Source organism: Embiotoca jacksoni, unplaced genomic scaffold (genome assembly GCF_022577435.1).
Source record: "Embiotoca jacksoni isolate LCO1_2020_lvr unplaced genomic scaffold, fEmbJac1.0.p SCAF_9, whole genome shotgun sequence".
NCBI classification, from domain to species: Eukaryota; Metazoa; Chordata; class Actinopteri; family Embiotocidae; genus Embiotoca; species Embiotoca jacksoni.
The window spans coordinates 2,955,072-3,492,809 of record NW_027185447.1 but is presented as its reverse complement, the minus strand read 5'-3'; the positions used below and the strand labels follow the sequence as shown (position 1 = coordinate 3,492,809).

Below are 537,738 nucleotides of genomic sequence, written 5' to 3'. Positions count from 1 at the left end.
ATGTCTACCAGATTAGGAAAAAAAAAAAAAAAAAAAAAAAAAAGCTGCAGTACAAGTGTATGTTTGATTTGAAATGTCATATTCTGAAATATTTTTCCTCAGTTTTGTTTCAGAGCAGGTCCTTGTTCAGTGTTGTTGCTCGGACTCTGTGCTCACAGAAGCGGAACAGTTCATATTGTTGTGGGATAAACAGGCAAAAAGAACCTCCCCATGAACTCTTTCTGACCGGAGCTGACTGTGACACATTAACAAATGATTTAACCTTTACTGGATCATTCTCATTTTCACAGAAATCCAAGGACTTACTTTTTTCTCTGTTTGTCTTACGTTTTTCAAACAAAGTAAGCTTAGTGTTGCAATGTAATGTTAGTACTTGTACTTAACTTAAATATTGCCCGTTTATGCAACTTTACACGTCTACTCCACTAAGTCTCAGAGGCAGATATTAAACTTTTACTTCACTACATTTTTAGATACTAATTTCAGGGTTTCATACCTTTTTTGTCAAGTGAAAACCATGTATCTCCAAATGTGATTTTAAATTTTCTGATACATGTAAGAATTAGATGTTCCTTTATAGACTGAGAAAACAGTCTTACTTTCTAAGATAAACTCTTGGATTTGCTGAAAATACCTTGTTTCTCTAAGCTTGTTGACTTTTTAGAGATACTGTACGTGGTTCTTACAGAGCAGAAATGGTACAAACATATGATGACAGTATTTGAAATATGCACAATCCTAGATAACAACAGGAGTAAAATGCACATCAATGCAATAGTTTATATTAATCCAAAAACATCATGTATAACAGTAAAACACAGACAGGAAGCATTTACTGCATAGTGTGTACTTTTATTTTAAGTTCATTTTGCTGATAATTGAATATAGTTTTTAATGCAGGACTTGTACTTGTAGGGGGCTGCTATTGTTTTACTTAAGGGCCTGAATACTTCTTCCGCTGCTGCTTAAGCTACAGTGCAGATTGTGGTGGAGATTTAATATTACAACTCCACTACTCCTGCCTCTAATATAATACTGCCATCCCCGGTGCCCCATGTTACAGCAATGTACTGCACTTAAGTCCATTTTTAAATGGTACTAGATCCTTTTTGTTACTTTATACTTTTACTACACCACATCTCAGAGGAAAATATTGTCTTTTTTATGGCACTATGTTTATCCCCACAGCGAGTGATTGCACAGATTTAGATTTTCCATATAAACAAATCATTAAATTGTCAAATGTGATGTGAAGGTGGTTCACAACCATTTGACTTTGACCACTCAGAAATAAAAACAACAACATCCTTGTCATGTTTCTGAGGCCTGTATGTTCTGAGAAACTCCTTTCAAACTGCTGATGGTTTCATTTCAAAATGTTTGAGGCCCAGAGAGGGACAACGTTTTAGTGTTTTACAAAACAGGTCATCTCAGCCAGAAGTTAAAGAAAATAGAAAATAAAATATATGTTGGAGAATTAATTTTGTTCTCATTTCCTGTCTGCAATTAATCATCTAATTACTGCTCACATTTATCTTGTGAGTGTGAAGAGCCCAAACTACAGTTTGGAAACCACTGAACTAAACTTATTGACAACTACTTCAAACTAAAGTCCACTGAGCAAGTCATTTACTGGCCCAATTTAACTTTGGTGAACAATCAAGGAAACACTTGACCAATATAATTGCAACACCACGGCAGACTACAAGGACAATCAGTCAAAGAAGACTTTAAATAGTTTATAACCAATCAACTGTAAAAGTGGGAAACTCACTCGTTCTGCAACGCATGAAGGAGCTGTGAGCCTGGAGACGCAGGAACAGTCGGTCACACCTGAACACACCTGAACACACCTGGAGCAGAGAGGAGGTTCAAACACAGCGCTGCAGACAGATACTCACCTGCAGTAAATTACAGTACAGTGTTATCATCAGGAGGGCCTCAGATGGAGGCCTGCTGGTCAGACTTCACTGTTAGTATAAGTTCAGACAGAATAAGCAGGGGAAGAATTACAGATATGGATCAACGTAATACAATATAAAACAAAAAATATGATGACATTTCTGAATGAATATTATTTGTATGAAATTAGAGGTAAAATGTTAAAGTCTGAAAAATGTGCAGAAATGAAATAAAGAAAATTGTACCCAAACCTGGATTTTATTTGTTCAGGTTTTCTATTTTTGTATCCCGTTGTTCATATTTTACTGCTTTTCATATTTCTTTTAATATATTGTTGTAATTATCTCTGTGCTAAAGTGCTGTACATAACCTTGCCTTACTGCAGCTACCTCTGCCACTCCTTTAACTGCTACTATTACTACTACACTTCATAATGTTATGTATGGTACTATTAGTACTTGCAGGGGTTGGATGAAGCTGTGAAGGGTCCTCACGGCAAAAACAAGCTGTTGGCCCCCAGTGGCCCCAACACCACAATCCATTCCTCCCACTTTCTCTGCACGGTGCACTGGAAGTATCTTGTTGCTTTAGACTCATACAGTGCAACCCCAAAAATAAACTGCAGGCAGCCCCAGAACTGCTGTGTTTGCTGTTTAACTCAAAAATTAAAGGGATTAAAACTAGATGTTTACCAGAGGACCTTCTTTTTGTTGTTGATAAAAAATACATAGTTGTATTCATTTATATTTGGCTTTATTGTTGCATCACCACACAAATGGGAAGTAAACCAAATTGCAACAAACAAATAACCCCATGAACCTGGAGGCTTGAGGGCGCCTGAAGGTCTGGGCTCTTGGGGCAGCTCCTCACTATGCCCTATTGATAATCCAGCAAATCAGAAATATTTCTCATATTTTGCATACATTTCCTCACCTCTTTGGCTCCTTGCTAAGTTGAAATATATATATTTTTAAAAGGTGAGTTTATTATTATTTTCAAGTACATCTTACAACAATACTCACATGGCCATGTATATAACGGCACATTTTTTGGTCCCTGTGATCATTTCTTTTCTCCATATTGCCCATTCATTGCAAAAATCAATTTTAAACTTCAGCCAGAGCCAATTTGACGAGTCAGCAGTGCCTTTTGCTGTAATGTTGTCTTTCCTGAGTTTCCTGGGACAATGGATTTATAAAAAGACCGAAACAGACTGCTGAAGGCTCACATTAACTTAGTTTGAGCTTTGGAACGCGTGTTCAGCCAAAACCAGGGCAGCTTTGTCACAAATATTTTACTTGGGAATTACGTCAGGAGCTCCAGAGCAAGTAAAGACGGAAGAAATAATCAAAGTGACCAAACAAAATTGTCAAAATACACATTAGTAGTGGCTATTTTTTTTTTATTATTATTATTTATTTATTTTTAATTATTTTTTTTTTTTAAGTAATTCTTCTGTCCTGTAACACTTTGCACCAAACTCCTGTTGGAAATCATATACATTTAAAGAGACAGTTAAACATTGCAAATGATCTCATTTATAATCTAATTTGTTGCTAAAATGCTGTGGTGTGTGGCATCGGTTCATGCTACATACTTGCCCCTATACAAATCAACATTTCTCTGTTTCAGAGCAGTTTTTATCATCTCAGTGGTGCACTGAAAAACAAAGAGAACAATGCTGATTAAATACAACATTTGATAGAAAATGCTAAGCTGCCACACAACCAAGGTTTCACACTCTTTGTAAAAAACAGACCGTGTGTGTGTGTGTGTGTGTGTGTGTGTGTGTGTGTGTGTGTGTGCGTGCGTGCGTGCGTGCGTGTGTGTGTGTGTGTGTGTGTGTGTGTGTGAGACCACAGGTGTCTTTTACAACGTATCATCATTTTTCCAAGAGTCATTTTGCCTGGATGCAATAATGCATAAAATTGACTCAGCATAAATGTAACAATAAAAGCCACATGTTGACAGTGAAGGTCAGTGTGTTGGAAAATGATCATTTCACGCCAAATAGAAATAAAGCTTGAGCTCTTTGTTATGGAAATATATTTTTATGCTAACCTTTTGGAAAGGAGAGTGGTTTGTGTTTTCTAAACTCATCCTTATTTCTAGATGGGAAAGCTCTTAGTTTCTTAACAAAAATGATAATGCGACACTGATGGGGAGAAATTCGAAGTGGATACACTTCCTTCTACCCCGAGACACGACCAGCAACAAAAACACAACTTTGAGAGTGGCGCGGCCAAAGATTATTTGATAAAAAAAACGTGACTGTTCTGCAGCTGAGGGCCGTAAAGATAAGCGGATGACCAAAACTAGCTTCCAGTAAACTGTAAAACAGTCATAAGCTTGTAAAACAATATTCCCCCTGCTTTGCTTTCAAGTTCTTTTGAACTCTGAAATGATCTCGGTCCACAGCCGTCTAAGAAATGGTTGACTGGACCAGATTAGTCTAATCATTTATCGTAAAATATCCTGTGATTTATCATAGTCTACATCACACGTAGAGTGAGCTATAAACTGTAGATATAGAGAATGCACAGATCTTTTTACACAAAGTCTAGTGTTAGTAACTTCCTGCAGCAACACTTGGCCCTTTTATTTTAGTCAAAAATATCACATTTACCCTGAAGTTAAACTTTTCTTCCTTGTTCTGCTAAAATGTACTGCAGCCTCTCACATATCACCCGCAACACTTACTGGGTGAAGGCAGTTTAATTTCAGCAGTGACCTTCTCAAAGCTCTGCCATCTGATTTGTTGACAGTAAAGACAAGAAACAGGACAGAAGTGTTGAATACCTCCTTTCAGAAACCTTAAACTTTTAACTAGACTTGTAGGCCACTTTTTCTTTTGACACTGAAAGCACTGATGTCATGCTGCTGCTGCTGTTGCTGCTGCTGCTGGTGGTTGCTGATGTAGAAAAGCAGACGGGTGTCAGATGGTGGTGAAGCACCTTGAGGTGTCTGGTTTCACCTCTCCAGAAGTCCTGTGTCAACTAACCTGTCCAAGATTACAAGTCATGCTTCATACTTTATCACCGTATAGTATCTAAACAACGCATCCTGATAATAATGTTGCCCCTGTTATATTGTCTCATTATCCCATATATTCAAAACAACAATTTTTGATTTCTTTATATATTCCATCAGTAAAGACAAACATGAAAAACATAATGCACTGACATGAGGATTTTAAAGTAAGTCTCCCGCTGCAAAAAAAACATCAAGTCCCAACAATGCGTTAAGTTAAATTTTAACTTTGCTGTGTTCATTACGTCCCACAAGTGTATGAAGGAAAACACAACATAGGGAGGATTTTGCTGTTTAAAGACCCATTCAACATAACAACATCCCCAATTCAAAAAGGGGCGGGACAAACACAGTTAATCACCAACACTGGTCGCTGGTTGGTTGGTCAGCCCTTTAGAGCGCCTGTGCAAAGGCTGATACGAGCCGAGTTACCAAACAGTATTCATAGTGAGGAAAACTGAAGCTGTGAGTGACAGTTGGCGCAGATTCCAACAGATTCTATATTTTCTCTCAACAAATGTAAACACTCTACATGTATTGTTCACCAGTTTAGATGCATTCGACCATGCAGGTTACCTTTTCTTAGGCTTGAATCATTTTTGGATGCACAGCATTATCTTGTTGGACAGGTCAAGAACACTGACCGCATCCTACCAGATGTTAAAGTAAACATAAATCCCACCAGCGTGCTCACACTTTACTGCCTACTCATACCAGCTGCGTCAAACCCGTCTAACATTCTATGTTTTACTCTGGAAAAATGATAAGCTCAGATTTTGCCCTTGATGATTTGGCGACAGAGGTCGAAAACAGCATCTTTGCTCTTTGGCGTTTGAGTTAATGCCAGTTCGAGTGGGAGGGAGTCAACACTGTGTCATTTTATGGCCTCGCTGCTAACACAGTTTCCTGCTCACGTGTATCTCTCCCCAACCTCCGCAGCAGCGTCGCCCAACCCTCCATCTCACGAGATAATGTATTACTCTCACCCAGCCACCCACTAAATCCTTGACGTGTTTATCATAAACCAAGTTCATGGATTCCAGAAAGGAGAATAAAACAATGTTTGATTGTGCCCCTTCTCCCTTCCTCAAAGCAGCCACAACTCAATGCCCAATAAATGACTCTGCTGATATGATACGGCAGTATTTGTGCTTGGGTTACTAAATAACCAAGTCAGTTAGGCAGCTGTTATTGCAGAGACATGCCACAGCTAATGGCTCCCGGCCATCAGTCATTACCATTAAGGAAAAAGGAGTAATCAAATAAAACCTCCAACACACATCCTTCCAGTCATCTTAATGAGCGGGAGCCTCATCTTGGTGGATGTACGTTTGTTGCTTTTATGTTTATTTCCTGAATGACATTCTAAATAAATGTTCATAGAAGTCTTTGAAATGCAAATTTGAAGAAGATGTACCCTTCTAATCCGGCGGAGCTCTTTTCTGCTTCATGATCTCGCCCCCTGAGATCAAACATGACATCATTTCTGTCATGACAAGACACTTCGCTGGGGAAGTTTTCGAAATACTCATGTATCACTGAAAGAGTGACTGTTCTGAATCGACATCCTGGAAACAGCCTGGCTAGTTCTGATGTGTCATGAGTGTGTGTGTGTGTGTGTGCGTGCGTGCGTGCGTGTGCGTGTGTGTGTGTGTGTGTGTGCGTGCGTGCGTGTGCGTGTGTGTGTGTGTGTGTGCACACGTGCGCATTCAAAACCTATGAACAACCTTCAAACTTAGGTGACCCCCGCACTCCTTAATCATTTTATAAATAACACAAATAACATTAACTATATCGGTAGTTTGCAACGGTTCACGACCAAACACATTTACCTGTATACAGTAAGACAGAGAGAGGCGGAGAAAGAGCAGATGAATTTAAAGGAGTAGTATGTAAGATTTAGGGGGATCTATCGGCAGAAATACAGTACAATATTATAATCAGGGTTCTATAAGTGTAAAATATCCTGAAACTAAGAATTGTTGTGTTTGCGTTCCCTTGGGATGGCATCTACAAAGGGAGCGCACCATGTTGCACCACCATGTTTCTACAGAAGCCCAGAAGGGACAAACAGTGGCTGGAGAAAGGGGCCTTTCCTGTTGGGTTTTTTTTGCAAACAATCACCGTGGACTCTCCTACACTTGGAAGGTGAACGCTGTTTAGTTAGTTGTAATCTGCAATCTCACCAATACATGTCATCAAATCCTATACACTGCTACTTTAAAAGGTAGTGTGGATAATATTAGAGAAATACATTGTTTTCGCTGGTCAGCCACAACAATGAAACTACTGAAACGTGAAGTTTTAAGTAAAATACAACAACGACAGCCCTGTCAAAAACTCATGAGGCCTTCATGAGGATTATAATGTTCAGTTGTTATTGAGAGGTGTGGATTTCTTTTAATGGTCATTTTGGAGACTATAATTTGTGGTGCTGTTGAACTGCACTGGGTTTCATTGAGAGGTATTCCCAACATTTTATCAACCCTATTCTTTTAAGTGGTTTTAATGTTCTTGCTGTTTGGTGTATGTTGACATTAGACTTCATTTGTTAACATATACATGACGGTTGTGATGCAACCAGATCATTGTCATTGTCTTTTGTTGATGTGGTCCAAGAATGGGCTCCATGTTTTCAGAAACACATGTGGATGTCTGTCTGACTATAATTTGTTTATATCCTGATATATTGGATATTATTTCAATCCAGTAATCAAATGATGAAAATGTTACATATTTCCTCTGGTCTCCCACTCATCCTGCATCCTGTTGCACTATTGTTTAGTTAGTTTTAATTTAATTTAATTATTCTATTTTATTTTATTCTATTTTATTGTATATACTGTGCATTTTTATATTTAATAATTTTTACTGTTATTTTATTGCTTTCCTGTATCTATAAATGCTGCTGTAGCGAAAAAAAAATTTTTTCCCTTTGGGGATTAATAAAGTAACTACCTCCCTACCTACCTACCTACCTACCTACCTACCTACCTCCCTACCTACCTACCATGTGCAGTCATCACATGACTTGACTGTAACCACTAATCTGTGACGTTTTGGGGATCAAACTCAACATACACAGATTATTTAAGTGTCTTTATTCTCCCCCATAAATCCCATAGGGCCGTATAGCATGTGTAGCGTTGCTCCAGCTTCCTCCTGACAGCAGCATAAATCATCGTCTCTTAAGTTGAGCCGAGCCTTTCTGCTTGGCGTCCGATTGCACCGATTGAGGATGTTATAGTTGATGAATTGCGTCTTCAACAGTTTGTGCCAGTAAAGAAGTGGAACAACAGGCTATTCAGAATAAAGTGGCGCTGCGGCGGGAAGATATTCCTGTATCACCACCTGTTACCTTATCACTGACTGTATGGAAATAACTCCTTCATATGTATGTTAAACATGCTGGTTGATGCAAAACCTCTGTAGATTGTGTCTTTTCTATGTTACATCACAGCGTCCGTCTCATTCAGTTTACATTTCGTTGTTTGGACTTTTGACTCACTGACATGAAAAATAAATGCATCATTCAGTTGAAGGATTTATGGCATTAATGTGTTTGTATATAGGGCTGGAGTTGAAGGTGTGTGTCTTAAGTGTGTGTTTTTACGTGAGGGCGGGGACACAGTAGTGAAGACAGGTTGGAAGAGGAAAGGAAGGAAAAGGTATCTCCACACTAGAAGTACTGACACTTTTTCCTTCCTCCTCCTCCTCCTCTTCCCCGCCTTCAGACACCACCTCAAGGCCAGGACTCTTGTCTGAAGCACATTTGCACAGAGTGCTAAAAGGGAGCTGGCAGAGCAGGGGCAGGTGATACTGGCCAACGGACGCAAGAGGAAGGAGGACTCACGCTGACACACAGAGCTCAGACACACACACCCACCCACACACCTGGTGTTACCCTACAGAGGACGACCTGAGCCGGAGCCGAGGCACAATTATAAAAAAAAAAAAACAACCAAACTCCCTGCTGGGAGCTCAGAAGCCAGTTGACTCCAGAAACATGCAGGAGCAAAGGGAGTGAGAGGTGAGCCCGGCCCACAGAGATCAAGAGAGGATCCTTTGACATCTTCATCATCTGGCAGGTAAGACGAACCTTTGCGCTACACGTTGCAGCGAGAGTTTGTGCTTTTTATTGTTACACTACACGGCTTTAAAAATGTTTTACTATAAAAACTGTTTATATTTGATTATTTTTTTCCTTTAAAGTGAAGCTTCTCCTTAAACTAAAAAAAAAATAAAAAAAAATAAAAAAAATCCAAACTCCACACTGCTGAGTTAATCTGATATAAATTAGGTTCCTTTACCTCATCTCATAAACTGTGCTCAGCTATAAAGAAGTGTTCATGTGGCAGCAGTAGGTGGATTGAAGCCATGTAGCAGCAGTCATCACGTGTAGTTTTCTGTGTTTCCCTGTGTGTACTCACTTCTGCATTGTCTTTTGTGCTTACACAAGCTACTGCTCAGATCTGTATTTGTTCCCTCAAGTTCAGTTCAGTTAAACTGCCCCCCCCCCCCCCCCCCCCCCCCCTCCCAGCTCAAACAGCAGGTAGATCGAGTTTCATTTGCTTTTCAAACTGGGAACAGGTAGTGCAGCATTGTGGGTGGCAGTTGAACAGAGCATACAGCAGCACATGTACAGAGCTGAGCATTCAAATGAAACACTCTCTACTTTGCACATACTGTAAGTGAGCGGTGGTTTGAGAAAAATGGGTCAGTGGGACTGGTAACAACACGTGTCGTTGATCGTGACGAGGAATCAGAAAGTGAAGGTCAGAGCAGAATGCTGCAGAGACAATAAAAAAAAAAAACTATAACTCATGTTTGAAGTCAGTATTTTGGATCCAGCAACGACTTATTTGACCCTGCTGTACGTTATACAAGCCTTCAGTGTGGCACCAGAGCTTTCTGGATTGACTTTCCTTCACGTGCTCTCAGGACATTTTGCTTTTAACCTGAGAACAAGGCCTAAATATCCTTTTTACATGTCACTTTGAAACAGTCTGTGGTGCGAATAGGGAGTAAATGGACATTTAAACCTTTTCCACCTCAAAGTGAGACTCATACTAATTAGTGGCGACCAGGGCTACATGTAGACCTACAGGTTAATTATAAGTGCATATAAATAACAGTAGCACAAGTCAAAAAAATTCAAGTCAGTGAACTAAACCTGAAACTAACATTAGCGACACACCAGACCTAACAAGGCTGAGGCAGCTAAAAGGTTGAGAGTGTTCGTCTGAACAGGCGTGCGTTTAAAACACGAGTTCAACTTTTCATTTGTAAAGGAAAGAATGACTTAATTCTTCTTCTTCATTCACACAGTCTCACTTAAAGTATTTATAAACGACTACATGAATGTATACTTGTATGTAAATTCATATATATATTCGTAAATATGGTGGATTTTTTTTAACACACTTTGTTGTCTGATTTGTAGGTTATCTATCTATTTATATACCTACCCATCCATCCATCCATATATCCATCCATTCATCCATCCATCCATCCATATATCCATCCATTCATCCATCCATCCATCCAATCCGTTTCTTATTTTTCCGAAAAATCGGTGACATATTTCACCAACTTGATCATTTGTTTCCAGTGTGGTCACTGAGTGAAACATTGCCGTAGGGAAAGATCATGACGACCAGTACACAACATCTTTATATTTGAGCTGTGGCATTTCCTCGATGGGTTTTTTCTAAACCAGCTGACAGATTAAAAGCTGTAAATCTTTAACTAAGAAGCTGAGTTTGTCGCCAGATCACGTGACATGGAGTCACGTTCAGACTTCATACAGGTCACGTAGAACACACAGCTGAGACCTGAGCCTAGAAGTTCAAATCTAATTTCAGTGGTTTTATAATCACACTGTAAAGCAAAGGTCAAACAAAGATTATGCGTACAACCGCCTCAGGCGGTGCTTCAGCTGTCCAAAATCTACGACTGTGCTGTTTTTTGATGCTTGGTTGGTTGCTATTTACTTGTTGCTTGTACTACAAGTAACACCGCCTGAGGCAAACTGTTTCTCCCTTTTTAAGACCTTGAGTTTTCTCTTTGACCCGTAAAATATAGGAAATATATACAAGTTAACCACATGGGAGCCTTTATGAACAGTGAATGAACAGTGTTTGAATACTGGCTTTTCAAATGCTGTCGAAAACTTTATTACATTTGTTTAAATAGACAATTACCGCCGCAGCATGCATTTTATGGTTAATATTTCAGATATTTATTGACTTTGTTTGATGATCTTATAAAGCTGCTTCACCAGCTGTGTAAATGTTTGAACATGAAGGACTTCATTGAATTTACACTTTCATTTGTCACAAGTATAATTTTTCTATGTAGTTGGTTGGGTCCATAGAAACAGTCTGTCATGGTGAATTAAATTTGACCTACAGACAGATTGACGTTTCGCGTCATCACTTGCTGCAGGTGAGACAGACCACGCCCAGTAACTACAATTCAAATGGAGCAATAGGGTAACTGAGTCACAATCAGCGGTAAAGGGAGGCTTGAAACTGATAAGACAGGTGTAATTATACAGAAAAATCTGTCCTCATCCGACTAAAGCATGTCTGAATTCAGCAGAGATGAGGAGAGAGAGTCGGCGGTGCAGGAATGTCAAGGGCAGATGGAGCGATTAGGCGGAGAACAAGCAGGGACTTTGTGTAGATTGGAGAACTGGGGCAAGACCGGCCCTGAGGGCACCGAGAGGAGAGCACCTGTGCTCCGACATCCTTCATCCCGAAGGCACAAACACACACAGTCGCCTTCACGTTAGGGACTTTAAATACGGAGCCCACAACATTAGCAGGCGGGTTATTACCATGTAATATTCTTATCATTCAAACAACATGAAGCGAAGGGAGCAGACTCAACGCAGAGCTGCTCCCGGAGACACCCACAGCACCCCAAAAACCCGGTCCGTTAGTTTCTGCCGAGTGGCATACAGACGTGAACAAAAGTCACATTAACAAAGCAGCCTGTAATTATCCCCGACGTACTCGCATGCTAGTGACCCGCCCTCAACAAGCTTTCATCAGCTGCTGGAGGCAACAAGGACCCAAAGACTCCCTGTATCGGCCGGTATGCATTTGCATTCCACTCTTAATATCCTTATATGCAAACTGCCTCTGAAAAATGTAAATTCAATAAATAAGTCTTGCATGTAAACTCCATGCAATTACACAGAAAAGCTTTCATCTAAAGCACATGGCAGATATTCTGCAACAATCTTTGTTAATTACATACACATTCAGTGGTTGAAGTAGGAAAGTGACAGTATTCACATGTTTGCGTCCGTATCAGCCTCCATCAGCATACCCATAGGCTTCATTCTTAATTTCATCAGTGAATAGAAGATACTAGCAGGCCTTGCTATAGTTCACAACATGGATGTAGTTAATCAAGGGGACAACCATTGCAATTATTTAATTACACTAAATAAAAACATAAAAAACTATAAGCTATATGGCTGGGTGGTGTATGAGCTGCTTGAAGACTTTTAATTTGTAACGGATAAAGGAAGTTGCGCCATTTGCTCGACCAATAGAGACCGGGGATGGTAGGAAACAGTGATTATGTGATTGGATATTTGATGTTGACATACATTCAGCACGTCCTGGACATTTTGGAAGGACAAACACTGCTATTCATGTTGAACGAGATATTCTCATACTCAGCATCACAGGGTCTTTGCTGTTAGCAGTGGTGCTAACGTCAGCTTGCTTTCACAGCTGTAAACGTCTGATTCTGTTTGTACCTTTTTGGAGCCAGGCCAACATTACTGCGAGGTTAATGTAACATTACTTCGACTAGCCACCGACAAAGAAAATCAGGCACATGAAAACAGGAACAGGTGCGTGAGAAGCCGTGCCCCCTGGGTAATGCAGTCTATTTAGGGCCATTATGAATCACCTACAAAAAGTTCAAGAGAAAGTCACGATAACCAAAATGTAAAATGTAGAAGTGCTGTTACAGTGTACCAATCACTTTAAGCGATGCTATAGATGAATATAAATATAGAGAAATGCTGTCAGTCACTGCTTTTTGGCCGGTGTTCAGCCCGCTAATAGCAGCTGCTAACACCATGAACAAAATTTGCATGCAGTCATTTTCAATAACAACGTGCCCTTTTGAAAACAGCATGCATTACAACTTTTTTTTTTTTTAAATGAGGTGTTTCCAGGGGTTACGAGTTAGAAGCCAACTGCAGCACTGAAGATTGTTAAATAGCCAGCAAGATAACACTTGGGCTCTTTTAAAATGATACACTTAAGTTTCCTTGCTTCATCACCGATTAGATCACATAGAAGTCGTCCGTTCTCCACCTACATTGATTACGGAGATATTTGAAAATGCAGATAAGACCCAAAGAAAGCTGTTTGACACATTTCAGTACTCTGGGACCCTGAGAACAATAAAGTTTGCACTGTGTGCCCGAGTCACGAGGAAAGAAAAAACACCCGCCATACTTTGTATTTACTGTGATCTGTAGATTCCTCTCCTAAATAAGAAAATGAGATTATCCCGTTTGGCAGGGACCAGAATATGTAGATGACTTTCTGGGTTTCACTGAATGTTTACGTCTTTTGGTTTGTCGTGGATTTTTTCTGTTGAAGGCCGAAATGCTGATTATTATCGTGTTCCCTTGAAAACACTGTCCACACTGGTCCACAAGGTTCACGAGGTCCACACCGTTCCCGCAGAGCTGCCCACACAAGGGGGTGGTTAATGTCACTTAAATGACTCATTTGTTTGTGCAGTTGATTTTGTAAATCCAATGTCACTTGGCATTTCGGACCCATTTTACATCACTCCCGATGACTGAATTATTCATTGACAGGGCAAATTCCTGTCAGCGTTGGAATAGTTCAGAGTTCAAACATTCACTTGGATATAAAATGCGCCCTGATTGAATTGGTGGGATTACGGTTTGCACATGGTTGCCCTGTCTCCGTGATATGAGAACTAATATCTGTCTTTCACTCATTCTTTTTAGACAATCCAGAAATTAAAGCGAGCCCGAGAAGAGGAAAGAAAAGCGCAGCGAGTCCACAGGAGAAGGACTAAAGAGAGCCAACGCTAACATTTCTGAAGATGGAACAGGCACAGAAGATTTGGCATGTGCAGATCGCGCCCCAGGAAGTACCTGGAGAGCAGCAAAAGAAAGTGTCGGTAATGGGCCAGCCGGAGTGCTCCATCTGCTACAACACCTACGACAATGTCTTCAAAACGCCCAAGCAGCTGGAGTGCACCCACACCTTCTGCCTCGAGTGCCTTTCCCGCCTCATGGCGGTCTCGCTGGCCGACCACGACGACGACGACAACGGCAGCACACGCCTCTCGTGCCCCTTTTGCCGTCACCCCACCATGCTGCCGGAGGAAGGGCCCCCGGCCCTGGCCACCAGCCGCGAGGTCCTCTGCAAGCTGCCCACCCACCAGCAGCACGAGGAGCCGGTGTGGCTGGAGGGGGAGAAGCTGTGCTACAAAAGCAACAGGAAGGACGCCCCGGAAAGTCCCGCGGCGTTCTGCGTCTGCATCGACATTGGGGCCAGCAAGACGGTGGAAGCACCGATCCAGACTAGGGCCCGGACGTTGAGCCTGATAGAGAGAATGTCGGACTGGAAGAGGATGATGCTCTTCGTTGTGCTCATGGTGCTGCTTGTTGTGGTTGTGTTGTGGCCCCTGCAGTGTGTATTCACCACCGGGAACATGCGCTGTATGAAAGAACCCACCAACCACAGTCGTCCCACCACGACTACTTTAAGCCCCTTCACCGGGTCTCGTCTTCTACCAGAGTAAAACCTCTACTAACTGGACCCCACTAATGTAGATAACATTGTATATAACACACTGGTAATGTTGCAAATGTCTGACATTGTAAATTTCTCCACACACCTCGGATTTGGAACTTTCAACAGAACCACATATATTAAAGCTGCTGTGTGTAGGCTTTTATGACAACTGACTTCAGCACCCCCTGGTGGTGATTGTTTTTTTTTTAAAAAGAAAATACACACTGGCAGACCCTGCAGGAAGTAAAGCAACAAAGACTGCACCGATTTTATGTTCCCACTTCAGACTTATCAGAATAATTTATTATGTTGATCTTTTTTTTTTTTTACTGCATATGTCTTTTTTGAACTGACACAAAAACATCTACAGATGACAATTTATAGTAATTTAATCTGCACCTGTATTTTGAAATTAGATACAAATTGGTTGTTGGGACACAATTAGGGTGATTTGTTGTGTCGACTCAACATTCGGTGATGACGTCATAGACACTCAGTGTTGTATCCAAGCCACCACTGTTGGTTTGGATAGGCTAATATTAGCTCACATTTATTTATGAAATCTGAACTTTTTAAATATCCATCGAACTGCAAACATCCATCACTAAAAAAAGAATGAACGTAATCCCGGTGTGCCAACTAAAAACTTTCCCTGCTGTGCATTTGATTGTGTTTTGATATGTTCTTGTTTACAGAATTTTAATAAAAACAAAGTGAGGTATTCACTCATTTGTGCCTCATTATTAAAATGGATTCCATTTGACTTTCCCTTATTACAGCTCCTCACGTTCTTCAATATCAGGTCGTAGTTGTAAAACAAACCAATCCCTGGCCGCTTTTCATTTCCTCCTTATATGAACCTTAACCTCATGACTACACAAGCAAATCCTCCTTTGTCCTTACAGGAAGTTTGCTTTATTTATTCCTGGATGAGTTGCGTCACATAGGAAAATGTAGGCTGAGATTTTCCAACAACAGCTCACCTGCGACACGTGTTTGATAAGAGTTCAATTTTAACAATAATTAATAAGACGCCATAAAAGTACAACTTGCTGAAGCATCATTTACCCTGCCGGTAAACACAGTCAAACAATAAAATCTAATTAAAACGAACAAAAAGAAAAACCGAGTCAGTTTCACCACAACTTTCCTTAAATTAAAAAAAAAAAAAAAAAAAAAACAAGTGAAAAGTAACTTCTTGTCAGATGGCATCATTTTACACAGCAACATTTAAACTGAATGTTTTCCAAGGAAACACAATTAAGCTGTCGGGTTTTTCCCCTCGTCTCCAACAAGGCCGAATAAGCAGCCTATTTTCTTGCGAGCGGCAGCAGAATAAAACCGTTTTATTGGAGCTACGCTGCTCACGTGTTCCGAGCACGACGGCTAACGCAGAGCTCATTTCTGACTCGGCTGTCTGGACTGTTCTCCGTTTCACTCGAGTCAGAAAGCACATTTTCTACAGGCCACGTCGACCATGAAAAGCTGCCGTTGTGAACGCGAATGTGAATGCCTTGTTTTTCCCAGCGTTAATATTAGTTAACTGGTCCCGATGCAGCTCACACCGCGGAGCACTTTTCCAAAAGAAAAGGACAACTAAAGTGGACGAGACGGAAGAGTCGCAGCGAGGTCCAACTCAAAACGCTGCTTCGTAACACACCGCCTCTGTTCTCCGCTGCGTCTCCGCTGCAGGGGCCACACCTGGGGGCCAAACAGTCCACCAAACACGCAGCCGGCTTTTCATATTTCTAATGTTCTTTCTTTCACACAGCGGCAGACTTTCTAGGAGCCTCTTCCAAAAATAGATTCAAAAGAGATTCTCCATCTCCTTCCTCCAGCTGGGAAAAAAACAAAAAACAACCTCACAAGTGAACACAACATTAACAGGCATGTACGTTTTACAGAGTGCCATCATAGATTTTTATTAAACTATATGATAATAAACCATTTTGATGCCATTTCTGGCAGCTCATTGCATCAGCGGTTCGGAGCCTATACAGCAAAGAAAAAAAAAAGGCGTTTGGGTGGAGTCAGTGCAAGAAGATGATGAAAAAAAGAAAGGGGGAAGCAACACGGGAGCACTTAAGTTTACCACGACTCACTTCAGGCTTACTGCCACCAACGGAGAAACGAGGAATCAAAACCAAAACACATCATGTTCAAGTAAATGTAAGAGGACGAGCAGACAGAAAATACTGTGTTGTTACTGCATACCCCCGTGTACACTGCTTCAGAGAGCCAGGATTTACTTCTCACAACCATACAAAATATAACAACTCAGATACAATACAAAATGCAAGAATGAATAAAACAATCAATTAGAAGTTTATAATTTGAAATTAATGAAAAAAAAAAGAAAAAAAAAAAGAAGAAAACACTGATGGCAAAAATCTAGTGCACTACCAAAACATACATCCACACAGCCTGAGGCCAAAGGTTCAGCAGTTTCACACTTTCAAGTATTGATGTTTCACCAAATCAGAAAACAAATTGACCCAGAGAGGCAAAGTGAAATACACTGAAAAAAAAAAGAAGAAAATGATCCACAGCGCGAGAAGTTCAGAAACAAGGAAACGAATCCACAAGTCATTCATCGGACAAAAGATCACAGTAAAGAGGGGGAAAGGGGAAAAAAACACAAGGATTAAAATCATCCTCAAATGTTCAAATTCAACTGGAGAGCATCAAGTGGTGCCGCATTCACCGAGACGTGGCAGCGACGCCGTTCGTTTCAGAAAACAGAGCCTTCGTTCACCGTTAAAACGAGGATTTACACCGGGAACGTCCCGACAGACTGAATCTGTGCTCCTCTGGGCCTTCAAAAGACACGGCTGGGTTGTCTGGCAGGATGATAACGGTCGCTGCAGGTTACATTCAACAGTATCAAATCACTGGTTTTATTATATTCTAGTTATTTCACTGCAACGGCCGAGTTACTCTGTATGCTGTGATTTGGCTTGGCTTCATTACCGATCGTGTTTTCGAAGAATCCTGAGCATGCAGCTGCAGCAGCTGTGTGTGTGTGTGAGTGAGTGTGTGTGTGTGTGTGTGTGTGTGTGTGCGTGTGCGTGCGCGTGTGTGTGTGTGTGTGCAGCGCTGAAGAAAACTAGGTGATTGCGGCCTGCGAGTGTCCTTGACATGCTCAGTTTCTGTTGGCGTAGGGAGGAAGAGGAATGGTCTGAACAGAAAGCGCCACTCCCTCCGCGGTTTCGTCTGATCTTTTAGACTTTAAAAAGGTCGACTGAACACATAAAAAAAAAATCATAATGTTTTAAGGTTTTCATGACATTTGAAATGGACTGGCTCACATTTCACCAACATCTCGCTGTAGTATTTGAGCAGGATATTTTGGTGCTGCTCCTGGAGGCTAAAAATAGCCACCAGTCTGCCACGGGGCACCGGGGGGCTCAGTGCGCCGCGGCAACGCCGACTTCCTTATCAGATCAATGACGTCGGCTTACTCGCCCCGCTATCATCAAGCCTGGATTACGGCCATCTTCTAAATTACTTTTTGGAGACAAATCTATTCTTCAATCTCAGGCAGATGGCCATCTGGCCCGCTGTAATCACCGCCGCCCCCCCCACCCCACCCCACCCCACCCCACCCCGGTCTCCTTGTGACGATCTCCGCTGACAGATGTTGAACTGCACCGGACCTGCTGATTAACGAGGACAGCAAGTCAAAGCAAGCTGAGAGGCGGCGCTCGGCCAACTCCGAGCACCCATTCAGGAACCCTCTCCTCCACGTTTCCTGCTAAACTTCACACTACTCTTAAAACCTGAATCTGAGTTAAAGCAGGGGATGCTGCTTTGAGATGTGTTCAAATATAATCTCCATCGCTACGCTCCTTTATAAATATGTATGTACATAAATAAACATCATCTCATATATTACACAACCGTGATACCGACAGCTTCGACGGAAAAAAACAACAACAAAAAAAACCACCCTCAAATAATGGAAGGAAGCTAATTAAAAAAAAGGATGATTGAGTTTGTTTGGGACCACCAGAGGCCACGTTCAGATGACGGACAGGACCGATGAGCAACCAGAAGTCAAACGCTCTCCCATTTAGTCAAAGAACAACGACGGAACAGCTGATGAGATTACATTAAAAAAAACCTTTACAACAACATCGTGATAATCAGTCACATCTCCAAGAAAAAATAAAATACAATAATTTTACACCCGAAATAAACCTTTTTTTTTTTTTTTTTTATAAGATTTGAAGAAGACAGGGCTCGCTCGGTCGGCCTTCCTGCGCCTCAGGATCTTGTAGCGGGTTGCGTAACTCGGCAGCCACGTGAATAGCCGCCGCGGCTGGAGAGACAGAACGCAGTGAAAGCAGTCGAAAGGTTTGAGTTCCGAAGACAGCCGGCGAGTCCGGAGACAGAGGGAGCGCCGGCGGAGCGCCCCGCGACAAGCAGCGCGGCTCTGTTCCCTCCACGTTGGTTCTCGTGTCGACTCGGTTTCCAGGGAAAGCGGCGACAGCAGAGAGGTGACAGCAGGTTTGAGGGGGCTGGGTTACAGACACGTCCTGTGACAAGGCACTTGGTGCTGGTTAAAGACAGGGCGAGGGCTGGAGCAGAAGTGGGAGAGGAAGTGTGAGGAAGGAGGGGGGTGAGGGGGTGGATGAGGGTGGAGGGGGTTGGACAGGGCACTACGCTGTGGAGTCCTCCAGGTGGGACTGCAGGCTGAGAGGTCCAGCAGGATGGCGGCAGGAGAGGGGTCTGCTCGCCCCCTTCGGCCCGGGCCCGGGGTCCACCACTGTGGAGTGCGGTGTAGAGCACCTCGCTCCCTCCGCCCCTGGCCCCCCCCCCCCCCTCCCTCCTCCTCCTCCTCCTCCCCTGACGAGGGACTATTCAGGTGCTGACGCAGCGATGCCTCTGCTGAAACTGAAGGAAACACAAACAGACAGGAGGACGAGCAACGTTAACGGCTGGTGTCACTTTGAATCATGAACACGAGGATCTGATGCAACTGGTGATGTAGCGCTAATAAAACAGCAGTTACTCTGCATAAACTCCACCCGTCGGGTTATGGAGACATGCGGAGATGGAGCACCGTGCAGTGAGTGTGTTAGCGTGTGCGTGTGTGTGTGTGTGTGTGTGAATGACTTAAATCAATCCCACAAAGGATTCAATTAAAAAAAAAAGCCTTTGCATGAGTTTTAAAACAGAAGGTAAAATAAAGATCGACTGGTAGAATTCTTGAGGAAGATACTAATAATAAATATTGATAATCTGATAATGACTTTATCATCTGATGAATATACATTTGTAACATAACCATACTACCATAATCAAAATCTTGTTGGAAAGACAACTGGGAAACCATGTTCAGTATGACTTGTACGTCAGACCAGTCCATCGTGACTGCAGCAGATCTGTGACGTGAATCTGCACTTTTATCTTCAGGGAGACAAGAAGAAGCTTCACATCCTTTGTTCAGTCGCTTAACAAGCTCCGGTCAGATAGTCGGGATCGGTAGTGTCTTGAGCTTTACTTTTTTTTTTTTTTTTAATTGTTTTCCCGTATGATGTTTTTGATTATGTTTTTATGAAGTACTTTTCTGTGGTTGGATTACGTGTCGTCATGTGTGGTTGTTGTTTTTGATGCTCTTTGTTCGAATTTGCTTTGCGCATTCATCGTTAAGGATCCTTTATATTTGTTTTGACAGAGGAACGTAGTCAGCAGGACGTCGTTGTTTATGGATTCACGTGTCCGGCACGCTGCTCTTTGACAGGCCTGTTTCAGAGGACACGTTAAGGTCAGAAATTTGTATAAATAGAATCAGACGTCCAAAGCTTCCAGTCAAATAGCCAGAAGATCCTCATGTCTAACACAACATGCAGGAAATTAAATCCTATCAATGCCCCTGGGGATTCAAAACAACGTTTTTCCAACTAGAAATGTCAACTTAAATTGACTTCCAACCACATTCACAAGAAAAAAAAACAAAAATGTAAAATAAAATAAAAAAAAACATTGAATTATATTCAAACTTATAAAATGAAAAGTCATCAAATAATGTAAATACCCATTCAGATTAAGCATTTGGATGTCAGTAAAAAAAACATGGGTCTGATTGGGAGTTTTGTTTTGACAGTTTGAACCATGCAAGCGAGACAGAGAAGCTGAGAAGTCTGACTGATGTACTAAATTTTAAAGCATGAAGACCTGTTTAAAAATGTCTGGATATGATCGTTTTCTAACGGCTCCAAAAACAAAATGTACAACATTAATGTAGCAGACAATTCAAAAAAAACAAAAAAAACAGTCGCTGTTAATTAAAATGGTATTCAGTGTATGTCATGTGCAGATGACCCCCAAACCAAAGCTATTTAAGTGAACACTGCTCGGCTCCCGTCGCTGCTGCACTGTATTAGTCACTCGGAGAGAAAAGAACGAGGCCGGGAGAATTGAGGTTGACTATAATTTGAACCTAAATTGAATCTTTTGTTGCTTCATAAAAAGGAGCTCTGGTTTTCTTTCAGCTGCTCCTGGCTACTCTACAATTTGAAACTTGAAAATAAAAGAACATTACTCTTCGATTTACATGAGGAAAATGAATTTGACCCACTGGGAGAAAGTGAACTGTCTGTTATCAGCGGAGGGGCACCTGGAGTTTGGATTTTAAGGGAGAGTTCAGTTTCTCTGACACATCGAGCGAAGCCTGAAGTTAAGTTTTAGATTTTTACATCGAACATGCTCTTTTCCTTTTGCCTTCGTCACCGTTCTCCAGAAAATGTGATGAATCTGTGAAAGCATGTTCCCTGATGCAGGAGGGAAAATATTAAACCACTTCTAGTTTTAATCAAAAGTGAAATGAAGTGACACTTACAGAGAGGCAGACAGAGAGGAGTGGAGGTCCGCGGCGACACTTTTACCTCCTGGTGTTACTGCTAAACGACGTCTGAGGGCTTTTGAAGTTTATGTTCTCGTACACACTCGACGAATCATCGTTTGTCATCCTGCAGATGCACAGAAAAATATTCACTCAAAAAGACAGAGACGGATTTTAAACCTATTTTCTCCTCTCGTCCCATGAATATATGTATGACAGTCACGTCAATGCTCCCATCATGGTATTTGTTATACTTACACAGATGAAGAGCGGGAGGACGCCATGTTGGGTTTGGACCTAGAGTTGGTCATCTGAGGATATTTGATATTGGAATATTCTCTCTCCTTCATCTTATTCCTCTGAAAAGTGACAAAATTAATCAGAATAATTTAGAGCAGTCGTTCTCAACTGGGCCAGTCTGAGGAATCACAATTTTTCCTTAGTCATTAGGTTATGGCCCAAAGTTTTGAAAAATGTTAAAACCCTTGAAATGTATTTTGTGAAGAGCAGACACGCTGTCATGTGCTTTTAAAAGCATGAAATAAAAAGTGTAACAAAAATACAACTCTGAATAAAAAGCCAATGAAAAAAATAGGCAGATTTATCTTGAATTACAAGCAGAGATGCTTTTCAAACACGTTTAAACTGGTGAAGCTCATCAAGTTTCAGGAATCTATATTGAACTGTATGAAATATGACATTAAAAGTCTGATTCATGTAATCCTAAACCTTTGTCAGAGGTAACTACTGATTTGACAACATTAATTTAGGCCAGGGGTCTCAAACTTAATTTACTTGGGGGCCACTGGAGGCAGAGTCTGGGTGAGGCTGGGCCGCATCGGGTACTCCACAAGAAAAGCTTTGTTAAAAAAAAATTCCAATCTTCTCAAATGTCTTTATTTTTATTTTTTTTTTAACACAAAATAAGATGGAAAAAATAAATAAACAAATTAAGAATTAATAAGTAAATAAATCAGTAATAAATAAAATATTAATAATTAGATTTCTCTCGTCAGCAACTATGTGTGGTTTCTTCAGCCTTCTATATCTGCTGTATTCAGATTTAAACATCTTTATTAACAGTTCTTTAACCTCAATGGGTTCTTCTGAACATGAATTGTCCTGAACATGAATGGAACATTGAAGAACATGAACTGTTCTTCTGAACATGGCTTCTCTTGCCTACTCCTTGCTGCTGGAGACCTGGCAGCGCTTCCTCTCGCATAGCATCCCTGGTATTTTGCATACTCCTCAGCATGTCTAGTTGTGTAATGACGTTTCAAATTGTATTCCTTGTGCACCGCAACTTTCTCTGTGCAAATAAGACACGTCGGGGTGCCCCTGTGCTCAACAAAGAAATATTGCATCTCCCACTTTCCCTGGGATTGTCTGTGCTCATCACCAACCTTTCTCTTCACTGCAGGCTTTGAAAAAGACATGTTTGGGGCTGTGGAATATATTTTAATTCCACTTGGTGTCACTGTCGTGTTTAGCCGTGTTTATGACATCATATAGAAATATATGTAGTGTTCATCGTGTGAGGCGATGCAAATAAAAAAATAATGACCCCCACAAATAACGGTGCGACCCTATAATTGGTCCGGGTTATCGGGGACTGTTATTGCCGACGGACAGGTGTCGGTATGTGACTGCAGACCACATTAGGCTACATTGTTTCCTTTCTTTTATCTCGCCGCGTACGCATCACTTTGATTTATTTTGTCAGAGAGAGACATATATACGTATAATGTCCCGCTGGGCAGCAACTTAAAAAACTTTTTTTTGGAAGTGTTGTGAACGCAGCGCGCTGGGACGAATGTCCGCGTTTGCCTGATAGAAACCAGGCAGCCAGCCAGGCACGGAAGAAAACTCTCCATGGCAACGCTGCTGTCACTTTCACTCATTGAGAAATGTTTTTCTGCTTGCATCAAGCCCGGTCGATGTCCCGCCCCCGAGAGCCAAATACCCCACCGTGATTGGTCGGTTCGTTCAGCTCCGCACACAACACTGTAAAGTGCCATTCATATAAAACTCGCGGGCCGCACTAACATTAAACTTTCATATTAAGGTGGGGGCCACAAAATATCGTCTCGCGGGCCGCAATTGGCCCGCGGGCCGCGAGTTTGAGACCCCTGATTTAGGCCATTAATGTCGTGACAAGCTGGCAGCAAACAGCTACTGCATGCACGCTGCATGGTGGAAAACATAGGTGCTTCAAAATAAAAGCATAGCAGCAGAAATTCTGTAGACTTCAAAACTAAAGTTTGTCGTTTTTTGTTTTTTTCCCATGCACACGTTACCAACCGACCCTTATTGGCCCCGTGATGCTCGTGTGGCTCGTCACCCGCCGGCTGAGAATCACTGATTTAAAAGTGAGACACCGTAAACAAGTCCCACATGGTGTCTACATTCAGCAGTGGAAACATACCAAGACAGTTGGCAGGCTGACGTTTGCTTCACTGCTCTAGCTGTCCAAACAGAACACGTGGTGCTAGTCTTCAGACTGTGAGCTTATACATCTTCACTACAATCGATAAATCAGCTATTTTTAACACAGTAAAGGCTGATTGATCGTGATGCAATTCCATTTCTTTTTTTTGCCTTTCTGTAGTTTAGACTTGTAGTGTAGCTGCGTACCTGTTCCTCCTCCAGCCTCTTCTGAGCCGTGTCGATGTACTGCTGCACAGCCATGTAGATGAACTTATACTGGGCCTCTGTCTGCACCATGCCCGACCTCTGCTGCCGTACCCTCTGGATGGTTTTAGGGATGTCGATGTCACAGTCGAGACCTACAGCACACAGAGAAGAGTAAGGATGCAGTACAAACATTTGAAGTAACAGAAACAATATTAGGTGTGTGAAGTTTGGTATCCGAGTCTCCTGCCTTGACGGTTAATGATGTCAATAAGGATGTCAACGACGATGATGGTGCCCGTCCTGCCGATGCCCGCACTGCAGAGACAACAGAGTGACAAGTCAAAAAAATGGTGTAGTTACAACTCTTGAAGAAATTACGTAATAATGTCCAGGTGATATTTTAAGAGAATACTATTTTATTTAGTCAGTTATGAAAAGTGTTATATGAGCATTACGAAGTGAAGACATTCAAATCTGTTGTTGTTTCTCATGAAATACTGTTCAATCTCTTCTGAGAACTCACTTCAATACTCTTTTTCCCACTTTACCACATTTTTTTTTTTTATCAGCAGCTGACTGACCAGTAGGTGATGAGTCACGTGTTTTGTTAGTCTATCAGCGTGTTTGTAGTGCAAGTGTGTGTGTGTGTGTGTGTGCGTGTGTGTGAGAGACATACAAGAAGAACACCAAATGAACAACCTTTGCCAACATGTTTGAGAGCTACAGTCTGCTCTTCAGTCTATCTCGATAAATATTCATGCAATAAAAAATAAACAAAGGCTTAGAAATCTGGCAATCCAGCAGGAACGACTTTATGATGAACTAAATCTGTGTCAAATTAAGCTAATGACTGATGTTATTTATCGCTACCGGAACTGTAATTCTGGTTTTTATTATGACAAGGAGCCCGTCCGGACTACAGATGAATCCAAAACTGATCATGCTGTTCCACAGTTTCAGCCTTTAAGGTGGTCATGCGGACATCTTTTGTAAAACCAGTGAAAAATAGTTTTTTTTGGCTAAAGCAGAACTTTATGTAACAGTTACTAGAAGTAAATATAATGTCAAGTCAATACTGAGGGGGTAAGAGAAAGTAATTGTACACGTGTTTGTGCTATTGATAACCGTGTCTGAAGGCTGCAGGAGGACACTGAGGTTTATATGATGAAAACTGTCCGTCGCATAAGAATTCCTCTCTTGACACCTTTGATAAGTTTGTTTATTGTGAATATTTAAAAAAATAATTGTTGCAGTACTAGTTTGGTAAAGACTTTTCGTCAAAAAGAAGGCCAAATTCTGAACCTTCATTATAGCGCACCCTAGTGGTTGCCATACAGGAAAATCATGAAAAACACAGACAAATTCATGTGCAATGTTTAACAGTATGTGAGGCACGTCTCTGAATTTGAATGTACATTTATCACATGACATTAAACCAAAGACAAATAACATGTATGTATATTCTAACTTGATAAGTAAACCTGGATTATTGTGTTTTTCCTCTCATATTCCCAGTCTGCTTAAAGAGACTGATGATCACACTGAAATCCAAAGGTGGAACAATGCCATTGTTTGTTACATGTAAGGCTTACATGCAAGTATTAATATTGTAATTGAGGTTGTCTTAAATAGCATTTGGTAAAATCTAAACCTAATTTTGAATCTAGATAAAGACAATAAGAAAATACAGAGGAATGCATTAAAAACAAAAAATATATCGTTTAAAATATTTGCTGATTTACTGAACTTCAGAAAGTATTCAAATCCCTTTTGCATTCTGTATTTGGTGTCAGACTCTAAATTCTTTATAGAAAACTTCTCTGGCAGCCATTACAGCTTTAAGTCTTCTTGGTTAAGTCTCTATAAACTCTGAACAGCTGGATTTGTGCAGTTTATCCCGTTTTTCCTGGAAGATTTTGTCAAAGCCAGTCAGACGGGATGGAAAGTGTCTGAACTTCAGACGAGATCTTCAGCTCTCTCAACAGATCTTCTGTGGGACTTAAGTCTGGGAGAGTCAGAGAGTTGAAGAGCTGCTGCAGTGGTGTGCGAGTTGTTTGCTGGTCATTGTTGCGCTGAGATTTTTACCATCACCTCATTTTTAGGTTGCTGAACTCTGAAGCAGGTTTTCTTGGCTACATTCATCCCTCAGTTCTCACCAGCCTGCCTGCTCCTGGTGCTCTGATGTACGCTGAAGCCTGATACTGCCACCACCGTGCTTCACTGCAGCGATGGTATTAGCCAAGCGTGAGCAGGGCAGACGTCGTGCTCGGAGTTACATTGTTGACCCCATCAGACTATAGTTTTCCTTGTGTTCTCAGTCCTTTAAATGCCATTTAGCAAACTCAAAGAAGGTTGTCATGTGCCTTTTACTAGGAGTTGCTACAATCTGCCTGCTCTACCATAAACACCTGATTGATGGAGCGCTGCTGCCGACCGTTCAGCAGGTTCCCTCAACTCTAAAAAGGACCTTTTGAAGCTCTGATAGTGTTCTTCGTTTTACCAGATCCTAAAGTTGTTCTACTGGATTCAGATCTGGTGCCTGGAGCGGTTTCTGAAGTCCAATGAACTTATCATCATGTTTATAAAACCAGTTTGAGGTGACTTTTTCTTGGTGCATTAATCTTCTGGAAGTAACAGTTAGAAGATGGTGAAACACAGCCTTAGAGGTCAGCAACAATACTCAGACCGTGCCATTTAAATCATGACTGATTAGTTATTAAAGGGCCCGAAGTGTGCCAGAAAACATTCCCCACACATTTACACTACCACCTCCCAGGACTGTTGCCACAAGGCAGGTTGGTTCCCTGCATTCACGCTTGTTGATGCCAAACTCTGCTCCGACCATCTGCAGCCTCAACAGACATCAAGATTCATCAGACCAGGCTGTTTTTGCACTCTTCAGCTGTGTGGCTTTGGTGAGCCTGTGGTCACTGCACCCTCTGAATTATAACAGAAGTGAAACCTAGTGTGGTTTTAGCTGTTGCAGCCCGTTAGCCTCAAGGTTGGATATGTTGTGAGTTCAGAGATGTTTTTCTGCTCAGCAGAGATGTGGAGAGTGGTAATCCGAGTTATAGTTGCCTTTTTGTCAGCTCCAACCAGTGGGGCATTCTTCTCTGACCTGCCTCATCAACCAGGTGTTGAACCGACACCGGATGTTTTTGTTTATCTAAAATCAAGAGATTGTTGTGCTAAAACAATCTTTGTTTCTGAAAAGCCTAAACCAGCCTGTCTGACACCAACATTCATACCAGAGATAAAATGTTTTGATGTGCACGTAGCTGAAGATTTGTATCTGTATCTGCAGGGTTTTCTGCATTATAAAGGTATTCCTTTAAAAAGGGCTCCCAGCACTGAAGTGTACCGTAGGAAGGATGGGATTTTAATAATTGTTGGTGTTTTCTGTGAAGTGCTTGAACTGTATAGCCAATCACATTTCTATATTCTCCTATAGCTTTATAAGTGAACACCAGTGCTTAATACTGGATCCTATATTCTTAGCCAAGTTGAGGTCAAACTAGTCTTTGTACTTGTTTAGTTGAAACTGAAGCATCCTATTATAGAACACTGCCTCTACTTCCTGGTTGTACCTGCAGTGGACGACGATGGGTCCAGTGTCTGGAATGGTGCTCTGGGTGCGGTTGACCTCCTCCAGGAACCAGAGGACCCCACCAGGCTCGTTGGGCACCCCGTGGTCTGGCCAGCTCAGGTACTGATAGTGCCAGATGTACCTCAGAGGCTCCTTCTATGACAAAAAAAATATATTGTTATCAAAAATGTATACAGTATTTTTTATTTTAAGAGGGACAAAATCTATGATCTTCATTCGACACAAATATTTGTGTGTAGTTTCACAGTTTGATTTGGCAAACTCGTGTAGATATTTTTCAAGGTCATGTTAAGTACAAATTTCTCTCCTTGTTTCGAATAAATATCCTCCGACAGTCACATTTTGTTGCTGGAACCAGCAATATAGTAACACTAGAATCACACAGTTCTACCTGAATGATGGAATATGCTTTTATACAAAATAAGGATTGTGGCTTCTGTTCCTAATTTCTTACAGACTCATACAAAGGAACTAATGCTTATGACCAGCATGGAATAGTGCAGCAACCAGGAGCTCTTACTGTGTACAGTTAAAAATGTAATCATACGTAAGAGATAGGAAATTACCAAACCCTATTTAAACTTTGTCCACCCAATTCTTTGTTTTGGAGCTGAATGTGTATGAACATAGAATAACTACTCTGTCCACAGTTACCCGTGATTGACAGTAACCTTCATTAAATGTGTTTGTCATATTTTAACAAATAACCCAGTGATTTAGCTGTAATTTGCCAAAACACAAACAGTTAGTGGCACTCTAGAGAAAACTTTGCTGAAATGTTCTCAGACAGGCTTCGTAGGTCGAGAGCTGCATATTTGTATAGAATAGTACATTATAATATACATAATTACATCTCTAAACTTCCACCTACACCAAGAGTGGTTATCCAAACATTGCATACCCCTGAAATTCTTTTTTTATTTTTATTATTAACTTTACTCTTTTAGAATATGTTAAAACCGTCTGATGCTGTGATCAAAGCAACGGCTTTTATTACGTATTAATTGGATGGGATTCACTGTGCACACTTGGAAAAAAAACATGGCCATCCCTTTTCACCCTTGCTACATGTTATATAAATTAATTAATTACTTTTATTCAGGCTTTAGTGCACAAAAAAACTGCCTTGTAGAAAAGTTTGTGTTCACTTCTGCCATCTAGTTTTTCCTCTATCTGCTTCTCGTGCTCTTTGGATCCATGCGGTCGATCCTCCCATAAGCGCAAACACATGTTGTAGGATTTGTAGGTTTGTGTGTGTAAGTGTGAGGTTTTAGATAATCTGACCCCAGGTCAGTGGGTCAGCTCAGGCCGAGCACACAGCTTTCCTCACCCGGTCCAGACGTGTCACCTCCAGCTTCCTCAGGATGTAGTCCTGAGCCGGCCGCTCGTCCACGTTCCTCACCAGCACCTTCCCAAACTCCTTGGTGGTGTGGAGGTCCGGCCAGTACCGGACACATTTGTTCTATATCAGAATAAACACAGAGAGACAGACAGCAGGTGGTGGGTATTAGACAATCTAAAGAAGCAGATCATCTCAAGCAGCTTTTCAATCAGCTTAACTGTAATACTATGCTGGTCAGCCATCTCCCTACCCACCCCCACACCTAACACATTCACACTCTCTCACTCAACAATTAAATAATGTAATATATATATTATATTTATATGTATTATATGTATAAGTGAACACCAGTGCTTCATATTGGATCACTAAATCTGAGTATCGTTGTCAGATTAGTGAGGATTTTTTTGAGTTTACAGTTTTCGTTTTACTGGTGTTAGAAAGTGTCTGAAACAGCATTCAAGTCCATCACAAGACATTTCCATGAAATCCTTCTAGTTCAACATACAAGATATAAAGCAGCAATCACAGTGTTTCCCAGGCTCTCGGTTGAACTGTATGGATGTATATTTGCAGCGTGTTTAATGCCCACCCTTCCTCGCTCCATCTCCTTCGTGGTCATGACGATGACGTGCGTGTTCTCCTGATACACCATCTTCCAGAAGTCAATGACTGTATTCTGTAGGCACCCTTGGGTGGCAATGAAGACTTTGCCCTCCTCCACATGGCGCCCCTCTTCATGCATACTCTGTATGGGAGGACAGCATGGACAGTTAAGCACTTAAGTAAAGATGTAATAGCTCATGTTAAATCAAATATCTAAGATATATTTAGTTTCATTGCTAAGTGCAAATATTTTAGCTGTATGTATACAAAACAATCTTAAAGGCCCACGATTATTTCACATCAAGACAAGGTTGCCGCAAGTCACAATTGCTGCATGTTACTAGTATGTTTACACACTCGTTGACACATTGTCTTGTGTAATGCTGAACACACTCACTCTGATATAGTTGGCATTGATGTAGTCTGAACCCAGAACATCTGGATCCATTTCTCGGATTTCAACCCGTGTTGTGTCAACTGAAAACACAGTTAAACACAAAGAAAAGTCAGTTCGTTGAGATCACACTCAATGTTTGTTTTCAGATTTAATGTCAACCGACAGGCAGTGCAGGATCAAAGCAACATCTTTATATTTTGTTCAGGTCTATATGTTGTCTATTTGTGTCATTGTTTCCACAGGAAGTTGGACAGGCAGGAAATGGCAGGTCGCTGCCTGACTCACAGGGGAGGATATTCTTGTATCTGTTTTTACTCTTGTTTTCTGGCTTCTGGCCTTCTTTCCGGGGATACAGCAGTTTGCACTCCTGCTGCTGAAGTACCTGAGAGTTGAAGGCAAAAGAAAAAGGAAAGTTATTATCTTTTTCCTTTTCTTTTTTATAAATGTCCCTGGAAGATCTTCACAAAAGCATATACCATGATACAACTGCCAATTCTGAGGAGATATACAAGATATACTCAGACTATTGCTTGAATATTGCTCTGAACAGTGTAACGGGCCTTGAATAAAGCTGGGGTCACCCTGTAGTGCAACAACAAGGAAAACCGCATATTTCAATGTTCAGGCTGTACAATAAAGAGGAAATGTTTTACCATGGGGCTTCCTTCAACTGCAAAGAAAGCTCTTCATTCATAACTGCAACTTAAATTCATTTTAAATTCACATCTGCTCTTGAGGGTTACAATATGTGAAGCAATTACAGCGTTTATCTACAGTTCTTAAGATGCAGTACAACCAGATATATGCCACAAATAAAAAGACAGTCAGACTAGTCTATATTCTCACACTCTATATTCTTGATTTCCAAATAACTCGCACTGTGTACTCCTATGAAACAGTATGTTGTGTAATTAACGTATTCAAACTTTTGCAGAGAAGAGACGATCCATGATCTAAATTCATTGCACACATGATGATCAGCACAATAAGGATTTTCAACTTGAAGCAGATAATCCAATAACCAGACAACAGACAAACCAAAACTATAATAACCCTGTAATACTAGATTATAACTCACTGCCTAATTTGCCCTGACACAATAGAAATGATTCACATGAATGACCTGTCAGTTGCATGAAAATGACATAACAGGAACATTTACACTCGTTACGAGATAAGCTTCGGCCAACACCAGTACTCAGAGATTAAGGCTGCACAAATGCATTTAGATTCAGTCAGTGGAAAAAAACAGAGATGAAACTGTACACAAACGGAAACAGATGAACAACTGAAGTCATTTGTGAGCAAACGGCCAACAACATGACATTCCATGATATTTATTTAGCAAATACATGTTACTTATTGATTTAATAGACAGTTGAACTCAGAGCCATTAAAATTTTACCATTTTCTTTTTTTTTTTTCCATGATTGAGCGCAATGACTTGGAGAGTTTTCAACAGTTTTGAAGCTGCATACCTCAAATTCCTCCCAGAATCCCTGTTTGGGCTTCTCCGAGTTGTCTGCTACTTTGTTGAGTTCTCGTACCCGGTTTTCGATGTTGGCGGCGTTTATCCTTGTGGCGTTAAAGGGCTATTGTTGACACGTTGGGATAAATAGATTAAAGATCTAAACAAATTTAACCAGCACAAGTATCAACCAAACATTTTCATGTGATTTAAATGAACATTTCAACACTCTCAATAGCTTCAAATCACTCTAACAGATCTAACATTGGATGCTTTGTTTGAATTATTTGTTGAATTTCTCCACGATACCTGTTTGAGGTGCACGACGATGCCACTTTTCTCCACCATGGGGTTCTTCTTGTAGTGATCCACCAGGTCAGCCAGGGTGTCGAACCTCTCACCGCCGCCAACGTCGTACTTGCCGTCCGGCTGAAGACAGAAAAAAAAAAAAAAAAAAAAAAAAAAAAAAATCACAATTTTTTCACAGAAACTACAGAAACAGCTGGTCTGCTCACGACCTGCTTAAAACTAAATAACTTAACGCATTAACTTAATGCTGAAGTCGTCTAGACACTGTAAACCTAAACAATACTTGAAAGCCTCCTCATTAAAACTAAGTAGTCTGAAATGTGTTCTCTCACCTGGTAGCGGATCATAACGTGGGTGACTTTGGTCTTGCGGTCCATGTTCTCATGTTTCTCCTCGATGGTGAGAACTGAGAGGACGAAGTCTCCTGGTTTGCTCTGGCTCTCACGTACCAGGAAGCTGCCAGCTTTGCCTTTGTCGGAGAGCAGCTTCTCTGCATCTCGCCCTGAGAGGTGCCCATGGTACCACCTGGAGAGGAGACAGAGAAATGTGATGTTATATTAACAAACAAGTCCAAAAATGATATTCAACTGCAAACTGACAAGATGGATGGCATCATGCGAGTTGTGGCATTTTCTCCCAAAAAAGATGCTAAGAACTGTGAATCTTGACCATAGATTTGAAAAACAAGTTTATATAATACAAGACGATTCTTATTACTGCATACCTACTGATATCACCTAGTAATTACTACTATAATGCAATGTTGTTTTTCATTGTATTTGTGACAGTGATTCATTTTTCACACGTATAAACAACAATAAATACTGTATTCCATCAGTTTGTAAAAGCATCTGTCTGAATGCTCCTAAGTATCATCTCTAGGTTATGTTCGGGAGATTTAGGGCCAAAACCTTTTACTGTGGACATGATGTCATATTATCTGGCCGTGTCTGCAGTATCAAGGTGAAGCTGGCGGCTACAGATCAGTCACAACGACAACCAATCAGCGATATCAAAGATTTTTTATTTCAGACCGGCCTCGTTGACCATCTGCTTCTCCAGCTACCGTGGAGACGGAGAATCTCAGCCTCAGGTTAGATGCTGTTTCAAAAGGTAGACAAATTAACAAGACAAGTGCGAAGAGTTGGAGACGTGGCCGACTGAGGGGGAGGACTGGTGATACGTTTCCTGTCTCCAGGGGAAAAGGTTCCATATTGTACCTTTGGGGTTTAACATAATGTCTATCTATATGTGCAATGTGAGCGCAGACTCCTACACAAGAGTGATAGTGTCTCCGATTGCTGCAGCCTCACTCACTTACTGATGCTAAGATGAAAAACTTGCATGTCTGCATTTTCCTGCTGTGTGGTGACACGTAGGAAGACTCTGACAAGAAATGCATGTAGAATAGAAAAACCACAGAAACCAAAGCCAGAGATCATGAGTTGTTCTTGGACCTAAATAGAAACTAAGATATGCACATTGCAGTGTGCAGAAAAGGAAAGTGTTAAGGGCCTGTTCAGTATTAAATTACACTAGATTTATGACTTAATTATAATTATGAAGGATATATGATCATGTCGCTTTCCAAAAAGCTTCCTGTAAGTGTGAGTGCATGCGTGTATTCCGAGTATGAATAAACATACCAGCTGCCCTCGCCTCCCATTTTAAAGAACATGTGTAGGTGTGCTGAAGTGTGTCACTGCATCCAACCTGTGCACGCTCTCTGAGGGATGTTTAGTGTGGATACTTGGAGAGCACAGACAGAAACAGCAGCGCCACCCACTCACTTTGGACAAACATGCAATTGGGAATTTGCCACTATTTTCGTGTGTATATGTGACGTGCATGTAAATGTAATGTGTGGAAGTGTGTGTGTGAGTGTTTGTGTACAGAAAAGTGCACCACGTCTACACACAGTATGTGTAAACAGTTACGAGTAAATAACAAGATTCTTTCCTCCTGCCATTCTTTTAAACGGTTTACTGATTGCTGATGTGAACAAATAATTCAATATCTTTGTCAACAGGCTCTTAGAGGGATCGTATTGTGACAATACCATCACAGACAGTATTACTTTGTTTTCAGGGCTTCCACCTGGCTATTTTGGTTCATTCATCAACATCCTTTCCAGTCACAGCAGGCAGCTGTTTTAAACAACATGCTTTCATCTCTGATAAATCCACTCTAGGTCCGACAGCGTGTCACCAAACAGCAAAGTAAGCAACTAACATGTGAACATATTGGAGCACTTAGCAGCTAAAGAACCAGAGCTAAAAGGACATTTTACTATGTTTTTGCTTTTCAAGTGTTCAGATTTTCCAATGTAATCCATAACGGTGGAGAGTTAAACAGCAAATTTAGATTTTTTTTTTTTAGAGATGATTTGCCATAGTGATATAGATATTAAGAGGAGAAATATATTTGCACAGCTCCATGGTGATGGCTCGAAAAGATCACATTTAAAATATGAATGATGATTAAAATGATTTAATTCTCTCAAATAAATGTGTTTCATTTATTTTTCCAGCTGTACATGAATTGCTTCTGCATTAGCAGCTTTTCCCCACTGATTTCTATTTAAATTCTAAAACTGCCTTTATAGATTAAATAAGCTGGAAATGCAGCAGAATGACTTAATTACTTGACATGAAGGTTCTCTGGTGGTTTAGCTGCTTCTCATGGCAGGATGAGACTATACAATCATAAAAATAAATGTCTGTGTTCAGGAATAAACATTCATGCCGTTTTAATGAGTTTTGACCAAAGATAACGAGCTGACTTCAGATGTAAGTTTGTATGTATATCCGTGTGTGACTGGTTTTATCCACATTGTGCTCGGCTGTATGCAAAAGCGAGGCTGTGTGCACACGTGGGCGTTAGTGTGCAAGTTTATCTGCACCTCTCGGAGGTGGGGTCCTTGCAGTTGAGAGGGTACTTGAGCTCGATCACATGGCCATTCCTCTCGCGCAGGAGATCCTGTTGTTCGGTGTAATACTGCACCAGCTCGGCCAGCGTGGCGAACTTCTCGCCTCCGTACAGGTCATAGTAGTCGCCCGAGTTCTGGATCTTAATGTGGGTCACCTCATCGTCACGCCTGGGCGGGGAAAAAGACAAACACAAAGACAATTCAGCCACCAACTTATTTATCATGTGTGTAAACAGCAGTGGCTTTGCTCCAAAGAAGCGGGTTTTTTTTCCGTTTGAAATTTTCCCTTGTTTCACCGGTACCCTGCAGAAATTTAAACACGCACTAACAGCCACCCACACACACGCCAATACAGTACATGCACATGAGGAAAATCAATACTTTTCCCACCCACACTCGCATAGCATGAATGCATCTACACTATAAATGTGTCCAGCTTATCAAGCCACCTGCGCTCATTTTAAGACTATGAAGGTTTCTTCCGACCATGTTACAAATATACAAATCCGGTGACATTATTTCATCGGCCTCCTGTTGTTTACATGCAATAATCCACCTTCATGTGTCTATGACACAACTGTTTGTCTGCAATACTGCAAAGTTGAACATATTGTTATATATGATAAGTATTTAACTGTTAAATGCAATAAAATAACAGACTTTTTCCCCTCTGTGGAATTATAAATGAGCCACATGCTATTACAGGAAAGAAAAATACAAGAAAAAGCTCATTTAAAATACATTTGATCTCAAACAGAATATTTTTCACTTTGACTTCTGTAAACAAAACAACACAAATCGTGTTAACAAGGGATGATCCATTTTTTAAACATTCAGTATTTTCCTTATCTAATGTATTTGGAGGAAGGCTGGACTGTGATTGCAGTACAGTAGAGAAGAAACGCGTGCAGCTGGTGAGCTCAAACACTGATAAGCGCCGAAAACATTTGGTACCACTTTGCATATTCAAAGTCCTCTGGCTGCTTTGAATAGGTGCACACACTGACACACACAAACACACATTTGTAATCTATAAGACATCTGCCTGGAAGCAAGTGAAGACTGAGAGGCGGCTCAACAACTCAGTTGCTAAATGTACTTCTATGTAAATTGACTTTCTCATTTCCCATCTCCCGCATGTTTCTCCAGCAGAGATAAACAAAACATTGTGTAAACATATTAAAGTATGACGACACACAAACACACACGTACAACAGATTTACGGACCACAGGGGAGTTAGCCGGGCAGTCGGTACTATCTCATCTGCAGGTTGCGATACCACAGTCCACTTTCTCTCTCAAACTGATTATCAGCTAATGGTCATATCAAGTGGCATAAATCCCATTTCCCTGCATCGCTTTTCTTGATGTCCTAATGAATTTCACATTCCCATTTTTTTTTTTTTTTACCCTTTCTTTCCATCCTCCCACTCAGCATACAATAAATCCTCTTCTCCATTCTTGTATTTATCTGTTCCATAATCCATCTCTCCCTCTCTCTCCACCTCTCAGTATTTCCTGGTAATTGCTTTATGGCTCTATTAGTGGCTGTTGGCAGGATGCCACAGGTCTATGGCCCCGTTACCGGCCCCTCCTCAACTCTCAGGCCAAAGCCCCTTTTTTCTCTCCAGAGTTTAACACCATTAACTCTGGAATGAGGCAAACGCATCCTATTAGATTTTCATTCACTCCCCGGCTCTCCGACTCCGAGACATTGATAACCTTTGTGGATGTATTCCAGTATGGCAGTCTTCTTTACAGTTAGAGTACAAGGAGGCGAGGACAGCACGTATTTCACTGTTCTCGATCACTCATGTCTTGACAGATGACGCAACACGATATTCTGTGTTTTGTGAAAATAAGCAAAAAAGTAACTATGATAACATGTTCTAATTCACAACACAATTATTGTCCTCTTTTGATATAAAGTCTAAATTATGATGTGGCACAGCAAGCGTGTAATTGTCGCTGGTCACATAACAATATGTTAAAAATAAAAATAAAATAAGGAAATTCCATATTCAGTGATAAACTCCAAAACAAACTGAACCAGCGACAGTGAGCAGAACATCTGTGTGTGCAGCTTGTGAGGTTTCAGGGCTTTCTGCATCCCGCATGTGCACAGTTGCTCTTTCACAGGTGTACTATACAGGTGAAAAAAAAAAAGGCTGTATTCAATTTCAATGTGCTGAATATAAACCAGTGTGATACTGCTGTTGCTGGTGAACTCATCTAATCCAAATTTCACTCTGGCACCGTCTTAAAAACGGGATCTGAAGTTAATTTGTCACTTCGCTGCGTTATTGCTAACCGACTGCATTAAAGTGAGTTATTGTGTCGTCGGTCAAAATGCACCAACGCTCATGGGCGGCAATTCTGTGCACACTGTCTGTGGAACACAATCTGGAACGGGCTGCATCCCCTTTTGAATGCTTCACAGAACATCCAACATGTTGATGCTGACTGAATATGGATTTCTTCTTGTTTTAGGAGATTTGTTTGCATAGTAATCTATGCATAATTACCAACTCAATATTGCAATCAGTCTCAAAATAAATGAGACAGTTTCCACATTTTTAGATGCCACCAGTCCCACTCACAAGACGAAATTCAATCTTCAAAGATGGGCAGTAATGTTATCCATATAGGAAGCATATTGGTTGCAAACACATCTATATTGGTAAATATTTTGCACATGACAAAGTCTTTTAATAGGCATGCAAGATTAAAATACTTGTGGGATCACTTCCTCTCACCATATTAACAACTTTTGGTTCATCAGACAGTTCAAAGTTCAGGAGGGAGCGTGACATGGTAGTTACAGCTATGAGAAGTTCAACGGTGTTCTTCCTTACTGAATGAAGTTCCGCATTTTCAATATTCGATATTTCCACCAATATCCTGTGCAATTATTTCAGCGGGTCTCTGAGATAATACAACTCTGTCATTCTAATTCTGCTCACAATTCATTGGATTTCCTGATAAAGAAAAACAAGCTAGATTAATCTCAGCTTTACTACTGTTGTTCAATATGATAGCTCCAAGACGCCAGAATATTAAACATTTTCCTCAAAAGGCAAAAAATATAAACGTTAGATTCTTTAACTGTAAATCAAACAGGGTAACTAAGTTTTCAGCATGACGGGAGAAGCCCAGAGTATAAATATTGGATGTCCTCAGAGTGGAATTCAGGTCAATCTTTACAATGCTTTTAATTTTAGGGTCCTTTTTTTCGTCCGTCATAATGGCATGAACTGTTTTGCATTGACAGGATCGATCATGCAGAGGCGCAAATGCACATAATGTCTATCTGATTCCTGCATAGTTACTCTGCTGCAGTCTAACAGCCAGAGCAGCAAACAGATCACGTCCATGTCAAGTATTATGTCTCAACAGAGCACAGCAAAATAGAGAGTTTTAGTAATAAACAGTATTTATATCAGTGACATAAAATAACAAATACACAGAGAAGATGAAGTACACAAACATGGACCGCTGGGAAATATAATGCCCAAAAATGCACATATTGATATATGTGCGAAGCCTAGAATCTATAAATTATAACTTGCTTTGCTTGAAGCTATTCAAGCAATATTTTTTCACTAAATACAGTCCGACACCACTGAGAAGTCCCTTATAGTGCCTCTATTTCAATTCCCCTTCTTTTTTTTTTACTTCTACAGACGGCTGCACTTGGACTCGAACCCAAATCCTACAGGACGCATATTTAAATCTGATGTGAAAATTCAGATGACAGGTCGGTTTGTTCTGCGTCTCAAGAGCTTGTGCTGACAGGCTGTGGAAAAAAACATCCATCATCTGACAAGTAGGCAGCTTTTTGAATCAGGTACATGCAGCATTTTCTCAGCTGCAGCAGGCTCACTTCAGAAGGTCGGATGGTTTGACACAAGAGGTGTCAGACAACCAAGAAAACTTTCTGATCTCTAGATTGTTCAAAAGCATACAACAAATCCTCACTCGAAGACTTTTTATACCATTAGGAGGGGTCAGTCTAAACAATAAGCATTCCCAAAATAATTCTTCTCCGTTACCATGATTGGCAGCTAGTCAGACAGTATAGAAATTGTTGCCTGTATACAAAGCACTAAAGCGACAATCAACTTTTTTTCTTGAATGTATAGGGAAAAAAATAGGACTTTATGTATGACGATATTTTCAAAAGATGAAATCAATAGGTAGGCTCCAATTTGACTGTGTGTGAGTGAGCTTTAAGTGGAATTTACAGTCTGCTCCAGTTTTCTTTAGGACTTGCATTTTTCCACAATTCTTTTGTGAAAACAGATGAGTAATGTCAATAATTCCTGAGGGAGAAAACTGCAGTATGAAGCTATCTTTGTATATGGAATAACAAAGATAAAATCTGCTGTTGATGCACTAAGAAAATAGCCATTGTTCATGTTGACATGCATCTTGCTGCACCAAATGCCACCATGAGCTTTCAGTATTAAACTGGGCTCTGTCATGATACCAGAGCTGTAAAGTTAGAATGCATTTTAAATTCAAAAATAATTCATTTTGAATGATAACTGGATCTAGTATAAATATTTAGCTTCCAAAAATACAGTTAATATTCACAGATTGACATCCACCATAAGAAATGCTGGCTGTAAACCTATAAATAGCCCGGCTGCATCGAAAGCATATCTCAGTAAACCCAGACAAACATTATATAATACAGAGGCAGGGAGAAAATCCCATTTGCTCTCTGTGGTAATTTGTGCTACAAAATTCTCTCTCAAGATTGCCCTTAAAACTCCTCTCGGGGTCTTTAGAGTGTATAAAGAGCATGAAAAATGATGACGAGAACTTGACCGGACCCCTCTTCTCCTTACAGAGTTGAACTTGTATATAAATTATGGCCAAACTTTTTCTGCTTTGAACTTGCTCCTTCTTCCTCAGAGTTTTATAAAACTCTGAACTGATTACATTTTCAGAAGCCTCAAAAAGCTCTAATCAGAGCTTCAGACTTCAGAGCTGCAGCTCTGTCCGACCCCTCCTCCTTCTGCTCCCCTCGTGGACCAGAGAAGAAGGGAGGTCGTGGAGATAAGAGGAGGAGATGCACGGCGAGGAAGATAATACACAGAGACTCCCTCAGCATCCATTACAATCTAAACATTTACAGTGACTGAAGAGATTTGGCGATTAACTATAATGGCCATTCCGGGCAGCGACATTGCATGTTGACTTTCGGTCAGACTCCGAGACATTTAAAAACTGTATTTATATGAGAACCTGCACAAGTACTCATTTCTAATGAAGATACTGAGTGCAAAGTAAGCTCGTCCCCTAGAGCTATAACAGCCGCATGTATGGGAAGTACGGCAGGCTTAAATGATTAGGAATTCTCCTTTAATGTAAATTTACATTATTGTGTTAATTCACGACTTACATGGGAGCATAAAAATGATTCATTCTATTCAATATTTTATCCTTTTTACACAGTATAACCACAACAGTGGCGATAAAAAGCAAAACCCAACTGATATATCGGCCGGTCGATATTGGCTGATCACAGATATATCCTAACAGCGTATAATTCGGTCGATATGCGCCGACATGAAAACTATTTTTGACAAAACATAACGCAGAAATGAAATGATTTTTCCGAAAAGATAAGATGTTCTATTTGCGTTTTCTTTCATCGTTACTTATAATTATTAAATTCACAGAGAAGTTCACCATTTCAGTGCAGTAGTCAGTTTTAAATCATCCTGCCTTACCTACATATCTTTGATATTTATTTATAAATATATATATATAGATATATATATATATCTATATATATATAAAAAGAATGTCATCTGATATATCAACATCAGAAGTTTTTTTTACTCCCTATTATCGGTATTGGCCCTAAAAATCCAGGATTTGTCAGCCTCTGATAAAAAAAAAGTATTGTTTACGTACGTACGCGAGTAATCTTAGATTAAGTTGCAATGTTTTATCAATACAACAAGGTACAAATCTCCAGCTCGTGGTACGACATCAAACTGAAAGACAAGTTTAAGCAGAAAGTACAAATTTAATCTGCCAAACAGGAAATTGGTAAATACTGAAACAGCATTCCACAGGAGCACAAAGAGAGCAGATTCCTGAAGATGGTAAACTTGTGTAAACTTAAGCGTTGTGTCATACCAGACCAACTTCAGGCTTTACTGGTAAAACTATTTACTGTAATAAGCTGAACGACAGTCTGTTTGATAAATAATTAATGAAATGTTTCATTTCTAACAGGAAGATTGAGTATTTTTGTTCCAAAGTCACAAAGACTCTTTTTAAAATGTATTCCGCTTCATCCTCCTTCCCCTTAATTCAAAGTGACCTACCTTCGGCAGCAGGTGGTGAAGCTCTGCACACCTGCCACTTGACCTCACTGTGCATGTACCGTGTGTGTGTTTATGTCTGTCAAGACCACAAGCTGTGGCTACAACACACCCCACCAACCTTTTGGTGAAGTCTGTGATTTACAACACTCTATATACACACACACACACACACACACACACACACACACACACACACACACACACACACACACACACTGAAGGACAAAGTCTTAACAAGTCCCTCACTCTTTAACAGCATTTAAAAGCTACTGCCATCTAACTGCCCTGTTCCCTTTAGTCTTTCTTGCTGTGTTTCACCCTCTCTCTCTCTCACACACACACACACACACACACACACACACACACACACACACACACACACACACTTTCTCTCTCTCTCTCTCTCTCTCTCTCTCTCTCTCTCTCTCTCTCTCTCACTCACTCACTCACTCACTCACTCACTCCCTCCCTCCCTCCCTGCCCATGTCACCGTGCCAGCTACAGTCACAGAGTAACAAATGTGTCTGGGCTTTCTTCCAGGCGCTCGGCCAACTGATGTGTCTCTTAAAAGCTTCCGTTGCCAAGGAAGAGGCTCTCTTCAAACTCTCTCATCTCAGTTGGTCTCCTGCTCGCTGTAATCACCACAGCATGTAATGGCGAGTCCACTAAACAGAAATTTCACACGACACACCAGGACTCTTAATTAAAGAGAAACATGCAGCAATCAGGCGCAAGTGACCAGTTTCACAGTGTTTGCTCGACTCACTACAGCTCCACCCTGCGGACTAAAATTATGACTTTCTGGCTATTTATTGTCAGAATCACACATTCCCAAAGTGTTATCGAATATTTTCCTGAAAACACTCATACAAAACAGCTGCTGTTTAAAAGCCATCTATTCCCCATAGACAAAATTTCCCATCACTTGCTGACCCGCAGGTAAGAATTTCAGAGACTTGGAGGCCTGGCCGGCTCCTCAGTGATAAACTTCCCACTTTAGTTAAACCGGCACAGTTCCTCCTCCTTCTCACACTGACACCAGATTAAATCCATAGTCGGCAAGTTATTTTAAAGTTATTGAGTGCTTGAAACTTTGCACTCCTGAGTTTTATTGAGCAATTTTTGATCATCTGGACATTCAGGCTTTCTTATGTTTAGGTCTAGATTACCCCTAAATCACAGGCAAAGTATCTAATATGTAAATATTACAATGCTAATTTTCTAATTATTTTTCTAACCACATATCAGTTGTTCAAAACACACAACAGCTTCTTCTCAGGGCTGAATCAGTTAAATAGTTAAATAGTGAGGCTGGGGGTGAGCAGCAAAAACACTCTTAAAAGGTAGCGAGGTTACCTGACAGAGAGGGTAAAATCCCCGGGGTTGCTCTTGCTCGGCCGGGCCAGGAAACTGCCGTGGACGCCCCGAGTCAACAGGAGCTGCTCTGCCTCGATTCCAGTAATGTTGGGGTGAAACCACCTGTAAGTTTGTGAACAAAATAAACAGGGCATAAAGGAGAGGCTGATTACTCACCCAAATGAATTACTGTACAACCATCATACATAATCTTGAATTAAGAACAAAAACAACAAAAAAATCCATTTCAGTCAGATTTTGGTCTTGATGTTTAGCTAACTTTGATAGGCTTCCGTTGTTTCACCTCTACTGAGAGGTACATAAACCTGGAGGAGTATTTTGACATATTTCCTATAGAGCAGTCATAATGTGTAACGTTCAACTCTGCCTTTTGAAAACAACAAAAAGTAGTGTACAGAATCAGGATTTGGACCGGGACACTTTTTGTTTTGGCTGTGCACTCCAGAATCACACTGGAAATAAAAACATTGACTTTAAGGTTGAAGCACCAATTTTCAGCTTTACTTTGAGGACGATCACAGCCATACTGAAAAAGAACATCAGAACTGTGGCCCTGATGTACGTTGCAGGATTTTCCAAACACTGCTGACAAACTGAAGCTCGTCTCTCCCAGACTATCGCACGCAGCTTTAGTCTTTGCTGTGAGCAGTTGTACTTCAGTGAACTGTGCTTTACTGATCGATAACATCACATTTAAAGTTTCAGTTTGTAACTCGGGAAGAGCTTCGTCATAATTCATGATTCATGGAGGAGGTCATAAAAGAGCATATATACATTGTACTAGACGATCAGGAACATAGTCATTGTTCCTGCTGATTCATGAAGTCAGTTTCACACACCACTCAAACAGAAACTGAATGAATATTAATCTTAATTCCTTTCTTTCCGACAATGATAATGTCAATCGTATCTTTTCCCAACTGTGATTAACCATCATATCATAATTTACAGAGAATTAATGAGTCGTGGAACTTACTTTATCTAAAACAAATACAATTTTACTGCAAGTCTCGCATCGGCAGCACGTTTATTAATAATCAGCTGGCTGGTCTCACAAGATTGATGGTGGTTGTTTTCATTGACACTGTTGAAGTAAAATGACATCAACAAATAAATGTAATGCTCCTTATGAATCCTCGAGCATAAATTGTGTTAACATTAGTAGCGCGAGTGAGATGCATAAAAGAGGCAACTGGCAGCAGAAGGCTGCATTGGAAGTAATTATGACAGCTCAGAGTTATATGCGATCACAGTTATGCTCTTATTCCTGAAGATGTATTCAAACAGATGGCGTGTTAGAAACACATTAGGCATCTTTCTTTCAATCAAAATAAAAGTAACACACATTTCCTCTTTGATGAATCAGTGAATACACCCAAACTGTATGTCCTGTCCTGCTTTGAAAGGGAAGGATGCCGCAGTTTACAGTACTGCAAAAGCCAAAGCTAATAATTACATGTTACTTCCTCTGCTGCAAAACACTGCAGGCAAACATTTAGCCCATCAACCTCTGAGGTATGTTGACCAATCATCTAGATTGTGCACCCTTACAGGATTAACACGGTGACCCATCCAACCCAGACCACACCAAATCAATTATTCACAAACAGTCACAAGACATAAACCTGGTGCACGTACCCAGTGGCACGAGTGTGCTGCGGTGTGGAGTACAAACTGAGCTTAATGCACGAAGGACGGCATTAGTGTTGACGAGGCAGTGAGTCGGGAGCATAGTAAAGTGCCAGTGAATGGCTGCATGTCAGCTGTGTGGATTTAAAGCTCATGTTTAAGCAGGGATCATTGGGTTAAACCTCTCTAACTACTGGGTGCCATTGCAGGCTAATCCAACGCACCATTAGCTATCCAGGGCTCCTATTGTATGACAAGGCGGAGGTGGGAGTTGGCAGAGCTGACATTAAATTCAGGTCAGTTTTACGTGTACTGCTTGTAGGTAACACACTGGGATTTTATTCACGTAATGCATGAGCACAATTAGGTCTTTTTTACAGTATGTTCAAGGTCTTTTTAGTAAAATGATGAAACATTCCCTCAAATCAGACAAGCTGCTTCATTTCTGCTTTAAAACTGTAAACAGAATACGTTTCTGGGGTTTCTGGATTATTTATCAGGAGAAATATGTAATTTGAACCTCCCTCTGACTATGGGATCCTATTTCACTCAACAATTATGGCAAAAAAAAAAAAAATGAATAGACTCATTGATAATACAACTTTTTTTTTTTTTTTTTTGCTATAGTAATACTGAACCTGTGTAAAACAGTAGTCCCATAGTTCAAACATTGTAAACTACATCTGTTACAAGAAGCCTCAAAACGTTAGGAGCATACCAGATAAGCAGCTGCATAAATCCTCAAATAAAAAGGCATTTTACAGAAGCATCAAACAGACATTTCAAAGTGAACTCTCTGGATCTAAGCCTGCTGGTGGCTGGCAAGTGTTCATGCCACTTGGAAATCAGCGATGTGTGCCAAACGTCTTTTGACTACAGTACAAAGATGAACATGTGTTGACAAATCTGGCTCCAGCGGACCATCTCACACTTCTGTATCATCCTTCAACGCGTCAGTTGCAATTTCTTTTTTTTCCCCCCCTCAATATGTTTTCTACTTCTGTGACAACATACTCAAAAATGCAAAAATAGTAAACGCAACTATCGAAATAAGAAGAAATTACTATTATTGTGCAAGTGTTGAAAAACTATGCAGTTTCAGTATAACCTTGACATTTAGGTCCAGGGTATATCAATGTCTGAAAATCATTCATTTACGGAAAACCTGGTGCTCTTTCCTCACTACCTGCACATCTGCATTACATTTACAAGCATTACAACTCCTCACAGGCTTACTTACTAATGCATTTCTAGCTCTGAGTAATGGAAAAAAGTAAACAGAGCCTAGATTGATAAAAAAAAGTTTATCCTTCGATTATTCATATGCCAGAATAAGCTTTAAGTCAAGGCCCTGACTTTTTCCTTTTAAACGTAAGTGCTCGCAAATGTGATTCAACAAGAACGGGAACACAGACTTTTTTTTACACCGACATGTAGACCAAATGAGTCACGGAAATCATGCATTTCACATTTTAAATCGTAGCCTTTCAGCAGCACCCCCGGCACATTACAAAAGCGTATTATTGATTAATATAACCCAGCAGAGAGGAGGCAGCGGGCGACACAAGAGCGCCTTCATGAAGCCCACGCTGAGAAGATAATATCTGAAAGCTTTAACAGTGGGCGAGCATTTAGGCATTTCTGTTTTTGTACACTGTATGACACAAACCCATGACAGTCGGATAAAAATAAGACTCATGTGTCAGCTCAGCAGATCTTGTGTCACCTCAGAGTGGCAAATACACACCAGAATACTTTTGGTCACTGCTGTTGTGCTGAATCTCAGCTCATTTTTATGTGACACTGCTTTCCAATCATTTCTAAAATAACTGATAAAACCACAAACACATCAATATAAATCACTCTGTTACATTTGTATTGCCAACCATTGGAGCTTGTTTTTGTCAGAATAACTGTTCAGATCACATTAAGGGAAAGTGACATTTACTAAAACTAAATCGATCAAGTTTGAAATTGCTTTTTGGGAGCTAAATATAAATGTCAGACGTCCACGGTTTCAGAGTGGGAACTACTGTCACTATTTTGCATTCAACAGATGAATCAAAGCGACGCTGACGGCTTGTCAATCGCAAAGCAGCCTGACCCGTTTTGACTTTGACAGAAAGGAAATATGAGAAGAGTGAAAGAAGAGACAGGTGGAGTGAGAGACAGACACGGCAGGAGAATCCCGAGTGATGCCAAAGTGTGACGGGACTCGTTTGTGAGGAACGATAAAAATGACACAATTTAAATGAACTAATAACTTTGCAGCCAGTGTGGATCCTCTGTTGAACGAAGCGCTGCTGTACTGTGAAATAAAACACGAATAAACCAACAGCCCCCACCAGCTGAGACATCTGACCCAGACTGCACCTGACCCACTTATCCTCACCGGGGGGCAAAACCGATCTGCTGCACTTTCTCTCATTCCACGAGCCGAGGGAGCCGATTATAGGGGGGGGGGGGGGTTCTTTACAAATAATAAAGTGTAAACGATTACAAGGGGATTAGTCACAAATACATGTAAGAACAGAGGGTGAATTGGACAAGGACCTCCCGGTGACATTAAAAATATCTCTACAAGTCTGGCCGGGGATGTTCGTATGTTTGAGCGCGGAGTGACACAAACAGGAAATGATTCCAAAGCAGTGAGGGAGTGATAGAAGTAATATCTACACCACTGAATTCATGGGAGAGACTCGATAAGACAAATGTCCGCATGACACAGTATGTTGTCCAAAAACAGTCCAAAAAACAAAACAAAAATACTGCCAAACATGTCATCCATTTCAGAGTGGATTGAGACAGAAAGAAAAAAGAAAAACAGGGACAATACAGTGACATTATTTTCTTTCAAATGCAATCAAATTCACAGATTGGAAACTATGTAATGCTGAACATTTCTTATGCCAATTTTCTCTAAATTACCATGCATGTTTGTCGTGTGTTTATTGTTTGTTTTGGAGCCTCTCTTGAGACCAAGATGTGTATCTCAAAAAGAATGCCTAATTATCAGTCTCTCAATATTAGCAAACCCAATTTTAGTTTTGGTACAAGTAATACACACAACATTGGAGCGCAACATTAAGATTTAAATTAGAAACTCTGGGGGCAAATTATTAAAGCTGAATGAATACAGGATTTAAAAAAAAAAAAAAAATCTTATATCAATAATTGATACTTTAAAAAAGTGACAATATTCAGTACTGTGCAGATGCTTTAGGCACTGACAGTAAATGAAGATGCTTAAAAAAAAAAAGAATAGTTTCTATTTATCAATTAACTTCATACAGAGTGCAGTTAACAGAAAAAAAATGCATCAATATTTGCCTTTAAAACTGCACAAAGTCCCCTTGATACACTTGTGGTGAACTCTTCACAGTCTACCTGGCAGGTGGGTTGTTTCAAGCATTTTGAACGACTTGCCGCAGTCCCCGTGTGGACTGTCTCAGGGTCTTTATGTAATCCCAGACTGACTCCATGATGTTGAGATCAGAGTTCTGTGAGGTCACGCCATCTGTTGCAGGACTCCGTGGTTGGTGTCGTGTTTGGCTGTATGTTTAGGGTCACATTGCTGACTGAATTTGGGACCAATCAGACGCCTCCCTGATGAGACTGCTTGATGGACAAGAATCTAAACACCCGAAGTGCACATATACACTTGTATATCTGGTGATATTTCATTACATATAACATAAACACACATTTTGAATATGGACTCCTGTAATTTATTTTTAAAGACATGAGAGGAACATATTGCAGTTAAAGATAACCTTGTCAGTGGTCTTGTTTTGGAAAAACTGTTTCTGTAATGTCTTGCAACCTTTATCAGCCGACATATTGGCTGATGTGGCAAAACATTTTCAAGGCGCTATGAACTAAAAGAGACAATGTCATGGTTTTTCATACTCCACTATGTTACGGACAGGATTCACTATTGGCAGGAATTTTTTTCATCTTATTTGACTATAATCTTTTGCATTTCGGCCAAATATTTTTTTACAGTAATACTCCAACTGGCCCTTGCATTTAGGTTAGTGTGCCGAGGAGCCACTGACAGGTCATGGGTGTCAGCTGGTGGACAGATTACTTGTGGTATTGTTGTTAATCCTACACAGATTCATGCGGACAAAATAATAACAGTGGGACAAAAATGCCTTATGTCACTAATCCATTTCTAATCCCTCATCACAATGCTGCTGTCACTCTTCAAATTATGAAAAACAATGGAGAAAGGCTGTAACCAAACGCAAACACTGGACCGACACTTCGAACACACGACATGAGCAGCTACTGCAACTACTGGTCAGCAACTGTTCACCTTCTCAGGTTTACAGAAAGCTGAAGGCAGCGGGAGCTACTTCCTGAACGTCTTGGCACAAAACACACAAAAATCCTTCTGAAAAATTAGAGCGTACACCTATCCTCTTTGTAAACCAACAGCCACCTGTACAGCAACACACACACACACACACATCAATGGCATTGTGAAAGACGTATTTCACGTGGGCACTCACACTTCTGCACAGCCAGGTCTCCACATGCCCTCTCCAGTTATCCTTCAGTTTTGGATTCAGTGCATTCAGTTAAAAAAAACTTCGGTCGAGTTAAAGACATTACTTCAGGGAAGAGAGTGAGTTAAAGGAGCGGGAGGGTTGTCCAGAAAGGAGAAAGTAAAGTCAAGTTGAATGGGATCGTTTCTGCCCTACCTCACCATTGTGGTCGAAGCCTGCCACAGCCCCTTGCTTCAGCAGCCTCAGAGTTTAGTAATCCAGCCCTGGGCACTGTTACACAAGGGAGGGTGGGAGGGAACGAGTGAGATATAGAGACGAAGGAGGGGAGGGGAGGTGAGGTGAGGTGAGGGGGGGGGGGAGTGCTTGTAAAAGTATTACTGGGTTAGACAGAGTGAGACAGAGACAATGAGAGAAACAACAGAAGTGGAGGGGGTGCATTGTAAGAGCATTAGAGAGAGAGAAAGAGTGAGAGTGTGCAGGAGGTAGAGCGTGGGGCGGGGGGGGGGGGGGGGGGCTTTAATCTGGGATTTGGACATGCATGAGCAGGCCTGATACCAGCGCCCGTCGGTGCTATCAGCTCCCCCCCCCCCCCTGCCTTCCCTCTATGCCCGCTGGCAGTCTGGTCGAGCCACCCTCTGGCCTCCTCCCTCTGGCCTCCTCCCTCTGGCCTCCTCCCTCTGGCCTCCTCCCTCTGGCCTCCTCCCTCGGCCTCACCTTCAAACCCTAAGAGGTGACGGGCCTCTCCAACAGCTCCGCTGTGATCCTGAAGCTAACAGAGCTTTCCCTGGCAGGAACACAGACCAAGCCGGGCCAGGCCAGGCCAGGCCAGGCCAGATCAGGGTGCCAGGTCCCCGAGAGCTACTAGGTCCTTGCTATCTTGTCAGAGGCTAAATACAACAGCTGTGTTGCCCCCGCCTGGAGATTACACGTGGCGTAGTTACACCGGATCATAGTTAGCCCTCGCCAAGCTAAACCTCCCCAATCCAGCCAATTCAGCAGTCTGACATTAGGCTATTAATTTTGCAAGGGTGGGCTGGGAGCTTTGTAGGCGAGTTAGAAACTAAATGCTGAGTAGAAAAGACCAGCAGAATTTCATTGTTGTGCTCCTACTGACCTTACAGTGACCTCTGGATTTTACAACGTTCTCCAAACGACAGGTGAAGTTTTCCCACTTTCAAGTTTGACTTTAGTTTAATGTGGTCTGTATTCCATCTTTATTCTTGTCCTTATTGATCATATTTGTATTATCTATCCGACAAACACTGGCTGACATTATTTATCACAGCTTACCGAGTGTCAATAGCATCACACCCAGTGTTTTCAACAGGTTTTGAATATTTGAATTTCACAGTTTGTGACCGATGAGCATGCAGCGACCCATGCACATTAGAGGGGGGAGGGTAACCCAGGGTTGTTTTCTGTGGCCACAAATTACAGGTGTGCCTCAATTCTTTTTTATTTTCCGATAGGTACGTACATTACTGTAAGTGCAATTAAAAGCCAACAGGATTTATTTATTAACAGACAGAAATGTACCCCGAACTTCCCACGATCAGGTAAGGGATCCAATACCTAAATGAAACGCTTCTTGTCATCATTACCATTCGGTCTAAAAACGTCATGTTACAGGCTTTCTAGATAAGTTCACAATGTTCAGTTACCTTTTGCTTCTATGTGGAGCCACCAAGATGCAGAGCTGCCTAATTTACCTCAGGAGATCATGGCACTGCTTTTCTGCTGATATCCTCAGAGCCACGTTGAGTTCCTCACAGTTTTAATTTGAACTCAATAATCTGCGTAGAATTACTTCCTTGGTGACGACCACACACCGTGTTGCACAGATGTTGGCTCCGATTCCAGCATTATTATCCTTTTCATGCAAAGCAGAACAAACGAGACATTTTATTTTTAAACTCATTTTCCCCGAATGTCACTTACGCAATCCTGGTGTGATGTTCCTGGTGGATTTTCTGTGAAACCTTTTTGAGATTGGCAGTGAAACTATTATTTTGTGATCTGGCTGTCTGCTTTGTGCAGGACAAAATGAATTTGCCCTTTCTTTTTCTGTGTCGCTCTGTTTAATGATTAACTTTTAGACCATAACTCACCAAGAAATGCTTGCAGAAACAAACCTGGTTTGAGGCAGTGAAATAAAAAGTACTGAGTTGCTTTTTCGCACGCAAATGTTCAAATGTCACATGAACCAGCTGCAGTGAAAATGGTGTTTACAACCAGGGCTGTTGAGCTGTTTTCACCTAACCTATATTTTGAGACAATGTAAAAACACACTAATTTGGTCCAGTGAAAGTTAAGTGTTGATTTAATGAAAGTATTGCTGCTGTGTGTAGATTGTCCCAATAAAACTGTCATATGGCTGCAACCCTGCCAGATAAAAATATGAAAATAATTTAAGAAAATAAAAAGAGTGCACAATCAAAGGCAAAGACCTCTCCGCATTGGAGTCTCATTACAAATTGTTTTATTGATACAAGTGTGTGAAGTTTTTTTTTTGAACCGTGTTTCTATGAACCTAATTTATAGAGTTTTGAAATGTGTCGACACAGGCCAAAAAATAAATTATAAAAATTTTGAATAAGCGAAATGTTTATCTCCATTTACTATGGATAATGCAAATTGCCTGCTATTAAAATACTATGCTATGTGATTACCACAGCATGAAACAATCCAAATTCACAGAGATGCTTCCTGCTGGTTCACATAACCATGAATACTCTTTCAATTTAACCGAGAAGATGTCTGCGTGAGACTGCGCAAGTGAGTCACTGTCAAATGTTAGAAGTCTTTAAAGCAGCCTGAACAGCATGCCCTTCCAATACAACCTTGTCCATATTCCCTGCCTCCCCCCTGCTCCTCAGATCACGACTGCAGGAGCAGTAGTGACTCAGGGCTTTCCAAGAATAGGATTCCCTTTGACAACCACCAGGCGCCCCATTTCCCTGCATCTGGCCTTGGGCAGTGAAGAGGGGAGAGACAGAGACAAAGTAGAACGAAATTTCAAATAGCCTGGTTTTATCTGACAAGACGTCGACAGGGAAGAGGAGAATAAACTGGATGTGCTGTGGGAGAGACAGAGGCAGCTGGGAGCTGCAGGTTAGGCCTCAGGCGGGTTCAAGGGAAAGCGACCTAGTGCGCATCCAGCTACCACTCTATCCTCTTACATCATGTCTCAAGTTCAATATAGCTCCGGTCGGCTATTTAAAGCACGCCTGTCTCGGCCCGCTGACAAAAAGGTGATATACTTAGTAGCCACAGCGCAGCATGAAAGCTTCTGCTGGAGCTATATTGGTCACAGACAAGCCCTGGGGTGTGGGTTTTGGTAATGTTGCAGTTATTTTTAGCCTTGCTGATGATTTGGGGTATTTACATGAGGTGAAATACTCCCCCCTCCCCCCCCCCCCCCTCCCTAAAGCTCTGGATGGTTCACTTCCCTGTGTAGCACCAGGCAGTCAGCTTAGCACAATTAGCTAAATGATTAACTTGGGCAATCACTGTGCACACGCATGCATTTTGATCATGGAAATGCTACAGCTTGCTTTCAGTGCAATTACATAATCTTTTTAACACGCAAAAACAACTTAAAGCACAGGGTATAAAGTTTGTAGCTTTTTCTATTTACACGGAGTAAACAGGACGCAGGGAAAGTGGCTCTGGGCATTATTGGTTAATCAATAACTCAACCCTAATTATACACCAGACTTCTTGCTCTAAATGGCGAATACAAAATATGGAGAAAAAACAAACTGTAGTAACAGAATACGCACTCAAGTAATTTTGACAGTTTTACACAGCACTGTTGCTTTACTAGAAATAAGCATGTGAAAATTTAGTGTCTAGCAATGTTTCCCAACCTCTGTGGGGACAAAAAAAAAAAAAAAAAAATCTGGGAGCAAAATCTTAAAGTAATAAATGTATTCCCTTTTCAAATTTGAATTAAATGCTGTGTTGGCATAAACACAGTACGTTTGACATTAAACTGATGGTTTTCTCAAATGTTTTATTTGGGTTATTTTGGACAAATGGTTTACATTCTTTTTTCCCTACTTAAAAAGCAAAAAAAGCAAGTGTTTTCAACAAGAGGGGTTTGATAGCGCAGTAGACATTTTGTTCGGTTAGGCATTTAATCCACAAGAAATTGTTACTGATCACGTTCTTGTCATTGAAAGCAAATATATGGTGATACTTTACTGTGTTTTTTTTTTGCACCTGGTTAAACTTAATGCAAAACTAAAAGAAGTTCAAGTTTGAATTTAGGTCATGTTTAGGGGTTTGTTTTCTCAATTTCAAGTAATCAGAAAATGAAAACACTGCAATTTGCTTGTCAGTTAAGATAAAGTTATGTATAAGACATGAGTTTTGTACCTAATGTTATACATTTGCTATTTTTTTTTGTCTGACAGGCTGCAGGATAACTTGATTTACTGAGAAATTAAAAAAAAAAAAAAAAAAAGCAGCTATTGGTTGCGACACTCAGTTTGAAAGGTTACTGAGTTTACACACAAACATGATGACATATCACGCAACAGACACGATTTTAGGCAAAGTTCACCTTTCTGTGACAAACTTGCCAGTTTGCAAAGGCTTCAATCTGACTGTCACCAAACAGAAGTTAAATGGTTTATATTAGTAGGTCAGTCACTTTGTTCCTCTTTTCCAGCTTACTACATTCAACAGTCAGAGATAATAAGAGAAAAAGCATTTTTACAGAATCATATTGAAATGAACGGGACTCATTCAAAATCAGCTATTTACTGAGAGGACACAGAAACAAAAGTGGTAGTGGCTGTGTTCAGCTGATCAAAGCTCAGCCCAGATTTGTACGACCGAGAGGAGTGTAGTTTGGATATGTTAAACATTAAATATTTTAAAAAGCATTTCCTTTTACTTTTTAAGCCTGTTGCCCTTAAATAAGGCATTCGAAGACATGGGCCTGTGAAGCTGACAAAACTGTAAGGTTTTGTCCCCTAAACTATCTGCATTGTTTTGTGTCTAAAAATGAATAAAATGCTAAACATGTATTTGGAAAAAATAAATAGTAAGAGTGGTTTCGGAGTACTCCTGGAAATGTTGACAGTGCTATCTTATTCCACCACATGGACTGTTGTCTTCCTGTCGGCTTATCAAGAAAACTGACTCACTGTTCTCAGCTGGTCATACGAGTTTCAGTGACAGACGAGGTCTGTTCCATAAACAAAGGGGGGCAGCGGTGGTTTCCAATAGTGGAAAATGTGTAATACTCCACAGAAACAACTGGCAAAAAATGAAAATGGAAGAAGAGCAGCGTGACGTGATTCCTCATTACGTCCTTCTCTGGCCCCACAGTTACACTGAACTCATTACAATGCTTAATCATTGATTCATTTACGGTACAATAACAATGAGGGACAGTATGAATTGTTCCGTTATCACATCACCCACCACGAAGCGTCACTACAATGACAAACTGTTTGGAAACTCCAGCCCTCCCCAATATTATGATGAACTAAAATCCTTCCTGACTGACACGACTACCAACAGGAGAGTCGGCCTGTTAGATCAAGATGGCACACATTGTGGTACTGTGTCCCCCCCCGCCCCCCCGCCCCCCGGTATTTCGGCTCAGGAAGTACACAATGAGCCGCAGAGCAACAGTCACACGTGTCTCGACCAGCGACAAACCATGGAAACTGGCAGAGATGAAAACAGCTTTTATCTTGGCCTCAGTGTTTTCCTTTCTCTGATCTGAGCGTACTGGTGGCAATGGCCCCTGGGGCAATGTAATGGCTGGCCCTCAGTCAACTCACAAGTGTTTATTGTAAATATAATAAATAATAATGAACCTGAAATCGAAGTCCAGAAATAAATTGACAAATGATGACACCAATCTTTCTTCTTCATTGTTTTTTGCCACTATTTCTTTGAGGTATGAAACATTTTACTCTCCACAGGTACGCTGAGATTTTAGAGGGAATCACAAGATGCATTTCTTATAATACTGTGGTGACAACACCTTTAGTCCAAATCCAATAATCTGAATAACATACAGTATTTGGACATGAAAATGAAATTCAAGACGAACCAACACCTTCTATTTTATTAGTCAATTGGAAGCTGGTTCAATTTGCAGCAATGAACCAATTAGGTATGCATTTGAATCCACGAAGTTTGGTCAAGCTCTTCTTCATCTGTGCATTCAGGATCAAATAAATATGCAGGACCATCAAACTGAATCAACTTGCTAACATCCGCGCAATAGTCTGATGAATAATCAGCTACAGCTGCACGTTAACCAGGATTTCGATTGTACTTGATAGTACACGCAAAACAAAGTACCATTTTAAACAAAACTGTGTACAGCATTCAAGTACATCTTTGCCCCACCAGGGAATAGCTAAGCAATGCAATGGACTATGAAGGATAAGTGTTACTTAAAAAAAAAAAAATGTTACTATTTGATGCACCGAGATTGAAGCAAAATGGAGCTAAACTCTATGGTGAAGAAAGAATTGCAATTTTGCCAAATAAAAAAAGGCCAGAATTCAAGTCAAAGCACAAAAAAAACATGTCTGTGTTCTTAAAAGTTGAATCATGTCAAAATTAGTGGGCTAACTTTTTAACCTCGACATTATTTCACCATTGGCTTTTGTAGGTACCGCTGCATATAGAACACAGGTAGGTAGGTAGGTAGGTATTTACTTTATTAATCCCCGAGGGGAAATTTTTTAGCCATCGCATGTCAAACCCCTTATGATAACAACACATCTGCTTTCTGTTCCACCCATATCGTGGCAGACCATTTGTGTCTACTGTAAACTTGGTGACTGTCAACGTCGCATTTTCTTGAGTCCACAACAACCATAATGGTCAAGAGACGAGCTGAAGGCTGTAGTCAAAATTTCAGAGGTCACCTTGCATAGAAATGTGTACCAAAACAAACAGTTGTTGTGGGACTATTAGTTATAATGTGGGCTGGAAAGAAGCACTCAAGTTTAAAAGGCTCAATTTCAAATACTACAAAGTACCCATAACCCTTTGCGTTTCGGCTTATTATTTTTTAGCTTAATTACTCTGTACTACAAAGTGACTAGACAGGACTAACGAGAACAAAATCTTGAATTACAGGAACAAATACTGCAAATCTATAATAATACTACATACAATACATGTTTCCATTTGTGTTTGTATAGCGTTAAGTACAGCCTAATAGCTCTAAGTCTTCACATCATACAAAGCATTACTAGTCCCAAGATGTAAATGATCTAATGTAGGTAAAGGCCCAAGTTATTGGTAGGAAACAAACTAAAGACGCATGTATGACTAACGCAACACTTCTTCTGTTCTTTGTGTCAGCAGACTACATTTTCTATGATATCTTTCAAATCCCTGTTGCTGTAAGCACTTGAATTGTTTCTATGGTACCATACATTTGTGCACACTTGATGGCTGATGACATTACAATATAAACTCTACAGCGTAGGTTGTCTATAATGCTCTCTGTGTCTGGGCTTAGATTCACAGGAAGCTGCAAGACAATTTCCTGCTCTGTGAGCGCAGAGACAAAGAGGGAGCACAGAGGCAGAGAAGTCCATAACAGTAGATTTTAAACGTGTTTACGATCAAAAACTTGATCTTAAAAAAACGTCATAAAGAAAAAAAAAAAAAAAAAATCCAAGTATTTAATGGTCATTTAGGGGGAGGGGGGGGTACTTTCTCAGAAATAAATCCCAACATTCACAAACACACACGATGGGCAGAAGACACGACAACAGAGTCACTTCAGGTGTACTTTGAGTGCATTGTTATTTCACTCTGAAGAAAGGAACTCCATTTAAGAAAATTGCCGTGTTGTCAAAGCTTTTCAGCGTCGCCAGTTGTGTCAAGCGCCGCACTTTAACTTACTTATACAAACTCTGTGCCAATTCGTAACCACGAGACGCACAATTAAATGAGGTTTCTTTCAGTGCAATTTGAAATCAGAGCCGCAACGCGTCAGAGGGGTCTTGGAAAAGCAGGAATAAAAAGTTGAGGTGCCCCCCTTTTGCTTTCTCGTGGGCTGCCTCAGTCCCCGGCTCTGACCGCTCGCGCACTGACAATCTCTGACCGCTCGCGCAAGTGCAAAGAAAATAAGCACGGCGGGGAAGTAATGACAGTTTCAGTAAACAAACTCCACTTTACCTGCGAGATGTCATAGCAGTGTGTGAAGGCTTGTCAAGTGTCCTGAGACGTTCCCCTCCTGCCTCTGCGCCTGAGTCGCCGCAAAGAGTGAGAAGAGGTCTGTTGAACCTGCGCGTCGAGCTACGCGTAACTACCGACACGTCTTCCGGTTGGTACCTTCAAAACAAAGGCCTCATTTAAAGGCTGATTTGAATTTAAGAGGAATACCAGGTGAATTTATTATTCTCTTGTATCCGTAATAAATACCAATCTTTTTGTATTGTGTTTCCATATTTTGTATCTTTTTTTTTATTAATTTATTTTTTGTTTTACTTCTGCACATGCTGCAAATCCACGAGTTTGGCACATTGTTTTTTTTGTTTGTTAGCTTTATTTCATGATTTTCCTCGTCAGTCTTGGACAAGATTATCTTCCTGTCCTCCTCCTCCGACGAAATCTGGCTAACTTGATGCCATTTAACGAACATTGTTAAAGTTCTTGTTATTCAGGTTAATATAGGAAGCTTCAGAAACCTTTGATGTCGCTTGAGGGCCATTGGAAATCTGCAGAAGTAGTGCGTCGCGTTCTCGCTTCTGATTGGCTGAGCCATTTTCCAAGTTGAAAACGGGTGCTCATTTAAAACCTTACACCTGTGACGACTTCATTATTAACAAGCAAAAACAACAGCACTGCTCTGTTGTTAGCTGCTTTCTATGCTGCAGTTCAAATAGGCTAATTGTGCATTTGTTTATGTTCATAATTATTACCCTCATCTATCTCATTTTACTTCTTAGGACAGTGAAACTGTCAACAACATACACAACGAAATAAATTAAATTAATTTCAACTAAAAATGACCTCATAACACTATATCATTTAGTATAAAGTGGAAAATAAAGGCTGATTCTACATATTGATTCACCTCATTTTTATTTTTTTTTTCCAATCGATGTATCATATTTTGACCAGTTGTGCAGTAGTTATTAACCCCTGCAGTTTTGCTGCACTATTGTAAAGCTCATCTATAGATGGCATACAGTCCTGATGTGACAGCCACCCAGTGGGGAGCGATGGTGTCGGTGGTGCAGGAGGGGAGCGAGCATCGAGGCAGAGTGGCATTGACGTCACCAGCCTGTGGTTATCAGTGGAGGTTAATCTACTCTGGGATGGATGGGCTTATGCAATTGTCTGTGAGCCCACAGGCTTCACATGTATGGATTTGCTTTTCCACTGTTTGACCCAGTGTGCTGTTGTAAACACCGAGGAGATGGAGATGGAATTTCTCCACTCTGTAGAATATTTAGATGGGTTTTTATTTTTTTTTATTTTATTTTGCTCTGCCAAGTCAACTGTGCTTTCGGGGTGGATAGATGAGTGAGAACATAGAGTTATGAGTTAGGTCTGGTGAGCAGTGAAAATCATACTGTCGCACATGTAGCCACCGTCCAATTGATAAATAGTGGAAATTGATGAAGACGGTGAAGATAACTGAACATTGCAATAACACTGAGTGCACATTTAGTGTATAACACCAACATGTATTTGATAGACTTGGAAAGTCATTGAGTGAGCTGCCCTTTGTATATTTTGTGTTAATTTAAAGAACGGTCTGAAACTACTTCTGTACTGCACCTACAGGCACATATATTAGTAGATAAGTGGGAGGAATTGACTGTATGTGTTGGACAAAAGGTCAGAAAAGCAAGCTGAGTTTCATTGTTTATGTGTGTTTTTGTGTTCAGAGCTGTATTACAAATAGCCTTGACCTTAAAGATTGTAATTGTAGCCATTAAAAACTGTCCCTTGCTTTTACTTTTAACCTCAGTGCAGGTTAGTCTTAAAGTGGCCTGCGGCTCAATAGGACTGTGTTAAAATGCCAACCTGACACCCAGAATGTAAGTTATATACAAGTGATGGGTCAGGATTGATTTGTATAATAGAGAATGCAGATATGATTATATAATATGAGACTAAACGATAAATAATCTTGAGGTTAGACTTTAAAGAGCTTTAAATTTCAGTAGTGGAACTATGTGCATTAACTCGAGTACTGTATTTAAGTAAAATTGTGAGGTACTTTCCCTTCAAGTGAGCATTTCCATTTGATGTGACTTCATACTTCCACTCTGCTACATTTCAGAGGGAAATATTGTACTTTTTACAACATCTATCCAACAGCTATAGTTACTTATAAGATGTACAATGGATAACATAGCAAGCTTATAAAATACAACTCATTGTTAAAGATTAAACCAGTGCTTTCCAACCTTATTGGCTTCTTACAAAGAACAGTGTGCAGTCAGGGTCACATTTCACATGTCTATGACTTGTTAACAGCTCCACTAAATCTCTCACATGGTTTCATTTTAATAAAATATTAAAACAATCCAATATCTCAGCCAAAATCAAAGATCAGAGGAAAAGTCCAAAAACTGAAAATGGATTTGTGGATCAGAACTTTGTTTTATCTTCTTTCATCTCTCAGTAATCATCTGGCGACCCCTCAGATTTATCTGCTGTCCATGGATATGAAACTGGATATAAAGTAGTTCAAACAAGCTCCATCTGCAGCAGCTGCAACAGTAACCTGCTGCTGACACACTGATGCTTCACTATTAATGACGTAATGATGTCTTACATAATAATATTTCAGTCAGAGGGACTAGGTCAGGACTTTTACTTTAATACTTTAAATACATTTTGCTGATAATACTTATGTAATTTTACTTATGCATAATTTGTCATGCGGGAATTTTACTTGTACTAGAGTATTTTTACTTTGCTGTATTGTACTTTTACTTAAGTAATAGATGTAAATACTCATCTTCACACACCTCTGCTCTGAATGATGTACAAGTTTGAGATTTAAATTCTGTAATTCTTGTTGTGTTAGTGTCGTTTAATTGCAAATCATCTTTTAAGAAATGGCACAGTATTATACAAATAATGAGACTTTGACCAAAATGACTAAAGACTTGATGGATTACACAATTTAAGCAAGTTCTTAAAGAGTTCTGGGTGATTTTCACAACATACAGAAATGAATAGGAAACAATGGATGCCTTAAAAAGTGTAAAACAAAATGCAAGAAAACTTCTGAAGCCAATAAGAGTTTGCTAAATAGCTAATTGTGATGCAAAGAATAAGATGATTTGTGAAATCCTGGCAGTGGTAGAGTTGGGGATGGAAGAGTGTAACAAAGCTCCTGGACCGAAACCTTCCCTTTTTATCACCCTGCAGACTGATGTCCTGTTGAGTCTCAGGGGGATAAATAGACTCAAGAACACAAAGCCCAGTTTTCCCCACGGGAATGGAAACCAGGATGTCCCATCTACCCTGAGGTGGCTGCTTCTATAGGCTGCTGACCTTTGACCCCCATTTTGCTTTGAGACTTGCAAATCTGCCTGTCCAAAGATTGGAAAAATCTGGAAAGGCAAACAAAGAGGTCTTATACTGAGGGTGATGCAACTGGACAGCTGGAGCCTTGTCAGAGAGAAAGAACTTTTATTACCATGTGGACGTAAAAAAACTGAGAGAGGAGCTTTATGACTGAGGTCTTTTATTTCAGCAGAGTAACGGTCCAACTTTTTGGAAAGAAGATTTGCTAAGAGCAGCCTCTGATGATGATGTTGTGGTCTGGTGTTTGGTTCAGATCTGAAGAAATTTCATCCGGAGAAGACCTGAGTTTGTTGCATAATTCATAAATCCACTTTTGAACAAACTGCATTCCCCAATGTGTGCTTAAAAACACACATCTGAAAATGTTCTGGCTGCCTCAGAGCTCCTCTCTTATGCAGCTTTCTGTGTCTCCTTGTTTCTTCGAAGAACGGGTGTCCTCCGAAAGACATATTCCAGCCTGAATCGTCTGCTCCCCCGGGTGTCCCCTGAGAAGTGATCCTCTCCTTCATTATTCGGTTCTATATATGGATGGTGTATTTTGTCGTGATCTAATCCCTGGAAAACCCTTTAGTCAAACTACTTACAATTATTAACTTGAAAACGATCTTTTCCCAGTAGGATCCCTCGCAGAGCAAAACTATTTCATCTACACCAATTCATGGAGTTTTAATTAACACAACACAAGATGCAGTGTCCTTCTCTGTCATTAGCAAGGAATAAATTAAACTCATTAAGTCTGGGGCTTAATGAAAATACTCAAGACAGATTTGAGATGTGCTGAATGATGTATGAAGCTGTGCAGCAGCTCTTTTTTTTTTTTTTTTTTTTTTTTCTCCTCTTGAATTCCAGGCTTTCAATTACAAGTAGATTGCTGTAGGTGATTTGAAATATAACAAGTCAATATTGCTGCTGTTCATAGATGTGTGCATGAACGTGCTTGTTTAAATTGCTTTTGATTCGGAGGAAACACTGTCTTGGACGTTTCAATCAGAATGGGAGCAGAAACCTGTTATTAAGACAGGCCACAGATTGAAATCTTGACTTGTGATTGCCTCAATGTGTGCAGGTGCCAGGAAACTAACAATGAATAGGAGACTGACACTGTGAATTCATAAGATGCTGAAGCTTTCCTCTTAAATTACTGCAATTTCAAGGCTGACCTGTGCCTGTAAATATCCACGGTGTTAAAAAAAAAAATCCCCCCGGGTAGTTCCTCTTCCCTTCTTTTATTACCTACAGGGCTGTACATGAGCGTACCTCCACTGTAATGGACATGAATCAGATGTGTTTCCTTATTAGTATTGAACTGTCTTCCGGCAAAGGAAAAATATATGAGAACAATATGTTCAAGTTCTGGCCTGAAATCAATAGTCGGTCCACTCGCTCGCTTTTCCGACCACATCCCGTAGTCTTCATTAGCAGATAGTTGTCATAGATACGCAAACCAAAGAATCCAAGTATGGAGCTTTGGGTCATATAATAACAGGTGGTCGTACGAGAAGGGGGAGGAGGGGTTTGCGTAAAGAGTTGTAACAAATACATTAAAATGAAGATGAGTGACAAGACTGGGCTCCATTTGGTTGACATTTTATTTCATGGTGGTAGGAACACAAGACAAAGGTCATAAAGTTAGTAATGTTCAGGTCATGCCACTCTTACTCGGTGCACTGCCCTTTTGACGAGGTTTGCGCAGTCAGACAGTAGTTTACAGAGGCTGGACATGGAGGGTAATCCACAGGTAGACATAAATAAGGAACAGAAAATAGATTCAAAAAACAGTAAATAGAAGATTTTTTTTTGTAAAAAGCCAGATGGGACATTTGCGGAGGCCCTCTGGGATATATTTTTTTTTTCGTTTATGAGCATTATTACTAATATAGTTATCATTATTATTATTATGTATTACTCATTTACATTATCGGGATGAGGCTAATACACTGGCTAAAGTAAGGAAACAGTTACATGGATGACGTCTTTGTCACCTGCTCACAGGCAAGGTGACCAGTTTTTAAGGCAATTCATAGTTTCCAACTAAACCATAGACTGCAATTGTCTTAGTTGTTCTTGAGTCCATCCAAATACACAGGATTATCTCCTTTTTTTTTTTTTTTTTTTTTTTTTTTTACCTGTTACCATCTGAAGGGGTCAAATTCAAAGAACAGTGTGATAAAACAAGACCAGTCTGAAGTTAACAGAGTGAGTGTTGGAATTCAAAGTGTGTTAGGACACCAGTAAAGGAGTTTCCTTGTCTGGTGCGGACACCCAGAGCTTGAATACGCGCAACAAAGATATAGCTTTAGGGCTATCCCTCCCCCATGTACAGAAGTATATCATCGTGTGGGTGAACAGAGAAGTCAGACATGGCTCCAGTGTATATTACTAAAAACATAAACCTCCACAGATCACACATTTGCTAAATTTACACTTAAAAATTGCAGGGCTGTACAAAAACATGTTGCTCAATGATTTAAGGAGGGAAACATAATTAAGAACTTAGGAAAGAAAGAAAGAAGTACAAGACCATTTGATACTCAACCACGAACAGGCATGACTTTGTCTTAGAATATTGCCAAGGTTCTCATATCAAAACAATTGTCTTTTAGTCAGTCATCGCAGCTTATTGTGGTTCAGCAAGGACGAGTCCACGTTGCAACAGTTCACTGAATGTTACAGAATTCGCACTAGTAATACAAACCCATGCGTTATGTTAACTTGCAAGTACTGTAGGATTACGTATCTTTTTCCCAGTTTTTGCGGCTGTTATGGCTTGAAAAGGTCACAAGGACATCACAGTCTCTCTCTCTCTCTCTCTCTCTCTCTCACTCAACAGCCGATGAAAGATTCCTCCAGGAACGCTCCTAGTTGAAATACGAAAATGAACTTAAGTCTCAGGTAGAGTTTTTTTTTTTAAGCTTTTTTTGTTTGTCTGTGTTGACGACTGACTGTTGTTTGACAGGACATTTCCCAAGAGTGGTAGCTCTCCTCATGTTAAGATCTCTCCTTTTTCCTCCTCACTGTCTGTCCTTTTCTTCAGTCTTTGCTTTCAGCACCTCCTTAAGGTCAGATCTGGTAACAGCGCTTCCTTTATGCACCATTCAAGGTCCTGCAAAACTAACTGCTCCCAAGAAAAAAACACAACAGACCCCCCCCCCAAAAAATAACAAAAACAAAACAAAACAAAGATACAGCGAGTGAACAAACTTAAAACAGAATTTCCAAACTCTGGAATAGTTTCTGAAATCACATCATTGGAAAATAAGAGGGGAAAAAAAATAACCTTGATTACGTGAATTCAAAAGAAAAGCCCAAAACAGAGCAATTTTTCAAATTAAAACATTTTTTTGGAACAAAAAAACCCAGATTCAAACCAACACTGCAGAAGTGCATGCATTTATAGTGGTCATCATTAGTTCATCTGCTGATTGTAGAACAGAACGCACAATAGTACATGAGAAGCACAATTCTCCAAGGAGAACCCATCTTACATATTCACAGTCTCAGGTATTATTTATATACTCTATATTTATAACATTTATCCATGTCTATGATTCATGTGTTGACTTATGACTAATGATATGCGAGTCATTGTGGAACGCAGCGCTCTCTCTCTCTCTCCATCACGTCGGGTTGCAGTGTTAGTGAGTCATATTTCAAAACTAAAGGCTCTGATGGGATTCAGATCGAGTGGAGAGGTGTTTTTTTTTTATTTATTTTGGGGCGCTGTGAGATGGGGGTTGATCGAGTGGTTTCAACTGTGTACTTTCTCACTTTAGCAGCTTGACTGATATCTGAAAAGTCCCATTAGGAAAATACAGTGGACCGAAAGCTGGGGCTGAATACGCAGTTTCTTGACTGTAAGTGGCAGATGACTGCAGCATCGGAGAGCAGCACACGACGGCTCCAGCACACACCGCGTCCAGCTCTCACGGGGGAATGTATGTCTATATATTCAAGGGATGTATAGGCCATGCTTGGGGGGGAATGTGGACGATAGATATGGCACTAAGACAAGGCAGTAACCAGAGATCATCAGCGAGGTCCTCTGCGTTCAAGTAATGAGCGAGGGAATAGAGCGGGGTTGATTTTCTTTTTTTTAAGTTGGCGTTTGTTTTAAAACAACAAAACTGATATGAATAATAATAATAAAAAAAAAATCTCTTTTTCACAGAGATGCCTTACTTTTGGAAAAAGTTGAAGGGCCATAAAAGAAAAGGGACTGTGGACTGTGAACGGAGGTGCAGATACAAAAAAAAAAAAAAAAAAAAAAAAAAGAGAGCAAAATATATAAAATCAAAAATTAAAACAACTTATTTATTTTCTTTCCATATAAAAAGCGATGAAAAGTATACAAAAATAGAAAATAATTACAGCAGGAGACGTGGGTGCTATGGAGGGAGCGGGTGGGAGGGTTGCTTTTAGTTTCTTGCAATATTTTTTGTCTCTGCCGGGTTATTTGGCGGCGGAACACTGTAATATTGTGGGGCTGTTCAAGGCGTCCTCCACCAGGTGGAGGTCCACGCCGTCCACCACCACATCTTTGATGCAGCCAACGAAGCCGGTGCTGTAGGCCTTGGGCAACCGTCGCGCCACTGCCAGCTCCTCCAGACCACCTGAGGAGGGACAGAGGCAGACATTAGCATGACAGCGAATCATACATAAACACGCACATTAAAGAAAACTGAGACACCAATCGCAGAATATTGGCTTTATATTAAGGCCAACTAAGATGGTAGCCCTCTAAACTTAGCATGTTGTGTTTTAAAGGGCTATTTCCGTCAAGCACCAATGCTAAAACCAATTGGCATCATTTCATTCTGTCTTTACAACTTGGCTTTAGCTATTAAGCAAGTGGCAAACAACTGACGTCATCAATGGGTTTGTTAACTGCCATTCTCAGGTCTCGAGTTCAGCACTTCGGCTATATTGCTATTTTAAAGTGACCATAATTGGATGAGGATCTGACTGAGAATCCGATGACACTATGACCGCCCATCTTTGGCGTAAACTAATTAATGATGCAATAATTTTTCAATGGACCACCAGCAAACTAATAAGAAGGAGGGACTTTAGCTAACACCACCATAATGACTTGTAGAACAAAAATGTTGACTTTGTATTTCATGAGAGAAGATGAATGGGAGTCTATGGAGCCAGAGGCTTTTTACAGCCAACCCCTAGTGGCACCAAGTGGTATTGCAAGTTTGTGGCACTTCCACATTGGCCTCACTTGTCAGACCCACTTTCATGTAGTCTATGCTTTTACATATGTTCTGTTACACATTTTTAATTTCAAAGCCCAATGCAAAGTTCGTTTTTTGTCCAGAGGCCACAGAAGACATTACACAACGGTTTCTCCACCAGCAGAGAAAATACTCCACAATGCGCAACTGATCCTAAAATCCACAGAAGGTCCCTTTAAATATCAAACACCGGGATGATGGTTTCATCACTAATTAAACCTGAAAATTCCATCAAATGGCCGTCACCGAAATATTTTGGTCCAAACTACCTAAGCAGTCACTTAGTTTTGTCAGCTTGCATTATAGCCTTTGATATCTTCCATGATGACACCAGCGGACTGACGGGACAGGATGACAGTTTATTTGTCAAACCACCGAGATCAAAGGCAGAAAACCAAGCTAAGACACAGAAGAGAGGAGGTTCTTTTAATTCGACACAGCACATAAAGTGCTCAAAAATGTGTTCCAAAATGAAAGCTGGTGGCAGAGTGTAAAATGATGAACGCCTAAAATTCTCATTATTTTTAATTCGTTTCCATCTTTGGTGGTGAGCTGTAAACCTGTCCATCAAGTAGTGCATTCACAACTGTGATGGCTTGTTTTTTCTTAAAGTGTGACCTGGTATACCGCTTCTCTTTGGCTGCTCATATCTCACACTTTTTTCTGTATTTATTCCAAACAAACCTAGAGCAGAACAATTTATATTTTCCTGTGTCTCAAAAGACTTATCAGAAAAGTTGCAGCCAGTTTTGAAATGTTAAAGGGACACTTTACCTAAATTGAAACTGCCTTCTAGCAAAGAAATTGCCCTTATAAAAAAAAAAAAAAAAAAAAAAAAAAAAAAAAACAGTTTTGGGACACAGTTTGAGGAAAGACGTTTGTTGCAGTGCTGTGAGCAACACAAATCAAACACTTTACACTTCCATTGTTGCAGGTTGGAGGCCAAAACTGAATGGCTTTATACTGCATCATTTAAGTGGGGGAAATATATCTAATTATTGGTGACTTGGCCCTTTAAAGTCTCTCTAAATTGTGTAATAGTTGACAAAATAATGAGTTGTTAGCTATTAGTCATATGAAGTTTAAACATTGACAGCTCTTAATAGGAAAACATCACAGATTTGTGCTTTAAAGCAAATGTTTCAGCCCCTTTTATGTGTTGCCCTATTGATGATGCTTAGAGCAACTCTTTTGAGCGAGCAAACCCAAAGCAGTCATTGGTGTCTTTCTCACTAAATCAGCATGAAACATCTTCATTAAGAGTTGCCTGAAATCTGTTCTTACAGGCAGACAGGCTAGTTTTTTTGAATTTCTTTTTCCAGGCTGCCATCCAGGCCCTTCTCCTGCCTCCTTCTTCCCTCTCTGTTATCTCCTCTGTCAGAATCCTCCTGCATCCTATCTGTTTCTTCACTTCATTTTAGTGCGACACATCCCCCCCCCACCCCTCACCCCCCTCTTTGACTCTCCTCCTTCTCTTGCCCCGTTTTGTTCGGACTGAGAGTTCATATCCCTGTCGAGCTCTTTACATCCCCTGTCCCTGCCCCCATTAATCGGATTGCGCGCCTCCGAATCGGGAGTCGACAGGGCTAATTTCATGCGAGTTACAGATGAATTAATGATGAACAGTGAAAAGGGGATTTAAAAAAGAAGAAGGGCTCTCGATGGGAGGGCTGTGTGAAGATTATGTATTCTTGCTGCAGGGCTCGCTCAGCACCTGTTCCACTGCGCCGCCTCCTCTCTGTGTGTGTTTGAATGTGTGTACCTGAGTGTACCTCGACATGCGGCGAGTCTCTTAAATGTCACTCGGGCTGCTTCTCCTTTCAAACTGGTGCGCTGTGCATTTTAATACTTTATTTCGCTGCCTTTCTTCACTGTTATTTCCTCAGAATGTTCAATCTAGCCGTGCCGTGTGTGTTCTTTCGAAAACGATTTCTCTGAGTCGAGTTCAGACCAAATTGAACTGGAGGGTAGATAACGAGCCGACTTTGGTCATTTTCAATTCAAGAGAGCAGACAACTTTTGAGTTCGTCAGATAGCCTTTCATTCCTCCACCTGGTACCTGAATGGGCTCGGACATTATTTCTTTTTTGCCTAAATCTCTGACCTTTTTTTTACCAGCCAGAGACTTTGCTTATCCTCTGCAACACCCATGAGTTCATTGCTCTGGCAGCTTTTTGTCAGCGGTTGGGACGAAAAAATACAACAAAATTACAAGTATTCCCTTTTGCTCCACGTGTGTCATTTGCCACATTTTTTAAGTCTGAATGACTGTTTTCTTTTTCTTTTTTAATGTGTGGGCACCTACCCAACCAGAGCGCTCCGTCTGTGTCCAGCTGCGTGGCTGCCAAAGGCGATGACCCTGTTACTGCTGCCTCGTTGCCAACCTGTAGAGAGCCGTCTCGAAGTGCTCTGCAGAGGAGAAAGAAAAAGAGGCCGATGTAGTTGCGAGCTGGCCTGATGCATGTGTCACACTCAATAGCTCTAAATTGCGGTTCGGTTTAATCTGAAGCATCAAGACTCTATTGCTCCACTGCCAGTCCATGAAGAACTTACATAACCGCCTGTGCCGAGTAGCGCTCTAAATGTGCCTGTCTAGCTGCCAACAGATGCCGTTCGATTCGTTTTAGGTGGCTCGGCACCGCGCATTAGCCCACACTAAAGAATTGTGAAGACAAGGCAAATTTGAAGCCACTGAAGTGGGTTTCCAACAGAGAGAGAGTGTCATTAAAGGCAAGCCACAGACAACTGTGTGAGCTGTGTGCCTCATGCTGTGATTTACACCACCATCAACATCCGAATTATGTCATCTTCCAGCGACTCATGTGGTCTCCCTGTAAACCTGGGATGAGATTTGGCAAAATCCCTGTTTGACATGGATATAGTGGCTTTTCGAGGATCGATTACTCTTCCTTTACATGATGAAACCAATCTAATAATCCTCCCCAACCCACCTCCAAAACGTCCATTCACAGCGATGCTGAAAGCACATGTTCAATGGCGATAAAGCAGAGCTCATGCGGGAGGTGTTGAATGGGTCATATTCAAAGTTGAGCCAATTAATTTGTTTCTGTTGGAGAAATCCGTTAATGTGACATCACCGCGTGACTAAAAAGTATTGTGTGCTTTGTGTTGGTCCACTCCTGGAATGATTATCCATCCATCATCCGTGTCGTAAACTGAAATCAGTGTTATTGGGTTATTTATCATTTATGTAAACATGGACATACACAAGCTACAAGGATATAGAGACCGTCTACAAGGCTGTATTCTCAAAAACTCTTTTCTATGTGACACCCAGCTATTTGGTAACATATTTAATAATAGTTTTAATATGTAACGGGGCAATAAAAAACGGATACTGTGCGTACATATTGCATAATTCTACATTCAGTTTAATCAAATTAAACATGAAGCCAGTATAGAAATATTGCAGTATAACTGTATTTATTGCCTTTTATTCTTATTTGAACTATTTGTCTCCTATTTATTATCTTTTAATTGTCTTTTCTGTAAAAGTGTATCTTTAAAAGTCCTTCTAATAAACTTCTTGTATGTTTGTGTGTGCGTGTGTGTGTGTGTTAATATAAATACTGAATTTGGGATGTTGCAGCATGCTTCTCCTGTTTGAACATTCATTACTGTGTCGAAGCGATTTGATGGGAAATGCGTCATACTCATGCATGACCCGGCATGAAAATAACCTTAATCTGAAACTAATCAAAATCATCTCAGTGCAGGGGATCACTGTGTAGCAGAGGATTCATGCAAGAGATCACAGTTTGCCGCAACACAAATATAATATGGATTAAGTCTAATCCTGGTCTAACTGTAAAAGCTTTCACTGCCGCCTCCCTCCTTTACCTGCTGGCCTTGATGCGTATCCAGCGGTTGGTGTCGACGCGCACCGATGAGCGCAGCACCACCGGCTTGGAGCCCAGGTCGTACATCATCTGGACATGTCCGTCCACGATGGCCAGGGCGATGTAGTCGGAGCGCTCCACTCCCTTCCCGCTCCACAGCACCAGGCCCTGGGTCGCCTCAGTCCGGATGCTCAGCTCGAACTTGTTCACCAGCAGAGCCTTCTCACTAGGAGAGCAGGAAATACATTAGTTAGCTTTTGGTCCGATGCCTCGAAGGAAGACTTCTAATCTTCGGTGTAGCTGACGCAGCTCAGTTGGTGGTTGTGTTATTTGTAGTTTCACGTATGAAGGGACCTCTGCTGGTGTCTGAAAGGCACATTACAAGGATGACATATGGCTCTGTTTGCTCACACATTTGTAGCCTGAGCTCTGCAGTGTCAGAGTCACAGTGATTTTTAAGGAAAATCAGGACGCAGACTGAGCTCAGGAGAAGCAGGGGGCTGTTTTGCTATTAGCGTTCCTCCATCCTACTGAGCCTGACGCACTGCTGCTCGCTGCTTCCTGTGTTGCTCTGTGTGCGTGTTGTCTAGGCAGCTGTTTGATCTCCCGTCTCTTGACTGCTACAGCTGCAGGGTTGATTTGGATGCAGACACTGGGAGACTTCCACCTATCCCGAAGAGGCAGCACACGCAGCGATGTGCCTACACTGTACGTGTGTGCACACACAAACACAGTCACACACTGATTTCTACAAAACAAACTCACTTACAAAAGGTTCTAGTGGAGATACAGTAGAAATCCAGACAATTGTAGCTTCAATTTTCATTCATTTATCGCTTCTGTACACTGCAAAAAAGCTTGGCCAAATTACAAGAAAAAATACATTGAATTTAAGGAGATAATGACCTAATACTAGTTAAATTATCTGTCCATGCATCTAGTTAATTTTACTTGACAAGTAATCTTAACATAAACTGGTTAAAGTCTGGAAATAAGTGAACGCTGATACGTGTTCAAAGGTTTATAATAAATGGACAAAGCTGGTTTTTACATCAAATTTCTTGAGATCAGACTTGCTACAACACAGTAATAAGTAAAACACGGTGAATATTAGTAAATAAGTCTCAATTATTTTTTGTAATTCTTAACTTTTGCACACTGACAAAATTTAAGGCCGAAGAACAGGAGAATAAATCACTAATTTAAATGGAAATTACTTGATATACTGGTGGAGTAGTGATATAAAATAAGTAGGCCTAAACCCATACTTGATTTAATTTAATACCAGACCTTAACAATTTCTGCTTCACATTCAATGTTTCTCACACACACACACACACACACACACACACACACACACACACACACACACACACACACACACACACACACACACACCAGTGGTGGAGCTCTGTCTGCCATCTGTAGCATCCTGTGATTCAGTGCCTTCAGCATGTGGAGGAACCGCTAATCGAAGCACTGACCTTAGTTACTGGGCAACCTGCTCTGCCATCTGAGCCACAGCCACCACAGAAGTTCATTAACATTTATTGACAATTGGAAGTAGGTTGGAAGTCTTATTAGTTCCAGTAATTCTAGTTTCGAGACACACTAATAGAAGCAAGTATTCTACAGCCTTGAAGTGGATGTTTTACAGACAACGATGCTTATCAGGAAAAGGCTAGAGGGATTTACTTGAATGAAGTCCAATGATCTGCCTGAGGAAGTACTAGATGATCAATTTATACTAAAAACAAAACCAACTAGATGTTAAGTCTGAATATAAGACCATTTTACTTGGCTGGATCCACAGTGTTTGCAGTGCACAACTGTCTGCACATCTGCCACATTCACGCTTTCACCTTCTTTAAGGCGTATTCAAACACAGAGACAAAGACAAGGTGAGGACACACACAACGAAGAGACAATGACACATTGATTGAATAGAAAAACAGCAGCAGCACAGAGCTGGAGACAAAGATTAGACAAGACAGATGACAAGACAGAGGAGTCAGCATGGCAAACAGGGAGGCACATGGGAGCACAAACAGGAGGGGGAGTGGGAGGAGATGAAGAGAAACCGAGTATACAGTAGCACTTCTCTGTAGCCTGGATGAGATTTGTTTTCATCTTTTCAGAGTAGTGTCTTTTAAATAATTCAAAAAAGCAATACGATGATATTTAACTTTGTAGGCGAGGTAACTTTGACAGCTCGGCCAACAATAATGCTGCTTCACCTCAAGTAAGGAATCGGATTTGATTTTCTCCTTCCAAAACATGCTTAGGTGAGAAACTTCGACCCCATTGATTAACTAAAACTGCTGAGGTAAACAGGAGCAAAAAAAAAAAGTATGATTTCAGAGCATCTGATTCTTTTTTCTCCACAGAGAAAAAACAACAAAAAATACAGCTCAGTGAAGCTCTCCTGGAAAACCCTCAAAGGGCTTACAGGGCCCAATAAATCTCCATCGGAGCAGCTTGTCAGTGATAAGGTCAAGGTTATTAAAAGTGCTGAATATATCATGAATAAAACAACGCCGGCGCCCAGCGCTCCAAATCTCACATACACCACTGACTTCATAGATTTCTGATGTGATGCTGTTCCTTCTTTAGAAATGGAGTTTTTAAAAAAAAATTTTTTTATCTACTTCTTATGTGTATTCAAATCCTCAGCAGGCACCTCGCTGCGTGCCAACCTCCATTTCAACTCTAGGTGGCAGTAGTGGTTAGAATAATAAGAAACCGCCATGAGGGAGGACAGCTCCTGCAGAGAGAGGCTCCAGCTCTGGCTGGCCTTGTGCTGTTATCAGAGGTCTGAACTTCTGAATTAATTGAAGCATACGCAGAGGCTCTTTGTGATTCGGATTGGTAACTCTATCTCAATAATGGAAACAATGTTGTCTCTGCAGAGGAGGATTTAGCCCTGTGAGCGGTCGAGGAGGGGTTGTCAGGAGATAAGAGGGGCGAGGTGGGGGGGCGGGGGGGATGAGGCGGCAAGACACGAGCAAAGTTTGAAAAGCTTGGAGACGGACTCACCTCTGGTCAGACGGGTTCTCCAGAGATTCGGGACTTAAGGGAGCAGGGGAGAGAGTCAACGGCATGCAGTGTGAGCGCAAAGGGGGGCCACAGGGAGGAAAAAGGGGGAAGGAGGGGAGGGAGGACGGATGTTGTGAGCCCACTGGGTGTCTCACAGAGGTCTAGCTCAGACCCGCAGTTGCAAAAAGCATAACTTATCTGCTCTACTAGCATATCGACCACGTCAAAGAGTCGATAACAAATGTTGTGTGATCACAGGAAGTGTGTAGCTTAGCCTTGATAACAGCCCAACCATAAAAAGGAGGTTCTCGAGGGAGCCACTCAGATCAAGATGGATGACTAATGCACCAAAATGCCTTGGGATCCAACATTTATTTTTAAAATAAGCATCAAGATTAAGCACATTCACAGTCAATGTCCACCCCGCTGCAAAGCCTGCTTTAAGTCAGCGTCCAATTATTGAACAACTCTTTTATATTTATGGCGCTGCACGCTACAGTGCTGCGGCAATTACCTTCTGTCTAGAGATGAAAGCGGTGAATGTGAAAAATTGGGCAATCGTCAAAAAATGGGGTCAAGCAGCATATCAGTTGAGAGTCACGGGCTGATATGATTTGTCACTGAAATAATGGAGCTTGAGCGAATCGACCCGAGCTTCCAGATACATCAGGAGAGGTGATCATAGGCTGGTGCAAATAGTAACAGAAACATTAACCCAAGGTGAGAGTTTGACATTTTGGCCTGAGCAGCACTTAAAAGCCTCTAAAAGAAATGTAGTAATTTCCTTTCGAAAAATCAAATCACGCTGAAGTGATTGGCCAGTGCTCCACTAAGAGCCTGCTTTGCTTAGATTCACGCTCATTGTGGCTCTTAGTGGATGTGACATCCATTAAACCTTTGACAGTCTGGCTCCAAGGACCACTGTCCCCTTCTGCTAAGTGAGATTGATGCCCATGGCTACACACTGCAGAGAGATCTCAATTGGAGGTCTAATCTACAAAGGGAGACAAATCTGTGATTAACATGTCACAGCCTTTTTGTACAGCCGACGCTATAATTATTCACAATTACAGTTAAAGATCTGGTAAAAATGAAATGACAGAAGCCCTGGCGTGGATTGGAAATGTGGACTGAATCCAGTCGGCTTAATTTGAGCTGAATTCTGCTTCACCGCTTTTGCAGGATGTTTTAAAAAGAGGTTACTTACCGAGCTAATGAGCAGGAAGAAAAAAAAATCCCGTTAATAACTAAGTCATGACCGAGGGTTTTCCCGAGTAGAAACTCCACAGGCACCAGAAACTAGGTTAAGGGTGTTTCGTATATCCTCCTCTTGCAGTTTTCAAGGGGTCTCATTCATTTCCCGCATAACACTTAATGCCATTCAGCGTAAACTGCGAGGCAATTCATTTTGTTTATGAACGAGTTACAACCATGCATAAAATATTGCACATTCTTGGTACAGCAATTCATTTCCTCTGAAGGCTGAGCACAATGCTTATCATGCACACATTCATGCTTCCCTTTTGCACTGAGGGGAAAAAAAAAAAGAAGAGAGGATCTAATGGCACTGCAAAACGTATTTAAAATAATGAAATCTGTCAAATTAAATCATGGATATGGAGCTTGAATGAAATATCTGACTTTAGCTGTAAAGATGATTTCTGTGTGTAAATTAAGACAGGAAGCTGAATGTACTTGAATCACTTCAGTGGGGTTAACTATCAAAGATGGATCTCTTTGTTGCTGTTAGTTGGGCTTGATTTGAAACTGGGACAACAGCCAGTCTTAAAGTCTACTTACTCTGGGATCTCATTGGTCAGTTGGCTTGAATGAAAAGGAAAGACAGTCAAGGACATTCACATGAGACAAAGACAGTGCGGACAACGACAAGGGAGGTCAGGTCGAAGGACATGGACAAAGGACAAGAAACCGGAGCGCTCGCACACATTGGACAAACAGCAGAGACACAGGTAAAGACAGACACATCTGACGGGATCCTCCAGTCGGTTGTTTGAGAGTGAGCGCGACGATCTGCAGGCTGCGGCCCGCTTCTCACACCTCCGAGTGTCTGTGTGAGGAGCTGCGAGACGGAGATATAGAGCCGTATGCTTGAATCTCTTCAGGTTCGTCACGTAAACATTTTTGTTTATGCCAACCTGGAGGCACACTCACTGCCAGTCTTGCAGATGGATGGAGGAGTAAAAATGTCTCATCATCCGCCCAGAAGGAGAGGATTTCTTCTTTGTTTTTTTTTGTTGAAACGGCTCCAAAAACGATTTTACGATTACGTCATCAACTTTTCTTCCGCTTAGAGGGTGTTAAAAACGGTAGGCGACACCTCTTCGAATGCCACTTTGATGAGAAATAGCCATTTGCGCGTTAAAAAATAGGATGAGAAGTTTAATCGGGCGTGAGCTTTTTTTTTTTTTTTTTTTTTTGTCCAGAGTCAGCGTGAGCTAAGCGGCACACCACAGAGTGAACTGAGTGCGCTCAGGGCAACACTGTGATTGTTAACTGTCTCGCTAATTAGTAAAATCCTGTCAAAAGTGAAGCAGAACTGCCATAATCGGGGGAGAGGGGTGGGGGCGTATTAGCCGAGCGCCCAGTTCACCCTGAAGCCCTCGCACTGATGATATCATCAACACTGTCATCACAGTTTACCGGGGACGGAGATGGATAGACAGAGGGGCTATTTGGCTAATAGCTAGTAGGATGGAGGTGCTAGATGAAGCTGAAAAGACGACGATGTTCCACTTGTCCTCCGCCTTACCTCTTCGTAACGGCGTTGTGGTACTCGATGAACGTCCGACCGTCGAAGGCGACGGCCTCGGTCTCTCCGGCGGACTTCTCGTAGATGGCTGTGAGGGAGGAGAGGGGAGAGGAGTGGGGAGGAGGGGATTTGTTCAGAGGATGAGATCACACCAATCAATAAGAATAAGGGTTCGGCTATCAGAGCTGAAGGCAATGGAGCGTGAGCAAATGGGGTAAAGGGGGGGGGGGGGCGCCAGTTCGTTTGTAGTTTTAATTAACGTGAAAGGGACAGCCGGCCACACGCACAAGGTTAATGGCGAAAGCAGGGACTGAGCATGTAAGACAGATCGGGCCGGAGCGAGTAGATGTCTGGCGGAGGTACGTGGAGATGATGAAAGGGGGGTGCAACTCCATAATGAATATTCAACTGACACGTTTCATCATTTTCATAACTGCCGCATTAGTTTGGATTCAAAACATAATGGCACTGACATAAAAGAGCCATCACGTGTCTAATATTGGCATTATTACTTTAAACAGAGAGACACGCAATGGAAATAAAGGTCTTTCAAACAGAACAAAATAAAAAATAAACTCATATTTTACTTTACATACTGGGACGCCAAGAACAAGCTGCATACATGAAGCATGGCTGGTTTCAATCCCGCTCATGCTAGGCTTTAAGAGCAGCCAAATTGCTGTGTATCCTTTTAGAGTGAAACCACATCATCTTGAACGGAGGAAATAGAACAATTTGTACAGTTACTATGATTCATTGCGACGGCACACGGCTACGATAAGGTGATCTCAACCCAGGGAGCATCGTCGGCCGATAACGTGCACAAAGACCAATCACACTGACCCTTCAAATTGAGTGCAGGGAATGTGTTTAAGACTGAGTATTTTGGTGGGTCGTTGGCTTGCAATGGAATCACAATGAACGTGAAATGTATAGGAAATGGAGATGACAGCGATACTTACTGTTCTGACAGCGTCCCCCTGAGAAACCACTGAGGCAAACACACTCGTAGGTGTCGAGCTGCGGGTTGCAGCGGCCGCCGTTGTGGCAGGGCTCCTGGGAGCACGGGTGGCCCTGGAACATGGCCACGTTACTGGAGCGCAAGGCGTTCTCTTCCCTGAGGATGGGCGTGCCCATCAGAATGATCTGGAAGTAGGACACAGTCAAAAGTCAAAAGGAGCACGCGACAGCTTCCAGATAGTCTACGTGTCATCAGTCTTCACATTTACATAACAAAGAGCCTGCAAAGAGGCATGGAGTTAGAACAAATTGGGCATTTACAGTGGACAGTGATGTTCTTACAAATATGGTATTGGTTGCATTATGGAAAATGTTGTTTTAATTTGTCTCTTGTGAGTTCCTTTAACATGTAGTGCAAGTATTTCCCTTTGAAGCTAAATATTGAATAATAAATAAGCAGCATAGTTAAAGTTTGTAGAAAAATAATCATCCTCAAGTAATATTTACTAACAGTTTACCACTCAAAGTCTCTGCTATTCTGCTTCATCGACACTTAGTAGATGTAGTTTGATCTGTTTTAACTGTGACGCAGCAGAAAAAAACAATCCCACAAATGTAATCACATTATGGTTCAGATGTTGCTGAATCCTGATTGGAGCAGAGAAACATGGGACATGTTTTTTCCAACTAAGTCCCGCCCACTTCAAACCAATGCGAAAAGAAAAACAGACAGAAACCTACGATAAGATACGATACAATTTTATCGTCAGTTTACACAGAATATCATTTTTGCATCTTTAGGTAATTCTATTCAAGAGTTTCACACACAGGAAAGATTAAGGAAACACATCAAACAGTCACACATATCACGTAATATCCTCAGGACTCACATCTCAGTTATCAGCAAACTGACTGAAGAGTCAGATTGGGAAAATATGTTTTCAGGGCTTTTAGTACATGTACAAACTGCACATAAAACATATTAAATTCAGTTAGGCAACATTACAGACAAAGTCCTTGTCTTGTCAGTTTCTGGAGCTCAATTAGAACAAGATTTTCACAACTTGCCGACAAGATCCGACTGCAAATCCATATAATCTCATAAATCAGTTGTAAAAAACAATCTTCAAAGACTTGTGTTTATGTAATACTCTTATGGCCGGATTTACTAAAATCTCAAATAAAGGGTAGTAAATTGCGGGTTTTTTCCAAAAGTTAGCGAATTTATTTTGCACCCGTTTTGCAAGTGATTTACAAACAATATATATGCGTCACTGATATCAGCTGCAAATCCAGCTGTATTTAAATGAGGGGTTTGCGCATGTTAAAGTGATTCCAGCAACGGAAAACAGAGCGACCGCAAAATAAAAGGAAATTTGATCCCATTGAAATTAAGAAATATAAATATAACAAGAACAAAACGCTATGTAGAAGATTATCAGCAAGAAAGTCAATACTGTGGGGAAAACAAAAAGGCGGGAAAGAAAAAGGCTTAATAATAAAATGTCGGCAAATAAAACAGGAAGTACGGCGGATGAGATCCTCTCACAAACACCGATCAGCAGGTCCAGATCGTTCTGTGGGTACTTTTCATTCAGTGCCTCGCGAGTGCTCGTGAACCTGATGAAGCTACCTGTGAATTCTGCTGGACACATTCAGCACCTTACACATCACATTACTCCAGTTCTGGCCTCTCTCCACTGGCTCCCGGTTGGTTTTAGAATTGATTTTAAGATTTTGATGATCACTTTTAAGACCCGCCTGGGTCTGGCCCCGAGCTACATTACTGAAATGTTGATGGAAAACACGCAAAATGGACAACGTGTGTGAACATGCACATTTGAAAGACGCGATCCTCACTGCACGTCGTTAGTAAATCTGCTTGGACATTTTTTTTTGCTGGTGGGGTGAAGTTTGCACGTAATTTTACACACGCAAACCTTTAGTAAATCAGGCCCTTGGTGACCTTTTTTTGGTCGGTTGCCTTTAACACATAATTCTTGTCTTGCTTTGTTGAATTGCATTTGGTTTTAAAACGATGCGATTACAATTTTCTCTCCTTAGCAAAACCGTTGAAGATGATCATTTGTTACCAGTCTGGATTGTTATCCAAAGGAAAAGCATCCAGTTAAAGGGCTCTGTGTTTCCTGCTGAACGATCATTAAACCTAATTATTGCAACACATCTGAAGAAAAAGATAAGTGACGCTGTAGATTCAGTTCAACATGTTCCTGTAATGATGAGTTCCCCACTGTCATCACTCAGGAAAGTGTCTTAGAAAATAGGTGTTGATAGAACACGCATGTTAAACAGAACATCAAACTGAGACTGCATACCGTCTCGCTCATAATTAACTATTCCCGACAGACCAAGTAAGACAAATGCCACATTTAGCTTTTGATTTGCTCGAAACTGTCAAGGGAAAGTTTGCATAGGAGAACTAATGACAAGTTTGTGCAAACAGTAACATCCTGCCTTTGTTCTCCTGAGTTATTTTTGGCACTCAGAGATGAGCTTTTTGCTGGAAAGTGGAAGGGGAAGGGGAAAAAAAAAACAAAAAACTGGAAAGCTGTCAGGGAGAGATCTGAGAATAGCTAAATGGAGGGACTTCAAAATGTACACTCTATTATTAGTACATGCTAATCCAAATGAGCAGAGCCACTGCCCGTCACAGTGTGAGCTTATAATGGAAAATTACTAATATGAGGATCTGTAGGATGACAGCTGGACAGCTGGACAGCTAATAACATCTCATTTGACTTTGCTTCTGTGCTTCTCAGGGTACCCGAGTCATTAAAATAACCTACAGAATCCACAAGCAGAACTAATGACACAAAACTCCTTTAAGAAATCGCCTTGTAAACATTTACCGTTTGGATTGTTCCCTTGAAGCCATCTGTGAGAGCAGCGACTCTTGCCAGTCGGCTGTAATCGGGAGCCCCGCCGACGAGAAGAGTCTCTTTCAGGTTGAGATCGGAGTGCGTGTTCTGATGACGGGACACAAACAGGTTTATGCCGGTGAGAACTTACAAAAAAGCCCAACATATATTGTTAAAAAAGGCCAATTGTTCTTTTCCATATGCCAACGGCAATTTTTCTCTCGGTAGGGTTTTTACTTAGAGACAATAGTTTATGGTTTTACTTTAGAGAATGGAGTTATGCTGTCGTGTCCAGGGAGCCTGAAAAAAGTTTCATCCTTTTACTTGAGATATAAAGAATGAGATTAATAAAAATATCCCACCTTTGCAGACATGTCACAGTCATATAGATTGTCCCATTCAAAAAAAAAAAAGGATTTATCCATATTATAGCTGGCAGAGGTTTAACGACACTTCCTTGCCTTCCTTTCACGCCAATACACTTGATACATTACAATATAATTGATTCCTCTGTCTCTCAGCGAGTGCTCCATTATCCCCTATCTGTGCGGCATAAAAAGAAAGTACAAAGGGAAATCAGGAACAGGCTGGACTTGAGATATGGAAGGTTCTTTACACACATCTCCAGTGAATGGCTGATTATAAGTACCGACCTTTCAAACAGTTGACTGTAGAGACACATTAATTGCAATTCATTTGCGCGGCAGACGACTATGAAATTCGATTCTTTCCACCAAACCTGTGGGACAATTGCTTTGCATTAGCAAGGTTCTGCTTTTGCATGGAGGAGCCGGCCCACTTCAGAAGGAGGGAATTAATGATCTTTATTTTATGTAGGGCAGTAATTGCCAGAGGGGTAAAGTGGAGTTAATTGCTGGAAAAATGATGGAAGGGGCCAAACAAACAGGCTTTGTGCAGGCGAGCTGGTATTGGCTGGGTTTTTATTTAGGATGGGATTTGGAGTGCAGGAGGCAGCGGTGCTTGGCTGAAACCCCAGGGCTGTGTCACCGCACCTTGAGCAGCTTCCAACAGAGACAGGGCAGGGATGTTGGCCAAAGCTGCTGGACCCAGCTGTGGACGGTGCCTCTAGGCTTTTGCCAAAAGTTGTTACCAAAGTTGGCCACCTCGGGCTCTTCATGTAGCCGTTACTACCGTGTAACACTCTGCAGGTAAAGTTGCAAACTGACCCTGTTCCCTTCGTTTTTCTCCTGGTTTGAAATGTCTCTTTGGAATGTGTTACTCTGGATGTAAAGCTACTTTTCTAGGACTCTAAAGTGATGTTTCATGCAATGAAATGGCGGATCGTGTTCTGTTTTCTTTTCCAGACAGCACCGGGTGAACGAGGACAGCTGGTTCTGCGGAGTGATTCTTTGCTCGGTGATGTGCAGCGACTCTTGTTTGTGTCGTTATGGGCGAGTGAGTGGGTGAAAGAGTGAGCGACTTCATGATATTATGGAGGATTGTTCCTGAGTGCAAAATAGAAGTGAGAGCAGATGACAAATGAACAGCCGGGCTTGGCTTAGCACCTCAGCGTCTCCTACGGTATACGTCCTCCTCGCCTTCCCCTGTCTTCGCTCTCACTTTTCCGACAGGCACGTGGCTGTGGCGTGATATCCCCTGCCTACGCTGGACTAATGAAGACGCTTCTTTGTTGCTAAAAACAATGGCCGTCACAAAGATGACTGCCTCGCTTCATTCTTCCCTCCCACCTTCCCACCCTATTCCACCCCCACAGCAGATGGACCGAGGTGAAAGCCAAACCGCGTTCTTTAAGTGCATCTCTTCTTCTGTGCTGTGTGTTGCGTGTATGAGTTTATGAGATGGCAACGTTTGTTTTTTTCTTTCTAGAGCTGGCACCTATAAAGCTGCCCGCATCTCTGCTTTTTTGTCTTTTCTTTTTGTGGTGTTGTTGCATGGAGAGATGGGAGTGAGAGGACGTAGTGAACGACTCAAATGAAAAACAGGCAAAGGTGTGACTGGGACTTGTCTCATTACCTTGCGTGATTTCTTATTTCCAGACAGCACATCATAGAGAAGGAAAGAAAATAGGGAGGAAGAGAGTTATTAGGGGAAGACTAGTAAGTGTCTGTGCACGGCATGCAGAGCTAGGCAAGCCAGAGAGCTCTCTCTCACACACACAAACACACACACACACACACACACACACACACACACACACACACACACACACACACACACACGTGTAAGAGCATTAAAAATAGCTGCTGTGGAGCACAGACGAGTGAGACAAGTACACTAAAAAAGAAAGGAAGAATTGTGATAAATGCATTATATACTGTACATATATATGCAAGCTGTGCAAGTGCGTGAATACAAACATGACAGCAAGTCTAAGAAGGCCATGCATGATGCAGATGGTGGCATTAGGAGAAGATGAAAGACTGTGAACAGTGCCACTTAGCCGAACCTTATTTACAGACTGACGCCCTTCAGTAAGAAGAGGAAGTCGATTTTCATTTCTCATATCTATGTGCCATTAAAATTTTGCGCTTCCCTGTGCTGGTAGCCTGCGAGCACTCTTTGATATGATGATCACTCCCAGCATGCAGCACGTGTCCATGTACAGTATGTTCCTGTGCTGAAGACCACCTTTGATATGATATGTGTTTTTTCTCGGAGCAAAAGCGAACCGTAACTCCCTCCTCGTCCTTAAAGCAGGAGTGAGAGAGAATTAGCTGAGAGCCACACTGGATAGGGTCTCCGCATTGAGCTCCATAACAAGTCTCGGCTCATCCCTTTGCATCCTCCCCATTCCCCCTCCCCAACCCATCTTCGTTTCTTCCTTTGCTCTCTTCTTTTAATAAGATTTTCTGCCTGTGTTGCTGGAGTAAAACACAATTACCATACGGACGATGGGAGGCGGTGGGGGAAGGTCTGAGCAGCGAGAGTGGTGGGAAAGAAAAAAAAAGAAAAAAAAAAGAAGGCGAGCGTTGTGTCTTAGAGGAAAATGATGGAGTTGACAGAGTGCATGTTCATAACCACAAATTACACTGTTTAATATAATTGGATGACTTACAGACTTATCAAACTATTAGATCACCTTCATTTTGGAAGCATGCACCTGCTTTATTGGTCGAGCCGCTGGGCTTAAGAGTTTCATTACGCTCCTCTCGCTGCTGCTATCTCCCTTATCTGCCTCCGTCTCCCCAGACACCACCTCAAAGGCTGAATATATAAAAATTGACTGTATACCAGCAGTAAAGACTGCTTTTGATTTCTGTATGCAACACCGAGTTTTATCTCCAGGAAATCAGCAAGCTGAAAGGGCTGAGAGTTTAGAAAGAAAACGTGGAATTACACAATTAAGACAGCTTGTCAAGCTGGTCCTCTACATCAGGAGCTCTCCCTCTTACCTTGACGGTTGTCTCGAGATACTGTCAGTAAAACCAAATGGTGTGAAGCTGTGTGGAAAACACTCAGCAGAGGCGTAAAGTTTGCGGATTCAACTGTGCTTGAGGCAGGACGACCTGTACGAGGGCAAACAGAGGCCCCAAATGTGGCGATGATGAGATACGCAGATGAGTAGACTGTACACGGGCAGAAGCACGGGCAGAAGTACAGGCAAGGCTTAGCATAGCAAAGACCCATCATCATCATCATCATCATCAGCATCATCTACGCATGCTAAAAGAAAAAGATAACCATTAGCAGCAGCTTGTTAGCTTGCTGTTTCTTACTGGTGCCTCTCCTTTGACGGGCTCCTTCTTGTTCACTCTGATCTCTCCTTTGCGCTGGGAGCGCTCCAGGTTGATGGTGTTCCACACATTCAGCTGGATTGGTTCCTTACTCCTGAATCACACACATACAGACAGTCATATATTGGGAGAAACAGGCTCATCACTGTCAGAGGTAGTGTTATGTTTGGTATGTCCTTTAATCTTTGTGCGATTATAGCATCCTGTATGCTTTTTCATGTAGTGTCATTTTATTTTACAATTATTCCTGGTTGTGTAAAGCCGGGCTCAGACTGCACGACATGTTCGTCTTTCACATTGGTAACTACGTCAGATTATGTAATCAAAGTGTATTCAAATGTTGCGGGGTCTTTGTTGGGAGACCGGAAGACCTACAAGTATGACCCGGACCAATCATCGCTCTTGTATCGTCTGGGACAAGAAGCTGTCAATCATGACTATTACTCACCAGGATGCTATAGCGCCTCCGCTATTTCTCGCCAATATTTATCTGTTTTTACTCTGTCATGGTCTTCTCTCGAGGAAACATCAAAAAGGCAGGAGGGTCCTTGCCACAGCTCAACCAACCGTCCCTCTGTCCCCTTATTACAGCCGTGTTTTCAACTGCACGCCAGAGAGCTCTTTGTCATCCTACTGGACGACGTCAAAGAACGCGTTGTAAAATATGCCAAACTTTTCAGGTAAAAGCATTCAAATTCTGACATGCTAGGCTTTCCGTCAGGGTTTCGTCGGGTGTTCCAGAAGCTGCTTTACTAGTCCTCAATTATGTCACACTACAAGTCCTGTTTGATGGTGCCAACGGTCATACTTGGGTCAGACACTGGAAATTTGTCTGTGATGGCTAAATCGTGTCAAAGTCGGGCTGAATTCGTGCAGTCTGAGCCGGGCTTAACTTAAACCCTTTTAGACTCTCATGTTAACCTGATGGTGGCCGGTCCCTTTCCCAGGTCGTAGCGAAACTCCAGGATCCCCTCGTTCAGGGACAGAGAGACAAAGTCGCCTTTCCCGTCCGATTTTTGTCCGTTGTAGAAGATCAAACCGTTGGAGTCGTTGGCCATGAGGACCACCGTCATGCTGAGCTTTTGACTGCGGATGTAACACATGGAAAAACACACAAAAATGTAAGACACGCACCACGATATATACCCAAGATAGAGCAAACGATGCTAGTTTTCTTGTTTTTGCTGCACTGGTCCTCCATCTATGTAGAAATTGTGAAGAGATACTATATATTGTACGTGCTCAGGCCCAGATCATGGTTTTTGTGTAACCCTCATTGTGAATTCAGTTCAGGCTTAAAGAAGGCAGACCTGCCTAAGGCACAGAACAAGCGCAGCCTATGAAAACTACATGATACCCAGTGTTCAGTACTACATACACAAGACTTCACTGTGTGGGCTTCCCGCCGAGACATGGGACTTACCGCAGATCATGACCGTAGAGATGGAGCCCCTTCAGCTCCAGGTAAGAGTCTCCGCTGAAGAGTGGCATGTAAGCCCCTCTCCGCTCAGCCACTGGATAAACAGAGAGACTACATTTAACCTCACGTCACCTTTTTGTTGCTGACAGAATTTAAATTCAGGGACAGTCAGTGCATCTTTGAGGGACCTGTCGGCGTTATGGAAAGATATGGATTTGTGTTCTCATAGCATTTGGGATTAAGACTTTCTCTTGACAGAAATTCAAACAAACAAAAAAAAAATTCAAAAATCCTTATGTCAGACTGATTACACAGCCCGCCACTGTGTAACAAAGAACCTTCGGAGACATGCAGAGTTTAACACCACAGTCGGGACCTATGAAATAATGCAGCCTTTGTATTTTGGCAGGCCTTTTTACAAATTCATGTCTCCGCAACGGGTCTACGTCTGGCTGTCCCGTTTCTGGCTGTCTGGAGTGATTAGAAGAGGCACTGTGCCATCCTTCTAACAAGTGGCTTGACATTAAAAATCACTCAAGTGTCACCCGAGGGTATGTGTTTATGGTGTTGTTTGCAGAAACTACCATCATTCAGAGGCATGTGCTGTACTTGACGCTCACACACACACACACACACACACACACACACACACACACACACACACACACAAACACACACACAAACTGACACACAAACTGACACACATACCTATCCATGTAGCCGGCTAGAAAGCTTCTATTCGTAATTGGCTGAGATTAGCTGTGTCGAGTCAGGATGGAGAAGGCAGAGGGAGAGGAGGAAGCTAATTAGCTATTGTGCAGAAGACTGCTAATGATGATGGCGCGTACCACGGAGTGGAGTGAAATAAGAGTCCTGCACACGCAACAAGGAAGGGTGTACTAAACTGAACTCTATTAGAGTCACAGAGCAAAAGGTAGTTTCTTATAGGGCAGTGTGGAGTTCTTCCACTGCTCGGGCTGAAAGCACCGGGATCAATAAATCAGGAGAGGTCAGCGACCAAGAAGAGCATTGGAGACATATTGGAGGAACTGAGCTTGACGACCAAGAAAACTTAGGAGAGTTCAAATGCCTTAAAAAGCTAAATCTTTGAACTTTTTACATCTATTACTGAGGTGATGGTAAGCTCCAGGGTAATTCTGTTTATATTAAAGTAATTCTACCTTATTAGTGTTTGTAATAAAACCAATCAAAACCCTATAAAAAAAAAAAAATAGGGAAAGCAATAACAGAGCAGCTGAGATGCAGTTTGCCTCTTAAAAAAAGCTCTGTGGCTGCAATCGAGCTCTTGGCCCCGCCCACAATCAATCATCTCTTCAGTGCACTTGCTTAGACACACACCGTCTCTGACTCACACACAGACACCACCCGACTTCATGTAGCTACGTCGCTCCACATAAAACCCAGTGAAACTCTCCCCCCCCTGCAGTTCGTCTTTGTCGGCCTGCCAGAGTCCAAGTGATCCTGCTTTCATCACTAAATTGTAATGATTTACACTATCACAGGGTAAAAGCACAGACGAAAGTAGGCCATTCAATACTCGTGGAACACCCTTGAGAAAAGTCCTTGACGGTGAATATTACAGCAGAGAGCTGCACTGACGAACCCTGGCGGGATTGAAATGAAAACCCCAGCTCAACACACACACACACACACACACACACACACACACACACACACACACGCACAAACACAGAGATACAAACACTTCATATTACTACTAATTCACCTTTGGGCTTGTAATGAGTGGGCTCTAAGCTACCTGTCTTTTTAGCTGTTCTCAGTGCAGTCTCAGAGGGGACGTGTGCCTGGCTGCCGCCTTATCTGTGAGTTCCTGTCTGGGGCTGACACTCTGGCTGACTGACGCTCACATTAATCACCTCGGGCAGGGAGGACTGATGCGATTAGTCATCTCATTGATTGCAATGGAAAAAATAGCCTTTTGGAACGGGAGACGCTCTCGCTCACAAGGCATTGATTTTGATTCACCTCAATTTATTTTAGTCACCTGCTAACTGAGACTCTTGGAAGGAGGCTTTTTCCATTTGGTTTTTCTAAACTCCCAGGGGTACAAAGATGCATATTTTCCTTTTGTCAGGAATCTGCAATGATGGTATATTCTCTTTAATTTGCAGAAGTCAACTTCTGCAAATCCTCACGACAACATCTACAAAGGTGGGGAGGGGGAAAACATGAGTCGACTTCAGAATGCGACACCGCCAAAAGTGCTAATGATGAACTTCAAAAGCAGCTGAGCCGCGCTCTGGTCTTTTTCCCCAGCAGCAGCCTGGTTCTGCCATGTAAAACAAAGTACCAACAAGCATGTTTGAACACAACACTTGTGGGCGTATAGGCAGGGAGGGAGGAAGGGAGAGAGGGAGTGGAGGAAGGCTGCGGCTTCGCTCCGGCTTACCCACTAACAAGCGTAGCTGAGTCGATGTGGAGGAAGGCCCGATGGGGCCAATCATCTACCTCAGTTCTGTAACCCATCCCCTCCCACCCTGAAGGGTCACCCCCCCCCACCACCACCACCACCTTCTGCGTTTGATCTCCCTTCTTGATTCAGGATGGATGGGAGTGTTGCAGAGTGTAGAGAAAAGGAGAAGCAACATGGGCAGAAATTAGGCAGGAGGAGAGGTGCTACTCAGCTGACTCTCAGACCAAACACGGGTGATCTGGAGGGAGATCTGAAGCAGGATGCCACACCAGGATGTACTCTAATTACCTTTCTCGCAGTGCCTCCCTTCACGTCCCATGGGACACTCGCATTTGTAGCCTCCCTCGGGCAGCGCCTGGCACTGGGAGGATGGATGGCACCTGTTGGGTTCGCATGGGTTGTGGACGTCGGCACAGGTTGGACCTAAAGACACACACACACACACACACACACACACACACACACACACACACACACACACACACACACACACACACACACACACACAGAAACATGTTAAACCTCTATTCCTTTTATTCCATCGGAGACAAGGGGGAGACAAAATAAAAGGAAAGAGAAGCGGGGTGTGAGGATTTCCTCTGTAATAGAGGTCATTTTCTAATAGGATTTGGAAATATTACACGTCCAGATTAAACAGCGCAGAGCCTCCCTGCCACGCGGCCATGTTTCTGGGCCAACGCCGACTGTGGGAAAGGCTTCGCCAGCGTCTGGTGGATGATGGTTTTGCCCTCTGCCACATCCCATCTAAATTCACCCGTCATTACTTTAGCAGTCAGGGCCTGTGGTGAGGAGAGCGCTTTAATGAACCCCGTCCCCGCTGAGCTCACTGGGCTTCCCCGTTTTTCCTCAGTCGCACTTTTGGTAGCAGTCTTTTATCCTCCACTCTCACTTCCTCCCTACCAGAGCTCTTTTTTTTTCAGACCTCCTCTCCCATTTTTTTTTATCTTGAAAACTTTCTCACCTCCCTCATTCATCCAGCCATCCTGACATGTCCTCCTAAGAACTACAACTACCCATCCATTTACTCTCTCTTCTCTCTCTCTGTGATGCGTCCCAAGACAGGACACTCTGACATTATGTCAAAATTAACTTGCAGACAACAGTCCAATTCCCTTTATCACCATTCGCTTTACGCCATTTGCCAACGCAACTTTTGTCCTCGCAGTGATTCCTGGAGTGGAGAGCTATCTATACTTTTCCCCAAGCTACTTAATAACAACAAAAACATAAAAGCACCTCTTATACAAAAGTTAATAATAATATAATGCGATGCTTTATTGAGTTACATTTTAAATTCAAGGAAAATGGCTCTTAAAACTTGGCTGATAGGTGGATTCCATAACCACTGACCTGCCCCCGTGTAAGGATAAAATCCTTTATTGTTCAAGCATAAAAGTTAACTCTGACAATTAATCTGGTCCTTGTGTGAAACTTTCCGCAGTCGGCTACGGGTATGGCCAGCGAGGGGCACGCTTGGCTAGGCCGTGATGGTCTCTGCTTTTAACTATACTCCCTCTCAGTTGCTTGTTAGTTGCCATCTGCTGGAGGGGAAAAAAAAAAAGGGAGGGAGGAATGTGGAAGTCGAGATAGACCAAAGGCCAATCACTGAGAATTTGTTCAAAGTTTTCATGTCAACATTTAATCTCTCATTTCTGCGCTGGACGCACAGATTTGATGGTGTTAATGGAATGACTTGCAGCGCTCCTGCTGGGGGCATGAGTTACACTGTCAAATTAGGCTGTCAAGCTTACTTAGGATTTGTGAGTAAGGCATATGACCATAGTGAATCCCTGAGGAGAAGCCAACACAGAGACACACTGTGTAAAGTGAATTTGACCTACAAGGTGTTAGAAAAGTTTGAAAATTCCATATAAATAAGACTTTTCTACTTAAATCCCTTCACTTACACTTTAGGAACCAATTCCGTGTCTCCAGATATTCCAGTATGACAGTGACTGTCCTTTATCAGCACCTTACCCCAGAATCCTTTGCTACACTTGCAGTGGAACATCTCCGCCTCCTTGACCTGGCACGCGGCGGCGTTCTTGCACGGGTTCGGCTGGCAGGGGTTGTTTCCACATTCACCCACGCCGCTGCCGTACTGACTGTCGCCGCCGCTCTCCTGCAGGTTGAGCACCCGGTTGTTGACGTCCAGCACGCGGATGCAGCCCACCAGACCTGTGGCCACCGCCGTCCTTTCATTTACACTGCAGACGGAAAGGGAGAGAGAATTACAATTATTACACAGCAGACTCTCACATAATAACACCAAACATGGTATAGAAAAACACTATAAGCTGTATAATACTGTACATACATTTAACGCAGCAATGTAACTCAGTTTATTTCCATAAGGGAAGAGGTGGAAGTTTTCAGTTGATGGTCCTCTTCAAATTCTGACTGTTTTCCAAAAACATCCCATCAATTCTAATCAAAATCTCATTATACAACAAGTAGTTCCGACCCAGTGATCTGATTGGTCAACTGTACTTTTGGAAAGTGCTCAAATTACCATAAAACACACCCTGCTCATCATTAGAAATATCACTCTGCCTTCTCAATGGAAATATATAATTGGAATGTAATTTCATATATGTAACATAATGTTGTTTTTACTTGCTATAGGCCTACTAATTGTGAAAATCTGGTCTCTTTTGGTCCTTTTTATGTTGCACCGAGCACTATGTTTCTATGTGCTTTATTTATTCAGTTTGAGAAACGATCTCCAGAAGGCAATAAAATGGACTTGATCTTGTCTCTGTTGCTGTGTCGTTGCTAAGGGTTGGACTACTTCCTGGAGTGGTAAACAGTGCATGCATTACATTCGCTTCTACTGACGTGACTAATTGTTTTCCAGTTGTTAGTATGTATTGCTATGGAAATGGGGCTCCCGCTAACAAAACGTTTTATATTTTGAAAGCAAATTGCCCCACAATATGAATACATTTAGATGACATATTTGATTTAGTTGGTAGCTTGTTGGAAAGAGCCTCGGTCCTGATCGCATCACTGTCGTGCCGATAATCACGTCAAAGCTCACCCTCTCGCGTAATATTGCTTAATTAACTGCTTAATTACAGAGCAACCTTTGATTCACTTACTGTTAGGGCAGGGTGATATATATATATATTTTTTTATCAGATACTGTACCTTAATATCAATATTGCCACAGAATTGTAGGGATCAATGTTTGTGCTTTCACAAAATATTTAGAGAGATTTGTGATTGAAAAAAAGTGATCAGTATGCCCCGCCCTCCCATAGCAGACAGACACATCCAAACATTCCTCTCTTTGAGGCCTAATATCTAATTAATGATAGGATTATTTTCAGATGGACCACCAGAAAACTAATAAGGAGGAGTGACTTTAGTAAATGACACTATAATGACTTGTGGAAAAAATATACTGACTTTGTATTTCATGAGAGAAGTTGAATGAGAGTCAGAATCTTTTTGGAGACGACCCCTAGTGGCTCTTGGTGGTATTGTGCTTTAAGGCACTGGCTGCACTTGTCAGACCCAGAAGCTATATACACTTTATGGAACAGCTAGAACAGTCTGGTCAGTTCAGAAAATGAAAGTCTCATATGGTATGAATATATTGATACATTGCCCAGCCCTATTTACGGTATAATGACATGAGTCTGTAGTATACGAGTGAATGGACCAGTATCAGCTGGTGGTGGGGCTGTACTGTGTTTAAAAACTCTCAGTAAGAAGGCACGCAAGCAAGGCTCAACCAGACCACCCAAAAACCCCACCGGCCCCTGGAGGCCCCATACTTGTACCTGTTGGAGGCCCCATAGTCATTAACCGATTAACAGGACCAGATACTAGTAATGCAGAATATCAGCTGAAATGGTGAGGGCCTTAATGTGGGTTCTGCCTGTCTGTCTATAACATTCATCTCCCTGTCTAATCCACCTGCTTATAGAAGTGGAATATCCAGAGATAGAAGAACAGGGAATCAATAGGTACACACATCTAATTTTCTATTCCAAGGTTCCGGTCGGAGTTAATTTGCCCACACAGGTGAATAAGGAGAAACAGAGAAAATAAGGACAAAATTATTGAGCGAAACGAACATAAATGGAAAATTGGATTAATGCACGTGCTGTTTGGAATATCTCAAACACTGATTTAGCTCCTACTGTAACTTGACTATTATCATAATGATGTAACTGTAACTGTAGATATGAGGCCTTACTCAAGCTTCATTTCCTCAGGCACTCCTCCGATGAACAGGTGGGTGTCCAGGTTGAGGCCGTCTGTTCCCCGCGGACTCTCGCCCTCGATGTGCGGCTCGTTGTCCACGCTGAGCATGGCGTTTCGCCGGTTGCGAGTCACCACCAGTTGATGCCAGCGGCCCTGGCTGATTTGGACTTTGCTGACCACTGTGCCTGTACCCGAGCCTGTGTTGAACCTAAGAAGGATGTATAAAAATATGTCAGATGCTGATTCACTCAACTTTATCCAACAAATCACTCCATACCTGTGTACTTTCACACTTTATACCAATCTACAGCACCACCTGTGGAGGCTATCGTCCACAATATGCTTGTTTTTATCGAGCAGCGCCTAATGACTAGAAGAAATCTACTCAAATTGCTCAACAAGACAGAGATGGATGAAAGAAAGGAGGCACAAAACCTCCCATTTGGGATTTAAAGTACAGTATGTGCCTGGAAAGAAGCAGCACTTAAAAAACTGTCTCTCACTCCCTCATTTTAATTCAACCTTTTATCTAATGAGGTTTTGTTGAGAAAAAGGCCATGTCGTCACAGAAAAGAGCTGTCGTGTATGTGCACCCACACATATGGTGGTATTAGCACAACCTGAGAGTAATTATCTGCCACAAATAATTAGTTCTTCTCCCCACGTCGTGGATTTGCAAAACTGTGGGTGGTAATCTCGCCGCTGTATTTCTGGAATTGAGGCAGAGCTCTATTTGAAAGCGCAAGTGACTAATGATCTCCTTTAGTTTGCTATTGATTTCACTCTGAATAAAGAAATCTAACCTGGGCAGGTTGGGAGAAACTGAAAGGGCTTCGAGGGGCTGGGGTGAAATACGAGAGCTAAAAGATAGGAGAAGCGGACGGCGTTTGAAATAATAGGTCGCAAAAAGATGTGGTGCGGAATCTCTAATTAGTCCATTCACGTCTTTTCTAAGGACGCTCCCTTTCCCAAATGATTTTTTATTCATGCAATTCCAGTGCAGGAGATGAGGTGAATACTTAGTGTTTCTGCAGGGAAATTGTCCAGAAAACTGTCAGTTCTCATCTGAAGGTTACACTAGATAATACTAAATATATTGTTCACTTCCTACTACATTTCTTCAAGGGGCACTGCACCAGTTTTACATGTCAGAATCAATTTACTAGTCATGACAAGTGATACTCAGCCTGGCTCCAGGGAACATAAGATCAGGCAGGGATTGTCTGAAAAATACCATTACTGAGATGCATCATGGGAGGTGTAGGATGTTAGTGTTTCCGTAGTTTGACCCATTTTATCCATTTTTATTGGTCTTAAAAGTCCTGCAGCTACTCATACAGCCACATACATGACACGCACTGAACGCATCAAACACAAAATCATTCCAATAGTCACAAAAACTGAACCATGTGGGTAACATGGATGACCTGAACATAAATCATCCGTTAAAATCTCTACCTATTTAATCATTTGTATCAGTTCAAACATGCACAGAGTCAGTATATTTCTATAGTAGCATACAATATGTTGCTTTTATCCTGACTGCACTGTGCTGATGTACATGTGGGTGCATTTCTGCGTCACTGCTTCCATCTGTAAAACCCAAACACCACATTTGTACATGTTTATACACATGATCAAAAATAACCTCCTGCACATATTGCTGTGCATATGTTCCCGCCACCAGTAAACACGATCATGTCTCTGAAAGCACGCTTTCATCGCCTTAACCTTCAAATCTGTCAAGAGCATGCTGTATTGCTGTTTTCAACATGTTCACTTGCTGTAATCATTTGCCTCGTTATCTTCAGTGCTGTCTGTTTGTTTTACTCTCAGCTGCTGCTTCAATGACCCCGTTTCCTCATGAGGATCATCATAGTTTGGACAGGAAGGAAAAAGACCTATCGAATGCACACCTGCATTGTGGGACTTTTGTCTCCCCCTTCTGCAAATGTGAGTAATTACAAAACGGTAGCAGATCACGTTCTCTACGAAATGACTCGTTTTCCTATCACAATTCCATCCATTTGGTGCGATAGCTTTTCTAGAAAAGCCGTATTTTATCACCGTTTGAGTTGGCAAAGGGTTCAACTGGAAGTTAGCTGGCTCGGCCAGTGTAGTGCTGCATTCAAATGGAACTCATGAGCTCGTGGATACAACATGGGAGGTCATCTGCACTGTATCCGTGGTGTTCAAGTGGTTAGGTTGGAAAAACACCATTGCCAGGCAACAGCAACGCGGACGGCATCGAGAAGCCACACGGGCTAACATTTTAGCAAGCTAACATGGGGATAATGTAATGCAGGAAATTCAAAGGTACACAGAGAAAAGACCAGAGGTTGGGGAGATCAACATTTTCCTCAGACGTGGACTATTATCTAAGTTATGACGTCGTGAATACCACAAGAGGGGGCCGTTCATATGGACTCTTCTCGTGTACACATACGACCCCGTTTGAACGCAGCATGCGTCTCTGGTGTGCATGCTCTGATTACAGAGCATACGCAGTTTGCATGCATGCAGCCTACCCAGGACATCAGATTTAAAAACCTCATATACTGTGAAATGCAGACAGTTTTCCGTCAGCATTAAGGTTGCACATTATATGGACTCATTTGGCAAAGGCTTGAAAGTAACGGTCGCTCATTTATATGTAAAAGTGCCACACTTTGGTTCAATCAAACAAACACAGCAGAATCAACAGCTGACCGGGTCGCTGCCCCTCTACACTCACCTGAGCTCCACCCTGCCGTTGACCAGAGCCAGAGAGATGAAGTCCTTCTTGCCGCCCTGGCCGTTGTAGAGCAAGATGCCGGTCATCTCGGACGCCCTGAACTCCATGGCAATGCGGACAGTGTGATATGCGCTCATGGTTTGGAAGGCCAAGTAGGACTGTCCTCCGAATGATGGAATGAAGTACTTGATCACTGGGGGGAGGAATGAAGACAAGTCGGTCCTGTCAGTACTCTGGGATTTCCTTTATCTGGGTGTAATCGAAGTTTAATGTGAATAATTAAGAGTGAGCGGCGGTGGTGTGTCAGTGGCTCTTGATAGATTAATATGCCTTTCTATCAGTTTATTTTAGGGATGATGTTTTGCTGATGAGTTTATCAAAAGGAGAAGGTTGAGAAAGAGGAGGAGTTTTTCATTCAGCCTGAAATCCCACACATTCACGTCTTCATGCACGTCTTCACACACACGCGCACACACACACACACACACACAAAACCTTTTTTTTTGTTTTTTAAACCATGCTACAATTATGATTATTATCATCCATTTTCTCCCCGGGCTCCTTCCCTCTCTGTCCATCTGTCTTTCTGTCCGTCTCTCCGAGGAGAATGGCAGCTGATGAGCTCCCGCTTTTCTAATGACTTGATTGATCTCGGGGAGACTAGTGTGCAGTTTGTGCGTGAGTGTGTGATTTCATTTAGCCACTCCAACTCAAAGATACACACTGATTCTCACCAGCTAATCCCCATCAAAGCAATTAGTGTCAATTATCTTAAGATGCAGCTGCGTGAGGTTGCTCCTCGTTCCCCCCAAAAATCCCAAAGTAGGGTAAGAGGCAGGAAACAAAAAGAGTTGTGCTTCTCAAGAACTTCTCCTTGATTTCAGGACTTCTCCGCGGCGCTGATTGGATTCCGCGATGCCTTTTGGTGAACGGCTCAGTGGTCGCTCATTTCTGAGATGTTGAACCGGTCTGATTTGCTCGAGGTGAGTTTGAAGCGCAGCCACAGTGGAGCGATGTTGTGTCTTGACTCAGTCACACCTCAGCTCTTTGTGCTCAAGTAAAATCTGACACCGTTCTGATTGCTGTTAACTCGTCAGGCTTTATACGACCCCGTAAATCCACATCTGTGACCACATTACATTTCATTTACATATTCCTACTGAAAGTCATTACTGCCACTTAATGTGTCACCTTGCGCTCAATACAATTAGTCAAAACTACAGCATGACAGAAGGAATATATTTCTTTTTTTCCCCTTTAAAACTAAAGTTTCATTTATTAAAACATTCCTTTAATATTTCAATTCTTTATGATAATGATGTGTTTCTGCTCCTTTACAAATGCTTTAAAGTGCTTGAGGATTTGGTTGATAGTGATTATAAAACAGCTAAAAGGCATGATAGCCACAGTGGAAAGTGGAGGGCCTAAAACGCTCTTTAAAATCTCTGTCAATGTTCGCCTTTGGTGGGTTCTTTGAAATTGCTAATTGCAATATAGTTTTAAATTACAGGGTATATATGCTCCAGCTAATTTTCTTTGATAAGTTTGAAATAAGCTCAGACTTTGAAACTTTATTTTAAGAGTAATAAAAAATACTATGTCTTATGTCCTTAACATATGAGGAAAATGGAAAAACTCACCCTTCTCACACACGGACCCTCCTCTGCCGGCCGGGCACTTGCAGCTGAAGTCGTTGCCGTCGTCCTCGCAGGTTCCGCCGTGGAGGCAGGGGTGTGGGTCGCAGGGCTTCTGGGCCTTGTGGTTAGGCTTGCTCCTGGGGTGGGCGATGGTGGTGGCAGGAGCCATCGCGGTTGTTGTCACGGGGAGCGGCGTGGTGATTGGCGCTGAGGTTGTGGTGGTCCGTCTGTCCCACACGGGCTTGCGGGCGGTGCCTTTTGGTCGGCGGGTGGTCGGGTAGCGGGTGGTTGTCGGGGGCCTGGTTGTGGTGGTGGTGGTGGTGGGAGCGGCTGTGGTGACTGACGCCGTGGTGGTGGTGGTCGTGGTGGTGAAGATGGGGATGGAGGACAGGCCTGGTAACAGAGCCGCGGAGAACAAAGGACATTGGAAAAATAAAAAAAAATAAAGTATGTTGAGCCTGCGGTCTTAAGATTCCCTATTCAAGGCCTGTAAAACCTTTGATAAATCACCTCATGAATAACTTAAAACCCCTTTCATTTTATTAATCCTACACACTCCTGTTAAGTCCACTCTGTATTACCATAATTGGTGAAGTGAATATTCTCGTCCTCCGGCTTCTTCACGGAGATGCTGGTGTCTCGGGAGGCCTTTAACTGTTTCAGCAGGGCTTCCACGATGTCCTCCACGGTATATCTTGTATCTACAATAAACAAAGAGGTACAACCACTCAAGACAGTGTCTCTGAGGAGCAAACACAACAACTGGAGCTTCTCTAATGGTACAATGGATATATCAGACAGCCCTGCATGTGACAGGTGGAGGGTCTCCGTGGACCACTTGTCCTCCAACCGTCGCTTGTCCGACTCTTTTTTCCAGATGAATCGCTCTCATAACGTTTGCCACAGATGTTTGCTTTACAGGCCATGGAGGAGCCCTACATAACGGCACCCGTCGCGCCATGTGAGAGGTACGAAGGACGCTAAACGAGGCTCATAAAAAATAAAAATGAAAAGGAGCAGAGCAGGGAGGAGGCTGGAGTTTTGTGTGGTACAAAAAGGAGTGTAAAGGACAAGTTGTGGCAAATCAGCAAAATCATTTTGAGCCGAATTCACATAAATGTCTTGTTTTGTTTGTCTTGATAATGAAAAAATTGCCACCTGTGAAAGTAAGAGCACGTTCCAGTCCCATTTTGGATGTTGCTGGGCACATTTCTGTTCATCTCATAATAACACACTGTACCTGGAAACACTAAGCACGAGCCAACAATCTCACTGGCACAATCATGCAAGTACTATTTCCTGGCTTTGACCAGTATCAAAGATTTCTCTGAAACATCTCAGCAGGGACAAAATCCTTGTCAGGGTCTTTGGGTTTATTTCTCATGTTGTTTTTTTTTTCTATATGAAAGCAAATTGTTGTAATCAAGCAATCAGGTTGGCATTGAATAGAACATTTTTTCCAAAAAGATGCAAATGAGGAAAAACATTCAGTGGCTCACATTGTTATGAGCCAAATGAAAAATAAGTCGAAAGCACTCAGGCAGCCCACGGCTATGCCAAGGATGCACAATCCTCTACATGTTTTATTTCAGTAATGGAAAAAGTTGAGAAGTTTTTAACCTGCGTTCAGATCCGCATGAACAGACACAACGCGATGAAGGTAAAAGATTATTTTTAAAAGCTACGTGAGGTGTAAACACAGAATTACAGCCATTTAAATGAGCTTTTGCTGCAGTGCCACATACTGTATATTTACGTTATCATGATCACCCAGATTGATGATGTGCAAGGACAATTTCACTGCAAAAGCACAACTGCTTTGAAGAAGAAGAATGTTAAATAGGCCAAACTTGCATCAACTTTCTAACAAGTTTTGAGAAGACTTGTAGAAGAAGAGGATGTGTGCTGAACCAAGTAATGTAGGTCAGATTCATTTTTGATCCTCTGCCTTCCTTACAGTCCAAAAGTTATGAGTGAAAAAATGATGGCTCATTCTGCATTAAAAAGTAGGTCTTCTTTGGCCAATTGTGTAATTTTTATTCCCAATTTCTTTTAGGTCTGTTAAGTTAACTTTAATATGGTAGAAGACTAACAGAAAGAAATTCATTTCTGTAAAAAGCTTATATGTACATAATATTCATTCTGCATCTTTCACAGAAATGTCTTCTATGTCCGAAAAGGCTCCACTCATGTGGCAGCATGCGCTCAAATTCTGAGCCTTGATTTTGATTGATTTGCTTGTTTGAATTTGCACCGCCTAATGTATCCCAATCAAATCGAAATGCAAGGCTCTAAGCAACCATGCCGAGGCGGTTGGCGGTGTCATCGGACCAGATGAAGGGCCATAGTCATTCAGGAATCAGTGTCCAAAAACTGCAAACAATGCTGTTAAATAGTTTTATCGTCACTCAGCGTGGACTCAACCTGAATGTAGACTTGGTTTGAGGTTCTGGGAACATTTTCCTTCACTGCAGTCAGTTGTGATCGACATACTTGTGGTTTGTTTTGGTGCTTGTGATTTAAAATCAAAACATTTTCATCTTAATTCAGGTTATATTGAAGAAAATTTAATAAAAGCTTGACAGTAATCAAACTTAGTGTTGAAAAGTGGTGTTGAATTATGCTGGGAGGTTTACACGGCCGAGATTACAAAATTGTTTTAGGGCATTTGCCCAGTTGAAGACATTTGTTAGAAAAGTATTTAAAAACTAATCAAAAGTAATTTGTTATTTTACTTTAATGAAGCAATTAAACAAGTTACATTACTTATTACATTTTCAACAGGGTAACTAGTAATCTGTAACCTATTACATTTCAAAAGCAACCTTCCCAACACTGACACTGAACACTGCACATATATCTCTATTGGCTGCTGCTCTTTATCATTATCTAAAAAAAAAAAAAAAAAAAAAGTTTTTCAACGTCTGCACACTTCAAAGATCTCTCACCTGGTTTGAAGTGGGCCTCAACAAAGGCCAGGATGGAGTTGCTGGGTGCCAGGTTACGCACACGGACGCTCATGAAGTCTTTGTGCACCTCCGACTTCCTGAACAACTCATTGAGCTGAAGAAGAGACAGAGAGAGTGGGAGGAGAGGACGGACACAGAGAGGAGATGATAAATGAGGCTGGTAATGAGCTCCACGCTATCTTAGTAGTGAAGTCCAATTCCAGAAGACTGTACACTATCTACAAGGAAGAAAGACTGCCTCTCAAATTGGGTGTGGGTGCACAAATTGACATTTAGCTGCTGTCGTGCCATTAATTATGAGAACAAGTTTTCAGGAGGAGCTAAGATAAATGTCGTGCTACCCTGACATTGTGATTGGTTTTGCTTCGGATGCCCCTGCAGTGTGCTTGTTGGAACAGCCTGAGGAGCTCCACGGGGAGGTTGGACTCAAGTGTTTGTTTAAGCCAGTGGTGATATTGCAACAGTTATACTGAAGTTGCCTTCAGCCCAAAATCTGGGCCAATATTTGATCTTAAATGGGTCCATTTCCATGCTACAACCTCAAAAACCTTACACATACTCAGTGTTGTCAGTGTGGTGGTGCATTAATCACATTCACACAGTCTACGAAAGCAACAAGAAACAAAAACCCTCTTTGCAACTGCTGATTAAAATCACAGGAGGCCGGCTAACCCCGCTTCGAGAGGCCACTTCTGTTGTTTCCAATGAGTGCTCCTCCACACTCCTCATCTGCATCTCTCAGACTTCACTAATGCCAGTCATTGTTCACAAAATGACGTCGTTAAACAAAACCCCACATTATAGGACACTTCTTTCAAAGAGAAAAGAACTCTTGTGATTTGTGGTGGAAATTATGAATCATTTTGTGCGAGCTTTCAGGCACTAATGAGGTGAGTGCCAATGCAAAAAAGCTGCTGATTTGGTCAGTCGCACTTTATCGAGCTTGAGAATTCAGCCTGTTAAAGATTATTTCCTTCATGTGCTGAACGCCTCTAATTTGTAGGCTGAGGTGTGAAAGCAAAGTGGAAAAATAAAATCCTCCAAAGCTGGCTTAGGGATGGAAGTCGCGGTGGACAAACTCTCCTGTGGCCACGCTGACTTAGAAACCTACAGAATCTTTCTTCCCTCTCCTTCTCTTTCTCTTACACGTCTGAATTTATATCCTAATTACACCAGGTTGCCACGTTGTGTGAAGTGTGCTGGAGTTTGACTCTTTTTGTGTTAATATCGTACATCTGTGTACATATTTTGTGTGTGTGTGTGTGTGTGTGTGTGTGTGTCCGTGCGGGTATGTGTGTGCCGGAGGATGAAGAGGGGGTGGTTTGCTGTCAAGTGGCACACCAGGCTTCAGAAACACACAGAGAGTGTTAACGAGCACACACACACACACACACACACACACACACACACACACACACACACACACATCGCTGTAAGGTAGCAGATTAGGTCCCAGTGGGGGCTAGTGACACTGATTCAACAGCTGGTACATGTGTACTGTGTACACAGACGCACGCGCGCGCGCACACACTCACACACACACACACACACACACACACACACACACACACACACACACACACACACACATTTCATCAGATGAGCAAAGCCCTGGCTCAATAACACATACATTTGTTCAAAGGTCTGAGCTTTACAGAGAAAACGGACAGTGCAGAAATCCGACCAGGGTAAAGTACATGGGCCAAACTGTGATTACTGTATAGGCTGTGAGCCTGCCTCAGCTTTGGCGCGCTAACAGCTACTGGCAGCGTGACCGTCCAAAACTTATGAGACTCATATCCGGAATAGGGACTTGATTTTTTTTTTTTTACAAGCTAAAAAAAATCTTAATTAATCTCACGAGAAGCTGCTTTCAAATACTGTGAAGTGTTTGGCAAGCAATCGACAAATTAGTCTCTGCACAAGTCTGCAGAGAGCTGTTAGTTTTTTTTTTTTTATAGTTGTCTTATTAAACTAGAAGACTTTATTTCCCTGCTAACGAAATTGTTAAGTAATCAACAGTCTATGTGAGGAACATTTTAGTCAGACATCATCATAATTCTTATATTGTTAATATTTGAAAATGTCCTCCTTCATAGGTCTTTTGTGCAAGCAGCTTACTACAATCACAGCAACGTTTTCAAGTCAAGCAACCTCTAGTGGTCGTATGACTAATGCTGATCCGTTATCCTGGAAAAGAGATGCAGTTCAGATGACAGTATATAATGTGAGATTTTCTGTGTTAGGAGAAGGCAGGTTGGGTGGATTGTTGAATACAGGAAGCCCCTGTTCTTTTGTTGTTGCCAACCAAGAGTCCGGACATATTTTTAAAACTGCGTTTACTGTTTCCATGATGGCAAGGGTAAATTAAAATAATAACTTTAATATACAGCATGGTTCAAGTGGCTAGTTTAACCCAAACTATTGTCTTTATCTAATCCTAACCAAGCTGCAACTAACCATGACATCACCCATTGGTTTGTGAACAGCTGTTATGAAGCCTCAAGCTCGGATTTTGGCAGATGCCATCTTGCTATTTAGGAATCAGCAGTCACCATATTTAGGTAAACTGGGGAGGAGCGAGTGGGGATCTTACTGAACCTGATTGGGAAACCGAAGAGACTATTCCCCTCCCACCGATAAAAGAAACCTGACAGGACTGTCAATCAAACAGACACACTATAAAAAAAATGCCCCTTTTTGAGGCCTAATATCTAATTAAATATAGTAATAATTTTAGATAGACCGCCAGAAAACGAATAAGACTGAGTGACTTTAGCAAACGACACCAAATTGACTAATGGAAAAAAATGTATTGTCTTTTTTCATGAGAAGTTGAATGGGAGTCTATGGAGCCAAAGGCTTTTTGGACCAACTACTAGTGGCCCTCGGTGGTATTACAGTTTAAATCACTTCCACTTTTTCAGACCTGGAAGCTAGGTCCACTTTTATATACAGTGTATGGCCTAAACCTAACCAGGGGTGCACACTTAGAAAACACTCCTATGTGCCGTATCTGAAGGTAGGAAACAAATTACCTATATGGTTGTATAGGTTGGAGGGTTTGTTATAACATTTGTGGAAAAAGTAATCATTGATTGAGGAAACATATTGCCAAAAAGGAAAAAGAGAGAGAAAAAAGTTTGAGAAGAAAACAAAATAATAAACCACGAGATGGACCATGAATCAGTGAAGAGTCTTATTTCCTTCTGATCTACCTTCCTGGGTCATAATAAATGTCATTCAATTACATATTCCTCTGTACATATTACCTGATGTAACAGATTGACAATACTCCCCTTTTATTAAAAATCAAATATCAGCCAGGTTATGCCATCTCCCGCTGATGTGATGTATGTTCCTCCCAGACTACAGCTGGTAAATACCTTTTTTTATCATTGTTATTTTTCTATCAGATGTCTGACCAGAAGAAATCACTCCAGCTCAGCGTGGCAGAATATTACCCGGCAGCTTCAGGGGTGTCAAAGTCTGTAAAAAGTGCAGTGAAACCTGCCTGAAGGAGCTGAAAGAATTTGATTAGTCTGGCTCTCGCTGAGCACTTTTGGTGTGTCACAATGCTTTCAATGTTGTTTCAGAAGCTTTTCCATTCTTGACAAGAACACTCTTGGGAAAACACCACATTTGCAACAGGACTATGCAAGTTTTCCAAACAGCAGCACATTGTGACATCAGTCAGTTGCATTAAAGCAAGATTAACTAGGTTTTTTTGGACACTAGAGGCCAGCAGAAGGAGCTGAAAACAAAGCATGTGGCATGTTTATTAAATTGTAAAGTCATTATGGCGAGCAGGTTAGCAGACAGGCCAGCTGACACACTTTACAGACACAGAGTGACATTTGCATTCATTTGGAGTCATGTTTCATGTCCCTTATGAATGACACTCTCCTTTAGAGAGTGCATTTCTATTTATTAAAAGCAGCTGCCGCCTGCAGCTGGAAATAGTGTTGATGAGAGCGATGTCTGCAAGGCTAAAAAAAAAAAAAAAAGCTAAAAATGTCTTAAAAGCTGCAGAGACCTGCGGAGATCGTGATTATTCTGTGTTTGTTGTAGGCAATATCATTCAGATTGCAACGTCATTTGATCCATTGTCAGGGGCGTTGAAGAGGAGGAAACAGTAGAACTGACTATCCAGGTAGCGGGGGAGTTGCTCTAAAAGCCTGAGATGAAAAGTTTGGTTTTGTTTTGAAGTTGGTATGGCTAAGTCTTTAGTATGATGACTGAATGGAAATTGGCTGAATAAATCAGTTGAGAGGCTGATAATATATAGAAGAACACAATAGTGAAGTCAAAAGAATCACAATATTTTAGTGTGCCCTGCATCAGGATTCAGCTCTAAATGCAGCTAATTGAGCTGAGTGATGTACACTGTTTTAGAGTCATGTCTTTTCTCTAGAAAGGAAAACTGGGGTACCAAAAAACAAAAGAATAAAAAGCAAACTGAAGAAAAACAGCTCCTGACTTATTTCTTTCAAAGTAAAGGTGAGCACAGCTGACAGTTTAAAAAAAAGTTTAGGGTAATATCAGCAGTCGTTTAGGCACTCGGCCAGGAATGTTGGAGCATATTTGCATTGCGTAACAAATTAATCAGTAATATAAAATAATCAGCATCACAGCTTTCATGCATTTTGTGCTATACCCTTGTCCATTGTTAATATGAACTATATATGTTAACCTTTAAGGACTGAAAGCCAGCAAAAGGTTCCACAAGCACCATCAATGCTAAAAAAATAATGCAAAAAAAGCAAAACTGGAGAAGAGTAATAAAATCTTTGAGCTGATTAAATCATATTTTATACGCATGCCGTATCAAAGTTTGGTGGCTGACATTAGCAGATCTTACTTTAGTCACAAAACAGTTAATACAGATGTCTGTATCAACGGTGTTACAGCAGATTTAGATTTCATCACTGCTTGTTGAACTGTATTCCAAACTTGCTCCTGCAGCACTTACAGCGCTCTCGATGCTGCGGGCCGTCTCTCCAAACAGCTCTGACTTTGGGTCCTCCATCTCTGGCGTGTAGAAGATCTCCTGGCCCTCCACCTGGTCGAGGTGCAGGAACCCACTGAACCTCATGGTGGCTGGAAAGGAGAGAGGAGGAGAGGACTGAAACACCACAACTCAAACCTCGTCCTATCACTCTTCTCCCGCTGCCTTCACTCAGAGCTCCATGTTTTTTGGGGTCGTGCCAGTTCTGGGTTAGTGATGGATTGTGTGTTTGTGCGTGTTTGACAAGGGGAGGTTAGTAAGTGTGTTGCTGATCACGTGGAGGGTGGGCAGGAGGGGGGGAGGAGGGGGAGTGTTTAATAAGGGCTGGAATTTGGCCGTTAAAGGTGAGCGTGGTGCCGGTGGATGTTGTGGTGGTGGAGGAGGTGGACTGTGAAATATGAGAGCAAGAAAAAAGGAAGAGGTAAAGGTGGAGAAATGGGCCAGTTTTACCAGACTTGTCCCAAAAGCTGGCCGGGGCATGGATGGCTGGGTAAAAAGACAACAAGTTAGACAGACACACAAATACAGGAAGAAACAATACACACACTAAAGAGGAAGCAGCCCTCAGGCACTTTGAAAAGTGCCTTGTTCAGCAAAGAGAGAGGCTCCCTGTGTGACCTTGGGGGTTATGTTGTCCGACATCTATCGAGTATCTGTTCGGTTTCTTCGCACGGAGAGAAGAGGGCTTGAAATAAAGCTGAAAGTCGAGGGGATTTGTGTGTGTGTGTGTGTGTGTGTGTGTGTGTGTGTGTGTGTGTGTGTGTGTGTGTGTGTGTGTGTGTGTGTGTGTGTGTGTTTGTGCGTGTGTGCGTGCGTGTGTGTGTGTGTGTGTGAGATGAGGAACGAAGGAGCATGCGAGGCGCTGATGCCGGGCTTCCACGCCGCTCGTAATCAGCAGAACAAATTGCCCAAATCAATCATGGCTGCCTCTGCCTGAGCAACGGCAGGGAGAACGAGAGGAGCACTTGTATGATTATCGTGAAAGATAGTCGTAATTGTCTCCTTAATGCCGCCAGACCGATGACTGACACAGCCTGGTTAAAATTGTATGAAAGGGACAGCGAGACACTACCGGCGCGCGCCTGCCACCTCCCCCACCCCTTCGTCTTTACAGTACTTTCACGGGCAGCGCACATCGATTCAGATGTGACGGCAGCAATAAAATATAGGGAAATGGGCGCGGTTCGGCCGATAGGGAGAGGGTAAAGAGAGGGGGACAGCCAGAGAGATCAGACTTTCAATCTGCACCGAAGACAAACATCAGAGAGGGTGATTTTCCGAGCCACTGCCATGACGGACGTAAAGACAGAGAGAAAGAGAGTGATAAAAATCTGATTCTAGTGAACCGTTAAATATAATGGATTTGTCAGACTTCCCCTGGCATATGGAAGAGGTTACAGGATCTGGAGCTTAATGTGCCATTAACTTTCACACGAGCATTCGCTGGCCATTATCTTTGATGTCCTATGAATATGATATTGCCTTGTTTAAATGTAACATATGGAGACGCTGTTTGGGTTTCTTAAAATAACAAAATCCAGGCAAATAAACTCTCTCCGCGGCTACAACTACAGCTAAAAAAAATTAAACAATTTTTCAGCAGTTTGAATGAACGGACACTTTCTAACAACAAGGTCCGACATCCGCTGCGAGGCTTTACAATATGACACAAAAAGAGCTTCTTAGATCTCCTCCAGTGTGTGACCGTGAGGGTTCAAGTCAACCTTGAGTCACTTCAGCGTTTGATGCCTCGATAAAATGGGGTCGGAACAACGAAACAATTAGTCTGCTTAGTTCCGAGACAGCCGGGCGGGTATCGATAAACTGGATGGTAACAGTGGGATGGCAGCCGAAGCATCGAGGGACGTGTTATTTCACTTCTAATGAGTGGAAGATCGGGCTGAGCCCTTCTCAGGAGGAAAAAGATCCGGTGTATTGATCAGCCATACCCTGCTGCCTGCTTTTATTGGTGACACTTGAGCTGAATTAAGTATTGACTGCTGGCGTGCCGTCATTGTTAGCCGAGATAAATATTTACAGGCTTTAGCAGATATGTTTTAACTGTTCTCTTACAGCTGAAACATCCTTCTTTTGTTGCCCGGCTGAGGCCAAATGTCATCCAATTCAACCTCAACAGAGGTTTCCATGTTTCACCTCTGTGCGGTTATAAATTCTGACAGAAACACATGGCAGCGGGGTTGTGGAAGGCCGGAGGTGGCTTCGTATCTTCGGATCGCGCAGCGGACCGTGTGGCAGTAAACTTTGCTGGTTTATTGGACAGGCTTTGGGACCTTCAACGCGCTAGAAATGCGACTCCACGCGCTAATTTGTGGCCTCGGCTCAAGTCATGACCCAGAGCTCCCACGGGAGCCGGAGAGAGAATCCCTCCTTTCAAAATCAGTCAGACTGCTGCCGCTAGGACAAATAGAGAGCAGATTTCAACTGAGGGATGGAGGGAGAGCGAGAGATAAAGAAGAGAGGGGGGAAAGAAGCCCTTTATCTTTATGAACCGAGTGTGGCAGAAGGCACTGATTGGTACAACAGCGCTCGCTGGCCTCTGGTAGTCCCTCGACTCTCTCTCTCTCTCTCTGTCTCTCTCTCTCTCTCTCTCTCTCCCCGCTCGACTCCGGAGAGAAATGAACTGATGCAAGACTGGATTGAGATTGACTGGGGTGAGGGAGAGAAAAGAGTGAGATATAGCTCAGGAGGGAGATACGGAACAGTGCCACTGAGTGATAAAGGGAAGAGTGTGTGTGTGTGTGTGTGTGTGTGTGTGTGTGTGTGTGTGTGTGTGTGTACATGGGGGGTTAAAAAAATAAAAATAAAGGAAAGATGGGAGATTAAAAGGGTGAAAGATGACAGAAAAAGCAAGAATAGGCACACTGATGGCTATTTATAAACCAAAGGCCCTAAACTATGATGCTGCATGAAACCAAACTTCATTCAAAAATCTTAAGGAAAAAAAAACCAAAAACAACTTATTGGGAATCTGTCATGGTATGTAACTAATATCAGGGTCATACTATGAAGTGTTTTCAAATTCATAAATATGGATTTCTCAGGTCAGACTACATTTTTCACCATTTGTGTGTGGCTGTTGTTGTTGTTTTTTTTCTTCCCATTTCCGCCACCTGTCAATAAGATAATTTACATATGAGGGAAGTGATTCATGAAAGCGCTGCTGCAGAAAAAATAACACCACCTGCTCTGGCTGTTTATGGCAGATGGCCATGAAAGCAAACATTCAATATAAGAAATATTCTGTTCATTCTTAACACACCAACAGCTGAAAGTTATGAACATATATATAGCTGCATTTGATGAGATCTCATAACAATAAAGCATTAAGAACATCCCATTAATGTCTGTGGTTCTTTTCAATGAGTAAGAAAATCTCATCATTATTGTTCGTAATAACACAAATTGCTACAATACACTGCAACCTTGTAAAACAATTCAGTGTGTAGAGTGAATTACTCCATTTGTCTAAAACAGATGATATACAAGTAAATATTTACACTCAGTTAATATTCTAAGTGAATATGTTTTGCTATATACGGAATAAATCTGCGTTCAAACGGCTTTACACAGATGTGTTAGCAGATATCTCCTGCTTCCTGTCTTCACACTGAGCTAAACTTAGTTAATCACCTTCCAGCGCCACACTTAATGCACAGACATTAAAGTGGCATCAATCTTTTCATCTCCCTCCTGGAAAGGAAGCGAATTTGCATTTCTCACACAATGCTGGAAGTATTTATTTGATGGGAGCTGTAGTTTTTTTGAAATGCTAAAAAAAGCATTTGCTGTTTGAATTTGATACAAATCACAAAGAGTTCAAATTGTAATGCTAACTTATTGCAAGTGGTGTAGTACAGTAGATACTACTGGCTAATGAATTGTAAACCTCAGGAACATGTTTTAAACTTTTCAAAAAAGTGAAAGAAAAAATGAATAAAGAATGAGCTTCTGTGACTCAGTGCAAGAATTACAGAAGCGAGTGGAAGAGACAGCAGACGAAAACACAGAGGAGGAAGAGCGGGGAAATAATCTAGGTAATTTAGAAGGGAGAGAAAGTCTTTTCTGAGGAGGCATTTTGACTTACAGGGGCAATTGGCGCCCTCTGGAGTGCTGGATGGTGTCTTGCCATCGGGGCAGCAGCCGAACTCGGTGTTGTCACAGGATGAGCGGTCCTCAGCAGGGGGTACTGTGGTGGTCGCCATCGTTGGACCTGAGGGCGATACACAGGGGTTCCTAATGATTCATGAAGCTTCACAAGAATTCACAAATTCAGGCCGGCTTATCTCAGAGGAGATGCACTGGGACGATGCTCCACCACTTCTTTTTCTCCAAGTGAGGAAATCAAATGTTCACAGTTCTCTTGATCTGGTTGAAATTCATTTAAATGTTTTAAGTACTTGAACATCTAATTATCTCTCAAGCATATGTCATACAAGAGAGCCGATAAAAACAAATGACTAAGTCAAAGTTGTCATATTGACATTTAAGGTGTATTGATTGCTTCGGGAGGTCCACTCGAAACCTTGTTTTGGTCTGCTACCGTTTGCCCCGTTATAACTACCACTTACGCGTTCATAACTCAACACTTCTTGTATCTGTTTCAAATTTAAAGCCCTCCAGTGTTTTAGTAGACAGAAAACTTTTGTTTCTTAAAACAGCTTTTATGGTGAAATATTTGCGGAAACATGGTGTGAAAATAACAGTAATTTATTCAGTTTAAGTAATAAAATATATTGGCTACCACATCATTGTTTATTCTGTGTCAAATTAGAACCTGAGAAGCCGTGAGTTTGTATGTGTTACAGTGGCGCTCCGGTACTTAACAAAAATAGCACTGCTTAGGTCAAAACCTGTGTATTCCTTGGTTGTTTCTGAATTTTCTCCTGTTTCTACAGATGTTTGTGTTTTCACTCTGCTGAGCAGTCATTGGACGCTATCAGAGACATCTGTCAGTCGTGATTATATGGCGTTTTCATGGGAACAGATTTTAAACCTGGAACTAATTTTGTCCGGCAGTTAATGGGCACTATTGCCAGTCATGTCACACACGGAGCACTTCGAATGAGGGGGCGATGTGATAAGTGCTCACTGCTGATTGGCTGACAGTTACCGTCAAAGCCTCTCAGGGAGGATAAAAACATACAGTTGTGTTTGCGTTCTGTCACTGTATATCTGGCTATCTTGGGACATAACAGACATGAAAGTGGCTGGGGCCTTTTCTATCTGAAGGATGAGGGTGTAACAGCGTCCGCCGTCCTCTCTAATGATGGTGCTGGTGTGTGTGTGTGTGTGTGTGTGTGTGTGTGTGTGTGTGTGTGTGTGTGTGTCTTGGTCGAAGCGGTGCAGTTTATGGCTGCACAGAGATTAGAAATAATCGCGTGGGCAAACAGCTAGTGGCTAAACAAGTCGTAAAGACGCCAGTGCCGAGAAACGTTGGGCTCAAGGACTCGCGGTCAAAGGGTGGGGGTGGGGGTGTGTTTGTGTGTGTGTGTGTGTTAGTGGTGGTGGTGGTGGTGGTGGTTGTGGGGAGAGGGGGGGTCTGGGGTTTATTGGGCATCTGTTGGCGTGTGGTCTGCAGATTTACAGATGCTGGGCTGAAGAGGAGACTGCTGGTGGAGGGAAATAGGGCAGCACACAACAGCAAGGGGGGACGCTCTGTGACTTCAATGGGAGCCATGAGAGCTGTCAAATAAACACACGCACACACACTAAGATAAGTGCAGATTTCCAGAGAGCATGGACACAGAAATGTGCAAATATACACCTCTGACCGCACATTTATATACTCAAACAGCGATATGTGCACTGTGAATTGGACAAACTCAGTGACATGAGAAAAGGGATACTAAAACACACACACACACACACACACACACACACACACACACACACACACACACACACACACACACAAAACAACAAAGACCTTGACATGCATAAAAATACATCTCTCAATTCTTAATATTCACGTTGAAATTTGCACTGTTAAATTTCACACTAACAGGCTGATGTGTGTTACGACGTCAGCACACTCACACGATGTAAAAAACATGGAGGCGTGCTTGGGGACACATTCATTCACACACAGACACAAGACGCCGGGTCTCCTCTGCAGACAGGCTACATGCTCCTCGCGTCACCGAGCACTCTGGTCAGCCTCTGACAAGAGAATAAATCTAAAACTTGTGGAGAAGGAGGAGGAGGTGGAGCTGAGGAAAAGCACATGGGGGCCATGTTGTTCCATCAATCCTATCCTGTTACTGCGAGCTGTCAGGCAAGTTGGAAGGATGGATGGATGGATGGAAAACAACATCAGAAGAATAAAAAGAAAAAGAAGAAGGTCTGATTGAAAAGTCTCAGTCATTTCTGGTTGTCCGGGCGGAGGCCCAGCAACCGCTACTGGCTGTTACAGTCAGGAGGGCATGTCGAGAAAGATTTGAGGCTAGTCATGTGACAAGGTATGCTGCCCTCCCCACACACACACACACACACACACACACACACACACACACACACACACACACACACACACACACACACACACCTCAACCTCGCATCCACATCAGCCTGTCAAGTCAGGCTCCAGAGATGCCCAGATGCGGGCCAACTGTTTTATCTATCTGGCCTTCCGAGAGTGTATTTTACAGAGCTTGGGTTTGTTTTGCGAGCTGTGTTGAGAGCGAGTGTGTTGGTGGGATGGGAGAGAAAAAGGATGGGTGATGTAGCAACAGTGAACCATGCAAATACATTCTTTTCCGTCTGAAATTGAGATATACATCTTTTGCAAGTGGAAACGACACTAACGGCGTCTGCTTACAAAGATTTTTCTCCCCTGCCTGCATGGATTTGACATTTGTCGCCTCAAAAGCAATTTGCATACAAATACATAAGCCTGCGCCTATTTTTAATTTTCAATTAACAGATGATGGCATGAATGTGTTATGATGTCAGCTAATAGGAGACTATGAGATTGTCCAACCCCTTATTGGGACATACAAAATAAAAAAAAAAAGGCCCTCCCACACAGCCCTCAAAGCTTTATGGGTAATGAAGTGAAAGAGCAGGTGATTTACCAACAGGCTCCTCTGCCCCACTGGCCTCCGTTGGGACGCCGCTACCCGCTTCCTCTTCCTGCTCCTCCTCTTCCTCGGCCTGGTCGTCCCCGCTCGGGTCCCCGCTGCCCGAGCCCTCAAAGGAGGATGCGGCGGCTGAGGGGATGGGGCTGCTGCGAGAGGAGGAGGCTGCGGTGGTGGCGGCGGTGGGCTGCGGCTGGGTGTGGATACTCCACAACCCGTTGTGGTTTGGTTGTGCGCGGGTGGGGGTGGGGGTGGAAAGAGGGGTGGTGGCCGGCAGCTGCTCGGTGGCCTCGGTCGTCTTCGGCGGCGGGATGGCCCACACCATGTTATGGTGGAAGGGGGCGGTGGTGGTGATGGCGGCGGCGGCGGAGCTGGGGGTGGTGGCGGGGGGGTTGGGGGTGGGTCGGTCGGCCGGCTCGGAGATGGTTTCTGGTGGAGGGAAGGGGAGGAAGCAAGGAATGGATGAATGATGGAGCAAAGATGGAAATGCTTAATCTTGCTTTCACCTGAACTCCAAAAACAAGCTCCAGAATCAGGAAATAAAAACATCATTAGCCAATAAAGCAGAACAAAGCCACTTAATGATCATTACAACCTACTGCTGGCAATAACTTTTTTACCTCTGGCTTTACTGAACAGTTATGGCCTTTTTTAATCATCTACCCCATCTCCCCGATGCTCAACAGTGTCCTTATGAAATTACATTAGAAAACACATACAGGCTCCTGTTTGTAGAAGCAACCACTGATTAAAAATCCTCCACAGGATGAGATGCTGCGGATCTTTATTTCACAGATCTGAGGAGTGAATATGGAATATGCCAGCAGATGACATTTTGCATTCGGATTTATGCGCTGCAGTATGTTTGCCTGCAGATGAGTTATGTTGCGCCGTTAGGGTTAAACTATTCCAGTTGGTGTAAAATGCATTGTGGGTAGTATATTTGAGCCCGTGTGTGGACTCATATGGCAAACATTTGTGCGTCCAATATGCTTGTTTGTGTGTTGCGTGCATGCTTTGCCAGTGCTTATGAATTATATATCCATATTCAAATGCTGCCCTCCAGTAGCAATGCTTTAATCACCACCAGCCAGTGCCTCCGGTGATGAATGATTGATAGAAATGGGGCAAAAAAAAGCCAGCTTTAACTCTGGCTTCAAAGACGGCACGCTGCTGCTCGCAGAGAGCGTGAGCATCCATCAACGCCACCACAAACACACTGCTGTCAACACACAAACACACACAAACACAGGGGGGGGAAAAAACACTACAAATGAAGGCGAGAGAAGTGCCTCTCTGCAAAGAGACCATCATTACCAATGCAAAAAGCTCTGGTGCAAAAGGACAAACTGTCTGCGATAAAAGAACGATAAATAGGACAAAAACTCCTGAGGGGGACGAGCGAGTTGGCAGGGAGACTCTCCGTAAGTGAGCACTTCAGATTTAGCAGAGGCAAGCAGGCGTGACAATATCACCGTTATTCCTTTACTTCTTTACATCCCACGAGTACAGATGGGTGTTAGTGAGAGGGTGAAATGAACAGGAGATTAAAAAATAAAATAAAAACTATACCATAGATTTGTGCCTCATTAAGATTTGCCTAACATTATGTGTAGGACTTAATTACACTGCTATAATCGCCTAGCTGATCGGCAATTATTCACCGAGGTGTGAAATGTGATACCTACTGAGACGGCAGAAAGCCTGGGAGACACACAGAATGTCAGCTTAATGCTCTGCAGATATTTGTAGGTGGAGAGATTTGGAGTGGAGAGCACAGAGCAGCGATGCTATCACCGCCGATGGTGGCATGCATTGCTTTTCCTCTTGGCTACACCTGTCAGTCAGGTGCCAAAGCTTAGCTCCCCGGAAAAGGGCCTAATGTGTGTGTGTGTGTGTGTGTGTGTGTGTGTGTGTGTGTGTGTGTGTGTGTGTGTTGTTTGCATATCTGGAGAGACGAGCTCAGTGACATGGGATAAGGAGACGAAAGAACCCACGTTTGAAAGAGCAAAGAAGGACTGACAGTGCAGCTTAATCAGGTTTAACACTCCATTTGCCTTGTTTGCTATCTTTCCTCTCCGTAGAGCAACGGACACTAATGTCACAGGGTGGAGAGGGAAGAAAAACAAAAACAAAAAAAATCATCGACATGTTGGCTTGTCTTAGCTGTGCAGTTATTATTGAAAGGTGGTTATTAAGATTGTTTGTGGTGTCAGCCGCCCTCAGTGAGGAAGAGGAGGACGAGGAAGCTGGATACAGGAGACCGGAGGAGAAAGACAAGAAGGAGGCGAAAAGGAGAAATAATAGGGACAAACTGTCTAAAGAAAAGGGTTTAAATCAGACAGAAAAAAAAAAAAAAAACACCAAAAAAAACAGTTTAACAAAGCAGCAGCGGGAGAATATGGCAGAGAGAACCGACAGAGATTGAATAATGAGAGAAAATTGCAGGACATGGTGGAGAGACGGTGGAGGCAACAGAACCCTGACTAACACGCAGGCAGAGGGCTGCTGGTGCCATATGCTGGCATTCGTTGCCAATTTGCCACAAACCTACAGGTGATCACGCCATATGGGAGAGGCAGGTCAACGCCAACATGGTGGCCATTTCCTCCCCGTGTCAGAATTTGCTCATCGGTGCAAATGCCCTCCCCCCTGGTGCTTCGCGCAGTAGCTCTTGCAATTTGAGATATTTTTTTTTAATTTTTTCTCAGTTATCGCTTCATCTTTTACCGAGACGCAGCAAAGAACCCTGGAAAACTCCTCCCTCTGCTCCGTGGCTGCTCGGAGACTTCAGAGAAAGCGGCGTAACATCACACTTAGCTGCAAGTTCTCTTGTCACAAGCAGAAAGATTTGAGGAGCTTTTTTTTTCTGCAGGGATGTCATATTTTTTTAATTTTTTTTTCTCAGCCAGCCCGCTTTGTGGCAGAACGTGCGTCAGTGGTATAATATAAAGTTGCAACAGATCAATGATGTTAAAAAAAGATCAATATTCACTCATTTATATAAGCCCTTGGCATTGCTCCCTTGTCAAACCACACAACAGCTCGGTGAGCATTAGCATGCCACTGCGCTGAGGCCGCGCGTCTGGAGGCGCCGCATGTAAACAGCGGGAGGGAGGGCAGGCGAGTCTGCAGCGTGGTGAGGGGTGGAGGCAGAGCAAATGCTAATTCGCACCCAGCCACACGTGAAATGAGCTCGAGATCTAACCCCCGAGCAGGCAGCGGTGGCGGAGCAGCTACCCGCGGTGCGACCGCATCCGGGAGAAGAAATTAAAAGATCCTGTGTGGCTGTCGGGAGGGACCGAGCGGGCTCGCCTGTCTGTTCCTCCCCTGAGGGTTTGACAGAGGAAGAGGCCGCTGCTGCGAGGCGTCTTCTTGCCTTCTGTGTGAAGCAATGCTAGGTGAGGGATTACACACAACCCACATCTCTATTGCCAGGCAACAGAGGAATATGAAAACAGAGTGGATTTTGGCTCTTTTTGCTGGTAACCCACGGCACTGAATTTGTAATTACCAGATGTTCAGGGACTTATCAAAGCCTTGTCGATCTCTTGCTGAGCATTTTTTTTTTTTTTTAATCTGTGTACCTGCAACTGCAATTCAGCCCAGACCTTGTCAACAACCTTCCCTTCTACGGATGTGTCCTAATTGGGGTCTGACGAAGACCACTAAAGGGAGACGGATGAAAGGGACTCGTGTCTCAGTACTTGGCTGCTTGATCTGTGCCCACTAAGCGATGAGGTGAACGAACATTTTTCTACCCAGAAATGTTCAACACCTGGCCGTGGCTCGTGACCACAGCTTCACAGCTGGCACCCCTCTTCCCCGCTGCTCTTGCCGACAGCGTCTCTAGAATCCTGTTGTGACGCAAGCTGGCGGTTGGCGCAACAACTTCCCAGTACATGAAAGCCGTGGCCTTGGCGCGTGTCCCGCCACCTATTACACCCGACCCGAACAATGTCCATCAGCATCTGGACCAGAGGGACAAGAGGAGGTACCTTTTCCTTCGTTGCACATGACTTCTGCATATGCAATCATACTCCAACAGCACCGTGATCCTGGCAGCAAGAAGCTCCGAAGGGATTGATGCATTACCCAATACGGGGGAGGAGGGGTTTGAAGATGAAGCCAAATCCCAAACAGAGGGCCAAAAAAAGCAAAGAGGAGGTGTCATTGATAGCATGTGGGATTGCGAGGCTCAGACTCCAGTCAAACTTGGTTTTCTTTTTTGTGTTTTGAAATGCCAAAAGAATCTCCATCTCTCTTAATCTAACACATGATTCTGCTCTCACATGGCAGTTCACAATTCTGCTTGCTATAATCATGTTGGATGTATGACAGTACTTGGATTTGCCTAATCGCAACTAAGCACCACTGCTTCCACTGCTAATGTGTTCTGCAGACATGCTCGAGCTGAATTTGCATCCACGTTCCTGAGCCTTTACTTTCTGAGACGGAGATGGATGTGAGGAGAAGCACCGGAAGGCCCACGGCACCCCTCATTATCTTCTGACCGGGGACTGACAGCAGTTGGCCATCCGTGTCACTCGTGATGCATGGAGGCCTCGGCCGGGCTCACCTGTGCACTGTCCAAAGTGCTGCACTGTGATGTCCTTGTCCTGCCTACAGGCGATGGTCCTCAGCTGGCACTGGTCGGCGTAGGTCACCCCATCTGAGCCGCACACCTGCTCCACGGTGACAGAGATGGAGAGACGGTAACACAAGTTAACTCCCCGCAGGCCACTGAAACTGTGTATTCCTGCTGGTGCTCAAAAGGTGTGAATCAAACGGCTGATTTTCTGAAGTGCCGACTGTTTGAAAGACCCACCTTCGTTTTGTTTTTTAAATCGCAGTCTGGTGAAGGGCACTCGCAGTGCGCTTGGTCGTTCACCTCGATGCAAGTAGCTCCGAAGCTGCACACCAGCTCTTTACATGAAGTCGGGGCGTCGGGACCTGTGGAAGAAAGAGGTTTGCATTGTCACACATTCTGAACAGTCCCACAATCACGCAGTGTATAGCAATGGAGTAGAGCTTGTTCCTCCTCTCCACATGCTGACATTTCCTTGAGCAAGACACTGAACCCCAAGTTGCTGCCAATGGCAGATGAGTACCTTACATGGCAGCTCTGTCACCATTGGTGTGTGAGTGTGTGTGAATGGGAAACATTCAGTGGACATCTATGGTAAAAAGGCGCCACACAAGTGCAGACCATTTACAACTTAAATCCATATAGACTGCATAACAATAGTAAGAGTGAAGGTTTTGTTGCTTTTGCACTTTTTTGTATGATTTTAATAAAAAAAAAAGTTATCGACTTCTGACTAGTAGAAGTTGTGATCAATGCACATACGTAATCCACAAATCTGATCTCTAGTGTTTGGAAGTATAGAGGTGATTACATTTCAAAGAGTAGGAGAGGTTGTTCAACTCCAACATTTCAAAGTAGCCTGAAATGATATATCTGCAATAAAAATACCGGTTGTATTGCACTAGACTTCCAATAGACTCCCAAAAAGGTGTACATTTCTGTCATTAAATACAGCGTCGATAAACATCTTCAACAATTCATGCTGGTGTCATTCACTAAATTCACTCCTTCTGATCAGTATTCTGGTGGTCCATCAGAAAAGAATTCCATAATTAATTAGATATTAAGCCTCAAGGAGAAATATGTTTGGGAGGGTGTCTGGTTTGATTGACATGGATGGGGAGCAGTCAGGTTGCCAGTATAGGTGGGCGGGGTTCTCAGTCAGATCCACCGAATGTGGGTGGGAGTTGGACTGAAAGGCTGTGTTTCATTGTTCTGTACGTCTTTGTCCTCCAAGCGAGTGAGTTTTTTAGTATCTCCACAACCACAGTGCAACAGTGTGAATGCAATCACACACAGTGCAAATAATTCATAGTTTCGTGGACCACAGCATTTTCCCACAACTGCTTTCCTGCAGCAAAAAAGAGTATCTTTTGAGCAGTATGAAGGTGTGCTCTCGGGATATTTTACCTTTTGTTCCCCCCACAGATCTCGTGGCCTTGAAGTTGCCGCTGCAGGAGCTGCAGCCGGGGAGCCCGCAATGCACCCGCCGGGCTGTGAGCGTGGGGGTCTTTACATTGTTGCAACATCAGAGAGGCTTAGAGTGCCCCCGCCACCGCCACCACCACTTGGCTCCCGCTTTTATGTGCTGCACCCTCTGAGCACCTTGTCTTTTTCTCAAGCAGGGTGTGTGGCGGAGTGCCCCACCACTGTGCCGGGACTGCTGGCTTCATTAAGCGTTTGACTTCCAGTCGATATCTGATGGTGCATCTTAATCAAGGAGCTGCGGGCCCCCACAGCAGGAACTAACCTTTCCTTCAACTGGCTTTTTAGCTTGTGCAATCACGGGGGCTGTTTTCATTATTAATCAGAAGTGAATCAATACTCCTTATGCTGAGGGATTAACATGCAAATACACATTGTGACTCATCCAAAATGAGTGGACAAAATCAAATATCAATGGCCGATGTGTCCTGCACATGCCGTTTGTACACTCCAGTATTTTCCTAATCACTATTGATTAACTATCTTGGATCCACTTTGCCAATAAACCTGATGGATGTGAAGAGCAGATGAAGAAAGAAGTGGCTGCTGCAAGGCTGATCCATGATTCAGATAAGTGACAGAAAACCACTTTAGAATGATAAAGAGAAGCTGAGTCCAAAGACGAAAAGTGTGTGTGTGTGTGTGTGTGTGTGTGTGTGTGTGTGTGTGTGTGTGTTGTTTGTGCGGTTTTATTAATGCTCCACCGATTGCCTTGGTCCCCCCACTCTTATTACCTTTATCGCAGCCATTCATGCCCATCTTGCTTCCATCTGGACACACGTTGCACTTCATGCCCTTCACTCCCGTCTTGCAGGAGCACAGACCCGACATCTGCTCACAATCATCCCGCACTGACCCCGTGGCGTCGCAGTTACACGCTGCCGTGGAGAGGTAGAGGGGGGAAAAAAAAAGAAGAGAAAGACTGATGAGAAGAAAAAAAAGTCAGTCAATTAGAGGCTGATGACAAGATGAAGGATAAGAATAGCTCGCGTTGTAGAGGGTACAATGTGTGTTTGAAGCACCTTTAGCCTCTGTTCTTTACTCGAGATATATCTTTGTCTCAGAGTCAAGGGTTGGCAATAGTTCACGCTGCCTGAGGGGCCACAGAGGGAGCAGAAGGAGGAGGAGGAAGCGGCCGAGTAGAAACTCAAGAAAACAACCCTCGGGAAGGACATCAACCCCATCATGTTCCTAGAATCAATAATGTTTTTGTTTTTTTTCACTCTTCTCCTGCCGAACGAGGTATTGGTGTGCAGTGTGCTGTCTGCTTGCTTTGGGTAAACCTTGTTAAGGTCAGGCCACAGGTGAGGCACCTGCAAGCCTCCTGCCGTTGACTGAAAATGCTCTGAGGCTTGGGGAGCGTATGTCCTATGATACCTCAGCAGCAGGATACGAGCTGGTCACCATATTGCATTACAACTAGAAAAACAAGGGGTCCCGACCCCGTCCTTTACTCGAATACAAATAAGAGCTCATTCAATGCTGCCTTGACAGGACTAAAGGACACAGTCAGACTTCCTTCTACAAACACTGCTGGATAGTAAACGTAGGTACTTTAACGAGATGTCAGTTTACCTGTTCGGTTTACACAGACTTTATGGTTATTGATTCAAAAAATTTGGACTCGGATGTATTGTAGTAATATTATAATACGTATTAATTCAGTGAGAAATGGTTGTTATCCATCTTATAACTTACCTCGAATGGACTCTATCAATGTAGAGTTGGTTTTATTTGCACAGGATTTTAAGGGCGTTTTCAAGCCTAAAAGTCTGAACAATAGTTCATGTTTTTGTCACATTGTATACACTTAATCTGATTAGTTTTGGTTTCACGTTGTAACTTTGCAAACACACTAAATCTTTGCATGACATATCTATGTCCTGGAAGAGGTTTGTGTTTCTTTGTGTTTAAAAATTTGATTGTAGCTCTTTTTTAAGAAATACTTTCCGTGTTATTCTGGGTACACGCTGTCCATAGTTTTCATAGGAACAATTTATTTATTTGTCAGGAGGTAGTTCTGATAAAAAAAACTGTCCACAGACTGATTTACTTTTCAGGTTCTGAAAACCAACAATAAAACTTCTCTGCATGGTTAGATAAGACAAGGCAAGTGAAAAAAAATGCAATTTCTTTTTTTTTTTTTTTTCAAATTTGGGCGAACAGACCCTTTATAGAATGAAAATGTAAGGATGCCATTAACAATTTAAGTAGAAGGGATAAAAAGCCTCATATATACTGTGACTAAGACAAAGTACATTTCCTTAGTCAGCACAGATACAAAGAAATGATTCCTCACGTGTGCAGCCGCTCATGTTCTCCGTCACGATGCCTCTGAAGTTCCAGAAGCCCGGCTCACAGCGGTCACACTTCTGCCCGCCTACGCCCGGTTTACAGGAGCACTGCCCGGTGGCCGGGTTACACGTCTTCTTGTAGGAGCCGTAGACGTTACACTGACAGGTACCTGAGGAGCAGAGTAACATGGATGTCACACAGAAGTAAACTCTACTACAACACTTTGCTGTTTCTCATGCTTTTCACACCTTGAAAGCCCCAGTTGTCCCTTCACATACAGCCGGATACTGCTTACTATGACGGATATTCTGTAAAGAAGATTTATGCCAGGCTCAAATGTTGGATAAACCCTATTCCAGAAATAAAAAGGTGGATAAAGTGTGCTTAGGTGAGTTTCCTCTTCACTAAATCTCAGTATATCCTTATTTCTCCGTCTGCATTTTCTCCATCCATACTGTATCCCCTGGCTAACAGCTTGATGCAGCATTTTCTCTTCCATCTGTGTGCTATCATTTGTCAAGATCATCAGATGAGGAGATTTTTCTGTTGATACAGTGACGCATTATCATAATTATTCCTTGGATTAAGATGAAACGTTTTCAGCTCTGCAACTTTGGTACTGTAATTGCAGTCAAGGACAATAAGCCCCATATGCTGTAGCAGCCTGATAGCATCTACAACGTGTTTTTTTTTATTTTTTGAGGGCACGCAACAAAACTCGGGACGAGGTAAAAGGGGTCAGAGTGGGTACACGGAGCAGGACTTACTGGGACATCCAGCCAGGCCGACTCCCAGGGCAGCAGTCGCATTGTCGAAGCAGCAGCCGTACACTGACAGGCTGCAGTGCTGGGGCGCATTCAGCTCGGGTAGAGATCCGGCTGAAACCGCTGATGAGTTGGGAACAAGAAAAGGGAGGGGAGATGAGAGATGGCACAAGGAGAGAAAGAAGAACACCAATGTTTGAGTGATTACTTTGGGGTGGGGGGGTTTAGAGGAAGAGGGGGGAGGTGCAGAATTAGACAACGTAATCTCTGAGCAACATGTAACTTTTGGCAAACAATGAGATTGGCTGAGGGGCAGAGGTGGAGAGGCTGGCAGCCGGCTTCAAGATAACAATTCTATTTGCTACTTTCTCCACAATGGCTCAAAATCAGTGGGAAAATGATGCTATTACCTCCAGTGAAAACAAACAATGGCATTTGTGGTGAATGTATAGCAGCTGACATTTACCACCTACTAGGAGGCATGTTCTCTTCATTTGTTCTTGTCTAATATTATGAAATTGCACAGCCGCCTTACAACCTTCCAAAAAAAAAAAAAAAAAAAAAGCCTGCTGCATAATGTGAAGGAATGTGCCAAGCATTTTCTTCCTGCGCGCAGTGTGTGGAGAGCTCCTTTGTCTAAGGATGCACCAGCCACCAAACGAGTGTGACAGCAGCGAGCACGCAACTACATTCCACAAAATAAAAACAAATGTGTTCCTAAAGCTTGGCGCTCCTCCAGAAGCTGGAAGAAAACAACAAAACATACAGGGGAAGGAAAGAAAAAGGTTTAATGGCCAAGGCAAAAATACCATTGTTCGAATTCTCTCCAGGTTTAGGAGTGAAAAGTAAAGCTGTAGATAGAAAAGAGAAATCTTTCCTTCTCTCTCTCTCTCTCTCTCAATCCCCCCCGCCCCCCTGGCTTTCTTGTGTTGCTCATTTGGAGTTTGGAGGCTGGAGATACAGGGGCCATAAATCACACTGTTACTGGTGTGGATATGAGCCTCAGCCTAATGGTGATGACTCGGCTCGCTCTTTTTCCAGTGCTTTCCCACTCCAGAGATGGGCTCTGGACACAGTTCATTTAACTTGCCACTTTCCAGTGCTCCATTCAGCTATCTGTACCGAGCCTATTAGGACAAGGAGAACTTTTAATTTCATATGTTCTTCCACCCTTCAAGGGTTTTTCCCCTTGAGTGGCCATTGTCCAGCACAATGCAGCTCACTGTGATGTGCAATATTACTCTCACATTTTCCAAGGTCTGCTGCTATTGCTTTCTGCGCTGTGACGGCTCCAGCTCGTCTTTGATATTCCTGCAGGGCCCCGACCACACGTGTTTGCTTGTCTAGTAAACCAATAAATATTTCTTTGGATTATATTGAAATCCCTGACCCAGATTTGAATTTCCATGAAGCTATAAAGGATTGTTTGAAACGCTATGAGAGGCAAACTTTACAGACATGCATGCAGCAGATGACAGTGTTGACGCCGTATGCAAAAGAAGCAGTTCTTCAAACTCCAAAGCTCTGAAAAACACAAGGTTGCTTTCTTTCATGCGCTGCTTTAGAGTGCTGGCATGTTTTGATAAATTTCAGTTCAGATGAAGTTTCTCCTTACATAGCTAATGTGGAGGCCAGCGAAGCTCCCCGAGATCTGAGTTTTTTTTCCATGAGCCAATAGGAGAGGAGAGCCCAGAGGTCTCGAACCCATAGAGGGCTCTTCAAAAAAAAAAAAAAAAAAAAAAAGGGGATTGATTATCCATGGATGGTAGAGAAGCGTGACAGTCAGTGCCCAAGGAGGCCAGCTTAGCAAGGAGAAGAATCTGTAGGGATGTGTATGAAAACACAGGCAGCGCCCTCATTCTCTCCTCCACTCTCTCCATCCTCCTCTCTTTTAGACCCACAGGGAATCAAACAGGCCGGAATGATCACACAAAATCCCTTAAGTGCCTTCTGCTCTGCTCCCCGGCCTCAGCTAGCAAAAGCTCTTCATCTAGCATAGAGAGGAAGGTGGTTAACCTTTGCTGCCGAGCCACCGATCTAACAAGTATCCTGGCTGATAAATGCCATTCATTATATGCAAAGAGAGGGTGTTTGTATTAAAGTGAGCGGGGCAAAGTGCTATCCTGAGGGTGAGGAGGCAAGCGTGTGTGAACAAGTTCAATGGTTTAAATTGTCAGACTGTCTGGGTGGAAAAAGTGAATCATTATCAACTCGGTCCATACGTGTTGCTGCGGGAAAGATTTTGAAATCAGCGCACTTGCCGGCCCCCATGAGAGCTCTGGCTTTCCAGATACGAGCGAAAACATCGCTGAAAAAGCCGCAAGTAAGTTGACTCATGTTTCCCTGAGCAAATTACGCAAACACACACATCATTTTTAAGAGTGACCTTCATCATTTCATTTGCTTATGGCAACAGTGGATAGAGACAACGGTAGATCTGTCAGAATTATATTCCAACTAGAGAATTCCTTCCCTGTCGAAGGGTGAAATGAGAAGAGAAATGGGATGTCAGTGACAATGAGTCTTGATGAGGGTGCTCATGTGCAATGTAATGACACAACTCTTGAGTGGTGTAATGTACCGACCTTCACATGGTCCCTGATTGTGAATCAACAAGTGCTCTTGTCTCTCACATCTGGCCTTCTTCAGCTCGCACTCGTTGCTGTACTTTTTGCCATCTGAGCCACAAACCTGCAGAAGAATTACAGAAAGCAGAGTTTTATACAATGTCTAGTTAAGCTCAAGGCTCTTTGGCTCAGTCTCACCTGCTTTGTAAACATGCCCTGTAAATTAGAGTTTGGCAGAAAAATAACAAACAATAAAACAACCCAACTCAAGGCGTATTACAGGCGTATTTAGGTGTTTTCAACCACGTCATGGTCTTCATCATCTCGTAGTTTGCTCAGCTGTGGCTCAAACAGCTAACATCACTTGAAGGTATCATGACAGCCACCTTACTTGCACCCTGTGACAACTAAGCAAACTGCTGCTTATGAAGACCGTGATGAGATGTGCTCAAAAGTCACTAGAAAAAAAGAGTAAGTAGGCCTTGAGTTACTGAGGCCTTTTGGTCAAATGTCCTGTGTTTTTTCAGAATAAGTTGATACTGTAGAGAATAAAAGTAATTCTCAAAAGTGCCATCAGCTGCAATGTCAGTTGTAAACTACAGGTTCAAGGATAGTTTTTATGAGGAAAAACACAACAAGACATTTAATGTGATTGTAAATCTTGTTTATCCACTCATAAAACAGATATATCCAAGAACCATGTTGGCAGGTCAGTCTGGGCCTTTAGGCTGTAAAAATGTCCAAACATTGTAAAAAAGACAAGCAGATTGTGTTACTTTCTCAAAAATAAAAAAAACTTTAAACAGGAATTATAAGCTTGCCATGATGTGAGTTAGTGAGAGATTTACAAATGTGAATACATCTGAACCTGAATCTTCCTCATACTTATTCGTTTTGTGAAAAACATTTCCTGCTTGCATTTTGACATCACGTAGAGACAAATATCTGGATTTATTTTTGTACTGATGAAACTTAAGCTTCAATGAGTCTGTATGACTATAATTTTAAAACAGATTTGATTTTTATCCCCGATCAACTGTGGAGATACGGCTAACATCAACAGCAGCATGTGTTTGTGTGCTCCAATGTGTCTGATTTAGTCTGAAAAAGGACTAAACCGTGTTAGTAGTTTGTGTCTTTTGAACGCAGCCTCACCGGGTTGTGAGGCACACTCTGGCAGGTGAAGTCACAGACGCAGCGGTCGTCCTCTGCATCTTCATCCCACGAGCCTCCGAACATGCGACAGCGGTCCTGTTCACAGCTCTCCACCCCGGAGCCCGACCCTCCGGATCCACAGTCTGCACATAAACACACCGCAAACACACAGACTCATTCATAGAGAAGATACAAAGGAGACGCCCCTTTAACAGTGTCGCAGCGTTATTTCTCTTTAAGTTAATGCTACACTCAGACACTGGACGAGTCATAGAGTTGTGATAATTTACATTTCCCTCACGCTGGTGGCGGGGAGCAGGAACCAAAGGCGTTGCTGTTAGTCCAAGATAATGACCAACTGTAGTGAGGGCTGGAGATTGACTAAATAAATTAGACATCTCTGCACCACCAGTGAGGCATCCTTTTCATTTCAATTAAATCAGAAACAAAAAGGGGAGGGAATTATTAAGTCTGGCCTCCAAGTGTGCAGAGAGAATTGGTGGCAGGGCCTGGTTAATGGGTGCCTGCTTCCTGATATGAGAATGCAACTAATTGCAAAGTGTTCTGTAAAATCTAATTATCTCCCGAGACTTTAAAGAAAGTTGTCCCGCCAACTTTTTAACTGTGACACTGAAAGGCTTTTTATTTGTTTTAAAAGTGCACTTATGGGTATAGAAGTCGGGGAAACTGCTCGAGCTGACCTTGTGTTCCTAGTAAACGTCCCTTAATCACAAAAAATAAAAAGAATCCAAGAGGAGGGGAAAAACCTATCCGACAGAATTGTTTGGGAATTTATTTGAGAAAAACAAATCGGGGGTCTGCAGCGTAGCGCCGACACGGAAAAGTGGGAGGATCCTGCTTTAGAAGTTGCAAATTTCACCTGCAGAGCAACTCCTGAGGGAGATGAATTAACGTGAACGTGTGTGTGAAGGCAGTAAATGAAAGCAGTCAGCACGGAAAGATGGAGAGAATGTCAGACAGAGAGAGAAGCACCCTGGGGGATGCCAGAAAGTTCATTTGAAACAAATTTGTTATTCAAATAAAAAAAGGAACGCGTTCCTACTAAAAGCTCCCAGTGCAGCTGAGAGACCGGAAAAAAAAACAACCCTTCGGTAATCAAGGTGTTTCTTCCTCTTCTCGACTACTTTTAGGGCCCATTCAACTCTGCTTATTGATGCGCCACCGCTAATGGTGAAATCAATGCTGTAGTGATGGAAGTGGCACTTAGCATAAGCAATCTTCTAAAGTTGATTATGGAGCAGGTCACAGTGCAGGGTGGGTGGGGGAAGGGGCAGATGAAGCCCTGGCTGTTCTTTGATATGGGTCATCAGCGATTGGCTGGGAGAGCTTTGACTGGTCGATACAGTGGAGGAGCCCTCACTTCATTATCTGCGGATACAAGTGTTCAGAGGCCACACCCCCTCACACACACACACACGCACGCACGCACACGCACACGCACACACACACACACACACACAGAGACACGCAGACATCAGGACTTGTTAAGGCCTCACTCTGTCTTCATTTTGAAGCAGCACAACCTATGACCCTAAAGCTTTTTACTCCAATTTGTCGTTGTAGTGACTTATTGATTGCGAGCCGCGGTCCAAATTAAACATACCATTTTGTAATGGAGCTAATATGCTGTGTAACGACGTTCAACTGCCACCGACATTACCGCAGGTCCGGAGTCCAGGAGTGCTCTGAAAGGGAGGAAGATCTCCGGCACTGATTGTTGGCCTTCTGTATGTGTTTACTGTACGCCAGCTCAGCAGTACACAATAAGAAGAGACATGTAGGAGTAGCCAATTCATATTCTGCTCAGGCCCCCTCGCAGAGACAAGATAAATAAAGAAAATAAGGGGTAAGACCTTCGACTGGAATAAATAAAAGTGAAAGCCGAGGGAAGGGGTCCTAATTAGCTGTTGTTCTTTGATGTGCCCGCCACCCGCGCTGCCTCCGAACCTTTCAATTAATACATCCCCAGCTAAGATGGCTACATCAGCTATTCTCTCTGCACTGCCCATCCGCTCCTTTTTACTCAATCATGTCAGCCTGAGTCTATTTAGCCAAGGGAGCACCTTTAAGAACACTGAATTCAGCAGCGGAGAGAAGAAGGGAAATTAATAGTGGAATAATGTCCAGGAAAGAAAGAGAGAGAGAGAGAGAAAGAGAGTGACAGTAGAAATAATAGAAGACGTGATGGAGAAGACGCTATTGTCAGAGCTGTCGAGAACTGTGTGTTAGAGAAAAAAAAGAGAAGAAGTAAAGAGGGAAGAATACGCATAAGTAATAGATGATAAAGGTGAAAATCTGTGTGATGCAGCCTGAACATGTTTGGTCCACCAGATTTGTGGTGTCAACGTCGCTGGCTCCAGGAGCGGCTGCTATTATTATGATGCCTCTGATATCATGACCTGACTGAATGTCAGCTATCGTTTGAAACAAATCCTCCCTTCACTGTGGCGTGGGATCAAAAATGACAACGGCATTCGCCGAAGGATGCAGCGTGGTGCGATACGCCTTTGTTTTGGCTCCATCTATCAGTCCCTTTTACGGCCCGCTCCTGACAGATGTGACAGCGCGTTAGTCCAAATAAAGTTCCCGTAAAGATAGGTGGGAGGGGCGCGCGCTGCGTCGCACTCGGCGGGGAGAAGGTACGGGGCTGTTTGAGGATGGCAGAGGGGGGAGAAGAGGTTTTTGTTGCCTGAACAGAAGGTTACGAGCCCCGTGATGGATGGAGCATGCAGGAGAAATCCGCTGATCTCACCGCCAGGAGCTCTCCCCCCACCCAGCCGCCCGCTTCGCTTTGCTTTTCATGCCCTTTCCTGACTTTTCGGAGCTTGATGAGATCCGTGCGACGTGAGGAGCAGGGCGTGGACCGTACATCACCCTGTGATCCTACACTCATAATCTTGTTTATTAAATGTCTATTCAATTAAAACGGGCCGAGGCCCCCGTAGGTGATGCACTGCTCTCAGTTGCCACTTTGTCAGTGTCGAGAAAAGGAGCTGAGGCCAGGCCTACCCGAGTGTGAAATTAAACAGGTGATAAATTTCCCTGTATGGCCAACAGTGGGAACACTGTCATTTTTCATTACTGCTAAATAAAAGGCGGGGGAAAACAACTTCCATCTTTATGCCGTGTGCTCCCCTCCTCCCAACAAGACTAATGAGGATGTTTTTTTAAGTCAGGTCTACATATGTAAATAAATCACATGTTCATTTCTGCTATCTTAGATTTGTGAAGTATGGAGGGGGAGGTGATGCTGGTGATGTACAGCTTTTGCTGCTGTCTTCAATAGAGCCAGAAAATACAGTCTTACATTTTGTGACAGGGGTGCTGTATTACACAACATATACTCCTAATTTTGCCAAAACCTACCACTCATCCATCCAGGCAGGGGTGAATAAATGGCCAACAAATCCTTTTTAAGGCATGTAGCCAAAGAGAAGCAGCACGACAGATATTTCAAGGGGGGGAAGCAGCACCTTGGCTGTTTTACATTCACACCAGACTTCCTGCGGAGGGTTTGGGTCAGATTGGAGGGGGCTCAAAGAATCAGGGAAAGAGGCTGCAGAATAAGACAGAACTAGTGGTTGCCCCGAGGGTGAAATTTATTGATTTCAGAAGATCCCATCTCCACCCCTATCTGACAAAGCATCGGTGCCCCCTTTTGTCAAGAGGCACAATTTTGATGGAGAAAAGTGCAAAATGGAGAGAGACATGAGTGGGTGGGACAGCAGGGTGCGACGAGGAGCACAGGGAGAAAAAAAAAGAAGATTTCTATTGTGTACGCCTGATGGTTTTCTCTGAATCGTAATGAGCAAGCGATGGAATAAAAGAGGATGTTCAGAGACAGTATGAGAGAGAGAGAATAAAATAGAAAAGCAAAGCCGTCAGGCACCCCAAGCATCGCAGTGCCTTTGGGGAGGTGAATGAGAGCATTTTTGCCTGATACCAGACAAGCAACAGACAATGAGGACAGCGGGGACAGTAAGTCTGCATCCAGGGCATACGGTTTCACATTTCTTCATGCTCCACATACAAAAAAGGTCACTCATCTCAGTCAATGAAATGATGTTAAATCGACCACAAGAAGCTTTGGCGGTACGATTCGCCTCACAGGCCCGGGGCCACTACGGTAGACAATGGTAGGAAGAAAATAAAATAGACAAAAAAGAAAATACCCCTGGCGAGCAATCAAAATGGAAGTGGATTTGCCTCATCTCTTTTTGCTCCGTCCGCCATCTACCTCCTCTTTTCTCCTCTCTAGCCATCCCCCCCCCCCCCGCTGGCAGGTGTAATCTGCTCCCCTTCACACCTTGTCAGAGGATGAGTATGTTCACTGTGACGACCCAGCGGCTGCAGGGGAACAGCATCGCCACTGTCTGCATGACAACCAGAGGTTGGCATGTGGGTCCCTCCAGAGTTGTCCCGAAGTCAGGGCTGAGCGAGGGACTGTGATATCCTGCCTCGGTCTGTCAGTGCTGATCACGATATGATCTGCGCGCTGAATTAGATCTCGTTTATTCTGAATGTGGGGGAACGGACGGAGCTGCAGGCGTGGAAATCGGGGACACTTGCATTAACTGCCATCGGTCACACATTTAAAATCCTAATTGGATAGAAGGGCTTGATAGAAATGTGTGCTGTGGCTTTCACAGCACAAACAAACAAAACCTTGAATTAAAGCCAAGTGAAATAACTACCATGCTCATAATGAAAATTAAATACAAAGTCTGTGTGATAACCACCTGTCAACTGCTCAGAGGTCCTCTGTTTAACAGACATAATATTCTCTTACTGTGATTTGAATTACTGATGGGATAACAACACTTCCAGCAGATTTTGCAAATTAAAACCTACTAGGAAACTGGGAAGCTGTATGCCGACTCTAAACTGGTGAAAGGCTTTTATTTTGATGGGAAAAAAGGAACGCCTGCACACTTGCTCCAAGCCACGCAAGTTGAATGACAATGTTTTGATTCTATTTTTCTCTTCATCAGGTAAGAATGTATAAAAAAGGGAAAACACACCCAAATGTATACTTTATACACACCAAGCTCTATGATGGTAGGGGTGGTTAACCATCAATGGCTTGGAGTAAGTGTGCAGACGATACTTTTTTATATTAATGCTGTTTTCAAATAGTCTTGAACATACATGATGTGTGTATAATTCCTTTTTTTCAGGCTTTTATTTTGAAGGATCATTGCAAGCAGCTTTGACTTTGAGCAATACTTACAGTAAAAAAAAATAAAAAAATAGTTTTAATAGATTGAGATGGCAATTAAAAATAGAGGAAGCCTTGAGATCGGTTAACAATAGCATGCAGACAAACAAACAGACAAGACAGCCAACTAAGATATTGTTCTGAAAAAGTACACTTGACTTGCACTTAATCAGCAAGAAGTCATTTGTGTTCCTCTATTGGTTTCGTTTACAGACACGCACCATGACTTTCACTTCATCTTGCTTGGTCGTCACTATTGGCATGCTGCTCTTGGCATATGCCACCATTATGAAAATCCACAGATGACTAAATCCTGTACCACAGGTCAGTTGATAAAGATAATTACACCACTTCAATAGCCGATTGGTTAACATAATTACACCATTTCAAAGTCCATTTCCTACCTTCATCACAGCTGCCGGGCTTCGCCACATCAATTCTCCTCTTCTGCATGCAGGAGGACACGCGGAGTTCACACTCGTTGACGTAGGTGCTGCCATCACTTCCACACACCGGGGAGAAGGGCTCGCCTGTGCAATATATGCACTCGCACTTATTCTGGACACACTGGGCACCCCAGGCACAAACAGTGTTGCCGCATGTTTCTGTATTACACACACAGCGAAGAGGGAGGTCAGAGCATGAAGGGCCAATGCAACAAACCAAAATAAAAAAAGGAAAATAAAATGCATCTCCTAAATATATATTCTTTTCCTCACTGTCATGCATGCCACTTTCTCTTAAAATCCATGTTCCCTTATGATTCCCTGTTTGAGGAGCTTATCCCAGTTGGACAAGTTTGTTAGTATATGAACTGCCTGCCTGCAGCTTTATGAGGTTCCTGTTGAGTTCTATTTTTATATTCCATCTCCACATTTCATGTAGAGCTATAGGAGAAAGAAAAAACTACCTACGAATGTCACGCCTTTTTTTTTCTCTCGTGTAAACTCTAACGAGCCAGGATTCATGTTTATGCAATGATAATTTATATTCCTTTGATGTTTGCATACAAAAAGCGATGACATGCTGTAATTACCGGACACACACTTCAGCGATGTGTGCGTTACTTACTACACTCTCCTTGGCTGACCACTCGCAGCTCCAGCTGCTCCATGCAGGCCCGCACATGCAGCTCACACTCGCTGTTGTAGGTGGTGTCGTCGTTTCCGCACACGGGCTGGTTGGACTCCACACACTCGGACGGACACACACACCTGCTGCTCTGGGCGTCGCAGATCGCCCCGAAAGAGCAGTTGGCACAAGCCTCATCTAGATGGAGATAAGGAGGAAGGCCAGTGGGTTAGTGAGTGTGTGTGTGTGTGTGTGTGTGTGTGTGTGCGGGATTTCAGGGATAAGACAGCTCTAACAGAAACAGTGAATTTGGAAAATATTAACCTACTATACTGTTCGTATTTTGTTGCGCAGCAGGTTAGAAATGGATTCAATTTATAATTCGTTGTCAATATGAAAACATATTAAAGTGCATTTCAATTAATCTTTGAATACTTCCCGTCCTTAGAGAAGCATTGCATTGTTAATTCAAATAAAACGCCATCACCTTTGTCATGACATTGATCTGTATGAACTGTATTTAACTGATGTCAACATAAATGTTATTGTGGTTTAAAGACAGAACCATCCCACTAATTTCAGAGGCAATAAACCTTTGCAGTAACTTATGGTGTTTTAACATTCACAATATAAACAGCATCCCAAGATCAGATCTGGGAACTTCCATCCCCGCCCCCTTTAGGAAGAAAACAAGTGACACTTGCCATTGGCTTTTATGTAAAATAGCAGTACAAATTATGAGAAAATGACAGGCACATATATGTCCGCTCTGCCTGCCGTGGAACACGCTAGATAGATCGAAAAGTTTATTTTGATCCCTGTCAAGTCGTCCCTTAAATCTCCCAGCTAGCATCAATGCAATTACTCAGTCTCCAGATAAGCAAATTACCAGGGAAATATTTTACTTTACTACGGCACTGTGTTGTGATAACTGACCGAGTTACATTATAGCCCGCAGCGTCGCCTTCGTATAGCTTGTCACCATAAAGCCCTTCTATCGGGATCTTTATTGGGACATGTCAGGGGGAAAAAAATATAGATACATGTTTTTAATTTGTTGTTGGTGCAGCTAACTACACAGCAGCTCTTCGACATAGTGTTATTATTTAAACCAGTTAGTTCAAAGTAGAAGTTTGGAGAAAAGTCTTAAGTTCCTTCCGTTCACCGCAGTATGCTGGATTGTTTTCCCCCAGAATGAGGAGTGGTACTGAGAGTCTTCTTTGGCTATGACATAATGTAGTTCTTGATATTCTGAGTGTATAAGTGGTGTAAAACTTTATTGGAGTCAACCTGAGCTACATTTAACTGATTTGAAATGATATAAAAAGGCACACATCTGTTCATCGGGTATCACGGTACACATGCATGCGAGAAGTACAAAACCACGCAATGAAATTCAAACCTGCTCTTTATAGACAGAATTCTACTGAAGCACGTATCTGAGGAGGATAAAAAAAAAGAAAAAAAAAAGACCCCAAAACGCATAAAGTTCCCAAGAGCCCAGCAGGCTCCATTACTAAAGAAATGTTCAAACCACCCAAAATCACTCTTTTTAGAACTGAAATAACTGAACACAAAGAGCTTTGGAAATGCTTCGCAAAAATAGAGGAAGCCACCAGAAGGGCAGCTTCGTCCAGCACTCCATCAATCAGGCCTTTATGGGAGAGTGTTCAGAACCTGAAACTACTCCGGAGGGGAAAAAAAGCCACGAAAGCCTGGCTGGAGTTCACCAAATGACACTTACAGCCTTCTGAAAGCATGACGGAAAAGATTCTCTGGTCTGATGAGACGAGAATTGAACTCTTTGGCTTAAATGCTGATTGCTGTATCTAGTAGAAGACAGGTACCGCTCGTCACCTGGCTCCTACGAGGAAGCATGGCGGGCCACCACTATTATTTGGGAATGCGTCTGAGCAGGAGGTACTGGAAACTAGTCAGAGCTGAGAGAAAAGTCACACTGTCCTAGTTGTATTCACCACTTCGTGAGGTTGATAATATCCACTTCACTTCGACAAAATCTGTATTTTCTCTCCAAAAGAGAGCGCAAGGTACCCAACATACTTCGTGGAGCTCTTGACGCTCTGCATATTAGTTGTGGGGTTTCACATGGATCATCCGTTGAGGAACTGTTTGTATCTGGAGGCGAAGAAACAGCCAGGCAGGACCAGACTTGTCCCAGGTAGTCACTGAAAATGAATGAGAAGGCAAACGCGAGGCCTCGTAGACACACGGGGCTGGTGTAGTAGAGGCACCTTTCCCTCTGACACCAATTACACCAGGAGGATTGCATTAGCACAGCTCACTATCACATTCAATTAGGGGCACGCTAATAACCAGCGCTGATTTAGCACTAATTGAGAGAGGCGAAGCTGGCCGCTGGAGCCTTTCCACATTATTAATCTGTTTATTACTCTTTCATTTCTTTCATCTCTCCATCTAGTGCTGGCATCCACTCCTTTCTTGGATTAACAGCCTTGACTGTGAACTGGACATGGCACTATGTGGTGCTTAATTTGCAGCATATTGCCTGTAGGAGCCTGTAGGAGCAAATGTGTCATTCTATGTAAGGGGAATGACACACTTTTACAAAGCCATACCTAAATTAAATTTCATGACCAGGATATGCAGGACCACGTTTCCCCCTAAATTGATGTGTACTTTTTTTTGGTCCGGGGCTGTTTTTCATGGTTTGGCCTCGGATCCTTACTTCCAATTTAGAGAAATCCTTATGCTTCGGCAACTGATGACGTTTTGCTACAACATCTAATGATACTTTCGCTTCCAACTTTGTAACAGTTTTTGGATAGGCCTGACCTTTTTCTGTATGTCACTATCTCTGTACACAAAGCCGCCAGGTCCTTAAAGGTCCCATATTTCAAACTTTGTGTTTGCAGTCTTGATGCTCATACAATATATTTTTGTGGTTTTAAGGGCTGAAAACCATCTCATTATAGTTATTATCTCCTCTGTTCAGCTTCTCTCTGGAGCTCTATCAAGAACAAACTATTTTGTTTCTGTGTCTTTAAGGACCATTGATATCACAGACACTCTCTTCTGATTGGCTGGCTGCTTTCTGAGCGATGCGCACACAGGCCAACCACAGGTTTTCTTCGGTCTTGTAGTTTGCTAGCTCTAAAACAGAATGACCAGCCACTCAATGTTTTCTACCACATAAAAGGTTGGACAGTGGGCTGTACCTCGGGCGGACATATGACATTAGCGTGAGTTTGTGACATCACAAACTCATTGAAGTCCAAACGGCACCGTTGCTGAATGTGGGTTGTGTGTGTTTCTCTGTGGACTGAGTGTTTTGACACGGTCAAAATATTCATACAGCATCTAGACCTGCTTTATAAATTTATACAATATGGTATCTTTAAAAATGTTTTCATGGGTTTGCTGCTAAAGATCAGAACCCTTCAACAATTGGGATTAATTAATTAATCGCACAATGCAAGCCAGGCCTCTGCATCAGTGCAGACCTTACTGATGCTCTTGTTTGCTGGATGGGAGAAAATCCCTGAAAAACAACTTTCAAAATCTTGTTGAAATCTTTCAGAGAATGGTAGCACCATATTAAGGCTCATGGTTTTAAATCGGCGTGTTCAGCACTTACATAACAGTGTAATGGTAGGCTACCCATATTGCTTTTGCCATCTAGTTTATGTCTAACCTACAGACTAAATAACAATGTACTGTCATCACTCCTTCTATCCAAACACTGCAGGTGGGTTTGGGAGTTTTGGCTGAAAACAATATGAGATGAAAAGGCTCCCCTGCTCAGGTTTTCTGTGACAAAAATAAATAAACATGAAATACAAGTGTCTGTAAAAGGGGGTTGCTGCGGTCTCTGCTCCTGTGGTTGCGGCAGCTATAAATCAGGAAGTAGCGGTGGTGAGTGTTGTCCTTTATCAGGCTCTGTGTCCTGATAGTAGCCTCGCTTCTTTATCAGCTACTGCCCCTCGCACCTGGCTCACCGCTGCCTGATCCTCCAGACAACATGCATCACAGACAGAGAAGGAGGGCAGCTTCAGTTCAAAGCCAGGAAAGGATCAGGGTGTGTGTGTGTGTGTGTGTGTGTGTGTGTGTGTGTGTGTGTGTGTGTGTGTGTGGGGGGGGGGGTGTCCTTATTACAGATAATGTTAAGAAGTGCACTTTTGGTCAGTCATCCCTGATTCTGTCGTCAGTAATATTCACTTTCATTTAAAAACCTTCCATTTATCTTTCTGGAGGCAACTTCATAACCACCAAATGTTCAGACTTTAATGTTAAAAAGTCTGGTAGGCATTGTGACACAAAAATTGAGAGACCAGTGTGCCAACATTACAGCGCAGGATCTTTCATCTCAGGCGAATAAAAGAGCAAGAACTCCTCTCGCCTAGGAAAATATACAGTAATGCACTGTGTCCAGGATCAAAGTAAGAGATTTTAAGGCCTATAATGTGCGGCCTGATAAAAGTCCTAATACTAACTGTATCCCAAAACTGATCCTGTGAGTTAACTAAAAGTTACAGCAAGAAAACTCAGGCAACCCTATGAGTCAGGCAACCTCACTGGGCACCAGCTCTTGGCCCACAACCGGCTGCTAGATTTGGATATGATTGAATCGTCAGGAGATGGGCTGACCATCAGATACACCTACCAACGTTTGGGCAACCACTCATTAAGCCAGCACTGGCACCAACATCAGTGGAGTTGGGATGATATTTGTGCACCATTCATCACAAGTCTGGCAGGAGTGTGGCAAATAAGGTGTGCTAAATTTAGGCTGCTGTTGTTGGAGTAATCCTTTTCATTAGCTGTGAAATTCATATTCCTAAACTATCTGAAGCTGTACTCTAAAAATGACAAACAATATTAACTTTATATAAGACATATCGGGATCCAGAATTTATATATTTTGTCAAATGTTGCAAATATTTGAGAAATAAATCACAGCATATGAAATCTAACATGACAATGACATGATATTAATGTCTAGTCTTCTTATATGTCAACTTTCCATGTATCTCCTTATTTCCTGCAACATTTCTCCTCCAACTATTCAACCAAGTCTTTGTTATTTTACAAAGGATCTGCTAGAATTTAGTCAAGGTCCCCTTGAAGTCCCCTGCACCTAAAGTTAGCACCCACTGATGTTATTTTTTGCACGGCAACAGCTATTGTTGTTGTGTTTGGTGGCAGTGTTTTGGGGGTTTTTTTGGAAGTAAAATTGAGGAATAGGGACAGGTTGGTACAAAAAGTGACCTTGAAAGCATGAAGGATCAACTCACATAGGATAAAAAAAAAAAAAATCAAAGACCCTCCAGCTTTACAGAATGTTGTTGATATCCTTCCTGGGACAAAAAAAAAAAACCTGAATTGCATCTGAGGGGGTCTGGGCGGAGTATTACCTCAGGATTAAGCAGAAAGAAGTAGGCTGGTTTGTGTTTTGAAGGCTTGTGAACATGCCTGGCTGATAACAACTCCCCTGTCGATGCCTGCCTGCCCGGCCAGCATGCTATTAACTTTGCCTCCCACTTTCTTTGCTCCTTCTCATCTTATTTACCTCCATCTTCTTCCCTCCCTACATTTATCACCTTCTCCTCCCTCTCTCCTCTCTGCCCTCTTTCTACTGTCTCACACCGACCGCTCACATGCAGCCGCTGTGACCTATATTTGTTACTCAACTGAGAATATCATTTCTACCACCTGTGGGAGAAAAAGGGGAAGCTGTTATTTCCTTTTCTCAAATGATTCGGGCGCCTCTACTCTCATCTGTTAGGGTAAAGCCATATGAATGGCCCATTTTTTTTCCAGAAGGCGACTGATATCCAGCTGGGGGGTCTATTAACTGAGTGCACTTCTCCCGGCCCACCTCGCAAGGTCGCCCGCCACTCCAACGCAGGAGGAGGAAGAAATCTCGGAATAATAACAAATGTCACTCATATTGCTATCAGGTTGCACCTGAGCCATATAGATAACCACTATTTTTCCAGCCCAGGGGGAAGGGAATGAAATTATGGCTGTGCCCATGAGAGGCTGTAGTAAACCACACACACACACACACACACACACACACACACACACACACACACACACACACACACACACAAAGACTGCCTTTCCCTGTTGTGGCAATTCTTTCACCTCTGCCTCTCCTAATCTCCTACTTTTGAGCCTGAAAGCCAACAACATGGCAGCTTACACATTCTAGACCATTTGGAGGGAAATAACTAAACAGCAACAGGAAACAAAAACATCATCTTTTTGATGGCTAATTTAGAAATCACACAAATGAAAACATGCAAAGACATAAACATGTCTGTTCTGTAATATAAGGGTCAGGGTTTTATTCATGTTCTTTCATAGCTTGTGTTTTTACTGCTCAATGCCACCTGAAGGCAGAGTACATTGTTTCTCCGCTTTTCTGCTCCATAAAAGTATATCGTATATTAATGGTGGGAATAGCCTGTGATAATTGGGTGAGAGAATAGCTTAAGTCTGTCAGTTGTTATGGTGCTGAATAAAGCCCAGTAAAGCTGTGCAAACAGCCCAGAAATAACCCACATTATCATCGCCATCATTCCTCGGCTGGCTCGCGCTTGGCAAGCTAATGCCTCAGCATTTTTATGGCACCATTGCGCTGACGCAGGCTTGTTCCTCTGGGAGCCAAGAACTATCCACAGCACTGGATCACAAACTGGAGCCGTGCTCTCTGCCAGCTCGCTCCTGCCACCCGCTTTTTAAAATAAAGACTATTCATTACCGCAGAGGGACCCAGGGGCCTACAGATCTGCTGTCTACCTGCAGGGTGGTGCACAAAATTGACTCCGGCCCACCGACCAAACGTGGCTGCCGCTCCATTTCTTGTTGGCGTAAGTCCTTACATGCTGGATTTCAATTTAAAGGGAGCTAGGAGGGGAAGATGACAGATGCAGTACACGAGCAGGCAGGGGGTCCAAACTCAATCATCTACTCAGTACACGAAAAAAAACTCAAAACCACTACTCATTAAAACAACCAGATTAGTTCCTACAAACAGAAAGTGTTTGCAAACTTTACAACAAAATGCAATTTCACAAGAGCAAAGCTGTAATGATCATTCTGCTAACTGGTCCGCTCATCCACAAACACAACAGCCCAGAGACCGACTGATTTTAAATGTTACGGCCTTCAAAATATACAGGAAAGACAAATCTATTGTAGTAAAAGTAAATGAACGAGGTTACGGAGAGAGTCGGGCCGATTCTCTCCGTAACCTCGTTCATTTACTCAATCAAGCTGTTCGCTGGCAGACACTGGCAGTTATTTGCCCAATAACTGCCAGTGTCTGCCAGCGAACGGCTTAATTGTAGAAAAGGAAGAATACTCAATCACCAATTAGACTCCATGGGAAAATTGGCCTTGCAAGATGGCATTAAGCCATCAAGAGTGTTCTCTGAGTGGGTTTACCGGGCTGTAAGAACCTGTCCACGTGGCCGCGTGCCTGCATGGCGGATATGAAGATCATTTTTACCTCTTGAAGCTCGCCCGTTTCTGGTGACCAGCTGATGCTCTGACACCGCGAGACAAAGCCAAGTGATTCGTGTAGCATACAACACCGTCTCATTGGGAGTAAAGTGCATCTTCACTTAAAGGTCAAAACAGGCATATTGGAGTGCTGGTGTTGGACGGGCTGAAGAAGAGCACGAGGGAGAAGATGAAGAGTAACGGACACGGGATGGGGGAATTCTTCAGTGGAATAAGTATTGTTTTGACTTTGTTGGATTTGAAAAGGGCCCTGGGGGGGGGGGGGGGGGTGTCACACTTTAACATAACTCTATATGATATAATTGTTAACATCTGTGGATTACAATTGTGCCTCTGAGTAATATAACACCATTCATTAATTTGAGCTAAATGATATTCCACAGGGAGAGACCCTTCCCTACCTGTGAGGTATGATTCACACCATTTTATGATAATTTCATTGCACTATAAATGACTGTATGGTGTAACGTGGCCGCAGTGATGAGTGATGCTTACTTGATAATAATGAATGAGGTGTCGGTGTTACTCACCGCAGGGTCCTTTGTGCTGGATGTGGATGGCCCTCTGCAGGGCGCAACCCATTGCTCGCATCTCACAGGGGCTGCCGTAGCTGTGGCCGTCGGAACCGCACACGGGGTCGGACGTTTGCGGGCAAGCCTCGGGGCACTCGCACACCGGCTCGTCGTTCTTCACCACGCACACCGCCCCGTGATCGCACACTTTGTCCAAGCAGGGGCTCGGCACGTTGAGATCTGAAGGCCGATCACCCAAGAGAACAGAGAGCAAAGTTAAGCAGAGGATGCGGAACAGGGCGGCTGAGAGGTGGGCAGAATATAAAGAAGAGGTTGGAGAAAGGGACGGACACGGCACAGGTGAGAGGGAGGGAGGTGAGAGAATAGCTACATGGAGAACTATTGGGTTTTTGTGTTAGAAAAGGGTTTCGAGGGAGGGAAAAGAGAGATGATGGAATATGTAAACCAGCCCTGTGACACTTCTGCTTCCTATGTCAGTTCCTCGCCTTTGTGACTATCCTGATGTATCCTGAATCTTTGAAGAGTCTACCGAATCTGCTGGCATGAGGACAGCGAATAAAAACACGGCCCTGTAGCACAATAGAGATGAAAAAGCCTACGAACAATGGTTGCGCAGCCCTTTTTTTATTTCTCAGGCGAGTAAACGCCTGGATTAATTGACGTTCCCCGTGTGCCCCTTCAAAGGCTGCCATTTGCATCGCAGCGAGAGCCACTGCTTCAGCCGGAGCTGGTTCAACTGACATGGGAGAGCAAGAACAGGAAGAGCATGAGGGATAGAGTGTGTGTGTGTGTGTGTGTGTGTGTGTGTGTGTGTGAGAGAGAGAAAATATCGAGTACGGAGAAGAAAAAGAAATAGGCGAAGAGAAGAAAGAGTCCTCTGCTTAATAATTCAGAAAAGGCAAGCTCCTGGGCAGAGGCAGATATGAAATGTGAACATCAGAGAGAGGTGTCTTCTTCAGTCTCTCCCTCTCATGCACTAACTCCAGCATGACTTCATTAAAACCAGGGCTGGATTTTGCACCGATGATTCTCGGAAGCGGCTGATGGGTGTAGGCTGAATCGGGGGAAAAAGCAAAAACCTTAAAAAAAAAAAAAAATAAAAATAAAAAAAAGATGGTGTGGACAATGTTTTGATCACAGCCTTCCATCCTGACTCCATCAATTCTTTACAGCTTTATGTGTAAATGAAAACATCACATGGCATTGTGTGAATGCTGTGGCCTTGGATTGATAGCAGAGGACTGAGGCCTGAAGGTGGGGTAGCGTCAAGCCAAAAAAAACGATAGCCTGGCTCCATAGCGGGTTTTCATCTGGAAGGTTTCACGCATGAGGGATGGATCACTCAGCTAACTGCGGTGTGTCTGCAGATTAGAGGAAGAAGCGGGCGGGGGCATCAAATACGTTTTTTGATGAGAAGCACGGCTGATAATTGAAAGAGGTGCATTTCACACCCAAAAGTGAAACAAAAACTTCTTCCCCTCTCGGCGCTACCTTTTTGGTTCGACAAGTGGAGGTGCTGTCATGGAAACTGCCCCTTGTAATGACACCACCCATGGCTCCATCATTATTGAGACCATTATGGGATTAGATGGCAACACAGGGGGGCTGACTCGGCATGCTCGGAGCCCCATGATTCATTTATCAGCACGGAGACATTCAGTAGAGCCTCAACTCATGGCGCTAATGCAGGGGTAAATTATCAACCGATAACACAGGCTGAGGCAATTAGCTTGTTTCACTCTGATTAAAGGCGATGAGAGGGGTATGTTAGATAACGATCCATGTCACCCAGACATCTTAAAACCAATCATTTGGATCGTGTTTCGGAATTATGATACTGAGCTGAGATATTAAAACAATAAAAAGTAGAGCAGGTATTATTGGTTGTCCAGGCTGTAATTGAGGAAATCGTTCCGAATCTCCAGCAAGGACACGGGCTCCCTCATTTCCGAAAGTGAATGTTCCAGATTAGCAGGTGGAACACAGCTATTGATTTCTGTGTTTTGATGCCAAGCTGCTGTTTCAAAAGAGCTCGGAGGTGCCACATAAATATGTAAGCTGCTCAATGCTGCTTAATTTGGTACCGGTTCAAAAACAATTGATTCCCCGTGATCGCATTTCAACGCCTTGTGTGCGTCTGCAAGTGTGTGTGTGTGTGTGTGTGTGTGTGTGTGTGTGTGTGTGTGTGTGTGTGTGTGTGTGTGTGTGTGTGTAACAGCTGTAAAGCTTGTGATCCCAGCTTAACTGTGCAACCTTGGCCTCCATAAAAGTTCACCAGCCCACTTTCCCAAGGACAGGCTCCTGAAACACAACTGCAGCCTCCGATAACGCCTTTGTCTCCCATTCTCTTTGTTTCACACTCATAAAAAAGATGAAAGAATTTCCCTTCCAAAACTAATTTTTTTTTATCATCCTCTACCTCTGGGGGGGGGGGGGAATTCTGGCTGATTTATTAACTAGAGATGGTGCGAGAAAAAAAATAAAAAAAAATAAGACTGACAAATCTCAGTGTAAAAATCTTATGACACAGTTAAAAACTGAAGCTGTCTTTTTACTCTCTCTTGGATGCAGGCAGAAGCTTTGAAACGGCAGCCTGTCACAACTAAGGCTTGTGGGATGGTGTTCACACAGCCTTTTCCAGCTCTCTTTCCTCTCCCTGGTCTTCACCCAAAACACTTAAATCCATCTCTTCATGCATGTGTCAGTGTTTCTGTCAGGCAAGTCCAGAATAAACCAAATTTGCTGGGCTTGAAAGCGAGCTATCTATACGTGAAAATTAGCTTGACAGTTGAATGGGAACATCTGTGGTGCCAAACACATGGCACAGTAGCCAGGGCATTGTTTTAGTGGCTGAGCAGGTGCTGTGGCAGTGGGGGAAAGTCAGTGAAAACAAAAGGGGGGGGGGGGGATGGGGGGGGGGGAATTGTGCTCAACTGGAGTGCACTCTGCTTTGTTTCTGTATTACCACCACGAATGAGAGGTCTTTACATTCTGGGTTTTTATCTCAGTCTGTGTCCTCTCCTGACAGCCGCTGTGTAACTTTTCTACTTTAATGTGTGGTATTTTTTAATGGCTTGCCCCCACTTAAGGACTCAGAGAGGATTACTTCAGGTTCAGCTGCGGTGCCAACTCTCCCCAGCAGAGGCAGCGGCGATCAAATTGTGGGAGGACACATTTCTCTGATGTCCTGATATCTGCTTACCTGTCTGGCAGAAGTGTTATTACTGCCCACTTAGCGATGTTATCTGACTTCTAAAGCTTAACAAGCCCTCGTTAGGTTGCAAACTCTGCGAGGACTTCTGGCTGCGACTCCGTGGCTGCTGCAGTGAGAAGGCGTGCACTGTTAACCCCCCATAACATGTCGGTGGAAATGCTGGGAGATTATTTTGGCGGGAGCTGCCTCCCATCGCCGCTCAGCTCATACATATGTTAATTGGACTTTTCCCCCTTGGGTCTGTGTGCAATTCCAAATCGCTCCCCTTGTATTATGCAGGGCAGTGAATCGGTGTAATCCAGGTGATGCTTGTAGTAGCCAACTGGCAGAGGGAATCACCTACAACTGCAAGCCATCACAACACAGGACCCTGATAGGGCGAGTCCAATCTGCAGCAAGCCCCACCTCCTTTATGTCTTCACTTGCAAGGGGGGCTTTGATCTGACTGTCTTTGCCTCGTGCACATTAAAAACATTTATGTATCATATTAGTTGAGGGAAAGGGAGGTGCGGAGAAAAGGCTATATTACCATACAGCAAAAGGCATACCCGCAGGCTGTGTCTGTCTACCACTGAATACTTATCACAGGCAGGAGGTGAGTCGAAGCCTCTTTGTACATTTACAACTAAGAACGTGCTGCTCTTCAAAATGGAAACAAGCTAAAAACAGCATGAGAGGGAGAAGAAAGACGAGCTGGGATGCCTGATCTGGTGACATGTGTTTATCAGAGGTGAGAGGACATGTAAACACTGTTTGTCTATCCAAACAGGATTTTCTCATCAGGATGTGCGCGGCATCGGAAGCTTAAGGAATGATTCCTCAGACTGACGTACACAAAAGGAACGTGTAAAAATGTAAGAGAAACATTTACTGCATCTCCAATCAAGTCTGGAGCTACAACACGAGGAAGGGCTCAGAAGAAACAAAAAAAAAGAAGAAAAAAAAAAAAGAAAGAAATGAAAGATGTAGAAATTGGAAGAATCGCGTGGTTGAGCACAGTCCAATGGCGCGCGACACCCACAACGCTGCCATGAGTCTCTTCTGACACCCTGTTGACCCACATTTCTCTGCAATTTCTGCTCAATGACAGCCTGCGGGCCGCAGTAAGTGGACCGGTGGTCCCTAGCTGCTGTCAATCTGGCTCCCACGGCATTCTCTCTAATTAACTTGATTAGAAATAACAGCACTGGTGATCTCAGGCTGACTTACATACTCCAAGCTCCACAACTGTTTGTGAGTCCAATCACAAACGCACAGGCGGAGATACTCATCAAATAAACATGCAAATGATAAAATATTCTGCACCGAGTCTTGACACCTAAGGTGACTGATTTTTCTTTCCTGCTTTGCAGGGCTCTTTGTCAATGACAATGTGTCTTCCGCTGAGTGATTTTGCGTTAACCTCCGGAGGCGACAGGCAGCACATTTCAAGCAACTTGCACGAGTTTTTCTGCAATCGTGAAGTCACATTCACTCACACACACTCTCTCACACACACACACACACACACACACACACACACACACACACACACACACACACACACACACACACACACACACACACACACACACACACACACACACCCAGTTGTGGACACATGAAATGACAAAAGAGCTGTGAATAAAGAATTTGTGTCCGCAAAACAAGCTTTTTTTTCATTTGTTCACTTCTCTGCCAAAGTGTTCCTCACAAGCTGTTTTGGTGATTTTACACAATTATCCTTCTCTGCGCTCTTAAAAGCCACACCACCGCTCGTATTTCTATCTCATGAAGGGCATAACTAGCAATTTAGAGACCCCTCTATACTTCTTATTCTGTTAATACCAGACACGAGGCCGCTACATCAACAGGCTCCCGGGACTTGTGGTGAGCCACTGCACACACTGGCAGTCTCTTCCATTGATTCAAAGTACTACTGAATATGCACTAAAATAGCCTGACTTAGAGCTGTAGGAAAAACCCCACTGGGCAGGAAGTAAGCTGTGATAACAAGCCGGGCCAAATAGAATTTGAAAAAGCCAAATTTTTTTGAAAGAAAAATAAATATTTGCCCCTCAATGGAAGTTTATGTTCAGCCTTCAAAATCCTTTTTATGTTTTCCGTCAAGTTAAGAGCTTTTTTTTGGTGGCTTGTTGGTTTTTACCATCAGATTGGCTCCATTACTTTCACATTTTGGCATATAGGCATGCAAAAGAGTCCTCCTAACGCTAAGTGACATGTTGAATTTACTCTATTTTTTTGGGGTATAACCTTTATCCATGTGATGAGCTATTTAAACCTGACAAATTCTAGAGGATACAAACAAGATACAAAATGCTGCTTTTACAAGCCTAAATTATAATTAATGATGGGATTATCTTCAGATAAACCACCATGAAACTAATAAGAAGGAGTGGCTTCAGCGAATGACACCATATTGACTTTGTATTTCATGAGAGAAATTGGATGGGAGTTTATGCAGCCAGAGCCTTTTTGGAGCCAACCCCTAGTGACCCTCAGTGGAATCGCAAATTAAAGCACTTCCGCATTCGCTTCACTGTTCAGACCCGGAAGCTATGTCCACTTTTATGTTACAACTGACATAAAAAAAAGAAAACAAGACATAAAGAAAGCCTTTGAAAACTTCTGGGTGCCAGTGGGCTTAGACCTTTAAATATAACTGAACAATTACTACTCCATTTCTGCCACAATAGCTTACCCTGCATGCATACTTCCTTGTTTAGTTTGTGTTGGTACCCTGCTGTGTTGACATCATATGGGAAGGAGAGAACAAAAAACAGGATTTCTTTGCTTAAGCCTAAAAATATTCCGGACTGTGTTGCACATTGTGAAAGCAGCCGTATGGATTTATAATCAATTAGCAGATATCATTTTTATCTTTTCATTTTAATCAGGCACTCAGTGAAGGCATGTTCCACCGCAGTGTGAGGTTTGAATCCATTTTTCTACTTGAACAGCAACATGGTTAAAGCTCTTTGAACAGGTGGTGAAAAATCCAACCCTCCAATCAGCGAGATGGCAAACAAGATGGCAGTAAAGTCCGGATTTAAATGGAATAAGTGATGACTAGTGGCAAGCAGCTGTGTCGTCTCATGTGCTGACGTGGTGATGACAATCATCTATTCTTCCTCCTGTCACAGAGATCTTATATTTCACCTCAAGGCTGCGACCCTATTCACCCTCCTTTCCCAGCAGCCCGCTGTGATTCACTTCCAGCAAGTCCTTCAGGCGCTCACGTGTTCTCGGACGTCTGGCAGATTTGTCACTGGGCCTGGACATAAGTTAATCAGCTAAACGCCACGCCGAGTCTGCATCTCTAAATTGAAGAGCTTTAGATATCGATCAAATTGTTTGTCCGGGGGAAGGACAGCAGTCAGGACATTTCAGACATGTGGCTCTCTTGTATGACAACCCTTTGTGGGAGTGAGCACCCGCAGGGGAGCGGTGACATTAGGCGCCGTCTCCCACATGAGAGGAGATTTACGAGCGTGTCAGAGCTAGAGAATTTCCTCCGTTTGACAGCCGGCGGAGTGATCGATCAGCGCGCACCCGCGCACCACTCAGCCAATGAAACAGGAAAAGAAAGCATTATTCATCAAATAACGATGATTTAATACATAAAACTCTTCCTTTTCACACACAGGAAACTTTGTCTAAAGCCTTGACGTGTGGGTGTGTGTGTGTGTATGACAAAAACTGCGACACAACGGTCATTGTGCAGATGTCTTTTGACACTGCCAGTCACCGCGAGAGCACAACAGAGCACAAAGAGGGAGTGTATCTCGCACTGTACCGACCGTGCATCTGTGTGTGTTCTGTCACATTATCAGCGTGGGCTATTGACTGATTTCCAACAAGCCGGTCTTTTTTGGAAGACAGAAAGACTCTCACGCCTTCAGAGTGCACGCATCTCTCGGGCGAAGTGTTTTAAGTCTTTTAGGTGGTGCTGTTTCAGAGAGGGACCTCCGACTAGTGTGGACTCTGACACAGTGGGGGGTAAAAACACAAAATAAAAAGAAAGTTCTTACACGTATAGAACACACACACACACACACACACACACACACACACACACACACACACACACACACACACACACTCCTTGCATGCATATCATCTGTCTGAGAAAACCAACAGTCTCAGTGGGCACCTACGCTTGCCTCTTTTGATGTTTAATTAAAACCGTATCGAGGGGTGGTGGCGTTCGTGGCGCTGTGTTTTGAAAAATATGCAAATGTCAATAAAAATGCATTAAAGAAACATACTACCAGTCGCTGACGGCTGCGATGTGCAGAGGAAAGGAGGAAGGATGAAGAGCGAGGAAAAAAAAACTAAACAAACGAGGGAGGGGAGGGGACAGGGTATGTGTGTGTGTGTGTGTGTGTGTGTGTGTGTGTGTGTGTGTGTGTGTGTGTGTGTGTGTGTGTCTCCGAGTTGGGGGTAGTGTGGGACTGAGACACCATTTGCCAGAAATAATGAAACAGAGCAAAACATATAAGCGCTCCCACTGCCATTTCCACCACTTAATTTATTCACAGCTCACACGGCCGAATAATGCAAATGAGTTCTGGTGCCTCCTGACGCTGACGACTGGAGATAACTTTGGTTTTCAGCTACGCCCTGATGCCCAGAGGACGTACAGATCTCTCTCTCTCTCTCTTGTGTTATCGGCCTCTGTCGCAACAACAATTACAGTGTTGACAGCGACTCTGCGCAAAAATTAACACAAAATGTCTATTTTTTGGGGGGTTGATTTCTTGTTTGAGGTAATGTGACACCAAACAGCATAAGCAGATTACTCCAACGTTATCGTCCATGCTGTGATATCCATGTGAGGAGAGAAAAAGAGCAAAAAGGCTTCCCATATTGGAGGAGATTAATCTCAGACAAGGCCTTCACATCGCCTCTGCAAATGAGCAGAAATGTGTATTTGTGTTCCTACAATGAACAAAGACGTCATTCCTAATTTGGATGAATTGACACTTTAAATGAAGCCTTCACACTGGCAAAAAAAATCTAGATAGAAGTGTGCTAAATGGTTCTTGGACATTCAGCTGAAATTCTGCCAACCTGCTTTCACCCTGTACATCTACTGAAATGTGTTCAGCTTAGTGTTGGTTCACTAAGCTCAGAGGCTAACAAATCTCTTATTGAAGAGTTTATTTCTCTTCTTTTATTAGCAAAGAACGATTTACAAGAGGATACATTCAGCGGGAAGCCTTATTTTCACCAGACTGAAGGTTGATATCAGGCAGTTCTGCATGACCTCAAATTATATCCAATAACAGGTTTATTTAATGCCTGTGTTCATGTATTGAAAATGATTTATTTCTAAAATATTGCATGTGGCAATTATAATTGGTTAAGCTCAGAGAGAGACTGTACATATGGCAGATTCAGGTTTCGCAACTAAGAAAAGTTGTGGCCACAGTTAATGACTGAACATTAAAAAGAGAACATCTTCCACCCTGACTTCTACCTCTTTACTTCCTGCCGTGCTACATAAAAGACACATCACTCCACTTTGTCACTCGCTTGGTTGAATTTCATATTAACACCATGAGGTCTATCTTACACCAGGCGCAAAGTGGCGTCAAGCACTAGTGTCTTTATGAGTTTCAGACATATTGTTTGTCATATTGGTTGCCATACACATGTTGTTTGAATAGCAAATGTACTTACACCCATCTGGGTGACCATGGGTTTGTTGGTCTTAAAATGAGGAATGGTCAGGTGTAATGTTGGCGCACGGGCACGTTGAGGCAACTAAAAGTGATGTCTTGTTTGAGCAACAAAATAACAGTAAAATAAAGTACTTTACTCTTATTTTAAAGGGGCATTCTTAAGATAATAATATCGGGTGCAAAAGAAGTATGACAGATGATTATTGTGTACATGAATCTGCATACAAGCACAAGCACACCTGTCTCTTAAAGGGAATGGGAGATGCACTCTGATTGGTATATTTCAAGGTATGCCCAAATCACATATATGATCACGAGACTAAGTACAACCTCTCTGAACCATGAGCCTGAAAAAGTGGATCTGGACACGATCTCAATGCACTTACACCATGTGCTTTAGATGGTGCACTTAAATTGATCAAATACAGCCGGTGTCTATACTGAACCAAAAATCAAGTGATCGAGCTAGGGGGGAGCAAGCGGGGGACCTAACTCGATCTGATTGGAAACCCGGCGATACTACGTCCTGCTCACTGATAGCCATAACCTGACTGCCCCACAGCGCTGTCTTTTCAGGTTGTAAACTGACTAGGTTACATCCAAAGCTGTAGCGCTTCTACCCTCTCAGTTAACAAAGGCGTTTCCAGATGTCACTTAAAGTCTTAGACAAGCTTTTTTTTTTTTTTTTTTTAACTTGAGTTACTTTTAGTTGTTGAAAGGTCTGGACACAAAGCATTCAGAGTGATTCAACAAAATTAACGAACTCCAACTCTAGTGCAGCATCTGCGCTCACAAATGGTAAGAGACTGAGGGTTTAAGCATTGAACGGACGGCACGCTTTTATGAGACAGTTCTGATGATGGAGAGAGGGGTTGTTCTGGCAGCAGAGAGGTTAGGAGCTGACGTGCACTACAGCATGCAGCAAGAAGAGAGTCAGAGGTGAGCGGTGGTTGGGAAGGTAGGAACGGGAAAAGCTTTTTGTTTTTGTTAGACAGGAAATAAAACAGAGCAAGCGGGAAGAGAGGGAGACTTCTCCAACCTCACGGATCTCGTCTTAGCAGGAGGGTAAACAGAAGGAAAATACATTAATGACACAAAAAGACAGAGAGACAGGAGGGGAGAGAGAGGAAAAAGACAGCAGTACAAGACCCCTCCTGTTAGGTCCACACGGAGCGGAGGGGAAGGGCTTCACCCCTCAGAAGGCGCTTGATGAGGTCGCCCACTGGGTGACCCCACTTTCCACCTGCAGCCAGACAGCTGGGAGGACGGCCACATGGACATAGACAGACAGACAGACTGACTGACGCACTGAAACAAGAAAGAATAGACTTTTTTTTTTTATATACAAGAAGAGCACACAAAGACAAAAAGACAAAGACAGAGGAGGAAAAAAAACACGACAAAAGCCGCTGACGTAGAAGAATAGCATCAGTGGAGGAGTAGGAGACGGAGAGCGGATGAATGAAAACATGAAGGTGACGTTTCGTTTTGGCTGAGATGGAGGGATGAAGCGGATCGGGGTGAGGAGATGGATGGAAGGTGAACGAGTGGAGGAGTGAAGGCACGGTTTTTATAAAGAAGGCATACACATCCTGTTTGGATTACCCAACCCTCCCCCCTCCCCCTTTAGAGAGCATCACCTGACACATTTCAGGAAAATGCACACACACAGTTAGCCTAGAAGATTCAGAGGGAAAAACACATTAAAAATAAGACACAGAACCAAAGTTTGATAGAGCATTAGTGCCGCTTTCCAGCTCCACTCACCACAGGGCCCCGGGTGCTTGATGGGGATGAGGGCCTTGGTCAGACACTCGGTCTTGCGTCGCATGCAGTCGTTGGTGTAGGTGTGACCGTCCTTGCCGCACTCGGGCTTGTAGGTGCCTTCGCACTCGATGGGATCGCAGGAGCAGCGGGTGTTCAGCTGCTCCACCACACACACAGCGTTGAAGAAGCACTCCTCCTTGCACTCCTCTGCAAGAGAAAGTAAAGTAATTCAGGTATAACTGACTCTTGACCCTAACCTATTTTCGGACAGATCAAACGATTCAAAGACTCTGCATTCACTTCTTTATTCAGGTTTTTCCTTTGATTTGTCACCCATCTGTACAGATGCTGATTAGGATTTTAGAGCTGTTTTTAACTATAAATGTTTGTAACAGCGTGATACCCTGATCACCACAGAGGAAAGGACAAAAGAAGTACTCTAAGACTCAACCTTTCAAACGAGAAAAGTGTTGAGCTGATTGTTCTTCCTGCTGTTTCACATTGCAGGTCCAACCATGGTGAAATAAATCTCTTTTCATCTGAACAGTGATTGCATGTCAGGGTGGACTGGTTGATTTCAGCAGAAGAGGTTAAGCCTCATGTGGAAATACATGAAAAAAAACCTCAGAAATGAATTTATGTTTGTTAACTAAATTATGATCCAACCGTTAGTCATCTAATGGCCTAATGGATTACAAATCGATTTTAATTAAATTTACTCGGTAGGGAAATAAATAATGAGGTGACAGAAGTGGTCATAGAGGAGCAGGACTACTTTTGTATCATTGTATTGTTCTGGGTTTTGTACCCTCATGGTTGATATGCACTTATTGTAAGTCGCTTTGGATAAAAGCGTCAGCTAAATGTAATGTAATGTAATTGTATTAGATCAGTGGTACTCAACTGGTCCAGTTTCAGGACCCACATTTACCATTAGTCATTAAGTTACTATGCAAGAAAAGTGCAACTAGGGATGAAAACCCAGTGAAATAAAAGGCAAACTTATCTTGATTAATGATGCTTTCCAAAGACTTTTGGACTTGCTCATCAAGTTTCAAGAATATAAACCGAACTGTATGAAATGTGAAATAAAGAATCAGACTTATTTAATCCTAACCCTGAAGTGCTACCGACTGAAGCTTCCGACTGAAGTGACGATGTTAGTTTTGGTTGTTAGTCATGATCGCTGGCAGCAGGCAACTGCGCATGCAATGCATCATGGGAATTGCATGCCTTTCCAAATAAAAGGGGGAAGCAAAACTTCTGTAGAATTTTAAATAAAAAGGTTTCTTTCCCCCCTGCATTTTTCTTTTTTATATATAACCATATTTGTAACCCACTCAAAATGGCCCTAGAACACATTTTTGGGTCGCATCCCACCAGTTGAGAACCACTCTATTCGATCAAGAACTTTGAACTTTTGTTTAAAGTTCATTGTTTGATAGTTTGAACTTGCTGGTTTATTATCATTCCAACGGTCATTTTGTTCGAAACACATTCGGTGAAAAACAAAAACAACTAGTTTGTGGACTTATAGAAAGTAACACCATTTATGTTTAATAGAGAAATGAAGGCAAATTCTGAAGAGAGTAATTCACCAAAAAATAATTGCTGTTAATTTTTTTTGTTTTTACCTTTTAATTATTTCACAGAAGTGACTGGATGACTGAAAGTTATATTTACCTTTTTTTTCAAAGTGCAGTAGTTATAGTTTTGGTTATGGATAATATCATTTTTACTTCAGTTCAGAAAAGCTTTTTTTTTTTTTTCATTTCCTTTCAATGATTTATTTTCTTTTGTTTTATGAAAGTTATATCTTTTGTAAGAACAAAAATAATTAGAAACATTAATTAAGGGAAACTTAATAACATTGTAATTACCCAGGAACACTGGATGAACTTTGCTGTACTCCCCTCTAACTTTATTAAAAAACTCAAGAATTAATCACAAACTTAATTTTAGGGTCAAGTTAAAGTCTACATTATCATATTCAAGCCATTTTGACTCACTAAGCAGAAATCCTCTGCGGAAATTAAGAAAACTAAAGAAATACTGTTAATGTGAAATGGGACATTTGCCACTGAAGTGAGACAATTCAATTTGAAGCAGGCCTCTGTTCTGGACGCCTTCACTACACTGAGAATTTATTTCATTCCTGATCAGTGGATCAAATTTGTACAGCAATTCAATTCCTCCTTTTCCATTCTTTAAAAGCCTGTCATGCCACACTTAATTACATCGCTGCTGTATCTGAGTGAGAGGGGCTACGAGGATGTGCAATGTCATGGTTACAAGTCGAAATGGCCATTTTCATTAGTTACCAATTTGTAATTTGCTTTGGGACATGATTTCATGGATGTCTGTTTCAAATTGAATTATTCTTTCATTTGAAAAAGGCACAATCAGAAAACGCACAAAAAAAAAAAAAAAAAAAAAAAAAAAAAAAAAAAAAGGAAAAAAAATGTTCATCCACTTGCACCCATGCATACACATGTCCGCACACACAACGCTACTGGGGCTGGGATTTGAGCAGTTTTAAGCCCTCGCACTCCTCCATTAGCCCGTCAAGCAGAACAGAACAGGAGAACCAGGGTGTGTGAAAAAAGTGTGTATCTGACGCTCAATGCTGACTGTACCAGAGATGCAGTGATCTATTCTTGTCTCTGGCGTTGGTAGGGGGGGTACATGGGTTGGGGTCTCCACACATTAATGCTGTAAACCAACACAGCTGTGGCTTTGCGGCGCCCCCGCCGACAACACAGTGGGAAAATTGGATTTCCTCCGATGGCTATCGGATGTACAGTAGAAGATGACAGCTCTTTGTTGACTGAGGCTTAAACCCTGTGTTCTAATAGCACAGATAACAGCCCTGGAGACTCTTATCAGGCCGGAGGAGGCTAGAGCTGGCATGGATACAGTACAGACCCCGAGACCTCCGAGTCATTTATCTCTGTATCACAGTTTGAGTTTAATGTAAGATCACCTGCATCTTGGGCAAACATTGCTCAGTACAGCGTAATGCCTGCGTAAATGACAGTGTGATGCCTGATGTTAGGCACCAAAAAACACGAGGTTGGGTTTAGGGAAACCATGTTTTGGGTTAAAATAAGTCATTTTACACTTATGTCACCTAAGTTACTTTAAGCACATATACGCGAGTTTAATAAGCTACGTTATGTAAGCAAATAGTTTTTTGGTTTTCTTGCAAATCACCTTTCTACTCGGTGAACGTCCTGTTTGTTTGTTTGTTTATCCAACCATCCCAGACTTTCTCCCCACATAGACTTCCTCCCTCTTTGTACAGGCTGCTCATATATGTGTGCACTTTCTAGCCTAGGCAAAGCAAAACGTGCCCTGCTGACACAACGTAACCTCGAGTGAACTGACGGGTGTAATACATGCTTTACAGGGCTGATTCAACTAGCTGACCCTTGAGATAAATTCGGACATGAAGGTTTATTATATATTTAGAGTGCCACACAAAGTAGAAAGACTGATGTGTACCGCCCCCGACCACAACAACCGAAAAGTCTCATCTGTCATGATGTTCATATAAATGTCACTTTTCAAATAACTAGCACTCTACAAATGTAAGCAAGCAGTGTTGTGATCCTGCAGGTGAAAGAGTGGGTGTTATAAAGACGTTACATCTAGTGTGCACATATCTGCAGTAGGTGTGCTGCATGGCTAGTGGTGACTAATAATGTGAAACTTGAGTGTGACTAATAGAAGGATGGGAGGATCTCAATGGACAAATAAATGTCACTTTGTTATTTGCCTTGTATATACACAAAGGCATGTATTTCTTTTCATTTGTCTTGACATATCTCACTTTCTTTAGGATAATAACAGGAAGAATAAAGCAAAAGCACTCATTCATAGAAAGGAAAATAATAAAAATATATTTTATTGGAGGATGAAATTTGTGAGCCGCACTAGACAAACTTCCCAGAATTTCTGGATCTGAAGATAAAGAGGCCCTTTGTTTAAAACTAATATCTAACTATGACTCTTCCGTGCACTCTAAAAGATCATAAAGCCTCGTCCTTACCCAGCCTTCTGCATTTTCCTGCGTGGATCTTCCTGAGCTTGATGCCTTTCTGGAAACCCGTTGACAACATGGCGCACTCGCTGGTGTAGGTCCTGCCGTCGCTGGCGCACAGAGGCTCGTTACCCGGGGGGCACGACCCCGGCGGACTAAAGGCCTGGGGCTGGCGGGTCAGAGCCTCCACCCGGCACACTGTGTTCAGACTGTTCTCGTTGTTTTTGCACGGATCTGTGGAGACATCCATGAAAATGCACTGCAGTACAGCACAGCATGTGGAATTTGATAAGGCAAGGAACATGTGTTTATATTAATTAGACTCTGGGGGATTGGGCACCAACACTGTAATCAAAAACATCTCCGACCATGGTTTGGTCCTCTGTAGAAAAGTGAACAACAACAATACATTGGCAAAATAAATAAGACATTGAAAATATAACAGGATGTGATGAGTCCCAGCTTAATTGATTTGAAACTGGCAAGTGTCCACTCCTTCTAAAGAAAAAACTTCTTCCGTCCTGTTAGATCGAGCTTTTAATTAGTAGTAAACAACCATATACCTTACAAAGAGAAGAGGAAGAGGAGAGGAAGAGGAAAAGGAAGGAGGAGAGGAGAGGAGAGGAAGATCAACTTCTCAGATATTATCAGTGGCCCGGCAGCTCAGAGTGGGACCTTGGATGTGTCGGCGAGACAAGGAAATAGATGAAGAGACGATCGGTTTGATTTGCTCTCTCGCACCTCCCTCCTTCCAGGGGAGCGGAGGTCTGGCACACTCTGTCCTATCAGTCCGTGATCATAATGGAATTGGTTTGTGGATGTGCGGGACGAGGGGTGTTGCTCCTTGAAACTGAAGCCTGGGCTTTATCCTGCTCGCCACGCTTTCAGCGTGTGGGAAGACAAAGGATTTATGTAGCACCGTGACATATTAAATCACTGCCAAGCTACCGCCGAGTCATTCAAAACACACCAAGGATGAAACACCCTATCATTGGGGAGAGGAGCAGAGAAAGAGAAATCGAGAATAAGGGGAAATGGTTTCCAAAGACCATTGGCTGCGATACAAAGAGTGACAATGCTAGGACATATAAAAGGGAGCGGGCGGTTTGGCTGCTGAGGGCCGGGAGGCGGACTGACCACTGGCCAGGCCTCGGATTGTTTTCTATCAGCACAATGCAACGGCTTGCAGAGACCAGCAACTGAGCAAACGGGGGTTTTATCGTAATGCACGCAGTGTCTCTGCATGACGCAGTGCCTCACCCACCAGCCAGACCATTATCTGGGAGACCATTACCTCCCATTAACTGAGAAGAACAGCTTCCAGGATCCATGCTTTCCTACTGAGCAAGTGGGGTAATTACAAAAAGAATGGCCTGTTTGCTGCAAAAACCAGCGGTGCAGACAAATCAGCAACATTTGTCTGGCTCGGGCTAGCAACTTGAAATCGCCAAGACTTAGCAGAATCGGCTGAAGGAAGATTTAGAGGACCATCAGGGCCGACTGGTTCCCTGAGCCTCGGCCCCTCCGCGGGGAAAACGAGGCAGCTCAGGTCACTTTGGCAACTCACGCTGGATTTATACGCGCAACCTTCAGCCCGTGGACCCACACATCCATCTCCCTGTGCCCATCACCCTCCACTGTCTCCTGGAGGCTCCTGCTGCTAGGAGACGGAGTTGGTGTCTGCTTTTCTTTCCCTCCATCTGGCTTGCCACAAAAAAAAAAAAAAAACTCAAAAGTTGAGCGCCTTGGGAGTAAACAACCATTGCTTGATGATAACAAGGATGGGGGGGGGGATACCAGACAAAAACGAGAGCTCTGAAGACCTACTTCGACAAAACAACAATTCGCACCGCAGGAGTATCTCCGTGAGGTAACGCAAGCTGAATGAAAAATTTGAATTAGCAGAGGCGGCTGTTACTACGTCCGCTCTGTGAAGGAGGAACAACAAAAGGCAGAGGTAGTAAACAGAGGAGGAGAATAAAGGAGAGGAGAAGAGAGGAGGAGGAGACAGTTTTCTGATGGTCATTCATCAATTAAGAAGCACTTTGGCATTTCCACCATCTCAAATTTGTTTCCTTCCTCGGATTCTATCAGGTTTTGGCCTCATTATATAACTTTGTAGGTGGTGTCACTGTCAGAGAAAAATTAGGATGCCCATTCTTCACTATTATCGACTTATTCGAATGCTCAGTTGATAAACTGAACCTCTGGAAAAGCGGAGGAGAGAGCTTACCACAGTGTCCTTGGTATTGCACACGTATGTTCTTCTGGGTGTTGCAGGCGTGCTGATGGAGCTCGCACTCGTTGCGGTAGTCCTTCCCGTCGCTGCCGCACACCGTCTGCTCCTGCTTGCCCTCGCAGCCGAGGGGACACATGCATTTAGCCGACAAGCCGTCCGACGACTGGACGCAGGTGCTGCCGTAGCTGCAGGTCACATCGCTGCAGGGGTCCTTCAGAGCTGCAGGCGAGGAAACAAGGGTCAGTCCAAAGCAGAGGGGGTTCTCTCACACTGAAGAGCATCTGTGAAGCAGCAGCACGCCACAGCACTCACTGCTACGGACGACAGGCCTCCTCATTCAAGTGGCTGCCAGTTTAGAGGCCCACTTATTCTGGGTGTGAAGAACTACTTGACACCCTTCAGTAAAGATGAACTGCCACAGCTGTCGAACTCGTACAAACAAGTCGCGTTTCATTTTCGCAGAGCGATGCCAATCGCAGTCAAAAGCTTTGCATTAAGGACACATCCTCCATTGCTCTGCTCCAGCGTGCTTTAATGGCCACGGTTGAGAAGCGACCCGCTGACTATTTACCTTTCCACAAATTAGAACCAAGTGAGCAGAGGGAGACGGGGAGAGAGGTACTCCCTCGCCTGAGGAACCCACCCTAATTAAACCGGTCCACCACTTGTCGCTGAGTGACTTATTCCAAACGACAGAAAGAAGGTGCAACTTTTAATTTTCGCCTGCGCTCGCCACCTACGGCGGCTTTTTCCTTGGGGCTTCGGTACGCTCGACAAAAGGCAGCCATGAGATTACAATCACTGTCATCTCGCAGCATGATACATATTTATGACTGTCACCGACAAACATGCTCTCCCATGAGAGGGAAGCCGAGCGTCGGCAGGCCTCTCATTTCCTAAGCCTGCCGCTTTTAGAATAAATATTTGCCCATGCCTGATATTATCCCCCCCTTTTGTTACAAGCAGCGTCAATGAATTTAATTTAAAGGGGGAGTGTACGACAGAATCATAAACTCTTTGTAGGGCATTTTGCTTTGTTTTTTTTCCCCTCTGTCACCAGTCCTCATTTTGAAGGCAACGTGTTTCAAGTCTTTTTTTAATTTTTTTTTTATTCAATACCTGCCTCCAGGATGGAGCGGCACTGCCTTGTTAATAAGAGCCCTGAATGTGTGCAGTGATATACAGTAGCAGGGATGTGAGGAGACAGGAGTGCTACGAGGAGTGCTCTTGATCAAAGGACCCCCCCCCCCCCCACACACACACACACACACACCTTGCTTTCTTCATCTTCATGACACATTTCCTCCCTCTCCCTTCCTCTTTCTTTCTTTCTTTGCTCTCTCCTGTCAAGTCCATTTGAAGTTTGGTGCGTTGGACTCATTAACGAACGCTTCTTTTTTATTTTATTTTATACGAGTGCTGTGTGACACTTTGAAACTAACTAGAACAACTCTAGAAACTCTAGACCAAATTTTTAGGTCATTTCAAAACAAAGTACTCAATAACGACTTTAACTAAAGGGTAGAAGACTTCCTGAAATCAGAAGTCATTACTGGAAATTGTAAGTCATTGTGAGCCGTTTAATGGCAGCCCAACCTGCGGTTGTGACGCTAGGCCTCTACTTTGTGTCTAATCATGGGAACAATGAGACGCTGATGACCTGTGAGAAACGACGCTGCGGTAACGACCTTGTTGGATCTGTTGGAGCAGGTAAAAGGTCATGTTGAATCGTTACAGCGGCAATTACACACAAGGTACATTCGCAACACTATTTCCGTGTCAAAAAATAGTTACACAAATATAAATTGGCCTCAGAGCAAAGCTGTTTTGATGGGGCTACTGTTGGAAATAGGAGGTGTATCCTGACAGCAAGACGGTTTACAGTTTACATAAAATGGTGGTTGTTAAGGTGGAGGTAGGTAGTCTGGGGAACAGGAGCAAGATGAGGGAGAAACTCAGTGATCTGACTTTGCAGTAAAGAGGTGCCTCTGTTTGCTTTGTGACAGTAAACAGTGTCCTTCTCGCACTTCTTGATCTCATTAAATAATAGCCGAGGCTTTCTCTCTCTTTCACCCCAACCTTTCTCTGTCCTCCGTGCAAAGCTGCTGTGTTGACAGCCAAAGAGGAGTGGGGTGGCGATAGTACGGGGCACGAGAGGTAGGTGGAATAGTAAGGGGAGCCGGGGGCTCTCGATATGAATGCTAACAGGGGCCGATTTGGATACGAAGCGCAGCCTCGACGGGGCGTTAGTGCAGATAAGCCTCCCTTCTCAGACTCAGACAAGCAGGCAAATTGCCTGTGTGAATGTGATCGGTGTAACAATAGAAAAAACACAGGAAGAAAGAAAACATAACATGCTATACATAGCAAACTTAAGGGACTTCTTGCTTATATTTTCCTCATTATTATCATGTAAAAGGAGTAAAACAAAACCAAGGGGAGCTGAAAAAGTCAGCAGGACTGGCTCCGCTAAATTAAAATGATCCTTGCTGCCAATTAGATCCGTCTTCCTCGCTGGAGTAAAGCACAGCGAGGTTCAGACTGAAAGGATAATGAGGGAAAAAAATACAGATCAGGAAACAGATAGACGGAGAGATAAAGACACTAAGTGACATGGAAGCAGCGGCATCCCGGCACAAACATGTACGGAGATGACACCTGCAGTCTGTGACTAGAGGAGGAGATCACACACCAAAGAGGAGGCGACATTCAGACGCCCAATTAAAACAATATTCTTTTTCATATTTACATGTGTTCATATAGACTTTTAGTGTGGCCTTAATGCTGATTTATTGACATTTAGAGTATTTTCTTTTGATAATACTATGAATCCTGTCAGTACATCCCAGCTGAACTTGGATTTGATTGGTTTCTTTCACTGAACAACTGCTACAATTGTTCTAATAAGAAGCGCGCAGCATTTGAATGGACACACCTGAGTATATCTACACTCATCAGGTCTGCTTCTTTTGAAACAGAGGGACATTATTGTCTGCCAGTTGGAGACGTATTGTGACTGGACTACCCTGTGTGAGCCTGATTAAGAATGCATGTGCTGTCGTGAATCCTGAAAACACAAGTCACCACATGAACATCTCTGCAACTCCGGGCTTTACTGTTTTTTTTTTATATCAGGGCTCAATTAGGACAGAAAATTTAGTCTGATTGTGATGTACAATAAAGGTGAAGAGGTTACTTTTTAAAGCATGATTTGGATATATAGTCAATGCAAAGTGGACATAAAGAAACAAGAGATATTTGCTAAAAATGGTTACTTATTCCAAAGATTTTTTTTTTACATCAGTTTATAAATGTACAGGGACAAAAAAAAAAGAATTAGAGGAGCCTGGATGCAAAAAAAAAAAAGATTTTGTTGATCAGTTGAAAGCAGAGTTGTGTTACATTGTGCTAAACTTCAAATTTTAACACTCACTCAACCACAAGAACAAACATGTGGACATGCTAGATTTCAAATCAATCAGTCTATTGAATCAGAAGCTATGAAGAACATCTAAATACAGGTTTAAACTGAAGCTGTTGAGAATTGTAATCATGTGTGAATAAGTCTATATCTCCTAATTCTGCAAGCGTGATTTGTTTGCATGCATACAAATCCAATATATCATCATATATTACATGTTAAACTACATACTTTGGAGCATATTCAACAAATGTGAAGTAGAAACATTTGCACTCCTGTCTGTATAGTTTAGTGAAGAGCTGCTGAACGTGCCTCAGTGTGGTAGTTAAATTCCGTGAAGTCTTTTATCGAGTGTTAGTTTGACATCAGACTCATGAAAACTGAAAAGTAAAGAACCTTCAGCACGTTACTGAAGAGCAGGTGATGTCTCCCAGAAAAAGTGGGGCAGAGGGGGTTTTTGGAGGATGGGGATTACAGTGATCCTCTCCCCTCTCATCTCTCCCCCTGGCAGTCAGCAGACAGCCAGGCAGGTGGGGAGCTCTGCTGCTCTCTGATCCACTGTTTTGAGCTGCAGTTTATTAATGCTTCATTAGGGACAGGGAGCTGTCAGCGCCGTGCTGGCTTTACTTGATGCCCTGCCGCCACGGCACCAGCAGCAGCCCAGATGTGTGCGTGTCTGTGTGCGTGTGCGTGTAGATTATGTGTGTTCATATATGCCAGAGCACGTTTACAGGCAGCCACGGAGTTCAGATAAGTTTGCAAGTTGAGTTTGTGATATGTATGCATGCATGCATGCGTGTGTGTGTGTGTGTGTGTGTGTGTGTGTGTGTGTGTGTGTGTGTGTGTGCTTCCTGTCGTGCGGGTGGCGATAAGGCATGGAGCAGGGGGTTGAAGCTAATCAAATGCAATGATGCGATGTGGGGGGACTTAGCACTGTGTGTTCTAATCAAGAGCCCCCCCCCCCCCCCCCCCCATCACCAGCAGGAGAAGAGGAAGAAGATGAAGAGAGCGAAAAAAAATGGCAAGAAAAATTGAGAGAATGTGGCAGTGTGACAAAAACAGCTGTGAGGGGAAGGAGTTCAAATAATGCAGAGAAAATAGTGCAAGAGAGTAATGCCAGAGAAGAAAAGAAATACAATATTCAGACCTGTACAGTAAACGTTCAACACTTTCTGAAGCATATTGATATATTTCTGTCTGAGAGTGAGGTGTATTGTTTGATCTTTGCTGCATATTACTGCTTACCGCATATATTGCTTATTGCTGCCACAACAGAAAGAGAAAAACGGATCAATGTGAATAGTTATGGGGTGAAAACTTTGATATTTTTTAATGGCATAACAAGCTGTTTTCGTAATATAACAAGATATTTTCTTATTATTACGACATACAAACTTTCACATTATAACAAGAAACACTGTTTGTTATAACAATGTACGCTCTCTGACTTCATAACCGAATAAAAAATATCATTATAATTGGAAATATTTTACGATACAAGAGAACTCGAAAGCCACCATTGAATGAAGCGTTGTGGAGAACTGATAAGCTGAGGAGTATGGCTCATTTACATGATGACGTTTTACTTCCTGCCTGGGTTGACATATGGCGAGATTCTGTTGTTATTGAGCACACTGGATGATAATGTGATAAGTACACTAAGAGGGTTATTACAATGCTGCACAGAAGGAAGAATGAGTCAGACCCCCTGGAGGTAGTCATTTCTCACGGATCAGCCGGAGGTAAATATCATCTCTGCCCAAACATGTTTTATGTTATATCAAAACAGATATTATACTTATATAGCAAGATGTGGTTTTTTTTGTAAAAAAAAATGTATACATTTACTTGTCATAATAAAATGGAACAAATATGTTTTCACATTAAAACATTTTGTTTACATTTTGTTATAACAATGCATTTTTTTAACGTTATGAAGTGATATTGAACAGTTTTTCTTTTTCGGTAGTTGATTTATATGGACAATGAGAAGGTTGTTCTATAATTTTTCTGTACCCTGACAGCTGAAATACAGCGCATGCTGTGGGGCCAGCCATGTTGCCTGTTTGTGAACACTCTCAACTCACAAGTGTGATATTCACAAATAGGAATTTCCCCAACTTGTAGCTCCCTGAACACATGATAACCCAGTCTTAACACATCCTGCCTCCAGTTCCATAGTTCTGCTTTCAAATACATGTATGCATCCGTTCATGGAGATAAGTCAGAACCGCTGCCCCTAATCATTGATTAAAACTGCAGGTTTAACCTAACTATAGTACACAAATGCCTTCATATTTTATGCTGAGTTCCAAATCACTCCTAATTTGTTATATCTCGCATACAACATTAAACTTTCTACCATGTTTTTTAGAGCGTCCAAACTTTATAGTGCCCTAAAAATGACCACAATAGAGAGAAAACTGTAGCATGCACTGCACATTATGATGGTGAAAAATTCAGGAGGGTCTGAAGTGTCAATTTACTGCTCACAGTGGATTAACCTGGAGGTTTATTATGTAGGGAAGAGTGCATGAGAAAAAAGTATGGGAGGATTTCAAACACAGTGATGCACTTCAAAGTAAGAAAAAAAAATATATATATATATATATATAAAGGTGTGCTTAAGAGAAGCCGGGTGTGTGAAATGCAGCAGGACCACAACAAAAACCACTTGGCTTTGTTTAAATACAGACGGAGAGAGCAAGTAAAAAGATAGGAAGCTGGAAAAAAAAAAAAAGAGAGACAGTAGGTGAAGAAGTGGTACGGAACTAATAAGGGAGAAGTGTGTAGAAGGGAGATAAGGAAAAAGGTCAGGATGGTAGCAACAAAAAGGCAGTGAGGAGTGGTCAGAAAATAAACAAGACAAGATCAACAAACGCTGAAATCCAAGAACTTAATATGGATGAGAACGTGCGGCCTGATATCCGAACCGAGTGATGAGGAGCAGGAGGCATGGACTGAGGGAAGGCCAAAGGATTAAGTCCTACACACCTCTCCAACATGCTGTCGGCGCACACACTCACACACAAACCAACACACACCGTTTGGTTTCTCTACTGTGAGGCCAATGGCGAGAAGATGATTCTCTGTGTTTGATGTACTTCTTCAAAGAGCTCCACTGAACTGCAGCTGTTGCTCTATTTTACACGCTTTTCTGTTTTACCCTTGAGAATGGAAAATGAACCACAAAAAGCTGCCATCACAGTCCAAGGCACCAGCCACGCTCACAGCAAAGTAGCGGTGGGTGAGTGCACTGTATGTCCAATCCGATTTTAAGCCAATGCATAAACTACGGTTGAAAAAAGCTTTAAAGATGACAAAGAATGACGTCTTTAATTGTTGCACTTTGTTTTGAGGACAATATTCTTGTCCAAAGAGATAAATGTTTAAGAAAAACATTAGAAATGACAGATGATGAAATACCAAAATGTTGCAATGCTCTGATTATTGGGGATTTCTTTTTTTTTTTTTTGCTCCATAGCTGTCATTTTCCAGTGGCAGCTATCTCACGCTTGAAAGATGCAGTAAAGCACAGGTGGGGTGCTGAAATAACTACACAGGGCCCCATTTATTCTGCTGAGTGACAGAATGAAGGCAGGACAGGATTATATCGTCTGGCATTTATGACAAGCACAGACAGAGATGTACAGGTCTTTCAAAGGACAGCACACAGCTTCACAAAAAACACAGAAATCCTTCAGTTTAACATCAGAAAATATTAACATGCTCATTTATATATATATATATATTTAACAAAAATGTCTAGAGATCCAACAGAGCTTTGGACAGTTACACCATCTTATGTTGTGTTTGATAAGTGGCACAAACTGAACATGATTTTAAGACTTTCAAATAGACTTGTTTGAGAGAAATGGTCAGACTGACACGAGAAGAGATATGAAGACCTTGTTGAATCTGGACAGACTCCAAAAAAGCCCCCTTAGTTCCTCCTCATGAAAACAGTGTGGTGATTTCATATTAAAGTGCTGATTGGTTGAAATATCTAAATATAAAACATGTGCTTTGCCCCCTTTGGGGCTAGAGAACAAGCTCTAAACAGACAACCCGGTATCACTCCAAAGCGTGTAATACACCCGTCAGTCCACTACTCAGGAAACCGTGTCAGTGTGACGTTTTGCCTCACCTGGGTATGAAAAATTAGGTGCCTTAGGTTTAGCCACAAAAACCATGTGGTAAAGCTACTTGGGAAGTTGGGAAAAGTTTTCTTTAAATAAATCCACGTCACTTTCTTGTGGACCCAAATCCTCATCTCATGAATAAATTGGATGTCCTTGGTTTAAACCATCCAACCACCCCCTACTTGACACTGACATAGCATCCTTATAAGACTGACAAAACATATATATTATCACCTTATGAGGTATTTCATGAGGCTGTTTTCCATCAGTTCCGTCTGCATCACTTTCCGGCTTCAACACGGCAACCAGAGCCGATCACTGCAAATCAAATCAAAGCTTGATATTCCACCAGTTGCGCCCTGACGCAGCGTCCCAGAAGCAGCTGAGTGCTCCAATACACAATAAAGATAGGTACTGAGTCTGTTTTGACGGAAGCATGATGGACTTCGTTTTAATCTGCACAGAGATGATCAGCTGGGCAGGAAGTCATAGTAAGAAAAGCATAGAGCCTCTGGTCAATTTTCAAAATAAAACAGTGCAGATTCACAATTGTAGATCACATTACTACAAAAGACGTCCACCCCCACCCCAGTCAAGTGGGACAAGAAATGCATTCTCCTGCTCCCACAGTGTGAAATAGTTACAAAATAATTAGGCTGATGAGTATTTTTAACGACTAAACCACAGCAGGCTGTATTAACTCATGAACACAAAATGGACAAAATAGAAATCGTTTAGCTCCTGAAACGTTTCCCGTGGGGTAAGAAGCGGTACAGGAGAAGGAAAAAAACATCGGCACACACCTGACCTGACTGATCTGTGCCTGATTGAAATGAAGGTAAAGGACTCTCTGAATAGTTATACATCAGGTGTCAACCCATCCGGGCAGCTAAAGTGTGACAACTCACTTTATTTCTGACTCGTAATCCATAAACAAGCTGAAACAGATAAAAGGTAAAGACAAAAAGACAAACACCAGCTGATGGACAGTCTCTTTAACCTCAGGGCCTGCCTGTCACCTTAATAGCCTATGGGGAAGAAGTCGGTATTACCTATTGAAAAACTGTCAAGGCTTATACTAAGATTTGTGGCTCTTGAATTAAGACCTTCTGAAAGCAACAAAACGGATCTTGGTGCCAAAATAAGTCAAGAACTGCAGTCGGAGACATTATTAACCGCTTTTTTGTTTACCTCTTTAAGGCCAGAATCCATAATCAATAATGCATCCATGTTGAGTTCTAAACGAGGAACCGCTGGCTCAGAAGTACAGAGATGAAACTCGTTAGACCCAGTTTAGCATAACAGCATACATTTATACCACAGCTGTGGTTCACTGGAGAAATATTTTCAGCAATAAAACTTCACTGAAAGCAACGGACAGGAATAATGACTTTAGCAGGCATTATAGTTTAAAAGCTGAATAAATCGAACGTGTAAAACACCTCTTTGCCCCCAAACTGACAACAAAATGAAAAGATGCGGCGTCTGAAATAAATGACATTCCCTCGGAGAGCGGTGCATTCGGTGTCACCTCGGCCCCACGAAGTGCTACAAGGACTCGTGCGTGCGCTAAGTGGCGCATATGCCACTAGTTTCCTTTCATTAGCTCTGGATTATCTGGAGCCGGTGGTAGTGGGGAGCCAAAATCAGCACTGATGTGCATCCAAGCGTCGGCTAATCATACTTGGCCTTTGCCATCAAAACACTCACTAATGAGTGATGGCCGCTGGGCACAATATGCTGTTCGGCGCTGCTAGAAAGTCAGTTACAGTAGGTGTTTGGTCCCCTGCACAAACACATCTGTGTGAAGACATATAGTGTCAACACACACTCCACATGAATGCATGATAAGCTCGAAGTCTGATAATTCCCTCTGCTTCTTTATGGCTCTTCTCAATGGTCACATGTAAATAAACTTCTGTGGAAGAGTTTTCTCTCTCCAGCTGATACAAGAGCAATCCCATCCAGACATATCATGAAAGCAGGTTTGGAGTCAGTGGTTCTCACTTTGGGGGTCGGGACTGTTTAACAATTAATGACATAAGAGGAAGTTTTTTCTGACCTTATTCAAATAATTTATTTTACCCTCATCAGCTGCTGCAGAAAAGTTTCTATAAACTGTTAAAAATTAGCAATTGGAGAAGAGAAGATGAACCGCTCACAGTTCATAGCTCATGGCCTGGCTTTAAATTGCCCCAAGCCAAAATAATTAGAAACCAGCACACTAAGTCATGCTTTTTAGCTTTCCAGTTATTCGTAGAGACTCCAATTTTATCGGCCGATATTGGCCTGTCTATATTGGCCAATATGAAAGAACATATTACGGAAACATATGGTGTGTATAAATCAGAAATTGGTCTTTTCTGTGTTTTTTTACTAGATGTTCATAATTATTAAATTCCCAGTGAAGTCTCCTGTTTCAGTGCACTAATTGTCAGTGTTGACAATAAATTGTAAAATATCCTGCCTCCAACACATATCTTTGTCACGAGTGTCAAAAGTGTTTGATAACCACATTTGAGGGGTCATTGCAAAAACTGTGTTTAAATATCGGCCTATATCCCGATATTTGAATTTTATTACTCCCTAATGTTGGTATCGGCATCAGCCTTAAAAATCCAGTATCGTTCAGGCTATAAATTATTGGAATAAACTGGAACAATGATTACCAAAGCACATCAACAAGAAAAAACTAAGTATTATCTCGTGTAAAAAAAGGCAGATACACCACGATAATGAGTGCTTTGCATCAAAGATTATGACTTAATTAAAGAAATAACAAAGATCCAGACGATTAGAATTTAAAAAAAAGTAAGTTTAAAAAATAATTTAAAAAACAAAAACGAAGTGATGTTTCTGAATTATTTTCTCTCATACACACGCACCCACCCACCCACCCACACACACACACACACACACACACACAGAAAGACACATGCAATCAGATAAACCATGCAAATCAGCATGCCCATTTCAGCCATCCAATATAGGACCCTATTTAACATGACAACAATTTAATTTCAGCTGCTTTGATAAGCCTCCCGGAGACAGAGAGAAGCAGCACAAAGCTGCAGGAGGAGTAGAAAGTACTGACATTTATTCAGAGCAAATAGTAGATAAAAATTACTTGGATTGATTCTCTTCCTTTTCTGGCAAGCATTATTACCGCAAGCAAGCACATTATCCATGTGTGTGTGTGTGTGTGTGTGTGTCTATTATTCTAAATGTGAAGAAAATTATTGGCTGTGGGAGTAAGAAAACAAACACATTTTAGGAAATTTAGGTAGATTGGTCTGTCCTTATAATTTTCACAAAAAGAACATGAAGTTAATGCGATTAGGGTAAACAGCATTTAGAGAGCATTTACACTGTTTCCAGAATAAAGAAGTCCAACGGTCAAGTGAATCTGAGAAACACCATAAAACTGACCTAAACAGCATTTTAATAGTGTCTTACTTGTGTTGTGTCACTGTAAACAGGATTTTGAGAGGGGGGTGGGGTGGGGCACCCCAGAAAGGAGGCCATACTCCACTGCGACAAACAAAAGGAAGGGGAGACGGTAGTTCCTGAATCTAAAAGCAATTCACTGTTCAAATCTGTTTATAAAATGTTGTTTCAGCTGCTAATGTGAAAGAATAATTATATTAGTTGCACTTTAAATTTAATTATTTCAGAATAGGGTGAAGATTATAACTAATAGGCTTGATATCACAGTCCATTATTGATATTAAGGCAATTATATTTTGCATTACAATTTTTGGGGAAATTTATGTTTGAATATGCAATATGATAATATAAACACATTTCAGAACATTAGATGAAGCCAGGTTTAAAATTTTTGTTTCATTTGGGATTTTGGATATCTCTTTCTATCACTCCAAAATCAAATAATACAATCAACACCCCTAAAAACATCTTTCGCAATAGAAGGTTCAATAAGTCTGGCTATGAATGATATATGAATAATCCCCTCTGTAAAAACCTTCAGAATGTAGATCAGAACAAACCTGGGAAGTTTGGTGTATGTAAGTGCTACTGAAGTGAAGATTTCTGGCTCAGAGTGCAGAAAAAAAACTCAATTTGAGAAAACAGGCTTTAAAGATGGACTGTAAAATTCAAGGCAGTTTTCTCAAAATTTGTGTTTTCTCATGCTCTGAGGCAGAAATCTCCACTTCAGTAGAACTTACATACTCCAAACTGTCCAGGTTAATTTCTATCTATGTTCTGACGTTTTTTAGAGGGGTTTCTTCATTAATCATCTGTAGCTTGATTTATGAGCTATGTATCATTTTATATATGCTAGTTTTGGGGAATTTGGGAAAAATCTACAGACGCAAATTGTCCTAAATGTGTATTTTGGAAGTTTTCCTCCCACTATTTTGAAAAGAGTGGTCCAAAATCTCTTTGCTGGGTTTCTCACATTTAAGTTATATTTCTTAAGATGTTTTCTGAATCCAACACTATATTTTTATTACTTCTTTTCTGTAATTATGTCTTTATATTAAAAATGTATAATGTTTCTAACAGAGTCTGCCATTGCCCATGCAGCTAGGATTTACGGGAAATGAAAAATACATGGACCTCACTGTTATTTATATTAAAAAAAAAATAAAAAATAAAATAAAATAAAAATTCTTCATTATGTTTCCCTCACAATTAACTGATGGCTGTCTTACATTTCCTGCTGCTGGGGCATCACATTAAAAGCGTTCAAGTGGCAAACTAAATCATGGCTTTCATAATGAAGCAGCCACAGGGAACACATTGTATTTGTCACCAATTTGCGCTGATGCATTAAAAATGCTTCTGTCATGGTCACTTTCTGAGCAGAGAACAGGAGATGAACAATGTCGGGCAAGAGGCTGCACACTTCCAACTCCTCGTCAAGGTCACCCACTCCTCTGGCTGTGTCCTGCTGTCAGTCAAAGCAACTGATCCAACAGAATCATGTGAAATGAAGGGAAATGAGCACACCGTTATTTGTGATTGTCACTTGAGACATTAGAAGATTCACTGTAAAGAAATCCTTCCGTACGCTTCCTTTTGTAAAAGGGGGTTGAAAGGGGAAAACTGTAATATGTTTTAAAATGTTCAAAAATGTACTAAACCTATCCACAGAGTCTAAGGCATCTAGCAGTTTTGGTGTTTTGTCTAAGTATTGTGTTGAAGAGATTGAAGTTAGCATGCTTACCAGCTGGCGCGGCCCGGCCTGACGTGTAATACAACTTTGCACCACAAGATGGTACAGTGAGTCACTGGTGAGGAAGAGGTAGTTTATTTTAACTTTTTAATAACCTCATAGTAAATATGACGAGAACAGTAAACACTGCAATGGTGGGAACTTTTGGCAAAACAGAAGCTTACAGAGTTAACATCCACCCATGGAGACAGCTCGTGGCGAGAGAAGGAATTAAGTTTGATGCTAAACTCACTACATTTCTAGGGAATAAACAACTGTTAATTCTCACGGTAGCTTTGCAACAATGGCTCATAAAGACACCTAATTGTACAACATCAGCACCCGAATCAACCTAACCAGCAGTGCCGGTCACATATTCTGGTGGATCACAGATTTCAGTTCAACACCGAATTCAGGGCAGATTGCCTGGACGCTACAGTGACTCACTACGGCCCCCTAAAGTACAAAGGAATGGAATTTAATTCTTATAAATTACACCTTTAAAGCAAGCGTCATTAAGAGCAAAACTAGGAACTAAGCTTTTTTTCTCCTTTTCATATGTCATGAAATCACTCCCCTATTCACCACTGCAGGAGACAGTTTATAGTTTACTCTACAGTAGGCAGTAAATTGATTCACTTAGGGGGTCATCATGGATGCAATTTTTTAATCCAATGCAACAGATTGTCTTGAGGCATTGTTAGTGGAAAGCATTGTGCACATGGCATGAACACCACTTTTTGGGTTTTCACTGATGTTTTTGAAAAGCAATAGACATTAAGAAACTGAACATTGAAATAGATTGCAGAAATAGATGCAAAATTGCTCCGTATTTTTGGTCCAGAGGACCAGAGACTGTTTGGATTTCTCTCCTCTCACTCTGTTGAACACATTTTCATTCCAGCCCAGGTGTAAACAGTGTCTCATTAGGTGGCCAACAGGAACACCAGCAGGGCTGCATGTTGTAGAGTGACCTTGATCAATGACCACTGCATTACTTCATCATGGCTTTGAGAAAAGACAATACCAGCTGAGTCCCAAACACACGTGAAAATCTCAACACCTGGTTCAGGAAAAAAAAAAAAAGGTAAAATTCTTAAGGTTTAATATCTGTTTGCTTATTTTACATCAGGAAGTGGATTTATAATGGGATGGGGTATGAGATTTATAATCCACCTCCCACTGAAAGCAAGGAGCGTTTTATTTGCCTTCTCCTGCCACAATGTGAGCACAGCTGTACTCTGGGGAGGGAATACACACGATGGACCGACCTTAAATAAGTAGCAAGGCAAGGGTGACTGAGTGGTGACGAAAGAACCTTCTGTAAAGGTGATGACAATAGTGTAAAGAATATGCTGTAGATATATAGTACTATGTAAGGTTTTAGAAAAGTTTGCAACTCTTAAGCCCATTTTTGTTTCAGAACGGTGTCACCTATGACTCAGCATGTCGCCGGTGGACACTTTTAGAACGTAAGGCACACCCCCTCTTTCAACAGCCAATCAGCTTGTAGAAAAATCAGCTGATCACACCAGTTACCAACTGTCAGCTGGTCAGAATGGCAGAGTTTTGAATGGAAGAAAGAGACGATCACCTCGTCAGCGTCTCTGAGGAAAAGTCATGTCCGTGTGACAGAAGCCATAAAAGTTACTCAAACAGCAACAACAAACAAACATGCCTCCTGAGACCTCCTGTCTCCTCGGTGAGCCACTGAAGCACCCGCGGGTGGCTCCAACTTATCGACTCTCTTGTTTTTATATGTTTTCATCGCAACTAAAACTGCAACTATAGCAAGTACCTCACTATCACTATCCTCATTCATGTTTTCAGATGTTAAAAAATTATATTCAACTGTGAAAAAGCATGGAGTACAGAGAGCTGTTGCTATGGAGATGTTACACCGTCTCGTCTAGTTGCTTTGGCAGGTTTCAAAACGTTGAACTGGCTTTTAAAAATTAGTACAGATACTTCCGATCATCTTCTACTGTACAGATTTCAAAACAAAATGATCAGTATAGTCAGCACGGATTAAATTAAATCACTGTTAAATGATGATGATGATGATGAACTTTTATATATATATATATATATATACACTACAGACAACATTTACACACTTGGAGCCACGGAAATCAATCCATTGAAGAGACAAACAAATGTTCTTTAGAAATAGTTGTCACATTCTCGTTCCACACAAAATAAAATAAAATCATCCACTATTGTCTGCTGAGCTGGTAGTTATCCTCATATTTCTAACACGGCTCTGCTTTTATTATTTTCACTCCTTTCCATCTCTTTCTAAGTATACACTGTGAAAATAACAAACAACAATGTATTATTCAACAGAAGCCAAATGCATAAATACATTAAAAACTCACAAAACACAACCCCTTGTCTAGGATTAAGCAGGTGTGTGTGGATGCAAATGTGTGTGTGTGTGTTCATTGGTGTTTTGCCTGCAGATTTCAGAGGTGAACATGGGGAGAAAGAGAGAGAGAGAGAGAGAGAGAGAGAGAGAGAGAGAGAGAGAGAGAGAGAGAGATGAAGAAGAACACAGGATTTGTCTTACAAGTATCAGTAGTCGCCGAGACGAGTGGAACAGCAAGTAAAGATGGATAAAGGATTCCAGCAAAGCCCATTATCATCTCTTTATGTGTGTGTGTGTGTGTGTGTGTGTGTGTGAGAGAGAGTGTGTGAGTGAGTGAGTGAGTGTGTGTGTGACTGAGTGAGTGTGTGAGTGTGCGTGAGTGCGATAACAAGAATGTATATTTTTCAATCTATCTGCCTGCAAAATGCCTGCAGTGTGAGTATATTTCACGAGGTGTGCCTTTGTGTGTGTGCATGCACACGGGGATGACTACACTGTCAGTACACACACTCACACACAGTCAGTCGGTCAGGTTCTGCATGCTATGGTTATGAATACCAAGCAAGAGTCAATGCCCCAGGGAAATGAAAGCACGAAACGGCGAGTTATTTACAATGACCTCTCGCCCTGTGTGTGTCTGCCAGTGTGCACACGTTTGTGTGAATAACTGTGTTCAGCGATCACCCCGGAGAAATTTGATTACTCTCTGCATTTGTGTGCGTGTGTCTGTGTGTGTGTGTGTGTGTGTGTGTGTGTGTGTGTGTGTGTGTGTGTGTGTGTGTGTGTGTGTGTGTGTGTGTGTGTGTGTGTGTGTGTGTGTGTGTGTGTGTGTTGCTACTGATGAGAGTAGAAACCGAGAGATTTTGTCTTAAAGTCTCCGAGCGGCAAATGGAAGAGAAGACGGGACTGAGAGGAGAAGAGTGAAAGTAAAGGGGAGAGAAGGACGAAGGGCCGTGTGACTTAGTCATTTTGGACCAGCTAACAGCAAGTGAATGACGGAGAGGAAACAAGGATGGACTGAAATGGAAGAAGGAGGAAGAGGGAGGCAAAATATAAGGGATGAAAAGGAAGAAGAGGAAAAGGAAAAAACAACAGAAGAAAACGGAGAGGAGGGAGTGAGGAAGAAAGTAAGGAAGAGATAAGGAGGAAATTGGATAAGTGTAAAGGGGAAAGACAAAAAAAAAAAAAAGAGTAGAAACAGGAAGGAAAAGGAATGCAGGCGAAATAGAAGAAGAAAAAACTGGACGTGAAAATGAGAAATGTAGAAAAGATGTGGAGGTAGCGATGACTTCTTGTCAGTTCGACTGTGCTGAACACTGTTATCTGCTCTGGCAAAACCAAAAGTCATCTCCACCATCTACAGCTAGTACCACCGGTCCATTGTCACCGAGGGCAACCGGGCATGTCACCGGGGTAACAAAATGATTGTCAGAGCCTGAGCAAAAAAAATACAAAAAATAGAAAAGCAAAAGAAGAGGTTATTTGGGGGTAAAGGAGGAATAAAGCAGGTTGCCTTTCATCTCCTGACTCTCCAGCTCTCCTCGAGAATATTTTTTCTTGCTTGCAGAGGATTTTCCTGAAACCTCCCCCTCGCTTCCAGCTTTGGGTCCTACGAGGGGATAAATCTGGGGCTTTACCCGGCCCCGGCTCAGACACCTTAACAACTGGCCCAGACCAGCACCAGACAAAAGACAAAAAGACTAAATGTACAGCTGGAGTAACAAGCTAAGGATAAAATTAAAAAAAAAAAAAAAAAAAGCCCTCTCTCTCTCAAGAGTTCAGGAGCAAAGAGAAGCAATGACTTTGATAAAAACACGTGAACAAGTTATTTAAAAATGTTCAGTTCTCTTGTATGACCCCAAAAACAGTATTTGTAAGAGTTTTACGGAGAAAAAAAAATAGTAAAACGTGCTTTATCAAAATGGTTTATCCTTTTATTTTTCCAATAGAAACTCCCTCAATTAGTGTTTGGATGATGGTTTTAGAGAGTGCTGTTTCACACATCTCCCATAGGTGTTACACTGTTAGAGATGCTGCAACGATGAATGATTCACATCATTTTAGTGCTCATCAAACAAGTCAGTGAGCGCTCATCGTCTAATGCAAACGTGTTCGCGTTTTATCAGAGTTTCTTTAATTACTTGTTCACTAAAACTACTGCGAAGCTCTTGACCGGGTCCAGCAGGATGACTCACATCACACCTATTTAATCCTCCCTCCATCGGTTGCCCTTCAGGTTCAGGATCTGTTTTAAAGCTCTTGTTTTGACCTATAGAGTCCTCCATGGTCAGGAGGGCATCACTAAACCTCCTCCATCCTTATACCACCAGCAGGTCACCTCTGACCAGCGCTCACTTCCTGCCGCTCACACTCGTTTAAAGACCAAAACTGATCGTGCCTTTGAAGTGGTGGCTGCGACTCTGTGGCTCTTCTTCCTCTGGACTTATTTTCAGCTGTCTTTGTCATCACCTTCAAAAAGCAGCTGAAGTCATAAATTGTCCTTTGTCTCTCTTCATGTTGTCCAGTGCTTTTATTGCGTCGGTCTGTTGTTTTTGTTTTAATATTTTTAACATTACATTTTTGTTTTTGTTTTTGTGATGCACTGTGACTTTGTTCTGTAAAAGGTGGTTCATTAAACAAACTTACTTACTTACTTATTATACTGGATACACATAACATATCCAGCACAGTATATTCTGCAAAAAAACACAGTGCACATTGAAAATACAGAATACAGTATCATTAAAGTCCTCCTCCTGGCAACGTGGACATGTTAACGGGGTTATAAACTTGACTTTCACTGGAGGGGGTCTTTAAACTTTGTATATCTGAAAGTCAAACAGAATCAAAATAAGGACTCTGGTGAATACATGGAGGAGGAAAGCAGAACTGTTAACTAATAGGCGGGTGTCTTGTATCCTGAATGTTGTTAAGTTTAGAAAACTAAACATGGCTAAGGTGAAGGAAAGCAAATCATGTTTTTTGGATATGTACCCAAAAAAGTCAATGCATCCCATTTTGCACTTTAATATTCTACAGAAAATCTTTGCGTTTTGGGTTTAAAAAAACATAATCATAAAAATGTTTATACATACTATGTCATTTAGTTACCTGAAGTTGATACCGGAGGAATAAATCCAAATCCAGAGAACGTTTCCTCATTAAGTTGATAGAAAATGCAATTTGTGCGGCTCTATGGCTGCAAGAGCTTATTTGCAAAATGAGAATTACAGCTGTGTGTGAGACAGATTTACACCATTCATCTAATAAACACAGAAAATGATTGCACCTAAAATGTCACAGCCTAGCTCTGAAAATTGCGCTCTATATTATACAGTATGAAGTAGCACCACGTACTTTATGTGGAAGGAGACATCCTTTGAGTGTTTGGTCTGACTGCCTGCAGTATGTGAGAGTAGACAGAGCAGCAGGTGTGGAGTACTTTATGCCTTTCCGCTTTCAATGTGAGGACACAGAAGTGTGTCGGGGCCGGAGAGATAAAACCCTCTCTGCAGCTCAGGGAGAGGAGAGAGGAGACCGGCTGAGGAGAAGGTACGGGGGCGCGCTGATAGCCGAGTCCAGACAACACAGGAGTGCACTGCACACGTACACAAAATCAATCTCCATTGATCACTCTCTTGAACCCCACTCACCTCACCTCACCCACACCTCACTTCACCCACATGCACTAACACACACACACTCCACTTTACTTGTTGCACTCCTTGCAGAAGAAAAAGAGGAGAAAAAAAAAAAAGGTAAAAGAAGAACGAAAAACTCCACGTTCCACTAGAGTGGCCACACAAGATGAGTTCTGCAGCACTTGTCTCTCTGGGAGAGGGAGTGTATTTACCACTCTGCTCCAAGTTCAATATTAGGAGAGCCAACATGGTGCACGTTCCCCAGCCGATTGTAGCGTGTGCTCCCCACACACAGACACACACACAGCTGCATAAATCTCTTGTCTCTCTGAAGCAGAAAGTGCTTCTGCTGGCTGTTTCTCTTTCTCTCTCTCTCTCTCTCTCTCTGAAAGTCTTTCTTTTCTTAACTGGTTGCTTTTTTTTCTCTTCCCCCACTTATTGTTATCATGCTCTCCTGCTGGGACAATTTAAATGTGCCTTCCTTTTAATTTCAATGATATCTGAGGCCATTATGGGCATACCGCGTGCCTGCTTGACCGCCGGAAATGTAACCCCACTGATCCCAAATCAACCATCTAGAACAAAGGGAAGATAATGAAGAAGCCGGGCTGGAGCCGGTCTGAACCATTACCGGGAAGGTTATGTGAATATTAGAGCGAAACACTGGGGCAAATTAAGGGCCCACGCCTCAACAACGTGTGGGTCGTTTTCTCCTGCCCTCAGAAGGGAGCTTTACACTATTACCTTGGAACTTAAATGCCATAATAGACGGTTCGGTGTTATGAGTGAGGTGCTAAACGACGGTGGTTTAAGGAGGATTTTTCTAATATTGAGCCAGACCGATCGAACTTGAAACTGTGTGCAGTCAGAAGAGTGGGGATCTACGGGGATCTGTCAAAGGCTTGGTTATAAATAAGCCACTTTATTTGGTGTAAAAACAGCACGCATACCGAAAATATGAGTCAAAAATCCCTCCAGAACAGAAGGGCCAAATGGCGCCTCGAAGTCAGTCTGTAAACTGAGACAACACTCTGTGTTGTCATTTTACCGTCAATCTTTCTTTGTCTTCCAAATAAGTTTGGCTAACCGCAAAGGTTCGTTAAAAAGATGTATGATCATGTGACTGCCTCTGACTTCCTACTTCATTAAAATGAATTCAAGCAAAATTGTGCATTCCAAGAGTTCAATAATTTACTTGATGAGAAAAATGATATAATTAGTCATAGGAACGAAGGCCAAAACTCTGAAAATAAGAACAGGGTTGTATGAAACTATACAATTCCAAGATTAAAGAGTGGTAAAGAAAAACTGGAGCAAAGCCATGGTGTCATCAAATTCACTCAGTAATGTAAGGAATGGTAAATAGTAAATGCTCTGCACTTAAATAGCACTTTATCTCTTTAGTGGTCTCAAAGCGCTTTATAATTGGTCAACCACTCACACACACATTCACACACCAATGGTGACACACTGCCATTTTGAGAAACCTGAAGTGTAACTGTTGTATTCCACATGGCGTATTTACAACTAGCACTCACTATTGTGAGTGCATAAGTGTGTTCACTGACAACTATGGAAGCATGCAGAGCACTAAAACTACCCGGATGATGCACTCAAAATGGTCCAGTGTATGAAACGATGGACGGTTTCAACACTCAGCAGTCGCCATCTTGGCTAAGGTAGCGCAAAGGGAGGGACCACTGATGTAAAGAATTTTCAAATTGAGACGTCTGAGGAAGCTGCATCTGTTGCTGAACACCAAACAAAAGTGTTTATTTTTCAAAGAGTACCACCATATTGCTGTTGGATAGAATCATTAGTATGTTTATTGTGTGTATTAAACAGAGGGCAGAGAAGACGTTCTTTTCTGGGCAAAATAATTAAAGCCGGCAGATTTTTTTTGGCAGGTAATGCATTCAAATGATACGGTTATTTCTGGTAAGCGCAGAACGGCAGTGTGCGATACCCTGTCGAAATTCAAGCCCTACACAAATAAGAGTACTATATCTTAATGTACTCAAGGAAGTAGATCAGCCAGTGTCAGTGTCTTGCCCAAGGACACTTTGACAGGACCCAGGTTTTGAACTGCCAACCTGATTAGTTGGCAACCTGCTGCACCATCTGAGCCACAGTCACAGTGAGCAAGGGTGCCATTTATTGTTCCACTTTTAATTTGGAGGAGGATGAATGTGTTACTTCCGTTTTTAAAGTTGACATAGTCTCGCTCTAAGTCGGCACCAAAACAGCCCACATTGGGAAATGTTGAGTTGTGACCATCTCAACATGTCAGAGACCTGCTGGTTGATGCTCCCTCCTATTTGAGTAAACACACCCCGAGCCTCACAGTTGTACTTATTGCTAACAAAATGCTCCATATAACTGCAGCCCCTCTTAAAAAGGGGATAATCTGTGGGAGAAAAACTTCTTTTGTGACGGTACTCCTGAGTGCCAGATAAGACTCCGGAGTTGATTTGAATTGGACATGACGGCTCCTCAGAACGGTCGCCAATTCACTTACCCCAATGCAAACCCACCATTCAAATCGAATGAGTCAAACGAGGCTTCGCACAAAAGCACCAATCCAACCGCCTACACTATTCTTAAAGTTAAAAGCGCTCTCACTCCTGCAGCTCTCTCTCTCTCTCTCTCCTTCTGCGCCATGCCTCCCGCTCGTCCTCCTTCCTGTCTTTGCTTCCCTCTTCCTCCATCAGCCCTGACAGCTCTATAATCTCAGCCAGAGTGACCTGTCCAGACCTTCTGTACTGGCTGGATTTATTGGAGGCAGAAAGAGAATGAGAACCTGTCAATTGGCTTCCAGCTGACCTCCTAACACCCCCGCTCTCTTCCACACACACGTGCTGTCAGAAACACATACTCTATGTTCTATCCTCCACACCTGTGCCTGCTGAGTGACTTCAGCCATACATAAACGCATAAATGGGAATGTTGATGAATGTTAAATGTGAGCTACAACTTGTCCGAACCTTTCACCCCACTATTAAAATACTTCCTTTGATTGTCTGGTTGGCTGCCCTCCCGAATACCGCCTATAGACGTGTGTGGGAGCTTTCAACGAGGCTAAAAATCAAAAGGTTCTAAACCAACCAGACGACAGCTAGATAAGTGGTTAAGATTAGACTCAAAACGTTCCTTTTTGATAAAGCCTATAGTTAGGGCTGGCTCGGGTAGACCTGAAACAACCCTTAGTTATGCTGTTATAGGCCGAGGCTGCTGGGGGACCTCGTTACATGCTGAACTTCTTTTCTTTCCTCCTACTCTTTAACTGACTCATACCTCACCATCTTTTTCTCTCCCATAGTTTCTTCTTATTGTCTGTTGTCTCCATTCAGTTCCCTCGCTCGCGTAGTTTCTCTTCTTTCTTTTGCAGATGTCCCGTCATGGAGCTGCATGTCTCTGCCCTGTGCTTGTCGTCTCCACCAACAGTTCTTCTCTTCTATCTCTATGCTGTCCTTTTCTCTCTCTGCTCTCCTCTCACTCCAACCGGTGGAGGCAGATGGCTCCGCCCACCTCTGAGCCTGGTTCGGTCGGAGGTTTCTTCCTGTTAAGAGGGAGTTTTTTCTTCCCTCTGTTGGAGGTTTTTCTCCCTTAAAGAGGAGTTGTTGTTTTTTTCCCTCCTAGCTTATGTGGGAATTGTTGAATTGTTGGGTTTCTCTTTTTAATATGGTAAAGTCTTGCTGTAAGGACTTTAATGTGTTAAGTGCCATGAAATAACCTATGTTGTAATTTGGCGCGATATAAATAAAGTTGAATTGAATTGAATTGAATTGGTACACACTTGACTGTGACTACTTGTACTGAATCAACTACAAAACATAAAATGCAACAAAAATAGGAAGACAAAAGCACAGCTAAGAAAAATATGACAGAATTAAAAGGAAGGGAAGTTTTCCGCTTTTCAAAAATGTTAATTTGACACTTACAGAAAACAATTATTTTCTTGATTTCAACTTGTAAAAGCACCGATGATCCAAAGTTTATACTTTGAGGTCACTTGCATCAACACCTGGCACCCAGTTCAACAGTCAGGGTTAAGTGTGAGAGGTCTGGGTGGATCTACTTGTCAGAAGATTAGCGCAAGAATGTGAGTTTGTTACTTGTTTTGCGAGTTCCTACTTAAATAAATGCTACAGTACATTTCTCCAGCCAGAGTCTGAGCAGAGATTTTTGCTCCATGGGTAACTCCCATATGTTGAAGAATGTAAGGGAAAACACTGTACTAATGTAACTTTAATATGGAAATTATAAAACAGGGCTATTCAAACTGAATAGCAGGAGGGCAGGATAGGAAGATCACTCGGGGCTCAAGGGCCACACAGAATATTTGGTCAATTAATAAATACAAATGTTAATAGATATATTAGTACATGAAATAAACTAATCACAAATCCCTTTTATGGTATGAATTTCAGACAGCAAAATACAAGATTAACATAGTAAAACAGTTAGAGCCTGCTTATGCTCCTAGCACAATAATAATAATTAAAAAAAAGACATAAGGAGCTTATAGCAGGTACATATTATCAGTTAAAGCTAAAAAAAAAAAAACCCAGTGAAACAATATCTAGACAGGCATCTTCTTGCTGGCCAGAAAAAAATCCAAACAGGCTGTATCCAGGCCCACGGGCCACAGTTTGAATAACCCTGCTGTAAAGCAACATGTGTTGTGATCCTGATGTGACTTTTAAAAAAAAAAAAAAAAAAAAAATTCCCCTCGGGGATTAATAAAGTATATACCTACCTACCTACCTAATTATCTGTTTACAGGATGTCATTTTTTGTTTTGGCGAAAAGCTAACTTGCTACGAATAAATTGAACTAGTCCTTGTCCTTAAATCATTAGTTTTTGGTTTGAACATTGATTGCAGTCACTACATTATTATAAAGTTTGTGAGAGCATTTTGTTCGGTCAGGACTAAACAGAGGTAAAATAATCATAAATGCAGCAGGTTACTTAACGAGCTTTACTGTGTTTTCACCTTTGTTCCACAAATGTTTCAATCCCAGTTCTGTTATAATATTCTAACACAAGGCAGTGGGAGCCATCCGATGACACACCTGTCTCCAAATTTCATTCCAAGAAGCTGCGTGCTCTCCAAAAAGGAGTCAGGTTCATTCATATTATGAAAATGTTGACATTAAAATTGCCTCACCATTAGCATACATTTTTGGGCTTTTTAAAATAAAGGCAATCGGTGGGATGAAAAGAACAAATGTGTGCTTGTTGCAGATGTGACGGGATAAGAGAGGAAGTCTGATCTGGTGAGCATGTAGTTATTATCAGCAATCCTATCATTAGGGTCATCATCATTATTATTAGTATTTACTTTAGTTTTTTTCCTTATGACTGCCTGCTGTTGGTGCCGGTGGTAATAATGGTGCTTGTGGTAGCCTTAGCCCTCCAAAAACCATCATTAAAGCACTCATACCACCACTTTCTCTCTGGATTTCATCTTCTCCTGTAATCTGTTCACTCCATTACTCACTCACTTCCCCTTGCACCCCACTCTTTGTCGAAATTCTTCATATAGCTCATTCTCTTTTAATATGATTCCCTCTCTCCCTCTCCAGATGCTTCTTCTCTCCCATCTCTGCTGTACCCTGTGTTCCTCCTATCTTCTGTCTGTCCTTTCTATCTCTTTATTTCCTCTCTGCCAGTCATGGCAGTCACCAAGCTTGTTATTAGTGCCAGGTTCAAGCCTGCACTGTAATCAGACCCCTGGAATTAGCAGTGGGGCCCGCACTGGCAGGGAGGCACAGCGCTGACAAAACGCTATAGTTATTATTGAGGCTGCTGCAATGTTGCGGCTTTGGCAGCAATCTGCACCTCAGAGCCTTGGATTGTGATGGTTTTTGCTAAAGAGAAGCAATGAGAGGTAACGCAGGAGTACAGGCACCCACCAAGGGCGGAGGGATAAAATACACTGGATGAAGACCAGTGGGAGCAGTAAGTGGCACAGTTTTTTTTTTTTTTTTTTGTGAGGGTGCAGGTGGCGCTTAAGCACTGGGAGCACAGCCATATTGGAAAGACAATAGATTGGACACAATGGGGACATGTTTTATTATTGTGGGATAAAGATAGGAAGGCAAAGCTGGTTGTATTAGGACATGGTGTAATAAAAATCCATTTACTTGACAATAACAAGAAATGTAGTGTCACTCAGAGACTTGCGGCTTTGTGATTGTCGGGTGAAGTGGCCATGCTAGTCTTCTGTCCCAAACATCAAAACATCCCTCATCCTGCTTCTATTGTTTAAATGAAAAACCTCCAACCACACTGCAATGCTTTAAGCCAAGGCCATTCAACTTCAATGAAAAGGGAGCCATATATGAAAAAAACAAAAACACTGGGGGCTCGTGGGCCACACAGAATACTTGTTTATTAATGGCTACAAATAGCTCTTACAGTACAATGTTAATAGATATGCATTTGTTACACAATACACATATCCATTCATTAGTTTTTGTGGCAAGCGAAGTAAATAAATACCTGCCAGTTGGTCTGGAATTGGCGAATTTCACAATCAACTTGACTTTTTTTTTTTTTTTTCGCTACGAGAGACATTTGGAAGCTGGTTGTAAGCTTAGTTTCAGGGTTTCTCTGTTGCCCACTAGCCCAGAGTTCAACGTGAGGCTTGACTGACAGAATGTCAGGTGCAGAGAGGTGTAATCATGGTGCAGTCAATCACAGCACATGCTGTCGCTAACATACAACCGGGCTTATCCTCATTCTTGCTATCCTGTCGCCAAGGTTACCCACATAGATCGTCTATGACTTAAGATGCTCACTCTTACTTGCATATAATCTTTATATGTCTACGGTTCAGATGTCTCAAAGTAGCTCAGAGATATGCATCTTAGTTTTATCCATCATATCACACACTCCAGTCTGATTTGCAGGCAGCCTCTTGTGGGTCATAGAAAAACTTTAAAAGAGCTGTATCCGCCCTGCAAGCTGGTGCAAGATGAATGGGCCTGCTTTATGCTGTTAATCTACATATACCTCACAGCTTTCACATTCAACTCTCGTAGTGGTTTCGTGGAAGTGTCAGTTTCAGATCAGACTTCTTTCTGAAATGTTGTAGATTCCATGGCCTTTTTGATCATCATAGTTTGGATCAAAATATGAGGTAAAATGTCCAATTCTTGTATATGATAATGGTAACACTGGAAAAACATAACAAATTCTGCTAAAGAAGATCACAGTCACTCTTATTTAGATGTTTAGATCTAATAAATACGTGGACTGTCCAACCTCTATTGTCTCCAAATATGTAACCCACAATGTGTTCTTTGTAACTACTGTATGTGCATACTAAGTATCTAAATGTCAAACGTCAAGTTGACTTACTTTTATTCCCATTCCTACAAGTAATTACAGCTTGTGTCGTAAGTCTTGAAACAAGCTGAGACAGAAAAAGGCAGATCACTCCACAAATATCAGGGGATTTCCGAAAATGAGTTACTCTGCAGTAAAAGCCTATGGAATTATCTCAGATCATTCTCCATTTGTTTAAAAGAGGACCATTTTCAGACTCAATGTGAGAGCGGGCGATTTGCTAAAATGAACATTTTCTGCCAGTTTCTCCGTGAGGGGTTAGAGGTGGTTCGAAGGTGGGTGGTGGTACTTACAGCAGGGTCCCTTGCGCAGCACCTTGATGCGTCGCTGTGTGTTGCACTGGGCTTTCTCCAGCTCGCATTCATTGGAGTAGGTGGAGGAATCAGAGCCGCAAACAGGCGCCACCAAGGATGGGCAGTCCACTCTCTTGCAAACACACTCAGCCTTGGCCGGGTCCGTCGGGTCACGCTCACATACGGCACCGAAGCCACACAGCATGCCACGACAGCCTGCCAGAGACAGAGACAAAAAGGAGAACGTGTCAGGAATGATGTAAGAACATCTCATCTGATTGTTGCTTCTTGTCACAGTTTCAGGTCAAGAAGCAGTCTGACCACAAACCTTGCCAATGCATAGTTCAATGTGCTGCTGCTTTTATATTTATCCTACCTGAACCGATCATACATGCACGTCCTCTAATAAAGTTGGTTTTCTCTCAGTTCTTCTGAGGTAAGTTTTCATAAGTTACTGCAAAGGAAGTTAATGTTTTAACACCAGACAGCCAAGCCTGAACAGATTCATCTCAATATGTGTCAGCCATTGGGGTCTTTGTGGAGAATTCTGCACAGTTCAGCAACACAAAAGCATCAGGGATTAAATGTGATCCTGGCGTAAAGCAAACAGATGCTCTCAATTCATTCAGGGAGAATCTGTCCACCCATGCAGAGCAGGCACAGTGTGTTATTGGGCGTGCTGAGGCTTTTGCAGGCTTTTAGAAAAGCCTCCATGCTAAAATTTTCAAAAAAGTCAGCAACAACTTTAAAATCGATCTACAGGCAGCCGCCCGATGCACACAGCGTTGCATACGGTTCAGTTTTCATCCTCTGAAGAATCTGCAGTCTTTGAAACATCAATGATCCACCGTCCGAGAAAACGTGGAAGGACGGCAACACGAAGACAAACCGAGGTTAGCCAAACACTTGGAGCCTTCACAAGACGAGCAACAACAATTCTTGAGACTTTGATCCTAAACCTCCCACTGACTCCTCAGCTTTGATCAAGTGTGAAACAGCAAAGTGTGAACTTTGTCAGAGGCTGCTGAATGCGCAAAGCAAGCAGGGAGTACGTGCATGTGGTTGTGGTGTGTGTACACAATATCAACTTAGAGAGTAATTGACCCGTACTGTGGCAGCTACAGCTGCTGTGGCTCGGTGCCCACTTAGAGGGCTGTTGGGCAGCCAGCTGGCATGACGTCCTTGCCTCAGCACTGGGGGGACAGGGGACGGGGGCAGGGGCATTAAAAGAAATGGCAAGGTCCCACAGGTAGCCAACCTGATTGGAAATCAGTAGACAAGCACAGACAAATCCAAGTCCACTCGGAAAAATGAGTCTTTGGTTGGAAAGGCAAGCAGCCAGTGTCACTGCAGAGGATAAACATGTCACACACTCACACACACACACACACACACACGGACCCACACTTAAGTATTTCTTATCACTGGCTCCCAGGCTAGGACTAAACGAACGGCAGCATGTCCGCTTGGACTCACTGACAGGTGGCTTTTGGGGTACCGGCGAGGCAGACAGACAGTCTGATAGACACACACACACACACACACACACACACACACACACACACACACACACACACACACACACACACACACACACACACACACACACACACACACACACACATACATGAAATCTCTGTGTGCAGCAACTGGCCCAGCATCTGCCCAAAGCATCTCATTCAGTCTCTCTCTCACACTGGAGCACATTATATGAATGCATGTGTGTGTGTGTGTGTGTGTGTGTGTGTGTGTGTGTGTGTGTGTGTGTGTGTGTGTGTGTGTGCGTGTGTGTGTGTGTGTGTGTGTGTGAGTGTCTGTTTGTGTGTGTGCGGAGTGACAGGCGAGGAGGCTGTTTTTGACTTGCCCACTGTTCCCGGTGGGGGAGCGCCTGACAGCTACCTGAGCTCGCGCTCTCTTGTACCAAGGGAAAGAGAAGTGAGTGTGTATGTGCGAACAGCGAAGATATCCATGAATGCATCTGTATTTCTGACTGTGTGTGTGTGTGTGTGTGTGTGTGTGTGTGTGTGTGTGTGTGTGTGTGTGTGTGTGTGTGTGTGTGTGTGTGTGTCGTGTAGGTATTAGGTGTCTCTCTCTCATTCACTCACACACACACACACACACACACACACACACACACACACACACACACACACTCGTGCATTTGGCCAGGTGCTTGCATGGAGGCCTTGTCATGACTGGCCTGCTGCTCTGCCATCACATCGCGCAATGCGCTGAGTGTGTTTCTGTGTGTTTCTGTGTGTTTGCGCATGTGTGTGTGTTAGTGTGTGGCTCCGAGGCAAAACCATGCGAGCCGAGTGACAAGAGGTGAAATTCAATCGAACTGTGTCAGATGTGTACAAGAGAAAGGGAGTGTGGCTGATACTATGACAGGAGAAAAAAAAAAACACAAGTGACTGAGGTTGCAGATCACCAAAAACTGGTCTCACTATGGTTTCAATGTATCAGCCGTGTTTCTTATCAATAGATAATATTTCAGCAAAGTCAAAAAGGAAATATTCTTAATATTATCGGTGTAATATCCCACAAAAAATACAGCTTATTAACAAACTTTTGCATTTAGAGACAAATCCTGAATGCCAGCGTTGAAGTGAAACCAAATCTATTCTGCGATTTTTGCCTATAAGGAAATCTCCCACTCGCCTCGAGCTTAGATGACTCACAAAAGAGTGACACCAGAGCTGAGGGCTCTTTCAAAGTGAAGGTATCAAGTGCAGGCACTGGACTGAGTGTACAAACTGCATACTTATGTACTGAGAGTTATTTCCTGGGAAAAATCCTCCTGGCACCTGAGAACAGAAATATTTGACACCTCCAATTTCTATAGAGGAAAAAAAAACCTGCCAAAAACATTGTCAGGTAATATGAACAACGGCAGCTACCATAACTAAAAACAAAAGTACACCACCAACAAAAACAAATTCCAGCACTGCTGTCCCTGACCCTGTTTGATTGACAGGTGGTCTCTGTGAGTGTAAACACAATAATAAAAACAGCCGGGATCCAGTGGACATGTCCTGGAGACAGATAAGCGTTACTTTACAAAGACCACGAACATGATGAAACGCAATCCCCCGCGTAAAGCTTTTCCACACAGGAAACACACAGAAGGGAAGTGTTCGGTGTCCTGCTATTCCTTTGGCCGCTGAACAAACATGCAGTCATGAGTTTACACATTAACTTGGACTTTGTTCCACATACAGATACCAATGTGGTGTAGACATGATTGAGTGAAAGTTATGAGTTCATGGTAATTAAGAGCAATTTAGTGTTACATATGATATTGAAATAGAAGCAATTTAGAGCCAGCATAAATGCGAAAATATTTTCTTTCAACTCAGGACTATTTCCTGCTATTTCCTCTTCCTCACTGATGTATAATGTAATTGTAATAAAAGGGCAAAATAAATGCTTTCCGATATCAGTATTGATACTTTGACTTCAATACCGGTTCCTTAACGATGGCCTACTTTTTTGGTACCAATTCTATAAAAGCCATTTTAAGAAAAGTACAATTACATTACACATTACAGTACAACTATTTCATTTTCATGCAGTAGAAGGGGAGCGTGTCAGCCTGGTTGTTTTCTTGAGCGACAACTAAAAGATGTCCCATAAAAGCCTCAAGTTATTTGTTTGATGCTACATTTTATAATGTCCCTTAAAACACTTCACATGCCACCAGAAGCTTGCCGGATGCACATAGAGAAGCCTCCAGCGGCATAGAGATCAACATTTTGTACCAAATTTAAATATTCAGTACGCAGCCACGTGTATTTATCAATGAATGAGGTGTACACACATTGTTGGCTCATTCGTTCCAATGAAAGCTACATGCTGCGCAAATTCAGAGAAAAAAAAGCTTTTTCACCACTTCCTTTCCAGCTGTGTGCCACAATAGCGTTGCAACGGCCTCTTAGCAGGCAAACGGCTCGCACAGATAAATAACAACAATGATTTTCTGATATTTTGTCAATGTTTACTGATATTAACTTGGTGTACAAAATAATTAAAACAGTAAAACACAATAAAGTTGAGCAGCACCACAAACTAAATCCTCAAGAATGACTATTTTACTTTTTAAAACAACTTCAGACCCAACAGAATATTACAAACAACACAAGACAGGTGTTATTGTTTGCAGCTATAGGTGTACATCATAAACTGGAAACTGAGTGCATGTTATGTATTGTAATAAATGCTCACAGCCAAAAGTTTTCCAGGCCCTCGGGCGATAAGTGTCCTGTAACTGTTGCCAAAGCACTGTTCCTCAGGGCTTGCTTTGCCCCCATTGGTTGATGGCTTGCTTCCAAGAGTCTTAGAGCCTCTTGCATTTTTAACAATTCCAACGAACCAGTAAAGATCAGGGATTTTAATAGGGATTAGCGTTTATTGGACTCCATTGATGTTTTAGGTGTTGATTTTCCCCTCACTTTATTACCGTGATGAAGAGCTCTAGGATTTAGACTATGGGTTTAGGTTTAGCTCTCTTTTCTAAAAGTCTTTATTTAGACAGCTGTCTAACTTTTAAAATGGTAGTCTGACTTACAGTTTACATTTTAAGGCCAGTTTGTTTGCACGTTACCATCAGTTCAAAATAAAGGCTTAGCCCTCATTTAATGCAAGAATACCAAAACTCCATGTGGGTAAAATGATAACAACCATGCTGTTCCACTGGGACTAACAGGCATGACCTTCGGTTTGTTTTCTCTCACTTGAAAGGTGAAAATAGTGTAATTTTAGTGCATATTTCATGTATGTAGGCATGATAAGAATGCTCTGATAGAAAGTCCAACCGAGACAGACGCTTCCAACTGAGCTGAGATGATGGGACATGTTAGTATGGAACGGTGGACTGCACTGTTGTATAATATCTCCAAATCTATGAAAGTTAATATTATATTTTGTTTTAACATTTCTTGATATTTATAACAGGAAATAATAGAATATTATAACATCTTGTACCAACCTAAGTGGTTTCATCTGTCAGACTTGACTGACATACCTCAAGACTAAAGAGCTTTAAACATTCCTCAGTGCAGGTGTGTGCTTTTGTATACAAAATTGTGCAAGCCCACTTACGCTTATGCCATTTAAGTATAAATGTAAGCTTAACAATTCTTTGTGCAAACATCCTTTCGAGCGCAATGAGTGTGTGTACGTATATAAGTGTGTACGCTCATCGGTCCATGTAAGTGTTTAAGGTAATCTCCTTCCAGCCCTGCAGCCTTAAAAGCTTCACTTCCATGCTCTTCTTTTTTTCTTTTTCTTTTCTATTGGCGGCAGAGAAAGAAAATCCCATTGGGATGAAAAGACAAGCATGTCCAGTTTGTGCTTGTCAAGGCAAGCGTCTTGTCCAGGTAACACGTCATCCAGTGTTTGGACGGCTCATCCATTAAATATGACACAGTGTCAGAGCCTTAAGGATGCTCTCAGTGCATCGGCTGGTTATGAAAGGAAAAAGGATTGTGCTGTTGTGATTAAAGGTGCTTTGAAAAAAATGTCATGGTTTGAGAGTTGAAAGAGAGTGTTGCAGTTATCTTGTGGCAATTTTCCACCGATTCTACTTCCAGTTCTGATACTTCAGGATTCAATGTGGGTCTGAGACGATAAACATTTTAGGTCTAATTTTAAAATAGCACTAGCAATAGGAGAAAATGTCCCCACAGCCTATGTTTGTGATGAAATGCTCTATCAGTTCATTGTTTTGCTGCCTTGTTGCATTTACCTCAAACAAAGTGAAAAGGGAAGAAATGGACTGCTGTGGCAAGCATGAGCGCGTTCAGACCCAATAAGGCTTGACAGAATCGCCGAGACAAACTCAAAATGGCTACTTTGGGGATGGAACACTTTTCTCTGCACGGGAGGGAGGTGGAAGTACCCGTCACGTTTTTGAATTATTTTACAGAAGTCCAGTTTGCTTCTTGCAGCTGGAGTGGAGAGGAGAGGACACCAGAAGAGGGAAAGGAAGGTGCGCATGAATAATTAACAGTCCTGAACTTTACATGGGTGACAAGAATAGCGGCTGAATTACCGGGACAGCCGGGGCAGCGGTGCACAAACGTGTTGAGGAACCCGTTCAGGTGAAGCCGGTTGTACCGTGATCTGATTAAATCTCCACACGGTGGCTTCAACATTGCCTAATGACCTACTGACTGTCAGGAAATCAGGGCGGAAAAGTTGATGGAGGGAGATACAGCTCTGTGGTATGGAAGCGACATCACATTAATGTTGAATGAGTCTAAATTCATTAGGCTCTAGCGCTCCTCGGGGACATCTTCCACTTACTTCCTAATAAAGGGACCCTTTCTTCTGAGCTGACGCTAAGTAATACAGATGTGCTCCTCGACCGGGCAGCTTTAAACAGTCCTCTCCTCTCTCTCTCCTTCTCTCTATAAGAGGGCTTTAGCCTCTCTATCAGTGGAGTTGCGCCAGAGGACCTTGGCAGTGAGGGGACAGGTTGCTATGGCAACAGCCAGTGATGCAATCCGCACAGAGCAGCTCCTCTCCTCGGGCTTGGAGTGGAAATTTTCCGCCATGCACACAGGTGGTTTATATATGTACACACATATACGTGCAGCTTCTGTACGGATCCACATGTTAAACTCCTTGCAGTGCTTTTTTTTATTGAATTTTTTTATTCCTGTTTAGTTTTTACGTGACTTTGCCTTCACTCGACACGTCGGGGTGAAAATCTAATTTTCTCACTGTGACTATGTGCAACACTGAGGCTATAGGTGCTTGGCATATGTCTGGAGAGCAGCAATAGATCGGTGCGGTATAGATTAACAGTTGCCTTCCTCACCCGTCGATATGATTATTTACAGCAAAGACTCCTAAAGTGATGCAATGTTGTGAGTGACTGGAGAAAAGATAAAGAAAGAAACACAACGGTGGCCAGCAGCTACACCTGGTAAAATATCGGAGAGGAAAAAGTCAACCCTACATGGCTTCTATTGATCACTGGTTAGTGGCCCTCAGGGGACCAATGCAGTCAATTATTGATCACGCTGCAATCATACAACGACCAGCGTGAAATAAAGAAAACATCTGCTCACAAAGGAACACCGCACCTTAACAGCTCAATATGAGAAATTGCTTCTTTAAACCGGTCACACTAGGGTAGCCGTTTGTAATTGCGGTGGTCCTCTTTGCTCCGTTTTCAGGTTTTAGTAAATCTAGACTTATCACTGTTCATTTCCTTTTAACTGTTCTACAAATGCAATTGTGCGTGCATGTCCCTTCAGATTTTAAGCTTGACTCAATGGAAGAAAATCCTGGAGAAATAACTGCTATTCCAACATTAACTACCTAGGAGAAATTGACCCCTCAACTCTCGTCCCTCTGAGGCGCGACGGGGGTGAAGCTACCACGAAACGTTCTGAGGTAAAGATTCTGAGCGGTACACCGTGACCAGGACTCCCAGGACGGTGCCCTCCTTCTGACGTCAAGTCTTTCAACCCTCAGAGCAGGCCACTGGGAGTGCTTGGCTTAAATGGAGGTGCTGGGGGAACAAGGCCAAGGCCCAGACTAGGGATCCCTGCTGACCGCAGCCTCCACCGGGGAAGTTCTGCCGGCTCAAATTGGGGAACGAAAGGCCCAGAAGGCAGCGGATGTTGTGCACCACAAAAGCCAGGTGGAGTTCAACGGAGGCTAAAGAACCATGAGCAACCGGAGACAAGGCAAATCACAGCTGCTCACCTAGAGTAGGGCCAGCGTTCAGACAACTGCTACGTTGCCTGCACGTATAAAATGTGTGTTTATACCTGTGCTTGTCTGGTGGGAGGGGCTTAAAACAGAGGGAGGGGGGCTGTATTTCCCTGAAAACTACCTACCTAATCTTTGGATTAAAAAAAAAAAAAAAAAAAAAAAAAAAAAGGTGAAGGAAAAATAGAATACAAACACTTTCATAGGTTTTTCTGAAGAAAACAACTTTTCTCTTGTCCTGCTTTTCCAACTTCACTGTTCTTATCAAGAAAACAACGGAGTGAACAAATCAAAGAAAAAAAACAGGTCAGGGCTATTCGTTTACTGGATTTTCTCTGTGCCTTTAGCTGCAGATCTCTGCTTCAACATGGAGAGGTGTGTGTGTGTGTGTGTGTGTGTGTGTGTGTGTGTGTGTGTGTGTGTGTGTGTGTGTGTGAGGCTGGTATAGTACAGTATTTTCTCCTTCTCTCACATAAAGGGGGCAATCAATTTCTTTCTCCCTCTGCTTCCTGAACGCAACACACACGCTCGTGCAGCTGAGCGCCGGGCCCCTGACCCGGCTCACACACAGGATGAACTTATTTACCAAACTCCACAGCTTAAACCTGCACAGGCCTATGCCTTTCCACAAAATGAGAGATAAAGCTGAAGACAGAGTGAGTCAGGATGGGGAGATGAGGGGAGGCAGGAGGGGGGACATTTTTTTATTTGAAGAAATACTGTCTGAGAGGAAGAAACAGAGGTGAGGGGAGGCCAAAATGAAATATGAAAGGCAGATAGAAAAAAAAACCTCGAATTCGAATCCCTCCCACTTTCTACACACGTGTCTTGTTCAATCCAGTAAGTCAAAGAAACCCACACCAGCTGCAAATAACCTGCAGGCTGTGGAATAATTGATGCAAATACTTTATTTCTTCTGGGTTTTTATTAAGAAAAGGACAAAAGGAAATCTCCAAATGTCTCTTCCTTCAACAACAGTTAGTTGTGTCCATTGCCATTATGTCTATCTCAATGTAAAATCAACAGGTCTGAATTTTAATATATGGCGTCTTTGCTCGTTAGAGGATATCTGCATGTTTTAAACGAATCAAACAGCCTGTAGATCCTTTTAGTTTCCCTGCTGACTTTGTTGCTGAGTCACCACAACTACTACTGTTGTTCTTGCTCTGAGATTTTGTCACTGCTATTTCTAGCCTCCCTCGGCTATGGTTACTTTTTTGATTTTAATGATGTCCCACAGGCATTAATTGTAAATAAACAAAGCATACAAAAGCTGCACTGAGCACACACAGATATCTATTTAAACTGAGAGGTTTTTGGAGTTTGATGAAAGTTCAGTTTCACTGCCAGCAGCTTTTTACTGCTGACAGGAAGTTGCGTAAAAATAATAATACTATGTTGTGTTGCGCCACCAAATCACATGTTTGTATTCAAGTGTCACAGCCATCACAGCCACCTTAAGCACATCTTTGTTATTGAAACCCTTATTTGGTACCACTTCACAGTAAGGGTACATGAATAATCATGGATACATGCATTAATTCTGGCACGATTTAAGCATAACAGAGATTTGTACCAGTGTTCTCCTGCTGACAGAGACGTCAGATAAGAAAACATTTCAAGGGCGCACTCTAGTCTGGGAGTTTGTTAGCATTGACCTTCATCATTTTTGGCTTCTCTATAAAAGCAGACAAAAGTTATTAGGCAACGTTAATATCAATGTGGCACTTATGTTTTGTGCTTATGTCAATGGTTATAAAGAAAAAATTCTGTGACTGATTGACAATGGTTGTAAAATAATCAGGTTAAACTTCTTACTTAAACTGAAATATGTCTTCTCTGATGTAGTCCTCTCTCACCATTTCCCTCCTTATTCCATTAACTTTGCGTGCACTGGCACCACTGATACACTTTTTTTGTTTCATTTTTGTTGGCATTCAAACCATCGAGCAAATGCATTCTTCACACCTACTTGGGTGTGAGAAGTTATTTCAAACCCTGGAGCAGTCCTGTTTTGTTCACTTTGTTTGGCTATATGAGAGGCCCATATGATTGCCAAAGCAATTAGACTGAGACCTTGTTGAGAGCGCTTTGAAAATATGTTTCAGGAACCAACCCCCAGAGCTGTACCCCGTGTGGAAGTGCAATCAGCCAGCCATCCAGCACTAATACAAAGGTTGTTCATTATGGCTTGTGCACACTGTCATTTATTGGTAACCTGTAGGTTTAGCCAGGAAAACTGTGGTCTCCTACGTACATCATGTTTGAGATCAATAAAGGTCTTAATAAGCATTAATTATTAATCCTGGTTCATCTCCAATTCTGCTGTATAATAAGCCAAAAGCTGAGCACGTTTATCCTCATACACGCCATGAAGCATACAATATGTGCTACTTAAATACATTGACATTCAGCACCATCAACATACCCAAATGGCCAGTGGATTCATCTTTGCAAATGATCTGTCTTTTCCAGCCTCATCTCTTTTACTCTTTGCTATCTTTTAGGTTCCAGAATGTAGCAGGTGCTGCGTCTTCATAAATCAGGCCTGAAATATGACAGCTTCTGACAGCTTCGAACATCTGCCTAATCACGCTTGTTATGGGAGAAAAATACATGAAGGGTATGTGAGGGAAAACAGTTGGTTATTTGTCTTGATCAGGCCGGGACAAGAGGAGGGAAAGGAAACAGGAACTTCAGTAGACAGAAGGATGTAATGAGGATTAAATAGTGAAGGCATTCAACGCTTGGAACTGAAGTCATCTTGGCAGAGACGGCCATATTCACTCAAGACAACTAAATAGGGAATTGACAGTAATTCAGTGGAAGCTAGAAGCACCTAAATCTAGGGCAAAGTGGCCGATGGTTATCAAGATCTATGTCTTCTGGACCAAACTGTTGAGTGAGTGGACAGAAAAGTTGACATTGCCTTTGCTTGGAATTGAACTCATAGTCATGACTCACTTTCTAATTGGAAATACAGAGGAATAGAACCTCAAATCCTGAGTAGGATACTCTTCTTAACAGCAACTCTACCCCCTCTAGTGTTAATAGTGCTTTGTTCAATCCAAAGTGCTTTAAAGAAAAGCAACCACGGACTCCATCAGCTGTAGTGCCTTGCTCTGCTTAATGAGTCCCACAGGAAATGAAAACAATCTGTGTGTTTGGCATGAACAAACTTTGGAGCTTCACAGCGTTCCAGTTTTTCTCTCTCCGAGCTTCCCTCCGCCCTCTCTTATCAATAATGGAGGCATTGGTGACAGAGCCCTATTCTGTCACCTCACATCTCCTCCACAAACTTAGCAGCAGGCAGACAGAGATGCTCCCCGAGAACAGATTATAGCTCGTCTGCAATATACATGAAGGAAAACCAGCATGGCTGCCAGCACCCTCCTGAATTCAATTATTCAGCTAAGCCAGTATTATGAGGAGAGGACACCTCTTTTGTTCATGTCTCTGAGCTCGATGTCTGAGCTCACCGTCACCTCCCAGAGACCTGCGATGGACTCTTTTCACAAAGACATGGGTTTTATATTTCACTCACACACCCACAGTGGTATTTTCATGCTTGCTAATTGCAGGTAGGTATCGTGTAGGAGTTTGCGTGATGATTCATTTTCTCAAAATAAAAGTCCACACAGACATGCACAGGGAATGAATGCAAAGACACGCACATGCTGATGCGTGTAATCATGCCTGCAAACACCCAACGTGCCGAAAGCTAACACCACCTCACCTCCACGCCTGCCTACTCCTCTCTTGTTCACACACTCCACTGTCTCTCATGCCATCTCTCCGCACCATCATCAAACGTTTCATCAGCATTGCATTTCCTCTCACTTCATTCATTAAAAAGAAGAGTCTGTGTGTATAAGGAGGAGGAGGAGTAGCAGAGGGTAAAGCTTGCCTCTGCCACTGTTACCACAGCAGGGGGGCTCAGGCACATTTTCTCATTTCTTCATTTGCACTACACACCACTCGATCTTTCGTGTACTTTCCTAGAGTTAGTGGAGTCTAGAGATTATTAAGGACAACTGGGAAGCAATGACACTAGCAAAGAGCCAGTTAATGTCACCTCAGAGCTAAAGCCTCAACTTCAATGGTCAAAATTATATTCAGGTTAGAGATTTTTCATAATTTAAGTTAAGTTAGTTTTGCCCAGGATGTTCCTTCACTTCAGGTACTTCACTTTAAGTCAGAAGTGACCATATTGGGACAATAGAGGAAATCTAGAGAGGAGTGAAGGCTGGATCTTACTGAGAGCTTGAGGACAATGCTCCGACCACCCACGCAGGCAATCTGACTGCTACCCAAGGAAGGGCCATCACACCATGCACACTCCCAACGATACCACTCTGAGGCCCAAAATGTAATTAATCATAGAAGTATTTTCAGAGGAACCACAAAAATACTGATCAGAAGGCGTGTACTTCGCTAATGACACCATAATGTCTTGTGGGAAAAATTATTTTGAAAGATTTTGATGTTTTAGTTCATGAGAAATATTGTTTTTGGTTTTTGGGGACTATTAGATACAGAGGTTTTTTGGAGCCAGCCCCTTGTGGCCCTCGGCGGTATTTCACTTTAAAACACTGACGCATTTGTTTGACTTTCACAACCCAGTGATAACGTCCAGTTTTATATACAGTCTATGATCTGACTGAGTTGTAGAGGTGTGATTTACTGGTATTCTTTGTGTATAAAAAACACAACTATCCAGACAGACAGCTTCATGTGGGTGGTGCATCTATAGCTTTTCACTTCCACCATTCTGACATTACACATGCCTGGAAAAATATAGATGGGAGTACATTGTCAAAGTTTGTTCTTTATGTTTTATTCACTAAGTCAGTATTTTTGTGTAATATTAGGAAACTTAAACTTGACTACAAATCAATACTAGACAAATCGATACGAGACTCCGGAAACTAAGAGCTTGGACAAAGTTTTCTTGTCAAAAATGGTTGAAATGGCTTCTTGTGTAATAGCTGTTTTCAATTTTTTATAACAATGACATTGAACATAATTCGGGGTTTTGAGGAATTGTCAAATATAAATGTTTCATTTGGGTAAAAATGTCTCGTTTGCCTTCCTGGAGCCTGTATAGTTTTGTATCATGTCTTCTGTTTGGGAACAATACCCTGTTGGATTGTTTGCTGTTACCCAGCATGCATCTCTCTGGCAGACTCAAGGCTGTAAGAGACTGACTGCCTCAGATTTTGTGTGGTATTTAGGTCTCTCTGCAATCCAAGGCCTTGGTGGACATATTTCATCCCAACATGATATGTTAACAGTTGAGTAACAGGCATTAAGAAGCTACATAACGTCTTCTATTTTCAGCAACAATCTAAAGGTAAGTGGGAGTGGGAATCAACAGAGGCCCTAACGTACAATAGTATAACGACACTTATGGCATGACATGATATAACTGGACTTTAAAACATTGTATATATTTTGATTATTGTAATAACTTGTGACAACTTATTGCTCTTTTTTCCCCTGCACATTACAGCATGTCTCTGAAGAAAAACGTTGTCAACCTCAACTAATAAAATAGTTTTCAGTCAGTTTATTCCCCTCCAATTATTTTTATTGCAGATAAATTTAATTTTCAAGCAGACAGACTGATGACTGTCATAACTTGCAAGCACCTGACAAACTCATTTATTTAGTTATACTATAAAATATCAATACTTGGCACTTATGTATTAATACAATATTGCTACACAAAATATCAAAATACTATGCTGTATTGATTATTTCCTCACAACTCAATAGGTATTAAAAGTCCTCGTAACGTTGAATATGGAGGGGGGGGGAAAAAGCAAAAGGAAGAAACGTCATTTTTTCACATTTATGTTCTAAGAAGAAAAACAGAACTTGAAAATCACATTGAAGGTTTCTTACAGATACTGTTTGCATGCCTGATTACTGCCTGAGTCCCTGAATTTTCTCAACACCTGCACTGGTTACAAAGGTGGAAATGATGTTTTTTTATTTCAAATTAACAAAACTATTTTGAGGCACCTACGTTACAGTATTATATGATTACAGTTTCGTAAGACACAGGAAATACTAAGTGAGCAGGATTTCACTGCAATGTTCTTTTTGCAGTGAAATATGAACTCAAATACTTGCTGAGTGCTCAGATTTGACATTTGATGGCTCGAGCATGGGACCACTTCAAGTCACTTCTTTGAACCATCAAATCCTTCCACCAGTTACTCCCACACGACCAGAATTCAATATGGTTGCTATTGCCAGAGGGAGCTCGAGCCACCAGCAGTTTCCTTTAAAGTAAAGAGCTGGAGAGGAAACTGGGCCTCCATGTTGGCTCCTGCTATGAAGAGAAGAGGGCGCTCCATTTTTTTTTTCCCCCAGAATTTCTGGAGGGAGCCCAAGTCAGTGGCAGATGGCAGCAGGATGAGACTCAGAGACAACCTGGGGAGAGCTTGGAAGGCGAGCCAGGAAGCGGCAGCTCTCAAGTGCTGAGCTGGTCTGCGCAGGATAAAAGGGAGGCGGCCTCCTCCATATGCTCCTCATTGCTATGCCTAATCACAACGAGGTGCCCATAGACTCATTGCCATTGTGACTGGAAGGAATTCAGAATAGTTGGAGGAGAAATAACCAATTAAACCAAAAGTGTATAGAATTGTGTTTAAAGTAAGGAATGGAGCCAACGACCCTTTTGCCAGTCGGTATTAGTGCCACCATATGGAGAGTGAAAATAAAAAAGGGAGATCCTTCCTGATGTCTCCATTTCCAAGTGAATTTGAGATCCAGGGAGGTAAAAAGCATTATCTTCCCCTAAAGAATATAGATTGATATTGATGATCCCAGCTGAAAAGCTCCTGCAGGAAATATCGAGCGCAGAGCTTCTCCCCATCATGGGGATTTGATGAACGCCTCTCGGCGAGGCAGCCGTCTGGGCCAGCTGAGCTCTGGGTGCCCTAGTTTTGCACCCATCCATAATGAACCCCAAGGGCCTTCTAGCCATTCATGGGGGTGTCCTCCTTTTCGTTTCTTTCCTGCCCAGAAGAAGCCGACATCATCCCCCACCCACTCCTCCCATCTCTCTCCACTCTCTCTCTCCCTCTCTGATCAATAGCCCTGACCTCCCGATCGATACGGCCACAAATCACTTCATTTTCTTTTCTCCTCCCTCCCTTGTTCACCAGTGTCCCTCTCAGCCAACCAGAAGGAAAATAAAAAAGGAGGTGTGGGGGTCGATGTCATTGTAAAGTGACCTCCTCCTCTTCTCTCTTTGCTTCCTTCTTGGCTTACGTGCTTGTGCAAAAGTCCAAAGAGAAACTAAGAAGGTGAATAGAGCCTGTTAGACGTTCTTGTGTAATTCAGAACAGTAAAGCTCATTTTAAGCCCGGTCATCATTCGGTGTTCCACTCACGCTGACATACACACCTTCACACACACACACACACACACACACACACACACACACACTTCTACACACTTTTATTCCATATTCTCTCTGTTAATAGTCGCAAAAGGTGAATGTAGCGTATGATTGTGTTATTTTCAGAAAAATCTAAGTGCACTGTCGACTTCCAATCCATCAACATGAACTTTTTTCCTCTGAGGTGCCTTGGAGGCCATAAGCTCCCATAATGTGTACACACACACTCGGAGTGGATAGGTAAATGTAAGGGACGGAGAGGGGAAAAAGTGCCTGACGTGGATTCAAATTTATAGGCAGCGTCCATGCACTGCCGGTTTCAGCATTAGTATTATAGCACCACGGGCGCCCGCCAGCCATCGCTGTGGAATTAATTGCCGGTGACGCGAAAGTAGCACAAAAAGTGCCACGCTTTTGCGCTTTTCATTACTGTGCCGGGAGTCTTTCTGTGTGGCTTTGTAATATTTTCTCAGGGAGAGGGAAGGGTGGAGGGAGGGAGGGAGAGAAAGGAAAAAGCAGCAGGAGGAGGAGGAGGTGGAGGAGGGGGAGTGATAAGTAATACGGAGCTGACGAGAAGAGTGTTTAGCTCATCTCTGTTCATTTGTCTTCATTTCCTCTCTTTGGAATGCTTAGCCCATCCTGACCCACACCACTGTAGCTCCAATATATAACAGCTGTGCGCTTGAACACACAAGTGGCTGCACCTGCACACACACACACGCACACGCGCACGCACACACACACACACACACACACACACACACACACACACACACACACACACACACACACACGCAGGCAGGCCCTTACAATATGCAAATCCTCACAAATGCGGTAACAGTAACAATCAGAGCCAGGCAGTAACATCATACTGTGTGAACCAGTGATTCCCTGTTTATGTATGCCAATAAAATCATGTGTGAGGTAACACACACACACACACACACACACACACACACACACACACACACACACACACACACACACATGAATACAACTCAGAGATCCACCAGAGTCCGGCAGGAAGTTTGAAAAATGGTTGGCAGGATGGCAAATAGGCTTCTGGTTCCCAATTTTGGCAGAACGGTTACCATATTTTATTTGTTTTTAATGGGATAATAATAGTTCTGTGTAAATATGCCTCAATATTTAGTCATGGCAAAATGGTATCGGGATCAGTTAATACCGTAACAGATTTCTGTATCACCCTTTCCTTTTTGGCACATGACCTGTATTTCACTAATCAGTTTTGAAATAAAATTAAAAGCAATGAAATCATGTTTCTGCATATTTAGGAAAATGACCTGCTGTGATATCTGTCACCCGTGTCAGATAAAAGCCATTCTCTAATTTGAAATGCAGCAAATGACTTGGTGTTAAAAGGAGTTCTTAGTTATTAAGTCTTCTAAACCCAGTGGGTGTTTGAAGGTTTTATGAGATGCCTAATGTCTGGTTTATCTGGTTGTTATTTGAAGAGACAAAAAGAAAACTGTCATTGTAGGTTCTGTTGCAAAAATGCATGCTCAAACAAACAATTCATGCTCATTTCTCCAACACAATGACCTTCTATAATTATGTTTTATATTATATTTTTGTAGACAATATTATATGTAATAATAATTAATTATATAATTAATATGTAGAAAAATTAAAGGTCCCATATTTTACAGTTTTCTGGTGTGTTTTTTTGTACTCTTGATATCCATAGTTTTCTGGTTTTAAGTACCAGAAACAATAGCACAATAGTTTTATATCTCCTCTCTTTAACTTCTCTCTGGACATTAATGTCAATGACCCTTTTTTTCTGATTGGCTGACTCCTTTCACACATCCAGGTCAACTACAGGTTTTCATTGGCCTTGTTGCTTGTTAGCTCCACAACAGAATGACCACTTAGTGGCTTCTTTTACATGAAAGGTTGGACAGTGGGCTGTGCTGAGGGTGTTTGTGTCATCACAAACTAACGAAAGTCTAAACAGCTCGTCCAAACAGCATATTTGCTGGATACAGTCTGTGTATTTCTGTGGATTCAGCATTTTGAAACTTTTAACATTATTTATCCAGCACCTCGATCTACTTTATGATCAAAAAACAAATGGAAATCTGGATTTATACAATGTGGGATCTTTTAAAAATCCTTTTGTTCAAAATGAACTATGAGAATGAGCTGCAGGGTTGAAGGGCATAGATGTTTATATGCAATAAACATTACAGTTAAAAAGAGAACAAAGGGAAATATCACAATATCGTATTCATTATTTTGTCATCCTAAAACAAGTGAAAAAAAAAAAGAAAGATGAATGGTTTCAGAGTTTATGATGGATGATAATGAAGAACCTCGGTTTTTACTTCTAAAGCTGATTCTACAGGTGCCCCTGAAAATGCTTTTCCCCTCAAACTTTTTTTCCGTTACCTCTGCTGTGCTCCATGTCACCCAGGACAAAGATTATACATCGAAGGTAAAAGATGCATTTTCCTGGAACAGAAAATTGGTTGTCAACAGTTCCAACCGGGCCAAACAAGATGATTGACAGCGGTGCAATTTGGTTGCCCAGGGAAACCAGTCAATTGTTATTGTAGGGCCCTGCACACATTCATATCGGTCCTTCTCTGCACTCCCCTATGTCCTTGATTGCGGCTTGGCATGCCTGTGGACGCGCTTATCAAATTACACCACATTCCACTCCCAGTGTGCTGCATATTTCCTCCATAATGAGACATTGTTTAAACACCCTGCAACCTACCTGCAAACATATAAACATACATTCACTAGCTGGGAGAGTTGGACACTGCATGGAGGCTGACTCAAGGACAAGTATCTGTTTCTCTAGAGATGGAGACTAGTTAGTTTACCACTAAAGTAGAGGTATTATTGTGTGTTGTGAGAGATGGAAGGTGGAAAAAAAAAAACAACAACAACACAGAGAGATGGAGGAAAAAAAGGTGGAGACGAATTTCCAATCAGTGCAAAGCAAATGACCGGCACGACATCAATCTCCTGTCTGTCTGTTCGGGTTAGATCTTCACAAAGATCGAAACACACCGTGTACATGTTTAGATACACATAGCATGCATACATCAGAATTTTTTTTTAACAAAAAGCTTCATTATGTGAAGTCATATTTCCATTCTTGTATTGTATGGGCAGAAAAAAGGAGCAGAGAACATTCACTGCTCTTTAATAAAGCTCCCTCTGAGGCGTCTTAACACCGGAGAATGGAGTAGGCTTTGCCTAATGATGTCATTAAAGATAAAGTGGTACTGAGCGTACTGAGCATGCATGTGTGTGTGTGTGTGTGTGTGTGTGTGTGTGTGTGTGTGTGTGTGTGTGTGTGGTGGCTGGCTGATTCACTGCTGCACGTAGTGATGCAAAAAGATTCACTGTCTGATCTTAAGCACCCCAGTGAGGTCTGTGTACCTTTACACGTGATTGATGCCTTTTGTTTTAGTTCATCCCTCTTCTGGGACATCAGAGGCCGAGCTGAGTGACTGGACAGCAGCTGGTAGGGATTCTGTGTCTGGTTCAAGGACATTTCGGTAGTTGAGCAGATGTTTGCTGAGACAGCGGGACTAGTGGTGGCATAAGAAAGCCTCCACAAACGCATTTATTTAATGTAAGTGGATCCATTTTAATCCGGGAGATAAATCTAAAAGGTCTGAATGCTGACATGAGCAGTCGTGCTGTTAAGTCTGCACGGTACAAGGTTAACTCTGAATCACAGGTTCAGTAATGTGGCAACGACACGATGGTTTAATGCTGCCTTGTGGGAACCTCTCTTTGCTTGCGCTACAGCCTTGAGTTGAAAGGGTTTTGGTCAAAGAGACTACAGTCTGGAAAATGGTGAAGGGCTTTGTATTATGTAGAGCTGTGTGGTGGTTGGTTTAAGGTATTATACTGTAAGATTTCCATTCCTTTCTTAATTATAAAGCAGGTCTATGTGCTGCATAAATACTGTAAAAATGTCAAATTGCTCAGTCCAGGAAGAAACAAACACAGCCTGCTTAGACTGCTGTCAGTTTGTGATGTCACAAACTCACACTGATGTCACATGGTCTGGTATCAATACGGCCAGCTGTTAAACCTTTTATGCAGAAGAAAACAAAGAGTGGTCGTTCCTCCGTGCAGTTAACAAGCTAAAAGACTGTAAAAAAAAAAAAAACATGGCTGACCTGGGTCTGCATCAATCAGAATCAGCTAATCAGAAGACAGGTTCATTGACATCAATGCACCTTAAAGACGCAGACACAAAACAGCATGTTCTTGGTAGAGCTCTAAAGAGAAGCTATAGATAGGAGATGTAAAACTATATTGAGATGGTTTGTGGTTCTTAAAGCCAGCGAAATATCTTCATATGAATATCAAGACTGAAAATAAAACACCAGAAACATGTCAAATAAATATGGGACCTTTAAAGGAGGTTTCTATTTCCAATATATCATGCACTGCTGGACATGTGAAACTAGGCTTGTTGTGGCTGGCTGTATCACCAGTAGGTATACACTGCATGAGGTACTCAAGCATGAGGAACACTAAAGGACAAAGTGAGCATGAACAGTTAGTGAACCGGATCATGCAACACTACTTTTGATTAATGATAGTTCAATACAAACAGACAGCAAGGAAAAGACAGTAAATATACGAGTGATTACATTTAATGGATGTTGGATAGCTGACACAATAAGTCCGTCAACAGAATTTTAATCTGCACAAATTTTTATAATCAATTAATATGTATATTTCAATCAAAAATGGCAGATTTGCAAACGTACTCAACTCTTAAATATGAAAAATATCTTGGTTTTTTTTGCTTCCTGTGATAATAAACTGGGAGCTTTGGTTGGTTGGAAAAAACTAAATGTTAAATATATATTTATTGATTCGAAAATCATGAGTTGCAGGCCCAGGTTTTTTGACTTGTAGAGGAAAACATTTGAATTTCAGTAAATATTAGTATAGTTAGTGTTGGTATTTTGACAGAATATACAGTATTGATATTTATTAACTAGAATTTATCAAATGGCAAATTTTGGACAGACCAATAAGAAAGATATCATCTTGGGCTCTCTCTTACTCTTTTGACATTCTGTCATCTAAATGATGAATTGTTTGATTGATCAAACATGACAATAAACACTAATTTAAGCCTCAGCACAAAATTCAGTTATCAAAAAAATGCAACTACTTTACTTTGTGTTCATCATTATTCCTTGTTCACTGTTTAGGCATTTACAACTGTTTATTTTTGTGAAATTTGTATTTAAATGACCACTAAATCCAGGAAGTGTAGACATAGAAGCTCAACTGCATTGCCTTTTATACCCAGAAATATTCTTCATGCTAAAAGCCTGTTTCTGCATACAATACTAAGCTTCTGCTTTTCATACCATTTGTTCAGTGTAGCTTGAGGGAAGTCTAACAATTCTCTAACACCAATACGTGGAGGATAAATCAACAGCCGTTGTTGCAAGATAAACTCTACTCACAAGTTTAGGTCTTGTTGGAAATCAGTCATCGGCAGTGTGATCCGAGCAAATACGGTATATTAACAAAGGTTCTGGCATCGACATCTTTCTGTATTATGATATGCTTATCCACAACTCCATGTTCCTAACAGGTGTGAATACGATACTCTTTTCTATTCCATGTACACAAGCACACACACTTCCATCTTTCCCTCCAACACACACCCTGTTGTTTTGCTCTCTCCCTCCCATTTTGTAATCCTTTTCACTCTGCTTCGGTATTACTAAGAGGTGGCTTGTTTGAGTGCGTTACTCTGGTGTGTGTGTGTGGTGTGTGAGTGTGAGTGTGTGTGTGTGTGTGGGAGAAACCTTCTCATCATGCAGCACACGGATGGTGATTGGTTCCCTGACTGACCGATACCAGATTGATTGGAGTGTGTATTGTGAGTGTAAAAGCGTGACACAGGTAATGCGTGAACTTAATGCGCACACACACGTACACAATCCGACTTGGCAGTTAGCACCCGACATATTTAATAGCTGCCACAGTGTTCCCCCTTTCCAAGCCAATAGTTTTCCACGACAGAGAGAGAGATAGAGCAGATGGCTGAATTGTGCTAAAGCATAGTGGACCCTATATAACAACAACACAAGGTAACTGTGCGTGCATGCGTGAGTGTGTGCGTGTGTGTGCGTGTGCGTGTGTGTGCGTGCGTTGCTTTGATTCAGCTCTGGCGCTGTTATTGCATATTGCAGTCACATGTTCACAACTTTCTCAGTCTGACAGCGAAACAAAGAGAAACAAAAGGAGCTGTGTAAATCAATCAACTGCAAGTTAACAAGTATCCTGGATCAATTTAAATGAGCACAGGCACCGCTGGAAATAACTTTACTCATAAGTCCACACATTCTAGGTTTTTAGATTTTAGGGCGGCACGGTGGTGTAGTGGTTAGCACTGTCGCCTCACAGCAAAAAGGTTCTGGGTTCGAATCCGGTCCTGGGCCTTTCTGTGAGGAGTTTGCATGTTCTCCCTGTGCTTGCGTGGGTTCTCTCCGGGTTCTCCGGCTTCCTCCCATCATCCAAAAACATGCACCTCAGGACTGTGCTGACAGGTCATCATTGTAAATGAGAATTGGTTCTCAATTGATATTACCTGGTTAAATAAAGGTCAAATAAAAAATTCTTCAAACAGTTATAGAGCGGCCTGTAGAGGGGAATCAGTTATTTAGCTCGAACAATCAGTTGGTTAACGAGGTCTATGTCGATGGATATGGTTGTCACCACAGACTCCAATATAATATTATTTCACCCATTGAATTATCACCCTGCCGTACAATCAACACTTTGACATCACTTTCTTTACAGTTTTCTAACATTTTGCAGAGTAAACAATCAATTACCTAATTGAAAAAAACCAATCAAGAGTTAAATCCATGACAAAAATACTCATTAGTTACTAACCACTGTAAGCAAACTTTCTCTGATTGTGAACTGTGAAATGACTCAAATGTAAACAAGATACGATGAACTGTGAATGATTTCGACCTTGAGAATAGATTTTTTTTTTAGCAGAGGAGACTAAGTGCACAGTAAAGATGAACGAGGAGAAAACTATTTTGTTATTATCTTAATTGTCAATGGATGAAAGAGAAGTACAAAGCGTTGATAGTTGAAGCATGAATAGCAGCAGCATGACCTTAGAGGGAAAAAAAGAAAGATATTAAATGAGATGAAAACTTTAGCAAAGTTTGGATTAAAAAAAATTATAAAAAAAAGAGCATCTGAAGGGAAAAAAAACCACACTGAAACCACTGAGTTTCAGCTGTGGTGTTTAACAGTTGACCAATAGAGCATCTTCTGTTCACATCAGTCCCAGTCTGTCCATCCATCTGCTGTCATCTCATTCCTCTGCGAGGCCTTCTTCTCCAATATCTGGAAATGCAATTTTTATCCGAACAAAAAATAAGACTGATTTGGGGGAAAAAAAAAAAAAAAAGACAGAAGTTCGCAGATCCAACTACACCACCTTTTGCTGTAAAAGGTTAAATTAAGCTAAAAACAGCACAGGACAGAATTAAGTCAGCCACTGTGCGTGACTTTTATGGCCCGCTGTATTCCTCCAACAAAATGTACCATTCAGCAAACTGCCCCAACAGAAGAGAAAAGCAGCAGAGTGGATCTGGATTGTGCCTTAACAGGAGGAGCGCAGGCTAAGCAAAGTGCTGGCTTGAGTTTGCAGTGCAAAGCTCAGATGTCAGGTAAATTGAGGTCATTCCAACTGGTGCCCTAACGTTTTCTTAGGAAAGTGTGGAGGCGATTTAGATCGACTAACCCTTTAAAATGAGCCGACACCACCACCTGTAAACTTCAAGCATCCGTATTTATAAAGAGATAAAGTTGCTTGTATAAGATTGTTGCCATAGATGGAAAATATATCACTCGCATCCACCTTACTGTCCTGATTTATGTCTTACAGGTGTGTTTCCCTCTGGGATTTTCAACTAAGAGGGCCATCAAGGATGTAGGTTCACTCTTTAGTCTTTTATGAGCACTATATTTCTTTAAACTGGCTTTCGTATAACAAACACACACACACATGCGCACACACTTTTGTAACGTTCCACACTTCGCCCTGCAGCGAGTTGGAAAGCAGGATGGCAATGTTTGTTTCCATGTCCAGTGGAGCCTTGACTGCTGAGTGTGTTTCTCTGTGCGTTCGTGTGTGAGGGCGCGTATGATCCCATTTTGTACCGAAACAATGCATTCCAAGGCCAGTTTATGAGAGTGTGTGCGTGTGTGTGCGTGTGTGTGTGTGTGTGTGTGTGTGTGTGTGTGTGTGTGCGTGTGTGTGTGTGTGTGTGTGTGTGTGTGTGTGTGTGTGCGTGTGTGTGTGTGCGTGTGTGTGTGTGTGTGTGTGTAATGGACCAGAGTTAAAACCTACCGCTGCTCCATCCTCTCCAGGATACACAAAGAAGTGTGTGTGTGGGCAACAACATGTGAGCACCTGCAGGTGTGTATGCTACCTGTTCTTGGGGCATGTTCAGTGATGTGTGTACTTCATCTGGCCAACGTGCGACTGTGTGAGGTCTGATCACGGCAGGCGAGGTTTATGGGAAGAGATCAGATCAGCTTCCAAAACAACCTCATTCTAAAAAATAAAAAAAAAACTGCTTTTAATTGTACTCTGTTGCCGTGTGACACCTCCCCCTCTTTGTCAAAAAGTGTCAAAATAAAAGTCAAAATGTGTGAACACAAATATAACATGGCTCGTTCAAAGGCACATGGTTTCTCTCCCTCCCAATTCTGTCCCTTTTTTTTTTTTTGCTGTGGAGCTTATCTATCCCACCGTACACCAACCAATTTATATGGAAAACACTTTTAATGTGCAGCGACAAACACATCGCCTGCAAACGACATGCTCTTCTAAAGCATATGGCACACATGTTTCATCTATTAAAGGCTTTTCGGCTGAGCGATTTAGCATCTCCCAATGTTAAACACATATGGAAACACAGATAAATGCTTCTCTTTGTCTCCGCAGTCTCGCACTAGCTCGCCACGCTCGCTCTGCAGCCGTCTTCCCTTTCTACCTTTGGGAACCGAGTGGGAAGAGGGAACGTGGGGAAGGTATTCATTTCTGAATCATAATCGACTCAACTGCATGATACGGTTCCCCCTGGAGGGCACGCTAACGATCCTCAGCCTGAATGACATATGTCTGAGGCCGATTAGGACGCCACATCCTGACATGGTATCAACGGGGATCATGTCAGGCTGAATTAGTTCAGCTCCACTTAGGTGGGCTGGAGACAAGTTTGGATAGATGAGACAGGTGGAATTACATCACAAGCATGACTCCATGGGTGATCACATGCAAAATGAAGCCTGCAACCAATATGGTATTCTTTCTTTGTGTTTGCCGTTTCATTTCTGAGCTGCATAGGAACAACTGCAGACATACTCAAAAACTGAGGCATTTTTGAGCTGCAGGTGGACCTCACTGAGCAGAATCCTCATTTTGGTTTTGATTGGAGCCCTGCTTGCCTCAGGGAAACATGACGGTATGTGCTCCTCCTTGCCAACCGTTTGTTTTTCTTTTCATGTGGCGTGCTACTATCTCACGCCTTCAATGTCTCCTTAGAAGCTCCTTCCAAGCTCACAAATAGTAAATATGACTTGTCACCCATTCGAGTTCTTTTGAATATAACAGCAAAATGGACCCTGCAACAAAAGCCCTTTTTATTGACTAAGTGGCTGTTGTTTAATTTTGCAAAGCAAGAAGGGAAAAGCTGCTTAGAGTTGCTGTAGAAAAGGAGAAACTGTGTATGATGCATTTATTGTTTTGTTCAGTTCCATTTCTACTGCTGCATCCGGTCCAAAGAGACTTATGAGAACAGTATGCAAACAAATAATAATAGCATCACCACCCTGTGCTGTGTTTATACATCACTTTGATCATATATATTTAAACACTCTCACCAGCGTAAAGACCGCATTTCTAAAGCTAGGGAATCACAGGAAATTACAAGTTGATGACTCATTTGCATTTAACTTTTAATTATGATATCTCCGAAAGCACTTGAAGGCAGAGTAAAGAGACAGCAGTACGTGGGTTTGCTGCAGCTAAACTCGGCAACGGTGCGGAGAGTTTGTCATTGGAGTGAAAGCCAGAACATTTCAGGCAAGCAGCCTTGAAATTTAGATTGCATCAGATTCCATTTAATGAAGTGCCAGACTGCATTAACTTGAATCACTTATGCTAAATATGGGGCTATTCATATGGTAAGTGGTGGAAGGTATGTATTTTTTCCAGCTTGCGTTTATGGGCATCTGTGTTGTAAAGATATGAAAAGTAACAACCGCTTTCGTTAGGAAATATAATGCAGAAACAGACAGAGACACCCGAGGGCCTTGTTGCCCATAATGCATGCAGCGTTTTCATTTTCTTACACGACAGCAGGAGATACAAAAAAGTCAGCTAGAGTGTGAGTGTGTGTGTGTGTGTGTGCGTGCGTGCGTGCGTGCGTGTGTGTGTGTGTGTGTGTGCGTGTGTGTGTGTGTGTGTGTGTGTGTTTCTGTCTGTTTCACCTCTGGTTGGAGCATCCAGTACTGTGCAGGGTACAACAGATAGTTTTACTGAACAGTTAACAGAAAAATGATGAAACTGTTAAGTGCATTATGGCAAGAATAAATTGAGAGCATTTAATATGCTCACGTCCACTGACAATTTCTATTGCAGTAATATCTCTGTCATTTCACAAAAAGAATTTCCCCACAGAGCGGTGCATAAGCTGCAAATGTAATTTCTAATAACCAGCACCAAAACAGATTCATGTTAATGCTTCAAATGCTTCAATATCGTCAGGGGATTAAATGTGTTACACATGGTGTGTCACTGATTAAAAAAAATAAAAAGAGAGTAACAACAAAATACAGTTCTGTTGGGCCAATTGACAAAGGCTGACGATCATTACGATTGGAGCCTGGCATTGTCGTGATCAACACCCCCGCACACGCACGCAAACACCAACATTGAGGTGCACCCGACAACCGTGCCTACAAACAAACACTCTAAACCTATGTCTTGACCTCCCCTGAACGCAGCATCATATGGCTGAAGTGAATCATCATGCAGTTCAGAGTTTCGGCGTCATAAGTTCACTTGAAATCAGCCCTGGGGAGAGTGCCATTGTAAGCAGACACAAAGAGATGGAGAGAGGGAGAGAGCAGCGGTGTGGCTGACCGACAGAGACCTGTGTCCTGATCAGGGCAGAGCTGGGTGAACAGTATAAATTGTGAATTCAGCCTCATATCTAAGATATGATCCACATTTTGTGATAAAAACAAATGATGCAGTCTTTTTTTAGCAAAGCAGAGTTTTGTGTAGAAACATTTTTCTGATTAGTGACAGAAATGACCTACAATTTATTCTGAGGGGCATTAAGGTGTCAGAGCTTTTCAACCAGCTGTGGAGGGTGAAGCAGGACATGGTTTGAATCTTCACTAATTCGCATAATGTGTTAAAAAATTACTTATTTGCATATGAACTGACAAAGAACCAAAAAGAAAAAAGAAAAGGGCCTGTGCATGGCGTGACTTGTAATAGGCACACTTAGTTGGCTGTTGTTTCTTTGTTGCTGCCTGTGGCTTCATATGGGAGGATGAGAGCCATAAGACTCAGTTATATAGTCTATGTACAGCTGGATAAACAAAAACAATGAACTTAAAGAGACTAAAAGCTCCATTGAACAGCAGGTGTTGATTCTCTGAGTTAGACAACAGTAATTCTTTCATATCACAGACTCATTTCGTCAATATGTAAAATATTTCAAATTTTAGGAGGAATATTCACATTTATGCAGGTTTTCATACAACTAAAAAGTAAAAAGAATATATCCCACAGATTGTAAATAGCTCTTTCTAGAAGGAAGCAGGGACTTATGCTGATGGTATCACACTACAGTCATGTCATCATTGTGTTCTCCGAGGTGATCAATAGAAACCTGCTGTGCTGTGAAAATCTGCCAGCAACATGTACATTAACAGTGCAAAAAGTGAAACACTGCAACACGGAGGCCTAGCTCTTCTCGGAACTCATTCATTTGACGCTCACGATTGGGGTCGAAGTTGTATTTTTGACCTTCTCTTACTTTGGCTTTACCTTCATCTACACACAACTCCAATTCAATCAATCATTTACCATCATGCCGCTCCATACATTCCTTCCACTGCGCTGAGCTGAGCTGCAATAGCGGACCGCACTTTGCTGTCTCAAAAAGCATTTAAACACAATTATTGTATATTCACATTCCCCGCCTACACTTCCCCATCATGTGTGAAGGCACCATACCAGAGACTTGACACAGGCAAAGGTTTGTTTTTCTTGCATATCCATCCATTTTTAAATGCACTGATCCTTCTATCCAACCCTCCATCCATCCTCCTGCACTTAAATGTCGTTCTCTTGCCCGTCACTGGTGCCTAAAACGCTAATAGCATTGACAGTGAATGCACCTGCGTGAGCCACCCAGGGGGCACAGGTTGGAGCAGTCTATGATGACGGATATGTGTGTGTGTGTGTGTGTGTGTGTGTGTGTGTGTGTGTGTGTGTGTGTGTGTGTGTGTGTGTGTTTTGGGGATGGAGGAAGGGGAGACAGAAAGGTCATCATGAATAGTGCATTAGGTTGGGAGGGGTCAAGCTATTCAATGTCCATCACCTTCCCGCAGAAGATCTCCAGCTGGTTTATGTGTGTGTGTGTGTGTGTGTGTGTGTGTGTGTGTGTGTGTGTGTGTGTGTGTGTGTGTGTGTGTGTGTGTGTGTGTGTGTGAGGGGGGGGGGGGGGGGGGGGGGGTTGTGACTGAGCAGACACTGGTTTGTGTCTCTGCATGTGCGTGCATGTGCAGCCACCTCTTCCATATTCATGTTTCAACCTTACCCTTATGTATTCAGCACCACACGAGACCCTTAACATCCTGGAAATTGGGCTGGAAATAATGGGAGGAGACATGGGGGTGACCTCTGACCTCCACTTTGTGTGTGTGCATGGGAGGAAAGCTCGAATAAACAGCCTTGATTGGTGTAGATAGTTTCAATTGATGCCTTGGTTAAACAAAAACATTTACACAGATACAACCCATATGGCTTCAATAAAAAAAAGTAATTCTCAACGCTGCCCTGTCGATTACGTTTCAGTCGAGTTCCACCAATAAACGCACAGACAGCGTCTAGAATAGAATAGAAGGACAAACACATCTCGCACCGTTTTGTCCCTCTAATACATTTTTTAATAGCCTTCTGCCCTGCAATGAATGGTATTTAATAACAGTCACGATGGTCAGATCCACATCTTCAAACATTTGCTCTTTTACTAAAATGAGACCAATTAGTAGCGGGGCAGGGCTGAGAGCCGTGTCAGCGACAGCCAGAAAAGAATGAAATACAGCTCAATCATTGAGAGGTTTTGCTTTGGTTTTACAAAAACTTTTTATCAATATGTGGGCAGGAGCTAATTTATTTTCTTTTATTGATGCAGGCTTTGTGTAATCAGATATGTGAGTGAATAACTGCATAAAAAAGTGAATTAGAAGTAACTGACAATAGAATTTTTATGTTTTACAATTTTTGCATATTTTTGGCAAACTGCTCAGTGTAGGGTCTAATTTTAAACTGACTTTAAGTGCAGCAGGAAAGAAATGATTCAAAAATAGAACATTTAAGTATAACTGCTGTCACAATCACACAATCAGAGCCAGAAAGTATAGTTTTTCAAAAAGTAGTTGTAATTTGTGGCCTGACACGGGTACACCACTGTTTTCATGTGTCAAGTTGATTTATTAGTCAGAGGACATATTCAGTGTGAAAACATCTGTGAAAGATATTCTGTGCCTCTGTAGGAGATCTGTCAACAAGTCTGGAAAAATAAACCTAATGATGTCATCAGGGTCAGAGAATATTTTTTTAAATCATGGAGTTGTAAAGACACGGTCTAATTAAATGCCGTCTTCGAATGCGGTCGTGTTTACCGTGGTAAGAGTGAATATAAACACCCTCCTTCTGTGGTATCTACAATGGCAGAATTTTCTGAAAGTTGCAAGTTCACGAGTTGTGATGTGTTTGCTGACGTCTTCAGAAATGGCAAATGCCGTGGAAATTCAGTTTACATTGCGGCAGGTTATAATATTGTAATTTTAGTTGCATAAAGTTTTTCTTCGTAATTCAATCATCGTTTTGAGGAAAATGTTGATGTTCCCGAAAATCTTTTCCCTCTGTCATTATGCCTTTGCATTTCCTGCATTACGTTACCCACCAGCTAAATTGTTAAACTGCTAGTTGGTGCTTTCAAGATGCTATTAGTGTTCCCGTTGCCTTGATGTGTTCTCATGAATTAACCACTTGAACACAGACGTCGTAACCACTGGCTCCATTTCAAGGTAGCATGTGACCCGATTGAGTTGCATTATGGGAAGTGTAGGATCTAAAGAGAAAAAGGAAAACTTGTACTCTACTTTACTTGTCCTGAACCTTTTTTCTTACAAATCACCGAACTTGGAGATGTATTTATCAGCAGATACAAAGAATCTATCGACCCCTCTGGAAATTCATACAGGCGTAATGTGATTGTAAAGAATCTGTAAGCAGCAATGACATTGTACAGCTGCATCAAAAGTTACCGTGCTGTAAAACATGGTGAGAAATGTTAAGACTTGAAGATATTTTAGTGCATCAGAGGGAATAAAAAGAGGGATAAATACAAGACAAAAGCAAATAAATTCACTTTAACATTATTTGAGAGTAACACTGATCTCAGACCAAACAGACTCAACACATTAATCCTTAAAGACCTTTATAATATTCCAGGCAAGCCAAGTGTCAGTACTGAGAAATGTGTCCAAAAAGGTGTTGGACTGAGTTATTATCACCCAAGGTAAAAGAACAGGCAGTACAACCTCCACTGCTATGCATACACACACACACACACACACACACACACACACACCACCTGGTACACTCATCTATCCCGTCTCCATTTTCTCCCTTCACTCTTTTGACACTTCAGTCTTTCATTATTCATTTTTACACCAATTCTCTCTTCAATCAGAACTCCTCCCCACACACACACACACACACACACACACACACACACACACACACACACACACACACACACACACACACACTTCAATAATTGATACATTTCCCAGGACTCTGTCTAAAAATAGTTTGATCAACCTTGCCTTATTTACACTGCATTTCTCCTCACAAGTACCAGCACCCAGAATAGAGGGCAAAGTGCAGACTTTAGGATGAATTCATACCTGTCTCACATAAACACACATTAATCCTTGACTCCATGGAGGTGAGAGAGATAAAAATGAAGGCTCGAGGAAGACATTCACACCTGCAGTATTAATAACACAACACTTCCTGCTCAGCCCTGATCCCCTGTTGGGCCCTCAGGCAGCAGCATATGGCCCCGCCAACACCCAAACACACACAAAACCAATGAGACTCTATATTAGCTTATGCAACACTGCAGCAATCATACATAATCCTCGACTATCCTTGAGTCCTTATCCCAGTGCAGACGGTAATGGAACGTTTAGAAGGTACAAAAAGCTTTGACAGTGTTTCCCACAAGTTGAGAATTTGCCTGTGGTGGTGGGTGGCATGACATGTGACTGACTTGCATGCAGGGAATCATGAAGTTTAGAGGGGAAGAGTGTAACCCAGACTGTTTTCTGTAGCTACAATTTACAGATAACTCAAATGCCTCAGACGCAGACCATCTGTCAATCCTACAATTTACCATCTTAACTAAATGCTTCAGATGCAGGTTATCAGTAGATTCTAGGTCGGCGGCTGACCATGCACTCTAGTCTCTACACTGTGTGACCGAAGATATTTTGAAAGGGTGAGACAAGGCGTTCTAATCCATTCGGAACTAGCAAAATCCAAACTCAAGGTTTCATAACGGTCACTGGGATTAAACTTTGGTAAATCTTATTTTACCGAAGTTGGATTCCAGTGGTTGCCCTGCCAATGGGGACCCCCACCTCCCCTGAAAGAGACACACAACAAATCAAGTATATGGCTGTACCATGATTGAAATGCTTAAAATTGGAAACATAGGCTTTTAGGAGATGGCGCCGCGCTTGGTTGTTTGTATATAATATATATAGATATATACTGTACTGTATATACTGTATATACTGTGCATTTTATATTTTTTTACTGCTATTTTATTGCTTTTTATTATTCTATTATTATTTTATTGCTTCCTGTATGCTGCTGTAGCGAAAAAATTTCCCCTCGGGGATTAATAAAGTAACTACCTAACCTAACCTAATTTGAAATCAAAGTCATGCTAATGGCGAACAATGGTGTGATATTTTCCTAACAGGGCTGGCCCAGCTGTTGGGGCAACAAGAAGAGATCGTTTACTTCTTATAGACGAGGACTACTACGAATCAATCATTGATGCCGTTATTCTCCCAGAAAGATACAAAATTAAAAATGCTAAAACATGCTTGGGTGGCCATTAATATACCTGGGAGGCCTACCCAAGTAAAGTCTATGTGTGGGAAGCACTGCTTACTGTACCCTCCCTGCTTCAGCTTGCTGAGCTCTACAGAGATGCTACTGGGAGAGGACAAAAAAAAGAAAAAGAAGAACATACACAGTTAAATTAATAAAGTGCATGTGCAATGTATTTGTTCTCTCGTGTAAGATGAGGTTTAATGTCCACAGGTGGTGTCAGGTTTCTTGTGTCGTCACCCAATTCCATTGCATCTTAACAATACAAGATATCCAGTGGTGTAAATGAGATGGTAAATGGCACCAGGAGTATTAATTTTTCATGACAAAAGAGTGAAGGTGTAATTACATTACAGAGAGCTCCAATTAGTGCCTCGTCTTTCCCCCAACAGTTTAAAGATGCATGTGAATTCTTCCTTTTGAATCAGTGCACCTTCCACCACATAGCAGAGCAAACTGCAGATGGTGCGCATGGCTCTGTTTGTGTGCGTGTGTTCCCCAAGGGGGAGGAGGCAAGAAATCGTGATCCTTACTTTTGATTCTGCTCACTGATACTACCTTTGGTCGTACTGTCCCAGAGCAGTTCATACTGCATGTGCTAACAGTGCAACTGCTGTGAAAGAGTATAATCTATCTCCATAAGATAGAGTTTCCAAGTGTGAGGCGCAGCAGCTCGGCGAGATGACACGACCTGAGTTATGGCTTCACATCCCACCTGGGCCTACATATGTTTACGTTCAGAGGAAGTAAAGCTAGATGAAAGCCTCGCTAAATGGCAGGAGAGCGCAACGCTGCCGCTCCAACGCTGCTGCTCCAATGCAGCTCACAAACAGAGGATGAACTCTGGTGTCTTTCTCAGCTTAAATAGGACGTAACTGCACTTGTCAAAGATACATGTCCTACAAGAAACACAGTTCTACACTGGAGGCCTACTGATGCATCTTCCTGTTGGAATATGTGTGGTTGGTTACCTCCATCTGTGAAATTTAACAACTTAGACTCCTGTGAGATCCCTCCACTCATATATTTCTGTGTATAGACTTCCAGTGCAATAACTGTTGCTATTAAGTATTAAGTATTGTGGAAAAAGAAGGCTGCAATAGGTTGCAGAATTAGCCTTGTGTTCTCACAGCTAGAAGGTTCTGCGTTCGAACTATAGACTGTATATAAAAGCGCCTTAAGCTCCAATGCCACCAAGGGCCACTAGTGGTTGGCTCCAAAAAGCCTCCGACTCCATAAACTCCCATTCAACTTCTCTCATAAAATGTCTCTTTTTCGGCCTTGGCCCTGTGATGGACTGGCGACCTGTCCAGTGTGTACTGCCCAAAGTCAGCTGGGATAGGCTCCACCCCCTCCCTGTTCAGGATGAAGTGGGTATAGTAATGGATGGATGAAAGCTGAAATCTTCACATCAGTGTTTGAAATAGATGTTCAGTGAAGGGGTCTGTCTGACAAAAATGTCAGTAAAATATGTGATGATTTGCATCATGGAGTTTAAGATATTTCAGCAGTCGTGAGAAATGACATTCAAACTAAAGCAATCATCTTGGATTTTCAAGTAAAGAAGGAAACAACAAGGCAGCAGAGAAGACAAAGACTGTAACATAAAAGTTCATGCTTGAATCCCAAAAATATTATACAAGTTGTGTTTCACTTGCTGTTTTTTTCCAGACCTTTCAAATGTATCTCACAGTTTTTATCAGGGGTTGGAGTTTCCTCAGTTGACATAAAGTTGACTCAGTTGTCATCACAAGTGTGGAACTAAAGTGTGGAACAGTTATGTGATAACAGAGGAAGCCAGAGAGATGTCGTTGTAAACAATGGAAAAAGGTAATAATTGGACCCAGAGGTCTCTTTTATTTTTTCTGTCAAAAAGGTGAACAAATATTTGTGCTCCTTGTAAAACTAGTCATACCTGTACTCACAGCATGATTTGCAACAGAAAATACAAATCACCACAGCAAAGCAGTGCTGCTCTCCTGTTTCAACCTGTCCAATGAAAGAGACCCTGAGCTGAAAAAGCCTCGGGCTAATTTAGGAATGAGGAGGTGATATAAACAGAAATTTGTTCATCATCTACCTTGAGGTTTGGTCCAAAATAAAGAAATAAGCCATGAACCTACTGAAGTCTTCATCAAAACTAAACTGTGAGCTGTGTGTATCATGACATTTTCACATCTTTCAAAGCCAGTTTTATCTTCACCACTCTGTGTTTGCTGTGGTCTTATCGACAGTGTCTTCTCTGCTGCTGCGATGACCCAAATTATCCGATCTGATGTGAAATGTTTTTGATGCATCGTGATCGGCCAATCCAAAGGAAGCATTGTCCATTCAATTCATCTCATCCGAAATACCCCAAAATAAAAATGTCACACCATTAGCATGGCTTCAAGTACAAACAAAAGCCTTAAAATATTTAAACAACGATGTGTGAACGTATTTGCAAGCATACGTCTTTCTTAAATAATACATCTTCCTGGAAAATGTCTCCTGAGAACAACAGTAAAAACACAATTCAAAGAAGCGGAAGAGACGGGAGAGATGGAAGCACAAGCTTTGGTTGAGATTCCGCATCCCATCTGTACAGCCTCCCTTATTTAGGAAAGCAAAAAGGCATTACTGTGATAATCCTGTTTTTCATTATGTGCAATATTAGCTGTTTAATCTAGATTGAAAGCCGCTTCCTAAATAAAAGGAGAGCTGCTGAAAAATTTAAACAGCTGACAGCTCCACTGTACCTGTGTGCTGCATATAGTTGAGAGGAGAGCACTGGGATAAAGTGAAGTGTGCAATGTCTCTGCCGATTTCTCTCCTAGCTCATTAAAACTGGATGAAGCTGAACACTCCCTCTAAAAGCAGCAGTGGCTCTTTGACAGAGCAGGGCTGGCCTCTTCCCATTAGCATAATGTGCTCAGTGACAGAAATGGGAAAGATCATGAATACAGGATTTAAGGAACTTTGGCTTTTGGAAAACCTTTTAAATAATGTTCTAATGTTTTCAGTTCTATTTTTGCAGCATCTCACCAAATCATTAATGAGGCACCAATTACTGAAACCTGACTGATATGTTGACTGGCCGATATATCAGTGTCGGTGTATATTTTGATATTGATAATGTTTTTAAGACCATATTGCAGAAAAAGATGCTTGGGGTGAATCAGAAATTATTCTTTGTATTTTTTTTATTATAGTTATTCAAAATCATTACATTTCCAGGGAAGTTTACTGTTTCAGTGCAGTGATGTCAGTGTAGACAATAAACTGCAAAACATCCTGCTTCTATGACATATCTTTGTCAAGAGTGTCAAGTTTTGAGGGATCATTACAAAAACAATTATAAATTAGATATATTGTTTTTTCAGTTTATATGTAAAGATTGCTCACTGATGTAGCTATATCTGTATTTTTAACTCCCTAGGATTGATAGTGGCCTTAAAAATCCATTATCATTCAAGCTCTTGTCACAATTTTCTTTTAACAATGGGTCCAATTACTGTATGTAGGGAGAAAGGTATCTCTTATAACAACAAACCCAGAGAAAATGATCACCCAACTCCAAAGTTTCCCTCAGCTCTACAGAAGGATTTTAGTGTCTGAGCTTAATGCTTTTTTATTTTTAGTGGTCTGCAGCTTCACTGTTGTATTCGACTCTCAATGTTCTCACCAGCGTCACTTCCATCTGCAGCACATGTCTGTTTTCAGTGAAAAACTGATAATCTCACAATTGCAAACACACATTGAGCAGATACAATGTTAGATAATGAACAGAAGAAGAAGAAGCTGTAGGTCTTAAAGATTTGAATGGAACGATAAATCGTTACCTTGAGTGTCAGTTAAAGGCTGTGGTCCAATGTGGTGATTTGTATAATGCAATTATGAGAGATCATATATCCTGTATTCATGGCATTTTTCTTTTATTTTCTGTTGATGTAGCTCTCTATATAGTTAGTCTTCGACCTCATTTACTGCATGACAGCAACCGTTTCTCCAGAACAACCAACAGAAAACATTATCTGATTCCACATAGACTGAATAATTCACTGTAAAATCTATGGACGACAAACAGGAGCAGCCAAATGGAGATGAATTTCCATGAAAATGTTGCAGATTGCTACTTTTAAAATTTTTAAAAGCATCTCAAAGCTGCATCTGGGAGAGTTAAAAATGTATGGCTCGTTTGCAAAATTTAACTTCCCGGGGACTCTGTGCGATCCCTTCAAAGACGCCCACACATCCTGAAAACTTCCGCTGCACAGGTGTGGATTGGAACATAATTCACCCTGTATCATTGTTTACTCCATATACACTCATGTATACAGCGAAGAGTCACTACTGAGCTGCTTGGACTTTTCATGGAGAATGTATTTGGTCAGTGAGCAGCAGGGAAAGACAAGTTATCATCTCCTTCTTAAGTTGGCTTTATGCCGCATCCTTTGATAAACACCGATGCCTGTTTGTTTACTTGCATTGGCTGGAGGGTGTGCTGATGCATATTAATGACAGTGTGTGTGTTTATGTATGTGCTATATGGGAGCATCATGTGTATATATCCAGCGCCTGAAGCTCGCTCTTTCCTATCTCTTAACGTCATATCTCATCTTATGTGGGAGGACCACTGTGACCAATCTAACACTGCCCCAGGAACAGAAAGTGTGTGTGTGTGTGTGTGTGTGTGTGTGTGTGTGTGTGTGTGTGTGTGTGTGTGTGTGTGTGTGTGTGTGTGTGTTGGCTGCCCTCTGCTCATCATTGCCCAGCAGCTCCTGACCTGCGCGGCCGCCTAACAAGACCGCTGAACCTGGCTGCCATCTCTAACAGTTCCATCTCAGACGGGCTCGACGAGCAGAAGAAAAATACCAAAGAACTCTGTTATCTGATTGAAAGACAAAAATAGGGAGCTTCACATCATCACCCAAACCAATTCCTGTTCCTCTCAGCTATAATGGAACTGGTCGGGTGGGAGGGGGTGGGGAGTGATTGAATCGTAGCATGGCATCAGATGAACCCAGCATGACGCTGAGGTAATTGCACATTCTTTTTTTTTTTTTTTCCTCCTTTGGTGCTTCTGCTTGCACATAAAAGTCTCATTTTGAACAAGAGGAAACATATTGCCTCTCGGGGGATTGATGAGTGTTACATGGCTTTGAGTCTCTGAATTACATCCCCACCCCGCGCAGACACAAATGTGACCACATGCTGCGTTTAAATCCAACTGAGAACCTACCCCAATGAACGGTCACTTAGTAATGCAGATCGGAGCTGTTGCGATGATTGGCTCGATGGAGCTGATTTTCATCCTTTAATTAAAGCCATTCACTAATGTTGGCCTTTGAAATGACAGAGGAGGGGACAGCTGATGGAGCGCGGCAGTCTATGACCCCTCAAAAGCACGCCGGGAACAGTAGACTGTGAAACGCACCAACGTGAGAATCTGTTTTAATTAAATTTCTTGATCTGCTTCTGACTGACACACACACACACACACACACACACACACACACACACACACACACACACACACACACTCTCTCTCTCTCTCTCTCTCTCTCTCTCTTGCTCCCACACACACTAAAGGTGCTAAGTCCTCCCCCCAGGCTGACAAGCCCTCGGTGCTGGGGCAAAGGGGAAGGGATTTTTGGAAGGAGGAAGAGAGAGAAAATTAGGAGGATGGAGACGAGGGAGATAAATCGAAGGCGAATTTCAGTTCAGGTCAATTTCTGAACGATGATAACTTAATACTAACTTAATATTGTCAGTGTGCAGGATGGTGGTCGTGTCAACATTCTTTGCCCACACACACAATAAGTAACGTTATAAGTCTTTCTTCTTATCTTTATTGTCTTTACTTAGTTCCTCCCTGTTCACTTCAGTCTAACTGTGTATTTTTTTTGTCCATTGATTTTTTTTTAAAGGTCTTTTTCCCTTGTGAACTCCTGACTTTTACAAGTTGTGTACTTGTTATTAAACGATAAAGTTTCTCTAAAAAGCAAAGGCTAAACATCAGTATGAAGTACAGTACATATAAGGTGCAATCAGTTTCTTTTACGCACAATCGGAGCGCAGCCCTGTAATGGAGCACTTTGTGACTAAATTATGTTTCTTGATAAACATCAGCGCCTGTGTTACACGCCTTTTTGTGACCACTGGTACATGCACCTTTGCAATTCCATTATGGACTTGAAGAGACTGCAGATCAAATTTAGTATCGGACTCTGCAACAGAGAACCTCAAAATGCTTCAGAAAGCCTTCTGCAATTACCGTAAGCAATGAGCTGAGCAAGTTCATTTGAGTGGCATTCGCAATTCAAGAGAGGCAAACGGTCACTGTCTAAGACCGAAGAAGGCTCACCACACTAGAAGTGCAACCGGGTAGGTTTTCCTTGATACTTGTGGGGTTGTAAATTCATCCCGGTTCCCAAAAAACCCTCCATCACAGGACTAGATGACTACAGACCCGTCGGTCTGACGTCTGTAGTCATGAAGTCTTTTGAAAGACTGGTGCTGGCCCACCTGATGGACACTACAGGCCCCCTGCTGGACCCCCTGCAGTTTGTCTACTGGGCAAACAGGTCGGTGGATGATGCAATCATCATGGGACTGCACTACATCCTGCAACACCTCGACTCCCCAGGGACATACGCACGGATCCTGTTTGTGGACTTCAGCTCGGCGTTCAACACCATCATCCCGGACACCCTCCACACCAAGGTCTCCCAGCTCACCGTGCCAGCATCCACCTGTCAGTGGATCTCAAACTTCCTGACTGACAGGACGCAGCAGGTGAGGCTGGGAAACTTCACATCCAGCACCAGCACAATCATCCCTGGCGCCCCCCATGGGTGTGTGCTCTCCCCACTGCTCTTCTCCCTCTACACCAACGACTGCACCGCGAGAGATTCATCTGTCAAACTCCTGAAATTTGCAGACGATACAACGGTCATCGGCCTCATTAGGAGCGGTGATGAGTCTGCAAACAGACGGGAGGTTGAACAGCTGGTTCTCTGGTGCAGTCAGAACCACTTGGAGCTGAACCCGCTCAAGACTGTGGAGATGACAGTGGACTTTAGGAGGAGCCCTGCAACACTGCCGCCCATCGCCATCCTCAACAACACCGTGTCTGCTGTGGAAAGCTTCAGGTTTCTGGGATCCACAATCTCCCAGGAACCGAAGTGGGAGTCCAACATCAACTCCATAATCAAGAAAGCCCAGCAGAGAATGTACTTCCTGTGGCAGCTCAGGAAACCCAACCTGCCCCAGGAGCTGCTGATCCACTTCTATTCAGCCATAATCCAGTCTGTTCTCTGCACCTCCATCACCGTCTGGTTTGGCTCGGCCACCAAACAGGAACGGACTACAACGGACAGTCAGGACTGTAGAGAAAATCATCGGTGCCGACCTGCCCTCCATTCAGGACTTATACACATCTGGAGTCAGGAAAATGGGCTGGTAGCATCTCTGAAGATCCATCCCACCCTGGACACCCTCTGTTTCACCTCCTCCCCTGTGGTAGGTAGTACAGACCACTGTGTGCCAAGACCACCAGAAACAAGAACAGTTTCTACCCGTAGGTCATCCCTCTGCTAAACAGTTAACATGTTCTACATCACTGGACGTTTTGCACTACACCCAACCACATCAGCACCATTTGCACTAGATGCAATTGCACCATTGTTTAGGTGTATATATGTACATATTCATTAATTTCTATGCTATAAATATATCTATTTATGTTTTTTATGTCTATTTATGTCTGTTTGTTTTGTTTGTTTTTTTGGACGTTGAGAGCAAAGCTACAACCGGAGTCAAATTCCTTGTATGTGTTAACATACCTGTCCAATAAAGTGATTCTGATTCCGCCGGGTCAGACTGTCAACACTGAGTCGGTGCAAATGGCCTGAACTGTGGTGTGATGGCTAATCGGTCCGCTCACAGCGCTTTGCAAAAGCACGAGTTTCTCGCCTGCAACACCAACACCTGTACTTGACAGATATGGCTCCCTGCAACTTCTTTCTGTTCACCAAAAATTTGACACAAACTTTGATGGGTGATCTCAGCTCAAGTTTGAGGCCCATCATGAAATCTTTCAAATGCACGTGACAGTGGTCACAAAAACAGGTGCAACACAGGTGCTGATGATGATAAAGTAACACAACTTTAAATACTTACTCATGAAAGTTATTGCTTCCTCCTGCTTCATGCACATCACTGTGCAACTGTCGGTTCAAGCGCAGGACCCCCTCCCCCCTCCACCTCCCCCTCCCATTCTCTCCCTCCAACTGCCATTCATGAGCTGCACCCACGACTAATGGACTGAATTAAATACACACACTTATTATTCACAGGAGCCCGTACACTTGCATACGTGGTGAGCAACATTTCCTGCAGACTAAAATACAGCAGAAGGTTGTAGTCACAGTCGGGGGTCTTAGTGCTGTTTTGTGTGTGTAGAAGGAAGGTGTGTGTGTATGTGTGTGTGTGTGTGTGTGTGTGTGTGTGTGTGTGTGTGTGTGTGTGTGCGCGTGTGTGCGTTTGGCTTGGCATTGTAGCTTAGTCTTTGGATGTGTCTGTGTTTGGGTGTTAGTTTAAGAGGAAGTAGCATAAAGAAGGGAAGGAGAAACGATTAAGAAGAGGACTGCACAATGCAGGAACAACAAAAATCTGTTCCAGTTCATTTTTCGGATAATCTCAGCTGATTAAACATTCAGTTGAACTATGAGGCCATATTTAAAAATCAGGTTTCTCAAGTACTCTTACTCGTGATTGTATCTCTGAACAAAGCTATGACATATTGATAAGGAGGAGGTTGAGCGATTTGTCACTTAATTTGGGAAAATAACTCAAATTAAGCAATAAGACATCTTTTAAAATGTAATACTTCAATTTCAGGTCTCAGAAATAATTGATTTGTTACTGTAAGAATACATTTTTGCAGTGTATTGGCAGGAGACAGCTGTGGGAGATAGGAGCTGTCTGACACCAGTGGGAAATGTCACAGCTAATACATATCACATGTTGAGGGGCACACACTGGATGCCTTGTTTCGTGTGTGTGTGTGTGTGTGTGTGTGTGTGTGTGTGTGTGTGTGTGTGTGTGTGTGTGTGTGTGTGAGGTCACTCCCAATGAAATTCCACATGTGTGCAGCACATGTTGAGAGCATGTGTGTTGTCTCATGAATTTGAATGCCTGGTGGTTATTGGATGCACAAGCGGCTGAGCCATATATCAAGACAGACACGAACATAAAATGCTTCACTTTGAGCTGCTCCTGCATACGTGCTTGCAGTTGTGTGTTGTTTGTCAAGGAAATTAAAAACAAACTTAACTTTATTATTACTGCAGCAATGGACAGTTTTTTTCAGACTACAGGTGCAACAAATACAAATAAAGAAATTTCATTGAAAATTGTCTCTTTTTTTACATTTAAAGGTACTCTAGTGATGTATTGTTGCACTGCTATAAAACTCTGGGAAACACAGGTGATAGATGGAATGATCAAACTGGCAGCAGCAGGAGCTGAGATATCCAAACGTAGGCTTTAGTATGGGTGAAGTTCTTGTTGCAACCTACCATGATGTCACCTGCTGGTTTGTGAACTGCAAACTGGCATTTTAGCTGTCGCCATCTTTGCCTTGTACAACAAGAAGGGACAATATTTGAGTGGACAGGGGAGCAGTGAATCTGATTATGAACCTAAGGACACTATGCGCCGCCCGCATATATTGGAAACCCAGCTTCACCTCCGCTTTAATCAAACCAGACACACCCCCAAACATACCTCTCTTGGAGGCCTAATATCTAATTAATTATGGAATCATCTTCAGAAAAACATACTTTAATACTGATCAGAAGGAGTCAATTTAGCTCATCACACCAAAACGACTTGTGGAAAACATTCACTGACTTTGTATTTCATAAGAGAAGTTGATGCTTTTTGAATGGGAGTCTATTGGAGCTGAAGGTTTTGTGCAGCCCCTTACTGGCCCTCAGTGGTATTAGCCTTTTAAGTCATTTTCACAATTACATCCATTTTCACATACAGTGTATGGTCAAACTCCAATAATGCTGAATCCTGCACTTCCCATAATGCAACCAATAGCATCTTGTCCTGACAACTCTCCTGCCTGACAAGCAGTGAAGTACAACACATGGCAAGTAAATGGATGTTAATGTGTAAAAGTGGTGAAATGCTCATTTAAAAAGCATTATATTTCCTCCATTAAATGCTTCACTATTTTACTGTGATGGAGGAAATGTGTTGACACTAAAATGATGAATGTTAAAGATGTGCTGGTTTTTTTTGTTTTTTGTTTTTTGGCAGTGTAACCTTTAACCCAGACCTTAAAAAGGAGTTAGACCAACCATCCATTTGCAGTAAATGAGGCAGTATCCACAAGTTACAAGAGCACACACAATACACACAGTACATACCCAGCGCCACACACACACACACACACACACACACTGTTTGCCTTCAGTGACACCAAACCCTAATTATGGAGTTACATAGTGTACTGGGGGGCATGCAACTCCAGTGGAAAAACAAGCTTAACTGAGCGAGTGCAGAGCAGATGCACTCACACACACAGACAACACACACACACAGACACACAGACACACACAGACTCCAGCCTGCCTGTTGGCTTATTATGGGAAACCTTTGACTTATTTCATAGGACTACTTTCTGTTTTTATGCTTATGACATGGTGTGAGTGATGAAACTTAACTGAAAACCTGTTCAAATAACCAAATTGCTGAAGGCTCGTGTGCTCATTCACTGTGCACAATCAGGAAATATACAATAACTTCCATATTTCTTTCTCTTCAAAAAAAAAAAAAAAAAAAAAAAAAGAGACAACAGCTAAATTGTTCAAATTATCCTCAATTCCTTGTTCTTTTTTCTCCTCTTCCTCTTTCTCTCTCATTATGGAAATGAGCAAGCAGGCAGAGATGCGAGGTAGTAGGAATACAAAGCACACTCTCTTATTTGTTCTCTCTGGTGCACCCACACTCGCTGAGGTGTATGGCTAAAAAAAACTGAGGGCAATGTAATGATAAGTTAAAGGCACATTAAGTAAACCAAAAAATTATAGAACTAAAGCCAGCTTTGGGGGGGAAATTAATTCCCCCTGATTTTTTTCACGAGTGCTCAAAACATCTAGCTACTCTTTTCAGACAGATAGCTGGATAGCGGTTTTAATACTGACCACTTAAATATATTTTCCATATGCGCACAGGGAGTGTCTATATGATGTAAACTGTTTCATCCGCTCCCGACTGCAACTCTAATTTATGACTCTGGGCTGTACGCACCTCCAAGCACGGTGCCACAGCTCTGTTAAAAATAACTAGTAAATTCTGCTGCGCATGCATAGCACACAGAGGCTACGACTGAAGGGGAAAATGTGGCAATACGGCGACGCTCAAATAAATGTCCTTTTTCTTGTTTGTGTATGTAAAAAGCTTGTTTTGAGAATAAAAGATCAAGAAGGATAATATATAACTTCTCACCAGCTCCCTTGCAGTGTGTTGTTTCTATAGTTTTCTTTCTGCATTAGAAACACCATTAAACAGAACATGTATTACAAGAGGTTGATTCAAGAGATTAAATTCATATCATCCATTTAATACATCACATATATCTCTATCATTCAAGTGGGACTTTGTATTCAGCTGTGGGAAATATTACAAATTCCTGAGCAGGTAGGTCATTAGAAAAATGGCTCAAATTTAAAAGCAGGGCTGATATGTAAAAGAACATTTATGAAGTGCAAAACTGAAGATTTGTGCATCTATTTAATAGGATAGTCCGTTTTTCTTATTCTTGTCTCTTCTAGGTGGCAGTTCAGTCCGTGTGAAAACTGTTGACCAGTGGAGGTCAAATCCAGCAATCACAAATCAGGGCTTACATATAAGCCATATAAATACATATAAAATGCAAACATCCTGTGGGGACGTGCATAAAGGCTTTTTTTTTTTTAGAGGTTTACGAGAAAATAAACAGCGTAATGTGTCTTTGCCCTCCCCTATGCCTCTGGCTGGCTCTGTGTTCCCCTGTAACATACAGTATAATGTGTTGGCTCTATTCACTGCCTCGCTACAGTATATACAGTCTATTATCTGTGTGTCTTCAGAGTGTAAAGGCCAAACAGACACATTCAAATTACTGAGTTACTGTCTTTTTCTCTTCCTTTCCCTCTTTGTCTCAATATCTGCTGCCCTCTGTCTCGCTCTCTGCTATCATAAATCTTATTAAAGCTCAGTGAGAGGGCAGCAATCAGCGTGACGCACAGACACACACACACACACGCGCACACACACACACACACGCACACGCACACACACACACACACACACACCAATGCCCAAGTTGATGAAATTCTCATTTATGCATGGTGTTTGCGTGCCTGGCTCCATGAAAAAAAAAAAAAAACTTGCAGTGCATAAATGGTGTCGCTGATGTGCTGCTGGGCCAAGTGTCAGTGTGTAGTAATTGTGACCAGTGAAGCAAAACCCATATATTCACCACACACACACACACATACACATACACATACACATATACACACATACTGATTGACGTCAGGGCTTCCAGATCCAGAAGTCCTATGAAAGAGGATGACGACAATGTGTGTGTGTGTGTGTGTGTGTGTGTGTGTGTGTGTGTGTGTGTGTGTGTGTGTGTTAACAGGGTGGGTGAGATTCCCTGCTCTGCAGATGGTGCAACCATATGAGCAGTGAATTATGAATAGACTGTTTACCAGGATTCCACTGGACTGGTCCACAACAAGTTGTGCATGTGGTTGCCATGACAACCTCCAATAAATGTACTGGTAATGGAGGACCAACAAACAAACTAATACCGGCGCTTTAAAAATATTACATTTTAGAAAGTGATAGAGGCAATCATTTCATTACACCCTTAAACTTTCAAACCTTCAGGAGGTGTGCGTGTGTGCGTGTGCGTGTGCGTGTGTGTGAGTCAGGTTGTGTTTTTGTGTCTCAGGGTCACGTTGAGGGTGGGATGTTCAGAATGGATAGTTTCCTGCCCTCTCTGTGTATGAGACTCAAAGGAACATGCACGCGCACACGCACACGCACACGCACACACACACACACACACAAATTCTTCACAAAGTCAACACACAGGAACACAAAGCACACAGACTCAGATAAAAGTTGATTCAAGCTGTAAAATAGGATGTTAGGGGCTCTGTAATGAGTGTGTGTGTGTGTGTGTGTGTGTGTGTGTGTGTGTGTGTGTGTGTGTGTGTGTGTGTGTGTGTGTGTGTCGGGAGTGTATGCATGTTCATGCACACATCCTGAGGTTCAACTGCAATCTGTAAACAATGTTTCTGGCTGAGTGAAGAAAAACAAGAAGCAAGGGGTGAAATGTTCAGGGGGAAGTAAGAGATTGAGAGAGAGAGAGAGAGTGTGTGTGTGTGTCTGACAGAACAAGAGAGAACGAGAGAGCCCTGAACTGCAGACGCCTGACTCTCTGCTTCTGCAGAAAACCAAGATATACAGTAACATTAAGGATGCTGTCAGAGCTGAACACCACACTTCTTCTCCAACTCGCTCCTCTTAATAACGGGAAGCCTGAATGTGATGCAGGACTCGGCTAATAGCAGGGTATCACCGCGCAATATTGTTGGGCAACACGTTGACACGACAAGCCACTTATTTTCCTCTAATTAACAACCTGACAGTGAAATGCGCGGCATTAGTTCAACTTCCCAGTTCTTTCCTGACACCCAACAATTAAATTAGCAGCTGCCCATCACAGCTTAAAGTAGAGTGACGACGGAGCCCTGATTTAAAACAACTTCCTGGTGTGTTAATGAGACTCAATGAGCAGCGTGGCCTTCCACTGCTGCTGAATAGCCACCGTTGCCGTCAACACGCGAACAACATAAAGAGCGCAGTTCTTGTGACATCGGGCAATTCTGCGTGCTAATTACCTTCAGTTTGTGACGAAGAGCCGAGAAGGGGTGTGCTTTCAACATCGCTCCGCGCCGCCATGCTGAGCAATAAGGGCTTCCACGAGCAGCTAGAAACTCCTAATGAGCTCGCATGGATTCATACAGTCGATGGGGTTTTGTTTATCCTGCTAATGTCACTCCTTCGATTTCATTTCAGAGACCCGGCATAAAGGAAATTTGTTCTGTTTTCTGCTTTATTGTCGTGAGGAAGAGGGAATTCAACCGCACAAAGTTTGGATGAATTTAATGTGGGACTAACGAGGCAAAATAAAGAGAGCTGCCGTCACAGAGAGCTTTCATCAGTGTGAAGTTCCATTTCTGAGTGAAATGGGAGTCTGAGGCCGAACTAAAAATATACACGCGCACCGGAAAAACATGTATTAACAAGAGGAGTTTTAAAAAATCTTAATAAAACTGACTCTGGGATTTGCAATAATCAGAGATCACGCCTCGAAGTCAGACATGGCTGACGGCCTCCAGATAACAGCCACAGGAAGCTCAGTGTGCCGTCGGTCCACATCAAAGAGCTGCTGCTCCATCCAAGGTCCGAGGTCCCAGAACAACCGGCATCAGCAATCAGTCAGGTTCGCTCCACAGCTGGGGGACACATCAACAAAAGCCCTGCTCGGCTAACTCCGTCACCAATTACTTTGTGTCATAGGGAATCAAAAGGCAAATAGTGCTGCACTTTACAGCCTCGGCCCACTCGCTCCTCTCCGGCTAATATTTTTGTTTTTCTCTCCGCGGACGGCTGCTTCTAAACCTATCTTGGCAGATCAATAGCAACTAAACCTGAGGTGAGGTGAGGTGAGGCGAGCCTGAGCGGGAATGCTGTCAGTGACGAATGGTCGGATGTGGAGGCATTACAAAATGTGGCTAATGCTTTTGGCTTTCACCTTTGTTTATGAAAAGAAAGAAAGAAAAAGAAAAAAAAACACGCTACTTACAGGCTTTTTTAGATGCTCACGTAAGCATCTGCTGAGTCCACAGACATGGAACGAGACAGGCCAAGGTGAGGATGCAGAGTCGAGCCGCGCGGTTTGAAAGCTCTGTGTACTTTAAAAGGGCAACAAACTCCCCTTTGATAAAGTCAAGGCTGCGTTGCCCTGCTGTCTCTCTGCCAGCCGCCACAATAGTGGGCTAACAGGCTACTCTCCGTTAAAAGCCGGACATAACAACTCTTCTGTGAAATTATAATCCTGGAGAAGCAACTTTACACCGTTACCTTTGATATCTTGATGCGAGACATTCTTAGGCAGTACACCCCCCCCACACACACACACACACACACACACAAACGCGCCCCATTCCAGCTGAAAGATGAGGTAGATATTTTGCCTCTGTTGTGTGAAATCTATGATGTGAAAAGATTTAATTAAGATAGGCCGAGGAGTCATAATTAATTCTGCCTCTCTCCGAGTCAGGCTTACTGTCAAGAACACAGGGAAAGGCTCCGGCAGAATAAATTACATGAGCATCGTGTGTGTGTGTGTGTGTGTGTGTGTGTGTGTGTGTGTGTGTGTGTGTGTGTGTGTGTGTGTGTGTGTGTGTGTGTGTGTGTGTGTGAGAGGGTAATGGGTGCGGAGCACGTAGTTACTGTATTCTCCCGGAGTTGACTAACAGTTATGTCAGTCCTAGGTAGAGTTCCCAAAGTGTTAAGTGAGCCCCCCGGCTATTTTTTTTTTTTTTTTTTTTTTCCCCTCACAGATGCGCCACCATCTTAGATCAAATCACATTTCAGTCCAAGAGTTTATTTTGACTGTCAGTGAAGAGCATCCTCCGGAGAGAGCTGTCATTGACAAATGCGAAATTGAAAGATTCACAGCGGACGGGCTCTCGCCAGGCAGGTGGTGCCGGAGACGGCTGCAGTCACTGGAGACCTCTGAACTGTCTGAGGCTCCGCTCTTCCATAACACTTCCTCTTCTTTTTGGAGTCTCTGGCCTATTTTCAATCTTGATTGGCCTTTGTTTAGTCACCTCAGGTGGAAATAGGATGTAATGAAGGAGAAACCTCCCAGGAGCCATCTTCACTGATTTTCCTTTTGGCCTGAAGACCTTGAGAAAGAATTCAAGATCTATTTGGTTCGCTATATTCGGCACAAATCAACAGCCCATCTTAAAGCCTTAACAGACATCACATCTACTATCACCAGTGCCTCCTTTCTGTGTCCTCAAACAGCTTTTTCTATGTTTTCTCTGGACGTGGACGCTAACAGCTGAAGAAGCGCCTCATTCATCAAGAATTTCTCTGCATCAACCCCCTTTTCCAAAGTCCAATACTAATCCCTCAAGCTGCAAATTCTGTGAAGCTTTCTAGCTTTGGCCAAATACGCAACAACTGTCTTATTATCAGGAGACGACAGGCAATAATGAGTATGGCCTAAGCCAAGCAACTGCTGCTTTGAGCTTTCAAAGAAGGCGCCTAATTAAAGGCTGCTTTGTGACTTTTGTCACTTTTTTTGACTGGTGATTATAGGCCATTCACTGGGGAGGACTCGTCAGCTATTTGCGGGTGGCGCTACCCATAAATATCATCGTAAGAGCTTTGCTTATGTTGTGCCGAACCTGCATTTTTCCCAAGCGAGCCTTGAGAGTCTCTCACTGCAATTTGCGGAACAAAATTCCTTCACTTTCTGCAGAATCTCCTCGCGCTAATAAGGACGCCTCATCAACGGCATATCAGAGACAAAGTAGGCTGTTTAAAAATGCAGGCTCTTTGGTATCTTGTCTGTGATTTCCTGTAATTAAGTACTGGGGAGCGGCGCGTCCTTGGCACTGAGGACAAGTTCAGTCGAACAAGCCCTGTGCTCTTTGGAGCAGATTTGACTAATGGCAGCGCCGTATTAGCCCTCTGCCAGTATCTTCTAAATCGCCCCCCTCCACCACTGCTAAAAGTGTACGTCTACAAAAAAGTGGCCTACTGCCGTATTTGGGCCAACTCTAATTGTCTCACTAATCTCCTCAGCGTTAAATGACCCAGAGAAACTGGGTCCCACAAGGCAGGCTTACCCCACTGATTGGAGACTTTGCTTTTTGTTTTGCTTGGCATATTAAAACAGCATAGGCCACTGATGGAAACCCTGTAGAACTATTGGAAATGTAATTAAGGGCTAGCAGCAGCTTTTAAACGGTTGACTAGTGCAGAAACAAACTGTGCCCTTCAGACAGCAGAAAACATGAATACATGGGAAATGAGTGGCTCAATCAATAAGCAGGGCGTTATTTCTTTTGTAGGGGGAAATTCAATGGGAGACAGAAATGGGTTGCTTTACTGGCTGCATACTGTTTCTCATTTTCCCAGCAGAGAAGCAACTTTTATGACAATATTTGCTTCAGAAATAGACAAATAGAAACCACTCCGTAAGATATAATCATTTGTCAAGTCAATTTCATCTGTCATTAAAACAAAAACAAATAACTGCCGTACACTCGACCGACCGCAATTGAATCTCCAGTGTTTTGTGATGAGGCACAAAAGGATGGAGAGAAAAATATATATATCTCATACACTCCTCAGGTGTTGTTGAGGTGAGGCCAAGTTCAGAAATGCTCCAATCAAACACAATTATTCATTGAGGGCAAACGCCACGGCCATTTCACATTGACGGTGAACAGCCTATTGTCCCGACTCCGTCAGACAATTACATTCATCATAAACCACCTCTAATTTGATACAAAAAAAAAAAAAAAATGTTTAAAGCTGTCATCGTTCACAAACTGCTTTTTTTTTTTTCAAACAAGCTGGCCTACGGGGCAAGAGATTGAGCAATTATCAGAAACAGATTCAGCGAGCCCACAATGTGGCCTTTTGTGCAAGGCATCAACCGGCACTGGGATCATTAGAAACATTTTCTCTTCGTGTTTTTCTCCCTTCAAACCTCCGGCTTTGTAGCCTGCAGGATGATACAACACCTTCAGAACTGGTAGGAGTCCATCCCCGAGCTGTCACTGCAGCAACAAAAAAAAACCACCAAAGTCTATCAAACACGGTCTCACTGTGCAGCCTCTGATAAAAATTCATGATAGCAGCTTGAAAACCAGCTGTTTTCCTCCAATTAAAGCTTGCCGAGATCTTCTGTTTGGGAAATAAATTGTTGCTTTTTCATAATTAACGGCTCGTGCTACTGGGCCAGAAAACAACTGAAACAATATAACACTCATTGTAAAGATTTAACTGTGCTGGATTGGACGCTAACATATGGATAACAAGGTGAGGTAATGGTGCTACTGAGTGCCCCTGGCCTACAAACCAGCCAGCAGCCTAAAACTAATGCTGAAGACTCACAGAGAAGGAGTGCTATTATCCTATTAGACCCTATCAGAAGGATGTGAATGCTGCTGTGGTAACAGGTATTGAACATCAGCCCAACTAGCCATGCGGAGCAGTTCAAATCAAGTCATCAAAAGATTCCACTTACATCAAAGCCCTGAGCAAACCTGGCCACGTGCCTGCCATACCAACAGTACAGAAACAAAAAGCGGAGCTGCCAAATCTGGCAACGCGCACAGACGGCTGCCCACTTCAAAGGCAGGGATCCGCTCTCTGCAGTCATTATTTGCGGATACCTCCACCCCCCCCCCCCCCCTGAAACCCAGCGGTCAAAGGAGGCGAGCAGACAGAAAGCACAGAGGACTTACCATCAGGAGGCTGAGCTGGTGTGAAGTGAGGTGGTTTGTCTGGAAGAGATAAAAGAGAGAAATAGGATTTTAGTTTTGGGGAGATTCAGCGACTTCCCAGGGGTAAAGGCCAAGTAATTGAGTTGCTACCAAAAAAAAAAAAAAAAAAAAAGACCAAAAAAGAAAAGGGGGAACATGTTCTGTCTGGAGGCCTGGCTTTTTCTATCTAACACATTCTAATGCAGAGACCGGGGCCCCGCAGGAACCCGGCTGAACTAATCGACAGGAGTACATTTCAGTGATAGCAGTATCAACGCTGTGTTGTCGTGCATTGCTTCTACGGTCCTCTCATTTTAAAACCACTGCAGGACTGTTCAAATTCCAAGTGCACATGAGAGTTGAGGACCCAGGATTTGTTTTGGAGTTGAACAGTGTGAGATAAGATTGGAAATTTCACAACAGTGATAGCGTAAAGCACATCAGGGATAACTTCCTCCGTCCCCGCCCCCCCACTCCTTTGCAACCATATGCTGAATAAATCAATGTTTTTTCCCTCAATGACATCATGCTACTCTCCTGGTCAATACCCAGCAGACGATGACATAAGGCTCGCAGGTTCGTGGGAACCATAAAACCCCAAAAAGCTTTGATACCTTGATGCTCGCAAATGAGGACAAACATGACCAGGCCTCAAACTGAGCAGTGTGTAATGAAGATTGATGAAGTTAGTTTTTACTTTACTCAGCAGGAAAATTAGGGATCTTGTTAAGGGCAGAAAAACTAAAACAGACACAGATTTATTATTGTTGCTTAATCTCGTGATTATTTTCTATTATACGACCAATTGTTTAGGCAACAGAATTAGAAAATAAAGAAAAAAACTATTTCCCTGAGAGGTCTTCAAATTGCTTCCATTCTCAGACAAACAGCCTTAAAACCCCAAATTGTGCCTTTTTAAATTTTTTTATGTTAAACGGCCAATTTCTATATTTGAGAACCAGAAAAAGTTTGTCTGCTAAACAATGGGCTATTCAGATTGCAGTAGATTAATTTTCTGTGGAATGACAAACTGATTAAATAGCTAATCATTTCAGCAGCGAATAGAAAACATGGAGTGGGGGTAATCAAGAGTACAGACACGATAGACATATGGCACCAAACATCATGGAAGAAAAGAAAAAAACATATCCAGCTGGTTGATTCCTGCAGAATCATAATTAGTTTTTAGAAAATAAAAAAAATAAAAAATCAACATCAGTGCTGATCTACAGTGGTGATTATTTAATCTTTTACCAGTGAACTTCACCAAATGATCAGCCAAGACCATCGTGATACGACCAAGCAGGACTCAACCGAACCACCATCTGCACTCCGCCAGTCGACTCGGCTGTCTGACTCACTAAGCAAAGCCCCCAGTGAGTTGTCAGAGCTGCCTGCGCTGAACAAACACCCCAACACACACATTCAGAAAGGCGGCGCAACCACCCAGCCATCTCTCCAATGTCTCCGCACTGTGAGGGATAATGAGGAAGATAAAACACATCACATCAATTACCCCACTAACACATTTTTCCGGGGCCCCCGTCAACCGCCCCAGCCGAAAGCCTTTCTCGGGACTTGTGCGATATCCATCGGCATCCCGCAACACGGCTGAGATTTAAATTTAGGCCCGCTTAAAATTGCTTGTCATTTGGCCGGGGCTTTGGGTTGTGGGGGTGGAGGGGGAGGGGGAGGGGGGGTGTCCGTGAGAGAGAGAAAAAATGAGGAGAGGGGAGTAGAGAGGCCTGGTTGGCGCTATAGGTGAATAATGAAGTGTCTGCTGAAGCTGTTGCCCAGTCAGTCATGACGGTAACTGATTTCCATCTGGGGGGGATTTCAAAACAACATATAAAAACGAGGGGAGCAGCAATTGGCACGAGGAAGATGTAGAAGACGTTCTGCTGGGTGAAGTGTAAAGGAGTGTCGAACATGCACAAACAAACATACGTAGATAGTATTGTCACACCAGGTGAACCGCAAAGAGCGTGACAGAGAAGGTGTCGCACACAAGTGAGCGGAGACGCTGGGACGAAGCTAAGCGATTCCTTCACATTTCCATAACGAAAGGACAAGATAAGGTCTTTCCATAAACATATCAGCCATTTAAATCTCCCTTTTGCAGCCGGCAAAGCCTGCGCAAGTCCCTGTGCTTGTGTGAATGTCACAACATGGCCATCATTCACCCTATATCTTCAGCGAATCAATATGTGTCTGACTGTGACATTTAGCCATGTGAAGAAAGAGGTGTGTGTGTGTGTGTGTGTGTGTGTGTGTGTGTGTGTGTGTGTGTGTGTACATATCTTTGCATGTGTGTCACCTTCTCCCTTTACTGCGGCTGATGTATAGTGGTACAGAATGACAAAGTGATTGTGTGTGCGTGTGCAGAGCAAGAATTTGGATTTGGTTACAAACTGTGCGTATGTGTGGACATGCTTCACCCCATATGGTGACAACAGAAATTGCGAATCTGAGGTTGCATGACTCCTCTCACACCCCCTCCTCCAACTACACACACACACACACACACACACACACACACACACACACACACACACACACACACACACACACACACCACTAGCAGCACTATCACTATCCCATCCAGCTGTCCTTGTGGCCACATGGCGAGGGCTCTTGGCAGCATAATAGAGCCCCTTTCAGCTCATCAATTTCTGCCGTGAACATTTCTTTTCACTCGGTCATCTGAGAGGTGAAGATTGGGCTGCTTTAACTGAGTTTGTATTAAATCCAATAGAATCTGTCTGGCTGAAAGTGATTCAGTAACACGGCGAGGTTACAAATGAACTATTCTACTTCCAGTTACCCACAACCACCAGTAAGAATGAGAGGGAATGGCTGACACAGACGACGGGAAGACACAAACCACGGAAAACAGTAGGCTGTCTGACAAATGGAAGAAGGTGCATCCCGTGGGTTTTGGGGACTTCTTCAACATGTTTTCCTGTACAATACCTTCTTTAGTACTAATTTTATAATATCCATTTTAAGATTAAGAAAATTACATTACACACTGTGGTACACATTTTTAGTTTTCATGCAGTTTAGAGGGGGAGAGTTTAATCCAGGTTGTTTTCTGTTGTTGCAATTAACAGATGCCACCTTAATGTCTCATGCAGACTATCGGTAGGCGCGACAATTTACCAATGTTGCTTAAATGCCTCACACAAATTATTGCTGGACGCTACAATTTACTGATCTTCCTTAAATGGCTCACATGCAAGATATCGTTAGACACTACAATTTGCCAGTGTACTTTAAATGTCTCGCATACAAGTTTTCGCTAGATGCTACAATTTCCCGATGTTCCTAAAACTATACATGCTATCAGCAGGTTTATTCAGTAGATGCTAGCGTAAACAAAGAAACCTTAATGTGTTTTAAAACTAAAACATGTTTGTGTGGCTGCAATCAACAGTCAACAGCCTTATAATAGAATAAGAGAAATCCAGCAAAAATAGCTTGACAGGGAACAACAATCAAGAGACTGAACAAAACCTTTCAACTTAAATTGGTGCTCAAATACCACTTCAACCCTACTTTGGCACAATGGCAATTACCTTTATGGTTGTGCTTACTGAATGTATTTACTTACTTATTATAATCTGCTACTGATTTTGAGGCACCAGTCATGCATGAATAATAGCCCACTTTGGAGTTGATAAAATGTCCCCTTTGACACGCTTTAAACTGAACTCAGAAATAGACTTGTGTACGTCTGGAGAGAGAGACTGAGGAGAATGAATGAGTCAGTGTCATCAAACTGTGGTGGGGAACTCCTGATAGTGTGTTATTGCATATTGTTCTTCGGTGTCTGGTGAATCTCTATTTCGGATTTGTGTGTGAAGGAAACTTGTTGGCCCCCAGATAGTTGCAGCTATTAGATCTGATACTCAGCCCTAACTGTGACAGGTACCAGATCTATAATTTCTGAGCAATATTTGAAATGTGTCTCTGGAACTGAGTATCGAAACCTGTCAGGTGTCAAGAGATGGCCTCAGACGCTCAGTCAGATTGTTTCACAGGTTTTAAGTGTGTGCGGTTCTTTAAGTGCTGTTTGTGTGAAGACAAAACACTGGTGTTGAGAGACGTTTGCCATGTTTACACTTTTCAAATGAAGCTATTGAAGAAAAAACAAAAATAAGGCATTACTTTTCTGCAGAAAGTCATCTATTGTATTGGCGCTGGTGCTTGAAAGTGACACCCAGCATGGAGGTTACTAAAGCAATTAACTCTCCTTTCAGAACTCTTTGACAAAATGCCACCATCAAACCTGCCACAAGTAACTACGGCAACCAAATGTTATGTCTCGGGCTCTTAAAGGAGCGACTGTACTTTAAATATAAAGTGGGGAAAGAACTTTGCAGTGGAGGAGCAGTCAGGGTTTTCCAGGCCAAAAGACACATTTTCATCCACCAAAGGCATTTAATCGCCATTTAATACTTCATCGCACAGTTCAAAGTAAATGCCAAGGCTTTGGAGAGGAGATATGAAGCAGTCTTAGAAGCCTGCAGACACAGGATCAAGGATAGGGAGGGCTGTGACTTTAGCTGTCCTGATGTCCCTACTTCAAGTGCAGATAAGGCTGTCATGAGAGGGAAGGTGAGCTTTCTTTTTTTTTTTTTGGTGGGGGCATTTGTTTCAACAAGGACATTTACTATGTAGTATTTGCAATGCAAAATAATGTTTTTCCGGCTAAATTCTGCAGCAAAGGAAGCACCAATGCTTCGAATCTGGGTTTAAGGCAGGCAATCTATTGCAAAGCAGAGACCGATGTGTTGATATGAAACTGCAGAGGAAGAGAAAAGAGTTCAGAGAGTGAAGTTGTGTGATTCAGATGAGCAAACATACAGTTATTGAGGAAGAGTAGCACGGCGAAGCCAAGTGTAGATGTGGCCAGCAGGATCAGACAGATGTTGCAGGGGATCATGAAATAGCGCACCACCAGCGACACTTTGTGCTGGTACCTGCGGTCCCGCTCTGCTGGCGCCGGCGAGGGATAGTGGCACCCGCTCATGCTCCACTCCAGCGACCCCCTCCCCTCCAGGGTGGAGGAGATGACGGGGCGAGGAGCGCGCCGAGGGGTGCCCAAAGACCCGTTGGAAAAAATGATGGCGGTGGAGTGACGGCCAAGACGATAAGGATAAAGATGAAGAAAAAAAAATGAAAAAAAAAAAGATGTGTGATGGTTGCTTGTCTCAGCTGTGGTTCCAGCTGTGCACCGTGGAAGGGACCCGGTGACTGTCAGAGAATTGCGGCGGCAAGCTTTCAGCGGTTTCCAAGCAACACATTTTTAGAGATAATAACATCCATTTGGGAAAAAGGACAGACAGGGGTGCCGGGATGTTGGACTCCTACAGCCCCCCACCTGTCCACACGACCTCCATTATGCTGTGCCCGCTGGGAAAAAGACTAACAAATGGGATTTTAATGTGGGAGTATGTGTGTCTGTCTGTCTGTGTGTCTGTGTGTGTCTGTGTGTGTGTGTGTGTGTGTGTGTGTGTGTGTGTGTGTTGTGAGGTGGTTTATACTTACAGTGCAAACATGTGTGTGGATTTAAGTGGGTGGTGATGCTGTATTTGAGACTGTGTGTTCCTGTGCTTTTAGCATGTATGTGAGATACACCTAAGCCAGAGATGTGTGTGTGTTAGGATGTTTTGGATTGTCTAGATATCCAAACGGGGAAACTTCCACAGCAGACCAGGAGTAAATCCACAGAAGGAATCCGCTCTTCTCTTCCCAGTGACCCTGACTGGTAATTAGTCGAACGAAAGAGGTCTGAGGATGCCGGCTCCGAAAGCACTCCCCCTCATTCTTCTTGTCAAAAACCTTTAGAAACCAAGCCGAGGTCTGGTGCACACCAAAAACACCTGTCACAAGTATTTCCCTAAGAGGAGATGGCTGTGCATCTTCTGTAGCTTCCCTGTGGCTGCTGCCTGCACGGGTTAGGTGCTCTCCTCCGCAATGATCTGAATTCACTCCTCTAACTCGGCACAACTTCTTTGTATCCGAAAGGACCTGCTTCTTTGGTTTTATGGTCTACGGCACACCATAATCCATCCAAACCTGAAACCGTCACCGGAGCGACTTCTGTCTGCTGTAGCGTGATTAGGAGGATGGCTGGAAAGCAGCTGGCCGACTCTCGCTAAACCATATGCTCCCGGGATCACGGAGATGGTTGGCTTTTCCTCCCTGTGTCTCCTGCGTGCCTGCCACTCCTCCTTGGTTCAATACCCTTTATTCCAAGCCAGTCTCATGGAGGGGGGATAAGCAGCTGACTCCTGTCCCCCCCAAAAAATAAAAATCTCCTGGTGCCAGAAGCAGGTCAAAGGAAGTGGTGGAGAGGATGAGAAAAGTTAGAGGTGAACGATCGCAATCTCCGCTCGACCTGTCAGTCCACGGCTGTCTTTGCTCTTAATATGCTACAGATGATGAGCAAAATACAAAGACACTCTGAATGAATAAACTCGTGAAAAGAAAAGGAGAAAAACCTCTGTGTGATCACAAATCAACCAGAGCGCTCCAGGCGCAGATTTGTTGGGATTTATTCCCTGGTGTCAGCAGCCCGTTAAGAAAAATTCCAACCAAATAATTAGAGGAAAAGCCTCTCATTCTCCTCTGACCCTCCTCCGTATTAGGGTGAGTGTGCTTTTTCAGTTTTGCCTTTCAGGAAAGAACTTGTCTCTCATTGTGTGGTTTGCCGTCTTTCTTTTCTTTTCAAGCATCCAGTCCAGTCCAGTTATTTCTTCACTGGGATGTCTCAGTCCAGAGGCGCTCCCAGTGTCCTGGCCACAAGGATTTACGCTCCCGCTTCTCCTCCGTGTGGATCCAACACTCACTGGCAGCCAAAACAACAAATTAAGCTCCGGGTATTCATAGCGCGCTTAATCCCCAGGCAGCAGGTAGTGGTCCCAGTGTCAGCGCACTCAGTCAGCCGGCTGAAGCAGGGAGGAGTGAGTCAATGAGAAGTGAGCGGACAGACAGAGGGAGAGGAGGAGTGTTGGCAGAAAAGAAAAAGCAGCTCCTGACACTTTGGTCCACCTTTTCTGGGTTGTTTTTTTTTTCCTCTTTTGGTGAAAACTGCAGCGACATGCCGCCGGTTTCCCAAACCACTCTCCTCCTCAGCGCTGCTCTCAGCTCCCAGCCAGCGGAACGGATGAGCGCATAATGAGAGAGCGAGAGAGGGAGACAGCGCAAGAGAGAGAGAGAGAGAGAGAGGGAGAGAAACGTGGGGGGAGTGGATGAGGGGCCGTCTTTAACAAAGGCGGAGGGGAGGAGGGGTTGGAGTTGGGTAAGGGAACACGGGGAAAAAAAGAAAAGGAGCGAGAATAAAGGCTTTGGGGAATAGTACTCGAGTCCTGTCAAAGCAGGGAGGGAGGGAAGGAGGGGGGGGGCAGCAACAGTGCAGCAGCAAAACAAAAGAGGGCCACAGTCTTGGGAGATGTCAACCAACTCCTCCATTTGTTTATAGCCTAATCAAAGGAAAGTCTCTTCCACAAGAGCTGGAGAATTTCCACAAAGATTTAATGAGGCAAACTGAGAGAAAATAGGCCTACAGAGGGAGGGAGGGAGCAAAACTTAAACACATTAAAGTCAATCACGTATTGAGACTCTCCAAACAGCCTAACCCACTTGTTTGTGACTGATATGGCAACCAGAGAGAAACTCCACATCCGCTCCACACTCACACGCCAATATTCAAGTAATTAACAATCCCATTTGGACCTTTGCATGACAACTCGGAATTGGTCTCTTTTTTTCCTCCCATGTTAAATAACATGGTAAAAAAAAATTATAAGATTCAGCAGATCTGGCAAATGATCTGAGGCAGAAACATTTGCATCCATTTCATAGAAAGTAATTTTTTTCGCTCGCTTTAAAGCCAATGCATTATTGCCTTTCTAATGTGATAATGAGGTCAGAATGGATGGGTGGCTGTGCAGTGCTTCAGCAGGACCGTGCATCACCATCTACTTTGAAGAAACTCAATGGCAGCAGGCGGCAGATGCAAGGCGGTATCTAGCATCAATTATTTATGGGTTTTTTTCACTCTCTCGATCTGTGTCTCCATCTCCATCTTTGCCGTCCACCCCACCCTCCCCCCAACACACACACACGCACGCACGCACGCACGCACGCACACACACACACACACACACACACACACACACACACACACACACACACACACAGACTCTCTGCGCTTTACACAAGGGTATGCGTACTAATGCATATAGTGGCTGCACCCACAGAGGAATTGCACAGACACAACTGCCTCTTCTGTCTTGCAGAAACTAGCACACACACAGCAAAATGGTTCCTTCTGTCTTCTTTGTCTCTCCCTGTTTTGTCAGCCCACAAACGTACACAACTTGGACAGCACACTCTCAAACACACACACACACAGGTAAGGGGATCTTACTATCCCCCCCTAAAAGTCATTTATCTCCTTGGACAGTGTGTTCATTCCCAGGCCGAAGCTGAGCTCTGTGGGGGAGACTCTAATAGCCTAGGAGAGGTTTCCAGACTGCCTGCTGAGGGTCAAAAGTTCATCCCCACATCATCATCAGCACCACCCACCCACCCAGAGGTGCCTCCCAGCCGCTCTGCTGTTTCCAGACACGATACCCCAGACAGTCCACATCGGCTCTCATGTTGCATAACAAAACCTGATTGATGGACTGACTGAGAAGCAAAAGGAAACAGCTGCTTCTGATTTGCTGCCCTTACTTTAGTCTGTCTTTCCATTTATATCTGAAACTGTGTCTTAATCATCTCGCCTCATACCTGTGCGGGATTTTAGGCAACGGATTAAACAATTACAATAACAAAGAAAAGAACATAACAAGTTGATTAGTGAAATGCCACATCATCCCAGCAGAGGGCGCTGAGCAGTAAGCTAATCACCCTGCTCTGATGCCACGACCCAAATAAAATCTTCCATTGACATCAAAGCTCAGCCTCTTTGATCCATTTTTAATGGCACAAGTATCGCACAAGGTTAACATCTCTCTCTGAAGCCTTTGAAATGGCAATTTCCATTAAGGAGCCAAAAGAGCTGCTCTCTTGTTTAATGGTCTGGCAGGAGGAAAAGTTAATGTGTGTGTGCGCATATGTACAAGTGTGTTGCCAGTCTTTATGCAAAAGAGTGAGAAATTTGTCATGTTCAATAACTGATTGATAGTTCAATCAAGGTGTGAGTGTACATGTCTGTGTGGGTGTGAGTGAGTGTGAGTGTGAGCAGCCCAGCGCACATCCCAGTCTGCTGGCTGGCTGGCTGGCCGGCGCTCGTCTAATTGATCTAAGAGAAAACAGTTGCTGCCTTTGCGGAATGAGAATTTTCCCTACAAAGGCCAAAAGGATTATCAGGTGAAGAGGGAAGAAAAGAGACTGTTATCACTGAGATTTACTTATTAGCATCAAAGTAAGAAAGGCTACATTCCCTCTATTTTTGCATCATCTTTCCACATTTCCCATCCCTATACATTCAGCTGCACAGAGATGAGAGTCAGCTCATATACGGTGATATTTTTAAAGTTCTGCAATGATATGGTATCCAATACTGTTTTGCTTGAAAGCACGTTTTCACTATGGGGTTTGTGGTCTGAAACAAAAAGCTGGACATAATGCACAAAAAGATGCTTGTGGTAAATTTGAAATTGTTCTATTTGTGCTTTTCTATTTATTTATAATTAGTAAATTCCCAGTGAAGTTTAATGTCTCAATGCGCTGATATCAGTGGTGACAATAAACTGTAAAATATCCGGCTACTGCATATCTGTATCACAAAAAGTGTTTGATAACCACTTTCGAGGGTCATTGCAAAAAATGTGGTTTTTATAAAGAGAATATCAGTGAATATTTTGATATCTGAATTTTTTTTTTTTCTTCCTAGTATCGCCATTGACCCAAAAAATTCAGTATCATTCTGGAACATGTTTTTCACTTTGGCCAAGAAAGACCTAGCCGTCATCTGCAGAAGTTTCTCCTACAGGCCGATATGAAGATCAAATTTGCCTCAGCAATATTTTAAGCGTGGCGCTTACTCACAGGGAGTGAATTGTAAAAGATGGTAACGGTGACTGAGCAGCACTCAGTGGATCGATTTCTAACAAAACTGCATTTTCTGGTTCAGAACTGCTCAAATTGATACAAAACACAGTCATTAAACCTGCTTTGATAACATTGGAGGCTTTGTTTTCTGGCTCTCTGTGTGACTCTAATACTTTTTTCAAGCTCACTAACACACAACTATCCTGGATATGAAATAAATATGAGTTCTTCAGCTAAATCTTTCATCAAATAATGCGTTTGGGGAAAAAATTGCAGGTAAAAATGTATTGCTAAACAGTTTTGTACATAAGGGGGCGTGAAAAAAGAAAATCTCTCGATGAACACAATAGCACCCCATTAGAGTGGGTTTCTGTCCATTTTTCAAAGCAGGAGCTATCAAAAGCGAAGCTGTTGCCTTCACTAATGGCATTAAAGATCATCCTTTCCTGCTGTCCATTGTAAATGAGCATTTTAATGATGTTGATGGAAAGAATAAAGTCGGTTAAAATTTAGGACGGATTTGGTAATTGCCTGCACTAAAGCCGGCCTACTGGCCCACTCAACTGGTCATGTCTGCCTCATTTCCCAGATATGTATTTTGTTTTGGTAAATGTGTATGTATAGGCCACAGCGGTCATTTCAGACAATGACATCACAAGGCTTAATGACTGTTATTTCCTGCTATGTGTTTATAAAGACCTTTTGCCCCGTGTAGTAGGAGTGACACTTCATATCTAATTCCACTATGAACTATAAATTCAAGGCCACAAATTCTGCTTTCAGGGACATTAGGTCGACATCACAAGGCCATGTTGAGTTCTTCATGTGCATCGAGCCGTGCAGCCCGGCTGGTGGAGGGAAGCCCAGACTCCTCACCCTGCGGGCCACAGCGGTGAGATGCCAGCAGGTGAGTCAATTGTTATACTATAGTATTAACTCCAATCATCATAAATCTGACTTTGCTACACCGTCCAGCACAATCCCAGACTTCCCAGTCGTCAAGGCCGCCAAGCTGAGCAGCAGTCACTCAGCGATGAGGCAGCTGGGGCCTCTCACAGATGTGCGCAGCTAATGGCATTAACCTCTGCTACACAGAGACGCAAGAAAAAAAGAAAAAAGGAACTGCAGGACAGATGACGATGAAGGACAAAAACAAGATGTCTCTCAGAGAATTGACAATCAAAACAACAAATGGCACTACACAGTCTTTTTTACACAGACTGTGAGGAAGGATTTTCAAGTTTAGAAGGTTAAATAAAAAATTTCTTGGTAAGCAGTACAATTTCATGTTACATATTCTATCAGGAGCACTGTCGCCTCACAGCAAGAAGGTTCTGGGTTTGAACCTTGGCTAGGGCCTTTTCTGCGTGAAGTTTGCATGTTTGAGTTAAATGGTGAATATAAATTGGCTGTAGGTGTGAATGCGGGTCTTTTTCAGTTAGACCTGTGATGGACTGACAACATGTTCAGGGTTTACCCCGCCTTCGCCTGAAGACGACAGGAAAAGGCTCCAGCCCCTCTGTGACCCCGATCAGGATAAAGCGTGTACAGGAAATGGATGGGTGGATGTTCTACCAGGAATATGTACTTGATATGTGTTCGGCCAGCACAGTAGGGCACAGGGGGACTGTGTATTTATTTTATACAGGGTGTCATTGGATTGTTTTCCAGTGACTGGCATGGCCAAAGACTATGATTCACATCATTTTTATACCCATCAAACCATCTGTGAGACTTTAGACTCTGAATTAAATGTATATGCATTTATATATTCATTTTTACTCATGTATTCTTTTTTTTCATTTGATTTTAAATCCATTTGTAAGTGTACATCACAATGGTTAACAGGCTCTGGTTGTCTTTGTACTACAAAAACTCAAAATGATCTGCCTTTTCTTCATACAAATCCAAGTTCACTTAAACCGTCAGCCAGTGTGCAAACAACACTGCATAATCTTTTAGAAATGTGGTTGGACTTTACTCAGTGATACTCCATCCCCCAAAATATTTTGGCAGCATTAAAATATTTGCAAAATTAAGTCGATCAAAATTGTGTTTTTATGACAACATTATTATTAACTCAGTGCATGATGGTACTATTGTCCAGCACTGATGTAAGTGTGAATGAGAGCGTTCCCACGCTGGGTGGGCTCCACACGCTGTGACTCACTATGTGACACATCGCCCAGTATTTGGTGTCAACTTGGGTACACTATGACGCTGATAGCAGTGAAACGCTGCCCACATTAATGTGCACAAGTCCACGGATCACAGGGCTCAGGTCAACTTGAAATCTGGCAACGAGTTTCCATTTAACCGTTTCAGTACAGAAGGCTGATCTGTCTGTGTGAACTTGGTTTTAGACTTCCAGCCAGTCCTCCAGCTACTGCTGTTTATCCATCCAGGAGTATCCAGTCAATACGATCCACCTGTCTACAATCAACATCTCTGGCCACATTAGCCTCTTCCTCCCACTCCATCCCACACTGCCATGACCTGCTTTTCAGCCTTTGCTGAGCCAGCTCTTAGCCTGGGGCCTGAACTAAAACCCTTCCACAGCTGGACATCCAGGTCCCTCTCACAGGACGTGGACGGTACTCCTCACCTCAGGGCTCTTCTGAAACCAGAAGATGATGCTTCTAGCCTGAAGGCGGATGTTCTCTGACCTGCTGCCCACTGACCCTCCTTCCTTTTGGACTGCTCCTCTAAATGAAGAGGAGCTCATTCAGGAAGGAGTAAGTTGTTATTAGCCAGCTCTGATTTTCTAGCCAACCCCTCCTTCACATCAACACCCACAACAACAATGATTACAGGATGTAATATCCTCCACGCTCCACTGCCTTGGCCTGTTTATGCAGGTCTTCGGCACTAACATTTTTCCCTTAATAGCCATGTAGGAAATTATTTCAATGGTTGGGCACAGACAAGGAAATAATGAAAAAGAGAATCAAATGGGGGGGGGGGGGGGGGGGGGAGAAGCGTAGTGACAGAAAGAAAACAAATGGAGAGAGCGAGAGAAACCTGGGGGCTTGGCTGCTGTATGCAGAGCTAGTGGAGAGTGACACTTCTCCATGTGGATGGCATATGGAGCCAATTGTGGCAGCAGCACAAGGGTAGGAGCAGGGAATCAAGAGGAGGACTGGCGGTCTCTGACAACCTTTACATAGGAGAGGCCAGGCTGACGGAGCTGACGGATGATACAGATGTCAGTCTCAGGCCAAGTCAGCCATCTGTCAAGGGGAACGGGCCAAGACACACTGGCCCGGTCGTGCGGGGAAAGTGGCAGGAGACTAGTGATGATTGGTCATTATGAGCCGGGAGCTGTCCTTTCAACATGGCCGATTCCCTTTAGTACTTTGCATCGGTGAAGACAGAGGACAGACAGGTGATCAAGGAGGGCTCAAAATAGACAAAGTTGTTCATAATTTTAGGGTTGTTTACTTCTAATAAGATGTCTTGATCTCACTACATGTCATAATTTTCTCAAGTTCAAAAGCTTTCAGCATTCACAAACATGTCTTCTATTCAATTTGCAGTCTGAATTTGCATCGACTCGCGTCCACTTTACGATTCACTTTGTGCCGGCCTGAACAGACACGGACATCCGTACTGAATCTCAAGCATTACACCGGCACAGATCAAGAACGCTTAGACACACAGCCTTCTGAACATGTGAGGGACTCTATAGGCAGCAGTGAAATAATGCAAGGCAAATATGTGTGGGAGACCTGATTACCACCATTAAGAAAGTTCACACTAGTGTTAAAGGGAAATCTCAGAATCTTACAAACGCTAAGGCCTTGGGAGTGCGTTGCTGCCCACAGAAAGTGAAACCTTCTTCAGCTTTTCTTGCAAGTAAAAGGTTCCCGTTAATGAGCAGCGTGTCTGAAGCGGAACATTGTCATTATGCACATTGACTTGAACCAGAAATATTCTATTTCAGATTCCAGCTCCATCAAAGGCCTCCTGTTCCAGTGTGCTGCAAATCCCTCGTGTTCGACATCAATAATCCTGCCTTCTCCCAACATATAATTACTGTTGCCTTTACCTTTGTTTAACTATGGCATGACATTTCGGCATATGTCACTGTGACATACATACTGTACACAAGCAGATTACCTGATCAGCTTTCTGGCATCCAAGCTGACATTGACAGGCTATTATACACTGGGACTCTTTCATTTGCATTTATAGTAATGAACTTGCTCTCTGCTTTCTACTTCTTTTTCCTTCTTTTTCTCTTTTTTCTCAGCTCGTCACTGGCTGCTGGCTGGATCTTCTCAGATAGAGGGCAGAGAGGGAATATTAATTGGCGAGCAATACCCTCTTGTTGAGACGCTGCCCATAACTGAAACGACTATAAATTATTTATATGCCAAATCAGATGGCATGTGCTCAAGTTATTCTTTCAAACAAGACAGCTTCTGTGCTATTTCGTTTTCCCCTCCGAGTAAATAACTCTAGTTCCTTTTGATAAGACTGCAGTCAGACAAGTCTGCGCGCTGGAAGTCAAAGCCTAATGAAAATATGGTGCCACAATGACGAAATAGCTGCAATCATGGTCAGGAAAATGAATGACCTGCTTAGCAACAGGCATTAAAATGCATCTCGTGTCTGGAGAGTTTTATTCTGATAGATCAAAAACAGATAAAACTTCAGGTGTAAATGCACAGAAAGTATTAGCAACCAGGTGAAAATGAAACGTGAGTGATCCATGAAGAACAGAAGCAGGGATTACATAACAAGATACAAAAAACATTTGCACATCCAACCAGGAGATTAATACAAATTAGTGATAGATTTTAATTCGTATAACAGAAAAGCTTTGGATGAGTGCTGAACGATAAGTCAATTCATCGATTAATCAATAGAAAAGATTATTTTGATAATTGATTCACAACCAATTTAATCTGACACTTATTCAGCAGGATGACATCATTTGTCCGTGCCTTATAAAACCATTATTTTTTAGATCACCTCCAGCAAGGTTCCAGGCGAGCTAAGCTGATACTAAAAAGTGATAAGAAAACACTGCAAATCACTCATTGGTCAGAGATTCATCACATTCATTGTGTCATTATTAACTGACATGAGACATCCTACACCAACTCACCATTGTTAACAAGTACTGGTACCTGGTACCAAAAGCAAGTAGAGTAGAGTAAAATCACCAGTAGCCATGTCCAAAAACAAAACATCCATTTCCTGTGCATAAGTCCAAACTTTTGTTGAACTATTCATTTACCCTGACCTCATCCCAGTGAGGACGTTGTTTCTCTATCAAAACTTCACCTTACTTTCTCTTTCCTTCACATGATAATTCTACAGCTGCTAGAGGGCTTTGTCACCTTAATGGAAACTCGCTGTTTACCTTTTTTTAAGGGAGCTTGATGAAGCAACTGATGCTCTCCTTCTTAATGGGGATGCAGTCTGGTTATTGAAACTGTATGTTGATGATTATATTTAGGTTTTGTCAAATGTAACAGGGAGCTCTGGATATTGTGATAGTAATTTGCAATATTTTCTGACAAAAATAAATCTACAGTGTTCACTGCAATACCTTTGTGCTACGTTTTGGCCTATTCAGGGATCTTTTATTTGGGCAATATTGTTGTGCAGAACTTTACTTTCAAGTTGGTGTTGGTACCAAAAACGGAAGCCTTAGTTTCAAAAAATGTCAAACCACCATGGACATGACATGCAGCAGTCATGATGACCCAGCCACCATCATCAGTCTTCTTTTGCTGGTGCAGGAGAAGTGAAATGGATTCTCTTGCTCCTCCTGCATGACTATATTTGTGAGCTTAAGGATGAGCCGGGTCAGCGGTGTCATAGATGGTCTGCAGTTAGAAGGGAAGCAAAGCCTGGGAAGAGGACCATTATCGGCTGTAGAGAGTAGAGAGTGGCCGTTAAAACAGCCATCGTCAAGACAATATGTCCTGCTGTAACCCTGAAACAGGTTGCCTGTCAACCACAAGGCTTTAGCTGCATCCTTTCTAGCCACAAAATGCTCTGAGACTCTCGAATACACACACACACACACACACACACACACACACACACACACACACACACACACACACACACACACACACACACTCATTCACACTCACTCACTCACACTTACAAGATAAGCATGACGTCTCAGCATTCACACACTTGACGAGAAAAATATAGAGACAGACAGACACATTTCTTACTTCAAAATGCCACGAGGTGCAGGAGGGTTAAAATAAATGGACTGACAAAAATTTACAACAAGAACAAAAGGGTGGAGAGCAGATGGTTCGAGATATGTTTTATAATTCCTTCTACAAAGAGAAAAAAAGTTGAGCCAGTTTAAAGGACTTACTCTTGTTTCATGACTTCGCTTCTAACTGCTCACACCTAAGGAGTCATTTACCTCACATGTCTAGACTGTGATTTAGTCAAAAACCCAAACCCCTGCTCTGACAAACATCTTGCCTGCTTATGAGTCCTTGAGCAAGACTGCAAATTACATCCAGTTCCCTGATTGCCGTCCTGCGTCCGAGCCTGACTTCCGACCTCCATCTATCAGGAGACGAGTGAAAAGAGAAGTTCTCCACAGGGATCAATAAAGTATCGTTCTTCCTGATGCTGGGGTCACGGCAGAAGCACCTCAATCACCGCTTATGATTAGCTTCAATTTTAGCTTCTAACTAGTGTCGGCAAAGGTTGGAAGATCGTAGCATCCTCAAAGGGCAAAGCAGATTTGAAAGACATTAAAGGACTTCAATCATTTGTCAGGCGTTGGTAAGACTGTAGGCGTTGGTAAGACTGTAGGCGTTGGATGGAGAAAGTTAAAATGTGCTTCAACAAGTTCGGAAACATCTCTGCATTTCCTGAGCAAACTTTACAATGTCAAGTTTAACTCTTGGTTAGCATTCCTCTGCATTCTCCGGTATTCTGCCATTGTCCAAAGCTCTGGTTTGCTGGAGACTGATAAATGCCCATGGGTAAAAATGTGCTTCCTATCCTTTCGCCTGAAGCATGCTAGGATAGTTTAGAGCTCCCATGTGCCCTCGAGTAAGAATAAGTCAGTGTATACAGATTGAATGGGGTGCTAAACAGATAGATGGATGGATCATGCAGTAAAAGGTGTTTCCAGACTACTAAATAACACCAAACTATTTTTTTATAGGATAGAGAGTATACATATATATATATATATATATATATATATATATATATATATATATATATGGAAATGGAATTTCAGCCTGTATGGATTTCTGCATGTCCTTCCATCATGGCCTTCCCTTTTCATCTTCATCAGCTCGTGCACAACAGCCAAGACTCAATCACAGCGGAAATACTGTGTGCTGATATGTCAACTTGTCTGTCAACCAGCTGTGGCGGGGGTGGAGTCAGGGGATGGCAGTGGACCCGGGTTTTTGCGAGCGAACGTGTGACAATGATGAGCTTGGCGTGTCGCCGAGGCAACAAGCGACCCGTCATCCATTATTCATCTGGGTAACAAACTGATAAACGAGGTAAATGAAGAGGAACAACAGCAGCGAAAATCCCACCGATGGACCGAAAGAGACATTTAGAAGCCGGCGGTGCCAGCGGCATCCTGAGGCGCATATTAATCTGCGAGGTAAACAACGAGGTCCGGACACAGGGTCAAAGCACAAAGCAAAGCGCCTCTCATCCTTGAAAAGAATAATATGGACAAGTTTGCAGCTCTAGAAAATGGTATTTGGTGGAGACATGCTGCCGGTGTTACGGGGAGAATTCACATCTCTGGAGAATCAACACATGCAGTGCATAGCTGTCACGCTGTCAATCACCCACCTACCATGTGCACCCAGCACCCTCGAGACGCCCTCACCGCTATCCAGCATCACAAATCAAACCACCACTCCCTTCGCACTGCAAGGTAAAGTTCCAAACTGTTGCATCAGTCTTCAAGCACAGGTACAGAGAGCATAAACGATATCCCAGGTCTCACATGTCATGCCAAATTCATGCAACACAGGATCTGTATGAGACAGCAGGGGCATGAATTATTGCCCAGTTGCTACGGTAACACCTCGTATGCAGAAAACACCATGCCGTGGTCTGAAAAATGGTGATTTGCGAGATTTCATTTGGAAAACCATTGCAATGACGAGGGGGAAGCAAGGAGTGACAAATGAGAGAAAAAAGATCGGCAGTGAAAGAGAGAGTGAGAGCACAGAGAGGAAGACGAAGACGAAGAAGAAGAGAAATGAGGCAGGGCTTCACCTGCAGCAATTTGCAGCAGTTCTTTAGACAATTTGGGTCACTTCTGTCACTGTATTTCTATAAGGCGAGCAGAACGCACCTCGTCTGCCATTCATTTCATTTCCATCCCGACACCTGCAAGTCATTTGCATTCTGTCAGTTTTACCTCTCCCTTTCATTTCTCCGCATGCCACTACATTTCCTGAATGATAACGTACTGGCAATTTACACTGGCATAGCACGGGCCAGGACACAACACTGCCTGCATCCAAAGCAGGGGGACATTTTTTTTTTTTTCCAATTTTGACTTTCTTTCTCTTTCTTTGTCCCTCCACCTTAAAGTCCCCCACCGCCTCTCAGGTTTCCATCAACAACCCCCCTCCACCCTCCTGATCAAATCCAGATTTTTGCCATGTGACCCGTACGAGCCCTTGCAGAGGCCTAGTGACTCCCTGGGGACCCGAGGCCAGATCGTATGACTCACCTCTCCACAGCAACGAATGAACCAGGCACTCAATAGCTCGCCTGATTGGCTGTTGTAAGATCTATGCTATCATTGCTTACAGTGAAGCTCTACGCGGCCACGGCTCTTTCTTGCACGGGCATTTACTAGCTTATTATACCCGAGCAGCTGGGCAGCTGTGTCGATCCTGGCAAGCTCCATCAAGTTCGATTTAACATTCTTTTCAGAATGAAATATAGACCCTCTTTTGGCACGAGGAGGGAATGTGAAGATTAAAACAACTGTAGTCGAAGAGAGCGAGCAGCTCTGCTCGTCTGGGCTGATCCCTCATGAGAAATACAACACAGCAAAAAAAACACGTCTGAAGATCTCAAAAAAGAATTTTAAGGCTCACAGTCTCAGAAACTTTTAAAGTTCTGAATTGAGATATTATTCACGATACATCTGTGAGGTTTTTTAAGCAGCAATATGCAATTATTACAGACTGGTAAGCCCCCAAAATGTCCAACAGTTGTGAGTGTTTTTGAATTTTAAGGATTAAGAATCTGTATGCAGCACTTCATGTTTACAGATCACGACTGTGTGAGGCTTTATATCGAGGGCTACCAGAGGGATGAGAGAGAAAATAAGGGATCTAACACTGGTGAGTCCTGCGTTCTTAAGATGGAGCACTCGCTCGCTGCTGTTTGCGAGATATTATTTCACTCCAGTGGTAATCTTTGAATTCTCTTCTTTCTTTTATCTTTCAATTTTGAGGATTGCAGTCATTTCTGTAGTGCCAGCAGTGGTGCCCCTCTCCTTGGATTGTCTGCTTCAATTGTGTTCTCTCTGTTTTTATTTTTCTCCATCTGTTCAACCTTGGTGGCTATTACTACTGATGCTAACCACATACCGGTTCTATTCTTACCACACAAAGCCGAAGAATCAATCAAAGTCCCGTGAACGCGAGTATTCTTCCCCCAGAAACATGTGGCCAACATTAGAAACAGAAAAATGAAAAGGCCTTTTGTTGGAATTACGACAAAAATAGAAGGAAAACACTCATTTATGTGCATGAAATCGTTTTGATAATGTTAGATTATGAATTTACATTTAAATAGTCTGCAGCTGAGATCTAGTTTTATTATCCGCTAATTTAGTGAATATTTTCTTCTATTTTGATTAATCAAAGGACTGTTAAGACTGTAAAATGCCACAAAATAGTAAACAACAATAAATATAATTTCCCAGAGCCAAAGGTGATATCTTCACATGGCTTTGTTTTGTCTGACCAACAGACCCAAATCCTCTGATATTCAAATTACAACAATATACAAGGAAATCCTCAAAACCTCACACTCGTGCTGATTCACCCACTGCCACGAAATAGACTAAAAGACAGCCCATCTCTTGCAGTATGTCTGTACAGTACATACATATGAAGCAGGAGTCTCGTCTTCATTGTGAGGTTGCCAGGCAACCAGCGGAGACCAGAGACAGTCACGGCATTAAGCCAAGAAACAGTCGCACACAAAGCCCCTCTCTGTGACCACTACTTGTCACGGTAATATATTCTTGTATCGATTAAACAAATGAGATGTAATGTATTGACCAGTGAGTTTTGGAGGTGCTGCTTGTTGGAGTTTCTTTAATGTGCTTTGACAAAGTGGGGCTGGCTGTTTCCTTCTCTTTCCATTTTTTTTCTACGACGCTAAGCTAATCAGGCTGCTCGCCGTTGCTTCGTATCTACAGAACAATTGTAAGAATTATTTATGAATTATTATGCAAGTATGAGGCGTTAATACTTGATTTATTCACTTTAAGATAAGGCAAAGTAATCCTAACTCAAGAACTTCTTACTTTTTTGGAGCTGTCAACCCGGTCTCAGTTTTCATCTGCTTATGATTTCATCATAGATTGGAATAAAATTTATTTAGTCCAACATTACATGCAACAAGTTAAAAAAACAACTTTTACACTTGATCATCAAAATTGTTGATCATTTTGTTGTTGTTGTTTTTTGCAACTTCATTAAATAACTAATTATGTATCATTACAATTTATCTCAGCATTGGTTTACAAACGTAAATCTAGTCTTTCATTTTAGGATATTGTGCCATTGTGGAGGCATTACCGGTGTATTTCTTTACTAAGATCTGTGCCTTGAGCAGCTTTAAGATGTTTTCAACATGTGCTCCCACCCCGCTGTACATATGTGTGTGATGGGGCGGCGCAGCCGTCCTGTGATTGAGAATCTAGGACAAACCCCTTAAGTGGAAAGATGGGAGAGAGAGATCATCAGAGCCATTACTGCATGATAAATGATTTGCTAGCTGGTGAGTTACCCTGAGGGAAACGGTGGGGCAGAGGTGTGTGTGTGTGTGTGTGTGTGTGTGTGTGTGTGTGTGTGTGTGTGTGTGTGTGTGTGTGTGTGTGTGTGTGTGTGTGTGTGTGTGTGTGTGTGTGTGTGTGTGTGTCTGTGTGTGTGTGGCGGGCAGGGTGGGGCGAGGCGGTTAAACCTGTGGCTTACTTCTATCAAGATCCCCTGGCACCCACATACTGTTAATGCAATCTGCTTCATTACAAAGTGAGAGGAGGGGTTCAAGGTAGACAGACAGACAGACACACACACACACACACACACACACACACACACACACACACACACATATCCATACAATATTGCACTCCAACTGTACTGAATTCACGCTTTCTGTCTTTTTCTAAAACACACACATGCACCCACACATACGAGCCAAACAGCTGCACACACTTTCTATCACAGACAGGCACACACAATCAAACTTCCACACACACACACAATCTCACACAACCTCAGTTGCTCTCACACACTCTGCAGGCAATCACATCCCAGGGGAAAAGGAGCTGGAGCCAGGGCCCGGCTCGGAGGAGGAGGCAAATTAGTGCAAGATTTCAAAGAGCGGAGCGGTAGATGGAGAGCAGAGGGAGAGATCGGGGGGTTGGGGGAGGCCAGACAGGTGGAATAGACCGACTGTTTCGACAGCGGCAGGAGACATGTGAGTTGTAAAGATAGCAAAAGGTAGGAGAGGTGTGAGATGAGAGAAAGAGAGAGATGTACTATAAAGAGTCAGGTGCAGTAAGTGAAAAAGAGAGTTTCTATGTTAAGAGTTTGAAAAGGGTGAATGAACAGAGAGAGAGGAAAACACAGGGGAGCTGGAATGACAGCAAGGAGCGAGACAGCGCAAGGGTAATGGCTGGTGGGAGAGGTGCGAGCAGCTCGTGCCAAGATAGAGGAAGAACCAGAGTGGGAAAAGAGGGAGAGAAATTGAGCAGCGTAACCCTCAAGACCCCGCTGTCTGTCGAGGAGAATGGTGCTTGTAGGTCGATTCCTGCACGCGTGTGTTTGTACATCAGTGCTGTGATGCACGCCGCGCTGGCAGGTCTGAGAGTTGGTGTCAGGCTCCTCGGCTTGTACGTGGTTAAGATTGTGAAGGGGGGGATGGGGGGGTGGGGGGGGGGGGGGGTGGGTGGGGGGGTGTTTGACTCTGGATGAAGCCCAGGAAGTGAGACGCAGATGGATGAGCTCTGGCTCCAAGTCTGAGCACCAAATCACCAGCCAACATACATCCTGAGGTGATTTCGTAACATACAGGTGGAAGTATGAAGAAACTGAAACCATGCGGCAAAACAGTTCCTTTCCTCAGAATTCATTTTCACCATGTCTGGAGAATTTATAGTCGAATATTTATTGGATTATTCAAATTTCATTCAGATAAACTGTTCATAAAAAAAAAATATTCAAATGTCAGCCCATCCTGCTTGTTAGCACTAATACTAGTACTCATGTCTAATTACTTTCAAGGCAATCATTGTGGCTCAAATTTTAACAGCCTTCATTTATTATTATTGTTGAACAATTATCATGCAGCACATTGAAATTCAACACAAACCAAAGATTAATTATAAAATATGAATACTTAGTTGCATGCTACTATTCTGACCTTTAACCAGCATTACTTCCTCTTTTCTTCCACAACTCTGTGTTCAAGGCTGGAGTTTTAACAATGATTCGTGACCAAGAAAGCATAACGAACCAAGATGGAAAACTCCCCATCTGCACAAAGTGCTAGTTCAGAGAGATGTTTCTGAAGACAGACAGTTTGTAAAAATTGACTGACTTATTGTGGAAGGTCAGACAGGTAATACAGCCGCGTGTAATACAGCCATTAGTCCACTGGAGGATATCGTGTCATTGTCACGTTTTGCCTCGTGTATAGGATAGTAAAAAGTGAAAAGCACACGCATGCATGAGCAGGGTTGAAGAAGGAGGTCATGTGATGGAGTTCTTGTGACAAAGTTCTAAAGGCTGCGTTTAGATTGTCCACTTGTCCACTATACAGCACACTACATAGTTGAAAAGTAGATGTGAGTGGATTTTGTTCACGATATAGTGGACAAGTGGACAATCCGAATGTGGCAGAAGTCAGAGTGGGAGGAGGTCTGGGGAGGTTGTGTAAGTCTGTAGGAAAGAAAAAGTCAGCATGTATTTACTTTGAGTAATATAAGTAAGATACACACATCGCAGAACATGTTTAGCTTACGTGAAGTATGTAAAGTGACTTATGTAAAATTACTTATTTTAGCCCAAACCATGAGCTTTTCTCGGTGCCTTCACTATTATTCCCGCGGAGTGATTAAACACAAAGTCAATGCCGAGAAGCAAATGTCCGCAAATTAGCGTCCGCGTGATTTGAAAATATTGAACTTGAACGGCCGTACTCAAGTAACGCGAGGCAAAAACTCTCTTCACGTTTGGTCTGAACACACACTTTTCTTGCCTAGGCGAGGCAAAACATGACACTGACATGGTACCCTCTAGTGGACTGACGGGTGTATTACAGCCTTTATTGTGAAATCTGGTCGTGAGGGTTGACGTGCATAATTTGCAGGATGTGGAGGCAATTCAGTCAATGGATTGTCTCAGTGGATGACATGTTTGGAGCTCAAAAGAAGGAACTAGTTTGAAAGGTTGACCATGTGTCACACACGTACCGCACAAAGAAAAATACTGAGCTATGTAACTCCAAAACAACACAGTCAGAAAAGCCCAGATGTCTGACCTTGGCTCAAAGCAGGATTTGGCTTCAAAGCCCAAAAAGCTGATGGTGCAAGACATAACTTAGAGTAAGCTTGATCATCCGTTCAGCAGAGTTTATCTTTGCTCAGTCCCATATCCCCAGGTCAATAATGTTGACTCATCGACCACCTCTTCCTCTGTTGTCGATAAAGCACACCATAGCCTTTTAGCTTCTGCTTTGCCTCGGCAAAGACGAAACAAAACAAAAGACCCCAAAGGACTGATCAGGACCCAGGAATACAGACGCCGATGCTGATGATAAAGCCCTTTTCACAGGGCTGAGTATTTTATTGTGGCTGTTTACGTTCTATAACTCACAGAAATCATGTTGGCATTTACCCTGAAGGATACAATTTTGAAAGGGGATTAACAAGGTGATGATTTGTGGGTGGAAGGACCAAAAACTGCTGCCTGGCTAAAGAAAGAGAAATGATTTAGGCGCTCGCCCTTTCAAATCGTTCTTTTTCTCAAGAGATTCTGGCCCTGCTCTTTCCTCACATCTCTCTCTGTCGTATCGATCAGCAAATCAGATGCACAAGAGACAGGTAGCGCTCAACACAGAGAGGCCAGGCTTGAGGTGAAAGAGTCATGGAGACCGTGCAGCATGTTGAAATGGACAATTAAAGCAGTCCCTCTTGGAAGACGGACAGCAAAGGACAGCCTGAGAGTCACTCAGGCCTCTTCAGGTGGGGGGAAGGTGGAAGGATTATTATCTGCCTGAGACTGAGGGGCACACGGAATAATTCCCCTGGAAATCAATTTCCATCACGTCTATTACAGACCACCGATGGACCGAGAACGAACGAGAGCGGGAGAGACGGACCGAGAGAGACTCTCATTTCCCCTTTTTAATCCTCGTTGTATTTTTTCTTCGCTCTTTCGCTGCCCAAACCATTTCCACAGCAGAGTGCGCCGGCCGCAGGAAGACATCTGCAGTCCATCATGATAAACAGTCCGCATCCCTCTCGTTTGTTTCTTTACAAACCACAGAGCTGCATGAGTAAAAGCTACAGCTGCTGCCTCTTCACGGACTGCGCTCTGCATTAAAACATGACGTAAGGAGTTAACACTCGGGAAAGCAAATATTGGTGTTGACACTTTGGAGATGCAGCTGCTGATACATTCATGTCTTTGTCTTCGATAAAACACACACTTCGTTGGACATACTGCAAAAGCAGAAGAGAGTCGTATTTTTATTTCCTATAAATGAGTTCTGTTAAGAGGCATAAGAACTGGATACAACATTTAGATCTTTATTTAACCATACATTTCTTTTCTCAAATCCAAACTATTCAAAGATTAGCTGTTTACAAAGAGGAGAAAAGCATGATCGCAGACGGAAAAAAAATTTTTTTCTTCTTTTTTTCAAAATAAAAGCAGGTCATAAAACCCCCATGTTTAACAGAAATGGGTTGGTTGACGGAAGAAAGAGCGCGCAAACAAAGTATCACATTTGCCACTTGTCTAAATCCTAAAGCGCTCCTATTATTTCAACAACAAACCACCCCACAACCCTCATTCTCCATCCAAACCACCAATGCCTCCAGTTTTCCTCTGCTGGGTCCTCATTATCAACCAAAGAAAACAGAGCTGATGTGCCCGAGTGTATATAGAGTATGTGTGGAGAGGGGGAGCTGCTAGATTGAGAGCGGATGATATGAGGGAGGAGAAGCGATGGGTGTGACTGAAGGGGAGAGGTTGTCAGCGTTTGTAGGTCAGCGTAAATGTTTAATGCGTTATGCTGATGAGCCGACGCTCTATCGGTCTCTCGGAAAGATGCGCTCCGATACCCCACCGAACAGCCGCGCAAACACACACACCAATCCCACACATTTGCAGGCGTAAGCCACCCGTTTTCTGAGCCCCCTGCTTATATTCTCCCCCGAACTCTCGGCACGCCAATTAAGCAGGTATGTGACAAGACAGCCAAAAGTGCCAATTAGGTGCCAATCTACCTCTGCGACATGTCCCCCCCCCCCCCCCCCCCCCCGTTATACCCACCTCCCCATCGTTTCCCCCTGCTGCAGCTTCCACCTTCCTCTCCCGCTGAGTCCTTAATGGATTTCCATGCCTCTATCTCTCTTCCAGCACTCCCACTTACATCACAGCAGCTAAGTCCAAGTCTGTACCTACCAGTGGGTCCACTTTAACATTCAGTCCAAGGATAGATGTTTTGAGCACACACAATTATTTAGCCTGGAGTACACATGATAATTGAAATTGTCCGATAACAACGTTGCCCTGTTATATGCACTACATTAAGTATGGGGACATGGCATAGTGTTTTTGACAGGGAAGAAAATACTCAATTCAGTTTGCAACGCTTTTGCAAAGAAACCCAACAACGGTTTGTTTATCTTATCAATTAGGAAGCCATAATATTTTTTGGAATGAGTAATCGGGCTTGCCACGGGGCACAATCACCTCATAAATAAAGTACGTTGCTAAATAAATCCCCAAACCAATTTATTCAATTTAGCATACAATGGATTATAGCTTAATTTCAGTGATGATGGGAGTGGACACTTGAGAAAAAAGTTAAAATTTCATGAGGCATTTCTAAATGACCCCAAAGGATGGTAGAGAATCAGGTGGAAGACTTATTCAAACAACAGCTGTCTGTCTGACAAATGCTGTTTCGTGTTGTTGTTTTTTAATTGAGTGAAAGTCAAAGGGCGCAGTTTGCCATTTTTACCGTTTGATCAACAATCATTTCAAACACTGGTACAGTTCTGGACGCATTATTTTCAACACGTCGTCATTAAGGATTCAGTGGAAGCCGGGGCCGTTAATGGCTTTTAGATGCTGCCTCCCACACCCTACTTGATGGGGCATGCTTTCCATTAAAGTGAAAGTATTTTGGATGCTTACAGTTCGATCACAAAGCCCCATATGTTGCGTTATTATTTTCCCCGGCTCTGTCGCAAACAAGCCTCCTCGCTGCTACAGCGTGGGGCGACAGCGCTGCATGAAAGCCAACGTGTCAAAATCCAAATTCATCACTGTCAATGACGGTAATTGGTACTGAAAAAAGGGAAGAAAAGCACCGTTACTGGGTTGACTAAAGGCATCACACACGCAACCATACACACAGTCTGTTACTCGGGGCATCTCCTTTTCTAGTTTACGTCTTTAACGTAGACATATCTTAATTTTAAACTAAAAAAAAAAAACCATTACATCCCCTTTTAATACGGCACACGGTCTGCACGGCGCGCTGGAGCATGTTCTGGTGCTGAATGGTGTTTGTGGAGGTTTAGCAGCACAGACAGGCCTCCAGCACAAACAACACAAAACTGGGTCCTTTGCTCTGGGTGTGGCCTGGATTCAAACAAAGACCCTGGTGGGTCAGCGCCTAAGGAGAGTCTGTCCATGGATATATTGGGGACAGCAGCCTGGATCCCTGGTGAGTCAGGGACAACAATGGGGTGCCGGAGGAGTGGCAGAGGACAAGCAGATGGATATATGTGGGGAGGAGGAGGGTGGAAATGGATCTCAGTCATTGCTACATGAAATAGAATCTAATATATTGGGAGATATGCGAGGCGAAAATGACCTCAGTATATCTACCGAGTATTTATATCACTGTGTGATCGGGTAATCTGTGCCAGCATATATCATGATCTGATGGATTACACTCAAATGTCAATATAGGTTTCAAGAATCCAATAGTGGTCGCAGTCTAAATCTAATTTTCCTCCCTGAACCGATGGCAATCTTTACCTGCAGCCTACAGGAGATCCAAAGATTTAGACTGAAAGCCATTTCCATGTGGAAACACATTTTTACTCCATGCGGGCTAAGAGCAATCACAGCCCCCCTCCCACCCTCCTGTAACACTTTAAGCCCCCCTATCCGAATCCACAGATGACACCATCGCTTTTAACTCCCACTTTTTTCTCAAATGCCGATTCCCTCAATGCAACACCACAGCCACACATCGGGGGCCGGGGCCCGCTAATGGAGACCTCACCCCGTGTCTCTCCCATGAGGCTGTCTGTCTGTCTTGAGGAGGAAATTGGGGAGGGGGGGAGGGTGGTGTGATGGCAGGAGGAGCAGGGTGTGGGCGTGTGTTGGGACGGGACATGGGGTAAGAATTCTGGGTCAGCGACTCAGCGCTGGCCCCCTAATCTGGAGATGGACACAAGGAGGGGTGTACACACACACACACACACACACACACACACACACACACACACACACACACACACACACACACCAGATGGGACCCCCGCCTCCCTCAATCTGCATTTACCTACTTAGCATGCCCCTGGGCACGTGCATGCACACACACACACACACACACACACACACACTCACCCTTATCCCTTCACTGCAGCCCCTCTGCTTGTACACTAAGTGCGATCATGGGTGAAAGAGATTATATTACCATAACCCAGATATGCTAACCCCCCACGACCTACTGGGTTACCACAGAGGCTTTTCTCTTGGCTACACAATAACCCCAGCAGTGTGCCACAATGTCAAAGCACAGACTCTGCGCTGGCTACTCAGCCACCAGGATGACAGGCGTTGATGCAACAGCAGCTCAGATGATCAATTAAATATGAATGCGCATGAACCGCCGCCCTCCTTTTCATAGTTTCCCTCCCGGTTTTCTTTCTTTTAACGATCCGGGTGTTGATGATGTGCTCATAATATTTCTTGTTCAAATCCTTCTCATGGCTTCCCCTCATTCCTCATTTCTCATTCCTGTCACTCTCGGCTATGTTTTTCTTTCCAAAGAGCAGATGCACCATAAAAAAAAAAAACTAAAAAAGAAACATCATTAAACTAAAATACCTCTCTGACAGCACATTTTGCCTGAGCTGCGGTTGTTATTCATGTGAAAAGTATGTATTTGAATGATAATATCCTCAAGTCTGCCATGACTCTATTATCTGAAGCACTGATGAGCGTGACCCCGGAGAGGAGGATGAGGAGGAGGAAGAGGAAGAGGAGGAGGAGGAGGAGAGGGAAGTCGACCTGAGGGGCTGAGCCCAGGTTTGGACTCTGCAGACCCCTGGACTGAGGAGGTGATCAGCTGGAGGAGCCGCCTCCCCACCACTCAGTGTTGGAGCATTTGTGCCCCCTAGTGTATCTGCTTGTTCTAGCATCTTGATACTGGAAGTGTAAAGATTTAACGCCTGAGCAGTTTAAAGATGAAACACATGAACAAACTATTATGAAATCAGTGCAGAATAAAGAGCTATTTCTCCATGTTCGATGGTGGTAAAGTTACTGTAGGCTCCTGTGTTGAGTCAGGTAAAGAAAGATCAAATACAACACACTGAAGGAGGTGCACATTCACGGTGTGCATCTGCAGGATCTTGTGAACCTGGTTGTCTGAACCAAGGAGAGCATTTTTTTTTTTCGTAACCCAGAGTGTGCATCCCTATTGAAGAGAGATGATGGACACATGGATGCTCTGGGGGTCAGAAACAGAGGAGCTCCTTTTGAGAAAAAAATAGAGAAAATGCAGGGGAAAAAAATCAACATACGCGAGACCCAAACAAAAACAAGCACGATCTGGGAAAGAGCTACAGCGCCACAACAGTTATTTCCAAGTCAAATCTGTTTCTATTTCCCTCTCCTCCTTCCTCATGCAGATCTGCAGTGTCATGTTTCATTTATAAGTAACCTCCACAGAAAAATGTTTCAGGAGAGCGTGATAACACAAGATGTTGGGTTAAGTGGAAGGTGAAGGACGAGGCATTTGCAGTTTAGCCTGTAAAATCAAACTTTGTGTTTATTTGGCCTATGGAATGTAAACTGCACGGCTATTGTATCCTGAAGAAAGCAAAAGCAGCAGAAAGACTTCAAATCCATTCAGACAAAAGTCATGAAGCAAACAACTAGCAAATCTGAACAACAGGAGACATTCAACTCCAGTTTCCTGACATTTACGTCATGTTCTTCGACTACTCCTCCACAGATTTGACCAGGTAAAGGTGCAGTATGTTGAAGGAGCAGGTGTTTGCTTCGCTCTGTGCACCAAACAGCCATTAGGTGGCAGCAGATGCAAAGACTAGCCCTCTTTCTGTTTAGACATGCCATCACTGTCACAGCAGATTTACACTGTTCATTACAATATGTGCAGTGTGGGTAAATGAAATCGATTCTGAGAATGAAAAAGATAGATTAATCAATACGGTGTGAGTTTATTATCCACTACATTTATGATTATTACTTGTAGTACTATAAATATGTCTTGTATAAGTTAGCTGCTTCTTAAAATTATTATTTTTTTTTTTATATATATATATATATATAACGCAGTCATCCTTGGCGGCTTATTGAAGTTAGATTTAGACTGGACATGAAGCATCTGTGGCAGAAGGAGTTATCAAGCTGAAAACAAAAGTGAAACTCAGTTCAAATCAACTTAATGCCACTTTATAGTCCCTTTATTTTGCTTGCAGGGTCTCCAGGACACCAGAGCAGTTTACATATATGACCGGAAGACCGTTGAGCTGGACCCATAAAGTATTCCACACACTTTTCCCACATGCCTTTGAGCCATTTGGAGTGGCAACCTTTTATAGGTGTTGTGCTCACTGTTGTTTTCCACAATTTACAGCAGGTCAAAGCAACAGACGGAGGTGATAACACACAGCGCAGGAACAAGTGTGACTAACAGGCCTGGCCATGACACAAAGTTCAACAGAGCCTTGAAGATAAGAGTTTACATACGAGTCAGAAATCACTCACTGCAGAGGAGGAGACAGAGAACACGGCTCAGGTGCTGCCTGTGTTCGGGCCAGCAGGAGCTGGTTTGGATCACTGCAAGAATCCGCAGTCCTGTTCCAACAACGTCTGTTAAGTTACAGCCAGTTGTGCAAGTGTGTGCGTGAAAGATAAAGAGAGAAGGAGAGAATCCCTCCCAATAAGGAAGAGGAGAAGAAGAACATAACCATGCCAAAGAGTTAACAGCCGAGCTGCCGAAAAGAATACGTACAACTCAATAAACATGCCTCCGGGCCGCAATAATCTTCCTCACAAGTCATTGCAAATCACAGCTCACCATCAGGAGGCACAAACTCAAAATGCTTTGTTTAAAGAGAGGCATGAGGTCCAACAAAAACTGATGGAAATTTACAACATGAAAAAAAATTATTGTTTGAGCATCTTGAGCTAAATGAAATGCTGCCAATCATCTGTGGCAGCCATTATTTCAGCTGATACGAGGGATTTTTTTATTATTATTATTTATATCTGAACTGGGGAAAAAAATGTAAGGTCTTTTTTGTCAAAAGGAAAATTTGAATTGCACTAATCATTATGTAATAATGATTTTACAATATAAATGCAACATTAAATGTTCAAAAAAACAGACGTAGAGGAAAATATCAATAATCTTGTTTCATACTTTACATACTGCATTTGCCATACCTTTGATATCTGTAAAGTCCATTGTCCTGTGAAAAAGCAGTCCCAAAAAGGTATTCTAACACAGCAATGCAGCCAATTCTAACCCGTTAATATTACATGACATCGAACTGATTGTCTTTTACAGCCCTGCCATTGTTTGACAATGAACAAAGAACAATTATAAAGGTGACCACAATTGTGTTGCTACATAATTCACTGTAAATAACATTATTTTATGACAAAATATGCTTCTGTAACGTTTGAGAATTCCTCAGAGAGAATAGGAGTTGTTGACCCTGCCTTGCTTCACGGCACCAAATACATGCTGCTGGGAGTGCTTCCTCTCATACACACACTCAGCTCACTGTCTTTTGGAAGTAAACACACAGATGGAGATGGAAATAAACACCCCTGTCTGCCCAATCGCCCATGGAAATAAACAGTCATGCGGTCTTTTGGAAATAAATGCTTGTGCATACCAGCGAGCAAGAGCTGACACGTAAAGCTCAGAGGCCCGGACACCTTGAAATGGATACGGCAACATGCACAAGATAAACTTGATATTTACTGAGAAGGATGAATCCCGAAGTACTTGGATAAACACTAAAAGAAAAACCTTCAGAAACTACGAGACAGCATCAGTGCTTAATGTCATAACCATGCCTCAAGCATCACCCATGCCATGATACGGCAACGCATTCAAAGTATGATTAACTACAAACAGTCTTTATTTTACATGACTTTTTTTCAATTGGTAGCAATTTGTAGGATTAAACTGAAGAGACTTGAATGAAATATGAATTATTATAGTTTCTTCTGAACTGTGAAATCTTGAATGTCTTGAGTGTTTTGACATCCGCAGAGGCAGAGCTCTCAAAACAGTCTCTGTATTTCCAATGATAACACAACTTTGACTAAACAAATATAGCAGACTGGGTTCTCCGGTCGATCACGAGCAAGTCTCTGCAAATTTACTTTCAGAACACACTGACGAATGCCAGATCCAAAAAATAGCAACATATCAACTAACGCTCGAAGCATCCTGAAGAACGTAGTCTGCGGTTGAGTATGGACAACGTGGGTGAGTGAAAACATTTAGTAGAACGTGACTCAACTTGCGTGATCGTGAGCGGAGACACAAATGCCAAAAATAGATTTTGACAAAAGGTACAATGCAATACAGTGCTGACCAACACACACTTCAGCACTTTATAAAACATCCACCCACTCTAGCAGGGTGAAGAAAGTAACTTGGTTCATAGTGTGTTTAGTTTCAAAAGACCTGCAACTGTGCAGTGTTCTCTGATAGTAGCGTTGCAGCAGAGAGGCCGTTCTTCACTCCTGGAGACGTGATGTTAACAACAACACACAGGGGCACTCCTGCCAAAGACTTCCACCTCTAATAAGCCACGCATTTACATGCATGTCAGTAACTATCTTCTGTTACAGGCCTCTACCAAACTGCCCAGAGTTTATTGTTTGTTGTCTCTCTATGCTGCTATTTTCTCTCTCTGCTCTCCTCTGGTGGATTAATGTAAGAATTAATTAATGTAATAACTCAACAATGAAAAACCATCATTCTCCTTGAAACTGCTGTCTATTTTGTGAACATGTCAGCTCATTAGCTTCTTATCTGGAGACGGGCCGATACAGAGGGTCAGGATGGCCCTGAGTACAGGGAGGGTTTTTCTGACTGATGGATGAGGATGCCTCCTATCCAAGGTTGGGCTCCCGGAGGGGGGCCGGGGCCCTCAGACTGACCTCAAGGGAAGAGACATAGAGGAAGCCAAACAGGAGTGAGAGGTACATGACAGGGGGGATGCCAGTGATAAATAGCCAATGATAAAATATCTGGAAAATCTGAACTTTGCCAAACATTAGTCTAAACAAGTACCAAAGAGATTAAACCAGTTGGAGGATAGCCTCATTGATGTCTACATAAAAAAAAAAAAAAAAAAAAAATACATATTTTTAAATCTCTATTATTTTACTTTAAAAAAATCTGCAGTTTCTTTCCAATCTGAGCTTAAATTCCTTCTCACTGAGATCGTGTTGTGCAGTAGAGTCTCATATCATACATCCTGGGATGATTATTGAATAAAGAGCCTTACACAAAAACGTTGTCTTGACATCAAGGTCACAGCTGGCAGTCTCCATATCAAACTATTTAGAAAAACACTCCATTCCTTATGTGAATCTCTTCAACTCTCTCGGCCATGTGGTCATTTACTTTCACAACACCCAAGTCGACCTGAATAAAAAAGAGACAAAGAGATAGAAGAACTCAAGAAGAAATCCTCCTATATGCCTGTTTCTTTCAATGTCAGCTGTCAGCTATAAGGAAGTGTACTTCAACAAACAGTCAACAGATACTCGGGTAGGATGTACAGAAGTGAAGGAATCCATATGCTATTGATCATACAGATTTTCATTTAAAATGAATGACGTCAACCCTCTCGGGAACAGAAAGCTAAAGAGCCACAAGCTGCAGGCCTTAACCCTGCAATCCTGATTACTGCATGCACTGACCTCCCAAACCAGACAGCAGATAATTGCACCCTCTTGCATTTGACAGTCACATTAAAGGGCCTGATAATGGAGTTCTGGCTCGGAAAAAAAGGGATCACTGGAGCGGACAAGAGGAACAACAGATCTGTCTTTGGCTGGGGAAGGAAATTGGTATCTGCTTGATTCATAGCAAAGCCGACAAAGGATGGGCTCTCCACTGGCGTCCATTGTTATTGGTGTGTTGCTTTTGTAAAGGGCAAAAATACCTGTTTCTTGTTGAATAGGAGCTGCTTCTAGAAAAATACCGGTGTGCAGATAATGGTGTCCGTCATTGATGAAACCCGCAGCTCATAACCGAATGTGCTATTCATGTGCTTTCATGCACTGTAATGGAGATATGAGAAGACAAAAAAAAAAAAAAAAAAAAAAGTCCCAGCTGGCGATTGCAAATTTGACAAAAGTCTTGTAAATGGTCAAAGGCACCACAGGGTATGAAAAATAATATAACTATGCTGCCACTTTTATTGCTTCATTTTTTTTGTCAAAGTTAACATGAAGCACAAGAAAATGGAATCCAAGGGAAAAGGCATGCATGAGAGATTAAAGAAAGATCATGAACAATTCAAAGCACAAACACAGGAGAAAAACAGAGGAAAGATACTGTAGTCAACACTGGAGGATAATGTGAGAGCCGGAATCCCATAGACCCTACAGAAATCCAAGAGATCTGAAATATAAAAACACACTACTTGAATCGGAGCAAGAGAGGCGACAGAACAACTGCAGTCGAGTTGTTTATATAAAACTCTTGTGGTCCATTTGGTTTAGTTGGTTTAAACCAGTGTAAATGCTGTCATTAAAAACTAAATAACCACACCATGACCAACTGACAATTATCGCGTCCACCTCATCCTCGGAAGAAATCCAAGGGAATCATGGGACGTGCAGCTACAAAGCAGATAAATCATGTAATTGTGTGAAATTAATATCAGCGCTGGGTTTTGTTCAAAAACGTTCCATACCGGCAGCGTGACCTTGATACCAGCTTCTGAACAACACTTTTATTTGATACCAAAAAAAAAAAGAAGAAATTATGACACATCACAGTACATATCTTTAGTTTTCATTCAATTTAGGAGGGAGAGTGTACAGGTTATTTTCTGTCGATGCAATTGACAGACCTCCCACAAACACATAAGATGCAAGTTGTCACTAGATGCTGGAATTTAACAAATGATTTTATCTACATCATCAAACTGCGAAAGTACAGGCTATGTTTCAGTGTTCATGTAACCTACAAAATGAAACCTGGTACTGAATAACATGCCATTGTTCAAGAGTAGATAGTCCCGAAACAATTTGGTCGGTGCCATAAAAGTTCGGTACCCTGCACTAGATAGAAGTTGATAACGGATCTGTAGATGTAAAACAGCCATAATTGCAGGTACCGGGAACCATCCTGTATCATACTGCTACTGTCTTCTACAGCACTGAGAACAGAACAAGACCATACTACCAGTGAGAAGGGAAGGACAGGACAGGAATGGCAATGACAAAAGCCACAGAAAGAAATGCCCCACCCCCTTGTTAGGACCCTACAGTCTCAACCTCCTTTAAGTTATGGGGGAATACAAGTTCCAGTCTCAGCTCTGGCTCCTCTTGCAGGTGCTTGTTTGCAGCATGTTTCTTGGACCAGCTTGTATGGCAGTTAATGAGATCCCCATGGAAACCCAGTGCTAAGCAGGTCACAGACTGTTGCAAGCACCAGAGCATTCATAACCCCACCATGCATGACCTTTGACCTCACCCATACCCTCATCCTTGCCACATAATCTTGTGAAAGTCTGAAGCCTCACTTTTGAGATTTGATACCACACACAGTCATGCACATTTTAACACACGTTCACACACTTGCTAAAAAAATCAATTCATCTCTCAGGCTCACAGGCCGCATGACTGCTCGTGTTTTAATCACAACCTGAAGGATATTCTTACGCTTCAAGTCTATCTGCCCACAGGGATTAAAACTATGACAAGCCAGTCACACTGTCCTTGTAAGTCACGACAATGTGACGATGAGACAAGGACCCTGAAAATGAAGTGGTTAAATGGAATTCAACCATCCTTAATTCTATTATTGACACCGATACTTTTCCTCTGTGATGCATCAAAATATCTACTTCAGTTAAAAAAAAGGCCGAAGAAGCATTTTTTTGGGCATATTGTGGATTTTTTTCTGCTTTCAAGTGGATGAAAAAAAATCTATGTACACCGATTTAACCTTGAATATTGGCCAGTAAAAATTAAGTAATAAATAAAAATACATGTTGGTTAAAGGACACCAAATTTGGAATATAAAACATAGTTTGTCGTGATTTAATATTCTCGTTAAAATAATTATAAAAAATACACAAACAATTGAGAAAAACTACAAAAGTTGACCCCCATTTGTGGTGATGCTGTCGTCTTTGCAGGCACTTTGACACCACAGTGGCATCTTACCTCTGCAGCCCCACACCACACCAAATTACATACAGTGGGTACGGAAAGTATTCAGACCCCTTTAAATTTTTTCACTCTTTGTTTCATTGCAGCCATTTGCTAAAATCAAAAAAGTTCATTTTATTTCTCATTAATGTACACTCAGCACCCCATCTTGACAGAAAAAAACAGAAATGTAGAAATTTGTGCAAATTTATTAAAAAAGAAAAACTGAAATATCACATGGTCATAAGTATTCAGACCCTTTGCTGTGACACTCATATTTAACTCACATACTGTCCATTTCTTCTGATCCTCCTTGAGTTGGTTCTACTCCTTCATTGGAGTCCAGCTGTGTTTAATTAAACTGATTGGACTTGATTAGGAAAGGCACACACCTGTCTATATAAGACCTTACAGCTCACAGTGCATGTCAGAGCAAATGAGAATCATGAGGTCGAAGGAACTGTCCAAGGAGCTCAGAGACAGAATTGTGGCAAGGCACAGATCTGGCCGAGGTTACAAAATAATTTCTGCAGCACTCAAGGTTCCTAAGAGCACAGTGGCCTCCATAATCCTTAAATGGAAGAAGTTTGGGACGACCAGAACTCTTCCTAGACCTGGCCGTCCAGCCAAACTGAGCAATCGTGGGAGAAGAGCCTTGGTGAGAGAGGTAAAGAAGAACCCAAAGATCACTGTGGCTGAGCTCCAGAGATGCAGTAGGGAGATGGGAGAAAGTTCCACAAAGTCAACTATCACTGCAGCCCTCCACCAGTCGGGGCTTTATGGCAGAGTGGCCCGACGGAAGCCTCTCCTCAGTGCAAGACATGTGAAAGCCTGCATAGAGTTTGCCAAAAAAAACACATGAAGGACTCCCAGACTATGAGAAATAAGATTCTCTGGTCTGATGAGACCAAGATTGAACTTTTTGGCGTTAATTCTAAGCGGTATGTGTGGAGAAAACCAGGCACTGCTCATCACCTGCCCAATACAATCCCAACAGTGAAACATGGTGGTGGCAGCATCATGCTATGGGGGTGTTTTTCAGCTGCAGGGACAGGACGACTGGTTGCAATTGAAGGAAAGATGAATGCGGCCAAGTACAGAGATATCCTGGAAGAAAACCTCTTCCAGAGTGTTCTGGACCTCAGACTGGGCCGAAGGTTCACCTTCCAACAAGACAATGACCCTAAGCACACAGCTAAAATAACAAGGGAGTGGCTTCGGAACAACTCTGTGACCATTCTTGACTGGCCCAGCCAGAGCCCTGACCTAAACCCAATTGAGCATCTCTGGAGAGACCTGAAAATGCCTGTCCACCAACGTTCACCATCCAACCTGACGGAACTGGAGAGGATCTGCAAGGAAGAATGGCAGAGGATCCCCAAATCCAGGTGTGAAAAGCTTGTTGCATCATTCCCAAGAAGACTCATGGCTGTACTAGCTCAAAAGGGTGCTTCTACTCAATACTGAGCAAAGGGTCTGAATACTTATGACCATGTGATATTTCAGTTTTTCTTTTTTAATAAATTTGCACAAATTTCTACATTTCTGTTTTTTTCTGTCAAGATGGGGTGCTGAGTGTACATTAATGAGAAATAAAATGAACTTTTTTGATTTTAGCAAATGGCTGCAATGAAACAAAGAGTGAAAAATTTAAAGGGGTCTGAATACTTTCCGTACCCACTGTACATACAGCATGCATTAAATTAAAGACCACGACCCTTAATTCTGTCAGCAACTATAAGTAAGAAGTACTGAATAGCAAATTGCAGAGATGTTTTGCATTCAGGTTCATGCATTGACAGCTTCTTGTTCCCTGAGACCTTGTATCCTAGCACAGCTCACATACTTAACAAATCCCTGCCATATTAAATCAGGAGCGAACACCAACACAGACACACTCAGACACTTTTTGTTCAGGCCGTTGACTGATGGAAATCCTCATTGCCATTCAGCCGAGTCTCAAATGCTTTTCCCAATGACGGGGGCCCTAAACACATACAGACCTCCTGGGGCTGCACTTCAATGGCGGCTATGTGCATCTGCAGTATGTGGCATTGATCTTAAGGCTCCTCGCATTGACTGTCATTTTAATTAGGCCTGCATAAAGAGAATGGCTCACATATAATTTGTTTTTATCAGATAAACGGTTTAAACGGCGACATAGCGGGATGCAAATTCCATGTAAAGTTGACTTCTTTTCTTTTTTTTTCCCACAGGACACATGAAGATTAAGCAGCAAAGTGAAGAAAAGTCTGGGAAAAGCAAGCGCTTACCTGCAACGATATATTTGTGAGCTTCAGTAGGCAAAGAGGGAGAAAAGCAGAAGGAGAAAAAAAAAGTTGAATATTAGCACATAAAAAGAGCCATTAAAGTTTTGTTTTTGGATGTTTTGGAAAGGTGAACTGAAAGAGAAGGAGATGAATAAGCCCTGGACGGATTAGTGACAGAAAGCAGATGAGGGAGGGTGATGATGAGGAGTCTTTTCCCCAAGTAATAATCAGTGTCACTGGCAAAAATTTGCATATCAATCTTTGTAAATGTGAGATCGCCTCCCAAAAATGTTTTAATACATAAAATCACTTCCATCTTGCATCTATTTTGAATAATACCGAGGTAAAGATACAAAAACCTTTGTCCCTTTAGGCAGGCTACATTCAATAGAAAAAGGCCCTGTGCCAACAAAGTATTGAAACTCTAAGTATGGCAGACCTGAACAAACCCATCCACCTCACACACCACCAACAGGGAATCCCTTCAGATATACAAAATCCTAAATCATGCTCATCTCCCTCTATCTCACACACTTGGGCTCACACAGACCTGTCAATCTGCTGTTTGCCCAGCTGATGCAGATTGAGGGTGAGCGGTGTTGACAGGGCATACGAGAGGCTCATCCATAAAACATGGACCGAGCCGGGCTGAGTGAGGGAGCTATTTACGAGGGAATAACACAGACACCACAGAGATCCCTCCATCGATTATTAACCAGGCACACGTAGAGACATTCTGTCCGTGTCCGAGGTACATATTGGCCTCGGATCAAGTTATGTTCTCTTTCGGGAAATACTGACAAACTGCCGCTGGTTTCAGACGATATTTGGAGCTTGGAGAAGACATTGTGATGCAGAGTTTGGAGGAGGCGGCCCGGCTGCATTAAGGATGTATGGAACGATGTGGAAGGAAGTCGGAGGTAGTTGTAACCCTAACCCATTCGTAATACAATGTTGGATTTTGTTATAAATTAATTTCATATTTAGATTAGACAGAAAGAGAGAGAGAGCGCACCCGATGTTCATACTTACTGTCATAACATAAGTGTAGCCTACTTTGGATGTCCGCTATGTTTAGCACACATTTAGGTTCCGCTTTCTCCTTTAATAACACAAAAAATATACATATAGTTAAAGGTTAACTGTGCGCCTCGCACTCTAGAGGACGCTGCACTGCAGTGAGCTGAGCTGCGTCTCACACAGACTTTGTGGCTGCTCCAACCTGTTGAGATGGTCGGCCAATAAAAAGCAAAAGTCCACCTGCATGGACTAAATCATAACCTGTCTGGCTTTAAGGTAAGCAAACATTAACTTAACGCTAATTTATCCAGCAATGTGTTTATTTCACACAACATTAAGACTAATTGGCTTAAGCAAACAAAGCAGTTACATGCCATAATTCTTCAAATATAAAAAGGGAACTTTACTTTTAACGTTTTGGCAACTGTAGGTATCACAGCGTATGAAGAACTAGTATATGTTATATTGTAAAAAAAATTATGTGATCAGGCCTGAAATATGTCCAACAAAAGACATTAAATTATAAGCTTATAGTCATAGTTATATTTTAAACTTACCCTCAGTTGCGTGTAAAGAAATATATCCTGTTTTGATAGCATTATGACAGTACTAGCCTACCGTTGATCTCCCCTTTGCTTTTTCAGCGGGCCGTCCAGGCCACCATCCAGCCATGAGGCAGCTTCATTACCAGCCCACTAACAGTCAACTACAAAAATCCAGCAGTGGTTGTGCACAATAACCTCACACCCTGACAAAACAGGTGTTTTGATGGGTTGTCCCGGGGCGGGTGTTAGCCCGGTGTCAGCTCTCCTCCTCTGTTCCACCCTCTTGCATTTCTCTTATCCTGCTTTCTCTGCTCTTGTCTTGATCCTCATTATTCCACACTGGAGTCTTTGAAGGAGCAAACGGTCTATTATCCAAAGATGGAGCTTAAGACAACTTAAAGCTCTGGAGGAGTGGCTACTTATTTGGGTTGAAAGACAAGAGCGAGAAGGAGGGAGTGTGTGTCTGGCCTGGCGTTCCCATATCACTTAGGCTAATGTGATTAAGGGTGAGCGAGAGGGGGATTTCATTTAGCTCTGTGTGTGTTGGTTCTAAGTGATTCATGTCAGGGAGAGTGAGTGTGTGTGTGTGTGTGTGTGTGTGTGTGTGTGTGTGTGTGTGTGTGTGTGTGTGTGTGTGTGTGTGTGTGTGTGTGTGTGTGACTTCCACGATCAAATAAGAACGGCGGTGTGTAGTCAAGATGTTTTTCTGTGCCTGGTACCATAATTAGCACACATGAATGGCAACACATAAAGCTCACTGGTACCACCGTGGGTCACAAATGAACACAGTCCCCTTCATTAAATCTCGTGCTATGCACATTATTTTTCATTTAGTTGTCAACTTTCGTGCAGAAATGTAGCTCCAAAGCCACCTCAAGGAATTCACTCTGCTGAATCTATTTGTTTTATGAGGAATATCTGACGGCCTTTTACGAAATGTTTTCGTTTCTGCAGCATCAAATAATAACGTTTTGTCAAAGCCGCTGGCGCCAGAGAAATATACAGACGGAGCCCTTTGATGTCGACACCGTGATCACCTGAGTCAGACAAGGAGGTCATGTGTCGCAGTTGAAAGAGTGACAGAGAGCATGAAAGGAGGAAATCTGGGATGTTTGGATGGAATAACAGGAGACTTTCACCCAGGAGGCCGGTGTTCAAGTCTGTGAGGAAGCAAAAGTCAGTGTGTTTTTCTTACATAAGTAAGCTACTTACTGTACGTTACATCACATATTTAGCGTGACATATATATATATATATATATATATATATATATATATTAGATACAACATGTTAACCCAAACCATGATCTTTTTCTAACGCAAACACAAACGCAGATTTTCACCTGCGAGACCAGTGTTCAAGTTCATGAGTAAGCAAAAGTCCTTAACCCTACTTAGGTTGCGTATTTAACTTGTATGACATACATAATCTTACTGATGTAGCATTACTTATTTTAACCCAAACTATGATCTTTCTTTTAACCCTAACTAAGTAGTTTTGATGCCAAATTGCTAACGTTTCACATTTAACCCAAACCGTGATCCTTTCATAAACCTAACCACCTAAACGTAAAGCACCTTGTCTGTATCCTTGAGAGGTCAGCAGGCTGTGACAAAATGACAGTATGAGACACCCTCGGTGAAAACAGGTTGTATTTTATCAAGTACAAAACCAAATCCACCCATTAATGTGTAGCAGAAATATAAGTACGATTTTTGTATACTTCTTTTTTCATTACAACTGGATTAGTCGGGAGAAATATTGTTGCCTTTTTTATTGACATTTCTGAGTAAATGTAATTTATGTGTATAAATTATGAACTTAATATTTTTTTAATGATTGTTAATTCTGTTAAAGGATAAGTTAATGCTACAGGTGACCCTATTAGGATGTTGTGCTTTCAGTTGACACAACTGCTCAATATATGTTCCTTTCGTGACATGAAATCTGTGTGCGTGTTGAGGGAAACACTCCTTATTTATGTGGCGTCCAGTGTTTGTAATAGTTCATTATTTAATGGCCTGATTGGACTAAAAAAGCAAAAGGTTTTATTTGGGCAAGAGCAATGCGACTTTAGAAGCAAGAGGACGACAGTAGTGTGAGTGTGTGTGTGTGTGTGTGTGTGTGTGTGTGTGTGTGTGTGTGTGTGTGAGCAGCAGGGCCTCGAACATGGCAGATGGACCCACTGGACTTTTGAATGGGTTTTTGTGTGCTGCCACCTGCACACACAGACATTATACAGACAGACACAGAATGTCAATGGCACTTCAAATTCCAGCTCTCAAACACAGAAAAAAAAAAAAAAAAACTGTTCTCTGTATCAACACTTTCTCAGCAGTAAGTGGATATAGATACAGAGGCAAACAGAAAAAAATACTGGTCTCAACATTTCAGCATTACAGAGAAATCAAAGAACGTGTTAAACATCAAATACTGAAAGCAGCTTTTTTCTGTTAATGCTGTTAATGCTGTCAACTGTAACGACGAGGACTTCCATCAGGATGAGTGTGTTTGTAACAGAGGAAGGGGGTCTTTGTTTGCCACTCAGCTGTACGCTGACTGCAAAAAGAGACCTCCCCCTCCTCCAAGAATACTGTCCCCTCTCAAAAAAGACCCCCACACACACCAAACAAAAAGGAAGGATTTTACAGAGAGGAAGAAAAATGTGTCATCCCCCCCCCCCCCCTCTCCAGCTCTATTGTACACATTCAAACACCGCCCTCTGTTTTCACAGGCTTTAAGGGGGGGGGGGGGGGGGGGGACCTGTGTGTTTGCAGAGAAGTGGCAAATCAGTCTGTGACGGCAATAATCAGCCTGCTTCATAATGACTGAGTCACAACTGTGACTGGGCACTGTTGTCTCAAACCGCCTCTCCAAACACTGATAATCCTCCAATACTTTGCACGGTCTGTCTCCTAGCTGCAAACTAGTAGTGGACATCAGGAGGTGGGATGAAAGCAGCTTTTTCAGATTCACAAAGGATGCATTGGAGATTCAGACAACATATGCGAGTCTGGACTGGAGAGCCTCTAGGTCAGCCACAAACAGGGCAAGAACTGGGAAAAAAGGAGGGGGAAAAGGGACTCGGACCAACAACTGCATTTTCTCACACGCAGGACACTGCGGGTTGTAAAAAGTCCTATCAGTTTCCAGCTGTGAGGTGTATACAACCCTTTCACCGTCCCCTCCTTTTCTCCAGCGCTTGAATAAATAGAGGCTGAGAAATGGGCCGGACGGGAAGAAAGAGGAAGAAAAAAAAAAAAAAGGAGGGAAGGATCCCCTTTGGTACTTGTTTACCTCATGCAACACATCCCTCATGTCGCCCCAATTTCACGTGGCCGTGGCGGGCTTTGCCAAACAACCGTCTTGCCAGAAGAATAAGCAAGTCTCGCAGTGCTTATTTTCACGGTGATGGATCTGCCTCAGAGGACAGGAAACGAGACTGATGAGGTCATGCCGAGTGAGTTTTATAAAATCTCTGCCTGTCCTCATGCTGGACCATTTGGTTCTCGTATTTATTTTTGGATAAATTGGTGGAGGTGAGTTGGATCAGGGTGTCAAACACAAACGCGTTTCCCAGTCGGATTAAGAGTGTGTGACTGAGTCCATAAACAATTGGTTGAGTTTAGCCTAATCTCAAAGCACAGCAGCCACTTAAATTTCATAATGAACCATTTGCATATGCAAGTGCAGAGGCACTGTGATCATATATAAGAGAAGATAGAAATGCAAAGAAGGTTTTCCTTTCGCTCAAGCAGAGCCTTTTCACAAAAGTGTAATTTCACGCCACGCAAATCTGCCGCTTCTCCGTGGGCCTGGGCCTGCCTTGATTAATTTAGAGCGAGGGGAGACATTGAACACCCCAAAGCAGACATCAAGATAGACAGCCAGGACAAGCTGAGAGAGCCACTGCTGCAGTGAAAATGAATTCACGTTGCTGGTTTTATTCAGTTGCATCTTCATTGTCTTCCTTAAGTGCCCACATAAATGACTTCTATATACAGTCTGGCATCAGGAATACTCATCTAAAAACCCAGATTATGTGATTGAAGGTGAGTTCAGACTTGATGAGTGAAAATGTTTCACGCTCCAGAGTCCTCGAAGGCTCATCTCTCTCCACAACTCATCATGGAGATACCGTGAATTCAGCTCCTTGTTAGGGGGGGACTGTTGTTTTGAGCAGGGTGCTCCTACACACGCACTCCCAGTCGAACATGTTCTCTATGCACGCCGTGCTGCAGTAATGTGCTGCGATTTAAAGGGGGTTTCATGTTCGCACTCCTCCTCTGTGGTGTTTTTACATCCAGCCCTTCAGCTGATGACATTAACGAGGAGGTTTGAGGCTGACAGGCCCCGCGTTCCTGACATTCCTGCTGTGGTGGGTCAGTCGTCTCGACTGGTTCTCCTCAAACCTCCACACCGTACAAGTTTAAGATGAAGGTTCTACCAATTTTAGCAGGGTTATGAAAAGACTGAGTTTTACTGCCCAGCAGTGTGTTTTAGGTATAGTTGTATTTCTTTACTTGGCCACTAATTCTTGTTGCGCATGAGTGAAATGGAGACTTTCTTGTTCCCCATTACCTTTTTTTTTTTTTTGTATACCGCTAAGGTAAAAAGGCTCTACATCAATGCACACCATTTACCAATGGTGATAACTCTGAACGTTAGCAAAATATGTTTGCTCGGTTGGTTGAAAAATGATGCAAACTAACTAACTTGCTGTTAAATCCTTTTCACAACTTACATTTGTGTTGCAAAATCCTAAACTACCAGCTGGTTTTGTGCAAATATCTTCTACATAAATCTGTACAGTGAGTGGAGAGACTTAACGTTCAAGCACAACCTCGAGACACTATTTACAAGTAAAAAGAACTCCACTGGCCACAATCAGAAAGTGAAACCTGGCTTTTAAGAGAACACTAGATTGCTCAAAATAAAACTGCCATCTCATCTTTAGCTTGTCAAGTCCTCCCTGAAAGCTAAGCAATGATGGTTTTGTCCCAGACGCATTCATCAAACGGATCACAATGAAGAGTCCACTACGAAATACAGGTTTGGCATCGGGGTCCAATTGGTCTCACTGAGTAATTCAACCAAGCAGTTAATGTTGGCCGGGTCAAAGTCAAAAAGGCAAAGGGAAATGAAAAGTGCCGGAGCTCTCCATAAAGTAATGAGCCCAGTCATTATTTCCTTGTGGTGCCAATAACATCACTGAATCCATTGCCCTACCCCCACTTTAGTATATCTATATATAGGTGTCCCACGCTTTAATGCCTCTTCCTTAAAGATCATTTCTATCCCTATCAAAAACACAGCCCTCACCCCCTGTCAGCAAAATAGACGGATCATTTAATGGAGCCTAAAGCTCTCACTGTTAGCGCAAATGGCTTTTAATTTGGCCAATTAACAAGCTCATAAATTCATCAGTCGAGCCAGAGATTCATGGAATTAGACAGCGAGTACGAGAGTGAGGGGAAAAGGAGGGGAGGACAAGGACCATCAGCTTCGCACAATCCACTCAGGGGGCTCTACAGGGTGTAATTATCAAAAACGCATAAACAAAGGACCAGAACATTCTGTTAGGATCTGACACAAAAACTTTGATCCAGTCTTAAGAGATGAAATCTGAACTGATGATGAATGCGGGCTGAAGTGGTTAGCCAGCAGACAGGAGTGTGCCGAGGACGGTAATGGAAAAGTGTAACGTCCTTGGCTGCTGACAGGTAGATGAGGGGTATTTTAATTTGATTCATGTCTGCCCACTAGCAGAGAGGACTGCGAGATCAGTGTAGTGGTTAATGAAGGAGCAGCCTGGCGCGTTTAAAAGGTAAATGTCCATTAAAAGGTCCAGTCAGGATTCCTACTGAAACAAATGAGGCAGGAAAGGCTGTCACACCCCAAACTGAAGACATGTTTCTACAGGGGAACTGGAGTCTTTCACTATGTAAGCTAATGGGTCTCAAAGGGATAAGCATTCAGCATTCTTCACAAACTCAAACAGAACATATAATTCAGTGAAAGCTATTATCTTAAATAGGCCGATAATCTAGTTAGCATGCTGTCCTGCAGAGTTAAGGGCAGCTGTTTTCCTGTCCTCACTGAAGAGTCTGTGCTGAAGATGCACGACCGGCATACAATTTATTTGCAACATTTTTGGATAATCAGTTCATTATTTACATCATGCCTAAATTAAGCACTTAAAAGTGGAATCCAGCCTTTCACACTCCAGGATTCAGTCCGACTTCACCAGAAAATGAAAACACTGGCTGATTGTTCAAGAGAGTTAAAAATGGCCGATGTTTACAAAGGCGACCTCTAGTGGTCATAGTAAGAGGGGGGAAAAGGGGGAAGTCAGGTGACGTAGTATAAAGAATGTCCACACAGGGTGAGGTCAGGGACTTACATCATGGAGACGACTGTTTGTGTCCCAGGTGGAAACAAAAATCAACGCTGAATTATTTTTACGTATGTAAAGTTTAACTGTTTAACTTTCATTACTTACATAACAAACATACTTACCGTCTTTCACCCCAACCAAGATCCTCCCCTTAACCTAACCAAGTAGTTTTGGAGCCTAATCATTACCAAACAGCGACCTTTTCATAATGTTTTTATTAGTGTTACCATGACAACAAAGGTCCAGTATGACTTTCGCTGGTACTGTCCAACGACCATATACTACATGTTGATCTACCAAATGTTGTTTAGCTATCATGATGCGTTGGTCCTACAGAGGAGGCTGAGAACACTCGAGATATTGGGGGTCATTGGAAATTAACCAATTTTTGGGTTTCAGTATAAAGACGGATTGAAGGATTTACAACTTTGATATCTTCAGGTTTTTGACTGTTTGACAAATCAAAAAAATGTCAGACTGAAGTGTGGGAAACTGAGAGGATAAGAATAGTTAACAGACTAATTGCAAATAGAAACACAAAATACCTACAGTTGTTTGAATCTGATTACTCTCAGGTGGGAAGAGATTTATTTTTGTACTTCTTTTTCCAGAACAAATCAATACTGTTAAAGACTTTGGCCTTGAATAAAGACACACTTTGTGTTGACTCCTAAAACAAGTGATACTGCAGTTGCAGCTTACATTTTTATTAACCCCAAAAGATTTTCCGAGCATGGATGCAGATGACTTAAGATATTTAAGAGCAGATGTTGTTTGTTTGAACCGCACCCGTATCTGAAGCCTAACCGCAATGTCATCAATATCCATAAAAGTCAGAGTCTTTCATCATCAGACATTGTCTTTCTATTCTCCAGCAGAAAAACTGACTGGAACGTGGACAAAGCTGCTGTTTTTGTCTTGTGTGGGCCAAGATAAAGCACCCAGTGAAAAGGTTGCCATCCATCTTCATCCGTCTGGCATGTGCTTTAGTTACATCCGCCCTCAATGTAGCCTGTGTCCTTTATGCTCTCTTTGTATGTGCGTATTTCTGTGTGTGTGTGTGTGTGTGTGTGTGTGTGTGTGTGTGTGTGTGTGTGTGTGTGTGCGTGTGTGTGTGTGTGCGCGTGCGTGTGCGTGTGTGTGTGTGTTGTAAGTAGTACAGAGGTTAATGAAGTGCATCCACCTTTCTTCCTCAATCAAAATGAAAGAGACTTCATTAAGCAGACTCAATGTAATTCTATGCTCGTCAGACAAGCATGTACGTCTACATAAACCAACACAGAGACACCTGGGGACGGTCTTCAGAGTTGTACATTTGGGACGACGAGATCTCTGCATATGACCACAGACACGTTTATTAACCGGATGCCAAATAGGTTCTCTAAAGGTTTGTTTTTCTTTCCAATTTAAATTCAGGTTAAAATTCTCAGATCTTCCGACAGCTGGGTACCAAACTCCAGCTCTTTTATGGCACTGACTGAATTGCTTCAGTATTATCTACTATCAAAATACGCCTCGTGGCTAAGAACCAAATTTTGATGCCTAGGCTACATCCACACTAATATAATACCTTTTCATTTTAAAACGCATAACATTTCCTCTGGTAACACCGAAGTCAATCTCATCATCATCAGTGAGCCACAGAAGTAGCCTCTATTTGGACACCCAGGAAGATAAAATTATTTGGTTTCAACTTTGGTAAGTTTTTCTTCAGGATGCCTTATTTCACTCTTCACATTTTTGGCGAGTGATAGCATGCGAGGTGATTGGAGGACATCAGTAAATTGTAGCGTCTAGCAATAACGCGCTTAGGGGACATCTGTTAAGTGTAGCTGCAGAACAAAAACCTGAATTACACTCTCCCCCTCTAAACTGCATGAAAATTAAGGATTTGTACCGCAATGTGTTATAGAATTTTATTTTCTTTAAAAGAATTTTATTTCAAAATCAAGATATCACAAGTGTTATTAAAACTGTTTGAATGATACCCAGCGCTACATCTTCCTTCAACCAATTTCAACCTCTCAAATGTTTGTTGTTTGGGTAGCACTTTCTCAAATGGCAGGATCTTCCTGGATTTCCATAACTGAAGTGATGTGTGCTAAATGCCAACCCTTTCATTTTGTTTTCAATAGGTCAGTCTGACCATAACTGATGTGGAACATATGGAAAATGATAAAATAAACATTTCAAAATGGGGATATCAGCATCATGTACTGATGTCCTGTATCTCTTTTCCTCTCCCTCATTACTGCCTCCTTCCCTGCTGTCCTTTTCGTTCTCGCCACCCCTTCCTCTTTCTCTCGACATCCTTTCATCTCCACCTCCCACGCATTTCAGGGTCGCTGGGGAAGCAATCGTCTTAAGTGTTCTGGCTGACAATGAGAGCTGATGAGAAACCTTCCTGAGAGTTCTGGCTGGCTAAGGTAAGCTTCTGATCCAACCTGCACTGCATACAAATGTTGGCGGCTCATCTGTGCCTTCTCACTTCCTCCTCCTTATTCTGAAAGCTTTTATCTAATCATAAATCCCTGCACACGACAAACAAAATTCACTTCTTCACCTTAAAACCATGGTCTACGCAGGAGAAAAATAAAGGAAGAGAACAATTTGCCCACTTATAGAGTTGATGTATATTTCGATGAAATATTTTCATTGGTGCAAAACCAATCTAAAAGAGTCCATTACAATTCAATTTTGTTCCGATAGAGTTGTCACATGCTTCAGGTCAGGGTCTATGTCAGTGTCATTCTAATCTCTTTATGGCCACCTTCGAAGAGGACGTCATTACATGTGATAGAAAATCTCAGCAACAAAGGCGAGACATTGCTGACTCGGCGCACCTTTCCCATAATCCTCTCAGCCTTGGGGACCCCGGTTCAGCTATTTCATCTAAAATAAAGGGCAACAGAGGTTTCCAGTGGGGAATCAGCAAAACTCAATCTGAGAAGAGAGAAGAAAAAAAAGGAAATTTCTCTCCAGCAGCCGGTGAGCAGTTTCTTTGATTTCACATCAGCAGTCGTCATTCATCCATCCAAACCAGCTGTCTGAATCACAGACTACCATATAAACAGGAATCTGGCCCCAAAGTGCATGAGTTAAGTCCCTGCACAGCCCAGATCCTCAACACAGATGAACCTGTGAGCATTACACATGAATAATAACTCCACTGACAACTGTGTTCTACGGAGGATGAGACGCACGCAAAATTGATGACACGCGTGACAGATTGTAACTTGATGAACTTTTCGTTACTTGATGCTGGTGTCAGAAAATCAATCTTGGCGCCGCTTCCTCTTGCTCTGTCATGTGTCATTACATAAACGTTAAAAGCCAGCAGACAAGTCAAAGACAGTGGGAAGTTATGAATGCTTTTCACCCATGGATTTGTTTGCCTTCCTTACTCCATGCATCAAAATGAAGGCATCCTCCAAAGGTGCTGCGATTTGATGAATGCCAAGACTAAGCAATATTGCAACCAGCATTATATTTCATAACAAAAAAGAGAACTACAGACTGACCTGCTGACAATTAGAGTTTTACAAAAGCTGATTCGTGATTAGCAGCATCATTCAAACTGGCTGTGGAGAAGACAGTAAACGAGTACTGAAGAACACCTCGGAAGGGGTCGAGTCACAGTAACTCCATCAGGAGATGGGAATAAATGCTCTGAGAAAGCTAGAAATTGGACATTGTTTTGAACTGAAACGAGTTTTTTTCTGACTGTAAATGCATGCTGTAAATTTGAAGCTTTATCATGATCATCACTGGCCCTGACGCGTAACAGTAGTATGTGAATGTGGTCTGAAATTGATTAAGCCTGAGACTTTAGGAGGAAAAACAACAACAGTAAGGTTACAACAGTAATCTTATATAATACATAATTCCTTACATAGTTGAAAAGCAACAATGGAGTTCTCTTCTTCCAATCTGGAGGACACTGTAGAGATCCATTAAATTAGAAATGAAAAAGGTTTTATAGAGATCTAGGTTACATAAAACATTTATGTGAGTGGACTTTGATCCCTATATTTCAACATGTAGGAGGCTCTTTAAAAATTCTCAACAAATTTCTTAGAAGAAACAGCATGAAGGAAGTAAAAAAAAAATTAAAAAAAAAAGTGAAAACCTTCACATAAAGCTACTGGCTTGTTTACTTGCACACATTTACAAGGTTCAATGTCTAGTGATTTGTTTGGAGACAAATTCAGCAACATCACTATTTTATGAATTAGAAAATATTTTGTAGCTTTGTATAAATAGCTGTATTTTACATATAAGCAGAATAAATAGAATTAAACCTAAATTAAATAGATTAAATTGAAAACAGAACAGTTAAATTTAAAGGCCTTTTGATAGTTTATTTTCTCCCACCAAACAAAAGTTCACAACCATCTGAAGCATGTCTTAATCACAGATTTCATTTTAGGCTTATTACATAAAACGCCATTCAAATCACAATAGTTTTTTTTATCCTGTGGAACCCACAGCTCATGAAATTGATCTAATAGATCTGTGTTTTGAGACTCCAAACCAGACCGCTCTATTAGCAAACAAGGCCAGCCTCTTGTATAATGGACCAGGAGAGGGATGTGAAATCAGTCTAATTGGCTCTTGGTGGATTTAATAGCATCACACAACAGTCATGTCACGAACCACTAATTAAATGCTGTAATCAGCAGGCCGCCTCGTATACTGAGCTTTTCATGTGGTGTTCAACAGTCATGCCAGGGGGCTGGAAAGAGGAGGGTGTGTGTGTGCAAGTATGCATGTATCGCTGTGTGTGTGTGTGTGTGTGTGTGTGTGTGTGTGTGTGTGTGTGTGTGTGTGTGTGTGTGTGTGTGTGTGTGTGTGTGTGTGTGTGTGTGTGTGTGTGTGTGTGGGTCCATCCCTTGACACTATCATCATGGGCTGGAGCAGGTGTGCAGGCAGGCACCATTTGATCTACAGATCCACTGAGGCTGAAAGTCTGGAGACGTGGTGAGAGGATGTGCTCGATAACTGAGAGGTGCTAAAGGCTTCGGGGGTTCATGAGCTTAGTTGCTCTTCGGGTATATTAACGGGCAACTGATAATTACTTTCAGAAGTGGATAATGTATCTATTAACTATTTTGAATGATCAAATAATCGTGAATAGATTGTAAAAAAAAAAAAAAAAAAAAAAAGCTCATCGGTATTATCAACTAGGCTGCTGATTACTTTGTCAATCAATCAAGTGATTGTTTTGTATGAAATGTGAAGTATTGAAAGAAAAAAAAAAAAAAAAAAAAAAAGAAGCCTAAAGCAACATCAGATGTCTTATTTTGTCTGATCAACAGTCCAAAACCAAACATATCTGATCAGTGATGATATGAAACAGAAAAGAAGAAAATCCTTCCAGTGGACAAGCAGGATACAGAGAATGTTTAAGCAGTAAGGCTTTAAAAAAAATGACTGAAATGATCAAATCTGTTTCAGTTATATTTTCATAAAAACATATTGTTTCCTTTTAAATCCCTGCTTTTATGTAACTCCCCTCGGTTTCTATCTTGAATGGTCTGTATTACATTTATGTTTCTATAAGTGAAAAGATAAAAATGTGGGTTTGACTTCCCACTACATCCCTAAAAATAATCTCTCGGGAAAACTTTCTTCTGACCTAAATAAAACCCCAAAAGGTGAAAAGAAGTTTTATTGGACGTGTTTATTGTGACTGTCCGACTCTTCTAGGTTTAAATTCTTATCACTTTCTGCTGCCGATTGTTTTTCTTGTTTTTCTTTCTTATGAAAAAGAGCCCATAGAGTCAATATGAAATAAATGATCTATGATCAAGCTACCAATTTTTAACATCTCCTTTTAATGGATTAAGAAACCATCATTGCCAGGGCACAAACTGGATCCACAGTAAAACTCCAGAGCTGGCCTCACGCTGCAGACAAACCGCAGCCTTATTTAACATCCATTAGCTTCCCAACATTTACCAGCCCGCAGCAGATGGCCCAGGAGCAGCACAAATCTAATTGTCTCTGCTAATCTTCCAGCTGTTTGAATAGCAGGAGAGAGAGAGAAAGTAGCTGAAGCCATTTAACATCTGAGGTTGCACTAAGGGTCATTTCCCCAAAATGAGAGATGTGATATGCTGCAGTAAGCACCAATATAACTGTCCTGACTGATGGAAGTTACTATGAGGTGACATCTGGAGCTTCTACAATGAATGCTTCAACATGAACACCCACCTGTAGCCTTTATAACAACCAAAACCCCCTTGTGCCTTCTTCCATTAGCATGCTAAACAGTGAAGACAAATTATGGGACACAGAGGCCCACAGGGTCTTTGTTAGGATGGACAGGTTGTACAATATGTTGTCTTTAGTTTGTGCAATGTCATGTTAAGTTGGGCAGTATTGTTTTTAAGTTATAAAAAGTGCAAACAGCACTTGGATGTATGTACATATAAATAGTGGTATGTGACTGACTGTCTCTGCACTCAGCAACAATAGCCCAAGAAAAATGTCCCTTAGGGGACAAAATAAGTACAGTGTTGTAATGTACGAGATGAGATCAAAAAGTTTCAAGACTGTTCTTGTGATGCCAGTACAGTGACGTGCAGAGCCGAGGGAAGCCATAACCTTTGTAATCAAAGTTACATCCTTTGATCAACATCAACCTGAGTTACACTTGTTTTTGTGACCACTGGTCACATTTGTGAATTCAACATGGGCCTGAATGTTAAACAGAGAGCGCACATCAAATTTTGTGTCAAATATTTGGGGAACAGAAAGATGTAACAGTGAGGCAGATCTAGTGGGTAGGGGTGGTGAGGAGGGTCGATTGAGTTGTTGCAGGCGAGGAACTCGTGCGTTTTCAGAACACTGAGCAGATGTGTTGTCACGTTGGAGAACCCGCTTGCCATCGTACCACAGTTTAGGTCATTTGTCATTTTAGGTCCAATTTTATTTTCTATCTACATGCTTCCACTCGGCCAAATCCTCCAAGATGTATCTTTTCATTGCTATGCAGACGACCCACGGATATACCTTCCGCTGAGACCTGGTGACCCAAAGAGCCTGGATGCTGTCTTAGATTGTCTCTCTGACATTAACTGTTGGATGTTCAAAACTTTCTTCAGCTCAACAACTCAAAATCAGAAGTCATATTGTTCAATTCCCCAAACAATAACACCAGTCTCATTAAGAGTCAACTTGGTCCTCTGTCTGCTTATTTAAAACCTGTTGCCAGAAACTTGGGAGTAATGTTTGACTCTCAGTTAAGCTTTGAAACACAGATAAAAAAAAAATGGTCTAGTCTTGCTTCCTTCAATTAAAAACCATCTCCAGAATCAAACCCATACTGTCACACTCTGACCTGGAAAAAGTAATTCACGCACACATTTTCTCTCGACTCGATTACTGCAACTCCCTCCTTTCTGGCATAAACCAAAAATTGATCTCCCGCCTCCAACTAGTCCAGAATGCAGCAGCTCTGCTTCTTACTGGTTTTAACAGACGACATCACATTACTCCAGTTCTGGCCTCTCTCCACTAGCTCCCGGTTGGTTTTAGGATTGATTTTAAGATTTTGATGATCACTTTTAAGGCCCGCCTGGGTCATTTATTTATTTGTTTGTTTTCTATTCCATTTGCTCGTATTGGTTATTTGTTTGGTTTTGTCGTATTCATTACCTTTATGGTATGGTCTTTTTTTGCCTCCCGTTTTCTTAAATGTTTACCGGTATTGACGTTATGTACGACTATGCTTTGCTTCTCTGGAGAGCACTTTGTAAACTCTGTTTTTAAAAGTGCTATATAAATAAAGTTATTATTATTATTTATTATTATTGCTTTATTGCCGTAGGCTTACTGAAGCCATGTCAAGGGTCTCAGTTGCTGACTTCCAGAGTTTGCCACAAATTTGTATGTGCTCTCTTTGCTCACGTCCATGCTGAAATTGCAAATGCACATGTGCCAGTGGCCGCAAAAACACGTGGAACACAGGTGCTGATGCTGATCGAGCTACATTATTTGAAATACTTGAAAGTTATTACTTCCCCCTGTGCTTTTATTGTGCTGTACTTAATGTGAAACAGGAACAGTCTTAAAACTTCTCGATCGTACCTTGAATATCGCATCATATCACAGCAGTAGCACAAGAGTAAGCTGCACTGCTAACTCCATTTCCCATAATCCTCCACTTAAATGCCATCATTATTATGTTGAGCTTAGTGACATGGGAATGAGGGCTTCGCTGCAAAATCTGCTCCACACAGATAATTCAATTAGTGACGACAGAAAGTAGAGGAGGGATGTGAGAGGACGGTGTATGTTTGTGTGAGCGTGCACATGATGGGTGTGTGTGTGTGTGTGTGTGTGTATGTGTGTGTGTGTGTGTGTGTGTGTGTGTTACAACACACAGGCCTGTGAGTCGTGCTGCCCCACTATTTTTGGGCTTCCTTCCAGTTTTACGTCAGCAGCTCACCCCCATCCGCTCGGCACTCTGAGCACCCAACAATGGCCACCTATGTTCCCACAGGGAGAGCAAGGGATGCCGCTATGCTGTGCCCTCCACACACACACACACACACACACACACACACACACACACACACACACACACGCACACGCACACGCACACACGCACACGCACACAGCTTGGTTGGCATGACAAGGTCCATATGGAAAGCTGTGTATATATCTGCTTGCATGTGTTTGTGCATGTATGCACCACATTTCCAGCCAGCAGTAAACTCTCCCAATATGATGTAGCTTTGCAGAAAAAAAATTAATGAGGGAAACAGAAAGGACTCCCAACACGTCACACACGCACACACACACACACACACACACACCTCCCTCCACACCCAGTCTTTCACAAGGTGAGATCTTTTTTTATAGACTAGCCACAATAAACAGCACAGAAAACAATGCCATTGTAACCACGGCTGGTGTTTTGTGTGGCGTTGTAGTGCGCAGGATGCTTCGGTTCTCTATTACGTTCACGTCTTTGACTCGACATCAGACATAAAGCAAAGTGAAAGCGGAGACGTCAGACTCTGAGAAAGAGGGGAAGTGGAATTCAGGGTAAGATGCTGCTGCAGCCATCTGGTTAAGCCATTTTGTGAGTTGAGGAGTTAGGTTTCATACTAAGTGTTCACTGGGGGGGGGACAATGGAGAAATTACAATCCATCTTATCTACTAAAACACAAACAGACAGGCTGCCATGAGGAGCTGCCAGCATGTAGAAGGAACCAGGATACAGTGAAATCACAACGATGAATAATATACAACCGTTGCGTGATTCTTGAGGAAGTTTTTACTTGAAGCCCCTGAGGGAGGTCGGACCCTGTCACAGACTGGCAGGGGGGACGGCATCGTACTCAAGGACACTCCAGCATGCTGTCTACTTGTTGACAGGAAGATTTAAGCCTCGCCTAAAACCTGATGTCACGCTACCACCACCACTAAGTAGTTCAGCACAACCGAGGAGTCTCAACAGCCACTTATTTACGATGTGCTGACAGTGATGACAGGCATTGATAAAAAACAAAGTTGTACGATAACGAAGTCCAAAAGTTTACAGTACAAAACTTTTATTAGCAGTCGTTTACATCGTCAGCGTTTCTTAGGGAGCTTTAAAGCATCAACCTGGAGTAGAAAAACGTAAGTTCAAGAACGTCAACATGAATAGAAGCCTGATGTTTGGCATTTATGTTTGAAGTAATTTGTAGTCTCCTTGACTGATTACAGGAAACACTGAATTATCAAGTAATCAATAAAACAAGGGACTGACAGGACTGAAGGAATGTTTTATTAATTTGTACTAATCTACTGCTGACTTTCACAGTAAAATGATATGCAGTAACTATATACAAAAAAGGTCAGCGAATATCAACCTGATTCCTGTCAATTCTTTTAAATAATCCTAAATATGAATATTAACCTCTGGTGGACCTCTAGTTATTTCCTGGCCTTAATTGATACATATCATGCATCTTCTTCACCATTCATGTGTGTGAATGTATCTATGCTGCTTATAAAACCGAAATGTATCGTGACAGTTCTCATTCATTGTTAATAGCACTCTCCACAGTGCTGCAATAACACCAAAAAAAGTATTATACAAGCACAGCTCCCATAAGAAGGAAGTGCACCACTGGAGGAGAGCTTCAGCTTCTTCAGAGACGTGCCCAACCTTAACCCACCTTTAAGTAGGGATAAAAAAAAAATTGTAAAAAGAAATTCCCCTTGGGGATTAACAAAGTAAATACCTACCTACCTAAATCCTGATTTTCAAATATTCAAATGGTAGTTGATATATATAACAATATCGGTTAGTATATGTGAATATCGCTCTTTGTCCTTTTCCCTGTTTTTAACTGTGCCTGGTTGTGATGCATTATGCTCATCAGTAGGTGGCGGTAATGCAACTAAAAGCTGTCTTTTAAGCAACATAAGGATAAGAAGAACACATCGCTATGAGGCTTCGCAGCTTTGCAGGTAAAACTATGTGGCGCTGTGAGATTAGAAAGATGACTACAGCCGTCAAGAAGTTCGTTGTGGAACTCCATTAAAAAAACAAGGATGAGTTGCAGTGCAAACCCTAGGTGAAGCTAGAAGATCATCAGCCGACCACGGCTATGCATAATCATTAGAGAGTGAAGTAACAAGAAACGGTCCATCCAGGTGGAATGTCTGACTTGGTCACCATTTTGGTTTCGCATTTTAGCTCAGATTTGCTATTTGGCACCAAACATAAAGTGAGGACTATTGGAATGTCATTAGTTTTGATATTTGGTTTTGGGGCACAAAACTAAGGAGGACCAATGTCAGTGGAATTTATTCTTTGAAATATCGGCACCAATTTTTATGGAAATCACTGTAATAGTTGCTGAGATAATTCAGTCTGGATCAAAGCGGTGGACCAAACAAACTGACAAACAGATGCTGCTGGCAAGTTTCAAAACCTGAAAGCTCACCTGAATGGTCAAGCTAATCGAGGAAAGAAGAAAATACTGAGTGATATTGAGAGCTGAATATAACTGGTGGATTACAACAGTGGAACTGACACAATTGTGGGTGAATGGAAGAAGAGGGAAATAATGAGCGAATGAAAGACTGAAATCCACATCCATGTCCAAGTGATTAGCTGTGAAGCTCTACCCATTAGGCAAATGATGATTATTGGCTCATGATTATTAGGCTATTACAGCATCATTAAAATGACATTAGTAGCCCATTCTGTGTTGAGCGCAGTTAGACGCAAACACATCAGGGCCACACGAGAAAATTCTGCCCACCAGATTTACCACAGAAACAGAATTAACACGCACACATGCTCACTAGGGATTCACTATAACGTGTATCATTTTTAATATGATAAAAAAAAAAAAAAAACAGTACTCATATTGTGCATAGAAATATTCCGATTTGTTGGTGTAACGTTAACTGTAATTTACAAGCAAATTCAGTTGTGTGAAAGTGGTTCGGTAACACAAGATCAGATGTACAACAAACCACAGTAACATGTTACTTTTACTGATCATTTGGAGGCTAACTGATTCGCTTATGCTTACGTATAAAACCTTTTTGTGTAATTGCTTGTTCATTAAGCTAAAAAATAAAGTATTTTTCAGCATTTTGCTGGATCATCAAGAATACTGTTAACACAGAAATACCCCAAAATATCCTTTTTACCCTGTTTCAGGGTCATACCAACCAGCCACTAATGCTCACACAGTCCGAGACAGAAGGGAAGAGAGAGAGGAATGTAGGAGCAGGCTGACACAGGATCAGCTTCAGACAGGTATGAACTTGTCTCATCTCTTCTCTTCTCTTCTCTTCTCTTTAAGTCTCTGCCTCTCAGAGCTGCACCATTCCTGCCTGACATCTCAACTCTTTGCTTAGGTGTGCCTTTCATTCTCTATTCTCCTGTGACACACACACACACACACACACACACACACACACACACACACACACACACACACACACACACACACACACACACACACTTCAACAGCTTTGAAGTCTGTCCAGTACATCGTTTTCTCATTTAGAACCAAGGAAGAGGCTCTGGGAAAATACCAAAGTCCCATGTCGGAAGTCACCCATGCTGGGAGTGTGTGCGTGAATGGGAGTGTGTGTGTGTGTGTGTGTGTGTGTGTGTGTGTGTGTGTGTGTGTGTGTGTGTGTGTGTGTGTGTGTGTGTGTGTGTGTGTGTGGGTTTGCGTGTCTCAGGAGGGCCAGTCATTATGGGTGAATGGGCAGGATGGGACTAGAGCTGTCACGTGGAGGGGCTCAAGTTGCACACACACACACACACACATTCCGTAAAATAGGTGGGCGTCCCAGTGCCTGTCACTGTGTGGGATCCCCTGTCGTACACTGGCACAGAGGCACACAGCATTTTACACACATGCATGCACACAAACACACAGGCAGTCATGTCACTGGTATGATTGCATGCAGGGATTAACACAAGAACACACACACACAGTTTTCAAAAGCTTGTTGCTTGTGAATTCACAGACACCTGAGAGTGACAATTTTGTCATGATTTGATGTGTTAGAAAGCACCGGTTAAAAAAGAAAAGAGGATACGGTGGGCTGTAATTTTGCAAGCCATAATAAGTGTTTAGTAATTTTGTCTGAGCAAACCATCTACTTCCTAAACTGCTCTTAGCATTCCACAGAAAAGACAGACACATGGTGGCGAACCAAGATACGGGAAGGAGCGGGATGAGAGAGATACGAGTTCTGAACAGAAATAACTCATTTATACGAAATTCTACAGCAAATCTTTCTGTTCAAGTTTATTGATGAACAAAATCTGCATATTTGCATGTGAATATTTATGGAGAAGAATTTGCTAAATATATGTGGACCAGAATTTTCCTATGTACATGTAGTTATATGCATATCAGCGTTTTCTCATCGTAACTCTGTAAGATGCGTGTCAGCATGAAATATAGCTCATGTTCCTACGATAAAATGTAACCGGTCCTGCTGAGATATGGGATGGACTGCAGGATGCCACTGATCATAGAGATTTAAGAGTACAGTACATAGAAATTCTTGATTTTTTGATATTTTATAAATAAATTTGACACATAATGGGTCCCTGGAATAATTACAAATTTGGTCCTTTGACACAACTTATACTCAAAATCTGACAGACTTCCTTTCAATTCCAAATAAACATCATTTTTGTCAGAAACGTCCATATTTCTTTAACTGTTTGCCAGCTTGCTTCACACTAAACATGTTTGGTTAAACAGCTGTACACTGACTAATTGCTGGTGTCACTGGACTAAAAGACTCTAAATGACATTAATAAATAACTGGAATTAATTAAAAAGGTCCAATGTGGGATCTATTGGCAGAAATGGGATATGATATGTAGTAATTTCATATATAGCTAGGCATAGTTGTGTTTTCATTATCTTTGAATGAGCCCTTCAAATCTACATAGGGGGCGGGTCCTCCTCTAGGGAGTGCGGCATGTTGCACTGACATGTTTCTACAGTAGCCCAGAAGGAACCAACCAAACACTAGATCTCTTCTTTTGTGTTTTTACATTATGTTAAATTATCTTACATGTGTACAGGAGGACAGCGAGTGGAGGGGTGTTTAGTTGGTTGCAATCTGCAACCTCACCACTAGATGCCTCTAAATCCTACATGTGGCTCCCTAACAAGTATTACTAAGTATTATTAATTTATACCTAATTATGTCAGCAAGTCCTACAAATGAAATGACAAAATATTTCCTTGGACCATGCCTTCTCTATTACCACGTATAAATGTTTTCTGATCTGATACCTCTCCTGGCAGGGTAGCTTCTTTTGTCTGTAACTTTCAAAATTGTAGTTGAAAAGTAAAACTGTTTTATGGTGGCATAGTGCTGGGGTAAAAGGACTGGTTAGGTTTAAGAAAGATCAATGTTTGGGTTAAAAATTAGAACTTTGTAAATGTTAGAGCAGTTTTGTCGTTTCTCTTGAAAGGACAGTTTGAATTATATATTCCTTTCCGAGGTCTTTCAAAGAAACCACTACATACGAGTTTCTTTTAATTAAACTATTGGAAAACTATGGGACAGAAGAAAAAGTGTTAAAAGAGGATAAGAAAAATAAAGAGAGGCACATAGACCTCTCCAGCAACAGCTCTCCTTGTCGGAGCAGCAGAGGTCTGCAGCTGGAAGAAAGATTGCTGGAATTCCTTCCTCAGATGGCACGTCTTTAATCTCATTATCTGGGGATATGAAATCTGCATTCCAGCCTCCTCAGACAAACACACACAATCTGCGCTGCACTCCCATTTCATCTCAGAGGGACCCCTCAGAGTGTGACATGATGGCTGAGGCTATCCAACTTTGTGATGGTGTAATGGCTACACACAAACATCCTGACATCCACATATGCCCACACACGCATCAAACCCAGAGCACAAAGCGCAGTTACAAGAACAAAAAAGTAAATCTGACGCTGGAAAACTTATGTGGACAGATGAAGAGGCCCTTTTCAAAGCCTTCTCCTCAAAAACATGGCATGAAGGAAAAGATGTGGGCTCTGCACTGAGTGACAGGAGGACCTCCCACTTCAACGGGCACCGTGATGATGCGTGACCACTCCTGACAGGTGTTTTGTCCCACTCTGAGCGGCGCGATGCGGCCATTGTTGCGGCCACTTCCACTGATAGGCCTGAAGAAATCCCACACCAAACAGGGAGAAGAGCTCGGCATACTGCAGCAAACACTTCGTCTTTTATAAACCAGAGCTTACACAAAACTCAACATCAATCAATCAATATGCCGGAGTGACAATGAAGGGGTATAAACAGCAGCGAATGGAGCGAACGACACATCAAAGCCACACAACGCACTTCACCGCCGCTTTTGTCCTTCTTAGGAGGTTTCAAGTGTGTTTATTCTTAAAAGCGGGTTCAATTCATAAGGCTGGCCAGGAATTTAATCAGTAGAAATCTTCTCTGAGCCACAAAAAGAAGGCATTAAAATCCTATTGCCATGCACAAAGCCTCCACTGTTTCTCAGCAATGCTACAGCACACGGTAAGGTACTTAAATGGTAATGCTAACTAGCAGCAGCACTGCCTCCTCAATCAAAAGAACCAAAATCTTTCAAGTCAAGTGCTGTAGGCACAAATGAGTTGTGCATCTGTTCAGCAATGTTTTGCCTTCCATTCACTCTAAGCCAGCACTTTCAGTCAATAGTAACAGAACTTTTCAAAAACCCTCTCTAAAGTGGGCACAAAATAGAAAAACTGAGACTTTGTATGAATGCTGACATTTGCTGAGAGGGCCAGCTTTCTGGTTATGTTTGTGTATCTGACTGTCTGACTTTATCACAACTGAACCCTTCGTCAAAGGTGTACATTTTAGTATTTCACCGCAGCTTCAAATGTATCTCATCCCATCATCTCTGGCCCTTTTGGATTTTGAAAGCCACTTTGGCGGAACTTCTGGAGCTAAAAGGGACAGAAGGGCTTGACTGGGGCTGCTTTAACAGGAAGGGAAGGGCCCAGAGTGGGGAACACATGAAAGGACAACTCCGTCAGCTGGGAGCTTTAATGACAGACTGAGCGGCCTTGTTTTGACTAAAGAGCTCTTTTAATATCCACGACAAAAGACATCCTTATGGGACCTTTCCTGGTAACAACACAGAATCCCCAGACAAACTCTTGTTGTTTCTTCATCGTGTCGTCAAGGTTTTTGTCAAAAGCAAAAACGTCTGCTTTGGATGGCCCATCCAGTGCGCTCAAGATCTGCACTCTTTGTGCACATCAGGCTCAAAACAAAAAAACTGACAGTTCAGGTGCCGGGCTGTTGAAAAGGGGCACTAAGCTTTTACTCGCTGTTATCTCCTTTACTCAAACTGTGTAGAGCTCTCCACTCCTGTTTTCATGTCCTTGTCTGTTCTTTTAAATCGACTGTGAGCCAAGACTGGGCAGATCATTCTCACTGTCCCACTAAACGCTGTTGTGAAGAGCACTATGAGCACACGAAATAGTCAGAACAGGACAGTGAACTCTCATTTGGCAGCCGCTCTTGAAAAGCTAAAACATGTATTTTAAATCACTCGTCTAAGCTCTGTCTAGCAGTACCATGAATGATTCAGCAAATTCCCAGTTACCCACCCAAATTGCTATAAATTGGCTAATTTTCTATGCAGCACCATGTCAAGGTCAGAGGAGCTGATGACTACATGGAAAACGGCAGAGAGAATACAAGGTCCAGGTGATGTGTTCTTGCAACCCGGTATTTTACCAATGCATTTAATACACCTGTCAATCCACTAAAATACTCCATGTCAGTGTCATGTTTTGCCTCACAAGACATGAAAAGTAAGGGGCCTTCAGTTTAGGCACCACAAACCAATAAACAATGAGATCAGTTTTAGTCATAAAAAGTAGTTAATTAGGGTTAAGAAAAGATCATGGTTCGGGTCAAAATACATAATTTCATGTAATTTCACCTAAGTTCAATAAACTATGATGTGAAAATAACTGCTTTCTCCCAGACTCAAACCATGGTCGTCCAGGTGAAAGTCATGTGTTTGTTCCATCCAGCACCCGACCTCCTCCCCACGCAGCACTTTTCACGGTTTGGCAAGGCAAAACGTGACACTGACACGATATTCTCTAGTGGCCTGACAGGTGTGTTACACGCCTTGGTGTGACATCGAGCGGCTTCTTGACACAATATGGGAATGACATTGATGACAAGAAAGCTCTTGCCCAAGTATAGAACAACTGATTAAGTTGGACTTGAAAATAAAAGACGTGAAATAATAAAGATGATAACCAGATATAAACGGTATACTGACAACTGTAACTCAAGCACATCAACCACATGTACGACATTTTGTTTCCACAATATCCAAACCAACAACTTCTACCAATCGGTTCATCCTTTGAGGTATGATGGAGCTGGAGGGGCGGATTAGCAGATGTGGTTTGGGAAAAGACCTTGGCCATTATGGCCCTGTTTCTATTGGTGTATTTCAATCCAGATATCTGGCCTGGCCGTGAGCGGATCAAATAGTGGCCAGCTTTAGGTCGAGTGTTTCCACCTTGCATCATTGTCCTGGGTGAACACTTGAGGTTGGATCTCGCTTCCCCTGCTGTTTATGCAAATGAACACGTAGGCTACGTCACGAAAATATAAAGTATATACAAATAATAAAGTAAATAAACACAAGAACAGGAACCTGAACATCAGAACCCCAATGATTCGGGTCAGATTAATTCATTGTTCCAGCGCGTCTCCGCTGCTGTGGATCCAAGGGGGCGGGGCTGTAGATCAAAGGGGGCGTGGCCTCTCAGCTGTGGGTCGGAAATTACAGGAGATAAACTACAAGACAGATACATGAGAAGAGGAGTTTATGCTACAGGTTAGGATATCTATGACATATTTCACGTTTGGAAATGTCTGAACACTGGAGTTTGTAAATCTAATTCACATCCTGAAACCCAAAGTCCTGTTCGGCTCATTAGATTAATGAATTATGAATGAATTATTGATCCACAGCGCGTCTCCACTGCGTCTCTCCCACTGCTATGGATGATGTGTCGGAAATAACACGCGATATTAACTAAAAGACAAAATGATAAACCCAGAGGAGGTTCATGTGTTTTAATTCCCTAATCAGCTGCTTATGAAGCTTCAGCCGCTTCATAACGTCAGTTTGCAGTAAGTTTCTCCTGCTGTCAGTCGGCTACAGTTCAGCAGAATCACACAGAACATTGAATACAAATAAATGAAGAGCAGGCAGAGATCAGATCAGGTGAAAGGGCTGAATGGAGAAACGGTAACTCAACGGAGCACCGGGTCAGATATGAACACAGGAAAGTGGAACGGCTTTTATTTTGTATTTATATATCAAGAGTGTGTCAGCTGAGTAGTCGGTCTTACAATGCGTCCTCAGGATGGATTGTGTTTCCACTGCTAAACGAATGTGGAAACATGCGTGCCAGGCCACCTCCGAATGAACAGATCAGACCTAAATGTTTCTTGGGTGTGTTTCCACCTGCACTTTTGCTGCCCACTTGTGGTCATATTGCACATGTCCAGATTGAAATAACCAAACGGAAACTGGGCCTATGAGAAAGCGGGAGATTAAAGTAAAGGGAGTGGTCTTACCTGGTAGGGCATTGGCAGGACAAAAGAGGAGACAGCACATGAAAGAGAAAGAAAAAAAACATTAGAAACTGCACATTTGTACAAAATAACAACCCCTGCAGTAATAAAGTGCTGTCTACACAGACCTATGGGTTTTTACTACTTCCATAATGGACACATGCAGTAAATGGTTTTCCATCAAACTACATAATGGCACAAATCCCCAATCCTCTTCATTTTCCAAGGTAAAGATATATACTTGCATTTCGACTGGCACTGAAAACATTAGCCTTCCTGGATCACAACAAAATTGCATCAAGACCTCTGACTTGGACGTTGTAACTCAATAAGTATTGATTGTTCTTGCACTGAGTAGATAGCCTGTTTTAGCTGATGTTGTTGGATTTGTTCAGTGTCTCCTAAGGTTTTTAGGATATTTTTAGCAATGCCATATCAGTACAGAAAAGAGGGAGACATGTAATATAGAGAGACATGTAACCCAATATGTGTTTTTTTTGTATTTTCAGTGCTGGCATCGCAGCAGCTTTTAGCTCCTATCACTGAAATACAAATTGGTTTAGAAGGAAACATCCACCTGGTGATGATGACAGTGAGATATGCACCGAAAAAGCAAATATGTGGTAGCCTGCTATTACCAGACCTAATTTCACTTCATGAATATATGGGTCTGGCTATGCTCTGTTGAGGAATGTTTTCAGTCTGTGCAGACTAATGGGCATAGACCTCAATTTACTGAAACAGCCTCTAATCAATTGGCATCGACTATCATACGATGTATGTTGTATGCCTAAATTCACTGAACTGTAAACAGAGACCTTCCCCAAATATGAATAGAGTGCAACACCATGTCGGCAAACGACCATCGAAGAAGTGAATTTCAGGATACAAGAAGCATTGGTTTCGCTCTGCCTTCGATTCCTCGATATTCACTACCATTGCTACATCTGTCCGTATCGCTTTATCTAACTCTACCACCGCTGCCATTGTTGGAACTACATTAAGAAACAAACACTTGTCTTAAAGCTCGACATCGCTCTCACAAACACTACTCGTCTCTGATTGGTATGCCCCTTCAAAATGTTGGAGCAAACCTTAATGTGAACAGTTTCCACACTACAAACACAACAAAGACTGTGAGTAACAGGTGAATGGAGTCAGGCTAAACATGTGGACCTTGTGTTAAGTTTTATTTTGCTGCGTTCTGTGCACATCTAAAATGAACCATCATGCTTTCTATATTCCCAAGTTTAACAACCTAAGTTTATGTGTTGTCACATTTTAATATGGGTCCGATGGATTGTATATTTTGACATTCAAAAAAGTAAATCACTGAGCATCAGTAAGCCCATGCTTGAATACTTCCATTTGCTCTATCTTGGGTCTTTATTTAGCAGAATTGCTAGTTATAATTGAACTGCAATGGGTTATATAAAAGTCATACACTTCACTTATCTGCCATTCAGTCACTTCCAGAGAACAGTTGCTGTTTATTTGGATAAATCGTAACCAGAGTGAAATCTATAGCAGATATGATAGAGATAATAAGTAGTCAGAGTCAGTGAGTTTGCCTCCCTGTTACAGAAAATATGTATTCATCCAACGCTCTCACTAGAGAGGAAAAGTGTTCATGTCAGTTCAGAGCAACTCCATCTCCATCCGTTCCAACTCCTTGCCAACCATCCTTCAGCTCTGTGACACGCACTGAAATATTTATAGCCTGAGGATCAGTTCGCCAAGCAGCTCCACTTGGCATTACGCAGGAGCCACCATGGTCACCTTCCTTTGTCATCCATATTTCAGAAAGGCGTTGGGGGGCACTGCGGAGGCAGGCTTGCTGACCCAGAATATAAATGAGCACTGAAACTCATATTCAGCAAAGTGATCTGATCAGACTTCAAAGCAGGAGGTGGAAATAGAATGCGAGAGCTATATTTATATGGAGAAATCATTGTCTCGTTATAGTTTGATTGAAATAAAGCCTGATTTTGCCTTGTTTGGTGATACATAATCAAAGTACAGTCGTTCACAAATGCAATCTTGCGAGCTTATTAACCTTTGAGGTAACAATGCATGACTTATTAGTGCTGACTAATGGCGAGCATTAACCCAAGGATAAATGATGCGCTTTGCAGAAAAGCTTTGACCCGTGATCCATATTGTGATTTTGGTTGAAATGATTCTCTGGACAGACTGATGAGCTTCACATCTCCCTCAATAATACTAGCAAGACGGGGATAGAAGGAAAGGACGGAAAGAAGAAAGAGGGAGATTACAAGAGAAGCTCTTAGTTTATCTCCCAGCCTGGTGCCTTGATGGAGAGATACCCTGCAGTGGGAAAAGAGCTCTAGACAAAACAAGACTGCTCTCCTTTTCTGTTTTGCCACTCTTTTTCCAGTCAGCAGTGACATCCATTCCTGTCCATCTAGTGTGGGTCACGAGAGCGGCGGGTGAACCGAGCAGGTCCCGAGAGCCTCTCACCCAGAGGAGAAGAAGGGGCAAAGTGGTCTGTGAAGTAAACCGGGACAAGTGAGTCTCACCTAGTGCTGGCAGAAAGAAACAGAAAGGCAAAGGGGCCTTAATCGCGCACTTAGACTGAGTCAATCCTCTCTTAAGGCTTTCAGCGGTAAAGCCACAAATGGCAACAAACAAAGGACCTCAAGGTTGACCTCCTGAAACTGGTCTGAAACTCTTAAAAACAGCCCCATGAGGTTCAGCAGCTCAATGTGCACAGATGTAGACCCCTCCTTTCAAGGTTGGACACTTTTAAAACTGGAAAGTGCAATCTACCGGTAAACACAAGACCCAGACAGTAAGCACACTTCATACGAAAAAGACTTCTCAAAAGCTTGTGTATTTTTTTTTTTTTTTTTTTTTTTTTTTAACAGAGCAGTGATGTTTAAAGCATATAGTGACACTATAAATGGCTCGTATGAGTCAGTGACACTTTTAAGGCGTTGGCTTTACATGAAAACGCTCAACCTCAATTTCCCGCTACCGTGACGCAGCTCGACTCAGCACACACACAAGCTGAAATTATACAGTACCCCCATATATAAAAACAGCCCCATATAGTTCTGGGGGAATTGCCAAGAACAGCCCCTTAAGTTCAACGGCACTAAGAGTAATCAAGTTCCGAAGCAATCTTCATTACGGAGAGAGCACTCAGCTTTATTGAAATTCAGGGGGAGGGAAAGTTTCTAGCGTACCAAAAAGGATTTATTGATTGCACTTAATGCAATAAGCATGCAGGATCCAATGCAACAATTTCATTAGATTTTTCTTTACAGCCATGCTGGAGGTGCTTGGCTGGGGATGAGGATCAGGGACGCTGGCAACTTTTGCAGGGAAATCTCTTGAATAAGGACAATAGGACAAGCTGACACGACATGGACTCCCGGAAACAACCTGAAGTCTGACTGAGAACCAAAAGGTTTTCTCTTTTCATGACTTAGAGTGGGGGTCTTTCATATGTTCCTTTGCAGTGACAGCTAATTAATTTGGCACCACTCTTGCAGGAACAGTTTTGTACAGGGTGCAGCATGATGCCTACACTAATAGTGCTAATAGCTAAAATCTTAGCAGCAGCAAAAGTTCCTCCAGGCCAATAAGAACAATGTTTTATTCGGATTTTGTTCCCTGCAATGTACATTTATCTACATCTAATTCTTGGCTCACTCTCAAAGTGATGAGTCAAATTCTTCTAAAGTTTGTGTTTAAATAATAGATCTCAAGAAATTACTCTTATCCTCCGCCTATTGAAGAGAGTTGCATCAGTTTGTCCTTGATGACAAGACTCACAAGATAAAAAAAAGGAGACCCTCTAGGCTGACAGATTGTCAAGAGTCAAGCGCTTTGTTGAAACGTCCAGTGTTTAGTTAAAAAAAAAAAAAAAAGTACACACCCATTCCTGGTCCGGTCATACAAAGCAGCTGGCATGACCGCTTGAGTAGCATTTGCCTTCTTTTTCACATTTAAATCATCTCTTTTCTTATTCGAGGCCAGCTGGCTTCCTGCCCTCTGCAAACTGGGAGAAAGGGAGATAAATAAACAGATCTGGAGATGAAGAGGAGGAGCAGGCCCAGGTTTCTGAGCTGCTGACACTCGGCCATGTGTTCCAGCTGTTTGGTCCTCCACCTCCCCCCAACATCAACAACTAGCCAGACGATCCCCACCGACACTACTGTCAACTCTTCTTCCAAGGCCCCCCACCACCACCACACTCCACCCTGGAAGTCCCCTCGCTGACCCTTTGCTTATTGGGTCAGGGCAATAAATACTGTGTGCTGCTCTCCGGAGGCATGTTGACTTCAATTCACCCCTTAACACCTGTGCAAAGACCGAAGAGGCGCGTAATGCCGCTGTTGAAACAGTGGAGATTTGAACAAATGAAGAAAATTGGCCTGACAGAGACATAAAATACAGTAAATCCCCTTTTGACCTTTCTTGAAAGGATTTAGGCCGACTTATGAATGATTTCATGTTTCAAGGTCGATAATTCTCCAGTTGCATCGTGTGGAGTTTGAAAGAGTTGAGAGTATTTCCAACAATCCTGTGGCGAGGGAGTATTGTGTTTTTATGGTGTCATTAATAAAGGGGTTTAAGATCGAGACTACGAGGGGGGACGAGTAAAATGGCAGATGCTGATTTTCAAATCCAGGAAGTCAAAAATCCAAACAGTTGTTGGGGCTTTGTTTCCAACAGCCCTGTCATTAAATTAAGCTGACTACAGGAGCTCCCACAGGGCTTTGTCAGGAGCCACAAAGACATTCATTAGTTAATCCTGTAGGTTTTTGCATTAGATCTTCATCCACAAAAGAAGAAGCATAAGTCATTGGATGCTCTGAAAACGTAAGTGTTTTTTTTTTTTTCTCATTTTAGGACTCAATGTAAAGAAGACACTTTTGCACTGATGGTTAAGTCGTGGTTTGAAAACTATTTTCAAGACCAGGTAAACATGATAGAAACCATATTGGCGTGATGTAAAATGGGTTTCAGTCATATAGGTGTGTATTATTTTGTGTAATGAGAACACAATGCATACTCCCACCGAAAGAAAATGTGTTCTTGCCATTAGATCCCAACCATTAGTGTATGTTTGAGGATGATGCCTATACCGATATTAGGGAGTATATAAACTATGTATCAATATATCAGCCGATACTTTTCATATATATAGTACATGTAAAGGCACAATGTTTGCGATGATCCCTTAAATGTGGTAACCAAATAACATTTTACAATTCATTGTCTACATTGACATCAGTGCACTAAAACAATAAAGTTCACTGAGAATTTAATAATCTTAAACAACTACATTAAAAAAAAAGTTTTAAAAAAAGAACAATTTCTAATGTTCCCTAAGCAAATTATCTTTGTAAAACAAAGTTATAATATTTGCACATATCAGCCAACTTCTATACCGATATTGATATATCCGAGATTGGTCAATATCGTCTGAAATATCGGTCGGCTCACATGAATTATTGTTGTCCTATTCACAATCAATTGGAAAAGTTTAATAAAAGTTATTATTAATTCACGAGACATAGTAGGCTCAGACAAATCAGGTTGGTATTATCCAAAATTTCGGTCTTTACTAACTGAATTCCCTCAGACTCAAGACTGAAAGTCTAAAAGCCAGGATCAAAGTGGACTTGAATGGGGGCAGGTCAAATTCTGCTCCAGACTCAAACAAACAAATTTAGCATTAAAACAACCACAGACAATAATCTAGGGTGGTTCTGCACAAGGCCACGTACTCATGAGGTTAAACCTAATTTCTGGAAGGAGTCAGCATCAATCCCAGCAGGTGATGTGTGAAATGTCCAGGTCACATCGCTGGCTGGCCCTTGGTCGGCAACTCTAAAGAATTATTGCATAAAGCTCAAGTAAAACTCAATATCATATATTTCCATAATGAATACCACACTTATGAAATAATGTATTTAAACATTCATATATTTCATGAAGCTGAATGCAAAGGACGGTCATGGAAAATGCATTCCGGCCCTGATCTTGGGGTCACCCTTCATTTACTCATGTGGCTTCACTGCCAAGGCTCTGCACTTAGCTGCTCTCATATTCATCAGACTTGATTGGGCTGCCAGGAGCATATTGACCTGTACTTGACACTCTCTCAAGATGCATGTGCTGAGTGAAATGAACGGACAGGATGGTGGGTCGGTATTACTGAGATGGATGGACTCAATTCATTTGGACACTAAGCACACACACACCGAGAGGTTGTTCTCTTCTCTCCCTGGTTATTGCTGTTTTGCTCGAGTTTCCGCTGAGTTATGAGTGAATACAATCGGCCCCGGATCACGTCACAGTAGGCCAGGCTTATCGCGCACCAGGTGTGAAGCCTTTTGATGTTTTGGGGTCAGCGCTCTGATAAGTTATCAGCTACAAATCAAAGCCTTATTTGTGTTGCAGACGGGAGGGATTGCTACCACGATTTGGGATCTAAGAAGTCTTTCAGAAGCACTGGAGTAAAACATGACAATCTTTTGAGACAAAATATTGAATCATCACAAATGACACCATAACCAATGACACAGAGATGTTTAATGTTTGAATCCTGCGATTTAAAAAGACAAATCCAGATTGTGGTTGATGTTATGAGAGATCGTGTTTCTGATTGAGATTATAACCAGATTATGACTAAATCAAGAAATGTTTATAACTTCTAAACCAGACTGCTCAGCTTAACTTGCACTTGCAGTAGGCTGCCTTGCTTCAAGGAACTAAATCCTTAGCTGGAGCTAAATATAACAACAGAATAACTCAAAGTAATGAAGGACAGATTAATGTTAAATAAAGGTAGATGCCAAGATGCAGAGGAGAAATAGGATACCCAGCCCTTCCTCTTCTGAAATAGTGCGTGCCATTCAACCCCAAACAATAAACTAAAGCACAGCTTAGCCTACATTGCAGACAAGACAAGCTCACAGTTACAGTGTGGGCAGAACAATGTACTTCATCTAATTTAGCCTGAGTGGAGAAAACACGGCAGCACAACGCATCAGGGTTTAATCCAGTTTGGCAGCTCAGCTTCCCTGACACATACTATATATATACTGTACATTAGTTAAGTGTTCAAAACAAAGGCTCAGCTAAAAATATGTATGTTAAGCTTAAATGGGTGCACTGACTAATTAAGAGTTCTTATTTAATTAAGCTATTTGGCTGCTGCTTGGCATTGTTCCCCCTAATTCCTATCCAATTATATACTTGAATGAAGCAGCTTCATGTCTGTAGAAGTTTAGTAAGTGCAACATGTAGCATGTATCATCATCAGCTCCTTCTCTTTACATTTAAATCTGGTTAACCGTGTTCCTTCGAGAACAATGTGATCATCTGCTGCTGGTTTCTTGGTGGTTCGCAGCAACCGCCAGAAGAAAATCAGGGACGCAGGTTTTGTTAGTTCTGCTCCAAAGCTGTGGAAGACACTACCTGTGGATATCAAGGAAGCTAGCTCTGCAAATACTTTCAAAAGAAAGTTTTAAAAAATTATTTTAGCCTTTAACTAGCTACACCCGAAGCTCTCCTGCACTTGCCCATACTTTGCACTACTGCACCTTTTAAAGTGTTTCTATATTATTGACTCTATTATATTAATATACTCTCTTGTGTTTAATTTAATCTATTCTTGTGCATTTAATTTAAAAAATTTTAATTAGAATATAACAAATTTTTATGTTTCTTTATACATCTTTTTATGTGACGAACTAAGTGCATGACATTTTCTTGCTGTAAAGCACATTGCACTGCATTTCTTGTATAAAAGGTGATATAATTTATTTCTTTAAAAAAAAAATATATATATATATATTATCATTATTAACATTATTATTATTATTATTATTATGTGGGAGGATCGGGTGAGATTCTAACTGCAGAACTAACTAACTGAGTTTCAAGAAATGTGTAAATTCGAGTCAGACAAGCAGCTAAAACCTTTTGATTACTGCTGTAACGTAAACAATAGAAAACAGTGCGTCTTGAAAATCCATCTTTTTTTTCTTGTCCTGCTTTATACTGACTTACACTGACAAATTACACCTTCTCCTCGCCCTCACTCCTGCTAAATGGTTGGGTGTAAAACCAATGAGAGGGGATACTCCTGCAGCAAGTTGTCTGTCATGTGTAATTTATCCGTACCATGTCATGAAGATGAGACTGAAAGAACTGACAAAAACTGAGCTTTTACTCAGATCAGCTCTGTGACAGATTTATGATTTTCACAGAATCAATAAGAACAAAAATGGGGGAATGTCAAGATATCACAGATGACATTACAGCAGCATTCACCTTTTTATTTCACCGTCTAAGTGTGACAGCTATGACTCAGCATATTTCTTCTTTACACAGGTAAATCTGAAAAGTTCCTTTGAAGTCAGACTGCTTTCTCGAGACAAAAAAACGGGGCGGCCTTTTTGAAGCATCACACACGACACATGGTAAATTTTTTTGACATTTTCTTCATTCACTTTTTGTTAATATATACCCAAATCTTTGAATATGCAACCTGTATATTATTGAATCTATTGAGTAATATATACCAGGAACAGAGTTAGCTAAAAACAAAAACAAAGAACATCTGTCTAATATTGTGCTGCACTGGATGTTGTGTATAAATGTACTAAAAAAAATATATATATATATATATATATATATATATTGTCCGGGAACCATTTTGTATGCCTGTCATTATACACAATCAACAGTCAAATCAAGGAAAACATAGAAATAAAAATCTATTAAAAATGGTATGTTATTTCATGAGAAAAAGGTTAAAAGACATTTGGTTATATGAATAATGAATAAAACATATTCCATAAATCCAAACAGTATATGAAAAAATTGTAACTTTAAAAACAGGAAAGAGGTCAAAATATTTGTGTATTTGCAAATCGATGGGAATTTTTGCACCGGAGGTGTCCGATTCTGTTTCTGTAGCTGTGGTTCTGTTTCTCAAGTTACTTATCAGTGTGTGTGCATGTGTGTGTGTGTGTGTGTGTGTGTGTGTGTGTGTGTGTGTGTGTGTGTGTGTGTGTGTGTGTGTGTGTGTGTGTGTGAGGGGACAAACTTTCCCAAATCCTCAAATTAAAGGTTCAATTATTGGAGTAGATTTGTATCTAGTCTGCTGGTAGCAGTTTGTTGAAAGCAGATAAACCCTGGGAAAACATTTAAAGCACTGAGACAAAGAGGTTTTTTTTCTTCATTAAACATTAATTTGGTCATCTCCCAAAAGTCACTGTAGTGTATGTAGTATTATGTTGAATTTGAGGTCACGTGAACAACCCAATTTGGGTCAAGTTGGGATGGTAGACAAGTATGCCTCCTTCATGGATTCACACACGCAAACGCACACCCACTGCTATGCATTATTTAGAATACATTTCCCTCTCACACAAACACACAGAGAGAGCGTCTCATCAGAGCCACACTGAATCTCTTGGAAACTCGATGAGATAAGAGGGTTCATCAAACGAGGACTTTTCCAGTCAGGCGGAGGCATAATTGAAATTGGGGTCAGACTGAAAGGCTTGAATGGCGTTACCCGGAGACGCTCCCGAACACTTCTGTTCTTACCCTCCTGGGTGACTGAAAAACATCCAACTTTACCTTCCAAGTAAGTTTTAGTGGATTGTGGTAATTAAATTATTTATTAGTAATGCCGTGTTTTAGTCATTGTCGGTACTGTATGTGTTTAAGCATCTAATTTGCTGGTGTTAACCGAACCCTTTCTCCATCGCTACAGTGTTTTCTGAAAAAAAAGACAAATGCACACTGATATTTTTCAGCTATTTCAGTCACAACTAATTGAATTTTCCCAAAGGCAAAAATGCAATTTCAGTTTAGAGTTATCAGAAATGAATCTACAGCTCTGTTTGACAACTCCTACACTCATGAGAGAACATGTTTATCATTGCAGTGCAGCGCTGTGAAGAAACAAGTCTGTATTAGTATCTACTGCCAAGCTTTTAGCCTGCGGGTCCGAATTTCAGACAGCGAAAGCACACTGAGTTTACACAGAAACGGCAAAAGAACAAACAGAGGAAGCGTGAGCGAGCCTGTAGTGGCAGAATAAGATGCACTGTAAGCCTGCTAAAATATCTTCTACATGAATCAGGCTGAATGTGTCAGTGTTGATTATGTGCATATTTGTGTGTGTGTGTGTGTGTGTGTGTGTGTGTGTGTTGTGTTGTGTGTGTGTGTGTGTGTGTGTGTGTGTGTGTGTGTGTGTGTGTGTGTGTGTGTGTGTGTGTGTGTGTGTGTTTGGGTGTGTGTGTGGGTGTGTGTGTGTGTGTGTGTGTGTGGGTGGCAGTGCCAGTAAGCTCCCCTTGACGAGTTCCTGGTAACACGCCATGACTCAATCAAGAGCCAAAAAGGCAGCCTTAATTCACAATGCATTTCTTAATATGACATCTGTTATGCTAATAGAAGCATCGGTTCTGAATTTGCACAGCAGCAAATGATATTGACCTACAGTAATGAATCAAGGCAAAGCTGAGAGGTTTTATTGAATGTGTCGACAAAAAAAAGCCTGCCTGCAGGGCTCTCGGCGGGAAACCGAGTGAAGGAGGGAGGAGTGGAATGAGAAAGGATCCCATTGTTGCAAAGGAATAAGAGTGCAGAGGCACCCTGACACAGGTATTCTGCTAAATAAGGCCAGCATTGTACAGAGAAAGCATGCACTAGCTCAAAAAACATGATAAGAAGGAGGGAAAAAGCCACACAGAGCTTCAGACAGCTGCTTGGATTCTGACCTTGGTTCGGTCCCAGCGATTGATCTTGTGGCATAAAATGGGACATAAACTGAGAGTTTCAACTTTGGAATTTCTCTCTCAAATTCTTTTTTTTCAGCAGGCAACCATTTCTTTCACTTTTTGGGTATAAAACCAAAGTGCACCATGAGAGGACCCTCTCTCGGCTGGCCTCGCCGTGCCGTTGCCTGGTGGGCTGAGTCGGGTCTTCAGGGAGGTTCAGCTCACCTGGTGTCTTGAACTATTACTGTGTTCCATTAGAAAAAAGTCTGAATTTGAGTTCTTAGCAGGAAACTTCAAGTTGAAAGCCCCCTAAAGTCAGATGATCTCAACAAGTCTGACAGCAAAATCCAAGATGGCTGCCTGACACATAATAATTAATAAAAACGTTAATAAAACAGTTTACTTCCATCTTTTTTGTTTACCTCTATCTGTGGACATGTTGCTACGGTGTTTCTATAGCAAAATACCATGCAATGCTTTGCTTCTCCGCCTTGTATGAGAACATGGTGAGCTTGGGTGTGACGTCATTCCCAGCTCAGACTTCCAACATCCAAGGAAAAGGAGGGACGGTTCACAGCCACAGACCACTTCCTGCTTATCCATGTCCCAAAGAAATGAAACAAAGTTAACCTTTTTGTCGCATATTTTACGACTGGTGGAGGCACAAAAGAACTTCTGAAAAGCAAAGGACTCCCAAACGACCAGTCTAAAGCTGCCCCCCGCCTCCACTGCCCAGGTCGCCACAGCATTTCCATAAAAGCATTCCATTCTCTTCGTCATCCCCCCGGTACCGGGCCAATGGAGATACAGTGGCATTGATTCATTTATTGGGGGCCCAATGTGCTTTTCTCTGGCTCCTCAGCAAGCGGTGGTTGTGATCTAATTACCAGTGGAGAGATGAAGTCGTCTCCCCAAGCATAGCTGATGGGACCATTCTCCTTCTGAATAGAAAAGAAGGCCGATGCTCACATCAAGTCAGCTCCTCATCACAGAGAAGCTGAGACTAAATGCAAGAGCGCATTAGTTACAGAAAAGCCCGGGGACCGTCGACTCAGAAGGCTAAACGATGAGGCTGCATTGATCTCCATCAGTCCTGCAGAGAAGCAGCCACTGGATTGCCGCAGTGTCTTCACTGGAGATGAAAGTCACCCTCACATAGTTAAATGAAACAAAGAACCCTTATTGAAAGACCTCCCATCAAATCTCATCCATCAGATGAACTTTTCTCAGGAAAAACAACATTATTGAATTTTCACAAAATTGCCTATTGACATCCTCCGGACCGAGACTGGAGAAAGATCGCCTCCGGCTAGGCAAGTGCCAAAGGTCAAACATGCTTGACATGTCAATGAGACAGTAACAAGGCTTCCCGTACACAAAATCCTGTCCAAGTCTGTCACACAAAACACTTGAGAGCCACTGAGGCGGCATTCCTCTGGCGTGTCCCTCAACAAACAAGCGCATTCACTTTCAGAAACGGCTTGACCTGCTCAAGCCAAAGTCCGCGCTCGCAAAGTGCTTTGTCTTTCCTCTTTTACTGCGGGGACAGGACCACACACACGCTGTGGCCATGACCAGTGCTGGTATTGTTCACGTGGTTGCTAAGATGCCTTTGAAACAGCAGAACGAAGGACAGAAGATGGCCACTGTTGTTTAAAGCGAATGAATAGCCTCTGTTCGGCCCGCCATCGTGCTGATCATAGTTTTCCAAAGGCTTGATGTTAACAGGGAACACGGGTGTGTGTAGGTAAAGGCAAAGTCTGGAAGAGCTTCCTCGAGAAAACTCTGGCGCATGCACTCAAACACCTCTCGATGCACTGTCAGCTGGAGTTATTGTGCGGTTTCCTGATGACTGTTTTGAGGTAATGAACTTTCAGGTACAATTACGGTTGACAGCGTTAATCATAACGGCCTCTCTCAGACATGCGTGAGAATCCAGACAGAATCCTTCTCATTAGCTATTCAAATGAAGGGGATTATGATGGGGATTCAAAAGCGTTTAAATCAAGTCAGCCATGTAAAATGCTTCTAATCCTTTTGTCAGACACAACGCAACACTTTTGTCTTAATAATCAAACTCATGAAGAATCTGTCAGCTCGTGTTATGATTCTGCAGCGTGGGGAGACACTTCTGTGGAGATCATTTCAACAAACTAAATGGACGGATGAATCTGTCAGGAATTAATTCTGTGGACTGCATAAATTTAAATAAAATATTGAAGAAAATGTCGTGCTTGAGCGATGATTCGAGCGGTTATACAGAACTGACAATGCCGGCGAGAATGTTCTCCGTCTTAGTGGACAGTGTAAAAGACATGCCCTGATTGTTGTCTTCATTGAGTAGTGCACTCTTTGGACATTACGATCACGCACACTTAGAATAACAAACTGACAGTTTCATTACATATTTAAGAGTTTTAACTTTGTTAAGATTGTAGCACTCGCAGCCAAGTAAGCCAGGGAAGTCAAGGACATTCCCTTGTTGAGAAATGTTTCCCTCCGTGCTACAATCTGACCATATTTGGGCCTTTACACGAAGACACAAAAGTTTCCTTCGTTGTACGAGTCAAACTCGACCAGAAAATATACACCGTATTTTTGTCTATCCTTTCCCGATTAAACGAAAACATAAAAACCGCACTGCAGAGAAGAGGAATGAGGGACAAAAAGTCGACACAGCCGAGAGCTACGAGACGAGCAGACAAAGCAGACTTCAGGTTGATCTCACTTATTTACAGTGTCAGAAAAAACGCCTCCCAGATGCCTGAATTACCACTGATTTCTAATATCATTACCATCATGTCAGTCAGTGTTATGCTAATGATGGTTTAACATGACAATGAGCTCTTCTAAATGAGCAGCTGAGGGAAATGCAGCGCTCGTATAATTACACAGCAATGTGCTCCATATCACGACTTTACACTGATCTCCAGCATTAGGCCTGTCATGGGTTTGATTCCAGTGAGGAAAGGTGTTTTCAGGCTCAAAAAGATTCCCACAGAGCAGAACAGGCTCCGCATTTTGTTCTTCGTTGTATATTTAATTAACAAACTGTTCCACATGAATCTAATTAGATTAGCATATGAAAACTGCAATAATAGGAAATGAATAATGCAAATGAGGAGAACTGCACCGTTGTAGATCTTGGCGATCAACCAAGGCCAACATGTCTCCGAAACCCTTTCAGAGACAATTACCCTCTGATAAAGACGGGAGAATGTTGCTGTGATAAAAGCAAGCTGGGCTGATAAATAGCAGTGAGCATCCACAAGAACAAAGCATTTAAAGAGTTCATGACAGGCAGAGCAAAGTTATGACGCGAGATCATAAACCACACAGATATGGTATCGGAATCGGCGGCTCCTTGGATGCCATCTTCTCTTTATCTGCCTTTTTGACCCCAGAGCTGTCTGAGGGTTTGGCGATTCCAGCCACAGCTAACAGAAGACGCCAGATAACAGATATTAGACCGGAGTCACATCTTAACAGCAACATATTTTCACAGTGCAAGGCAAAAAGTCCCCGAAAAACAACAAGTATTGCTTATTGGGGAAGAATTTGAGATTGTTGTGACCAAACAAAATGAGGAAAACATAAGTTGTCTAAGATTTCTTCAAACTAACATATACCTACGTTAATAATAATTATTATATTAATTAAATAATAATAATAATAATAATTAAATATTAATAATTAAATTTCGAACATTTAAAAGTTATAAAACTAGATTTTTCTTACATTTGGGAGTTAATATGTTAAAACAGGACTACACACAGATTTAGGTCTCACTTTTATTCTAGTTTGAAAAAACTCCTTCTTAGTTTCCTTGTTGACAAGTTTATTGCAAATTTCTGCAGACTTTTATATGTTTAATGGTTTCTGGATTACCAACGTTTGGGTCCTTAAATGCAAACGCTTTTAAAGATGAATTTGTGTGTCAAAGTTAAGGAAGTTTGCAGTCAACACATTTGCTTCTTCATTGTGAGCAAAATGAAGGGAAACCAACATTTCAGTTTGAAGTTATACAGTAACTGTTTGAAGTTTTCATTTAATAGATATAGTTACTTAATCTAATCATCACATTCAAAAGACTATTCTTCAGCAAAATTAAGATGTAGTCATCTTAAAATACAGAGATTCAAACTTTCTTGGGCTGGCCTTTTTGCAGCACATTTCAATCATCAGTATTTCAACAGTGGCTGGACACCACTTTGCTGGCAGTGCTGTAATTGAGAACATGTGGGTGTTAAATGATTTCATGCTTGTAGGTTAGCTCCCCGTGATGAGAAACATATGGCTGTATGAAAAGCTATAGGAAAAATAAATAGATCGAAGCCCTAAACAGCTGTCTGTCCCTGCTGAGGTTCGAAGTAATGTAATAAAAGCAGTTGAAATGAAAAACTAACGAAGTGACAGGTGCTTCTAGGCCGCTTTCATAAGACGGAAATACAACATTTCCTTCCTGAGCTCTGGGGGTTTTATCAAGCAGGACCATATGTTTTAAGAATCTGGGTCTTATTAGGTATAATAGCTGCCAGCCTATAGCTCTCGGCTCTGGGTTGTAGCACTTCCAGACACTGGATTAGTGAAGTACAGAGGGTTCGAAAATGCCTAAAGCTGTTTAGTTTGACACCAGCTGAGGTTCAGGAGTACCCTCACTCTCCAAAGCAGCCAGGTGGCTCTGGGCTAACACTCAGAGTTAAGCATCCACACCATGCAGAAGTGAGTTGAGGGGTAAATTGGCTGGGATGTCCGCTGGAGGGGTGCCAAGGATTTCCATACCTCCAGGTCACATCCCAAAGGAAAAGGGAGCACTTCCTGGGTCAACTGAGAGGAGGTGGTGGGAAGACGCCGCCATACGGCAGCTGTCGAGAACGGGATTTTGAGAGGCCGGGGGCTAATAAGGCCTGGCAGAGGTGTTCCCATGGTAATCACCATGGTTACATTAGGTCTCAGCCAAGAGATGGCTGCAGGGGAGGTTGAGTCAATCTGAGGGAGCTGAACCATGGGAGGTCATTGATAGAGGGAGAAACTGATGGGCTGAGCCGTGTCATAAACTTTATAGGCAATTAATACCCCTGCTACTATGGAGGGCTTCAGCAGCCTTTATGATCTGAGATCTGTTGCTGCTGAGCCATGTGGGATGCATTTCATTTACGAAAAGCAAAATTAAATTAAATTTCACAAGGAGCCACAGTGATGGATAACTGTGGCTGATGGAGCAAGAGCAGCATATTACTACTAGCAAGAGCTACTACAAGTTAATGTAGTGACTGTGATAGTTTACAGTTGCATTGAGGGCAAACATTTCACTTAAACACAGCATGAATGTTGACATGCTGGCATGACTTCCAGGAGAGCAACTGAATTTGTAAAAGTGTTCCTTTCCATAGCAGGGGATACTTTGTTCATGTAAAATTTGTAGAAAAGTATCAACTCTAAAACTATCAACTGTTTATTTATTGCGGAATTGTTTTCCTTTCTGTTGTGACAAATTTAATCCTTGGGAACATTTCTTTCCTGAATGACTAAGCGCTTCATTTATTAACTGTGACAGGGCTAATGGTGAGACTACAAAGTGCACGACTGTGACATAATGGCCATAGTTTCCATCCTGACTTCCTTCTGTGGTTTGTTTTAGCCTGAATTTATGAAGGGCAACAAAAGCATTTTAGTTAAGGTTAGAAAGAGACTGTAATTTGTTGACAGTAGTTTTGATGTTAACTATCACATTGCCACTAAAGTCACTGCAAACTTTTTGTATATTCAGCTGGTCTATAAATCTCTCCCTAACATTAATCAAGCGTTGCTGGAACCTAAACATAGCCATAAACAAGTTGAATATGCTGTCGACAGTACAAGTAGGCTAAATATCTTGGCTGTTAATCAGGGTCCTAAGATATACAGTATTAAACATTTGGTCATTTGATATTTCCTTCAAATTGTATTTGCTGTTGCAACTGATCTGTTAATATTGTCCTATTACAGATATATCTGTATCGACGAATATGTTGGCCGATATGAAAACTTTTTTTCCACAGAGCCTTATGCAGAAAAAGATGTTTGAGGTAAATAAATAAAAAATCTATTTGTGTATGTGTGTGTTTTTATATGTATTTATAATTATTGAATTCCCCGGGAAGTTTACCGTTTCAGTGCACTGATGTCAGTGTGGACAATAAACCTTAAAATATCCTACCTCCATTATATGTATTTGTCACAAATGTCAAAACATTGCTAACCACATTTGAGAGATGATAGTAAAAATTGTGTTATATATACTCTACATATTAATTATCACTCTGGGAATTTTTTTTTTTTACTTACTGTTATCTGTATTGGCCCCAAAATTCCAGTATCTTTCAGCTCAAGAAATTAATTGTGTATATAAAACATAATTTCTTGGAGACGGGTTTGGAAAAACACGTTAATTCATTTGTATGAAAATGTCTATTTTCTCCGGATAATTAAACAACATAATATCATAATGTCACATACAGTCTAGTGACAAAGGAGTTCAGTGGAAGACTACACTACACATCAACACTAATGAAAGACGACCGGAGTCTAAACAGCAAGAGCTTGTTTGCGTTAGTCCTCCTTATCAACATCATCACTGCGACAGTTTATCATCATCTAATCTGAGACACTCTTGTTCTTGCCACAATTCATCTTTCCACAGCCGAATGCCACAAATTCAAAGAGGCTTTTGAAAGTCATTTTGACAAATGCGATGAATCACGAACTGAAATAAACATGCAAATTGCACACATTTAACTCCAAACACTTCATCACAAAGTAACTTCTGAAAAGTACATTCAAATCTTTCATGAAGCTTTACAGTCTTTAGGAAAAAAAAATAAAGCAAACGCTTTGCCTTACTATCTTTTTGCATCATGTTCTGTATCTTGTGACTGCAGATCCTCCAAGCACAGAGATCGTATCTGAAAACTGTTGACAACTATTTGTATTCTTACATTTCCTGACAACTAAAAAGGAACTGAGCTTTGAGTAAAATGTGCCAGGAAGAGATAAGTTTGGAGTGAAAAAGTTGAAGCCCACAATGAAATAATGGTGCACATGAATAGTGTTGCAGAGCTCCCACTGGTCCCATAAAGAATTGATGTGGAATGATCTATAACTGGGGTGGCTAATCTGACAGGAGATGAGATGCCTCGCTTTCACACAAAGAGGCAAACTAAACTCAAGGGAAATTGAAGAGGTTTTTGAGGTTTAGTTGTGCTGGTTTTGTCTTTTGTTCTACTGAACGGTTTGTGTTTGTAGCCCAGGGGCTTACTGGACGGCAGTGTGCTCTACTGTCTGGGCTACGGTCCAGGCTGGTGGTGGTTGTGGATGCTTCAGCTTTGGGCTTTAACCCCCATGGTTGAACCTGAAGCCTGCAGCTGCTCATTACTGTGTAGTGGAAGTGCTGGGATTGCTGTATGAGCCCTGGGAAAGTCAGGAGGGATTCTCTGCCCACGACAAGCTACGCAATCTGATTATATCAATAGCGAGCCCAGGGACTCATGGCCCAGGCTAATCCTAACATCAAATTAAAATGTTGAGAAATGATAACCAGATGTCAAACGCTTACGTTTCTGCCTTCAAGTCCAAAGGGAAGGAGGTTATGGAGGACACTAGACATGAGACCTATCCTCCCCAGTGGGATCTGACTGACTTTTAACCTGTGGGGGTTGGAAGTTTTCTTCAGTTCCAAGGCAGTAGTTCCAAAAGTGATTTTCCATTATACAAACAAAGATAGCTATCTGTGTGAAGCTGTGAGCAGAAGTTCTTCCTGGGTTATTAAAAAGTCTGAGATTTCCTGAAGAAAAATTTGAAATATTATCTACTTTTTCATTTTAAAAATGTTGAAATATAACCAACCTTTTGGCTGTTTTTAAAGCATTGAAGCTTTTTGGATGAATTAATAAATAAATTTTCATATTTTAAAGCTGTTTTTTTTTCAATACTGAAAAAACTAGCATTTAGTCGTTGCTTCCAATGAAAACTGTGAATATGACCATGTTTAAATATGCTAGTCAAAGCAGTTCATGAATGCTGGGTGTGTCTGAACAAGCAGTTTCCCGTCCTTGACGTGTGTGGATTCATTGCATTCTGTTCTTTTTATGTTATCACTGGAGATATCTCAACCTTATAACTTATAACTGTGTTATAGACTTAACCCCTTTTTAGTTTTTGGACATGACTGGGAAATGGCCGACCTAAATTGAGTGAGCGTAGATTAAACACAGATTAAAATTTGGCCAAGTGGCAATCCAACTTTACGTAACCTGGCATTTTCAAGCCCTGAGTTTGGTATTTTGACCATCGCCATCTTAGTTTATTGGAGCAAGAAGTGACCATATTTCATCGAGCTGGGGATGAGCGAGGGTTGATTCTGACTGGGAAATCGATGACACTATGCCCTGTCACACCTATGACACCTATACTGAAAACATGTATAGCCTGACTGCATCTCAGGCATGTCATTCAAACCAGACACGCCCCCGACATCTAATTAATTATGGAATTATTCACTCCTATTCCTCAGAAGGAGGGAATTTACCTAATGACACCATAATGACTTGTGGAAAAAATTTATTGTTTTAGGATTTCATGAAAGTTGAAGCTTCTTGAATGGGAGTCTGCTGGAGCCAACCCCTTGTGGTTGTCAGTGGTATTGCACTTCCACATTCACTTCCCTTTTCAGACACAGAGACTACTTCTGACCAGTTCTTCATGTTATTTTGCCACAGAAGCCAGTACATTACTCATTGTCTTCAACATCTTTAGCAAAGGTTGATACATTTTCAATGCCTCAATCCACACCTGCCAAACCTAATACTCAACTGCTTGCATCTTTGCACTAACTTCAGATGTGAGGTTTTTCTTTACATTTCACACCTTAAGAATCTCAAACATAAAACCCTCCATACCTTTGATGTTTAGACAGAAAAAACTGCCTGCTGTCAAACCCAGTTGTAGCTGTCAAATTAATACCTCAGCATGATGTCATAGTGCCTCTGTTTGGAAAGCTAGCTATAAAAATAATAAAATAAAATAAACCGTAAAAGGTTCATTATGGCAGCAATGACTGTTTGAATTACTGCGTTTAATCATGTCTTCATATATCTGGACATCCAGAAATCTGAGACAAACAGGGCTGTCATGGTTCGTCATTTTGGCTCACTAACTTTGCTGAGTGCATTTCTCAAACTCCTGTAAATCATTATCTGAGCTGCTTTAATGAACAGGTTCACCTCCCTCTCTGTTTCTCTCTCTCAATTCAGCCCCTCTCGCTTCTTATCTCCACTAATTGACAAATCCAAATGAGCAAACACTGAGTCACTGCACCGGCATTTCCGACCTTCAATCACAGCAACTTATCACAATAGCTTCACTTCCAACGCTGCCTCCCACTGCACGGTGAGCAGGCAAAATAGGGCCAGAGGTAAGAAGTGAACAAGAGATCTCCTGCCACGAAGGCCTAGCAGATAGTTTACAGTGAGGAGGCTTGTTTGAACAATCGACAACAGATATTTGGGTCTAACTTATTTAAGTACAAAACTGGCCTTTTGAATAAATAATACATGAAACAAAGAAGAAAGATCTAATCTCCTCACCAAATGTCACGTCTAAAGAAAAATGTGCTTTGAAAACCAAGTGTCACATGAAGTACGATTCGTTCACACGTCCACAGCAATTACAAGATAGGTTTTCCCACAGCTGACAAACATCCCTTCCTCTAGCCGTTATTCTTCTCACTTAAGAGAGCAGAGCAACAAAAGTACATGGACTTCTCTGACCACACACTTCAGACATTTTCTCACCTAAGAGTCGGAATCAAAATTCATGGTTTTGTTACACTGTATAGACTCCATCTGGTTCGTTTTGGTTCACATTGCAACTTTTTGAGGAGACTAAACAACTTTACATGATATACCTATGTCCTGTTGCCATCACATAGGTGAGCAAGGTGTCCGTATACTTGGCAATTATTAGTTTGTAGACAGGCATGGGTCTGATGCTGGCGTGGCGTAAATTCAGCTGTTTGCTATATCAGTTTGAATGGAGAAAATGAATGAAGGCAACATTTTGTTGCCTCTATACTGTTATTATTATGGCATTACTACCATTGTCCTTTTAGAAAATAAGTTATGAGTTGCGTAATTTGTCAGAGTTTTTTTCAAATGAATTTATGATTTATTAGTTGGACCAAGTTATGGAGTAAATACTATGTCTCCTCCTCTCGCCATGTCCAACCTCAGGTCATTTTTACTTCACTGCTTCTTTTGTTTAATGGGTGGCGGTAGCCTGCCTTAACTGCCTGTGATCTGTCCAAAAATATAAACCATCCAGAAAACTTTTTCACACTGCAAACTACCAAACCATGGTTCACTTTGATTTAGACCAACAAATTATGGTCCTTTGGTCTGGACTGTGGTCAGAGACACCTTTAATGCTTGCCACTTTGGTTCAAAACAAACTGAAGTCTAAAGGTCCGAAACAAACTATGAAAGCGTGAAAGCAACCTTTTGGTATGTAGCTGCCAAGATAAATGATGACATTTTAGACAATTATGTGCTTTGGGGTGTGTCCACATACTTTTAGCAAAATAATACCCAGACTTTACCTAAATAGAAAAAATGAAAAAGCCTGTATTGAATGGCACTGTGTAGCTAGTCTTAACAGTGAGAATCCCAATCTAGTATGCACTTGTACACGATGTCCCTGCTGCTCCATCGTCTATTGTTGGCACTAGACTAACTCGGCCACTTCTCCCTTGTCTGCTTGCCTGTACAATCCACCACCCCAGACTAGAGTAAGACTTTTGTATGCAAGTTCCCTCCTCATATCGTACCCTTAAAACAGTCCCTCTGTCACAGAGATCTCCAGCCTCAATAATGTCTCCTTTTTATTCACTCCCTCCCTCATTCTCAATTCTTCTTACTCTCTTAAAACACATGTGTCCACAGCATAGGTTTCTGTTAAGACCTCCATGTTACAGGTAGCAATTTAGTGAACATGCAACTTCAATCAATTTCACCCCTGGCGTTTGAAGTTGGAAGAATAAAAGTGTGCACTGGCCGTAAGGACTAAGCAGGCAGTTCCAGGGAATGAAAAACAAAAACCATCAATCACAGTCAAGATTATAGTGGATGTAGTTTGATAAAAAAAAAAAAGTCTATGACTTAAAGCAAGGAAAAAAACTAAGGCAAGAAAAAAACACCAAAATAATGGGTTAGGTTGGAGAGAAAAAGAATCTTTCAATTACTAGCCATCTTACAGTACTAACTTCCATTTTTTTTGACTGCGCAATAGATTATATATATATCCGTAAGGTGCTAAAACAACAAGCGAATTAATCACAGAAACTCAATTTAAAAAAAATGTTTACCAAGTAAATATGTCATACATTGCCTACTTTCAGCTTTTAAAAATGAGAATTAGTTTTTGGCCCCTTTGTAATATCATTGCAAAACAATTGTCTTTTGCTTTGTGATTGCTGGTCAAACAAACAAAAAAAAGCAATCTGAACATATCCCTTGGAGAAGAAATGAATATGGCATATTTCTCGTCAGCGTTAATTGCAGCTCTAAATGTCAGCCTTCAAAACAGAATTCAAAGAATTTTCCAATACCATAACGGTGACAGAAGGACCATGCACTTACTTACACCTGAGTGCAGGAGGCACAGTATCGCTTGAGGTTAGACCAGAGCGTGGTCAGCGATGCAGTGACACGTGACGACATACGCACAAACATGAATGGAGGGAGGAATTTGAGAAATGTTCAAAAGTCAACAGAGGTGCAAATACTCAACTAAATGGCCTCCTCAGGTTTCAATGTTAACTTGAGCCATTACTTATTGCAGCAAGAAAAACAGAGATCGCGGCCTGCCCGTTAGGCCTCCACCACCAACTGAAGCCGTTAATGATAAATGAACAGGCAGGTGACTTACAGAAAAGTCTTGTTATGTCTGGCTAACTTTTGAAGCATGAATGTAGTTGATGTGTCATGTTGAGGTCAGGACAATGCTGGGAAGAATCTGAGGACAGGGGTCAGAAAGTAGGAGCAAAGGTCGTAGATTGTGGGAGGCCTGAAGGTAATGGAGCCAAAGTGGTGCGGAAGCTCTGAGGATAACCCACATGTGCTGCTTTTCATACTCAGGTGACTGTGTATGGTTTGGAGATAGAGGAAAGGATGGAGCTGTCTGGAGGTGAAAGAGAAAGAAATAACTAATGGCTAGAGGAAGAATAGCCCGGTATTACCAGACCTAAATTCACTGGCCACACTCCATTGGAGATTGTTTCCAGATGTTGCAGCTCAATGGGCGTAGATCTCGGGTTAAAATTTGAAACTAACTACAAAACTCCTTTAACCAATCAGTTTTGACCACCATATGACATATATTTTGCGCTGTAAACAACAGAGACCCTTCCCCCAAAAGTGAGCAGAGCGCAACACCATATAGGTAAATGACCTGTTTTTTGGTTGTTTTTTTTTTAATGTAGGCATTGTTCTTACGCCAATTCTTTAATATTTGCTATTGTCCATACCGATTGATGTAGCTCTACCACCTCTGCCATTTTTGGACCTAGATTTTGAAACAAACGCTTGACTTTAACATCATCAAACTTAACCAACCCCACTGGTCACCAATTGATCTGCTCTTGATAGTAGCTGAGCTAACTTTAATGCAAACAGGGTTTCCAGACTATAATAACAACAAGGACTAAAACCCTGATAAATGGGTGGAGCTAGGCCTGAGATAAATACTAAGCACTGAAAATGAAAAACAGAAGAGGAAGACGAAAACAAGGAAAAAGCAAACAAAGTGCCAATCCTTTCAATGATAGCCCCTATGGTGCGACAAAGAAAACAAGCTGAAAAACAACTTGGCAAAGGTCTTCATGTGAAGGACAGTGGGTGACTTGGCAGAGGGGAGTTTTCGAGCTGATCACAGTTGAGGTCTCTGTCGCTTCTGTAGATTACTTCAGTTACGCTAATAATGACACTCACCAAAGAAAATGCTTGGTTCTGGAAATGCAGAAATTCTTTAGAAATGTTGATGCATTCCCAGACCTTAGTAAAAAATTGTATACGAGTCTGGTATTGCTCGTCTGATGACTAAAAAAAGTTGCTTCAGAAAATGTTGAAGATTAGATTTAGTAGATTTTAGCAGAAAATTATCTTCATCTGTTTGACAGATTTAACTTCTGATGTTCTGCAAAGCCTTCAGCCTTGCCCCTCCTTTTAATCTTTAATAGTTTAGATTTATGGAGGGCATACTTTGTAAGCAGACTCATCAGACCCTTCCTCTGAAGCCAACCATCTGTGCCAGCAGCAGAAGCAGCAGCAGCAGCAGCCTTGCCACTTATTCTCCTCCAACTCTCGGCTATGTGCTTTAATGTTCGCTTGGGCTCTTCCCAAGCGCCGTCCGTTGCTCTAGTTCCCATTCCCCTCTCACTTGGCCCCACTCTCTCAGTCTCAGCACAATCAAGTACCCCCATCAGCGATGGGCATTTCATTACCTAAGTGCTAATTCCTTAGCAACCAAGCAGGTACTCCAGCACTTAACCACAAGCCGGAGACTGAATGCTAATGAAAAAAACTCATGCAAGATCCTTAACCTTCTCTCAATATATCTACGGTTGTATTATATAACTACGTTAGGGCTAATGGTATGTATAACCTGGTTTTGGACGATAAGTTTGATTTAAGAATCAAAAACACTTATTGAGTTAAAACTCTCCTGCGTTGTCCTTCCTTAAAACGTCCTACTTTCTACCAGTGCTTGTTTGCGTCTACAAATATACTGCATCTATACAGCATACAAAGTGACCTCTGTTGCATTCATACAATCAAATCACTTCCAGGAGCCAGACAAAGCTCTAAACATGCAAGAGTAATTTGAAAGAGACAGAGTAATGCAGCTCTGTTAATCATGTTATGCTTACTCTGAATCTGACTGGTGTTTAGAGGAGCTGACTTCTGCTGACTGGTCGAATGTACATTGAGACAAACTGTGTGACTTCAAAAAGTATCTGGGGAATTTTATGGGGGGGGTGAATCAATACATCTAAGCAGCCCTCTTAAATAAATGCAATGCCTCTGGGCTTTTGCCAGGACTTGGAGATCTCAATGTTTAACTGTCTGTCACTTTGTCCCATAAATGTCCCTATAACTTGATTAAGCATGATTGATAAGGACACTCTCTGAGTCCCTGGCACAACTGATACTTTAAGTGCATCTGTGTGACCGGTAAGAACTACCCTGATGGTAAACCTCCACATAAAAAGAAAAACTGTTTCTGAAGTTGGAAACAAAGCCGTAAAAATACTAAGCAGTCTGGCGGTGTACTTGTTCACCCCTATATAGGAGGATCCAGGTTTAAGCCTTCGTGTCAGTAAGCATCCTCCCAGCAAAAGTGTCTTTAAGCAGGGCAGTGAATCCCTCCCAGCTTCAGGATTGCTGTCCCGTAACTAAACCCTGACCTCTGACCTTCAAGTGGAGGGGGGAAAAAGAGGAGAAAATAAGTTTTCAAAATGTTCTTTAAAGTGCTGAATTATCACATTAACTGAACTGTTAAATGTCCCGAATACCAGATTAACAAAGAAAATAAGGATGTTTCTTTCACCACAAAGTAACATATGGTAAAGAAAACAGTTAAAACTGCCCTCCAAAAGGCACTGTGGCTCCGTAGGGCAGAGAACCTTCTCAAACATCTCCCTTCCCCCAGGCTAGTAACGGGGGGGGGGGGGACGGCGGTCATCAGGTAAAATGACCCTTAATGCCTCCTGAAAGGAGCAGCTAACTTTACGTAGCCGGGTCATTAGGGAGACAAAAGGGCAGGCCGCCAACTACCAGCTAGCTACCCCCCCCCCACCCCCCAACGTCAGGGGAGGACTCCAAATGTAGCCGCAAACACTCGTCTACCCCTGATTCCCATCACACTTCAGTCCTGTGTGAGCGACGGAGCAGAAAAGGACACTCCCAAGTTGGAAAGGAATGAAGCAAGTGGATAAATCTAGAATGGAAAAAATTAACTGGGATGTTTGCATTTGGCCGCTTTTCAGCCGAGGCAATCCGAATGACTGAACTTGTGTTGAAGCTGATAATAGTCCTGCGCAAACATCCGCCACGGCCGACCGGGAGGGGCTGACAGTCATCACAGCAAGTATGTCAGCGATGTTTGCAGATGACTTGGGAGGCCAGAAGAGGACCTGAAGGACGACTGTGAGAAGGGTTTGAAAGGAGCTGAGTTTGTGTGCATTTCCCATTGACATGCTTTACATGCGCATAAAGCCTAGCATGTGCGCACACAAAAACATACAAAGAGGCCCGTCCCACTTGACTGTCTTCAAATGTTGAATGAACTTGTGGTCTAGACATCAAAGTGGCGTGGTGTGTTTGTGCATGCAAGCATTTTACAGCCCGAGTGACCACAGGAATACTTCCACACACACTCCTGGGTCCACAGCCAGGCAGAGAGCCAGGCCTGGAGAGCGCAAATACCTCCAGTTACACAACAACAACATGCAAACTCTTCCGCTGAGACTGTGGGAAGTAAGTGTGAAGTTATGCTTACTGGGAAATGTCATGTCTCTGGGTTTCCGCTTTCCAAGTTTTAGACAAATGGCAGCCAGCCATGTGTTTTATTCTAATTCCAACTAAAAGAAACAATGTGGTGAATTTCAGGCATAGATTTATTTTCATTAGGAATCAATTAGTCGCAAACCCAAAACCTAAACAATGATTTATTAACAATAATATTAACAATCTCATTTGATTGTTTCAGCACTAAAAACTTCAAAAAACTGAAATCATACACTGAGGGTTTTCAATTTTTCTTTACTTATTTTTCCCATGTCGGAGACAAAAGCCACTTAGGGTATCCTGTCACACTTTTCACTCTTTCTTTTAGCCTATATCCTGGGATCAATACATCATATTTTTATGAATAATATTCCAAATTAAAGAAGTCTCAGGCATACATAATGACATTATTATATCTCTAACCAAGTTATAGATAGGACTGCCAACAAATTTGCAGATTAATTGTTATACACTTAATTGAGATTAAGGATTAAATTGTCTTTTTCTGTTCACTTCATGTCTAATCATATCGTAAAAATACATGTATGCACCTCCTAAAGGAGAATGGCCATTTATGGGCTGTCATGTGTGGCTTTGCAACTAAATCAGTGATGTTAAAGTCAAGAGATGCTCATCGAAATGCAGTAGGTCAAATATTAAAAGTTAAGTGCTTCATGATAAATAGTTGTGGCGGTAAGTGTCAGCTCATCTGACATTAAACTGTAGCAGAGGAAGGGGGACGAAATATGATGACATCATTAAAAGAAAACTTCAAATGGTGGAGAACGACATTTGCAGATTCAGTAAAATGATTGCAGTCAGTTCAAATAACTGCGACCAGGCGAGCATGTAGTAATTGTGACAGATCTAGTTATAGGCAATTAATAACTAACATGCACTTGTGTCAATTTTTACCATTACTGTGTGATGTTAAACTGTTAAACTAAACTAAATAAAAATATAACCAATTCCTGTTTAAAAAAAATGATTTCAAAAAAAGTCTAAACTACACAGCTGGGGAAAAAGTGTCATGCGCCCGTTCAAACTATTCAAGGATGTAACTAAAACTATAATGTTATCTGCATTTTTTTTGTGCTAGTAAGACCCTATCTATTATTTGGACGAAGAATAAATAGTAGAACAACAGAAAGAAAGGGAGAGATTGTCTTTGATAGCATTACGTAGCCAAGCACACCTTCACCATAAGAATAAACATTACTTAAAGTCACTGCTAAAAATGGCTTTTTCTTTCTGTTGAGGGTCCTGTCAGGTCCGGGGTCGAATTACTCTGCCATGCAGCCCAACAAAGGCAAGCAGAACAAAAAGGAGCAGTTCGAGCTCTGGCAGTGACTTCTGAAACAGCCGGTTCACAGACAGCAATAATTTCACCTCATTTAGGATGAAATCTCCGTGAATAATCTGCAGACATGAGAACCTGTCTTCCTAACCCCTAGCGGGCAGGATAAAGTGCGCTTGGGGTGAGTGTGTGGGCTGTCCACAAACCTACTAGGACTGACTTCTGTCTAGGATGTGGGTGGTTAGGTTAGCACAACCGCAGCAGGTAAATAATGACGAAAAATCATGAAAAACTGCAGATCAAAAGGTACAAAACAGTGCCGACAACGTTTTAAGTGATCCCTGGAGAGTGTGGTAGAAATGAAGTGTAACACATACAAAGAAGAAACCAGATTATTACCACTAATGTTGAAATGTCAAGAGGGTTTCTGTCATGATTTCAGAGATACAGAATTAAATCTGTTAATTAGTCATAAAAAAAATCCTTCAGATATAAAGACTAAGAGTCTGGAAAAGTTCAGAGCAACACATTTAGCTCTATAAGACTACATTTATTTGTGTGTGTGTGTGCGTGTGTGTGTGCGTGTGTGTGTGTGTGTGCGTGTGTGTGTGCGTGTGTGTGTGTGTGTGTGTGTGTGTGTGTGTGTGTGTGTGTGTGTGTGTGTGAGACAGAGAGCAAGGACGGCAGTGTATCTCCATAAAAGCCCCTTTTGCTCTTTTAAAACTCTGTTTACGCTTTGATGAGCAGGTCGCAACAATGCCCTGATTCTTCAGAGCCACCACGGTCCCTTCTCCTTAATCCGTTCTCCTTCCAACAGTGGTGCACAGGGTGGTGCACGACTGGGGCTCACTCATTTTTTTTTTTGTTATCCCTAATTTCTAAAGGGTTAGAGAAAGAAGAGAGTAGTGTGCGTGATAGTCAAAGTCGGGACCAAGTAGCTCAGTTTCAGAGCTTTGATAGGTGGACAGGTGGTTGGGAGGGGAGGGTTCAAAAAGACGAGAAGTCAACAACAAAGGCTTCCCCCCCACCCCCTCCCCAAAGCTCCCACACCACACCAGAAGCTGGCCTCCGAGCTTTTGTCAACACTGATCTAAAAAGGAGAAGCTCTGGCGGCGCCCTGAGGGTGATAATTTACAATCTGCTCCAACTCCGAGCGTGTATTGCGAAGGCCTCACTTAACAGCACACAGCCAGTACAATAATGAAGCTCCCAGCCCTTCCCCTCACGAGCTGAACTCAATCTCCCTTTTCAGTGCTTAATAAATGACCGAGTCTGATAACAGTTTGGTCTCGAAGTTTGGTGTTGACGAAAAAAACTTTGTTCTCCACAGCACATTTCAATTCCTCGTAATTCAGCCGACTGACTGGCAGCAGAGACGAGTGAAATTAAAAAGCCGTCTGCTCGCTCTCAGGAGCTTTCATACTCTGCCATGGTGCCGCAGAGAATAAAGGACTGCCACTCCCCTTCATCCATGCAAACACACAATACAATTTGAAAGTACACGCAATATACAGAAAGAGACACACAGGAATCAGGACGGCAACATCGCACATGTTTCAGCATCATCACCCGCTGCACGTCTCCGTTATTAGTGCGAAAATGGAAAAAGTGCCCTCTTGGGAAAGGGACTTTATAATAAACGTCATACTCTATCGGTTATCCAGAGATGAGGGGGTGATGAAGCATCACCTTTTATCAGGACTGTCGGCACTTCATCTGAAACCAAGTGGGTGATTTGCATGGTGGATCTCATTTTGGCTTCTTCAAAGGGAGTAATGGCGGGGCTAAAGCGAGCGAATCCAAAACCCAACAGCCATGACTGACTGCAGGTAATCCACCAAGTGTAAACCTTTAGGAAGAACAGCTCCTGGCCCACAGCCGGGGGCCCCTGTAACTTCATGTCCACCCTTCCTATTTGTTTTGATTTCCAATGGAGGGGGGGACACTGGTTATGCACCTCGTGTTAAGCATCACTGTAACTGAAAACGTAGAGGATTGGGTGAGGGCAAGGAGGACAATTTGATTCGATATTTTTGAAGTTAAAAGAGTTCTGCTTGCATTGGAAACTCTATATGTTTCCACTGTTGTTAGATATTCTCAAAATGGCTACAAACTGTACCGAGTCAAGTGGAATGATCTCACTTCCTTGGCATTTTTTAATTTATTAATTTAGGTGCAATTAGAAAGATCCTCACTTTCCCTAAGCAAAACCAGACCATATTATATGCAAGAATTGTTCATGGACTGGAGCACCTGGTACTTTTTTCTGAAATATAATAACTCATTCTCTGACCTGCCGACAGAACATTTCAAACACAACCGTTAAAAAGTCTCCTTCTCAAGCCAAATAAAGCAAATATCAAACCAAATCTGTTATTCTAGTGGGTTGAAGGGTTGATATACTGGTCTCGCTTTCATGGAACATTTATTCTGGACTTCAGCTCTAATTCACTTAGTTACTCCTGAGCGTTATATTGGTTACAAAGGGCCCCATAGGCTGTGCCACACCTGTAGGTATCCGTAGGATTCAGCATTGAAAAATATGATCAATCACACTTCTTATAACTCCCTGAAACAGTAATTACATTCCCTTCATTCCTAAATACACGACAGCATAAGTTATCGGTTGCACTACCTTCAGTTACTCGACCCATCCACAAGATGGTTTAACAAGCAGTCAGCCAACAGTCCCAGACACTGCAACAATCCAGCAGAAGACCCCAACCTGTTCTAATCCCACGATGACAAATGCTGTAGTTTTGTCACAGCTCGCTGGTGTCCCATATATAGGCATAAGATCATTGTTCAGGTTGAATTCGACAAGGCTGCAAATTGGTTAGGTCAAGGCACGAATTATTTTTGAACGAATCATTCGATATTCGTTCAAATGTAATTTTTGGGAAAAGTGACAGCCCCACCTCCTGCACTTAATGTGTATCTCTGTGACATTTCCGTTGCATTGATGCATTACAGCCCAGATGCAACCCACTGACTTGTGGAAAAAAATTGACCGACTTTGTTTTTCTTGAGAGAAGTTGAGTTTTTTTGGAGTGGAAATATATTGCAGGTAGATGTTTTTTGGGGGGCCAGCCCCTAGCAAATCTCCATGGTATTACACTTCCCCACTGGCTTCACCTTTCAGACCCAGAGGCTACCTCCATTTTCAGACACGGTCTATGATCACCGCCTAACTTTCAATAGCCATATTCACATGATTCCCGTATTATCTAAGCCATATTTTAAGACTTAAACTACAGTAACATGGATGTAAACGCACCCTGACAGGCTTCTCCACCTAGCTGTCTATTAAACACACTTGGTCTAAACAACAATTATTATGCCAAGTCAGTTTTAGTTTAGAGCACTTGTCAAATTTGAGCTGCTTTATGCTTCTGCACAGAGCAGCCTGTTGTTTGAGAGGGTGCCTTCTGTCAAAGAAGATCAGTGTTTAAAGTGCAGTGTCTAAATATTACACCAGAATTAAAGCCAAATGAAGCTTACATGCGTGTTAATTGAGCAGTGTCATGTCAAGTATGCACAATGCCTTTTAGAAATTCCTGGGAGACGGCACAACATAAAGCTTGTTTAAGGCTAACATAAGAGTGTGTGTGAGTGTGGGTGTACGCTGTAACGAGTGTGTGGAGTTCATTATCAGGAGGCTTCTGTTCTCATGAGCACAGATGAAGTCCAGAAGCATTCAGTTTAGTCTACTGTCGAGGTGGCTCCCTCTCCATCCTTTTATATCCCATCTTCCAAAAAACACAATAAAGGAGGAGGGATGGGGGGCTGTTGGCAAAGCCAGAGAGGCAGAGGAGAGGACAAAAAGGAGGAATAGGAGGTTCAAGGAGGGCAAAACAGTGGATGAAGAGGAGAGAAATCGCCTCTCAGCTCCAACCATTGTCTCCATGTAAATTGGAACTGATCAAGATTCCACTTGCATCCTAACCAGCAAGTTGAATCTGTACAGACTGAACGGAGAAAGAGACAGCAATACTGGGAGACATAGATGGAGAAGAACAGTGTGTTTAGAAGTGACTCGCATACAGACAGACATGCAGAAACACACACGGGGACAAAGGAAGAAAGATTGGCTTGAGTGGGAGCAACAAATGCACCACTTTAGAACCAACATAGCAATGAAAGGAAGAGGAAGGGGGTGGATGTACTTAAAGGAAATAGCACAGACACATATATATATATATACACACATCCTACATTTCGATACAACTTGTTCAGCGCAAAGATTCATGGAGAGGCCGAGTGATCAGCTTTCATTTGAATTTAAAAGAGTTTAAATGCAAATAAACACAAAGTCAGCGAGAATTTAAGAAAATCTGATGCTTAGCAGTGTTACAACTCAATGGTTAGTAAGTAACATGAAGAAACTTTAGCACCAGCTCTGAGCAATAGTTAGTAAAAAAAAAAAAAAAAAAAAAAAAGGACTGCAGATCGCTGCCTGATCCTCACGCTAGGAATGTGTCAAGGGCTTTTTTTGGTGGAGTGAACACGTCTGACCCCGATTCCACCCCTCAACCTCTAACCCATTCACGCTCCTTTTGGCCTCAGGTAAAGGCTAACTGGAGGCTGACCCATTGCCTTTCACTCTTCCCTCATTTTAACTGAAATGGGATGTCTGGAGGCAGGATACTCTTGTACGAGCCTGAAGCCTGGCCGAGTCAAAGCGAGTCCCTGGAAGTCAACGGGTGAAAAATAACCGAGGGGGAATTCCAGAGGGAGTTTTGTAACCCGTGTCTGATCAAGATTAACTGTGTGCAGATGAGGGAAAACAACGTCGGTACTATCTGTTTTGGCAAAGTTACCAAAACCTGCAGAGACTGCATCAACACCACTAATACATCAAATCCATAATGAACGCAAGTTCAAACTGATCACGAAGATGGGTATGCTCAACCTTTGGAGCACCTTTAGACATTCAGTCCATTCATCCAAGATGCAGCAAAAGCAAATATTTGCAGACAGTCAACAAAAGACATGACATTTCTCATTTAGTGAATATATTGAGCTCACATGCTGAAACATGTCCGGTTCTTGAAGAGGAACACTGCACGGATGGCCTCAAGATAAAGAACTGCAAGGGTTCATAAACCCATCGACTCATGAATGTATATTCTGTTTGGCAACCTCAAATCTGTCCAAACATAAGATCGTCTTTTCTTTCAATCTCTTTATCTTTTCACAAATCGCTTTTGATATTGTCTTTTCATATTTGTGTTTCTTTTCATGATGCTTTTTATGTCTCATATAAAGCATTTTCCTTCTGTTGACAGGTGGCATGTAAATCTACTTGCCAGGACCAAACGGATATTCCACTCGCTTTTGACCGCTACACATCTTAAACCGTCAGGAAACCAGTAAAATTCTAAACCAACAGCTGCATGTGAATCCTGCAGCCACAACTTTATCTAGTTCTCAGTGGTCTGGAGAAAATCGTATCACAGGTATAAAGTATAAGCGGGTAATAATTAGCCGTTTGGAAAGCTATTCAAGTTGGATGTTGTTTGGATTTATTTATACCCATTTACCAGAAACCTGTTTGGCTTTTGGTTGCCTGAAGTGTCATTATAGACGGTCCTCCGCCAAACCAAACCCTTTGATCTTTTAGGCAAGCAAAACCTGCGTGACTGTGGGTTGTAATAAGTTTAGCGACCTCTAGCAGTTGTATAAATAATGACAACCTGGTGTCCCAGAGAAGAAGGAGTAGAAGTGACGCAGTTCAGATGCTTCAAGAAAAAGGTCACATCTATATAATGTGAGCTTTTTCTTGTTAGGAGGAGGTGGGCTGGATTGGTGGTTTGATACAACAGCCTATTTTGGTGCAAGAGCCCCCTGTTCGGTTCCTGTTCACAACCACAAGTTGCAAAAGTTTTTTTATAACCGTATTTACTGTTGCCATGCTGACAAAGGTTGTATAAGTTTAAAGAAGTCACAACTTTAAGGCACAACACAGTTCAAGTGATCATTTGGACCCTAACAATTCTGTTTCCCTAATTCTAGTCAAGTGGCTTTTGTGCCAAAACCTAACCAGGGGTGCTAATTTAGGAAACACACCTGTGGGTGGTATTTCAGGTAACAAGCGACCTATGTAGTCATATGGGTTGGAGGATTTGTAGATTGATTTTATTGATTATTGTAGGTTGCACCGTGTCTGTTTTAAACAGAACTTTTTGAACTTGACACGACTATAGCTGGCCATGGGAGATTGATGTTGTTTTGTCATTTACCAGACAAACAGTGCAGTGAACTTGCAAACAGGTTGAAGTTTCCCCTGTGGGGCACAGCCTAAAGAGGAAAGCCTGATTTATCTGCGATGCCCTTTTTCTGACAAACAATCCAAGCAGGTCGCATTGCCTGTTGAAAAACTAGAACAGCTCAAACCCAAACTCTCTGCACTCAACGCCTCCATCCATCTCAATGCCCATATATTTCTCTAAGAGCCCTCTCAAACATGTCTGCTTCAAGTGCACTTTCAGGGCATGCCTGTACCCACTCACAGAGCAGGGAGAAAATCATCTCTGAAAGATGGAGTAGAAACTTTTTTTTCATAGTTGTTACTGTAGCTCTCATGGTCGCAAGAGGATTTAGGGACATTTCAAAATGGCTGACAGCACTGTGTGGTAATAAGGCTCCAATGTCTGGGTAATACAAGGGGCTTCAGAGTGACAATAAGGAGGAATTCAGAGAGGCTACCCTAGGCATACCTCTGGCAACAGCTTGCAGTCTCTGATAGAAATTGTTACCTCAGGCCAAGCCTCTCTTAGGCGCCATATTTCTGCTGGAAAATGCCAAAAGCTGCCTCATGGCACTCACTTCAAGTCTGGCAGTCTCAAGTCTCTTTGTTTTTGGGGGGTTTCAGACCAGCAAACTGTAGCAAAAGCCACGGAAGAGGTAATAGTGATAATGCAGGCATTCACAGAAAAACATTACTCCAAATAGTGTCCAGCCAAAATGTTGAGTTTTATGTGCCGAGACTTTGGCATACCGGACGTGTGTACGTGTGTACGTCCGGTATGCCAAAGTCTCGGCACATAAAACTCAACATAGTGATCGTGATAATGCAGGCATCATCACTACCACCTCTTCTGTGGCTTTTGCTACACTTTGCTAGTCTGAAAGAAGAAAGAAGATACTTCTCACCTCATTCCCACATTCTCATCTTTCTATTTCCTTCCCATCTTAGTTCAATTGCTCTAACTTTTATCCAAACTTGTTTTTCTTTTCTTTTCCTCCTTTCCTTTTACTCTATTTAACCTTTTTATATCCTTTTCCCTTCTTTCCCATCCTTCTCCTGTCTGCCCTTGTCTGTCTGTTTCTGACTCTCTCCATCATTCATGCCATTTAATTTAGAAATTCCCCCATTTCTTTCCTCTCTCCCGGCAACATTAGCGGTCACATCTCCTCCATTGCAGACCTGTTTTCCGTGCTAGCATTTGCACTCCATCCCTCAAACAGTGAATACAATGCGTTCAACCTGACCAACACGTGACACGTTAACTGCTCCATTGAAGAATTGCTGTAGATTCTCAATTCTGAATTGCAGTCTGCTGCAGTACGCTAAACATGTGTGTCAGAGCCTGCAGTATTTATCTGCGTCAGTTGGCCCACAACCACTTCATTTTGATGCCATTTGATCATGCAATTATGTTTCACGTTACTCATTTGCTTCTCAGCGTTTGCCTCACTTGTCAAAGGTTTGTTTCAAGTTTCCTAGTAAGGTCACCGTAATCATTTTCCAGCTTTAAACTCACATATTCTAGTCACCGATTTCAATGAGTTTATAGGCTATATTATAAACTATTTTATAGTTTATTAACATCAGATTATATTGGTTTTAGAATTATATGTTGACAAGGAAAATATTCTAGAAAATTCTAGTTCGATTTTGGTAAATTTTGATGATGTGGTCTATTCCATGTCCAAAAACTGTGTATCAAGACTGACTGAACATGTATTGCAAGCAGCTTTGTTACTGTCACTCATACCTGGTCATAACTGTCTTAGCTTTAGTAATGGTTTTGCTACACATAATACAGATAGATTTGCTAACTCAATACAAAAAAATGGTTCATGTAATAATGTAGAACTACTATTTTCACCCTAAACCCTCTGTGGACTCATCTCTTCTGTGTGCACTGATTACTACAACATTGTGAAATAGGGATTTTAGTCATACATTACTCTGTAAACTGATCATTGTTGAAGGTAATCACAATGCAATGGCTGGCTCAGAAACATACTTTGTTATGTTTACGTTTCATTCTGATGGGGAGATAATAAAGTCTATGTGTCTGTCTCCATGTCTGTGTGTGTGTATATGTGTATACAGATACAAGCTCAAGCTAGTGAGATATCCTCTGCCACATATCTCTGTTTGTCTCTGAAATCCATCACGTCCTTGCCATTGTTGGCTAAAACAACAGGAGCAGACCGAGCGCCTCCCTCCAGCCAGACAAATCTGTCAGCCTGGAGGGCAAGCACAGAGGAACGGAGGGGGGAGGAGGGGAGGGGGTGGGGCGGTTCATCTCTCAGGAGAGTTGTCATCTTAAGGGGCTTGTCAGACGACACATTTCATAAATTCCATCCCTTTGGGAAAACAAAGGAAACTCGAGCATCTTAGCTGGCGTTAAAGCTCCAAAGTACTGATCTCTTTTATAGAGCTGCTCATAACATCAGTATCAACAGCCAAGTATCCAGTTTCATTCATCAGTACATGCAACACCCATCTGCTCACTCCTTCTTTTGCAACTTCAGATAAGTCCATCTTCATAACATCGTAAAAGATAAGTCAGATTTCTTACAAGGTGAATTTGATTTACAACAAAACTGCATTGATTTAGCAATTCAATCCTTTAACTGTGTGAGCGCAATTCTTTTAAACTTCAGATTTTCTTTCATTTTCAGACTTGTAGTCTTTGGTTCCAGTCGACACTGCCTCAAATTACAACTCTTGGGGCATTTTCACTGACTTCATGCAGCCCCCCCCGGAGCCACAAAAGGCTTGATAGAACTTCTTTTTTTTTACTCATTTTCAGTACTACTAAATTCCCCTTTAAAATTTGAAAGTTCTCCTAAAGCAGCCTTATCATTTATGTGACTGTATGAATTCACTTCTCGTTTGTGAGGAAGCTGAAAGAGAGAAAGACGGAATTAGGTCAGAGGCTGCACTAAGTCCACCTGGTTGTTAGAACTATGACAGCTTTACAGGGCATGGGATTCCAGTCTAATTACAGGTGGAAGTGCAGTGAGATGGGAACATTGGGAGGAGGAAGATGACGACTGTGAGAACGCAGAGGAGAGAGGCCAGGAGCGGGAGCAAGAAAAGACTTTAACATGTGCAAATGGAGTTGTAAAATCTGAGCTGCCACATATCAACCAGGCCTGCCATGAAGGTGCAACGAAGAAACATGTCCACACAAACACACAATGACAGACAGACACATGTGCAGGTCTTCATCACAATGTGAGAACATGGTTGAAGAAGTAACTGAAAGTAGGAAGCAGGGTAAACAAATAATGGCAAACACAGAAGGAAACGTGGAGGACAAAATACAAGGGAGAGAAAGTGGTGTTTGTCCCGGCTTCATCATAAAGTCCTTTACAACAGAAAGATAGATGGATGGGGAGGGGAGGGGGGGTTCTGAAGGTGTTTCAGCAGCACTAAGGAGCCTGGAAACAAGGATTTACCAGCATTATACAAGTACAGTCAGGCCTATGGAGGGTGTATGTAACAGGTGCATACCACGAGACAACAGCGAACATGATAGTTCTAATTTAAAAGCACTGGGTCAGTGCATCTGGAGCCTACATCCAAAGGGTGACAGAATGTAATTAAACTCTGACCCCAGTTCTTCCTGTTTTAATCCAACCATGAGCTCATTTAAAGGCAACATCCCCAACTTTTTATTAGCATCTGCCACAAATGAAGAAGTTCTCATCTGTTCACTTTTGACATGAAAGTGAGAGTCAAACTATTTCCAGAGGAAACATTTATAAAAGAAGTCCCGAATGTATCCAACAACAAAAAGGATATACGGAGCAGAAAAAAAACATTTTCATCTTCTTCTCTTGTTTTGTCTTGATCTGAGAGGCTCTGGAGCGACAGCCGAGCTGACCTAAATACTAACCACATTAGGTCTTCTGCTACCCCCCCCCCCCCCGGTGTCTCACCATAAACCCCCTTTTCTCCAAATCTGATGTTTTTGGCGTGTTGACAGTAAGTAGCTGCACTCGCCACAGCAGCTGCCCCGCTCCAGAAATGCAGCCTTGGTAGCAGGAATTTTGACATGGATCCAGTTCCCCTGGAGGGAGCCCAGATCTCATGCAGGCTGCCGCTCTGAGGTCTTTATGTCGGCGGATAGAAGAGGGAGGTTTCCGGGTCACTGTACATCCAAGGCCCTGCACAGAGCCTCCCGGGTCAATTTCACTTCCCTGGTCCTAAACTAAAGAAGAGCTTAAGTGGTACTTTGACACCAGCTAACTTTACATCTTCTTTTCAGTTTCATTAGCTTCAGAACAACACTGTTTGTTACGGGTTTTAATCATTACAATTACTAAATGATCTGATCGTGATGCAGTGGGTTATTTTTTGGATTGAGATGTTGATCAAGAGATCTTCTTCCTTCTACTGTGTGTAAGTCACATAACCGGCATCGGGTGCGTTGAAAAGTCTACCTCTAGGGTTGTAAGATTAGAAGTACAGCAGGGTTTGGTGCTGTGAAATCATACAGACATTTTACATCCAAAAGAAATATGTATATTCATTAGAGCCTGAATGATATGGGATTTTTGGATATTAGGAAGTACAAAAATTCGGATATGGATATATCTGCCAAAATGTGATTATTTAACACTTGTGATAAAGCTATGTCATGGAAGCAGGATATTTTACAGTTTCAAAATAAACATTATTGTCCAAAATAACATTAGTGCAACTTCACCAAGAATGTAGTAAAAATGAATAACACAACAAAAACATTTCTAAATTACCCAAAGCATAATTTTCTATATTATGTTCTGTAAAAACAAAGTTTTTATATCAGATAATATATACGTCAATATCAACATATAGATCTGTTATCGGCACACCAATAAATCTGTAAGGCTCTAACAATAATCTCTTAATCCATAAAGCAAGAACAGGCTCTTTGACACGTATATATATAAAGTATTGTTGGACAGTAGGTCTGTGTGTACACTCTGAGTGTGTTAACATCTCACATGTAGTGATAGGCACGTCACTACATGTAGGCGTCTTTGCGTACTATCAATACCATCTGTGATTCTTATCAGCAGCAGAGTGATACACTCCTGGTTCAGGCTGGGACATAAGCCAAGGTGAGCAGACTGCGGTTAAGTGGTCCATTCCTCCTTTGCTCTCCTCCATCTTTCATGGCTTTTTCATTTCAAAGTCCTTTATCGCGATGCCAAGCAGGCCCTCCGCTCCCACATTTTTAATTAAAATCTGAAATCTGCAATAACTCGGGAGACTCTGGGCTAGCTGGCAAACAGGTCCACCGGTCCCTTCTTCTCTCTTCCTGCCTTTGTTGCGTATTTCATCAAAGACTTCCATCAAGTCTTTCCATTTGTCCAATTCTGTTCACTTCACTGCATAAATGCTTTGCCATAAGCCACACAGGGTACACAGATTTACCAGGGGTACACCTTTGTAGAAAAGCTCTACAGCAGGCGAATGAACTCTCACTCTTAGACTATTGCCTAATCCATTCAAGGACCCTGAGAAAAATCCAATCCTCAAAGTCACTCTTATTGACTTCCCATGACTCCCCGAAGACAAAAGGCTGCTTGTGGAGACACGGACTGGATAAAGACCCCGGTGCTTTTCTTCAGTCATCCGGGTGCGGCACCGCAGTGTTCTCACACACTTTCCAGAGCCGCAATAAAATAAATTCCATCTCCCCTTTGCAATTACCCACAAGCCATATGTTTTTCTACCTGAGAAAGTGGTTGGTTGTCATGCGTCACCGTGCAACAGTGATGGTCTAATCTGTATCTAGAACTTCTTTGGAAGATTAAAACATGAGCAGGTGGTGGTGGGGTCTAATATTTTAATTATAAGGTAGCAAACATTCTAGAAAATGTTCCCAGAGTTCTATAGCGGAGGTGAGACGCCTCACCTAAAATAAAGAGAGCCTTTGCTACACTCAGAGGATATTATTACACTGGAAATGTAACTAACCTTCAGCAGAAACATATGAAATACATATATTTAATGCCGCAGGTTTCTCTGAAGACAATGATATAGTTGCAAAACTAATGATGAGACACAATAGGATCTCACTTGAGCTAAGACAGCCACTTGTGCTGAAAAAAAATCCTGAAAATCTGAGCTTGTATATCAACATGTTCTCAATATAAGTAATTTCAAGGGCATTAGGTCACTAATGAACTGTAGTACAAGGGACAATCAGAAAGCTTCGAGACTTTTCCCCTTTCTGAACGGAATGCTGCATTTGGAGCAGAGGGAAGCAAAAACCTTCATGATTAAGTATCCCAAGTCATTTTTGTGACCACTGGCACATGTGTATTTGTGATGTCACAATGGATCTCATATTGTGTCAAATTTCTGGGGAATAGAAAGAGGTTGCAGGGAGCCAAATTTGGCGAATACGGGTGATGGGGAGCTACCATTGTGTTGTTGTGGTGCGTTGTCCTGTTGGAGAGCCCAATTGCCATTATATTACAGTTTTGCGCCAGAGGTTTTGTCTCTGATGCCTCAGGACATCACACTAGAACTCGAGGTTCACAGTCTGATCCTGGAGGATGAATTCACGGAGCTCAACTCCATGAATTTCAAAGAAAATCCCCCTGGCCGCACTCCTGCTGAGACGATCCACCTTTTTCGGTCTTTCTGTCATTCTGCTCCTCTTGAAACACGAATGTCACTCAAAACACTTCATCTGACTCACTGTGTCATTGTCTTAAGGTTACTAAATCATTCAAGGATCTCTGTGGCTGATGTTGATCAGTTGATGTAACTTGGAAAATGTACTCATGAATGTACTCTCAAGGAGACTCCAAATGTTTTTTCAACCTTCTTACTATAGTTAATCAGTGACTGAAAACCCCGGAAAATACTCATTCCATGTTAAGAGTACGTTGATACGCCTGCCATGACTCTGCATTTTAATTGTTCTTGAAGCAGCGGAGTCAACTAACCTGTGGATGATTGGCAATATGAAGACTCGCGAGCCAAAACTGAAAACTCCCCATTTTGTTATCGTTCTGTCATTATCTCCTCACATATCAGGTGAAGAAGGGAGGAGGCAGCCAGGTTAGAAATTCCAGCCGATTCCGGGCCTCCTCCTTTCACAAACAGAGGGAAAAAAGCTCAAAGTTTTCCACACGACCTCGGCTCATTCACTGAAGGAGCAATGGAGGAAAAAAAGAGGGGAGGGGTTGGTTGACGGGGGGCTCCAACAGTCATCACACATCCCACCCACCCCAAAGAACATTCCTCAGGACTGTCCGCTCGCCCATCATTAAGCAAGACCACCTGCTGGCAAATCAGAACTCCCATCATGTTCTCAACAAGCCCGGCTAACCCCATTACCAGCGAGCCTCTGGATTGCTGTACGCACAAATCATAAAGAGTCAGTGGTATGCTGGGCAGTAAAATGCTGCTCATTAACATCCCACAAGGGCAGCATGCACACTAGCTGCACTCAGCATTGTGGATTTAAATAGATGTAACACAAAGGGACAAAGAAATGATCTCTGATGCAGCTGTTGCATGACTGTGCACCAACTTCTGACTGGCTCATCTCTCTCACTCTAAAAAGAAGTGAGATAGAAAAGAAGGAAGGGCAGGAAGAGATCAAGACAGAGGGAAGAAGAAACAGCCCTTTGTTGCTGTTCTTCGTCAGGGCCTTGAGGGAAAGACTTTGGCATCGAGTCATCAAGAGCTGAAACAAAAGCAGCTGATAAACAGAGCAAGACAGATACGATCTCCCTGTGCGCTCATCACTTCTCCATCAAGAGGGCTTCCTCCCTTCCAAACCGCCAACACCTCCGCCTTCAGTCTTTACTGTCATTAACTGGGGGGAAAAAATGGCATGGAAACAATAACAAACACAGCAGCACGCACTTTTATTTTTTTCTATCTTCTTAGCTCTTTACGAGTTGAGCCTTTAATTGCACCCCTTCATACACTTTTACAGAACCATGACTTAATTTGTGCTTCCAAAGACACAGCAAATGACTGCTTGATTCTGTTTGACACATTATCGGTCAACTCTCTGCACAGCACAAATGACAGTGCTAACGTTTCACTGAATAGCAGGGAAAGCAAACAAAGGAAGACATTCTGTGCCAGAGGCTCTTTGCTTATCTGCCCCCGACAAGGTGCAAATTCAACAATGCAGACGAGGTGCAGTTTGAGTTTTAAGGGTTACAGATTTTTGGTGTTGCAGTTTCTTATTTCAACCAACCGAAGTGCCTGTAAGGGCTTCGGTAAGAGAGATAAAGCATAGGAAACAGAAAAGAGGGCATTCTTCTTCGCGGCAAAAATGGCGGACAGCATTTTAAGAGGTGATCGGCGCTGAAAGTGTTCACTGACATCTTGTAAACACTCCTCTGGTGGAGGGCAGCGCCGTGGCAAATGAAAACTTGTAGCGAAGCGATTGCACACATGGACGGAGTGGCCCTGAAGTGCCACCACCCAGCGCGAGGAGCACAGGAGTAGAAAAAGCATGAAACTCGATGCCTGAAGGCATCTATCTTCACGCAGCCCCGATCCAGGAAAACACAGCAAACACAACCTAAAAAAAAAAAAAAATCAGCATTTCCTTCATTCTACATCACTCATTTTATTTTCTCTTGCGTCTGTGTCGTTCTCAAAAGTCTTGGTGGCAGAAAGCTCGCACACAAAGCCTTTTTTCTTCCACCTCAGAGAACTCTGCCAGGCATTCCTGAGTCTATCCTAGCTATCGAAAATGTCAAGAATGAGGAGAAAGCAGACGAGGGTACAAGGAATACTGCGGCAGGTAGAGTCTTGTCCCTCTGCGCTAACATCCCACGGTCTCACGGGGGTAGTGGTTGCATGGAACGGATGAGACCTGACTTGACTCTCTTAATTAAAACTCTTCCCTTGAACAAGCCTCTCGGCTCATTCTCCTCATGATGAGCTAATTTCACTCCCCAAACACAAAACGTCACGGTGGGGCTGCACCTGACAGTTGACCTGGGAAATCAGAAGCTCCAGAACCTTCCTCGGAAGATGTTTAATCTCTTCAGATGTCTTACATCAAAGACTTTTGTCCGATTTTGGCCAAATGACTCCTTGAAGTATTTCCTTACCGCTATTCCTTCAACTGTAAGGCGATATGAGAAAATCAGGTTATGCGAAGTAAACCCTCTTCAAATACAAAGCCTTGAAACAAAAAGGGCACATTCTAGACAGTTTGCCAGAGCCAAGAAACTCCCATTTCCACAACAGGAGTCCAAAAAGAAGAAAAGGGGAGCTGAATAAAAAGGTTAGCAGTGCAGTGTTTCGTGCCTAGACAGACAAACAGAAGAAGTTTTATGTGTGTGCCAAATGCAACTTAACACTGCAAACAAGCTCCATCCATTGGAACATCGTGCCACCCAGAACTGTTCAAGAGGAAAGTACCCAGAATATTGACGCTGCAACTCTGAAACAGCGATTGTCCCAGAAAGCCCTCCTCAGCAAGGTGATTTGTGCTCTAATTCATTTCCTCCTGGTGCTGCCGGCCGGCCGGTCTAAATGTTAGATTCAAACTTTGAACGTCTGCCAACATTGTTAAGCACCAGTAAAAAGTTAAACAGCAGCAAGTTCACTGCTCGGTGGCACGGGGGCACAGGCTGCTACAGTCTCACAGTCACGGTAGAAGCTGAGATTTATTAGTCATGGCTGCATGGTTTGTCTCATAACAGCCTGACAAATTACTTCTCAACCAAACAAGGACTCAGAGGAGTAACTTGTCTGATGCTAAAGTTCTGGCATGGAAATCAACAGAATAAACGATAATATTCGAAACATCACTCATTTCGACTTCTAAAAAGTCATTTTGTCTTTCTTTTACAATGATGTTAAAATGGTGGGAAACGTGTGAGTCACTCGTAGAGAAGTGTGGGAACCCGTACTGCCCCGTAAAGCTCCCGTGTCATGTGTTATTGTGCATGTAAACGTTGAGGAGTTTCTCCTCTGGCTTAATAAAAATGGTCCAGCTACAAGGTGCAAAGGTCGGGAATCATCCCTTAACCGGTCAACGACTGTCTTTAAGGTGTTTATCAAACACACCCACATTTCGAGGCTTCGCTAGGACCAGACTTGGAGCCTCACCATGGCAACAAAGCTCCTGAAATGACTCAGGTGTCCTTGTTTCATGGACTTCTGGGAAACTTTGACCGTGTGGGCCTGAAGCTGTGTAATTTTACGGGGAGTCGTCAAACCACAGCATGGATCATGTACTAAATCACTCACGTCACACACTATATTGAAAGTGATTTGGAAAACAGCAAAGATAAGCACTGATAAATACTTATCATTGCAAGATTTCCTTTTTTAGAACTTTGAACACAAGCGTTCTCCTTTCTCCCTCATACAAGGCGAACTGTGGGCCCTTCGTCGCGACAAACTGCCTGCTTACCTTCCACGCAGTGCTCCACATCCTCCAGGTTGCGCAGGGTAATCCTCATCAAGCTTGAGTTGAGCATAAGTTCGTTCTTGTGTTCGGGCCCCATGGAGTCTAGGGGAAGGTTGAGAAAGAATATACGCGTGTCGCCCGTGGCCACCTGGTTGTCACAGATCCCGGGGTTGCCGAAGCCACCGATCATCACCTTGTTGCCGCCGTCCAGGAGGATTTCATGGTTGACGTCGGTCTTCCCTTTCAAGTAGCGCCACACTCTGACCTTTACAGAGTGACAACAGAGAAATGCACATGATTTAGCATGTTGTGAAAAACAAAATGATTATGAACAGAGGTGCATGCTGGAGATTTTGGGCTGCTGTTGAGCTGTGGCCAGGGTCTGCCTTCGAACCCTCCTGAACATTGAGGCTTTTGTGATGTCACTTTGGGGTTTCTCTGACTTTACTGTTCAACGTCTGAACTGATTCTTTCTACTCAAATGAATCTCATCCAACAGTTGCAGATATAGACTTTGTCCAGCCACTGGAAAAGGTGTCACACATATGGGTGCATACAGTATGCACCCATATTCACTGCATCACAGGAAGTACAGCGAAGACTGTTTTATGCACAGTCATGGGAAAGCTCCCCCTTCCGTTACATGCTAGCCGTCTTGTCTCATGTCAGCATTTGCTGCTGGTTTTCTGTTTCTAGAACAAGAGCTGCATACCTCTAATCTACTCTATCCATTCACCGGCAGACGGGAAGCAAGTGGGCGCAGAGGGAAAGAGCAGCGAGAGAGCTGACCAAACACATCTTGTTTATTTTTCACAGATTATAGAGTGGTCAACCACAAGTCTGCCGTCGTGCAAAAGTTAGTTTCACAATGAATGGGTGAGGAAGGAAAACGGAGGAAGAGTGCTTCCTGACTAAAAATGGGCTTATTTGTGGATCGGTGGATGTTTTTTTCCCCAAATGAGTGCTATAATTTTGTCTATTAATCAGAGACAAACATGTGACATGAAGAAAACTGAAACAACATATAGTTTTAGGTCTTATGTCTCACATTTGTGACTAATGGCAGTGCACGACTACACGTCGTATTACTTTGGGCACATCTTGTAGCATTTTTAGAGCTTTCTGCTGAGAAAAAACATATTATTGTCTCTTACACAGTATAGCAGGCCGTTATAAGTGTTGTTGTGGTAACTAACATTAATCTTTTGATATATTATGTACTTTGTTACACCCAGGGCAATCAATGCTGCTGCCAAATGTCAGAAAATCCCTAGGTAGGGATGCAAGAGGTGTCATTTGTCGGATACACTACACTATCAAAATTCAGATTAATATCCATGCAGCCACTGGGACATGATGACAAGTGGTTTCCAACATTTATGATAAGACATCAAGTGAGAGCTAAGAGTCAGGGGCCACTGAGGGACCAGCTTCCTGCTGCAACATGTTTTGGATGATGACATGGTCTGTTAGTTCAGCCTTCGCTGTGTAATTCTAAAGAGGAAATAAAAACAAAAAACCCTATCTGTGTATTTCTGAGGGCAAAGTGGATTCCCTGTCAGTGTCCATGTAACCGCTGCCAGATGCTTCTGGATGAATGAGTTTGTAAAATGTTTTTCAGGCAAGCTGCTGATGCCTTTGATGGAGTTGCAACATAAACTAGGTGGTAATGGCTTCCATCAGCTCCACGAGGGGAAAGATATTAGGTGATAATGTGACTTAAACCCTGTCAGCAGGTGTCTTTTCCTTTAGCTCTCCTGACGCTGCTTCACTTGATCGTTTCAGAAAACCGCGTGAAAGCACTTACCTTGCAGGAGTAGGTGTTGTGCACCGGGTCCATGTTAATAATTTCGTCCACGGTGCCGGTCAAAACTATGTTGGCCTCCTCCTCCCTGTCCTCCAAGTCTTTCTCCGGGCAACTTGCGGCGCATTGCTGCCACAGAGCCACGAGCAGCCCCGCCAGGAGCAGCGCTCTCCGGCCGGCCTGGAGTGTGCGCTGGGAGCCCATGATCGCCGCACGGATGTGACCCTAAAAGTTAAACTTTTTCTCAAATAAAAAAAAAAAAAGTGACCGCCCGGCGCGTCCGGCGACAAACTCCAAACTCTTCGAAGGCGTTTAAATGTTTGCACCGAGACCCCTCTGCACAACTTCCCTGCGTTTAACCGGCGTCTCTTTCACCCTGCAGCCCTGTGCCTCGCATCTGCAGCCCGGGTTCAAATTTCCTCTCTGCCGCCGCCGGCTGGGAGACCAGGAGGGAAGAGAGGAACTAGGAGGAAGAAGGAGGAAGGGGCAGGGATCTCTCTCTCCAGGAATGCAACTCCACTTCTCTCTCCCCCCCCCCCCCCCCCCCCCCCTTCTCTTTTTCGCTCGCTCTCTCTCTCTCTCTCTCTCTCTCTCTCTCTCTCTCTCTCACACACACACACACACACACACACACACACACACACACACACACACACACACACACACCACAATGACGCTCCCCGATTTGCATGCAATCTGAAATGCTGATCCCACAAGTGAGGATGAGGTGGATGGTGGGGGTGGCTGGAGGGCTGCACGCTGGGGTGCCTGTAGAAAGTGGTTGTCCAACGCCGCCCCCAGTCGGACAGACTGTGTCTCTACCTCTGGTCCCCGTGAGTGGCGGCAACCGCCAAATCCCACCCACCCCACCCTTTACCCCCAAAAAGACCCTGCATGAACAGGGAGGGATGCCACACATGCGTCTTAGACCATTCAAATTTGACATTAAGAAGATGGGTAATACCTCTAACCTCGAGATGTCATAACAGCAAAGCATAAAGAACTGAATCCTTTTAGCTCATAGTTTATTGATTATCATTGGTAGTTTGTCACCTTCAGCAAATGATAACACATTTTTAGTCAAGACATATTGCTACACCTCACATACAGTTTTGAAAATCTTGGATCGAAATCATATTAAATGTAGCTTGGTTTGAGGCCACTGATTCCCTGCAGACTTCCAAGGCGGGAGGAAGCAGATTTCACATTCTTATAAGCTTTATAAGTTATTCTGCCACTGATATGAGTTAAAATTGAATTTTGTTTAACCCTCAGAGACCCACCACACATACTGTGTCTCTTTTAGGGTGGGGCAGGGGATCGTTAAGGGGAGAAAGCAGATCAGCAGATACATGCCTCATAGAAGTGATGTACGACATCCGAAAGCCTGAAGATTAATTTGAGATGCCGTTCAGCACTTTGTGTCGACTTATTTGGCCCCCTTCCCAACAAGCCAGCATGACCTTATTGATACCAATGGATGCCTCTTGTTTAATATGATTCCAGTACCTTCAGTGTAGCTTTAAAATTGAGCCGCTACAGCCTCTAAAAGGCAGTAATGTTGGCCAAAGGTCCCTTTGGGGGAAGAGGGTATACACTTCCCTTTTAAGTTGTTTGCTTTCTGCTAATTGTTTTACAATTTAAGAGTATTTCTGTAGAGAATCTCCACCAGTAAACAACTTTTATAAGGCAATGTTTATAAGGGAATTATATGTCAGTGTTAAGTTTAATTAAGTTTCGCTGCTCCTGAGTGATCATAAAGTCCTATGAATGCAACTATCAATTATTGCCCAGTGTAATTTTTGGACTTCATTACGTTTTTTGAGGGCTCTAATTTGCATTACTTACTATTTTAAAACTTGAGCTTCCGCCCCCAAACTTAGATTAAAGTGTTCAATCGCTTGTTCTTGAAAGTGATAAGGCTGTCCAACACCTGTCTTTTCAAAATCACTGTGATATGATTTACTGGAGGATACAGAACAACTGGAAATATAAAAACCTTTATCAGATCTAATTTTAAGCATTAACTTTGGCCTCTTTGACAGAAAGATTTGGAAGCTGATAAGCTGAGCTGTGACTATTGTGTGAACACCCGCCGCAAAACTTCCTCAGGGATTGAACATCCATGTAAAACCGCTCTTTACCACTGAACAGGCAGATGCAAAACTCACCCCTGTGCCATATATCATTAAAGATCCCCCTTATATCGTAAAACTTCCCATGTTTAAATCTGTAAATGCAACCATGTGGCTATTTTGTTAGAGCTCCTTTTTAAGAACAGACACTGCGTAAATTTCCACTCCTCAAAAGCTGTAATTTTAACTACCCTTCTATTTCTGGGAAAATGACAGGCTTGGTTGTGCAAAGTCGCTTGTGAGGATATTTGCAGAAATTTGTTCAAGTGGGATCTCGGCAGTGTCAGCTGAGTTAACCAAAGTAGACCCAACTGTCACTTGAATCTCAAATGATAGTTTGTCATTGCTTGTTAGACAAATTTATACAAAAGCCTCTGACAACCTGTACCTCTGGCCAGGTACAGTTAAATCACCACTGTTCATACACAAATAATCCCCCAAATCAACAAATGACATAAAATAGAATTTCATTAGGGTGTAAAACCTTGAGCTGCTCCTCTGAGAGTCGATAGCAGACTGACTTTGTGGTCTGAAAGAATTCCCGCTGGCATCCGCAAAATAAAATGAGCTTCATTTCATGGCAGTAATGACTAGTTGAACCAGAAAGTATACCCAAATGCAAAAGCATCTCCACTGCAGGTTATTATGTATTATAAATTATTCTTAATGTGGCTGGATGTTGTTGTCGGACAGGAGTCACTGCTGTAATCTGCAGTCAAATCAATCTTCCTTTGTTTCTAGTTTGCAGTAAACAGTAATGAGTGTAAATTAAATCCTTCTCAAACACTATAATCCAAAAAGTGTGTTATCAAAATGGGTTTTTTTCTGGATATGTAAGACAATTGTTTGCTATGCTCTATTGCAACTTTATTTCATTGCTGAGTTTCCAGCTTGGTCTGTTGCCCCCCAGTGGCTAAAATATAAATAAATAAATCTTTACAGATAAATGCAGCAGGTGACAGTTACTTCCTGCTTTTGAATAGCCATGAAGAAGCTTAACTGTATTTTTACATTCAACTGTATTATATTACAGCTAAATTAAGCTTATTTTTACAAGCAGGGATGATGCTTGATATTCTTGACTCAAAAATATCAGAACACAGAAGTATTTTCTTTTCACACATACATTGCCTTCAGTGAATTTAAGTATGAGCAAAAATCACAACAAAAAAACATAACCAAGTCTTTTACAAAAAGACAAAAATATATCTGGGTCAGAGGGGGAAATGATTTTCTGTATCAGGTGTAAATTCAAAGTTAACTGTGGATGATGCTTTTTGTATGGACACAAGACGCTTAGTGCTACATCTCTTACAATATGACACTTACCAGAGCAGTCCCCCCCCACCCCCACCCACACACACACCACCCCCGGCAGCCCTCCTTCTCAGTTATCTCGTGACAGCCCCCCTCCTCCTCCCACAAATATTTCAACACAAAAGCCCCACAAAGTAAACAAGCTTTAACAAGTATTTAACAAGTGAACGAAGACATTTGATGGGATCTTTTGTGAATCAAAGCGGTGGCAGATGCAATTATAGCAGGAGGTAAAGAAGCGCTGGGGAGCGGAGACACCAGCCTTTATTCCCTCACAGTGGATTTACTGGCTGAGGTGGAGAGGGTGTGTGGAAAAAGCTGGTGTATTACTTAATTTGAACTTTTTTCTCTCGCTTGCTTGAAGTGGGAAAAAAAACCAAGTGCCACGACTCTCCTTTTTCACATGCTGGCGTGTGTCAGCCGGTGTCAGCGAATCATTAAGTATAACATTCCAAAAAAAAAATCTGTTGTGAATATAGGCTACTATATTGCTGATGTTCACAGAATAACTTTAGTTCATCAAGGGGAAAAACACTTCAATTATTGAAATAACAACACAGGTCAAAACCTACATGGCGGGACGCTGGAGGCCTTTCAATTAAAACATTTAATGAGGACGTCCTAGTAGTCGGCCGACCAATGGTGACTTTAGCCATCCTCTAATATACACCAGGTTAATTAATTCAGCAAACACTACCCAGTGTGTCGGTGGACAAACAACACTATTATTCATATGAATAAAATGTTCACATACTTCCAATATGCTAACATTAGCTTCCTGCTTCCAGTCTGCATTAAGAACTGGTTACAAAGGTTTTACTTTTGAAGCTGTGCTGTGTCAACGTCTAATTTTGTTTGTGTGCTCTTTGTGCCCTTTTGAGGCCACGCCAACATCAATGTAAGGTTAATATAACGTTACTTAAACTAGCGGCCGACAGAGAGCAGCAGGGAGGCGAGAGCCGCCAGGTGAGCATCACGCTCACGTCATCTGGGTGATGGACAGTAGTTCATTCAGGGCCATTATGAATCACCCAGATAACCTGATATGAAGAAGGCAGATAAGAGCACAGGCAGCTTGTGTTTGCAAAAAAGTCAATGTCCATCATAAAGAGTAAAACAGCAGTAGTGTGTACTACTGGTGAGAACCATTTCACTATAACCACCGCTTGCCACAAACTGTTAGTTGGTAGAGAGCCACTTGACGGTGTGTTCTTCACAACATCCTTTTGCAGTCTAAGCGATCCAGTGGGTCAGTTTTTGTTCTTGGCAAGAGAAGAATCAGATTTGAAAATGTCAAATATCTGCATGAAATATTAGCTCTTAGCAGTGTTATACTGGTCTTGGCCTTAAAAAACCCATCGCAGTCAACTTGTATTTTTCAGTTATGACATGATGGATGCAGATGGAGCCTTGTATTATAATCTATTTTGATAAGTTATACTTATGTTGATGGCTTACACAGAAGAACCGCTGCAGCTGGAAGAAGCTGACTGTATTCAGGCGTGTGTCACTGGAAAGAAAGAGGTGTAACCCGAGATACAACATTAGCAGCCAAATTGTATGCAAAGCCCAGGGGCTGAGTTTGACCAAGGAGCAGCTGCAGTGCTGCACCCATGTGTATCACTGCATCATGGTCAGTCCGAGAATCTCAGTGCAGTGCAGCAGTGAAAACCAATCCAACCTTCGGGCTTATGTCCTAGTCGTGTAAGTGATATCTTGTGATGCACCACTCCTGGTAAAGCTATTCAACGCCCTGGCATTCAGTTATGTGTTCAGTTTCAACATCCTTCATCCTGATAATGTCTGTTCATTTCCTCTGCTCTCTACGTCATGTTTTACATTGCTCTTATAGATAGCGTGCACGCCCAAACCCACTCAGCATTCCCACAATATGCAATAGACATATACACTAAGTACACACACACACACACACACACACACACACACTGAGACATTCGAGTGTTATCAGACGAGGCTGCTGTTGCGCTTTTGTTTTTCTAGAGGACAGGCCCACTCTTCTTTATCAGGTATCAGCATGAGAACAGAGCTGCCCGGCATCTATCCGCCTCAGGCTACAGGCATGGTGTTCAGTTTCCTCCAGCATAGCCTGCACTGTTTTTGTTGTCTCTGGGTGCCACATGGAGAAATGTTGAAGATAAACTTAACATGAAAAGAAAGTCCTGGTAGCTGTTGTATGGCTGAGTTTGTTGTATATTTGTATGGATTCATGAATACATATAATGACCTTTATGCAAGTAATAATCAGAATCATGAAAGAGATAAGACAAATCAGTGAACTTCACACTGTAGCCTCGACCTACTGGTTCCGAAAAACATTGTGTCAAAGACAGGGCTTAACGAAAGTCCACAAAAAATGAAAGGTGCCTTGGCAATATAAAAAACATTTTGGTTTGACTTGTTGGTTGTAAAAAAAATTTAAAAAAAATCTATTAGCTCACCACACAGTTGTTTAAAGATTTGGAGCATACAATATCTGGTCTAGATAGGGATTTGCTTTAAAATTGCACTGAAGGTATACCATACATAAAGCTGTTAAAGGACTCCAAGACCCCTGCAATGAGCTGATAAAACCCGACAAAACCCTGGAACTGGTCTCCTTCATTCTAGCACTCTGAAGCAAGGACCCCTGCCTGGCCAAAGCCATAAAACCTATCTCGTTTCATTTGCAAAGATACTTAAATTACGAACATGATGTTTCTCCCTAAGGAAACCATAAACAGGCCCTTGACACTGGTGGTGGTGGGTGAAGAGGCAGAGTAGCGTGCGACTCAGGTAAGGTTGTATAAATATCACTTGAATGAGATGAGCACTGGCTGACAGGGCGGCCGAGTGAAATAACTGGATGATAACTGAGAGGTGGAGCCCTCGACTGGTGTGATAATTATCTTCATGCTTCAACATGCAAAAAGTGCCTCAAATGTTTAGGATTTCATAAAGAGGCAGAAATATATTGAAAAAAAAAATCACTCATCATTTGCGTTGTCTGTGTTAAATGTATGTATAAAACAAAGTTTCAAATACAACACACTGGTTTAAATGATACACTCAGTTATGATTTTTCACCAATACTCTGTACACATGTGCAGAGTTTGTGGGTGACAAGTTCAATGAACAATACAGCTGAAAAAAGAATGTAAATATACAGAATATGCCTGAAGCCTTGCTCAGTTTTCTGAAGTGCAGCAATGAAAGTACTTCCTGAATAGCTTTGGCGTCAGTCTGTATACTTTTCATATTTGCAGGGAGACAATTGTCACATAGTTTTGTACTTGTGTCTTTATAATTCTTGCCATGAGGGCCGGCATTTACATTTGCTAATGTGTCTGCAAAATTGTCGGAATTTTATCAAGTGCTTGTTGAAATGCCGTATACGAAATGCCTGTAGCAGCTCTCTGCATTTCCATAAGAAAATTGCTTTTTGGATTTTGCATTTCTGCACAATTCTAATCTATTTTGGAGCTATTACACCGTCTGGTAGAAGGCTCATTTGGAGTTGATTGGTTTCTCAAAAAGGTGCAGTTTGTCATTCACAACATTAGATTGGTTTGTTTTAGGTGTTGCATATTGTTTGTTGGAGTCATTCGTTGCAGATGTTTTTGATTCTGCTGTTTATGGTGTATATCAGGCAGTGATGCAGTTACTGCTAAGTAAGTTTTGATGATATCTATTTCGTGGAAAAGACAGATGTCATCTCCAGCCTTTCGTGCTATCTGCTTACGGAGACGTTAGATGGAAAGTAAAGGAGAAAATGAAGTGTTTTCCAGCTCTACATCATCCTGTATTCATCCACTTTCCCAAGATACGAGAAGAGCTGCAGCTAACAGACTGTGTTTAGCTGTCTGACAGTTTGCCAGATGGCGCTCTATTTTGTGGCGTCAAGTCTAAACAGGAGAGCTGGTTTCACACCTGGTTTTATCCCTGTGCATTTAACTGGAATGTCAGATAGTTCAATGCCCCGTGGAGCCTCTCCCATTTCTTTTTTTTCATGCTCCAGCTTTGTTTTCATCAGAAAGTCTGCAGTTTGAAGACATAGTGCAAAGTTAACGTCCATGGAGTGACCACAAAAAATACTCACAATCTTGTTTCATTATGTTTAGACTCATGGTGGCCTCCCTCCTCTCTCTTTCCCTAAAATATGCAATGTCTTTCTGAGTATTCATTTTAAATAAAACCAATAGCCTCGTGGTCCTTGAGGTTGTCTTCTTTTAGTATCTGTCTTATCGCAGAGGATTGCTATAGATAAGGTCGAGTGGAGACAAGATAAACGAGTGTCAGTGAGGAACACCATGTAGACCGTGTCTGCCTCATCACAGATAGGGAGCCAGATTAAGTCCCCTCACTTCCTCATGTCACACAAGTCGACTGCATTGCCTCCTACAGTGTCTTCAGCCTGTAATGTCTCCACACAAGCATATGATACTTAAAAGTCAGCATCAAGGTCAGATAACCTTTTCCCTTGGATAAAAAAAAATCCCCCAAACTGAGGTTACCAGAAGCTAACCTCAAATGCAATATGGCAGTATGAGTTTCTGCAAATCATTATGTTTCAAAGCAGCTGTGAACTGTTTACTGACCATATTGACAACAGGGCAGCAGTGAGTGATAGCAAACCTGTTTCCATAGGCTTGTTACAAAAAACCTCTCCATCCATCTGCTCCAGCTCCTGCTCGCTCATGCAGAGTGGCCACAATTTACAGACGGCCATTTTGCCAAATGGATAGTGTTTATTCATTCCCATCGTGCTCTTTGGCAGGTGCTCACCACAGTCCATTAGGAAATGAGTGCACTGCGAATGCACACAACCACGCCAGTGCTGATGAATGGCAAGATCAAAGCCTGTCTGACTCCCTGTGATTGAGTTGCCACTGTTGAACTGATTTGGTATTCTGGTTGTGTCGGCTGCTTCTTTGGCTAGATTCCTAATGAGAGTAATTTCATGTGAAACCGACTGCTCCAAATCACTATTAATGCACTTTGTCATTTCCTTTCTGTTTGACATATTGGATCCCATCATAACAACATGATTACCAGTTGGACGATAGTTGTAGAAATGATGAGTAATGCATCTGTGGAAATACTAATACCATTTTAAGCCAGAGACACCAGCATTTATCCTGTTACGCTTCCTGATTAGTGACTCTCTGATGTACAAGAACTCAGTGTAAGAAAGGATCCTCATTTCCATAAGCTGGCCTTGGGTTTTCCCTGCACTGTGATTAATGGATTAGCATTAGTGTTTGATCTATACGTCTCGCTGAGGGAGGGAAGCTTAATCGATAGGTTGACTCGGTGGCTGTGTGTGTGGGTGTAGCTGCTCTCACCGAAGTCAGGGAGCTGAGCGCTGGGCCAGAAGACAAACTAAGCAGTGACAAGAAAGTGCAGCATCATCATGGATTCCTCCTCTGCAGACTCACTTCGATCTGAAATGCCTTTCAAGTTGCATTAGCTAATTGCCCCCAACCCCCCTCCCCACCCCTCCCCTCCTCTATTGTCTCTGCAACACTTTGCACTTTCTCATCTGACTGGCTTTGCTGATTCAATTCAGTCACAGACTGAATTGAATCAGCAAAGCCAGTCAATTATTTATCGCAGTCATTTAATTCTACTGAGTTTTGACATACCTGGATCCATAAAAAGGATATTTAAAATGACTGATTAAGTCATTACAAATACAAATTTACAAATCAGTGACCGTCTACTTGTGTACCAATCACCCAACACTGCATAGACTGCTGATAGTGCCATTTTTGCTTGACTTATATAGCTACCTTAGCTAAAAAAAGATGCATCATGGTTTGGTTGGGCTTTATAATGCATTATCTGTAGAATGGGAAGAGCAAACACCCCTATTCCTAATTAAGAGCATTAATGCTTTATTCTATAGTGATTATACCAATTTCTGGTGCCAAAGTGGGCTTGATGGAAGTATCGTTCTGAACTCATCCTCAGGAGTGTTGCCCAGGCAGGTGGGCAGATACATTCAGACCCGGATATAGTGCTGGGCTGCAGCCAGGTAGGGGATAAAAGCTGCCTCCAGCACCTCGAACCAGATGTTATCTCATGAATCCTTGGCCAGGAATCTGTGACTCATACCGAAATCCCTCCTTCTGCTAAAACAAAAATCCCAGAGAACCTCTGGAGGACTAAAAAAAAAAAGGGGACGGGGAAAGGAATAGGGAGAGGTAGTCAACGGTAAATCATGAGGTGCGTGACAGGGGGAGGGAAGAAAGAAGGTGGGAAGCATTAGCAGATGGATAGATGGAGATGAATAATGTGGGTGGAGAGGTAAGTGCAGCAGTGAGTTCACCTATTCTGCCTCCCCACTCTCTCCTCCTTCAGCGTAGATGGAATGACAGGATGCATCATAGGGGAAATATTTCAAAAGCACGGCTGAGTGAAGAGGCAAAGCAGAAAATAAACAGGAGTGACGGCAGCGGAATCAAAGCTTCCAACTGATGAAAGTGCGCCCAACATCCTGTCTGTCACTTAGAGGAGGAGGCCGGCTGCCTGTTAGGACAAGAGCCTGCGTGGCTGTGAGTGTGCATACATTTGTGGCGCTTGGGCGGTTTTATGTGTGTGTTGAAGTCAAGTGACTGCGTGTGTCTTTCATCTCCCTAAAGCACCTTCCCCTCGTCTTCCCATCGCTCTCTCACACACGCACACATACACACACACAAACTCTCCAGTGAAAGCACATGTCTGAAAGAAAGGTGAGTCCTGCCGATTGAGCGAGTCAGTGTCTCACCAGTGAAATATGTCTGGCTCGGCCGGGCCTGAGAAGCCCTTGGGTGCAAAAGTAGGGATCTCCTCCCCTTCCCTCCTGGTGTTGTAGCATTTTGTTTTCCCACCCTCACACTGACTCACCCTTTCATTTTCTTCACGTAAACTGCTGCAAGGCTGCATGTCTTTTTGGCTCTTCTTCCTCTGCAAAACCACATCACACACAGCCTTACCCATTAACGTACACATTTGCACGATTGCATGTCACAGCACATCACACGTGTGATACCAACATACAGACACACTGCTGCACTGCACACACTCCTGATTATCTGACTAGGGTTTCTTACCTTTTGTAACTTGAAGCTTTTAACCAATTTTTGCACACAATGAAATCTGCAACTTATGTTGTAAATGTGCAAGTGTGCCAAACAGTGTTTCAAAAGCAGAAGACCCAGGAGCTATACATCTTCCCATTAGAATAAGTGCTTGAATCATTTAGTAAAAACATGAACTGCCAGAAATCCCTTGTGTTTGTGTCAAGATCAGTCAAGTCTGCCATTCACTGCAGGAGCTGCTTCTATCACCTTCTTTCCTTTTAAATTGAAGACACTTCAGTTTAACATTACTTTAAATGAGATGCTCGTGCGTTGCATTAACCTTCATATTAAGTGGTGATCTTTTCTTTCAGGGATGTGAAGAGTTGGGTTCAGTTACAGTTTTAGTTCTCTAAATGAGAGGCTCGTGGTCTGACTTTAGAGAATGACTGAATAGAATTCAGCACTTGAAAACCACTTTTGACAGGGTCACAGTAGCAATACCATCTGCTGCAATCACATTCAAAGTGACAGCTGATGCTTTCAGTGATGCTCTCATGATACCGTACAAAAATTAGTACAAAATGTGTTTTTGTGTGTGTGTGATGATTAGATGGATTTGCTGCTGGTGTTTTTTTTTTTTTTTTTTTTTTTTTTTTGTTTAAACGATGAAGTATGGCCATAAAAAAATTCCAGTATCCGTTCTTTATATTGTAATTTAAGGTTAGAAGAAGGATTTGTTGAAGTCCTCTGAGGATGTGTACCTCCTAAAGCACCACTGATGGGCTCCAGGCCCCAGGCCCGAAAACACTGTCCAGGGACTGCAGATGGAATTTAACTAATAGCTAAATATAATACACAGCATCTCTTCTCTTTGTAAGCTTAATGAAATTTGTATACGGTACAAATAAACCTAATAAACTAAAACTAAAGAAGTCTAATCTTTCACATCATGATCTTTTTCTAGAAATGTAAAAACAATGTGGTAATTATGGTTAATTTTGATGATGAAAGTTAATTTGACATTTAGGCTCCAGTTTCCTGTAAATGAAATGAGAGGGAACGAGTCTAAGTGGTGCTGCAGTAAATGTCACCACTCAGACATGTTAAGAGGTCGCAGCCATTTCATGTACTTCTGTGAGCTCAGGTTGATGAAGTCAGACACACTGTATGCTCCTCTCATTGTTAAAAGCTGGCTGTATACCCGGACAATGTCTCCCCCCTGAGGCTGAAATTTATAATCATAATAATAATAATACAATTTATTTGTATAGCACCTTTCATACAAGAAATGCAGCTCAAAGTGGTCTACAACAAGAAAATGACATACGTTTCGCATAAAAACAGATATAAAGGAACATTTAAAAATCTAGAAAAGAAATGAGATGCATGACAACAGATCAAATGCATAAGAACAGATTAAATGCATAAGAACAGATTAAATGCATAAAATTAAACACAAATAGAGTTAAAATATAAAATAAGCAATATGCATTTTAAAGGTGCGGTAGTTCAAGTGCAGGCAAGTGCAAGAGAGCTTCAAGAGTAGCCAGTTAAAGGCTGATGTAAAGAGATATGTTTTGAGCTTTCTTCTAACAGTATCAACTGAGCAGCTTCCCTGATATCTAACAGGTAGTTTGTTCCACAGCTTTGGAGCGTAGCTGACAAAAGCTGAATCCCCAATTTCCTTTCGGTTGTTGCTGGGAACCTCCAACAAACCAGCAGCAGATCATCTCCGTGTTCTTGAAGACACATAGTTAACCAGAGAGTTAGAGATGTAACATGGTCAGAGCCCTTTAAGAGCTTTGTATGTGAGGAGGAGGACCTTAAAGTCAATCCTGTGTGTGCAGAGCAGCCAGAACTGGACTGATGTTCTCTCCTCTTGGTTCTGGTTAATACTCGAGCTGCTGTGTTGTTTTCTTTGGTAGGCCAGTAAAAAGTGCATTACAGTAGTCCAGTCGGCACCTTGGAGATGTTTCTAAGGTGGAAAAAATAAGTTTTAGTCACTTTGGTAATGTGGGCCTTGAAACTTAGATCTGAGTCTAAGATTACACCAAAACGTGTTACCGCTGATCTTATCCACGGAGTTAGTTGCCCCAGATCATTTTCTACGATCTCTCTTTTTGTTTTGGGGCCGACGAGGAGGATTTCTGTTTTATCCTCGTTTCATTTTAGGAAATGATTGCTCATCCATTTATTTATTGCTGAAAGACATTTGGTGATGGAGCGCATAGCTGCATCATCATTTGGTTCCGCATAACATCTGCATAACTATGAAAACAAACATTGTGCTCTCTAATGATGTTCCCCAGTGGCAGCATGTAGAGTGAGAACAGAAAAGGACCGAGGCAGCTTCTTTGTGGAGCCCCAAAGCAGCTGTCATGTTTCTCTGACACTTGATTTCCAATGCTGACATAAAACTTCATCTCTCTGATGTATGTTTTGAATCAGTTTAAGAAACTGTCGGACAGACCAACCAACTTCTCAAGAAGATTGATCAGGATATCACGGTCAATCGTATCAAAGGCTGCGCTCAGGTCTACGAGGATCAGAATTCAGACCTTATTTCCATCAGAGTTTAGTCGGAGGTCTCTGATTATTTTAGTAAGTGCTGTTTCAGTGCTGTGATGTGCTCTAAAGCCTGAAACTCCTCCGGATGTTGTTTTCTTTAAGAAAGGAGTTTATTTGCACTGAAACTATCTTTTCAAGTATCTTACTAATGAATGGAAGGTTGGATATTTGGCCTGTAGCTGGTCAATGCATTGACATTCAGGCTGGGTTTCTTAAGTAACAACGAGGAAAATATCTGTTTGAAGAGATGTTTATAATCTCGAGGACATAACTAGACTGCTGTTGAATACCTGCTTAAAAAAACGCTGTTGGTATTGGGTCAATACAGGAAGTGGAGGAGTTACACTCAGTGACATTCTTACAGAGCTCAGTTAATGTGATGGAGATGACTTTTTTTTTTCCATGGTTGCATCTGTGTTACAAGATTTTTGGAGTTCGTCTGTGTTTACATGAGCAGCAATACTAACTCTGATGGAAGTAGCTTTGTTTCTGAAGAACAGTGCCAGTTCTTCGCATTTTGATGCTGACACCTGCAAAGGGGCGGGACCAGTGTTGAGTAGCTGCTCAATAGTAGAGAACAATATTCTTGATTTCCCGGCATTCACTGTAATAATCTTAGAAAAGTAAGACAGGGCCTGTTTTATAGAAGGATCCTATTCCCCTTATCATGGTCAGTGGTGGAAGAAGTATTCAGATCCTTTACTTTAATAAAAGCACCAATTCAGCAGGTTCGAAACTTCTTTCTCCAATCTTTGACTTTTGGAGAGATACTGGATCATTTAATCATTTAGTGAAATGAAACCATGTACGAAGTTTCGAGAGAAAAAACACTATTTGGTGGAGCTGTTAACAACTCAAAGACTTCTGAAATTTGACCTTCACTATAACAAATGGTTAGAAACCACTAGTTCAATCTTTAACAATGTGTTGTATTTTAAAAGCTTCTTAAATAATGCATCTTAAAAGTAACTAATGCTGTCAGATGGAGGAGTAAAAAGTAGAATATTTCCCAAAAGATAGTGGAGTGGAAGTATAAGGCAGGATTAAATGGAAATATAATTACACAGTAGGCCTACCTCAAGCACAAGCACAAGTAGGCTACTTCAAATTTGTACTTTTAAGCACAGATGCTGAGCTACTTTCACTACTGATCATGGCATAAATGTGCCCCATTTCCATTCATTTTTTCAACCTTTATTTATACTTGAGAAATCATTGAGGTGACCCATGTTTAGGTTATTGTGACCCGACTTTACGTTCATGTGATCAACCAGCTTGACGTAGAATGTGAAAATATGAAAAGTGTCATTTCCAGTGGCCAACAGGGGGCGCTATGACTATGAGCGAATATTACCCCACAGGGGTCTTCAGGGCGGGGCTGTTATCATACCTGTGATGTTTGGAGAAGGTCGGTCCATGTACATAAGATTTAAAGCAACTCCTAGTTTCATGGCGAGACACTCAGACGCTCAAAATGGCCGCCTCTTTACGGGCACACGCATCAACGAAAACTAATTATTTTGATAAGATTTAATCCCAAACATGTTTTCTATCCATAGAAACTAAATTCAAGCCGGTGCGACAAAATCCCCAGGAGGAGTTCAACAAAGTACAACTTGTCAGAATCGCCCAAAATGGCGACTAAATTCAAAATGGTGGACTTCCTGTCCAGTTGACATAACGGTGCAATGTAACTTTTTTGTGCGTCCAGGTGTGATACACGTGTCCACCGGATTTGGTGAATTTAGGTAAATGTGGCCGCTGGGGCATCTCTGTAGGGGGCGCTCTCGAGCCATTTGGCCACGCCCACTTGCGACTCCACTAGAATACAAAATGTTTCGCCGGGAGACATGTGTGTATCCTCTTTCATGAGTTTTTGAATATGATAAAGCCTCCAAAAAGGAAAATCACTTTACATAAGAATAAGAACGTCCAAGAACGTTTAACGACCAAGAATACAGTTTTTACGAAAAACAACAGGGCTTTCGCACCGATGCTCGGGCCCTAATAATTCCTTGAAAAACAACAGGGCTTTCGCACCATCAGTGCTCGGGCCCTGAATATAAACACAACGGCAGTGATCACAGCAAGGCAGCAGGATACAGTCAACAGATGCAGGCCTCGGGGATTAATAAAGTAACTACCTAACCTAACCTAACCTAACCTTTCATTTAAGTGCAATTGTGACTGAGTAAGCACAATACTACAGCTCTAGAGTTGAAAAACAGGATTGAAGAGTGGCCTTATAAAGTTGTGGATAATTAGGTAGGTAGGTAGGTAGTTACTTTATTAATCCCCGAGGGGAATTTTTTTCCCGCTACAGCAGCATACAGAAGCAATAAGATAATAATAGAATAATAGAAAAGCAATAAAATAGCATTAAAATAGCAGTAAAAATATTAAATATAAATATAAAATGCACAGTATATACAATACAGTATATATATATATATATATATATATATATATATATATATATATATATTATATACACCAAGTGTATTCATATTATAAGAATACAAACGTTGTTGCCTACATGAGTAAAATATAGAAAATCCAACCTCAAGTACAGTTTTTCCCTGAAAAGCAGAAAGACAAACAGTATAAAGTCCCACAAACCAAAAATATCGCACTAAAGTTCTCGAACCTCAAAAGTATATAATATATATATAGTATCTAGATATATACTGTACTGTATAGACTGTATTTACTGTATATACTGTGCATTTTATATTTCATATTTTATTTTTAATATTTTTTTACTGCTATTTTTTATTATTCTATTATTATTTTATTGCTTCCTGTATGCTGCTGTAGCGAAAAAAAAATTTTTTCCCCCTAGGGGATTAATAAAGTAACTACCTAACCTAACCTAACCTAACCTTACCTAACCTACCTAACCTTACCTAACTTTACCTAACCTAACTAACCTACCTAACCTTAACCTACCTAACTTAACCTTACCTAACCTAACTAACCTACCTAACCTTACCTAACTAACCTACCTAACCTAACCAACCTAACTTAACCTTACCTAACCAACCTACCTAACTTAACCTTACCTAACCTTACCAACCTACCTAACCTTACCTAACATACCTAACCTTACCTAACCAACCTAACCTTACCTAACCTTACCTAACCTACCTAACTTGCCTAACCTTACTTAACCTTACCTAACCTACCTAACCTTACCTAACCTACCTAACTTACCTAACCTACCTAACCTTACCTACCTAACCTTACCTAACTTACCTAACCTATCCTACCTAACCTTACCTATCCTACCTAACTTACCTAACCTTACCTAACCTACCTAACCTTACCTACCTTACCTAACCTATCCTACCTATCCTACCTAACCTTACCTAACCTATCTAACCTTACCTAACCAACCTACCTAACCTAACCTAACCTACCTAACCTTACCTATAATCTATTCAACTGCGCACGAGCTGCGCGCACGCTGCGCAGCAGCCGCGCTCGTGAGGTTCGCCGCGCGCAACCCTGCTGAAGCCCGAGCCACCACCAGAGGTAGCAGAGCTGGCCGAGCTCGCGCTGTGCTAGCCGGGTAGTCGTACAATGAGAGATATTCTGATATTCTGCACAAGTGGAAAAGGATTTCGGGTCTCGGCATATGACGACAAACACGTGAGTGGTACCACGTGTCTTTACTGCCTCGCAAACCGGCTCGCTCCGTTCAGATAGCGTCCTGTTAGCACTCGCTAACGTTAGCCAAACAAAACAAGCGTGACTCACCCCTGAATGTACGTGTACTTGTCGCATGCTACCTGGACGTCTCAGTTGCCTCCTGAACGTTGTGTCCTTCCCAGGACGATGTCCTTCCAGCCGACTGTATTGTTATGTTTCTAACTAACCTGCGAGGTTAGCCGGACACGTTAGCAGGCTGGCTATAGCGTCAGCGAACAACAACATCGCGTGTGTACGATTATTCAGTATTTCAAAGTTTAGCACCAATACTTTTTATTTTATTGCGTTTCATTTATACCTTTGATATCCTGGAATGCTGAAGTAAATAAGCTGTTAATTTGATTCGTTTGCAGATAAAGCTTCCGAAATGGTGATCATGTCGGGCACAGCCACCGTGCTGCAACAGTTTGTCGGCGGCCTGAAGAGTCGAAATGAAGACACACGGGCGAAATCTGCCAAAGATCTGCAGCACTACGTGACGACAGAGCTCAGAGAGGTAGCGGCCACGATAAACATGCACTTGTAGAAACTTTTCACGAGGATGTAGTTATGTCCTGTTTCCCATGTTGATGTTTTGGTTGAGCTTCTGTTGCCCGCTGGAGCTGCAGTGGTGATTGGGTGGGAACTACATACTCAGTGATGTGAAACGTTTTTTCCCTGGACTGGAGACACTTAGTTTTACTACTTGCTGGTTTTTTTGTTTTTGTTTTTGTGACACAAAACTGGTTTTATGTCACTTTTTTGTTGTTTTCCACAGTTGAGCCAAGATGAAGCCACGACTTTCTACGATGAGTTAAACCACCACATATTTGAGCTGGTATCCAGCTCTGATGTGAATGAAAAGAAAGGAGGGATTCTTGCCATAGGTAAGCTTTAAATAATGATAACAATTATATACTTTACTTTTTTAACTTATTTAAGATTTCACAGAACTACATTTAGATAAGTTAGGTAGGTAGGTAGGTATTTACTTTATTAATCCCCGAGGGGGAATTTTTTTCGCTACAGCAGCATACAGAAGCAATAAGATAATAATAGAAATAATAGAATAAAATAATAGAATAGAATAGAATAATATAATAATAGAAAAACAATAAAATAAATAGCAGTAAATATCAGTAATAAATATAAAATATAAAATGCACAGTATATACAGTACATTATATATCTATATATATTATATACAACAAACCAAGAAACACAGTCAACATATATATATATATATATATATATATATATTATATACAAACAAACCAAGAAACACAGTCAACAGTGTTATTGTACTGTGATTGTTACTGCCCTTAATGTGGGTTACATGGAATAGTGTATAACCTTATGTAGTAATAATGTGTTAAATGTTATGTTATTGTTTCAGTGAGTCTCATTGGAGTCGAGGGAGGCAATGCCACCCGGATCAGCCGATTTGCCAACTACCTGCGCAACCTGCTCCCTTCCAGCGACCAGGTGGTCATGGAGATGGCGTCTAAAGCCATGGGCCACTTGTCTATGGCTGGGGACACCTTTACTGCTGAGTATGTGGAGTTTGAGGTGAAGAGGGCCCTGGAGTGGCTGGGAGCAGACCGAAATGAAGGCAGACGTCATGCTGCAGTAAGTCACCCATGCAAAACAGGGACTGGTGTTTGTTGTTTAAATACCACCACTTATTGGTGGTGTTTGTGTATGTTGGAGGTGAGGGCAGATGATGATTTGACTGTGGATTGTTCCATTGTACCATTGCCTTTTGATTTTTATTGGTTTTTTTTATCTTTAGAAAGCTATAATAAGCTTCTTTGTGACTGGTCTATCTTTCCCTGGATAGTGACCTCAGTCACTGCTGACCAGACCATTGGATTTGGTTTAAAATAGTACCAGTATGCTTCGGGATACTTACTTTTGCCACGTTGTTTGATGTTTTTTCTTCAATATGAGCTTGTTTTTTCAGTGAATATTGTACTGTGTAGTGTAATTTGAGAAATTAAGAGAACGTCTCTGTAAAACAGATGCACCTTTTTAATGTTATCTGAGAGCAGTAGTTATTCTCTGATAGGGCTAAATAGTCTATTAGGAATACACAAAGAAAGAAGGAAAATATAAACACTGATTCACTCCTTTTTTTTGACACCCCCAAAATAGCATTATAACTTCTGAATTGTTGATAATATGTAAACTTTACATTTATTTACACTGAAAACCAGTAAACTGGAGAGGAACACTTATGAGACACAAAATGGTTTTCTCTCTCTTCAGGTGCTCGTGTTGAGGGAGCTGGCCGTGAGTGCACCCACCTTCTTCTTTCAGCAAGTGCAGCCCTTTTTTGACAACATCTTTTACGCGGTATGGGACCCCAAGCAGGCCATCCGAGAAGGCGCTGTGTCTGCCTTGCGTGCCTCGCTCATCCTCACAACACAGAGGGAGACCAAAGAAATGCAGAAACCACAGTGGTACAAAGTAAGACATTCAACTCGGTATATTTTGTATTTGCCAGGGGAACACTAATGTTTTGTTTGACAGTAATTAGAAGTGTTTGTGTTTTCTGTAACAGCAAACCTTTGAGGAGGCAGAGAAAGGCTTCGATGAGACTTTGGCTAAAGAGAAAGGGATGAACCGTGATGACAGGGTCCACGGTGCCCTTCTCATCCTGAATGAGCTGGTTCGCATCAGCAGCATGGAGGGAGAGGTGAGTTCTGATTTCACGGTGGACTGTTTCTTGGATTTAAAAAGCAAAACATTGCACTCACTGTTGTCATTTCTCCCCAGCGTATGCGTGAGGAGATGGAGGAGATCACACAGCAACAGCTGGTCCACGATAAATACTGCAAAGAAATGATGGGATTTGGAGCAAAGCCACGCCACATCACACCCTTCACTAGTTTCCAGTCGGTCCAGCCGCAACAGTCCAACGCCCTCTTGGGCTTGTTGGGCTACAGCACGCCTCAAGGCTTCCTCAGCTTTGGAGCCACACCGGCTCCTGCCAAGAGCTCGCTGGTGGAGAGTCGGTACTGCCGTGAGCTGATGGAGGAGCGATTCGATCAGGTAGATTTGAAAGCAGAGGTCTTTGTGTTTCAAGAATACAACAACTGATAGAAGCTGAAAGTGCTGAAATTGTTTTTGTTACTGCATATTAACGATCAGGGCAGCACTGTACTGCACAGTGGGAACACTGCAATTCTGATAATCTTTTGTTGTGCCAAAAAAACCTCGTAGGATTTTTACTGCCCCCTGACAAAGAATGAGGGGATAGTTTGATGGCTGTTGATGGCTATAATGGAGCTGAGTTTAGAAATATAGTTTCTTTTACACTATTTGAGGGAGGCTGTGGCTCAGACGGTAGAGTGGGTTGCACACTAATCGGAAGGTTGGTGGTTCGATCCCCAGCTCCTCCTGTCCACATGCCTAAGTGTCCTTGAGCAAGACACTGAACCCTAAGTTGCTCCCTAAGTTGTGAATGTGCTCCTGATGGCAGCACTTTGCATGGTGATCTGTCTCATTAGTGTGTGAATGGGAAAAACCATGTTTCAAGTGCTTTGAGACCGAAAGGTGATAAAGCACTATACAAGTACAGACCATTTACTATTTATCAAAAGCCTGATTATAACACGTCATCAATGACATCAATCTCTGCAGTGGTATGCAGATTTGACCTGTTTTTGTTGTCCTACTTGTTTCACTCTAAAATGAAGGCTATGTTAGGTAAGTTTGTTACAGTACATGATGCTCTTTAAGTTTATCATTCCGTTTTTATTTAGACTATCAAAGAGGTGTTTATTTAACTATTTTGTATTTTAGATCACAGTGTCAGTTGTTATGTATCATATTATAAAGTGTTCCTCTTCCAATGTCAGTCTGGGATTATATGGTTATGAGTATTTCAGACTGATTGCTTCAGGAAGCGTTTATTTGACTCTCACCGCTCAGACAGTCGATTTAATGTCTTGCAGCCTGTACAAAGCTCTGCATCGGTGTTATTTTCTTAATGCACAGATGATGTGTGAGGGGGGAAGAAAGTAGACTGAGTTATCTTTGACCTCACATTCACAGCAAGAAATCTCAGAAGTTTCTTGATCTCCCCAGTGGTAACAATGGTAAAGTCACATTTTCAAAATATATTTGGCATACTTCTGGTATTTATAAGGTTGGTGCCAGTCTTGGTGATGTTTTCTTCACCTGTTTACAGCAATATGTGTTCAGTTAAGGTAGTTTGTTTACCAATTGAATCATTTTTGTTGGTCATCCGATTGAATAATTGAGGAGGCTTCTATGTATACTTTATATGTAAAGCTGCATTGGTGTGTGCAGAAACTCAAAATGATGGCTCAACATACTGAAATATATATTGTGAAATCTTCCAGCTGTAAGTGAAATGCTGTGCTGGTGTTTTCTTGTTTTTATGATGTTCTGATGTTTAAATTTTATATCAGAAATAATGCTACTTAACTCCCACTTCATTGCAGCGGGTTAACAACACAAGACCAGTGCTGTTTTGTGCACCAGATAAACAAAGTTGACATTGATCTTTGCAGGTGTGTCGATGGGTGCTGAAATACAGGACCAGTAAAAACCCGCTGATCCAGATGACCACCCTCAACCTGCTGCCACGCTTGGCTGCCTTCCAGCCACATACATTTACAGGTGGGACCACTGAAATATTCATTTCAGTTCAGCTGAATCCAATATTCAAACAGCAACTTGCAGCTATGTATTCTTTCCCATCTCTGAATCCACTGGGCCTTTGTATGTGGACATGAAATATAATAGTTTTTGGTCCCCCGGAGTAATATATGTGGGCTCTGCTTCAATACATCATTTGTAGTTTCTAGCAGACAGTCGATTTAATGTCTTGCAGCCTGTACAAAGCTCTGCATCGGTGTTAAACCATGTGCCTTGTGGTTGGTCCATTGTGCAGATCAATACTTGTCAGACACTATGGGCTACCTGCTGGCCTGTCTGAAGAAGGAGAAGGAGAGGACAGCAGCTTTCCAGGCTTTGGGGCTGCTGGTGGTTGCTGTCAGGGCAGAGATCCAGCCGTACCTCACCAAGATCCTCGAGATCATCAAGGCTGCTCTGCCACCCAAGGACTTTGCACACAAGTCAGTAACTGACAGCAGTTTGTCTATATATTACAAATGATATATTTCGATATTGAGATATATGTTTGATTTATCAATTATTAACCTTTTTGAAGTTATTGCCTTACTACACAGTTTTCTAAAAGCTTTCATATTGCTGTTGTTTAACTCCAATTTTGTAGTTGTTGGATGAGACCCTTCTCCATCTCCAACATGAAAAAAGATGAAGCCTAAAATTCATATTTTGACAAGTATCTGCTTTGTGGCAGAGTTGATTAATAATTATCTTTGGCTGTTGTCTTCCATGTGCAGGAGGCAGAAGACCATGCAGGTGGATGCCACAGTGTTCACCTGTATTAGCATGCTTTCCAGAGCCATGGGTCCCAGCATCCAGCCAGACATCAAGGAGCTGCTGGAGCCGATGCTGGCTGTGGGCCTCAGGTAGGACAGACGGGTCACTTTTCAGCATTTCAGAGTCTGATCTACACTATGTTGCTTTGAATTCAATGTTTTAGTTTCCACAAAAACTATCACCTCCCACTTTTTGATGATAATATTGGGTTGTTTGTCCATTGCTTTGGTCTAGTCCTGCACTGACAGCAGTGTTGTACGACCTAAGCCGTCAAATCCCGCAGCTGAAGAAGGACATCCAGGATGGTTTGCTGAAGATGCTTTCCTTGGTGTTAATGCACAAGCCTCTGCGTCACCCCGGCATGCCCAAAGGCCTGGCTCACCAGCTGGCCTCGCCGAGCCTCACTAACATCCCAGAGGCCAGTGATGTTGGCAGCATCACCCTGGCCCTGCGCACACTGGGAAGCTTTGAATTTGAAGGTAAAAATTGCATCTTATTATTATGTAATAATGCATTACATTCCTTTCATTAATTCCACTTGTGTTGTAAATTTGTTTTTTGGTGGAGGAAAATGAGCATTTCCAAGTACGAGTAGTGGTATTGAAGTCCAAGAAAATCTTGAGGAATTAGCTGTTGTTGTTGATGTGTCGCTGTCAACACACTCCACATTCAGTTGAGTTGAAAATAAATGTGTTTTCAAACCGAAGGCTTCAATCATTAGGAACAAGAATGGAGCCACAGGAGGTGAGAAAAACATGGTCCAAAAGAAATGATTAAGTAAAGTGCAGAAACAGCTGAACCAGTTGTGTTGATGAATGTGTCCAGCTGGGGATGGATGAAAAGAACTCCTGTTCAGTTTGTCACCAAGCTCACTTGCTTTATGATTTTTTTGCTGCGAGCGCCATACAGCAGCCCAGGTCAAACTATTACTTTCCTTTTGTTTTCATCCTGTAGTGGACTGCTGGGTGGATTTGGCTGAATAGTTATTGTTATAATTCATGGAATATTTTTGTTAAGTAGTTCAATTTTCACTGCAGCGCGCCACCAGACCTTTCAATGTTTAGTTTGGAAATCCCAAAGCACCAAACGGTCATCTGGATAAAGAGGAGTCCTCAGGCTAATAGTTTGTTCACAAAAGTAGAGACACAAATACAGAATGGATCAAGTCATAGCTGTATACATGCAGTCAAAAATGACAAAAGACACCTTCTGATTATCTGTCAGGGCATTAATGCAAGTAATAAAAGCAGTTGCAATTCCAAGTCTCTCAGTTCACACACATTATATTATCTCTACTTCTCTCACCAGGTCACTCCCTCACCCAGTTTGTGCGACACTGTGCTGATCACTTCCTGAACAGTGAACACAAAGAAATCCGGATGGAGGCAGCTCGGACCTGCTCACGCCTCCTCACTCCCTCCATCCATCTGATCAGTGGCCATGTGGTCAGCCAGACCGCTGTGCAGGTTGTTGCAGATGTGCTCAGCAAGCTGCTAGTTGTTGGCATCACTGATCCAGGTAAGACACAAAACTGGACGTTTGTTTTTGTGTTGCATTTGGGGGGGGAAATGCAGTACTGTGAACAGCTGTTATGAGCCATGATTATAAATTGAATAAAAGTGATAGGAGAGTCAAAATGGTTTTGTTTTTTTCCCTTGTCTCTTTTCCCTTGTAGATCCAGACATCCGATACTGTGTGCTGGCGTCTCTTGATGAGCGTTTTGACGCTCACCTGGCGCAGGCTGAGAACCTGCAGGCGCTGTTTGTTGCACTAAACGATGAGGTGTTTGAGATCAGAGAGCTGGCCATCTGCACAATTGGACGCCTCAGCAGCATGAACCCTGCCTTTGTAATGCCCTTCCTTCGCAAGATGCTCATCCAGGTAGGAGAGGCACAACAGATGGCTCGCTATGAGCTCAAGGATTTATTGTGTTTAAGGTCCTATATTGAGTTTTGTTTAACCTATTCAGGGGAACAGCAATAACAGTGTGGGAACGGGTTTTTAGAATTTTTTGCAAGAATTAAATTCAATTTTTTTTTCCCGTTTACATAAGTATTTAAACAGCTGTTTCCCAAAGCTACTGCATTTGTTCTGCTTCAAAAGATCACCTGTTTTGTGCTGTTTCTACTGGATACCTCTAGAGGGCAGCAAACGCTGTGGTATTGTGACAAGCTTAAAAATCCCCAAATATTCCTCTGCAGGGCAAAGTCAAATTGTCATTGTGCACATACTGGTGTTATGTGCTATAACTTCACCTTTTTAAGATTTTTGTCCAGATGGAGAGCAACAGGTGTGTAACGCCGACTCTGTTTTGTACTTTGGTTGCAGATCTTAACGGAGTTGGAGCACAGTGGTGTCGGCAGGAACAAAGAGCAGAGTGCTCGTATGCTTGGTCACCTGGTCTCCAACGCCCCCCGCCTCATACGGCCATACATGGAACCCATCCTCAAGGTACAATTGTGCACGATCTCCATGGTGAAGGGGTATGAGTTCATGAATGTAAACCACATTGGTACCTGAGAGAACATATTATGTACCAAGCAGACTTTCTCTGAAAAAGCAAAAGTCTATTGCCGCCTCATTTCCATGAGCTCTTTGAATTCATTTTTTTCCCCTGCAAAACATAAAAGGAATTCTGGGTTTCAGTAAGGTCAGTGTACACCTTACTTTTACTTTTGCAGGCTCTCATCCTCAAGCTGAAAGACCCAGACCCCAACCCTGGAGTGGTCATTAGTGTCCTTGCAACCATTGGCGAGCTGGCTCAGGTGAGGCTGTTCGTCTCAGTTTGTTCCTGAGGTTTTATTAGCCTGTTTATTTTCATACTGATTTTACATTTGCTGCTTTTTGAAACCAAATACATCTGAGCACAATCTATTGCCATGTGTGCATAATTACTTTATTGTGAGTCTTTTGTTTTAATGCAAAACTTGAGCTTGTCTTTTGCTGAGACAGAAATAAGGAGGTAGTGCCCTGCCTATGAATGCTTGCCTTGTTCCACCTTGTCCAGGACATTGAACGGTCCCCACAGAGGAGTCAGGAAAGTACAGTTAAAGGCAGGCAGGTCAGACAGAGTGCAGGAGATGCTCAGGTAGACCAAGTGTACACGGCTGACTCCGTGCAGAAAGAGGTGGAGGCCCAGCTGAACCAACACTCAAAGACGACACAGGAGAACGTAGGGAATACAGATAACAGACATTAAATGCCATGTCCAATTGTATGCTTTGTCAAAAAAAAAAGTATTATCTAAAAGCCCTCCCCTGTGTATAATTGAACATTTAAAATTCTGTTAACAGGCAATGGTTGTTGACACAAACGGACTGAAAGCATATTAGCTGAAATTTTCACAGGCATTTTTCCACAAACAAGGAAAAAGTTGCCCTCAGAATAATTTGACATACTTTAATGACATCAAACTTTTACACAAAAGGGCTGTGAATTGATATGGTCAGATTGAACAGAATCACTCATTGTTTTAATGTAAAACAGTTTACAAAGCAGTTCATTCCTTTAATTGAGTTTAGTTTTTTGACATCTGTCAATCACATCTTTAAAATAGCACAACATATGAGACTTTGTCAGTGATAGAATGATCAGGTCCTTGTACCTCTTCCCATTTCAGACCCCTTTAGATTTTACATGATTTTAGTGACAGAAATTATGAGCGTTTTGATTGGTTCTTCGACTGCCTTGTCAGGTGAGTGGGCTGGAGATGAGGAAGTGGATGGATGAGCTTTTTCCAATCATCATGGACATGCTGCAGGACTCCTCCTCATTGGCCAAGCGACAGGTACGTGAAGAAAATTAATATCTTGTTCTGGTCATGTCTTGGTTAGAATTTGTATTTAGAGCTTACAATGCAGATAAACATACACTAGAATCCAAGTTAAATACATCTTTAGCATGTTCTCTTACACGTGTTCATTTTATTGCATTAATGGTTAGGTTACAATGCAAAGGAAATTACATTCCACACATAAATCTTTCTTTGTCAATGGCTTTTATCAGAGTATCTTCCTCTGACTTTCCACCAGGTGGCGCTGTGGACACTTGGCCAGCAGGTGGCCAGTACAGGCTATGTGGTGGAGCCCTATCGCAAGTACCCTTCCCTTCTAGAGGTGCTTCTCAACTTCCTCAAGACTGAACAAAACCAGGGCATCAGGAGAGAGGTATGCATCGGTGCCTCCATCTTGGCTCCTCACCTCTTTGTTTTCCCTCCGAGGTTTTCTTAGTAGCAATGTCAACGCAGCTCTGGCACTCATAATGACTCATTCTAGGCCCACAAACCCTTCCTGTCAGCATTTACTAAGTAAATGATGGTCTGTTCAGATGTTTTGACTTTGACTGGTGAATCATAATCACATGACTACGTACAGTATGAAGCTATAGCTTTTTTCCATGATTATATGGAACTTTTCCCCAAGTCTTGAGCTAAGGGGTAATTGCCATAGTTTGTTCCCTTTCCTTAAGCCAATATGTGAGGCACAGAGAGTGTATTGTCACTATACATGGTCCATTGAAACTTTTTAAAGCACACTTGTCGTACAGATCTTGGTTATTAATGCATATTTTTATTCTGATCCAAATATGTGGCTAAACATTCTGCTTCCAGAGGCCTGAAGAGGCTGCAGACAAGACATTTTCACAAAATACTTATAAATAGCCTGCCATCGCTTTTTGAATGCTTTTTGAATGACCACAATCGGACACGTCATTTTAAACACTGGGAGTCTAGTTAATCTTTGTGTCACAAAGTCGATGAAATGCACTTTTCTGCTTTATTGGTATTATGACGGTCACACATGATTCAGAGCAAAGATTGCTAACTCTGTGTCTCCAACAGGCGATACGTGTTCTGGGTCTTCTTGGTGCTCTGGATCCCTACAAGCACAAGGTGAACATCGGCATGATCGACCAGTCACGAGACGCCTCCGCCGTCAGTCTCTCAGAGTCCAAGTCCAGTCAGGACTCAGGTAGGCCTGTGATCATTGTTAACCAATAACAGTTTTTCAAAGAGTCTCCTTTTATTTGTGCACCAAGAAGTAAACTGTTTATTTGCATTCCTCGGACTTATAGCAGTATCACATTTTTTAGTGCAACAGCTGGAAAGGCACTAAACTAACATGGCTCTTTTTTTTTTTCAACCCTTCTCTGTGGGTCTGTAAACTGGGAACCTTGAGAGTGAGTCTGCCTGAGCCCGATGAATAGTGTTGTAAAGAGTTTGTGTATATAGAGGACTTGGATGACTCATATTTATCATAGTGGAATTGTTGGCGATTGGATAGACCACAAAAGAATTTGAAAATGCAGCTTTTTATAGTGATATGACACATTTGCTGCTCCACAGAATTTAATATTTAATTACGTGAAATACAATTTGTGTACTGACCCCTTTATACACGTATGATCATAACAAATGGTCGCCTGTTTAAACGTGAATGCACATACAGAATCCCTGCAGTTCCTTACAGGTTAGTGCTGTGTATAGGGTTAAACACGCCATGCAGCAGTTTCTCGTCGGTCAGAATATGATCGCTGTAGAGAGGAACAGATTTTTCTCCTCAGTTGTATGAATTTCTGAATCTGGCTCTCATCAACCAGTGAAATCCTGTCTGCCCAAAAGCCACTTTACAGTTGGGCTATTTTTCATCTTATAAATCTACAGCTCATTAAAATGGAGCACAGTGAAGTGATATGTCTGTGTAGTCGAGACAAAACACGATTTTTCAAGGTCTTGACGCTGCATTTGTAAAGTCAACAGCCTCTATGGCTTTGGGTTTGAGATTTGTGGGAGTTGTTATTCTTTAGGATCTAATTTCTGGCTCTTGTCTGATCTACAGATCTCCGAGTAAAAATCCTCCACATTGAGGAAATATAACTGCCACAACTGGAGTGGGAGCTTTTAAAGTGGAGATATTTAATTTAAGATGACCCACTTTAGACAGATTTCAAGCATCTGTTTAATATACTGTCAGTGATTTACATTACTGGTTTTGGGTAGGAGATCTTATTATAGCACATCCATATGCACTTTTATTTATCAACAATATCAGCCACATAATTCATTGTTCTAATGCCATCTGATCTGACTATGTTTGTGGTCATAAACGATTAAAATTCAAAACATTTGGGTAGCTTTGCTCTCATTATAAACAACGATATTCATAAGAAGTGGTAACAGTGCTAATCTAGGATCCCACGAAGCTGCATAGTTATTTACTTTCCACAATATTAAAGAACTGACATAATGATGATTTGCTCTTTTTAATGGGGTTCAACCTGTGAACGACACAAAGTCCCAGTATCACTTCAAACTCTAGCATTCAATCTCTGTTGACTGGGATTAACTGCAGGAACTCTCGTCAACATTTTGATTGAAGGTGGTGCATTAAGAAAAGGTCATGCTGTCGCTCAAAGGCCGTCATCCTCTGGATATCTTGAAAATTCATAATAATGACAGTAAAAATGTGCCTCTATCTTCAGTCATGTGCGTTGTGTTATGGAGAATCCAGGTCTCCACTTCCAGTCATGTGTCTCATAATGTGACCTCGGTCAATATGCTAATAGTTTTACCAGTTTGTTCTGCAGCTAAATGGAGTGTGACCAGAACTGGAGGCTGTATATCTGTTGGCAGATTTGTCAGGGTCACCGTCTGTAGCAGCAGTGGATTTGACAGCATATTTTTTTGTAATGTGGGAGGACACTAGCAAGGTCCATCTCCTCACCTGACCAGAAAGAGGGCCAGTCACATCAGTAAAGAATAAAATGATCATAAAACTGATGAAATTCTGCATATCCTCTCTCAAGTCAGCTGCTGTATTTATATCTGTCATTATGGATGGGGAACAGTTTATTTTTTTCTATCAGCTGAAATCTGAATTACTGTAGCACTGTTGCCTCACTTAGCTACACTGATGCATGTTTGTGGGCTGTAAAGCTACAGATGTGTAGTCATCTTTCACTATCATTAATCTTGACTTGGCGAAGGCCAGAATAATAAAAGATCCAACAGTAAAGCTTCTCTCCTCAGCCGGGGAACTTTTTGCCAGTCCGTTCTGTCTTCGGAGTCTGAAGGGAGACGAGTGGAGCAGCAGCTCAAACTCTACTGCAGAGTGAAACGCTGAATACCAGACGTCTGTATTCTCTGATGCCTTGTAAAATTCAATAGCCCTGCATAGATAAATGACTGATGAGACTCCATTTGCATTGCCTGGCACAAAACAAAATAAAGCTGCTTTCAAAAAAATATATATATATATTTACATTAGAAATGTTAACAAGACCACCACTGTTCTCTTGGTTTATTTTAATAACGGCAAAGAATTGTGCTCTCTAATTCCACTAATGACTGCTGGAGCCCTCACTTGGCTGCTCACTCCACGGTCCATCTATAACGTATGAGACATGTGAGCCTGTACATTGTGTTGTGGCAAAATTGGGCTCAGCTTCAAAAATTTTAAATGAATATCCAGAGCTGTCTGCATCAGGTTGCCAATGTCCACCACAATACCGAGGAATCAAATGAATGAGGAGGCTTTATTTTGTCACGCAGTGCAAACGCCGATCTGAATTCAGCCGTAACCGGCCGATTAATGTCGGTTTGTGTAGCACAGAACAAACATGTTAGATCCTGTGTTCAGTGTATTTAATTTGAGGATTTAAATGCATCTGATTGAAACTAATGTAACGGAGTGAACCCATATAATTAGTGCATTACCTCATGAAGCCAATGAAGAGAAATGGATTCTCTTTTGCTGTGTTTATTTTGGCAAATAAAGTTATATTTCCAGAGGTGTTCTTGGGGTTTAAACAAAACCACACACATGGCACAGTCCTCTACTGCTGCAATCAAGTGTCGTGCTATGAATGAAAGATGAAAGAAAGACAGAAAATGCGAAGTGAGACAGAAAAGATCTTATCTGACTGTTTTGGTCCAACTTATTAAAGCTGCTTTTTTGTTTTGACTGACTTGACTCTACTCATTTTTGGTCCCAGGTGCTTTTCTGGATTTTGTTTTGCAGACAGTATCCCCTCAATGTGTCATTGTTACTATAGTTACGCCGCATGAAACTGCCGTGATATCATTTTCAACTTGACACACGTGAATAGTAGAAGATATGGAGGGAACGCTGTTCTTGATTCTCAGTCTGTGGCTGTTTGTGACAGAAAAGAGATAGATTGTGTTTCAGAGAAGGCTGAAGGGAGCAGGACAAAAGACTGGTGAAAATAAATGGAGAGTTTGGGAATGGAGGGTTTGCGCAGGACGTCCTGTTTTGCACGCACACATTGATGCAATGATTGGGACACTTCTCTGACCAATTAGTGGTCTGCAGTGTTTTAACGTCACCTTTAGGTTTGGCTCAGCTTGCTTGGAAACTTGACAGAGGTGATGCCAAAAACTGTGCAGAGTACTCTGTACTATCCACAACTCTCGCCCAATGGAAAAGCAACAAAAGTGAGCTAAGTTAAGGGTTCAAGGTGAACCGGTACCAGCAGATGGTTCCAGAGCTGACGAGTAGCCGTCAACAAGTAAACATCAGCATGTTGTCGGAGGGGTTGGGCTGATGGCTGACATTTGAAAAAGGCATGCATTGTTTAAAGGCACAGCATTCATTTTTAAGAATCAGATCAGTATTGTTTTATTTCTTTATGATGACTTTTTTTTTGGAGCATTTTATGCCCTTTAATTGATAGTGAAACTCTGCCTACCAGTTGGGAATCTAAACAGGAACTCGCTGCTTCGGGCATCTCAGCCCATTTGGTATGTGGCCTAAACATTTAACTATTTGGTTGCCCCTGTTTTATTATGTTCTAACGTGGTTTAAGCTCAGTATACATCTGCAATAGGTGCGAGGAGCAGGAAAACCCAGCTGCCTTTCTGTTTTGATCACTTGGGAAACCATCCATACTGCCAGCACAACAGCTGGTTTATGTCACACCATGCAGCCTGTACTCTTCAAGACTTTGAAATACTGAAATTGTTAAATGACTAGTTGGTAGAAGGAAGACAAAGTGAACACCCTCAATTTTCTCTTCCCCCCCCAGCGGACTACAGCACCAGCGAAATGCTTGTAAACATGGGCAACCTGCCCCTGGATGAGTTCTACCCTGCTGTTGCAATCGTCACTTTGATGCGCATCCTGAGAGACCCGTCGCTCTCCAACCACCACACCATGGTAGTCCAGGCCGTCACCTTCATCTTCAAGTCTCTGGGCCTCAAGTGTGTCCAGTTTCTGCCGCAGGTCATGCCCACTTTCCTCAATGTCATCCGGGTCTGTGACGCCAGCATCCGAGAGGTAGGAAGTAGTTCAGAGAAGCCGTCTGGTTTGATTTTGTTCTCTGATTATTCTTATTGTTAATAATATAAGTTCTTCACGAAGCATGTCGTATACTATATTTCCTCACTGTGCCTCTGTTGTGCTCCAGTTCCTCTTCCAGCAGATGGGAATGGTGGTGTGCTTTGTGAAGATTCATATCCGCCCCTACATGGACGACATCTTCACCCTCATCAGAGTGAGTAACTGTGTCAACATCTCTAAACACCCATCATCCAGCCCCTCTTCTTTTCCTGTGAGTAGGAAAACAGCTGCAAACTCCTAATTGCACTCAGTTGCGCTCCCTACTTTCCTCATTAGAAGTAATGTGTTCGGGGCCCCTGGATGAAGTCTGGCCCCACGTTGCACAGCAGTATGTGTGTTGTTGCACTTAACTAAGAAGATGAAAGAGGCTGTGGATCTGGGAGAACAAGGAATCCTGTTATTTTTTGATAATATTCTTTTTACTCTCCTTTTTAGAGCCGCTCGTTGTTTAAAATGAAACTTTCTGACAGTAGTGGTAGATGTGTCTCACACTTACACTTTCCAATTCATTCCAAGAGAAAACTGCTGGTGGCTCGTGACACTCATCCTTATCACATGATTTTGAGAAACTGCGAAAGCCACAGCAGGCTGCACTTGCACAAAAACACTTGTCTAGCACATTATTATACAGCAAGGCACAAAATATTCCATATGACCGTCCTTGTGTCGGAATCTTGGTGACACTGTTGCCGAAACTTTTGCATTGACGGTAACTTCTCCTGGTGGAAAGTAATTGAGAGAACTGGACCACAGCGCCTCAAGTCCCTATGAGTTAATAAATGGCAAATGAAACAAAGAATCTATTCATTTTTACTCCAGTTGGGCTCCTGCATCCAGATGAGGGGGCTGGAATAGCTATTCAGGATGTACTCTCGCTTGCTCTCTCGTCAGCTGCCACAGGCAATGAGAGCAGGAAGTTGGGGGCTGCTCGAGACCTCTGGTCACTGACAAAACACCTTCGCCAGATCTCACAGCTGAAGCCCATTGACTGATTGAAGTAATGCGTGACTTTAAGCCCTCCACCTTAACTCCAATTGCTATTATGTCTAATGTACACAGTGGCCGTGCCTAGATTTTCCAAAACGGTGTCATAATCCACACAGAGAGACGATGTCAGTCCTAGTTGACGGGAAATTATCTCCATTCCTTGACATCGAGTGTTGTTGCTCGCTCTCCGCCTCTGGCACGTGAAGGTTTTGTGTTTCCAGAGGGAAATCTATCCAGACATTTCCTTCACACTCAGCTTATTGATGGAAACACATTTTGACCCAATTCCACAGACCTGCACAAACCCTCAGCACTATAATCAAGCAAGGCGGATGAGGTAGTGCTTTGGATGTACCCTCTGAATATTGTAAAAATTTATATACAGAATCTGGGCTTTTGTGAATCTAGGTCATAGTTATTTAGGACAAACATATGGCGTACTATGGTAGTCACATCTGTCCATTAGCTTAGGAATTATTGTGTATATTTGTCGGGCATTTTGTGTGTTTCAGAAAGAATTTTGGGCAAGTGATTCTCTACATAGATTAATGTGATATTATTTAATTGATGTTGTTCAGTTAAGCAGTAAACTAATTCTTCTTCAACTTATATTATCATCACATATTGTAGTATGAGAGCTGGAAAACTGAATCTCATCCCCAAGTCAGTGGGAGAGTCTATAGTTAAAATCTGAAACGGTGAAGTGTTTATTGAGAAAGCATCTGTAGAGCTGCAATGTAGCAAAATGTATTCTGTATGTATATTATACACAGCCAAGACAGTATTTTGTAGTTCTGGTAGAAGACTATATGTGAAGATATTCTAACCAACATTTATTGATCTGTGCTGTAGGAGTACTGGACACCAAACAACCCCATGCAGAACACCATCATCCTTCTGATAGAGCAGATTGTGGTGGCGCTGGGCGGAGAGTTCAAGCTCTACCTGCCTCAGCTCATCCCACACATGCTGCGTGTGTTCATGCACGACAACAGCACCGGGCGCAGCGTTACCATCAAGGTGAGTGCAGCGCAGTGCAGATCACTATCTGCTTCTACTATTGGGTGTTTTTCATGAGCTCACAGTCTCTTATTGTGTGCACTCTGAGAGCCCGACATACAGAAATCAGAGCGCAGGAGAAAAGCTGCCCAGTCCCAGATTGATTTACAGTGTTTTTATTACACAAAATCATATTTGATCAAAACTAATTCTAAGCTTTTAATTTTTTCCAATGCATTTGTTTGGCATAAAACATATTTTTTCATTTTTATAATGGATGACGAAGCAATAAAACCTTCCATAGAAGTAAAGTTTTCAGTTGTCTGGATGTACCTGCATTTCTTATCTCCAGAATTACAGGTTGAGTCATTAACTGTGACACATGGAAGTTTAACATATCAGAATTTCAGATGTGATGACATTTTGGAAATGAGAAAACTCACCAAGTAAATCAGTGATGAAAAAAGCAATATGAACAGAAAAAAAATCTAATTGAACAAATCGATGTGGTCACAATGTGGTCTAAAAAGTGCTTTCGCTACCCTCAGTAGTGGCTTGACAAACAATGAATATTACTTGGAAAGCCATGAACGCTTGCTCGACAGAGTACACAGCACTTTCTGAAATTAAAAAAGAAATGAAGTCATTTAAAAACAATTGAGATAAAAACAGACCAAACTGCCTGCTGTGGCCCGTCGCATCGGGAATATCAGCATCAGAGAAACCTTGGTTTGGATACTCCTTAATGATCAGCTTGTATCGTTGAACGGCTCTTTGTTCAAACCTTATTTCCAGCTCTTTCTTTCTGGTGTAGTTGCCTAACATTAATTCAGTTTGCTTGAATACATTTGATAAGGACCTGAGATAACGTGTCGTAGCAGAAGTGTCCGTATGGCCCTGTTTCCATCTGGCTATTTCAATCCGGACATATTGGATCTGACCACAAGTGGCCAGCAAAAGTCCAGGTGGAAACACACCCAAGAAACATTGAGGTCTGATCTGTTCAGACCACATTCGGAGGTGGTCTGGCACGCATGTGTCCACATTCGTTTAGCAGTGGAAACACAATTCATCCTGAGGACGCATTGTAAGACCGACTACTCAGCTGACGCACTCTTGATATATAAATACAAATAAAAGCAGCTCCACGTTCCTGAGTTGGTATCTGACCCGGAGCTCCGGTGAGTTACCGACACGTTAAAGCAGGTTTGTTAGCTTTGGATGTTTTTGCTCCATTCAGCCTTTTCACCTGATCTGATCTCTGCCTGCTCTTCATTTATTTGTATTCAATGTTCTGTGTGATTCTGCTGAACTGTAGCCGACTGACAGCAGGAGAAACTTACTGCAAACTGACGTTATGAAGCAGCTAATTTAGGGAATTAAAACACATGATGCTTGTTTCACCAAAACCTCCTCTGGGTTTATCATTTTTTCTTTTAGTTAATATCGTATGTTATTTCTGACACATCATCCATAGCAGTGGGAGAGACGCAGCGGAGACGCGCTGTGGATCAATAATTAATTCATAATTAATTCATCTAACGAGCCGAACAGGACTTTGAGTTTCAGGATGTGAATTAGATTTACAAACTCCAGTGTTCAGACATTTCCAAACGTGAAATATGTCATAGATAGCCTAACCTGTAGCATAAACTCTTCTCATGTATCTGTCTTGTAGTTTATCTCCTGTAATTTCCGACACATCAGACACACAGCTGAGAGGCCACGCCCCATTTGATCTACAGCCCCGCCCCCTTTGAGCCACAGCAGCGGAGACGCGATGGGACAATGAATTAATCTGACCCGAATCATTGGGGTTCTGATGTTCAGGTTCCTGTTCTTGTGTTTATTTACTTGTATATTTTCGTGACGTAGCCTACGTGTTCATTTGCATAAACAGCGGAGGAAGTGAGATTCAACCTCAGGTGGTCACCCAGGACCATGTTGATGCAAGGTGGAAACACTCGGCCTAAAGCTGGCCACTATTTGATCCGCTCACGGCCAGGCCAGATGTCTGGGTTGAAATAGATAAATGGAAACAGCCCCTATGACAAACAAGAACAGATACTGTTAGTGCGTTATCATGCTTATTTCTTCACAGTTTGAAAATCATATTTTTAATATACTGCTTTTCTTGTTAACCACTAAGTTCTAAAAGTATTAAAGTACGGTTTGAGAACTGTTTATGTTGAGCAGGTAATGAATGACTGACAAATTAAAGTAGAAAGGTTGGAATGATCTCTCGTTTGTTGATTGATCAGTTAGATCTCATTTAGTAATATGACCACACTGACCAACAGGTGTGATATGACCTTAAAATAATATTTCAGGGTATTTTTAGGATAATGATATCCTTAATGATATGCCCGAATACTGAAAAAAATATTTAAATATTAATTCCAATAACATAACAGGTAAAAACTAACATATGACTGTGATTTGTTGTATATGTGGGTTTTTTGTGTATGTAAAAAAAAAACACTTCTACACTACTGACCCTCCACCTTAGAGCCACGTTTGCTTGTTGTTGATGCTTTCATACTGTTATACTGTGTAACAGTATGACGTCAGCAAATTGGAATATTTCCATTATCACAATTTACATTTTTTTTATAAAAATAATAATTATATTGATATTATAGTGAATTATACAATATGGTCTCCCCTTGTGATCAATCATTCTGTCAACATAAAAGCAAAACACTGACCAGAGATGTAAAGGTAGCCTGAGCTAATTTTGACCACTAGCAAGGATATTGTGCGGGTCCTTGTACAGGCACACGTTCACGGACTACATGATACACATTCCTGCTGTCAATGAAATACTCTTCCACTAACTAATGGTTACTGATTACCTGTGTGCCAAGAAATGCCACAGTACACCAGTATCTTTTTAAATCTGACCCTTGCTACTTCCTCTTTCTCCTGCTTTTAGCCACTCCATGCCAGTAAGTGTTGAATTTTGGTGTGACTGCAGTATAAGAACTCTCCGAACAGGAGAAACTGTACAAATGAAAAAAAAAACAACAAAAAAAAAACTCTTGACTTTTTGATGTTCTTTTAGTTGTTGCCAACTTTTGCTGAGTCCCCACTAAAATATGGATTACTGAACATGAAATATTTGCCAACACGAACAAATATAAGGTTGCGGTATAGAGAAGAATTCCAGTTTAGTTCCCATAATTAGTAATGGTAGCAAAACAGCAGTATCCATGGCCCAGTGTAGCATGACCCTGAGTAATGTGTTATGCGATGGATTTTTTTGAGGTCAGAGTTGATCTCTCAGCTTGACATATGAGAGCTGCACTGACAGTAAGTGACACGTAGTGTGGCATAAATCTGCTGGAGAAAGCAAAGCTCACTTACTTGATTGAAAAGATCACATGTCTGATTTAAGCAGATAACTGAATTTTACAAGAACTGCCAAGAAGAGTTTGTGTTTTAAAAACGTTCCCGTCACTCCACAGTCCAACAAAGTCCAGGAGCTCAGCCCACAGTTGACTTATTGAGGTGCTGTTTTGTGTTCGCGGTTTCCATCAATATCCATCAAAACCATGTAGGTCTAAGCCGTTCGCTTGTAATGCAGCAGTTCAAAGACAACATAGACCTGTAACTAACACACTCTCCCGTTTCAGCAGCTGCTGCCAGTAGTTGTCAGGGTTTTCCCTCAAACTCTAAATCATGGTTTGGGCAGAGACCACAAAGACAGAATCATAAGGAGTACAGTCATCTAGTCCTTTCTACTCCGGTGCTGTTTTGTTTCAAAGTCTGCAGTATTAGATAATCCAACAGACCACAATCTGGATAGTCTATAGCTCGGGTCTGGGTCTGGAATCTAATCTTAAACACAGGATGGGGGTCATGAAACGAGGGAAGTTGGAATCGGGTTACCCTCTGGTCCAAAGGAGAAGAAAAGAAAAACATACTTCCATCATTTCAAGAAGCTGTTCTGCCCAGCAAGCCCCCACCACCACCACCACCACACACACACACACACACACACACACACACACACACACACACACACACACACACACACACACACACACACACACACACACACCCCACCCCTCCACCTCCACCTCCACCTCCACCTCCACCTCAGCTTCCTGCTGTCTCGCCATGTGCACATTAGACATGGGGTGGAGGTGCGGGAAAGATCTCATGATGTGTGTTGGGAGCTGGGGGGAGTTTGTTGCCTGTAACATACGTCATCCTTTTAAGACCACCATGCATCCACCCACCCTGTGCACACATGCTCCACACCCCAGGATGTTTACCGTCAGACCAAACTAGAGAAAACCTTCTAAAAAAAACAGCTCTTAGTTGTTATTGATGTTTGTATTTAAGATACCTTGTAGACAGCTGACATTAAGTCCTGCAAGCGTAGTGACCACAGCAAAAAGGTTCTGGGTTCGAATCTGGGCCTGGGCCTTCTGTTTCCTCCCACCATCCAAAAACATGCACCTCAGGTTAATTGATGGTTCTGCAAATTGCTCTTAGGTGTGAATGGTCTTTGTTTCCGTCTGTGTGTAAGTGTTGGCCCTGTGATAGTCTGGCGACCTGTCTAGGGTGTAACCTGCCTTTGCCCAAAGTGAGCTGGGATAGGCTCCAGCCCCCCCCCCCCCCCGAGACCCTGTTCAGGATAAAGCGGGTATAGCTAATGGATGGATGGATAGATATTCACATAGCTTCAAAGTGCCTGTGTCACTGTCTGATTTGGTGTCACACCATTAAATGCATGTAGCATTTCCAAAGCTGAGAAAAAATGTATACATTGTGATTATATTGACTAATGATGAGAGGAAGATCTCATTCAATGAAGACAGAACTCAATTAGAAATTTGAACTAGGAAATATGTGAATACTTTAGTTCTCTCTAATAATAAAAACACAAATTTATTATCCCAATACAAGCTTCCATTACTTTTTTTCCATATCAGCTAAGCTAGTCATTTCAGTCATTGGGATGTTATGAATATATTGTACAGGATTTTAACATTCGAGCACCACCAGATTCTTATAGAAATGTATTCATGCACGAGTAATTCAATGGTCATTAGTGGCTGATTGGTTAGAAAAGTGTTGTTTAACTTTTAGTAAAATTATCAATTTAATTGGACGTCTATGACAGTTGATGCTTCGCTGATCAAAATTACTTCAGCATCAAACTGAAGGGAAAGGCAACTACAGGAAAGAGCTTTAAGCAACAGTTATTTGGGTAACCACCACCAACTAACAAAAGCTTCTCAGTTGCAGTGGAGGCTTGTTTTGAGAAAAAGAGTCCTATATAACCTTAGCACTGTGCATTAAAGTGTAATATCACACACAGCCACTCGGTGCTGGCCCCCAAAAACCTCTGGCTCTATTAGATTCACATTCAAAAAGCCCCAATTTCTCTCGTGAAAAATAAATTCATTTTTTCCACAGGTTCTTAAAGTGTCATTAGCTGAATTGACTCCTTCTGACCTGTGTTTTGGTGGTCCATCTGAAAAGAATTCCATGATTAATTAGATATTGGTTAGTTAGTTTAGTTTAATTTAATATTATTCTAGTTTTATTTGTATACAAGTTGTATATAATGTACATTTTCCATTTTTCTACCTACCTATCTATCCATCTATCCGTCTATCCGCCTATCCACCCATCCATATTTGGCCTCAAACAGAGGTATGTTTGGTGGCGTACCTGACTTGATTGACATGTCTGGGGTGCAGTCAGATGCTACTTAGCAACACAAGCAATATGAATTAAGATATTTAAAACAGGGAAGTGAGATCAAAGTTACATATGGCATGGAACATATAACTTGTTGGGTATTATCCATTCATGTATATAACTGCTGGCCTGGCAGAACTCCCCACATTGTGTGTTTCTGTTTAGTATTTAATATGTGCCATATTTGTAGTTCTCATGTACTTTGTGTTTAATTTTATGATCCATATCCTGTGAAGTGACCTGCTAATAAGATATTCACTCACTCATTCATTCCTCGTCACTCACAATTTTCCTGGAAGGCTTGCATGTGTGCCAGCACCTCGCTGAAATAAAACACCATCCGCTTTTTCTTTTAGAGCTCCTGAAGAAAACCGTTAGCCATAACAAGCTCATTAAAACGGCTTATGGCTTCTGTGTTGCGGTACGTGGGATTAAGCAATGTGTGCTCTCCTTTTCAGCTTCTCAATGCCATTCAGCTGTTTGGTGCCAACTTAGACGACTACCTCCACTTGCTGCTGCCTCCCATTGTCAAGCTGTTTGATGCCCCTGATGTTCCCCTGCAGGCCCGCAAGTCAGTACCACACGTGCTCATGTAGTTTTAGAGAGGGATCTCGTGTGAAGTTCAAAATCATTCTCACTTATTTTCTCAATGGAATTTATTGATTCAGCAAAAATATGATTTCAATTATTTACATCTGCACCACCGAAGGAGAAAAGTAGACCAGCTTTGTGATATGAGCAAAAAAAAAAGGGGTTCACTGGTTTTACAGGAATTGTTTTATGTCCTTTTTTCTTTTTTCTTTTTTCTAACTGGCAAATTCTTCAACCTTTTCACATTTCTTCTTGTCTGCCTTTAAGGGCTTTTGGACCTGTCTCTGTGTCTTAAATTTTTTAAGTGAAGCTGAGCATTTTCTGTTTGTCCTTTGTCGCTCAGGGTTGCCTTGGAGACACTTGACCGGCTGACAGAGTCCCTGGACTTCACAGACTATGCCTCACGCATTATCCACCCAATTGTTAGGACTCTTGACAGCACGCCTGAGCTGCGTTCCACCTCCATGGACACCCTGTCCTCGCTCGTGTTCCAGCTGGGCAAGAAGGTAGCCACACTTCTCCCTCTGGCTTCTTTTAGATGTAGCTATTATTCAGTAGACCACTTCCAGCCTCCCTACTGTTGGCTTCAAATGAACTGCCTTTTGGTAACCCCCACCCCAAAGTCTTTATTACTTCCTGCCAGACTGCTGATGTCATAGGCCATTTGACGGCAGGGGGTGGTGTTTATGAGAGCGGATGAGGTCACATTTACGCCTGCCTCTCCTCCCTTATCCCTACACCGTTGTATCGTTTTCAGAACCACTGGCCCACGTGCAGCCATGTCTGGCAACAAGTGTAGGGGGAGCTTTTGATCTTAGACTCACGGAAGTTAAATACAAGTGCTGGATACCCAGTTATTTACTTTATGGTGAAGGGAAAAAAAATAGCAATGCTGAACCACATAAAACACACATGCACCCTTTTATTTACTCTCCGTTCCTTCCCTCTTATTTTCAGTACCAGATCTTCATCCCCATGGTGAACAAAGTGATGCTGAAGCACAGGATCAACCACCAGCGTTATGATATACTCATATGTCGCATTGTTAAGGTGAGACTCTCCACTGTGTCCAGATTAATCAAATCACACATTTCCAACATGTCCCCTGAATTTATGAACACGTGCATTGTTCTTTGCCTCTTACCCAGTCAGGTCAGAGTATTATAACCCTTCATGACACAAAATCACCACACATGGTCAAGCGGTGTACATTACATAATCACAAAATAACAAACGTACAATGCACAATGAGCAAGTCCTTTCCATGCACTGTTTGTCAACAGTCCCTCAGGAAGGAAATGCACTTCCACATTCATAAAACGTGTGTGTGTGTGTGTGTGTGTGTGTGTGTGTGTGTGTGTGTGTGTGTGTGTGTGTGTGTGTGTGCGCGTGCGTGCGTGCGTGCGTGCGTGCGTGTGTGGGGGGGTGTGGTGTGGTGTGTGTGTCCCTGTGTCCATAATAGGGCTATACTCTGGCAGAAGAGGAAGAGGACCCTCTAATCTTCCAACATCGCCATCTTCGCGGTAACCACGGCGATGCTCTGGTCAGCGGGCCAGTGGAGGCAGGGCCTATGAAGAAGCTGCATGTCAGCACTACTGCACTTCAGAAGGTCAGAGGGAATAACTGGAATTTTTTCCTGATTCATACTTCCGTGGTGAAAAATAACACACGAGCTCAGTGTTTGTTTCACTGGCTTTGTTGCTGGTGTTGCCGTAAACAGCCCTGAGTACAAGTCCAAAGTTGAATTGTGGTGATGACATATGAATCAACAGACTGTCAATACATTTGAGAGAAAACCTCATCAAAAGAGTAAAAGAACACAATAAATACAGATGCTTCTTTGTAGATCAAAAAGGGCCACTGAATGGCTTGATGAGTATGAAAATACTGTGAGTTTTATGCTGGGGTTTAAATACCTACCGAAGATTTGACGTGTTGACTTGACACATTATGCAGTCCACTCCACTACCGTAATCAAAAACAAAAACACTACAATCTTTTGGTCCAATGCTGTTGAACTCTTTGTGACATTTGATGACTATTAGTAAAAGTTGAATGTGTGCGTCTCAGCCAGATCATCCCACACACATAACCCGTGACACTCAAGTCTGGAGAACCTGTTGCTCCCTCAAGGTTCACAGTGGCCTCTAAAGTGGAGGATTTCTGTTCTGTACACAGGCTTGGGGAGCAGCCAGGAAGGTGTCCAAAGATGACTGGCTGGAGTGGCTGAGACGCTTGAGTGTCGTCCTGCTCAAAGAGTCGTCCTCGCCAGCGCTGCGATCCTGCTGGTCGCTGGCTCAGACCTACATCCCTCTCGCCAGGTACAGCACTGCGTCATGTCTACTTTTCCAGCACACTTCCTCCTCTATCCTTCTGTTCCTTCTTTATTTTTTTTCGTCAGTCAGTTCTTTAATACTGCTGAACCCTGATAAACCACAAAAGCTAAAAACGTTCACATAAGTCCCTATAACTTAGAGACATAAAAGAAATTGAAACTCGGTCTTTGTAGCTCACACCACAACTGTTGTGTAAGCACCAAAACAACAGCTGTTGTGGAACTGCTGTTACTAGCCGTACAAGACGGAATGTACTTGATGGGGCCAGATGGGACTGTGTGTAACAGTACACGTGAAGCAGATAGGTACCAAAACATACTAAAATGCTGTCTCATCTATAAACTTTGAGCTCTTTAAAGCTATACATTCATATTTTATTTGGTTGTACACTTATTTACATGCTGTGGAAACTCCAGCAACTGGTGCCTGTTTATGTAAAATATCCAAATTGTAATGTCTTGTCATACATTGTTTATGTTGGTTATAATGTGTAAATGTGGTTTCTGTTGTCCAGAGACCTGTTCAACGCCGCCTTCCTGTCCTGTTGGTCTGAGCTGAGTGAGGACCAGCAGGACGAGCTCATCCGCAGCATCGAGTTAGCTCTCACCTCCCAAGACATTGCCGAGGTCACGCAGACGCTGCTTAACTTGGCGGAGTTCATGGAGCACAGTGACAAGGTGAGCAGTGAACTACATTAAACACTGGAGTCACTGGGATACATAATAAAATTGCTGCATTTTCTAAATTTCATTCAAATCCTTCTAAATTCAAGGTTTTTGGTATTAGCCAGTATTTAGATGCCTAAAGGGCTCATACAGGCTCATCTTAAACTGCCATCTAAAAAGTACAAGGTTTTGATATTCTTCACCACAGCTGGAGACTCAACTATAACATGATATCACATTAAGACAGTATTCAGATGTACTTACTTTTTGCACACTTAATTGTGTTGTCGTTTTCATTTTAAGTGGGTAAAACTCTAAACTGATCTGCATGAATGTCAATTTTATCCATTTAAAATGAAATTGACAGCCCAATAAAGTGTGCAAAAAGTGAAGTGGTCTGAATAGGTTTGCATCCATGTAAGTCCGTAGGCTCCCAGAGGCTTATATATGGGTCTCAAGATGAGAATTCCTCTCTCTTCCACTGTTTGACCACATGTTGAGTTAATTGGTGACAGTACGGTTGCTTTGAGTTTTGACACAGTCATGGTTGGGTCATAATATAGCATTTCAACATGGACCCCTTGCTGTGAGGCCTCAGTAAAGACACATATCAAGTGTCCTATTATGAGCCAGTGGAAAGAACAGTGACGTTTGACAGTGCAAATCTTACAAATTACAGGCAACTGTTTAGTTTTATTTAGGAAAAATAGCTTTGGTTCGATTTGGTTTGGTTTCATGCTGGTGTTTCCTTCCACAGGGCCCTCTGCCCCTCAGAGACGATAACGGCATTGTGCTGCTCGGCGAGAGAGCTGCTAAATGTCGTGCCTACGCCAAGGCGCTGCATTACAAAGAGCTGGAGTTCCAAAAAGGTCCTTCTCCTCTCATCCTGGAATCTCTTATCAGGTAGGTGGTCTGAAAATCTCCAAAGAACAAAACGGGTTTTTTTTTTAAGGGAAACAACTACGGCCTTTATAAACTGTGAGGTGTTGATCTCCAGCTTTCTTCATCATTTTATCTGACTGAAAACAGCAAATGAGCTCTGAGTATTTAATATTCCACCTCACCTTTTGTTTGGTGCGTTATTCAACAGTCCTCAGTGATGAACTGTTATCGCATTAAAAGTTATGGCTTAAAACAAACAGTTATACTACCCACTCACAGTCAATTTTTTACCTCATAAGTTGATAGAAAAATGACATTATGCATATCCTCCTGTCCCATAACCCTTTGATATCTTCTGTCATCTTTTCCATCCCGTTTTCTCATCCTTCTTTATTTCTATGCCTTTGGCATAGCACGGAGAAATCTGTTTTCCAGGCATCTAATTGGATGCTTGCCTCCTTTTCATCTACGAGTGTCTGGACTTGTGTTTCTCGGGGGCCTGTTTTCAATTTCTCAGGAGCCTTGATGATGATGAATGATGGGAGCCGGCACTCTGGTGTTTTCAGTATCCCCATCTGGTTCTCACCTCTCCAGGATTTCCCATAAAAAAGATCTAGACGCTTTGCTAGTGTGCAAAAAAAAAAGCTCTCCGAAAGCTGGGTTTTACTGAGTCTTGGCTGTATTAGAAAAAATATAAATTTATTAATATCTGATGCACAGGTTTTGATGATGAGCTGGCATCGTCATTGCTATTTGAGTACCAGATGAGTACTAAAGTTGTGTTTGTGGATGACTGTCATTATTTCAGGAATTTTTCTTTTTGTTCTCTCGTTTGGATCCTCAGTTAAAGCTCAGGGTTTTAAATCTAAATTAATGACAGTCATAATTGTACAAATTTTACGAGTTGTAACTGGTCCGAATAATGTGTGAGGCATTTTAAGAAAATCAAAAGGATTAGTTTGTGGTTTAAATATATTCACAGGCCCCATAGTTTTGGATTTAGCCAGGAAATTGGTCACATTTTCCCCATTATTCCTAACAACAGAGGAACGCTGCTAATTGGGCAATTGGCCTGTGATGTTATTCGATCATCATGCAGTGTCTTCAAATGCATTCGTATGAAGTCATCTGGTTCTGTTTTGTTCATTTTATTTTTGAAAATCTTGCTTTATTTGACAATATCTGGTGGAGTGTGATGATTGGGGTGAAAACTGTGTGCTGGGTGTCATACAGGTCTGTAAAAGTGAAGTGTTAATTTACAGTCTAAATAAGGATTTTGTGCTCCCATCACCACTGGAGCAACTGGAGCGGGGCCTTTTTGCATCTGGTCCATGTGTTAATAATATATGTGTAGCCATAACGTTACCGTGCACCATGGTAATGCTTGGAAATGGAATTTTAAATAAATTTGAGTGTGTTCAGATGTACAGAGGCCTGCAAGCTGTTAAGCAAAATCTCATCCTCTGCACGCCAACCAGTGTGGCTCTTGTGCATTATCTTATTTTACCTCTCAACTGCTCAAATGGACTTAATGTCTTGAGTAGAGGGGGTGGAGACAACAACAGAAACACATACAATGGGATGAAATCCAGCCACCCTGATATGTACTAGCTTTGTTAACCAGAGGATACTTTGATTTTGTTATGACTGCGTTAGATGTGTGACTTTAACTGGTCTGAGGAAAATAACAGATGGAACACATCATATTGTATATTGTACTACATAATGATACGACTATTTATACTACTACTGCGCTGTTCTGTTACTAAGTGTTAGAACAACAATCTAATGCAGTTCAGTTTAACAAACTGGAAAACTGTGGTCTCGCAAAGCTGCTCTGCTACTACTCTTCCAAAGGTACAGTGGTATTTGTTTAATCATTGTGTTCCAATTCATAATAACAAAGCCAGGATGACTGGAGTTCAACATTTTATAATATAATATAGAATCTGAAATAACTTTTTAGGTTAAATTGAGGTAAACTTGACATACTGTATTAAAATATTTTGATAGTCAAATCCATTTTCACACCATAGTTTTCAAAGGTCAAGTCCCATTCAGGCAGTATCTTGATTAACTTAAAGCTGCCCCTTGAGGCATCACTGGAAAAACTATCCATGCCATGTGCAGCAGCTGGGTTTCCTAAACAAAGCATGGCAGCCATTAGAACTCGCTCTATGTAAACAGAGGTTACTTCAATAGTAACCGGCCTCTACTTGCACTTACGTTGTCCACCGCTGTTTAAGGTCTGCTTTTGTTGTTGGGGGCACATGTTTGAATACTTTGGACCCTTGAAATAGAAAGACCTTGTCATTTGTCACCATCCGAAGGTCTTTTTCAAGTGCCCTTTATTCTGCTGCGGTCACTTCTTCTAAAGGGAAGAGATAAATGTCCAGCTTTAATTAGATGTTTACACTGACCGAAGGTGTCACCTAGTGAAAGGAGGAGAATCTGCATCAGCAGACCTCTGAGCCTGAATAGGCAGTGAGCTCAGTTTGTAGGTATTTTAATGCTTTAAGGAATTCTTTGTTGGTTCTAAGCATAGAAAAATGCTGTCATTGGTTTTAAGGTAGCAAACATAGAGATGTTTAAGTAGATGGAAGAGTAGAGTGTGTGTGTGTGGTCTTCAGTCCTGCATTTGGCTAAAATACCAGGTGACCTTTGAATGGGATGTCAGGAGATGATCTCAGAGTCAGAGGTCGGTGACTCAAGTCAAATATGTAGCCATTATTAGACATGAATGGACACAAGACCTTGACTTGTTTTCAGACTCCTTTGAGTTTTCCACCTTATAACTAAGCTATTTATCCAGTGAAGTAAAAAGTATAATTTGGTTTGAGACAGGTATGTTTCCTTTAAAAAATATTTTTTATTTTCTATCACATAAAACAACATAATTACATAGCTGTACACATTTTACAAGTTACACATTCCCATCATGAAGGGTTTGGGTTTTACAACAGAAAATGCAGCGTAATTTATAGGAAATACCTTTGGTGGTTGGTCCCATCCCAGCAACTCACAGACATCCTCTTTAATTAGTTTGTAACAGTCCTTAATGATTTATAGCTGAACCAGACCAGTCTGGACTGACTCTTGCTGGTGTTAACTAGAAACACTTTGGAGACAAATGAAAGAAAGTCCAGTTACCCATAGGGGTCAGTGGTAAAGGAGCGTCTATCAAAGCTTTTAAAAAATAAAATATTTTACTGATAAATACACAAAACAAACTACAATTTACAATCATACACGGCAAAAACGATACACATTCATCTGACTGAGATTCAACCAGACCATCACAAACAGCAATTTCATTCCTTTCGCCGTCAAGGGAAAGCCACCCAATTTTGGTTGAGCAGGTATTAGTCAGATCTCTCAGCATTCATGCGTATGATCTTGATCCAGGACCCACAGCTGAAGCACTTATGGTTGAAATCCCGCTGGCCGGACCTTCATCTCCACTTTCTTGAGGGAGTAGTTGGGCCCGTGCCAGCCATACCAAGTGATCCCATCTGAATTCTTTGTGTGCTCTCCGTAGCGGTAAAAGATGCCGTTCAAGTTCGAGTCGGTGCAGCAGTTGTACCAGTAACCACCTGGGAGGAGGCGAGGGAATAGAATTAGACTGTGGAAATATCTAACTGTATTATCTACCGTAAATGACCTCATGGATTGTTTTGACTGGGTTTGCTCTCGTTATTTACCTTTGCGCAGGGAAGCACAATCATCCACACACTTGTCGTTGTCCTTGTTGATGGTGCTGAAGTTGGTGTTGTTGTGGTAGCGCAAGGAGTCGCCAGCGTTTCCACTGTAGTTGGCAAGGAAGAGCTTGTAGCTATTGAGCTCATTACCCACAGTGAAAAAGCCATACTCAGCGTAGCGTGTCGCTCCTTGCCAGTCCTGCATTGGAAAACCCATATAAGATGATTTAGAGAGGGACAGTTATTTATTCTGATTTATTATTAATTTTCTTTTGCTCAGTACAAGTCGGTATAAAGTGGTTCTGTGTGTGTTTATGCCTTTTTACTCCTGGCTGTTGAAAGGTTTATGCATGGTTTGTGTATTCTGGCTCTTTAGCGTCTTAAACCCAAGCCTACATGCTTTCCAACACGTACCTCCATCTCGATCCTGAGCGTAGTGGGCTGCCTTGTCAGGCGGAAGATGTGGTCATTGCCCAGCCAGAAGTCTCCGCGGATGGATCCAAATCCACTTTTGTACTGCTTCCAGTCGCGGTTGAAGGATGTTAGGCCAACCTTGCGCCTTTGAATCAGAGTCCAGCCACCTCCGTTTGTCTCCATATCACAGAAGACCTGAAACCAAAAAAATAACACTCATTTACCAGATTATAAAAGAAAGCAGAGAAGAGGGAAAGCTCACAATGCTTTACCAAAAAGTAAACAAAGAAGACATTGAAGACTGAACTTACGCTGAGCTCGGGTGTACCCAGAAATTCATCTTTGGGCAGTTTGTATTCGCCAGAGATCTTGTAGTTCTTGCTGTAGAGTGATGCACAGTCATATATGGCATCTGGGAAAAAAAGGATATATGAAATTATACTTTAACCATATGTAGTTTTATGAGCAAAAAAGCGAATTAAATAAAATACAGCTTAATGGCTATGTGAGTGATTGGACAGATGAAAAAAGGACCTTTTACCCCTGACTAAAAGCAAAAGAAATCAAAACAGAAGGCAATATGCACTGTATGTCCCCCCATATCCCTGTACAGTATGGTGATGCCATGAATAGGTCTATGAGATCACTGTGGAGCAATGAGCCCAATACTTTTTTCTAATCTTTGCATCCCTTCCTGTTCTGCTCTCGTCTCTCTGATTACCCAAAGTTTTAAAAAGGGTCTCTGTGTTCTCTTTGCTAGTGTCATAAATGTGGCCCTGTTAGACCACACAGTTAAGATATTGAAATAATAAACAACGTAATGCCTGGTTAACCACTCTTCGGAAGCCAGCGCTGATTAGTGTTGTGTTAAAGTTGAGTTGAGTTGAATGGTGGCGATGATGTGGCTTTGATGCAGCTCTGTATTGACAGCTGTGCAGATGGGACTCAGCGGCTCCAAATTGAGGCTTTTTACTGCTGTCGGGCAGCGCACCTTAGTGTGCACACTGTAACCTGCCTCGCAACTGATTCACAGCAGCTGTCTGGCACCCACAAAGCAACGGACCAGGCTGATTATACTGGTTTGCATCTTAAGATAAAGATATAATTTTGTGCGTGCAGAACAGTTGTTTTATTTGGGAATTGTACACCCAGTAAAATGATTACTTTGGATTCTCACAGCAGATTGAGTTGGTTTTGTTCAAAAATAAGCAATGTATTAAAACTAAACTCAATTCTAGACATAATTGAAAAGGGCTGAAAAGATAGGCAGACAAAAGGTTTGTTTTAAATTTCCATTTACAAGAATGGGATTTTTTTTTTTCAGCAGCTGTTCAACAGGCCAGAGAGAGTAAGAGACAGGTCAAGGTGTGCTGGAATCTGTGATGGATAACGTTTGCCATGTGTGCCCATTTTATAACCTCAGTCCAGGACTATTTTTTTTTATCATGGAAATTACTTCGAACTTCTAATTAAACTTATTTGTACAATCTTTTTAGATCTACTGATACAAGCTGAATACAAAACTTAAGCTTGTGTGTGATTTAATTCCGTCTCTGTTAACAGCTGCAGCAGAGTGTTGATGCTCACCTGATGAGGTCTGAGTAGCAGACTGGAGGGTCTGCAGCTGCATGATCTCCACTCGGTTGTTGATCTCTGAGTACTTGCTCTCTGCCTCTGTGACTCTGGATTCTTGCTGTCGGTTCTGCTGGTCCAGCTCCATTATTTGCCTCACAACGTTCAGCAAGTCGGTCTCCTGCTTGCGACTCAGCTCCTCGAGGATGCTGGTCAGATTGGCCACCTGAACTTTGAGCGAGCGCACCTCGTCGCAGCACTGAGCCTTGGGAGGCTTCGGAGGTGCCATCCTCTTCTTGGGGTTCTGGGCCCACGTCTCAGCTAAAAAGAGCAGTGCCACCCAGAAAGCTACTAACATCAAATTTATTTTTGCCATATTTAGATGCAAGAGTTGGAGATCTTCACAGAGGTCTTCTTGATTTCTCTTGGTGCAAAGCAGTCAGTCCCTGCAGATGGAAAAAGGCACGAGCAGCGAACAGAAGTGTTGACCAGTAGAGTTGGAGCTCGCTCTCCTTTCACCCAGGCTCTGTCTGATTTCCTCAGTGAAGCCCTCCTCTGCCTGAGCACCTTAAATATTTTGCATGTGGGTCCGCCCCCTCTTTCCTGGTACACACCCGTCAACGTGCTGACCCTCTCCAACCTCCTGGGTGGAGGACATGTCTCATTCCTCCTCCCTCGTGGCACCCTCCCTCATCTGACTTTCACTCATTCTGGAGAAATTCTGCCCACGTTTTTGCTCTCTTTGTCAGGTGTTGAAGGTTTCTGGGCAGTAATGTATTGTTGCCTCTGCCTGGAAGAGCCACGCAAGGGGTTGAGAAAGCACATCAAAGGCTACTGTCTGAACTTGTTGCACCGTTATTATGGTGAACTGCGAAAACGCTTCAACTGTATTTCATTTAAATTCATTTAAGCAATACAGAAACACTTGAAACACTAGAGAAACATTTAAATACCTGTTTTGTGCTTTAGAACAGCTGCAGATAATTTCTTTCACCTGTTTTCACACTTTACTTACCACTTCATGACAGATTTCTACTATGTCCTCGGGGCTGACCATTTCTTCCGTAAATGAGCTCTTCACATGCCAAGAATTGTGTGAAGTCACTAAGTACTCTTAATTGTCGGTTGAGTGTTCTCTTGATTCTACCTTTTTTTGACAAAGGTTGAGGCAAGCATTTTTTCCACTGAGCTTTTCAGCATCAGGTTTCAAAGGGTCGTCGATACAAGGAGAAACCGGCTTAGTGAAACCTTCGGGATAAAATTAGACCAAAATACAGTTTGCATTAAGTGGAAAGAAATGTTCAGGCCACGTCTGAATATGTTGTGTACATGTGTAAAGGCTTAACATTTTTCCATTACACATGTATTGTACTTTTTTAAGTACTTTAAACGGTGCACTGTCAACCTGAAGAGCAGCAAAATGAAGTGGTATTCTTGTGGCTTTCCTGGGGCTAATTAACTAACTAATTAACTAATACAGCACATAAACACTGCAGAGAAAAACTATTGGAACAAACTCAATATGATCATTGCAGTTGGGAGTTTGCGGAAGATACAAGCCCAACGGTGAATTTGGTCCTTGCACTGTTCGCTGATGGTTGAAACAATTCTAATTCCACATGTGGTGTGTCTGTGTGACATCTTAGTAACATCTGCACAGTTCATGCTTCTCGTTTGTCTTCTGTTTTTAAATTTGTAACGTGCTAACCATTAGATGGGGGTGAAATAATACGTCTGCAAACATCAGGAGGCTGTCTGGAGTCTCATCTCAGTGGAATTTCTATCTCATCCCAACTCCCCCGAGGAGTTGCCTGTCCTGCCAACTTAAAGAAGACACCTTCGCAGAGGAGGCCAAACGGATAGTTGTGGGGTTTGCGGGGTGCCAGAGTATGCCTTGGCCACTGAGACAATATATCAGGCGTGATTTCTGTGGTGCTGTGTGCCATGCAAAATAGATGAAGTGTGTATTCTGTGATACAGGGACGGTAACGGAGACATTACTGAAACGGGACATTCCTGTCAGTTTTGACTTGATCTTTATGGCGCTTCCCTTTTCAACATGGACAGGAAATGAACTGTCTGGAAAAGACAAGGATGATGATGTTTTGGCATGTTTATAGATGGTAAATAACATTGACAATACAGTGTAGAGTACAGTAAGGAGAAGGTAGCATTTAACAACCCTGAACTACAGTCTGTAAGTCTTTAAAGACCTGTATATTTGCCTTAAAGATACCCTGTGGAGGTTTTGACCACTTGTAGCACAATGGAGTGATGCTTTTATGCCGGCGTCTGTATCTGCCTCTAAGTAAAGATATTTCAGAGTCAGTTCCAAACACTTTGATTGTTGACCATTGACAGTTCTCTTTTCAACTTATTTTCATCTGTATTGTAGAAATTTTTAACTTTATAGAGGTGCTATAGTAAATCATTGGAGTACCCTACTCTTTGCAATTTGACATACATGATAATGCCCAAGCATGAGTGCATTGACTTACTAATAATGAATTAGAAATGTAGAAATAGCTGACTCTATATGAAACGTATATAGTTGCACAGCTGAGAGCAAGAATCCTTCCTGTGACCCTCCAAGTTGGCAGACTTAAAAATACCCAGAAGGAGAACAGGTTGCGTGACTTATGTGACTTGGGAGTGGAAAAAAAGGTCAGGATGGTTTATTTGTTTGGTGTTGTTTTTAATTTATGTTGCTACTCTGGCTCTGGTTTCTTCTTCTAAATAATGGCGGCCTGTTTGGCTTGGTTATACTACATGACGCTACAATAAAAATCAATCAGTCAAACAATCAAATATTTTAATATGAACAATGGATTGTCGATGATTCATACAAAACTAAATTAAGAACATATTGACTGATGGAAAACTAGCCTCACACGAAGAAGAATTTAACTAAAAATCTAATATCTGTGAGGAAACGTGTGTGTATGGGAAGACAATGTCCTTTTTTTCATTCGTTTCTCCTTATATGATGATGTAAGAGTTACACTTTTTCAGATGTGTTTCAGAAAGTGAACCTTGACATATATATCATCACTGCAACTGTATTTTTGTTGTTGTTTGTGGACTGGTCACTTGTGTGTGCATGACTTAAAAACTATGAAAGAAACCTAAAACCTTTCAATTATATAAAATTATGTAATGTCTGGAAGCACAGAGCTGTGAACGGCGGTGCAGGTGGAATTGACAGAATATCACAAATATAAAGCAGAAACAAAGCTTGACACTTTATCCTTATTTAGCTTAATATTACATAATCTTACACGACTAGTTTGGATGCGCTTTGTATCTGTCCTGCCAAATGTTTGGCACACATCCCTCACTTATTCTCAATTGGTCAGACGAACAAATAAGGAAACAGTTTAGCTTTTTCTGCTCATCATCATCTTTGTTCCATCGGAACTGCGATTTGGAGCACTCATTGAAAATTACTTTCATCAAATTCCAAAAATATTACCTAATTATTAAATGGTCGGCTATTGTTTTGACGTGTCTAAAACTCAATATTCTGGATGTGTAGTGCTTCTTTTTCCAGGGCCGCATGATCCCCGTCTGTTGCTGGCATTTTTTTTTTATTTTTTTTTTTTTAGATAATCACCTCTTTGTAATTTCCTCTTAAGTCGTTGCAGTTTTTTTATATTGTTGTTGTTGAATGTTGACATGTGCTTTTAGTTTCCTGTATTTGTTTGATTTGCAAAACGCATATGGGAGTAATAATTATACACACATATTGGAAAGCTATTAGGCAGCCTTCATGTTCAGTTCGCTGCAAGGTTTTGATTGTCTGACAATTTCTAAACTCTGATTAGATCCTAGCCATGATTTTCATCTTGATTTCGGCCATTTGTCAAAAGTAGCTTATTACAACAACTTTCCAGAATGTCGTGGTGAGCCTTAAGGCTTTTATAGCTCAGTCACATGTATCTACTAGTACTTTTAGCATAAAATAGCAAACGTGATGATTATAACATTCAGGTTAAGCTGAATTACCACATACTATTATTCTGGATGTTCAGTCTTATACCTTATTAGTTTTCAGATGATATCTACCAGAGAGAAGCTATTTAAAGGTAATTCAGTTAAGCTAATTATAACTGAATTACAATAAAAAACTAGTTTACATTTCCACCTCAGCTGCCAACATAGGAGATGCAATCAAAAAGGTCAGAGATGGCGCCTATGACAACCAAAACCCGAACCTGATCTGAATCTGGTTGCCATCACCACACCGTTCCCAGAGCTCCTGGCACGCTTCAAGTGTTCCCTGGAAGCGTGTCAAGCACCATCTGCGATTTGCGCTATAACTTCTCCACAGTGTCAAAACAGTGACCCTTCAGATTTGACTTCATTTTGGGGCTCAAGTAGCCGAATCCGGTAAGAAGGGGTGGGTTGAAGTGATAATTGGGTAGGTGTGGCTGAGAAACGAACACGTTTTCAACACGCTGTGAGTGGGTGCAATGCCGTGTTGGAGAACCCAAATGCCATCGTGGGTTGCTCTCCTGACCTGACGTGTCTTCTTCGGTCTCGGACAGTGATGTTCTGTCCCTCTTGAAACACAAATGCCGCTCCAAACACCTCACCCAGCTCATTGCTTCGTTGCGGTAGGCTTCCTGAACTATTTTAAGGGTCTCCGTTGCCGAGTTCCCAGGTTTGACACGTTTTGTGTGCTTTTTGCTCAAGTTTCAGATCCATGGGGAAATCGCAAATTCATATGTATCATTGGTCACCAAAAGGGCATGTAACACGGGTACTGTTGTTGATCAAGTGATGTATCTTGGAATACTGCGTCATGAAAGTGAATTGCCTTCCCCCTTCTTTGTTAACGTCCCTGAGGTGCGCTTCTTTTGTGTGCCAGAGGAAACGTCTTAAAACGTTTTGATCGTCCCCTGTAGAGACAGTCGAATCTGAACTGGTGTTGCATTTAAAACAATTTGCTCTGTTTCCATCATTTTTGTCTCAGCCCATCTAAATATTATTTTGAGTGTTTTTCAGATGTTTTGTAACTGCTCAAATTTATAATGTGTGATTATATATAATTCTTGTTGGCCTCCCCGTAAATCTTAACTTTAAATCATTGATATGCGTCAGTTTCTTTTGGAAAAATGGGGATAATTTGCCTTCCTGTATTTTCTCATTGCCTTAACTGCTCTGTGAGTCATATCTCACTCTCCAGCAATGCTTCCCAGCGGCATCACTTTCCTCTGGCCCTGGACTCTGTCACTCAGTCAGAGTACACAAAGGTTCAGCTGGACTCGACTGCTGTTTTATACGTTTAGCATCATGCTGTTTTTCCCCTTCGGAACAGCTTCTTTAAACACCATTTGCGCAATAACCGTGTCTCATCAGGGTCTTTGTGAAGAATGCAAGGTTCCTCTTAGCATTAGAGGTAATCACTAAACTTTAACCGAAGCCCTTTCTTTATATGACTTCCTCTGGAAGCCCACACGTTTCATTGAACAGACTTTTTCCTTTGTTTTTAAAGACAAGCTGGACACCCTGCTGTGCTAATTCTAGTCTTCTTTCTTAGATAAGTGCGAGCTGACAAAACCAAAAGTGTCTTCGTAAGAATATGTTCAGAAGCGTTTTTTGTATCCCTAAATCGACTGGAAAAAGGTTTTGTAATCAAACAGTGACCAGCGGGGCCAAGCTGTCCGCAGAGCGCTCATGGGTTCAATTACAGGAAAGGTAGGAGGTGAGAGCAGGAGCCAATGGATTCCAGGGCTTCTGCCTCAAAACTCTGAATTATATAATCTTCATTAACAGTAACCTCTTCCACCTGTCAGCACAGACGCTCTTCACTTTGAATTTTACACATTTTGGTGTCAGTTTGGCGTATTTGAAGACATTATAATTCCTTGGGGTACTCAGTAGTTCCAGAATCGCTAATGTATCCTGTGTTAAGAATAACCAAACATATCAGCGCTGCAAGTAACACTTCAACTTTTTATGTTGGCTTATCATAGTAAGAGTACAGTTTTGATTAGTTGTTGGACGGTTGAAATAATATAAGGCAAATCTTTAAATCGATAGATATATAAAAAAAAAAAGAAAAGAATTGATACTCACTACAGGACAGACATTTTTATTGTCTAGACAGTGTGCTACATTAATGCTAATTATATACTCATTTTACACTGCAAAGCCCCTTTATTGGATTAATTTTAAATCCAAACCAATTTGGATCCCCACCCCAAACACAGGACTTGACTGATATATGGCTGGACTGAGCATGTATAGGAAACGCTGTACGGCACTTGCTTTTACTCAGTTATTTAGTTTGAACAAAGTAAGGCAGAAGACCATTAAGGTGACATTTTGCTTTTAAAGTAAAAACACACTTGCTGGATTTATTTTGCAACATAAAATAGATACTTCTACTCTGCAGTCTGTGAAGTTATTTATTCACAGTCAAGCTTGATTAATAGTACAGTCTGAAAGCCAAGAGGAAGGATATAAATGACATGTCTGACTTTGTCACCAAACTATTCTAAAATCACCATGGTAAGCTAAGCATGGGCACCTTAAACTAGCAGCTGAGTTAGCATAGATTTGAATTTCAAAATAATACCATGGATAATGATCGGCAGCTCAGTTAAAACTGGTCACGTATAGGGGCAAAATAAACTGTTCCATATTTTCCATAATGAGGGACACCGTATGCACCAGGGTATCCTCCAGCTCTGAGAGTGGCAGACTTCATGCCCTGGCAGACCATCAAGAGGTCCGATGGCTTAAGCTGGTGATGGCTACCAGGTGGCGTCTGTTGTCATACAGCGGATGCGGGCCAGGGAGGGGCTGTCTGCTCACCACCCTACAAACCAGTAGCTGGGACACAGAGTACTGCAGGGGAAGAAGATGGATTATGCACTATCCCTTAAGAATAGTTCCCCCTGCTTTGTGTAAGCACTGTTGGCCATGTGGCATTGCTTCAGAGAGACGTTTCGTGACACTGGGATGTAAAACAGTTGTGTCACAGGACAGAAAACAAAAAACACTTGTGCCAACATCAACAGATTCCATTGTTGTTGTTTTTTTGCTATACATTAAAGAGTTTTTAGCTTTGTTGGTATGAAAGTGATCTCTGGCATTTACGTAGTTCTTTCTATTACTTAAAGTGAGTTAAATTTCCAAAACTGTTACTTTGTCCTTTTCATAAAGCCATATAAACCACACCATATCTGTTTACATTTAGATTAGAATAATCAAATAGCAATTTAAGTGTAAATACTGTAAATATAAATACCAACAGATGGCGGTTTGTTGTTTATGACTGGCGTAATCCTTCTTTTTAAATACAATCACCACAACCACTGCTTGTTTCCATTGTTTAGGAGAAAAATCAATCATAGCAGGAGTTAATTTCAATTGATCAAAGCAAAAAAAAAAAATCATCGAGGAACTGGCATATTTCATTGGAAATATATAAAGGAGAATTTCTCTGAAAATGTAGTCAATATTTAGTCTCTGTAAACTCAAGCTGTCTAAGAAACATTGTTTACTGATCTCTTTATCCACATAGCAACAGCAGCATTCCAATGAGGTAACTGTTGGGCTTTTTCTTTCTTCGCTTGGGCCACCGGAGACGCTTTGTTTTGTCGGCCTTTTGACCTGAAGGTGAGGAACCCAGGAGACACATTCTGCAGCAGCGTCCCAGTGTGGTGATAGCGTGGTGTAAACATGGGTGGAATGGTTTCTCCGGCTGATGTCTCTATGGTCCTCTAACACGCCTAACTTCATTGAGGAAAAAGAACAACATAAATGTCATGTCAATGTAAAGTCATGCAACTTTTTAGTAATCCGTTTTTCCCATGAATATAATGTTAACTGAGCCGTTTTATTCTTTTGGCATCAAGTGCATCATCTTCGTTAAAAGTTTAAAATGCTTTATTTCCCTCGTCATCTTTACGGTCAGCTTTAACCGTGGTAGAGCTGATTTTGTTCATTTCGAATATATTGTTTCAAAGTGGAGGGTTACTAAGTGTTTCCCTATGCTGCAGCATCTGCTCGCTGACGAAACAACCACCTTTTTGTCTCGACGTTTGTGGAGAAACAAGAAACAATGGGCTAGTCAGATGGTGTCAGAGATGAGTTCAAGCCTCTTTTACCCACACACATCCCAGGACAACCTGGACGGAAGCGGGTGGCTGAGGTAATCACTTCCTGTTCCTGCCTGCTCATGTCATGCAGTGATGTACTGCTGTGTCTCTAAGAAACCCAGAGCATGAGAGCATGACACAATGTGACGACATGCTGCTCATTACTTACTTCAGACTTGAAGATTTATGTTGCATTTATGTATCCTCATTTTAGACACTGTTGACTGACACTGTTTCCGATATGGTATTGTTCAGAGTGTTTAGCTGTCATGAAATTAATGTAACAGTTTGAAATAATTATTTAGTTTTCGGCTTAAAATCAGAACCATCAGGTTTAGACCCTTAAACGCTTGAAGTAAGATGGAAAATGTGAGTTTCGAACAGTCATTTATTCAACCTTTAATTCAATTCTTGGCGATACGTCATTGAACTCCCATTTTCAGTGATGCTGAGATTACATTCAAAATAAAATAAAAGATTAAATCAATAATATAAGCAATAAGCCTAATAGAACTTGACAATAAACAAAATAGGCTAAATTAAAACAATGAAATATAGGTAAGACTTAAATAAGCTATAAAACTATACCAGTTGGCTCAATTAATTAGTAATATACAGACAAGGCACCAAGAAAATCAGTTAAAAACAGTTGCAAGTTTGGACAGGGAGGCTTGTGATCATGGATTTAAAGTGGCCATAAGGTAGCAAAGAATTGAATTTTAAAGTGCGTTGAAGATCGTTCCAATACAGCAGTTTAAATAACGAATTTGTACAACAAGGTGTTCTTTGGTATTTCTCCGCCTTTTGCATTTTAATCTGTTCTATTTTCTTTTCTTGCAATTCCCTTATTGTATATTTATTCTCAATTCCAGTGCCCTATGTAAAGCACATTGATTTGTAGCGGCGGTTAAAAGGGGCTATCCAAATAAGCATACCTCGCCTTGCCTTCGTTCACCTCTGATTCACGCGTCAACACTCAGTTGAATCGTATCATTTTCTTTCAAAACTCAGACATGTTGCTAAAACAATATACAATAGAAAAAATAGGAATCTTTTCAACCCATTAATGTCAATCATTTCCCAATTGCCCAAGACTGATGTCTCAATGGGATTGTTGGAGCAACTTTTCTAGACATAGAAGGAGAACAAAGCCAGTCCAGGCTATATCGGTCACTGTGGTACAATGAACAAATGAGGATAATCTGAAACTGACTATTTCTTTCAAGGAAGTTTTAGAAACTAGGAACAAATTGAATGCAAAGACCGTCTTAATATTATCAAACGTTTTAAAATACCCTCAAACAATGCTTTCAAGAGCTCTAATGTAAATCCTGCTCTGGTTATAATTCTCTGAAGAAATTGTTGCTTTCTTGTTGACACCTTATAAGCAGCACTAGTTGCACAGGTTCATTGTTTTCTTCTTTATAGCTGCTGTTTTATTTGTTTGTGTGTGTGTTTTTTTTCTGTATATTTGGGAACTTCCTATTAACACTCGTGCCACCCGTTCTCAATTGAGGCCCTACGTAGCATCTCATGTTGCTTGACTTATTTTCTCGTAAACATGAGCTCATCTTGCCTGTTCATCTCCTTTTAATTTCTCCAAATGTCCTTTAGCCAGGGACATTTTTGTTTAAAATACAGGGGTCGGTTCAAACAGTGTTCTCATCTGTGGCCGACTCGGACCAAGCCTACGCAGTGGAAAGAACTACCCCAAGGTGCTAGATAGTTTGCTCCTCTCTGTCCGGGAATATAGTTGATTGCATTTTGGCTGCCCCAAAAATTAAACTTCTTCAGACACAAATGCCAGGGAATTGTCAGCCATTGTCAGTTTTCTTGGTAGCCATTGCTATTTTGGCTAACATCGGTCACATGTAAGAATTCATAGTTCATAAGTGTCCAAAGCCATACTTCCAACTACCATCAACCAAACTAAAATGTCAACCAAAAACATCACAGTTAAGCTTCTTCTCTCTTGTGAAGGTACAGTTTGCCCACCTGTATTGGATTGGCCACAGCTTCACTCATGGCCATTTCAACAACATTGAGCAAGCATACAGAATCATATGTGGGTCTACATGTATGATTTCCTCATAAAGAATCTAGCCTACATAGTTGAATTCAACAGTTTCTCTGATTAGTTGTGCGTTCCTTGACAATATAGCATCACAAGGGATCTGACAAACTTTCCGGACTTAATTTTTTGGACTTAACTTTCCGGAAACACGAGTATACCCAGCGTAAGTGATGAATTAGTATATAAGCATTCTGGATCTGTTCATATCCTCTGCCAGTATTACACAAGATGTTTTTAGGAAATATCCAAACATATAAATAAGAAACAAAAGAGAAAGTGATTCAATTCAGTAAATCTGAAGTTAGTCCTTCCCCGAACATTTTGTTATGTTCAACATTAGGGATTGGAGTCAGCTATTGGCCAGCAGAAAGCCAAAAAATCAGTAAGGCTTAAATGGATATCTTCCTAATTAGATTTGATCATGTCCAGTAGTGAAGCCCTATTTTTCCTCTGAGCTTCTCACATCTCGACCTCAGAGGGGGAAAATATGTATAGTTTCCTCAAGGATCATACTTTTCCTCTCAACAAAAAGCCAAGCTACTTTAGAATAGTTGCGTTAGGGGATTGTGGGTAATTTTACTGGTGTACAGGTGATTTTCTTTCTATCCCGTACCATTAGATGTAATTTGTGATTAAGAGTTTTACATTTGAAATGAAAATATATTTTTCTACTCCCTCTTGGTGCTTGCTAACCGAATGTATAATGTCCATGTGTTAAATGAATCAGAATCTAATGTATACAGGAGGTGCTGGTTTATCATTTGTTACATTCCTGAAACATCTGAGTAAAGTCATTTGTTTCTCCGTTGAAAAAGTAACATGTCTGAATCTAGGCGGGAATTCAAAGATTGAGCAAACATTTCTGATTGAAATATGCTGAAAATACATTCCATATACCACCACCGTCATTTTAATAGTAGTTAGCCTAATAAATTGCGTTGGTGCCGTGCTCTGTTTCTGTAAAGAAGGGGCAATACAAATTCCCAGGCCTAACCTAAGGGATAAAATGAAGCTGTTCGATCTGAATTTGTCCAAGCATATGGCTGTTCAGATATATGGTCTGCATTTGTCCTGCCAGATATGGTATTTAGTTTTTTATGTGGTAGTTATTTGTTTTGTTTACATTATGGAGTCTACTGTTCGGCCTTGTGCATTTAAAAAGTGGTATCAAGGATCTTCTCAGCTACTGTGGAAAAGAAAGTCATGCTAACCTCAGTTAAGATTTCGAATTAAACCTAGAGAAATGATTTAGGATACACAGCAAATTGTCAAAATTTCATGGTCAGATGTAATAAATCTTGACAGCTTCACAGGTTAGACCATCAGCTCGACCTCTTGTTTTGGGGACTTCTTCATGCCTCACAGGAGCAAATCTGAGAAAAGTGAGGAAGTGATACTTGCTTGTGCAGAAAGAGGCTCTGCAGAGGTCTCAATACGTTTTCTGCTTGCTAATAAGTTTTAACTTGAGGAGAAGTTACGTGAGCCTTGTCATCTGGATATATTTAGACTGCGTGTACTTGGAGCTGGCAGCCAGATGGCTTCAGCTGAGGGACAATGAAATCTCCTGGGTCTGCAGGAGAGAAAGCCCGTATTCTTGTCTGTCTTCCCAGATAAAACCACATCTGGGCGGCTTTAGTATACTTCAGCAGCTTGTGTGTGGTGGGGCACGGAGGCCGTTCAGTTCTTTGGTCATTTGGTGGTGAAAGAGGATTATTTGACAACAGAAGGAGTCATTTTGTAGGTCCAATTTATATGACAAAGTGTACACAACATACCCGTTTGATATCGTCAGAGTACCGGGTGGTAGTTGTGTTTATTGAAGACTGTGGGATAGATCTTTAATTGGCCACTGAAACAGTGCATGGCTCTCTATCAGGAGAGCCACAGACAAATGCTTATTTACTAAAATGAGCTCATTTTTTCATGCTATGTAATCACACTCTGTTGAGTTTGATTTCATTTAGGTCGTTAAGTCTTACACCCTCTGTCGTCTGTTTACACCATTAGCCTTTGAAAAAAAAAAATCCTTTCAGATGCAGAAAAGTATTCCTTGTTCTGCAAGATTAAAGGACATTAAGTGTAGCTTGCTTGGTTTCATTTGTATTTGGTTTGAACTTGTATTAAAATTTTGAGGACCCTGTTTTAATTGCCATATCATAATCATATCGACACTTCAGAACTATTATTGGCCAATGCCTTTCAATTTGGTTAGTGTGAAGATGTAATAATCTCTCATTTAATTTATGGATATTTTTATACACTATATGCTTGACTGCAGTGACGCTCTGTAGCTGCCTCCCTAAAGCATCCCCGCATATCTGTAATTGTTCTTGTTCTATACCGTATTGTGTTGCTTGTATATGTTTTTGCGCATAGCCAACTATCCAATACACTAAATGCAGATCTATATGTGCACTGTATATCATTAAGAAATATCCTGCCTATGGAATATTGGTTTATGAGCAGTTTTCATCGAAAAGAACAAAACAGCGCTGATATTGTATCGTCAGACTTCAAATATGTGGACCAACAAAAATGTTGCTGTATATTTTATTTGTGTTTGAACAATTTTGCAACTCGGAGTATTGAGGCCGTGGTTGGCAAGTGTTTCCAGGGACCAGGAAGGCACAGGGACACTCATCTTACCCAGCGCGAAAACTGTTTAAATGTTAGCAGATTGCCTTCTGTTTTCAACTACGTACCAGGTAGCTCCTGTTACAATGTTTCGTTATTTTACTTGTCATTATGCAGGTCAGTACCAGCAGGTCCCTTAGCCTTAGCATGACCCCTTGCTGGGCCTTTTCATCGAATTTTTTGGCCTTTGCCCTTTGTCCAACCGGTTTCTGACAGGCTCAGATATCCTTCATCAACTTTTGCCTACTATCCTCAGGAACTCCACTGCATACCAGCGCTCTTCAAACGCTACATTTTACAGATGTATTGGCCGTGGCTGCACACGGGTTTTGCAGTTGAGGAAATATAATAGACTTGCGGCTCAAATGAGTGTTTCCAGATGTGGTGGCGGTATGGGTGAATGGAGGGTGCACAAATGGGAATTGTGGTCACTTGACAGATGACGCGTCGTTTTTCAAACAAGCTTGACAAATGTCAATAGGTGCATTTGCTTTTTACAATAAACACCTTTGCTGAAAGATGAAACATTTGTTTAGCTTCACCAAAATGCATTGAGGCAGGCTTCTCAGTTGACTGGCTATGGTAAGAGTGCCTCATTGTTGTGTGAATTACTTTTTCTCAAGGAACCTAGAAGAACCAGTCCTAAAGAAAGCTGGGGCTAAAGGGAAGGAAGTGTTTCTATTGGCTTGATTCTGTATCCTCACAAATTTGAGTTTGCACCAAGCGTAAGTGCCTGAAGTTCCCAGAGTGGCCCCTTGGGGCTAGCAACAAAAGCGAGTAAATCCCCTTCGACCCCCATGTTGAAATGCCTGACTTTACAGCAGAAATAAACATGTTTAGATCAAAAAACTAAATAACTCTAAATAGTTTATTACCCCGTTAAGGACATTTGTACACTGGTCGACATTTTTATACAACTCACCCACTGAAATTGTATCAAAGCTTAAAGATGCACACAATTAGAGTGACAGGTGAGTACTGTCAGTTGGCTTACTGCCTTCAAGAATTGGCCATTGAATGTCAGCCAGAGCCCTACAGACAGAGACTGTGCTCGTTGCTGGTTTCAGCCACCAGGATTCACCACCTCAGCTCCACCCACGCAACACCTCGTTGCCTAATTTTGGATTAGCCAGGACTTAGACGGAGTCAGGCACTGCCGAGATGGTAATGGTCGAAGACCGTAACTTTGAGCTTCAAAGCCACTCATCAGGAAACCACGTCAAGGAGGCTATGTCCATGTTTTATACAGTCTGTTGTCAGCACTGTTTGTGGGAGGGAAGCTGGTGAGGCATCACGTCCTCGTCTCTATACTACTGACTCCTAATGGGCAGTTGGCTCTTACACGTAAAGCGGTAGCATCTTGGAGACCAAAACCTCTTTGAGAAACTGGCTGGTGAACTGCTAAATCTCTACACCCTTCCCAGGTCAACTTTGGAGTGCGCAGTGAGCAGATTGTTCTTTGAACTAATGTTAGTTATAGGTGTGGTAACACATTCAAGGTTTCAGCAGTTTCTCAGAAAAGGTTGGACATTTGAAATAGTATCAACATCTATTCAATAGCCCACCTGTGCATAATCACTCACAGGGAGGACTTGCAAATCCATGTGGAACCATAACGCTTCATAGAGCACAGTACTTTATTTGAAAATATTGTTGCCATACATGTATGTATGTATGTCATCCCAAATGGCTTCCCTTTGCCCATTTTTTTGACAACAATAATAACTGCATCTACACGTTGTTCAAAAATTGACCCACAGTTCTCGTCAAACATCCACGTTTTGTGTTCAAATTGGCTTAACAGCCTGTCATTGTATTTGTCATGTCTTTCAGCATCAACAACAAACTGCAGCAGCCAGAAGCAGCATCTGGGGTGCTGGACTACGCCATGAAACATTTTGGTGAACTGGTGAGTCTTGTTTCTTTCTTTTGTTTGTGCCTTGAAATGGAAAAAGAAGAGTGTATCTCTGAAATTCAGACTGACACTTGGCCCAAACTTTTTTTTCTTTTTTTCTTTGACAATTTTGAAACTGGACAACCCCAATTAACCAATAGCATAAGGCATATACCACATGGTGAGGCCCTGGTTTGATTCCTAGCTAGCCAAACCGTTACTATATGCTATTCTCCTGCTCTATTTCCCCACATTTCCTCTCTGTCTCTACCTCCAAAAGGCCAAAAATGTATCTTTCAAAAAACATACTCAGTCCACAGCTTAATCCAGCATCATGTGGCAACATATTGGGCCCTCCTGTTAAATACATGCAAGCATATATTTGAGGTAAAATACCCTGTAGTATGTACAGTATATGTAACATGGTGCTAATTCGACATGACACGGTAGGAAATTATTGCTCCACACAGTTTCTAGAGTTTTAGAATTCTGCCTCATTAAAGTAAACCACATTTCAGTGTCTTTACCTCTGACAAGTCTTTAAAGTCATGGATTTTAAAGCACAACTTACTGATTGGTATCCTATATTGTCACTAATACCTGCAGCAGGAGCCCTAATATCACACGCTTGCATTTTGTTATGCATTTTTTTTTAACTAAATACCTTCTTATACAAAGTCTCTTGTCGCACATACTTCTTCCCGGGGTATCCTCTCCTCCTATACACATTTTAACACGGGGATGAAGGTTATTTGAAACGCACACCAACAGAACACTATGTTCTTAATGTTCAGTGTGAGAAAAAGACATCTGCTAAGTTGATCAGACTGAACATGCAAGGAGCAGAATTATGGACGTTTTCGTCCAGTTAATGGGATGTTTGGATTTTCTTACACCCCTTTTCTATGTCTCTGCTGTGTATTTTTCTCAAAATACCTGGGACTACTGCATCTTTTTTACAGTGGTAAGGATGTAATGCTTCAACCCACCAAATGCAACCGGTTAATGGTTAAAGGGTGTTAAGGTCCCTATGTCACCTGAATTCACTTAGTTATACTAGCTACCTCGCACCCAAAATCTTTCTTTCTACCATGGAGTCATATTTTTGTCTGTTTTCACTTCGGAGAGTAGACCTCTCTAATATTACTGAAAACTATGGTGTGTGTCATGTTCTCTGTAGATGGACCTGGTCCACATGAAATAGCTGTCAAACAGTGACATGCATTGGACACGATCACACAGATTTTCCACATCAATTATATAACGGGAAACATTCTTTTTTTATTCTGATCTGTCTCCCTCCCTTTTACCAAAATTGCATCATTTAGAAAACGTGGGTTTTGTTTTTTTACTTGCCTAAATGTACCAGACAGGCTTCTTTTTAGGCTCATTATCAATCAGTTAAATGAACTGGTGTTATGTCATATTTCTTCCCCTTAAGTTCCAAAGCCAGTGGTTCATTTATTCCATTAACACGTCCACTTAAAGCCTAATATTGTTACCAGAAATAAATGGATAGCAAACTATTCTTTTGCATTGGTATATTTAGTATTACTTCTTTACAATACAAAAATAATAAAGCATTGCAAATGTAATTAAATTGTTGTTTTATTAAAAACAATAACTTATTTTTATTACAAATTAACAAATGCTTCAGTACATTAAACACTGGCATCAAAATCAAACATTCAAAAATTTTATATAAAAGAACAAAGCACAAAAAAAAAACATAAAAATGCTCAGAGTATGACATTTAATCTTAGAAGACAGAAAGTGAACATATTTTCGCCTGAAGTTGAGTCAAATGACTGTTCTGAACTATGAGAACTCCTCTGGAAAAGGTCTTTCCTTCTGCCTTTGTGAACTGCATTTATGGTTTCTCTGTAAAAACATGGTAAAAACAGTTTCACTGTGGACTTTCAGAAACCCTATTTATGAGGTGACTATTTGGAAAGCTTTACTGTGGGAGGGATGCAATGTTTTCCTGTTGTGTATACAACTCAGGAATCATTAGTATAGCAAAGCAGGGGATCTGTGGACTTAATCAATTGTTGATGGCTCCCAAAATACATCCATTAGCTTCGGTCACATGCAAGCGTTTTTTTTTGTGATTGAAGTTATGGGGTCAACTGTTTACATCGGATGCGATCTAATACAGTCTGGTGTTTACATGTGCAAAGGCATTGAATCAGAACAGATGTGTAACATGCACAGAGGTGATGAATACATTACGTGTTTGATCGCTTTATTTACTTACATTGCTAGTCGGCCTCTGAGTGGTCAGTACTTATTGCCTTCATTGTTAGACTGGTGAGATGGATCAGAGCCAATCAGAGGATGAGTTGGGGAGCGTGTATATCATCTGTTCACTGCAGTAGCTGCCATTAGTGTTGCTTTTAAGCAATACCTCAATAACAACACAAGCTAGGTGTCCAATAATGTTCAGTTTTGCAAGAGTTTGTATCAAAAACAAACTCAGCTGTGGTCCAGCTCAGCTTGGAAGCTACCTTTGTTTGTAAGTGGAGGGATAAACGTACTTCCTCACGCATTTACATCAAGACAGAGCATACGCAGAAAGAAGGCAGCCAGAAAGTAATCAGTTTCATTGTTTACATGCTACAATTTTTCATTTGATTGGTTTATGAAAAAGTATCAGTCTGCAGCCGATTGAAGTTTAATTTTGGCTTGTTTATTTTGAATGAGGTGTTTATATGGAGCATTTTTATTCTGTTTGAGCTTCTAAACAGATTTTGATAATAAAATTAGGCTCCATGTAAACGTGTCTGTCGATAGATGTAACAGATCCAGTGTTGGTTGATGGAGTTGGGAATTTTAGTCACATAATATTGAAATAAAAGCTAGCTGTTAAAGTCTTTCTCCGATTATACATTTACATGTATTGTTGTTCCAAAAAGCTTTACTCACACTGAAAACAAATAAATTGTCAAATGATCAAGATAAAAAATAAATAAATAAAATAAAAACATGAGGCCATGTCAGATTAGTAGTTCTGTGGATTTTCATAGTTGCCTGGTTCCAGTTTAATGTTTCCTCTGTGACTGAAGTCTACTGTATTTTCTCTACTAGGAAATCCAAGCCACCTGGTACGAGAAGCTTCACGAGTGGGAGGATGCCCTGGTGTCGTATGACAAGAAGATTGACATGAACAAAGAGGATCCAGAGCTCATCCTGGGCAGAATGCGCTGCTTAGAGGCCCTCGGAGAATGGTATGTTATTAGTCATACCTACAGTGATGTGCATTCATGAGGGCTGAAAAAATACATTCAAATCCTTGTTACAGCCTTTCGGTCTCACATTCACTGATACCTCTCGTAAAGTCTGTGTTTGTAATGACTTTTTATTTTACCATAAGTGTTTTTTCGACCACACATTCTGCTCTGGCCTTTTTGGTATCATGTGATTCGCTGAAGTGATAAAATAATGAGTGCATCGGGTTCTTCAGTTACTAACATTGGCTCAAATGGATGAAGACAGCATCAGGCTCTGCTGTGTGTAGGCAGCCTATTCTTAATGAGTCCTGACATTAGGTCTCTCTTTTGGTTCCTCTGAGTTCACCGAAGTAATTCTACCGGGAAATGACTGAACAGACATCCATCGGCAGTAAGAGGCGCCTCCACTCCAATGAAACCTCACCACAACTGAGGTTCAACTCCACACCGGCCGCCCACTTTCAAACAGCATTTTTTTTAGGGAAAAAGAAAGTCACAAGATGTCCAGACGATCCAAATATGCAGATCGTCATAGACCTCGTGACGCAAAGCAGATGTTAATTTTGCTTATATAACCTGCTGTGTTTGTGTCATTGTTGTATACTCTATGAATCATTTCACTAGAAAATTATTCAGTGATTTTATATGAAAATGATTCAGCTGAAATAGAGCTTTGTGTTTATGCTTTTGTGAGGATAGGTAGAGGCTTGGAGATGGTATAACAGTTGACCGGGTCAAAGTCAAAGTAGGTCAGACTTTAGAGAACACATTGTTACATACTGATATTGTACAGATCCTCTCTCTGCTAATCCAAAACTGATGAGACACATTGTTAAAGTACAGTACATGTTTTTGACACTAAAACTTCAATTGGAGAGTTGGACACTTTGTTAAGAGAATCTTTAAAGTTTAAAGTCCTTCATTATATTATCTTAAATTGCACAAACTTGATGAAAGAGGACTTTAGAATTAGTAGTTCATCGCTGCTACAATGCCGAGTCATATTAGGAGGAACTGATGTACTCGTAAACATTCTGTATTTGTCCAGTATCCGTCTTTGTCAGTGTAGTTTGTCAGTTTTTGGAAATGTTGTCATTTTAAGATGATCACTGTAGATGTTGCAGTTGTTTTAGCAGGTTATGTCGGTGCATGGTAACATTGTTTTGGGATTTTTAATTGTCACATAAAGCTAATTTGTACACAGGGCGCATCGATTTGGCAGCAGTGGTCTGTACGTGTAACAAAGCCACTTATGCAGATTTAGACTCCAGTTGGTTCACACTTATCTTAAATATGTTTTGCCACATAGCTGAACTGTAAATGATCATTTAGCTTGAAAAGTAATATTACTATTGTTAACACTTTTCAAGATTAAACTCTTGAGAAGGTGTTTTTTTTCCGGTACATATGATAGTCCTCGGTATGTAAACACTAAGGCACACAGACACAAACACACAGAAAAACAACAGGTGTTTTTAGTATGTTGCTCGTATGGTATTCTAATTTCTCTGCACACCCACCAAGGTGTTTCCAGTTATCCCGCGTCGTCAGCACTGGAAAACTTAATGGAACTGGACCACATTGTACCGCCTGTGCTTATCATGCAGCATCAGGTCAAAATGCCTGCTTTAAAAAAAAACAGACTTGTTTACTCCGTCCAAACAGTTCCAGCAGAGTGAGGGAGATGTCAGTCAAGCACGGTTGGTGCACAACGACACATTCCTGAGAAGAGATTTAATCAGGCACAAATGATAACACGCGAGTGTGTTAAAAAATAGTGTGTAATGTAGTGCCTTAAAAACTCTTTACATTGCTCAATTATATTTTTAAGATTTTACCTCTTTTTTTTAATTGCAATTCCAAAGATGTACAGTAAATGGTGGATGGCGGAGTGGTACGGCAGCTGAAGCACGTCCTCCCGATGGACTGTGTTTATCTGCTGTAGACACATATGCTAGTGTACCGGAGCTTTTTGTACTTTCACGATAGCCAGGCAGATGGAAAACGACTCCGCTTCACTGACCCCCATCGAAACCTGCCTCTCTCTTCTTCTCCACCTGCCCCTCCTCTCCGAGCTCGCTCCGGCACCCTGCCTGTAAAACACATGCAGAGGGTTTGATCTCCTCCTGGACAATTCACTGATTGTTGTTAATGAAGAATTAGTCTTGGTTAGATGCACCCAACCCCAATGAGACCAGCCATCTGTTTCTGCTGGGTTACTTGATATTATCAGACCGTCGTGGACCGGTACACTGATTTAAGATGTTCATCTGTAAGGACAAATGAACAAATAAATAATAGCAGATGTAATAGAAACCCGAGTCTTATCTCCAGTCAGTTTCCTTTTCATCCTTGGCCAGAAGTGCTTGGCTATTCTAGAAAAGGATTTCTTTGAGTCAGTTTGGTGCAGGAGAAGTAAACATGTATGTTTTATCATTGGGGCGTTCGGAAGCCTTTTTAATATGCTGAGGATGAAGACCAGTGCAGTGTAGCATCACTGGAGACAAGTCTTAAGCAGTAGTTAATGATTATCCAATTCAGGTCAGTCAAGAATGATCACATCACTCCTCTATACATATATTGTACCTATTGGCCAGATACATCATGTTCTGCAGAGCACCATTTAATTAATGCATATTCTATGTTAATTATTTCAAACAATGTGATATGCAAATCTTCTCAAATTGTCCAATGAAGCAGCATACTTTAGTGTCACCCTCTTTTGTGCTCTAATGTCTTGTTCGCAGTCCATGGTAGTAATACTGCAGTGCACACAGTAATACTCTACATCTGATCAACAAGAGTACCTGAAATCTGTTTCTTGTGAACTGAGCTATCCCTCTGTACATGCTGTGGCCTTTATCTAATGTTATCTCTCTCTTTTTCTACCATATGAATCCTGTGCTTCATGTTTTCCAGGGGCCAGTTGCACCAACAGTGCTGTGAAGAATGGACGCTGGTCAGCGAGGAGACCCAGGCCAAGATGGCTCGTATGGCAGCAGCTGCTGCGTGGGGTCTAGGTAACCACTCGGATACCTCATATCAGATATGAAGTCATAATTAAAGATAGTAAATTGGAGGGAAAGATCAACAGTGAACAAACAGTCAGCACATGGTGAGGAAGAGACATGCATCAAGCCATTCTCACTCTGACTGCAGTAAAAACTGACATCTCTTGCCAAGTCTCCCTCACATAACCAGATGGGAATGGTATCCAGTCATAACATTGACATATCGTAACGTGCAATGGTGGAGAACCAGGGACCACACTGCAGAGGCAACCTCCGAGCGTTCTGCTCTGTGGCTTTGACTTTTCAAACTCAGCCGCAAACTCTGAGGTGGCACCCAACCAGCAGGCCTGTCGATCTGAACATGTTGGGAAGCAAAATGTTGGCAGTACAGAATATTATAGCAAGCTGGTGTGTGTTACAAAGCAGCTTTGACAGGCTGCTAATCTGCTTCAGGTCTCAGTAGTTCAGAAAGACACCCTTAATGAGATGTTTTTCTCCTTATCACAAACTTCCTGCTTCATCCCTTCTTTTTCTTTACTTGATATATATTTCACCAGGACACTGGGACAGCATGGAGGAGTACACGTGTATGATCCCAAGAGACACGCATGATGGTGCTTTCTACAGAGCCGTGCTAGCTCTGCATCAGGACCTCTTCTCATTGGCCCAGCAGGTGGGTTACATCATCACTCATAAATACACCCAATGGAGATGATGTAGATTGAATGTATATATTTTGAGACAGCATCTTATAAAGACATGCTTTATGGGAATTCGCCTGGTCTTGCCAGTCTTTATAGTCAATGTATGAGAAGTAAGGAGCAGCATATAATAGCTTTACGGTTATTCCAGACGGGATCGGATTCCCACATCAGCTCTGGCTTTTCATGAAAAGTAATAAAATGCACCAGGCTTATTTTTTGTTCTCTTTTATACTGTTGTGCCTCCGTAGTGTGGAAATGTTATGTAACAGCATTCAGCTCCAAACAAATAAAAGAGCCTGTTACTCGTCTGTCTGCCTGTCAACAGGGCGGGGGGGGGGGGGGTGTTTTCCTCACTTAATGAAGGTTGGAGATCGTAGACGAGTTTACGGTCCCTGGAGATGGATTTGTTCAAGCTGGATGCCAGCATATTCAGCACGCACGCGCAGGCACGCACGCATGCACAAACAAACAAACACAAACACACACCAGTAAACACCTGCTCCTTCGATTCCCCTGGACTCATCCTCCGAGCCACCTCCCACCCCATACAACCCCCCCCCCACCCCCTCTCTAATTTAGAGATTAGGTCAAGGTGTGGTCTGTTGGATTCTGCATCAACTGAATGGGGAAGGCAAGACTTTTGACTCTTGCCGACAATGAGCCACTCACGATGAATGAAGAGGAATGAGAAGCAGATGGAGCGAGGGTGAAAGCTTAAATGTCAACATGAGCTCAGTCTAGTTTTCCGGATGTGGTTGGTAATACTTAAGTTCTTTTGATTCCACGGGCCTGTTCTTTACTTCCCTCTGTACCGCCAACAACCAGACATGTGCTCCACGAGTCTTGCCATGCGACCTTGTGAAAGGTTTCAGGTTGCTTTGCTTTATAAATCTCAGTGTTTGGTCTGTCCCACCGATGATGTGTAGGCACAGAAGGCTGCTTCGACTGTCGTTTCATGATATGTCCAGCTCTCCAGTTTGATTTGTAAATTGTCTCGTGGGTTCTACAAACTCGACTGCACAGTCATATTTGGGCTTCATTTCAAGTTTCCTGTAGCCGCCGGCTCGGCCCCAACCACACTCAAACAGGCCATCATACCACATTGTAATGATGAAGTAATATCACTGGACTAAAACCTACATAAGTGCATCCTTTATCGAAGAGAATAGAAGATCAGGTCTCAGTTTGTTTGTGCTGCCAGAAGCCAGACACTGCATTTATCAGGAGTCGTCTGGACTGCACATTTCCAATGAGGCCCCAGCATAGTAATTCAGCAGTAAACAGGACCATAACTGAGTGGAGACTATAAAGCAGCAGCCTCATTGTCACCTCGTCCCCACCATCCTCCCACAGCTCCACCTCTTGTTGTGCGTGCCTGAAGAGGTGTTTTGGCATGCCATTCCTCCTTTCCCTCCCCACGAAAAAAATAATTGTTGGGAGTCGGTCTAAAACAGCTGTGTGTCCTGGCTTCTGAGAGCTCCCTCAGTCATTCTCACACATTTTACCTTCCCTCTAATAACAGTTCCCAAAAACATTGGCTGTGGAAGCCCAAAGGAATCAGCAGACTTCCAGCCAATGTACTTGCGTCCTTGTTTGTCCCTCCTGCTCCTCTGGACCAGGTCTTTCTCTGCGTTACTATTTTTCCACCCCTCAGGGTTGAAGCTGGTGATGGAATGTCTGCAGTATCCTTGAATTTGGAAAAGTGTTGTTCTCGTAGGAAAAGTCAGAGAACTGGAATCTCTCAGATGAGCCAGGAGCATACAGTAATACACTCAAAAACAGGAAGGAACAAAAAACATTTTTTCGGAGTGAATGCATGCTGTCAGTTGGTTTTATTCTTTGGCCTTCTCTTTCTCTGAATGTGCGTATGTGCTGTTATTTTTTTTTTTAGAAAATACATTTGAAATTCAAAACCTTGGTTACATAACGTTCGCACTGTTGCCCTCAACAGCTCATTTACCTTCCCTCATAAAACACTTGGCACCCAGCAATGCATCAAATCATTTAGCTACACAAACAGGCATTCTAGTCCCCGATGCTCTAATGTCCCACTGTTGGCAGCTCTTGAGTGAGAAGGGTGTGAACAGCAAGCAGTAACATGCTTACGTTCATTTGTACAAAGTGTTTTTATGATGAACCCAGCAAGTCCTGATGCAAAGAGTTTTGTAGGAGGGTGTGGCATTTTGTCATGGTACATTCTGGGGTCATGCTAATGCCAGGAAATGCTGCTTTTACTGTTTGTTAGCTTTTCCTTGGAGTTGTAAATATTTGTTGGAGTGGAACAAAGTGAAATCTTGGGTTTTTACCAGTGAATTTAACTCACTAACTAAGCTAAATCACAATTGCACCTCAAAGAACCGTTCAGCCATACTTAAAAAGGACAAAAAGATATGTTACTATTATATTTAAGAGTGACGATAAAGTTGACAAAGTTAAAATCATAATCTAAATGTTTTTGTTTTCATGCAGTGTATTGACAAAGCAAGAGATCTGCTGGATGCTGAGCTGACCGCCATGGCTGGAGAGAGCTACAGTCGAGCTTACGGGGTAAGAGTTCCTACGAGACAGACAGAAATATTCAGTGTCTGGCTTTCATTCGACCGTCTCATTTTTTTATAGCACTCATGTGTAGTGGAATTATGTTACAGCAACAACATTTTATTAAAGTGATGATATTCAAATTCACGTCTCTAACCTACAGTCATTGGAAGTTAAAACGTGCTGTGTTCCTGCTTTATTATCTCAATATGTATCCGAACAATAGTTCAAATCACCGCACGAACTTGAAAACAACAGTGTTCCTCTCGTACACATGTTTTCAGACAACATCATCATCATGAAAGCCTTTTGATCCTCGTAGATTTTACACAGTGTAGCTGTTTACCATTAAGGCTGACAGCAGACACACCACAGTCGGCATCTATGTTCTGTGTGTTGCTTTAAATGGTAGAAATGTGAGAGACAGCCAGCTTTTTATGACACATAACTCACATGTAGCTTCAGTGGGCCGCTGAATGCATTCAGTAGCATATTCTGATTAATTTAATGATCCTGTTATATTGTACAGACAGGGTTTTTGCTCCATCTGGGCGACATAAGATTTAATATGTGTTTGTTTTTGTTTGTTTGTTTGTTTCCCAGGCCATGGTATCTTCCCAGATGCTGTCAGAGCTAGAAGAGGTGATCCAGTATAAACTGGTGCCAGAGAGGAGGGACATCATCAGGGAAACCTGGTGGGAGAGGCTTCAGGTAACTACAGTATATGATATATGGACACACACACACACACACACACACACACACACACACACACACACACACACACACACACACACACGTGTGCAACAACAGACAGCAGATGGAATGTAAAGCAGATGTTGGAAAGACTAGTGTTACTAATAGGAAACATTACAAGCCAGCCACCATATGTACATGCAGAGACACACACACTAATGTCTCAGTGAATAAGGGCCCTTCAGTCCCCATCTCCTTAGTTTATATTGTTATTTCTAATTTTTAAATTAATTTGAAAGCAACACTGTAAAATAGAAATCATTGTGTGTTCCAGTAAAGTGTTATTTTCTCTGCTTGGACCAAATATCAGAAGGTTAGCTGTAATAAAGTCAATGATATGTTCCACATCCATTAAAAACCAGTTACAATCCAAATTGGTCTATTTAAAATTCACAGTCACGACCTTTGAGTTTTGGTTATATATGACTACTAGAGCTACAGCACATTCCTAAAGCAGGAAAATATATATATTTTTTATAAATGTCAGGTTTTAGCACACTGTCTACTGTGCAGGTTAAAAGTTCTCTAATATCATATGAGCCAAAATTTAATGTTACCCACTGAGCTTACTCTCATATGGTTCTGGGTGTCTGCTGTTTCTAGTCATGCAGCAGGTTGCTTTTAGTGGATTACACCAGTAGCTTAGGAAGTCGGTGTAAATTGTTCCTCTTTTTGTTTTATCACTGTCGTCATTTTTGTTGCCTCCCACTGAAGTTACAGCAAATGATTTCATGTGAGTGAAAGCCAGGGAATCTGATTACAGAGGTAGAAGTGAGTTGCCTGTTGAAAAAGTGATTTGTGAACTAGGACTTCAACCACTCTGTTTCTGGTTGTTTTGTTGAACAACTTGAAGGTCGTGACCACAGGCAAGAAACGGTAAATGGATTTATAAGTTCATGAGCTGGCTGCAAGTTTGTCCAACTCTGAGCAAACTGCAAACACACCTACACAAAAAATATGAGATACATTTTGATTTAATAGTGGCCTTGCTTGCCATCGGCAGCATGAAATAAAGCTGTAGGAATTTTTTCAGAAATAAAAATGTAGCCCATTTCCTCTAATCCACATTGTTAATATATTATAACTCTCCCTCCTTCCTGTGACTGATTATGATTATTTGTATTACCATTCATAACTGAGTTACAGTGTTGTACCTGCTGTTAAATGAGATAAAAGAATGTGTGGAGGAACCACTAATCTAGAAGCAGTTAGAAAACATTTACCGCCTGCCAAGTCGTTGGAATTTGAGACAAATGCCATCTGATCTCAGATAATACTGTTCATCTTTTCCATGTTGCCAAGTTACAGCTAGAATCAAAATGCACCTCAGCCTTGTATGTGCATGTTGAGGGGAAAAAATGAAGTCAGAGAGATAAACTGTTAAGCTGTCGATCTGTGGTGCACACTTTACACCATGGCAACAGTGGTCAGTTTAGTACAGAATGTATAATGCCGCTTGAGCTGAGTCCGTGTTGGCAATCCTGCTCCTCTTACTCTGCTCAGATGTTACAGACATTTTTTTAAATCCTCTTTATCCTTCACCTCAGCCACGGCCCTGGAAGATCGTACTTGTCTGAAGACTGTATGTGCCAAGAGTGCTTTAGTATATATTTTTTTCAGAATAACAAAGTGCCTGTTGAATGCGGTGCTGAGTGCAAGTACCAGTACACTTAATGCATCTGGAGGTCAGCTTTCCACTTCGCAAGGTCACAATAATGAGAGAGGATGCTGGACAGCACTAGATTCAAACTGCATGAAAAAACATTTGATAATGAGGGAACGTCATTTAGAACTGTCAGTACAACTGCATCAGAAAAAAGAAAATAAGATGGTCTTTGTTCCCGAAAATCCCACATGGATGTAAAACAGATGTGAAACATGAATGTGGATGGAAATAAAGGAAGCCAGTTTGATGATCTTTGGTAGACAGTGTTGTGAACGTAAAATATTTTTTTTAGATGAAGGCTTGATATTAGCACAATCCCTAAATTTGTGTTGACAGTTATTACCTTAATGCACTTAACTGCGACTACTTTTCTCCCTTTCAAAAATGTCTATAAAATGAGCTTGAGCATCAATTTTGCTGCTCAGTAAAATATAGACACTCTTGACTTTTTGCATTTCCTGAGGATGACGTTGGTTGGAGAGAATATTTGCGATCATAAGGGGTATTTATGAGCAGTGTCTGACAGGTTGCACCCCCCCCCCCCCGATGGTGATTTATTGGAGGCTGACCTCACACATCTGTCATGGAGTCAATGTCCTGCTCCTTCACTCCTTCTTTCTTCCTTTAACAGTTTCTCCCTCATCAAAGGAATGGAGGTACAACCAAGAGTGTATGAAAACACAGCGCCCCACTGTTTGTGTTTAAATGTATCAGAGTGATTTCTTGCACTTCACTGCGCTCCAGTTTGAATTTTGGACTCGGCTCAGAGTTATTCATCTTTTTTGTTCTCTGTTCTTTTTGGTGTTTTGGCAAACAAAGGAACATCATTTAAACATTTTAATCCTCCAAGAAAAAGTTGAGGACATCAGAACTTAGTTCATGTATTCTTTCATTAATGTTCATCTTGCACCTCTTTTAGATATTTATGAATCCATTTTCAAATCCCTTGACAGTCAAACAGATGTCTTTTGGCAAATTAAGGCAGTTTTCTCTGCTCTCTTAACTCTTAATTGTTTTGTTTGTGTTCTATTATATAGACAGCTAGCGGTTCATTTTCATTCAAAACTGCTTAAAAAAAATTAATGCAAATTTTTAAATATTTGAAATATCTAAAGGAAATTAGTTCATCGCTATGTCCGTGTAGGAACAAAGTAAAGGAGATAACATGCAACATATGCCCACAGCCACATCGCAATGATGTGTTGCTCATCTTTGGCCACCTGCCCACCATGATGCCCCCATTAAAGTTCATTTGTTCCCTTCATTTAAGCTGGATAAAGCGGCTCGTTTGGCCTTCTACCTTCACAGCAGAATGATTTCAGTAATTTCTTGCAGTTAAACCCAGACCAAACTATCTTAGTGGCTGTAATCACCGAGCAAAGCTCCTGCCAGATCTGACCTGCGCTCGGCCACTTATCCCATCATGTAAAGCCCACTTCAGAAACTGTAGTATCTAATTCTAGCCTCAGATTTTGACAGCTTACTAAAAGGCTTGTCCCAACAGAGTTTTGCCATCTAAGGACAGGTCAGTGAGGGTAAAACAGGACTATGAAGTAAATAGATCCCCATTTCAGACAAAACGATGGGTTGAATTTTCTTTAAAGCCACTTTAAAAAAAAAAAAAAAATCTCATCAAAGTACTGATTTCAAGACCTCATTTGTTGTTACTAGTTTACATGCAACCTGATCTGTACCTTATTTGTAGCAGTGGAATTACAATCAAGTTATATTATTTTGTCTCCCCCTTGTAAATTTGTCTTTAATTCAGATCATACAGAAAGGATTATACAGCATATTATACATCAGAGTTTGATTACAATGTCTTCTCTGTGTTGTCTATTTCTGCAGCAGCACGATGATGAGGTTCAGGTTAGGAAATGTTTAATAGAGGAAGTCAGCAAATGTTTTTTTACAAATGTATTAATTCAGACCGGTGTGTCCTTATTTTTTCTGGCACGTGAACCTGGATTCGCGTGTGGGGCACCGTAAACACAGGGACCACTGGTAGTAATAGTAGCCCCCAGGGTTTGAAGCGTACCTCTCTCACATGTGCTCTTTCTCGTGAGTTTTAACAAGTATGTGTTTCTCTTTGAAGAGAGTAACAAAAGACATTTTTTGTGTTTTTGTTTTTGTGTGTTTCCTTCCAGGGTTGTCAGCGAATTGTAGAAGATTGGCAGAAGATCCTTATGGTCAGATCGCTGGTCATCAGCCCCCACGAAGACATGCGAACTTGGTTGAAATATGCCAGCCTTTGTGGCAAGAGCGGACGCCTGGTCAGTACTTTGACATATTTTTACAAATCTACTCAGTGTTCTCCTAATTATTTTGAATCCCATAAGATTCAGGGGGGATAAATCACAGCTGATTAAATGAGTTTTGTCAGACAGAAAAGGGAAGTCGAGCTCTGACGAAGTGGCACCATGAACTCTAGCCATGAAATTCACCCCAACTTCAACCTGTTTCAAGTTGGCACTGATGGAAGCAGCATAGCAGCCTCAATCACACTGTTTAGAAACCTGAAGCCACATATCTACTCAATTAAAGTGTTGCAATTTTCCATCCTTGACCTCACTGTTATTTTAATTGATTGCAAGGAATCGCGGACAATCGGCCAATTTTTCTATCTCCACCTTCCTGTTACATTTAAGTGCACACACAGGCACACACAGGATGCCAGAATTACCAGCTATGATGTAACTGAAAAAAAAGATGTGATTGGCTAACACCAAACAGGGCAGGAAATGTGATTACGAGGAGCTGGAAAAGATGACCTAAGATTTTCACCGTATGGAGTGATGTGATCAGAGCTCTTTTGCTCTCTTATTCTCTCAGTCTCTCTTTGTTTTTAAAATGTTTTATATTCACAGAGTATTAAGTAAATATGAATGTTCTTACCTATTTTAATCTTTTATTCCTAAAAAAGAATCAAGGTCTCTGACAGTTCAGTTACTTTTTGTCCTGTTGTTTTCCACTTCACCCCTCCAGGCACTGGCTCATAAGACCCTGGTGCTGCTTCTGGGCGTTGACCCCTCCAAGCAGCTCGATCACCCGCTGCCCACAACCCACCCACACGTCACATACGCATATATGAAGTACATGTGGAAGAGCGATCACAAGGTAGGACAGTGAACTTGTTGTGTAGATGGTTCACATTTTACATTTTAAGAAATAGCAGACATGTCCGCAGGTTTAATTTTCACTTTTATATAGATGTTTTGGTTTTAGTGGAACATGAGGCTATGCTCAGTTTCATGCAGGCCAGAAAGGGAAGTCTTACATTACAGTTTTGTTTATTGTATGTCAGATTAGTGGCTGAAAGAGCTGATTTTTTTTTAATTTTGAAATCTAAAACTGGAGAGAAATGACAGTAAATTATGTAAAATGAAATATAAATTTAGTATTTCTAATCTAAAAAATGTATGTTTGAATTTAAAGGAAATATTAACACAAATGAACTAGATCTGTAAGATGCCATTAAAAGGATGTCTATAGCATATCAGCATATTGACAGTACAGTCAGATTTTTTGTGGATTATAGCAGCTATAATCAGTATTACTATAATGTATGAAATGACATTGTGAGAAAAAATTGCCAGGTGGCCAGAAACTTAAAATACATGATTGTGTTTCTCCACAAGTGTTGGATAATTAACTGCTGAATGTGTAAATATGTAACTGTTTGCTATCACATTCACCATGTCAACTTAAAAGGTAGAATGTGCCCTCAAACAGCTTAAAAGCATCAGTCATGTCAGGTTTTAACCAGCTTTATTAACAATGTAATAAGCTCTGCTTGTTATATTAATTGGTAAATTCCTGTTATAGTCAGTTCTGGCACCCAGCCAGGAGCTGAAATGTGTGATGTAATTTTATGTTCAGACAAGCTTGTAAAATTTTCCCCAACAAGCTCCATAAATACATTCATAGGTTTGTGGAAGGCCATTATGTTATTATGGTTAACATTACAAATTTTTTGCTGAAATTTGATTTGTCAGAGCTAGAGGGGGGACAAATTGTTCATTGTTACATATTTGTATTGAACAGTTGTTTAATTGCTGCTAATGTCAGATTTAATTTAATTAGGGCCCCAGACAGCAGCTCTGAATTAAAAAGATTTCATTTTGCAGAGTGCTGTGATTAGAGAGATTTGACAGCTACTCAGAAAGTGAAACTGCTCATCATTTGCATTAATTATGGTGATTCCTGTAGAGATCACTAATGCGCCTCAGTCTTGTGTAGATTTTGTGAAAACCTCGTCTTATAAAAGGTAAGTTGATCATTAAAACCAACTCAACTGTTACATTTAGATGAATGTTGTTAATAATCTTGAATATCCATGGAAACAGTGGATGATGTAAGGCTTACCCAAGAGATGGCTAGTAAATGTTGGTATTTGTTCAGAAAGATTTTGTGGTTCCTGTGGTCCAGCATCCAGCACATGAACACCTGCCAAACCTCCAACTACCCGCACTGGTGACCTAACATTAGTCTCTATGTTTCAAACTATGTGTCACCAGAGCAGCATGGGATTGAAGTCCTGTGTCACTTGGCTGCCACACATGTATACACCCATTCACATACTGTGTATAGACCCCCAAAGCACACATAAACACACCCACGTTTATTGCCAGGTGTTGAGTAGCATTTGTGACTCCAGACTGCATGTCTCATTCGGGGACTTAGGTAAGTGTGAGCCTAAACATTGCTGTCGCCAGGGCCAGCTGCATGTCTCACCAGATAAATCACAATGTAAATACACACACACACACACACACACACACACACACACACAAACACACACGCATACCTGGAAAGGACCCATCCACTGTTTCCGGGGCTTTAAATATGAGGGGACTGTGGCTCTGTCACTCATCCCACGTGCCATGCTGCAGCGTAAATCACTGGTCATCTACTGGTCAGTTGGTAGTAAAGGCAAGACTTACTTCAATGAACAGATTCTAATTTTGAAGTCACTTTTCAAGGCAAGACATCTATATGAAGTTAGCTTTACATGTAAACTTTTGTAGATGTTCATATTTGATTCACACAGAGTTGCTCATTCTGTCGTTGTGATCAACATCCAAAATCTGTGGAAGCTTCATGGCATACAGGATGGACTCTCTCAACTTTGTTAAGATCAAAAACACAATGTTAAAGTGGCCCCGATAAGTTCATGGAACAAAAACAGTGCAGCCAGGACAGCAGGGGTGTTCTGGCTAAATGGAGTCGCAGAATTTTCCCCAGTGAGCATTGGTGAGTCCAGCAGCACCGATGAACAGAGAAGAAAGTTTCTTGTCAGTCATCTCGCTTTAGACTGAACTGTCGACCTTGCAGAAGGAGGAAAAGGATAACAACAAATACTTGTACCAACTTGGGCAAAACACGAGTACCACTGACAAATCAATCAAGAAAACAAAAAGTTAAGCACAAGTGCAAAAACAGACAATCATCTTTCCTGCACTGACACCAAGTCTTAACTTAATGTTGGTATTTGTGTTGTGTCCCTCCAGATCGATGCCTTCCAGCACATGCAGCATTTCGTACAAGGTGTGCAACAGCAGGCGCAACACGCCATTGCGGCCGAGGACCATCAGCGCAAGCAGGAGCTTCACAAACTGATGGCCAGGTCTGTCCCTTTCTGGAAGCTCTTTAGCATCAGCAGCTCAACACCTTATAAAACTCATCATGCAGGACATATCACGGTTGGAGAAGCACAGGTGGAAACAATAAAACTAATAATGGGTAAATTCCATTGAGCTTCTTCAGTTTCAGCATGCTTGCATCCTGCACACTGGCCCGCTGTCGCGGCTTTACTTGGACAATTGACTAGAACAGAGCCATCATTAATATTATTACTAACAGCTGTGACCTGTGCAGTGGTGTTAAAAAAGCCTGCGATGGATATCAAATGTCAACATGCCTTCCAGACACTTTCAGTTTTAATGTTTTAATGTGGGATTGGCCCAATGCAGATTTAATTATTACAGTTCTTACATTTTAAAAAGCATGTTGAGTTCCCTTTACAGATGGGAAGGAGGAGGGGAACGTGTCCTGAAACCTAAATGTTGTAGCTTTACTTTTAAACTTGTGTTATTTCATCCCATGTTGACATTAATCAAGCTAAGAATTTATTACCTTTTATTTATATACCCACTCTAGCATGACAGAGAAAACACAAAGCAACATGCTGAGGCAAGGAAAAAGTAGCCTCATGTATTCAATTCCCTTGTGTAGTAAACACAGGGTCATGTGCAGTGCAGTTTGTTCTTTTCCCTGAGCATAACCCAATCTGGCATCACACCTTTCACAAGTCCACTGGCATCCTGTGGGCTTTTTTTTTAAGGGCTGGCCAGATCTTCCGAATGTCTCACTTCGAACTTCTCTATAAAATGATCCGTTTGGCAGTAAATGTGGCACCGTGCCTGCAGTTATCACCGGGTTTGCCACTGCGCTGCTGGTTCGCACCGCCATCACTTCTCGTGAGCGTTGTACTATTCATTTTCCACTATCATCACCTCACCGCACTGTGGGAAAAGATGCAGCAGTGTGGAGTCTGTCCAGACAGTTGTCAACAAAACAGCAGAGGTTTAGAAAATATTGACATTCAAATAACTATCATGTGTTTCTACATGCTGATTTAGAGAATTACAAAATGGAAAGTTTCATATTCCCAAAAATGCTGGGAACGACTTCAAAGTCCTGAAAAGGTTGTTTGCGAAGCTCTTGTGGGCTCATCAAAATATTTGAGGAGGATATGTAATCCCTGTCCTTTAGGTTAGAAATCAGCTGCCTGCCAGTGCAGAAAAGTGAATGATAACATTTGGCCGCACTGCGCTGTGCATCATGTTGGTCAAATGACTCACAACAAACAAGAGTCGTGACACGGAAACAGACAGGTATAATCCCGTGTACAGTAAATGATACAGTAGTGTCATCTGGCCGTGTGCGCACACACAGCAGCCGTGTGTAACCTCCCCTCTCATAAATCAAACAAGACAACACAAAAGCGAGACAACAGGCCGAAGGGGCTTTTTCCATTTTTTGCACCCCCCCCCACACAGCGTGTGGCTGTCTGAGGAATGCCTGTGAGGGATAACACCTGTGTAATGTCAGTCAACACGCATCCCGGGCCAGACGTCCTGACACACTTTCATGATAAAGGTCGGCTATGGTATGGAGCACACCTGGACTGCTCCGTCAGACACTCACATTCACAGTAACATGGACACCTCCGCTCTTCCTACAGAATCCAGAGTCATTTCACTGATACTTGACTTAAGATCAATAACTCTGGCGTCTGCTGTCTGAATAAACATGTTGTTCCAACATCCACAAGAGGAGGTCCTCCTCATGTATGTGAACCTGGGAACCCGTGAACAGTTGACAGTTTGGCATTGACGCTCTAAAACCAAACTGTATGCTCGCATGGAAATGCACTCAAGAAATTACGTAATCCCAAAAGACACTTTATTGGAGGTGCTCTGCAAACAGTTTTCTAACTTCTGATGGATGGCTCGACAATACAGCGCTTGCCAGTTTCTCACTCTAGTGTACTTGTATGTGAATTATACATCTTGGCCGTGCTGAGCTCAGCGAGTTTGACTTTTGCCTGTAAGAGTCTGGGTTTGTGGGTGATGGATCGAGCTTTGTCCTCCTCGGGGATGCCACAAAGCTCACTGTCGGCTGAAATTGAAGGAAAATTGGTTTGGATAATTGAAAATCTCCAGATGTGATCCCACAACCTTTCAGCAGAATAATGCACTGCTGCCTTAAGTGGGGATACTTTTGATAAATGCTTTCAAGATTTGCGAGTTGAGTATCATTATATGACTTCTTTTTAATAAACTGCCCTTGGATTTACAGAACGTCACTGCCAACTCTCAACAAGCAATGACAACATAAGCATACTCATAAACTTGCGATATTTCTTTCTGGCTTGTCCCGACAGAGCATTTGTTTCCTTATTACTAATGTAGTCATGTAGTCATTGAGTTATTGCCACTGCAGAGCTTCTGTTCAATACACTTCAATTTCAATTCAATTTTATTTATATAGCGCCAAATCACAACACCGGTTATTTCATGGCACTTAACACATTAAAGTCTTTACAGCAGAACTTTACAACATTATACAGAGAAACCCAACAATCCAACAATTCCCACAAGCTAGGAGGGAAAAACTCCTCTTTAAGGGAGAAAAACCTCCAACAGAGGGAGGAAAAATCTCCCTCTTAACAGGAAGAAACCTCCGACAGAACCAGGCTCAGGGGTGGAGAACATCTGCCGGTTGGGGTGAGAGGAGAGCAGAGAGAGAAAAGGACAGTATAGAGGTACAAAACATGAACTGTTGGTGGGGCTGAAAATCACAGAGTAGAGACATGCAGCTCCGTGACGGGACATCTGCAAAGGAAAGAACAGAAACTACGCGAGCAAAGGAACTAAATGGAGAGTCAACAGACAATAAGAAGAAACTATGGGAGAGAAAAAGCATGAAGTTGATGAGATGTGATGGTGAGATATGAGTTATAGAGAGTGAAAGAGTGAGAGGTAAGAAGCTCAGTGTATAACGAGGTCCCCCAGCAGACTCGGCCTGTAACAGCATAACTAAGGGTTGGTTCATGTTCACCTGAGCAGCTCTAACTATGAGCTTTATTAAAAAGGAAAGTTTTGGGTCTAACCTTAAAGCTAGAGAAGGTTTCTGCTCCTCAAACACAAACTGGGAGCTGGTTCCACAGGAGAGGAGCCTGAAAACTGAAGGATCTGCTCCTATTCTACTTTTGGAAACTCTGGGAACCACAAGCAGGCTGAGAGAGAAGATCTCTGTCAGGATGATGTGGTTCTATAAGATCTGTCAGGATGATATGGATCTATAAGATCTGTCAGGATGATGTGGTTCTATAAGATCTGTCAGAATGATGTGGTTCTATAAGATCTGTCAGGATGATGTGGTTCTATAAGATCTGTCAGGATGATGAAAGAAGGCAGTTCTGGAGACTTGCTTTATCTGGTGACTAAAGAAAAAATCCTCATCAAAGATGACTCCAAGGTTCCTCACAGTGGTGCTGGAGACCGAGAGAACGTCATCAAGAGTAACTAAGTGATTAGAGAAATAGTTTCTGAGGTTTTGCATAACAATGTAAGTTGATGCAGTGCTTCCTGCTGATATCTCCTAATGGAAGCATGTACAAAATAAAAAGTATTGGGCCTAACACTGAGCCTTGTGGAACTCCATAACTATCTCTTGTTTGTCTGGAAGAGTCATTGTTTACATGAACAAACTGAAATCTATCTGATAAGTAGGATTTGAACCAGTCTAATGCAATTCCTTTGATCCTCGTAACATTTTCTAATCTCTGTAATAAGATCGTATGATCAATCGTATCAAAAGTGGCACTGAGGTCCAAAAGAACAAGTACAGAGACAAGTCCATTATCTGAGGCTATTAGAAGATCGTTAGTAACTTTCACCAGAGCTGTTTCTGTGCTATGATGAACTCTAAAGACTGACTGAACATCTTCAAACAGACCATTCCTTCGTAAATGATCAAAAAGTTGATTTGCAACAACTTTTTCCAGGATTTTAGAAATAAACCTTTGGTTCAAAATTGGTCTATAGTTTCCTAAAACAGCTGATCAAGAGTCTGCTTTTTAAGTAAAGGTTTAATTACAGCCACTTTAAAAGTCTGTGGTACATAGCCGGTTACAATAGATAGGTTGATCTGCTCTAATATGGAAGTATTAATTAAAGAGAAGACTTCCTGGAGGAGTTTAGTTGGGATGTTATCCAGGAGACAGGTAGATGATCCAGATGAGGAAATAATTGCAGTTAGCTCGGAGAGCTCAACAGGAGAGAAATGTTCAAGGTAAAAATCTGGTCCCGGTCGCTTCCAGGAATGTTGTGCTTAGCAACATATCAGTGACAGCGTTCATGACATTGACCTCACACCTCAGTGACTTTTAACACCTACTAGAAAGGTTTTGATGTTTGTTTTTTTCTCGGAAATGCCCAAAGATGTCTTTGTTTTTATTTACTGCCTTTAAGGGATTTAATAAGGCTTATAATTTACACTATACTGGGCTTCTTTTTGTAAATATAGAGGACATGTAAATATAATATTTTGATCGGTTGAAAACAAGTCATTTAAGTAATAGTATCAGACTAATTTTCCCCCTCTCTTTGTCTCTTTTTCTCCATGCAGATGTTTCTTGAAGCTGGGGGAGTGGCAGCTCAGTCTGCAGGGCATTAATGAGAGCACCATTCCCAAAGTTCTGCAGTATTACAGCAATTCAACTGAGCATGACCGCAACTGGTACAAGGTCAGTCCCTCCCTTTCAACTCCGACCTTTCACTTTTGACTTCTCGCTCGCTGCAGTAAAATCCCAGCTGTGTCTGTAAGATATGACCCTGACACTGATGTGTCACCGGGAAGACCTAAGACCCCTACGGTTTATTGCCCTTGAACCAAACACGTCATAACATAGATGTTTGTTTAGTTTTTGTTTTTTGTCTGCAAGGCTCATTTATTTTTCTCATTACATCAGTATACTTGTGGTTTCCCCTTGTGACACATCAAAAGATACGAGTTAATGGAAGAGCCCTCTCTGTTTTCTCTTGTCCATGCCTTTACTTCAGGCTAGAAACATGTCACCATACCCTTTCACCATCCATCTTCACCAACCCCCTTCAGCTTCCAGCCTTTAATAGCTGGTTACATAACACAGCAAACATCAAACTCATATGTTTGGATCTGAAAAATTACAGCCCTCCGGGAGATATGTGTCCCACGGTTAACTGGAAAATTACATCATGAACAAATGTGCAAGTTATTTCCAGTAACTAGCTGTTGGGAGAACCAGTTTCACTCAGGTTGTGCCATGTTGTCGGCAGGCCTGGCACGCCTGGGCTGTGATGAACTTCGAGGCGGTGCTGCACTACAAACACCAGAACCAAGGACGGGATGATAAGAAGAAGCTGCGACACGCCAGCGGTGCCAGCGCTAACAGTGAAGCCAGCAACAGCGACAGTGAGGTGGACAGCACCGATCACAGTCCCGTTCCCTCACCGGGCCAGAAGAAGGCCAATGAGGTGAGAGTCACAGAAAATCTACATTAGACATTCAGTGGTGTTTTCTCTCAGTCTGCATTGTCCACACAGTGTTTTAACCTTCACATGCAACATACCTCATCCAGGGAGCAATGTGTGATCTTGTGCACACGTTTATGCCACACATTCAAAACTACCGACCAACTACAGAATATGCACATATACTTTCTAAGAAGGCATAATTTGTTTGACAAAGACCCTGCATCTTCTATAGTGAAAAAATAAGTCAAAATGGGAAAAAAAAACATATTATTATTCTTGCAATTATCTTCTCCCTTCACTGTGAATAGACAGCTTTGGAAAAAAATCTATAAAATCTTCCCAATTTTTGCTGTCTCCAGTAAAGATGAAATGATAATTCTGAATCACAGTAACTCTCCAGACCTTAACATCCCCACCTACAAACAACATCTACAGTACAGTGTGTTCCTCATACTGTTTTTTTTTCCTTTTTTCCATGCATTAAAAAGCATTAAAATTCTATGTGCTGTCCCTCTGCAGGACCTCTCAAAGACACTGCTGCTGTACACAGTCCCTGCTGTTCAAGGTTTCTTCCGCTCCATTTCCCTATCCAGAGGAAACAACCTGCAGGACACACTCAGGTGAGTTAAATGACTGCAACACAGTCCAAGCAACCAAAAGACATCTGTATTCATGGACACCCAGCAGATGTGGTCTGTGAGGATAGGAGGACCTCTAGTGGTGGAATGTGATCACATTGTTTCATGATTTTTTTTAATTTTTTTTTATTTTTTTTTTTAACTGCTTAGGGTTTTGACTCTGTGGTTTGATTACGGTCATTGGCCCGAAGTGAATGAAGCTCTGGTGGAGGGCATCAAGACCATTCAAATAGACACCTGGCTACAGGTAATAACACATGCATAAATGCATATTTGAAGTGTTTTTAGCCAAAATATATATTTCATATTTCAAACGTCAACCCCGTTTATTCAATCTTTTCTACTTTCTCTGTACCTGTGCAGGTGATCCCTCAGCTCATTGCTCGAATCGACACCCCGCGAGCCCTGGTGGGTCGTCTCATCCACCAGCTGCTCACAGACATTGGGCGGTATCATCCTCAGGTAAGTCTGCTTGCACTGCTGCGTGTTTTGTTTCGCAATATAGAACAGAACCAATACAGCACTTTATTTGAGTTACTCAAAGCTGGAACACTAGAAGTCAGTGATTGTTCTGTTCACCTGCAGGCTTTGATCTACCCACTGACTGTGGCTTCTAAGTCCACCACCACCGCCCGCCACAATGCTGCTAACAAGATCCTGAAGAACATGTGTGAACACTGCAACACTCTGGTTCAGCAGGCCATGATGGTACAGAGATCTAATCTCTTATGTTTTTTTATTCCACATTAAATCATCCCGAACCTTCACACAGAAAAAAGATGTATGTTTGTTCATTTTGGGTCAATGGGCGTTTCTGCTGGTCTGTAATCCCTCAATAGAATACATTCCTTGTGGTTGTTTGTTCTTTTTTTATGCATGTATCAGTTAACCTTTCATTTTGTTTACCCATCCTGACATGAGATCAACTGCAGATCAAGAACTTCTCCTTCTGCTGCCACTGTATCTTTATAAATATTATCCATGAAGACCAGACACCTGATATTTCATGCCTCTGACTTTTGAGAGGCAATATCAGTGTTCTCTTTTCATCTTTGTTTTTCTTCATCCAGGTGAGCGAGGAGCTCATCCGAGTGGCCATCTTGTGGCACGAGATGTGGCACGAGGGCCTCGAGGAAGCGTCACGTCTGTACTTTGGTGAGCGCAACGTCAAAGGTATGTTCGCTGTGCTGGAACCTCTACATGCCATGATGGAGAGGGGACCCCAGACGCTCAAAGAAACCTCTTTTAACCAGGTTTGTGTCATCCTCAGTTGAGTTTTTAAACCGTGGTCTTGAACCTCACCTCTCAATGTTTGCAGAATAGTGTGTCCACAAATTGATCTTGTGGTTTTGTTGTTGAGATTCACTAGAAACCCTCAAACACAAATGCAACAAATTAATGCGTTTAGCTCTTCATTCAGTTCCTGAAGGATGAGAAGGAAATGTTTATTGTGCTTTATATTTCCACAGCTTGGTGGGATATTTTTTACTCTTACATCTCAGTTTCTGTTATTCTGTGCCAAAACAGCATCTCTAATAAATTGTGCTTCAAAGTTCTTTACAGATGTGCGATAAAAACAAAATGCTCTGAGAAATCCTTTACTAATCAAGCTGGAACATTGATGTTCAATTGCCTGATATTCAGTTTTATTGACCTGCTTTGGCGAACCATTTTCATTTAACTGTATAAGTCACTCGGTACACGTGTTTGCCTGACTTCGTGCTGCAGGCTTACGGCAGGGACCTGATGGAGGCTCAGGACTGGTGCAGAAAGTACATGCGCTCTGGAAACGTAAAAGACCTGACGCAGGCCTGGGACCTCTACTACCATGTGTTCAGACGCATCTCCAAACAGCTGCCACAGGTGAGCGAAAATATTGAATCACTGCAATTATTATCATTTTTTTTGTAAACTATCTTCATCTGCCATCTGCCTCATGTAAAATGTACCAGCAAGAATGTGTACAATTCACAGATAAGCGAAGGACAAAGAGGCATAAACTTCAACCAGTGAATCTCATCTTTGAAAAAGGAATGTAAATCAAAGAAATGTGGTTAAGAGTCCGCTGAAGCAGCATGTCTTTCATAGCTCCCGGGGAAACATCCACCCTCCTCTGCATCCCTGTGTCCACGCCAATCTCTCATCAGATGTGATGAGATATATTTTGCATTTCTTGTCCTGACTTGTTCTTTGATCCGATGACAGGTAAATCCAACACACTGTCTCTCAGTCATGCAAAGTGGCGAGAAGGGGAAGAGATTCAGCAGTGATGGATACTGTGTTTTTGCCAACATACAAATATACATGGAAGATAACGATAGAGAATAAAAGAACTTCTTTCATTCCTCTATTTCCCTTGAAGTCATCGAACCAGATGCCAAAAATAGTGGTGAAAGTTGTCAGCTCAGGATGAGACGGTGATGATGCAGGTCCAAGAGGAATGCAGAACCTCATTGAATAGCATCGCTGCTTTTATTGCCAGTTCATTCACTAAATTATAATATTATATCAGGTAAAATTCACAAAAGTCAAAATAGTTTTGTGGCATGAATTTCACAAGGTACAAGTACTCTTATCTTATTCTGGCCCGTTGCTCAGCTTGCTCATATTAGCACCGTTATCCTTCAGCTTTTTACACAACTAATTATCATAAGAACTGCTGATTTTATGCCTCTGGGCTGGGGACAGATGTGGCCACCGGTAATATGTTTTAGGGTTCTCTGTCCATACGTATACGTCTGATCACTTATTATGACCGTGTTATCTGAGGAACACATCTAAAAGCATGTGAGCACATTCAAGGAATTCGATTCTCTCAACAAAATTACACACTAATGAGTGAACATACAGCAGAAAAAGAAGAACAGAGTTTTACAAAGTCAAATACATTTTATTTACATATCTCTTTGTAAGGATTTCTATGCAAACTGCATTTTGACTGGTTGGCAGAGACATACAACCACGAGGCGGTTGTTCTAGTTTATTCTGGGTAACTCTCTTAATAGCTTCCAAAACACAAGTAAATAAGACAAGTAAACATGAAAAACACAGAGATTTCCATCAGATTTCAACCATTTAATTTTCACCATTATAGATTTCAATATATTCAGTAAGTATCTTAATCCTCCTTTTAAAATATTCCCTGCTCATATGATATTGCATACCTGAACCTGGATAATTAAGCTCACTTTTGAAACTGCGTAATGGTAAGTGATGCGGATACTGTGCACACAGGTCGTACTATAAGTTAGTTTGGTACAGGATCGAGTGGAGATGCCCTAAACTTTCCTAAGCGCAGGTCTTGTTGCTTTTGGAGAGAAGATGAAATGGAACTGATACACGTCATTCCTCACAACTGTCATCGCATTGTAGAGGAGTGACATTAAAGATAGTTCTGTCAGCAGCTCTTACTTCAAATAAAAAATGGAGACTGCATCGCTATTTGACATTGTGGCAAAGAGCTGTTCTGGGGGATGCACCCTGTTGGGACATTATAGTACACAGCATGAAATACACAGCAACATAATAACATGCTGGGAGTAGTGCCCGTATTCCCCCACAGGGCATTAACATAGAAATAAAGCCTCTGCAGGATACAATGAATAGCAGATCCAGAGGTTGGGGTTGTAAACGTACATTCGTGCAATCAGAATTTAACCACAAACCTCTTTAAATGGTCTGCCAGAGTCAGATTTGATGCAGTTTAAACAACTGATGGTTGAATGAAGACGAGCAGTGAATGCATTGAGAAAGTGAAACATTGCAGAGTGATTTTAAAAGGTTGCCGTATAAACAACTTTTTTTTCAAGATACAACCTTCATTTGGATAAGAGCCAGTGTCTGCTACGATCTGCATATTGCTTATGGCACTGTTGGCAGGCGCTGCGTTGTCAGTGCAGTTTGTGTACACAACAGACTAAAAACTAATTGTCTCTTCCCGTGTCACATCTCCACCTCTTCAACTTTCCGCACAGCTGACCTCCCTGGAGCTACAATATGTGTCTCCGAAGCTGCTGATGTGTCGGGACCTGGAGCTCGCTGTACCCGGCACTTATGACCCCAACCAGCCTATCATTCGCATACAGTCCATCGCCCCCTCGCTGCAGGTCATCACCTCCAAGCAGCGCCCACGCAAGCTGACCATCATGGGTAAGATAAGGAGGAAATTGCTCGGGCCTTGTGGCGCTGAACCCATTACATCAGGAAAATAGATTAAAGAGTATTTCCAGTCGTATGCTTTCAGCAGGCATGGTCAGGAGAGAAAATTCAATATGAATAGTAGCTTTATCCAAACAATTAACAGCTCCAAGGCCACGGGTTATTGTGAATTCATCAGTCAAGGTGAAGTTTTGTGTGGTTAATATGAGAGTAAAAATCTTTTGTCCCAACTAAAGCAGGATTAAACCAGTGATGAACTTAATAAAATTTTTTTTAAAAAGAATTCCAGTCACTACAAAAAACATGCTCAGTGTTCAGTCATTAAAGAAGTCATGTGTTTTTTTGGGGGTTTTTTTTGCCCCAGGAGAAATAGTGCATGCAGACAAAAACCCTCCCAACACCGTTCATTGGTATTAAATTGAATCCAGAAATAGATATTTCTGACACTTTATCCCTTACTCTGCTGCGTCATGTGAAATATGACAGTGAAGTGCTTTTAAAAAAGGCACAGCACTATAAAGTCACCTTGTCTTGAAGCCAAATTCATAAAATATCAATCACAAATGGCTCCCTCTGCTTCACACTTTTTTGCTAGACAATGCGATACTTTGTTCTGATCTATCCCATCAGTGTTACACAACACACCCTGTAAAAGATGATGGCCAATAAATCAACTGACCTCTGGAGCAAGACTTCAGATTAAGACCTGTCACCCACTGCAGGCAGTCGAGATTTACTGTCGGTGCTCGGTGCCCCGAGTGGCACACAACACGTTGCTTACTGGGATTGTCGTTAGACGCAGACTCGGGATAGAACATGGACTTTGTTTTTAGTCTTTCCACTGGAAGGATCAGTTTACTCCATTGAAGGTAATATAGAAGTCACAGCACTGCTGAAATAGTGGAACATTTAGATAAGTGACATCATCCGTACTTCAGATAGATTAAGTACATTTTCCTCTCTGTCATGCTGAAAACTTCAGAGTTGATGTCACAGCTCATCCAGATACACCAGATATACACTGATCCGCCAAAACATTAAAACCAGACACAGATGAGGCATAAAGTATAAGACAACAGGCCAACAATAAATCCTCCCCTCATAAGGATTATAATGTTCAGTTGTTATTGAATCTGATCGAAGACATTTGCCTTTAAACAAATTCTAAAATACACATTTTTGACCTTCCCTGAATGCAGCATTACTTGAGGGAACTGAATCACCACACTGTTCAGAGTTTTGGGGTACCATTGCATCAAAAGTTGACTTGAAATCACCTAAGGGGAGAGCGCTGCGGTTAAGCAGACACCCAGAGATAGAGCTGGTCGGCTGACTGAGAGAGAGAGAGAGCGGCGGTGTGGCTGCTATCAGGGCCGACACACACGGACCTGTGTGCTGATTGCAGCATAGCTGGGTGAGCAGCGTAATCTGTGAAGGCAGGTGTGCCGGCATTTTATGATCCACATTTTGTGATAAAAAAAAATAAAGCTGTGTGAAGCTTTGTGGCCGTTCTGTTATAGAAATTACAAATGGGGATTCTTTTTTATTTCCGTCTCTTCCATCTGTTGTTTTGAAGTACCATCCAAACCGAGGGTTACCAAGAAGCGATGGATTACTAAAACAAAGCCTAGTTCAGAAGTGATGTGGTTGCTATGGAATCATTTATTGCCTGCAACAAACTTCCCAGGCATTACTTCAGGTGATGATAGTGGAGATGCAGCTGCAGAGCAGCAGGGGAGCCCCCAGGAGAAAACAGCAAGTGCTGCCAAATCCAACAGTTTAATGGTTTCTATATAATGCTCGAACCCTCTATGAGCAGTGCATCAATGTTGTGTTTTATGGCCCATTCTGCAGGTAGTAATGGCCACGAGTTCATGTTCCTGTTGAAGGGCCACGAGGACCTGAGGCAGGATGAGAGAGTCATGCAACTGTTTGGTCTGGTCAACACACTGCTGGCCAATGACCCGGCGTCCTTGCGCAAGAACCTAAGGTAGACACACACACACACACACACACACACACACAAAGTCTGAGTCTGTTGTACACATCTTGAGCACACATATCTGACAAAGAATTGTGTGTTTGTGTTTGTCTCTTCTGTTTGTTGGATTCATCAGCATTCAGCGCTACGCAGTGATCCCCCTGTCCACCAACTCCGGCCTGATTGGCTGGGTGCCCCACTGTGACACCCTGCATGCCCTCATCAGAGACTACAGAGAGAAGAAAAAGATTTTACTCAACATTGAACATCGCATCATGCTCAGGGTGAGACTACTGAGATTCATTGCTTCCACCATTTTAATAAGTGAAATCAGTTTTTCTCACCCCGAATGTGTTTATTTACGTTGTAATAGCTCCATTTTCTGTCTCACCCAGTTAACTTAACATCAAGATGTTTTTTATTCGTGCTGTGGTAATTAGCTCATGTGCTCACATGGTATTCATTCTCATTCAGTAAATACTATATATAATAGTGAATGCAATAGTTCATATTTATGTAAATTGATTCACCGTAAATAGATTCATCAAAGCTGAGGAAGCATCTGTTTTCAGGGATTATATTAATGAATATTAAATCAGTCATTAATGAAAACACATTCACAGGTTCGCAATGGTCCCAAATGAACTACATATCTGCCTCAGAATTCACAATCAGTCAAAGGAGAACACACAAATACATCATTTTTCTGGCTGTAAGGTCACTGCAGGAAGATGTCATGTGGGAGCAGAGAAACCGCAGGTTAAGACCTTGACACTCACTGTGCAACGAGCTCATTGAGAGTATCCTCAAGGAATCATGGCAAACAAAAAGAAAGCACCGAGGCAGAAGGACAGAGCTGAAGTTCAATTCTCATTGATCCACACTCGGATGATGACATCATGTCCAGCCTTGACCTGAATCATTGTTCCGCAAGAATAAAAAACAACAGACACTGCCAGACTGTGAGAAGACAAACAGGAAATGTCGCAGAGTCAATAACATGGCTTTTTTGCAAATGATATTTGAATTATTAATGATGTGTTACATTTAGTTTAAGCCTTTCAAATTACAAGATGGCAAGTTTACGTGCCAATTAGTCGGTATTTGATCATTAATACCCTTACAATTGGACCTGATCATGCCCAGTTGGTGATTTTCTAAAACCTGAAGCAGATTCATTTTACATGGCAATCACATGTAGAATATGTGGGAATGTTTTGGGGCCTATATTTCCCACTTGATTTCACTTTTTCAGGTATAGTAGGTATGTCAACGAAGGAAATGTCTTTTTCCTTGTGGGTGTGTAATAATCAGCAGCGCCTCTGGTAACTGAAATGACATCACACTGCTGTGAAGTAAGCGATGACATTTTGAACACAGTCCATCACCATGGTGATGACAGCTAAAGTTGAAATAACTATCATTGTCTCCTCTAAGCTCTTCCAATAATGTTTAGCAGTCTTTAAAAGCTGCTGTTCATCAGTGCTCTCTGGTGGCTTTATTCTCACTTTATTCTCTGTTATCAATAGATTAGTATATCTGGTATAGAAGCGGTAGGACTAAAGAAGTTGTTCAATTTCTTTATACACCTTTTGAAAATGATTTATATCCTTTTTCGATTCATATCCTTTGTTTCCATTTTTATTTAACATGCAAAATTAAGTGTCATTGACTTTCTGCTGGGACTACATAGAGGCTGCTTTAAGGGGTGTCTGTATTTCAACTGTGTATTTTAGATGGCCCCAGACTACGACCACCTGACGCTGATGGAGAAGGTGGAGGTGTTCGAGCACGCTGTCAACAACACGGCCGGAGACGACCTGGCCAAGCTCTTGTGGCTCAAGAGCCCCAGCTCGGAGGTGAGAACGAGGCGCCGTGTCTTCCCTCTGTCAGCTCTGGGGGAGGATGATGGAGGGTACTTGATCTTATCAGGATCCGTTTTCATATTTCAGTGGCTCCTGGGTAAAATGTCAAGTGTGCTCATTTGTAGAACAGATAAAGCGCATATCTATAAATGAACATGTTTCTCAGTGAGACGGCGTGTCACTGACGACCTGGTGGACACTGCGGAAAGGATTTCATTAGACGCGGAGGAAACATGATCCGTCTAGTCACTTATTTTTCTGATTATTGAAAGAATACAGTTGTAATGAAATAAAGCTGTTGTTCTACCTGAAGAACGGCTTTTTCTGGGTTGTGCGTGTGTCCTACTTTCAAAGTACAGACTTTGCAGGATTTCATTAACAGACCTTCAAATTGAATCCTTTTTTTAGGAGCGTTGGTACTCGGTGTACCAGATGTTCTACTTGTTTATGTGTCTGGAAAGATGTTTTCAGCAGCCTGCTAGAGATATCTGCTCTATTTTTCACAATATTCTGCTCGTATGTTGAGAAACCAGGAGAGCTCTCGTAATACAGATGTTATTTCTCCTCCAGGTGTGGTTTGACAGGAGAACCAACTACACCCGGTCCCTGGCTGTGATGTCCATGGTGGGCTACATCCTTGGGCTGGGTGACAGGTGAGCTTCAGTTTTGATTGAAAGGTTAGAAAACTATCAATTAACATAAAACATGATTAATAATAGGATCTTTCTATTCTTCAGGCATCCATCCAACTTGATGTTGGATCGGTTAAGCGGCAAGATCCTCCACATTGACTTTGGAGACTGTTTTGAGGTGAGTGGGGATTTTCTTTCAGTCCATTCTCAACTGTTTTTTGTTTTGTTAGTCATTTGAGACTGACCTTAATTTCTTTGTAATACTTTGTTTTTCTGAAGAAACCAAGAATTACAATACATACAACATTATAAAACACAGTTGGTCACCTACGTCTTCATTCAGACGTTACAATGATGGAAATACATGCTAGTTCACCCATTAAGTCATCTCTTAGGGTCACACACACAATCTATTTTCCAATATTGCAAAAATCTATCAACCTGCAGGTTTAGTGAAAAAGTCATTCTCTCCATATCTTCAGCATTAGTCACAATATTTATCCAGTCAGACTGTTGCCATTCTTATATTACAGCCTTCTTACTGGCTGCTAATAATATCTTTAAAAGATATTTGTCTTGCACTAATAACTGAGCTGGAATATTGCTCAAATAAATCCTTGAGAAGGAGCAGTCACTAAAATCCCTCACTAAGAACATTCTGTAACACCTCCTGCCAACAGGACGGCTCCAAAATATATGGAAATGCTTTGCCAGCATTTCCTTCAACATAGACGCCTTCTTAACTCGTCTGTGTGTATACATTTTATTAATTTATTAAAGACACTGACCTTCATATCAACGTCAAACAGGTGGCCATGACCAGAGAAAAGTTCCCTGAGAAGATCCCGTTCCGGCTGACAAGGATGCTGACCAATGCGATGGAGGTACGTAACTCTGCTGTGTTGTGAGAGACGCTCTAAAGTGTGTGTGTGTGTGTGTGTGTGTGTGTGTGTGTGTGTGTGTGTGTGTGTGTGTGTGTGTGTGTGTGTGTGCGTGTGTGTGCGTGTGCGCTAGCTTAAACAACTTAAAAGAATGCTTGCCTCAGCTCAGTCAAAAACTTTGTAGCAGAAAAATCTTTTTAATAGGTTCTTATTTTTCCAAGGTATTCAAGTGTGAAAGTCCCCAACATTAAACACCAGCAGTGTTCCTCTGCTGTACTTCAGCTGAATCGTTTCTGAGCTGCTTCTCCTTTGTCTGCCTTATTTTATTCAAAATAATAATTGCTCTTTTCCAAGTATGCAGGGTTTTATCAGAAACCATGACTCACTGTACCTTGTACTTAATGAGCAAAGAAGAAAAGGAATTAAATACGAAAGCATTAAGAAATAAAATTCGGCATGTAAGAGGTTTACGACGTGTCATCGCTTAAGCTACCGGAAACGGTTTTTTGGTTTTGTTTTTTTTCTTGTTAGAAATATGTTTGAAAAGCCTCTTAAAGTACAATTCAGTCAGCTACATATAAACACGATGGCTGCACCACCACTAAACCTCAACACCAGTTTGGATTCTGCTCTTCAACACCAAACACACTGATCACTGGTTATCGTTCAAACAGCTGTCCGACGTTGTGACGGGTTTGTTTCCTTTAGTAACGTTTGTGTCTGGTTGTGTGTCAGGTGACGGGCCTGGACGGTAACTACAGGATCACCTGCCACACAGTGATGGAGGTGCTGAGGGAGCACCGGGACAGCGTCATGGCCGTGCTGGAGGCCTTCGTCTACGACCCGCTGCTCAACTGGAGGCTCATGGACAGTAAGACATCATCAGATTTACATTCAGGATGTTTTAATGGTGCTCACTGAGGCTTCGTTCAGACTGCAAGCAAACTGGATTTGTTTCTCAATTCAAACCTTTAGGACGGACTTTCCACATAGCTGTTTACAAATTAGCGGATTGGATTTGCCCTCCGAACTTTCAAGACACAATCTGGATCTGACAAAAAAACAAAAAACAGATTTGGGCTGGTAGTGTGAACAATGCCTGAGTTTCAGAAAAAGGAAAACAGTTGACAGTAAAATGACATATTTCTGCCTCAAATAAACACAACAGCCCAAAAAAAAAAAACAGTCAAACATCCTTGTGAAGGTCAATTACTCCACTTACAGCGAGAACAACTTTTTTGAGGTGGTGAGGAATGTGCAGCGTTAAATGTAATCACATCAGGCTGCGTTGGACTTCTGTTGCACTTGTATTTTGGGGAGAAATTGAGCAAACGCTTAAAGAAGTGGTGCAGACATCTAAAGGTCATTGGTTAAAACTCAAGCGAACAAAGTGAATGAATCTCTCTGGCACTCTCAAATAATGCTGTTAAGGTTGCCTTCAAGACATTTAATCCAAGACATCAGTTTCATTATAAATGAGGTTTCTTATTTAAAGAAATAATAATAATCCAGGCATCTGTAGATGTATATTTTTTTTTATCATAAAAATTATGTATTACAATTCACAATTATAACGCATCTGCATTTTTGTGACATCAGAATTTTTAGTAAATATCAGTCAACATGTTAATGTTTTAAGCTTCATTTTTCTGCCTCTATAAAGTTCAGAGTAGTGTTGCTACTTCATGTGTGGTGTATGAAATATAGAATAAGGAGTACTCACAAAGGTCATCATTTTAATGTCATGAGCAGTGCCTGTCTCATCCACAGCAAATACCAAAGGCAACAAGCGCTCCCGCACCAGGACCGACTCGTACACCGCTGGACAGTCAGTGGGTACGTCTTCGCTACGAGCCTCCTGTTTTATTCTTAGTAATGCAAATACGTGTTTAAATCCGTGTCTGTGTGGTGTCGTCTGCAGAGGCCCTCGAGGGAATAGACCTCGGAGAGACCACGCACAAGAAACCAGGGACCACCGTGCCTGAATCCATTCACTCCTTCAGTGAGTTATTCTCACATTTCATGGATTATGTGCCGTTATACAACCCTTTAGTCTTCCTCTGCTCATTTCACCACGACAATACCGAGCGCCCGCGCTGTCATAAATGATCGGTGCAACCGCTGCGCTATTGTAAGGCAGCACTTAGATCCGCTCCGATTTCCTTCAGCTGCAAAGAGGCTCGGTGTGGAGTGAGCAGAATTAGTCTCTCCAGTTGTCAATAGTTGTTGTTGATGGTGGCGTGTTTGTGTCTCTTTAAGTCGGAGATGGGTTGGTGCAGCCCGAGGCACTCAACAAGAAAGCTATTCAGATCATCAACAGGGTGCGGGACAAACTTACAGGTGAGTTGCGCAGCGCTCGACAAGCACGAGGGTCAAAACTAGAGATGAATAGCAGCTGAAGTCGTGATACTCATTCTTCTACACAAGCTGCTGCAGCAAATACAGAACCCTTCATTTCAATCATTTGTTCGCATTGTTAAAAATCCTGTGGTCAAGTGGAAGTTTTTACTGTACATAAAGCATCACTTTCCTACGACAGAGTATTCGGGCCACTAAAACATTTTTTAAAATAAAGTTGAAATTGCCATATACGAGCAAGGCATAAAACATGTTTTCGAAATGGTATGTCAATTTTATTTTCAAAGTTTAGATTTTTATTCTCAACATTTCCACTTTACCCTTGAAATTCTAAGTAAAAAAAAAAAAAAAATCGTCCTCCTCTTATTATTTTCCCTTAATCTGACCTTAATATTGCATCGTTGTCTCGCCACTTATGAATTAACATGTAAACCAAACAAAAATGATTTATTGTGAAATAAGAACATAATAAAAGATCTCAATATTTTTGTCAATTGCTGTAAAGAAATTGTCGCATTGTCAAAGTTGTTATCCATACTTTGACATCTATAAACATATTATTATACTGTTGTCTAGCACATCACATTTTTCTGTTGAGGAAGGCTGTTCAGCTCTTACACAGTCCTGAAAACACCGTGGTGTTCTCAAACTCTGAAGGAACTTACGTTTCACCAGATTGATTTTTCTCCAAAAAAAAGTTCCAGCGTTGTGACGAGTTTGTTCCCTCTTCAGGTCGAGACTTTTCTCACGACGAGACGCTGGATGTGCCAACGCAAGTGGAGCTCCTCATCAAGCAAGCCACCTCCCATGAAAACCTGTGCCAGTGCTACATCGGATGGTCAGTACTCCTCTCTGAGTTCAGAGTTCAGTTAGGGCGGAAATCTGCCTTAAATCGCGTCGTGACGATATGAATGTATGCACGACGGAAGGCAGTACACAGTCAGCTTTTTGGAGTTTGCTCTTTTTCAAAATGCTTGATCACAACTTGATCTCTGTTTGACTCGTTTTATTGTGAATCCTCAGGTGTCCATTTTGGTGAAGAGGCGCGTCTTTGAGCCACGGTCACACCGACGTTCTTTCTCACTGATAAACCGAGAAGCAGCACTCAACTCGGACCGGTATCCACAGATAAATGTCACAGCGTATAAAGGTGTACGACACACCGGTGGCATGTTATAAGTTTCAGAACTCTGTTTTTACCATAATTTAAGTAAAGCTGTAGTCGTTGCTTCAGATGAACTTCTTGATATTTTAACATCATAATCACTTGCTAAAAGCTTTCTACAGCGGCCATATTGTAATAATTTATGACATTTCTTACTTCACACACACACACACACACACACTGTATGCTTCTTACAAACCCACCAGTCTGTTGTATCTTTGTGTATTAATGTGACAAAGTTTAATAACATGTATGCCTTTTGCTAAATGAAACTTTCGTCAAAGGATGCTCATGTGCTGAGACCATCATAATGTACTGTATGGGCCTCTGTGTGCCATTAAACCCTGTACAGATACCTCAGTGACTGTGCTGTGTTCATTTAACTGTGCAGATAGTTGACCTGTCTGAGCTCGTCACACCTACAGCAGGTGTAAGCAGGTAGCATCGCTGTCATCAGACTGGTTTCCATTGGTGCACCTCTCTCCTTGTTTTTCTTCTGACACCCACAGAGGGCACTCTGACTCCTATTAAGATCTTTGTCCTCCCGTCTTTTCAAGAAAGGCTTCGGGGGACTCTCGTCAGGCTAGAAATGTTAAGATCAGACTAGATTCTCCCCTAAAAAAACAGAAACCAGAACAAAACACCGAAATCCTGTATTTTCAAACATGAGCTCTTGAATTGAGGTGAGATTTATTGTTCTAAAAGCAGCTACTATATTTTGTTGTCATCTTGGGACCACAGGCAGACACAGTCATTACAGCGAATGCAGTCTCTGACAGAAACAAAACTGAATCTGATGTTAGCAAATTGCAGAGGCAGCACTGGAGACGGCTATTAATTTGGTTTCCTGTGCTGTTATCTGGAGAGTGCAAGGTAGCTTCTGTTTTACTTGCGCTCATTGCTATTCCCCCACTTATTTCTCCATTTATTTCTTCCCTGCTTTCTCCTCTGAAGGTTAATTACTTATAGATAGTTAAGGATTACGGATCAACATAAAGCAGCCCATTGATCTCTTCCCTGCCGTGCCCACCTCTGCAATGTCACACTCTTTACACATCGGGACAGAGGCCTGGTGATTATCTGTTCATATCGATCCATCCCTCCTCTGTTTTCTCTCGCTTTCCTGCTCCCCCTGCCTCCACTCTGTCACTTTCTTCCCTCCTGCTGCCAAAAGCTCATTATTGAAAATGAGACTTTTCATAGTCCGCGCCACCGTTTCTGTTGTTCTTTCTCACCCGTCTAATTTGTTTGCATTTTGTTGGCCTCTCAAGTCTGTTGAGGGGCAGACGAGTCAATAGCTCAAGTTAAATAGGCTGCATTGATTGGGAGAGGGATTTAGCTGTTTACCAACTGTGGAAATGGGCTGTGGCCTCAGAAAACCAGCACAGGTGTCTGCATGGAGCAAGTCGATGGTGACAAATGATACTTGTCGGGAGACAATGCCCCGAAATGAGGGAAGGTGAAAGGCTTGGCAGCGGAGGCAGGGGGACGCAGGGGGGACGCAGGGGGACGCAGGGGGAGGCAGGAGGCCACGCTCCATCAGCCTTTGAGGTTGTCACATGAAGCCGAGCAGGCCCGGCATCCTGAGCCAAGACATTAAGAATGATGGGAATAGCAATAAATTCACACGTAGACGCTCCCCCGCCGGGACCCCAGCCTGTCTCTGTTGCTTGTTAGTCGGTCCTCCGTCTTTGAGCTTGTATTCCTCCACAAGAGCTCCCCTCTGAATGTTATTCCACATCCATACACCCTCTTTAGCTCCCCGTGAGCCCAAGAGATTTCATAAATGCTCTGTTCAAGTCTTGCCGTGCCTGGAGTGCAGTCACAGAAACCAAGGATGGAGTCGTCTGCAAAAGCAGCAGATTTCCTTAAATTTCTCATTGTGAATATAATATGAAAGTCAGATATTAATCATGAATAAAACAAATGTTGCAAGTCCATCAGTTTAGATTACTTAAAAACTTTGAGGATTGTTTTACAGTCTCTGAATACAATAAGATAAAGTGAGACTGACAGCAGCTCATACAGTCTTAACTGGGTAAAAACAAATCCTCAGATGCTTACGCAACAGGTAAAACAACAGACCTTCCATTTCAAATCATATTTTGGAAATTCTTTATTAGAAATTCCCATCTTATTTTCCAGGGGGTCCTCAACGTTAACACATGCAGACACTTAAAAAAAAAAAAAAAGGTCCAAACATTTATCAAAAAGAGACAAAAATTGCTACATGATTTAACAATACCAAATGTGACTAAAAATATACAAAATGCCAACAAACAATAATAAATAGAAATTTTGAAAAAGTAAATCAAGAGGCATAAATAATCAGGAGGAGTCTGTTATAGAGTGTTATAATATTTATAGAGGTGTTTTTATAGACAGGTACAATGAATCTTATAATATGAAGACATAGCAACATTTATAATAACATGAATAGCTAAAAATCCAGGCAGCAACACAACTTTATCCCTCAGTCTTTATTAAAACAATGTCACACCATAGTTTACTTACTGTATTAGTTCGTATACGTCTCCAATGAAACCCATTTTCTTAAAATCCTGGATCATTGAGAGGACTGAGGCAGAGATTTCAGCTATAAAACTGCAAAATCATATTTGAAAAGAATGTGAAAAGAAATGTTAAAGTATTGGGATTGTTTAACTACTCCTTTATGTTAAAGTAATGGATAGTACACTCCAGGAACGCATCACTTTTTAATGAAAGAAAGACACGGAGGTCAGTGGAACTTCTGCATGACATCAGGTCTGTCATTTTTTTTTTTTTTTGACCTTTATTTAACCAGGTAAAATCAATTGAGAACCAATTCTCATTTACAATGATGACCTGTCAGCACAGTCCAAAATTTATTGCAAGTGTTCTCGCAGGCTGAGGAGTTCTCCTCAAAACCACTGGACTGATGTCGGTGTGTACAAGTGAAGCTCCCCTTCAATATGGAGGGATGTGCGAGGTTCAAAAGAACAGAACAATTCATGTGCGGCCGGCGAACGAGGGGCACAATTCATTTTGTCTCCGGGGAGCGCCGGTGATGTGAGACGGAGCACAGGTCTCCGCTTCAGCGTGACAACTGGATCTAATTAAGGTGTCGTATAAAACCTATGGCCCTTTTTTTTTTTTTAAGGTATGTAAATCAGGTGTGAAGGAGTGGAGCGGGAGGAGAAACTTGGAGGACTCCGGTTCAGCTGGAGTCCAGGACGAGTGAACTTCATGCGCCTGGTGCTGACTGGATACGCTCTCCCACCTGACTTATTCACCGAGACACGGCACACTCCTCTGCCTCCCTACGGTTATAAGAACACTTTGCCTCTCATACTACACAACCCCCCCCCCCCACACACCTCCCACTCCCTCGCTCTCTGGCACGGCTGACAGCTGTGAGGAGAAAGACATAGACGGAGGCAATATTGACGGCCAACCAGAGCCCATTCGATAGCAGGCTCTGGAGTTGTTTAAAGCCGGAGCCTGCAGCCAGGACTCCGGCTGTCTTTGTGCACTGTGGTGCAAAGCCGGTATCGATGAATTTGACAGCAGTTTAGGCCGCCTGAGATCTGCTGAACTCTTAGGGACGCTTCAGACATGTTCTCCTTGCCAGCTTTGGCCTTGTTTACCCCGCCTGTTAATGTTCCTCAGAGCTGGGACGATTTTCTGTTTCTAATCATCTCTTTATCAAACGGTAGAACCATTTAAGTTAGTATGGATTTAGTCCACCGAGGCAGTAACAGTGGCTCATTGTTGAGTGAGTAAAAGTGAAAATGCACATTTGTTGTAGTTCCTGTAACTGCTGTAAACACAAACAGAAGCAGGCCAAGGACAGTTGAAATGAAAAACTGGGCCAGTACCAACTGAAGCCAGCACTGGGCATTTTGCATGTTGGCAGCTCCAAATGGCATCGAGCTGTAGCTAACTGTTTGAAAAATTACACGTGTAATAGTCAGTGACTTCAGCAAATGGCACACAGTATGCTCATGTTTGTGTTGACCAAGTCTGCCGGTCGGTGATGGTTTCCTACCAACAGATACAGAAGGACAGCAGCTAACTGAACAGATTCACCTTCTATTTTTCAGCATTTACACCTGAACATGACAAACCTGACACCAGTTTTTATCTGACTAAATAGCATGCTTAAATAAATGACATGTTTATCATAGGTGACACTCATTCTTACTGCCTTACTTTATTTATTTATACCAAGATATTGATATCTAGTAAGCTGTTATTAAAAAGAAGATCTCTCATCTCTCTCCAGTAGCAATAATCTATAGACCATTCATTAACGCTGTTTCTTTGGTAAAAAAAAATATTTACAATAGATACTGTTGACAATTAACTAATTTCTGTATGTAGCATATGATTTATTTCCCCATGACTGTTTAACTACTAGGCAGACAGAAATGCACACTACTAAACAGATAAATGAACTACAATCATGGTGGTGAAGGTGCATACAGTGTGTTGCCTAAATGTGAGTCAGAGCTTTTGAATGACAAAGAGGTATACTCGGAAGTAACAACTGTATTTATAGATGTGGCTGTGTAGAAAAAAACGTCCCACGTTTCACACTTTTCTGGTGTTTTATTTTCAGCCTTGATGTCCATAAGAAGATTTTTATGGGGTTTAAAGCACCAAAATCCATCGCGGGATACGTTGACGTTTCCTAGGTTTCTCCCTGGAGCTCCACCAAGAATAGGCTGTTTTCTGTCTGTCCTTTTAAGGCCACTGATGTCCGTGACCCTCTCTTCTGATTGGCTGACTCTTTTCTGAGTGACACACACCAAGGCCAATCAGAGATTTTCTTTGGTCTTGTGGTTCACTAGCTCAACAATGGAATGACTGCTCTGTGCTTTCTTCCAGATAAAAAGATTGGACAGTGGGCCATGCTGAGAGGAGACATGACATGAGTCTGAGTCATGTCGCAGACTCACAAACTGTCCAAATGACATAGCTGCTGTGTGCATTGCTGTGTTCTGTTTGTAATGTTTTGACACTTTCACAGTATTTAAGCAGCCAGACCTGCTTTATAATAAAAAAATTTAAAAAAAAATTTAAAAAAAAATTGAAATCGTTATTAAATACATTTTTAAAATGAACATAAAATCATACTAAATAATGAGATAATGTTAACGTCGAGTGGTAAACAAACCACTTAGTGGTGCTTGAAAATTCATACAAAGTTTACATGGATGTGGATGTAGAAACTCATCAGCAGGTGTGGAGTTCCCAATGTGCCAATGTCTCAGTGAGTGTGAAGAAGTGACTTGTTTTTGCTGACCTTCTGTGGTTTAATGTCTCAGCTTGCTGCCATGATGTGCAGGTGTACTGCAGGGTTGTGAAGCTCAATACAATTTATCCACCGTTTTACAGCTCCAACAGAAGAGATGGAGTAGCTGCGGCGGAGCCAATGACCTTAGCTCGACAGTGTTTTTGTAATTACTCTCACTGGCAGAAGGTGGGGGGGGGGGGGGGGGGGGGGAACAAAAGTTACGCACTGCAGCTTTAAAGGAAGCAGCTATTTTTTTTTTGAAAAGGTATCATGATACCAGAGATGTTTTCAGCATTTGGCAGAAAATAGTATCAGTGTTTAGGCAAAACTTATAATCCAGTTTTGTAGTTCCGGTCATTATTCCTCTGTCTTCCTTGCTGAGATCTGGAGATTCAGCAGTGCTTCTGGATGAGAGTCCAGCATCAGTCAAATCAAAATAAAGATACATCTAGTTTGGTTTTTTTGCAGGTATCTTTTGCATTGTTTCTAGTGTTTGGTGGCATCTTGGTGATGTGCCAACATGTCCTCCCACCAGCATGTGTGTACCGCCAGTGATGTGCGGCAGGTCACTGCGTGGTAAAGGTCTCCATTAGCCGTGAGCCCGGGCAGTTGAGTCATCCATGTGTTGGGTACTGTAGCAGCACAGTGCACTACAGAGGCTCAGGCAGAAGGCGGTGTTGTTGTTGTTGTTGTTGGGCAGTCAGAGGACAGCGCTGACAGGCTGGTAATATTATTCCAAACCTGATGCAGTTATTGGACTGTCTGACCAAAAGTGACCTTAACAGTATGTTTCGCTTCAGCTGAGTTGCTCGGCAGATTGCGGCGCAGCGCCTGCCGGCCGTCTGCACTTGTGTGTGACAGCTCCCAGGTGTGAGTGTGTGTGTGGGACTGTATGAATGTGCTCAGGGAGGGCTGCACACTCAGCAAAATCCTTCCCCGGATAAATAAAGATAGTTAAAGCATTGTTTGTCTCAGTGCTCTCTGTAGATGCGGTTGCGGCACCGGTCGCAGCGACTGACACTATTCAATATGACATTTCTATTGCATTTCACCTTTATTGGATTGCAGACAGAGACGGGAGACAGATGCTTCAACTGGCACTTTTTCAAACACATTTTCATACATGGCTTAAAAAGTGAAAATCAGCAGCTGAGGCTCTGATCAGATCAGAAAGCTCTGTGACAATTGAAACTGCATTTATACATGCTGTAAGTGAACATTCACAGCCTAAGTGTAATGTTCTTAATCATGTACCTGTGTGTGTGTTGCAGGACTCCAATCGTATTTGCCTTGATATGAACAGCAAGTATCCAACAGGAACGCATAGATGTTTAAACCCTTACCTGAAGCATAACTAGATGTAGATATACATACATAGATATCACTGAATCCTTCATTTTAAGTGTTACATGTAGAGTTTTAAAAATATAATAACTACAGATTTTTCATATAATCACAAAGGCTGATGGCAGGAGACTCTGGCAGACTGAAGTCTCACCCCTAAAGTCACCCTGAGATCAGAAAAGGCCTCCTGACTCTTTTTTTTTATTTTTTTTTTTTTTTATCCTGCATCCCAAAATGTTCATTTCAGAAAGAGGAGGCTGTTGTTCAGAAGTGGTTGCACCTGATCAGCAGCGAGGCTCAGGTAGTCCGAGGCATTCCAATGATGCTATTAGTGGCCATCGTGTGTGCCAAGAAATCACTGCCCTCATCATTACACTCTGTCTACCAGCAACTGTTTCTGACACTGAGCCATCAGCCTGCTGCAGCACAACTCTATAACTGTTGTGGTCCAAGAATTTAGTTTTTTGTTCTGCGACATTCTTTTGTTAAGTTGTTAAATACCATATTATGTATTGCATTTTTGCACCAACGAGCACCAGAAGCAGCTGAGACTAATCCTGCTTTGCTCACCAATACTTCAGTTGTGAAAGAAGAAGGGGCAAGCTTCACTTTTTCATTCTCTCAATGCAAATGTATCAACCCGGTATTACGCCAAAGCATGTAATACCCGTCAGTCCCCTAGAGGATATTGTGTCAGTGTCACGTTGTACCTCGCCCAGGCCTGAAAAGGGAGCACCTCTAGTGGACGGACGGGTGTATTACAGCGTTTGGCTTGACACCGAGCGAAATTAGACTCTTCTCTTCGGGGGAATGAACCAGCAGCACCAGAAAGTGATACAGAAGTTTGTACATTCCTGTGAAATGCAGACGTTGGATGCTTCTTTTTGGGGTGACCACTTTGTCCTTTGGCCGTGGCTTGATTCGTTTGTGGCAAATTTCTTTTTGCAATCTTTTTGAGAGAATAAAACATGTTTCTGAGGCTTACTTTCTATATTTTAAGATAGCGGACGGCAGCGCTTAACATGAGACGATTAAACGTTTGTGCTTGAACAAACAAAGAAGAGAACTAACAAGTCGAACAGGAGAAAGTTACCGCTGCCAGGTAAATATCCAGCCCATCAGCGTGGCTACTCACATCATCGTTACTTTATTTCCCACATGTCCAATCCTTCCAGTACGAGTTCCTCTCTACCCTTACTAACCCTTCTGTTGCTGGCATGTCTGTGGGGTGAACCACAAACACAGTGTTTAGAAAGATGATGTAATTCGGCCTGATTTTTAATTCTGTCAATAGATAAATTTCCATAAAAATGTAGCCAAACTGAATTTTCTTTTTCTGGCAGATGTGCATTACATTTTTGCCAATTTCCATCCTCACTGCTTTGTGAGCATTAAGTTTTCCCCAAATTGAGGCAAACAGTGGCACTCACTGTCCACTGTGTTGCCACTGAAACATTAACATTATGTGGAAAATGTAATGGAAATGTTTCAATCTGAGGAGCTTTACAGTCCCATCTGATGTTCTTGTTGTCTGATAATCAGCATCCCAGAGTCACTTTCAAATTGTCAGGAAAACTTTTTTTTTTTTTTTTTTTTTTCTTAATTGCGCTTATTGAAAATGCACAATAGGAAACATCCTTAAAGGAATTTTTTTACCTGAAAATTCAGGCTCCACTCTTGCTCTCTATTCAGCAGTTGTACGAGCGTGGATGAAAAAATACTGGTAATTTATGGCTGAGTTTAGGTCAGCACTTTCAGGATAGTTTGCAACAGATCAATGGTACAAATTCACACAAGAAGTTAAACTCGAGACTAAATCTACTGAGCCTTGGCTGGAGATCAGAGCGTTTCTACTGAAATGATCAGCACTCATTTCACCGCTCGGCGATTTAGCTTGCTGTCTGTTCGTTCTCCGATCCGTCTCAGAGACGAGGTGTTTCTAATACAGAGCTGTCAGTGTGTTTCTGTTTTCACTCCATGTTCTGTGTAAAGATCTCGGGGGTGGAGGGTGAATCACTGAGAGCCTACGTGCCTGCACTTCAGTCACGTGTCCCCTTAAATAGCGTGTCGTCAAATAGCAAGTGAGCTTCTTGAAAGCGTTAACGTGCTCTCCAGTATGCATCGAGTTGTGTGTTTCCGAGGTGCACCTGATAGGGTGGCCCCGGAGCTTGTGTTAGCAGCTCTGCAGTATTAAAGCGCTGTTGTCACTTGAGGACCTGAAAGCTCAGATTGGAGACCAGCGATCTCAGAAGCAGCCTTCACGTCTGATTGTTGAATCGCCCCGAGCCCTTCACAGCCGTGTACCCCGATCATTCAGCCTAAGTAACTTGTTGACGTGGGACTGTCCTCCAGCTGTCTGGGCGGGCCATCCTCTTGTCTCCCCCTTCAGATTTACTCACCGCGGGGAATAGCTATTACATCTCCTGTTATTATTTGCCATAAAAATGCGCTGAATGGCAACCAACTCCGAGGTGCTATAAAAAGCAGCGGGGTGTGAGATGGTGTCTGCGCGTCATCAATCAGACACAGTGGTGAAACATTGGGCCTCTCCACTGGGTAGTGGAAATTGATTTTTCTGTAAGTCTCAACGATTAGGGTGTGAAAGAAGGAGTGGGGGTTGGAGGTGAGGAAAGGATGTGAGGAGCTGGGAGGAATGGGATGAGGTGGGATTGGAGGACTGTGGAGAAAATGGAGAGAAAGCTAATGTTTTCACATGACTACATAACTGTTGGTCTGACCTTTTGTTTACTTTTCTTCAATCATACTTGGACTTTGAGGAATTTTCTTTTTCAGCCTGCACCAATCAGCATCTCTCAAAAGCAGCACCTTGAGCTCAGCTAGAAATGTGAACAAAAACATTCAATACTCAGGATCGAAGTGAGTGAATAAACCTTTCTCACTGCAGACATTTTTACGTTCTAGTGGGAAAAGCTGTGGTGTAATTAACAACCTTAATAAAAGCTGCTATACGATAAGGTGCTCCATGTCTAGGTCCTGGTATTGTGCAGGCTTGATCACTGTCATAACTCACTGAAGCATCCACTTGCACCTGAGCTTTTCCTGCAGTGATAAGTCTGAAAGTCTGTTGTTGTCTCCAACTAGAAATGTTTATTTACTGCTTGTTGATTGACAGGAAATGATAATCTATATTTCCCTCACTGACAGATTCCTTTAAAAAGATTTAAAACAACGACTTGAATAGATTGTCTTCCTTTGTGCCATCGTGTTCCATTGTTATGCACAAAATACACACTGCTTAACATTTAAGTGCAACTTACAAGGAATGTATTCGCTGCCTATTTGCTCCCGGATGCATCAGGGTCAACGCACTTACAGTGCACTGATTGCTTTTTTTTGTCATGTTTATTTTCTCTCTCACTCATTCAGACTCTATCGACTCCAGTGGTTCTTACCAGATGACGTACGTAAGCGTAGATGTCAAAGAGACCGTCTAAATTTACTTTCATTCAGCTGTCCAAAAAAGAAAAAAACTCACTACAAATCAAAGAACGTTGACTTCCTGACGGCTCTGCTCTTCCATACAATTACTACGGTTATCATTTCAATCAGCTGATTGGCAAAGGGGGAGTTTCTGTATTTACTGTTCCAGCAACAATTCATTAAAACAGCAATTTATCATTAACACAATCATTTATAATGAGTCTATTGCCACTGCCAGAATTTGTATTATGTTTATGCATAATTTATTAACATGAGGTAATCTCAAAACAACATATTGGGCTCCAACAAACATGTTCATGAAAGAAGCTGCAAACAGTCCCCAATACAAAATCACAGTTATGTCCTGTTTGAGTAGCATTTGCTAAAAGAGACATGTTTTTCAATTTAGAAATAAAACTATGAAATGAAACCCGTTTTTAAAGACACATGTTAAGCTGGACTGAATGGACTTCGAGGACAGGGTAAGGAAATTGGAAAGTAGAAAGAAACAGATAACTGCTGCATAGAAATGGAACTCATGAGCTCGTGGTCACAAGTGAAATCGTATGCACTGTATGCTTGGCGTTCAAGTGGTTAAGTTGGAAAAACACCGTTGCTAGGCAACAGCAGCACAGACGGTGTCTAGAAGCCACGTAGGCTAAGAATTTAGTAGGATAGAGGTAAAGTAAATGCAAAGGCACAAAAGGAAAAGATAAGGCCGTTGGGAAGATCAACATTATGATCGGACTATTATCCAAGTCAGGGGTCTTCAGTGTTTTTCAGGCCCCAAATTGATAGAGAGATGGAGCAGGGACTCCCTACTATATATATATAAAATTGTGTTTATTAAACTGGAGGAGGCTTGGAGGGACAGGTCCAGGCTAGTCTCGCGCTGAGTGAACCGGTGTCCAGCTTGAGAGCTCCTGTGTGTCGCTGAATGTGTGCATTTCTGACTGAAGGATAACATCTTCTGCCTCCATTTATCCATTCGCTACAATATGTTGGATTCATGTTAATGTGTATTTAGAGGCATTTAAATTTGTGGGAAAAAAAAGAAAAGAAATATTGGCTTATCAACCAAAAATTTCACAGACCCCCTGCAGTACCTCCGCAGACCGCCTAGGGGTCACGGACCCCCTGTTGAAGACCTCTGATCCAAGTTATAAAGACAAACTCTAAATGACTTAAGACGCAAAGAAAAATTCAATTCCATGTCCTCTGCCATTTACGTAAACGTCAGCAAACATGTCACACGGAGGCTTATAGACAATTTCAAGTTCCACGGTGAATACCAGAAGAGTTCATATGGACTCTTCTCGTGTACACAGTAAATATGACGACGATTTGAATGCAGCAAAATACACTGGTTTGGCAACATCTCTGATCCCTACTACCTAGATATCCAATACTATGCATTAAAATGAACCAACCCTATACAAAGTGTTGAATTGAATTCTCTGACACTTGTTAATCTTCCTCATATTTTATATGGATACTGTTATGAGGTGGGTGTTTTACCGGGACCCAAATGCAGGCTCACAGACTCGGGTATCGGTTCCAAAATACAGTCTTTATTTCCATAAATAAAAACAAACAAACAAACAAACCAAAAGGTGGCACCTACAGCGTCCACTTGCTTCCAAGTCGGGAGGGCAACTCAACCGACTGATCCAGGGAGACACGGCTGGCAGGACAGCCGGCAGACCAGCGGACAGGACCGATGGAAAAAACAGAGTCTGTAATCCTCCGAGTCGGGAGGGCAACTCCACCGACTGGTGACTCCGACAGGTAGCTCCGCAGGTGGAACAGGAGCCGGTGGAACGGGAACAGAACGGGAACAGAACAGGAACAGAACGGAGGACGGACGGGTGACTAACAAATGAACCGACAACCAGAGGAGTGCAGGGGCAGGGTACATATAGTCCGGGGAGGTGATCAGGGAGATGCAGCACACCTGCAGGTGGTGATCCAGGGTGAGTGGCTGCAGCTGCTGGGACCGGTGAGGGGCGTGGCCACGGGAGGTGAGGAGCGGAGGACACAGAACAAGCAGACAGGGGACTGAGGGGACACCGGAGGAGAAGGGATCGGGGGCAAAACGGAGGAAAACCAGACTCAGGAGCTTTATTTTTTCCTAAATGTTTGTGTGGCAGAAATTTAGCAAATATTTGTTCGTCAAAGCTTCTCAAATATTCAAATTCGCTGCTTGTGACATGATTGTTGTATTTAACACAATTGCAAATCTTTGGGTTTTGGACTTTCACAATGCGAGCAGTTTGAAGTTGTCACAGTGGGCTCTGGGAACTTACAATTCAGACATCTTATATACTAAACATAAGCATATTTTTGCCTCCCTCAACCCTCATCCAATCACATGTAACCAGAAATCTTTAGCAACATTTCTGATCTGTCCAGCAGAAGACGTCGAGTCTGAAACGAGAGAAATGAGGAGCAGAAACAGTTTAGGAAAACTTAAACTCCTCTCATGTGGAATTCAGCCTTCTAAGGACCCTTGAGCTTTGAAAATTGTGATTCACAAGCCGAACGGATCTGCGCGCACACACACACACACACACGCACACACACACACACACACACACACGCACGCACACACACACACACCCTGCATTGTCGAGAGGTGTAGCTGCGTCCGGCCCATCCAGCTCCATGGCCTTATCTTCAATTCATTCACCATGCATCATCCATACACATAACTGCACTGTAAGCTATGATTCAGTGCACTATTCTTATCATATCCCGGGCGCGCTGATGTTCTGAGGCATGCTGGTGCAGTGACCCCCCCTCGCCTGTGTCTCCAATAAGCATAACCATATCTGACAAGGCCAGAGCTATTGAAGGAGGGTGTGTGTATGTGGCGGTTGGAGGGGAGGGGGGGTGGGGTGGAGGGGGTTCTCTCCTTCTTTTAGATAGTTTCTACCCTTATGTTCTCTTGGCTTGTTTCCACAGGAGCTCTGTGTCCTGAACCCCCTCCTCTTCCTCTTTCTTCTCCTCCTCCTCCTCCTCCTACTCCTTCAAACGTAACTGATTTCTTTCTTCTTCTTTTTTTTGTTTGGTTTGCTCATCCGTTTTTTTACCCCACTTGTTTGCGTCCCGGGGCATTTAGCATCAACAGGCAGATGAGTAAACAATAACTCCTCCTGTAGCCGCAGCCAAGAAGGGCTTTGGATCCAGCAGAGATATGGAGTCGTACTGTGAAGCATCTTTACAGGATATAAGCCCACCATTCGTTATCTGCATTCCTGAGAAGACTTAGGGATGCTAGGAGGGGATGGATACAGGGGACACACACACACACACACACACACACACACACTTGAATGAATTTCATTGACTACCCACACACTGCTTTTTTTTTTTGTCGATCTTGTGTCTACAGAAATAATGTGCATGCGCCCATTATCTCAAGAAGGGGCTGCCAGAGCGTGAGGGGCATCTTTCGCCTGACTGACTTTCATTTACAAAGTGGCGATGTTACTTTTGTGTGGGGAAATGAGATAGCACTGCAGCAGACAGTAGGCTACATTATCCCGAGCTGGGTGCACATCCTGCTTTCTTTCTCTTTTTTTTTTCTCCTCCTTTATCAGCGGCTTTTTCTCACATTGTTCATCAGCCCCCGAGACACAAAAAAAAGCCCGTCTCCCAGGATCAATTAGTCACTTCCAGGGAGTTGTAGAGCGGAGAGGGAGTGGAGGAGACAAAAGCCTCGGCCATGTTGGCGACGTGGTGAGGTGATAAAGTGACATGGTCTTCCTTCCAGGCCATTAACGTGACAAGCAGTCCTTGTCCGGGGAAGGTGGACCTGACAGCAGAGTGGTGCCCCGCCAGGACACAGAGAGAGCTCTCAAAAGAGCAGTCGCTTTCTTTGACACACTTTTCTTCCCTCCTTCTGCATCTTGATTCCCTTCTCTCTCTCCAGCTGTTTCCATTCATTCTGCCGAGTCGTTCTCTTTCTGCCTTTTTTAAGACTCCATCTCTGTCCTCTCCCCCGAGCTTTTTTCCCTCTCAGTCTCTCCCTTCATATCCCTCACTTTCTTAAAAGCTGTCTCTTTCTAAAGCTCTAAAGTCCTCCCCTCACCCCTCCAAATGTCTCATCTTTCATCTTTGACTCCTCTGCAGCCTTCTCTCTCTCCCTCTTGTCTTCCCTTTTCTTAAAAAAAAAAAAAAAATCTTTCTATCCTTTTAATATCGCCAATCTCGAGTCGTCGTTTTGCGTCCACCCTTTTCTCTCCACAACAGCTCATCTGCTCACTCTCCTCTTAAGGCGATCGAAGGTGACACTTGCAATGCAAAAACAGTGAGTTGGCAGAGAGAGTCGCAGCAGGACACAGGCCCAACAAAACACAGGAGGATAAACAGGGACTATTTTTAGGGATGCTGTCACTTGTCTTTACGAAGCCAAAAGCAGTGTGGTTCCTGTGTGCGAATATATAATCAAGACGTCGAGGGGCCAGATTTGTTCTGCTGGGGTTCTTGATGAGACAAGGGATGGATTGGATGCAAGGGTGTGCTGCTGGGAGCCAATTTCAATCATGTGTAATATTATGTCAGATGTTATGACCAGCAGTGTAAGAAGGAAGGTGTACTGTGGAATCCATCCCAAAGGTTTTGCGTATTTTAGCCCATTTATTACAAATTCCTTACATTAAAAAGCGAAAATAGATATGTTCAGTACATTAACGTACAATGGGAAGTGTGGAACCTACAAGGAATTATCACTTAAAATTTGATTTTTAACTGTCCAGTAAGTGAAAGCACTATTTCGGTTCCCTCTCGCTGCTAAAGAGCCAGCTATTTTAGGTAGAGACCAAAAAACAGCTAAAAAAAGAGAGAATATTGGACTTACATAACGTGCCTCAAAATACAACTCTAAATGAATAATGCTTCCGCTTCTGCTGGATTTGTAAGCACACTCACTATATCGGTTTAAAGGACTGGAGTGTAGGGTGATCTATTGCCAGAAAAGGAATATAATATCCATAAAATACTTTTTCACGAGTGTATAAGCACCTGACACTAAGAATCGTTGTTTTTTTTTGTTACCTTTGAGGAGTGATTTCTGAACTGTGGAGCCACCAAATGACAACCAACAGTGTCGTCACCCACTGGTTTGTGAACTGCCATTATGAAGCCTTCAGTTTGGATTTAAACTGTTGTCCCTATTTGGACGAGCTGGGGGATCTGACTCGATCTGATTGGGAACGTGAGGACACTACACCCCTCCCACTGATAATGGAAACCTGACTTCACCACAGGCCTGTCAATCAAACAGACAATGCCCTAAAGACTCCACTTTTTGAGCCCTAATATCTAATTAATGATGGCATTATTTTCATATTGACCAGAAAACTAATAAGTAGGACGTTTTGGAGCCAAGCCCTGGTGGCGTTTTGAGGTATCGCAGTTAAAAGCACTTTCGCATTGGCCACATTTTTCAGACCCGGAAACTACGTCCACTTTCATATACAGTCTATTAGTACCTGTCTGTCTAACAGAGGTACCTCTGGCAAGGCTTCACCTGGTAGTACGCAAGAATCTTGCTGAACGGCCTAACAATTACACTCCAACTGGCCAGAGTCCAAACAAATGTTCATTTTATGAAACTTAATATAAATGATAGAACGATGTAAAACTTAGTTGAATCATCATTAAGTTATTTTAGTAGAAAAATGTACCTGTGCTTAGGAGGGTGACGTCACGTCACATCCAAACATAACTCTAACGTTAGCTTGACACAGATGGATATTGTTGGTGTCTGCAGTGGGAAATGGTACATGAGAAACTGGGTCTGATACGTAATCATACATGGTCCGAAAAGTTCGGGAACATCTGCTTTAGAATGAACCCTTCATACCGACACAGGGAGCAGGTCCACTTCCGTAGAACGAGTCATGTTGCACCGCCACTGTAGATTTCTAACACACTTGGAAGGGGAGGTGGAGGTGACGGGTGTTGGAGTGTATGAAAGTGTCGTGGTCACGGCATTTTTCCCCCTAGTGGCCTAAAATTTTTTTTAAAAAATCTGTAATTACAGGTTTAACATTTAGTGTTGGGAAAGTTGCTTGAAAAAGGTAATCAGTTTGTTATTACCAAATCTTTTCTCAGCCAAGCTAAATCAAAAGAAGCTTCTGACTCTCACAGACTTTCACCAACGCATCTTTATTAGCCCTGTGACTGCCTTCCAGTCCTGCAGCAGGGTTCACAAACCCTCCAACTACATCATCTGCAGTTGATAGTTTGACTTGACAGGAAAATATATATAGTCTGATATACCAAAATAAATGGATACTCACTAATTAAGGAGCGGCTATCCGCCTCCATTCACCTTTAACCCCTGTGCTACGCTTACTCATCTAAAGGCCCATCGCTGAAACACACGTCCTACACTGTTTTCATCACAACTAACCATCTAGCAATACAAGAGTGTTTAAGCAATGTTGGTAAGTTTTATTTGTGTTAAGTTTAAGCTGCTTGGTGCTAATTTGCTGTCCAAAGTTTAAAAAAAAGGGGGGGGGGGGTACACACCCTTTTACACGTTTTTAGGTGTTGCATCAGTCTGCGTGAAAAATCAATGGATGTGAAGTATATACTTCATGTATGCATGCACAGGCTTTATTTGCGATGGGCCATCACACACTTATTCCCAATTGGGGAAATTGGTTGAACAGGGAGCAAATCTTGCAACTCGTTAATTCTGCTTCACCTCAGTGAATAAAAACTCAGTTATTTCTGCATTTATCCGAGTTATTCAATGCGTAACTATTTGACGCCCGCGGCGTTGGTCTTCACAATGTGTGAAGTGAAGGGAAAGAAGAAGGAGTGACACACAAACGCTGCCCCCAACCTCTCTGCCTCCTCCTATCAGCCTCACTTCCTGGATAAGTCCACTGCTGAGTTTGACCCTGCCACACCATAAAGAAGCCCATACAATGACCTGCTGAAGGTACAGTGCATCACTGTCGCTGGCCTCATTCTCAGACACTTTCTTTTTCTCTAGTTTATTACATGAAGTTTGGATGAAAGCTGAAAACCAACCAGAATCCATCCCAAACCAAGGCCAGGGATGTAAATGAAGTTGAGCCTAATTCTTTTAAAAAAAAATTAAAAAAACACACATTTTTTAGTTAAACTCAAAGTGTACAAATTAATGGGTTTGTTCGTCTAAATTACTTAACAACATCAGTATGTTGACATTGTCATTTTGGATCAATTCTAATGTTGACATTTAGCTATGCCAAAGTACACAGAGATCTGATGGCCTTGTTCTAAAATGTTATTTAAATATAATTTTTCAAAGCTTTGAGCACCAAAGACAAATTGCCAAACCTAATCTTAACCTCCAATGTACTAGAATGCAGGCAGAAATGTCAAAGGCAAATACTGTATCTCAAAATTTATGCGGAAATAAAACTGAAACTATCGGTGTGTGGCTAGATCAAATGGCAACAAACATGGCTTGAAATTGATGGCCATGCGGAAGTACCTTGAATTGCAATACCAGAGAGGTGCTGACTCAAAAAAGAACTCCACTCATTGTTTCCACAAGTCATTGTAATGTCAGTTCATAAATTCACTCCTGATCAGTGTGCTTTTGGTCAATCAAAGAGAGATCTATTTTGGGTCATGACTGGCTTCACTGACATACCTGGTTGGGAGTTACTGACATCACTTGTGCGAGGCAGGTTAGCAGGGTTATTCAGCGGTGAACTGAGTTCACATGCACTTTGTTTTGATTCAATTATAATGGCTGTTATTTTTTCATCATTCGTCGCCTGAGGCGTTACATTTTCCACAGACAGTATTGCTGTTTGTTGACTTAATGAGTTTTCAGTTAACTTCAATTACGTCCTGTTCTTTGGTTAATTTTTCTAACAGATGCTCAAGGGATCTATTTACCATTTGGTAAGTACATGTTTGACTGTTTTCTTCATGGTTTCTCATTTTAACTGCACTTAATGCACAGCTTTAGTGTTAAATAGAATCTCATCAATAGAGTCTGTTGATATATTACGAATGATGCTGTATACAATAGCTATGTGCACCAATCAGATTTCGAGTGACATTACGTCATTTCACCCGGCTCTCCACATTGGGAAGGTCCTGGCTCCAACGTGAAAAGATGCTGACGATCGCAAAGCAATTTTCCAGGCTTCAGTTCAGCTCCAATGCAAACCAGTGGGTGACATCATCACTTGCTACATCCCTCTTTACATCCAGTTTATGGGCTAAAGGAGGAAGTGAGGACATATGTATTTTTTTGTTGTTTTTTTGCCTTTCGCATGAACTGATCCTTTAATGAGCGATTCAGCTAAGCCTCAGTTGTATGAAGCTCTGGGTCTTAAGGCACTGATGTCAAGCTGTTGAGCTGCAGTAGAAATGAACACATGCCGTAGATGCCGACACTTTCTGACACTTTTTCACCAAACTACTCCACAGGGCAACCCCGAGCCTGTGTAAGCTGCTTACTTCTGTAGCTGTAGAAAAAAATAACCTTTATTCTGCAGCACTGACGGCAACGTCTTTTCACCATTACCCCATGCAGCACATACACACATATACACTCTGTCTCCTCCGCCCCCTTTACGCTGTCCTGACAGCTTTGTCACAAAGATGAATTCATCGTCAGCACTGCAGCCAAAACAAGTAATTTGATTGCCCCAACCACAAATTAAGTTAGTGTGATTCAATTTTCGATTTAGGCTTCTCCTGCAGCCATACATCAAGGGAGACATATTTCATTACACAGCGAAACCACAGGCGAGCAGGCAGTGGTGGCCCACTACTTCCATAGGAAGACATCATGGGAGTATTATGGCATTTACTCAATACAGCTGCAGGCCCAGTCAAGGCCTGTGGTGGCATCGGTGTCATCGGCGGGCTTGTTATCCACGGGGCAACACGGACACCAACCAAACAGACAACATATTCAGCTTGTTTGGATAGCTTCAGGCCAAGCTGTGGCAACATGCTGGAAGATCTTGCTGTACAAGAAACCACATGAAACTCATGCACAGGTCCAGGTTTTGAATTGAAGACTATGACAACTGATGTCAGGCATGCTAATAAGTGGAATCACCTGGCTGAATGAAAACTTGCAGATTCATGTTTTAGAACGAGTCCTCTAATTTTCTCCCCTTATTAGGATTCTGATACAATCACACCTTCTACTTTCTCACCTTCCCACCCTACGCCTTTCTTTAGCCTCCTCTTTAAGACTTCTTCCTGAGTTCTTGTCTACTAAATGGGTTTGAAGACAGAGTGCTCAATCAGTGACTACTTCCACCTCCTCTTCCTTCCCTCTCCACCCCCTCCTCCTCCTAACAACAGAGCCAAGAGCTTTCTAATTAAACTGCAGGCTGTTCTTCTGGGTAACCATAGTTTGAAAGCTGTGAAGTGAATATGCAGCGCTTGGCCATTAATTCAAATGAATATCACTGATGTGGTGCTGAAATGTGCCCCCAGTTTAGCTTTTTTTTAAACGTTATCGACAGCGGACTTTGTCCTGGTGTGGATTGTTGTTGTACTTAACAAATTACCTCGCTGTTCTATTCATGAGGTACAAGAGAGAAATATCTTTGAAGTAATGGCCCGTGATCAAACAGCCAGACAAATTAGAAGTGAAAGCAGCTGAAGATCGCTGTATTGTCCAATCCAAAAATCTGCTCAGTGAGACATGGCCATTTAGGAGGCAACAGAAACTTTCTTTCTTGGCACATAACTTTGGCTTCTGTTGCTCAGCCTCTTTTAATTTCATTTGAGACTTGCAGCTGTAAAAAGGAACAGTGAGTGGTTTTTGTTTTCTGCTCTGTTGCATCAGTGTGACTGGCAAGTCAGTCTGACCGAAAACAAAAACGTGTGTTACATTTGAAATGCAAATGACAGACACTTCCAGTGGGTATTGCAACAGATTTTTGTCTTTATAAATATTAAATTAAAGATTGATTTTGTCTTTTGACAAAGTACAGGGTGGATTGTGTTGCTACAATAATGCATCGAAATAGTTGAAGTTTCAAGGACTGGAAAGCGTCCAGATTCTTGACCCTTGGATTGAATCTCTGTGTTTTGCTGATGATGGACTTCTTCTGACTTCATCAAGTTGTGACCTGGTCAGCACCTTCAACTCTGCAGACATGGATTACTGTCTGGAAAAAATGCCCTCTCAAGTTTTTGGAAAAAACAAAGAGAGGGATTTGAAGTGTTTTGCTTGAAAGCTAGAAGCGACCACGAGAACAGAGCAACAACTGTTCCAACACTTACAGGCTGTTGACATGAGTGAAATTTAGCCATGTTTTTTTTAGCTGTTTTTCTTTAATGCATGTTTAAGAAAGAGATATCTGCAATGATGAGCCAAAACCTCATGACTGCTCACAGATAAAGTGACTTGCGTTGATTATCTCGTAACAACCAGTGCGTGTTAAAGTCTGGGATAAATAAGTGGGTCAGTAAACAGTCAGTCACTGTTGTTATTGTGTTGGTGCAGGACATATTGGCAGGTGTTAAAAACCTGACCAGGGCAGATCATTACAGCCATGACAGGCTGGGACAAAGCATATCTGACTTGTCAAAGCTTGTTGGATGGTCACGGTCAGCAGTGGTGAGTACCAGCCTTTTCTCATTCACATGATGACAAGTACTGCTGTTTTATTAAAGTCACTGACGTCAGAGAGAAACACACACGGTGCCCATGAGCAACGTGACCAGCCAGGTTGAAGACGGAGGTCATGTGAAGAAGAAGAGAGAACAACTAAGTCAAATTCACAGGTGGTTGGATGGAGCAAACAGAACTTATGGCTAAGTTACGAATGTATACATAATCAAATGATGTAATATATATAACGTTACTTGCGTAGAATTGCTGATTTTACCCCAACCGTGATCTTTTCCGAGACATGTGGTTTTTCGTGACTTTCCTAAGGCATCTGTGCCTATGTATGAGAAACCAAAATGCCTTGTGAGTATCCCCGAGACACCGACCGGCTGTTTCAAAACGTCAATATTTGACCCGCTGGGATGAGAGCAGGTTTGAGTACCTATTGACAGTCATCTGAGGTGGACACAAACCAGATACCACCAGGGAGTTGGGTTGCAAAGGATCATTGAGGACAACAAAGGCTATCCTACCTGGTCCAAACCAACAGGAGGCGTACTGTCGCACAACTCACAGAAAATCTGAATGTTTTTTTATTGGAGGATTGTATGCACACACACACGCACAGAGCTTTGCATCCAGCTGTGTATGGTTCTGCATAGTCGCATATTTGACAGGTGTTCATCACGCTTTGGCTCATCAGTATACAGCTGAACACACCAGCCTTGTGCCTGATTTGTGCTTTACTCGCCCTTTTCTTTAAATTCGACTTCGGTAAGCTGTAGTGCTGTAACATTTTACCAACTAGCTGGTATTAAAGGCAGGAAACAAAAGTATTGCTGCTCTTTTATGATGAGAAGAGCTTAACAAGGCTGTTTAAGACTTCAGTATACTTTGTCAGAGCTGCTTGTCAAATGGTTGAATCTGAGACTGCGTCGCCCACACCTTTGCAACATCAGAATCGATATGTACAACTGAGGACAACACTATGAATACATTCCACAAGAGACTGTCTGGATTATCAAGTCTGCTGCTTTTCTCAGCTGCCTGGCGTTTCACTGCTCCACCTCCTCCACTTCCATGTGCGCCCATCGAAATCAAGTAGAAACACTCTTGCCTTCTGACAAGGTCAGACAAGATTGCGTAAGAAGTATTTTGTTCCGAGCATGTACTTGGCTCTTGGGCAATTCAAGCTCACTACATGGTACACCTCTTTGGGAGGCATTGTGGGGATGTTCACCTGGGATGAGAGTCCAGGCGGAAACAGAACTCCCTGGAGGACTCTATGCATCCCGTCTGACCTGGAAATGCCTCTGGATGCCTCCAGAGGGGCCTGCTAAGACCGAATACGAACGGACAGATTATTCTAATTTAGTGCAGGTAAATGTCATTGACTACGAGAGTTCATTCGCCAATTACATTTTTAAATGCATTTACTGTAAAGGGACTTCATCTCTTTTGGTTTCTACAATGCCCTTCTGGGAGATTAAACAGAAGAATTAATAAGCACTGCCATCTCTTCCTTTCTCTGCCTTGTGGCCTCTCCCTCCAGGGATGCTGCTAGTAAGTCTGGGCCCCATGGAAACAGCTCTCTTGGGACCCTGAAACAGTGCATATCTATAATCCCTGGCAAAGCTGTCCACATGTAAGGCCCAGTTGAAAATTGGCAAAAACTTCCCCCGGAGAATATTTGCATGTAAGATGGATATAAAGTTGTTTGCGGATTGCGACTTAAAGGAAAATCCAAAATGCCACAGCAGTTTGGAAGGGACTTAACACGCCCGAGAAGAAATGTGTCCTTCTCTTTGTCTGCCGATTCTATCAATTCACATTTTCCATTTCCCCCCCTCCCACAATTGAAACGATCCCTCACGGCGTTGTCTTCAACGCTGGTTGCCCAGGTATAGTGGAGATATGCTGCCTGTCGTGTGACGCAGGTTTCATTTGTGCACCGTGCAGGACGGAGAAATACTCCGGGGAGACATAGAGAGAGAGAGACAGAGAGAGCAGAAAGAAGTGGAGGGAGAGGGAAAACAGTGACAGAAACACCCACCAAGCATGGATTGTTTCTGGCAAATGAGAGTCCGTTGTGCTTCCCTCTTCATCCAGATGCCGAGGCTGTGGGACTCCAAATTACGGCTGTAAATTTTGCACAGCCGCCTCATGCTTGATTACCTCTGATCTGAGTTTTCGCTCTCCCTTTTTCATTGCAGCTCTTTGTGCCTCCTTTCATTTTGTCTGTTTTACTTTATTTCTCTCTTTATCTTCGAGCTGCCTCTGCTCTTGTTTTGCTCTGTGCATTTACTTATGTTTTTCTCATTTCCTGTGCTCGTTTCTTTTGAAAACTATATTTATTCAGCTGTGACCGGTATCATATTCGTTTCTTTTAGAATGTAATAACAGATAATATAATGTCTCATTCACAATCACTCCTCCTTACACGTCTTCTGCGCAGCATCCAACTTCCATCAGCCTCCAAATCTCTGAATGTAACGTCCACTCTCTGGAGTTTATTCACTGCCTCCGATGGGGGAGGAAGGCCAGATATTCCTCTCAGTGTCGCCAGTTCTCATCCTCTCATCTCAGACACTGTTGGGATCTTGTAGCTTACTTCCTCATCTGGTCTTAATGCTTTAATATTTCATGCAGTTCAAGGCCTCCTTTGTAATCTGCAGCCACAGCACTTTTCTGGACAGCGTTTGAATTATGTGCCTGCTGGCCATTCTCTGATTTAGGCAGGAAGCAGTCGTTTCCATGAAAAGAAATAGGGGTCACTTGTCATAATGGTGGAACACTTCTTTGCTAAATGGATGCTAAGATTAGCTGCTCTGCAAGAGCATGAGTCATTGTAATCACTATGAAAAGTAAAGGAAGCAGCCATTCGACATTTAAGTGGACAGTGCTGTGATTCCAGCAACAATAGAGCACAAGCTCCTGAGGGAGGTGAAAGGAACGTTGATGGCAAATGTCAGGGTGGTGAAATTTTTCACTGCAAATTCCAATTAGCTTTTTCCCTTTAAAAAAAACAAAAACAATATTTCTGTAGATGCGTTGAATGCTTTTCCATAAAATGTTAATGTCCGCCGCTGAGAACAAGACAACATGAAGGGAAGCTGCAGAGACAAGACTGCAGTTTCAGGACCGTTGAGTCACTTGGCCCCCGACTGCTTGACAAGCAAACACAAACTTCCTGCTGTGGCTGTGCGCCTGGCTGACTGCCATACTACAGTTTAACTCCATGGCGGAAAATAAACAAAGTAATTACAGTGGGCACTTTTGGAGAAAGATATTTGCTTTAATAACATAACCTTCAAATATCTACTCGTGTAAAAAGAATAAACATATATTTTCTCCTACCCTTGAGGTTTCTAGTCAACTGATATTGTTTTTAGATGCTGTCTCGCACCCCGAAAGACATTCAAGTTTTATAGCACTTGTAGTTTCTGTATTTTTATATTCATAAAAACAAATTTGAGCATTTTACTGACTTTACAGAAAATAAATGGTCTTGTTAGTAGATCTTGTCCCTGTCTCTCTGTGGAATCGCCTGTTCTGGGGGGAACCGTCTTGTTTTGAAAACAAAAAATAATATATGAAATCGAATGATTGTATCCTCCGGGTGACAATTCCAGTGTGACGGTAGTTGATAATCTATCCTGTAATAAGACCAGGTCGGGCACGGTCACGTTGTAGCTAGACAGATAGTTATCTAGCTTTCTGATGACAGCTGCAGAGGCCGATGGAGACTCTAGCTGTGAATAGGACTGTAGCCGCGGGGTGACACAGTGTGGCCTTGGCTGTTGCTGTCGCTGTGAATGCGGCAGCAGCTAAGGCTGTGCCTTGGTTGTTATGACTATGGAGGTGACACAGTAGTTTATAGATGATGGAGCACTTACCACCACATGGATTGTGTGTGTGCCGTGAACTGACATGGCTGCGTTGGATTGAAGCTACTATATTCCAGGGCTCCTGAGGAGTATTGGTAACATGTCTGTCATATCTGATGCGCTGAAGGGAGGACACGGGAAAACTACTGCAACCATGTTCATAACAACAGACGTTTGAACCACAAACGTAGCCATAATCTGAGCAGGCATATCAACGGCCACAATTTCAATCAAATAATGCACAATAAATGCTTATTGAAAAGTGCCACATCTCTGTAATGTCTGCAGTGATTACCTAAATTGGCAGTTTATTATTAGTGCACTTGACTGACACATTTACTCTTCTGATGGCTTGGGGGGAATGCAAAATGCAAAACTTGATGCGAGGAAATGTAGTCCAAAATATTTTCCACCATGACCTTTTGGGGCACCGTACACCCTTACAGAAAAAACACATTCATGTGATCACATGTATGACACATGTTTACCACACGTTGCAACACGGGGAAAATGATGTGGAAAAGTTTAACATGGGAATCTCCATGGGTACATTACACCATTAAAATGTCCCAAATCTACATGTTCCACATGTGCATGTGGTCACATGAGTATTTGCACATATGAAATTCAGTTTTTTTTCTCTAAGGATACCTCTTTGGTTTGGATAAATGAGTCTTGTTTTTGTAACTTCAGTGAACTGACCCTTTGTGGTGTACTTTAACCTGAATCTCCCTCCTCTGTTTTAAACACAGCGTTAAGTTTTGCAGTTTAGAGGTACAGCAGTCTTGCATGGTGTTGAACAGGTCGCCTCACTTTCTCGTATTACGATATGAATATTTGACTATAGGAAAAACTACAGTAGTGAGTTTGGCAGCTTTGATTCAGCTCATGTCAACCCGGAGAGATGACCCACAAGACTTCTCGCTCTGTGCTTCTCACTCTCTCTGTCTCGCTCAAAGTGCAATTTCAGGAGCATAGATTAAATTACTTCCTCTCATTTCAGCAGCTCTTACATAGACAGATAACTTTTAAATTGCTGTAGAAAATCAGACAGATCATCAAAAAAGCATTCCTTGTAATTCACACTTTTACTGGAGAAATGATTAAATGTGGCCAATAAATTTGCCTTGTTACATGAAGTCTGAAGGACTGAGAGCTCACCTGCTGGCTGCTCCCGCTGTGGAGGAAATATGGTCTGAGTGACTTGTGGAACAGTGATGACACGTGCTGTGACAGGGACATTTATGCTCAGTAGAGCCATTTTAAAGGATAATTCTGGTTTACACTTTGACTTTTGAGCGTGAAAATTATTCTTGAGCTTTGAAATAGCAATACAAGTTATCAAAGCCAAAGTTATTTTTGAAGAGATGACTGGTAAAATTATTTCATTGTAAATATTGATCACAGTGTACAGACCAAATTTGTGGTTCAGCCTGGACCTACTACTCTTCCCGTAATCCTTCTGTGGTGGTGGGGTGTGGTTTAGCTCAGCTGCAGAGGGGCTAGAGTGGGGGAGTGGTTCAGGGAACGGTGCCGGGGAAAGGTGTAATTAGCCCGGCTGAGCCGAATTATGACTGATTGTCTCTCCCTTAAAAAGTGAGCAGGGAAACACCGAGGAGTGCGGGACCTGGAGACTCTTCACAGGTGGAAACAGACAGACTGGACCGGCGCTCGGAGGCACGGCAGGAGAGCGCCGGGACAGTGGCAGGTGGATCTGCTTTAAGAAATAAACCGATTGAACCGAGCTCTGTGGCTGACGTGTAATTTGTGTCTGAGGAAACCACACGGTAACACGAACGTGTTACACCTTCATTTCAACCTTTTCTTATGGTGTCTTCACACCTGAAAGTCCAAACTCAGGTTCATGTTTCTTTTACATTGCAGATATTTGAGTTGGTTAGTTTTGGTTTCACATTGCAACTTTGCGAGTGCACCTAAGAACTTTTCATGACATACTGTACCTACCTCCTGTCGCCATCACCTACGTAGGCTGCATCTGACTAAACTTGACATTGATTGGTGAACAGAAGTGCGTCTGATGTTGGTATGTTGTTAATTCAGCCGGGAGCCTTTTCCACTTGTATAGCAGAAAAAAGGATGAACATCGTCACTTTGTTGCCTCTACACTACTATTTAATTATTGTGATATTGTTACTAGCATTTAGTTTCCTCTCAGAAAATAAGATAGAAGTCTGAGCTTTTTTTTTTTTTTTTTTTTTTTTGTTTTTTTTGTTTTTTTTGTTTTCCAAAGCTGTCTTTTAATTTCTTCATTGAACCAAATTACAATTTCATACTTCGTCTCCTCTCTCCATGGGCTACTGGGGCACATTTCTACTTCTATTCTGGTTCTTTTTTGTCTCGTACTGTCAAATGAGTAAAAATAATCTGCCTCAATTTCCTGTAGTTGTTTCGAAACCATCTAAAAAGTGGTTTAGACGATGTCGAACGATGGTTCAGTTTAATCAGACTGGGACCACCTCTTAGGATCGAACCAAATTTGGGTGCTTTGGTCTGGAACGTGATTCAAGGCAACTTTCACACCTGCTATTTTGAATGAGGTCACAAGCGGCCAATCAGTTGATCTTAACAGCAACTTTTGTGAATGAAATAAATCTGTACAATAAACCTATGGCCAAAGCTAAGTTGTAGTAAACTAAATTTATACTTAAACAATGTGACACTTAACACTACGTTCAGTCATGCAAATACCACCAATATAAAGACGTCCCTGCATCTAAATCCTCTGCAGAGAAAGTTTCTTTTGAAAAAAAACAACAACCTATCCTTGCAGCCGCAACTTAACCGTGCGCGCCTCCTCTCTTTCCTGCCCTACATTCTGCAGCCATATTGTTTGCATTCAAAGGCAGTGCCCACACAGCTGGGGGATAAGCTAAGTCTCTTGGCAGATAAAGTACGGCGCCATTGGCTGCTGCACCCTCTTTTCATTTCCCCCTGTCTGCCGGGGTGTCAGAGGCTCCTGGCCACAGCTGAAAGATGAATGTTGCTGCACCACTCCACTTTGTCTTGTTGTGCAAGAAGGACCTAAATGGCATTGAGAGATGCTTAGGCACTCACAAATGGGATCTCTGCAGCTCTGTGTAACCTTGTATGTACAAAACAGACTGAATCTCTGAAGGTGTCTGATACAAACGTACCCAGGAGATTTAAAGTCTCATGTGAGCTGCTGCCCGCTTCAAATAAAAGCAGTGTTAAGTGAAGTGTTTGTATGCAACACGTTTGACAGCCTTGATATGCATTATTTCACTATAATTTCACGGTGCATGTGTATAGGTGTGTGCTGTATTTATGTGTTTGCATTTTGTGCATATGCAATGCCACATGTGTACTCCAATAAAGCTTTGCATTGAATTTCCTTGCAGTGTTTGGGCTGAAGAGACTCAGATAACAAAAATCTTCCAGCACTGCTTCCTCTCTGTTCAGTTTGGTTGTTCCTAGACCAGGGGCAACAACACCTACCTGCTCTGTCTCGTTGTTCTCATGGAAACGCATCAAAGGAGCTGAAAGATAGACAGAACTGAGAGAGACGGGGGGAAAAACAAGGCTGATATACGTTGTTACTGTACTGTTGCACTCTTGATTGTCCTCGTTGCTTTCCTTGGCTGTGACAGGAAGCCCTGTCACACATCTCTTTCTGTCGGAGGTGAAGACCAAAGTGCAACGCAGCATGTAGGTGCTGTTGAAATTCAAGGCACCCAAGTCACCCACTCAACCAGCACAAACCGAGCATATTTGTCGGTTCCAGGGTACGCCCATACATATTTCAGTGGTTTGAAGGTATTCCTCCATGTTGAGTTCCCCCGTGTGATGAAAGTAGGGCTGACGCATAAGAGAGCCCGGGGCTTGAGAAGTTTTGAACCAAGATTAAACCAGAGACGCCCGTAGGCCTACAGGCGGTGATTACAACAACTCCCATTAAAAGCAGCCCTGATGGAAATCCAAGGTGGCGTTTGTCCATGGGGAGGAGATAGGCAGAGGATGCGTTCACGGCCGCCTTGTAGACATAAGGCAGTAAATGTGCCAGGGTTGAAAGTTAGTGATAGTGGAACATATGCAGCAGTGACTACTGCTGACTGTCACAACATCTCCTCCGTGGCAAATAGGATACCAGAACGTGACTGCAGTCGGTAGCATGTAGAGTTAAAGCATGTGAGTTGTGGTTGCTCTCTCGATTGTGTTTGTACAGTTCACGGAAATCCCAGCGCTCAAAGAAACCTGCCGCTTTGAAGATGTGTAACAGTATTGTTGACGTCTGAATGATTGGCCTCCAGTTATATGACGTCAAACCACGTGTCTCCTGTATTTATGAGTCTGGCTCATGAGCAGCTATGACTGTACAAAGCGCAGCATTACTCAGATATAGTATTTGAGGTGAGGATATGTATGTGAAATAACAAAATATTAATATTACACATGAAAAGTTAATTTCATAAGGAACAAAAACAGCCGACTTCAATTTCATATACTAAAGGGTTTTGCCTGACGTATCCTGGCTCCACCCACCCAATTCTCACAGTTAAAGTATTTTCTGTGATCAAAGTCTGGAAATCCTGTTAGCATTAAGGTTTGCTCAGCCACTCTGAGATGCGGGCCAATCAGCGACCAGTGGGAGTGCGATAACGTTGAAGTCGAGCGTTTGTCAGTCCCTCCAGAATTTCTTTCTAAATTTGTTTTGAAATTGTGAGGCCCAATGCTTTTCTAAGTTTAATAAACAAATAAATACAAAAAAATATTTCTGTGATGTGCAGCATGATTATCATCAAAAGAAGTGATTACATATTTATTCTTTTATCAGGTAGTGCTTAAAAAAATATATATATATTTTTTTCTTTCTCAACTTGCATTTTTATCCAATTCCTGAAATCTTGAGCAAAAACCTCTGCAAATTACATTGACATTTTTGAGAAAATCTGCAAGCATTTTTGATCGCAACAATCACAAAAAAAACTCTGCGAAATCCTGGAGAGACTGCTTTGTTTGAAAATGTAGCTTGAACAGTGGTGCTGGTGGTGGAGCTTAATGAAGCAATATGAACAGGTGTAGCAATGCTAGCACCTATCAAGGAATTAAAGCCGGGCAAGAAGAATGTTCCTTGTATTCTTACATTTAGGTCAGAAAGTCAGATACTAGAGTCTAACAGACAATACTTATTCGCTTTGGGACTTGTGCTGCTGTTATGTTAATTGTATTTCACCATTTAGCACGGATAAACTTTTCAGCCTTTTCTGTGTTCAGCAGCTCTTCGCACACTTTGGTGTTTGAAGCTTTCATCATCATGATGTTCAGTCTGTGTGCTGGGTCACTAAGGAATTACATTTTCACTATGAGACATGATCTCCAGTCTCAGTCTCAGTATATAAGTGAAAACTTTGACCCTTGGCTTTTTTACAGTATTGATATTTGCAACTCGTGCAAGAAAATTATGTTTTTTTTTATACGTATATATTGTATGACAGAGTGCATTCAGTGCAGTTGTGCCACTGGTTAGTCAAATTTGTGGGTTTTTTTTTTATCATCAGTAATGTTTTATTCATTTAGTAAATCATTGTTCAGGTAAAATGGGAGCGTACAACCCCTAGGTATGAAATGTTTTCATCATTACGGTACATAACTTTTATTGTAGGTTACAAAGCTGAAAACAGAACTGTCTGACAGCTGGAGCAGTTAGTATTACAAGGATCAGTGTTTAGCTTGCACCAAATATGTTACAGCTCTCAGTTGGTTTAGCAGCAGAGCACTGGCTGACATTTTAGCCTTATTTGTCTGATTGTTTTTAGTCATATTCATAGTAGCTTTGATTCTAGGATAGTATTTTAATTTCTTTCTCTTTTTGTTTCTAGTGCTTGTGGGGGCCTCCAGCTGCAGGTGGTGTAACTGTGCTGGCAGTTCGGTCACTTTTGATTTTTATTAGGTTCGTTGTAGCACATTTTACTGGACATGGAGTTTTTTTTTTTTTTTTTTTTTTTTTAATTTCACTTTATTAATCCCCGAGGGGAAATTTCTTCATTGAGTTTTACATTGAGTGTTAATGCTAGTGTTACAAGCAGAATACTTGCAGTGCTCCAACAGTGGATGGTTGGCTTCATGGCAGCGGTACAACTGTCTGTCCTCTCCTTCACCTTTTGTTTTTATAAATTTAATTATGCGTTCATAATAGATATCCAGTTATGGCAGTTATCCAACACGGACTGATTTAGCCTCAAAATCCAGACCATTATTATTCCTTTGAAGTTACATAAAGAACAAAGGTAAAACTTTCCCTGATAATACTCATTTACTGCTGGACAATGTATAATCAATTGTTTTCTGAAGTTGGATGAAAACCAAACATTTTCTTTGTATTCCTTTTCATTACTGTCACATCCATACAATATTGCACTGATTTATGAGTAACCAAGTGAGCCAAGTCTGGTGTCATCTGCGCCAAATGTGGGCACTGAAGAAGTCAACAGGCAGCTGATCTCAAGCATTGTGCCCATTTAATGAATTATGGATCTGGACAGCTGTCAGTACTTGTATATTTCCCAGTATTACGTTCAATACATCTGAAAGTCCAAGCGTGGCGACCTCGTTTCAGAGTCCCCCAGTAACATATGAACTCACAGACTGACTTGCTCGGTCAGCCCAGTATTCTTGGGAAATTGGATGAATCTGCACGTCACGATCCACATTCAATGCCGGTGATGATGTCTTTTAGCAACCAAATCAGGATGGCCTTGGGTAATGAAGGAAGATTCAGTGTGCCATTACACTACAATTGTAAATTGTGGACAATAGAGGCAATTAACTGAAAGCAAAGCACATTTACCAGAGAGCTTATCCCGAGTTTGCTTGATTTTTCCTTAATTTATTCCGACTGTTATATTTGGATATTTTTTTGCGACCTTATCCTCGATTTTGTTTAACTTCATAATTCATCTTGTTCGGTTTTATTATTATTTATTATTTTGCTGTAATTATTGTAGACGTTTGCCCTTTTTTTCAAGTCCTATGAAACTTTAATGTGCACTTGCAAAAAACAGATAGACATGCATCCAACAAAAGATGCAAGACATTGAGCGCCCTTCGGATACCGTTTCACGTTTCAATCATTCTCTGGAGATGAACGGGATGGAATGAATGAACACAAAATAAATGATGAGGCTGTTCAAGTGAGAGAGAAAATGACCCTGGCAGATATTCCTTTCATTGTGTGCCATAGCTGATGTTGCTGGTCTTGCATGGCAACAAGGCCTTCTGAGGTGGAGAAGCATGAGATAAAAAAAAAAAAAGAAAAGATCCTGTTGATGATGCTAGCATTAATTCTGACACACAAACCCGTGTGAATCCTCTTTTCCCAGTCTGGGTTTCCCGGTACAGGAACAATAGATCACTGGCAGTGTGCCGACTTCAGCCTTTGAAAGTTTTGAGCTGAATGGTTCCTCTCAACGCTGCCATGATGCTCTTTGAGGATGTGAAGAGAACTATTTGATCCAGACTATAGAGGAAAGTGCTCATCAAGCGGAGGTCCTCCACTTTGTTTGACAGCAGAATCTCTAATTTTGCTTCGTATAAAGAGAGAGAAGAAAAAGCTGCACGGTTTTGTTTTGGAAACAAAAACACTTGGAAATACTTTCCTGCCATTTATAACTCCACACTGTGTTCAACAATAAGAACAAACACACGCAGACAAAGGTACTCATGTGACATCAATATTCATCAGACTCCTCTCCTCTTTTGCTCCGCAGGGTAACAATTTAAGCAATGTTCCTTGGTAGAAAGTTTCAATGGCAGTCTGAGAGGTTTACATCTGGGGTAGATTAGATGTGAGCAGCCAGAACACAACTTCGTAGCTCTACCAGCAGCAGAAACCAGAACACTAGACAGAGAGATAAATCCAGATGCATGATTTTAGTTTCAGGCCTTCTCTCACTAAAAGCAGTGCTCAGCCTAATGTTGTTGATGTTTCTAGTGGGATTGAGGGTCCCACCTAGGAGGATTTAATTAGCGCTTTGAATGAATAACATTTCACCCATTTCTCTCTCTGTCCTTGGTAATCAGTTCTGGGCCATTAATGAAAGGATGACTATCGACTGGCGGAGCGGGCCGCTGATAATTGAATGTGTAGAGGCCATTAAACATTCCTAATCAAAAACAAACACTCCAAAGCCACAGTTCCTGCAGAACAATAAGCAGCAACAACATTGGGAGCATGTTTGTTTGAATCGAAAATAAAAATAACATCTTCCCTCGTCTGCAGGGTTGCTTCTTTGTTTTCTTTTGTTGGGCTATGAGTGCTAACAGTTCAGAGTTTGACAGGCCAGAAAATAGGCTGGATTTCTCGGGGCATTGCGCTGTATTGAATTCGGCCAAGTTTTGATGCAAACAGCTGTGAGGGGACAGACAAGAAAAACAGTGTGTAATTGAAATGTTCTCAGAGGCTCCATCCCACATGCAAACAGGTCAGTAAATCACTAACACTGAGTGTGCTGGGGTGTTGGAAATCACTGCCACTCTATTGACTCGTACTATTGATCTGACTTCAGTATCGCCACAACTCATATGAAGTTGGCGGGTCAATATTACTAGTTAACAAGTCGAACCCTGCGTGGCCTCTGTTTGAGCCCTGTGGACTGCTGGATGTTAAAATGTAGTTTGTGGAGTTGGGATGGAATCTGTGAAATTCGGTCAATCCTCCTCATAATTTTACTGCCATCGTAATACTTTTAGATCACTTGTTAAATATCAAATTGTATGGTTATATCTAGGGGGCTGGGGGCCTTTCTGTGTGGAGTTTGCATGTTCTCTTTATGCCTGTGTGGGATTTCTCCGGGTGCTCCAGCATCGTCCCATCATCCAAAGACATGAATATTAAGTTGGGTAGGTGACGTTGGAGATTCTAAATTGCCCTTAGGAGAATGGTTGTCTGTCTTCTGTCTGTCTCTTTGTGATGGACTAGCTCACTGTCCATGGTGTACCCATAGACTGTATATAAAAGTAGACGTAGCTTCCGGCTCTGACCAATTAGGCCGATGCGGAAGTGCATTAAACTGCAATACCACCGAGCGCCGCTAGAGTTTGGCTCCAAAAAGCTTCCGGCTCCATAGACTCCAGTCAATCAAAGAACATGGCCCCGTTCAGTAAAAAGCAGGTCTCGGTATTAATATTGGTTTGTAAATAAGAGTCTCTATATCTTCCAGACGCTGTTTGATAACTTGATGTTGTTGTTAACCATCACATCAGACTGCTTTATTACATGGGCATGTATAATTTATGATCCAGCATGCATTCTTCTTATTCCCACATTACATGTACTCATGCTACTGCTAATAAATATTTTAATGCATGCAAATATTATTATATGCAAGTCTGGGGAGATCTATTAGGGTTTTATGGTGTGCTGAAAAGATTATTGTTCGTGTGTGTTTGGAACAGGAAACATAAACACCCTCACAAACTGTCTGTGCTCAATCATATTTATCTGCATATGAGACCAGAAAAACACACATTTATTTATGTCAAGATGCCATTCTTAATTTTAACATGTGTTTTTTTTTCATGAGGGACACTCAGACGTGTGTGAATGCAGCAGCAGATTAATTTCTTTTGATGATCCACACAGGAAGAAGCCGTAAAGCAGAAATCTCCTCACTGTGAATCATTATGAGGATCACGTTGCATCTTCAGTAATTGCGTGAGGGACTTTGCTTTTGCACTCAAATTTGTTTGTGTTGTTCTTTCAAGGTCCGCTGCATCTTAAAAGGACACATGCTCCTTTGCCTTTCTGCAGTGACTTGTCAACACGACTCTCTGTCCAGCGGAGCAGAAAAAAGGGTCCATTCCGCATCCCATCTGACTGGCATCTCGCTCACATTGTCCGGATGAAGGAAGCGAGAAGGGAGTTATGCTTGTAAAAGCCAAGCAGACATCTGTGTGGAACATGAAGAGATATAGGTCACAAGCTCGTATCATACTGCCAGGGTCCTCAGGGCTCACATGCTTTCAGATTTTGATCATTTTGAGATACCTAAAGCACAGTTGGAAGCTTTTCATCTGTTTGCTTGCCCTTCAGTGGGAGCTTTGCAAAAGATGACAGCCATGACATTGATTTAAATCTGTATCCAGATTTCATTCAGTCCTAATTTACTTAATATACCCTGAATTTAGGTTTACAAATCAAGATGTAAGTTGCACTCTAATGCCCCATGTTACTGAATTCCATGTCCTCTTCTTCACAGTCATTTTATTATTCATTGCTGAATCCTGCTGTGAGGGTAATTTTAGAGGCAGTATGATTGCATGAGAGGTCAATGGAAAAACACAGTCAGACACAAATTTACAAGGGGACTTGACCCAACCTAATGCAAAGACACAAATGCAAATGTACAAAATGTTACAAACTTGAATCAAAAATTGGCACTTATGGATCTGCAATAGAAATACAGAAAGAAGAGGACAAAAAAGAGAGACTGGAGGAGAATACCAAGAAAAACTAGGAGGATGAGTTGAACACAAACTTACAGAAATGTGGCCGTTGTTTCGGTAGTAAGGAAGGAATCAACATTAACAGTATGGACGGTACAAATGTAACTCTGTTCCTACTATGGAGCCCGACATGTTGCACTGCACCCCGCTTTCACAACGTGTAATACACTCATCAGTCTGATACCGTGTCAGTGTTACATTTTGTCTCACCTAGGCGTGAAAAGTCAGGGGCCTTAGGTTTAGGCACAAAAAAAAAAACACTTTGTTGCATTTAGGAAAAGATCATGGTTTGGTTCAAATGAATCATTTTACAAAAGTAACGCACGTCACATAGTTAAATGTGTTATATGAGTAACCTAAAAGAAGTCCACGTTTGCTCTCTAACCGACTCTAACACCGGTCTCCCATCCACACCTGACCTCACACATGGGACTTCATCTCTCTTTGTTCTTTGTCACATGACCTCCCTCTTGACCCTGGTCATACATACGTGTGCTTTTCCACCTAGGCGAGGCACAGTGTTACACAGACACGCTATCCTCTGCCGCATTAACCGATGTGTTATATGTTATGGTACTGGCAGGCTGTGCACAGGATATATATACAGAAGCTCAGAACGGACAAACTAAACATCAAGTGTCTGTTGCATTTGATTTGAGTTTTGAAAGCATCTGTCAATCATGCAGAGCCATACCCCCTTTGTCATCAAATTACTTATTGGCTTCACCTCTGGGGAGCTATTATGTGAGTCTATGTTCAGTCTTTAACATGAACACATCCTCCTGCAGAGCATTAAATAATGCCCGCTGTGTAGGCCTATTGTCAGTGTTGGGAAGGTTACTTTTAAAATGTAATAGTTTACAGATTACTAGTTACCCTGTTGAAACTGTCATAAGAAATGTATTTTAATTACTTCATGAAAGTAATGTAACTTTTTATGTTAGATACGGGGCACTGAAGCTGAAAAGTCCTAATAAATTAATTCAAACTTGGCCGTGTAAACCTGCCAGCAGAACTTAACATTGATGAAAAGTTCTTCAATTTAACTTGAATTAAGATTAAATGTGTTAATTATTTAATTATACAGCGAAACCACCTAAACAACTCACAAGTATGGAGATCACAAATGACTGCAGTAAAAGAAAAATGTTTCCAGAATCTCAAACCAACACTACATTCAGGTCGACTCCATGCTGAGTGAGGATACATCTATCAACACAGCTGGGTGCTGTTTACAGTTTATGGACACTAGTTCCTGAATGACTCTTTTAGAAGTATCTCTTTGTTTTATCTGACCACATGGCCAAATGCCTTTCTGTTGTTGTTGAGAGCAATGCACAATGATTTGACTGGCAAACAAGAGGCGGTGCAAATTCAAAAGAGCGAACCAATCAAAATTTGAGTTCATACTGCCAAATGAATGAAACCTGTCCAGTTGTAGACAGAAGACACTCCTGCACAGCAAAATAATGCAAAGCAACAGAACAAATGTGATGGGAAAAAAAGATTTGTCTCTTCCTCTTGTTTGCGTTGTGGCTCCGAAAAGTCTCTTTTGCTGTCTGTCTTATTTGCAAGCGATTCCTTTTTGTTTTACTTTTCACACCTAATTGACGACTCCCCTTTGTCCTTATCTTGTGACCTACAACCAACTCTGTATTACCATACGAAAGCAGATACAAAGGGAATGGGAGTGACTGTCAACTGTTTGTCACACTGTATAAAAGCTGCCCTATGGAGGAGTGACATAGAGCACTGCTGGGGGGGAGCACTGCTGGACACCTCTCTTTGAGGGTGCATGTAGTTGCTCCTTCTTGCAAGAATAAATGTCCGATGTGTTTGATTTTGAACCAAGCCGTTTGCATTGTGGCTCCGAAAAGTCTCTTTTGTTGTCTGTCTTATTTGCAAGTGATTCCTTTTTGTTTTACTTTCCGCATCTAATTGACGACTCCCCTTTGTCCTTATCTTGTGATCTACAACCAACTCAGTATTACCATACGAAAGCAGATACAAAGGGAATGGGGGTGACTGTCAACTGTTTGTCACACTGTATAAAAGCTGCCCTACGGAGGAGTGACTTGAGCACTTCTGGGGGGGAGCACTGCTGGACACCTCTCTTTGTATTCCCCTTTGTAATCACCAACATTTTAAATATTACCTAATTTAATTACATGGTTTTTTCTCAGCAACTGAGTGCAATTACATTAGTTTAGAGATAGATATAGATATAGTTACTCTGCAATGCTGCCTGTAGGCACCTTACGAAGGTAGAGCTGCAACAGACTAAAATGGCCTAAAAGACTCAACGTAGCTGGTTATTACATGTTTTAACGAGTGAAGGATGTGGAAAGCGAATGAAATGGTAGCATTTTGTCATTTGATCAGTTCTTGAAGTTCCAGAGGAAAAGATGTATCAAGCTCGTTTATGTTAATCTGACTTTAAACAATGCAGCCTTGTATGAACTTTGGAAGTTTGATGGCTTTAGAATGGCTACAACTGTAGGAAGCTGCTTGTTGTGATGTGTACAAAGAACTTAGCTCCAGAACTGAGAGCATCATAATGGAAGTGGCTCAAGAGAACTGTGGTGATCTACAGTCATTTCAGCCCACCAAGCACTGAACATACTGCGACTGAGAAACTAAATAGTTTTTTCACTTTAGTTTGTCCTCTGACAGTTCATCAATGGAGCTCTCGCAGGACCCTCCTTCTGTGCTGGTAAGTACTAAATACTTGAATATGATTTTTTTTTTCTCTTTTTTTTTCTCTCTTTTTTTTTTTTTTTACAAAAACAGAAAGTTACATGAGTTAAAATCAGCTGCAGGACTACTTCAGTGTTAATGCTGACTTACATAGTTAAATGACATAAAAACACTGTATTACACAGGCTATATTGAACATTCGGTTGTGTGTTCTGCATTTATTTAGTTACAATTTCACTCCTGTAGTGTGAAAGTTAGTCAGAAACATCAAAAACAATCTTTTAGTTCAGGTTCAATTCATGGCCCTATTGACTTATTACAAACAGCCAAAGAGGTGTGACCATGAAGCCATGTGGACTGTCATCCTACATCAGCAGCTCTACATGGACCCTGTGGGCTCTCTGTGCTTTTCTGCACCTCGTGTGTTTGTTCAACTTGGTGTCAGAAAGAGTTCACGGAGACAAAACTACAAACACAAAATAAATAGTCTTACTGTGTGTGAGTGAAGACAACCTTAGAAACAAATGAAATGCTTGTTTAAAGTTTAATTTCAACTGCCAATAAATACATGTTCACTTACAAGTGAATTACATGCTTCAAAACAAACAGTGATCCATTTATTAACTAGATGATGTTGAGATCAGGGCTGGTGACTGTTGCAGGACTTCTTTTCTGATCTCTGAACATAGTTCTTTATAACTCTGGCTGTATTTTTGTATGTCCTTGTCCTGCTGCCTCTGACTGTAGTGCAGAATAGATAAGTGCCTAAAACATTTACGCTGTACTTTATGTAGTTTGTTTGAACTAAACCAAACAGGTTAAGTTGTCAGTAGTTTTAAAGTGAATGCTGTGTTTTTGTGTTTCCAGATGAATCTCCATGAACCCTATGCGCTTCAGCAACAACAAGCACAGGACAGAGAGATGAACCTGTCGACCCAAAACGCCCATCTGAGCATCGAGGCTCATCGTCTCGTCTCCCAGAAAGAACTGGAGAGCAAAGAAGTAAAGCAGTTTTACTGTTAACGTGATTGTAGCTTCTACTACAAACACAGTTTCATCATTTCTTCTCCAATAGTAAAAGTTAAAGTGAATCTTTGGTATCTCACAAAAGGACAAAACATGACGCACATTTGAGAAGTAGAAAAGTTACACGTTGATTTTTAAACTGAAAGTTGTTTAAATAAACTCTGATTATCTTTTCATTGTAGAAAATGACCAGTGACGGTAAACATGCTCACCTCCACCCTGAGATCATCAAAGTGATGCAGAAACAATCTTTGCATCACACTGTGGAGAAAGACGATGGCCAGATGGAGGCAGAAGCCAACAAACTCTCTGCTGAGGAAACATGGAGGACATTTTTAAGTGAAGAGGCACACATAAACAAAATAAAAGAGAAGCTGGAGATGGAAAGACAAACAATGACCAGAGAGAGAGAGGTCTTTCAAAAAGAGTGGGCTGAAATGATGGAGACGAGAAACGCCTTTCAGTTGGAGAAGGAGAACATGGAGAAAGAAAGAAAAACCTTCAAGAAAGAACTCAGGGTGAATCAGAAGAGAAGGAAGGCCTTTAATGCAGAGAAAGATGCCATGGCTGATGACAGAGAGTCGTTCAAGATGGAAAAAGACGAGATAGCAACCATGAGGGAGGTCAACCTTCAAGAGAAGACAAACCTCCGGAAGATGAGAAAAGATTTTCAGCTTGAGATGAAAAACATAGAAATAGAAAGAAAAGCCTTCAACAATAAACTTAAGGCCAAACGTAGAAGGAGGAACGCCTTCAACGCTAAAAAAGATGCTATGAATGAAGAAAAGAAGGTGTTGGAGGCAAAAAGGGAGAAGATGGAAGAGATGAGGAAAGCCTACATTCAAGAAGAGGAAGATATCCAGAGGATGAGGGAGGCCTTCGAGTCAGAGAAGGAGAGCATGAGAAAAGAAACAGAGGTCTTTAATAAAGAACTCAGGGCACAACGAATGAGGAGGAAGGCCTTTAACGCAGAGAAAGATGCCATGGCTGATGACAGAGAGTCGTTCAAGATTGAAAAAGATGAGATAGCAATATTGAGGAAGATTTACCTTCAAGAGAAGACATGCATCAGGAAGATGAGAGACACTTTTCAGCTTGAGAAGCAAAACATAGAACAGGAAAGAAAAGCCTTCATCAAAGAACTGAATGCCAGATGTAAGAGGAGGAACGCCTTCAATGCTGAAAAAGATCCTATGAATGAAGAGAGGGAGGTGATGGAGGCAGAAAGGGAGAGGATGGAAGAGGTGAGGAAAGCCTACGTTCAAGAGAGAGCTGCCATCCAGAAGATGAGGGAGGCTTTAATGAAAGAGGCAGACGTGGTCATGAATAAACAAATGGCATTGCTGGTAACTGAGAGATCCACCAACGTGGCCATCACGACCAGAGCTGTCAACGTGACATGTCAGTCATCGTCCAGCCTCTCTTCTGTTCTGACCTGCGGTGATCAACAGAGTAACTGCAGCTTCACCAAGAAACGGAAACATCCCAGAACGACCAGGGGGCGGACTTGAAAACCTTCACAATGAGCCATCAATTAAATATGTATATAAATGTAAAAATGTATATAGTACAGTACTTTGAGTTATTTCATTCTTACTGAAGACATGGTGTAAAATCAAGGTAGAAATGTGAAATCTTCAAGTTACATGCAGTTTATCTTGAAACTTCTACTTTATGTCTGCTATGTAGGTCAACAGAGTCCACTCATTTTACATACAGTATGGTGCAACTTTCATTATGTGTTTAAACTTCAAAATGGGGCTGCAACTTTAGGAACCTGCATATTTCCTGTGTCTCGTTTGTCTCGAACATACAGTGCATCTGGAAAGTATTCACAACGCTTCACTTTTTCCACATTTTGTTGTTACAGCCTTATTCCAAAATGGATTCAATTATTTTTTTCCCCTCAAAATTCTACACACAATACCCCATAATGATAATGTAAAAAAAAGTTTTGGGGAATTTTTTGCAAATCTATAAAAAAAAAAAAAAAAAAAAAAAAAAAAAAAAAAAAAAATCACATGTACATAAGTATTCACAGCCTTTGCCATGACACTCAAAATTGAGCTCAGGTGCATCCTGTTTCCACTGATCATCCTTGAGATGTTTCTACAACTTGATTGGAGTCCACCTGGTAAATTCAGTTGATTGGACATGATTTGGAAAGACACATACCGTCTATATAAGGTCCCACAGTTGACAGTGCATGTCAGAGCACAAACCAAGACATGAAGTCCAAAGAATTGTCTGTAAACCTCCGAGATAGGATTGTACCGAGGCACAGATCTGGGGAAGGGTACAGAAAAATGTCTGCAGCATTGAAGGTCCCAATGAGCACAGTGGCATCCATCATCCGTAAATGGAAGACGTTTGGAACCACCAGGACTCTTCCTAGAGTCGGCCGCCCGGCCAAACTGAGCGATCGGGGAGAAGGGCCTTAGTCAGGGAGGTGACCAAGAACCCGATGGTCACTCTGACAGAGATCCAGCGTTGCTCTGTGAAGAGTAAATACTTATGTACATGTTATATTTTCGTTCTTTATGTTTAATAGAGTTGCAAAAATTTGAAACAAACTTTGTTCACTTTGTAATTATGGAGTATTGTGTTTAGAATTTTGAGGACAAAAATGAATGTAATCCATTTTGGAATAAGGCTGTAACATAACAAAATGTGGAAAAAGTGAAGCTCTGTGAATACTTTCCAGATGCACTATATATATATCCTATGGAGCATTACTTTAAGTTCCTCGTGCAAAAACAAAGTCACAATTTAAAGTGTTCAGTTTTGAGTTCTCCTGATGACTACACCGACTGTGCAGTAGAGGAAATATCTGCCCGCTGTTTGAATATTTTGCAGAAGACGGGTCCATTGGAGCAGCTGCTCCAAGGCACCATATGCTCCTCTCCGGCATAGAAGCAGAGCCGATGAACAGCCGGTGGCGGTAAACGAGGGCTGGAGATATGAGTCCACGTACTGTAGCTGTGGCCTGTCTTGGTTTGATACTAACAAATCACATCCCTGAGATGCCTACATATCCCAGTGTTCATGCTCATAAATTCTGGGGGTCCTAATTTGCTTTTTTTTTTCCCCCCAGTAATTTAACAAATGTTGCAAATTAACTGGAACAAATTCTCCACCTGTTCCAGCAAAACCATGTTTATGAGAAAACTTGTGAACAGCTACAATTAAAAAAGCAAAAACTCTGCTGCAAGGTGCAACGGTAGCTTTTGGAGAGTAAACATATGAACAAAATTTTTACTGACCTTTGGGTTCACACCACTGTGTCCCTATTGTAGTTTCTTTGAGCAAGAAACTGAATCCCACCAGACCTATGGCTGCTTTTTTGTAGTTGACCTCTGACCTCCCTATCAGGAGACCCCCTATCTTAACCTACACACAGACCAGCACTGCCTACACAAGCAACTGTTTCTTCTCACCTGTCTTATGTTCACACAATAAGCATTTCATGGTCTATAATACACAACAAATGAACAAATGCAATATTTTGTTTGGTGTGTGAGAACATCATCGTGTTATTTGAGCTTTGCCGTGCCATTTATTACAGAACTGTGTTGACTGCACTCAGCGTTTACATACCGTATAATCAAAACAACTAGTATAATATATAATTTGCAGTTTTATACAAACATAACGCACCAGACCTTCTAAAACGGCATTGAGAACCTTCCTCTTTTGAGAGTATGTGTTTACCTAATGTGCGCTTATCTAAATCTCTCTCTATTTGTCCCTCCTTCAATCTCTCTTTAAAAAAAAAAAAAAAAAAAAAAAATCAAAGAGTTTTTGATCTACTCTAACTCAGACTGCACTCAATTTGAACATCATTTTGGACAGAAATGTCCGCCAAATTAATAAATGTGAGTGTAATTAGATTAAAAAATACAATTGCTCCTTTGTTCGTGTTGGAAATCCTTCCATCTCTTGATTCAGCTTTGATGGTCTTCAGCCCCCTTGTTATGTCAAAGAGGAGAACTCCCTCTACACTGATGTCAGCACACTTCAGCTTTATTGTTCCAGCTGGAAGTGCTGCAGCCTGAGTCTCAGCCTCACTCTGTCGCATTTCCTCAGCAGTGCTTTGTCTAAACAGTCCCAGTTCATTTTACAAATCTACATTACAATATGTTTTCTATATCCAGTATACTTGGATATATAATGTTTCTCACCAGGATTTAAAAGCATTCACAGATAATTGAAGATGTCATCTGCATTTTTTTTTTTTTTTTTTTTACAGCTGTCAACACTGCTGGCACAGCTGCAGGATCACACACATATTAGAGTTTTACAAAATAGTCCCATTTTTAAATCAGACAATTTGACATGACATAACAGGAAAAAGCACAGGTGTTACTAATGACGTTAACAAAGGCTCTGTTCTATTCAAGTGTCCCAGGAAGCTGTGACCATGAGTCAACATGCACAATAGGACCCTGAAAGTGAAGCAGCCACCATTAATCTCATTATGTCCAACACCTGTGCTTTTCCTTTGGTAATATGTCGGATTTTCTGAGTGTAACTAAACTGCATTAAAATGTTACTTGATTAATCAGGCTGACAAAATAGCGTGATGTGAGTTAATAAGTGACTCCACAGCTGCTAAACTGTACAAACAAGGCAATAAGTATTTGTAAAATTTACTTTGTCCAGCTTCCTGTTGATTGGTGGAACTATGGGCAACTGTGCAGGAAGCCAGTTACACAAGCTAACAAGTCAGAGGCTACAATAAAAGCCCACTTGGGCGCAGCAGAAAAAAAACTAGAATGCCACACTACATCTAAAATAAACACAAGACAACTTGCACATATTTGGACATCTGAATTGACTGTTATCAGACTAAATAGGCTATTACCATCAGATATATGTGACAAATGTATGGGCTAGTACACAAATACTGAACTTATCAGGCCAACTGCAACTACCTTAGCAGGCTAGAGGGTCACAGTAAGTGAGAACTTTAGTGGTCGTAGCAATTAAGACGGGAGTGAAAGAGAAAGTCATGTGATGTCCTATAAAGAGTGACAAAATCCGTATAATGAGGCCAGTTGGTGGTTTTTGGATGAATGAATCACAGCACTTTTACCAAGGAGATCAGTGTTCTTGTCCCGTTCGTGTCCCGTGTGTAAACAAAAGTGCATGTCAAGTGCAAGTGTATGTCATTGATAATAGCCTCCTGAAGCTATCAGAAGGTTCTGCAGACCCCTGCTAGCCTATATAACTGGGGCAGATGTGTGCTGATAAGTGCCCATTTAGTCGTGTAACAGCAGTTCAAACGAAATGATTTGGAGCTTAATTTCTGACCACTTAATGAATGTGAGCCCCAAATTTACTCTTTTAAACTCTGCTTTGGTCTGCATCAATAGTAGATTGTTTTTAAAAACAACTCCCAAAAATGACACCATGAAAACAAATCCAACATAGTACATTTGAAGGTTGTAAAGCCAAAACAATGAGCTGAAATAAGGCTGTGTAATAGGCTCATTCTTTACTGCATGGACGACGTTCACAAGTGACTGACTTACAGAGTTATTAGCAGAAAAGGTATCAAAATGCAGCAGGGTGGACCCTAAAAGTGATCTGTGTCTGTATTGGATTTCTGTTACTGATGTAAAAACATTGTAATATCTCAGCTGGTTGAGATGGAGGAAGTTCCTCACATCATATAGTGTTGAGTAGTTTAATCTAAAGTTATGCATATTTTTTTGGTCATTAAGATGACTATGTTTTGCACGTAAACTCAATATTCAAGGTAACTCAGACAGGAAAAGAAGTATAGAATAGCATAAAATAGAAATCCTCACAAGGAAATCAAAACTGTAATAAACTTCAGTACTTGAGTTAAAAAGCATAAATCATGTGTGCCAGCGTCTTTGAGTCATAATTCCTAATCTTCTCACATTCATGTTGAGCACAGCCTTTTTAAAATGCATCTACAGTATCGTATCACTGGTATTACCATTCTTACAATCCACACATGCCCAAATGCAATTAAAAAAAAGAAGTCTGGATATTATTGGTAAACATGAAAATAAACATGAGGGGTAAAAAAAAAATAAAAAAAAAAAAATAAAAAAAAAATGGCAGAATTTCCACAACCCTGTCAGTCACAGTGATGGATTATGATTAATTACACTGCAACCCCTGCTGGGACATCACTCAGACAGACTGAAAGGTGGTTCGTCACTCTGATAGCTGAGCCGAGCTGCAGACGAGAGAGGAAAACAAACCTCGTCTCAGCAGCTCAACTCTCATTTATAGTTCTCAAACCATCGTCCGAGTAAGGTAACCTGGTCTCAGTAATGCAGAAAACATCAGCAGCTATAAAGACGCAGAGCCCTGAAGGTGGAAAGTGGCCAAAGTATCCCTTTAATACTCAACAAATGCATATAGTCTTTGCAGTGTGCGGACCAGTCATTTTTCATCTATTACAGCGCTGATGTGGCAGGCCTTGGCCCGAGCCAATACGTCATCATAAAAGCCATTCAGTGAAAGGCTGATAGCACAGCAGCACACTGGGGGAACTTCTCCATCTGCTAATAAAGTGCACATTCACTGGTCATGGAATCTGGTGAATGTGTGCGCATGAGGAGGGGGGTGAGTTATTGTAATGGTCCTCGAGTGGCAGGGGAGTCCTAAATGGAGCTCTTTTAGAAGATAGACTGGCATCTGCAGGGGTTTAGCTCTCTCTCTCACACACATACACACACTCACATACATACACATATATATATATACACACACACATATATATATATATATATGTGTGTATATACTGTATATATGTGTGTATATATATATATATATATAGCTACACAGACTCTGGGAAGAATGTGGCCCTTTGTACGCACACTCAAGTCTTGATGTGATATTAGGCTGTATATAATAATGAAGCTTCTGCTTTAAAGAGCTCTGAGGCACCCTGCATGCCATGGCAGCGGTCCTCTGAAGGAACAGACCTCTCACATTTCCCCAGAATGCCAGTGTGCTAAATGTTAACTACTATAGTCCCCAGACCAGGCAGCCCTCAAGGGCGTTTACCACCTCTGAAAAAGAGGGATGAAAGACATGGAGGGGGGAAAGTAACATTTCACAAAAGGTGGAGCCTGGTACTTCTCTGTGTCTCCCTGTGGGCTCAGATTGGATTTCTTAATGTGTATTTATAAGCATCATCATGTACAGTTTGGGATTTATAGCCCGGGAGCTAAAAGTTTGTGCGCACTTTGAGGGAGAATTGGGGCACGGTGTTTGTGTGTGTGTGAGAGAGAGAGAGACTCCCACAGAGAGAGCATCTGAAAACATTGTAACTCAAGGCAACTCAGGGTGCAGCAGCAGCAGCAGCGTTTCCATGGATTAAAGGGGGGGGATACCCTCCTCTTAGAATAAGGCTGGTTTAACACACTCAGCTGTAGCCGACACTTGACTTTGCGAGGAGAGGAGCTTTTTCCTCGAACCCGAGGAGCAGCGGCATCACCTAGAATTCCCCATAGCCCTCCACAAAGGCTCATACAGGTGACAAGTGCGGCCAACTTCACTGCTCCTCCACCGCCTGCGTGTGTTGACGCACTCCGAGCGCGTTTTGTCCAGGGGCATGTGCGTTGCGTGAGACCTGCGCCGCTCCTGTTTTGACGTGACATTTCGCTGCGCTTTGGTGCATATGTGGCCACATATGACGCATCTGCGCCTTTAGCTGTTTGTCAAGAGCCGGTTTTGGGGCGCTGGAGTGTCGCGTTTTTCGGAAGTTTCCGTGCTGATTGGTATGTTAGTCATGTCCGCCTGGGTTAACTTGCGCGTTCCTCCGTAGAGTCACACGGAGCCCGGCTCAAAGCAAGAAGTTGGTTGGGAACGATGATAATAACTGCGTAGCGCAGAGGACCAACAGAGAAGTGGCAGCGGCGTTCAGGGGGTGTTGAGCGGCTGAATTTACTACCAGCATCTCCGTGTGAGGAATCAAAACTGCGGGGCAGTGCTGCTGCTCACTCCTCTTCATCAGCACACTTCCAGTTTTTTCGGCAGAAGCCTGCCAGTGAATTCCAGTTCCTGAAACCACAGCTGCGTAAACTTGGCCAGATCTGGCGACATTGTAGCCTGTGTGTGTGTGTGTGTGTGTGTGTGAGAGAGAGAGAGAGAGTGTGTGTGCTGAGCAGCCTGGATGGATATGCGGCTCACCGAGGGAATTTGAAAAGCAAGGGGGGATTACTATCAGTCCCTCTCCTATTATAACCTCAAAATGGATGCCGACGACAGGCTTTGGAGACGCCACTGGATTAGCCACTCTTCCGTTGATCTGCTTGACATCTGAGCGGCACGAGCGTTCAAAGTTTGGATAATCTAAAAGGCTGAAGGTGTAGGATGCAGTCTGGAGTGAAGACGCTCTCCGCAGGTGGAGGTGCGTCACTCTGCTGCCTACTGCTCCTCTGGCTCATCTACTCCCATCTGCTCAGAGAGGGTAAGGACACTTACAGCTATTTATTACTTTGCCAGCAGCAGCAATGTCTCTGAGGTCTTCTTATTGGGATGCAGCTGCACATGGTGTGGTCAGATCCTATAATCCTGGAGGAAAAAAAAAAAAATCCATAATAATGTCCAATAAAACAGCCTTTAATGTATCCCAGCTCATCACTCGTCAATTTATGGTGACCTTGTTGAACCTTATGGTGTATTGTAATCTGAATTGGTATCTCTATAATAATAATATTCCCAAACAGTGTATAGTGACATTATTATTTTAAATAGTTTAATTTGTATATTGTCTGATGCTAGAGACCATATTTTTTTAATTTGTTTTTCTCAACAGGACACGTTTTTAAAGTTTAATCTGTGAAATTTGAAATGTATTTTAAATTGCCAAACTACCCTAATAACTTTCCCTATTGTAATCTAATGCTGCAACATAAATCAGGCTCTCTGCTACCTTGTGGAATGATAATTTAGTGAATCCATTACTGAGCATCACAGTTTAATATTTTTAATTCTTGGTGCCGACAAAAAGAGGCCTGATTTCTGCCAACAGAGCTTTGTAATTTCAATTGGGTTAAGGCTGTATCCATCTATGCCGTGCTTTTCCTTGAATAATACATCCAGTAGTGCAATTACACCTTCACCCTGACACAGAATAGAAAGCAAAAGGATGTTTCCCTGCACCTCATTGGCTGCTGTCCATGACAGTACATTTCGGATCCCAGCACAGTCAAAGACACAGAGAACTGGCTTAAAGCAGTGCAACTTGTTGGGAGATGTTGAACACTAAGTTTGCAGATTAGATCTTTTAATCAAGCATTGGCCAGCAGCATAATTACCACTGTGGAGGAGGGATAGTGCCTACATCAATGTCTTTGGCAGCTTGCCGGGAACAAAAGTAGACAGTAATGTGAAAAATGAACTGCCCGTGTGTTGAAATGTGCTCCCTTTGCCTCTAATTTGCAGTGTTTTCTCCCAAAATGCTGCTGTCACCAGCCTCTTATTGCCACCCCTGAACCGTCTCTCAAGACTGTCCATATTATCTGAGGAGCCACAGCAGCCCTCCCCTTCCCCTCAGCCGTTTGTTATGGTCTCATTTTCATCTGAAAATGATCTCATTAGTGCATTATTGTACAAATCGCTCAATCAATTTCTTGTGAACTTTGCTCCCCTTAATATTCTCAGAGAAAATGGATTCTGTATGGCCTGGTGGTTAAAACCTGAGGATATGATTTGAGGGTTGATATTCTATGTGTGCTGTTCACTCCTCTTTCCAGCTCTGAGTGGAATTTGAAGCGTGTATTATTTTTTTTTAATCCGTACTTGTAATCTTCAAATCCTTTCAAGTCCTCCTTTGAAACTGGTGGCTTTGACCAGTCAGTGAAGCTATAAAAGCAGTTCTGACCACCACTGCTTGATAGCACTTCATCAGCAAGTGCAAGACTCGGTTTCCAGTATATTTTTTATTTAGTATTTATGACTGCACTCTACTGACCCACTCAAAGCACCTTTTACTTTCCGCGACCATCTCTCTACCACGTCCACCTGCATGGCCCCTGAGGGCCCAGAAACCACATTGAGTGTTGGTGAACTGGTGGGCAGAGAGGTGAAGCCTAGTGCTGGTTAGAGGCTGTGCTGCCTCCACAGTCTCCATAGCTCATCTGTCATGGCGGCCTGGACAGGAAATCAAGGCACAGCAGCCCTGTCCGCGGATGCCATTGGGCCAGCGCCGGCCACGATAAATGGCCTGTCAGCTGCTCTCAACGTTGCCAGTTTATTCAACGATAAATTTGGAAATGTAAGTTGAAGGTGAATAGCTCAAAGAATTGTACTGCCAAGACAAAATTTCCCCTCAAAGTGGGAGCATGAAAAGAAAAGTCAGTCTAAAATAATGCAATTAGACCTGGCCAGTAAGCATCTTAGATGTTAATGCACCTTTGATTCAAAGGCAAGCAACAATATTGTGCTGCCGATTATCATGTCAAAGCAAGTAATACACCCTTTAGTCCACTAGAGGACACTGTGTCAGTTTAACTCACCTAGGTGTAAAAAGTACATTCACATATGACAAGGTTTGAAGAAGGAGGTCATGTGACAAAGTACAAAGAGTGATAAAGTCAGTGTAAGGGCGAGATTGGGGGTAGTTGGATGAAACAAACACAGGACTTTCACCTTTGAGATTGATGTGAGTGCACGAGAAAGCAAGAGTCAATGATTTCTTTTGAGTTTGTTACTCAACGTAACGTATTTAAATTACGTCAAGTACGAGATGTTACTGAGAGTAAAATTACTTATTTTAATCCTAATCACGATCTTTTCCTAAACCAAACCACATGGTCGTTGGTGTCCAAATATAAGGGACCTTACTTTTCATGCCGAGGCAAGGCTAAACGTGACACTGACATACTATCCTCTTGTGGACTGACGGATGTATTACACACTTTGAGGTGATCCCAGGTTGCACTGCTTCTGCTCTGCATTTTCCAAAGATCACTTGTTAGAAAATAGTATCCTTTTTTGGATTTCCCATCTAAGAAGTTCAAAGCGTCATTAGTTTTATATTTTAACAATGAATTAAATGAAAGGGTTGTAGTGACTCGGCCAAAGATAAAAAAAAAAATTAAAAAAAATTCTGTGGTTCCATTTGGTTGAACGGAGATTTTTAGCCTCCTACACGCAGCACTATTACTTGTCAAACCATAAACTTTTCCTTCACCCGTTATATTTCGACTAGTAGTAGTTAACTATTTTTAGGTAAATAATTTTGATTAAAAAAAAAAACAGAAACAACCCTGAGCACTATTACCCAGCACCAAATAGTAGAGAGAGTAAGTAAGTAAGCAACAAGTTGGGGAACAAAGTAGAAAATCTTTTCAACTTTCGTGAGTTCAATGGCGTTCTGACTGAGAATCTGAGGATGGGCTGCCCGCCCACCTACATCTGCAATCTGACTGCAAGCCCAAGGCATGTCCACTGCATCAGAAATGCCCCCAAACATACCTCTCTTTCAGGCCTAGTATTGAATTTATTCATGTAATTATTTTTAGAAGGACTACGAGAACACAGATCAAAAGTGAATTTATCTAATGACACCATTAGTATTCCATGCCAGAAGTTGATGCTTTTTTAATATTAGTCAATTGGAACCAACATTTTTTCGAGCCAGCCCCAACTGGACCTCAGTGGTATTGCACTTTAAGACACTTTCACGTTGGTTTCACTTTTCAGACCCAGAAACTGTCAGTTTTTATATGTAATCTATAAAGGAATAAAATATTAAGCATTGTTGTTCTGCTGCTGTCAAGTGGCTAAAATGTCAATAAATAGCTCTTTCTGTTCTTTCCAGATAATCTATAAATGTTCAACATCCGTTTCAGCAAAACAGATTTTTATTTACAAAGTGTAGAATGAGAAACATAATTAATATAACAAAAGTTGGATAAACCAAACAACTATTCCAAATAGCGGTATAGTACTCTTGGTGTTATATTAGTGCAACAGACGATATCTTTATATCACATGTCACATGTCATAATTAACATGTCACTTCGATTTGTTTGAATGATCCAATCAGTGCAACAATCCATCCTGTCACCCTGCTCTGCAGTACAAGCTGTTGATGGGACTGAGCACACATTTCATGAGATAAGTCTACAGGATGTGTCACTAGATTTTGAAGTGACTCAACGTGGTTGCACAATCCGTACAGAGATCCACTGATGGCACACAGTCCAAAAGTCTCACAAACCAGATAATTTGCACCCTGGTAAATAATTCCGTATATTATCATGGTTACTTTTTCCATTTCTAACAAATTCGCTCCTGTGTGGGAGACAGCAAGTCTACTTGGGGCACCAAAATATGAATTAAAAAAAAAAATCTATGGTTGGTATTCTCTTTTAACTCAGGGAGCAGGGCCTCTCCATCCAAGCATTAAACTAATCAGAGTACCAGAGAATTACTGACTTTTTGAAGTGGAAAGGATGATTTTCATTCTAGTCTTCATCAAGGCGGCATTAGGCATGCAAAGGGAGACCCACTTTGATTATGACCTTGGTTTAAATTGTAAGCAAATCATCGAGGCCTGCTTCTATAGGCGGTGCAGCTTTAAAAGTATGAGCATCTTTATGGAACGAAATGAAAAGAATTTTTACAGCTAAATCAATTTGGCAGCACATAAAGCTCATATTTCATAGCTCCCTGAATATGAATTCTTTCTAGCCGTCAGCTTTGACCTCCCTTGTGGTTGACTGTAGTGCGCTGCTCAGTGTATTTCTGCATTGTTATTTTCTCTGCGGAAATCTCCGGGCTTGATACGGCTCCATCATTGGCAGAGTGGTGTAAATGATTTGAGTTATGTTCCTTCAGTCTTGTGTCCTGTTTTATTTTCTGCCTGATGCAACAATCGTGTTTTCCGAGAGGGTTGTGTTTCAGCGTTAAAGCCGCAGTTCAGGCAATCACGTATTACTGTATTTATGGGGCCTAATAGTCTTGTGATGTTCACCGTTTTCTCTGTGTTTGCATTAGAGGAGGTGGGGGTCGTGAAAGGGCTATCTGAGTGAAATGTGAAGTGAGTCACTGTGGCTGTACAGTCCTCTCTGCGTTGCATTCAGTGGAGCTACTGTTTGCTTTTGCAAGGCATATTGCACAGTCACTCTTTATGCCTCAAGCCTGTATTCATCCACAACCAATTCTCTGAGTATACCCTACATTGTAATATCTCTGCAACTGTGCTGCATCACTGCAACAGAAATCTATCCGAAGCCACCTCCGTCGTGTGTACAGTACCACAGGACAAACCTGAATTACACTGTCAGCTCTGCGAGGGGATGTTTGGAAGGGGAATAATTTCTATTTTAAAGCCGCCTTTGGCAATGTCACACAGTGGTTGTGGACAAACTGTACAAGAAACCTGAATTTCAAGGATCTAGAAGTCCTGCTCTTGCTTTCCAGTGACAAAGGAAACAATCTAAAGCAGTTGAGTCCCACTTTCTCCCACAGGAGCGCCATCCTAGTGCTGCTTTGAGAAGTTTCAATTTGTCATTCCCTGTGGGGGGAGCAGTGCGTACACCTGACATGAGAATTAAATTTGGGCAAATAGAGCACATCTCCGGCATCTCAGTTGTAGGTGGGGGGGCGGTGCTTCTTTTGCTTTCTCTGCAGCCCCACTGGGTGCTTGTGATTGCATAAAAATCATGCTTGATGCAGCTTGAAAAATTCTCTCTTTCGAATGCGTTGCACATTCGAATGTGAACAGCTTTTGTAGAGCAGAAGCTCCAGCCTGCGCTGTGATTAGGATGTAAGAGCTGGAACCACTCCTCAGAACAATAAACAGTGCAGTGAGTGCAGGGCCAACACAGTGCAGATAAATGAGCTTCATCCAGTAATAGCTACACAAAAAAAAGACCCTCTTCATATCCAGAAGTCTCTCCAGCTGCTCCCACACTTCCCTCTACCATCGTTCCTGATCCATTTCTGACTACTTTAGATTAAATGGCATATTTAGGTACCATTACAGCGCCTTTGACATCAGCAGTGAGTTGTTCACTTGCATAAATATTGATTAGACTGCTGTAGAGTATTCAACTAGCATATGAAATCAAGTGGTGGTATTGCCTTTTAAACCCAACACATTTATATAAAGTGCATGTTTCGCTCCATTGCTCCGCTGCCCTACTTGTTTAGCAGCGGAGGATCACGGTGGTGTCAGGAAGCGGCAAGCACGGGGTCAGTCAAACATCTGCCTCTCTCACCTGGTGTCCTATTACAAGCTACCTACTGCACCGCATGCGTCAAGTGGTGTTAAGGTAATGAGATGCACTTGGCTGCGGCTGCCTTGACTAGCATATGCTCAGTCAAATAAGATTGCTGTTTGATGTCATCCTGAGTTGTTAATAGCAGACAGACGTGAGATCAGAACAGACATGAAGGGAAGATTGGGTCGTAGCGCCGCAGTCAAAATCAGGGCTGCAATGGAGGAGGAGTCCGGATGAACTCACAAAGACCACCTACTTTGGGGTTGAGTTAAAGTAGTGAAACACAGTAACATTACAGAGGGGTCACTATTGGGTTAGCTGACCTAATATATGCCGTAAGTGGTGGTGAAATAGTTGCTCAGTTAGCGAATGGGGCACATGAAGAAACATATTCCTATACCTCTGTCCCTTTTATCTATGTTTCAAGTTAAAGTAAGGAAACTCTGATTTCAACTTGATGATTGCCATCTGGTAATGATTGGGTGCATGTTTGTGAAGTTTTTTTTCATTAGCATATCCAACATACACTAATTGCTATAAAAGCCTGGTGGTTCCGCTCAATTTGTGAGCAAGTTTCATTGACAAAAATGTCAGCAAGGAGTTACAACAAGAATTTCACACTGCAGAGCTTGAATTAGTGCTGTCAGATATCAGCAATGTTTATGTAGCAACAAATCACAACATAAGTTATCTCAGGGAACTTTAGACCAGACCACAACAATTTAACAATTTCCACATGACCGACAGCTGCAAGGAAAAACTCCCTTTTAAAAGGAAAAAAAACCTCCTGCAGCAGCAAGTGGAAAACTGTCCTTTAACAGAATACAACTTTAGACAGCTGGAAGGGAAAAAAAAAACTCCCTTTTAACAGCAAGAAACCTAAGATATAAAGAGGCTCAGAGCAGCAGGAAATAGCTCACACAGAGACACGAAGATTAAACATGAGGGAAGAGATCTTCCATATTGAATTCAATAATAATATAATAATAACGTATGAGCCTCATTTTTATATTTGACCCATAATTTGAGTGCAGTCTGCATTAGGAAATTGAAACCCTGTTTTTTCCACTTCTGCTCACACCTTTTTCTCCAAGTTCTACTTCTACAAGTACCCAGATGATGCACTCAGAACTGTATAACAATTGAGTGTAAAAAGCTGGACACTTTCCACACTCAACAGTCGCCATCTTGGCTACGTAGCAGAAAGGGAGGGACCACCGATGGAAAGAATTTTCAAATTGCTGTGTCTATGGAAGCATGTACCACCATACTGCTGTTGGACTGAAGGCATCAGTGGGTTTATTGTGTGCATTGAACGAAGGGCAAAACCACGTTTGATTTCTGGGTAAAAAGCTGCCAGATATGTTGGTCGGTGATGCTTTCAAATGTTACATTATTTCCGGTGAGTGCATAATGACAATCTGAGACAACACTACTGTGTCAAAATTCAAGTACTACCCAAGTAAGTGCACCTAGATGTACGGGTACTATGTGTACTGTATGTGTACGAAGGGTATGTCATTTGGAATGCAGTCAATGCCAACTGTTGTACTGTGATTTTTTTTTTTCAGTGATTGAGTTTTATAAGTTATCAATTTGTTTTTGTTGATGCATCCTTGAACAAGGTGCCGAACCCCACGTTTTCCCACCGTTGGTATGTGAGTGTATTTATCTGTGGCTGAATGAGAAACTTCCGCAAAGTGCTCAAGAAGCTTGAAAAGCACTTTCTAAAAGCAGTCCATTTAAAAAGTTCAATTAACCCTTGATCAAAATAATAATTATCTGCATGGCTAAACACAAGGCTTTCAAAGAGAAAAGCATAAATCTGCTGGAAGTAGTGTGAGATAGCCGGCTGGATCTCAGATCAGTGCTGTACGGAGGGTTTAGCAACTTCTGATTACATTTTAAAATGTGTTAACTGCAGCCTCTACAAATTAATTTTGACTTATTACTACCTCCACCATTAATATTTATAACGTCTTGTGCAATGTTTGAAATCTTCTATAAAAGATCAGTTGAATTCATATCTGATTGAATACATGTTAATATGATTTTCATGCTCTCTAAAGTGGCGCTTTGTTAGCAGCCCCATTTTCATCCTGGAGAAGGGCACTTCTGTCAAGAAGGAAACATACAATGGAATGAAGATAATCACTCAGACTTATTATTGTATGTCAGCGCAGTGATTAGAGCCTGATTAGAAAACTGGTGCGAATCAATGCCAGGATGTTTAAGCCAAGGCTGCACAGAAGGGCTCTGTGCTATAGCGGGGTCTTTATGGGGAATAGTTCCAAATACAATACATATTGTAATGAATAATCAACTGCACCAGCTTTACAAGACGTGGAATTTTTTAATAAATACAGTGCAAAACTGTAGTTTCCAAAAGGGCTCTTTGCAGGAAAACATAGTTAAAACTTCACCTCCATCTTTAGCAGGCTGCAAGTAATTATAATCTATAAAAGACGATTGTTTTAATATGGAAACAATCGTCATCGTTCATTCAGTGCAGCTTGTCATATAATTTTATGGAAAATTCCCTGAGGAGAAGCACAGCCTTTCTCACAAGTTGTAGTTGTACAGGGGCAGTGCAAAAGCTGCGTCTGATTGCCTGTTAAATCTGATAAAGGTATTTTATCAGTTAAGGCTAACTACTGATGTGTCTGCACAGTCTTAATTAAAGACACAAACAAGGAAAAAAGATAAGCTGGAATGGACTGAATGTTTTATTGGTGAGTTCAGCTGTTTATAAGACAGAGTATATTGCTCGAACAGATTGCGCCGTTAACAGGATGATGATATTTGGTGGTTTTCTGTAGTCACAGTTTGGTGCCGGGGTCAGCCAGTATAATTTATCTAGAGTTTAATAACTTTATCGTGCCCACCAGCTCTCAGTCCTGCAATGACGCACTGTGAATCAGGGGAACATTGTGAAAGCGAGTGTAGACTCCTGGCAGCCTGTTTCAGATATTAAGATATTTGTGTCTCTGTATTTTGGTGATCTGCAGTGTGTTTGATCAAAGCGCTGATATGTAGAGCACAGAGTCTTTGCTCTGAGCTGCGTGTGTTTGGACCCATGTGTGTGTGTCTGTGCTGCCACGTTGCACTCGTATACTGTTTTGATTCGCTTGATAAGGTCATCAGACTGCCAGTAAGTGCTGGGAGTCGGTCTCTGCGCTCCGTAACGGCATGTTGTTATCATCTATACGTTGTTTCTGACAATATACGGAGCCAAGTCGGCAACCGTTGCCATCCTTCACCCAGCACCTGCCTCGCCGCCGCAGCCATATGTGCGTTTCATCATGTGATATAGAGACGAAGCCGAGCGTCTTCACACTGCTGAGTGACAAAAACGGCCTGTCACATGAATTAACTCCTGTACGTGTGATGGAGCGCTGGACGTGGCTACGGGCACTTTTACAAAGCAGCTCCATACCCACATAGCCCACAGCTCCCCACTTCAACTCTGCCTCACTGTTCTCCCCCTTCAGGCTTATTGTATGAAGCCCATTCATCTGTTCAGTGTTGAAACATGGCAGAGAGCATGATATCTGAGCACCCACCAAGTATACGGGGACTTGCCTCGGAAATAAAAACAGGGTGGATGTGGGTGGAGGGTGGATGGGGGTGTGGTGGGCAGCACAGCTGATGCTATGAAATGAAATGTGCATCACAGTGCTTTGTAGAGGTGATTGTGTTTTATGACTCCCAAGACTGCTTGAGGTGATAATTTTGTGTAAAAATACACCAGCCCCATCAGCCCTAAATCACAGCGTGTGGGTGGTGCTGAGAGCAGCAGCCCGTCCGCTAATCCATTAATTGAAATGCAGATTTGTCCAAGGAGCCTGGCAAACGCTTGGTGTCAAGTGTGGCTGCTGAAAGAGAAAAGGTACTTTGTGAAAAATGTAAAGCGAAACCAGTCAGGTCATTTGATTTGATGATTCAGGTACACAAATGTGAGGGTGGAGAAAGAAGGATCCCATAGCAAAGTTCAAGAAGGGCGGCCCACTGGTGCAGTGGTTCTCACAGCAAGAAGGTTCTGTGTTCGAATCTCAGCCGATGCCTCTCTGTGAGGAGTTTGTATGTTCTTCCTGTGCCTGTGTGGTTTTCTCACAGAAAACCACACAGGCACACCGGCTTCCTCATATTACACATATTAGGTTGATTGGTGATTCTAATTGGCCATAAATTGGACCTGCAACCTCTGAAGGTGAACCCCACCTTCGCCCAAAGTCAGCTGGGATAGGCTCCACCCCCCAACCCTCCCTCCCCCCAGGACCGTATACAGGATAAAGTGGGTATAGACAATAATTGGATGGAAGTTCAGGGAAACTTGACCTGATGATTACACTGAAGTAAATATCTCTTAAGTACATATAAGATCCATCTTTTGGAGGCCATGAATATCAGCATTTAACTTAGAATGTTCGCCATTTGAAGACGATCAATCTTTATTCATTACCGGTATAAATAAATAGTTTGACCTCTGCACTCCATCCATCTGTGCGTAATAAAAACACACGCACACACACACACACACACACACACACACACACACACACACACACACACACACACACACACACACACACACACACACACACCTGGAGCATTGGGCAGCTACAGCTGTTGCACTTCAGGGGTCAGGTGACTTTCTTCAGAGCACGTGGATACTAAGTCCGTTCCAGATATCTCGCTATGAAACTTTGTAGATCCTGAAACTTGGGTGTCTCAGTAGCGGCTCAGGTAATGTTATGAGCCATTTGTGTTGATCAACAACCCTTTCAACCTTTGCCATTATTACGCTCATTTCATGCTATACAGCAGTTAGTGTCTCACTTAATGAACCTTTGAGGGTGTAGGGAAGTGAGTGGAGGCAGCAGTATAAAGGAGCGATGGTTGCTGAATGCCAGAGATTGACCTTACAGGAACTGCAGCACAGACTTTTCTCTAATCTCCCTTCCCTGAGCTGATTTTATTTCACAGTCAGCCTGAATGGCTTTCACTGGCAGCTCTCCATTTAATATAGAAAAGAAGGAAGAAACTGTTACTTTTTCCAGATCATTACAAAAGGTGAAGGAAGTCTCCGCTATTTTTTCTGGGTTTTACTCCTCAACCTGGAGCAGATAAGTTCTGACAGTCTGCAAACTTGACCTGTACTTATATTACATTTATTAAGAAAAGTGATGAGTTCAGCCTAAGTCACATTTGTTGTACTCCCACATATTAATACCATAGAACTGCAGGTTATTGATTACTTTTTTAGTTCTCATTTGAGGCTCCAAGGAATTCCCTTTAATGCGAAATGACAAAAGCGCTGCAGTAAAAATCTGTCATTTTAATACACAGAGATATTTGTTCTTCAAAATGTGTTTTTGTAAGCAGCAGCTGCCCTCAAGCACTTTATTGTTATTAAAGCTTGTTTATCTATAAGACACAATATTATTAACAGTTAATAACTCCCTCAAACTAAATAAAAGATAATGAAATATGTTCCCTCGGGTTTCCAAATTATTTACCCAAATACAACTGCTGCAACAAAAGGCTATGCAGAAGGTTCATTGAATAAATCCAAACATAGAAAACATCGTTGTTATAGCTTTTCCCGTTGGAACAAAGCTCCTTTCTTTACCTCGAGAAGAGTTTCTGATGTAAGAAATTCATCTTGTTCTGTTACAAATTTGGAAAAAGTTAAAAGTTTTATGAGTTTTAAGGAAAAAGTTTAAAGGACAAATGTTTTATCAACTCTTTTAATTCCCCTGACATGAAAAAGTCAAGATGAAGAACATTTACATTAAAAAACATAAAGAAGCACCCCTGTTCCTTGTGCCCCTCCCAGCTAGTTCACTTGTAGTGAAACATCCTCGCCAAATGTATGTTTCTCCAATTTGTGTAATTAATTTAGAGGTCCCATTCTGACTAACGTGAAACTTTAAATAAGAATCCTGCTTAAAGACACAGCTATGGCCAGGGGGTTGTCCATCAATTTGTAATGCCTGGAGGACTCTGAAGTCATTGTCTCTGCTTGGATAGAAGTATAAGAATAGCACATCCATACCGCAGAGATTTCTGAGCAAGGTAATCATCACTTTAAGACATTCTGTCCATTTGCTGTGTCAGTAGAGCTCAGCTTGGCTTGAAAATTGGCCCGTCTGTTGCAGGAGCTCAGGGCTTCAAGCCTCTTCTCTTTCAACCAAGTCACATATTATTTCTGCCAGTTGGTCCACTTTTCATGAACTGATTTCAATAGTCAAGTAAAAAAATAAAAATAAAAATGAAACTACCAATACTTTAAAGTATAATTTTGTGCTTCCCGGGACAAAATGTAAAGTTGAGATTATACTGGTCTCTAACAATATGTTAATATGCATTAACCAGAAATAAGTGAGGCTTGGTGTGGCTTTGATTTCCCTTTATGCGTGTTGTGGCCACACTTGTCTCTCTGTGAGATTCTGTTTTATAACAACGTCAAGCTTTTTCTACTTTGACTTCTAACTGATGTAAGTCTTTATTCACAAACCTTATAGCCAATTATATGACAATTATTACATAATCGACTGATTGCAATTATTTGAGCTGACTGCAATTATTTTGCTTAATCTTTAGACTTGTTTCCATTTACCTGTATAAAAACAAATGATATTAACAGAAATGTTATCATAGTTCCATCATTAATTCTACATACTTTCCCACCATTTTAGGTTTGACTGGCACTCTTTAAATAACGTCATCTCATTTATATAATCTGATGTTCAATGTCAATAAATGGTCTCTTCCTCATTAGGTATATTATTAAACTATGATTAGGCTTTATACCATATTAGTGGCATAAAATAAACCGAAAAATTAAATCACGATTATTTGGATGACAATTAATCATCGAAACTTCATGATCGTGACGCCCTAGTCCTCGTCAGGTACACATAAACAACAAATGATCACTGCCGTCAGTGACATGGCGAGGACAGTCTTGAATTTTCGTTGATTAATGGGCTGAAAATTGCTGACAACATTCATTCTCCCAGTCAGAAAAACTCTTTAGATTTTATCCCTGAAGCAAAACAGTGTGTTGTTCCTGCTTAATGGCACTTTCATATCTTGTAGCTTCTGACTTGTGGGCTTGTTAACTTGCAGTTATGACTTTGCAAATATAAAATGTCCTTTTAACAGATTCTTGGAGGGATCTTTGTTTTCCACATGATCACTATAAGACACTTTTATCACGGAGTGCTCAGCCATACTGTATTAAAACCAAAGAGGCAGTGGAGCCTGCTGCTTTTAAAACACTGAAATCAGTATCTCATTTTTCTATTTGAGATTATAAATGAGATTGTTAAACTGTTTGGTGCCGTGCAAAAAAGAAAGGCTGCATAAACAACAGGCTGCCTGTTGTTTTTACTTTCAAACACCAGTTGCTACTCTGTAATATGTTCATTACAGTCTCATTATGCTAATGTGATGTACTTTGCTCCTCGCTGCTGTGTGTTTGGCAGGCCAGTTGGCGGTGGGGACCTGCGAGATAGTGACGATCAACAGAGACAGCAGTGTTCCCAGACGGACCATCGCCAGGCAGACGGCCCGCTGCGCCTGCCGGAGAGGCCAGATCGCCGGCACCACCAGGGCGAGGCCAGCCTGTGTGGATGGTGAGTTCAATGACCTCTCTAGGAAATTTTACACATCTTAGTTTGACTGAGACAGGTGGTTAAAAAGTGAGCTGTCCCATAGAAAAGTGAATGTTTTTCCTTTTTTTTTTTTTTTTTTTTTTTTTTTACAACTGCTGCAGTCGCTTTACACAAGGCACTAAAATAGAAAGTGTGTCAGGAAACGAGCAACATGTTTATGAATAAATGTTGAATTAATGAAAAAGGGCTCCTTAGCTGGTCCTCAAGAACATCAGGAACTTTAATTCTATTGAATATTTAATTCACTGCAATTGCCATTCCCCTAATAGGAACCTCTGTGTCCCCAATAGTAGCCGTATAAGTCAATAATTTATGAGCACTTTAACAATCACCACAAGTGGTCGGTTTAGCTTTGCCAGAGCACCAGGAGAGACTCCAGGATGTGCCTGGCTCCCCACATTTTCAATCTTTATACTTAGACTTCTGGTTTTATATTTAATGGTCCTCTCTGAAATTGAATATTGTTGTTTTTACACTTGTTGTGTAAATTAATAAGTCAAGATTTTATTATATGGGCAGAGGCAGGTTAGCAGTTTCCTCCTGTTTCCAGTCTTTATATAGGCTAATGTGCTGCTAGCGGAAAATGTGTTTCCCAAAATGTCGAGCTTTGTTACTCAGAAAGGTAAACTGGTACAAAATGAGAACTTTGGTCTCGTTTTTAATTTACATTTTTTTTTCTTTTTTTTTTTCAGTGGAGCAGTTATTTACTTGTTTTTTTTTTTTTAATACATAGGACAAAAAACACCACTCTTTGGACAAACCAGCTGTTTATTACTGGTAACAGAAAAATGTTAAAATAAAGACAGAACACACAACATATAGTAAACATTTACTAAATAGAACATTATCAAAGCATTTTAACAGCTTTTTTTTTTTCAAACCAGCCTATCAAGCCGACAGGATAGACTGCTAACAAATTGTGGTGTTTATCACTCAAGTCTGCATGGGCTCTCCTGTTTTATTGAAACAGTCCCAGTGTAAAACTAATATAATATATTGTAAATAAGAGTTCTAAAATAAAATAGTGAATAGCAGCTTAAATACTGCAATGTCCAATAATACATGAAATAAACAGCAATAACTGTAACAGCATGTGGAATCATTAACTCTGCAACTACAGCCTCCACAGACCTATTTCATGCCAGACATTTTGACATAACAGGAACATCATGAAAAATCATAACAGGAAAAGCACAGGTGTATAACTATTAACAGTAATGATGTCTCCGTTCCATTATGGGTCCCATTCCAGTGAAGCACCGGTTCACAGTACCAGGAAACTACATTTGGCACACCTGAATGAAGTGCAGTTGTTAATTTTGTGATCAATTAGACCTGTGCTTTGCCTAAAACTAAACTGTAACTGTGTGAGAAGATACTTTAACAGCAGAAGGGGACAATACAGCACACTTTATTCATTTACAAACAAAATTGCATATCTGGCATGCAATCTTCCGACGCTGGAACACAAAATTTTCTGTGCCTCGAGTTCACGAGTTGTGGCATTTCTGCTGACATTTACTAATATGTCAGAAGCCATAGAACTTCATTTTTAATTGGATGTTAAGCTAATAAATTGTAATTTTAGTCATGTAGAGTTTGTCCTCATAACTTGGATAATAGCCTACGTCTAAGGAAAATGTTGATCTTCCCAACCGCCTCATCTTTTCCCTCTGTGCCTTTGCATTTCCTGTATTACTTTACCCGCTTGTTAACTTGCTAGATTGTTAGTCTCTATGGTTTCTAAACATCGTCCATGTTGCCATTGTTTAGCAACGGTGTTCCTACCACTTAACCAGTTGAACGCCAAGCATACGGTGCACACTACTTCCCATGCTGTAACCACGAGCTCATGAGTTGCGTTTGAACGCATCGATATTCACCGATCATGTCACATGATCTTCCTCAGCAATGAAGTCTTAGTTGTAATGGAATCGGTGAAGTTCAAGCTTCAAACTGTCTTTAAAGGTGCGATCCAAAGTTTAGTCTTAAAATTGGAAACAGCAATTTATCAAACAGTCTCCATCGTATTACATATATAATATCATATGGTAGTTCTGAAGTTCTCCAAAAACACGAGTTTTCTGGATTTTATTCCGTCAGTATTCAGTTAGTTATCTTAAAAAATACTTGTATTTATAGCGGTATCACCCAACACTCGACACTAGATGAAAAGTCCAGTTAAACAAAAAGTATGGGCTTCCTTCTTGCTTCATTAAAAGTAAGAGCCAATGTAATTTGGTTGTTTAACCAACAATCGATAGTCACTTTGCATGTCTTCCTTTTTGATGCCTTTTAGACTTGTTTGACTCCAAACGGTGGGATTGGTTGTCTACATTAGGCCTTCCCCAGTTTGCCGCTGTGACATAATCAAATTACAGCTTTTCACGCTTCCTTCGTTGTCTTCGGGGTGTAACAGGTTGAATTATTGAATGTATTCCAGCTGAATGAAGGTCACTTGTAATGGACAGTGTGCAGTGTTCATCCACTTTGAAGATAGGATTTTACACCCTAGAGCCCTCTTTATGTTATAGGACGCTATCTAGAGAAGGGTGATAAGAAAGATGAGCGGATTGAAGGGAAGGAGGAGGGGTGGGAGGTTTGGATGTCACTACATCATGATCACATGCATCAGATGCAACATTAGTTCCATCGTGCAATGACTCATGTTGGCCTTAATCTAATAGCCCCACCAGTCCCGCAGCCTGTGTCACCTCCCCACACCTCCCCTCCCCACACTGCTTTTAACCACCGCTCCCTCTCTGCAGACGTCTCTCCATAACACTCAAGAGATGCGAATTAATTTGCAGAGAACTATGATTACAGCTGCAGGAAATTGATTATAACTGGCTTCCTGCCGCACCACACCCTACACTCCATTAATAGCCAGTGCATTAAAGATGGAACTTGTTGCTTGCAGGGTCATATTAAGATTTTCTGCTGACACTTGAATTAGTGTCCATCATCACCAGGATTTAAAGCATGTTGCATGAGAACACATTGGATTTAGTACTGCCACTGCTCAGATATCCTCTCTTAACCTTTAGCTCAGAGCGTATTCAGTTACTTTCTCTTCTAATGTGAATTCCCATAAATGCCCCTCTTAAGCACAGAAGCAATCCACTGACTTATAAAGATGTTTGTTCATTTGTGTCGGTTGCTGAGGCTTGCGAATACTTCAGTTGTTTTTATTAACACAGCAGGGACTCACCTGTCATCTGGATGGAGCTAATATAACCCTTCACAGCAGCAGCAGGAGGGTGCCACTGCCTTTTTGTGATCTTGTAATAGAATAGTGACCTTTAATGAAAGAGGAACCATCACGGACTGACTGTAGGGACTGAACAGGAATAACAGTTGCTTGGTAAGATGTCTCCAAGACTCAGCAACAGGATGTGAATTAATAAGACAGACATATAGGGAGCTGAACACTGAGGCAATATGATGATGCTGATCAGTTACGGCAAGCTACCAGCCATCACTCCCCACTAGTGGGACTGTTGCCTGCCAGCACAAATGTTGAAAATCACCCAAGACGGCTCACAGATCAGCACCATGGACAGCGGTCAAGACAGATTTACTGAGTGGATTCATTTTCTTGGAAAGACTTTAGATGTGTCCCAATTCCACACGACACACTCCTGCATAATTCCTACTAGTTTTAGGTATGTGGTGTGTTCACACTAGAAAGGTGACACAGTTAGGTATTCTCAAAGGTGTTAATATGCATCCGAAAAGCTCTTGAGTTTTCAACCGTGCTAACATTAGCCACTGAACTGAGGAAGGTCATGCTTTATTTCTTATTAGTGTCTTGAAGGAGGAACAATTATATTTGTATATATATCATCAGATTTTGGAAGCTGTCAATCATCAATATAAGACTGACTGGACTTTTAATGAAAGTGAGAGATAGGATTTGTCTTAATGCAACCTTCAAACATTTCCACTGTCAGTAATAGTAACTGACATCAGGACTGAAACATCCCCTCCTATCCTGCAGGTCTGACTCATGTGGTGCACACATACCGCTATTCTTGCATTACAAACTTACCTTAGGTTGTCTATGTTTTATGGATTTTCTATTATTTTGAATATCACTTCAGTCGCAGAGCAGAGGTTAGGGATCATCAGCTTGGGTTTCTGCGAACAGAACGGCGGCAGAGAGACTTTTCACATGGTACACTGATCAAGTGCGCTGTTTGATGTTTGACAGTGTGAGCAGCTGATCTTTCAGAGTGTGTTCGGACAACATGATACAGTGAGCTCCGATTGGAGGAGCTCATCTGAACGGTTCTAATCACCATTATAAGCTGATGGATTTGAGTGTTTTTGCCGTTTCCTGTAAACGAATAGAAACTTAAAATCTAAGGCACGTCTGATGTAGCCTTTGGGACATTTTCAAAGTGACAAAAATCTGCAGCTGGTGGCTTAGAGGAGACTATTGGACAAATATTGTTTTAGCACCTTGCTTCCTGATGGTATTTTCCCTTCCATAATTATATACCAACAAGCCTACCTATGCCCCAAAGTGAAAACAAGTTTTGTTATATGTGAGTTACTTCATGGGGTGATTGGCGCCGATGGCAGCTGCATCGTTCGTGCAGTATGACATGTTTACCCTGTTATTCCTTATTGGTTTTAATTCATTCAACACTTTCTGACAGCGCCGCGAGCGCAGTGTGTTTTCCTGCAAGTTTTCATCTTTTGTTAGTCTTTTCCAGGACATATTTCAGGCTTTTTTGGCCTCTTTTTGTGCTGCTGCATGTCACCGTTGTGCAGGTTTAGTGTGCACACTGTACACAGGAGGATTATGTGCTTTTCCTTGCTCGTCTCCCTGCTCTCCCTCTAATCTGCTCCCCGAGTCTCTCCCGCTCCCTTTCTCTGCTTGGCCTGTTGTTGCCATGCCACCACATCACACTGTAATTGTATGAAGCTTGATGGCTACCCCGATAAGAGTGTGCAGGCTGCAGGGAGAATATTTATATGCTGGATGGAAGCATCGGCTTTCACAATCAGTGAAATGATTATTGACAATAAATGAGCAAAAAAAGTTGAGGAGGAGAGAGAGAGATTCAACAAAAGGAAAGGTTTCATGAGAGTCATGTTTCAGACACAACTAAGAAGAATAGTTGTAGTCTTTGTTTACTTGTACTGCGGAGAAAACCAGTCCTTCATTTGAAACAAGTCTCTGTCAGAGCCACAAGTAATAAAAAAAACGGTTAAGTAGATTGCATCATATTTCCTTTGTTTCTGATCCAACTTTAATTTGCTGCTGTACTTGTAATACAAACTCAACACTCCCACCATTTTACGCTGGTCTTGATAAATTCAGTATAATATACATTTATATTTCACAGCACTAATTCTGTGAGAACGACAACGCAGTCATGACTTGCTAATTTGTTGCTCTGAGCGTCTCTTTTCTAGCAGAAATACTGTTTTCATTCCCTGATGATTTCAAATTAGTTCTCCTTCCAATTTTTTGCAATTGTTAATCCACCGTCAATAAAATACAATACTGCATGCATTTATGTTTCACATTAAAATTCTTTCAGCAGTTCAAAGAGTAAAAACACTTCCTTTAATTTGAAAGATTTTGATTTCAAACATATAAAGAAACCGTTGATGGTAGCTTAACCGTGATTTCAGCTAGACCCAGACCAATACTGGATTTTAGGACAGATGCAGATAGTGATAATAGTGAGAAAAACATTCTGAAATCCAAATCGTGGGCAATATATTTTATATATGTGTATATAGTTTATGTATTTTTGCAAGGTTCCATCAAATGTGTTTGTCAAAGACTTTTGACGCTTGTGACAAAGACGGAGGAAGGATATTTTATAGTTTATTGTTCACACTAACATCAGTGCACTGTGACAGTAAACCTCACTGGAAAATAACAAATTATAAATTACTATTATTACAAAAAAGAGCTCTAATTTACTACAAACATCTTTTTCTGCATAATGTTGTAAAGGAAAGTTTTCATATCGGCGCATATTGGCCAGCATATACCACAGTAAAATGGTCTAGCTGATATATCAGCTGGGCTTTAATTTAAAAAAATGGAGACGAATACCTACAGAAAATAATTAGTGATCAAAACCAAACACACAAGCCCAAAAAACAGAAAAATATCAGTTCGCTCACCAAAACAAAATTTGACGATGCAGTTCGGATACATTTGTAGCTTGGCTGATGGCTGTGTTTAATGCTGGATTTCTCTGCTGTCATAATTAGAAGTGAAAGACAATCAGGCCCCTGGTAGCAAGCTGGACAACAGAGGGCTGCAAATCTGGCCGCTGAATTGATCCATGATTGAAGCTTAATTTACATCAGCCAGAAAGACTATAAAAACCTGTTAGTGTTTTTGGTGCCCAGCTAAGCAAGTTAGCTAATCTTGTCTGGCGCTTACTGTCGCAAAAGAAGCATCAGTATTAGCTCGGTTATTAAATTAGCAAAAGAGATGCATAATTCATTGTTGTGGTGATTGATTCCTTTTCAATCTAATGAATCTTTCGGTGTCTTTCTGGTGAGAAACCGTCTCTTTTTTGCTGTACCTCATGTAGATACATTTTGAATGAGCTGCCTGTGGCTTTAGTACAAATTTGATGGTATTTTTATTCTTCTGCAGTGGCGGCATTGCATCATACTAACAGTGGGTCTGGTTCAGAAGACACTGCTGTGCCCTCTGCCCTGCTCACAGTGTTGTCTGGCAGTGCTCTGTAGTACAGGGCAGGGCTTGGCACTATACACGGGGGGGGGGGGGAGACAGATGGTCATATGTGTGATGCAGATGGAGGTCCGGAGCCACAGCCCAACAGGGATCCTGGCAGCTGACAAGCCTGGCCTGACGTCCGCGGTCCCCGGGCGGGACTCCGACAGTGACGGCAACAGGACAGGCCACCCAGGTGTCAGCCCGTCAGACACAGACTCTCTCTCCATCTCTCTCTCATCCAACCACCACAGCCAGCTGTTTGACTGCTGCTTCACACTGCCACCATAACAAACAGGGAAACATTACGCAACAGGCCTGAAATCGTATTCAAACACAGCACAAAGCAGATACATACCGTAATAGAAACATAATGCCAAGATAGCCCCAATATCTCCCAGCCATGAGCTCCATGTGAGTGAGCCAGCAAGTCAGGTTTATTAAGAGCAGCATGTTAAACACACTTAAGGGTGAAATATAGCAGCAGACAGATATTTTCAGATAGCTTCAGCTCAAAAGCTGAAAGTCTGCTCTGGATACCGTTGATGTGTGTGGGCGGGTGTAGCCTACCGTATAAGCTTTTTAATGTTTCTACAATTGCGTGTGCCAGCACATTGGAGAGATAGGTTTGATGGATGGAGACGGGCTGAAGCCAAACTGCAACAGTGCTGTTTTGGTGCTGCTTTGTGTTATTCATGATGCTGTTTGTTTATAAGGTTATCACAGCAAACGCTTTTCATCCCAACCAACGCTATGTGACCGCGCCACGGCTCTCGGCATGGGGAGATTCATCAAGTCATCACAGATCAACTCACACTGTCAACGATGGCATTGAAAAAGTAACAAGGGCAAGCTATTGACTGCCAGGATTCAGTGGAGGGAGCTGAAAAATGCATTTATTTTAGCTAACCTCCGCGACTCTGGGCTGGCCACGCTGATGCACTCCACGGTTAGTCAGCACTCCCGCCGCTTTGCCAGCTCAGCTTTTATTCCGTGCCCTGGAAATTGAGTTTTGCTAGGCCTGTAATGTACTCAAAACTACATCTGCAACTGACTGATAAATCTACGCTTTGTTGCGCCTGACGGATGGCTGTGAAAATATAAATTCACCACGGCATGTTGCTGTGTCAGGAAGGAAGGTCACTTCAGATTTCCCTCTTCTCCACTCAGTGATGCCAAAATAGCCATTTTGTCTCCAAATCTTGTTGTGAGGCTTTAATATTTGCTTAAGCTTGGTCTCTTCAATGAGGTGACAGGTTTCTGGATTCTTTTATTCCTCTGCTGTGTCTCTGTGGGAGCAGACTAAAAAAAACGCAGTTGTTCTTCTGGCGATGTGTCAACAGTATCTATTATTTGCTGAGGGAGAATGGCTTTACAGTATATTTACAGAGCAGTAATTGTGTGTGTGTGTGTGGTTACATAGATGAGGGTGCTGTTCGACGGTTCGGCCAGCTTGATAAATACCACAAGATGACAGATCTTTATTGCGGAGTAGCAGTCCGGGTCTGACACTCCAAAGACCTATTTCAGACTGTTAACAAGGCCTGGACATGAAATACCTCACAGCAAAATGTCACAAGGCCTCCCTTTCCACACCTCTTTACTCTTTTCCCTCTCCTGCTCCCTCTCCGTTCCGCCCTCAGCTCTCCCGTGGACATTCAACAAATTGTAGTTTCTCTCTTTCAATTTGCCGACCATGTTACCTCGCTCCACAATGTGCTGCCCCGGGGGAGAGTGGGTCGGCAGGAGCAGCGGCCCCGGCCAGGTCCGCAGAGAGCTGATAACCTTTCAGTGTTGCTTTAGCACGCTGTGTAAAGAACAATCAGTGCTTATCAGCCTCGACTACAGGCAAATGCTAATTCAATGTCATGCAGTCAGACTGCAAGTGGGAGAATGAGAGCATCACTAGCTTACATTCTGACAGTCTGACATGTCCTGCCGACAAATAACTTTTAAGAAGACTGCAGAAAGGCTTTTTTATTGCCTTTCTGTTCTGTAATCCTTATCCTCTAATCTAAGTATTGAAACTTCACTGAATTTTAGTTTCAGGTTTACAGAGCCAGCTGTCAGATATAGAAGATATATTACTGTATAAAAACAAATGTAATTAATCCAACAGCATAACGATACTGATATGAAAGAATGAATTTAGTTTTAGACACCTCGATACCAAAACACATCACACCAGCTGTTAACCTGCATAAGTGTCCCTGATGAAATGACCAGGTTTGTAATGGTTTTACACTTCAGAGTGTTTACATGTGCTGGGAACACTACCGTTTATGTAAAGAGAATTATATAATGTCCTTTTTGGCTCAAAGTGCTTGAAATCTGTTGAATGTGCTGTGGTGGAATTTTCTAGATTCCATGTCTCCCCTCACTCATGTCATTGCTCCTTGAACTTACATATAACCATATCTTTTGTAACGATGCACGCAGAAAAATATTAAGAAAAACCTCATATTCTACTTCTTGCTCAACACATTTGATGTCACTGCAAAAAGCAACTGCTGAAAACACCTCTGAGTGTCCAAGGATAGGACAAGATAAGGAGGGCTGAATTGCTTTCTTGATCAATATAATGTGTAACTCACCATCTATCTCATGTCATGTCTTGTCAGTATTTATAAAAATTGATGTCTCCTGTCATTCGTCGCTCATTCTCTCAATTCAACTTGTGACTGTGATTCCATCTGCATTTGCTGAATTAAAACTCACAGAAAGACACGACTTGACTTGCTGTCCTTCATTTAATCCAGGAGTTAGCCACTACAGTGCACAAATTCTCAACAAGGTATTCTGGTTTAGAAGACTCGAAAGCAAGACACACAAAAAAACTATTTGGATGCTACCACTGGAGAACAAAACCCAGGAGAGTGACCTCTGAGACATAGAGTTCACACTTCACACCAACCTCTTAACGTGCTCCTGTGGAGACCTTTGTAAATACCAGATACTCATCGAGTCCACCACAATATTGAAGGCTGTTTTCTGCTCATTTCCCTTCCGGATGCAGACTAAGTGGTACGGATTTTTTTGGGTCCAGTTCCTTGAAAATCGTAGTTAACAGTTCAGAAGCTGCCGAGGTGCGTGGGAGAAAGGAACTCTTCTTACCTTGACAGCATTGAGACCAGAGTAATCTATGTGGGGGTGCAGGGTCTTGCTCTTTTCCTCCACAGTAAAGAGTCCTGTCCCTGCCAGCGAGGAAGACGGTTGAACAATCCCTGCCACCAATGACTCACTGGCTCGGCCGAATCTTGCTCGCTTTCCTTCAGGTCCCGGGTACTCAGGTCGGGGAACTCAGAGGAAGAGGGACAACTTGGGACAGGGTTCATCTCTGAGACACACAGTATAATGTTCTCTCCAGCCCCAAATCACCCCCACTGCTCTGGTCAATGTGCTCAACCAGCTGTCAATAGCCAAAAATTACAGAGAGCTGTGGAGTGTCTCATGATGATTGCCTGACAGGCTGAGCTGTATAACAGGAGTGTATTCAACGGGAGTCTTTTTGGGGTGTTGTTGAACTTCTTGACCAATTCAGTATTCATAAAGTTGGGTCTGCCACTGAGTCAATAAAGTCAGATGGTGCATGAATCTGTGCCCTTACCGACAGTTGGGTGTGCATCAGAGGTCGGTCGGGTGTTTCAGCCCTGAGCCATTAGTATCCTCCAGATTAGTGATGGGTCTGCCCTTTTACTGGGCGGGAAACAACAGTGGTTGAACTGGCTGCAGTACATGCAGCAGTTCTCTAGGCGGCATTGGCACGCTCCTCCATGGAGAGATTGGTCCTCCCCAGCTGCATGTGTCCAAGTCGACAGGGGCGCTCGAGGGCAAGGCAGGGAACAGAGAGGAACTCAGGAAACTGGCCTGGACGCTGTCCGTCTCTTTCTTCCTCATACGATTATCAATACTTCTAGAGAAGTTCTAGCAGTGAGTCTGCAGCGTTAATGAGTTCTTGAGCGGGCAATTCATCAGGCTGTGGTAGGACGCATCATAAAGAGAGGGAGAGTTTCTCTTCATTTATGTAACCATTGTCAGGAACTCAATGCAGTAATCCACCAACCCTTGTTTTTCCTCAGGAAAGACCGTCACGCTAACTGAATTTCAGGAGCAGCTGCGTGGCGTGGGAGCATGGTGGTCAGAGAAACAATGCAAAGGCTAGGAGCAAAACTACCATCCAGAAAGGTCTAGGCAGTGAACAAGGAGTATACAGTAAATACTGAAGAATCTAATCAGGAAAGTGGATGCAGGTGAGCAGGTAAGAGTGGCAGGTCAGGTGGTATTACCTGCAAGAAAGCAGTGAGAGAAGTAGCCGGGTCTGAAATGGCAGGAGAGTTACTGATGGATTAACATGACTACATGAATGAATGGCTAGACGATCAACAGAAATTGAAACCGTGACTTCGTTTGACTCAACTTCAGTTGGCTGAAGACTACAAGTTTGAAAATAAAAGATTTAGGTTTGTGGAGTTAGAAAACAGTGAACTTACCAGACCTCTGTAACCTGCTCACTATCTCAGGTTGAGGCCAGCATTTGATTGACCCATCGGTGGTCAAGTCTGGAGACTGTAGATAATATGTAGTCTCCGGGTTGAAAAGTGAAGCCATTCTGTAATTGCCCTAACGTGCAATACCAGCGAGGGCCAATAGGGGCTGGCTCCAAAAAAACCTCTGGCTCCAACAGACTCCTATTTAAAAAGCGTCTTCTCACATAAAATTCAAAAAAGTCAATACATTTTTACGCAAGTCATTATGGTGTGATTAGCTAAATTCACTCCTTCCTATCAGTGTACTGGTGGTCTGAAAATACATTCATAGGGATTTACATATTAGGCCTCAAGGAGGGTTATGTTTGGGGGTGTGTCTGGGGTCAAGTTACTGGTGTATAGGCAGGCAGCAGTTGGTTTGTCAACTGGGTTGCCATTTGGGAATATTGCATGAAACATAAAACCTCTGCTACTGTTTGTTCTGATAAATCAGTGGAGCTCTCTGCTCCTACATTAAGGGGATATTATATTGAGAGCACAACTATTTTGAAAACAAAGGGAGCACCAGATGCTGACGATGAACCACAATGTCCCTGGTTTAATTCTGGTCATTTTCTCTGACCACTTTCCTGTCATCGCAACAGTCGCTTTTTAATACACTCATTAAAATGGCCCCCAAAATATTTTTTTTAGATGATGAGGATAGATTACTCACGTCTACAAATTTGTATACATCAGTCTCTATGACCCCAATAATAAACATAAAGTAGAATTAACACCTTTTTGCCAATGTCAACAAAAACGGAACATTTATAAGCTTTGTAAAAAGTAGAATTGATAACAGAGCTATTAGTAATAGATTGCTCGTGATTGCAAGGTTTTCTTAATTAATAGCTCAGTGAGTTTGTTCAGTTATATTGTCCATTGAGTGTTTGAGGCAAATAAAACTGTACAGCTTTAAATAAAATCAACTTATATGATGTTTAAAAAATATTTTTTTTCCTAGAATTACCCAGAAATCTCTTTCAGTAGTATTTATTTTGAAAAATTGTTAAAAAGAAAATGCAATCTCTGAATGCAGTTGCAGTGAAAGCGAGTAATTTATGGACCACCAGCTGGTCTGTAAAGGTTACTACCACAGGCAATTTAGACATGCTATTTCAACAAGGACCTCATTATACTACAGTGTTTTATGCACAACATACAAGGATACTTTTCTGTCTGGTGAGCATGTAAAGGACAGTTTGTTCCAGAAAAAGTTGACATTTCGAAGTTTTCTCTGACTTTGTGAATCTGTCTGTCTAATTTGCCTGTTTGCCCTCTTGTCTTTCACCCTCCCAGCGCGAATTGTGCGGAGCCGACAGTGGTGTGAGATGGCTCCCTGCCTGGAGGGGGAGGTCTGTAGCCTCCTGTTCAACCGATCCGGCTGGACCTGCACCAGGGGCAGTGGTCGCATCAAGACCGTCACGGTAATTTACAAGACGTGACATTAATACACGCCATATGCACTTAACAGCATCGCACCCGCGTTTTCAGCATGAGTAACCCCCTGCGAGCTGGTAGTGTCATGTGACGCTTCGGCCCTCGGCGAGAGGCAGAACATTTTAGTCGAACAGCAGGCCAGCTTTCAGGTTTCGAAGGCTGCATCAATACTGAATCACAAAGGTCAGACAACTAATCCTTCCCTGCTCTGTGTGAGCTTAAAACTTTGAAGAGTTCTCAGTTTCAGACCTCAACATAGTCAGTGAAGTTAGAGGACCTGTTAACCAATGAACTAAAAATACTGGAACAAATCAATGGAGCTCGAATCACAATCTCTGACACACTGATCATGAGCATAAACATAAAAGGAAATCCTATGAACAGTGAAATCTTTGGTTCAGTCTGCAGCAACTAAGAAAGAAATACAAAACCATCTGTTAGTTTAAAACAGAGCTGGATTAGCTGTGCACTCTTCCTACATCACATTAGTATTTAAAACATACACACCTTTCGAAACCTTGGTTTATCCCAGATTCTGTTTGTTTTTAATCAGGAAAACAGTTTTCCCAAGGAAGTCTGAATTACAGTATTTCAAGACTGGCTTAAATACACCAGCCAATGCTAAGAAGGCTGCGTTATCTCCTCTCAAAATTAAAACATATCATTTGAAACTGCTCTACACAATGCTGAGTTTGATACCAACTCATGAGCTTGAAATTGCCAGTAAAATATGATATATTTGAAGTTATTTGGTCAAATGTAATTCTGGGCCTGTTTTATCTCTTCATTAGTTATTATTCTGTTTCTTTTAAATTAATGTGTGTTATTATTATCTGTTATTTTTTCAGTTTTATTTGCTAATGTCAGGGTTTTTGCCCCATGTTATTTTTGTGTATTCATGGGCACATTGGAAGCTAACGGGGATCCTAAAAACAAACAGCAGTAAAATCTATAAACAGCTGATGGAAAACATATGCTGGGATATCATATATCAGTGTGTTGCCCCGAATGTAACACACTTCAGATTTTTTTTTTTACCAATAGGGGACAGTTTAACAGCAGATTGGTCGGACAGAATTCACTAACTTGTTTAAACGAGACAAGTAAAATATGAAAATCTTATGGATCAGGCGTTTAAAATATCACTGTAATGCTGGAAAACAGATAACAGTCAATGACCTCTCCCTTTGTTAGAGTTGTAAATGAATACAAAGCATGCTGAATTTTTAAAACCCTCAATATGGTGTCATCTGGTCCTCTGTAGGCTCCTCTCATAGTGCAACATGCATCCAATGCCTCAGAGCTGCCAATGCTGCAGTGCTGACTGAGCACTGATTAATTCTCATTTGATTCAGCTGTGAAACAATAAACAGGAAGCTTAAAGCCATCATGCTGTATCCTGCCAGTCTGTCAGAGGGTTAACTTGATCTTTTACAGGGTTTTTTTGTATCAGTATATCAGAAATATCATTATAAATGTGTTGGAAAAAAAAAACTCGTGAAAAAAAAATAATAATCACTCACCAGGCACCAATGCTTGCCTCGCGAACGGCTGAGTCACCATGGATACAGGTCTCACTGTTGCTGTGTAGTTCACACTATAAGACTTGGCAATTTCACACCACGCAACTCTAAGCTCAATAGAAATGGAGCAGTTCTCTGTTCTTTTGATGCATTGCAAGATCTTTCACTCATCAGGTGAACATAACCTCCACCAATTACTTTTGGCGACATGGTGCTGATAGATAACCTGTCTCTGACATGTCCAAGGGACACAATTACTGTTTTCCCTTCACACTTCTACCAAAGTTCTCAAGTAATCCTCATTATACTGCTGGAATTTGTGTGCATTTTTAAAACTTGTGTTGTTTAGGTTTCCCTTCACAGCCACTGTTTGCTTTATCTTGGATAACATTTTAGAGTCACAGGTGCCTCGAGTAGTATTTAGCCGAGCATATAGTCTTGTTTTTATTTGCCCAGGTTTGAGATCAAATGGGAGTGATTGGAATTGTGTTTGTGAAACTTATTGTGTTAAACAACAACTTGACCTCATCAGAAAAAGTCCTTATCAGTCAGAATAATTCACAAAAGTCACTGTAAAAAAAAAAAATGGCTTGGAACAATTTTTTTATCCAAAAATAGTCTCATAAAAACTCTGTGTATTGATGTGGGGAAATATATAAACTCTCTAAATAGCTACAGTAGATTAACGGTATGCAAGAGAATTTGTTTTTGGGTTGGATAACTGGACCAAATTTTTGTCAAAGGTGTTGATAAAGCAACAGGATCTAGTTTGCAAAAAGTTTAAACCTGTTAAAATTTAAACCACCTAATCTGAACTTCCATTAAATTATCCCTTTTTACTAAACGGTAACTCCTTAACAAACAGTAACTGTTTTTTTTTTGTTTTGTTTTTTTTGTCCATTTCAGGGCAGTAGAAACAAGCTTTAAACAGTCTAACATATTATAACTTATTAAATAAATTTTAATGTAATGTAAAGCACAGAGTCTTTGGTTTTGGTCTCCAACTGCTGAGAGAAATATCTGTTTCTTGAGCAAAATCCTCCACTGTGTTCCTCACCTTGTCGCTAACTTTTTCCATCTACTGTTTGGCTGTTAGTTTATGGCAGTTTTTTCACTGAAATAACTGCCAGCTGTGGCCCGAGTTAAATGAGTTGGAATAACAATGAGCCGAGAGGACCTACAGAGTCAGGTAATTTATTTGTTGCTTCATTGAAACAACTGACTCCTTTCACAGTAATTGCTCCATTTGACCCTCATTTCGTCCTTATTTGAAACCAATAATACATGTAATATTGTCAGGGCTTAATAGCCTCCAACTTCAAGGCTCTCTCACCAGTAAAAACAAATATTAAGGAAAGACTCAGTCACATTTGAAATAACAAATTGCATGCTCATGTTTAATTCTCAAACAATTTACCTAGTTTAATGCAGTCCAGCTTGTTCTGGTATGACCAGCAACCTATAGAGGCTAACGTTAGCTGTTGCTATCAAAATCCAGATAGATATTGTGCAAATAACATTGCAGAGTCAACTGGCTGACGTAATGACTCTTCTAAATTTGTGTTAGTGCTTCACTACCTGTTTACATGTACCATTATTAGTTAGTCCGCCCAGCAAAATTGCCATTGGCTTCATTTAATGTAGAGAATTTACAATATATTCACACAGACACTCGATCTTAAGTCAGACGCCAAAAACGGTAACCTTTAAAGAATCCAATATCTTATCTTATTGGCTGATATATCAGCTTATCTGAAATATGGACCAAAAGACCATTTTGATTGTAATGTACAATAAATCTGTTCGAGTAGCAGCGGATACGCTGATATCTGCCTTAGGTGTGAAGATGTCAACATTAAGAGACAAAGCCTCAAGAAAGGAGTGAAGGGATGTTACTTAAAGAGACAGTGTGGGTGAAACGGCACAATACAGCATGGTGATGTCAGCAGGAGATGACAAGATGGACCGAACGGGAGAAACCGCCGTCCCCGTCGTCAGGTACACGGGGCCAAAGGTCAACCTGCGACCGGGTCTGTTGATTTTCAGCCTCTCTCTGACTTCATGTCTCTTCATGTCTCTCGCTCCTCTGCCCTCCCCCCCTCCCCCTCTCTCCCCCCTCTGTCCAGCAGCCCTGGGCAGCTGTGGCAGATTTTACGCACACATTCCCACCGTGCTGTAATGTACCCTGACAGCACACTTAGGTTGGTGTTTTTGCTTTTGTACATATATTACAAAAATGTAGATTACTTGTCCCACTGCATATTCTTAATTCGCTGTTGCTGAGCAGTTTTGTTTTGTTTTGTTTTTTATTGCAGAAGTTAATCTCAAGTGATGCTGGTGTTGGGTTTTCTTTATGTTTTGAGTGGGCGATAGGGATAGGGAGGATTTGGCAGCAGAAGAGACGGGGTATTCAGAGGTATTTGTTGTAAGACCTGAAATGGGAGGAAAGCACATTCTGGAAGATAAATGGAAATGAGAAATCTATAAAGGGGATTGATCAGACTAGAGCGCCGGGAAAGGATGGAGGGAGAGAGAGGGGCGCTAGGATGCTGCTCGGCCACTGGCCAAACTCTGTCTGTCCACATCTGTATGCAAGTGTCCACGAGGAAGAGAGTACAGAGAGGGTGTTTTAATTTTGAGAGAATCTGCCTTCAACATGGTCAAAATCATTTTACATACCTGCGTTCAGTGTGACAGTGCAGGTTTCTGACAGCTGATAATGGCTGCACTCATTAGTCATGCTATGGTGTGCAGATTTGATGGAACTGGAGTTCACAGATAAAAGAAAGAGGCAAACATACCTGATGGTGGCAGATTATTCAGCAAAATCATGCATCTAATGAAATATATATATACATATATATATATATATATAGATATATATATATATATCTATATATATATATTAACTATACGTTAGAGGTTTATAGAGTTTTGTCATATAAGAATTCAGTCTAATCCCATATATCAGATCTATTTATTTACAGATTTTCATAAATTAATACATTTATAAATAACATGACATTTTCTGCTTCTTTTTTTTCTGTTGGAAACCATCTCTATTGTAGTGTTTTGAGTTAGCAACATGAAGGGAAGTGGGTCACCCAGCATATGCTATTTTTATTTTGAGTGGAATTAACTGAAGCAGACCCATTGACCGTGTTGTCCGTGGTGGAGCTCTTACAATGGACATGTCAACCTGTTCTTCCATCACTTTTGTCCAGAGAAAGACATCTCAATAATTATTGGACAGATTACTCTGTAATTTGGTTTGATGATGACCCCCGATGTGAATCCTTTGATTACGCCTTTTCTTCGAGCGTCTCTCTGACACCAATATTTTATTTGATTAACACCTAAACAATGTAAAAAAAAAACGTGGCTGAGTTTTGCCTGTGAAGTGGTCTTTTCAGGATGAATTGTGTTTTGTTGTGAACTCTCTGACATTACCTCTAGCACATCACTATCTGGCCAAAATGTAGACATGAAATTTTAAAAGCGGGCTGCAGGGAAATTAACTGAGTGCATAAGTTCTGCTCAGAGGAGAAACTCTTTGCATTCTGGACATGAGCCACCTGCAGGCCAAAATACATAACTCTGCATACCATAAATCTTTTAATGAAATAGGCATATTGTCATAAATTTAATGCTACACAGTCGTACTCACAGGAGGACAAACTATTCTAACAACACCATGGCATTTCCTTCAGTGCCCTATTCATGACAAGCTTTTTTGGGGGCCAAATATAGCTGTAACAATAGCAAAAAGAAAACTGGAAATACATAAATTAAAAAAAGTTTCATGAGTTTTTGAGTATTTTAAAGCTGTCAAAAAGGCAATTTATTTGTAAGAAGAATAATAGGGAATAATAATCCCTTGAAAAAAATAGGGCCTTTGCACCACTCCGAGCCGAGCACCTTTCGTACATAAAACACAGTTCAAATTGCTTTCCAGGAGAAGGTAAAAACAAAGATATTTAATAAGAAAATGCAATTAGTACCCCTCTGTGTTTCTTATTTATTACAATCGAATGTCCGTCTATTGTGATTAAGATTTTTGTTTGTGTAAGATTGACCAATTCTATAGAAACAATCAATAAAACTGCTGAATATTGCAGTAAATGTCTTAATACAAGATTAACTTGATGTGTTGATAAAGTGATGTACTGGTCGAAAAACGTTCTTCTGCACCTCTTTCTAAATACGGTCCCCTCAGCTTCACCCTCTTGCGTGTGCAGCTCACGGTGGCACTGCCAGGTCACACACTTCAGCCTAACCTGCTAATGGAGTTTGCATATGCAGCCCGCTCTCCACTGCCAGCTACCCATTAATATGAATCACTCTCTGGAGGCCCCCCCCCCCCTCTTCCCACCCCAAACAAGCTGGCAATTTGTCTTCACTAGTGAGCCGCTGAAAGGTCTACATATGATATTCTCCGAGGTGGAAAAGCGCAATTCAGGAGGGCCGGGGCGGGGTGTTATGAGGTTGGTTTCATACACTTGACAGGAGTGTGGGGTGTGGATGTGAATTGCGAGGCTACATAAGAGCTCAGTGGTGTGTTGGGTGTGTGAATGTACCGAGGATGGAAATGGCCATCAGGTGGAAAATTGACAAGACAGACAGGCAGAATTTTGCATAGTAAACTGATTTTTACTCTTTCAGGCAAGCAAGAAGGTTGTGAGATTGCATCACTTTCTCTCTGCAGAGTGAGAGTTCTGTTGAAAGCACTATTGAGCTCTAAGATCAGCGTTTACTAATGCTTTTGCCTTTGTAAAGTGATGGGCTCAAATTGAAACTGTGTATATCAGAAATGCTTCTTCACTGCAGAATATGATCAGACTATTTTCCTAAATATATACTTCGTGGGTTGGAGGGAACTTAAATTACAGAATGTAAGTAGTTGAAACCCTAATTTGATCGTATTCAGACTGTGGTTTCATATGCATTCATCCCACAGGCAATACTCGACAGTAGCTGGGAAAAAAAAAATCTTTCTACACCCACATAACAAATGCCACTGCTCAGCTATGTGCAGCCCAGAGGGAAACAGAACGGTTGTAGTTGGGCTTTGTTTGTTTTTTAGCCAAACGAAGCAGAGGAGCAAAATGAACAGCGTATACACAGACATACACACACTGCGCGACCCAGTAGGTCAGCGAGGCTTGCATCATGTTTTTTTTAGCATTTTTTATTTTTTTATTTTTTTCTGCTCTGGTGGCCCACCTCCAGCTATGGGCTTCTTGTTCCAGCATCAGCCAGGGCAAACAAAAAACTAGTGGAATGTGTGTAGTCCTGCCCATATTGCTGTAAACATGAAGACATCATAGCCAGTTAGCACTGCAGGCTTTTTGAAAGGATGCCACATGACACAAAGTTCTTGATTTGTGCAGGAAAAAAACCAAGTAATAGGTGCCCCTTCATGAGAAATAAAGAAAAGGAGAGCAGGTGTTTGAGCAGAGAATAATACAAATAGGATGTAGGGAGGCAAAACAAAGAGAAAAACTGGATTTATGGCACCAAGTCGGTACAAATGTTCCTGTTCAATTATGAAGGAGTTATGAAATTCTCACCTCTTTCATAACAGTGGCGTTATGTAACACTTGCTAGCACCTCAGTTATAAAGGCTTCAGTGTCTACGCCAGATGACCAGGCAGCCAAGTCATGTGTCACCATGGTCACTGCTGTGCTGGCAGCCCATCTGACCACAGACTGACTTCTAATGAGCTCGCTCCTCAAAGGCAGCGCAGCCCACTCCCAAGCTCTGTCAGCAGCACAATTGTTTGTCTGCGGCTTCTTGAAATGAATTGTTGATTAGTTGGTGAGGTTGGAGAATCGCGGTGGAGATGACGGATCTCTGGTTGTCTTGGTGTCATTAGTGTAAAAGGATAGAAAAGGGAGTTGTGTCTGAGGAAGAACAAACAGAAAGCAATAAGGTTTCAAATTAAGTTTCAGGTGCGGCTGATAAAAATGTCCTCGCATGTCATCTTTATCAAACCGAGTTCTATTTTTCAAAACAGGTAATAATTTTGTGGCGACATCATTGCACCTTTCAAGTAAATGCAATGCAGCTCTTCTTGAATTTATGTTTTCCTTTAAAATAGGGACATATTCCAAATTGTATCAGAAAAATGTGGACTTATTCCAACGTCACAGGCAAAATTTTAAACGTGATAAATGATTAAGACCGCCAACAATTAATTTATCTACTCATAAGTGAAGCCAAAGTCTGATATGTTTCATGCCTCTGGCACAGAGCTCCATCATTCTCCAAAACCGATTAAAAACACATCATTGAGCCAAACTTTTCCAGCAGCTGACAGATTTTTTCATTACAATGAACACAGACAATCAGAATGGATCCTGTCCACTATACAGTCCAATGTAGTCACGACAAGTCCCCACCACTGAAAATAGTTCCCTAAATATGAAGTTTTATCCAGTTGGATTTTCTAAAAACAACGATGATCCACTGCTGGGAAATATACAGAGCCTGTTTAGAAATAACGTTTTTCCTTGTGAGCTCTTTTAAAGATTTATGTTTTCAGTATGAACTAGTGGACTTGGGGTGAGGAGCATGTACTGTGAGATGGATTAACATACTGATAGTTTTGGCTTTTTCATGGGATTTGTTAACAAAGAGGAAAATATAGAATCTCACAAGTCTTGTTATTTTAGAAAACAATTTATACATTATTCAAATGTGGCCTGCTTTTTAAAAATATCACATTTGTTAACAAAATATTAATATAAAAAAAGTAAGATGCTTGAATTTTTTTCATTTTCAATTATGCTATTAAAGTAAACCTGCTGATGCAACAGCACCAGTTTAGACAAAATCAGTCAGACAGGAAAACAGTCACCTTGTCTCCTAATTTATTATTTTGAACCTCTTGTCTCTGAGGAGAAAACATTTTTTGCACGTTATATTTAACCTTCTAACCTGCACAGTGATTCATGCACATCTTACACAGACTGATGTACAACAAAAGTGTTTCAAACAACCTGTGACAGACGATACGAACCTGCTGAAAAGGGTTTCAAAAGACAAGCAAAAGCTGCAAAAGTGAACGTTGGCGGTGGTGATGGCTCACGTTATCAGCCTATCTATTATCTGCCAAGGTAATTTAATTTTTATTAACACAGTTTCTCTCTTGATTCAACCAAATCTTGATCTAAAGAGCTCGTCTGACTGAGAATAAAAGCTTGTTTTCAAGAGGTCATGGAGAACTTTTTTGATATTCAGTCTTATTCGCAGTTTCATTAGCACGAATGTGACTGTATCTGAATCTGAGTGTATTTTTTTTAGGTTATGTAAATTGATGCTTTTTGTACTTTTGCGGCTCTTCTATTTGTCGCCTTCAGAATCTTTTGCAAACAGATTTGTTTTCTCTGCGGGATGCCATCTTTAGATAAAGGTGGTATGTGATGATGGAATCCCTTTCATTCGGTGCTGCAGCGCTGTGACCCGCAGCTTTCATTCAGCCCAAATAAGATGCATAATAAGAGGAGTAAAGGAGGTGCTTCCTTGACTCCTTTTGCCGAAGGCTCTGAAGGACACAGAGAGTAAAAATGTCCATTAAATAAGAGGATGTGTGATTAATGGTCGTGTTTCTTTGACAGCAGGAAAATATTAGCAAGGAAATCAGAAGTGGAGGTCATTAGAGGAATATTTGCATCCTCAAAATGCTTTGAAAAACCAGGCCAGAACATTCTCAAATATTAGATATGCATGATGTGCACCGTGTCCTTCAATGCTCTGCTGGCTTTCAGTCTCATTTGCAGTTGAATTCTGTGCAGCAGCAAGTAAATTCCAACAATCATGCTCAACTATTAAAATCTATTTCAGCAGTATTGGATTTAAAGAAGCAGTTGTTTTTTTTTCTTTCCTTGCAGTACCTGCCAAGTTGAATGCAAACCTGTAATTAACTGAAACTATTATTTTTAATTCACGGCTAATCAGATGGCGTGAATGCACCACCATCCTTTCTTTGATACCTGCATCAGACAAAAGAGCATGGGTCCAGCTTTCATGTTTTTTCTGGCCCACCTCCAGGCTTTCTGTTTGTGAACTGACAGCACTCCTGTCATATCTGGGAGGCTTGTTCTGCATCCACGGGGATAACAAACTGTAGCCCGGCTACTCTGCCTTCGGATATACGTTTATAAAATGACTGATGTTCAAGAGACACGCGTGCCCCTGCCAAACACAGCCCGAGGTTACGCTTGATAAGCAAATATACTCTTTATTTCATTTTCAATTGCAGATCGTCTGTTTGTCAAGCAGAAAAGAAGAATGTGCTTCTTTGGTTTCTATTCATCTGTTTGTCGGATGCTGCACTACGATCATCAGTCTTGAGCAGATAGCGTGTGAAGTGATGCAGAAAATATATTGAAATAGGTTAGATTGATAGAGATGTTGAGAAAAGAGAGAAACAGCCAACACAAGCCCACCATCCCATTTCCCTTTTTTCATTTGTGTCATCATAGGTGTTGTGTTATTACTGCAGGAAGCTTCATGATTACAGTTTCTAATGTTTCCATTGTTATTCATTTACGCAGTGTAAAAAAGGCAGCACCTACTTTTTGTTGTTGTTTTTGTTTCCTCTGGTGCTGCCATTATTCATTACAAGAGTTGTTTTGTCACTTTGACTTTAGCAGGCTTGCGTTGCCCCCCGCTCTTTTTCAGTCTGAGACCCGGAGTGAATGTGGTCCCCTCTGCTGTCACTTTCTGCACTCTGTTCTCCGCTCCTCTGTTTGAAGTTCTGTCATTGCCAGGCTTTGAACTGCCATTTGTGTTTTACCCTGCATGCTGCTCGTCTCCAGAGTTGCGTCTGGTGTGAAATTGTCAGAGCCATAGGCCACATTTCAGCACAGTGTTTTTGTAATAAGCAATGCAGAGAGCCCTACTACGGACCGAGCACGTTCATGCATGCTCGGCAGCATCCTATTTCACTGTGATGCTTTTCAGCCCTTTGGATCTTTTTTTGGATGTATTTTTAATAAATTGTTTGGTGCAGCTGCCCCATGATGCACCCAGCTACTAGCTAACATTTCTGCCTGTTTAACATGCTGTAGTTGTCCTAAAAACATATCCTCAGACCTGTTTCCAGTGGTAGAAAGGAAGCACACACTCAAATACAAATTTAGCAGTACAAAGTGAACTTTTGAAGTATTTTGATGTTTTTTACTACATCATTCTAGTACATTAGGTTTCATTGAAACTCCTATTACTCCTTTTACCACATACAATTTATTTGACAGCTATAGTTAAAGGACCAGTATGTATAATTTAGGGGATCTATTGGCAGAAATGGGATATGATATTAATATATTAGTATATTTTTCATGTAGTCACCAGAAACTCAGAATAACTGGGTTTTCGTTGTCTTAGAATGAACCCTTCATGTTTACATAGGGAACCTGTCTATGGAAGTACTTTTGTATCTTTTTTTTATGCAAGCATAAAAAAATAAAAAGCCAAAAGTTTTTTACTTGTAAACAAGGATAATTTGTTTACAATCCAAATAATTTTATTCTCAGTTCATATATCTTTTACTTACAAATGTGATTTTTGATTGCTGTGCAAGACATTTGTTCTTAAAACAGGTTTTTATGGTTGCATAGAAAAGACACAAAATGAAGAAAGTGAAGATTTTATAAACAAAACATGTCGTCAGTCTATAAAATACAATATATTGTTATAGATCAGACTATGACATTCTAAAAAGGCCATTCAGCATAATCCTGTGTATTTTTGATACTTCCACAATATGCTGATGATACTTTGATTTAAAGGACACTACCTATGGTTTTGTGTGTTTTAGCTGAATTACTTCACATCTCATTGACGTTACATCCCAGCTGACCTATTTGTAAAGCATGTTGTATTTTAAGAATGTCAATGTGTTTTAACTTCCCTTTCAAGCCTCCTCTGGGCCACAAAATGCCTTTACAGTACAAAAATCAATACGCAGGATTTTGAAACTTCCTTTATTTGTGTTATCGCTCACAGCGAACATAAAGGGTGCATTCATTTTGGCCATGTAACATTTACAAAATCTGATGCAATGCAATGATTACATACCTCAACAACTCATGTTCTATGTCTACTGTGTATTTAATTTTTAGTTGCACATCAACTTTACACAACAACTTTATTACGCTATATTGTCATTCATGTGTTTACAGCTTGTTCTTTTGCCCAAGAGAGTAAAAACAAAAATCAATAAATGCATCTTTAAAGAACTAAAATAAATGTTTAATCATGCAGAATTATTTTCTTGCAATGGACTGTTTTTAACCTGTTACTTTTATTTCAGTAAAGGATTTCAAATCTGGGCAACACATGCTCAGTTTTTCTGAAGCTGCCTCCCTAGAAATAAAGCAGCAAACACAAACAGATGCTTTGTAACTAATCTGATTTTGTTCCTCTGAGATCGCCCTACGTCTGCTGCTCTGATGCTTTTGTACATCAGGCTCATACGGCGGCCATGAGACATTCACTCAGGGTCCTCAGTGATAGCTTTTCTTATTAGCCTGATAACAACAGCAGCCTTAGTGGCAGGTAATGAACGGGACCTCGATGAGGCTACAGATGATTAAACCAACCAAAGTTGGTCAGGAGTCCACTTGTTAGGAAAGACCCCTGGAGACAGATTTTTAGTTACTGCAGTAATGGCACAGCGCCTGTGTCTGCAATAGCAGGAAGGGCTGCTGGTGACAATTTTTGCAGCTTGAAGTGCCACCAAATATGCAATGTCTGCTTTGTTTCCCCCTCGAGCACTGAGAAAAACAAGCTGTCTGCTGTACCTGCAGTGGCTTTTCCTGTCGGCTACAAAGATTTCTGCCAGTCGCAATACTACCTCGCTGAGCATTTTATTTGTGTAATGCGAGGCATATTGTATCTTAAAACTACTTTGATCCTAAAATATGCTGTGTTGATGATAAGGAAGGAAGTTAATTGAATCCCTTAATATTTTTTGCCAATCTCCACTGGCACTCTCTCAAAGAACCACGCTGTTCACCTCATTTGAACTGTGAAACTTTATCATTTATGCACAGCGCTCAGTGTTTACAAGTGATGATGAAACGAGGGCACCCCCAGCTCAGAGACAAGGTCCAAATGTTTCAATTTCACCGCAACATAAGCAATTAGCAAAGCGTTTGATAGTGCGCGTTCTCTCTCGGTCGCTCTCCCTCCTTATCCATGAATCTGCCTCATCCCTCGTGCCAGCAGGAGATGAATATGTCTTCCATGTCCTTGGATTCCTGTCTTGTAAACACCATAGGCGGTGAGCACTGTTTACCGGTGTGCATGGCAGGCAAACAGCCGGCTCCATCTCTTGCACAGCTCGTCCCGTGGGGCCAAACTCACCTTGTTACCCTTTTAATTAGTGGGAGCAGTTAATAGTGCCGGCCGCATCTGCCGCCTCAGCACTCTGCTCCGACTTCGAGAACTGCTTCAATCGATAGCTAGGACTTGGCCTGAGATAGGGGAGAGGGAGGGAGTCCTTTTGTGGGAGCAGCTCAGGTACGTTTATGATGATGTTTGGAGAGAAATCAAACAGCAAACTATTTTCCTTAAAGGAACCTTTGGGGCGAGTGTAACAATAGCCATGCCTTCTCTTTTTTTTTTTCCTTGTACATTTTGAAGAGATAACACGGTCTCTGGGTTCCTCATGCACATTCCTCTCACTCACTCTCGCCTCTCCCCCATTTCCTCGCCCTCAAAAATGAATGTAATCAAAAAGCTAAGGGTTTGCTCGTCAGATTCTATTGTGCCCTTAGAAGCTTGTATTCCATCCAACCGTTCGCCCCGCGTGCTCATTTCTTTTCTTGTTTTGATTTAAAGATGCAGTGGAAGTACTTAGCATTTAGATGACATGCTGCTGCAGAGGTGTGATGGATCAGCGCCTCTTCAGAGGACTGAATTTCTTCAACAGCGCCGGGGCCAGTCGGCCTGGTCGGACAGACAGATCGCAGGACGACAGGCCGGGCGGGCAGCGGAATACCAAGTTGGCCTTGCTGCTGCAGAAAAGAGCCTGGCACAGCCGCAAGAAGAGCAGCGGCTGCCGGGAATGCCAATGCACTGCCCAGACAGCCGTCTCGCTTTGGCTCCTCTGATTGGCTAAACAGGCCATTAGCTTTCTGATTATGATTAGCCGAGTCATTATCTACACAAAAGTGGCTCATTCACCAATATTAAGAAGGCAAGAAAGCTTTTTTCTTCCTCTGGTCAAGAAGAAAACAGCATCTTGTGGTTTCCTTTTTAAGATGACTGTATAGGAGGCAAGAAGTTGTGTCCATAAAGAAAGAAAGTGGAACGTTTTTTTTTATCACCCTGTGCTACACCTAATGTGACAAAATGTTCTGTGTGCTGCAAGAGAAAAAAGGTCTCTCACTAGTTAATGCAGATGATGAGGTGGCCATTACTCGCTCGTATTTTCTGGTCGAGGGGAGAAGCGGCGTCCTCAGAGGTCATAAAAACTGGTAGTCAACAAAATAACCTTCAGCTTCCTTCGTCTTAGATATAATTGGAAGATGTGCCATCTGTGCTTTTAAATGGACATATGCTGCTCTGTGTCTAAGGCCAGTGTGCTGAGGGAAACTTGAATAAAGTGTTTGTGAGGATGACCCTCTGTTCCCTCAATGCTGACCACCTACTTCTCTTTTTCAGCCTTTGCCCAAGGAGCCATCGTAGGATGCAGAGGAAAACAGCAAGTATGAGGTTTTTCAATTTTTGTTTTTGATGTACTCTTTTGTGCTGATTTGCATGCTGGATGCATAACCCTGGCTGAGTTCACTTCAATACAAGAAACCAAAGATATTTTGATTGGTGGATCGTGTAGAAAGCAGAAATGCTAAGTTAAAAAAAAAAGGCAGACAAAAAAAGCCTCAAATGCTGTGTTGTATAAAGATTCAGAGTCGCTCCGACCTGCAGAGAATCAGCCATTAGTGTCTATTCATTTGGATTTTCCAAGGTCATCCAGGACTTGAAAAATGCACAATATAGTCCTCCATTTCTCAGGATGTAGTCACTTTGATGTATCAATGCTTAAAAAAAGGAGGGAAATCAGATGAGTTTTTGGCAGTTTTAAAATGCATAAGGATGAAACCTAAAAGCTGCACTGTGGTGACATCAAAAAGAGAAGCTACTTCAAGTTCTCTTTCAGGACAAAGGTAGAAAACTTTAATGGATGGGAGAATGTTTCTGACAAAAGCAAAAACCAAGTTTTAATGTTTAAAAAAAAGTCACTCTAAATACCACAATAACAGATTCCCTAAGATTCGGCTGCCCATCACACATTCATCCACACCTGTATTAGGTTACCCCGACTACTGGTAAGTTCACATCACTTCTACAAACAGTTTTCCTCTTTCTAAAAAACAAGGAAATGTACCAAAGATTGAAGTGAACTCCTCTGTGGAGAACATTGACTAAGTATCTGTGAAGCTTTTATATTCTGCAAAACCACAGGCATTTGGAATCTGCATGCTTTATGTCTCCTAGCCAATATTCTAAGATTGATTTTCCCTCCTCCACCAAGAAAACAAAATGAATCACGTGCAATTACCAAGGACAGGGAGAAAAGGGGAATTGGGGGCGTCATAAATATTTATTTGCCAACCCTGGGAATTTGTGCAATTCTGTGTGGATTTGCCAACTCATATTTAAGTGTCTGAATGATTTATATGGGCAGTCCTGGGGTGTCACATTTGTCCACTGTCACCCTGAATCATTTATGTATTAACAGTTATGGATTTATCCATATAACACATTCATGGAGGAATTCCATTATTATTCAAATATTTTTCCTGATCAAATAATTGGTTAAATAAAGTCATTAACTGCAGAATTTTTACTGGAGGAAAAATATATTCCGTAAGGAAAGAAATATATTATGTATATATATATATATATACCCATTCCTTGCCAGAAATCCTCGTAAAATTAGCTCTTTTTTTTTGCCTTTCAGACATGAAATATATAACACTGTTGAAGTCATTCCTTTTTATCAATTAGACATATCTGCGAGATATTTGGCATTATTCAAACTGTCATGGAAAGAGACACAAGGCAACCAACATATTTGTTGAGTGGTCGCAGTTCTGCTAAGCACAGCAGTGAGTTTAAAGGAGGTAATTATATCCAGAAAGAAAAGTGTTTTCTGTTCTCACCGGCTTCAAAACATATTCTGCAAAATCAGTGACCAGTGTGAGGGACACTCTCACTGTGAATCCAATAATACAGGATATTTATCATGAATTCAATAATTTTTTTGAGAATTAACAATACAGATTGTAAAATGTGCCAAATGTAGAATGGCTGTTTAGTCATGTCAAACAAGGCATTAGCAAATGCATTAATTTGGGTTAATTAATTCTTAGCTTGCTCACGTGCTGCATGTACAGCGGAGCTGGCATGGATAAAAACAATTCAGTGCAGGTGTATGGAGATGCTGGTCTGTTTATTACTTTTTTTTTCATCGCCCTGCACAATGACAGTAAATTAAAAAAAAAAATTCCTCAACAGCTTTAAATTGGTACATTCAGTGTTTTATGGTTTATTAACACTGCTTTCATTTTTGATTAAAAGAAATATAAATGAGGGAGTGCTACCAGATCTGACAATAATGTGACTCAAAACAGGTGCTTCAGAAACTCGGGTCGACAACAGATCAATCAATGGCCACAAATCAAAAACAACAACAAAACAGAAACAATTCCCCTAAAGTCACGGCACACTGCTTTATTACTGAAGTGAAAAGCCTTTATCAGAGTCGCTTCATGATTAAAAACAAGACTGTTTTTCATTTTCTTTGTGCATGCGAAATGATAATTAAGTGAATTGAAGTGAATAAAACTCATAAATGTAATATATCGTTCTCAACGAGGCAGAGAACACAAACTTAATATGTGACTGTATTCAGGAAAGAGTAGAAATTTTCTGACAGAAAAATATAAGAATCAGGCCACAAGGTGCATGTCTGAAAGGGGCTTATAGAAAACCCTCTCTGTATCGCACTAATGTCTTTTTCTTTCTGTCCTCCACTGCAGGTTCAGTGACGTCCATGTTACAAAAGGAACTAAGGCCAAATCACTCCACCTTAACATTGTGTCCATTCACCAACGAGGCTCCCAAACTTCACATCAGTTCTGACCTTCAATAAAAAAAAAAAAAAATTAAAAAAAAAACAGCCTCACCACAGTGAAAAACCTTCAGCTGAAGCTCATGAACATTTTGAGAAGTTTTTTTAAGTGAGCAGCATGGTACATCATCAACATCAAACTTTCCCATTCATGGACTCATCGTAGAAGAACATCATGTGAGGAACAGACATCAACAGAGCAGACAGAGGAATATTCATTGAAAGACTTGGCCTTTTGTTTTATTGTTTTTGTGTGAGCCACTGCCCGATCTGCAGGGGACGGCTCCTTGAAGGTTTTTTTTTTTATACCTTTGTGGTTTGATTTTAAATTCGTCTTTCAAAAGTCAGCCTCTTCATCTTCTTTACTATCACTGCAATGAAGCCGGGGTTTTATCCCAGCCAAGTTCCTCTAATGACAGTTCGCTGCTAAAGAGTCGTGACTTTACTGAGGTTGAGACGGGCCGTATTGTCTATTGGATTCTAGCCGCTAACACCTTTCTCTTATTTGGCTGGGTGAAGTTTTACGAGGGCGACGCCGCCAAAAAAAAAAATCCCTGCATACACACACACGCACAGGACGGACGTTGTAAAAAAGCATGAAAGTCACAGCGGAGACGACAGAGACAAGTTGACTGTCTTTCCTCAGTGAATGAAGATCGTGATGTGGACATGTAGGATGACTTAGCTTACAACTTATGGTTTTTTTATGTGGTGCCAACATAGACTAGAAGAGTAGTTTTTGTCAATGAACCTCACACATCTTGTACACACCACTGGGAGCATTTAGCAGATGTGGACTCCTGGCTCATTTTAATGAGTGTGTGTGTGTGTGTGTGTGTGTGTGTGTGTGTGTGTGTGTGTGTGTGTGTGTGTGTGTGTGTGTGTGTGTGTGGGCCGGTGCATGTTTGCATCTGTCCAAGAGTGAAAATGTGTGAGTGCACATCCAGCGATACACTGTGAAATAAGTCATATTCAATGCATTATTCATACTCTTGTATATTTTTGGGACACACCCACACCAGAGCTCGCCATCTGGTTAAAAGGAAGCATTTGGGATTTTACAGATGTTGGATCTCATTTGAATCCTGGATTTAACTTTTTCTTTTCTTTCTCGTCTTTTCTTTAGTACATAGAGATATTTATATTGGGGAAAATATTATTGAAACTGGGGAAAGATCTACAGTCGGTCACATAAGTTAAATTATGTAATTAAATTTATTCATGTGTGATTAAATGTATTTCCGAATCCTTGTCTAAATTGACTATATTTTGATATGAGATGTTTTGGGCCAGCTGGATGTGCTATTTGCTGATTTAGATGCTTTGAAATTATGTATATACATATATGTATACAACCAATGTATTTTATGTTCTGTGGGTATCATTCTGAGGAGGAGCACAAGAGAAGTACAAGAGGTGGACACAATAACACGAACACCAGGGAGATTTTTCCAAGGCGCATAATAGAATAAAAGACAACCCAAATACCACAACACAAGCTCTGCAGGATGAATTAACATTTCTCTGATGCAGTCTCAGAAAAAAAAGAAAACTCACTTTGGTAGTGTACACAGGGCAATTGCAATGAATTGAATTATACTGTATTGTACCAGTGTTCCTGTTAATGTGCCTACTCCCTACTCCCTTTTTTCATTTCTTTGTACTAAAAAATCCTGTACATCTCCATCTTAATGTATGCATTTGAGGATATAAATTGAGCATCTGCTCCGGGAGCTGTGGAACGTGTATTTGGTGTGTACGTCTGTGTATGTGTGTGTGCGCATATGTGTGTTTTCCAGGTCAACAATGGCCTGTGTAGTGAGAAAATACCAATTTCCACCTGATCCCATATCTTTGATTTCATGCTGCCGTTATTTATTGCTTCTCTGGTTTGCACTCACCATAAATAAATCGTTCCTTTGATTTGACTCACTGTCAGTGCAGGAGCTGCACTCAGCGGGGCAGTGGCAGAGCAGAGCAGGATATTTGTGAAATTTACATAAAAACAGGCTCAAATAACTGGACCTCCTCTTCTACTTATTAGGTGGTCAGTATGTCAAAAATGTCTAAATCTAGTGGGCACTCATACCACGGACATCGATAAATCCTGAGCCCTATAAATGCTTTTAGTTGTCCTTTTCTTGAAAGAGACTTTGGTTGAAAAAAGTGCAGGCCAATTATTCCCCAAGCAGGACACAGCTACAAAATCTGAGACAAATTAGAACAATAAATGAAATGAAGCTAAAATGGAGCTTGGTAACACTTTTTATGAAGCCAATTGACAGTATACAATGTATTGTAATGTGAACTGCTGCATAATGCATTATAACAGCGGCGTGTAACTTTACAAAAAGTGCCATAGGCCTCTATGTGAGGCAATGTGTTATGCAGTTACTGAAAACAAACACAAAGTGCAGGCGTCAAAATGTAACACGGTGATACATTTTCCAGCTGATATGGTCACACAAATTTCTGTACCTGGTCAAGTAGCTTATTTGTATACTATCACTTAACCTATTTTGCTTAAAATGTTTTCAAATTTTTGCTTTGGGTAACGATTAATATACATTAAAAAATAGACGTAGTGTTATATTGTTAGATTTATTGTGTCACTCGTAGCGCAACACAGAATGATGATGTCATTATCGGAGGGACAGAGTGAGCAGAATCTCTGCTACCACTAGCACAGCGCGATCAAAGAGTGGAGATTTTGGTACTATGGAGGACAACTAGAACAACAATCTGTGGACAGACACTGAAATAATCGTCTGCTGGCACCTTGCTTCCGTGCTGGAAAGCCGAGTCAGCAGCATAGCTATGGGTTTGTCATTACCACAGCAACCCATGCAGATAGTTGGTGATGTCTACTGACATCGAATCTGATCTGCTCACTTGCAAATAACAGTGAGAACAGTCCGTCTTAAAGATCTGATTTGAGAAACAAATCCAATTTACCTGCAGTCTGAACAAATCCTAAATACATCAACTTTTTAAAGACTTCCCTCTTTAAAGGAACTGCTGACTGCAGCTAAACTCAACATTAAACACAAATAAAAGGCTCTCTACTGTTGCTTTTCTGCATCCTCCCTGCATTCAATACCAAATTACAGACTTCTTTCCAGGAAACCTTAAAGAAATGTTAAACTAAGGAATCAAAAAAATGCTTTCTCCAGCCATTATTGACTGACTGATTCATTGACCGTGTTCTTATTTTTGCTCCAGCGTCTTGCAGACATAATAGCAAATACTATTTTCTGTAAGACAGGTCAAAATGTAGCACTCAGGATCATCAAGAATATTCTAGTTGGCAGTAAAAGCTCAGAGAAGTGTGGTTTCTGCAGTTGCTGCCGAGCCAGTTTTCCCACTCAACTCCTACTCAGTCAGAGATGTTCTTTCAACCGGGCCCTGCAGCTGATTCCCTCCATTTTCAATGTCTGTCTTTGCAGTCTCAGGGTTTTGGATGTGGGCTTCTGTCAAGATCAACAAATGGTATGACGATGGTCTTCTTCCCCACCTGTTATCGATTGCAGAGTGCAGCATTTTCACTGGATATCACAAAACCCTTACTGCACCCAACAAGGAGCTGTTATGAAGCTGCTATGACGAACTGTGACTACACTCTGTGTATTCTGATTTCAGGAAGTACCGTGGTGTTCATACAACATGAGGTGACATAATTATTACGATCTATTTGACATTTAACCTTTGTTTGAAGGGACCATTATGTGGTATAACCGCTTGTAGAAAGTCTTATGATACATTATTCATGTGAAATGTGTTACTGTGTGTAGGGCTCAAACATAGTAGATATAGGGATCATAGTAAATGACCTTCCTACACATAAAATGATCAGAAAATATGATCACCAGTTAGAACTGGGAATGTGCTCACTGACTGATGCGGTAAAAAAAAAAAAAAAGAAGAGGGCATGTGTTGTATTTGTGGATGGATAGCCGTAAAGTAAATGTATGCCAATAATGGAAAAGTGTTGTCAGAAAAGCGGAGAGGCCGTAAGTCATCCGATCTGCACGAGAGCTTTATTTCTGAGCTACATCCTCAAGTGTAATTATGCAGCTCCAGTTTGTGTCTGTGCAAACAAGCAACAAGCGTCATGCAACAAAATAACAAGCCGCACTTGATCTGTTCTGGTCTTACAGGCTGTTTTTCCGCTTACAAAAGTAATTGTGTCTGCACTTGTCCTCCTCAATAAAACCATGAGGGGCAGGATGGACAAGTGCCTGAGCACTGCAGGCCTTCGTCATTGTATTCCTGTTTTTCCGCTGAGTCCTCCTCATCCACAATAGATCCCTGGCCGAGGCTAATGAGACACAAACACACCCCCGAGGCTCACACTGACTTGCTAAACACAGCGTCGTTGAACAGTGCTACAGTGTAGCGAATTAGCATTTATGCCCACATAAAAATCCATTTACTGATCCATTAGCTTAGCATAGTGCTAATGAGTTGCCGGTGATGACTCGCGAGGGACTAGGGTTAGCAAGCGAATCGTCATTAAAGGTACACTCTCACAAGGCAACAGCTCCACATGTAAAGAGGGGCAGGGCTGTACCAGGGAGTACCAGACCTTTCTATAATATGAACCTCAGTTTTAATGTGTAAGGTTAAGTTCTAACACTAAAGTTTTTCCATCTCTCTCTCTCAAATGCTGCTCAAACACCTGCGTGTTTGGCTTCTGGGAAATTGGCATGCCACTGTCACATGAAATTTGTTAAACCATCCCTCAAACTAACGATGAGGAGGAGGCAGCACTCAACAATTACAGTTGTTCCAGATAAGCAGAGCAGCACTGGCTGCAGAAAACCCTTCTGACATGGTGAGTGAAAAGTAGAATACTATCAAATGTTTTAGTGTAATGAGCTCTATGCTGCACGTGAACAGACTGCAGCACATGACATGCACGGAGCTGGATGACACTATAACCTTTTTGAGAAAGTATTCCAAGTTTTGTCACTTGATTAACATCAGCACCTGTGTTACATCTTTTTGAGAGCACTTGTCCAGGCTCACCAATGAATTCTGCATGAG

General features: G+C 41.9%; 6 protein-coding genes across 19 annotated transcripts; 3 read left to right on the top strand and 3 right to left on the bottom strand.

The window, feature by feature from the left end:
* The first annotated feature begins 8,873 nt into the window (after nucleotides 1-8,873).
* Nucleotides 8,874-15,473, top strand: LOC138193149 (RING finger protein 223). The gene is made up of 2 exons (XM_069141004.1): nucleotides 8,874-9,020; nucleotides 13,949-15,473. Exon 2 carries the CDS (start codon nucleotides 14,047-14,049, stop codon nucleotides 14,749-14,751), a length of 705 nt encoding a protein of 234 aa, XP_068997105.1. The 5' UTR covers nucleotides 8,874-9,020; nucleotides 13,949-14,046; the 3' UTR covers nucleotides 14,752-15,473.
* Nucleotides 15,474-19,570: 4,097 nt separating this feature from the next.
* Nucleotides 19,571-56,996, bottom strand: ptpn11b (protein tyrosine phosphatase non-receptor type 11b). 2 transcript variants are annotated; one of them, XM_069141209.1, is made up of 16 exons: nucleotides 56,926-56,996; nucleotides 42,590-42,712; nucleotides 34,860-35,054; nucleotides 32,290-32,482; nucleotides 31,958-32,077; nucleotides 31,659-31,772; nucleotides 30,466-30,562; nucleotides 30,181-30,260; nucleotides 29,770-29,925; nucleotides 29,166-29,297; nucleotides 27,816-27,970; nucleotides 24,476-24,543; nucleotides 24,229-24,380; nucleotides 21,850-21,950; nucleotides 21,589-21,718; nucleotides 19,571-19,640 (listed from the first exon to the last, which is right to left on the bottom strand). In XM_069141209.1, exons 1-15 carry the CDS (start codon nucleotides 56,937-56,939, stop codon nucleotides 21,631-21,633), a joined length of 1,788 nt encoding a protein of 595 aa, XP_068997310.1. In that variant the 5' UTR covers nucleotides 56,940-56,996; the 3' UTR covers nucleotides 19,571-19,640; nucleotides 21,589-21,630. The 2 variants fall into 2 exon arrangements, with proteins under 2 accessions (XP_068997310.1, XP_068997311.1); XM_069141210.1 differs by having other exon boundaries at nucleotides 27,816-27,967.
* A 4,878-nt stretch (nucleotides 56,997-61,874) lies between these two features.
* Nucleotides 61,875-342,337, bottom strand: agrn (agrin). 8 transcript variants are annotated; one of them, XM_069140920.1, is made up of 40 exons: nucleotides 341,861-342,337; nucleotides 340,057-340,318; nucleotides 269,649-269,669; nucleotides 231,131-231,169; nucleotides 180,880-181,095; nucleotides 154,473-154,697; nucleotides 152,249-152,473; nucleotides 148,198-148,404; nucleotides 137,527-137,748; nucleotides 129,485-129,682; nucleotides 128,818-129,018; nucleotides 123,175-123,317; nucleotides 122,038-122,143; nucleotides 119,456-119,575; nucleotides 118,693-118,857; nucleotides 117,128-117,271; nucleotides 115,149-115,273; nucleotides 114,900-115,005; nucleotides 110,318-110,749; nucleotides 107,329-107,454; nucleotides 103,188-103,315; nucleotides 98,195-98,309; nucleotides 95,828-95,947; nucleotides 95,250-95,639; nucleotides 93,610-93,802; nucleotides 90,868-91,083; nucleotides 88,638-88,867; nucleotides 86,928-87,062; nucleotides 84,188-84,278; nucleotides 83,686-83,850; nucleotides 82,747-82,858; nucleotides 81,044-81,055; nucleotides 79,040-79,156; nucleotides 76,172-76,355; nucleotides 75,210-75,297; nucleotides 74,240-74,263; nucleotides 72,440-72,472; nucleotides 69,405-69,629; nucleotides 67,849-67,952; nucleotides 61,875-64,913 (listed from the first exon to the last, which is right to left on the bottom strand). In XM_069140920.1, the coding sequence occupies exons 1-40, from the start codon at nucleotides 342,059-342,061 to the stop codon at nucleotides 64,753-64,755; spliced, it is 6,327 nt and encodes a 2,108-aa protein (XP_068997021.1). In that variant the 5' UTR covers nucleotides 342,062-342,337; the 3' UTR covers nucleotides 61,875-64,752. The 8 variants fall into 8 exon arrangements, with proteins under 8 accessions (XP_068997021.1, XP_068997023.1, XP_068997022.1 ...); XM_069140922.1 differs by lacking the exon at nucleotides 74,240-74,263; XM_069140921.1 differs by lacking the exon at nucleotides 81,044-81,055.
* Nucleotides 342,338-358,455: 16,118 nt separating this feature from the next.
* On the top strand, nucleotides 358,456-443,020 carry mtor (mechanistic target of rapamycin kinase). 2 transcript variants are annotated; one of them, XM_069140227.1, is made up of 58 exons: nucleotides 358,456-358,589; nucleotides 359,003-359,145; nucleotides 359,407-359,515; nucleotides 360,025-360,257; nucleotides 360,897-361,097; nucleotides 361,192-361,326; nucleotides 361,407-361,682; nucleotides 363,170-363,278; nucleotides 363,553-363,736; nucleotides 364,028-364,156; nucleotides 364,302-364,546; nucleotides 365,376-365,585; nucleotides 365,743-365,948; nucleotides 366,396-366,518; nucleotides 366,749-366,832; nucleotides 367,762-367,854; nucleotides 368,099-368,233; nucleotides 368,908-369,037; nucleotides 373,110-373,360; nucleotides 373,491-373,577; nucleotides 375,263-375,430; nucleotides 381,586-381,698; nucleotides 382,062-382,224; nucleotides 382,676-382,768; nucleotides 383,181-383,327; nucleotides 383,897-384,039; nucleotides 384,569-384,731; nucleotides 385,477-385,622; nucleotides 405,938-406,013; nucleotides 409,086-409,225; nucleotides 412,148-412,248; nucleotides 412,797-412,912; nucleotides 415,413-415,490; nucleotides 416,085-416,192; nucleotides 420,051-420,176; nucleotides 420,889-421,020; nucleotides 423,414-423,529; nucleotides 428,101-428,218; nucleotides 428,790-428,987; nucleotides 429,507-429,607; nucleotides 429,776-429,872; nucleotides 429,989-430,087; nucleotides 430,211-430,333; nucleotides 430,696-430,878; nucleotides 431,354-431,488; nucleotides 433,600-433,774; nucleotides 435,638-435,773; nucleotides 435,901-436,048; nucleotides 437,501-437,623; nucleotides 438,200-438,282; nucleotides 438,367-438,439; nucleotides 439,071-439,145; nucleotides 439,878-440,013; nucleotides 440,913-440,978; nucleotides 441,064-441,144; nucleotides 441,402-441,482; nucleotides 442,233-442,338; nucleotides 442,524-443,020. In XM_069140227.1, exons 2-58 carry the CDS (start codon nucleotides 359,017-359,019, stop codon nucleotides 442,537-442,539), a joined length of 7,551 nt encoding a protein of 2,516 aa, XP_068996328.1. In that variant the 5' UTR covers nucleotides 358,456-358,589; nucleotides 359,003-359,016; the 3' UTR covers nucleotides 442,540-443,020. The 2 variants fall into 2 exon arrangements, with proteins under 2 accessions (XP_068996328.1, XP_068996327.1); XM_069140226.1 differs by having other exon boundaries at nucleotides 440,895-440,978.
* Nucleotides 388,451-391,814, bottom strand: angptl7 (angiopoietin-like 7). Its single transcript, XM_069140816.1, has 5 exons — nucleotides 391,301-391,814; nucleotides 390,025-390,125; nucleotides 389,714-389,908; nucleotides 389,303-389,498; nucleotides 388,451-389,194 (listed from the first exon to the last, which is right to left on the bottom strand). Exons 1-5 carry the CDS (start codon nucleotides 391,659-391,661, stop codon nucleotides 389,025-389,027), a joined length of 1,023 nt encoding a protein of 340 aa, XP_068996917.1. The 5' UTR covers nucleotides 391,662-391,814; the 3' UTR covers nucleotides 388,451-389,024.
* Nucleotides 443,021-488,745: 45,725 nt separating the features above from the next.
* On the top strand, nucleotides 488,746-534,438 carry tafa5l (TAFA chemokine like family member 5, like). 5 transcript variants are annotated; one of them, XR_011177815.1, is made up of 6 exons: nucleotides 488,746-489,884; nucleotides 503,145-503,294; nucleotides 515,880-516,007; nucleotides 519,670-519,744; nucleotides 530,220-530,263; nucleotides 532,601-534,438. XR_011177815.1 is itself a non-coding variant. In XM_069140160.1 (5 exons), the coding sequence occupies exons 1-4, from the start codon at nucleotides 489,788-489,790 to the stop codon at nucleotides 530,241-530,243; spliced, it is 399 nt and encodes a 132-aa protein (XP_068996261.1). In that variant the 5' UTR covers nucleotides 488,751-489,787; the 3' UTR covers nucleotides 530,244-530,270; nucleotides 532,601-534,438. The 5 variants fall into 5 exon arrangements, 2 of the variants coding, with proteins under 2 accessions (XP_068996261.1, XP_068996260.1); XR_011177816.1 differs by having other exon boundaries at nucleotides 530,220-530,270; XR_011177817.1 differs by having other exon boundaries at nucleotides 488,747-489,884; nucleotides 519,673-519,744.
* The last annotated feature ends 3,300 nt before the right edge of the window (nucleotides 534,439-537,738 follow it).

What these genes read in the sequence shown, in the direction of transcription:
- LOC138193149 (XM_069141004.1), top strand. Translation starts at nt 14,047, where the DNA reads ATGGAACAGGCACAGAAGATTTGGCATGTGCAGATCGCGCCCCAGGAA.
- tafa5l (XM_069140160.1), top strand. Translation starts at nt 489,788, where the DNA reads ATGCAGTCTGGAGTGAAGACGCTCTCCGCAGGTGGAGGTGCGTCACTC. An exon ending in GAGGCCAGCCTGTGTGGATG is followed by an intron (nt 503,295 to 515,879) that starts GTGAGTTCAATG and finishes TCACCCTCCCAG; the next exon opens with CGCGAATTGTGCGGAGCCGA. An exon ending in GTCGCATCAAGACCGTCACG is followed by an intron (nt 516,008 to 530,219) that starts GTAATTTACAAG and finishes TCTCTTTTTCAG; the next exon opens with CCTTTGCCCAAGGAGCCATC.
- ptpn11b (XM_069141209.1), bottom strand. An exon ending in AAGGACCCCACCTCCGAGAG is followed by an intron (nt 32,483 to 34,859) that starts GTGCAGATAAAC and finishes TCTCCTCTCCAG; the next exon opens with GTGGTACCATGGGCACCTCT. An exon ending in TCCTCCCGCTCTTCATCTGT is followed by an intron (nt 21,719 to 21,849) that starts GTAAGTATAACA and finishes GTGCATCTGCAG; the next exon opens with GATGACAAACGATGATTCGT.
- angptl7 (XM_069140816.1), bottom strand. Translation starts at nt 391,661, where the DNA reads ATGGCAAAAATAAATTTGATGTTAGTAGCTTTCTGGGTGGCACTGCTC. An exon ending in TGCTACTCAGACCTCATCAG is followed by an intron (nt 390,126 to 391,300) that starts GTGAGCATCAAC and finishes TTTTTTTCCCAG; the next exon opens with ATGCCATATATGACTGTGCA. An exon ending in TGGGTACACCCGAGCTCAGC is followed by an intron (nt 389,909 to 390,024) that starts GTAAGTTCAGTC and finishes TTTTGGTTTCAG; the next exon opens with GTCTTCTGTGATATGGAGAC.
- agrn (XM_069140920.1), bottom strand. Translation starts at nt 342,061, where the DNA reads ATGGGCTCCCAGCGCACACTCCAGGCCGGCCGGAGAGCGCTGCTCCTG. An exon ending in GCCCGGCAGCTGTGATGAAG is followed by an intron (nt 123,318 to 128,817) that starts GTAGGAAATGGA and finishes GTTTATGTGCAG; the next exon opens with ACTGTGGATCCGGAGGGTCG. An exon ending in AAGGGACCGGCCACCATCAG is followed by an intron (nt 82,859 to 83,685) that starts GTTAACATGAGA and finishes TGTGTGATTCAG; the next exon opens with GAGTAAGGAACCAATCCAGC.
- mtor (XM_069140226.1), top strand. Translation starts at nt 359,017, where the DNA reads ATGGTGATCATGTCGGGCACAGCCACCGTGCTGCAACAGTTTGTCGGC. An exon ending in TCATATGTCGCATTGTTAAG is followed by an intron (nt 382,769 to 383,180) that starts GTGAGACTCTCC and finishes TGTCCATAATAG; the next exon opens with GGCTATACTCTGGCAGAAGA. An exon ending in GCTACAGTCGAGCTTACGGG is followed by an intron (nt 415,491 to 416,084) that starts GTAAGAGTTCCT and finishes TTTGTTTCCCAG; the next exon opens with GCCATGGTATCTTCCCAGAT.